This window comes from Anabrus simplex, chromosome 7 (genome assembly GCF_040414725.1).
Source record: "Anabrus simplex isolate iqAnaSimp1 chromosome 7, ASM4041472v1, whole genome shotgun sequence".
NCBI classification, from domain to species: Eukaryota; Metazoa; Arthropoda; class Insecta; order Orthoptera; family Tettigoniidae; genus Anabrus; species Anabrus simplex.
Window position 1 is genome coordinate 315,952,688 of NC_090271.1, and position 576,716 is coordinate 316,529,403.

At 41.2% G+C, this 576,716-nt stretch overlaps 1 protein-coding gene across 1 annotated transcript; it reads left to right on the top strand.

The window, feature by feature from the left end:
- Positions 1-1,445: 1,445 nt before the first annotated feature.
- On the top strand, positions 1,446-363,549 carry LOC136877612 (allatostatin-A receptor). Its single transcript, XM_067151787.2, has 3 exons — positions 1,446-3,779; positions 316,375-316,572; positions 362,991-363,549. The coding sequence occupies exons 1-3, from the start codon at positions 3,048-3,050 to the stop codon at positions 363,294-363,296; spliced, it is 1,236 nt and encodes a 411-aa protein (XP_067007888.2). The 5' UTR covers positions 1,446-3,047; the 3' UTR covers positions 363,297-363,549.
- The last annotated feature ends 213,167 nt before the right edge of the window (positions 363,550-576,716 follow it).

The following is a 576,716-nucleotide window of genomic DNA, read 5'->3' on the forward strand; positions in this document are numbered from 1 at the left end:
AACATTAGTACAAGAATGGGAATAAAGTATATTAAAGCCAATTAAATGTCAAGTACAGGGCATGAGCAGCTGTGGCAAGGCTCATAAAACCATTGCTGAACAGGGCAATAGTAACAAGACTTGTGCGACTGACAACAAATAAATATAAAAACCAAGAAATGAATGAATGATGATGATGATGATGATGATTTTTAATTTCGTGTGGCTCTTTCTAGCCGAGTGCAGCCCTTGTAAGGCAGACCCTCTGATGAGGTAGGTAGGTAACTGTGTGCTATTGTGGTGGAGGATAATTATGATGATGATAATAATAATAACAGAGCAGAGTGGCTCAGACGATTGAGGTGCTGGCCTTCTGACCCCAATTTGTCAGGCTCGATCCTGGCTCAGTCCGGTGGTGCTTGAAGGTGCACTAATACGTCAGCCTTGTGCCGGTATATTTACGGGCACGTAAAAGAACTCTTGCGGAACTAAAGTCCGGCACCTCGGCGTCCGAAAATGTTTAAAGTAATTATTGGGAAGTAAAGACAAAAACAGTATTATTAATATGCAAAATAGGCAAAAATGTGCTGTAACCAACAAGATTTTGCTTAATAGCTTTAAACATGTTTATTTTAATTTATTAGAAAAATACTGAATTCTGATCAGTTGTAAAACATTCTATTTTCATTACTTTACGTGAATTGTGGAAACGGGGATGTCTATCTACGGGTGGTGTGGGAATTTCAATAATTCGTCAGCGATGTCTTGCGCTGTTCCTCAGTAATAAAGGTGGTATGCTTGTAAATAAAAATCCTCATCCTGTTTCTAGTCATTCGACCAGGTCAGGAATGTAGTGAATGAGGCCGTAGGTAGCGGCGAGGATAGGAATTGTGCCGGCTGCCGAATTCTTTTGCCCTCCTCTTGGGCAATGATTAATGACTGACAGATGAAATTAAATTATATTGGAAAGTGGTACTGGAATGAAAGATGACAGGGAAAAGCGGATTACCCGAAGAAAAATCTTTGTCCAGCACAAATCGCACATGGAGTGACAGGAATTTGAACCACGGAATCCAGCGGTGAGAGGCCGGCGCGCTGTCGCCTAAGCTACGGAGGCTCTAAAGATAGTATGCTTATACTGGGAAAATTACAACTCGAAATGGGACACATCTGTCCTCTCAGTACCTCTAGTGTTAATCAAGAATTGGGATGAATGAACTCACCTGGCATAACTTGAGTCTCATCCATTGGGTGCTCTAATATATGTAGCAAATTCTTGAAAGGGATTGTTGAACTGTTAATGACACAAACTAACTGAGGTATTCTAGGAGGAGTATCATCTTAGTGGAATATCGGCGCGACCTTAGAGGAGGGGCGCGACGGGCTTGCGCGTCTGGACGCCTGGGGGCGGTAGAGGCGGTGGGTCGCGGCGCTTCGGGTCAGTTAGTTCCCCACCAGCTCCCGTCCCGACCGGCAGTCCCGGCAAACCGCGCGGTAAGTCGAACGAGTGTCACACGTGTTCCGTCTTCTCTTCTGGCCAGTCACTCCACGCTCCTTCGCGATGTGAGACCTACAGTGTTCTGACAGAGTTGAGACCTAGCATTACCTCCTATGTGCCGTAAGAAGTTTCAAAGCTAACCTAAATCAGTAGTCAATCTTAACACTGAACTATGTATATCAGGCTACAGGACTACAGTCAGTGAATTATTCCGCACAAGACAATAACACTAACATTACACTCAACAGGTGGTGTCTGCTTTCAACGTAGATTCAAACTACTGTGAAACGTGGTGTATTATACAGATTTGAACTAGCTTCCTCTGAAGTAGTATGACTGTATTCTCTTGAACGGATGGAACATTTGTAGATAACTGCTCTGGTAGTTCGTATCAAACAGGAAACATTTAGTGTTGATAAGACAATATTCTAGCCATACTTCTGTCTCAGTAAATCATTCCAGTCTCCCAGATATTCGTATTATCTCATTGGTTGACGTTAATTTTACTAGTGAATATTATATATATGTCTTTTGTTTCAATGGCGTGCTATTTAGATTTATACCTTGTTACGACCTATTGCAATGGAACTAGGCGAATAAGAATCGTTTCATACATATAAATGTGTTAAGGACCGTTTTCATTGTTTGCCTGTACTTATTGATAACATATTTTAGAGACCGTGGGAAAATACGTCTTAAAAAGATCATTTATTTTCTCGGTATAAACAAAGCTATGGGTAATGGTCGTTGACATTTTCAAACGAACTACAACTTACAGAACTTAGAGAATATGTGCACTTGTGCCACTATTGACACAGGTGGTAGTGCAACGTACCCCAACCATTCCGCCACCAGTGAGCTTAGCTGAAGTCTCTACAGAATGATTCGTTCCTCCAGAGAAGAAAACATTTAACTTCAGAACAGTGTCTTTAAGGAGAATAGTTCGTCTGATTAGTTCAAATTTGATTGCGATATATAGAATTCTAGATAATGTGTATTCTTTCAAACAGTTGCGTCTTTCGGAATGTTAATAGTAGAAAACGTTGACATATTCAGATCACTATGATGGATGTTGTATCTATTCAAGGCTACAATATTACGTTAGGTCAGTGACAACCATTTCAGAAAATACGAAAATAATTCACTGTTATTTCAACGAGAGAAAAGCTTTGCCCGATCTGGATGCATAGAATGAAGACTAAAAGCAATTTATCATAGCCCGTCATTAAAAATTGACTCATCTTCCGATATTAATATTTTAACACTATGTTTTTAAGTTGTGTTCTTCTTTCATTTTTTAATGGTAGAGTGCACGTAAAGGACGAGTTACCAATATGATTAGATATGATAGATCAGTCAGACTGTTACCGAGAAACAGTTCTGTTGAAACAAAATGAAATACATTTCAATGAGTAAAATTATTATTTAAAAGTAGTGTTTTTTCCAGCCCAGTTTAATATTTGGAAAGGAGTTCAACGATGGATTTCACTTCCGTCTTTTATTCACTATCACAGTTATCAGCGCCGTCAATGCATGCGTCCGCTTGATATGGGAGCAGTATTCTAGTGAAATGAGAGATAAATCATCAGGAAAAATGGAAGAGGAATATACATCATCTGCTTCCCCTTCTCCTGGACTGAGAGATGTGAACGGTCTGTACGCTCAGTGCTTCAATATGTCCGAAGACAGTTCAGTGTGGCTTCCGTTGTGCGTAAGGAATGCATCCAGTCCTTACGATTCTGAAACCGAAGTCAATGAGGTAATCCAAAAGGTAGTGTCAGTAGTCGTTCCGATCCTCTTTGGCCTGATAGTGCTCATAGGACTCATAGGCAATGCCTTGGTGGTCATTGTTGTATCAGCGAACCAACAGATGCGAAGCACCACCAACCTTCTGATCATCAACCTGGCAGTGGCGGACTTGCTCTTCATCGTCTTCTGTGTTCCCTTCACCGCTACAGACTATGTTCTACCTTTCTGGCCGTTCGGAGACGTGTGGTGTAAGATCGTACAGTATTTGATCGTAGTGACGGCATACGCTAGTGTCTACACGCTAGTTCTTATGTCCCTGGACCGCTTTCTGGCTGTGGTGCACCCCATCACCTCCATGTCCATCCGCACGGAGACCAACGCCCTGATGGCCATCGCTGTCACCTGGGTCGTTATCTTGACAGCGTCCGTGCCCGTTTACCTCAGCCATGGAGAGGTAACCTACACCTACAAGTCTCTAGAACACACCGCCTGCGTCTTCTTAGAATGGAACAGCATGCTTAGGCCTGACGGATACAACAAGATGGCATTTCAGGTAATTATGTGACCCTAAGTAATTTTCCTCCACTGTTTCCATAAGTATCATTTTCTAAACTCTGCATTAATTTCCATTTGTAACTTCCATTCTGCTATTTGCAACTTCACTGGAATTACCATCTTTTGGACGTCGTACATGTTCATTTATGTTGTTTCATATATTTAAATATAATATTTTTAGGGGATCACAATTTCTGAGCGTAGAGTAGTGATCACAATGGTCCACTTGACTTGCCAGTTTCCTTCGGCTTTCCCACCCGAACTCTCTTGGCCAAGACTTGTTCTCTTCCAGCACCGGTGGTATTTGCTACACGAGGCCTAAGTAGTCTCTATTTGCTACGTTCTGCATACTTTCCCAACACCTTAATCGTGCGAGGTGCGGACAGTTCATACCAATGTATTGGTATAGATTTTAAGAGATACCTGATCATCAGAATTTAGTCCAGCAGAAGTTCTTCAATCCACCAAAAGCCAACCACACGGAGTTGTCAAATTGAAGTACTTCCAGGTGCTACTACACATTCAGTTATGACCGTGATCGTACCCTTTCGGACGATAATTTCGTTGTTTCGTCCTGTACTTGAGGGCATAGTGTACATCCACGATCTGTACTGTACATAAATATTCATGACGGAGGGGGTTAGGGTTTGAAAATATTATTATTATTATTATTATTATTATTATTATTATTATTATTATTATTGGTCACAAGAGTTACTTTAAATGCGAGAAACTAACAAATAGATTCGACTGATAATATATTTTATTGCAGTACAGATCTGTAGCTGGGCTGAGTGGTTTAGAGTTTGGAAGCGCTGTTTTCTGAGCCTAAGTTGTCAGTTACGATCCTGGCATAGTCAATCTGGTAGTATTTGAAGATACGTCAGTCTGATGTAGGTAGATTTACTGGCACGAAAAGTAACTCCTGTTGGACACAATGCCGGCAACTCAGCGTCTCCGAAAACCGTAAAAATAGTTGGTGGTGGGCCTACATAAATATTTATATACTGGTTTATATTTCAGCCGGTTAAGTGGTATAGGGGTAGCGTGCTTGCCTCTTACCTGGCGGTCGTGGAATCGATTTCCGGTCCAGGTCAGGGATTTTTTACCTGGAACTGGGGACTGGTTCGAGGTCCACTCAGCCTACGAGGCCGGGCTGAGTGGCTCAGACGGTTAAGGCGCTGGCCTTCTAACCCCAACTTGGCAGGTTCGATCCTGGCTCAGTCCGGTGGTATTTGAAGATGCTCAAATACGTCAGCCTCGTGTTAGTAGATTTATTGGCACGTAAAAGAACTCCTTCGGGACTAAATTCCGGCACCACGGCGTCTCCAAAAAACCGTAAAAGTAGTTAGTGGGACGTAAAGCGAATTACATTATTATTATTATTATTATTATTATTATTATTATTATTATTATTATTATTATTATTATTATTTTGCTAGTTATTTTACGTCGCACCGACACAGATACGTCTTACGGCGACGATGGGACAGGAAAGGGCTAGGAGTGGGAAGGAAGCGGCGTGGCCTTAATTAAGGTACAGCCCCAGCATTTGCCTGGTGTGAAAATGGGAAACCACGGAAAACCATCTTCAGGGCTGCCGATAGTGGGATTCGAACCTACTATCTCCCGGATGCAAGCTCACAGCCGCGTGCCTCTACGCGCACGGCCAACTCGCCCGGTATTATTATTATTATTATTATTATTATTATTATTATTATTATTATTATTATTATTATTATTCGTCGTGCCGATCTCATGAAACCCCGTAATCTGCAGGCCTTGAGGCCAGTGTTGCCAACACGGTGTTTTCCCACTAAATCTAGGTTTTCTTACTCTTCGTCATTGGGTAAATTTGAACTCAACGGTGGGCAGTGGGAAATCTAGTCTTTTTCAAGCTTACGTCAGTGGATATTTTGGTATTTCTTCAATTAAAATGTTATGTAATATAATAATAAAATAGTTCAAATCTAAATTCATGACATTTACAGTCGTAATGCTTTCAAAAGCGGAGTCGGGGAAGACCTGAATTGTAGGCGGAGCTTACATGCAGGGCATTCCATTAAAAGTAAGGGACAAAGAAACGCTTCAGTGCGTGTTTATTTCATAGTAAAATGGCACTTCTTCAAGTGTCAAATGCACTTAAGGTTGTTGTGGTGTCATAGATTCTCCTTTTTGAATCTTGTAATTTTGACGCCGGGGAAAATATGAATTTATCAGCTGAAAAAATGTATCCTTTGTCAAATGGTCTCAAGCCATGGTGCAAAGTGGTGAAATTCTGCGATGCAAGTGACTCCAATCCGTTTCAGGATCTGGCACCATTTGTACTGCCGCGCCTAGTATTGCCAAGGTCAAATGAGGAATTGAATATAATGTTTTAAGTCAAAAATAAAATGAGACCCGAAAAATCGATTCGGGTAGGGCAGAGAAAAAGAATCAATGCTGCCTTATGAGCTACCAAACGTAGGGACTGTGAAAACATAGCAGATAGGTCTATCTTCTTCCTGTGTGCCTTCTTTCGAAGTGTTAGGAAAAGACATCAGTGATCACTGATTATTAGGAGTTTACCTTCAAATATATTTCCAATACTTTAATATTTGAACTAAAAACATATACGCTACTTAATTTTCCTTTTGACGTAGTATTTTCCTAACTCAACAAAGCTGAAAGGGGGGAAGTTGGGGGTGAGGTGAGGAGGAGCGAATTTTGTGGTTTCTGGTGGTTTTCAACCAGCCGTTTAGTGGGTAATCCCATTCCACTGTTGGCAACACTGCTTGGAGATGAACAGCGGTCCTTGGTAGGCCAAGGTTCTTTGGGGCTCTTGCACCATGGAGTTTGGTTTGGTCTGCTATTTCAATAAAAAGAAAGTTCTCAGTGTTCAATGTGCGTCCCCTTATGTATGCCATTGTGCACGATATTCCTACCTGTCCTAAGAGGAGGTTAAACAGGGATCATAGTTTTTCTTAAATAAAATGATATTTGTTCGTGGCGTCGACCTCTGTAGATCTTTTGCCACTACTTGCACCGTATGATAATATGAACCTGCGTGTAATTGTAATTGCGGAAGTGTAGTGTTGAATGTGAGGAAAGGAACGTTAAGGATGACACAGACACCAAGTCCCCAGGCCAGGAATATTAATCATTTACAATTAAAAACCCATGACCCGGCCTGGATTGAAATCCGGGGCCGCCAGGTGACAGGCGGACGCGTTGCCCTCTACACCGTGGGACCGGATACCTTCCATAGTTAACTGTTAATCTTTTATGATTCTTAAGATGTTAGTTTTCTGAAACCCAGCGGGTGTTTCATTTTCACATCCATCGTGGCTCTTCCTTTCTTTGGCTGATACCCTCATTTCTCGAGGGCCGGAGCTTATCCTCCTTCTCTTCTGATTATAGTCATGAGGAGATTATTTTCTAGTAGTTGCCGTACCGAACAAATAGCTGTGCTGTTTGGGTCACGTAACTATCAGCTTGCATTCGGGAGATAGTGTGTTCGAACCCCACTGTTGGCAGCCATGAAAATCGTTTTCTGTGGTTTCCCATTTTCACACCAGGAAAATGCTGGGGCTGTACCTTAGTTAAGGCAACGGTCGCTTCCTTCCCACTCCTAGCCTTTTCCTATCCCACCGTCGCCATAAAGTCTATCTGTGTCGGAGCGACGTAAAGCAGATTGTAGAGTAGTTCCCGTAATTCGCCTAAAACAGTATTCAATACCACCACTGTCCATTGAAACAGCCACTTTCAGTACAAACATTAAAATGTAACGACATGCAATCTGAGTGACCCCGTTGGAGTATTTTGACTTAGTTTCCTATTTTAGCCAACGGCCGTAGCCGTGTTGAAACACAGAATCCCGTGAGATGTCCGAAATTAAGCAACATTGCGCGTGATCAAGATTTGGATGGGCTGCCACGCGCTGTTAGTGGGGGTGAGGGAATGGAGAAGCGGAAAGGAACTGGCCACCCTACCGTACGTTAACTCCGGCTCAGGCACACCTCTGCGGAGGTTCGAAACTGCCTTCGGGCAGAATTTACCTTACTTTCCTCTTTTATAGAGGAACCCATTTCCTTTCAGTTTCGACGTAGTTAATCTACAATTGTGACATTTTTCACTCAGTCGAAACTGACAGGGGATTCAATTTTTAAAAAGAACCTGAAAAAGGAAAAAGAAAATATCCATTAGTATTGACAGATTGAATAACTTCACAATTATAGATTATGTTCGCGATTAGTTAACGCTGATGATTCCATAAAACGAGTATATCTTTGCAGTATGAAAAGAGCTCTTCATAGAGTATATTGCACTGTAATTTCTCCAAAATATCTATAAAAATCGACCAAATATCCTTTCTTTAAAAAAGAAGACGTAGTTAGTTGTCTCCACGGCCACATTTCGACATAAATATGTTTTATGGCTCGGGGGGTGGGGGTCTTCCGAAAATTTGCTTCACGAAATTAGCGATACAAAATGTGTGACGTGATGTTACCCAACAGACGTGCGGGCTGTCATGTAAAGTACTGATGGATGGCCATAACTGAAAGACATTATCATCAAAGAGGGGCGTTAGAATACAGATGGTCGATGTGATCTTGCAGGCTGTGATGTGAAGTACTGTTGGATGGCCATGACCGACAGACATATACAGGGTCTTTTACTCAAAGTGGGATCGGCCGGACGGCCGGCGCAGCGCCGCGGGTACATGGGCGAGCTGAAGGTCAGACGAGCACACGGCAACTCGCTGAGCTTGGGGCCGGGAGAGCGCTCGTATGAATCGCATGTAAATAATAACCACACATAATAACGCATAATCAAAGTAAAATAATTTCGCACCTTGTTACAGAAGATGTTGAAATATCCTCCACCTGCATCTACACATTTCTGGCTTCATCTAAGGAAATTTTCATTCATACGCATTAGTTCATCTAGCGAGATAGCCTCCATTTCTCTCCTGATATTTTGTTTCATCTACAGTGTGAAGGTTTGTTGCATAAACCTTATTTTTCAACTTCTCCCATAAATGAAAATAGCAAACCGAGAGATCTGAGGATCTTGTGGGCCACAATGTTTTACTCATTACCCTGTTGTCAAAACTTCCTCAATTAAACCTAATGACTCGTTAGCCATATGGGCGATTGCCGAGTCTTGCTGGAAATATCCATATTGGCATTCATTGTCCGTCAATAGTGTTAAAAAATGGTACGAGAATGTCATTCCTATATCTCTGCCCAGTGATTGTGGTTTCAAAAACTGTAGGCCCTGTTATCCTGTCTGCAGTTACTGCCACCAACACTCCCATTTTCACACTCTAGATGAACTCAAACAAAGTATCGCAAGAGTAATTGGGTCTATCTCGGTAGATGAACTAATGCGTCTGAATGAGAATTTCCTCAGATGAAGCCAGAAATGTGCAGATGCAGGTGGAGGACATTTTCAATATTTTATGTGACAAGAGTGAGGAATCATTTTACTTTGATCATGCCTTATTATGTGTTCTTCTTATTTACATGCGATTCATACAGGCGCTCTCCCAGCCACAAACTCAGAGAGTTGCCAAGTGCTCACCTATGTACCCACTGCGCTGCGCCGGCCGGCCTCACTTGGAGTGAAGGACTCTGTAGAAGGCTCTTTTCTCAAAGAGACCTCATCTCATCATTACTCTAGAGAAATTATTATTTCATTCGTGGCCGTTACATAAGCTCCCCTTTCGTTGCACTGAATCCTACACTTGTCGTCTCCATATTCTATGCAGTTGTCTCTCGAAAACGATTCGTTAGATCCAAATTAATCGTTGTCAATGTGAGTTTCATTATTGAAAACGATTCGTTAGATGCAAATTAATAGTTGTCAATGTGAGTTTCATTATTGAAAACGATTCGTTAGATGCAAATTAATCGTTGTCAATGTGAGTTTCATTATTGAAAACGATTTGTTAGATGCAAATTAAATGTTGTCAATGTGAGTTTCATTATTGAAAACGATTTGTTAGATGCAAATTAATCGTTGTCAATGTGAGTTTCATTATTGAAAACGATTGGTTAGATGCAAATTAATCGTTGTAAATATGAGTTTCATTATTGGAAACGATTCGTTACATGCTAATTCATCGTTATCAATGTGAGTTTCATTATGAAAACGACTGGTTAGATGCAAATTAATCGTTGTAAATGTGAGTTTCATTATTGGAAACGATTCGTTACATGCAAATTAATCGTTGTCAATGTGAGTTTCATTATTGAAAACGACTGGTTAGATGCAAATTAGTCATTGTAAATGTGAGTTTCAATATTCAAAGACGTATTTATGGTCATTTAATTTTCATAAAGGGAATTTTGACTATTTAAATAACGATTCACTCTCAGCTAAATATCAAACTCTTCGTCGAGGAATGAATGTTTTTTTAAGAATCATGTAATTTCATGAAGGCACAATAGCACAGTGGCCTAGCCGTTTACTTTACACAATGACGCCAGAGGTTTGAATTCCAGTAAAGGTACGAAGAGCGAGGAGGGGACGTTTCTGCAACAGGGAGGTCCTGGTCTCATACCTGAAAACACCACGAGACTGAAAAGTAAAGCAAACTTCTAATTTTGCGTGGAATCCTAACCAGAAGGACTTTTCATCAAAACTCCCACGTGATTTAGTCCCTAATCGAACCACGACCATCCTGCTGAGAAGCCAGTGACGATGCCACTCGCCTACCACGCCCCCATAAAAATGAATGTGCTACCCAGGAATAACCGAGAGAAGATGCGATTATCATCACATAACAATTATTATTATTATTATTATTATTATTATTATTATTATTATTATTATTATTATTATTATTATTATAACCGAGTGGAGGGACACGCGTATTAACGCAACATCGTTATGGAGCCAAGCTCTTCAATCGGGAGGCGAGTGGTTCGATTCCCACCGTCGGCTCCTGCCAATCTTAAATTTCTGGTAGTATAGGGAATCGAACCCAGGGCCTTGAGGACGGCCGATAATATCAGTTACACTACGCCACCCCTCGTGGGTGAGGAGGGTAGAAGAAAATCGCTCTATCGTTAGAGTGACTAAAACGGGAGGGTTGTTTGAAGACCACGCCCCCCCCCCCTGCCATTTCTTCAACTTTCATCCTTCCCACAGGGATCACTGTAAGTACCTAGGTGTTAGTATAAGGAAATATCTTCATTGAGGTAATCGCATAAATGGGATTGTAAATAAAGGGTACAGATCTCTGCACATGATTTTGAGGGTATTTAGAGGTTGTACTAAGGACGTAAAGGAGAGGGCATATTAGTGTCTGGTAACACCCCAACTAGGGTATGGTTCCAATGCATGGGACCCTCACCACGATTACTTGATTCAAGAACTGGAAAAAAATCCAACGGAAAGCACCTCGATTTGTTCTGGGTGATTTCGGACAAAAGGGTAATGTTACGAAAATGTTGCCAAGTTTAGCATGGGAAGACTTGGAAGAAAGGAGAGGAGCTGCTCGACCAAGTGGTATGTTCCGAGCTGTCAGTGGAGAGATGGCGTGGAGTGATATCAGTAAGCGAATCAGTTTAGCGGTGTTTTTAAAAGTGGGAAAGATCACAATATGAAGATAACGTTGGAATTCAAGGGGGAAAAAATGGAGAAAATATTCGTTTATAGGAAGGGCAGTTAGGGATTGGAATAACTTACCGAGGGGAATGTTCAGTACATTTCCAAATTCCTTGCAATCATTTAAGAAAGGTTAGGAAAACGACATTATAGGGAATCTGCCACCTGGCTGACTGCCCTAAATGCAGATCAATGTTGATTGATTGATTGATTGATTGACAGGACCTATATGGGTCAACCCTTTGTTTCCCTATTCCCTAATTTTTCGAAGGTTCGGACGTCGTTTTGTTTCTTCTGATTAGTGTTAAGATGCTTAATAGAAAACCATGAATTTGTGGTCAGCAGTATTCTGTAATGAAGAAGGCAGCTTCCGGGCGGAACTATCATTGAGTGAAAGCTGGGTAGAATCAGGTCAGCTCATAAGTTCAAAGTAACACACTTGAATGTTCTGAGGATGATTGATTACTGGTTCAACTGGTGGGAACAGTGACAGGAGGATACTAGGAGTAAGGGCAAAGGCTAAGTTAGGAATAAACTGGATTGATGAAGATGTACTCATAAACCGGCTCCGGTGGATTATATTGTTTTAAGAGGAAATACAACCAGGCAACCAGGCTTCTGTAATAAGGTCATGTGATGTGAATGGAGGAGAATAGGGCACCTAGAAGAATACTAATGAACTCGGCCGACGAGAGTAAATGAAGCAGAGGGAGATCCAGGAGATTAATGCTAGACTCAGGATATGATTTAACAAGTGTGTAACAGACGTTGCTGAAAGTAGAGGATTGTTAACACGCTTACTTAATTCACCTAGAATGAAAATAAGGAGCCCGCCTCTGTGCTGTAATGGTTAGCGTGATTACCTGCTACCCCCGCAGGCCTGGGTTCGATTCCCGGGTCTGCCACGAAATTTAAAGTGGTACGAGGGATGGAACGGGGTCCACTCAGCTCAGAAGGTCAGCTAAGTAAGGGGGGTTCGGTTCCCACCTCGATGTGGTTTGCCAATTCTCCTCCAGGCAAATGCAGGAATTGTATCTAACTAGGCTAAGGCCGCTTCCTTCCCTCTTCCTTGTATATCCCTTCCAATCTTCCCATCCCCTTTCAAGGTCCCTGTTCAGCATATCTTTCCCAGTTGTATCCTCAGTTGTATCTCACGCTCCACGATACTGTCTTTGAGGCGGCACAGGTCGAATCCCTCGTTGAGTCCGAGAGAAAATTCAACCCTGGACGGCAAATGGATTAAGAATAAATAAATAAATAAATAATTAAATAAATAAATAAATAAATAAATAAATAAATAAATAAATAAATAAATAAATAAATAAATAAATAAATAAATAAATAAATAAATAAATAAATAAATAAATAAAACAGGCATAGCGTGTAAACGATCGAGCGTGGTGCATATGTTCATAGGGAATTTGTGATTTGTGAGGAAGATTATCGACCCGTCACCCTCCGATTACTTCTCATATTTTTGGGAGCACCGCGTATATTCATAAGAACATCAGCATACGCGTGACCCCGAGGTGCTTGAATTGTACAGTAATGCCTGTACTGTCCGCCTCTGTGGTGTAGTGGTTAGCGTGATTAGCCGCCACCCCCAGAGGCCTGGGTTCGATTCCCGGCTCTGCCACGATATTTGAAAAGTTGTACGAGGGCTGTAACGGCATCCACTCAGCCTCGGGAGGTCAACTGAGTAGAGGTGGGTTCGATTCCCACCGCAGCCATCCTGGAAGTAGTTTTCCGTGGTTTTCCACTTCTCCTCCAGGCAAATGCCGGGATGGTACCTAACTTAAGGCCACGGCCGCTTCCTTCCCTCTTTCTTGTCTATCCGTTCCAAACTTCCCATCCTCCCACAAGGCCCCTGTCAGCATAGCAGGTGAGGCCGCCTGGGCGAGGTACTGGTCATCCTCCCCAGTTGTATCCCCCGACCCCATGTATCACGCGTGTACACCTTCTTCTTTCTGAACCATATTGGCTCAGCTCAGCTCGGCCAGAGCTCGAAACAGTTCGTGGATAGATCCCACTCCTTTAGATTCTGAAGCTACGGTGTTCATCTTCTGCCAAGGCGAAGATTTTAAATATTTGTGTTGTTGTAAAGGGTTTTAGAACATTTTATCGATTTTTATGGAAATGTAATATTTAATTTAAATGACCAAAGTTAGGTAAGGAGTTAAACGACAAGAGTATTGATGGCTTAGATAAACTTGAGATGACATCAAACTAACTCACGATTTATTTACGCTTTTAGAACACTTTGATCATCACAGCAATTTTTATTTTGAATATCAAAACTCAATGGAATTTTTATAATTTAGTCATTTGTTCCTATGACATTTTTTAACGACAGGAACTGTTTTTATAACTGTGTTTTTACATGACAGATTGAGTCATCTTGTCTCCTAATCATTTTAAGGGTAAGTGATTGTTTTTAGTGTTATCGAGCATATCATGTATTTATTACTATAACATTTTAAGCCTGAAGATGCCTCACAAGGAAGAGACGAAACATGTTCCTTTTTAAAATAAAATAGGAATAACATTGTGCAGTATTGCAAAGGTGGAGTCACTCAATTATTAAGACCTTCTGTCTTGTTGAGGCTGACAATACGGTTTCATTATGAAATTTATTCCTTGTGGTATGTTAACCGCCGGCCCCGTGGTGTAGGGGTAGCGTGCCTGCCTCTTACCCGGAGGCCCCGGGTTCGATTCCCGGCCAGGTCAGGGATTTTTACCTGCACCTGCGGGCTGGTTCGAGGTCCACTCAGCCTACGTGATTAGAATTGAGGAGCTATCTGACGGTGAGATAGCGGCCCCGGTCTAGAAAGCCAAGAATAACGGCTGAGAGGATTCGTCGTGCTGACCACACGGCACCTCGTAATCTGCAGGCCTTCGGGCTGAGCAGCGGTCGCTTGGTAGGCCAAGGCCCTTCAAGGGCTGTAGTGCCATGGGGTTTGGTTTGGTTTGGTTTGGTATGTTAACCTGTAAAGGAATATGAACCGTACAATACCGCACTCTAGATCTGCACGTTTTCATGACGTATTTCCACACTCCTACAGTATAATGACTTAAGGTCAATTTTCCTGTACACATAAGCATAGGAAAATGAACACAGCGAAAATTGTTCTGATGAACTGCAAATCCATATGTGGCCGGGAGGCGTGACAAGTCTTAAGGGAAATAATTGGTACGGAGAGCAATTTCAGATACGTGGTATTAGAACTAGGCCATCGATATCCTAACTCGATATCATTCCCGAGAGAACAGACGTCAAATCTAAAGAACGTACTTTTAGAGTTGCAAGAGACAAAAATATAGTTACCAACGTAGTTCTCAAAATCGGGGTGAGGCGTGATATGACAAGCAGGAGAATAAGAATTCTAGTTATTTCCGTCTTCAATGTAATATTAATGTAAATGTAATTATAAATCTTTTATGTTTCCCGATGCATTCGACACTCAGCGAGATATCGAGGAACAGCTATTAGAGCTCTCTCTAGCGGATTGACCTGAGAACTACTGATTCTGCCATAAGAGCACGTGTATTTGTGTGTGAAGTTTTTGGTGATATTTATGCGTTTTCAGTGAGTTGGCATAATTAAATAGTAGCGTGTGTCATTCCTTCATATCTCCTCTCAACATGAGGGGAAAGGTATGTGTTGTGTTTGGCTGCAGTAACTATGAAGTAGAGAAGAATGCGCGGTGTTTCCTCCGTTTCCCTAGTGACAAGAAAATGTAAGTAATATTGTGTTTGCATGTATATTCTTCCAGTGACAAAGAGATTTTTATAGTACTTCATAATCTTCTGACCTGCTCGATCCATATTTTAACTGGCTTAAAATATAATACGCATATTTTATTGTATATAGTGCAGCAGTTAACCTTCAATACCGATATGTTGTTGTAGGTGTGATCTGTGGGTTTGATTTACCGTAATTCAGGAAAATACATATGCATGTGAGTGTGGCTAGTTGTGTTACAAGTTACCCCATTTGGAATGCCGTAATGCGTTGTCAAGCACTGAAGAAAATATGGGTGATTTAAGAAATGTACATATTTTGTTGAAACAATATGATGATGCAAATTTGCTTTACCCTGACGTAATGGCATTATGGCAAGTATAGATTATAGGGAAAGTTTGAATATTTTTGAGGCTAAATTTATAGATTTTCTTTCCGTTAGTAGGCTTCAAGTTAAAAGGAAAATTGTCCAGCTCTTAAATGTAAATTCATTGAATCATGTGTGTAAGGAATGTGCCGATATTTTTGTTGAGAAGTGTTTTAATATGATAATACAATGCTTTTAAATGAGAAAAAATAAAAAAATTTAGCCGTGAACGTTCAGGCAGGAATTCTAAAGCTAAAAGAGTAATGCATAAATGAATGATCAAGCCCTTTCACAGCAGTTCATTTCACATCTTAATTATATGTCTAATTTCAGTCTTTAAATAATAACCTGTTAAATAATTCTTCATTCATTTATCCAGAATTGCTTTAGCAACTTTGAAGTTAATATCTTAGAAACACTTTCTTTCTAGACGTAATTTATTTATCCATTTCCGTATATACATTTCGATTGATATTTGAATTTAGCGCGAATTTTCAGGTGAAGCCACTAGGAGCGCCACTTGCGACTAGAGACCGGGCGAGTTGGCCGTGCGTTCAGGGTCGCGCGGCTGAGAGCTTGCACCCGGAAGATAGTGGGTTGGAACCCGACTATCGGCAGCCCTAAATATGGTTATCCGTGGTCTCCAATGTTCACACCAGGCAAATGCTCGGGCTGTACCTTAATTAAGGCCACTGCTGCTTCCTTTCCACTACTATCCTTTTCCTACCTCATCGTCGCCATAAGAACTATGTGTAATTTATCTGTGCGACTTAAAACAAATTGCGATTGTAAATGTAACGCGTTCATTTTCTCCGCTGAAGGAAATTGAGGCTTAGGAGATGAGGGGTTGCTCCCCTTTTAGTAACTCACTGCGACATAAAGTTGTTGCACATAATGCATCATTAAACTCCACCCACAAGGGAGATGAAACGTTCCCATAAATCGAAAGAAAGATACGTATATCCATAAAGGAATGGTAACTACTTTTACGGTTTCCAGAGACGCCGAAGTGCCGGAATTTAGTCCCATAGGAGTTTTTCTACGTGCCAATGAAAGTACCGACACGAGGCCGACGTATCTGAGCAGCTTCAAATACCGCCGGACTGAGTCACGGTCGAAACTGCCAAGTTGGGGTCATCTCAACCGTCTGAGCCACTCAGCCCAGCTATTGTGGGGAAATGAAAGACAATGTACACCTCGTCAATATAATATTAAACTATTGTTCTTCTTGCTTCGTTATGCCCATTCGAACTTGTTCATTGGCTTGATGACTTTCGCCTTCCTAACCTAACCCCATGGAACTAGAGCCCTGAAGGACCTTGGCCTACGAAGCGACCGCTGCTCAGCCTGAACGCTTGCAGATTAAGAGGTGTCGTGTTGTCACCACGACGGATCATCTCGGCTGTTGTTCTTGGCTTTCTAGACCGGAGCCGCTTTTTCACCGTCACACAGCTCCTCAAGTCTAATCACGAAGGCTGGGAGGACTTCGAACCAGCCATCAAATCCAGATAAAAATCCCTCACGTACCGGGGAATCGAACTCGGGGCCTTTGGGTGAGAGGCCGGCATGCTACCCCTTCACCACGGCGATGGCCTGTCGCCTTCCTGTTCTTCTAAACTCCCTTCATGAACTCACTGTGTTGCCTCTTCCGTTCTTCTGACTACTTTGTACCAGTCCTGTTGCTAGTTTTCACCATAAATGTATGTTTAAATGTTTGTTTATTTACTGAGGTCCTGAAGACTTTGCGATTTTTCATGATGTCTTCCCTGATGTTCAGGTCATTGAGGTCTCGTGTTGTTTCCTCCAGTCAATTTATTCTCCTGTTTTGGGAATTAATTACAATGAATAATCTTTGTCTGCTCTGTGGTGCAGTGGTTAGCGTGATTAGCTGCCAGCTAGGAGGCCCGGTTTCGATTTCCAGCTTCCCCACAAAATTTAAAAAAGTGGTATGAGGGCTGGAACGAGGTCCACTCAGCCTTGGAAGGTCAAATGAGTAGAGGTGCGTTAGATTCCCACCTCAGCCATCCTCAAAGTAGTTTTCCGCGCTTTCCCATTTCTCCTTCAGGCAAATGCCGGGTTGGTACGGTACCCAACTTAAGGCCACGGTCGCTTCCTTCCCATTTCCTCGCCTATCGCTTCCATTCTTCCCATTGCCCCACAAGCCCTCTGTTCAGCATAGCAGGTGAGGCCACGTGGGCGAGGTACTGGCCATCCTTCCCAGTTGTATCGCCGACTCAAAGTCCCACACTCCAGGACACTGCGCGTGATGGGGTAGAGGTGGGATCCTTCGCCAAGTCCGAGGGAAAACCCAACCCTGGAGGGTAAACTGATTAAGAGAGAAAGAATAATTTTTTGTAAGTCTATTATTATGAATCCTAAAATTGTGTCCAAAAATTAAATTTCTCCACTGCATAGTATTGATGAAACTATCCGTGTAACTATAGAGATATGCAGTTCACCTTTGGATCCAAATTCCATTTTCTTGTTTGGAGCAGAAATGTTTCCTAAGAATTTTACAATCTTGTGTTTCAATATCTGCAATTTTAGAATGATCTTCTAAAGTTAAGGTTTCTGATGCATATAGAGCATATATATATGTTTCAATTAATCATTACGTGACATTACTGGTTTATTATAGTCTTTCCATGTGAGTCTAAATGTCCTCTGAAATTTTGAGGCCTTTTCTGTATTGGCCAAACTGTCTAATCCTGAAGGAAGAATCATTTCTCCATGATATTTAATAAAATACGTGTGCAATTGTCCGATATGCTGTTTAAATTTCATCTCTCTTGCACTTTAGCTGAAAATTCTGCATACACTTGGTTATTATTATTATTATTATTATTATTATTATTATTATTATTATTATTATTATTATTATTATTATTAACTATCCCTATGGAGTAGAGGTAGCGTGCTTGTCTCTTATTCCCAGGTTCTGGGTTTGTTTCCTGGCCGGTTGAAGGAGTCTAATTCTCAAGTGAGTAGTAGAACGGCCGGGTTGAGTGGGTCAGAGGCTTGAGGGGCTGGCCTTCTGACCCCAACTTGGCAGTTTCGATCCTGGGATTCGGGAGATAGTAGGTTGGAACCCCACTGTCGGCAGCCCTGGAGATGGTTTTCCGTGGTTTCCCATTTTCACACCACGGCCGCTTCCTTCTCATTCCTAGGCCTTTCCCGTCCCATCGTCGCCATAAGACCTATCTGTGTCGGCGTGACGTAAACGAACTAGCAAAAAAAATGCCCGGTAGTATTTGAAGGTGGTCAAGTACGTCAACCTCGTGTCGGTAGATTTACTGTCAGGTAAAAACTCCTGCAGGACTGAATTCCTGCACCTCGGCGTCTCTGGAAACCACAAAATTAGTTAGAGGGACATAAAGCCAGTAATATTATTAGGCGTGGACGGGATTCACTTGATACAAGAGTTTCTGAAGCTCTTAGTTACAAGAAGAAGGTGCACAGACGCTACTGACCTAGTATACATAGAGCAACACCGGTTGTCATGGTTAATATACTGCTGGGAAATTGGTGATGCTTATTTTTAGATAGACCCCAGGACAAAAAATGTTCGAATTCAAATATCGTAGATAAATTCGCGAGGTGCTGAAAGTGAAATTAACTAACTGACATGTACTTGGAAGCTGCAGCTGAGATATTGCCAACACATGTTATCATCAATTTCAATCTCAGGTGAAGCTGGAAGCTGTGCCAACGTGAAACATGCATTACAATAATCCTGAGAGTTCACTGCTCCTTTCGAACTTCCAAGAATATCTACTTCACTTTCGACAGTGCAAAATATGGTAAGGGAATTTATCTCCGCTCTTCAAAGAGAGGCGGACATTTATGTACAGGGTGACCCAAAAGTTCGTTGACATTTGTCGAGGCAATACTTCAAGGAATGTTGGAGGTAGAGAGGTAATAAATGACACATGGTACGGGGTTTTATTGACACCAAAATAAAGTACATAAAGTTTCAACAACAGTGCCTTTTATGGTAACGTCACCATGCCATTGCAGTCGCATGTGACGACTCTCTCATCACAGCTGCTTCTATATCGTACACGGGTCTCATGCGGCATCACTGATGTGTTGCTGTCCAGCACCATCTGTTGGGCACTCCGTGTTGGTGTCAATAAAACTCTATGTCATGTCAAGCATGTGTGACCATTTGTACCTGACTTGTTGCTGTCGAGCGCAATATGTTGGTCAGTTTGTGTGCTTTATTTTGGTGTGAATAAAATCCTATATCATGCTAATAATGTGTGTCAATTATTACCTCTCTACCCCCAATATTCCGTGAAGTCAAATGTTAAAGAACTTTTGGGTCAGCCTCTACTTTGTCACATTCTCGATGTAGTAGCGGAGTGGAGGCAATTCTTCCAGTAATCTCTTATGTAGAAAGTTGTGTAGCTGTGACATTTTTCTGATACTAATCCTTCGTTGGAAATCACTCACAACAAATCATGCTGCTTTTCTTAGATCTTTTAAAGTTCTCATATCAAGTAATCCTAGTGTGGGTCCCATACTGTAACTGAGGTCTTACCAGATGGTCTCTTTTACAGCCTTATTACGAAGTCTCAAAACCATTTGAAGGCCTCAGTAGTCTTTGATTACAACCTCCTTCATGTGATTCTCAAAATGAAGATCTTTCTTTATATTAACATCTCGGTAATTACAGTGATCGACATGTGGTACTGTCGCCCGATCAACACAGTATTAATACTTAGATGACTGTTCTCCTCAATGAAATTTACAATCTGACATTTTATTCCCTTTAACATCATACCATTGTCCGCTTTCCATCTTGGAACATTGTTGAGGTCATATTTTCAGTCGCTCACAATCCTGTAACTTATCTGTAAGAAGCCTGATACATGATTCCAGTTCTTTACTCAAGAAAAGATCCACAGCCTGTTTCCAGTCATTCGACCATATAGTGGCGAGGTTAGGAATTGTGCCGGCTGCCGAAGCCTATCGCACTCCTCTGGGGAATTGGTTAAAGACTGGCAGATGAAATGATATTGGAGAGTGTTGCTGGGATGAAAGATGACAGCAAAACTGAGTACCCTGAGAAAATCCTGCCTCGCCTTTGCTTTCTCCAGCACAAATATCACATGGAGTGCCCGGGATTTGAACCACGGGACCCAGCGGTGAGAGACCAACGCGCTGCCGCATGAGCCACGGAGGCTCGCTTCCTCACTCATATCATTTATATATATTATAAATATTAAACGTCCAATAGTACTGACTTGTGGGAGCCCCTTCGCCTAATAAATAATTTTTAGGGCTTTTCCACACCATATTTTCTCAGTTGTTCACTATTTGAATTGCTTTTCCCGTATTCTTATACACCGAGTGGCCAAAAGTCATGGGTTGACACTGAACTACTACTACTAAACGTTTTCATTCCTCTCCTGAAGGGGGAGGCGGGCCTCTTAGACGGTGACGCCGTCTCTAAGGCCGGGAGATTTGTTACTGTGAAGGAGATGTGCGGAGAAGGTGAGGGGGTAGGCGGCCGTGGTCTATACTGGGAACTGTCCCGGCATTCGCCTTAGTGCAGCAGAATGGAAAACCACGGAAAACCATTCCCAGGACAGCCGACGGGTGGGACCAGGCGTGAAGTCCGGCACTGTGCCCCAGGCCCGTCTCCCGAAAGCAGAGGCGTGGAGCCACGGTAGAGCCGTGGCCAACTTTCCTCTGCTCGGTTGGTCGGTCAGAGGACAGAGCATATGGGACAACAACCCACTCTGCATCTACCGACTTTAATAAGGAGTTGCTCCTCCGGAAGCCTTCAGAACGGCAGCAGTACAGCGAGGCATCGACTCTACAAGTTGTTGGAATCGTTCTGGAGGGAACTGGACCCACGCATCTTGCACTGCTATCCACAATAGGTCTTGTGTAGTTGTTGCGGGGTTCATAGAACATTCATCAGCATCGACAGAATCCCATAAATGCTCGATTGGATTAGGGTCGGCGGATCTGGAGGGCCAATCCAAGGTCGTAACTTCACTAGAGTACTCCTCCAGTCAACTGTGTGCCGCCACACAGCGGTGACATGGCGTATTGTCCTATTGAAGCATGGCAACGCATCAGGGTACTCTAGGGCCAGAAAGTGATGCAGATGGTCTGAAAGAATGTCCACACAACGTGCACCTTTCAGCGCTCCATGGAGCCGGATAATGGGGCTTAATTGCGACGATGAATACGCCGCCAAGACGAGAACTGAACGACCTCGCGCACCATGTTGACACGCAGGATCCATAGCTTCATGGGACATACACCACAGTCACGCGGCCACCAGCTCAATATAACTGGAACCGGGTTTCATAGGAACATATCGCACGCCGCCACTGTTCCATGGTCCATTGCCGATGTTCGCGGGCCCATGCACGTCGTTGAGCTCTGTGTGCAGGTGCCAGCAAAGGGACACGAGTTGGTGAAGCCTACGCGGTGAAGTTGCCTCGTTACAGTTGTGGTAGAAATGGGTTTCTAACTCCTAACATTCACTGAGCGGTGATCTGACTCACAGTAGCGTTCGAGCGCCGAGTGTGGTTCTGTGGAGATGATGTGATGTTCGTTCGTTAAAAACCTGTCGTCTTCCTGTGGTGGGTGGTAACATTCTCATTGCGATATTGAAGATCCACCCTCGAAGCTGTTGACCTCGGAAACCCGAATTCGCGTGTAATCTGCGCAATGCTATGACCCATGCGTCGTGTGCCGATGATCATTCCATGTTCAAAGTCGGTTATCTCGCGACGTGTTGCCATCTTGATGACACTGGTGTCTGCGACAGACTTCTCAGCTACGCCGCAGCTAGGGTCACCCCTTCCCGTGACTTTCGGCTACTCAGAGTAGAACTCGCTCATGCGACGAGCTACTACGTGCTACACTAATTTTCAGCCGTGGAGTACGGTGATTTTAGCACCTCAATATGGCGGTGCTATGTAATCACTCGATGGCTTCATATCTTATTGCTAGGAACATTGACTGGTCCACTTACAATGAGATATTAACATCTGTCATATATTACGATTTACAGGAATTATTTTTATTTGAAAATATTCATGTTATTGTTATGCTCACCAGCCGGTCCCGTGGTGTAGGGGTAGCGTGCCTGCCTCTTATCTGGCGGCCCCGGGTTCGATTCCCGTCCAGGTCAGGGAATTTTATCTGGACCTGAGGGCTGATTCGAGGTCCACTCAGAATACGTGATTAGAATTGAGGAGCTATCTGACGGTGAGATAGCGGCCCCGGTCTCGAAAGCCAAGAATAACGGCCGAGAGGATTCGTCGTGCTGACCACACGACACCTCGTAATCTGCAGGCCTTCGGGCTGAGCAGGGGTCGCTTGGTAGGCCAAGGCCCTTCAAGGGCTGTAGTGCCATGGAGTTTGTTTGTTTGTTTGTTTGTTTGTTTGTTTGTTTGTTTGTTTGTTTGTTTGTTTGTTTGTTTGTTTGTTTGTTTGTTATGCTCACCGGACTGAGTTCAAGTAGTATTCTGGGTTCAAGTCAAACCACCGCAGAGATCGCTGAAGGAATCGTCCGCTCCGCACCAAGTAGTCTAGACTGAGCGAACTCTTGGACACCAGGAATGGAGACCTCTTTTCTAAATGTCTGAGCATCGTGACGGGGACTAAATCCCATGTCCCTCCTGATGAACCAAGCGCATCTTTACCCTCTCGATTAAGCAGCACCGCTTCTTCTACTAGCCCGCGAGCGATCGTTCTTTCTGTCGTCACGCGATCTGTTTCGCATGTAGATTTCATCTAACACGGTCTTTCTATTAACCCTGACAGTAACACCATACGTTTTTCTGACGTGTTGTGCGAATGAATGCCATCTATTCCTCTTAAGGAGGGGAGAGTTATCCCTCCACCACCTCTATTCCTTGTTCATTCCATCTGGTAACTTTAATGTAACTTTAAATAATAGTCTTTGCGTGACACGTCTTCGAAACGTGTGGTGTAACTAAAGCGATATTTACAGACGTGTTACTGTCAGGGTTAAATAGTGGTCTAATTGCGTCGAGTTCTGGTATTTTCATACTTCAGAAAATGCATTAGTCCACCTCTGTGGTGTAGTGGTTAGTGTTATTAGCTGCCCTCCCCGGGATCCCATGTTAGATTCTGGCACGATTTTTAAATACGTGATTTGCTTTCTTTCGCACCGAAACAGGTAAGTCTTATGGCGACGATGGGATAGGAAAAGACTTGAAGTGGTAAGGAAGCGGCCGTGGCCTTAATTAAGGTACATAGCATGAATTTGCCTTGTGAAAATGGGAAACCACGAAAAACCATCGTCAGGGCTGCCGATAGTCATTCGAAGCCACCTCCCCACTGACGGTTCGAAACATTCCGCTTAGTCGAGATGTTCGTCTCCTCAGTAGCGGCGAATCCCACCCCCCTCCCACCCCACTTTGTGGAGAAAACATTACATTTTTATTCCATTTTAGTCGGCTGAAACTGGGAATTAATCTAACAAGCAATTTGTGCAAGCCCTGTTGTCTTATCCGCTAATTATTTTCTGCATTTTCTTTATTTATTAACAAAATTAGTTGGCGGAAATACGCAAAGATATTGTTCGTCGCAGCAAACCGATTTATATAGTGCCACAACAAGTAGTGGAGATTATGCATGTGCTGCGAGAAAGGGTCTGTCTGTTAGGTCATCAGCCTAGAGGCTGGTTGGATCCTCAAATAGCACCACGAAAGGTTATGCGGTTATAAGGTAACCGCAAAAACCAATGGCAGCACCAAAATGAGGCATACTAGGCAAGACGAGGAGTGAGGTAGTTTGCCATCGCTTTCCTCACTGGGTCAGAAAGTGCTATTGCAGCACGACTGACCCTATGAGCAACACCTTTCATAACACTCATGCACTAGTCATGCTCTGAATGTCATTACTCAGCACCACCCAAACCCCAGCAGCTTCCATATTGTCACAGCCATGGATGAGACTGGGACTTCGGTGAAAGCTACACTTTACTCTGGCCTGTGCCAAGAGATGGATACAAAAGTACTGTATCCATCAAGAAATGGCAGCAGGCAACGAGGAAGGGTAGTAGGGGTATATTGTTGCCAAGGCCATGGACACTGAGGTATGATTCACCCGCTTGCCGCGCGCATTCGTCAGTCTGGCTGTCTATTTAGTGTCTGTTATTTTCTTAGTGTGTAGTCAAACACTCAATGATTTTTAATTGTATAATCCTGCCGTACTTATATTTAATTATAATACATGTGTAATATTATTCCTTTGCTGAAAGTTCTATTGTATAGTATAGAATCAAAATATCATATGCATCCACCCGCCCTTTGCTCTGACATTGCTAGGAATCCGCCAACTTTTTAGTATGCAACCTGGGTGTTGCAAGCTTTCGGTTAAAACAGTATAGTGGGTGATCGACTGCGCGTATTATCACGGGACCTGTTGTATATTATTGAGAAATTCCACACTATTGCTCATGACATCAAAAACAGAACAATACAGAAATATAACACATAAAAAATCCCTTTGAAATCTTAATTTTTCATTACCTTAACTCATCCCGGAAGTTCCTTAGTGTGTGTTATGGCCTTAATTATACGGCACGAGCCTAACATTTGCCTGATTTGAAATAAGGAAATAATAGGGAACCAATACGACATGAGCCTAACATTTGTCTGATTTGGAAATAAGGAATTAATGGGAAACAAATCACGAGTAAGTGAATGAAGAGATTCGAACCTATATCCCAAATACGAACTTACAGCCGTATGTCTCTCTCGGTGTATTATTATTATTATTATTATTATTATTATTATTATTATTATTATTCAGTCTGAGGATCAGTGGTAAAGTGTTCACATCCAGGTACCAAGGTCGTAGGTTCAAATCCGGCAGTCGCAATCGGATCTTGAAGGGCGGGAGAAAGTTCATTCGGCATTCCATGTCGTACGATATTACTACGCGAAAGATCTCTGGTGATATATTTCGTTTTCATTCATGCACAGGATCACTAATACTGCTGAAATGAGAGCCTAAAACATCAAATATGCTTTGAATTTCGCTATTACTGAGCATTTCGCGCGAGCAAGCAACTTCCTTCTCAGTCAGCCATCTTGTCAACAACAGAATACAGATTTCTCGATCGATATTTTAATCAATTCTCTTTGCCAAAGTTGCATACCAGAGCACTCTGGTGACACTTTGAGACACCAAGAACAGACTTCAATTAGAAATGTTTCCGGAAAATGCCAACAGATGTCACAAATGTCTCCAACATGCGACCTTGCATCCCGGCGTACCAGTCCGCTTGTGGAGTCCTGGCCCAACCGCTCGAGCGCGTACCAGTCCGCTTACGGATACAGTGACTCTATCTTACGGATGCATAGGGGTTATGTTGGCAAACTGTCAACCTTTACCTCTCTCACGAAATTCGCTCAGAGGGTCGGTAGATGCAGAGTGGGTCTCGGCCCCTAAGTGGCAACGGCTGATCCGTGGTCCAACAGCTCTGCACTCTGACCGGCCTACCGAGCAGAGGAGGGGTGTCCACGGCTCTACCGTGTCTCTACGCCTCTGCATTCGGGAGACGAGACGGGGCTGGACCGCACGGCTGGTCGCTACCGTCGGTTGTCCTGAGAATGGTTTTCTGTGGTTTTCCATTCTTCTGCACTAAGATGAATTCCGGGACAGTTCCTAGTATAGGCACGGTCGCTAACCACCTCATCTTCTCCGAGCATCTCCTTCACATCTCCCGGCCTGGGAGGCGGTGTCACCGTCTAAGAGGCCTGCCTGCCCCTTCAGGCGAGGAATGAAAACATTTTAGTCGTAGTCGCTCAGAGAACAAAAAAAGAAAATTTACCATTTTGAACCTTCTTGTAAGTTTTGATGTATATCGTCGCTGCCGGGACAAAACCTCCCATGTGAAATATCTTTTTTTTTTTTTTTTTTTTTTTTTTGCTAGTTGTTTTACGTCGCACCGACACAGATAGGTCTTACGGCGACGATGGGACAGGAAAGGGCTAGGAATGGGAAGGAAGCGGCCGTGGCCTTAATTAAGGTACAGCTCCAGAATTTGCCTGGTGTGAAAATGGGAAACCACGGAAAACCATTTTCAGGGCTGCCGACAGTGGGGTTCGAACCTACTATCTCCCCATACTGGCCGCAGTTAAGCGACTGCAGCTATCGAGCTCGGTGAGTGAAATATTTTAGCTTAGAACTTTGGCTGGTAAGGTTCTGTCATCTAAGGTGCAATATTGTGTGCGTATTGTCAAGGCATTCTCGCTCTTCATAATGTATCTGCTGCGGGTCAGTATATCTCCAAAAATATTATCACATAGGAGGTTTTGTCCCGGCAACGACGATATACTACTCGCCCCCTCCCCGCTCGCTATATCCCACAAACCCGGGCACGTTTCCTTTTCTCTACATTTCCCCCCCACTACTTCTAATCCCCTGTCGCCCCTACTGCGTCTCCATGAACTTCCTCTCAAAACAAGCCACCACTACACCACCATTGGTAGGATTCCTTAGAGGTCGTTCGTCTGTCACACACCTGCTGCTTTGCAGTTCAGAATATAAGCTGTGAATGACTATATTTTTTTGTGTTTCGCCAGTTCATCGAGTTGACGTAGTTGATTTGGCTTATCTCCGTAATATTCTGGTTCATGTGACTGGCTAGCTTCACGAATATCTCTGCTATGTAAACACATTTGTAAGATTAAAGGTTTCCATTACAAACTACAAAAACCTTCCGCAAACACGCTGGTTTTCCTGCACTGTTCTGTTTACAATATAAATGGTTAGTTTAAAAAAACAGACGTACGATAATCCATTATGAAACTTGGTAAACATTCCTCTGTTCCATCATCAAATGTTAAACTTTCATAACTTGTTAACTTTCAATGTTTGTATAAGAATGGTTATATTGCGTAGAATTTCTGAACATTTCATTCGTTCCAATTGATTAATCAGTTGCATAAATGGCCTTTGGGTGTATGAATTTTCGTTTCGATTGAATGTTAACATTAAAGATTCATAAACAAAGTAAAATTTGCTGTGTTGAAAGGCTTAGTTAAACATTAGGATTTAATCCGCCTTGTTCAAATCACGATGTTAACGAGCTTTACAATTAATGCATGATTATCTAAAATGTAGACATGTTTCGGCCCTTTGGGCCATCATCCGTACATACAAATCTTTTGGAACATTAGAATATAAAAGTATAAAAACAATTCTGTGGGAAAGTTTCTTTAGAAAATTACATTTTCTCAGCGCGATCTTATTTTTAGAGAGTTCTTGCGTATCTCTTATCCCTATTACATAAAACCAGAACACTAAATGACTCACTCACTCACTCACTGACATTGATGTTTACCCACTTCCAGATGAGCTCGGAACTTTAAATTCGGCAATCTGATAGCTATTAGGCTGTAACCCAAGGAAAAACTACAAAAAGTTCAAACTTTTCGTATTTAGCCCCCAAAACAAAATGGCGGACTCAAATTTCGGGTGTGCTAGAAAACTGAAATTTGGTAAACTTATAGCTGTTACCGTGTAACCGACGTAGAAATTATAAAATGTTCCAATGTTTAACTCTCACCCCATAAAAATATCGAAATATTGGGTCAATTGTCATGCCGGTGCAGACGTTCCTTTCGAGATATTTTGTGCCTAAACTGTAATTCCTATCTAAAATGGATAGCACTTTTTGTCCCTGGAATGAAGAGGTCTACAACTTTTGTCCTATAACTTTTTGTCTTGCCTCATCTCCTTCTAACTTAGATTGAAATTTCGTTTTCCAATTTTGGGTCAATTTTGTTTCTTTTCCATAAATATTTCACTGCTTGAAACACTTATACGACAGGCACGGGAAACCACTTCGAGGATGGCTTAGGTGGAATCGAACTCACCTCTTCTCAGTTGACCTCCCGAGGCTGAGGGGACCCCGTTTTAGCCCTCGTACCACTTTTCGAATTTCGTGGCAGAGCCGGGAATCGAACCCGGACCTCCGGGGGTGGCAGCTAATCACACTAACCACTAAACCACAGAGGCGGGCTGTTTTATATTCACTTCACAGATATTTTACTCTCAGTGCTTCGGTTGCCCTACAAACTCTCAATAGATGCGCTTCTTGCATTTCTTCTCCACAGAGTGGACACTGACCTTCGTTTTCTCTCTCTCTCTCTCTGACCGGTATTTTTACAAATTCCCATTAGCCACCACACCATTCCTCTCACTTCTCTGTTAGCAATCCTTTCTCTCCTTATTGTCATATTGTGTATGATTTTACAAAATTCCAGCAGTGTCCTTTTAGGTCCACATTCTGCCACAATCGTCTATATCTTAACATCCTTTCAATTTAGTACGTCTTATTTGCTCATTCCATTTCCCATTCGATGTCATTATGTATTTATTAAATAGAGTATGTTAAGTAATTGTTTTAATAACTCATGGGCAAAAACATAGCCCGCCTGGTGGCCATGATCGTTAAGGCGCAGAATGTTGGCCGGCAGGGGAGGGGAGCTGGTGGTATACAATTTCTAATCACTAGATTGCGTGCCAAAAGCCTGCATTAAATACCAAACCTCTCCGCAGTGCTCATATGGAGTGAGGGCATATGATGCTGTTAATGGTGTTTCGTCCGTCGGATGGGGATGTTAAGCCTTGAGCAGACCCCTTCGTGCTATTCGACAGGAGTAGGCTATGTGCCGGCACCGGGTTTCACCCCCTCCTTACTATCATATATCACGCCATTCATTTCATCTCATTAACTCCTCTGATGAGGTTGACATCAAGAAGGGCATCCGGTCATAAAAAACCCGCCACGACAGATTCATCTCACCTCATACCCGACTCCGTAGGGAAACGGGACAAGGGTTGGACAAACAACAACATGGGCAAAAACATGCCTCGTCCTTTTTCTTTCTTTCATAATACAATATATTATAATATTCCTTAATCACGGAGAATTGAGAGTGTCTAAGAGGGTGTGTGTTCACTCCTTGTAGGTCCATAAGACCTGTACTGTTTACTTAACATGGAAGGAGCTTATAGCAACAAGAGTCCCACCTCCGTATGACGTCATAGGGTGATGCGGTAGCCCTGCCATCTTGAGGTAGTAAAATCGCCGTGTTGCTCGATAAAACAATTAGTGTAATCCTAATTCTGGACTTTAACATGTAGTTTGATTCATCTCAGTGAGTTTTACAAGTGTACGGGAAAACAAATTCAAATAGTGAACATTTGAGAAAATGTGGTGTACAGAAGTGCTAAATATTTCTTTCTTTCGAGAAGTGTGACGACATATGGACAATGAATGGCTTCGAAATTATATGGAATGTATTCGAGAAGATAGAGCGGCTTGTCACAAGTACAAAATAACCAATACCGATTGGGAACGTCTCGAAGTTAAGCCGACCGAGCGCCATGAGGCGGGTACTGTGTCCCAGCCACCCACGTCTAAGTAGATATATGTCATCTTTATTGGTGGCAAAGTTAGTGTACAACGCTCTTTCTTGCACTTAATCACTGTTTCATAATTTGTACAAAATTTTACAAAACTAAGCAATACGACAAATAATAATAATAATAATAATAATAATACGATGGTGAATCATAAAGTAAGTTACACTTCTCATGGCTATTTATGAAACCACCTAGACATAGGCAACACGGCTATGACAACATACAACATAAGTTCACTTTTCCACATAGTCCCCAAGAGATTGTAAACATTTCTCGGAACGGTGAAACAACGTTTCGATTCCGGATGCGCAGAAATCACCTCCAGCGCCATGTAACCAGCTGGGGACAACTGCTTTCACCACCTCATCGTTTCTGAATCGTCGTCCACCGAGATCCTTTTTCAGCTTACCGAACACATGATAATCGCACGGCGCTAAGTCTGGACAGTATGGAGGATGTTGCCATATCCCTCCGCTTGAATCGCCGCAGCAGTTCGGATGTTTGGCGGGCCGTGTGTGGTGTTGCGTTATCGTGCAACAAAATCACACCGGCGCTAAATCTCCCCCCCCCCCCCGATTTTCTTTAATTGCCTTACGGAACCGGTTTAACGTTTAGCAATACAAAGCCGAGTGGATTGTCGTGCCTTTCGGCATAAATTCCATGTGCACCACAGCCTCCATGAATAAGAAGACTGTCGCTATTACCTTTCCTGCTGAAGGTTGGACCATGGCCTTCTTTCGTTGTGGTGATGTGGTGTGCACCCATTCCATCGATGTTCTCTTTGTTTCGGGGGTGAAGTGGTGGACACATGTTTCATCCCCTGTGATTATTCACCGCAGAAACTCGTTGCCTTCCACAGAATAACGTTGCAAAAATGCCAGTGACGACTGGAAACGTTTTCCCTTGTGAACATCGGTGAGCAGACGTGGGACCCATCTTTGACACAGTTTACGAAATCCAAGCAGCTGGTGAACAATGGAGAACACGATGCCATACGAAATGTTCAGCATGCTGGTAATTTCCTGCAGTGTTACGCGCCGATTCTCTCTAATTATCCCATCCACACGGTCAATATTTGCAACGGTGCTGAACCTTGCGGGCCTGCCTTCGTGCTATTCGTCCCTGAGATCCGTGCTTACCCCACTTTACATTACCTGGGCGAGAAATTGCACGCTCGCCATATACAGCAGTGATTTCACGATGAAAGTCCGTGCAATTGAGCCGTTTAGCCCATAGAAATCTGATCGTTGCACGCACCTTCAATTTGGAGTGAACATTCAGTTGACGCGCCATTGAGCCTAGCCCGATCTGCACACACAACACGACGGGATACCACACCTATCTTCCTATCGGACGTGTCAGCAGTTACTGAAGTAGTGATCGGTAGTTCGCGAACGAACTAGTTCCTGGGAACTACTTCACTCCCACGAACTGTGAAGTGTTTACTCGTCTCTCGAGAACTACTTCGCGAACTGTAGAACTTCACGAGTGTGAAGGGAATGTGAAGGAACTTGTTGGCGGACGAACTACTTCAGCGGTGCAAAGTGCTCTGGCGGGAAAATTACACATTTTGAAGTAGTTCGCGAAGTAGTTCGTAAAGTAGTTCTTTCTTGGGAGCGAGAGTGTTGGAGTCTGACGTTTAGCGCCACCGACGAGAAAAAGTTGACCAACGCTCAGATGTTATAAATTTATGTTTCAGTCAGGGGATGGAATCACCACCAAGAAAAGGGTTCTCTTGCGATAACAGATGAGCGTTTAAAACATCTCATTTTCAAGTCGACAATATTTCACAGAAATTTTTATTATCTTTGAAAAGAAATAGATTTTTCCTACACTTACATTCCAGAGGGTTTGGGGGCGGGGGAAGAGAGTGTGAACTGACATTACCGGTAATAGGAACGTTCTTCTCTCTAAATCTGTACGAATGTTATAGAGAAGTGCACCTGCGTGCTACCTGTTGTCCACTTTGTGTACTTCCTCGTTCTAGAAAGCTCGCGAAGCGATGAAGCCTTGTATGAAGGGAATGAGAAGGAAGTTGTTCGCGGACGAACTACTTCAGCGATTGCAGAGTACTCTAGCGGCAAAGTTACACATTTTGAAGTAGTTCGCGAAGTAGTTCGTGAAGTAGTTCTTTCTTGGGAGCGAGAGTGAATGAACTAGTTCCCAGAGGTGAACTGCTTCTTCCCATTACTATACTGAAGCTTGCTCCGCATTGGCCACGGCCACGACACACAGCGTGCTCTCGTGCCGAGATAGTGTAACTTACTTTTGTATTCGCCCTAATAATAATAATAATAATAATAATAATAATAATAATAATAATAATAATAATAATAATAATAATAATAATAATAATAATAATAATAATAATAATAATAATAATAATCAATCGATGAAATCGATGAAATAAAATTATGGTTTCTTTCTAGGAACCTTATTTTTGGATACAGGCCAAAGGCAAGCACTTATATGCTTCCCCTAGTGCACCGTCACTGTATTTTCTACACAGGAGGCTTGCAGTGGTGTCTCAACGGCGCACTAGTGCCAGTGTCTTGGAAAGGTGTGGCATTCCAAATGATGTGCCCACTGCTACACTGGGGCGAAACGCTGACAATTTCACGATAGAAAAAGCCAAAAGCCTTAATGAGCTTAAATGTTTTTAATAATAATAATAATATAATAATAATAATAATAATAATAATAATAATAATAATAATAATAATAATAATAATAATAATAACACTACCAGTTAGATGATATCGAGTCATAAGATTAATGGTTGACCAAGCTCGATAGCCGCTGTCAGTTAAGTGCAGCTAGTATCTAGTATTCGGGGGATAGTGGGTTCGGATCCCAATGTCGGCAGCCCGGAAGATTGTTTTCTTGGTTTCTCATTTTCACACCAGGCAAACGCTTCCTTCCCCCTCCCAGCCCTTTTCCTGTCCCATCGTCGCCAAAAGACCTGTCTGTATCGGTGCGACGTCGACGTAAAGCAACTCGCAATAAAAATAAAAAAAATTAATCGTTGGCGCTAGAAAAACGTTCCTCTCTTTTATGTCAAGTTCTGCAAATTGTTTAACCTCGATCAGGCATTGATAAGAGACGTTGCAGTGACTGCCTTGAAATATTATATCCGATTCGTAAAGAGCCATATCTGACAACGTTTTTAATGTAAGAACCATAATGTAATCAACTCACATTACTTTTAAAAGCTATCTTGTTTTTTGTATACTTCGTCATCAGCGGCGATATTCAGTTGGGGAAAGTCGAAATAAATAAATAAATAAATAAATAAATAAATAAATAAATAAATAAATAAATAAATAAATAAATAAATACATTTGAGAAGAAAGTATAGGAAAGTCAAGAGGACAAATAAATTTAAATATCTTGGTGAATGGATCGAACCGAATGGGCTTGTTAAAGAAGGATATAAGGGAAGGGCAAGAAATATAGCGTTAGTCTACAGATTGGTACACGATGAATACAATAAAAGAACGATGTCTTACAGAGCAAAGATCTGACACTATACCACGGTTATAATGCCAGAGGGTTTTACAGCGCAGAATGTCTGATACTGAATAAGAAAGGGGAAATGGATGAGCTAGAGAAGATAAAAATAAAAATCTTGAGAAAGATCTTAGGACCCGAAGAAAGAAAGGATGGTACATAGAGGAATAGGAGAAATGAAGATCTATACAGACAGACAAACAGAGAAGATCACAGGCACCATACGTGAGATGAAGCGAGAGTAAACTAACAAAGAAAATCTTTAGCTACATCACCAAATTAAAAGCATCTACCAAATGGGTAAAATAAACAAGAAAGAACATGGAGGAAGTTGGCATCAATCCGAAAGGAATCTTTAATAGAGACATGTTTCGAGCTAAAATTGATAAATTCAAGGGGTTCCAGGAAAAGCAAAATGAAAAGTCCAAGTACATGTGGTCAGAGGAACGGAACCTCAGCGAAATGGTGAAGAAGTTCTGGGAGAAGAGAAAAGGACTAACGAGCAAGTGAACTGTTTATCGTGGACCAAAGTAGGAGATATCGAAGAGAGAAGAAGAAATAATAATAATTATCAGGAAAACATTAAATCTGACACTAACCATATCATATAATTAAAATACCAGCAAAACAATAGAGCGGAGTGTCCATGCTACGGCTGTGGAGCCAAGCTCTGGATTCGGGAGGTGATAGGGTTCGAACCCCGCCATCGACTGTCCCGAAAACGGTTTTATGTGCTTTTTCCATTTTCACTTCCCAGGAAAATGCTGTGACAGTTCCTATTCATAGGCCATAGGCGAATCCTCCCACCTTCCTACCTATTTTCATTCAGTATCATTCACTTTTTCTTGGCATTAGGAAGGACATCCGACCGTAAAATCATGCCATGAAAATTCATCTCACCTCATTCCCGACCCCGTGTCACTATATGGGACTGAACAGTAGATATACTAGAATATCATCGAAATACAGATACAATGCGGAAAAGGCGATTGATATTTTTTGGACATTTATATAGAATGGATTACAACAGGTTAACCAAACAAATCTTCAAATCTCCTTGCAATAATAATTGAAAAACAACCTGGATTCATGAAGTCAAGAAAGATTTAGAAATAAACAGCATAAGGGAAGAAGCAGCAGCAGAGAGAGAGAGAGAGAAATGTAATTTTAGAAAGATGGTCTTAAAAATGGAAGTTTTCCAAGGTCGGGAGGGATAGAAAACAGTCTCAAAATGGTCCTAGGATAGGAGAAGGAGGCATAGTAAGCAGATGAAGTATTGGAGAAGAAATAAAAACAAATGATGAAGCATTGAAATTGTCTCGTGGTTCCTAGAAGACCCCAACGAAGAAAGGAGAAGAAGAAGAATATCATATACAATATGTACACACTGACTACACACCTCTTATGTAACAAACCTAGAATTAGCAACAACGTCAATTTCTAATTCCTAAGAAATCATTTTGACTGACTCTTAACTTCAGTCTTCCTTTAATTTATGACAGCCGGTGTATATTGTGTTTTCTCCCAAAACTCCACATGTTAGAACTCGGGGAACACGTGAAAGAGGAACTAATCTTTCAGAACACAATAAAGCTTCGTATGCCAAAATCCTGGTGGATAAATTGAATTGGCGAGAAGAAACGCCCGCATTAAGAATAATATACGTCTCCTTTCCAAGCACGGAATATACAACATCTTTCACCTCCTGTGGGACGTAAGAGGCTAAAGAAAAGCAATTCAAAGTCAGCTGGGAGGTTTAGAAACTTATAAAACAAGAGAGGTGTTTAGGAATGCCGGGGGAGAATGTTGAAAGTATCTTCAGACTCCTTTCATCATCAGTGAGTTAAAGATATAACAAACAACCATTTTGAAAATAAACACGATCGAAAATGTGCCTCCCAGGAGAACTCGTCTCATATACATCCACTTCTATCTTTCTTTACTGTAATCATTCCGTGATCATGACACGACAGAAGTTCAACGTCTCTAGACTGGTCATGTGAGGAAGGTTAATGTTCCCCTCACTGAAACATAAAGCCCCTTTCACCGTACCACTGCTTTCCACGCCTTGGCACGCCAGTCCACTTCTCAGACATTTCGTTTTCCCTTGCTGTCCACTTCCGGCAACTTGCCGGCAATTTCTAGTCCCCACCATATATTTTGCGTCTCAGTTTTACTTTGGACTATTGACGCGAACGTTATCCTTGGCATTTATATTCTTACGAAAAGAATATAGAGGAGAAAGAAGAGTACTAGTATTCATTGGGTCTATCCATTGAATTCATATCTCCTAGATCGAGGAGCTCATTGTTTCCTTCTAGATGAACGTACCAGTGAACAAAAAAAGTTCTTTAATTACTTTCGTATGAATGGAAATTCGTTTGATGTTGTCAATCCTTGAAGCAAGTTTACAGCGTCAAGACACCAACATGAGCAAATGTATTCCACCGACATTTTGAGACAAAAACATCCAACTTATGACGCACACAATGTTGATCGTCACGTTCGCGTCAATAGTCCAAAGTAAAACTGAGACGCAAAATATATAGTGGGGACTAGATATTGCCGGCAGGTTGCCGGAAGTGGACAGCAAGGGAAAAAATGTACGGCCTTGCTATCTGTACCTTATTTCTGTAAATAAAACACTGGTAGTTTTCACGAATAAGAAAATGTCATTATGTAATTTAATTGGAAAAAATTCCTTTGAACTGCTAAAAATCCTTGATTTTTACAATGACCTATGTTACTGTAATACTGAATAAATATTTAACATATAACACATACAATATTATTGTACTTACCAACTCCTCTCTTTGTGAAGTCGTTCACTTCGGCAAAATTTGGAATCACTTCTTGGGAAACTTAAGTCCACATTTGAAGTTTTTCAGTTTTATTTGAATAGTTTGTCGTACGCAAATCCCGCAGACAAGGGGACGATTTGGTACTTCTATTATTACACTTTCAGCATCTAAGAATGGAACCGACATTTTGAAACAAAAACTTGGAACTTGTGTCACACACAATGTTGACCATCTGAACAAACTAATCTGATTTATGCCCGGTTCCTCGAACGTTAGATACCGAATCTATAGGGGTATCGAATGCTTAACTTGTGTTTTGGCGTTGCACACACGTAAGATACATCTATAGGTTCGATAAATCGCCTGTTAACTTAAAGGGCCCTGAACAGGATATATCTATTTGTTAACTTGGTGAGCGCGTGCGCAGTACTTCAGTATCGGCAACTAATATTGTGTTTGTTAAAATTATCTATGGCTATCTCATCTTCTTCCGACGAAGAAACTGTAGAAATGATCAACACTCTAGAACGACCACGATTATATCATCGTCAGCCGACTGTTCTAATGATGTATAGTGAACGTGAATTCAACCACAGATAAAGACTAAACAAATATGCTGTCATACGTTTAGTTGAGGTTATAGATGATAGATTATAGGTTACAGATGCGTTCTGTGACAAATAATTTTCCATTGTCCCCTGTTGATCAAATATTAATTACGATACCCGTTACTACTACTGAGTCTTATCATATGTGTGTCTGTGACTGCATTCATGTTCATAAAAGCACTGGTACCAATGAAATGAAATGGCGTATGGCTTTTAGTGCCGGGAGCGTCCGAGTACAAGTTCGGCTCGCCAGATGCAGGTCTTTTGATTCGACTCCCGTAGGTGACCTGCGCGTCGTGATGAGGATGAAATGATGATGAAGACGACACATACACCCAGCCCCCGTGCCAGCGAAATTAACCAATTACCGTTAAAATTCCCAACCCTGGCGGGAATCGAATCCGGGACCCCTGTGGCCAAAGGCCAGCACGCTAACCATTTAGCCATGGAGCCGTACAATGGTAGCAGTAACTGAGTATAACAGATAATTGCGCATTTATCGTTGTAGGCCTACTGCAAGCCTACTAGCATTGGCAGTGAGCATATACTTTTATAGTAGGATTATTTTTAATTAACGATATTACATTACAAGGAACGAACATGTTATATAATTATGTCAATTACCCGATATTTAACGTTATATTGTGGTCAAACAATGTTGATATTTTGGAATAACAGAAATAGATACGGTATATTTATAAATAAGGCTCAGTGCAAACTGGATCGCACGCGACATGTGCTGCTGGTCTGCTTATTTCATTATAAATCCTCAAATAATGTCAAATTCATCTGTAAGTTCTTAAACACTACGAAACTGACACCCACGTCTGCAAGAACTAGTCGAATAGCAATTTATCATTTATGGCAAAGAGGAGATAACAGAAGCTGCACAGGAAGCTCAAATGTGATGCATTATTTGTGCGCATGTGCCTGACAATCTAAGGAGCACATAAATAATGCACAAAAACAAAGCAGTACGAGGGGTGGCATCTAGTGTGTATTTATGAAACTTGATTAAAGAGCCAATAGTTGACAGTTCGATAAGTTAGCTACAGCTATTCTACTGTGCAATGCAGTGAAGATTTATCCATTAGCTATCTCACCATTCCAGAAACCAGGCATTAGTGAGCTTCCGGTCGCCAAGAGTGAAAGAGACTTGAGGCCCGTTGACAGCGTCCTGCTCAGGGTTGCCACCGTTAGTACTTTAGTACTAGATCCAGTACTTCATGAACATTTTTAGTACGTTAGTTCTTTTTATGGAAATCTAGTACCTTTCAAGGGTGTATAGTAGAAGCAATTCTAGAGGAGCAGAAGAACAAGAAAGAAAAAGTTGTAAAAGAGATGGCAGTGTTTATGAAGTTGGATAAGAAATGGTGGTTAGCCAAGTTCACAGAAACTTAAAACCTTTTCAGTCAGTCGAACACACAAGCTCGATATAAATATTACACTATAACATACCTGTAAAAAAAAAACAAAAAAAAAAACTATTAAACAGTATTTATCTTCAATTTGTGTGTTCGACAGACGGAAAAGCTTTCAAGTTGCCACTGGAAAGTATGGCTTCCTTCTTAACAAACAAGTCCACATAATCGCTGAAAGAAAACTAAGAATTTGGGACATTTCGAAATGAAAAATCCTGTAGGCGACTACATCTTTCCAAATTTGACGAATTTTTTGAAGGCAGTGACCTATTTACCACATTCTTATGCTCCAAGAGAACGGGTGTTTTCCTGCTTTTACTATTAATATCAAACTGAGAAACAAACTCCAATCCTGTATGTTGAATGGGCTCCTAGCAAAGGAGAAACTAAAATACTCGTCTGCCCAAAATTTGCGCATTTCAAAACAGCTTATTGCTTTGGCAATAATTTCGAAGGATTAGGAGAAGAGCAACATGTGAAATGCATGGGAAGTGTATGAAGATAAAATGTATGTGTGTGTTGAACAGAAATGCGTGTTCATATCCTAAACAGAAATAAATGACTCTCAACTCGTAATCAGCTTGGAACTGGAAGTGTTAGGATGATGGTGACTGAAACCGCAACATTGCTGCTTTCCATCATAGACATCATTGGGCAATCAGTGCCTAGAGTAAAGGATGCTAAATTTCTTGGACTAATTATTGACGAATCACTAACGTGGAAGAATCATGTTGAATCTATCTGTGACAAACTGATTGGCATTCTAAATAGACTGAAATACAAAGTTTCTCATGATTTATTGAAAAGTGCTTTCCAAGCGCTAATTGAGAGCCATATTACTTATATGGGCATGTTGTACTAAGGAATTATTCACTAGAGTTGTTATGCTGCATAAAAGAGCATTGAAAATACTTTTTAAATTGCCTCTGTTAACTCCTACTGAACAATTGTACATACTGTGTAATGTTCTCTCACTTGACAGCCTACGACATAAATCTTCATTGGTTATGATATATAAAATTATTCGTAATATGGCACACTCAAATACATCATGTAAAACAAATTCAGTAATTCGCAATTATAATACAATAAATGCTAATAATATCCACTGCACTGTTATCCATTCAAATAAATATGGAATTAATTATTCCATATGGCATTATTCTGTTAGTCTCTATAATAAACTGCCGGAAGATATAAAGAACGCCTCTTCAATAAAAATATTCAAAAAGAAGTTAAATAATTATCTTAAGTAGAAAAAATGTAGATTTAATGAATTTTGAACTAACTGACTTTTATATTTTCTTTCTTGTATATTTAGTAGTTGGTGTGACTGCTTGTTTACTCTTACAGTGTATCATTATGAAACAATTCAGTTATATAAAACAAAACATATACCGCTACATATGATTATTTTTATAGGATATATTAATATTTTATGAAACTAGCGTAACTTATGTGTGATATGTAGTACTTAGCTCTATTCATGTAACCAAAATTACTATTAACTGATTTGATGTAACAAACTTGTATTACTGGAGTGTATTAATTTACTTTATAAATACTCTGAAGCCATGATAATATTAGAATGTACTGCACCACAGCGAACTTTAGCTCTGGTCCCTCAGCTAATAAATAAATAAAAAATCGGGAAGTTTGTTCTGATAATTGCAAATTTGTCATATAATAAATGCGTATTTTTGATAAGTATACTTGGTTTTCTATACTGCCTTTATGAATAATCCTCCTCCATTCTAAAAAAAACATTTAGTACTTTTTTCCATAATCTAGTACCTTTTCAGGGGAAAATTAAGTATGGAAATGTTTTGCCCGGTGGCAACCCTGGTCCTGCTGTTACGAGAGTGTAGGGAGGTTGCGCCATACGAAGTGTCTCGTGTGAGTGCTACGGGCACTTTTCTACACCTCTGATGGAGTGGAAAGCAGTGGATGGTGCGAAAGGGGCCTAACACATCGAGCCCGTACATTTGCTCCACTACACGGAGAATTGTGGAATCATGGATATGGTTTTAGACTTGGAAGAAGAAAGAGCAAGCACAGATTTTTTGGCTGTTCCTCTCTTAGTAGTCTCTTACAATATGCAGCGGTACAGATAATGCAAGCTGTAACTCCACCCACAGGGGAGATGAAGAGTTCCGATAAATCGAAAGAAATATGTAGCACCACGAGCTACTTCGGCCAGCTCCATGGCTAAATGGTTAGCGAACTCGCATTCTGTCAAAGCGTCCCGTGTTCGATTCCCTTCCGCGTCGAGGATTTTAACCTTCATTGATTAATTCCGACGGCTCGGGACTGGGTGTGTGTGCCGCTTTCAGCATTAGAATTCATCATAGGTTGGGCCCCATCCTTACATTCGCGCAGGTCGCCTGTAAGGCATCAACTCGTAAAACCTGCACTAGGCATCTTCATTGTTATCATCTACGTCCAACAATATGGCAGCTGATCCAGCATACAACATTCCCATGCCATGTCACAACATAGCCTCCACCTATCAAGATGTACGCCCAACAATATCACAGCTGATCCAGCATACAACATTCCCATGCCATGTCACAAGGTAGCCTCAACAAGTCCAACAATATGGCAGCTGATCCAGCATACAACATTCCCATGCCATGTCACAACATAGCCTCCACCTATCAAGATCTACGTCCAACAATATGACAGCTGATCCAGCACACAACATTCCCATGCCATGTCACAAGGTAGCCTCAACAAGTCCAACAATATGGTAACAGATTTAGCACACAATGTTATGGCCACAAATATTCTCAAAATGTGTATTATGAGAAAAATTTTGTTGCCTTTGGCGACGCTACCGTGTGTGTAAGTGGCTTTGTTTTCACATCAATCAATCAATCAATCAATCAATCAATCAATCAATCAATCAATCAATCAATCAATCAATCAATCAATCAATCAATCAATCAATCAATCAATCAATCAATCAATCAATCAATCAATCAATCAATCAATCAATCAATCAATCAATCAATCAATCAATCAATCAATCAATCAATCAATCAATCAATCAATCCTGATTTGCATTTAGGGCAGTCGCCCTGGTGGCAGATCCCCTATCTGTTATTTTCCTAGCCTTTCATGAAAATACAAAGAAATAGGAAATTTATTGAACATCTCCCTTGGTAAGTTATTCAAATCCCTCTTCCTATAAACGAATATTTGCCCCATTTTGTCCTCTTGAATTCCAACATTATCTTCATATTGTGATCTTTCCTACTTCTAAAGACACCACTCAAATTTATTCGTCTACTAATGTCATTCCACACCATCTCTCTACTTACAGTTCGAACATACCACTTAGTCAAGCAGCCTGTCTCCTTTCTCCCAAGTCTTCCCAGTCCAAATCACCCAGAACAAATCGAGCTGCTTTTCTCTGGATTTTTTCCAGTTCTTGAACCAAGCAACTCTGGTGAAAGACAGTGGACACTTGTTTCAAACACGACGCCATTTGTAGCCACTGTACACAGAGTGTTCCAGGAGGAAACCGAACAGAGGACCGGTGGCCACGGCTATCCGTGGCTCTTCGCCTCTGTATTGGGGAGGCGGAGAGGGGCTAGTCCCCTCCGTCGGCTGTCCTGAGAATGGTTTTCTGTGCTCTTCCGTTCTCCTGCACTAAGGTGAATGCCGGGACAGTGCTTAGTACAGGCCACGGCCACCAACCCTCTCACCTTCTCCGCATATCTCCTCCTCCGATACAAATCTCCTGATCTGAGAGATGGCGTTACAGTCTAGGAGACCCGCCTCCCCCTTCAAGTTTGTCCAACCCTTGTCCCGTTTCCCTACGGGGTCGGGTATGAGGTGAGATGAATTTGTCGTGGCGGTTTTTTATGACCGGATGCCCTTCCTGACGTCAACCTCATCAGAGGAGTTAATGAGAGATGAAATGAATGACGTGATATATGATAGTAGGGAGAGGGTGAAACCCGGTGCCGGCACATAGCCTACTCCTGTCGAATAGCACCAAGGGGTCTGCTCAAGGCTTAACGTCCCCATCCGACGGACGAATCACCATCAACAGCGTCATATGCCCTCACTCCATATGAGCACTGCGGAGAGCTTTGGAATTTAATCCAGGCTTTTGGCACGCAATCTAGTGATTAGAAATTGTTTACCACCACCTCCCCTACCCTGCCGGCCAACATTCTGATGGTGAAAATTTTTTCGACCAACGGGACTCGAACCGGCTAACCTCGGTGTTAGACCGTTTTTAAACGTGTAGTAGTAGTAGGAGCAGGAGCAGCGAAAAATATATACTGTATCTCAGGAGGTCTTCGTCATCTTTTCATTTCTTTATTGCTCTCCCTTCTACAGAGTGTCCCACTAGGAATGGTCAATATTAAGCGATATGCCAAGAAAGATCATATGAATCAAAATAACTTCATATTGAAATATATCCTATTTCGAATGGTTTCCAAGATAGAATTCAAATAATGTACATTTGTTTTAGGGCTAGTGGTGCGGACGTTTTATCTTACCCACCAATCTCTTTGACGTTTCATTCTATGCCAACCTACCTCGTTGCTTTCAACCTCCTTGCTCGAGATGTCTTTCTGCCATTAAACTAGCCCGTTGAAAGCGCAGTTGTCCATGGTGTGTTGAGAGTGAAGTAGTGCGAGGGACTGAGAGTGTATCAGAGAGAAGCATGGGGTAAGTGTGTTTATACACGCGCTGGCTAAAATGCCACACATCTACACTAACGAATAAGGCTTCGATCACATTGGAGGCACGCTTGTGCAAGTAATTTGGTGGCGCGCGTGCGCAAGCGTGCACATATAAACAAAATCTGCAGGAGAGCGACAGAAACAAGTGGTGACTCACACTGCCCGCCACAAGCAAGTGCACGCTTGCGCAAGCTTGATCAGACCCAACTTCGAAACAAAAATAGTTGTTTTGTAGTTGCAAGCGTGCGTGATCTCAGTTGATTTCTGACCATCGAAGCAGTGACTGTGTAGTGTTTTGGAGCTCTTCAGGTGATACACACTTTCGGAAATTAGATTGCCTCCTTGTTCTAGGTGTGATTTTTTCCAGTATATATTAGAAAGTGTCTGGTATCATTCTGAAGTATTCAAAAAAATAAAAAATAAATAAATAAATCAGGCTGTCTAAGCAAATCGTTGAATATTCGTGCATTCTCTCCATCTTCCTCTCTGTCCAAAAAATACTCGTTCACCCACTCTTCCCTGATTTCCTGCTCATCCACAAATAAAAACTTTAAAACACAATTTTCCAATACAATGTCCTCATCGTCTGACATCTCCATTTCGACTGACTTGTTCATAATAATTAACTGCCGGGCTGAGTGGCTCAGACGGTTGAGGCGCTGGCCTTCTGACCCCAACTTGGCAGGTTCGATCCTGGCTCAGTCCAGTGGTATTTGAAGGTGCTCAAATACGTCAGCCTCGTGTCGGTAGATTTACTGGCACGTAAAAGAACTCCTGCGGGACAAAATTCCGGCACCTCGGCGTCTCCGAAAACCGTAAAAGTAGTTAGTGGGACGTAAAGCAAATAGCATTATTATTATTATTATTATTATTATTATTATTATTATTATTATTATTATTATTATTATTGAAAATAATTAACTTGCACCTGTTTGCATTTAGTGTGAGCAGATTGCTGTTCACGCCAGCTTGCGCACGCGCGCGTCACCAAATTACTTGCACTCCAGTGCGATCGAAGCCTCATATGCAGATATGGTGCATGTTTACCGCTTCCGGGATGGTACTGCTCCTGCTGCTGTAGAGGAACCATCGGCGCTTTCCGGCACGTCGAATTTCTGATCATAGAGTGTTTACCAGAGCTTCCAGCACATTGCGTGAAACAGGTATTTTTCCAAGTTCCCGTTTTTTCTTCTGAAGGTGTAGTTAAACAACCTGTGCAGGAACAATAACATATTGTTGAAGGTGCAGCGTAGTCCTACTACCGGTACACGGAGAATTTCTGCACTTATCAATGTCCCACGAACACGTGTCTAGCGAACATTACATCCGGAAAACGTGTACGCATTTCAAAACGTCAAAGAGGTTGGGCGGGTAAGATACATACGTGCCCGCCACTTGCACAAAAACAAATGTACATTGTATGTGTTGTATCTCGGAAACAATTCGGAATAGAACATTTATGTCCATATGAAAGGTTTTGCTTCAAATAATTGTTCCTGTCGTATCCCAGAATATTGACCATTCCTAACGGGACACCCCGTATAGAAGGCAGAGCAATAACGAAAGGAAGAAATGACGAACATTTAGTACAGATAGACGATGAACACACGTTACCATGTTGTCGGTTTTCTGTCCACGCTGATTCCAGATAGACCCCCCAGCCCTGAAATATATTTATGTTAAAAGTGCTGCACGGTCAATTGTGAACCCCTTGATTACATTAGGCTACAAAAAGTGAAAACAGAATGTCGATATCTTTAACTGTATAAATGTTGCAGTCATTTCAGAATGATTTTTTCAGAGTTGAATGCTATATGAATTGAATCAGCCGGAGCTGAAAAGCATTAAGTCAAAATAGCACATTTTTAAGTCCGGATCCATGGCCAAATAGTTAGCGTGCTGGTCTTTGGTCACAGGGTACCCGGGTTCGATTCCCGACAGGATCTGGAATTTTAACCATAATTGGTTAATTTCGATGGCACGGGGGCAGGGTGTATGTGTCGTTTTCATCAACATTTCATCCTCATCACGACGCGCAGGTCGCCTACGGGAGTAAAATCAAAAGACCTGCATCTAGCAAACCGAACTTGTCCTCGGACACTCGCGGCACTAAAAGACATTTCTTTCTTTCTTAGCGCATTTTGAAAACATTCAGTGTTCTAAAGTATTCAACCAACGCCTTCAAACGGCTTAAGAACGAATTCAGTCAGACTTTTCTTTATGCTAGAAAACCTAAAAAAAGAAGAAGAAGAAGAAAAAAAGAAAACACTGCTATGTGTAGAATGCTCGGAGGAGGAAGCCTTTCAGCACCGTATTCCTTACTTAATGTTGGCAGTAGGACCCGTAAATGTTAACTATAACATTTAACAAGAAATAAAAAGTTTATGCCAAGATAATGAGAACATTGTGGCCTTTGATTTTATGCAACCAAATACAGCAAATGAAACGCATTCTTTTGGGTGCTATTTGTTTTACGTCGCACCGACACAGATAGATCTTATGGCGACGAAGGGATCGGAAAGGCGTAGGAGTTGGAAGGAAGCGGCCGTGACCTTGAATAAGGTACAACCCCAGCATTTGCCTGGTGTGAAAATGGGAAACAACGGAAAGCCATTTTTAGGGCTGCTGATAGTGGGGTTCGAACCCACTGTCACCCGGATGCAAGCTCACAGCCGCGCACCCTTAACCGCACGCCCAACTCGCATGGTAAAGGAATCTTTAAATAGTTCTTTGCCATGAGTGGTGTTGTAAATTACATTTGTTCTATACAGGTGTTTTTATATTACAAATACATTCTTAGGCAAAATATCGCGTGAAATATTGATTATGAATTGCTTTATGCCGTACTACACTGACCACGGAGCTGAAAGGTATTGTGTTATTTTTTCATAATTAATATTAAACATCGTTTATTAAATTAAAATTGACCCTCCACTAACAAAAAATATAACCCGAGTAGCTGCTTCACAATATGAAATGGCGTATGGCTTTTAGTGCCGAGAGTGTTCGAGGACAAGTTCGGCTCGCCAGATGCAGGTCTTTTGATTTGACTCCCGTAGGCGACCTGCGCGTCGTGATGAGGTGAAATGATGATGAAGACGACACATACACCCAGCCCCCTTGCCAGCGAAATTAAACAATCATGGTTAAAATTCCCGACCCTGACGGGAATCGAAGTCGGGAACCCTGTAAAAAACCCTGTGTTCTATTCGAGTAATTACTTCACTTTTTCTCCTGATAAATAGTGAAAACTTACTTATTGCTTTCCTGCTCCGACCGATTCAATTTATAACTGTCTTTGTCTAATTGTTACATGTTTGAATAAATACTCAAAGATCAAGATCATTTTAATATGCATTTATTTATTTATATTAATTCATTCGGCAACTGCCTTTTAAACTCTGAAATTTCGTAAACGCTGAGAATAAAGACGGTAAATTAACGTTGTGATTAAGCAGTGTGAGGGTGAGTATTTAGCTGGCTAAGGGTAGACTAGTGTTTACGTGCGATATTGTGGAGCGAAATGAAGCGGAGAGGGAGCGAGAAGAAAGTATGGGGCCAGCTCGACATGCGTTCAAAGAGCGCTGCGCTTTGTTGTATCGAGAAGGCGGATATATAGTATCAGCAAATTTTATGATAAAGAGAAAATAAATTGTTTAAAAATCCACACAATAAACCGACAGAACGTGCCATTAAAACTTTCGGTCCGAGTAAAGTGACAATATGCAAAATCTGGAGAGAAGGCAACGAAGTCGAGGGAAAAGGTAAACTTCTTTTCCATTCCACACATATTAAAAGTTTTACGTAAAAATAAAACATTGATCGATGAATTTGATCACACTTTAAAACAGGACAAAATTCTATGACGATACTACGAGTACCATAAACAAACATATACATGGCGTAAGTCCTTAAATTTCTGCTCTTAGAAGAGAACATTTTCACGAGTGTAAAGGAACAAATTCCAGAAATTTTTAAAGCCAATTTTATGGCATTTTTGAGTACCTTACGCGATAGCGCGGAAGGGGATGGTCATATAAACGGGCTTATTTTATTGGTAGGGATTTGTTTTTCAATAATATGTCTTATTTCAAATGTAATTTTCTTTTTATTGACATGAGATTTTATTATTATTATTATTATTATTATTATTATTATTATTATTATTATTATTATTATATATTTATATATTTTGCGAATGAGCCCATTAGAACTACGCAAAGTACTTAGAGACAGGCATTTGTCTTTCTTTGTGCCCACACTTCCTTCATTCGTTTGCTATGTGCTTCTTTTCTCTCTTGAGACCATGTTGTTCCGGTCTTCTTCCTTGGTTCCTCCTCTTGGTCAACTTGCCACTTATGAACTTTGGCTCTGAAGATAACCCGGCTTTGGATGTCTTCAGGTGTAATTCCTGCCAGTTTGAGATCTGTTTTAATTTCGCCAATCCATTTTATTGTGTCCGTTTTGGCTTTACTTCTGTTTTCATAAAATTCAACTATTTGCTTGGTAAGTCTATCTGGGTTCATTCTTTTCATATGTCCAAAGAATCTTAATCTGCGTTTTCTGATCTCGCTGTGAATGTTAGAAAATTGTTTGATTTCCTGTTTCCCTTTAAGGCGGTACTGTTCATCTACGAGTCTTGGGCCTACAATTTTTCTAATGATCTTGCGTTCCTTTTTCTGAATATTTTCTAGATCAGTTTTCCTGTTAAAATTAGTGTCTCTGATCCATAGAGGCATTCTGGTTTTATAACTGTATTATAGTGTCTTAGTTTTGCATGCTTGGAGAGACACTTTTTGTTATAGATATTTTGGGTGAGTCTATATGCAGTTTCCATTTTTTGGCATCTAACTTCATTGGCTTTTGTTTCCATTCCATTCTCCTGAATTATTTAACCGAGATATTTGAATTGCTGGACCCGTTTTATTTTGCCATATTTTGTCTCCATGAATTTAAGGGCTTCTTTGCTGCAGGTCATGTATTCAGTTTTTTCAAACGATATTTGGAGGCCGACTTTTTCCGCTGTTTGTTTCAGGAGTTCGATCTGGTTTATGGCTGTTGAAACATCACGAGTTAAGATTGCCAGATCGTCCGCAAATGCCAGGCAGTCTACTGCTAATTTGCCCCTACCAAGAGTGATTGGTTGGTCAATCTTGAGGACAGACTTCTGTTTGCGCCATTCCTGTATTACCTTTTCAAGGACGCAGTTGAAAAGTAGTGGAGAGAGCCCATCTCCCTGTCTTACTCCTGTTTTGATCGGAAAAGGGTCTGAGATTTCCCCCATGAATTTAACCTTAGATTTTGTGTCTGTCAATGTCTCTTTTACAATTGCGAGTGTTTTCCGGTCTGGACCCTGTTCTTTTAATATCTGAAACAGTAATTGACGATCAACTGAATCATAGGCCTTTTTGAAATCAACAAAAGTACAAACTACATTTTTGCTACAAATTCTCTGATGCCTTAGGATTAACTTTAGGTTCAAAATTTGCTCTGGACATGAACGGCCTGGTCTGAAACCTGCTTGATATTCTCCAATTTTTGGTTCTAGTTGCTGTTGGGCTCTATCGAGAAGGCACTGAGATAAAATTTTGTAGGCAACAGATACCAATGAGATTCCTCTGTAGTTATATACGTCTGTTCTGTCTCCTTTCTTATGTAAAGGATGAATTAGTGCACTTTTCCAATGTTCTGGAATTTGTTCTGTTTCCCAAATCTCTTGGATGATACCGGTGAATTCTTTTATATTATTTGGGCCTGCTGATTTGAGAATTTCTGCTATGATCCCATCCTCACCTGCAGCTTTATTCATTTTAAGTCGTTTTATCTGTCTGGTAATTTCTTCTTCATCCGGTGGTACTGTATTTGGGTTTGTGAAGTCAGGTTCCTGCGGTGGAAATCTTTGTGTTGGCTCTGGGCAGTTAAGCAGTTTTTCAAAATACCTTGCAAGTTCGGTGCAGTTTTCTTGATTGTTCAGTGCAAATTGCCCATTTACTTTCTTAAAGCAAAGGTTTTGTGGCTGATACCCTGTTAGCTTTGTTTTGAAGTTCTTGTAGAAATTTCGTGTGTGGTTTTTTTCGAAGTCCTTTTCAATTTCTAGTAGTTGATCTTTCTCGAATTTCCTTTTGGTCTGTCGGATTAATTTCGCTGCCTCTTTATTGACTGCCAAAAACATTTTGTGATTCTTATCGGTCTTTTTGCTGTTCCACTTATTGTATGCATTCTGTCGGGATTGAATGGCTTGTTCACAGTCTGCGTTCCACCAAGGGTGTTTTTTTCTTTTCTGCAGAGGAATCAGTGTTTGTACTGTTTCAATTAGTTTGGTCTTGAGTTGCTGCCAATTGTTGGACAGCTTTTTCTCTAATTCTTCGGTGAGAGATGGATGGATCCGAATAGTATCAAATTTCGGAATTATTTGCTTCCTTCTTCTGAACCTTTGGGGTATCAACTGTAGTTTGACTCTTGTCAGATAGTGGTCTGAGTTTATGTGTGCACCCTTCCTTACTTGGACATTCATAATTTCTCTGTGGTTTGGGTACGAAATTGCCACGTGGTCAATTTGAAACTCGCCCAAGAGGGAGTTGGGTGATCTCCATGTTCATTTGTTTAGAAGGTTTCTTCCTGAAGTGAGTCGACATGACTTTAAGGTTGAATGCCCTGCAGAATTCGACTAATCTCTGTCCATTTTGGTTCGTCCATTTATGTGCTGGGAATTTTCCAACTGTTTTCCTGTATTTCCTTTCCTTGCCTAGCTGAGCGTTGAAATCTCTTAACAGAATTTTGACGTGGTTTTGAGGAATTTTTGATGCTGTTCCTTCTAGTATTTCCCAGGATTTGTCTACCTTCTCGCGATCTGTTTTATTGTCTTCATTGACTGGCATATGTGCATTGATCAGTGTGTATGATTTGTTTGCACACTTCAGGGTGATTGTCATTAGCCTATTGTTTACACATTTCACACCTGTTACTGAGTTAAGTATGCTCTTCTTGACTGCAAAAGCAACTCCTAAATGTGGTGTGTTTTTGAGAATCCGTTTGTCTGTTTTACTTTTGAAGAGTCTGTAGTTCCCGAAATCCATTGCGTGTTCGTCAGTCAGCCTCGTTTCTTGGAGTGCCAGTATTTCTATTTTTTAATCATTTAGGGTTTGCTCTAGTTCGTACAACTTCCCTCCCCGCAAGAGAAAATTTATGTTCAGTGTTCCGAAAAATGTTTTGCTGTTTGGGCGAAGTTGGCCATAGGTCTCCGACTCCCTCTGTTTGCGTGTCCAGCCAGACTCCCCAGAATCCGATAGTCTGGTTGTGCTGCTAATGTCAGCAGTGGATTGGTTACCACCTGGGGTACAAATTTGTTTTTTGCCACGCCTCATGGTACTTGATTATCCAAGTATTGGACCATAGTCCAGTTTCATAGGACTGGAGTGGATAGTTCCAGAACATACATTTCCAGCCGCACCTCTGGTGAATAGACGCTGACCACTTTGCCGCTTGCTGCAAGTCAGACGCGAAGTAGATTTCAGTCAGTTCTTCCGCCCTCTCCGCCATCGGGATGAATCTTCTTATGCCGTCGAGGCCGTTGACCATTTTCCTTGTTCCCTCAGTTGATCCGCGGGTGCTTATTTGGCTACGCCTTATTCGCACCTGCCCTGCATATCTACAGGAACTTTCCCTATAAGCCATTGGGACGCGCCGTGTCGGGGTTGAGGGCCCCCACCCCAGTGTCTTACATAGAGTTATGCCTAACTCCTACTCAGTTCAGAGCTATACCCCCACGCAAGCTGACCGGGCACGGTTATTATTATTATTATTATTATTATTATTATTATTATTATTATTATTATTATTAAAACCAAACAGACATAGCCCGCCTGGTGGTGATAATATTTAAGACGTTGAAGTCTAAACAGTCTGACCCCGTAGATAGCTGGTTCGAGTTCCGTTGGTCGAAAAAATGTTCCCCATCAGAATGTTGGCCGGCAGGATAGGTGAGGTGGTGGTATACTAATCGCTAGATTGTCTGCCAAAAGCCTGGATTAAATTCCAAACCTCTCCGCAGTGTTGATATGGAGTGAGGGCATATGACGCTGGTGATTGTGATTCGACCGTCGGATGGCGAAGTTAAGCCTTGAGCTGACCCCTTGGTGCTCTTCGACAGAAGTAGGCTATGTGCCGGCACAGGGTTTCATCCTCTGTCTTCCTACTACTTTATATCACGTCATTAATTTCATCTCATTAACTCCTCTGATGAAGTTGACGTCAGGAAGGGCATCCGGTCATAAAATACCCGCCACGACAGATTCACCTCACCTCATACCCGACCCCGTAGATAACAGAACAAGGGTTGGACAAACACATATTAAAATCAAACAGTCATATCAGCACAAACATTTTTAGTTCATAACCGGTTTTCAGACACTAATGATTAAGTGATTAAAACATTTAAAACATGTTAAACCACATGGCTGTGTCGTCAAGGTAAAATGCAGCCTAAATGACATACACATTAGAAGGGCTGGCTGGACGTGCTGTTCAATCACATGACCGCACCATCTTGTAACAGAGTATTCGTGTGATGTCAATCTTTCTCTTCCATTATGACATTTGTTATTTTATACAACTGACCACGATGTATTCAAAACGACAGCTAACAGCGAGTCAACACAGCGCCATCTTATAACAAAGTATGCGTGTTACGTTACATATTTAGCACAAATTGGGCCTTCTTTGAAGCGCTATTTCATGCAATCTACATTTCAGATTTTTAACATTTTTTTTTTTTTTTTTTTTTTTTTTGCAACAGTTACCCTCCTCTTTATCGGCCCGCCGGGCTGAGTGGCTCCGACTGTTGAGGCGCTGGCCTTCTGAACCCAACTTGGCCAGTTCGATCCTGGCTTAGTCCGGTGATATTTGAAGGTGCTCAAATACGCCAGCCTCGTGTCGGTAGATTTACTGGCACATAAAAGAACTCCTACGGGACTAAATTCCGGCACCTCGGCGTCTCCAAAAACCGTAAAACTAGTTAGTGGGACGTAAAGCAAATAACATCATCATTATTATTATTATTATTATTATTATTATTATTATTATTATTATTTTTATTTATCTGCCAATTGAGATATTAAACATAACCGTAAGTTAAATACTTTCGAGGAAACACGCGTTGTACCCAAACACTAAAAGCATTTTAAATATTTCTTTCCATGTACCCGATGTCAAAAAACGTAAGTCTACATTAAAAACAGATTGTTTGTAATGTGTTTTGTTGGAGAGGTTGGGACACTGACAATTATCACATGGAGTGCCAAAACTCGTTGAGTCGGCTGATTTATTGAGTGACAAAATGGATCTCGAAATTCGCGATAGTAGACGGGTCCGCACGTAGTGAACAAATTTTAATTAGTTATGATTATTGATTACAAAAGGCGAATGCACTGCACAGATCAAAATAATACAAAGAGTTTCTCTCATTGGTTGGCCGGCAGTCGTGCCCAGCTTATTTGCCTCCCATTAACTCATCACTCCCCACAACAAGGACACCACTTCGCTCACTTTATCCATGCATGACATGAGATAACAATTAAAATTAAGAAAATAAGAATTAAGAAAATTAGTAATTAAGAATGAAGGAAATAACCTCGTACCTTATGACAAGAGATGTTGGAAATGTTCTCCTCCTGCCTGCACACATTTCGGGCATCGTTTTAGGAAACTACGATCCACACGCGTAAGTTCGTCTTTCGTAACTGAGGCTATTTCTCTCCGGATATATTCAGTTCGTCCAATGTGTGGGGGTTTCTTACATACACTTTATTTTTAAGTTCATAAATAAAGGTCGCCAGGCTGAGTGGCTCAGACGGTTGAAGCGCTGGCCTTCTGACCCCAAGTTGGCAGGTTCGATCCTCGCACAGTCCGGTGGTATTTGAAAGTGCTCAAATACGACAGCCTCGTGTCGTATATTTACTGGCACGTAAAAGAACTCCTGCGGGACTAAATTTCGGCACCTCAGCGTCTCCGAAAACCGCAAAAGTAGTTAGTGAGACGTAAAGCAAATAACATTATTATTATTATTATTATTATTATTATTATTATTATTATTATTATTAATATAAATAAAGTCAGAAACAGTTAAATCTGGGGACCGTGACGGCCATAAGCCCGTACTAATAACACGGTCTTCAAAAGATTCCTCAAATAAGTTTAATGCTGTATGCGTGGTGGCAGAGTCTTGCTGAAAACGTCCATTTCGACAATCAGTGTCACGCAGCTCGTGAAGACATGGTTTGGGTATATAATCCCTCTTTCTATGTGCTTTAATTGTGCCTTGAAAAAAGGAGAGTTCCTATAATTATGTATCATTCACTGCGCACAATACTCCGATCCGTTCGTCAATAATAACAATGTTATTGTCCGGCTCCATGGCTCAATGGTTAGCTTGCTGGTCTTTGGTCACAGGGGTCCCGGGTTCGATTCCCGGCAGGGTCGGGAATTTTAACGATAATTGGTTAATTCCACTGGCACGGGGGCTGGGTGTATGTGTCGTCTTCAGCATTATTTCGTCCTCATCACGACGCGCAGGTCGCCTACGGGAGTAAATTCAAAAGACCTGCATCTAGCGAGCCGAACTTGTCCTCGGACACCGCCGTCACTAAAAGCCATACGTCATTTCATTTCATTTCAATAATGTTATTGGCTTTACGTCCCACTAACTACTTTTACGGTTTTCGGAGACGCCGAGCTGCCGGAATTCAGTCTCGCAGGAGTTCCTTTACGTGTCTGTATTGTACCTTTCCAAGGCTTCAGTACATAAACAAGCTACCGTGGTTCACAAATATGACGTTAGAATGGAGCACCATCGGTGAGCCTCGAACTCAGCCCGGTTGTCAAGCCTCACCCTCCTCTACTAGAATAATTCGCTAGCTGAGTCGGTATCGCATTTTCGGGTCTGTAGACCGTCCGATGGGGCAGTAAGTTCTTTAGTAATAGTCTCTATAGTTGGGGGAAAAGTTAGTTATGAGAGGAATACTATTCCATTACTAATGAGAAGAGAAACTATATCTTGTATAACAAATTTTACTTATACTAGTGAAACACATATTATTTACATGGATATGCCATACAAACACCTTACATACAGTAATTTGGGTGATCTCGACGTTTAAATGTTCGGTAGTCTTTTTTCTACACTTCATTATACGTTCAAATATTCAAACTTAAGAAGGCGTTCCCTCGTCGATTATTTACACTACCTCAGGTTTAGAGGGGCGCTTCGTCTCGAATTATTTCACTCTACACTTACATTACATCACACACATATTTAATCGGTATGGACACACCCCGCTGTAAATCTGTTTACCTGCCGAGAATTAATATATATTCAAATTGTATCCTATTATGATATAAGTCTGCTAGAATCGGATGAACTGAAATAGGCAATTTACACTCCCAATCCTTTGAAAGTCGCGTTACAACACTTCCTTAAGTTAAACGTTGCCAAATATGCAGTATAATAAACACGCTCATTTCATTAGGATTTTTATCAATACATAAGGTCATTTAGGGATATCTCGACACGCTAAGCAAAAACCTGTAATTTTGATCATGCTTTATTTGCAAAATAGTTCAATTTTTACCTGGTGAATTTGTACACAGTTAGTGTACGTTTTCTATTATTTATGGCCAAAAATAACACTTCATATCACTGTAAATTAGAAAATAAATAAACGATGCAAAAATGTCCACTTCTCCCGCACTTAGGGAGAACCTGACACTAGGTAGGACCTCGGAAGAGTTACACAACTATTGTACACAGTGGGCACATATAAACTGTTCGTCGTTTCCATTTTCCACACACATCCCGTGGAACCATTTCCTGCATTCCCCACTACACTGGACCCATGCCTCATTTCGGTTGTCGTCATAGAAATAGCCATTACATACTGCGCAGTAATTCTCCGAGCAATTACGACTGCTTGAGGAACTAATCCTGAGAAGTCACCATGGCGGATTCTTGCACGCTACTTACACTTCCTTTTCCAGATAGGAGTCTTAATATCGGAACAGGAGATAACTCCTGCACTGAGCAACTCGGAGGTGTAAATGCAGGTGAGGCTTCATGTTCCTGTGATAATGTAGGACTAATGGCCTTAGCTTCTACAGCAATATCTTCTCCAACATGTACGTGATTTGAACCATTTTCGTCTTGCACAAGGTCGTATTCAAAAATGTCTTCTTGGAAGATATCGGGATTGTACGGATAAATGCCACATTTCCTAAATCCGCCGGTAAAATTTCCTGCTGTTGCCGATTTGTCCCAAGCCATCTTTAGAAGGTCTCCAAAATTATCTTTAGTGATCCCTTTTCGCGGGAGTGTCGGGATCTCCCCGAGTTACATTGGCAGGCAAGAGGTGGCAGCACTTACCACGCTGAATGATTGGCTATTTGGAAATGACATGGCCGCTTCTCCAAAATGTGCTTTGTGCGCCTAACCTCAAACATTGTCTTAAAAATATCGCATATCTACGTATTTCGTTATACAACCTAATCATTATCTTATAGTACGTTACTTTTCCATCACATATCACCTTCACCTTCAACTATTCAGATGTCTTGTATTTATAGTGATAATCGTCTGCTACCAGGATCACAATGAGCACAACACCCTACGGCTCTAATACATGTTGTTACTAGTTCGACCTGTAGAGTACTGTGGTCACCAGTGGCGCTAAGCTTAAAAGTGTCGAGTTCTCCCTCATGTCGGGATCTCCCTAAGTTACCTTATATCAGGACATTATTTACACAACGTTGCTACCTATGGACAAGCACTTAGCGACTTCAATACCAGACATCATAAACAAAGTATCATAGCACTACCTGCAATAAATGGACAAGAATATATACATTTCACACACACAGAATGAATCACAGATTGTACAAGCCACCCGCTGTTGGTAACAGTGAACATAAAATTTCGCTGTCTCCTGGACGAACCCAGGGTCTTCTGAGACGGGGTATATCTAACCTGGAATTCCCTGCACGCTGTAAATAATTAAGAAAAGAAATTGGAGGGACCCTTCCTTTAATGCATATTGGGATCAATGCGACGTTGACAATACTTAAATTAATGCACGTAATCCCTGTGCCGAAAGGAAAGAAACTCACCACATGTATCTGTTCTATTTCACTGAAGAAAACGCCTTCACTCCCCCTTTAAAGGGGCTCATAAAACTCCCGCTGTTAGCTGCCCGTGACACACTTCCAAAGAGCGGTCCACTAAGCCTTCTCGGACAATGATTTCACGGCAAATAATCTATCTCACTTCTTTCTCTCGGGCCACAGTGGCATCACCACAAAACTCGACCCTATATCCGGCCGTAATCAACATATTCACATCGCGATATGCACCTCGCGTATCTTAATGACAGATTCCATGGGAATTTCACATTTTCATTTCACACTATATATTATGGCTACAGCCTGTTCAGCCATCTCGTTTCTCCTCTCGGTACATTGACTACGATGCAGATTTAATGATGATCTCCTGCCACCAGGGTCCAAATTACCTCACGCACTCGCGAACTAAATAATTAACGATGTAAGATACCCACCGTCTCGATGCCTTGTTCCAGGTGCCTTAGTTACTAATTAGGAGGGATCTCTACCAGGTGAAGCGCACCAAAAAAAATGAATTACTGAAAAATCTTGATGACTCGTATATGCTATGGAAAGATGATAACTGGAGTCATTTTTACAGAATATTAAAACCCTCTCTACTTGACAGCGCTTCACACTTAATTAATCTAAGGTCCTTATAATTACGTCATGCATTACTAACCCTTATATACAAAAAAATGGAAGTAAAATATGGTTATTCCCAAACCATGACGACTGTATTTAATAAAAAAAAAAAGAAATGAGATTATTATTATCCCTCTGAAATAGGATATTGGCGATCTGCATTATATCTGCATGCAACTTTACTTTTAAATTTACCATAGGAAAACGACTTTCAAAGCTACTTAATATTTTGGAAGTGTACTTAGCCTTTCTGGATACCGCGAACACAGCTTGACAGGGAGGCAACCATGGTTTACTCGGCTTCCATCACGTCATCAGCGATGCGAAGACCTGTGATGACTTCCTGGCAGGTCACGCATATGACAGCGACGTTCCAGACGTTCTCTGCTACCAGGCGAAATTCCGGCAAACAGCTAGATGTCTCGTTCTCCGGTACACAGGCAAAACTATGGCATTCAGCTGGATGTCGACGTTCTCATAGACATGTAAATGAGGGGAAGTTATCTCATGTGAATGCGTTAGTTTATTACACATCACAATTTGAATATATGGTTGGATCTGCTCAATAACACGAACATTTCAACCCATTGTCTCTGAAGCCCGACACTGCCTCTTCATCTACCTATTCTTTATAAACAGCAGACAGTTATTCTAGGCCCTAGTCATGCGTAGGCCAGTCTCTCAACTGCGCTATGGGTTTATATGACGTGATACTGCTCCTAATTATGCAAGCAATGAGCCGTTCACTCACTTTCTTGATATTTCTCATTTATATCGGGCACACACACTCCACGCACTTAGTTAAATACATGCCTATTTATGTTAATTTACCCGCCTCAGTTTAGGCATAGGTTCTATATGGGAATCGATGCACGACCTCTTCTATACGCGGACAGCGGTCATTACGGTTTCATACCGTTCCTACCATTAGCGGCACACTGTACGCGCAAACATCTTAATTATGTTGTGGTTATTTCCACATGCATTCACAGGCTTTAATAAACCACTGCGTTTCACTGCTCACTTTATAAACATTATTTCTCCACAGACGACTCTCACGCACTAATCACGACGAACCACTACCGAACTGGCGTTGTACTGAAAACGAACTGATGGTGTCTGCCTCTCAACGTCTTCCTATATGGGCGAGATGCTCGGATGCTGAGAGTGGGGGAAAAATGCAACCCTTTCTCACACGTTGGTCCGTTAATACGCAACGTATAGTGACGAACAGGATATCAAATTGTAGCTCTTGCATTCCCATTTCCACTGAGTGAATGTTTTTGAAATAGCTTCGTAGATTCTCAAGCAATCTTAAAAGCGTCCTTTTGTTTCTGTCAGTAAATGATGACGAGCACAGGGGATTCCTTGTGTTCGCTGGCACGGTTAGGGTCCAACACCTGTTAGTCATTAAGACGCGCCCTTGTTCACAGCGTAGTTACCGCTCTGTCAGTTAAGTAGAGCACTTCTCGGTCTCATAATTATGCGTAAAATTCCCTGATTAAAATGAATGTTTGCACTTAATTATCCATTGAATATCTTACGATTTATAAAAATTAACAGAAAGAAAACAGCTGAATGCGATAAGTTGGCAGTGGTGAATGAGCGAGGAAAACAGGGTATAATGTTAGTTTTCACGTTGGATATACTCCCCGGGCTCAGCTAGTGACCTAGATTCTCTGTCATGTGATAACGCGTCTCCTTTTATCTCGCTCGCAGTTGGAGTGAGAAAACTTCGAGTACAAGCGCTCTTGCAGCGACTTGCTGCTAATTACCAGCAACTAGAGCTGGGTCGTGCGACTCTGGATACTGCAAATCGAGTCCTGGAGCGGGTGGAAAAATTCTAACTTGGGCAGTTTTTATCGTAGAATGACGCGGAAAACAGCATATTTCATCTCCTGGATATCATGACATACCATAGGTGACATTGTGAACGGTCACAGTATATCTACCGATACAAGCCTAACGTATTTGACCACTTTCAAATACCATCGGACTGAGCCAGGTTCGAATCTGCTACGTTGGGGTCAGAAGGCCAGCGCCTCAACTGTCCGAGCCACTCAGCCTGGCACCGTTCGTCATGTAAAGGAATTTCGTATATGCGATGCGTTTTTTCTGTATCCCAGTATCTGCTATTCTGCGTCGAAACATGCCCGCGTAAACGGAACCATGCGTCGTCAGAGAAAAATATTAAGCGTGGATCAATTACTTCATCATGAACGTTTCGGAACATCCAATTACAAAAACGTACCCGCTTATCAAGACACATTGACTACCGTTACCTTGTATGGTTTTAATTTTAACATTTTCGTAGCTGAGCTCTTCGAAACCCCAGCTTCGTGTCCAAGTCGTCTTATAGGGATTTTGAAGGCGTATCTTCTAATCTTTCTGCGATTTCATTTACTTTTCCCTCTTTAAGTACATGTTTTTCAACACTTCGCTTCTTATCGAGTAAAGAACCAGTTCCTCTCATTTTTTTACTTGTTTTCGCAAGGTCTCTGAATGTAGACGGCACACACTTGGAAATTGTGTTACAAATCGTCTAACGACTTCCCTGCAAGCCTCTGTTTTCACATAATTATCGTACATAAATACCCTTTTCTCTACCGTGTACACATTTGGAAGTATTATGAGATTTATACCCCGAAGTGACACTTTACAACTCGAGAACACTTGGAGCAACAGATCAACACTTAATACACGTTCTAAGCTCGGACATGAACTGCGAAGTGCGGGCATTCCCGTGCGGTCATTGCACTGTGTAACGGGAGGGAAGTGATGAGTCAACGGGAGGCAGATAATCAGCTGTGCGTGCCTGGCGACTAACTGATGAGAAAAACTCACTGTATTAATAATAATATTAATGGTTTTACGTCACACTGACTACTGTTATGGTTTCTGGAGACGCCAAGGTGCCGGAATTTTGTCCTGAAGTAACTTAGTTCTTTTACGTGCCGGTGAATCCACCGACACGGACCTGACGTATTTGAGCACTTCAAATAACACCAGACTGATCCTGGATCAAACCTGACGAATTGGACTCAGAAAGCCAGAGCCTCAACCGTCTAAGCCATTCAGACAGGCAAAAATAAATAATTAAATAAATAAATAAATAAATAAATAAATAAAATAAATAAATAAGTAAATAAACAAATAAATAAATAGCGGTTCACTGCTGGCAAAAGTATGGAAGTAACCACATTACTGTACTCATTAAATAACCCCTTGTCTCCACCTTAGAATTCTCCGCCTGTATGTGCCTGGATATTGGACACTAGAGAAGACTGATCATCACCATATCAGTGCCCGCGAAGGAGGAGGCTGAGGATCTCGTGGACTGCCAAGAGAACTATAAAGTCAATATTAAATAAACTGGAGATGAGATAGGACTGAGATGCACAGTAAAACAACGTTTTGACAGATACTTTGGCCATACAAGCAGAAGAGATGGAGAAAAATGTGATCTAAACGGGACGTGATCGAGGGATCAACCGGATATAAGGAAGCTTCAATGCGATCTCTTTACAAATTTTACGTCACAACGACACAGATATGTCCTACGGTGACGATAGGGTAGGAACGGGCTAGAAGTGGGAAGCAAGCGGTCGTGGCCTTAATAAGGTACAGTCCCAGCATTTGCCTGGTGTGAAAATGGGAAACCACGGAAAACCATCTTCAGGGCCGCCAACGGTGGGGTTTGAACCAACTTCCTCCCGAATACTGGATACTGGCCGCACTGAAGTGACTGCAGCTATCGAGCTCGGTAATGCGATCTGTAGATCCAACTATACGAATAGGGAATGCCCCAATCCACCAGTCCATTAGAATGGCTGAAAAAAGAATAGTACCGTAGAAAATAACGAGTGTCATTGACTGAATGGTCAACGTTGAGGCCTTCGGCTCAGAGGGTCCCGGGTTCGATTCCCGGTGGGGTAGGGGATTTTAATAGCGTCTGTTTAACTCTTCTGACCACAGGAATGGGTGTTTGTGTTTGTCCAACACTTTCCTCTTCATATTCAGACAACACACCACACTACACACCACCACAGAAACACGTAATAGTGATTGCATCTTTTCCTACAGGGTTGGCGTCAGGAAGGGCATTCGGTCGTAAAACATGGCCAAATATACATATGAGACATAGTTCGCTCCCACGACCCCACAGATGTGGGAAAAGCAGTAGAAGTAGAAGAACAAGAAGAGAAATATAACGAGTGCCATTAAATGATAGTCCTCAATAGCACAATCAATAGAAATTAATAGCTCAATAGTGTAATAGGTAAACAAGAAAAATCAGAAATTCTATTGAATTGAATTAATTCTTTAACACCATAAACACGTGTGAATTTGGAATACCCGTGTCTGTCTGGATTTTACAACACAGTAGTTTCTTTGTACGGCGGACGCTTCTCAATTTACATTCACCTCACCTTCACATATAAACTGCTTGTGTTACATGCCAAGTTACTTTCCTTGACGGCCTGCGCAAAACTTCTTCTGACACTTTGCGAGAAAAGTGTAACCCAGCTGTCAGCTCCTCTATACCTTAACACAGAATTATTCTATTTCATTCTCACCAAAAAGTAAGGAGATGAAAAATGTGATTCTGGAGGTTGAGTTTATTCTGAAGCTAGTGTTCTTGAGGGACATACAGCAGGACGAAGGACATTCTTGGGAGAGAAAGAAAGAAATTAAAAAGGAGGTGGGATTCGTAGCAAGACAAAAGATGGGGAATAATTGGATGTAGCGCTCTATATTTCTCTTTAGGAGCGAGTAGTGCAGATAACACGAAGACGAATGGTGGTAAATGACCTGAGAATTTATGGATTATTGAAGCAGGCTCTGTGTCTTTCTTTTATGTTTTTCATTGTCGGTTGAAGTTTATCAGAACGATTACTTGTGTCATTCTTACATTGTGAAGAAAGTATAATCAAGGAAATAATTGAAAATAATGGATTCGTACTTTTTGTAGTTTCCCGCACTACTTTACTTAGCTTGCAAGCCAGCGCTTTATTTTAACATTTTATAACCATTACAGCTCCTCTGTTCTGAAGCTTTTGTTGGGAAGAGAACAATAATTACAAACGCTGTTCGGCAAGAATATACGAAGCGTGACGAGAAAGTAACTTTTGCATTAGTATTAAACATGTAACTTTGTTTTCTAACTACTTCATTCTGTAACTACCTCTTTTAAGTAAACCAATATTTATATACTAGGTTCCACCCCGAGTTCGAAGAATGGCTACCGACGAACCTATCGTACCACTCTTCGGTAAGTATTGGTTGCAGACGAGATGATCTACTTGTTCCCAGTACATTAAAACCTGCTTTCAGCAGAAACCAGGGAACAGAAATTTTTTCCCGCACTATGGAGGATTCCGTTTCATAAAGGTAGTTAAACATCATAAGTACACTGACTGACAGAGCAAATGCAACACCAAGGAGGAGTGGTTCGAAAGGGATGAAAGTTGGGGAAAAAACAGAGACGGCACGGACGAATAATTGATGTTTATTTCAAACCGATATGCAGGTTACACAATGCGCACGGCATCGACTCAGTAGGATGTAGGACCACCGCGAGCGGCGATGCACGCAGAAACACGTCGAGGTACAGAGTCAATAAGAATGCGGATGACCGGGCGAGTTGGCCGTGCGCGTAGAGGCGCCTGGCTGTGAGCTTGCATCCGGGAGATAGTAGGTTCGAATCCCACTATCGGCAGCCCTGAAGATGGTTTTCCGTGGTTTCCCATTTTCACACCAGGCAAATGCTGGGGCTGTACCTTAATTAAGGCCACGGCCGCTTCCTTCCATCTCCTAGGCCTTTCCTATCCCATCGTCGCCAAAAGACCTATCTGTGTCGGTGCGACGTAAAGCCCCTATCACTGACAGAACAGAAGCGTGACTCATCGGAGAACACGACGTTCCGCCATTCCCTCATCCAAGTCGCTCTAGCCCGGCACCATACCAGGCGTGCACGTCTATGCTGTGGAGTCAATGGTAGTCTTCTGAGCGGACGCCGGGAGTGCAGGCCTCCTTCAACCAATCGACGGGAAATTGTTCTGGTCGATATTGGAACAGCCAGGGTGTCTTGCACATGCTGAAGAATGGCGGTTGACGTGGCGTGCGGGGCTGCCACCGCTTGGCGGCGGATGCGCCGATCCTCGCGTGCTGACGTCACTCGGGCTGCGCCTGGACCCTTCGCACGTGCCACATGTCCCTGCGCCAACCATCTTCGCCACAGGCGCTGCACCGTGGACACATCCCTATGGGTATCGGCTGCGATTTGACGAAGCGACCAACCTGCCCTTCTCAGCCCGATCACCATACCCCTCGTAAAGTCGTCTGTCTGCTGGAAATGCCTCCGTTGACGGCGGCCTGGCATTCTTAGCTATACACGTTCTACAATGACTGTCGGCTGAGAAATCACGGTACGAAGTGGGCCATTCGCCAACGCCGTGTCCCATCTATCGTTCGCTACGTGCGCAGCACAGCGGCGCATTTCACATCATGAGCATACCTCAGTGACGTCAGTCTACCCTGCAATTGGCATAAAGTTCTGACCACTCCTTCTTGGTGTTGCATTTGCTCTGTCAGTCAGTGTATAAAGGACGATCAAAATATTTACGTTCGACAGCCGTACAGTCCTGAATCGTGATGCCAACCAGGAAAAATCGCCGTGAGCCTTGAGGCACTCACCCGACCGACGCACCAGGTTGAAGATCTTCGTGTGGTAAAACATCGTGCCCTGCTGCGAGAAGAAGTCCGTAACCACCTGCTGCACATCCTCGTTCAACAGGAAGCGTTGACTGTTCAAGGTCTTTTTGAGGGGACCGAGGGTATGACAGTCGCATGAGGAGAGATCAGGACTATAGGCCTCATCCACCGCCCTCTTGTTGTGCATAATGGATGAAGCTGGCCTCCGAGATTGATCGGTGTCTTGTGTCGATACGCGACACGCATGGAACTTGGTGCACCATTCCAAACGGTGGTTTTTGACAGACATGCTGCCGCATACACAGTGATCATTCTTCGATGGATGTCCACCGGTGTTTGTCCTTTGGTAATCAAGAACAGAATAACAACACTTTGGTCCTGTTTGGACGCATTTGGTAATAATGTCGCCATAGTTTACGTGGTCGTATTTAATGCACGCACCTCACCACGGCTTGACTGTCACACTAAACCTTTTGCTACCTATAGATAGATAGATAAAGCCTTTATCTATCTATCTATCTATCTATCTATCTATCTATCTATCTAGCTATCAAGGCTTTTATTCCCCAACATGTAGGGGTGGGGTGGGCCACCTAGAGGGTTACACCCTCTCTCTGGCCAAGAGATGCGGGCGGGAGATGTGAGAGAGGAAGGAGGTGGGTAAAGGATGTGAAGAGGTGGGAGATGGGAGGGGTTTCTAGGCTCTTGGCTAAGCATTGTATAGTTTTATTACAATTTGGTCGTGTTTCTTATATATAACATTTTTTCTACGTCTACAGCAACATAAATAAAAGTATTTTTTACATTCTGACGGGATGTTCTTGCAATACACATAGTATAATCAGACACATGATGTGATGATGGAATGCATACTGCGATATACTATAGATTCATCTCATATATGGTGATGTAATTAGTTATAATGTTTACAATTTGATGATGTGTGTAGTACAATAATGGATAAATGAAACGTGTTGTATGCAGTGCAATGATGGATAAACGAAACAGTATGATATACAGTAATTAGAAGAGTGCATAATGACTGAGAGGGCGGCCCGCGTGGTCTGGTTTTCTGGTATATTCAATTGGCGTAGTCAAAGTCAACTAGGTTCTAGGTTGTGGGTGGGTTGAATTGGTTGCCTAGTCACAGTCCACATTATAGTGGTGGCCGGTCTCTGGGTTGAGGGAGGATACGATGGAAATGAAGAGGAAGAAGTGTATGTCGGGGATTTTGAGGGGAAGTGTAAGGAGTTCGGATGTGAGCGAGTTGTTCGGACTTAGGGTTTTGTCTAGAAATCTCTATTGCTTACATGTCCGCTGCAGCAACGCCCTCAAACGGAAACTTTTTGATATACATACCATTGTTACATAATCCGGCAATACTTTTATATGATTTTGGGCAATAGTAGATACAATAATGACACTAATCACACACTTGTATACGCTAGTTCATCAGCAGTAATACAAATCTGTTCCTGTTTAGAACTTCCTCACGATGCACAGTAGTACAGAACATACACTTATTTAATGCACATTACATGTTTTGTAGAAACACAGTACTGTCCTTTTCTTCTTCCAGTAATCCAGAATTGTATGCTGATCACAACTATCCTGGTAGCACGGTTCTCAATTAAAATGCGGGCATGATAAACAATGTCGAACAATTTCACATCATGTTTCTCTAGCGAAAAAGGCTGAATGTCCTTTACGGCTGATAGGGCATGTCGGTAGGACTTCACGTTACATAAACCATCTTCGTTATCGTCATCACCACCATCAATTTCTGTTTTCTTTCCTCGGAGGAGATGGGTGGCGAACGCCACCTCTCTCTAAACTTCTAGATCAATGGCCACGTAATTTTCTGCATTGCCATTACTACGATTACGCTGTTCGAGAGTTAGTTGTAGCACATAAGAATTTTCGTTTAATATGTTTCCTTCGTCAGGGTGTGAGACAAACTTAGCTTTGTGAAAGCACTGACGCACTCTGTTTGGCGACTCCCCTTTCACTGCTTCTGCAATCCAAATATTACAGCATCGAGCACAGAGACAGATATTTCCTGGCCATCTCAGATCGATACGGAATACACATATACGGAAAAGGGTTAGGACGGAAATGTGCGCATTTTTCCCGTTACAGAAACAAAATTTCTTCCGATTCCACGTGAAACCGGTTCCACTAAATGGAGGTAAACGTACATGAATATTAAACCATAATTCACGGAATCGGGAAATGTGGACAGATAAAGGTTTCGCTAAAAGCAGGTTTTACCGTATTTTCTACATTGACAGCGTTGTCGGTCGGTTCGAACCCCACTGTCGACAGCCCTGAAGATGGTTTTCCGTGGTTTCCCATTTTCATCCCAGGAAAATGCAGGGACTTTACCGTAATTAAGGCCACGGCCGCTTTCTTCCCATTCCTAGCCCTTTCCAGTCCCATCGTCTTACGGGGACGTAAAGCAACTTGTAATTATAAGAAGAAGTGTGAAACCATGCAAAACCACTTACAGACTGGCTGAGGCGGGAATCAAACACTTCTCTACTCAGTTGACCTCTTGAGGCTGAGTGGACCCCTTTCGAGCCCTTGTAGCACTTTTCAAATTTCGTGGTAGAGCCGGGAATCTGACCCATGTCTCCGGAAGTGGCAACTGATAACACTAACCACTACACGACAGAGTGGGACAGTTTTGTTTATTTATGTATTTATTTATTTATTTATTTATTTATTTATTTATTGATGATACAATTGCTCATTACACTGGTATCCGTCTCTTACGGTCTCAAAAATCGTCAGGCACATACCTCATCTGTACCTACCCATATTTATTTACTTTACAGTGAAATGGAGTGGAATATTTTCTGTTTAGTGTTCTGTGTGAATGCAAAGTGAATGAAAATTCAAGGCTAACACTTAAATAATATTATTATTATTTTTTTTTTGTTACAGGTGAGACTTGGTGATTGGTTGTACGGAGAGTTAGCCGCTGAATGTGAGTTATACACAATTACCTTGAAGCATAGTAAATGGTAGGCATGCATGCATGTTGGCTAACTTTTAATTGACTTCTTGTGGTCCTTACGATCTGTTACGCTAAAATGTCACTTCTTTTGAACGATATATATATCGACGTTGTGTTTCGAGATACCGCTGTGTAACAATGTTGAAGGGAGAAATACTGAACCGCAGCACATGTATCACTTAGAAAGATCTAGTTCGTAGATGACAGAACCTTTCTGGTCAGAGTTCTGAGAAGAAATAGCGGTTTGTATAGACGCTACGAGGACATCGTCGTTGTGCCTGCATAACCTGCTAAGTGTCCGCTACGTAATGGAGAAATATTGACCCGGAGTACTTATCTTATTAAGAACGAGAATAATTCTTTGAATATCGTCGCACCATCTTGGAACTTAGACGACAGATGATTACCCGCCAAAGTTCTACGCAGAAATATTTTTTACATAGGGCTTTTCGCAGGCACAACGAGGATATGTACTTTTAGAATAAATTGTAAGTTTGTAAATATTTCACCTGGGAAACCGAATGTTTTGAGTGTGAGTATTCTCCACGGAACCAGGTAAGGTCTAATTTGAAATTGCTTCGTTAGCAACTGTATCTTCCCATTCTATACTGAGAATACTGGGAGGGCCCGCAAACTCCTCCCCCCTTTGGATTAATTTTTGAAAAGGAATACGGGTGAGATCCACATTCGGTTTATGAAGACGGTGTAGCTGATTCTTAGTTCCTGTCATCATCTTCTAACCTGTCACCATCCACTCTTGAACGTAGGCCTCTACTTAATTCCACAATGTACCTCGGGTCTTCCCTCCATTCAGCCCACCGTAGCTATTGTCTACTCTCGTTCGTGTCATCTCAATACTTTGCCGGTCCATATACTTGCACTCTGTCTCTCGTCATCATCTGTCTATTTCCGCTTGAATGAGCCTGTGTTTTTGTCAGAGGCCGGATGTTTAGGCGGTATTATTGTTATTATTAGCGTATGGCAAGACAAATATATACAAAATAACTTAAAACATCGATTAACTTCACGCATTAGTGTTATCTGTTATATCTGAATGTCTAACTTTCGAATCCACTGTAGTGCTTCCGCTGTTGGTGATAGGATGTCTTCCAATCTAACTGGATAAGCCCGTAGTTGACACTCGCTTACAATGTGGGGAATGGTCTGGCGAGGGGCTTTACAATCACACTCTAGCGATGGTACAAAGTTCCGTTTGTAGAGAGAATCCCTGCACCTTCCATGACCTGTCCTTACCCTGTTCATTCTGGGCACTTGGGATCCGTTAGGAATTTTTTTCCTCTTTGAAGATGTTATGCAGGGGCAAGTCAGGATAGTTATTCCAGGGGCCTTTCCATTCCTCCAAAGCATTGAACAAAAATGAAATGTCGTATGGCTTTTAGTGCCGGGATATCCCAGGACGGGTTCGGCTCGCCAGGTGCAGGTCTTTCTATTTGACTCCCGTAGGCGACCTGCGCGTCGTGATGAGGATGGAATGATGATGAAGACAACACATATAATCAGCCCCCGTGCCATTAGAATTAACAAATTAAGGTTATAAAATCCCCGGCCCAGCCGGGAATCGAACCCGGGACCCTCTGAACCGAAGGCCAGTACTCTGACCGTTCAGCCAACGAGTCGGACTCCAAAGCATTGAAGTTGGTGGACGTCTTCAGAACAGCATCACAAATGGATGAATGGCGTGGTATCAGTCTTTGGAGACTAAGAGCTGGTATGTCGTCTAGAACAGGTAATAGAGGATTCTTTCAGATCTTGTTGTACTCTCGAACAAGAACACTCGATCTTCGTAAGTCAGGTGGCATTATTCCAGACAACAGTGGGAACCAGTTGATATGATGGTGATAGATATACGACGCATGCTCGTATTCAATTGAGGGTTAATATATTTCGTATGACGGGCTTTAAGCCACGCTGGAGCAGTAGAGAAAACCAGTGCTAAGGCTGTAGAGCGCAGGATATTTGCAGGAAATCCCCAAGTAGTACCAGTTAGCTTCTGAATAATATTGTTTCGGGTTTTCAGCTTCTTTGACAAGTTCAAAACATGTTGCTTGAATGATAAATGATAGGGAGTAGTAGGTTAGAATGCCTACTTGTTCTAGTATAGTCTAACCCGCACTACAGTTCTGCTACGAACTTTGCATAAATATTAGTGGCACTGTCTATTAGAAACCCTAGAGTTTATGTTACTCTCGCTACATTACGGAAGAGCTGGATGGAGGACACTTCCTACAGCCAAATTAGTTTACATTCTAATCTATTGCTACCTAGTCCTCAGCCTAGAAGCTGTACGGTTCACCAAACAGCGCAATCTAAAAATGTCAGTTATAGTACTGGCAGTGCCATAATGAGACGAAGAAGGCAAGATGAAGAGTGAGGTAATTTGCCGTTGTTTTCTTCACTGGACCAGAAAGTGCTCATACAGCACGACTGGTACCGTGAGAATCCAGACCAGCGCCTCTCAGGTTGCATGAACCAGTGCATTGCAGGGCTCAAGGTGCAAAAGTCGACCTCGCTAGTTTGACCAGAGTGCAGACACCCACTCCTCGATTTTAAACAATAGCTCTGTCTCTCTCTTTCTCAATACCCATCTGTCTGTCTCGCTCACTCCGCCTGTCCTCACTTGCTCTGCAGCGCTCCACCATCCAGCAGAGTTGAGCCGAACTTAGCCGAGTCGCCCCGAGACAAAACGCTGGTCCGAACCGAGTCGAGTCGGGCCGATGCACAGTGCACAGAACCTCCGCACCTCGGTTTACCTGCATGAGATTTTGGACATTTGAGAGGCCCTGATCTAGACGCACTAGTCGTGTTATGATTGCTGCACCAACCATACCTCAGCAATTTCCATAAATAAGACTAGGCTTTAGTGAAAACTCCGGCTGCGCCGAAAGATAGAATCAAAAATATTGTATCCGTCAAGAAGTTGCAACAAACAGTATTCAGGTATAACAATCGATTTTTAATCGGATCTCAGGTTTATATGGCAGAATTTACAATATTTTTTCTGTAAGGAACTCCTCGAGAAACATCCTGTGGAATGAAGTTCTAAACGCTCATAAAGAGACGCAACAGACTAATAAGAAGAACCTATACACCATTTATATTTTTGAAAGCTCATCCTTCACAAACCGCTGACAGCTAATAAAGAATGTATGCAGGGTTCTGCACCACCGTCCCGTTAGTACTGATAATGTACAGTTCTTTGAGGGCGAAGACGTTCAATTTACATTCCATTTCCTCTCTGCTCGCTCCATCATCGCGGAGGTGACACAAGAAACGGCTCAAGACGATGGGATCTGGTGGCTGGTCGAGTTTAGAAGCGATCTATGGCGTATTTCAACGTTTACTGCCTCTCTGCTGACAAAGTAGTGTGTTTATATTTATGTCCATTTCAGTTTATTCTCGTGTGATCCTTTCTGTTAAGTCGAATTTTGCTTAAAAATGAGAAATCAAGTGACCTCTTCCATAATATGAATTAATATCAGGGTTGGAACTTCAACGTCATTCCTTCCATATAGGGGTAGCGGGCCTGCCTGTCATCCGGAGGCACTGGGTTCAATCCCCGACCTCGACTTGAGAGTTGGGCCACTCAACCTACGTTGAACAGTGCAAAAATAGTTATGCACCTTTAAAGGAGGTAAGGAATGGTAAGGATCTACTATATAAGAACAAGGAAATAAAGATGTTAAGAAGGAGGTGTAGATGAGAAAGAAATAGAGTTAGGAATAGTTGTAGAAGTAAGGAGAGATAGAATGAAGTTACTAGGAAAATGGTAACTCGCTGCCGTAAGAATTTTAGGGCAGAATTTCAGGCAGAAACAGGTTCCGCTTTACGGAAAAGAAAAGTTGAAACTAGGAAAGCAGCTGGGATTGATAAAATTTCTGGAGAGATATACTAAAGGCGATGGGTTGGGATATAGGGCCATATTTGAACTGCTTTTAAATTTGCTACTGGTTTAATGTCGCACTAAAACATCGAAGGCTTCCGTCGACTGGAGGAGGAGAAGGTAGGTCCGTGGCCTTAATGAAAGTACATCCCCAACGTTTGCGTGGTGTGAAAATGGGCTGCCAAAGGTAGGATTCGAAGCCACCGTGTCTCGAATGCAAGCTCACAGCTGTGTGACTCTAACCGCATGGCCAACTCGGTGGTCTGAACTACCTGTTTGATTACGGTTTGTATGAAACGACGATACGAAATGAATAGAAAGTTGCAACAGGAGCTCCAGTGTACAAGGGAAAGGGTGATGCACATAAAGCAGATAATTACAAGCTATTCAGTTTGACATGTGTTGTTTGTAAGTTCCGGGAATACATTCTTTCTGATTATATTAGACATGTTTGCGGAAATTACTAACTGGTTTGATAGAAGGCAGTTCGGGTTTAGGAATGGTTGTTCCAGTGAGGCTAAACTTGTTAGTTTCCAGCAGGATATAGAAGTTATTTTCAGACTGAGGAATTAAATGGAGGGTTTCGGTACTGACCTATCGAAGGCTTTTGATGGGATAGATCATGGGACACTACTGGTGAAAACGAGGGCTTTTGGACTAGATAAAAGAGTGGTTGCATGGGTGGCTAAATTTCTATACTGCTAATAATAAGAGTTGGTATCTGGCATTTCTTAGAGGGAGGTCCGTTTACTGCCTGCCGAGGCGGGATAAAGGGAGTGGCTGTGTGGTTGCCATGGAAACGAGGGTGGGGCGACTGCGGTTGCCATGGAGATAAAACTTCAGGGCAGCTCGTCTTGCTGGGAGTTGCCAAACCTGTCACTGTCACTGATAAGAACCTGATTGTTTGTATAAGAGTGATCGCAAATGGGACGACACCGCCTGAAGAAGGGAACAATTGAGCCGGAGCGAGGGGTAAGAGTATGTAGAAAGGAATGCTGGAATGTGGCAACATCGTGAAATGGCACGTGCAGTGCTCCTCCCTCCAACCTTACCTGTCAGACGCCAACTTTAGTTAAGTCTAGTATAGAAAAAGTAATTCAGAGGTTTGGAGAAGAAGTAGCGTTATTTGATCCTGTAATGATTAGGAGTGCCGTCCTATCGGGCAGTATTATTGGACCTTTACATTTTCCTGTGTATACAGGATGGTCGGAAACAACGTGAATCGAGTATATGAGTGTTAGATGGTTGGTCATACTGATCAATAATTCGAAAAAAAGTAATTTCTTACCTTGTCATTTTATCAGTTGATTAATTTAGCCAATCATATCGCTTCGTGGGCGAATTCAAATGGACTTTGCGAAGAGGTGTTGCTAAATCTTCACGTGTCTTAAGATTGTCATGAGAGCACCAGTCAAAGAATGAAACTTTCTCCAGGGGAGAGGTTTGAATATAGACCTTCGAGCTGATAGGATCGCGCCAAAACAAGTACGCTATGGTGACACTGGCTGAAACCAATGGGGTGTTTGTGTTTGATGTGTGAAGAACTGTTCTGTTGGCCAAGTTTATTACTTTACAACAAAGGAGAAATGAAGCAATGGAGGTGTGGTGAATTTAAATAATGTATGCACTGTTCTGTGCCAGTGTCACAAACAAACAAGGAAACATATACAGTAGAATTCCATTAGTCCGGCATCCAACAGTCCGGTACGCCCGATGGTTCGGCACCATTCCAGGATTTTTAATGTTTTTTAAAATATATTTTTTCTACGTTTGTGACAGTTAAAAGGCACGGTGCTGTTCGAAATCACCCGGAAGTGTCCACTACGCGTCTGCTACTCTTAGGCACAATTGGTATTGTTGGCTATCACTACACACAGGTTCAGTTCATTGCGAGCACTTTTCGCTACAGTATTGTTTCTTGCGATCTAGCCGCAGAGTCCCTAAATCAATTTATCACTTTTGCTGAGTGTAATACTAATTATAATGCCACTGAACTTATTGATTTACATATCAACAGTAATAACTTTTATGCTAAGCGACAACGATCTCGAAAACAAAAAGTATTCGAGATTTTTTTAAGTCACACTAAAATATTGTAAACTGAATGTGTTGAATGAAAATTTGGTGCTGCCCTAATTTTGAGCTAAAGTTATTAAACTATTGGTTCTGCTGATTAATATTTTACTGCAAGACGCCTTGTTACAACTGTTTTCGCTGTACGCCTTAACCTATATCGTAGTAAGAGGTACCGCCCGATAGTCCGGCATTTTCGGTAATCCGGCACCGGGCCGGTCCCAAACGTGCCGGACTATCGGACTTCTACTGTACCTACTTACACTCTGGATCTAGCTACCACTAATTCGTTCTCCACTCAGCTTCATCTCACCCATACAAAGTAGCAGCAATTGCCACTGGATATGGTATCACATTTGTGTTTACAGACTGACGGAAAGAAACATCCAAATACCAAGAAGGTTTTGTGCTAAATTAACGAACGTTGGTAGGCGATTTTATACATCTCAAAGATGATTTTGATTCACATTTTCGCAAGTCGCATTAGCGTGGCGCTAGTAGTAGCCCCATAACGATTCACGTCAGGTTTACTTTAAATATGGGCTGTACTGTGCGTGAGTGTTAGTTTCCTGAGAAATTGGACGGTGTAACTGTGAGTGGCTCAAGAATGCCTTTACGATGACGAAGAGGCGAGTATCAACAGGTCACTACGGTTTAACGAGGTCGTATAATAGGGCTACGTGAAGGTGAATTTTCCTTCTGCGCTATTGCAGAACGACTCGGCAAAAATGTCTCCACTGTGCATGCGTGCTGGCAGCAGTGGTCACGAGAAGGTACCTTCGCAAGAAGACCGGGCTCCGGACGCCCCCGTGACACCACCGAGAGGGAAAACCGCTAAATTCGGCGTATGGCTGTGGCGCAGCAGAATGCGTCTACAGCAGAAATTCGAGCGGCAGTTGGCACCACAGTGACGTGACGAACTGTTCGAAATCGGTTACAAGGACAGCTCCGAGCCAGCATTTCATTTACCCCAAACCACCGCCGTCTGCAACTTCAGTGGTGTCAACCGAGAGCTCATTGGAGGTTGGAGTGGAAGTCCGTCGTGTTTTTCAATTAAAGCCGGTTTTGGCTAGGTGCCAGTGTTGGCCGTGTGTTGTTAGAAAGAGGCCAGGTGAGCGCCTTCATTCCACCTGTCAGCGGCGTCGACACACTAGTTCTACACCGGGAGTTCTGATCTGGGGAGCAATTTCCTATGACAGCAGGAGCACTCTCGTGGTTATCCTACGCACCCTGACTGCAGACGTGTACGTCTATCCGGTGATTCGACCTGTTGTGCTGCCATTCATGAACAGCGTTCCTAGAGGTGTTTTCCAATACTATAATGCACGCCCCCATGCCGCTGTTGTAACCCAACGTGCTCTACAGAGTGTCGACATATTGCCTTGCCTTGGTCGACCCCCCGAACTCTCCCCAATTGAGCATGAATGGCGTCATCCACAACCGGCATTAACCGTCCCCGTATTGACCATGTGAAACAGGCATAGAACTCCATCCCATACGCTGACATCCGACACAATGCATGCACGTTTGCATGCCTGCATTCAACAGTCAGACGATTAAACCGGTTATTACTGGACCAGCATGGCATATTTGCGATGGCTTTTCTCGCGCAGATATTAACCTGTACCCTTGTACACTTAAACAATTAAACATGTTACCTCTACAAATATATTGCCAAACTTTCCCTATTCTACATTCCTTATTTCATTGTGTTTGGATATTTTTTCGCCAGCGTATATCTGCCCGACGCCCTCCGTCTTTCATATCACCCATGAAAGCTGTATTTAAGGTACAATTTAAAAAGGAAGTAAATCTCTAAAATGTTTGTATCAGACCAGCAAAATGTGATCGCTCTGTAGGAAAAAGTAATCACTGTTAAATAGAATCATATACAGTAGAATTCTATTAGTCCGGCATCCAACAGTCCGGAACGCCCGATGGTTCGGCACCATTCCAGGATTTTTTTATGTGTTTTTTTTGGTGACAGTTAAAAGGCACGGCACTGTTCGAAACCACCCGGAAGTGTCCACTACGCGTCTGCTACTCTTAGACACAATTGGCATTGTTGGCTATCACTACACACAGGTTCAGTTCATTGCGAGCACTTTTCGCTACAGTATTGTTTCTTGCGATCTAGCCGCAGAGTCCCTAAATCAATTTATCACTTTCGCTGAGTGTAATACTAATTATAATGCCACTGAACTTATTGATTTACATATCAACAGTAATAACTTTTATGCCAAGCGACAACGATCTCGAAAACAAAAAGTATTCGAGATTTTTTTAAGTCACACTAAAATATTGTAAACTGAATGTGTTGAATGAAAACTTGGTGCTGCCCTAATTTTGAGCTAAAGTTATTAAACTATTGGTTCTCCTGATTAACATTTTACTGCAAAACGCATTGTTACAGCTGTTTTCGCTGTACGCCTTAACTTATATCGTAGTAAGAGGTACCGCCCGATAGTCCGGCATTTTCGGTAATCCGGCACCGGGCCGGTCCCGAACGTGCCGGACTATCGGACTTCTACTGTACATTCAAATTAATGAAACAAAACATTGTTGTTCAGATGTATCTATAAAGCATACGATACTATTTCCTTCGTATACATGTTTTCTGTATTTGAACTGGATAGTTATGAATGGACATACTGTATGTCAAAAGTTAACAGTTGGGATATAGGAAAAGTTAATAAATCATACCAAGCATTACTGATGGTAACTTTAAGGCAATATACAAATTTTCCGCTCCATATACGGCGAATTAAAATGTAAGTTTGTTCTCTGTTAAAAACAGAAGCATATGAACAGTTTTGAAAAAAAAATGACTTACGCATTTTCATAAATAAACCTGTAAATTTTTCTCGAATATTATTGAAATAATATCATATTTATCACTGTTTACTTGTTTTAATATATTTGGTGAATTTTAATTATGGAAGGTTTTAATTCATCTATGTAGCTTAATAAAAAACGAGCATATGAACAGTTTTGGAGAAAACTTACGCCTTTGTATAAATAAACCTGTAAGGTTGATCTGATTGCAATGCATACTTCTACACAGTAAGTTAACTTAGGAATGTTTCCCTCCACATTACATTTAGTATATTTAGCAGCACATCCAATGGCAAGAGAGAAAAAGAAACCAAAATAACTCAGAGCAGTTAAGTAAGCTTCCCAACAATTAGTACGCCGATGTGTTTATTTATGGAAGGCCTTAATTATGCTGACTTAAGATGTTACATAAATAAACGGCCAAAAGACACAATAGTTTCATACATTTCTAAAGGCCAGCTTTACATCCTTTCACGATAATAATAATAATCATAATCATAATAATTTTGTGTGGCTATTTCTAGCCGGGTGCAGCCCTCGTAAGGCACACCCTCCGATGAGGGTGTACGGCATGTGCCATGTGTAGGTAACTGCGTGTTATTGTGGCGGAGAATAGTGTTATGTGTGGTGTGTGAATTGCAGGGATGTTGGGGACAAAGCAAATACACAGTCCCCGAGCCAAGGGAATTAACCAATGAGGGTTAAATTCTCCGACCCGGCTGGGAATCGAACCCGACACCTTCTGACCATTCAGCCAACGAGTTGGATATCCTACCACGATTAAAAGGTGTATCTACACCCAAAAATCGCTTACCAAATAAAAACACATTTTCCCCAAAAACTGACTTACGCCCTTTCTTGTAGGGCTATAACCGATTAATTTTTCCTCTATGAAAAGTGGGAACTTAACATTACTGAAATTGTCATGGAGAACAAACCTCTCCTGTAATAAACGGAAATATTCGTTTATGCAGCATCTTTTAAAGTTATCAAAAGTTCCTTCTTTGTTCCCTATCGTACTATATGTCTCTCTTCATCCGATACCTTGTCACCTCTTTGTTCTCTCACGGAAGTTGTGACGAGGAGGCCTGTTATGTAGAATTGGTATCAACAAACTGATGTATAGGAATAAGTTACCAGAGATAAGATACGGCTGTGATTCTGCTACTTTTGTTCGCTCAGGAGTATCTGGAATAGAATGCTCGTATATTCACGCTCCAATAAATCAAACTGATAAGGAAGCAACTCTGTCAAACTATGCGGGTTTTCTCACACCGTCATCATCAGCCTGAGAATTTGTATAATGATGGTCACAGAGCTCCTAGCCTCCGTCTGTAGTACAGAAAGAGTAATGCACTATTTTCTTGTTCAACTAATAATTACAGTCAAAACCGTTTATTGCGACGTCGCTTTTAACGACGGATTGGATATAACGCGAAATATAACAGTGCCGTCTGAATCTATATATATACATATAAAATAAGAGCTTTGTCCGTACATTGCTCAGAATTTAAAAATAATTGTATTTCTGCATCGGCCATGTCCACAGGAAAAATGAAATGCACTTTTTAATTATCCGTAATTTCTGTTTGTCTGTATGTAACGAGAAAACGGCTGTTTATTTGTATCGTGTCAGAAGCATACATAAGTTTAAAATTAAAGATAAGGAAACACATAAAACATAATATAAGTACTTCAATGGCGAAGAGCCACATTAAACTATGTGAGCCCAAAACCTTGCAACATCAAGTGCATTTGGCTTCCCTTTAACCAGGTCTTCTGTTGTGCAGCTGAATGGGCATGAACTGCATTGCAGCAAATGGGCTGTGGTCTGCTCTTCTCCACAAACACACAAGGTACTGTCCACTTCGAAACCCCATTTCTTCTGGTTTACCCTGCACCGCGTAACACCAGAGCGCAGTCTGTTCAGTGCTCTCCAATTCACCCAATCTGTGACATGGCCAGGAGGGAGTTCCTCTTTTGGGGTCATCCATTGACTGATCCTCGTATGTTGACTCCTGACGCGCCATTCTTGAATTCTTGCTTGCTGCGCTGTTCCTGCAAGTGTTTCGGTTGCTCTCAAGAAGCTTTTCCTAGACTTAAGCCGCTGGCGTGGTGGCTCATCTCCAAACAAAGGGTGGGCTTCCGATGTCAACACCTTTCTCTTTTCTTTCTTGGCGGCCACTTCACGGCGAATATCGGGAGGTGCTATCCCTGCAAGGCAATACACTTTTTCCAAAGGTGTAGGTCTCAAACATCCAGTAATAATGCGACAGGTTTCGTTGAGAGCTACATCAACTGCTTTGGTATGACAAGATTTGTACCACACCGGGCATGCGTATTCAGCTGCGGAATAGCAGAGCGAAAGGTCAGATGTCGTCACTGTGTCTGGTTGTGCTCCCCAAGATGTTCCAGTTAGCTTCCGCACAATATTGTTTCTAGCAGCCACTTTCTGCTTGATGTTCAAACAATGTTTTCTGTAGGTTAAGGCACGATCCAGAGTGACTCCGAGGTACTTCGGGGTAGGATTGTGTTGTAATGCTATGCCTTGCCAAGTGACCTTCAGAGTTCGGGAAGCTTCTCTGTTGTTTAGATGGAAAACACAGGTTTGCGTCTTAGTTGGGTTTGGTGTTAGTTGATTCTTCCTGTAATAGCCAGCAAGAGTGTCTAGAGCTGTGGACAATGTTTGTTCAATCGCCTCAAAGTTATCCCCCTGAGAAGTGATGACACAATCATCAGCATAGATGAAACTATTCGTCCCGGCAGGAAGAGGTTGATCATTTGTGTAAATATTGAAAAGCATTGGTGCCAACACGCTTCCCTGAGGTAGTCCGTTCTTCTGTATCCTCCACCTGCTTCTTTTTCCCTGGAACTCAACGAAGAAACTTCGATTTTGAAGTAGGTTTCTAATGGCACAAGTCAGATGGAAGTCCTTTGTCATGTTGTATACCTTTCCAAGGAGAATTCGGTGATTAACAGTATCATATGCTGCCGAGAGATCTATAAATGCAGCTCCTGTGATTTTCTGGCTTTCAAAGCCATCTTCTATGTATTGACTTAATTTCAACACCTGCGATGTGCAGCTTTTCCCTCTCCTGAATCCAGCTTGCTGTGGAATCAGAAATGGCTCGATTTTATCAGTCAACCTATTGAGGATTAGTCTCTCCAGAATCTTAAAAAAATGGCATAATAAGGAGATTGGCCTGTAGCTCCTAGGGTCATTTTTATCTTTGCCTGGTTTTAGGATGGCTATGACCCTACCCTTCCTCCATATTTTAGGTATCATGGAAGACTGAACGCAGTTATTCATGAGTTCTAGCAACCAGCACTTCGCAGTAGGACCAAAGTTCTTTATTTGTTCCATTCGAAGGTCATCGAGTCCTGCTGACTTCCCAATCTTACACTTACTGAGAGCTAATTCCAGTTCAGTTAGTGTAAAATGCTTACATAACTCATTGCTCTCGTCTGGTTTTCTGACTATAGGATTCTTCCTTACTTTCATGGAAAGCTTTGGTTTTCCATTAAGCAAAAGTTGGTGTGCTATTTGATCTGCACTCACATTGGCATGTGTATTACCTTACGTAGGATCATTGCTCAAGCGTTTTAAAAGTCTCCAAGCTTCTTGACTGCTCCTACCCATATCGACTTCAGACATCAACTTCATCCATGTCTCCTTCTTTGCCTGGGAGATAGAGGAAAGAACACTTTGTGCTGCTTGAATCGTTTGCTCACCAAATGGGTCTTCTTCGTGAAGCCTGTAGTAATCATGCAGCAGAACAGTTGTTTCCCGAGTTATACCTTGAAGGTAGCGTGTCCTGCAGCCTCTGGGAATTGATGCCCGTGAACAGAAAATCGATATGTAGTCAGGGAATAAGTCGCTATAATCTAGGCCATAATTAATTTTATTTACGCTGACTGGAATGGTAGTTCAGGGGAAGGCCTGAAATGTAATTCTCAAATATTTGTTATTAGTGGTCTTATCGATAAGTTCCGGCAGGGATGGCGAACCTATGCCACGCGTGTCACTAGGTAACACGCGAACACGATTTCGGTGGCACGCCACATTAACATAATATTTTATATATAGGGCCTACGTCTTGCACTGCAGACAATACATATAAACTTTCACGTGTAAGAAATAAATATCGAAAATCTAAATACTAGTTACATTCGGACGTGCAATATGGCAACACTGCTACACTGATAGGCCCGAAAGTCAAGTGAAATTGTGTCGTTTTCTGGTGGTTTTGTGTACGGACATCGCAAACATGTTTCCGGTGTCGAAAAGAACAGAAACTTAACAAAGGTTGTGACCGTATTTTTCAAGAACTCTGGCCAAGGGAATTCGGACTGATAAAAAGATGTATTGCCTGTGTTCGAAAACAATTGTATCCCCCACATTTAATGTAAAGCGCAACTTCGAGACTGATCATTCGAATATTTGTTCCATTTCAAATGAAGAAAGAAGAGAGTTCGTTTAACAAAATATCGAACATTGCACAAAACAAACTAATTCTTTTGTATCATCTTTTCATACAAGGAATAATATCAGTGCGGCTGCATAGTACAGCATGCATGGGAAACCGATTTCTGACGGTGAGTTGTTGAAACAAAGTTTCTAATTGACGTCCGACACATTATTTGAAAACTTCCCTAACAAACAACTAATAATTAATAGAATTAAAGGAATGCCAGCCAGCTGAACTGCTGTCAAGGATAGAATATTAAAAATGAGTGAAGAAGTTTCGGAGCAGTTGAAAGCTAATTTGGTTAACTCCCACATGTATGCACTATGTTTTGATGAAAGCAGAATGTGACCTTACAAAAAAGGATATCTGTTTTCTTTAATTTTCCATTTCGTTATGGAAATGTGATGAGGGAGAAATTAGTTTAATTGTTGAGCATACAAACTTCAACATGGAATGATAATGAAGCTAATGGAGGAAGTTTAGTCCATTCGCAATATTAGTACTTTTGAATTTTATATCTAATAACTATTTTTTTTTAGAATTTGTTTTACGTCGCACCGACATAGATAGGTCTTGCGGCGAAAATGGGATTGGCGTACAAGTGGGAAGGAAACCGCCGTGGCCATAATTGAGGCACAGCCCCACGGAACATGCAATCAAATATATTTACCAGATATATGTATAATAAATAAATAAATGAATCTGTAAATGAATAAATAAATGCCATATTATGAAACATAATCGGGAATTTATAAAGGAAGTCCCGGGGTGGGGGGGTTGTAGACATCCCCTAATGGAAAATAACAAGTGGCACAGTCAACAGATGATAGTAATAAACCAGACTTAAAATGGCACACTAGTTGGAAAAGGTTCACCATCCCTATTATAGAGTATAAAATTTCCGACCATTTATGACATACATTTTTACCTTACCGATTATGATAAATAACAGAGGTATTCGTGAATTTCGTTTTTTGTTGCTAAGTCCATATCAGCACCAAGTCACGAGAAAATGGGTAAACAGATTTTAATGAAAATTGATATGCAAAGTCGGGGAGTGTGGAACTACAGTCTACGCTATAAATAATTTTATAAAATGCCCTAATATCACAGAGTCGGAAGAAAACTAAATGTGAAGGTCTACAATATAGGAACCTCATAAAATTGATCAGGAATAATATTTCGTTGATCTTTTTTGTTGAGATGTGCTTTATGTCTTCTGCCTCAGAGAGATAGGATTATTGCTGCGTACCGAGTATAACAGCCTACCTGAATATTGGCGGAAGAAGATCTCCCTTCTTTAGGTGTAGTACGTCATCTGAAATTGGGAATAGCCTGTTGGTGGTTAATAATAAATCTATTTATCATAAATCTTCTGATACTACTGTTACGTAACACACTTGTTCTTCATAGCATTCCACCAGTGTGTACATTTAACGGAATAATGACAGAGGAGTGTTCGCGGCTGTCTGCTTCCTGGTCATTCCAGCACTGGAACATGGACAGTTAGATCGGTAGCGTAGTATTGTTGGTTAAAAGTGAGAACATATGCGGTTTCACAAAGATAGTCAGTCTTTGTGAGAATTCCGTAGCGAAGCACGGCTGTAACGGCTAGTCGTTTATAAATACTGTATTTATAAAAACTCTTAGTACGACATCGCTTATTACGGCATATCGTATAAAACGGTGTACTTTTTATCACATTGTTGGAGAAATGTATCGACTATAACGCCCAATGTTGACAACAGCGTAGAGCTTATATTCAAACTTTTGTTTTCAGTACATTGTATATTTCAAATCAGTACGTCCGTTAAATAGTCAAGGCTGTGAAGACGTCTCAAAAGAATATGTAACCGTCCAGGCCTCTCCAGCCCTACTAATTTAATATAATATCATTTTACGCGATATCATTTGATATCAAGTTTTTCCGCCATCGGCAATTATTCGTAATAACATATTTATTCTACGTCAAGCATTTGTAAATTAGGTTTTTGCAATCATATTGTATATATTATAACATCATTTATTATTTATTATTATATTATGAAAGATAGGAATTTATTATGTATTGGATTTGGTTAATATGTTGAAATATAGTTGTTGTCATTTCATCTCATATTTGTGTATACGGAAAAGGTTATTCTTGAGCGTGGAAATTTGCATGACTCACTGGGTTTAACTCATGAGCGAAGGCTAGTAAACAGCGACCCGTGCGCGAGGCTTGCTGTGCGGAAAGCTACATCATCGCCACGCCTACTGGACTTGTCATGAAAGAAGAGAAGGGGAGTTGATAATTCGATCTACGAATCAGATACTTCGTTGTATATGAGTTTTGAGATTGGACTGTTACCAAGAGTGGGGGTGAGCCCGTATATATAGAGATTCTCACCACGAGAACTATGATTCTATCTACTATTTGAACATCTACTGTGAACGACGTTATTGATTTTTGAAACATAGTTATTTTTGTACAATATGTTTTAGCTTCGATACAGTACTTAGCTGCGGTTATGTTATCGGATCTGCGTGAGACGAAACAAGCTTACGGCTTGTGTTATATTCAGTAAATCTTCTGGACGAAGAACTATGTTTAGTTCAAGTCTACGGAATTTGGTACAAGTCTGTACCGTATAAATAGTATAGCTCAGTTGGATTGAGATTTCTACTAATATGGAAAAATTCATATCTCTGAATGTTCTCCTCATACGATCAACGCTGATCAGTTTTTACAAGTATAGGGCCAATGTCTAATTTTAAAGAGTAGGCAATTAGGGAGTGCTAGTCCAGATAGCCCGTACCATATCGGAGAAGGAAGGAAGGATGTCCATGGAGCCAATTCTACATCGAGAAGAAGAGAACGAGTAACCACGGAAACCCGATGACTTCAACGAAGGCTGCAATTGGTGAGCTTCAATTAGATAAAGCAAGCAATTAGTAAATCCCTACACGCTTTAAGGAACTTTTCCGATTCATCTAAATTTTTTGTATAATAAATTCATTTGTATTTTATATTGCGTTAATTTTCTTTCTTAAGCGATACTTAATGGTTAATTATTTAAAATCCTACCCCTGTGATTTAAGTATAAGTCTCTATGCTAGTAAATATAAATTTTGGTTTACAGTTTCGTTTAAAACTGTAACCCTGGCGCCCAAACATCACATAGAGAAATGGGAAACCCTGGAATGTTAATTGTTTCTATTTGCGTGGCAATTTGCGGGCAAGCCACATATAGTTTATTTGATATTCATGTGTCCCAAGATAATAACTTTCATCTCCCCAAGTGTCTTGATGTGGACAGCGAACAGTTACAAGCGTTTAATACTGAAATGAAAAATTGAAATGGTGTATGGCTTTTAGTGCCGGGAGTGTCCGAGGACATGTTCGGCTCGCTGGGTCAGGTCTTTAGATTTGACTCCCGTAGGCGACCTGCGTTGTCGTGATGAGGATGACGTGATTATGAAATCGACCCATACACCCAGCCCCCGTGACAGCGAATTTAACCAATGATTTTTAAAAGTCCTGACCCTGCCGGGAATCGAGCTCGGGACCCCTGTGACCAAAGGCCAGAACGCTAACCATTTAGCCATGGAGCCGCAAGAAGAGTCGCACATAATATAGCAATTTCAAAATGGAGAAACATAAGTCAGCATAGCGAAGGAGGGAACATCTCACTGGTTAGCCAAGACCGTGTGCGACATTATTGATCAGTTTACATTGTTGCTACTTCTTCCGTTAATTATTATTTTATATTCTACTGGCTTATTACACTGGTCAACAATGATTTTGTTAAATGTATAATTTATGGTGATTCTTATGTACTTTTGTGTGCTGATTACGAATATGAAATCAGAAACTTCTCATCACCCACAGCTTTTTTTGTAATTTCAAATCTTTGTTTTCATATTTACGGGTTAGCATGCTGCCATTAACAAAGATTAATAAACTATTATAATTGTTGGTTTATCATACTCTTACTATACTTTTTTTACTTTTTATTCTCTTAAGAATGTACAGAATTCCATATTATTCATTGTTGCCACAACAATTAGAAACTTTAAAACATTGGAGTTGTCAGTTGAATTAGAGATTTCTTTCATGCGACTGTCTGCATAGAGTTGTGCTTCCAAAGTCTATTGAAAGGAGATAGTTTGTGTTCAATATACAGTAGTGTTTTATTTTATTGTGTGAAAAATGCCTCGCAACTGTAAAAATAAACCAGATAGTTTCTGTAATATATGTGGCGAGTGAACCCTTAAAGCGCAGAGGCGAAGTGTTACTACTTTAATTAAGGAAGCTTATGAGTTGTATTTTGATTGCAAGATGGATCTGAATCAGAATTGGGCCCCCAACATATGTTGAGCTTCATGTGTAACTCTACTGACTGGATGGATGAAGGGTACTCGCCATATGCCTTTTGGAATTCCGATGCAGTGGAGGGAACCTACGGATCATTTGACCGATTGATATTTTTGTGTGACTAATATCTCTGGTATATCTTCAAAGTCAAAACATGCAGTTGTATATCCGTCTCTGAAATCAGAAACCAGACCGGTTCTACATGGTCCAGGGCTTCCGATACCTTCTCCACCAGATAGATCGTTGATGCATGGAGATGAAGAAGTTGATGTTGGTGAAGAGTTATGTGATGATAAAATGGATGATGAACAACCCTTTGTAGAAAGTTCTGCTGCTTCTTCTGAGCCTCATTTACTTACACAAATGATTTGGTTCGTGATCTTAATTTTTCTAAAGCCAAATCAGAATTACTCGCTTTAAGACTAAAAGGCTGGAACCTTATAGAGAAAGATACCAAAGTCTTCTTCTTCCGCCAACGTCAAAAGGAATTTGAGCATCTTTTTTCTAAAAGGGAAGAAATAGTTTTCTGCAATGATGTTATAGATCTCTTCGTGTTACTAGAGCAGCAGCATAATCCAGAAGAATGGCGTTTATTCATTGATTCTTCAAAAAGAAGTTTGAAAGCGGTACTGCTTAACAATGGAAATACATTTCCATCAGTTCCTGTAGCCCATGCAGCTAACTTACAGGAATCATATGAGAACATTAAAATGGTACTATCCGCTATCCAGTATGAAAAGTATTCCTGGCAGATATGTTCAGATTTGAAAGTTGTAGCTCTCTTACTTGGTTTGCAGTTAGGATATACGAAATTTTGCTGCTTTTTATGCAAGTGGGATAGTCGAGATAGAAATAATCACTATATAAAAAAGAACTGGCCAAAAAGACAGTCATTTACTCCAGGACAGGAAAATGTCGTTCATCAGCCTCTTGTTGCATCTGACAAAATCATACTGCCCCCATTACACATAAAACTAGGTTTGATTAAGAATTTTGTAAAAGTACTTGATCATAGTACGGATGCATTTCAATTTCTCCAAACCAAATTTCCAAAAATATCTGTAGCTAAACTAAAGGAAGGCATATTTGTTGGTCCTCAGATCAAAGAACCGATAAAAGATACAGTGTTTGAAAGCAAGTTAAAAACATACCAACTAGCTGCATGGTCATCATTTAAGAAGGTGGTCACAAACTTTCTAGGAAACTACAGGTCAGAGAATTACAGGGAACATATTAGTGAACTTCTACAAAACTATAAACACATGGGATGTAATATGTCTCTTAAAATACACTTCTTGGACTCGCATCTTGACTTTTTCCCTGAAAATCTCGGCGCTGTCTCAGACGAACACGGGGAACGTTTCCACCAAGACATCGTCGAATTTGAAAGCCGTTACCAGGGAAAATGGGGTCCAAATATGCTGGCTGACTACTCCTGGTCACTCAAAAGAGATGTTCCTCAAGCTAAGTTCAGCCGAAAATCTACCTCTCATACTTTTTAGGTATGTAAATGAATTTAAGTTTAGATAATAAATTTTAGTAGGAACAACAACATTTTTTTAAATTTTTTGAAAATTACTCAAAAACTGTGAGTGATGGAAAAATTCTAAAAACGGATTTGAAATCAGCAGAAAAAGTGTATGTAAATTAAAATGCATGTAAATTCAATTTAAGTTAAGATAATAAATTTTAGTAGGAATAATAATTTTAACATTTTTTAATTTTTTGAAAATTACTCAAAAACTGTGCGTGATAGAAAAATTCTAAAAACAGATTTGAAATTAGCAGAAAAAAGTTTACCAGAAACACCCTTTCACTTCCATTTAACAAACAAAAATTTAAATTTTGTTGCCCAGTGTTATTGGTGTTCGTACTGTGTAAGTATTAGGAGAAAAATTCCTTTCAGAACTCAATTTATACACAGACACAACCTCTAAACAAGGGAAGCAAACAATAGTTTAAACAAAAAGTGCTACCTATTTAAATATGGTGGTGAAGTTGACAACTAAATACCGCGCAAAGTGTAAATAACTTTCTTACCCCCCCCCCCCCCCGGACGCTTTTCATGCTGTTAAAAAGAGGGCATGTCCGGGAAAAGAGTGAGTACTGGTTCTGGTCGTTCTTTTAAATTTAAAATTGCTTTACGTCGCACCGACACTGACAGGTTTTATTGAGACGATTAGACAGAAAAGGGCTAGAAGTGTAAATGGCGACTATAGCTTTGATTAAGTTACAGCCTCAGTATTTGCCTGGTGTGAAAATGGGAAACCACGGACAACCTTCTTCAGGCTTGCCGACAAGATGGTTTCCCGTCTTTTCCCATTTCCCTCTTAAATCACGAGTTCATTGCTTCTGTAGGCAGTATTACGGACCTTTATGTTTCACAGATGACATCGCGATCCTAACCAACAACTCTAAGGATGCTGCAGTTGCTGCCCTATCCCTACACGAGCCAGCGGCGAAGACAAGACTGTAAATATCATACGAAAATACCAAGTACTGTACTTCGAGAGTAAACACCCCGGGAAAGCCTCTTTGACGAACATGTATGGAAGAAATGGGAAAGTCCGATTCCAGTATCTTGGTGAATGGGTCCACCCCAATGATAGAAACGCAACCTCCATCTTAGATGTGCCAAACTCAATGTAGCATACCAACTGTCATAATTACAACAGAAAGTGCATTTCCATGAACGCCAAAATATGCCATTACAAAACTGTTGTCAGACTCCAGTTCTTATATAATGCGGAAACATGAACACGAAAGGCACCCTGGATGATCTGGAAAAGTCGAAAAACGTATCCTCCGGATGGAACCTACGACTGAAAGTGAACTCTGAACTGTACCAGCAGTTAGGAACGACTAACAGTTAACACTGAAGTTTCATGGGCACCTTTTGAGAATGGACAGCGGCAGGCTTACGAAGACTTACCGGGCGAGTTGGCCGTGCGGTTAGGGGCGCACAGCTGTGATCTTGCATCATCCGGGTGTTAGTGGGTTACAACCCCACTGTCGGCAGGTATGAAAATGGTTTTCCGTTGTTTCCCATTTTCACACCAAACAAATGGTGGGGCTGTACCTTAATTAAAGCCACGGCCGATTCCTTCCCTCTCGTAGACCTCTCCTATTCCATCGTCGCCGTAAGACCTACCTGTGTCGGTGCGATTTAAAGCAAATAATAATAATAATAATAATAATAATAATAATAATAATAATAATAATAATAATAATAATAATAATAATAACGAAGAAGATCTTCTCACTCATCAAAAGCTACAAGACTGTAAGCATGTGGCTCAATGAAGTAGAGAAAGATTTAGATTCCGCTGGGATTTGTGATACTGATGTCTCAGACCACCCCAAATTTTGTAAAATGGTAAGTTCGTGGTCTCCTCTACCAAAAGTTGTTAAATCTCGTGAAACTCTTTCACAGGAAAGAAAGTAATAGCAGGGCTCGCGAGGTATGGGGAACGAAAGTGACCATCCAAAAAGAACTAGTCATAAGTGCTCCTTGGCGAGCTTAAATCATTAACAATAATGATATGAGTAAAGAATTGGAATTATAGATAAGGCTTTTTCCGATGATGTTATACTGTATAGAACAATAAATAAGTTTCAAGTTTGTGATCGACTGCAAAGAGAACTCGACAATCTTGTGATGTGGACACCAGAATGAGGGAAGACGGGGTGAAAATTCAGGTTGTAACCTTTAGTTATTGTGTCAATGGGTGATATACCTCATGGGGAACACTGTAAGTGTCTAAGTGTTAATATAAAGAATGATCTTCATTGGGGTAATCACATTAACGAGTTTGTCAATAAAGGTTGTACATTACTTTGCATGGTTATGATGGTATTTAGGGGTTGCTGTAAGGATGTGAAGGAGAGGGCGTAAAATTCACAATCAACCGCGAATATATTACATGCGTTTTAAATTATAATACACCCAACATATGAATTCCGTTATAACATAGATTTTTAATATTTTAAAACTGTATATTTTAAATATTAGTCATACTGTGTTAAAATGACAGTTCACCTTCTTGTAGAAATATAAGGCAGAAGGAATTCCAGAGTTTTGTGGAATCTCCACTCCTTCATCTTTTCCCTTCCTGTCCTCTTTTACTTTCTTTTTGTCCCTTCAGTGTCTCTGCAAAACAATCTCAGCCTTTTCCATAAGCTTTTAAGTTCTTTACGCAAAACAATATTTGTTATTACTTTATCTTTCACGTTCCTAGTAACTGGTGATATATTTAAGAATATGGCATACAGTACCAGAACAGGTGCTTCAAATATATATGATATTATAAATAATGTGCGTGAAGCCATGTGAAAAAATGTATTCTTCTCAAACAGAACTGTCAAAATAATGATTATATAGTTAATTTATAAATGGTAGCCTACTTACCGTCAATTTGAAGTACTGTACTTAATTCCTGCCAACAGTTTTCCTTTCTTGTCAAGTCTGTGTAATAATTTGATGACGTATCATAAAGGCAGGGATATCTTTTCATCTCTTCAATTAGTCTTCCTTCTTTTGGGCTGTCTACCATCGTATTAATAAAACGAAATAGGCCTACTATCTGTATTACTATTAGACTCACACCACAAGACCAAACACACAACTCAAAGGAATGTGACTCCGATAGCCCGCCATACCAACCGTTCAGAAATGAAAAGCTCATCGCCAGGCCAGCTACAGCCAAGAAAATCGGCTGTCTAGCAGTCTGTCTAGCTTAGTTTGGCGTTAGTGATGAGCGGTACCGTGATTTGTGCGCCACAGCGAGATTTGACACAGTGATTTTCTGATATCAGTGATTTTTAAACGTGATGTGATCCAAATCACTGAACCGCCTGTGGCTTGTGATCACGAGAGGGCCTCGTTATTGTCTTCTTCTAGGCGCATACACATAATAATTTTTGCATCAAAGTTTGTTTTCTGGACATGCTGAAAACAAGCCAATATATCAGAAATATTTGCACCATTATGTATACGAAAGTTATTTTTGCTGCGGTTCTTGAAATTAATGACCAAATCAATAAAAGAATAAAAAAATGAAAAATAAATAATAGCAGATACTACATACATAAATGAAGAACAATAATACAACCAAATTTGGTAATACTGTCAGCTTCGCTACACTGATTGTCAGCTGTAACGTGGCATTATAAACTAAAGCCTATCAAATGGATAATAATTGCACGATCACGTACGGGAAACATTATTGTGCGTGGAGAAGTTCTTTACAATACAGATTATTCTGTAGCTAAGTTGATTTTGGAAAGAGGAACAAACTGAGACGTAGTTGAACTTCAGCTTGTTCTTGAGGGATTTAAGTTAAAAAAATTAAAAGGGCTTGAAACACACTTCATAGAAAACTGGGAAAACTTAGAAGACCTGAAATTTTAAATGATACACTGACTAGACAGGATGAACGGTTTGGTGATAATGACACAGTTCCACATCTAGAAGAAGATGTAGGTGATGACTTATTAGATATTCCTGAAGAAGATGAAGTAATGGCCACTGTAGTACTTTTAATGTATAGTTTTTCTTTGGCTATTGAAGTGACTTAATTTATATATCTCTCATCATCTGTTGTTCTTTATTTAAGACAATGTTTGAGGCATAATTTTATACGGCCTGAAGAATGACAACTAGATTAGCTGAAACATGGCAGTTTAAATTAATTTAAAGAAATTGCTGCCCTTTCTGATCTAGTTTTAAGTTAATATTTTGTGAAATATTGTTTTTATTCTGTCACAAAATAAATGAAATATAAGCAGAGTAAAGCAAATAGAAATAACATACAGTAATTATATGATCTTTGAGTTTTCCTTTCTTCCTCCAGTCCACCTAAATGTATGTTCCCAGTATTTTAGCATATGCCACTAATTGAATTATGCTGTTTACTGTTGCAGATACTCTATGTACAATGTAATGCAGCAAAATGCCTTTTGTTCAAACTAAACATTTAAATACCTAGAGAATCATAGACATTTCATTAATCTCGCACATGAATTTAAAATCAAATATTTTTCTCTAATTTTTTGCTGAAAGAATTGTGATCCTACCTCTTGCACATAAAAAATGACACGTTTTTCTTTGTTTGTGGAAAACTTGTTATAATGGAATTAGGGCTCTTTAAATCTTGGCAACTCATTTGTAAAGACTGAAATTATTATTATAATGAATGAGAAGAGTTTCATGAAGGTAACAGGTAAAATGCTTCATTACTTAAATACATATTGTGACATTTATTTGTAAATTGTAATATACAACTATTTTGAAAAATAATGTTACCTCTGAAACACAAGATCTGTTCATGTGGGCAGCCATCTTGTAGACTCCTGCCTTGTATTGTTATTATATCTAGTTTCACAGCACGTCCTGAGAGGGCAGCACATGATAAATAAATACTTCAGTATAGTATCTAGCAAGATACATCGCTATGAGTAGCCAAACTTTAATATTTTAGACTCCAGACGAGGAAAAAGTACTGTATGTGTACCCTATAGGAAATATCGCCAAGTTTAGGGTTGTGATTTTGTACAGCAGTTAGCACTGACTTAAGTTGACACATACAGATCTTCAGGGTCTCAACAGTGTATACAAACATCACTCTGAAATAACTCATTATTTGCTACAAGTAGACTTAATATGTCATTCTAATCACAGCATTTTACCAAGTCAGGGTCTGTATCCTCTTGTTTGTTAGAAGTAGGAATTATACCCTACAGGGCCTAAATACTTAAAGCGAAAATGGATTACATTACTTACCTGCTTACCTGTCCATAAAATAAACTGCACCAGCTTAGCTGCAATCTGCAAATGGGCATTTCGGGTTCTATGACGAGAGTATAATTAGACAGGGATAATACGGCAATAATTTTACCTTAAGAAATGAGGAACTCAATAATAATTCAGCTATTTAATTGACAAAGCATAGTCAGTTTATGAATTTCTGTTGCCACAAACATTTTAGAATATGCTGCACTCATTGAGCAAGAATAAATGCCATAAACGGCTTACATAATATGTAATTTACAAAGATCAAAATAACGTGACGTTGCTGTGCGGATGCGGAGATCAGTGAACCAAACATGTATCGCCTTTAGGGAACAACGCCATTGGACCTACAAAATAAAAACATGACACTAGGATTAGGGACGTTTCGCAGAAATAAAGTTACTACTAAGGTTCCCTCACATTTTGGGGAAATATTTACATATAAACAGCAACTCCGCATGTTACAAACGACGACTAAAATAAACCAAACACTGACTACATATAAAAATTCATAGAAATGTGAAATCATATCCTCTGGGTAATCTTTATACTTACTAGATCATCTACTAATTAGAATACACTAGTACCATGATATCATATATACAAATAGACATCAATATTGACAAGTGGAAAAGAAGAGAGAAACAAAAAGAAAGAATCATTGTCACAAATAACTCTCGCCTGAAAGGAAGAATCTTATACAGCCCACGGCTTTTAAAAATGGCCAAGACATCCTGGGGTAGAGTATTTAGGCCATTTACCTAGCTGTCTAGCCAGCAAAGTTCCCCCCCCCAACTCACAAAAAAAATCGTAAACAAAGTTGACATTGACCTGGTTTCACTGCGCCTTTAGACTCGACATTACAAGAAGGCGTTCATATTCGTCTTCTCGACCAACCTATGAGCCGTAACTTCACTTCTTGCAACAAGTGAGGAACTAATTCTCATTCTCCATATCTGGCTCCTTCGACTGACCACCTCGGGTCTAATTCATTTCACACAGAGTACTATACCGTACTATTTCTCATAAAATCACGACATTCTATACACATGGCATGACCTAATACCCTCTAGACACATGGTTAGAGTCCATGTTTTGGCAGTGTGAAACGTAGTCAAAAATTTTGATGACACTGCATACAACGTGGTTTTAATTTCTCGCCAGGATTCAATCAAATAGATACATGCATATAAATCATACTCAGGCAGCATGCAAACACTTCATTACGCAGATCGTTCTATCCTTCGAAATAAGAGAGAATGATAAGCTAACCAAAACGATCTATACTTACAACAAAATTTGATCCGAAGACAAATACTAAGGAATATTCTCATCTAATACTCAACTAAACAACCTTAAGTAACACCTGGCACTCTTCTTCCCACCACATAATATAACTCACGTCGCTATTCCCTACATAAAAACATTTTGTACATTAAAACTTTAGTGATTTTAAAGCCATCTTAAAAATAGCCTGATGGGCTATGACCAAGTCGTATTCTACTTGCCAAGAGGGCTCCACTACTAATATTTACATACTTAATTACTAAATTTCTGCTTAACTGTCGCTAATCCTATCACATGCGTATAAGTATGGTTTACTTATCTGACATTTGGTGACCTCCTTATCCCTCCTTCAGGGTTAGGCTGTGCCTTCTTTGCCCATCAAGGTAGCAATATAGTCCTGGGTCGATCCTCTTGTTCCCAGCAGCGTAGGTGGCTCCTTTCTAAAGTTACCCTCCCGAGGACCAGCTTAAGATTTCGTACGTTTGGCCTTGAACTCGTTACGACACTTACTGGAATGAGATGTTTAGTTAATTAACCGCACAACACCACCGTCTCTCCTACTGAATTTCATGGGTGTAAGATAAATGACTGGTATATCATGACGTTAACATTATTGTCCTGTCAATAGACGAAATTACTTTTTAACATGTGTATAAGCCTGCTTTACTGAAATGCAAAACTAGTAGCCTTATCCGCTGAACTATATTGTCACTTCAATTAGCTCAACTTCACCACACATGTGTGTCCCGTAAACAAAACCTGGATAATTTTAGATAGCGGCTCTGATCCTATTGCAGAATATCGTCTATGGCTACATTCGCCCTTGCCACTTCTGCGAAGAAGTCTATACATATGGCAATGTTTCTAGTTGAATGCTCGCAAATTCGCGACCGCGCCGCAACAAAGAAATCATAATATAGTCACATGTTAAAATAGTTATTGAACGGACTTACAAATCACTTCTCCGATGAATAAAATTAGCGTGACCGCACTAAAGTAATTACATTCTTTGTTCAGACAAAGGTTTCTGGCGAAAAATACAGACAGACGCGCGACACGCACTAGCAATAATCTTACCGTCGAATGAACAGCCTCCCTCCACATCTCTCATAGGAAGCAAAAAGCGAAGCGACGCCAGGGAAACTCCCTCCAAACACTCTTGAGTTTGGTATGCAGCCACTAAACAACTTCCCACGGTGGTCGGATTAATGCGAAGTTATTAATGTCGTTACTTATTAATGGTGTTAAACATATCAGTAGCTTCTTAAAATTATGGAGGCCGGGCTGAGTGGCTCAGACGGTTAAGGCGCTGGCCTTCTAACCCCAACTTGGCAGGTTCGATCCTGGCTCAGTCCGGTGGTATTTGAAGGTGCTCAAATACGACAGCCCCGTGTCGGTAGATTTACTGGCACGTAAAAGAACTCCTGCGGGACTAAATTCCGGCACCTCGGCGTCTCCGAAGACCTTAAAAAGTAGTTAGTGGGACGTAAATCAAATAACATATTATTATTAAAATTATGGAGATAATTTTCATCATCCTGAAAACCTCCAGATAGAGGAGATATCACTCGATTCCCGTGATGTGGTGAACCTGACTATTCCCGCTTTAAATATTGTTAGGGTGGCATGGTGCTTCCCAAAACAAAATTCTTATCTCTCTTTCCTTCTCCAACATATCTTCTGTCCCACTCATGCATGGCCCCACCCTGCCTAGGGAATCACCTCCAAGTTCACGCGTTCTATACGGCATCACGCCCTTATATCTGGCATCATGTTGCGCAATAGTTAATCTGCGTTAAATAGCGCTTATTAATGAATGAAGAGAATGGTTCAGAATATCGTGATAAAACTGATGAAATACGGTGGCCATAAGAGGGAGTAGAGGAATAAGGTCTTTCTTCTTGTCTGCATTGATTAGAGCAGAGTTATCTGTGATTTTCTTTAAGCCAATCTCACTCGTAATGGTTCTACGTCTTTTCGGTGATAATGTTTCGAAATGCTCTTCCTCTTCGAGTGCCGTCTTGAACTTCACTTCTCCAAAATTAGGTTCGTAACGGAACCTGTTAGCCGTTTGATTGCATTTCCTTCTTTTATTTTTGTTTAGCAACACAAGCGGGCCTTTGAGAAGTGCTGGAAACTCCAGAAAATCCTCCTGTTTCATTTCTACAACAGTGAACCTTATACTGCTTGACCGAACCAGCTGGTACCAGTCATATAGATTGTACACTTGTTGTTCTGTTTTCTTCTTCTCAATTACATAATGGTCTGAGTCAACCTCCATGTGGCTGCTTGCAAAGATAGAATCACACTGAAGAAATACATTCGGTGGGAAGATTATTGACTACTGCCAACTGTTACACTATTAATTATTTTGTGATTGAGCATTACTCACTCTATAAACTACGAATATACAATTATATTATTAGGGTTAATTCAGTAATTTCAGCCTAAAAATAATAATATTATAAAGTAGTGTAGTTTATAAACAAATGGGAAAGGGTCACGTGAGTCGACCTAAGTGGTTCTTCCTCTACCATATCTGTACAGCTGTGAAATAGGTGACTGTGTTTGACAGTTATATATTTTTAAGGAAGCCAGACTGATATATGTGATTTTACCAGAATGTGAATTCAGCCCTATAGATCACATAGGTGACGTATGTGCCTTTTCCCGCCACCCAGAGCATTAATCTACCAATTTATATCCATTACATTCGAAAAGATAAATCTACAAGTGTCCCGTAATGATGCTGACAAACTTTGAAAGAGATCCTGTCGCTCCCAGTAAATACACCAGACGCAATGCTATATCCTGCTAAAAGCGTTAGAAGAGCTCGTTCTGTTCCACGCGAGATGGAAAGCCCCTCTCCAGCACATCAACAGCTGCAATATTTTCCCCAAAGCCGGTAACGAGCATGTCGCAATAATGAGAGATCTCAAAGAAGAGACTAAAATGTGCATCAGCTTTGAACTTGAAGAACCAACCGAGGAGTGACGCCAAGTGGCGAACCCGTGACGGTCTCTATAAAACTAAGAAAAGAAAAGAAATATCTCTTCGCAATGAGGAGTATGAGAACTGGTGCCAATTAAGCCAAACTAGGCAAAGGTGTATGTTTTACCTCCGCCAATCGATATTTTCGCAATCAGAATCAGTTCATCAGTGCTGTATGTATGCCTATGTATAAACGCATCTATTGTTGCTGGCTGGACTCTCAATAGCTCAGCCATCAGCTGTCATTTATGACCTAGGTTTCACTGAGCACTCATACTTCGTAAACCGAGCTCGATAGCTGCAGTCTCTTGAGTGCGGCCAGTATCCAGTATTCGGGAGATAGTGGGTTCGAACCGCACTGTCAGCAGCAGTGAAGTTGGTTTTCCGTGGTTTCCCCATTTTCACACCAGGCAAATGCTGGGGCTGTACCTTATGTAAGGCCACGGCTGCTTCCTTCCCATTCCTAGGCCTTTCCTGTCCCATCGTCACCATAAGACCTATCTGTGTCAGTGTGACGTAAAGCCAATAGCATACTTCGTAAATGGGTAGTGAAGTAGTTTCCCGTTTCTTTCCTCTCCGAATTAGAAGTTGCTATTGTATACGAGTCTTCCAAACTAACTGAAAAGGAAGCACCAAACGACCCTAGTGGCGACATTCCCACACCACTCAAAACAGGGACTGTCTGAACAAGGAATGGCATTACTAGGATCGACCATGCCTCAATCACCTTCATACAGAAGGTCGTTCGGGCGGCGATGTTACCAACTTGAGCACATGAAAACGGGGAGTGATGATTCACCTCAGTACTGGTTGTGAGAACGTGTGTGTATAGTTTCGTGAGCTGGATCGATGCCGAAGCGGATTGACGCTGATTGGGAGCGCTACATAACAGCCCTTTCAAATGCTAAATATAGCTATACTGCAATCCAAACAATGTGCAAGAAGCGTGATTTATTGATGGAAAAGAACGGGATCAGTGCTGTATTAAATAAAGAGGCAAAGTCGATTGGGCTTAATTCCAGAGGGAAAAAACAGTCAACTCCACGCCCAGCCACCAGCCGCGTACCAGAAATGGTAAGCAACGTGAAGGCTCTTGTCTCAGGTGGTAACCCTGCCCCACAATACACTATCGCACGTAAGTTGGGGATGTCTGTTTAAATAATTAACACCATATCCAACATGGACCTGCAATTAGAAAAGCGGCATTAGCACCCGATTCACAAGCTGTTGCCTCGTCACATTTCGGAACGTCGCACTAACGCAAGAAAGCTGTATGAGGGCTATCTGGCAGAGGATAGATGGAAAAATGTACTGATATTAGACGAAGCGTATGTGTACCTTAGTGACTAGAACAAACCCCGCTCGATTTACTACTGCCCTAGGGACAAAAATAAATTATCAAACATTGTATAAAGATACCGGGAAAGTTTTCCAAGGGCTTTCATGATCATCGCTGGATACTGCTACAATGGCAAGTTAACCGTTCGCTGTGTCGCCCGCCCCCCGTTGGTATATCCCCACAAACGCAGGCACATTTTGTTGTCTGTACATTTTCTTCCCCCGCACTTCCAATTCCCAATTGCCGCTATTGGTGGGGAGGTAGGGGGAAGAGGAGCACAGTATTATATAGACAACAAAAAGCACCCGTGTCCGTGGATATAGCCCGGGTGGAGAGGACATCAATATTTAAAGAAAGCTATAAAATGGTAAGATTTTCGTGATCTCTGAGGGAATTTTGATAGAGGGTTGACATTCTATTAAGTATACCGAAAGAGTTGGCCATGCGGATAGGGCGGCGCTGTTGAGAGCTTTCATTCGGGAGATAGTGGGTTCGAACTCCACTGTCGGCAGCCCTGAAGATAGTTTTCCGTGGTTTCCAATATTCACACCAGGCAAATGCTGGGGATGTATCTTAATTAAGGCTACGGCCATTTCCTTCCCACTCTTATCTCTTTCATACACTATCGTCGCCGTACTGTGTCCTGCGACGTAAAGCAGATTGTAAAAAAAAGAAACTTAACTACATAATAAAACTTTCATTAAAGAAACAATAATTACATATGTATTACAATTAAATAGAAGTACGGCGTGATTATAAAATTAAAAAGTCCTTTAGTATTTGGATAGACACTAATAATAATTTCCTGTCACTACTTTCAGCCGGGTGCAGCCCTTGTAAGGCAGACCCTCCGATGAGGGTGGGCGGCATCTGCCATGTGAAGGTAACTGCGTCTTATTTTGGTAGAGGATAGTGTTATGTGTGGTGTGTGAGTTGCAGGGTTGTTGGGGACAGCACAAACACCCAGCTCCCGAGTCACTGGAATTAACCAATGCAGGTTAAAAGCCCCGATCCGACCGGGAATGGAACCCGGCAACCTCTGAACCGAAGGCCAGTACGCTGACGATTCAGCCAACGAGTCGGACGACTACAGAGTAACAAAGTAACAGACACAGTGAGTGAGTGAGACTGCCTGACTAACGAATGCGCGCGGCAAGCGGTTGGTCTTGGCAAAACTATACCCCTGACACCCTCAGTCGCAGCGCACGCTACACATCGCTCCGTGGGTATCCACTACTTGCTGTGGCGCTGTACAATTCGGTTAGCCCCGACGAACGACATTTTGAGCGTATTTATGGGAAGTAAAGTAAGGGATCAGCTGAAAAGACAACAGGCTTTGTTCAAAATGTGTTTTGATCATTTCCAGTTAAATGCGACTAAAATAGAATAAAAAGTTTAATTTTTTCGCTACTGGTATTAGTCGATCCGATCATCCCATTGGACAAACACCGGGAAGAACTCGACAAAGTTGACGCGGAAAAGGAAACGATGCAGACTCCTACTTTTCCATACTAGCTGGAAAAATACTACTCAACAGAAATATAAATTACTAAACTTATGCGGGGTGCGAGGGGTACCATTCCCAAGAATTTGGCAAGAGCCGCAAGACGTTTCCACGTAACAAACAAAACAATCATTAAATGGGAAATGCACATTCTAGAGAGATCCACATGCATCTTAAGACATAAACTCTCAGTGGCGTCTTTAAAAGTAGGAAAGATCACAATATGAAAATAAAATTGGAATTCAACAGGACTAATGGGGCAAATATTCATTTGTAGGAAGGGGAGTTAGGGATTGGTAAAACTTACCAAGAGTAAAGGTCAATAAATTTCCAATTTCTTTGTAATCATTTAAGAAAAGGCTAGGAAAACAACAGATGGGGAATCTGCCACCTGGGCAACTGCTCTAAATGTAGATCAGTAGTGATTGAGATTGAGAGATGGCGCGTTTCACACAGCTTTCTGGATCAACACACTTCACCTTACTCGATTCCACCTGCATAGCAGCCTGAAGATTTCTTGGTATCCGTTACGACAATAATGTGTTGTGTTTTGTTTTGAAATGAATACTTTTAACATGGATATATTTTTTGGGCTAGGGGTCTGTCTGGAAGTGAAGACTTCCTCGGTATAAGGATGTAACCCAGAAATCAGTCATTTTTCCGGAGAGAGGAAAATTATTTTTGGAGTTTGTTTCATTGTATGCACTGCTTGAAACAATTGCATACGGAAGTGTACAAATGAGTTCATTTATAAAAACATTATTTCATTGTGTATAACATAGTTTAAAACAGTATGAATTGAAAGTGATCTATCTTAATCTGTTTGTACTCCAGGATCGGTTTTTCCCTGGGACTCAGCGAGAAAAACCACCTCTACCGCCTCAAGGGCAGTGTCCTGGAGCTTCAGACTTTGGGTCGGGGGATACAACTGGGGAGTATGACCAGTACCTCGCCCAGGCGGCCTCACCTGCTATGCTGAACAGGGGCCTTACGGGGGGATGGGAAGATTGGATGGGATAGACAAGGAAGAGGGAAGGAAGCGGCCGTGGCCGTAAGTGAGGTACCATCCCGGCATTCGCCTGGAGGAGAAGTGGGAAACCACGGAAAACCACTTCGAGGATGGCTGAGGAGGGAATCGAAACCCCTCTACTCAGTTGACCTCCCGAGGCTGAGTGGACCCCGTTCCAGCCCTCATACTAAAAGGGCACAATACCACTTTTCAAATTTCGTGGCAGAGCCGGGAATCGAACCCGGGCCTCCGGGGGTGGCAGCTAATCACACTAACCACTGCACCACAGAGGCGGACATTGAAAGTGATACGATGGAAAATAATCTGCAAGTATGTCTTACGTTGTCCGCCTCTGAGGTGGAGTGGTTAGTGTGATTATCTGCCACCCCCGGAGGCCCGGATTCGATTCCCAGCTCTGCCACGAAAATTGTAAAGTTGTACGATGGCTGGGATGGGATTCACTCAGCCTCGGGAAGTCAACTCAGAGGAGGGGGCTCGATCCCCACCTCAACCATCCTCGAAGTGGTTTTCCGTGATTTCCCTACTTCTCTTCCAGACAAGTTGGATGGGTTGCCACGCGCTGTTGGTGGGGGGTAAGAGAATGGAGGAGCGGAAAGGAACTGGCCACCCTACCGCACGTAAACTCCGGCTCAGGAGCACCTCTGCGGAGGTTCGGACCTGCCTTCGGGCAGAATAACCCTTACCTTACCTTTCAGACAAATGCTGGGATGATACCTAATTTAAGGCCACGGCCGCTTCCTTCCATCTTCCTTGTATATCCTTTCCTATCTTTGCACCGCCCGCCCACAGGGCTCCTGTTGAGCATAACAGGTGAGACCGCTTTGGCGAGGTTCTGGTCCTGCTCCCTAGTTGTATCCCTGACCTAAATTCTATCGATCCAGGCGGTAGAGGTGGGATCCATCGCTAAGTCTGAGAAAAAACTAACCCTGGAGGATAAAGGGATTAAGAAAAAGAAAGAAAGAAAAAAGAAAGAAAGAAAGAAAGAAAGACAGACAGAAATACGTCTTACCTTTGTACATACCAGAAGAGAAATCCTCTACATGCACTTGGAACACAAATGACAGCAAGTAATATTAGCGTAATAATAAAAATAATGGAAAGGACAATAAGAATGTCAATATAATATTTCCAAATAAGATGTGTTTGCATTTAGGGCCTTTATTTAAATGATGTCTTACACCTGGAGATGGACCAACACAAGCACTGTGCACCATCTTGACTGATGCTCCATCCTCGCACCTCGGAGGACAAGTTATGGTGGCAATAAACCAGCTTCAAGTTCAAATGTATGACATAAGATGACTCCGCAGCATAACGGCGTGATGGTACACCCTGTACCGCTGAAATCTCACATTTCAAAAATGAGTTGCTTACATCCTTATTCCAGGGAGGTCTTCAATTTGCGTCTCGACAACATTGTAACCATGGCAACCACTGTACGATATGTATACTAGGCCAGAAGCGTCATCTTCCCACCGTGCGTTTTCTTCCTGTAACTAAGAGCTTGAGAAAATCTCGTATAACTTCAACCCTGTTCTACTCCTCTGTCCAGAATTAAAATCCGTCGGAAGACGAGCCCACGGTCTTGGAGTAATAGTATTATATATCTGAGGTCTATAAAGACTTTCATTTTCTCATATTTCATGAGCCTTACCATTCTTTACTGGATACACTCCTTTTCTTTCGATTTCTCGGAACTCTGTATCTCCCCTTGTTATCTTCTTAGGGATTGGAGGTGGAATATTGCTGAGAACAGGTAGCCATAGTGTGTTCGTACTCTGAATACATCCAGTGATTATTCTCATCGCTTGGTTGATTTGTACATCTATTTTCTCAGTGTGAGCACTATAGATCCAGGTTGGACAGCAGTAGTCAGCAACACAATATGATAGGATCGTCAGTGGAGGATCATCAACCGGATCCGAACCGGACAAGGCGGATGTGGATATCTGCTGCACAAATGGGTATGAGTTACCTCTGCAAACTGTGACTGTGGTTCCTCCTTGCGGACTGTCCACTACATTGTCGCCGACTGTCCTCGTCGTGCTTTCAGTGGAACGATAACGGACATCCATCATACATCAGATGAAGCAATACAATGGGTCAAGGAACTAGACCTAGAATTGTAAGATTGTACGACTGTGCACATTTGTACAAAAACTTTGTGTTAAAATCTATATTAAAATAGTTTAAAAAACAGTTTTGGCAAATTCGTCCGTCCGTTCTGATGGACCGACTTGCTTCATTTTTGTTCTATTCTCGCCGGACAATCATGAGACATTCATAGGTTTCTAAGTTCATCCAACTTTGAGTAATCATAAAATCAAGTAATGAAATCAGTCCAATAATTGCAGGCGAAGGCTTAGCCTAACCCGCAATACTTTCCATACCAGGCTGCTGAGCGACTAACACTTTTATTAATATTGTGATATATGTGATTTTCATCCTAAGTAATGCCATTGCATGCAGCCATGTTTGATTACTACATCTCAAGCCATTTCCTCTGATCTCGGAAGAATACTATTCCCTGCTAGATATTCTTCTGTAACCTTTCTCAGCTTCCAAATATATTCAACAGATGGCAGAGCGTTACATGCTGCTAAGAGAAAAAAGTCTACGTACAAACAGACCCCATCATGACATTCGCCTTAGACATAATCTGGGAACACCTATCGAAGGATAACCTGGCTACACTAGAAAAGAGCGAAGGACATTTATCTTAAAAAGTTCTCTGCCTGGCAAAAAACGCTCCTTCGAGACTAACCAATGAGCTCACAAGACAACTGTTCTATAGAGAAGAACTGCGATTCAAAATACCATTGCCTTCTATGACACAATATCAAGATTTACTTCAAGAACTGCAGGATAAAAAGGCGAATATAAAGACAGATGAATTATGACTACGAACTGTGGCATACCATTACGGATTCTTATGAAGTGTTCATAAAATCGTTGAAAAGGGCAGGCAAAACAATATGACTACAACAGACATATCAAGATGAATCATCTGAACTATTTATAGAGAATGCTGGGGAGCAGAATGGGTCCTCTAGTGTGTAGGTAAATAACTTTGATTCATCTTACGATAAATAAATAAATAAATAAATAAATAAATAAATAAATAAATAAAATATTCCCATTGGGTGGAGTCAAAGGGTTCATTACCTGTACTCCCTACACATCGTTAAGAGCCTACTAAGAAGGGAACAAGTAACAAATAATCTGTACTCGCTTCTTCGCCTTGCAAGCCCAAAAACATATCCATGATTCTATGCTTTGTCGTGTAGCAAAGAAAATGTGCGAGCCTGGCAGCCTAACAGTTTTTGGGAATCATAAAGTGATGAAACCTCAGTTCCGAGGTAAAATAATGAAATTATACATTAAAAATAATTACTCTTCTCTTTCTATCGCTCTTCCCGCACCTTGATTCGGTCACTTGTGAGAACTAAGTCGCACACGTAGAGTTGGCCATGTTTCACGATCGGATGATCTTCCTGACGTCAAACCTGTGTGAAGAAATGTGTTCACTACTGTTGGATTCTGTGGTGGTTCGTAGTGTAATCTGTTGAGATAAAATTGAACTAAATTTAAGTCAAACAGTGTGTTCTTTAATTCGTGAATAGTAAAAACTTAAAAACGGACTAGTTGTAATTATGAATATCTGTAGGCGAAATATTAGGGTTCCTCAAGGCATTATCATTGGTCCTTTATGTTTTCTTGTATATACAAGTAAATAACTGGAATCTGAGGTAAGGCCTTTTGCGGACGATATTATAGAGTAGTATATATGTTATATGATTTGGACTGTAAAAGGACTTCGAAAATGTTGCGAGATGGACAGCAGACAATGGTATGATGGTAAACGGGATGAAAAGTTTGGGTTGGGAAAATTTGGGAGTAAGGAGACGAGCTGCTCGACTAAACGGTATGTGCCAAGCTGTCCGTGGAGAGATGGCGTGAAATGACATTAATAGACGATTATCTTGAGTGGGGCTTTTTAAAGTAGGAAAGATCACAATATGAAGTCCACCTCCTTAGCGTGTAGGTCAGCACTAATAGCTGCCGTCCTCGGTGGCCCGGCTTCGGTTCCTGGTACTGTCTGAAATTTAATAATGGCAGGTAGGCTGGTATTTGGTTAAAATGGTACATACCGCTCACCTCCATTGGGGATGTGCCTGAAAATAGCTGCACCGCTTCAGGATGAGAATACGAGTATTATTTATCATATTATGAAGATGAAGTTGGAATTAAAGATGACAAAGGAAATGTTCAATAAATTCCCAAGTTTTTTTGACCTATATGTAAACAATTGATAGGGAATTTTCAACCTGAGCGGCAGCCCTAAATGTTGATCCGTGATGTCTAACTGATTGACTTGGACTTGACTGGAGGACAGCCTTTGCAAGTAAAATTGAGTGTAAGTGCAGCGAAGCTCGCCAATTACTTTTGTGAACGTGGGCAGTCCTGAAGATGTTTTTCCGTTGTTTACCATTTTCACACCAGGTAAATGCTGGGGCTGTACCTTAATTAAGGCCATGGCCACTTCCCTTCCGCTTATAGACCTTCCGTATCGCGTCGTCGCCATAAGACCTATCTGCGTCGGTGCGACGTAAAGCAAATTGTAATAATAAACAATCAAAAACCAAACACCTTTTGTAAAGAACATTGATTATTCAATGGTCAACTTCTCTGTGTGAACAAGAGGCTGTGAATTTTTGGATTGCCAGTCTGTATTGTTTAGAAATGTAGAGTATTTCCAAATAATAAATAATCTATTATATATTTCCGATATTCCCTAGTTTGTTCTGATGTAGGACTTCGTCCTAGACCACACGATGATGCAAGTGATATTATTGTTATTATTATTATTATTATTATTATTATTATTATTATTATTTACGTAGTTATGTACTTTATTTGGTATAAATCGTGGTTGCATCATTTATAATTTGTGTTGTATGATCTGTCTTGTGTAACACAATATGTGAGGTTATGTCACGATACATCTGCTGTATGTATATTAATAAGAGTTTATTTAATGTAAGAACACGTAATTAATAGTATATAATGTGTTATTACCTGTAAATATGATGTATAAATCCAATGTAATATTGTGTGATAGTCCAGAACAACGCATTTTTGTCACTAGAGCAGTATAGAATGTTCTATTCATTTGTACATAGGTTATTGGAGACTCGAGAAAATACGAGAAAACATGTTGTGTCATACTTTTCTAGAAGTCTGGTCAGCCAGGGTATATAAAGAGACAGTCTTGGGAGCTGGAGTCGAGTTGTTAGCGAGACTTGTTAGTGAACGTCGTTAGTCGAGAGTGTGAATTCATGCTGTAATTTTGTTCTATTGGTAGTTATTTGACATGTTAATGTGGCAGTATTCTTATTCTTCTTCGTAGCAGTGTTTTGTTCAAGATAACAGTTCATTAGTGTGTGTGTATAACGTGTATGTAATTTGTAAATAAAACAGTGTACACAATTGACAACATCTCCTGTGTGCGTCTTTATAGTTACGACAACGTTCATATTTGACCCCACATTTTCTGCGCAACCTTTTGAAACTCCCTGTAAAAGCTATGTAGGTTGTGGCCATCATCTACCGTGATGTGATGTAATCTGTGACAGATCTGACCCCCAGGACAACATGTGACAGTTGACACAGACCTATGATTATCCCTGCTTTATGCAATACCAATACCTCGGCTAGTCCGTGTCCATGCTCTGCCTTCGCCAGACAGGCTCATGGCTACACATCACCCGAGATTAGCATCTGAATGGCGAAGGAGCGGTCGATGTTAGTAGACTGGCAGTGATATAGTCCTTTTTGAGGTCAACTACACATAAATAACCATAAGACTTCTATGACGGATATTTTTAAACCTTTGTGATTTAGTAATTTAGTCTTGGACCGTAAATATGTACTTATTAATGAATTATTAATTAACGTACAATTATTTTGTTGGAGGACCTACATGGACCAATGCGGTACATCGACAGCGTTATCTATAAACAAACCTGTGCTCATTGTTGCCCTAAACCATTGTTGACCGGGCGAGTTGTCCGTGCGGTTAGGAGCGCGCAGCTATGAGCTTGCATCCGGGAGATAGTATGTTCGAACCCCACTGTCGACAGCCCTGAAGATGGTTTCTGCCGTTTCCCATTTTCACTCCAGGCGAATTCTGGGGCTATACGTTAATTAAGGCCACGGCTGCTTCCTTCCCATTCCTAGACCTTTCATATCCCTTCGCCGCCATAAGACCTACTGTATCTGTATCGATGCGACCTAAAGAAAAAAAATCACACATATTGTGTAGTATAAACTCAACGTGTGAAAATAAGTCTCTCTCTCTATATATACATACCAGGTGGCTCGTGAGCGCCGTACTTACTACTTACAATTGTCCCGCATGCACTAGTGATGCACGGGATGCCTAATAACTTGTTTTGGAAAGAGCGTTACAACGTGTTGTATTGTGTATGTCGTGAAACAAATTGCAGTTATTTTACTACACACGTTCCAATACAGGGTGCATTTGTAAATACGCCAAAGGTGCAGAAAAGAAAATTTAATAACTTATTACTTTATACACGTGTAGCCATTCCACTCTATGAAAGAGTTGTTTGTATAAAGAAAAACTAATACTGTTCGGCGAAATACGCGTGTAGAAGGCAGCCGTCTGTTTGGAGTTTCGGCTGCATTCTCACCAGATTCTCCACAGATTAAAATGATGTCTGTGTATTCGTCGTTGCTGAATATACTAGCCATTACCGAGTTGATTTTGTCTGGCTCCTTGGCAGAGTGATCAGTGTAGACGCCTTCGGTTTAAAGGGCCTCGGGTTCGATTTCCGGTCGAGTGGGAGATTTTAACATTAATTGGTTGATTCGTCCAGCTCGGGGACTGAGTCTTCATCATTAGAAATAATCCTATGGAGCGCCTCATCATCAAACATGCAGATCGTCTAAAGGCCGTGTACTGGAGAAAGTCCTCCACCAGGCCTCACCGGAGGCCATACGCCGTAATAATAACAATGATTTATTAATATTATATAATTCACAATTTTAGAATTGAGTTTATGTGCTTCTTTGGTATAATGTTCATAGAAGAAGATTAGTACATTACAATTTAGTACATACGCACATAGGCTGCATTCATACTGTTACTTTGTATATACTCACAATGTTGACAAATAAATTTGACAGATATTTGTAGGATGTTTACAATATATACTCAAATTACTATTAGTTGACAGTTTTCATTAGTCCTCTGTAGGCCTATATGGTGGATAATTCATGCCAAAATAATTCCTTACTATTTGACAAGTCACCAAGATTGCTGGCTGCTTTTTACAATTTAAGTGCGAGGGTGAAGATTAAGTGTTTCAATGCTCCTGTGTAGTGTGTTTGGCATAATGCCATTACATCCAAAAACTACTGGAATGATGATAACATTGTTGAGTTTCCACACGCCTTTTATTTCTGTGCCCAAATCTGTGTGCAGTACTTGGATTTTCTTGCTTTCATCTGCAAAAGTATATTGTATTGTTATTATTATTATTATTATTATTATTATTATTATTATTATTATTATTATTATTATTATTATTATTATTATTAGATTGGTATTGTACGGAAGTGAACATGGAGGGTAACTAGTTCAGAAAGAAAGAGAATAGAAGCTTTTGAAATGTGGTGTTACAGAAAAATGCCGAAGGTAGGATAGATAGACCGAATTACGAATGAAGAGATACTGAATCGAATTGGTGAAAGGAGATCGATACATACATACACACATACATAATACATACATACATACATTATCATTATAGACTGTCATGCCTTTCAGCGCTCAGTCTGCAAGCCTCTGTGAGTTTACTAAACTTCGCCACAATACTCGATTTGCAACTAGTGTTGTGGTGTCATTTAGTTCTATACCTCTTATCTTTAAATCGTTAGAAACTGAGTCTAACCATCGTCGTCTTGGTTTACCTCTACTTCTCTTACCCTCCATAACAGAGTCCATTATTCTCCTAGGTAACCTATCCTTCTCTATTCGCCTCACATGACCCCACCACCGAAGCCGGTTTATGCGTACAGCTTCATCCATCGAGTTCATTCCCAAATTAGCCTTTATCTCCTCATTCCGAGTACCCTTCTGCCATTGTTCCCACCTGTTTGTACCAGCAATCATTCTTGCTACTTTCATGTCTGTTACTTCTAACTTATGAATAAGATATCCTGAGTCCACCCAGCTTTCGCTCCCGTAAAGCAAAGTTGGCCTGAAAACAGACCGATGTAAGGATAGTTTCGTCTGGGAGCTGACTTCCTTCTTACAGAATACTGCTGATCGCAACTGCGAGCTCACTGCATTAGCTTTACGACACCTTGATTCAATCTCACTTACTATATTACCATTCTGGGAGAACACACAACCTAAATACTTGAAATTATCGACCTGTTCTAGCTTTGTATCACCAATCTGACATTCAATTCTGTTGAATTTCTTACCTACTGACATCAATTTAGTCTTCGAGAGGCTAATTTTCATACCATACTCATTACACCTATTTTCAAGTTCCAAGATATTAGACTGCAGGCTTTCGGCACAGTCTGCCATTAAGACCAAGTCGGCAGATCGATTTGGCTAAATTTGACAAGAAAAGAGACAGAATTATAGGGCACGTCTTAAGACATCCAGGTCTTGTTCAATGTTTTTTTTTTTTTTTTTTTTTTTGAGGGAAGTGTAGGTGGTAAGAACGTCAGGGGTAGACGAAGACATGAATATGGCAAGCAGATTAGAGCAGATGTAGGATGTCGTAGTTACGCAGAAATGAAAAGATTAGCACATAATAAGAGTGGCACGAGAGCTGCATCAAAACAATCTATGGACTGATGACCCAACAATAGTATTTTTTTTGTTATCATCATCATCTTACCTTGTTAAGTTTCCTCCAACCGTCTCCTTCCCCGAATAATCCATCATTTTATAAATATACTCGATTCCTGCCAGTTTGATCTGCTATGAGTCCTCCGTATTACGTAAGGAGAAAGTCCATTATCTGACGCAATGCTCAGCTTTCTCCTCAGTTTACATGCTCTCCGTTAGTTAACGAAGCGATTCCTCTGCATCCAACGCCTGCGTCATTTCACGCAATACATAGTCATAATAGAACACATTTCCTACCTCATTTTGAAGTCTTGGCTGCAGACTTCCTTTCGCTGCAATTACCGCCAGTAATTATAATTTGATAACGGCCCCCACTTTCAATCACGAGAAAATGTTATTATTTTTTAATGAAAACCCTTTTTAATAACAGTAGTGACGTTTAAAATAAACTTGTGTATTAAAAAATTGAAAGTATGAGGTGGTGATGTAATAATCGTTTTAAGGAACAAAATAATAGAATTAACAGACCCTCTCAATATTAATCAAGGAGTTACCACGTTAGGAAGCACTTCAAGGCTTTGATTAGACCAAAGTGATTTCAGATTATGAATGTGATTGGAATCAAATATCGAAAATAAATGGTATTTTAAAAAAAAATCGTTATGTCCTACTCAGGAGCACGGTTGAACTTGCTTAGCTGATGTGTTGGCCTTCTTTTCCTCCCAAAATCTCTTCACCCTCTCGCTGAGCTTCTTCTTTCGTTCTTCTGTCCAAGTTACAGTAGCTCTGGTGTTGGGTTTGTCTTCAAAGTGGTGATTGTCGATTTTGGTTCTGAATTTACATCTGTCCTAAACAATGTCTTCTGAGATGTTGATTTCCTGGAGATCTGTTTCAATTTCACGAAGCCAGCTGTTCTTGGTTTTAGACGAAAGGGCTAGGTTGAGAATTCTTTTAGTTAGCCTGTTAGTGTTCATTCTGATAATGTGTCCATAAAATTTCAATAGTCTTTTCCGAGAAGTGTGAGAATTTTTTTCAGAATGACAATATATCTCCTGGGATGATTTTTTCTCCATATTCCATCTATACAAACTGGGCCAAAAATTTTTCGTAACATTTTCCTTTCTTGTTTCTCAATGTCTTTGGTTAAAGATCCGCCACCAATGATTAAGGTTTCTGAGGCATATAACGCTTCAGGTTTGATCACTGTGTTGTAGTGTCTAAGTTTTGAATTCCGAGATAATGATTTTTTATTATACTTGTTCCAAGTGATCCTGTATGCTTTCTGCAATTTGGAAATTCTTTCTTTATTTGCTTCGCGGTTTAAACAAGAGGGCTGAATAATTTCTCCCAAATATTTAAATTAGTTCACTTGAACAATTTTGCCGAATTTAGTTATCATAAGTTGTCCATCTAAGTATCGTGAGGCTCCTTCCATGTACTGAGTTTTCTCATATGAAATTTGAAGTCCCGTTTTGATGGCAATTTTATGTAGTTTTTCAATGGAATGAATTGCTTCATGCCTATTATTGGAAAGGATTGCTATGTCATGTTACGTAGGTAGTCTTCCAAGGGTTATTCCTTTAGTTTCCTTTTCTCAGGTCCTGATTACTTTCTCAAGTACCAAGTTAAACAGTAACGGCGATGGTATTATTATTATTATTATTATTATTATTATTATTATTATTATTATTATTATTATTATTCGTAGCATTGTTCATTATTACTTTTATCTGTAGTAGTTGGTAGTATGGTTTTATGTACAGGAAGATATATGCAATGAGATGAACATCCAGTCCCCGAGACACAAGAATTAACGATACGCAATTAAAATACCCCTTCTGGCCAGGAATCGAATTCTCGTCCTTCTGAAGCGAAGCCCAGTAAACTGACCATTCAGACAAGGAGCCAGACGGTTTTCTACAATCTGGACAAAACCAGTCGTTTACGTAAACGTAAATTGCATAAAGGAAAATTAATGGAAAACTAGTTAGTCCATTAAAAGGTCATCAGGCAAATCCTAGCTTTCAAAAACATTTCCAATTACATTAATAATATAACAGTAATAATAATAACAACAGTGAAAATGGTAGCTTCATTTGAATGGACTCAAATGTTAAGTAACAAACTGTACACCCTTTTTAATTAAGTTGTTCCTTTTTCAAGTATAATACTGTTACCATATGTTTTTCTTGTCCAGATAGTTTGTAAATGTATTACTCAATGTTATTTTCGTCAGGCGGAAGAAACTAATAGTTCAAAATTAACTGCCTGGAAACAGAAAGGAGATGGCTTCAGGTATTACAAAATTCAAACTGCAGTGAGGGCTATGGAAATAGAAGCGAATATGCAGAGATGTAATTTGTCCCTCTTCCTTTTAATTATTAACCCTAGGAAATCCATTGGGGGGGAGGGGGGAATTTTTACCCACTACCTGTTATTTCTTCCTCAAATTCCTTTAACATTTTAAATAAAGGATTGTAAAATGCATTTATTGTTACTATGTAACAATGACGCCGAGTGGTGTAGTTGGTTTGCTAATTGTTACTGTCTGAAGGAGGTACAGAGGCACTCGAACACGAGTGGGCATGAAGTATACTTCCGTCGGTATCTGACGTAACAGATTTCTTATTTCGTATTGGCAGCCTTTTACTTTACTTACAGTATTGTTGGCCACACAGTAAAGTTTAAGTAGTTTCTTTGCTGCGGAACTCATTGTCTATTGCTACTAGGCATTATTTACTGGATATAAAGTGCATAGTTCTGTGTCGGCTCCAAGAGCCTTTACAATGAGTAATTTGCACCTGATGAATAGTGTCCGACTCGTTGGCTGAATGGTCAGCGTACTGGCCTTCGGTTCAGAGGGTCCCGGGTTCGATTCCCGGCCGGGTCGGGGATTTTAACCTTCATTGGTTAATTCCAGTGGTCCGGGGGCTGGGTGTTTGTGCTGTCCCCAACATCCCTGCAACTCACACACCACATATAACACTATCCTCCACCACAACAACACGCAGTTACCTACACATGGCAGATGCCGCCCACCCTCAACGGAGCCTTACAAGGGCTGCACTCGGCTAGAAATAGCCACACGAAATTAAAATTAAAACCTGATGGAGAGTGAAATATTCTCGAGATAGGTAATTAGTGTGAAGATGACGACAGTGATATTACTGCAAGTGAAATAATGGAGATGGGCCTGAGAATATCAATTGCGTGAATGAAGATAGAAGAGATAGTTCCTGTTCGGAAAGTGAAGATACTTCTTCAGATGAGAATGACCGTTCTATACACAGTGCATGCGACAAAAAGCTTTTATAGTTTATTCTACAGAACCAACTCGTGTGAATAGACTGAGAACATTTGAAATTTGACAATAGATCAGTCACCTGTTTACTCGTAGCCAGGTCGTTGAAAGGTTGAGAGCTGATAACGTGACGAAGTTTAAATAAGCTCGGTCATTGTTGATAGATCTCTTTAGTTGATTGTAAGGAACGTGAAATAAGTTGTTAAATGCTGTCTGTATAAATATCTCCAATAATAAACATAATAGATTCCCAGAAACTGGACATTAAGTGGCGGTCACAAAGTACCGCCCTCGTTGGTATACCAAAAATAGGTTGGCATTCCTGGGGTTAAATTAGAACAGACAGTAAAAGAAAGAAATCAAAGAGGAATTTAGAAAAAGAATGACAGCTGAAGAAGAGGAAATCAAAATTGAAAAAGAAATTCTGATGATATTGTTATTTCACCCAAGTGTACAGTCCACCACAGGCCTTAATTGTATGGTGAAGTTGTGAGGCCAATCGGCAGACCACATCTTTGCTTCAAAGACGTGTGCATAGTGAATTTTTCCAGACTGACATAAATCCTAACCGCTGGGAGAGTTTTGTTGATGGCCGAGATGCTTGACATAAAGCTGTGCGCAGTGGAATTCAGGAAGCAGGGAAGAAAAGGGCCAATGAGATGGATGCTAAGAAGGCCAGGCGAAAGGAAAAAGCGGCCCCTGTCAAAGCTCATGCTTTATATGCCCTAATTGTAGAAGAGACTGCCACTCTAGAGTGGACTCATCACACGCTGCTGAAAATGAACAGGAATGCTAAACCATACGGATGCCGTTCACAGCAGATCTGGACTAATTGTTGATTAGGCCAAGATTTACGGCAGGCTGCCCTTCCTGACGCCAACCCCATATGAACGATGTATTCGAGATTGCGTGTTTACATAGAGTGATGTGCTGTATATACATAGAGATGTATATTTAGACGCAAACGAATATCCACCTCCCGAGTTAGGGGATTTAAGTGAAGTCTACCAGAATTCTCACTAGCCACTAGATACTAAACCTTCCCATCAGATAGGGGTCCGAAACCACTAGATTTAGTAGCAAAACCAATGAATTGGCTAATATCTGCTATCAGTCGGTAGTAAAATGAGTAAAAACAGTAAAAACTGCCCTGTTGCAGAGTATAAAAGTATGGCCTATAAAACCGAGAATTTAATTTGTCGCGGCTTTCCAAAAAATAATTATTTATGGGCTAAATGGATGTAATGGTGCCAAAGAGCTGATAAAATCAGCCTTTACACTGCTAGAATTTGTTCCGCACATTTTCTTCTTCATAACTATCAACGGGACTTAAAAACGAGCAGCTGACAAAATTTGCGCCATTAGTGTAAAGTAACTGGTATGCTGATATTCTGAATGAAAAAAAAAATCATCGTTAATAAGTTATTCTTGTTACTATATTTCTTTCTCTCTATGTTTTTCTACTTGTACACAGAGATTATTACATGAGGTTCTACCAGAACTTCACCAAACAACGAGTACTGACATGATTATCAAGGTAGCTGACAATACCAAAGAAGAAATCAATCGGCTGAAAACAGAAATACAGAGATTGAGGATGGAGAATTTGTCATCAAGGAAATCATTTATGACCCTGAATAAGTCCCAAGTTACAAAATAAGCTTTTACGAAACGATCTCCGCACCGTTCAAAATAAGAAGCACGTAGTGAACTGAAGCCTGTCTCGTCTCAATGTTTCTCTCTGGGCCAAATGTTTTAATTTTATTTACTTCATTTCAAGATAGACATCTGAGCCAAGGCTCTTCTTGGTGCAATACAGATACATTACAGTGACAGCTATATTCACAATGTAATTACAAACTAATATACAGTAAATATATATAATTATCATGATGTAATGTCCGACTCGTTTGCCGAATGGTCAGCGTACTGGCTTTCGCTTCAGAGGGTCCCGGGTTCGATTCTCGGCCGGGTCGGGGATTTTAACCTTCATTGGTTAATTCCAATTGCTCGGGGGCTGGGTATTTGTGCTGTCCCCAACATCCCTACAACTCACATACCACACATAACACTATCCTCCACTACAATATCATGCAGTTTCCTACACATGGCAGATACCGCCCACCCTCATTGGAGGGTCTGCCTTACAAGGGCTGCACTCGGCTAGAAATAGCCACACGAAATTAAAAATTATTTATCATAATGTAATAGGTAAGATAGGACAAAGCTTCCTAAACATAATTACCATACTACTTTAAGTATTTAGTTACATTACTTTTGAAAATAGATAAACTTGGTGAAATTCTTTTATTTCTTGGAAGTGAGTTATACATAGTTATAGAAAAATGCCAAAGAGAATTTTGACCATAACTAGTATAATGAATCTTACTGTAAGGAATATTTTAAATAATTCTTGTTTCATAATTATGAATCTGTGAATTGTTAATTTTTTACGTGTTTAAGCGGACTAATTTGTTTTCAATTTTATAGATCACAATTACAAAAGCGTTTATGCGGAGGTTTGGAAGTACTACTACCGTATATTACAATGTTTATACAAATCTTTATTTGGTATCAGAATGGGCAGTTTGAAAATTATTTTTAGTGCTTTCTTCCTAAGGACCACTTTACCTTTCCAAATAAGTCTTTATTATAGCATGTCCAGACATGTATCATGTAAGATACGTGGCTTTCAATAAGAGCATAGTACATACCACTCGACAACCCACGTGAGAATTTATATCTCAATCTACTTAGGATACCAATCACAGGGATAATTTTATTTCAAACAGTCTCCACCTGATTACTCCACGACAGATTTTCATATATAATCAGTCATAAGAATTTAGTACTCGGCACTCCCATTACTCTACGATTGAAGAAAAGCAGATTTTTATCAAAATTGTATGGATATAAACAAGAGAGTGAAGTGGGGCCTCCAGGACATTGCATTTACCTTAAGAGCTCTTTCTCCCCCCCTTTTTTTACAATTTGTTTTACGTCGCACCGAAACAGATAGGTCTTACGGCGACGATGAGACAGGAAAGGGCTAGGAGTAGGAAGGAAGCAACCATGGCCTTAATTAAGGTACAGCCCCAGCACTTGCCTGGTGTAAAAATGAGAAACCACGGAAAACCATCTTCAGGGCTGCCGACAGTGCGGTCCGAACCCACTATCTCCCGGATGCAAGTTCGTAGTTACGCAGAACTCTCCGCACGGCCAACTCGCCCGGTAGCTCTCTCCTTAGGCATATCTTTGTTTGGGAAAACATAGATGTCTTCTATTTTGTCGCTCAACCATTAAGAATCGGGCCAAACATTTTTAAGTGTAAACCTGGAATTCTGACAGAGGTTCTCGATCTCATTATCGATGAAGGCAGACACATTTAAGCACTTAGAGAAGGTAGCAGTTACCAACTTCGACGAAACGAAATTAATATAAATGGTCGTGTGTTATGGTTCATCTGAGGACGTGATTTTAGGTCCACATAATTTCCTGAAATCACAACAAAATAATGTCTCTCTATGTGAGAACCAAATCATTCATTAGGATTAGACGAACCAGAAACGATATAGCCTATGAACATTTTACGAAAGAATGCTGTGAAGAAGAATCTTCTTTGGGTAGCATTATTATCCTTTAAGACACGTTAATATCTAATCTCCAATTGAACATAAGTCTAGGCGTAGGCCTATAACAAAATATTATAAAATTATTGTTCCTGTAACATACGAACATGTCATATAACTCATAATTTTATAACTTTTGAAGCTGCGGTAATTAACTATAATAAGTTGGATACTAATTGTCCCTTGTATTTAAAAAGTGTTGAGTTCAGTGTCTAGTCCATTTACGTGCTTAGTAGTTCGAGTACTTCGTTCAAAAAATGTTAATTTTTCAATTTCCCAATCGCCGCTGTGAATGTATGTGTATCATTACAAGTACAGATTTGAGGCGCTACGTTTTCGTATTAGTTTTAAATGATAAATGTTATATCCTCTAAGGATACACGACTAAGTGTGTAATTAAAATATCTAACAAGATTAACTCAAAAACATTCAGATAACTGTACATAATGCATTGAATCTGGCGGTAGAACTATCCTCAGCGTGACGTCACGCACACCAGCCAATGGCAGCGCAGCTCCCCTGAATGGCCTACCTGTTAGTATTCTAGTTATATTGGGTCGTGGGGATAAAACTGGGGAGGAGGACCAGTACCTCGACCACGCGGCCTCACCTGCTATGCTGAACAGGGGCCTTGTGGGGAGGATAGGATGGTTGGAAGAGACTGGCAAGGAAGGAAGGAAGGAAGGAAGGAAGGAAGGAAGGAAGGAAGGAAGGAAGGAAGGAAGGAAGGGGCCTTAAGTAGGTACCATCCCGGCATTTGCCTGGAGGGGAGGAGGGAAACCACGGAAAACCACATTGAGGATGGCTGAGGTGGGAATCAAACATCTTCTCTTTAGTTGACATCCGAGGCTGAGTGGACCCCGTTCCAGTCCTCGAATACCGAGCTCGATAGCTGCAGTAGCTTAAGTGCGGCCAGTATCCAGTAATCGGGAGATAGTGGGTTCGAGCCCCACTGTCGGCAGCCCCGAAGATGTTTTTCCGTGGTTTCCCATTTTCACACCAGGCAAATGCTGGGACTGCATCTTAATTAAGACCATTTTCACTTCCCAGGCATTTCCTATCCCATCGTCGCCATAAGACCTATATGTGTCGGTGCGACGTAAAAAAATAGCAAAAATCAGTCCTCGAATGACGTTTCAAATTTCGTGGCAGAGCCTGAAATCGAATCCGGGCCTGCGGGGGTGGCGGGTAATTACACTAACCACTACATCACAGAGGCGGACGGAACCTATTCTACGCATAATATAGTATTTTCATGAAAACTTGTCAATGATCAGCCGTTGATAAAGGTAATATGATTCAACTCTCTTGAGTTCTCACCTTTTCTCTTTTGATAACAGCATTGAAGAACACTGAAGTGTCTGCAAGTACGAAGACAGCTCCCATTGTTTACGTAAGCGTGTTTGTGTGTGTTTCTGAGTGTATTGACCTTTTCCCCTTTTGCTGCTTGTTCAAGTACTTACGGTACCAAAAAAAAAAAAAAAAAAAAAAGTAAATTACCGACTTAGTTTGACTGCGAACAAATGACATCTTTTTTTCCTTTTCTGTTATAGAAAAATATACGAATACCTGGTGAATGTGATAGCGTGCTATGTGGTCATCAGTCCATAGACTGGTTTGATCAGCCCTTCATGCCAACCATTTTTGTGCTAAATTTTCATTCCTACGTAACTGCTACGTCCTACATCTACTGTAATCTGCTTGTCATATCCATACCTTGGTCTGCCCCTACCGTTCTTACTGCTTACACTTCCCTCAACAACCAACTGAGCAAGTCGTGTCCAGCTGGACCGAGTGACTCAGACGGTTGAGGCGCTGGCATTCTGACTCCAACTTGGCAGGTTCGATCCTGGCTCAGTCCGGTGGTATTTGAAGGTGGTCTGCCTCGTGTCGTTAGATTTACTGGCACGGAAAAGAACTCCTGAGAGACAAAGTTCCGACACCTTGGCGCATCCGAAAATCGTCACAAGTAGTTAGTGGAACGTAAAAACAAAAATATCATTATATCTCTCCTACTGGTCAAATTTCGCCAAATCGTTTTCCTCTCACCATTTCGATTCAGTATCTCTTCATTTGTGATTTGATCTACCCACCTCGCCTTCAGTGTTCTTCTGTAACACCACGCCGAGAATACTACAGGGTCTTTTATAAAGAATGAACCGATTTCGAAGGCTTATTGTGCCGTACTCAAGCCACGCAGCAGAACGAGTCTCATATCGTTACAAAGTGCGTGGCCTCACATTTCTATTAGTAGTCAGTAGAGTGCTCCGCGCCTTCCTCCCCACCCCTCCCCTCCCCGCCCCGCCCCGGCCCTCCCCTCCCCCCCCTCCACCCAACTCCATTCAGCACTTCTACGGATCGTGCTCTACTCGCATGGTCTCCCAGATCCCCAGACCTCACTCCTTGAGACTTCTTCTTGTGGGGATACGTCAAGGACAAATTTTATGTTCCGTCACTACCCATTACACTGGATGACCTTCACGAGCGGATAACACGTGTGATCAACTCAGTGGATCGTGATATGCTGCAACGCGTTTGGGAGGAATTGTCCTATCGCCTTGATGTGGTCCGTGCTGCTGGTGGTGGTCATATTGAACACTTGTAGGAGTAAACTTGAACATCAGTCAAACACATGTGTCTTAGGTTTAATCTTGTACTGCTGACTGTTCGGAAAATATAGTTTGATGAAATAGGTTCATTCTTTATGAAAGACCCTGTATAAGCACATCATGGGTTTCAGCCGGTGTAACCGTAGCGTACTTGCTATTGAGCGATCCTGTCAGCTCGGAGGCCCGCGTTCAAATCCCTCCCATGGCGAAGTTCTTTTCTTCGATTGTTGCTCTCAAGCAGGTCTTGGGCCTGAAGCCTCGTACAGATTTAACAACACATTTGGATTCACCCGCGAAGCGATCTGATTGGCTAACTTCAGCAGCTGATAAAATGACAACGGCGCGGGATAACAAATAAATTTACCAGTGTGGCCAACCCTCTAACGCCCATATTCCGACCATCCTTTATAGGTCCTTCTTTTGGTATTTATTAGGATATCAAAACTCGGACCCTGCTCATAACATACGTAACTTAAGTGTAAGTGTGAGTGTGAGTCGTCGATGTGTACTGGACCTTTTCGAACTGCAGTCTGCGGGCAAACTGTTAATGAGTGTGTCTCGTGTCTACACTGGGCCGTGCGAGTAACAACGTCTCGATAGTCTCATAAGTCGAACCTCCATTACTCGAATTTTCAGTATCTCGAAGTAACTTAAATTTCCCGGCCCTTTGTCCCATTCACCAGGTGTATTCGGTTACACGAATTTCTCGAATTCTCGAAGCAAACATTTTGCTCCCTTGAAGCAAAAATACTCTGTAACTCGAACTGTGTGCAACATTAACTGTGCATTACGGCATTTCTAGTTTGTTAGGAACAGTTAACCAGTAAGGAAAGGTTTACGGTGATGCTGGGAGCTAATTTGACGGGAACCGAAAAACTGAAACTTCTAGTAATAGGACAATTGGCGGAGTCTCGCTGTTCCTCGGCTGGTCACGTACGAAAGCAACCGCCGAAATGGCGGATGACGAGCTCCATTTACGAATCTCGGCTGCGTGGTATTGACGAGAAGTTTTAACATGAAGAGAGGAAAAACCTCCTATTCGTAGACAACTGCCCTGCTCATCCCAAGGTGCTCGTTCAGGAGTTATAATAATAATAATGATGCTATTTGTTTTACGTCCCACTAACTACTCTTTTACGTTTTTCGGAGACGCCGAGGTGGCGGAATTTAGACCCGCAGGAGTTCTTTTACGTGCCAGTAAATCTGCTGACACGAGGCTGACGTATTTGAGCACCTTCAAATACCACCGGACTGAGCCAGTATCGAACATGCCAAGTTGGGGTCAGAAGGCCAGCGCCTTAACCGTCTGAGCCACTCAGCCCGGCTTCAGGAGTTATAGGCAGAGCGTGTGGTCTTCTTGCCACCGACCTTAATATCCAAACTAAAGCCCATGCACCAAAGTGTCATTAAAAACTTGAAGCATTTCAATAGTAAGAGGGCTGTTCAGAGAATTCTGAGAGGCTACTTTTTTTTTGCTAGAGGCTTTACGTCGCACCGACACATATAGGTCTTATGGCGACGATGGGATAGGAAAGGCCTAGGAGTTGCAAGGAAGCGGCCGTGGCCTTAATTAAGGTACAGCCCCAGCATTTGCCTGGTGTGAAAATGGGAAACCACGGAAAACCATTTTCAGGGCTGCCGATAGTGGGATTCGAACCTACTATCTCCCGGATGCAAGCTCACAGCCGGGCGCCTCTGCGCGCACGGCCAACTCCCCCGGTAGTTCTGAGAGGAATTGAATCCGAGGAGTCATTAACGGACATTAATCTATTACAGTCGATAGCAATGCTGAGTAAATCGTGATTTGATGTGAAGCAGGAAACAATTGTAGACTGCTTCCTCAAAGCAGGATTTTTGAAAGGTGGCTCAGGAACTTCAGAATACGAACGGGAGGAAGTCAATCTTGTTCCTGAAGAATGGGTGGAGTATCAGGAGCTTGTTAACTGCGAAGCTGATTTTGAGCCTTACATAAATTTGGGTCCGCCTCTGTGGTGTAGTGGTTAGCGTGATTAGCTGCCACCCCCGGAGGTCCGGGTTCGATTCCCGGCTCTGCCACGAAATTTGAAAAGTGGTACGAGGGCTGGAACGGGATCCACTCAGCCTCGGGAGGTCAACTGAGTAGAGGTGGGTTCGATTCCCACCTCAGCCATCCTGGAAGTGGTTTTCCGTGGTTTCCCACTTCTCCTCCAGGCGAATGCCGGGATGGTACCTAACATAAGGCCACGGCCGCTTCCTTCCCTCTTCCTTGCCTACCCTTCCAATCTTCCCATCCCTCCACAAGGCCCCTGTTCAGCATAGCAGGTGAGGCCGCCTGGGCGAGGTACTGGTCATTCTCCCCAGTTGTATCCCCGACCAAGAGTCTGAAGCTCCAGGACACTGCCCTTGAGGCGGTAGAGGTGGGATCCCTCGCTGAGTCCGAGGGAAAAACCGAACCTGGAGGGTAAACAGATGATGATGATGATGATGATGACATAAATTTGGAATAATAATAATAATAATAATAATAATAATAATAATAATAATAATAATAATAATTCCAACAAGAAGAGTTGGTGCTGCCTTCTGCTGTAGCGTCAGCAGGCCAGGATTTAAGTGCAGTGGCTATTCTTCGACTCTACAGGGTCAGTCGAATGTAAATGACAGTGTTTTCACAGCAGTAAATGTTGTTAAAAGGTTTCTGAAAGAAAAGAATGTTAATAGTAAGAAACAGTAGAGACTAACGGAATTTTTACAAAGATGTTAACGAAGGTATGTTTCTTGTTTCACTACAATATGTACTGTATCCTGTCTTCTATCCTGCCTTCTAAAATGTTACTATAATAAAATTTATAATTAAAGTGATGCAGTAAAATAGAGTTTGTATAATTTTAAATACTGTTAAAAATAATATATTCTGTATAAACCCTCAGATAGATATAATAATAATTTCGTGTAGCTATTTCTAGCTGCGTGCAGCCCTTGTAAGGCAGACCCTCCGATGAGGTGGGCGGCATCTGCCATGTGTCGGTAACTGCGCGTTATTGCGGTGGAGGATAGTGTTATGTGAGGTGTGTGAGCTGGAGGAATATTGGAGACAGCACAATCACCCAGTCCCCCAGCTACTGGAATTAACCAATGAAGGTTAAAATCCCCGACCCGGCCGGGAATCGAACCCGGGACCCTCTGAACCGAAGGACAGTACGCTGACCATTCAGCTATACATACTCAAAAACGGTAATCTCTATATCTCGAAATATCGATAACTCGAAATAAAATTTAGCTCTCGAGGTGATTCGAGATATCGACGTTCCACTGTAGTAACATCCGTCGGCACTCTAGAGGCAGTGTTGCCAACTTAGCGGACAGCGGATTTTTCGCGGAATTCTAGATTTATTATGGAGGAATTTAGTGTTTTATCCATTTTACGTTTTTTTTACAATTTGTACTCCAGTCTGTCTCTAAGCTATTTCGTATTTCTTGTCAGGAGCTAGCAATCACATGAGGAAAACTTATTATTATTATTATTATTATTATTATTATTATTATTATCATCTGTTTACCTTCCAGGTTCGGTTTTTCCCTCGGACTTAGCGAGGGATCCCACCTCTACCGCCTCAAGGGCAGTGTCCTGGAGCTTCAGACTCTTGGTCGGCGGATACAACTGGGTAGTATGACCAGTACCTCGCCCAGGCGGCCTCACCTGCTATGCTGAACAGGGGCCTTGTGGATAGGCAAGGAAGAGGGAAGGAAGCGGCCGTGGCCTTAAGTTAGGTACCATCCCGGCATTCGCCTGGAGGAGAAGGGGGAACCACGGAAAACCACTTCCAGGATGGCTGAGGTGGGAATCGAACCCACCTCTACTCAGTTGACCTCCCGAGGCTGAGTGGACCCAGTTCCAGCCCTCGTACCAGTTTTCAAATTTCGTGGCAGAGCCGATAATCGAACCCGGGCCTCCGGGGGTGGTAGCTAATCACGCTAACCACTACACCACAGAGGCGGACATTATTATTATTATTATTATTATTATTATTATTATTATTATTATTATTATTATTATTATTATTATTATTATTGTTGTTGTTGTTGCTCGTTTTATTGCTCATTATTTGAGATCGGATTTCTTGTTGGAATTTTAGCGGATTTTTAGTAGTATTTAGCGGATCATGAAAATATAATTTGGCAACATTGGCTAGAGGTAACAGAGCACGATGCGCGTTCTGCTTCAACTTTGATACGCTGTAATTACTAGAGGGCGGATTCATATGGACTAAAAGCAGCAAAATATGCATGCATCTATGCAAGTATATATGCAATTATATATGCACTTTATATGCACTTATACAGGGTGAAACGTAATTCGCGCACTCGGGCGTCGCAGCGCGACTCCTCACATGCCAGCAATAAAAGAATGTCTCTTACAAATTTTCGTCTTGCGAGTATATCCGGTAGAAAAACGGACGTTGAAGAGTAGCAATCTGGCAACACTGTAACCATATGTAGGGTAACTACCGCTGTCAGCACGTTCCCGTCGTGCTGTACAGTTGGTGCAGTGGGTAGAGGTTTTGGTTAGCATTCAGGAGGTCGATGGTTCGCTCCTGGATTGAGGCGCATTTTTTATTTCCTAATTTCCATCTGATATTACCTACTGCAATACAGTAAGACACTGTTTCTGAGGTCACATGTATCCTACATTTACAACATCTTGTAACGCTGAAACAACAAATACCTGGTTAGACTAATAAGATACCGAGCTCGATAGCTGCAGTCGCTTAAGTGCGGCCAGTATCCAGTACTCAGGAGATAGTATGTTCGAACCCCACTGTCGGCAGCCCTGAAAATGGTTTTCCGTGGTTTCCCATTTTCACACCAGGCAAATGCTGGGGCTGTACCTTAATTAAGGCCATGGCCGCTTCCTTCCCACTCCTAGCCCTTCCCTGTCCCATCGTCGCCATAAGACCTATCTGTGTCGGTGCGACGTTAAGCAAAAAAAAAAAAACAAACAAAAAAAAAAAAGACTAATAAGAAATAGACAGCTGAAACAAACAGATTTCACATCTAGTAGATGAAGTGGTGCGAATAAATTCACGCCCACGACGTGGAAAGGGCGCCTTTCAAAGCTGACCTATGAAAACGGTTGTTCGTCCATTTCTAGGATCGTAGTATGTAAGTGAAAATCTCGACCTCCTGCATGCTAACCCAAAACTCTATCCACTGCACCAACTGTACAGTACGACTAACCTTTGCTGACAGAGGTAGTTACCCTACATGTGGTTACAGTGTTGCCAGATTGTTACTCTTCAACGTCGTTTTTCTGCCGGATATACTCGCAAGACGAAATTTTGTAAGAGACATTTTTTTTATTGCTGGCATGTGAGGAGTCGCGCTGCGACGCCCGAGTGCGCGAATTACGCTTCAACCTGTATATGCACTATTGCAGACTATGCAAAGTACTTGCTTTTGTCTATGCATAAGGTGGTTCTCCAAATATCCACTGTTGAAGTAGAACACTTGTAGCTGCTTTTTTTTTTTGGCATGATTGCTAGTGGTTACTGGTGTTCGTACAACGCAGAGATCCAACATAACAGCGGCTCCGGTGAGCTCGCAATGTACTGAACACGCTTGCCAACGTCGGCGCATTATCCAGAGATATTGAATAACAAGAACGATGACAGATAGGTTATAGCTACAAAATATTGGTCTGGACAAGTCAATTGGTCAGGTCGGGCTAGTGACGAGACTATAAGAACAAAATAAAATAAAATAAAATAAAATAAAATAAAATAAAATAAAATAAAATAAAATAAAATAAGGCCGCCTCTGTGGTGTAGTGGTTAGCGTGATTAGCTGCCACCCCCGGAGGCCCGGGTTCGATTCCCGGCTCTGCCACGAAATTTGAAAAGTGGTACGAGGGCTGGAACGGGGTCCACTCAGCCTCGGGAGGTCAACTGAGTAGAGGTGGGTTCGATTCCCACCTCAGCCATCCTGGAAGTGGTTTTCCGTGGTTTCCTACTTCTCCTCCAGGCGAATGCCGGGATGGTAAATAACTTAAGGCCACGGCCGCTTCCTTCCCTCTTCCTTGCCTATCCCTTCCAATCTTCCCATCCCTCCACAAGGCCCCTGTTCAGCATAGCAGGTGAGGCCGCCTGGGCGAGGTACTGGTCACACTCCCCAGTTGTATCCCCCGACCAAGAGTCTGAAGCTCCAGGACACTGCCCTTGAGGCGGTAGAGTTGGGATCCCTCGCTAACTCCGAGGGAAAAACCGAACCTGGAGGGTAAACAGATGATGATGATGATGAAAATAAAATAAAATAAAATAAAATAAAATAAAATAAAATAAAATAAAATGGTTGCATTATTTAGTTTCAGACTGTCTCCATTTTATTTCTTCTATATACTTTGTGGAGTGTGTGAGTTAGGTCCTGGCATGAATCGAGGAAGGATCTCTCCTTTCTGGTACTTCAGGTGTTGTAAAAGATCATTTTTTAATGATTTCTTCATATGAACCGAACACCAAAATGCCACCGAAAAGAAAAGCTGTTGTTAATGTTGTGGATTGTCAACAACAATGCATTGTAAATGATTTCGGTGATGAATGAAATTTTAAAATATTCATTCATTGCATTGTTGTGCCGATTTCGTTATCAATATATATCTTGTTTTATACAAAAATAATAAGAAAACTGCAATTATGTATTTATTTTCACTATAAAACTTAGCCATTCGATTCCAAATGGTATGAATAACCTTTATTTATTATGGGAATATTATATCTTCAAACAAACAAAACATGCAAGTATGCCAAAATCTCCCCTCTGGTAATCACCAAACAGTATTGAACCACACTTCCTGGCTTACTATCCTCCTTACCATCGTCCCACTCTCCACCCTTCATTTTGCCCTAGACGGGAGACTCACCCTGTATAGGCCACCTGTCAAATAAAACATTCTGGAATCTCTTCAATCAAAGAAGGAGCCATTTATTTTGGACTGTTCATCTCGATATTTTTTCCAATTTCACAGATGTCCGCTGCTGTCAGCAGCATGGAGCTGCCAGAATGACTTCTCTCCGTCATCCGAGCGAATATCGCGGGACACCCACTTTACTGCTCGCAGGCGGGAGAATAGAGAATTTGTGAGCCATTTATCTCACATGCCAGTTATCAGATAAATGATCAAGATTCCTTCAAAACGACTGAAATGATATTGATTTTGAGATTACGTTGTTGGACTCGAAGTTACACGGTACTTTTGTTCTCGACGGGAACTTTTCCTTTGTCTTCTTATTCCTGGACATTTTTTAATTATCTGGGGTGGCACTATTATGAATTAAACCCAGTTTTACGCCTGGATGCCCGTGGAGGGACGTGTTCACTACTGAATTTTTCTGTGGTGGTTGGTAGTGATAATCTTTATTATTAATGTTGTTATTTATTTTAAGTCCCACTAACTATATTTGCGGTTTTCGGAGACGCCGAGGTGTCCGAATGATGTCCCGCAGGAGTTCTTGTACGTGCCAGTAAATTTACTGACACGAGGCTGAGGTATTTCAGCACCGGGCTGTGCAGGGTCGAACCTGCCAATTTGGGTTCAGAAGGCCAGTGCCTCAACCGTCTGGGCCACTCAATCCGGCGTGTGCGAATCCTTGAGGACGATTATATAAATAAAAGTGGTGGTACCCGTATATAAATTACTTTGACTGTTAAGAAAGAAGTTCGCCGATAGAGACTTTATCATTGAAATGTGCTGTGTTACACAATGATGTAATACATCGGTGAACCAGCTCCTTACCAGTTTTCAAATAGAAGGGTCCGAATACATTGAGTAAGGTAAGTATATAGCAAAGCGAAAAAAGCAAAGTCACCTCCGTACAGGCCATGAAGGCCCTTGGAGGATTGGAAGATAAAGGCTTCCACCATTGTTAACCTCGGCTCGTCATGGGGTAGAGTGGTTAGCTCTACGCCTGGCCGCCTGTGCCCCCAGGAATTAACCTGGTACTCATTTTTGGTGTAGGCTGAGTGAACCTCAGGGCTATATGCACCTCCGGAAGTGGAAATCTCGTTTCTTAAATTTTACGATTTCCTGACGGGGATTCGCACCCACGTCCTTCCGGGCGAATCGAGCACGCCTTTACCGCCTCGGCCAGGCAGTCCCTAGATAGGTATATACCGCATGGATTGAAAGGTACGTCCGTCTATCAGGTTGTAGAAGAGACTACAGTATTTTGAATAACTTAAGTGAAGAGGTTAGTTATCCTTAAATTTAAACTTTAAAAATTCCTTTCTTTTAGGTTTTCAGTAACTCTTTAGGCAGCAGTGGCAAGATAAGTCTGCTGTAGATAGAAGAGGTTGGGGCGAGTCAACGTCGGTGAGGAAAATTTGTTGCGCAATTCCAACATGACTTTGTTTGTTGGTATGGGTACAAGGGGAGGAGTCAGACGATAGTGAGAGAAAAGCCGTGCTCGTCTTGAAAATTCTTACGTAAACAAATAGCTTCTGCTGCTGTTGTTGTTCCAACCTCACATAAGAACTGCGATATTTATAACTACAAAGCAATCAATCAATTAATGATATCCATTTAGGGTAGTCGCTCAGGTGGCAGATTCCCTATGAGTTGTTTACCTGCCTTTTCTTATATGTTTTCAAAAACTTACAAATTTATCGAACATTTCCCTCGATAATTTATTCCCATCCCTTACTCATCATCCTGGTATAAGGTAAGGGTTATTCTGCCCGAAGGCAGGTCCGAACCTCCGCAGAGGTGTTCCTGAGCCGGAGTTTACGTGCGGTAGTGTGGCCAGTTCCTGTCCGCTCCTCCATTCCCTTACCCCCCAACCAACAGCGCGTGGCAACCCATCCAACTCCTGACCACGCCCAATGTTGCTTAACTTCGGAGATCTCACGGGATCCGGTGTTTCAACACGGCTACGGCCGTTGGCCTCATCATCCTATAAATGGATATTTGCCCAAGTTAGTCCTCTTGAATTCATCATCATCATCATCATCATCATCATCATCTGTTTACCCTCCAGGTTCGGTTTTTCCCTCGGACTCAGCGAGGGATCCCACCTCTACCGCCTCAAGGGCAGTGTCCTGGAGCTTCGGACTCTTGGTCGGGGGATACAACTGGGGAGAATGACCAGTACCTCGCCCAGGCGGCCTCACCTGCTATGTTGAACAGGGGCCTTGTGGAGGGATGGGAAGATTGGATGGGGCAGGCAAGGAAGAGGGAAGGAAGCGGCCGTGGCCCTAAGTTAGGTACCATCCCGGCATTTGCCTGGAGGAGAAGTGGGAAACCACGGAAAACCACTTCCAGGATGGTTGAGGTGGGAATCGAACCCACCTCTACTCAGTTGACCTCCCGAGGCTGAGTGGACCCCGTTCCAGCCCTCGTACCACTTTTCAAATTTCGTAGCAGGGCCGGGAATCGAACCCGGACCTCCGGGGGTGGCAGCTAATCACGCTAACCACTACACCACAGAGGCGGACCCTCTTGAATTACAATTTATAAAAGCTCCACTCTAGCTTACCCGTCTATTAATGTCGTTCGAAACCATCTCTCCACTGACAGCTCAAAACATACCACTTAGTCGGCAGCTCATCTCCGTACCGTACTCCCAAGTTTTCCTCAACCCAAAAGTTGCAAACATTTACGTAACACTACTCTTTTGTTGGAAATCACCAAGAACAAATCATGCTGCTTTAGCACTGTGTAGCCTACCCAGTAAGTGTGAAAATGATTGATTGATTGATTGATTGATTGATTGATTGATTGATTGATTGATTGATTGATTGGACTGATTCTGCTTTAAAGGCCAAAATAATTTCGATAATCAGCCCTTGTGTTAAAGCCTCTGAAGGGCAAGGACAAAATTCCGATTACTTGCGTGTCTTCGCCTCGGAAAATGTTCCCTATGCGATCGTCCCACAAGAGGAGCGTTTTTTTTCAAAACTCGATAAATGCAAAAGTTTTCGAAATAGAGTTATGCATGTTAATGTTATCAGTTTGACCTTGCTCACCATCCTGTGCAATCATCCTTTGCATAAGTCGATATTTGCCGTGTATAGAAGTGGTTGAAATCACTAGGTTTTAGAAAAAGTCGATAAATGCAGTTAACTATTAATCACGTGGCATTCTCATGGTTAATCGGAGGTGTTATTCTGTGGAACAATGGAACGCCGGACCATCCGTGAGCTGGGATCGAACCCACCAAATGGATATGGAGAGGACAGTGCTCTACCGTCTTAACTACTCAGATCGTTAAAGGACAAGAAAGGGCCTAATTCGTCGCACGTTCAAAGAGCGTGTGTTTATCTTCGGTAGAGGCTAGCTTTTGGTATGAACCTATTTTGTGATATGTCCTGAAATAGTTCGGATATGCCGTGAACTGACGAACATCCTATTTTACGAATTTACGGGAAAGGTACTTTTGAACTTTTTCAACTATGCTGGACATACTTAATGTCGAAACAGCTCGAAGAAATAAATACGCAGGGGCTGATGTTTTTGATGCATCGTCTCTTAAAATAATAATAATAATAACCTGACATATTTCTTGGCTTTAGGCGGTGAGACTCTTTCTTAGCACACCCCCAAGGATTGTGATCTGCACGTAACTTTTAAACCATATGATAGCCCTCCTGAATATCTTCAGTTTCTATTATTACTGGGAGTCGATCCCGGGCCTCCGAGGACTGCAGCTAATAGCACTGACCTTTACACTACTGGGGCATACGATATATTCGAATGAAACTGTAAAAGATAACGTAAATCATTTAAACTACTAGGAAATTTCTTTAAAATAAATAATTATATAATATTTTTCAGTACAATAGTACATTAAAAGGAGATGGTTATTTGTTTTTTATTTACACTATATCAATCTTTATGCCTTGGGAAATAACATACGTGATGTTACGTGCCAGCACTCTGTCTGTAGGCTCGTTTGGTATTTCCTGGAAGGAACTAGTGAGTCAGTTCGGAGCTCCCAGCCTGGAGGCATAGTGACAGCCTCTCACCTCGTCTGGTTTCCCAGTGCACATTCTGGAAGGCGCATCCAGAATGTTCTCTTTTCGGCCGCACCCGGAAGAGTCTGGAACGTCATCACCGTGGCTAACAAACAGATACGCTGTGAACAGGCATTCAGTGTAGGGTATTTGGACAGCAATGGTGGTGGCTGTCGTCGCAGTTGCTTTAGTGGGTGTTCCACGGGAGTCAGTGTCAGAGAGTCGTCATGTTAGAGTGTTGTTGGAGTACTGTGTGTGTACTGCCGTGGAGTACTGAGCAGAGTGTGTGTGTGTGTGTACCTATGTGGTGTCAGAGTGTGGAACGGTAGGTGTGAGTACAGTTGGGGCAATGTTAATTGTCGTTGTTGTGAGGAGTACTCGTTAGCATTGTTGTTTTGTTACTTTAATGTGACCGGAAAAGTTATCCGTGCGGTTAGTAGCGCGCAGCTGTGAGCTCGCACCCGGGAGATAGTGGGTTCGAACCCCATTGTCGGCAGCCCTGAATATTGTTTTCCGTGGATTCCCATTTTCACCCCAGGCAAATGCTAGGGATGTACCTTAGTTAAGGCCACGGCTGCTTCCTTCCCATTCCGAGGCCTTTCCTGTCCTATCGTCACCATAAAACCTGTCTGTGTCGGTGCGACGTAAAGCAAATAGCAGACTTTAATGTCACCGCTGTTTATTTGTCCGTTTTGAGTAGTTCACTGTGTGCAGGGGCCATGTGAAATGACTGTGTGAGCGGTGGAATTTTCTTGGGTGGAGTCAAAGAGCAGTCGTTGTTCGTTATAATTTCGAACACACTGTGTGTAACAACACGAGGTCTACCTTTCGAAAAGCTGAACATCGTGGTTCTCACAGGACGTATTCTTTGAAGTTCGGAAGTTTCCTGAAAACGAAATTATAATGCGAATCTACTAGTAAGTTCGCAAAATTGACTGAGGGTGAAATTCAGACCCACCAGCGTAACCAATTCTTAGAAACTTGTTATGCGGGTCTGCAGGTTCGTTGCGACGTACAGCGACTGGGTTGCTCAGCTACTAGGGCACATCGAAACGTAAAGCACAAAATATTTTAAAGGAAATATGTAGCGGAAAGGGAAACGAAAAGATTCTTAAGTCCACCTGCTTTTCCCACTTTTCAACATATGAACCAAAACTCTGGAGACTTTTCTCCTATCGCGACATTAAGTTGAAAGTGCCTCGTTCATAGAATTCCATCTCTTGAGAGTGATCACGTGTGTACGTCCGATTCAACTTCTTCCTCTGAACCGATTAATAATAATAATAATAATAATAATAATAATAATAATAATAATAATAATAATAATAATATAGTTACACAGGTAGGTTCATCAATGCTGTACGGAGGACACGTTTGAAAGTTTTTGGACACATTTTTAGGACGGATAATAACAGACTCGCGCGAAGGTTATTCAATGTAATAAATTCCCGAAAAAAGGAGAATGATTTGGCTGGAGGAAACAAGAGGGGACCTGAATGACATGAACATCGGGGAGGACATAATGAAAAATCGCAAATTCTTTAGGACCTAAGTAAATAAACACACATTTGTGGTGAAAACTAGCAGCAGGACTGGTACAAAGTGGTCAGAACAACGGACGAGCGGACGAAGCAACACAGTGAGTTCATGAAGAGATTTTGGAAGAATAGGAAGGCGAAAGTCATCAAGCCAATGAACAAGTTCCAACGCGTTCTATGAATGGGCGTAAAAACAAGAAGGAATAATAATAATAATAATAATAATAATAATAATAATAATAATAATAATAATATTGGGCGGGTGGCTGCGTAGTTTGGGTCACGTAACTGTCAGCTGAAATCCGGGAGTTAGTGGGTTCGAACCCCACTGTCAGTAGTCCTGAAGATTTTCCCCATTTTCACACGAGGCTGTACTGTAATTATGGTCACGGCCGCTTTCTTCCCACTCTTAGCCCTTTCCTATCCCTCGTCTCCATGAGACCTATTTGTGTCGGTGAGACGTAAAGCAACTTGTAATAATAATAATAATAATAATAATAATAATAATAATAATAATAATAATAATAATAATAATAATAGTCTAATAATAATAATAGTCTAATAATAATAATCGTATGGTCTCAGCTATCGCGTGCAGGCATTTCGATATGAGCCGCCATTCAGGTTGGATGGCATAGTGAACGAGATCTCCGGTGGGCGATCGGTGGCTTTGTGTTTGATTCATTTTGCTGGGTAAACATCGAGTTTATCACCAGAGATATTTTACATGCCGACATCGTACGACATGGAGTGCCAAACGGACGTTTTTACGCACTACAAAAATCTGACTACTTCTGCCGGATCTTAATCCGCGATCAATCACTAGGCAGACACTATGACTGTTTCACAGGGGAAACTTGAACCGGAAATATAACCTCCCTGGAATGTCGTCAGTGGTCCAAAGAGGTGATAATTAATGATCGCCCCCGTATTGCGGGGGTAAAAATATTAAAGCATGACTGGCAGGTACTCAGTCATCCACTTTCACAAGAACTTGCGAGTGACATCAGGAAGGGCATTCGATCTTAAACCTTGATGAAGTCGTAAACTCCATTGACCACATGCAAATGTAATGTTGAAATGAGAAAAGAACTTCATATGTTCAGCAATGTATTTTATTTCTTGACTGATCAGATGATTCCCTTTAAATTAACAAATCCACTAGCTAAGAAAATATTGGAGAACTATGTATCTCTTTTCCTTCGATGAGCACTGAAGGCGATCGAGTGTTGCTAATGGCTATGAGATCATAACTCCATGAAGAGCTCTAGCGCCAGGAAATGATGAATGGAAAGCCTTTATCTTAAGGTAATGTAGGGAATGTTGAAATAAATGTGTTATGGAGGGCATTTTCTCTGGTTCAGAATAGTTCAACATTAAAATTATGGAAACTGCAGGCTTGTACATATGATTTGTTTGCCGGTCGGCAAAATTAACGCTAGACGGGGAATATAATTACCGTATTTTTCGGAACGTAAGACGCACGATGTGTTGTAAAAAATACTGCCTAAAACTGCATCTTATGATCCGATGGTCTATCATGCTTAGACACTGAGTATAGGTCATTTGCTACACAAATGCTAAACATATTCCATACAATATTCTCAGCAGTTGACCCCATATATAACTGCAGTTAAGAAACAGTCGCTATGGTATACCTGCATTTGTGTGACAGGAATTTGAGTTGCAACTCCTTCCACACCCGCCTCCTTATCGTACCAGACTAACACAAAGTGCTGCGACCTTGATTACCGTTGTAGATAACCTTTAAGGAAGGGCAGAAAGAAAATATTTCACTTTGTAATCAGTAGCAATATACAATACAAAGAAAACAAAATTCACGATGGTAGACAAAAAGGAGCCTACGGGTAGAAAAAACACACCGATAGAACAAATCGCAGAATTATTCTATTTGGGTAGTGTAATTACCTCTGATAACAGGTCCCTTTCTTAAATCAAAGAAAAAAATAGTGGCGCACAACAAGCCTTCCAAAATAAGAAAAACTTACTAGTAAACAACTATCTCAGTTTGGAGTCCAGGAAATCATTTCTCAAGTCCTTGTTTGAAGTGTGCCACTGTATGGATGCAAAACCGTGACATTAGGGAAACAGGAAGGAACAAAACTTCAGGCTTCAGAAATGTAGTTTTGGAGAAGAATTACAAAAACAAGTTGGATGTAAAAGGAACACATGACCTTGTTTTAAAGAATGCAAAAGAGGATTGATGATTATTAAATACGATAATGAAGAGGATGACAAACCTCCCTGGACACGTACTGAGACATGCCTCTCTTCTCCAAACCATCACTGAAGGTGAAGTACTGGGAGAGAGACCCACGGGACGATCAAGGATGTCACACATCAGGAACTCCGTCGGTGAACTGGCAAGTGGTTCATATAGCAAGAAGAAGAGGCTAGCAGAAGATCGTCAGATGTGGCTACAGCGACAAGGCATTGCCTGTAGTAGATGATGATGAGCAAGTTCCAGTAGAGACAGTTCCGGTAGTTATAATTTTACGTACAAAATGTCATTTGTACAGAAGAGGTTTCTTTACGACTTAGCTTTCAAATTGAAAGTTATGGAATACACAAAATTGCCTGGTAATATTACAGCAGGAAGACAATACCTACTTGTGATATGTATAACAGTGACAGTAGTGTACTACTTTCCGGTAATTTGTGTTTATGCATATATTAAATTATTTCTGTAAAATTTTGTTTGGAAATAGAGTGAAATTATATTATTCCTTAAATTTTCCTCATAATATTAGGGTGCGTGCTATGGTGCGAAAAATACGGTACCGGTACTCATGCGTTTGTACCAAATTGAGTGAAAATGATACTTCCTTCTTCAAGGCACCTGTGAGAGAAAGTATCTTCTGCATTAATAAAGTAAGCAATAATAAATAATATTGGTTTTTCATCTCACGTACTTCTTTCAGGATTTTTCCATGCGTTTTTCCTTACGGCGATCACTGTAAGTATCTTGGTGTAAATATAAGGAATTATCTTCACGTTAACGAGGTTCAGGTCTCTTCATATGATTATGAGAGTATTTAGGGGTTGCAGTAAGGATGTAAAGACCGGGAGAGTTGGCCGTGCGGTCAGGGGCGTGCGGCTGTGAGCTTGCATCCGGGAGACAGTGGATTCGAATCCCACTGTCGGCAGCCATGAAGATGGTTTTCCGTGGTTTCCCATTTTCACACCAGGCAAATGCTGGGACTGCACCTTAATTAAGGCCACGGCCGCTTCCTTCCAACTCCTAGGCCTTTCCTATCCCATCGTCGCAATAAGACCTATCTGTGTCGGTGCGACGTAAAGCCACTAGCAAAAAGATGAAAAGGAGACGGCGTATACGTTTCTGGAAAGACCCCAATTAGACTACGGCTTCAATGTAGCCTATAGGATGCACACCAGGATTACCAGTACGGGAATTGGAGAAGATCCAAAGGAAGGCAAGACGATTTAATTATGGGTGATTTCCGGCAAAAGGGAAGTGTTACGTAAATATTGCACACTTAATTAGGCAGGGAAGACTTAGTCGAGAAAATCGTGTTCTTACTTACAAAGTGTTATATTCCGAGCTGTCAATGGGGAAATGGCATGGAATGACATTAGTAGCCGAAGAAGCTTGTGGGTACCTTACCCTGTCCTATATGCCTTGACCTAGCTCAACGGAGAAGCTGCGTGCGTCGTCCGGTAGAAAAGTGGGTGCGAAATCTAACTAAAATTTACTTAAATAAAGTAGAACAGGTATAAGTCTACATATCTTAATTAAATGAGAAGTCGTAGGTTTAGATGGTTGAACAAAATGTTAATAATTTAATTTGCATGAGATAAAATACATCAGTCTACACACGTTTACATGTATTTAGAGTGAACATCAATAGACGTCACGAAATTTGAGCCGGAATATGGGTTAAGGACCAAAAATGAAGTGTCGTAAGTGGTGAATAATCGGATGGCTCGCATGTTTGTACGGAATTAAATCAGATGAATATATCTACGGAATGGCATACAGCCTCGGAAAAATCTAAACACGGTAACGTTGATGCACAATATTAAGACTCGCATTGACACGCCCAACTGTACATACAAATCTTCCGAACTTGTCGGCAAACACATAAATAAGACGCAGTATTGGGACTGACGTAACTAACCCGCCCCAAAAAACACCGCTTCTACAATCTCGGGACACCCCGGATGCAAATGAAGGCGAAAAAACCTCCGACTCATAGGACAGCCCGAGCTGTCACACAACTTTAATCAACGTTGCATACACATGCAAGATATGACAACAACAAAAATTATATACACACAACACTGAAATGCACCTGCTGAAAAATAGACACATGTAAGTACACTCTTGAATATCATATGGTATCACCAAATACAGTAGAGACAATACGCGACACTTACTTATTCAGCCTTGTTAAAATGGAAGACAAATCGACGGTGGCGCTCCTAGTGACTCGACCTGAAAAGTCGCGCTAAATTCAAATATCAATGGAAATGCATATACGAAAATGGATAAATAAATTACGTCTAGAACGAAAGTATTATTGAGATATTAACTTCGAAGTTGCTAAAGCAATTCTGGATAAATGAATGAAGAATTATTTAAAAGGTTATTATTTAAAGACTGAAATTAGACATATAAACAATTTGTGAAATGGACTGCTGTGAAATGGCTTGATCTTTCATTTATGCATTACTTTTTTTGCTTTAGCATTCCTGCCTGAACTTTTACGGTTAGATTTGTATTTTTTCTCATTTAAAAAACATTGTATCATCACATTAAGACACTTGTCAATAAGAATATCGGCACATTCCTTACACATATGATGCAATGAATTAACATTTAAAAGCTAGACAATTTTCCTCTTAACATGAAGCCTACTAACGGAAAGAAAATCCCGGCTTTAATCTGAGAAGAGGGATAAAAGGAAGAAAAGTATGAAAATGTTGTCTATAGTGATGCTTTGAGGAATATTTACGTACAATTAGAGTAAAAATATGACATACTCTTGGCTGTATAGTTAAGGATTTCTAAAATCGCTGGCCTGGAAATGATCTGAACAGATCTTATAATTCTTATATAAGCGTAACGTCCCTTCTTTCTTGTACACCTTATCCAAATCACTTCCGTGACATTTCAAAACCCACAGATCACACCTACAACATCACATCGGTATTGAAGGTTAACTGCTGCACTATACAATAAAATATGCGTAATATATTTTAAGCCAGTTAAAACATGGGTCGAGCAGGTCAGAAGATTATGAAGTACTATAAAAATCTCTTTGTCACTGGAAGAATATATATGCAAACACAATATTACTTACATTTTCTTGTCACGATGGAAGCGAAAGAAAGACCGCGCATTCTTCTCTACTTCATAGTTACTACAGCCAAACACAGCACATACCTTTCCCCTCATGTTGAGAGGAGATATCAAGGAATGACACACGCTACTATTTACTTATGTAAACTCACTGAAAACGCATAAATAACACGAAAAACTTCACACACAAATACACGTGCTCTTATGACAGAATCAGTAGTTCTCAGGTCTACCCGCTAGAGAGAGCTCTAATAGCTCTCCCTCGGTATTTCGCTGAGTGTCGCGTATTGTCTCTACTGTATTTGGTATGACATTCCACTGCACTCCTGGGATGTGAATACATGGGCCGTGCCCACGTGATGGCTGAGTCCAAGAGTTGGGCGAACGATGAATGAGCCAAAGAAAATGAAAGTTTAACAGCTGACAAACCATCCCTCGCTCGAGATACAGAGTAACGGGACTACGCATCGTACCTCACTGCCTGCAGACAACATTTCAATCTGCAGTTCACACACAAAACAGCCTCCTTAGCTGACATACACCAGCTTTCTCTGCTAGCACGCAGGGAAGCAAATACATAACAAACCTCCTTCGCAATTTATCTCACTTGCGCCATAATTAGGCCATCGCAGGGCTCCTCTATTTCACTTCTAAAAAGGTTAGCTCTCGTAGTTAACGCAAACATTCATCAGCACTAAGCTTCTCATCTTTCAATACGCAGGTTCGTAACTCGGGCTTACAACCGGCCTCTCAAATGGTTGTCTCGCATCTCAAACTATATCTCCATCTGCGGCGGTACATAAGACTTCTGGGCGCATCTCGGCCTCACAAAAACATGTCCCCAATATACTCTCCCCTTATCCTTGGCTATGGTTTGGTCTGTTGCTTAATTACCCTTAAAGAACTTAGCTCATTGCAACGGTGGTAAAATAATATGACTCGCTGGTCTGGCTCCAAACTGTAATTCATGCTACATGCTTCCCTAGCCTTAACTACACAGTAATCTAGCCATTCACCCCAGTCAACATATGATGTTGTGTTACCCCTTATTATGTGAATGATAATAACATCGGTAAGCTTACACCATAAAAAAAGTGTCACAGCAATACACTAAAACAACACATAACTATTAAACTACTATTCCCTCAAACCATTCTGATCAAAGCTATTAAATGCACTCGCGAATTGTCAGTCCCAAGCAAAAATGAATTTAACTTGAACATAATATGCGTGCGGGAAAATAATACTTAAAGAAAAATGAATATTTACAATCTTAACATTTAAATAAACAGGGCACAATTTGAGCTTAAATTGTGTAACATTCTTAAAAAGTGTACATTTACTCATCTGATTTCCACCATCATCGCTTCGAACTACCTTTCGGGACCCATGGTTGGTTTAGCCCCTCATGACGCTGTGGACGGCAAGACTGGAACACTGGGCTTCGATTCTCGGGACTGGCTTCTGCGTGGTCATCGTCTTCGATCTTGAGTTGTTCTTGTTCTGGAAGTAGCGTCAGCAAACACGCACACTCTTCTTTATATTTGCCTTGTGCGAATATTGCACGACGCTATGACCTCGGCGAGAACAATTTGCTAAGTTTCCTACTTCCGAATTAGTCCGTCAAAAGTAGTGCCCACATGGATTAAAGATTATCAGCCACAAACAGGCTTATTCAGGCCTTACGATGAGCGCGAACCGCACTAAAATTTCTACGAACTCGATATATTCAATACAAGTCAAACTAGCAATCACATCTCGGATGAGCTATCCCCTGTAATATTTAGCTTATATTTCAAAGTCAATCCTCGTATTAAAAGTTACATTCTCGTAGTTTAAGTTCAAATAATCATTTCTATTTGATGCACGAAAGGCACGCGGTCTCAAAGTTTAGTGCCGGTACGCTCGGCACACTGAAAATAACACAGTGTAAGAAAATGATCACGACGCAACTGCACGGATGATACTGAGAGAAACAGAGTGAGCCACTCGGCTCTCGTATATTTATAAGGAGTGTCAACAGCCGTTACCCTCGGGGATGCACTAGCCTCTGTACAAGCCTCCTTTGTGAAGTGTCAGTTCGTTTCCAACGGCTGTTTGAATATGAGCCGCCATGTAACATCTCTGCTTGGATAACAGCGTAGTGATATAACATCGTTACCATAAATCATACGTACACAGAATATAGCCTGATATGGCTTACAATTTGCTTATAGGAATAAATAACTGTGACAAGTGACCGCCAGTCAAGCCTGGATCGCTCAAGTTTCTCTACGTGGGGTTGGCACTCTGTACTCCACGTGACACATTTCAAAGTGCTCTCTCGCCCTCCCTCCCTAATGTCTCACTCGAGTCGGTTGGTTTGAAATAATTAGAACTCATGTTCGTTGATATACCGGGATCTTCTCAAGTACTCCTACGGTCAATAAACTATCTCTGTGTGGACGACTCCTCCTACATCACGGAGTTCAGTTTCCGCTACAGGAGGTTAAAAATGCCTGTATGAGAAAAATGGAAGAAAGAGATTCATAGGGCAATGGTGGTGAGTATAGCTTGGAGGAAATAAGGAGGTATGTGTTTGGGAATAGGGACGGGTGTTTATAATGTTTATGGGGGCCTTATTTAACAGTATTCAGTGGTTGAGTTTGTTAGGCTAGTTCAGCAGTAAGCGAAATACTGGTGACATAGTGAAGAATGTAGAATTCGTACCTGGAGGTGAAGTAAGACCGAGTGACGGCGATGTGCATTCAGCTTGCGAAGTAATTGAGTAAAAGATATGGTATGTGCGAATTGTTGAGGCCTTACCGTCTGTGAGATTGCATGAAAGTATGCGATTGTTGTCATTTGGTGCACTTTAAGTCCAGGGTAAGCCAGTTAGAAAACAAGGAATGCGAAGTAAGCAACTGTGTATACAAGGACTTGAGCTGTAACTGTTGTAATGTAATGTCAGCGGTTTTCTTCTTTTGCAGAACTATATGATGTGACAGTCATGTGCTGAATGAGAGGCCAGATTAGTTGTTTTGTAGGTAGTATTTTTTGTTTATTATTATTATTATTATTATTATTATTATTATTATTATTATTATTATTATTCCGATCTCGAAAGCCAAGAAAAATGGCAGAGAGGATTCGTCGTGCTGACCACACGACACCTCGTAATCTGCAGGCCTTCGGGCTGAGCAGCGGTCGCTTGGTGGGCCAAGGCCCTTCAAGGGATGTAGAGCCATGGGGTTTGGTTGTTTGATCATTATTATTATTATTATTATTATTATTATTATTATTATTATGGGTACTTGGTTGTATATTTCTTGCTTTACTTTATTATCCTTTATTGTTCATTTTATTTTGTGGCTTAATATTATGTGAGCTGTCCATGTGAAAATGTATCGGGGCTAATTCGCCTGTTATGTTCAATATCTATCTATCTATCTATCGATCTATCTATCTATCTATCTATCTATCTATGTATCTATCTATAGTTTCCGCTACAGCGCTACATTTGTAACATCCCGGCGGTTGAAATGGTGCATAATTAACTATGCTGATTAATAATGTGTTGATTTACTGGACTTGTGATACGGTTTACTTGAGTGGAGCTTTTGAAGGTAGGGAAGGTCATAATATGAAAATAAAGCTGGAATTCGAGAGGATAAATTCGGGCAAATATTCCAATTATAGGAAGTGGAATTAGGAATTGGAACGTTTTCGGTACATTTCTAATTTTTTTGAAATGATTTAAGAAAAATGAGGTAATCTGTCACCTGAGCAACAGCTCTAAATGCAGATCAGTGAGTTGTTTGGTTCCATTACAGCTTCTTGATGATCTTGTTGATGTTAAGGTTAGGCAATTGTATCAGCACACAAATATTGTTTTATTTCAATGATGGTGTACAGACTCTAAGCTCCATCAAACGTGATTAATCCACATAGGTGTGTAGTCGAGGTAAAATGCAGCTAAGATGAAATAAACTGTAAAAAATGTACAACAAATGAAATAGAGACTATAAGAACCTAACGCTATAACATTAAACAATTTTTTGTTATGATTTGACATACCATTGGAAGGGCTGGCTGGACATGTCGTTAAAGCAGTTGGGCATGCACAGAAACGGGGTGCCGATATGAACGAAGCACCTCCTCGCTTAACACATTGCTACAGGTAGACATCCCGCTCCTAGGTTGTTGTGATTGAAATGGACACAGTGGTGGATGTATAGCAATACACACACTGTGCCTTCAATACTACTCGTTCACTCCTTCCCCCCCCCCCCCTCTTTCAGTACTCGAGTGGCTTTCAGCACTACCCCTTCACTACCTCACCCTCCTTTTCAGTATTGGAGCGGGGCAGTGTTGACTGTTTATGTCGGGACACCATTTCTGTGCATACGTGTTCTAAACAGACGTTGAAATTCAGGTCGGAGTGTGCTATTAACAAGTGAAAACAATAGCAGTGTCATTCAGAATCTTATCTAATTCAGCGATATCGAGAAAAATACAACAGATATTCAGCTTTTTCAGAACGTGCTTACCGTAATATCCATAATTTTTAAGGCATTGAAAAATACATCAAATTAATTTTTAAAGGTAACAACGGTGTAGAATTGAATATCGGTGAAAATATTGAAGTAGTTCTGGCACCGAAAATGAAACCTAATAATATTTTCAATTAAACAGCTATTGGTAAATATTGGTTTCAACTGGAAATGACGCAATGCCACGTGCTACTAGCACACTCTGCCCTGAAGCTGAACGTCTGTTTTAGTACCTACCGAACAGATTTAATGACATGTCCAGCCAGCCTTTCTATGTGAATTAGCATATTTTAAATCATCTGTAATCACTGATGATGGACATTCGATTCCGCAAGCAGGTTCTGAGCCAAAAAAATGTGTACTGATAATAATACAATCACCAGTACTGTTTTAATATATGGCTCTGATATTTTATTCACGACCCTCCGTGGTTCAGGCAGCAGCGCACTGGCCTCTCACCGCTGAATTCCGTGGTTCAAATCCGATCATTCCACGTGAGATTTGTGTTGGACAAAGCGAAGGCGGGCCAGGATTCTCTCCGGGTACTCCGACTTTCCCTATCGTCTTTTATTCTAGAAACACGCTCGATTATCATTTAATTTCATCAGTCAGTCATTAATTATTGCCCCAGAGGAGTGAGACAAGCGTAGGCAGCCGCACAATTGCTGTCCTCGCCGCTAGATGGGGGCTTCATCCATTCCATTCCTGTCCCGGTCGAATGACTGGAAACATGCTGTGGATTTTCATTTTCATATAATTCAGTTTCTTGATGATGTTCAAATCCTTACTCTCACTCTCTACTCTCTACGGCTGAGGCAGAAGGATATTACGTCTAACTCTGTCAAAAGATTTTTCGTAATCAACCAAGCAAGTAAAGACAGTATGTTGTTGGTCAAGGCATTTTTGAATGAACATTTTGATAGCTCCCTAGTACCAAGATCATTTCTAATTCCAAGCTGAGTTTAACTGATGTTCTCTTAATTTTTTCCATAATCGGGAGTGCAGAATTTTTAAAAACTCCTTCAGAGCATGTCTCATTAGCATGTAATCAATACATCGTTGTCCGACTCGTTGGCTGAATGGTCAGTGTACTGACCTTCGGTACAGAGCGTCCCGGGTTCGATTCCCAGTCGGGTCGGGGATTTCAACCTTAATTGGTTAGTTCCAATGGCTCGGGGGCTGGGTGTGTGTGGCGTATTCAACATTAGAAATCATCCTAGGTAGGGCCCTCATCTTCACAGACATGCAGGTCGCCTAATAGGTCATCTACTAGAAAAAGACCTCCTCCAGGTCTCTCCGGAGACTATACGCCATTAATTAATTAATAATACTACATAGTTTAAAATGTTATAAAAATTGATGTCAACAGAGAGACAATGGTTTTGTCAGAGGTGAGAATAAAGTCTTAAAGCACTGAAATGGAGTTGTTTGAATAAAGCGCGATGTGGATGTATCCATTTAGCAGAGCCTGAGTAATGAGGCCTGCTACACTTCACTCCTCTCGTCCTTAATTGCGGCCTGGCAGACATACGAGAGTCTTACTTCTTACCTGCCCCTTTTCACGAAGGGCACTGACTTATTCTTACTTATCTTTTGAGAATAACTGATCTTTATGGACCATTTAAATGAGATTAGGCCAAAAATAGAGTAGATTAAGTATTATTATTAATCTTTATTTGATTTCGGGCATCTATAGATCACATGCAAGAACTTCCTCACGCTTTTCTCTTTTTCCTTCATTTTCGACCATATCAATATTTCCTCATCCTTTCGTTGCTTTCCTTTTAACGTAGACTTTCGCTCACCGAGCTCGATAGCTGCAGTCGCTTAAGTGCGGCCAGTATCCAGTAATCGGGAGATAGTGGGTTCGAGCCCCACTGTCGGCAGCCCTGAAGATGGTTTTCCGTGGTTTCCCATTTTCACACCAGGCAAATGCCGGGGCTGTACCTTAATTAAGGTCACAGCTGCTTCCTTCCACTTCCTAGGCCTTTCCCGTCCCATCGTCGCCATAAGACCTATCTGTGTCGGTGCGACGTAAAGAAAAAAAAAAGAAAGAGACTTTCGCTCCTCGACAGCGGATACATGCAAAGGAAATTTTAAGACGCTTTTAGTGTTTGGGTAGAATGCATATTTCGCTGACAGTATTTAACTTACGGTAATGTTTAATGTCTCAATTGAAAGATGAAAGAGGAGGGTATCTGTTGAAAAAAAGAATTGATAATCTGACACGTAGTTTTCATGAAATAGCGCTTCAAAGTGAGCCATAATTTGTGCAAAATATGTGACGTCACACCATGTATGTTCAGTCCACAGCCCTAAGGCTGGTTGGATCCTCAACAGCTTCTCCATCAGCTGTCATAGATGGCCTAAACATCACTGAAGAGGTGTAATAGGGAAATGAGGAGTTACTTTCCTCACCGAGCCAGGAGTTGCGATTACATATCAGTCTGCCAAGCCCACTGAAACGCATGCACCAACCGACCCTATGAGCAACATTTTCAGACCATTCATAACAGGGACTGGCTGCATAAGGAATCGCATTACTAGATCGCTCACACCTCAGTCACTTTCATATTGCCAAAACCAAAGACCGAGATGGGTCAATGAAAGTAACGAAATTGCTGTAGCCTATACCAGAAGACATAGTGCACTGTAAACACTAGGTCCTGCCAGCAAAGGCATGCATACTCTGTTATAAAATGGTGCTGTGTTTACTCGCGCGCTCAGTTGGAGGTTAGCTGTCGTTGTGAATACATCGTGGTCGGTTGCATAGAATAACAAATTTAATAATGGAAAAGAAAGATTTGATTTTTTGGCCATTTGTTTTTACGTCGCACGGACGCAGGCAGGTCTTATGGCGACAAAGGAACAGGAAAGGCCTAGGAGTGGGAAGGAGGCGGCCGTGGCCTTAACTAAGGTACAGCCCCAGCATTTGCCTAGTGTAAAAACGGGAAATCACGGAAAGCCATTTTCAGGGCTGTCGACAGGGGGGTTCGAAGCCACTATCTCCCGGATGCAAGCACACAGCCGCGCGCCCCTAACTGCACGGCCATCTCGCCCGGTGATATTTGATTAGATGCGGGAAAAACGTGCAAAAGAAAGGAGTTGAAACGAGAGAAGTGATTGGCGAAATATTAAAAAAAATGAAACTAAAGGAGCATAATAAGCGTTACTATTATTTCTAATAAGTTAGTATATGAAATCCTCAAAACTCTGCGGTCGCTGCAATAGTGAGAGCCTACCGCCAACTTTTCCTTTCAACCGACCTGACAGTTGCACGCTTCCTGTATTCTGACATAAATAGCGGTATGTCTTAGAGTTGGGGGTCATCCGAAGATTTGTGTAACAAAATATGTGGAGCGACGTTACCTAGCAACAGTACCTTGAGAGCTGTATGTCATGGCCATCCATCAAATCTTCACATCACAGCCTGCACGGTTGCTGGGTAACATTGAGTCATTCATTTATTGAAATACGTATTTGCGATCATTTGATTCTGCCAAAGGGAATTTTAATGACTTTTCATGAAAACCCCCGAACTTTCTAATCCTATTGCAAAATGGAGGCCTGTCTAGAATTTCTGTCTTAATTATCTTCATTCGTGCTAAATCCTTTTGCACCTCGACAAACCATCTTATTTGTGCCTTGGAATTTTATCAAAATGTTTTTTAGTCTTTCTGGATTCATTCGGACCACGTGTCCATGAAATGACATTTTTCTTTTCCTGAGGGCATTTAATAATTTTTCAGTTGCTCTGTACATTTCCCTTTTACTTCTTCTCATTGAATCAGTCCCGAGTTTTCTTGGTCCACGTATCTTCTAAGTGCCTACTTTTCTTTCCCTTTTATCTAATACTTCACTTTCTACTTTATTGTTTAACACATAACATTCCACAGCATAAAGGCATTTCGGTTTTATGACAGTGTTGTAGCTTTGGATTTTTGCTTTTACAGAAAATGATTTCTTATTTACTGTAATTGTCTTTTGTTATTTGGTAAGCAAATTCCATTTCTTGAGCTCGTACTTTCATTTTCCATAGGTAATTGAAATTATTTACTCTACTGATTTTGTCGTATCTTGTGTTTAGGAATATTGTTGCATTATTAATGCTCGCATATGGCCCTGAGGTTCACTCAGCATACACCAAAAATGAGTGAAAAAAACCTACAACCTGTTTTCCAATCATTGACCGGGTCAGGGATGTAATGAATGAAACATATATAGGCTGTTATTACAATGGGGTCGCCACTCCCAAGGTGATTTTATTAATGAGTGATAAATGTCATGAAATGATAATGGAGAGTGTTGCTGGAATGAAAGATGATAGGGAAAACCGGAGTGCCCGGAGAAAACACCACCACCACCAAAAATGAGTACCAGGTTTATTCCTGGGGGCAAAGGCGGCCGGGCGTAGACCTAACCACTCTACCCCATCACGTGCCGTGGTTAACAATGGTGGAAGCCTTTACCTTCCACTCCTCCAAGGTCTTTCATGGCCTGTATGGAGGTGTATTTGTCTTGTCTTTGTCTTGTCTATTATTAATGCTCGTTGTGAAAACTGTATTCCCAAAAATAAATAAATAAATAAATAAATAAATAAATAAATAAATAAATAAATAAATAAATACATTTTAACCCTGCATTTTCCGCTGTGACTTTCCAAGGGTTCATTTGTTCAGTTGTTGTTTCAATGTTTTTTTAAAATATTTCTAAGTCGTCTGCAAAAGCTAGACAATTAAGTTTGATGTTTAATTTCTTATATCCTAATTTAATTTCCTGGAATCCTTTCTCTTGAAGTTTAAGGTTCGATTCTCTTATTGCCTTTTCCAAAATTCATTTAAGCGAATTGGAGAAACGCCGTCACATTGCCGCCCTCCAGTTTCGATTTCAAAGTGTTCTGAGTTTGTCTACGGAGTTCTATTTTGGCCCTTGTTTCTGTTAATGTTTATTTAATTATTGCTAAGATTTGTTTACATCTGTGCCAAATTATTCAAGGGACATAAGCTTTCTTGTAGTGCACACATGTTATGACAAGATTTTTTGCGTATATGCCAGTAGTAGGCTTATCTGATTGTCAATTTTAGATTTAAATCGTGTTTAATATTATTATTATGCACAGCATTGCATACGCGCAAAGGAGAATTTACTTGCTTGTTATAACTGCTTTACAGTTTTACAAGTGCAAATTTACTTCTACCTTGGAGACGAAGTCGTCAGGGGTGGCTAGTGTAGCAAAATATGAACAATCTTTCATTTTAGATTTTTCTTGCTAATCAGCAGGAGTAGTGTAAACTTTAAATAGCTAGGATAAAACAATTAAAATGTTCTCTACTTAAGAGAATTCGCGAGCAAGGGCATCCCTAATACTGAAATATGGAAGTAGCTACAGGAATCGTACAGCCTTTGCTTATACCGGTAAGTAAAACATTAAAAACTCTTTACAGTTTGACAGATCCAAATAAAAAGCATTTCATTTCGATATGAGTTAAGTCATCTTGTAAATATTTTTCTGGTTACATCGCATTAATTTTGGAAAGAAAAAATATAATATTTGACAATGAATAAATTACGCATTGAAGGGTTAAATATTTAGTGGGATTTATATCACTATAATATTATAATATTAGTCGCATGGCCTTAGCTACCATGTGCAGACACTTTCATTTGACTCCATCTGGCCGTCTGCTCTCCATTAAAGATGGGCACTGTATATATGTTAGGTCATCAGCCCAAAGGCTGGTTGGATCCTCAAATAGATCGACTGAAAACCACTATCGACTAGTCGGGCGATAGTCCCTTCGAACTATCGACTGTATAGTCGAATGTTTTCAGTCGAACAAAAGTATTCATTACTTCTTGTCGAGAATACTGAACAGTCGAATCTCGAATGAAAGTATTCATATAACGCAAGTAGTCAGTCCATGAAAAACATTCGAATGTTACCAGTCGAAAATCTCCGCATCAAAAGTGGAAAGTCGTAGTATGCTTTTACGAATTCGACTAATTTTAACGCATTTTACCAATAATTAGAAATCACTTGTATAGGCACCCATTAGAACAAAATTAATGTTATATTGAGTGACTTAGAAATTTATTCAGAGGGACCCATGTTCGGAGCCGCGGAGTCCACTCCGCTCCACATTAGGAATAAAAAGCTGCACCACCTGGAAATCCCAGGTTCGTATTCCATTCACTGACAGCGGATACCATATCCTTATTGTAGTTTTCCATGGGGTTTTCTACATTCATACCTGGCAAATGTCACAATAGTGCTGTACATTGGGTGCATACCCCAATCCCAGATTATACAATCATACTATCGAGGTATTCACAGTTGCGCAGTTTAAAATCCGATTTACGCACTCATTTGTACACGGGGCTAATAAATAGAGAGATGCCCTTAATACGAACCAACATCATACGAATGGACTTTCTTGGTGCTAAATGGACAGTGAAACGTAGAAAGACGATAATGAGGGTCTATTCCCGAATAATGCTAACTATAATAATACGTAAAACTTGTTACTGTAGTACACAATCTAGATATATTTGAATAGTAAAGCACACTGCTACGCTACTACTGTATTTTCTACATTATTATTATAGTTATGCAGATTATTATTATAGTTATGCCTTATTTATGAATACCGGAATTAATATAAACAAATGTGCTACTAAATAAAGAGCACATAAACGACAAGAGAAAATCGCCATATTAAGTAGGTACATATAAAGTTAACATATATATTACATATCCGAAGTGACCATAAACCGATAGTTCCATTCGCTTCCGCGTCGCTGTGACGGGAGTGCGACTGAATTCAGTCGACTTGTTTTGTGCGACTGGACAGTGAAACGTGGAGAGATGCGTGACGGGGACTGCGACTGAATTCAGTCGACTTGTTTTGTGCTGACTGGACAGTGAAACGTGGAGAGATCCGTGACGGAGACTGCGACTGAATTCAGTCGACTTGTTTTGTGCTGACTGGACAGTGAAACGTGGAGAGATGCGTGACGGGGACTGCGACTGAATTCAGTCGACTTGTTTTGTGCTGACTGGACAGTGAAACATGGAGAAATCCGTGACGGAGACTGCGACTGAATTCAGTAGACTTGCTTTTTAAAGTAGTCGACTGTTACGATAGTTTAAACTATCGACTAGTTCGATAGTTATCAGTCGATAGTGCGCATCTCTACTCGCCATTTTCCCCATCCCGTAGTACCAGAATTAAGACCTTCTTCCATATTCCTTACTCCCAGTTTTCTCTTACCCAAAGGTCCCTTTCTGCAATGTTTAATACATCTATCTCAGTGCACGGAGTTAAACGTAGTGAACTTTTTAAGGTGTGATAAGTGTTAAAAGTGATAGTTTTATCGTCAACCTAAGAGTGAAAGTGTTATAGTTTCAAAGTGAAATCTGTGCTAATCCGTATAAGATAATTATTTGTGTGATCTTGTGCCTCTAATTTAAATACTAAGCGATAATAGTGTGCACGTGCATCCTAACCAAGAATTATAAACATTGTTCAGTGTAGCCAACTGCTGTGCATTAGGGGTGGGAATCTATGTAGTTCTACTAATCACAGAATAAACAGTGCGGAAGTAAGTGCATAGTCAAGCGAGTGAGTGCGCCATCTTTGTTCCAAGCGTTGTAGCTCTACTAATCACAGAATAAACAGTGCGGAAGTAAGTGCATAGTCAAGCGAGTGAGTGCGCCATCTTTGTTCCAAGCGTTGTAAGAGTAAAGAACAGCAATGCTAACGGATACAGAAATCAGAGGGGTTGAAATGGGTGATGTTTGTAATATCTGTACGGAGGTTGTGAGAGAGAACGAAAAAGCAGTTGAATGCGAACGTTGCAGAATTTGGCAACACGCTGACTGTATAAAGCTAAATAAAGGTGAATACGATATTATTAAAAGGCGAACCTGCAAGTTGACATGGCTATGTGTCGCATGTAAATCGACTGTTCTGAAAATCCAAACGACAGCCGAACCAGACAATGAAGCCATAGCCAACCTAACTTTGAAAGTAGATGCAATTCTCAAGTTTCTGGAATCGAATCTACAGGAAAAATTCAAAGAGGAAATTAAAAGAGCAATGGAAGATGAAAATAGGACGCTCAAGAGGGAGACTGTAATAAGGAATGTAACGGAACGACGCACAGACCTGTCGGCGAAAGAAAGAAAAGAAACAGAACCTGGCAGCATCATCATCCAAAGACCAAGAAGCTCTTGCGAGAGAGACCGTCCAGCACAACATATACAAATGGAAACACAACAAACCGGCAGCATGGGAGTGAGAATGGAAGAGAAAGAGGTAGAAATAGGTTATGATGGCCCTTGGAAAACGCAGCGTAGCCGTAGACGGCATACACAATTAACGGGAACCACGGAAGAAGGGCGGACAAAACAGGGAAGCCAACTCCAGAGACCCGGGCCTCATGAGAAAAGGGAGCTATTGCGTGGCAGTAAGCAAGGGGAGAGCAAGATCAAAGCAGCTGAGGGCAAGGGCTGGTTATACATCGGAAGGCTCAATGCTGACACAACGAACGAGGACCTCGAGGAATACCTAAAAGAAAGCGGAATAAGTGACATCGACTGTCAACTAGTGAGCTCCAGACCTTCTAGTCGAGCATTCAAAATTGGCGTGCCCCTGAAAGACCTCGAGAAGGTATATAACAGCAAGTTCTGGCCGGAAAATGTAATCTGTCGTACTTTTCGTGCCCCTTGGAGATTTAGGGGAAGAGACGAACAAAACCGTCAAATGCCTGTCGTGGAATATTGAGGGTCTAGTAAATGCCAGGAATATGATGCCTAAAGACATACTCGTAGATTACGACATAGTTATTTTAGTGGAGACATTTTTGACAAAGGAGTGGTGTCCAAATAACGTGTATGCAGCGCATGTCCTTGCTATACAAGGAGAGAAAGGCAGACCGAAAGGCGGCATAACATGCTTGGTGAGTCCGAGACTAGCCCCGATCAGGACGATATATAATACTGACAATGTATTGGCAGTGAGAACAAACTCATGTGTAATTATAGGAGCATACTTCCAACCAGAATGCAAAGAGGAAGAAATAATAGACGACATAGGCACAACGCTAGCTAAAATTCACAGTAGTGAGACAGTTATACTAGCAGGAGACTTGAACTGTCGGGTGGACCGAGTTAACAGGAAAACAGACAGTATACTCAGTTTTATACAAGGGAAAGGGCTGTCCCTTGTAAATGATCCTCACCGCATGACGTATATATGCAGCAATGGGAGCAGCACAATAGACCTTGTTTTTACAAACATGAAAACGTGCACAATAACAGGCGGCAGAGTAAGGGATGATGTGGTCATCAGAAAACATTTACCAGTAGAAATCACACTCTGTGTAGAACGAATGTCACCGAAGAAGACCGAAGCCAGAAATCCATACTCTAGGAAACTAAATCAAGAGATTCTTAAAAAGGCTCGCGAAGACATAAATCCCACAGATGGGCGAGATCTGAATCAGATACTGGACTATCTTGAGAGCATTATCAAAATAGCTGCCGAACGACCATTAGTTAACCCCAGACGTGCAAAGCCATGGTTTAATAAGCTATGCTACAAAGCCCGTAAGGAAGCGCTCCAAGCGCTGCACATATTCAGAAAATCCCAGTCTCAGTCTGATCTACAGGAATATACAAAGAAAAATAGAGAATACAAAACCATATTGAGAGCTACAAGGAAAGATTTTCTGCTGGATGAAGAAAGGAAGCTAATAGAAGAAGCCAAGGCACATCCATATAAAGCCCTGAAAGAAAAACAACCTCAATTCCCCAGGGATATACCCATGGACATCTGGGAAGCGCATTTCAAAGATGTGCTACAGAAGGAAGAAACACGACCGGCACCAGTTGAAGATCACAAGAGCAACGTAAACGTAGAACTGTTTACTGCAAAGGAAGTCGAAACAGCATTAAAAAAGCTGAAGAAGAAAAAAGCATGCGGCCCTGACCAGATTTTCAACGAACACATAACAGAGAGCACAAATGTACTCACAGAAGACTGGACACACTTGCTTAATAACTGCCTACTAGAGTGCAACGTGCCAGACAAGTGGAGAAGCTCATTACTAAAGGTGTTATACAAGGGAAAAGGAGACATAGGTGACCCTAACTCATATAGGGGCATTGCTTTAGAATGTGCAGGCTTTAAAATACTGACAAGATTATTGACGGAAAGACTATCAGACTTAGTGGACAAAAGATTACCTGAGGAACAACTGGGTTTCCGGAAGGGTCGTTCAACAATCGACGGCATAAAATGCCTACAAAATGATATCGAAAGATCATTGAGACTGAAAGGTGGCAAATTACATGCCATATTTATTGACTATTGCAAGGCCTTCGACCTGGTGAGCAGAAAGCTTATAATAGAGAAGCTAGAATCCCTAATTGGACCTCAAAACTACATATCAAGGCTTATAAGGAGTATTCTTGCGAACAACGTGGTCCAGATCGACGACAACAGATCCGTATCCAGCGTGTTAGAACAAACGAACGGTATATTGCAGGGCGACCCACTAAGCCCCCTACTGTTCAACATAGCTGTCTTGGATGTAGTACAAGTAGTTAGCATGAACAACGTCGCGATCTATATGTATGCGGACGACATGGTTCTAACTTCGGAATCGATTGAGCAGTTACAAGTAGGCTTCGACAAATTACTGAAATGGTCTAAAGAGAATGGGCTAAGGATGAATAAAGTGAAAACGGTCATGATGACCTTCAGAAAGGGAGGAAGACTAGCTGCAAACCAAGTTATTACATTAGAAGGGTCAAACCTGCAAATAGTGAACAATTTCAAGTATCTGGGTCTGACATTCCAAACCCATGGCGATGTCTTCTCCATACATATAAAGGAGAAGGTAGCGTCTGCAGTGGCCGCAATGAGCGAAGTGAAGAATATCAGTAAACTTTCGCTCAAAACGGCTATGGACCTATTTAAGCTGAAAGTGACACCCGTCTTGACGTATGCTCTGGAATGTATATGGGACCACCTGAAGAAGAAAGACCTGAAATTATTAGAAAGTGTCAAAGCAAGGTATCTGAAAAAGGCTATGAATCTTTCAAAATTCACCCCTTCCCGCCTGGTGTATGTTCTGGCTCGGCAGGAATACTACATGGAAGAACTTCGCATGCAGTTGCATCTGCCATCTACTGAGGCCTATCAACAATTATTACACGAGCTGCAAGAGAAACGGAAGGAAATATGGGGCGATTTCTATGCGACCGAAGCAATGATGTCAACTGACTGGATGGACTCGAACTACGAGCTTCGACATATAGTTACCCGTCTTGCAGTACATGGGTTTCACCATAGAGTGTGCAGCATGAAGAAGTTCCACGTCCCGGATATACAGTGTCTGTGTGAACTATGCGGTCGGCCATGTGACAGATATCACGTACTGTGGTGTAATCGACGCGGCTTCTCTCTAAGAAAGTTCTGTGAAAATTAACTACTCCATGCACATTGTGCGAAATTCTATACTAATAATAATTAATACATCTATCAACAAGAACCTAGATATCTTCCTATCGGCTTCTTCCTTCTGTAGTCAGATTTCTCACATAACTTAATTTTCCTTCTTGTTCTTCCCTGTTTCTTCTCTTGCATTCATTTTCCTTTGTTTATATCGTTGGTTATACCGGGTGGTACAGCTGCCCCTATTTTTTCCCGAATATATGCAACCAGCTAGGACGTAAATGCCTCTTAGTCCCATCTTGCGCAACACCTTACAGCAATGTTATGTGCAGTTAACCCGATGTAGACTTCTCCGCACAATGGAAAAATGGTACAAGAGGCAGTAAGTGAGGTCCATCTCAAAAACACTGTACCATTTTATGTAGAGCGGTGTCCAATACTCTACTAATTTTTACGAAATGTTACTATACTGTACAAACCATAAACACGCCTATAGCTGTCGGTAGAGAATTGCGCACCTGATTGGTCCAAGAGGCCATTTTCTTTTGATAGAAAGGGCGGTCGTGGTATCATAGAAAACGTGATAGGGTAAGACCAATTACAGACATGTCAATGCACCACCATTTTGTACAGTCTCATCACATCGAAATTGATAGAAACGTGTTTTGCACTGTAGTTTATAATCTGTGGCACGCAAATGCTGTACAGCAGATGTGATAGCTTACGCCATGTAATTGCTACCGTTAGAGCGATCAAAAAAGGCATAAAACGGGACCATAAGGCTGTAACTCATCAGTAACTTGTCGAAGCGGGAACTTCCGCTCTCCTCGTGAATACAGAGTTACAAGGATGGCGCTTGTACGCTGCAAATAGCTGCGCGGAATTACGTATGGAAGACGTACCTCGATAGGTTACTTGAAGCAGGAAGGGTTCCAACCATTCTTGAGTCATGCATTTTTTAATGTCATTTCGTATTCGCCTAGGTATCGTTTACGAAGACCTTTCTGAAGTCTCCGATATTCTTCTACGGAAGTTATGATAAACAGGTATCATAAATATCGCCACATACGCAGCGATTGTGAATACCACCTGAAACATAACGCTGGACTCATTCAACCAAGTAACGCGTAGAAAATGGTTGCAACTATCTGGGCGTAAGAGAGACGCGATTCTTTAGTTCACTGTGGTGTTTGCACATTCGAGATCAGAACTTTTAACATCAACGATCAGTATCGAAGCGATAGCCTAGGTAATTCCATTAGTACAGAGCTACGAGACCGATTCTTCGTCGCCTGCAGTGGCTACATGACACCAATCGCAGCGAGCATACGATATGTTAGCAGACATTTAGAGTTCGAATCTAGTTACGAGCTTTTCAATTTTATTTTTATATTATACTTGTAAGGCCATTCGTAATAAATATTTAACGTTCTTAAGTCTCAAAAGTAATTTGCCACCTTTACAAAGAAAGCATACATACGAAAGGAATAATAACATGCGACTTCCATATGGCAAACGACTACAGGGAATGAAGCGCAGTGCACGTGTTGTCAACATTCTGACCCACCCATTCAACCAACCAACTGCCCACGTTCGACTCGAAGACCAACTAACAGCGGTCTACACTTCATACGTAGGGCACATGAAACAGCATATCGTAATCCTAGCAGCAACGTGTGAGCACGTACTGTACGGTTAGCACGAAATCAAACATTATGTATTCATCATCATCATCTGTTTACCCTCCAGGTTCGGTTTTTCCCTCGGACTTAGCGAGGAATCCCACCTCTACCGGCTAAGGGCAGTGTCCTGGAGCTTCAGACTCTTGGTCGGGGGATACAACTGGGGAGTATGACCAGTACCTCGCCCAGGCGGCCTCACCTGCTATGCTGAACAGGGGCCTTGTGGAGGGATGGGAAGATTGGAAGGGATAGGCAAGGAAGAGGGAAGAAAGCGGCCGTGGCCTGAAGTTAGGTACCATCCCGGCATTCGCCTGGAGGAGAAGTGGGAAACCACGGAAAACCACTTCCAGGATGGCTGAGGTGGGAATCGAACCCACCTCTACTCAGTTGACCTCCCGAGGCTGAGTGGACCCCGTTCCAGCCCTCGTATCACTTTTCAAATTTTGTGGCAGAGCCGGGAATCGAACCCGGGCCTCCGGGGGTGGCAGCTAATCACGCTAATCACTACACCACAGAGGCGGACCATTATGTATTCACGGGATGATTATGTGAATATGGTACTACTTTATGGAGAAGCAAGGCAAAATGCACGGGAAGCCAGACGCTTGTATCAAGAACGATTTCCTGGACGAAGGCTGCCAACTGCAGATACATTTCGACGTGTTGAAAGACGGTTGCGTGCAACGGGGTCATTTCTTTCATTACCCCCCGTTCGGGATGCTCCAGTGACGTCTGGAAATAACGACGAAGCTGTTCAAAATGCAATTGCATACAACCCGCACGCAAGCTCACGGGCCATAGGAAATGAACTGAACATCAGTCATGTATCTGTACTGCGAATATTGCACCGCCATAAATTCCACCCTTTCCATCAACAGCTGCACCAGGAACTTCACGGAGATGACTTTCCAAAACGGATAGAATTTTCGCAATGGATATTACAAAGAGTTGAAGCTGATGCGAATTTCTTAATGGACATTATCTTTAGTGATGAATCCAGATGTCACAACAACGGAACTGTTAATCGTCACAAGTTCCATTACTGGAGCGTTGAAAATCCTCACTGGATCAGGGGAGCTCGATTTCAGGTACAATGGGGCGTCAACGTGTGGTGCGGGATATTAGGTGACAAGATAATTGGACCATATTTCTTCGAAGGAAACCTCACGGGACGACGCTATCTAGAGTTTCTTCGTGAGTACCTCCCACTCTTATTGGAGGATGTGCCCCTTATGACACGGTTACGGATGTGGTTCCAGCAGGATGGAGCTCCCCCACACTGGTCGTTGGCAGTACGGAACCACTTGCATAGGACATATCCTGGACGATGGATTGGACGAGGGGGTCCGGTCACATGGCCGGCTAGATCACCTGACCTTACTCCACTCGACTTTTCCCTCTGGGGTTATTTAAAGGAAAGAGTCTATGTGCAGGAGCCTGAGAGCCCGAATCATTTACGGCGGCTCATCGCGGAAGCCTGCAGGCAGATTCCACCACATATGTTGCAGCAAGCAAGAATGTCTCTCCTCCACCGTGCTCAGATGTGCATTAACGAAGCGGGTGGTCATTTTGAACATATGCTTCATTAATCGAATGGCCATGCATAAGCCCATCGCACCGCTGTCGGTACAATCTCACCGTATTGCAAATAGCTCTTTTAAGAGCTCCTTAAAAAACAAACATAGGTCAGTACCTGCAATATGAGAACTGATCATGATTTAGATTTGTCGTCAACAACACGACTCTCACGAACATCAACAACGCAATAAAAATATTCGTCGTACACAGGACTCGAACCGCCTACTAACGAACACTGGTACTCTCCTCTAACTTTTAGCAAGCTTGGCTATCACGGGTTGCTGTTTAGCGCTGTTGTGTTGCTGCTACTTCTAGTCATTCACCAATAATATTCTCTGTACAGGATGTTTCTGCGACACATAATTTTCACGATTCTTTACCATCAATCGGTATTTTACCATTAATGCTGATTTACTTGACACGAATAAACGAATTATGGAAAGCGTTGTAAGAGCAGACATTGTAGTGAGTAGTCAAGGTCAATATTTTTAGGTTCGACTTTAATCTGCGGGTTGCATAAAACTGCGTGAATAGGGGCAGCTGTACCACCCGGTATAAATATGTAAAATGTAGGATTGTATAGTTTTTATTTATTTGTGTCCTTTGCAAATGTGTGTATATTTTTCATTTGTGATTAAAAGCTAGGGGCTGCCTGGCCGAGGCGGTAAAGGCGTGCTCGGTTCGCCCGGAAGGCCGTGGGTTCGAATCCCCGTCAGGAAGTCGTAACATTTAAGAAACGAGATTTCCACTTCCGGAGGAGCATATGGCCCTGAGGTTCACTCAGCCTACAAAAATGAGTACCGCAAAGGCGGTCGGACGTAGAGCTAACCACTCTACCCCATCACGTGCCGCGGTTAACAATGGTGGAAGCCTTTACCTTCCACTCCTCCAAGGGCCTTCATGGCCTGTACGGAGGTGTCTTTGTCTTTGATTAAAAACCTATTGCACACATATTGGATATTTGTAATTCGGTGTTATGCTGTTGCTGATGATAAATAAATACATAAATAAATAAAATTTCGACGTTCCGCTTTACTCTACGCATGTTAGGGGACAGAGTAAACCGAAACTTCAATTTTGTCGGGTGAATACCAAATTTGTGTCCGCCTCTGTGGTGTAGTGGTTAGTGTGATTAGCTGCCACCCCCGGAGGTCCGGGTTCGATTCCCGGCTCTGCCACGAAATTTGAAAAGTGGTACGAGGGCTGGAACGGGGTCCACTCAGCCTCGGGAGGTCAACTGAGTAGAGGTGGGTTCGATTCCCACCTCAGCCATCCTGGAAGTGGTTTTTCGTGGTTTCCCACTTCTCCTCCAGGCGAATGCCGGGATGGTACCTAACTGAAGGCCACGGCCGCTTCCTTCCCTCTTCCTTGCCTATCCCTTCCAATCTTCCCATCCCTCCACAAGGCCCCTGTTCAGCATAGCAGGTGAGGCCGCCTGGGCGAGGTACTGGTCATACTCCCCAGTTGTATCCCCGACCAAGAGTCTGAAGCTCCAGGACACTGCCCTTGAGGCGGTAGAGGTGGGATCCCTCGCTAAGTCCGAGGGAAAAGCCGAACCTGGAGGGTAAACAGATGATGATGATGATGATGAATACCAAATTTGTCACCAGAGATCTTTTATATGCCGACTTCGAAAGATATGTTTTGATTATAACAATTGTAGTCTTCGTAATAAAGAGACCACCAAAATGTGCTAACATTTCTTGCTAGTAATTTTTCTGTCCAAAATGGAATAATCCTTCAATCATTTCGTTACATCTACCATAGACCCACCTACTGTACTTTGTTAACCAAATACATATTCCCAATGGGTGAACAACATAATGTATGGTCATGACGAGCGATGTACGGTACACCCTGTGTTGTCGAGTTTATAAACCTTTAGGGAGGAAGACTACTCTTCAACAGAGACAGACGTTCTGGAGGTGAAAGGTGCTAATTTACAAACCCTCAGGGTGCACGTTTGTTCACTTGTATACAGTAACTAAATTCATTTCCCGTCATCTCCACAGTCTACCATAATTTTCAGCTTGCACTCGAAATTGATTTAACTAGCGTCTACGAATTGCACCTTTCTCTTTAACGGCCGAGATAAAATGTCTTGCTTTTCCTCTGCTGACATTCGAAGTCCGGAACAGACATGCAGTATATTATCGAGCTGGTTATCTCTGCACTCCACCATCTCGTAACAAGGTCTGGGATCCTCGTCACTTTACAGCCCTGGCCGGGACAAAGGCCACACTTTACATCACGCTTATCTCGCCAATCACATTCTTGGGTGAATGATAGGTCATTGGACAGCTGCATACTATATCGAACTGTAAGGTAAGACAATAATATAAGCAATGGAGTGCAGTCGAACGAGGTCAGGTGATGCAGAAAGTGTTAAATTAGGAATTTACGCACATTAATGTTATTACTTCGGTAGTAGAATAACTGGAGGTAGTAAAAAAAGAGGTCAGTCGTCAATGACCCGGGAAGCTGTGAGAAAAAAAGGATCAAAAAAGTAATGTCCTAGGTCGGGCTGCAATGGTTAATCTCACTAAGATATGTATGGTACAACCGATCAACATAGAAAACTACGAAGATGAACTACTATTCTCAGTCTTTTTGTACGGTTGTGAGACCTGGATCGTGAGTGGTAGAGACAAAATCGAATTATGCCTTTGAGATGTAGTGTTGGCGGAGAATGCTACGTGTACCCTGGACTGAAAAAGAACTGTTTCCATTATGGACGAACTGAATATCAAGGAATGTTTACCTTCCCGTGTGAGTGAGTGTTACCTGCAGTTCCTTAACCACATTTTCAGAAAATAACTTGGAAAAGACAATTTTGCGAGGCAAAATTGAAGGCAGTAGACTTTAAGGAAGAACAGCAAGTAGACGGTTAGATCAGGCGAAGAAGAACATTGGCATACCTCTTCAGATCATGCTAAGAAAAACTGAAAACCGCTGTGACTGGACTATCTCGTGAAGGCTGCAATGCAGAAATGGTAGAATTATGAGGTCTCGATGCTCCGTAATGAGCAAGAAGACTAATGATAATGATGATGATGAGTAGAACAACTGACAAGCCACTACCTTCCTAATACTTGCGTTGCCGAAAACATTCAGTGTGTTCGTGCGACAGAAATAAGACAAAAACAAACAAACAACAAACAAAAAACCCAACCAAACCAACAACTAACGATGGCACTATTAAGGAGGACATAAAATGTTGACTGCAGTTCCTTAATCACATTTTTAGAAAATAACTTGGAAAAGATAATTTTGCGAGGCAAAATTGAAGGCAGTAGACTTTAAGGAAGAACAGCAAGTAGACCGTGAGTGAGTGTTCATTAGTGTTCATTAGAAGTGCTTCCGACAACGTTCAAAAATTACAATCAAGTGTTTGAGAGAATCTGGTCGATGACAGAACTTTGTTTCACTCCTCACAAATGCGCTACAGCAGTAACTAGTCGCAAGATGTAGGGCTATCAGTAATCGATGCAGCGACCGTAAACAGAGTAAAATCTTACCGCCGGAAACCTATAAAACGGTGAGCCCTCGTCCGCTTTTATTTGCCCAGCGGGAGCTTCTAGAACCTTACAAGTTTCACTCAACACAACAAACGTTCTTCACCTCGTTTATAGAATTGAGAACATATACAGTCGAACCTCGACACAGTGATTATCTATTTTAAAAAAAATACCGTTTCATCAGGATTATAGTTGCCTTTTGGGGATATAAAATTCCTGCAAACTTTAGTTCTATCTACGGATCAATGATGGGGTGTAGTCCCCTGAATCACATGTTCTTGAGTAGAAAGCCGGAAATGGAAATGGGACTTTCTGAAGAAACCCGATGTCGTACGATATTGATATCTAAAATCTAAAAGATTAATTAAAATAATTAAAATTCTGCAATAGATCGCCCAAAAGAGTTCTGGTTTTTCTGTCATCTTGAAAGAGTGAAATGGAATATCGAAATTGAAACACTGGCAGCCTAAATACTATTATATCGAAATATATGCACACGGAGGCGTGGCCATACCAACATTTCTATTTCTTGATAATGTACACGTTGTGATTTTCTGACACGTAGAATAGATTTTCTGCTGTCTATACCATTCCAGACACGAAAATCTGACGGTCTCTTGTACGGAAGAATAAACTGCAAACATTGTTTAAATAAATAAATAAATAAATAAATAAATAAATAAATAAATAAATAAATAAATAAATAAATAAATAAATAAATAAATAAATAAATAAATAATGTCCACCTCTGTGGTGTAGTGGTTAGTGTGATTAGCTGCTACACCTCGGAGGACTGGGTTCGATTCCCGGCTTTGCCACGAAATTTGAAAAGTAGTAAGAGGACTGATACGGGGTCCACTCGGTCTCGGGAGATCAAGTGAGTAGAGGGGGGGGGGAGTCAATTCCCACCTCAGCCATCCTCGAAGTGGTTTTCCGTGGTTTCCCACTTCTCCTCCAGGTAAATGCCGGGATGGTACATAACTTCTGGCCACAGCCGCTTCCTTCCCTCTTCCTTGTCTATCCCTTCCAATCTTCCTATCACCCCCCTCCCCACCCACAATACTCCTGTTCACCATGTCAGGTGAGGCCGCCTAGGCTACGTACTGGTCCTCCTTCCGAGTTGTATTCCAGACCCAAAGCCGCAGGCTTTAGGACATTGCTCTTTAGGCGGTAGAGGTGGAATCCCTCGCTGAGTCCGAAAGAAAAACCAACCCTGGAAGGTAAACAGATAAAGAAAGAAAGAAGGAAAGAAAGAATCGATTTTCGGCCATCTATGCCAGTCCAGACAAAAAAATTGAATGGTGTCTTGCACGGATGAATCAACTTCAAAGAGTTTTAAATAAATAAATAAATAAATAAATAAATAAATAAATAAATAAATAAATAAATAAATAAATAAATAAATAAATAAATCATAGATGTGTTTATAGGGCAGTCGCCTAGGAGGCAGATTCCCTATCCATTGAGTAAATACTTTGCCGGGCTGAGTAGCTCAGACGGTTGTGGCGCTGGCCTTCTGACCCCAGCTTGGCATTTTCGTTTCGGGCCTGACACATTCCGGTGCTCAAGTACGTCTACCTCTTGTCGGTAGATTTACTGGCACATAAATGAACTCCTGCGGGATTAAATTGCGGCACCTCGGTGTCTCTGAAAACCGTAATTGTAGTTATTGGTACGTAAAGCAACTAACATTATTATTAGTCTTTCATTAGACGATTTGAAAGAACTTGAGGATATTTATCGAACATCTCTCTTCATAAATATTATTCCAGTCCCTAATTCCTCTAGCTATAAACGAATATTTGCCCCAATTTGTTCTCTTGTATTCCAACGCAGTCTTTATAATAATAATCTTTCGTCCTTTTAAAAGCTACGCTTAAACCTATTCTTCTACTAATGTCATTCCATACTATCTCTCCACTGACAGCTCGGAACATTCCGCTTTGTCGAGCAGCTCGTCTCCTTACTTCCAATTCTTCCCAGCCCAAAGTTTGCAACATTTTTGTAACACTACTCTTTTGCCGGAAATCACCCAGAGCAAATCGAGCTGGTTTTCCGTGGATTTTCCCCGTTCTGGAATCAAGTAATCCTGATGAAGGTAAGTATTCATGAAAACGTTTTAAAGAAAAACAAGCAGCAATCCAGAATGGTGTGGGGAAACGCTGCAGTTTATGTCCTCTCCTTTCCTGTGTTTATATAGAACATACGGTAACGGAAATCAAAGAGGAATATGGGAAGGGTGTCGTATTCCAAGGGGAGGACATCAAAAGTCTGACGGTGAGATGTGCTTATGATATTGTTACTTCATCTGAGTCTACACAAGATCTGGAGATATTACTGAATATTATGGGCACAGTCTTGGGGAAGGAATACATACAAGATGGAAACAATAAACAATTTGAATACGAAAGCAACGGAGTGCAGTCGAACGAAATCATGCTATGCGGGAAATATATATGTATATTTTGCTAGTGGCTTTATGTCGCACCGACACAGATAGGTCTTATGGCGACGATGGGATAGGAATGGCCTAGGAGTTGGAAGGAAGCAGCCGTGGCCGTAATTAAGGTACAGCCGCAGCATTAGCCTGGAGTTAAAATGGGAAACCACGGAAAACAATCTTCAGGGTTGCCGACAGTGGGATTCGAAACCCTCTATCTCCCGGATGAAAGCTAACAGCCACGCGCCTCTAACCGCACGGCTAACTCGCCCGGTGAGGGAAATCTTAGGTTAGGAAATGAAGTCTTAAAGAAGAAGATTGACATTGTTACTTAAGAATAACTAACGGTGACACGAGAAAGGACCTAAAAATGTGGACTCGCACAAGCGAGGTAGGCCTTACACTAAGGAAATTAATCTCCTTATTTCGAACATTGATATGGAAATTGGAAAGATTTTTGAAGACTTTCATCTGGAGCGTGGCATTGTATGGAAGTAAAACATGGACGATAACTAGCAACGAAAGGAAGAGAAAAGATGCTTTCGAAATGTGGTGTTACAGAATAATGTTTTTTTTTTTGCTAGTTGTTTTACGTCGCACCGACACAGGTCTTATGGCGACGATGGGGCAGGAAAGGGCTAGGAGTGGGAAGGAAGCGGCCGTGGCCTTAATTAAGGTACAGCCCCAGCATTTGCCTGGTGTGAAAATGGGAAACAACGGAAAACCCTTTTCAGGGCTGCCAACAGTGGGGTTCGAACCTACTATCTCCCGAATACTGGATACTGGCCGCACTTAAGCGACTACAGCTATCGAGATCGGTACAGAATAATGTTGAAACTGAGATAGGTAGATTGAATTATAAATGAAGGGCAGAGCGAATTGGCGAAATTGAATGGGACTTATTCAATTAATTTTTGAGGAAAGGGTAGGTGGTTAGAACGCTAGGGATAGTACAATGTATTGCACCCATAAGCGAATTTGGCCTAATTTAATTCACAATTAAATTGAATATTTCACATATGAGATACCACAGTGAGGCTGTGAAACTAGCAGTCACAAAGGAACTTTCTGGCGCCAGTCAGACGGCGAGAGAATCCATGAAACTCTTCTCTTGGCACGACCAAATTGTAAACCAGCCTTCCAATAAATTTTATGACACCGCCTGGGAGTGGCGACTTGCTGTTCGTTCTCACCAGAAAAGCACGCGTTGAAGCCTGACCTACTTTGCTAGGACAATAGGGGGCCAACGACTATAACCGCCAATCCTTGGGAGGAAGCGGATGCACCCACGTTTGGAAGGGCGCGAAAGTCTCAGCCAATCAGAATATTCTAAATTTGAATGAGCTGTCATACCGGGAAATCTACAGTCAGTATCTCGCGATCTGAAGCCCGATGTGGTAGTGAAAAACAGTGTCCTGACTTCTTTATAATATTTGGTGAATTATCAGTACCAATCTGTGGTTAATCAGTGCCTAATTATTAAAATTCAACTTCACACGGAGGAGTAATAGGATCTAGAGGAAGGAACTGTCATGGCAGGATGAGGCCATCCACCGGAAGAAAATAACACCAGTGACGCGCGCAGTCGTGTGGATTATCCTATGATCATTTCCCGCGGCGCAATATCACATGTGAGTCGGACAAAATTTAGGAAGTTTTGCATATAAATTTTGAAAACCATAACCTACGGATGTACGAGAAAGCGCTCCCGAGGACTAGATTATTACGCCACATCCCTTCCACGGAACTATTTTCCAGGTGGTGGGAGGAATTTCTACAAAACCCAGCGACCACAGGGTCGAGCTCTCAGTGTTTCGAGCTCTCAGTCGTTCTGAATTCTCAGTCGTTTTGAATTCTCAGTCGTTCTGAATTCTCAGTCGTTCCGAATTCTCAGTCGTTCAGTATTCTCAGTGTTTTGAGTCATTCTCAGTGTCTTCAGAGTTCTCAGTTTTCAGTTATTGTCTTGAGTACTTTTAGTGTTACTTCAGTATTCTCAGTGAATTTACGTTTGACAGAGTGACAGAGTGTATCAGCAAATGCATTTAGTCAGCTTTATTTTGGCTGGTAAGAAAGCGATTAGACACTTGTAGGCATTTTTAGAAAGCCTTGTATTATTTACTTGGGAGAATAGCATTTCAGAAAATGAACATTTTCACAGACCTTTACTGTAAATTCAGGGAGAGTAGGCAAGAATTACACTTTCAACTCAAATGAACTCACATTACTAGTCGAGGGAAACAAGTCCATGTTTTTCAGCATATTTACATAAAAACATTTCTAACCAGCAGGGAGTGTTACATGTGAGATCAGTATAAAATTTTCTCCACAACATAAACTGTATTTTAGCTTGTTTCTACCATTCTACAAACTGTTTGGCAAGCGAGATGTTTACGGGGAGAAACCAGTAAAGACAGACAGGAAGGTGATTGACTTTCTTCAATGGAGACCGCAATAGTCAACCTTGAGGAGACAGTTATGTCCCAGTAGGGTGAATGTACTGTAAGCTGTAGTGTAAACAGAGCTGAGGGATCGGCGAGCAGGCCAGCAGGTGTTTTGCAGGTAGATAGCGAGGCAACCATCCTTCTACACCAGGCAGGAGTCTGCAGTGGCATTTTCTAACTTTCACTGGAGTGAGAGAAATACGAGTGTTTTATGCTAATATAAACGTGTGTCACGGCATGGCAAGAATGTGTCAAATTTGCGTGTGTAATAATCTGGGATACCACATCAGCTTGAAGATGGAATTCTAATTTCCACGATGACCGGGGCCGGTGGGTGAACCGACCTGCCTCCACCATCAAGGTATGAGCATCATTTAATAATGTAAATAAATATGTAGGACCGTGGCAAAAATCGATGATCAATGTAGCTTAGAGTACTAGGTAGGGTTGTAAATAATTCACAGTTTTATAATACTGCCAATAATAATAATAATAATAATAATAATAATAATAATAATAATAATAATAATAATAATAATGTTTATGTTGCACTTTCAGATAGGCTTATTTTGTGCACTTTGTTTTAGGAGATGTTTGTTTGCGTGTATTTATGGCTGATTTTGTAGTATGTCACTTTGACAGTTAGCTTTGATATTTGATCTACGAGTGTAATGTCAGTTTATTATTATTATTTCATCATGATTTTAGATCGGTGGTTTTGAGTCGATTTTGTTGGAGTTTTTGATCTTATAGACGCCGTCGCGATGATTTCTATGTTTATTTTGCTATTTTTGCGCATTTCAGCTTGTTTTATGTTGCGGAATCATCCTTCTGATGTCCGGTTTTGATTGGACTTATCCCGCGTATTTTGCGACGATTTTTGGTAGACGCGGATATTCATTTTCTGTGTAGTTGGCGTGACGCATGTTTCAACATTTGTGTTTTGAGAGGCAATCTCGTCATTCTTTGTTTTGATAGAAACGGTGAGCGCCATTGATGAGTCAGCTCTGTGATTTTTGTGATGTGTTAACAGTGAATGATCGAGAGATCGAGCTAGATGATTAATATCCCTGATGATCTACGTTGATGATGGAAATATGATATTGGGACCATGTCTTGAATTGTTGTGAGAAGCCGTAATGTGCACGACGGATATTTGCCCGCCGGATGCGAGCGAGGCTGTGTTGTGAGAATAATGTATAATAATGACGTCGAGAATTAATGGCTAAATAGAATTGCGAAATGAAGAATTTAACCACGTATGTTAAATGTGTTACGACATGGGTTATGATACTACAGGCAGGAGCCTGTATTTGTTTAAATAATTCCAGGGAAAGTAGATGCTCGATAATAATGCTAGCCAGTGTACAATGTGAACAGAGCGACGAATCAATGTGTTTTGAATATTTATGTAGAGTCACGGATGACGTGAAGTAACAGGAATTTGTCCGTCAAGGTTAAACAATATCATGTCCAGACATTTATCGTCTGAAATTTGAGATTGCCGTCAAATTCGCAATATTTCATTTTTGCTACTCGCAGCGGGGTATGTTTTTCTGGTGACTCCGAGTTTGTTTTGCGCTTTCTATCCTATTAATTTCCAGTAGGCCGCGATGGTGGGATCCAGTTTGCTTATTTGTTTTCTTTTCTGTTTGTACTTTTACTGTTTATTTGTAGGACGCAAGCGTATGTGAATTATTTATATTTGATGTGATGTAAATAGATAAATGTAGCTAGGCTAGTTTTTTTTTGATCTCTGTTTTTTTTTGTCGGAGCAGTGTTTCTCCGTTAATTAATGTAATGATGTAAATACCATTTCAGATGTTAGGTTTATTGGATCATCGATTATGTCACAGTCGAAATGGTAGTGGTATGCTCATACCAGGCATCTAAGTAATTACCAAACTTTCTTTTAAAATCCACTACATTTTTATTTTGAAATGAAGCGATCTTTAAATAAACCAATTGTATAAAACTGCCGCAATAAATGGTAAATAAGATGGCATCTGCCTCCATCTAGTGGTGATACCACGAATATGAATTAATAATGAAACGCAGTCAGCGGCAAAATTCTATAGAAATTTTAATGTACAAGGATCGCTATCATTTGATAATGTTAACATCAGGCATTTGGCCTAAATTTCTGTTTATTTTAAGAAGTCCAGTCTATCACAGACATGCAAATGAAGTTTAAAATTTAGATGAGTGGTTGGATACACTCAGAGTGATGTTTCGATAATTAATTTGGTTTAATCGTGAAGTTTTGTATAAGACAATGGTTATGTCGGAAAGGAAGTGTGATGTTCATGGTTGTTCTGTTTTCTTCGAATTTATTCCTTAAGTAATACACTCGCTTAGTGCAGTCCATGATTATTTAAATTTGGGTATTTTACCAAATGAGCAACAGGTGTTAAACATTTTATAACTCCTATAAGTCAGTGGTTTGATGGCATAACAGAATTTAATTTTACTTTATTGTGAGTCAACTATTTTAAATTTATTTGGGAGATATTTTTCTCCGTAATGTATTCCTGTATTTCAAGAAAGTGGTCTTTCTGACCAGAGTTTTTAAACTGAGTCATTTTATTTAACCTGGAGACAGTGTCAAGATAGTCTGGTATATCTTAATTGAGGTGTTTTGACCTTCAGTCAGTTTACTTAGGCAGTTTATGATTGTTTGCAAGGCAGATCCTTACTCTTTAATATTTTATTAGTCACTGTTATTTCATTTGTTTACATTTTTTCACTAGTTCAATTTACGTTCAATTTTCGCACTTTGCTTTTATTTAATAAATTAGTCTTTTATTTAAATTTTAATTCAGTCTTGGGTACCGTCATTTTAGTTAGTTTACCCCCTTTCTTTTCATTCCCTCACTCCTTAATCAGCGGGTGGCCTCTCCGGGGATAACGGACGGGCACGACTGAGGAAGAAGAGTCTACATGCAGCGGTGAGTATATTTACATGTCATTTATTACAGGAGCAGCCGGCGCACAGAAGAAAGAAGAGATCACCGCAGTTGTTGCCTTGAAAAGGGCACAGGGGCCGGAGTGAGGAGTGAAAAGCGTGTCGCCCAACTTTAGGGGCTAGATTTGCTTATCCCCGGGACTGTGCATTTTACATTTAATTTATTTTGTACCCAGACTAACAGCCATGAACATAGATTTACTGAATATTGATAAATGAATGCTGTGATAGTACTGTTTGACAAGTAGTGGTATTAATTATAAATGATATGTTTTGTATAATTTTATCCAAGTTTAGGATAAAATTGTTTGTATTGGTAATTACTGTGTCTTGCATGTGTTGGAGGTATTGTTGGGGAGCCTGATGGTCTCAGTCGTATTCTCTCAGCATATAGAAATGTCGATTAGCCAGGAGCAGTGGGACATGTTAATCAAAACCATTAGTGATTTAAGCATAGGGACTAATGAACTTAAAACCAGTCAAGATGAGTTGAAATCGAGTCAGGCCGAACTCTCGAATAAAATAGAAAGCAGCCAGGCAGAATTAGCTATTGAAATTGTAAACAAGGTAGAAAGTAGCCAGGCCGAATTAGCTAACGAGTTAAAAAACACACAAGGCGAATTAAAATCCAGCCAGGTAGAGTTAGCCAATGAGTTAAAAGCCACACAAAGTGAATTGAAATCTAGTCAAGCTGAGCTTGCAAATAAGATTGAGAATAGCCAAGCCGAACTTGCAAATAAAGTAGAGGCAGTACACGGACAGGTCTTAGAAGAATTCAAGCAGTGTGAGATAAAGCTCGAGGAGAAATTCATAAAGAGCCAGGTTGAACTGAAGAAAGAGTTACGGGAAAACCAGGATAAACTCATGCAGGCGTGTAATGCAAACAGGCAGGAGACTATGGAAGAGATAAAGAAGTTAGCCGATGCACAAGCACAAATACAAGAGCAGTTAGACAGCCATAGCGCGACTGTTGAGGAAAGCATGAGGGAAACCAGGGTAATGGTGCAAGATCAAGGCACGGATTTAGCTCGAGGTATCATACTCTTGGAAGAGCGTATAGATAAAATTGAGGACGAGAATAGGAAGGAAATGAATAAAGTATGCGAACAGATTGGAGAGACCCAGGAGAAAACGAGCCACGAAATCATGACCTTAAAGTCGGAAACCCAGGATATTACAAAGAGGTTAACCGAACTGTCCGAAAAGATAGCGGAAACTGAGGGTGCGATTACACTCAGTGAGCAGTCAGTAAGACAGGAAGTTAGCGAGGTCATAGAGGGAAAAATTCAGGCAATTAAGACTCAGGGCGAAAACCTCTCGACCTTGGTCAAGATGCTAGTAGACAAACAAGCTGAGTCCCAGGTAGCCAGAGAAATTAGGATACAGCCGCAGCATGAGCCGACACAGACCGAGCCGATAACACAAATATTTAACATGGAAAAGACAATGCCGGAAAGTACGCAAAGAACTGAAGCTTCCACGCAGATCATAAACATCGTGCGTACGAGTGACGATCAGCCGAAGAAATTTAGTGGAACGTCACAAATAACCCCAAAAGTATATCTTAGGGAATTGAAACAATATTTCCAAGATATTAAAGCCCCAGAAGACAAGAAACTACGCATAGTAGAAAAATATCTGGAAGGACAGGCGAAGACCTGGTACTACGGTTTCGTAGATACTTTTAAGACGTTCGCAGATTTCGAGAAGGCTTTCCTCGAAAGGTACTGGTCCTTATCCACACAACAAGCACTCAGGATGGACTTGTACACTCGCAAGTACATGTCGACACAGCCCACACGATACTTAGACTTCTTCTTAACACAGCTCGTCAAACTTAGACAGTTAGATTCTCCGGTGTCTGACGAAGAGATCGTGCAGACAATAATCAAACAATTTCCGTCGGACGTGCAGAGAATGCTCATTACAGCGAGGGTAGATCATCCAGCTCAAGTTGAGGCTATTTTAAGGGAGCTAGACGCTACATCCACTAATAATGTACCGCAGAGAGTGACCAGGCAAACGCAGGAACATAGGGCTTACCTAGCTAATGCCACCAGTGACAATGCACGAGGCAATGCGCAGGTAAACGGCCCGAATTCAGGCGCTGTACCGCGGCGAGATACGAGCACGAGACGCCAGGAGGAAGAAATCCAACGTCCGTGGTTTAGAAAACCTAACTATCCAGACAGGCGACCGCGCTGCCAGGACAGGCAGCCATACCAAAGGAGGTACCTCTCACGTGACAGAAGGCGATGGGAAGATCGAGGAAGAGACAGGCCTTACTATCGCGACCCTGAAAGGAGATGGAACGAGAGAAGGAATTACCAGCGAGATAGGAACTCGGACCCGAGGTATCAGGAGGGGCGCCGATACATCAATGAACTGAGTAACAAACAGCAGCGCGATCCGTGGAAACAGGCGATCGAATCCCAAGACATGAACCCGGATATCACAGGAGCCGAAAGCCTCGAGTTCCAGCAAACAAGAAGGAGAGGAAGCGAGGACCGCAGACCACTGAACCCAGAAGAACCCGCACACAAGGAAACAGGTGCTAGGAAGAAAGAATATATTCCGAATTGGAATTAAGGACTCCATTGAATAGCTCAGCCACATTGGAAAAATCCCGAAATCACGGAGAGGCAATCAGTTCATATTAGTCACCATGGATGTATTTTCCAAATTTACAAACCTTTCTCCAATGCAAAAGGCCAATACTAGGTCAGTTTTAAGATGCATTAATAGGGAAATAATTCCGGCCATGGGAAAACCGGAGAAATTATTAACAGATCACGGAACCCAGTTCACCTCCGCAGAGTTCAAAACAGGTTTAAGGCAATTAGGAATACAGCATGTTCTGAGTTCAACACGTCACCCAGAGTCGAACCCGGCAGAAAGAGTAATGAAAGTCATCGCAAAATTCAGCAGAATTTATATCCCAGAACAACATTGGCGATGGGTCGATATTCTCCCATTGATCACTGACTGCATAAATAATACTGTCCATGAAGCAACAGCGAAAATCCCAGCCACAGTGCATAATGGCTTACAACCGGCCAGGCCGTGGGGTCCAGTCGTCAATTGTCCGCCTGAACCCCTATTATCTCCGGAACTATGTACACAACAGGTACGGGAGCGTTTAAGAGAGCAAGCTGACCGCAGGCTGAGAAGAGTACGTAGAAAGAAATATCACAAGCCATTAAGGGTAGGTGACATGGTATTGATCCGTAGACCAGCCATCTCCGATCCTGAAAGGAAGTATTACGCAAAATTCGCACCATTGTACATCGGTCCTTACAGCATTGTCCAGGATATGCAAAACAATGCATATAAAATTAGAAGTTTAGATGGAGAAAATGAAATGATTATGAATGCAGCCAATCTTAGAACCTACCGAATAGCACCAGGCGCAGCTCAAGTGAATCTCGTGGAAAAACCAAGGAGCTCAAACGCAGGAGAAGACGCAAGTTCCGGCACGGAAGAAGAAGATGATGATGATGACCCGTGTACCGAAGCAGAAGAAGAAGATGATGATGATGACCCGTGTACCGAAGCAGAAGAAGAAGATGACCAGGAAACCCTATCAACGAACCCAGGAGACGACAGTCATTTCGAGATTGAGACAGGTCAACAGACAGAAGAGAATTGTCCGGAATGCGAACAGAACTCAGCCGAGATACTAGCAGTCATGAAACAGATTGCAGATGACCTCGAGAAAGAGAACAAACTTTTAGAGAGAGAAATCAGAGAAAAACTCAGACATAAGCAGAGGTATACTTCATAGTCAGGAGTATACATTCGCTAATGGCTGCAAGTATGTCTAGAATAGCATTGGTTGAATTGAGAAATCTTCCACTATCGTGTAAGATTTCTAACGGCGTAAGGGGGCATTGCACCCATAAGCGAATTTGGCCTAATTTAATTCACAATTAAATTGAATATTTCACATATGAGATACCACAGTGAGGCTGTGAAACTAGCAGTCACAAAGGAACTTTCTGGCGCCAGTCAGACGGCGAGAGAATCCATGAAACTCTTCTCTTGGCACGACCAAATTGTAAACCAGCCTTCCAATAAATTTTATGACACCGCCTGGGAGTGGCGACTTGCTGTTCGTTCTCACCAGAAAAGCACGCGTTGAAGCCTGACCTACTTTGCTAGGACAATAGGGGGCCAACGACTATAACCGCCAATCCTTGGGAGGAAGCGGATGCACCCACGTTTGGAAGGGCGCGAAAGTCTCAGCCAATCAGAATATTCTAAATTTGAATGAGCTGTCATACCGGGAAATCTACAGTCAGTATCTCGCGATCTGAAGCCCGATGTGGTAGTGAAAAACAGTGTCCTGACTTCTTTATAATATTTGGTGAATTATCAGTACCAATCTGTGGTTAATCAGTGCCTAATTATTAAAATTCAACTTCACACGGAGGAGTAATAGGATCTAGAGGAAGGAACTGTCATGGCAGGATGAGGCCATCCACCGGAAGAAAATAACACCAGTGACGCGCGCAGTCGTGTGGATTATCCTATGATCATTTCCCGCGGCGCAATATCACATGTGAGTCGGACAAAATTTAGGAAGTTTTGCATATAAATTTTGAAAACCATAACCTACGGATGTACGAGAAAGCGCTCCCGAGGACTAGATTATTACGCCACATCCCTTCCACGGAACTATTTTCCAGGTGGTGGGAGGAATTTCTACAAAACCCAGCGACCACAGGGTCGAGCTCTCAGTGTTTCGAGCTCTCAGTCGTTCTGAATTCTCAGTCGTTTTGAATTCTCAGTCGTTCTGAATTCTCAGTCGTTCCGAATTCTCAGTCGTTCAGTATTCTCAGTGTTTTGAGTCATTCTCAGTGTCTTCAGAGTTCTCAGTTTTCAGTTATTGTCTTGAGTACTTTTAGTGTTACTTCAGTATTCTCAGTGAATTTACGTTTGACAGAGTGACAGAGTGTATCAGCAAATGCATTTAGTCAGCTTTATTTTGGCTGGTAAGAAAGCGATTAGACACTTGTAGGCATTTTTAGAAAGCCTTGTATTATTTACTTGGGAGAATAGCATTTCAGAAAATGAACATTTTCACAGACCTTTACTGTAAATTCAGGGAGAGTAGGCAAGAATTACACTTTCAACTCAAATGAACTCACATTACTAGTCGAGGGAAACAAGTCCATGTTTTTCAGCATATTTACATAAAAACATTTCTAACCAGCAGGGAGTGTTACATGTGAGATCAGTATAAAATTTTCTCCACAACATAAACTGTATTTTAGCTTGTTTCTACCATTCTACAAACTGTTTGGCAAGCGAGATGTTTACGGGGAGAAACCAGTAAAGACAGACAGGAAGGTGATTGACTTTCTTCAATGGAGACCGCAATAGTCAACCTTGAGGAGACAGTTATGTCCCAGTAGGGTGAATGTACTGTAAGCTGTAGTGTAAACAGAGCTGAGGGATCGGCGAGCAGGCCAGCAGGTGTTTTGCAGGTAGATAGCGAGGCAACCATCCTTCTACACCAGGCAGGAGTCTGCAGTGGCATTTTCTAACTTTCACTGGAGTGAGAGAAATACGAGTGTTTTATGCTAATATAAACGTGTGTCACGGCATGGCAAGAATGTGTCAAATTTGCGTGTGTAATAATCTGGGATACCACATCAGCTTGAAGATGGAATTCTAATTTCCACGATGACCGGGGCCGGTGGGTGAACCGACCTGCCTCCACCATCAAGGTATGAGCATCATTTAATAATGTAAATAAATATGTAGGACCGTGGCAAAAATCGATGATCAATGTAGCTTAGAGTACTAGGTAGGGTTGTAAATAATTCACAGTTTTATAATACTGCCAATAATAATAATAATAATAATAATAATAATAATAATAATAATAATAATAATAATAATAATAATAATAATAATAATAATGTTTATGTTGCACTTTCAGATAGGCTTATTTTGTGCACTTTGTTTTAGGAGATGTTTGTTTGCGTGTATTTATGGCTGATTTTGTAGTATGTCACTTTGACAGTTAGCTTTGATATTTGATCTACGAGTGTAATGTCAGTTTATTATTATTATTTCATCATGATTTTAGATCGGTGGTTTTGAGTCGATTTTGTTGGAGTTTTTGATCTTATAGACGCCGTCGCGATGATTTCTATGTTTATTTTGCTATTTTTGCGCATTTCAGCTTGTTTTATGTTGCGGAATCATCCTTCTGATGTCCGGTTTTGATTGGACTTATCCCGCGTATTTTGCGACGATTTTTGGTAGACGCGGATATTCATTTTCTGTGTAGTTGGGGTGACGCATGTTTCAACATTTGTGTTTTGAGAGGCAATCTCGTCATTCTTTGTTTTGATAGAAACGGTGAGCGCCATTGATGAGTCAGCTCTGTGATTTTTGTGATGTGTTAACAGTGAATGATCGAGAGATCGAGCTAGATGATTAATATCCCTGATGATCTACGTTGATGATGGAAATATGATATTGGGACCATGTCTTGAATTGTTGTGAGAAGCCGTAATGTGCACGACGGATATTTGCCCGCCGGATGCGAGCGAGGCTGTGTTGTGAGAATAATGTATAATAATGACGTCGAGAATTAATGGCTAAATAGAATTGCGAAATGAAGAATTTAACCACGTATGTTAAATGTGTTACGACATGGGTTATGATACTACAGGCAGGAGCCTGTATTTGTTTAAATAATTCCAGGGAAAGTAGATGCTCGATAATAATGCTAGCCAGTGTACAATGTGAACAGAGCGACGAATCAATGTGTTTTGAATATTTATGTAGAGTCACGGATGACGTGAAGTAACAGGAATTTGTCCGTCAAGGTTAAACAATATCATGTCCAGACATTTATCGTCTGAAATTTGAGATTGCCGTCAAATTCGCAATATTTCATTTTTGCTACTCGCAGCGGGGTATGTTTTTCTGGTGACTCCGAGTTTGTTTTGCGCTTTCTATCCTTTTAATTTCCAGTAGGCCGCGATGGTGGGATCCAGTTTGCTTATTTGTTTTCTTTTCTGTTTGTACTTTTACTGTTTATTTGTAGGACGCAAGCGTATGTGAATTATTTATATTTGATGTGATGTAAATAGATAAATGTAGCTAGGCTAGTTTTTTTTTGATCTCTGTTTTTTTTTTTTGTCGGAGCAGTGTTTCTCCGTTAATTAATGTAATGATGTAAATACCATTTCAGATGTTAGGTTTATTGGATCATCGATTATGTCACAGTCGAAATGGTAGTGGTATGCTCATACCAGGCATCTAAGTAATTACCAAACTTTCTTTTAAAATCCACTACATTTTTATTTTGAAATGAAGCGATCTTTAAATAAACCAATTGTATAAAACTGCCGCAATAAATGGTAAATAAGATGGCATCTGCCTCCATCTAGTGGTGATACCACGAATATGAATTAATAATGAAACGCAGTCAGCGGCAAAATTCTATAGAAATTTTAATGTACAAGGATCGCTATCATTTGATAATGTTAACATCAGGCATTTGGCCTAAATTTCTGTTTATTTTAAGAAGTCCAGTCTATCACAGACATGCAAATGAAGTTTAAAATTTAGATGAGTGGTTGGATACACTCAGAGTGATGTTTCGATAATTAATTTGGTTTAATCGTGAAGTTTTGTATAAGACAATGGTTATGTCGGAAAGGAAGTGTGATGTTCATGGTTGTTCTGTTTTCTTCGAATTTATTCCTTAAGTAATACACTCGCTTAGTGCAGTCCATGATTATTTAAATTTGGGTATTTTACCAAATGAGCAACAGGTGTTAAACATTTTATAACTCCTATAAGTCAGTGGTTTGATGGCATAACAGAATTTAATTTTACTTTATTGTGAGTCAACTATTTTAAATTTATTTGGGAGATATTTTTCTCCGTAATGTATTCCTGTATTTCAAGAAAGTGGTCTTTCTGACCAGAGTTTTTAAACTGAGTCATTTTATTTAACCTGGAGACAGTGTCAAGATAGTCTGGTATATCTTAATTGAGGTGTTTTGACCTTCAGTCAGTTTACTTAGGCAGTTTATGATTGTTTGCAAGGCAGATCCTTACTCTTTAATATTTTATTAGTCACTGTTATTTCATTTGTTTACATTTTTTCACTAGTTCAATTTACGTTCAATTTTCGCACTTTGCTTTTATTTAATAAATTAGTCTTTTATTTAAATTTTAATTCAGTCTTGGGTACCGTCATTTTAGTTAGTTTACCCCCTTTCTTTTCATTCCCTCACTCCTTAATCAGCGGGTGGCCTCTCCGGGGATAACGGACGGGCACGACTGAGGAAGAAGAGTCTACATGCAGCGGTGAGTATATTTACATGTCATTTATTACAGGAGCAGCCGGCGCACAGAAGAAAGAAGAGATCACCGCAGTTGTTGCCTTGAAAAGGGCACAGTATAAACATATTAGAGTAGATATTGGATGTAGGGGGGCTGCCTGGCCGAGGCGGTAAAGGCGTGCTCCGTTCGCCAGGAAGGACGTGGGTTCGAATCCCCGCCAGGAAGTCGTAAAATTTAAGAAACGAGATTTCCACTTCCGGTGGTGCATATGGCCCTGAGGTTCACTCAGCCTCCACCAAAATGAGTACCAGGTTAATTCCTGGGGACAAAGGCGGCCGGGCGTAGAGCTAACCACTCTACCCCATCACGTGCTGCGGTTAACTCCTCCCAGGACCTTCATGGCCTGTACGGAGGTGTCTTTGTCTTTATTGGATGTAGTAGTTAAATTGAACTGAAAGGGTTAGCAGAGGATAAGGTTAAGGTTGATGTATAGGATGCAGACATTTATATGTAAGGTACCCGATGAAGTAAGTGCGGTTTTAAGCGATATTTGTGATAATCCTATGGTTCATATTCCATATAAAATCATTTGTCTAGAAATTGAAGTTAGTTGAGTCTTCCAACATATCAAATTGAAGCTTGCTGAGTGTTGAATAACTCCTTAGGTCACAGGAGATTGAAATTTGAATTCATAAGAAAAGGGCGAGTTTGTGATTTTGTGTTACCATTATGTTCTTCACTTAACATATACACATTCAGGTGTTGCGATGTCTTGGAGCGCCTTGTCTGATCGTAGTGTTGTTAGAGGTGACAAAAGTGTGTAAGTTGGGACATTTCAGATAACTAAACCTAGTTGAACATTCAATTTTTGAAGAAACCTTTCGAGTTAACATAACCGGAACTTAGGTTGAATAGATGCTCCTTTTGTGTGATCATGTATATTGAAGGTTAGCTGGATCACATTAGTGACTCTTACGGTCTTTTAGCAAAGCAAAGCAAAGTTATCTCCGTACAGGCCATGGAGGCCCTGGGAGTGGTGGAAGGTAAAGTCTTCCACTATTCGTAACCTCGGCACTTGGTGGGATAGAGTGGTTAGCTCTACGCCCGGCCGCCTTTGCCCCCAGGAATTAACCTGGTACTCATTTTTGGTGTAGGCTGAGTGAACCTCAGGGCCATATGCACCTCCGGAAGTGGAAATCTCATTTCTTAAATTTTATGACTTCTTGACAGGGATTCGAGCCCACGTCCTTCCGGGCGAACCGAGTGCCCTTTTACCGCCTCGGCCAGACAGCCGTGTTTAGGGTCTTTTACAGTTTTCAAATTATAATTTTCGATTGACGCAGCTTGTCAGACAATAAATACAGATATCATGATGAGGAAGCCATGAAATTATTTTGAGTAAATTGCCTTGTGCCAGCCTCGGCATGGGGAAAGTTGCATTAATAAATTACCGTAATAAAAGTTATAGAGAATACAAGTTTAATCATGTATGTCTTACACAGTTTTACCATATTTAGTATGTTAATATAATTCATGAGTGTAGACCAGGGCCTCTCAAACGCCCAAAATCTCACGCGTGCAAATCGAGGCGCAAAAGCTCGGCGCGACTCGGACCAACGCTTCGTCTCTGGGCTACTCGGCTAAGCTCGGCTCAACTCGACTCGGATTTGGAGCGCTACGGAACAATTGAGGAAGAGGGGGACAGGGGGAGCGAGCGAGACAGGGGTGGAGAAAGAGAGAGACAACGCTGTTGCTCCAAATCGAGGAGTGGGGGTCTGCACTCTGGTCCAAAGAGGATAGAATAGAATAGAGATGAAACTCAATGATAAATTTCGGTTCCAAGCCACTTGGCGCTAGTAGTTTTAGTCTCTTTTCCGAGATAGCGCCACAGTGTGCATTCTGGTGTAATACCTTAGTATTACTATCAACAGATAGCGCGGAGATTTAACATCCGGCGCAGTGACGCACATCCGGGTATGCTTACGGCTCCTCCCCCCTCCTTTCCCTGCCACTCGCCCCCCCCCCCTCTCGGCAAACGGCGATAATAATGCAGTTCTACTACTTCCAAGCCCCATACATTGTAATTTATATATATTTTTATTTCCAAGTACTTACTACGTTGTAAATAATGATCTGATACCCCTAGTTCGTATGGCATACTATGTTACTGAGAACATAACCAAACACCTCAAAGCAGCTTTAACTTCAAATGAATGATTGACACATTAACACAAAGCTGATATTATAACAAATAAGAAATCCCTTCGAAAGCAAGACAACAGAGCACACCATGTACAAGACAATGGGGTATCACATCAATATCCAAGTACCACATGAAAATAAAAATAACAGAATTAAATGCACTGAGACAGGAAATATATAGAACTACATTAATAGAACCATTCAGCTTTCAGCCCCTGATGTGTACTCAAACAGGAAATACAGGATTTCCGGAGGACTGGCGAAGATATATTTCAAATAAACAAGCACAAGGTACTAACATTTACATCACAAGCACATGATCACTTGGAATTCAAAAACACAAATACTGTAGCATCATGGGAACTATCGATTAAAATCGATATAAGTTCGAACAAGGTTAATCGATTGGGTAAAGTCGAATTCGATGCAATTCAGCGATATTATCTCCACAATGCTTGACGTTTTATGACTAATTAATTCGTTAGAAGTGCCCACTGATTGAGGTTAGACTTGAAATACTTGAAATACTTCACTTCGAGACAAACTGCCTTTAATTATTAACATCGCTCATTTCATGCTTACTTGCGTGCCATCTACAGAACGTGTATATAACTATTTACACGTTATGAATGACCTCCAGCGCCATCTAGAAAAAGAGATTGAAACTACCTGAAGCTAGCTATAGATTGGAACCAAAAGCCCTATTAGAGTTTCACCCCCCTGCTCTGGTCAACCAAGCGAAGTCGTCTTTTGCACCGTGCACAGTGCATGCACTCTGAGAGGCCCTGGTGTACACTTTTGTTGCTTAGTCCGTATCAGCGCCGAGCGTTGCTAACATTGAAATGTTGCTCAGCATCGTTAACTGGTGAAAAACCACGTGGTCATCGGTCCGTATCGACAAAGAATATTATTAAGATGATTATAAAAAATGAGAGAAGGTAAAGGAACGATCACTTGAAGAATGAGGGTAGAGGGAATCGTGAAAGAAGGAAGGACTCCCTTTACATTAGATGTTTTAATATCCCAGAGTCGGAAGGAAACTAAATGTGAAAGCTTACAACATCGAAAGCTCATAAATATAATCAACAATAATATTACATTGACTATTGTTGTGATGTGTTTTGTCTCTTCTGGTGCCACTCATGTTCGATAGATGGGTTTACTTCTGCGGAGTAAAACAGCAGGCCTGAATGTTGTCGGAAGTAGCCGGGGAGTTAGATAACATTGCACAGTGCTATGTGATTGTCCTCGTCAGCGATGGTACTACAGCTACCGGCAGTAAGTCATATACACCCGCTGGTCATTCAGGAAATTTACCCAGATAGCAAGATACTGGCGTTATTCATAGCTGCTGAAAATAAGAAAGACTAAATCCATGTCTTAGAAACGCACACAAAGACGAGAACATTTCAATTCTCAAGATCAAGTTCTAGCCGTTTCTTTTAGGATTGGCAAGAAATCTTCTTTTGTTGAATCCTAGCCTACAGGTTGAGCAGTCAACAAAGACATCTACTGCAAGTCTCTAAAGAAACTGCGTCGTGCCATCCAGAACAAAAGACATCGCGTACTTACTCGCGGCGTTGTGTCCTCGTAATTTCCGTTCCGAGATGAGGGAAGATCACGAATTAAATTTCATCCTCGTTCTGACGACTTCACTGGAAAGAAAAGGCATTGTTATCAAGGATCGGTAGTTCTTTATTCAAAAATGTATCTAACTGTTACTAATGTATGCATATCTCGCGAAGAATGAAAAATGCTTTAGTAGCAATTATTTCAAAAGAGCGTAATATCGCTCTCCTAGTTCACCTTCAAACAAACTTCAGCACAATGATTTCTTTTTACACTGACAAGATTTTCAAAATGTTTTTAGTAAATTGATTTCCTGCATGTCAGGAATTCTCTTTCTGTATTCTGAAGCTGTTGATTTTCTATTCTGTGAAAGTTTTCAGTAGTTATATCAGTGTACTTTCTTCTAATTTCCATGTCCTGGTGTTTTCCTAATCCTTGCCGGCCCTGCGGTGTAGGGGTAGCGTGCCTGCCTCTTACTCGGGGGCCACGGGTTCAATTCACGGCCACGTCAGGAATTTTTACCTGAACCTAAGGGCTGATTCGAACTCCACTCAGCCTACGTGATTACAGTGTTGTGGAGCTATCTGATGGTGAGATAGCAGCTCCGGTCTAGAAAGCCAACAATTACAGCCGAGAGGTTTCGTCCTATTGACCACACGCGACACCTCGTAATCTGTAGGCCTTCGGGTCTGTTGCGCCATGTTTATTTTCCCGTCTTCAAACAGACCTCACTTTTTTCTCTGTAGGTGTAGTGATACCTTTAACATGGAATATTTATGGGGTTGTGGTCTATCTGGAACTTCTTCTTTCTTGCTAGTGGCTTTATGCCGCACCGACACAGATAGGTCTTATGGCGACGATGGGACAGGAAAAGCCTAGGAGTTGGAAAGAAGCGGCCGTGGCCTTAATTGAGGTACAGCCCCGGCATTTGCCTGGTGTGAAAATGGGAAACCATGGGAAACCATCTTCAGGGCAGCCGGCAGTGGGATTCGAACCCACTATCTCCCGGATGCAGCAACTGCAACGTGACCTCGAAAATATTGTGAGATGGACAGCAGGCAATGGTATGTTGATAAACGGGGCTAAAAGTCAGGTTGTGATTTTCACAAATAGAAAAAATCCTCTCAGTTTTAATTACTGCGTTGATGGGGTGAAAGTTCCTTTTGGGGATCATTGTAAGTATCTAGGTGTTAATATAAGGAAAGATCTTCACTGGGGTAATCACATAAATGGGATTGTAAATAAAGGGTACCGATCTCTACACATGGTTATGAGGGTGTTTAGGGGTTGTAGTAAGGATGTAAAGGAGAGTGCATATAAGTCTCTGGTAAGACCCCAACTAGAGTATGGTTCCAGTGTATGGACCCTCACCAGGATTACCTGATTCAAGAACTGGAAAAAATCCAAAGAAAAGCAGCTCGATTTGTTCTGGGTGATTTCCGACAAAAGAGTAGCGTTACAAAAATGTTGCAATGTTTGGGTTGGGAAGAATTGAGAGAAAGAAGAAGAGCTGCTCGACTAAGTGGTATGTTCCGAGCTGTCAGCGGAGAGATGGCGTGGAATGACATTAGAAGACGAATAGGTTTGAATGGCGTTTATAAAAGTAGGAAAGATCACAATATGAAGATAAAGTTGGAATTCAAGAGGACAAACTGGGGCAAATATTCATTTATAGGAAGGGGAGTTAGGGATTGGAATAACTTACCAAGGGAGATGTTCAATAAATTTCCAATTTCTTTGAAATCATTTCGGAAAAGGGTAGGAAAGCAACAGATAGGGAATCTGCCACCTGGGCGACTGCCCTAGATAGATAGATAGATAGATAGATAAAGCCTTTATTTTCTGTGGCAAAGTTAGGGCTCTTGGCCCTTTATTACACTTAACCACACACATATTATTATTATTATTATTCCATACAATGACATTAACTTAAAACACTAAGAACTACAAATAACACTAATTTTTAAGACAAAAATATGAATATATACATGCAAAGAAGAATGATAGAAAAAGTAACTGCCTACATAATACAGGTTTGAGGAAAAAGAAAAAAATCAATACACAACAAAAGAAGTAAGAATGTAAAAATACTAATAAGCTTAATAAAAATACTAAATGAAAATTTAACTAATTGTATCCTTGCAAGACTAGATCTAAGTTAAATACTGTACTTACTACTAGCTATTTTTAGACTACTTCTACTTCGTAAATACAATGTGGATGTTTTTAATTTAATTTAAATTATTATATTAAACCAATATTTATTTTATTGTGCAATAATCTCATATCATTTTCACACACAATCACTCGTTCCACTCATACAGGTACTGTACCTTGCTGGAAGCACTTAACGAGGAACTGCTGGTAGGAGGTTTTAAATATACTTTTTGATGCAGCATCCTTGATGTCTTTGGGAACAGCATTCCACCATCCCGAAGCGGTGATAGTAAATGATCGATGGTATGTGGTTGTTCGGTGGACAGGTATTTCTAGGAGGGACACTGAGCGAGTATCATGGAGATGTAAAGAACCAAGGTGACGAAAATTGCTGGAGAGATAAGCAGGGATGTCTTCCGAAAGTACCTGGTACATAAGAGTATTTGCATGTAGTTTACGCCTGTCGTCTAGTCGTAACCAAGATAATTGTTTATAGTAGGGAGAAACTCGAGCGTCATACCGTAAATCCATAGCATATCTAAGACAAGCATTTTGAGTGCGTTGTAGTTTCAAGCTTAATTCTTTTGTTATATCCGTAAGAATTACATCACAGTAGTCAAAAATGGGAAATAATAATGACCGAACAAGTTGAATTTTTAGTGATCGAGGGAATACATTTCTGAAACGTTTTAAGGGGTGCAAGCCACAATAAACCTTTTTGCAGATATTCTTAACTTGCGCTGACCAGTTTAGAGTTTCCGTTATAATAACACCAAGGTTAGAAACTGATTCACAATAAGGTATAACAGTACTATTTAAAGTTACGGGAGGAATGCAATTTTGTTTTAAAATGCGAAGATTCTTTGATGTACCGATGATAATGGCTTGCGTTTTATGGGGATTTAATTTAAAGTTGTTTTTAATTGCATAGCTATCTATTTGCTCAAGGTCAGCGTTTACATTACATATTGCTTGTTGTATATTATTAGTTCTAGTGTGGTAATAAATTTGCAGATCATCAGCATAAAGATGGTACTTGCAGTGCTTAATTGATCTGGTGATATCATTTATATATAAAGTGAATAGGAGAGGGCCTAGTACTGACCCTTGTGGAACACCAATATTTTTTGTTCGCCACGTTGATTTATTATTATTTGCAACCACACACTGCCGGCGGTTTGTGAGGTAAGAATAGAAAAATTCCAGCACTTTCTGGTTAAAGTTTAAGGACTGTAATTTGGAAAGAAGCAACCTAGGATCGACCGTATCAAATGCGCTACTGAAATCTTAAAGAGTAAGTATTGTCACTTGTTTGTTGTCCATTGCATATCTAATGTCATCTGTCACTTTCAGCAGAGCTGTCATGGTACTATGTTTTTTCTTAAAGCCTGATTGGTAAGAGTCGAGTAAAGCATATTTATGTAAGTACGTAAGGATTTGCTCATGTACCAGGCGTTCCAGCACTTTGGACAGGGGTGGTAGGATAGAAACTGGTCGGTAATCTGAAGGAATACTGGGTCCATCCTTTTTTGGGATTGGGATGACTAGGGCATCCTTCCACGCCGTAGGGAAAATTCCTTGGGTTAAACAGTAGTTAATAATGTGTGTTACGATCGGCAGGATGGCACCAATGATATATTTGTAGAAAGACAGAGGTATGCCATCGTGTCCAGCAGCATCTGATCTGAGAGAATACATAACTCGTTTTACGTCATTTATACCAACCTCTTTAAACACAAATGTATCTTGAATTGGCATAAAATGAATACTATTATTATTATTATTATTATTATTACTGTTATAAAAATTATTATTATTACTTGTACAGTTATGAAAATTATTATTATTATTATTATTATTATTATTATTATTATTATTATTATTATTATTATTATTATTATTATTATTATTATTATTATTATTCTTGTTTCGTATAGGCCAGCTAAGGACCACGACATTCAACTATTGCATTTTGGAATGGGCTTTGATGTTTGCCCAGTAGTTGCGCATCCTCAGGCTGTGTTGCTCCTTCCTCTCCTTTGTCCAAAGGGCGCCAGTCTTCTTTGTTGATAATCTGTCCTGGAACTTCTTATGTTTAAGCATCTTCCTGAGTGCTGTACGATCCTTTAAGATTCCTTCTGTTATTCCCAGTTCCTGTAGATCTTTATTCACTTCCATCAACCATGGTGACTTGGTCTTCCTATTTTGCCAGTAGCTGAGAATCCGGTTGGTCAACCTGGTAGGATGCATCCTGTAGACGTGCCCATAGAATGCTAGGCGTCTCTTCCTTGCTACATTCGTTATTCTTTCACAGTACTTGTAGAGCTCTTGGTTAGGCCGTCTTTTATAACTGTCCCCTTCCTTGACTGGCCCCAGTATCTTCCTCATTATCTTTCTTTCCTGGATTTCAAGTTTTTCCATGAGTCCCTTTCTGTTGAATGTTAGACATTCTGAAGCATATAAGGCTTCAGGGCGGATGACTGTCTGGTAGTGCTTCATCTTAGTATTACGAGAGAGACACTTTTATTATACGTATTCTTGGTCAGTTGGTAGGCCATTTCAAGCCTGTTAACTCGATTTGACAAAGCTGTTCCTTCAGAGAGATTGGATTCCAACCATTCTCCCAAGTACTTAAACCTATTGGTTTTCCTGATCTCTCCCTGTTCCAGATGCAACGTACAAGGAGATTCACCGATGTTCGTGATGAATTGTGTTTTTTCGAGAGACACATGTAGCCCAACCTTTGCTGCTTGTTGTCTGAGAACATTTAGTTGTTTCACTGAAGTTTCTATTGAATTAGATATCAGGGCCAGATCATCAGCATACGCCAGACAGTCAACATTGAGCTCATTGCGCTTATGTCCCAAATAAATGCCACTTGGAATCTCCATTCTAGCTAACTCCTTTCGCCACTCTCTTATTACTTTCTCCAAGGCACAGTTAAAGAGGAGAGGGGAGAGACCATCTCCCTGTCTCACTCCTGATTTAATTTCAAAACTTTCTGATATGACTCCTCTGAACTTTACTCGTGACCTGGTGTTGCTTAAAGTCTGTTTGATTAGGTTATGGGTCTTCTCATCAAGTCCTAGTTCCTGCAAAATCTTCATAAGAGTAGGTCTGTCTACCGAGTCATACGCCTTTGTAAAGTCGACGAAAATGACAACGTATTTCTTACCGGCCATTTTTGCTTGATGTAATACTGATTGCAGATTGAGTATCTGTTCTGTACAAGAGCGTCCTTTTCTAAATCCTGCCTGGTACTCTCCTAATTGTGGGTCTAGTTGAGGTTCGGCTCTATTTAATAAGGCTTTAGAGAAAATTTTGTATGTGACTGGTACCAATGAGATTCCTCGATAATTATTGATGTCAGTCAAGTCTCCTTTCTTGTGCAAGGGATGAATCAGTGCAGTGGTCCAGTCACTAGGTAATGTTTCGGTCTCCCAGATGTTTTGTAGAATTTCTGTCAGCTTGCTTACAGTCTTGTCTCCAGCCTGCTTCCATAGTTCGGCTACTATCGAATCTTCTCCGGATGCTTTGTTGTTTTTCAGAGACTGGATGATTTGTATTACTTCTTCTTTGGATGGTGGTTGCGAGTTTGGTTGCTTGATGTTGTCTTGGTAAACAAAAAAGGTATCAGGTGATTCACAATTAAGGAGATCCTCGAAGTACTTGGCGAGAAGGTGGCAATTGTCAGTGTCATTATAGGCTATCTTCCCATCTGGTCCACGGAAATGGAGACTGGGTGGACTGTAGTGACTAACGTTCCGTTTAAAGCCTCTGTAAAAGTTTCTGGTATTGTTCTTCTTGAAGTCATCATCCAACTGTGTCAATTGGTCTTTTGTGAATTGCCGTTTCACTTGTCTGATGATATTGGCAGTTATCTTCCGTTGCTCTATGAACTTCTGTCTGTTTTCTTGTGTCTTCTGTGAGTTCCACTTTAACCAGGCCATCTGCCTCTGCATTACCGCTTCTTCACATCTAGCTGTCCACCAGGCATGCTTCTTCTGTTTTAGTAATGGCGCAGTCTCTGTTGCTACTTTTACTAGATTTTTCCTCAATTCATCCCAATCTCTGCATTCTATTCTTTCCAATTTCTCTGTAAACTGTTTGCAAGTTGCAAGTTTTTCTAAATCAAACTTAGTAAGTTTAACTGACTTGGTTCTTTTAGTGTTCCTAGGTAGAAATTTCAGCTTTATTTTGGAGAGGTAGTGGTCGGAGTCCAAATTCGCTCCTCTTAACACTCTTACATTCTGGATTTCTCTATGGGCTTTCCTTGCAATGGCAACATGATCTATCTGAAATTCCCCTAAGAGGTTGTTGGGTGACGTCCAGGTCTTCTGTTTCCTTGGTAGTTTCTTAAAGGCCGTTGACTTCATTACCAGGTTGAAAGCTTTGCAGAGTCCCACTAGACGCTCCCCATTTCTATTTGTTCGTAAGTGAGCTGGGTATTCTCCCACAATGTCTCTAAATTTGCGCTCTTTCCCTAACTGTGCGTTGAAGTCCCCGAGTAGAATGATTGTATGACGCTCTGGGACTTTGCTGATGATGTCCTCTAGTTCTTCCCAAAATTTGTCGGTACTTTCAGGGTTACGTTTATTGTCCTCATTGATAGGTGCGTGAACATTTACTGCAGTGTATATCTTGTTTGTGCACCGGAAGGTTAGAAGGGACACTCGACTATTGGGCGAGTCGAAGTCAATTACCGAGTCCAGTATCTTATGGCTTACAATGAACCCAGTCCCCAGGTGTGGCACATTCTTCATTCTCCTGCGCCCTACCTTTCCCTTAAAAATACGGTACCCCTGCGAATCAAAGGCATTCTCATCTGTATACCTGGTTTCCTGTATTGCTGTGAGTAGTATCTTGTGGTGAGTCAAAGTATCAGTTAAATGCTTCAGTTTGCCTAGCTTAAGTAGTGAGTTGATGTTCAATGTGGCGAAATAGTTATGTTCCTTATATCGGATCTTATTGCTAGTAGTTCCAGGACGCTCCGACTCGTCCTCAAAGCATGTTGGTGTGGGCTCCCCAGAATCCGAAGGCCTACTAACATCGCCAAAGGCGGAGGTGGATTTGATACCACCTGGGGTAGTTACTTCCGTGAGTTTGTCCTCCATGCTTTAGTTGAAAATTGTCTTAGGAGACCAGAGGTTAAACCCCCTGATCGAGATACTACCGAGGTTGTGAGCTCCGGTAGGTTTATTTAGGGTTTTCTCCCTTAGACTGGTTGCCTTCCCAGGCTTATAACGGAGACCAATCTTCCCCACATATGGCGTTTATTATTATATTATCACAGACCACCAAGATGGCTCCCAGCAGTAGGCTAAGATCTGTTGCCTTAGAGACGCCTCAATGGAAGAGTGGAATGATATATCTAGTTGGTAGTATCTATGGAGACCAAGAAAATTTAGCGAGTGGGTGGTTGTTAGGGCAAGGTTAGCAGCCAATATACACTCTTGGTAAGTTATCTATGGAGCAATTGTAGTTAAATCCAACATGGAGGCGTTTATGGCAATAAAATGAAATAAAATTATGCCCTCAAATCAATTAAAACAAGCTCTAGATTCCCAAGATAACACGTTCACACAACCACCACACCAATCAAATGCTCAAATACTCCCTGATACTCACCGACACTACACAGAACGCGAGAAAAGATGTCAAGATCGCGGAGCTCCACTTCATGACTCCAGCTTGGCGGCCATTATCATTATTATTATAATTATCATTATATTATTATTATTATTATTATTATTATTATTATATTATAATTATTATTATAATTATTATAATTATCATTATTATTATTATTATTATTATTATTATTATTATTATTATTATTATTATTATTATTATTATTATTATTATTATTATTATTATTATTATTTGCCCTTACAGTGGATTCGGCCGACGTGAAGTGTAAATTTAAGTCATCAAGGGATACATTCGGCGCCTGCTTTGATAACGTTCGACCTATACCCATCGTTCGTAATTGTTTCCATATTTCTGTCGAGTTCTTGCATTTCGATACTTGACATATGTGTTTATATTTACTGTTTCTGATTAACTGTTTAACCCTGTTGCGGAGAACGCGGTAATTTTCAAAGTCATTAGCATTACCCGTTCGTTTAAACCTTCTAAATGCAGATCAGTATTGATTGATTGATTGATTGATTGATGCAAGCTTCACAGCCGCGCGCCTCTGAACGCACAGCCAACTCGCACGGTCTATCTGAAACTAGCGTCATCAGTTTACCGACACCATTGTAACCATAGCAACCAGTATTCGTCTATGTACACTTGGCCAGTAGCGCCATCTTCTCCCTGTGCGCTTTCTTCTTGTAACTTAGAATTTCAGGCACGTGAACCCCGTTCTACTCCTCAGTCCAGAATTACAATTCTTCAACTTGACGAAAAACGAGCACAGGGTCATACAATGAGAGACAAGCACAACAACAACAACAACATATAACAATAATGCATTTACGAGGTCTAGAATGTCATTTATTTTGAGTCTTACAATTATTTTGTACGTACACTCATTCCTCTTTCGATTTATCGGAACTCTACATGTCCCTTGTGAGTGGAGTGGATCCACTCCATGTCGTAAAAGGCTACTAAGAAGGGAACAACCAAACAATATGTACTCGCTTTCTCGCCTTCTAAGCCCCAAAACAAAGCCATGATTCTGTGCTTCACGAATGTGAAGTAGGTTGGCGGATACAGAGTGGGCCTCGGCCCATAAGTGGCCACGGCTGGTCCGTGGTCCAACAGCTAGGCACTCTGACCGACCAACCGAGCAGAGGAGGGGGGGGGGCGGCACGGCTCTACCGTGGCTCTACGCCTCTGCATTCGGGAGACGGGACATGACTGACCTCATGGCTGGCCCTAACCGTCGGCTGCCCGGGGAATGGTTTTCCGTGGTTTCCCATTCACCTGCACAAAGGCGAATGTCAGGACAGTTCCTAGCATAGGCCACAGCCACTAACCCCCTCACCTTCACCGCGCATCACCTTCATCGTAACCAATCTCCCGGCCTGAGAGACGGCGCGGCTTCACCGTCCAAGAGGCCCGCCTCCCCCTTCAGGGAAGGAATGAAAACGTTTTAGTAGTAGTATGTGAAGTATATTCACTGCAGGTCAGATAGTTGTCTGCATTATCGCAAAATCGAGCGTTGGAAGCACAAGGCCCCGCACCATCGCTCTGAATATATCATTAGCTGTGACCTTGAATTACCTAGAATAACCAATGTATCAGTTATAGTTAGTCATAAACTACCTGTGAAATGAAATGTCGTATGGCTTTTAGTGCCGGGATATCCCAGGACGGGTTTGGCTCGCCAGGTGCAGGTCTTTCTATTTGACATCGTGATGACGATGAAATGATGATGAAGACAACACATACACACAGCCCCCGTGCCATTGGAATTAACCAATTAAGGTTAAAATCCCCGACCCGGCCGGGAATCGAACCCGGGACTCTCTGAACCGAAGGCCAGTACGCTGACCATTCAGCCAACGAGTCCGTCAACTACCTGCGATAAGCAGCCTGACGATTTTAATGACAACTTTCCGTGTTTAAAGGCCTGTGAAGTAAGACGTCATATAGAATTTTTCAGCAATTTAATTTGTCATTCCCTCAAGAATTAGTTACGAACCATTTAAATCATTTGGACACATGCTCGTAATAATGTTCTAAACCTAAAAATTAAAAAAAAAATGTAGCTCTCTGTTGAGAATAGGAACTATTCCCAAATGGGCTATCACCATTAGCGATCATTTAGATGAAATTCAGTGGATGTAAATTTCTAGTGTTTAGCCTTTGTTAGAAATGCAAAAACGGGCTAACCTCTACATACAAGAAATTACGTAAGTGTAGGAAACATTGAAGGCTCAACACCAATATTGTGTAGTGTGGTGGCGAACTGATGATTACAATAACGCATTCCCCGAGAACGGCTGTCATTATGAACATTACATAAGCATTTTTATGTGACTTATAATTTAAAAAATTAATAAGTGAGAATATACGCGGATTGGAACTTTAATAGCGGCAACTATTTCATTACAACTGGTACAAAAAAGATTCATGTTACGAAGTTTACTGTTCTTCAGAGTAGTGATCAGCATTGTGTACAACGCGTTGCCAGAGATATGAAAGTCGTAGTATACCTTTAGCAGCGCCTGTTTTGTTCGTAGTTCGAATGGAGCATTCTACTGCCTGACGAATCTCTGGAACAGTTCTGAAGCGAACGCCACGAAATAGTTCCTTAATCTTAGAAATCAAGTCAAAGTCACAAGGGCTTAAATCTTGGAAGTATGGTGGATGGTGTTGCAATTCCCAGCCACATCCACTAAACAAATCAGCCACATTTCTGCATTTCCGTCAAATCATGCGTATTGCAATTTTTCTCATTTCATTCAAGGTGTCAGTGGTGGTTCGTGACATTTTACTCTGGCAGAGCTGTGCTGCCATTTCTTCCCCCTCCCCAATCCGTCCAGTTTTCACTGACCAGCACCACGATACTTTTAGATGAATAATAATAATAATAATAATAATAATAATAATAATAATAATAATAATAATAATAATAATAATAATAATAATAGTAATAATGTCCGCCTCTGTGGTGTAGTGGTTAATGTGATTAGCTGCCACCCCTGGAGGCTCGGGTTCAATTTCCGGCTCTGCCACGAAATTTGAAAAGCGCTTCGAGGGCTGGAACGGGGTTCACTCAGCCTCGGGAGGTCAAATGAGTAGAGGTGGGTTCGATTCCCGCTTCAGCCGTCCTGGAAGTGGTTTTCCGTCGGATAGACCATACACCCTCCTGCACTCTTCCTTCCCCGGACAAGCCCATATCGTCCTTCCAGGCTCCTCCCGCATCCCGCATACTTACTAACCGTAGGGAACTCTCCTACCACAGTCCGAGCGCCTTAATACTAAAGCAGAAACATCGTGCTTGCTGGACAGCAGTCACAGTCTGAAAGCCTTAGCAATATCTTTGAAAACAGAAAAGCAAAATGTTTACTGCAGAAATAATAAAGATAACATTGTGTAACTGAATGGGCACATCACCATAAGTTCGACTTCGCTACATTTTTCCGTCTTTTCATTTAATCATTTACAGAGTGAAGTAATGTTAAATGTTTTTGAAAAGGCGGCGGGGTGGTGCTCAAAAGCCCTTCATGCACGAACCGCCACTGCGAAACGTTCCTTCAGATTGCGAAACACCGTCTTATGCTAGCTCACGAATCGTATGGCTTCGATCAGTGCCCAGTAACTGATACTAGGATGATCACTTTGGCGTCCCTAGTTGAAGGCTTTTGTCCACCGTGCCACTGTTCTGTAGGAAAATGCAAGCCTCTTGAAGACCTCGATGACACTGTCGTGCTGTACGACCTCTGGCACATTCAGTCTTTATCCAAATGCCTTATTTCTGTTTCGAAAACATCGTAACAACACTACCTTAGACCGCCAGCTAACACGAGGCTCTGTTCCTCTCGTCAGTTCCCATGCGCGTGATGTGGGAAGGGAGAGTTCATGTGCTCTGAGTAAGGCAGGTATGTAAGTAACGTGTGCTATCAGCGACATTATTAGGTTCCATTGCATGGTGTCTCTACAGCAGTACTGCCACCATTACATTTCCAACCTTCGTATATGTCTCCGGAGGTATGTGAATATGTACTCCAGAATGGTCATTGCACCAATGTTGATGACCGTGGCTGTTGTTTGTAAACGACAAACATGGATGTATTTAGTAAAGACTGGACGACTTAATGTAATTGAAGATAAATATTTAGTGCCAGGTCACATCCACTTATCCTGTTGCAGATATTTTGGACTTATAGAGAGGAAAAAGAGGCAAGTGTCATCAATTGACATTCTAGATCAATGGATGCAAAGATGTCACGTGACAAGTGTATCACTGCTCCTCCTTTGTGAATGAATGAAATATATTTATTGCAGCCAATAGCCATCATGAATAAAGAATTACACACAATATTATAATTCCAATATAGCACTAAAATGATACAATAATAATGACACATTCATCAGAATAGAATTTCTTCCAGGATTCACACCGGAGTTTGCAGTACATTGCGTGGTACCGTTTACAAAGGTTTCCACATCGATCACATACACAGTCCGGTCCTGACTTAATAGAACCCTTTTTTTTTTAACATATGGACAGCCAACCTGGTGACTATATGTCTTAAGACGTATCCTTTGCTCATCCAGTCTTTATAAAGTGGCATAAATGTCTCTCCATATGTTCTTCTTTTTTAATTGTAGTTCTTGCAATAGTTGTTCGTATCCTGGAGTGGACTGTAGAGGCATTTGGAGACGAAGTTCTTCAATGTAAAATAGTTCCCTTGTCAGTTCGTAAGGCAGTCGTGAAATAGTGTACCTTGAAACATACAAAACCTTCTTCAAGAAAGTCCCTTTAACTTGTTGTATAGCTCTGAGTCTTTCTTCTTTAGACATGACAGGGCGATTTCCAGGCCGCATGCCACAACAGGTGTTTTCATCAGCTCAAAAAATTTCAGAGCTCCTACTTTACCGGATAAGATATCTAAAAGAACCGTCTCTGATTCCAAGGAAAAGGTATTATCAAGTAAGGTTACATGTTATAAAATCAGTAAAGAGCATCACTGGAGGTTACTTTTTAAGCAATGCCTATTATTTTGTAGATCTCAGAAAGAAAGTACCTAGTAGACCATGTTTCTGTATCGAACAGCTTTCATCAGGAGACGTCCTGCAATGGCACGCAATGTGACGGTGAAGATGACCAAGATCTGGAAAGACAGAGCCATCACGCAGCTGAAACCTGGACAATTAATAAAGCTAAGAGAAGGACAGACTCATAAAAAAAAAAAGATTAGCCACGCCTATTTGAGATACCCTGGCCACATATCAAGGAATGGAACTATAGAGAAGTTGATCCTAGAGGGCAAAGTGCTAGAAAAAAAGACCCACTTTAGAAATCCCAGCAAGATGGATTGACCAGAAGAAAGTGTTGATTAGGAAGTCTCTACATCAAGCAACGCATTTAGCGCAAGATAGAAGATCATGGCGAAAACTCTGCAACCAGATATGACAGAGAGAGATGCTAGGTAAAATTAATGCAGTGTATATTCTTGTTCTATATATAAAACTCAAATTTTCTTCCTTCAAACAATATGCGGTTAGAGCGTTTCTGCAAGCATGTCTTCATTTTAGTTTTATCATTATCTTCAGTTGCCTCCCGCCCAAAATAATGAAGTTTGAATCACGACCGACTCTGGATTGAGACATTCATCTCAAAAATCACTTAAAGAAGAGCATCCGGTCTAAAACTCCAGCGAAAAACCAGGGTGTATAGCGATCCCAGAAATAACTAGATTAAGTTGAAGAAAGTTTTATTTCTTTGCGTGAAATAGAGGTAAAACATGATTAATAAACACCTTACCATCACAAATGTGATGACAACTTTCGGCAGCACGTATAGCGGAAGTAATAGCCTAGTTATAGATTTTGTACCCATTCCAAAAATGCATAAAAGAAAACTTCAACTAAATTATTTTGAGCTGGGTAAGGGCTCGCTGAGTATAGTTTGATTTTCACTTACTTGCACCGAACTCCTGACTTTCATCCTTTCTGTGTGACCTTATTTATTCAATTCTTGTTTTTTTTTTCGACTCCGGGAGTGTTTTGGGCTGGAAAGAATTTGTAGTAATGAAACGAATAGCTCGATTAATTGGTATGTTTCCAGTTGTCAGGGGAGGGATGGCGTGGACTTCTTATTCTTCTTATTCTTCTTCTTCTTGACAAATACATCGCAAATGGGAAATATCCCAGTGGCAATGGTCACTTACAGTAGTGTAATAATAAAGTAACTTTAACATAATTGCAGAACAACAACAACAACACAAGAAATTCCATGGAAAGAAAATATGACAAGAAGTATTACTATTTTGTCTTTCTAAATCCAGCATCATTATATAGTAATTCACACACAACTTAAGTATTTCCAGTACTCAACACTATGGCTTACAATACTTTAGGTTGAACTTACTACTACCTTAACACTACAACTGATAGTAAAGTTAATATCTAACTACCCAACAACAGCAACAAGAGTACAAAAAGAAATTCTATGGAAAAATATATTGCAAGAAACACTTCTTAGTCTTCTTAAACGATTTGATACCGGAAGGGAATCTATCAAAACCTGCTGCAGGTCATTTATTCCAATCCCTTACGGTCCTATTTACGAAGGATAACTTGCCCACATCGGTATTCTAGTTTCTGGCCCTAATTTTATGCTTGTGATCATTTCTCGATGAGTACGAGGGTGATTCCGTCCTGTTCCTAATACTGCTCCAGGTAATCCTTCCCATGTAGTAGAAGAATGAGCTCGAATGGAGTTTTCAAAAGCAGGAAAGGTGAATATGAAGTTGGAATTCAAGAGGATAAACTGTGCAGGAAATATTCGTTTACAGCAAGAGGAATTAGGTATAGGAATAATTTGTTGTTGTTGTTGTTGTTATTTGCTTTAAGTCGCACCGACACAGATAGGTCTTATGGCGACGATGGCGCAGGAAGGGGCTAGGAGTGGGAAAGAAGCGGCCGTGGCCTTAATTAAGGTACAGCCCCAGCATTTGCCTGGTGTGAAAATGGGAAACCACGGAAAACCATCTTCAGGGCTGCCGACAGTGGGGTTCGAACCCACGATCTCCCAAATACTGGATACTGGCCGCACTTAAGCGACTGCAGCTATTGAGCTCGGTAGTAGGAATAATTTAACAAGGAAGGTATTCGATAAATTTGCAACTTCTTTGAAATCAATAAAAGAACTGGGTGAACAAGTGATAGGAAATCTGCCCTAAATGCAGGCCACTGACTGATTGATTTTAGTTTTGTGAGACCTTAGACGTGATTTTTATGTTAAAACCATTTTTTTACTTCATTCTCCGAAGTGTTAGATCTTTCCATTTCTCCTTAAGGATAAAATTTAATGGAGGGGAACGTTGTTTCGTTGTACTTACCGTTAAAACAGCAATTTCCACCACCGGTACAACACAAAACCATTAACGCTGAGTTCACCTTACGTCTCGCAAAGTTCCTTAAAATGCTTCTTGTTGTTTCACGTTAAATTCGTCTGGAAACGTTTTATGACCGTGTGTAAGAGTGTGCGGGACATGGGTGGCCAGCTAAACGGGCGGTAAACTACTAATAGAAACTCTTAAAACACTTGGATTTAACCATAAATACTAAACAATAATGAAAGGTGACGGTTCCTTTGTTATTCTTTTGCCAGTTATCTGCATGTGTACTGCAGCCTTGGTTACAGAGTTCACCTTCTTAGGATCTCATGTACTGTCGAAAATATGAGCAAGTATTTTCAACGGACGTAGAACCTTCGTCTGTTTTGTCTGTTGTACAATGTATCGTTCGGTAGCGTGTCCATTTCTTCGTGAAATAACAATGAGGACAATTCGTAATATATCCTTTAGAGGTTGGTTCGCTAATGAGAACAAACCTAACTAACATATTATTAGTTTTTGTGCTTCATCTATGGTTTTACAAGCAAGTGCATAAAGCTGAAGAGATGGAATTTCAAATTCAGTTCACTCAGGATTTGAGTGAAGGGATAATTTCCTCTTAAATTTTCACAGAATGCGTAATATTTGTTCAAATCGGAGTAATAGTACAATTCTGTTTACCAAGCCACCCCGAAATTCCTACTGTGAGAATGTTGTGTTAATAGCCTGCTCCGTGCTGGATCTCATTGCAGGAAACAATCAATGCAAAGAGTACCACACCAATTGTGTATAATGATTTGGTTAATAGCGGTTCTTTAAATGACATATCAACATTTCCTCTCCCCACTGGCTCCTGTCAAACACAGCTGTTTATTGTCACGCCATGGGCGGATTATCTGCGCCTACACATCTGTTTGAATCGCAGCCACTTCACAGTATTTCTGTTTGAGTCCTGGAGCTCTCATTATATTAAGCGGGGAACGAATAATGCAGTAGCTAAGTTGCTGACTTTTCATACAGACCTCTGGGATCCGATGATGTGCTGGTAATATATTTGGGGTAATCAGTCCGAACAATGGTTTGATGCAGCATTCCATGCCATCCTATCCTGCGCTATATTTTTCATTTCTACGTAACTGCTAACTCTTACACCTACTATCATCTGTCATATTCATTCCTTGGTCTACCCTTATCGTTCTTACCACCTACACATCCTTCAAAAATTATTTGAACAACTCCTGAGTTTCTTAAGATGTGTCCTATCATTCTATCTCTTCTTCTCGTCAAATATCACGAAATAATTCTCCTCTTACCAATTCGATGAAGTGTTTTTGATGACCAAACAACAAGGCTTGAGAGGAGAGAAACAGACAAGTTTGCTCCAATAAGAGAGATTCGGGAACAGTTTATACACTGACTGACAGAGCAAATGCAGCACCAAGAAGGAGTGGTTCGAAAGGGATGAAAGTTGGGGAAAAAACAGAGACGGCACGGACGAATAATTGATGTTTATTTCAAACCGATATGCAGGTTACACAATGCGCACGGCATCGACTCAGTAGGATGTAGGACCACCGCGAGCGGCGATGCACGCAGAAACACGTCGAGGTACAGAGTCAATAAGAGTGCGGATGCTGTCCTCAGGGATGGTTCTCCATTCTCTGTCAACCATTTGCCACAGTTGGTCGTCCGTACGAGGCTGGGGCAGAGTTTGCAAACGGCGTCCAATGAGATCCCACACGTGTTCGATTGGTGAGAGATCCGGAGAGTATGCTGGCCACAGAAGCATCTGTACACCTCGTAGAGCCTGTTGGGAGATGCGAGCAGTGTGTGGGCGGGCATTATCCTGCTGAAACAGAGCATTGGGCAGCCCCTGAAGGTACGGGAGTGCCACCGGCCGCAGCACATGCTGCACGTAGCGGTGGGCATTTAACGTGCCTTGAATACGCACTAGAGGTGACGTGGGATCATACGCAATAGCGCCCCAAACCATGATGCCGCGTTGTCTAGCGGTAGGGCGCTCAACAGTTACTGCCGGATTTGACCTTTCTCCACGCCGACGCCACACTCGTCTGCGGTGACTATCACTGACAGAACAGAAGCGTGACTCATCGGAGAACACGACGTTCCGCCATTTCCTCATCCAAGTCGCTCTAGCCCGGCACCATGCCAGGCGTGCACGTCTATGCTGTGGAGTCAATGGTAGTCTTCTGAGCGGACGCCGGGAGTGCAGGCCTCCTTCAACCAATCGACGGGAAATTGTTCTGGTCGATATTGGAACAGCCAGGGTGTCTTGCACATGCTGAAAAATGGCGGTTGACGTGGCGTGCGGGGCTGCCACCGCTTGGCGGCGGATGCGCCGATCCTCGCGTGGTGACGTCACTCGGGCTGCGCCTGGACCCCTCGCACGTGCCACATGTCCCTGCGCCAACCATCTTCGCCACAGGCGCTGCACCGTGGACACATCCCTATGGGTATCGGCTGCGATTTGACGAAGCGACCAACCTGCCCTTCTCAGCCCGATCACCATACCCCTCGTAAAGTCGTCTGTCTGCTGGAAATGCCTCCGTTGACGGCGGCCTGGCATTCTTAGCTATACACGTGTCCTGTGGCACACGACAACGCGTTCTACAATGACTGTCGGCTGAGAAATCACGGTACGAAGTGGGCCATTCGCCAACACCGTGTCCCATTTATCGTTCGCTACGTGCGCAGCACAGCGGCGCATTTCACATCATGAGCATACCTCAGTGACGTCAGTCTACCCTGCAATTGGCATAAAGTTCTGACCACTCCTTCTTGGTGTTGCATTTGCTCTGTCAGTCAGTGTATCTGCCTGTAGGGAATCTTACAAGCCTTGATCATTCCTTACGATTGATGAGCAAGTTCTTGCTTTTAGAGGGCGGTGCCCTTTCAAAATGTACATCCCTAACAAGCCAGCAAAGTATGGAATCAAAATTGTTATGGTATGTGACAATAAAGCAATGCAATGCAATGCAATGTCATATCTTGGTAAAACACTGCACCTGATAATCAACCGCTAGCGGATTTCTTTGAAAAAAACTTAACAAAGAGTGTCCCCTGTTTGTTCCCTTGGCAACTGACCAATTGAAACCAACATATAACTTGATAATACTAGGCACTATTCGTAAGAATAAACGAGAAATTCCACCTGCGTTAGTGTATCACTCGGCAAGAAAAGTAGGCACATGTGTGTTTTGTTTTGACCAAGAGAAAACATTTCAGTCGTACAAAACCAAACCGAACAATGTGGTCTCAGTTCTTTAGAGCACTCATGAAAGAGGAGATATCAATTCAACGTCGAACACGACGATTATGATTGAGGATTATAACGACACGAAAGGTGGTGTGGACACGCTACATCAGATGAATTGTAGTAGAAAGACAAGAAGATGACCACTTTGTATTTTCTTTGGTATGCTGAATGAATATTATTCTGGCGAACTCATGTGATTTATGTTCACAATAAATTCAACAATGAAGAAAAGCCTTTCACTAGGAGGCAATTTGCAAAAGAGCTGCAGTATGAACTTATGAAGCAATGGGTGACACATCGCCTTGGAATGCGCAACTTGCCGCGCATGCTGCGCTCCTCGATGGCAGAAATACTTCACGTGAATATGCCTACAGATGAAGCAGAATGTCCTGAATCAAGAAAACGCAAGATATGTGCCTTTTGCTCTAGCAAGAAACGGAGGATGAGAAAAGTGTATTGTTGTCATTGTTCCAGAGCTGTATGCGGGGAACATCAATCAAGATGGAATGCAACAATGGACGATGAACGTGATCGGAATGTTTGTGTATGCTGACAAGACTCTATCAAAGAAATGTATCATGTAAAATACATAAATATGTACCAATAAGTCATTTTTACATTGCAATAAATTTGTTCCTCAAAATGACTTCGCATTAACTTTAACGTTCATTGTACAACCCGTTAGCTTTCTAGGGTTAATAATAATAATAATAATAATAATAATGGTGCATGGCATCTGTATAGGCTTGGTTACGACCTAATGAGGATGACATGAATTGCAAAAATGTGACAAATACCAAGTAATCAAGCCAGGGGAATTAAAAGTACGAGGGGGTTGATCCTGAGAATTGAACCGGACTCATTGGACCAAAGGGAAGCATTCCATCTATTTCGCCATAAAGCCGGACTTTAATTTGCTAAACCATAGGGTACCAAATCCACTGATTGGAGGTTGAGTATTGGCAGTAGCAGAGGTCAGAACAGTAGCCTGTGAAACAGTTTTGACAACACAGCAGGCTACTCCGTTAGCTATTGGCTGCAGCTCAAAAAGCTTAAGGCTTGGCGTTCACTGAACCAACTAACGAAAAGGGGTAACCTAGGTCCAGTGGTAGCCCACGTCTTGATCCCAGCATACGCCACTGATTATCATTCCTATTTTCAAAAGCTCAGCTCAAGTTCATTAGTCTCCCTGTCTCTCCACTGACAGCTCGAAACATACCACATAGTCGAGCATCTCGTCTCCTTACTCCCAAACCCGGCGAGTTGGCCGTGCGCGTAGAGGCGCGCGGCTGTGAGCTTGCATCCGGGAGATCGTGGGTTCGAGCCCCACTGTCGGCAGCCCTGAAGATGGTTTTCCGTGGTTTCCCATTTTCACACCAGGCAAATGCTGGGACTGTACCTTAATTAAGGCCACGGCCGCTTCCTTCCAACTCCTAGGCCTATCCCATCCCATCGTCGCCATAAGACCTATCTGTGTCGGTGCGACGTAAATCAACTAGCAAAAAAAAAAAAAAAAAAAAAAAAAAAAGAAATATATATATAGCCTTACTCCCAAGCCTTCCCACCCCAAAGTTTGCAACATTTTAGTAACACTACTTCTTTGTCGGAAATCACTCAGAACAAATCGTGCTGATTTCCTTTGAATTCTTTCCAGTTCTCGTAACAAGTAGTCCTGGTGAGGGTCCCATACATTGGAACCATACTCTAACTGCGGTCTTACCAGAGAACGCCCTCTCCTTTACATCCTTACTTCAACCCCTAAACACCCTCATAACCATGTGCAGAGATCGGTAAGCTTTCTTAACAACCTCGTTCATATTAGTACCCCAACGAAGATCATTCCTCATATTAAAACCTAGGTAGGCATACTTACAGTGTTTCCCATGATGTACCATCACCCCGTGAACACAATAATTAAAACCGAAAGGACATTTCCTTTTCATGAAATTTACATCTTGATTTTCATCCCATTTATGTACATATAATTATTTGCTGTCCATCTCACAACATTGGTTAAGTTGCCCTGCAGTCTCTCGCAGTCCTGTAACTCATTCACTACTCTATACACTATAACATCAGTGATTCCAGTTTTTACTCATATCATTTATATACAAGAAAATATAAAGGTCCAATTACACTCCCCTGCGGGACCCCTCTTAATCATTACAGGGTCAGACAACGCTTCTTCTACTCTATTTCTCTGAGTTCTCTTTACTAGAAATATAGCCACCCATTCGAGCACTCTTTTCTCTAGTCCAGTAGGCCTGATTTTCGTTGGTAATCTTCCATGATCTAACCTGTCAAAAACCTTTTTTTTTTGCTAGTTGTTTTACGTCGCACCGACACAGATAGGTCTTACGGCGACGATGGGACAGGAAAGGGCTAGGAGTGGGAAGGAAGCGGCCGTGGCCTTAATTAAGGTACAGCCCCAGCATTTGCCTGGTGTGAAAATGGGAAACCACGGAAAACCATTTTCAGGGCTGCCGACAGTGGGGTTCGAACCTACTATCTCCCGAATACTGGATACTGGCTGCACTTAAGCGACTTCAGCTATCGAGCTCGGTGTCAAAAACTTTAGATAGGTCAGTAGTGATACAGTACATTTGACATCCTGATTCTGAAGTATGAACATCACCTTGGATAGAAGCGTGCTGAACGAATAGAAACAGGCTTAACATAAAGAAATAAATGAACTGGATTAAAGACACTATATATTCAACCCTCTACCCTTCCTGCCTTTGAAATGTGGCGCCGGCTCGAGACATCCCAGGGTCGTTGACTGGGTACTACCCTCAGAGATATCTTCAGATATTATAAACTAACCTTAAATTAATCAAGCGGGAAGGATAAAAGAGAAGAAATAAAATAATTAAATAAAAAATCCGAATGAGAACATTTACGAATGCAAAATTTATTGAAAAAGCTAAACTTTGGCAAAGCAATATACTTCTATACAAACAATAAACTCTTCGGACCAAATATTGTTCACAACCTCTATCACCCTCGACTATAAAATATCAACTTCATGACTCATAGATTTCAAATCCTTCTAAACACATTACTTCATCTTTATTACAATTCCCTTTCATCTTATTCATCAACTCTACTTCAGTACTTCAAAAATTTTAATCCAATTCCATTCCACTCATATTTTGGTAACACCATATTTCAAAATTTTCAATAATAAAATATTATAATAATCTATCATTATGACCTTTGTTAATTTGTCAAAGTACCTTTTAAAATGTTAATACAACCAAAACTTCTTCCGTTCATTCTTTGAATAACAAATTCGTATTTGCTCTCCATACCTTTAAATTATTTCCTCACCATATTATAAACCTTGTAGTTACCATTTACTAAATACCAAATTATTTATTTAAATACACTCTTCAAAATGAAATGTATGAGGCTGTGTAAATTCATTAAGCAACATCCGCCGTGTAATTCACAACTCATCTTTTAATTAATTAAATCCATTAATTTCATTATAATTTACAAATTCGCAGTTATCAATGTCGGTATAATTGTTACCTTGAAAATCATAAATTTATCCAATCACGTTTGTTAGATTTGGTAATTCAATCCAAAATTTTATATATCATAAAATTATTCATCACAAATTTTATATAAAATAGTCCCTATTATTATTTGAGTCCGAAACTATTTAACTTATTCTTTCTCAGTACCATCCTCCCCTCATATAATGCTGATAATATGGAACGCACGCACGAAATCGAAAAGTAACCCTGACATAAATAAATTAAATTAATTTACCGATTCATTAAAATGATAAATATCTCACATATGCTTAATTAGCTGTTTTATCATACACAAAACATATGCCTACCCTGTAGCAAGAAACCCTATACTATAATGTTAAATACATCTTAACCTACACTGATTCTACAGACAATGGGATGAACCTCATTGCCGCAAGTATAAACAACCACCGTGAACTGAATTCAACATCACAAGAAATATTGCAACTGCAAAATCAAAATTTGCATTGCCCACATATTGAAGAACATATAACATAAACAAACACAACATAATTTCAATCATATAGTCACAGGGGAAATCCTTATACACTGGCTCGGCCGGGCATCGAACTCCGACCCTCAACATGGCATCATTACAGTGACCTATCATTACACTTGCCGCAATGATCTGTCACGAAGTCTAGCTATCATTATTTAATCTAATTGTGCTGTCCTGAGTTCCACAAACAGAATTTTTCTTACGGATGAATGCGATATTTTGTTACTTATAAGACCTTACTACAGCTGCCATAGCCTCTCTAATACACAACGCGCCGTCCTGGTCTGCTGCCTTATCTCACGTCCGACTCATTTCATTGACACGGCATTCTAACATGTTCGTACCCACTTAAATTCTCTCTCTCTCTACTCTAAATGAAGCCATATGTTCCTCCACAATATCATGCGCCTGTGCGAACAGTTACTAATTATATAATACTCTCAATATATTTTATTCATTTCATATTTCACGTATTATTCTACATTTCTCACTCCATTATCAGGAACACGTATATCATTATGCCGGTATCTACATATATATATGGCGCTACACAATCATTGGTTCGACTCTTGCGGTCGGCATTTTGTGTCTTAGAGGTCCCTATTTCAACACTAGCTAACTACTTCTCGGAAAAATTTTAGGATGACAATTATTCCCTTCAGCACAAAATTTTCTCATTGATTAACGGTGCACGTTACTTACTGATGACATATATTTTCCAAAATCCCACTGTAATGTGCCAGACAGTCCGGGTTCGAATCTTGGGTCAGTGAAAATTTTCTTGACGAACTTTTCATGCGACATGCCAGGTTAATCTATCTATTCCCTCTAACTAATCCTTACTGATGCCTCCTACGTCATTAAATATTCACACACGCACACGCTAATATTTGCTAGAAGATCACGCACTGAGAAAAAAAAAACAAACCATGTTTCACACCCGTAATGGAAAATCATTATTTACACACATTATTTCCACACTCGCGAAGACCATATTTTAACACACGCTAATATCACAATATGTACACCCCCCTAGGCATCAGCATAAAATAAAACCTAAAAAAAACCTAACTATCCTTGCTACAGTACTTAAAAAGGAAAATAAACGAATAATCATGCATTAATTTATTTACAGTTAACAGCTAATCATGCACATGCTAGATAATGAATCAGGGTACTTATCGACTCGGCGACGCTCCATACTCAGCTCCACGGCCTCATGGTTTCAGGTCGGCCCCATGATGTACTTAAGCCATCACGCTAACGGCCTCAAAACCTGAACCCATACCATTCTCCACAACCATGGTCTTCACTCTTGTTGCTTTCATGAAATCACACGCTCATCACTTCTTACTACACTAAAATACATATTAAAAAAACACAGATATAGTTAAATTATTCTAGCACATACACTTATTCACAATTGTAATATACACTTTGTCTCTGCTTTCCGCGAGTTTACACGTGGCACTGCGATGCGTCCTTGTTTGATCTCGCTCCGATCCTAATTTTCAGTTAATGTTGTAAAAATTCACCTTCTTGAATTTACAAAAATTTCGGTCATTATTGAGTTAAATGCAAAGTCTATCGGACCCGTAGTATCTTCGACAGCTAGTTATTTGATAGGAAATGCTCTAGATTAGGGTTCTCGTGAACCACATACACGTACGTCCGACACGTTCAAATTTTCGTAGCAGAGTGTCTGTTCTTAGCGGCTCGCGTCCTCTCCATGCACGCCGGATTCTGGATATGGAGCTCGGGGAACCCCATTAACAATGATGTAACATCCCGTCACATATGCCTGCGATTATTTATTCCAATAAATTGTTGCAAATACGCCGTCTTTAATTATTGTTCTCAAAATGGTTTAATCTTGTTTTCACCTTATCCCCTGGTGGATTTAATTATTTTAGAAGTCATTTATGCGGCACCCATCTTTAAATTACCCCCATCATTCCAAAACCTGCTCTGCTGCGATTCGCTGCCTGAAAATGTTGCCAACTTAAATCTGGTGACTTTTGTCATCACACCTCATGGAATATTCCAATGCTTTCCATTTCATCACAAGATGACCTTGACACGTGGAACTATCTTTAAACCTGGGCAAGCGAAATGGCGCCACACATCCGGCCTATAATGTAACTGCGGCTATTCCCTCATATGCCATTTTTTTAATTTCTAATATTTTTAAAGACAATGATATGAGCCAATTGGGCTCAATATATATTTATTTATTTAATAATAAAGCCAAGCTTTTAGCCAAATTGCATTGCCTTTCATCAGCGCATGTGAAGTTTTGCCTCCGACATTGAGCAAAGAAATTATCTGAAGGAACATGGAAGTCATGCCCGTACTATCCACGGTCTACTCCACTAACTGGACTCAAGGATCGTGGCGCTGTGCTGTGGTGGTTGGGAGGGAAGTTACTGATTCACCGCCCTCTGTCGACAGTTTGAGTGCGTCCCGCTGTGCCATGGTGGTGTTATGCATGTATTTCTGCAGTACACGTTTCCATGTATTTGATAATTTGAAGCCGTCTTCCCTGTTGATGTTATTTGGGCGCAGCTCTATCTCTATGGCTTCCCTAACAAGACGAGCATAGAAGTCTTTTACACGCACGATGATCTTCGCCTGGTCAAAGTGGATTTCATGGTCTGTACAGTAGACTATGGCAGACTGGCTTATAGCGTTCTCCGTGGAAGATGAAAGAGCGACATTCTTTACCGACCTGATGTGCTCTTTCACCCTGGTGCTAACAAGCATTTTTGTCATGCCAACATATGAACAATCACAACCACATGGAATTTCATATACGCCCGGTGTTTCAAGATGTGTTTTTTCTTTGACTGGTCGAAACAGGGATTTGAGCTTCCAGTCTGCGGTGAAAACTGGAATTATATTGTATTTTTTAAGAATGCACCCTATTCTGTCAGTTATACCTGTCACGTAAGGAAGGAATACTTTTTCTTTTTGCTGTAGTTCTGGTTGGTACTATCCAAGTTAGGCTCCTTGATCTTCACAGCTCGTGTTATGTCTCCTGATGGATCGAATAGGCGCAGGGAAGACGGCTTCAAGTTATCAAATACATGGAGACCTGTACTGCAGAAATACATGCATAACACCACCATGGCACAGCGGGACGCACTCAAACTGTCGACAGAGGGCGGTGAATCAGTAACTTCCCTCCCAACCACCACAGCACAGCGCCACGATCCTTGAGTCCAGTTAGTGGAGTAGACCGTGGATAGTACGGGCATGACTTCCATGTTCCTTCAGATAATTTCTTTGCTCACTGTCGGAGGCAAAACTTCACATTCCCTGATGAAGGCCAATGCAATTTGGCTGAAAGCTTGGCTTTTTTTTATTAAATAAATAAATAAATAAATAAATAAATAAATAAATAAATAAATAAATAAATAAATAAATAAATAAATAAATAAATAAATAAATAGTGGCTTTAATCCAGTTCATTTATTTCTTTAATACAATGTGCCACGAAAACCTACGTTCATTAATTAGAAACAGGCTTAATGATGAAGCGTGAAGTCAGAACCGGCAACTGCCCAATCCACGAATAATAATAATAATAATAATAATAATAATAATAATAATAATAATAATAATAATAATAATAATAATAATAATAATAATAATAATGCATGTTTAGATACTCTGGGCCAGATCGGCATGATGTAGCTGTTCAACCTCACTAATTTTGCTTTCCTTTTTAGAACATTGTCATTTAAGTGAAGGTTCGTTTGCCTGTTATTTATTTTACGCAAACGTTGCAAATATTGGACTTCAATTATCTTGCTGACACCCGAAGGATCATACGAGGTGTGTTCAAAAAAAGACCGAACTTTGTAAATTGCGCGCAAACTGCAACATTGAGCGAGTTGTGACTGTGGCGGCGCCTAGCGGCAACTTCTGACAACAGACCGCTGCTTTCCGCATTCCATTGCCTGCATTATCAGTTGAGTTAGAGCCTCTGAAGTGATTGCGTGTGTCACATGTTCGTCGAATTCTATAATGAAACAGCTTGAGGAACAACGCGTGTGCGTGCTTCAAAGTTGGGAAAACGTTTGTGGAAACACTGGAGATGAGACGTGGGTGTACGGTTACGATGTCGCAATCAAAAGGCAATCATCACAGTGGGTGGAGAAAGGTTCTCCTCGACCGAAAAAAGCACGAATGAGTCGTTCAAACATCAAGGTGATGCTGATTGTGTTTTTGATTGGAAAGGCATTGTCCATCACGAGTTTGTACCCCGAGGCCAGACAGTGAACAAAGAACTGTACCAGAATGTTTTAACACATTTGAGAGATGCTGTGCGCAGGAAGAGGCCAGCACATGCCTCTCTCTCGGTCCGCAGTTATCTGGCAAAACACCAAATTCCTGTTGTGCCCCATCCGCCCTATTCTCCCGACTTGGCTCCAGCAGACTTTTTCTTATTCCCCAAATTGAAAACCACCTTGAAAGGACATCGTTTCCAAGACATTGAAGAGATCAAGGAGAATGCGACGAGGCAACTTCGCGCCATCAAAAAAAGTGCATTCCAGGAAGCATTCCAAAAGTGGAAGAAACGTTCCCAACACGCTGTTGATAGTGCAGGGGACTATTTTGAAGGGGACAGTCTGTGAAATGATGTAAGCTACATAATAAAGTTTTTCTAGCCACAGTTCGGTCTTTTTTTGAACACACCTCGTATTTGTAAAACATTTTCCAGCATGAAAATCAGGCAGACTTATCTCTGTTAATGGAGATTACTATCATAAGTTATTCCAGGCTGGAAGGTGAGTCAGAAGTTGGAGTAATCTACGAATGAAGGCAATGACAATTTGATGGCATTACTTACATACTTGATATTGCGCTCTTATTTGGGTCGTAGGAGAGTAATATGCTTATATATATACGTTGTGAGCATGCAGTCGTTGACTTAATGATAGCAATAAAGCACAGTAATGTCACCTTGTTTGCACATTGAATGTGCCATGGTATGTGGGAATATATCTTACCTCCTTGTCAGAGCTAAAGCTCTTGAATGGAATCCTACAGGATAATTTGTTCCGTTCTTTTTGTTCCGGCAGTGTGAAATATTGTTGTCTGTGAATCTCTAAACTTAAGGGAAGTTACTCAAGAATTGTGGAATATACGGCAGGTTATTGCCTACAAGATAAAATGCCGTATGCGTTTGAACAACTTCAAGAACAAAGATTCTTTTAGACAGCCTATTTGAAAATACTGGTTCTAATTCCTTTTTGTTCGACACAGCTTTCGGAGACCTAAATACCGAGCTCGATAGCTGCAGTCGCATAAGTGCGGCCAGTATCCAGTATTCGGGAGATAGTGAGTTCGAACCCCACTGTCGGCAGCCCTGAAGATGGTTTTCCGTGATTTCCCATTTTCTCACCAGGCAAATGCTGGGGCTGTACCTTAATTAAGGCCACGGCCGCTTCGTTCCAACTCCTAGGCCTTCCCTATCCCATCGTCGCCATACGACCTATCTGTGTTGGTGCGACGTAAAGCAAATAGCAAAATAAAAAAAGGAGACCTAAATACGAACAAGGCACCAAGTAACCAAGCCAGGGGAATTAAAAGTACGAGGGGGTTGATTCTGAGAATTGAACCGGACTCATTGGACCAAAGGGAAGCATTCCATCTATTTCGCCATAAAGCCGGACTTTAATTTGCTAAACCATAGGGTACTAACTCCACTGATTGGAGGTTGAGTATTGGCAGTAGCAGAGGTCAGAACAGTAGCCTGTGAAACAGTTTTGACAACACAGCAGGCTACTCCGTTAGCTATTGGCTGCAGCTCAAAAAGCTTAATGCTTGGCGTTCACTGAACCAACTAACGAAAAGGGGTAACCTAGGTCCAGTGGTAGCCCACGTCTTGATCCCAGCATACGCCACTGATTATCATTCCTATTTTCAAAAGCTCAGCTCAAGTTCATTAGTCTCCCTGTCTCTCCACTGACAGCTCGAAACATACCACATAGTCGAGCATCTCGTCTCCTTACTCCCAAACCGGGCGAGTTGGCCGTGCGCGTAGAGGCGCGCGGCTGTGAGCTTGCATCCGGGAGATCGTGGGTTCGAGCCCCACTGTCGGCAGCCCTGAAGATGGTTTTCCGTGGTTTCCCCATTTTCACACCAGGCAAATGCTGGGACTGTACCTTAATTAAGGCCACGGCCGCTTCCTTCCAACTCCTAGGCCTTCCCTATCCCATCGTCGCCATACAACCTATCTGTGTTGGTGCGACGTAAAGCAAATAGTAAAATAAAAAAAGGAGACCTAAATACGAACAAGGCACCTGGAATCGATGACATACCTTCAGAATTACTGCATGTCTTAGGGCAAACCGGCATAGCATGGTGATTCCATTTAGAGTATAAGATCTATGATTCAGGAGAAGTGCCATCCGGGTTTTGACATAATGTTGTTATACCTGTTCCAAAGAAAGAAAATGCTGGGAAGTGTGAAAACTACGGCACCATTAGTTCAGTATCTCACGTTGCAGAATTTAAACCAGAAAAATGGGAAACCACTGAAAACATCTTCATGGCTGCTGACAGTCGGGTTCCAATCCACTATCCGCCGGATGCAAACTCACAGCTGCTCGCCCCTAACCGCATGGCCAACTTGAGCGGTGAATATTGGAGGTAGGGAGGTTATAATTGACACGCATGATTGGTTTGGTATGCCATGGGGTTTTGTTGACACCAATATAAAGCACGAAAAATGACGGACAGCAACACGTCTGGTGCAAATGGCCACACATTCTTGACAGGACATATATTTTTTGACACCAACAACGAGTGTAGAAACAGGCCGAAAGACGGCGCTGGACAGCAACACGTCAGTGGTACCGGATGAGACTCCGTGTACGGTATAAAAGGAGCTGTCGTGAGAGAGGGCGTCAGATGCGCCTGCAATCGCGGCATGTTATGCTTGGCCTCTCCGGTCCCCCTACCTAAATCCGTGTGGCTTTTAGTGCCGGAAGTGTCCGAGGACAAGTTCGGCTCGCCAGATGCAAGTCATCTGATATGACTCCCGTAGGCGACCTGCGCGTCATGATGAGAGTGAAATGATGATGAAGACGACACATACACCCAGCCCCCGTGCCAGCGAAATTAACCAATTATGTTTAAAATTCCCGACCCTGCCGGGAATCGAACCCGGGACCCCTGTGACCAAAGGCCAGCATTCTAACCATTTAGCCACGTAGCCGGACATTAGGTGAATTGATTGTGGAGTTAACTGAAGTCGCAAGTTTACCGCTATCGTCCGACCTCATTAGGGATGCTAAAAGACAACATCCGACACATACCTACGGATATGCTGTACAGTGCTGTTGGCGCTTTATCCGCCGACTACAGGTATTGTTATTTAATGAAGGCCGACATTTTGGGTATGCGTTATAAAGAACATCGTCTTTGCTACATCTCGATTGTAATGCTAATTATTGTTTGTGTGTCATATGAAGCGCCATCTGTTGTGTACTCCAATTTGGTGTCAACAAAACCCGATGTCATGCCAATCATGTGTGTCGATTATTGCCTCTCTTTCTCCCATATTCCGTGAAGTATTGCCTCGTTAAATGTTAACGGACTTCTGGGTCATCCTGTATAACAGAAACTACTCGCCGAAAATGTGTATACAGTGAGAAAGTTATATATCTTTTCTTGACAAAATAGGAGTGGCACTCTCGGCTAGCATTCCAGGAAATCACTTGCCACTAAGAAATTAAGCTACCTGAAACCTATAAGTTGGTTAATAACAAACACAGCAAAATGAAATTAAACTGTACCGGAGGTACACCCGCCCCGTGCATTTAAATTAAGCGCCTTGGAGAGTGCCATCTGAAATATAAAGCTTACAGCAACTAGCGCAAGAAGTTTGAATTTTTCTCAACAGATGTCGCTACTATAAGCTTATGTTGTGCCCTCTGGTATGAAGATGAAGTATTAACCACGGGATAGTACGAGTCCCTGTGGTTAGTACACTTCGGTGATGAACACCACAGGTTTGCGTTGCCTATCAACGGCGTCGCAATGTGCGAAACACAGTAGGTCTGTAATACATGTGCGGATTTCATTACCTGTGAGTAGTACCATAATGTTTGGAATACTGCGAGTCTACGCTACTCTTGATTACCGCAACATGACAAATACCATGGTTCTACTTTTCAATCGATAAGTAACATTATGAGGGGCCGATGGCCTGGATTTTGGACTCCTTTCGACTACAAGCATCATCGATTCAGTATCGTGCTATAGAAGCAGTCCCTTGGTCAGGAATACTATTGTTTTACGCCAGCTTCTGTGCATGTGAGGCACTGCGGGTCGGTTCCACTGATCGTTTTAAATCCATATCCATCGATCCATTCATTCTTGGTCCTCACGTTTTGAATTGTGGTCAGTGGAGGATTTTGGGCTTTTAATTTGTAATTTAATTTCCTCTCATTTCGTACCATTAGGGGCCGATGACCTAGATGTTAGGTCCCTTTAAACAACAAGCATCAATCATCAATCAATCACAATCACCCACTTCCTGTCTAACTTCCTCAACCGTCACACTGCTCAGATAACCTTCATCAACACCCTATCATATACATTCCCCATTCCAGCTGAAGTACTACAGTGTTGCTCCTTAAGACACCTATTATACACTGACTGACAGAGCAAATGCAACACCAAGAAGGAGTGGTCAGAACTTTATGCCAATTGCAGGGTAGACTGACGTCACTGAGGTATGCTCATGATGTGAAATGCGCCGCTGTGCTGCGCACGTAACGAACGATAAATGGGACACGGCGTTGGCGATTAGCCCACTTCGTACCGTGATTTCTCAGCCGACAGTCATTGTAAAACGTGTTGTCGTGTGCCACAGGACACGTGTATAGCTAAGAATGCCAGGCCGCCGTCAACGGAGGCATTTCCAGCAGACAGACGACTTTACGAGGGGTATGGTGATCGGGCTGAGAAGGGCAAGTTGGTCGCTTCGTCAAATCGCAGCCGATACCCATAGGGATGTGTCCACGGTGCAGCGCCTGTGGCGAAGATGGTTGGCGCAGGGACATGTGGCACGTGCGAGGGGTCCAGGCGCAGCCCGAGTGACGTCAGCACGCGAGGATCGGCGCATCCGCCACCAAGCGGTGGCAGCCCCGCACGCCACGTCAACCGCCATTCTTCAGCATGTGCAAGACACCCTGGCTGTTCCAATATCGACCAGAACAATTTCCCGTCGATTGGTTGAAGGAGGCCTGCACTCCCGGCGTCCGCTCAGAAGACTACCATTGACTCCACAGCATAGACGTGCACGCCTGGCATGGTGCCGGGCTAGAGCGACTTGGATGAGGGAATGGCGGAACGTCGTGTTCTCCGATGAGTTACGCTTCTGTTCTGTCAGTGATAGTCACCGCAGACGAGTGTGGCGTCGGCGTGGAGAAAGGTCAAATCCGGCAGTAACTGTGGAGCGCCCTACCGCTAGACAACGCGGCATCATGGTTTGGGGTGCTATTGCGTATGATTCCACGTCACCTCTAGTGCGTATTCAAGGCACGTTAAATGCCCACCGCTACGTGCAGCATGTGCTGCGGCCGGTGGCACTCCCGTACCTTCAGGGGCTGCCCAATGCTCTGTTTCAGCAGGATAATGCCCGCCCACACATTGCTCGCATCTCCCAACACGCTCTACAAGGTGTACAGATGCTTCCGTGGCCAGCGTACTCTCCGGATCTCTCACCAATCGAACACGTGTGGGATCTCATTGGACGCCGTTTGCAAACTCTGCCCCAGCCTCGTACGGACGACCAACTGTGGCAAATGGTTGACAGAGAATGGAGAACCATCCCTGAGGACAGCATCCGCACTCTTATTGACTCTGTACCTCGACGTGTTTCTGCGTGCATCGCCGCTCGCGGTGGTCCTACATCCTACTGAGTCGATGCCGTGCGCATTGTGTAACCTGCATATCGGTTTGAAATAAACATCAATTATTCGTCCGTGCCGTCTCTGTTTTTTCCCCAACTTTCATCCCTTTCGAACCACTCCTTCTTGGTGTTGCATTTGCTCTGTCAGTCAGTGTACATCCTCTATTGTATTGGTATCCTGCAACCTTCTCCCCCATTAAAATTATGTCAATTCGTAGACTATACGGCAATCCTCGCCCTGGCAACCAACAACCGCTCCCCACAATCACGCATTAAACCCTACCTCCATCAACTCGAGCAATGGCTTAACGTTTGGCAAATTAAAATCAATGAAAACAAAACTCAATTCATAGTCTTTAGAAATGGCAACCGTAGATACCAACCCACTAACAAAGCCAGTCTCACCCTTAATAATCAACCACTCACAGATACCTCAAACCTCACTTACCTAGGTATCACGTTTCAAAACAGATTAAAGTGGAATGCACATGTTAACAACATTTATAAAAATACATACAGCAGGTTTAACCTCCTCCGCTAGTTAGCAGGTCAAATCTGGGGATTAAAATCCTCCCGAATTATTAAGACATTTAATCTCTTTGTTCGACCTATCATTACTTATGCCTCCTTAATCTGGATTTTAGCCCATTCCGTTCACTATTTAGACATCCTAAAATAAGACCTACATGCCCTTCGACTCCCCTACAGACTCCGACCAAAAACTAGAATAGAGACTGTTACCTATACACATTCCTTCCAATCGGCTCCTACCGTCATTCTATTCGATTACAATATGTACAAAATGCTAATTTCCGCAACCTCTCAAAACCTCGTGAAACCATGAACACATCCCCGTTAGCTCAATCGACCCTTAACCAACAGCCTGTAGCCGCCAACATCCACCTATACCCACGCCAGCCCCCGCCCGTAGACAACAACTGATAGAAAAATTACACTAAAACACTGCAGATGGCGCAGAAACAGGGCAAAGGCTCGATCGACATATTAGCCTTGAAAAACACACACGATTAATAGTACAGGCGATAATATCGCCAACAATTAAACCACAAACACATCAATCAATCAATCAATCAATCAATCAATCAATCAATCAATCAATCAATCAATCAATCAATCAATCAATCAATCAATCAATCAATCAATCAATCAATCAATCAATCAATCAATCAATCAATCAATCAATCAATCAATCAATCAATCAATCAATCAATCAATCAATCAATCAATCAATCAATCAATCAATCAATCAATCAATCAATCAATCAATCAATCAATCAATCAATCAATCAATACTGATCTGCATTTAGGGCAGTCGCCCAGGTGGCAGATTCCCTATCTGTTGCTTTCCTAGGCTTTTCCTAAATGATTTCAAAGAAACTGGAAATTTATTGAACATCTCCCTTGGTAAGTTATTCCAATCCCTAACTCCCCTTCCTATAAACGAATATTTGCCCGAGTTTGTCTTCTTGAATTCCAACTTTATCTTCATATTGTGATCTTTCCTACTTTTATAAACGCCATTCAAACTTATTCGACTACTAATGTCATTCCACACCATCTCTCCGCTGACTGCTCGGAACATACCACTTAGTCGAGCAGCTCTTCTTCTTTCTCTCAGTTCTTCCCAACCCAAACATTGCAACATTTTTGTAACGCTACTCTTTTGTCGGAAATCACCCAGAACAAATCGAGCTGCTTTTCTTTGGATTTTTTCCAGTTCTTGAATCAGGTAATCCTGGTGAGGGTCCCATACACTGGAATCATACTCTAGTTGGAGTCTTACCAGAGACAAGAGACACCGTTAATTGTATAATACACAAACACACAGTGCACCCTCACTTGCTTTTTGATCTTATTTCACACAAAACCGGTACATCTCATAACTATCTCAACGTAATAGTAACACAAAATTCAATAATATTGTAAATGAATTAACTTCAAGGAAAGAACTCAAACAACTAGTGAAAAGTGAAGTGATATTGCTATATTAAGTGACAAGACAACCAAATTCAAATAATATATATCAGATGTAAATAGCCCAATATAAATAATATTGTAACACTCTAAGAACAAAATTAATCTATAAACGGGGGATAACAAACCCACATGCCAGAAATAATATCAAGTAAAAACTCATAGTACGTGTGTCAAAGAATGAAATGACGACTTGCAGCAGCAGGCAGTGATTTTACGCTAAGCTTTTAACATTCGAAGACCGAACATTACTGCCTACTGGCCATGGTTACGTATTGCAAGGCGGAAGTGTACTTGCACGACCGTAGGTCGGGAATGTCTCTGATGTTGTACCAGAGGTATTCCTGAAGCCTGTGGTAATGTGATAGGGACGGTCCACGAAAAATAAACGGTGGTTGGTACGCGTGGATGTTGACGGGGTGGAAGGAGTACCTTTGGTTTTATATCTGTACCGCATCACTGGTATATGTGTTTGATTGCCTGTACAGTTGAAGGTGTGCCGTAAAACTACATCTGTCGACAACGTGTATTCACACACATAGGTTACGTGCTTACTGTACTTACATATGTTTCCCCATGGCAACGTTGTCCGACTCGTTGGCTGAATGGTCAGCGGACTGGCCTTCGGTTCAGAAGCTCCCGGGTTCGATTCCCGGCCGGGTCGGAGATTTTAACCTTTATTGGTTAATTCCAGTGGCCCGGGGGCTGGGTGTTTGTGCTGTCCCCAACATCCCTGCAACTCACACGCCACACATACACTATCCTCCCCCACACTAACACGCAGTTCCCTACACATGGCAGATGCCGCCCACCCTCATCGGAGGGTCTGCCTTACAAGGGCTGCACTCGGCTAGTAATAGCCACACGAAATTAATTAATTAAAATGACAACGCTATGCAGTAAAGGGTTAAGATCCAGGCTCCAGTTCAGATTATAATAAAAGACAGATTCCCAAAAAGGGTAGATGAAAAAAAGTGTTTAGGAATATCATTTATGGACATTTGTTTTATATATATTGTAATTACTTCTGTACAAGATATTTGTGGATATCTGTATAGTTTCATAATCAAGAGGGGTACTTCTTACTTAGGCCTAGTCAGCACATTGTGTTACCGGCACAAGCCGAGCCTTCGTAAGTGAATACTACTACTACTACTACTACTACTACTACTGCTTAGGTAATTAGTAGGTAACGCATCAGTAGGTAAGAAATCCAAGAGAATTGAATATCAGATTGGTGATACAAAGCTGGAGGTAGTAGATAATTTCAAGTATTCTCCCAGGATGGTAGTGTACTAAGTGAAATTGAATCAAGGTGCAGTAAAGCTAATGCAGTGAGCTCCCAGTTGCGATCAACAGTTTTCTGTAAGAAGGAACTCAGCTTCCGGATAAAACTATCTTTACATCGGTCTGTTTTCTGACCAACTTTGCTTTACGGGAGTGAAAGTCGGGTGGACTCAGGATATCTTGTTCATAAGCTAGAAGTAACAGACATGAATGTAGCGAGAATGATTGCCGGTACAAACAGGTGGGGACAATGACAGAAGGGTACTGGGAATGAGCTACTTTTTTGCTTTACGTCGCACCGACACAGATAAGTCTCATGGTGACGATTGGACAGGAAAGGTCTAGGAATGGGAAGGAAGCGGCCGTGGCCTTAATTAAGGTACATCTCCAGCATGAAAATTGGAAACCACGGAAAAACATCTTCAGGGCTGCCGACAGTGGGGTTCGAACCCACTATATCTCGCTCACAGCTGCGCGCCCCTAACCCCACGGCCACCTCGCCCAATAATGGGAATGAGGAGATAAAGGCTAAGTTAGGAATAAACTCGATGGATGAAGCTGTAAGCATAAAACGGCTTCTGTGGTAGGGTCATGTGAGGCGAATGGAGGACGATAGGTTATCTAGGACAATAATGGACTCTGTTATGGAGGGTAATGCAGGTATTATGTTTACGAGGCCTAGAATATCTTCCATTTTCTCGTAACTGATGAGCCATACCATTCTTTTGTGAATGTGCTCGTTTTACTTTCGATTTATAGGAACTCTGTATATCCCCTGTGGGCGGAGTCAAAGGATGGAATTATCTGCCCCCACCGCACCCTGCATGTCGTAAGAGGCTACTAAGTGGGTGAACACCTAAATAATCTGTATCCCTTATCTTTTAAGCCTGGAAACGTTTCCATAATTCAGTGAAGTGCAGAAAGTGTACGAGGGCATTGGTTGTTTTATGTTTGATCATTACTATGGGTTTTGCTTTCTCAATGTTTAGGCCAACTCCTTGCGTACTACGTTGATTCTCTGCAAAAGGTGAGAGAGGGCCGGGCTAAGTAGTTCAGAGGGTAGGACGCTGTCCACCTGGCTCAGTCCGGTGGTACTTGAAGGTTCTCAAACACGGCAGCCTCGTGTCGGTAGATTTACTGGCACTCCTGCGGGACTAAATTCCGGCATCTCGGTGTCTCCGAAAACCGTAAACATAGTTTCAATTTTTCCTTCCTAGTTGTTTCCTCTTCCATTCTTTCCAGTATTCCTTCATCACTGATTTATGCTTTATTCTTCTGTTCTCAGACCACATTCCTTTTCATAGTTCCTCTGAATTCTTCCATTCTTAAAACTTTCCTTTAAAATATCTCTCTTTCTAAAGTTTCCTCTTCTCTCTAGCATTATTTATTGTGGTTCGAAAGGAGATGTACTAGGAGCATCCGGCCCTCTGATCCTTCAGCACCTCATTATTGTCCAGTTTCCTGAGGCTGTCTCTCTATTCGTTTAGTCTATTCCGACTCTCCGTGACCCCATACGCCAATTTCTTCTGTCCTGCACTGCCTCCCGAAGATTTTCTAAGTTGGAATTTAGTACTTCTGTGATCCATCTCATTCCTTGCCGTCCTCGTCTCCTTGTGCCTTCGATCTTCCCCAGCATTAAAGTATTTTCTAATGAATTGTGTCTTCTGATGATGTGTCCAAATTAGCTTAGTTTATGTTTCAGAATTAAGCCATCCAAGGAACACTCTGGTTTTATTTGCTGTAAAACTGACCTATTTGTTCTCTTCACAGTCCATGGGACTCTAAGGATTTTCCTCCAACACCACAATTCAAAGGAGTCTATTCTACGGCGTTCAGCTTTTCTTACGGTCCAGGTTTCACATCCGTACATCACAACTGGAAAAACCATAGACCTTACTATACGGATCTTTGTTGTTAATGTTATGTCTCCACTTCTTAAGATATTGTCAAGGTTGGTCATTGCCTTTCTACCACGTAGCAATCGTCTTTTGATTTCATGGCTACAGTCACCATCAGCAGAAATCTGTGAGCCAGGATAGTTGAAAACGGAGACTACCTCCATTTCTTCTCCTCATACATGCCATGAATTGACTGGTGTAGTTGCCATAATTTTTGTTTTCTTGACATTTAACATTAGTCCAGCCTTTGAACTTTCTTCTTTCACTTTCAGTAAGAGGATTTTCAAGTCTTCTTCATTTTCTGCCATCAGATATTATCATCTACATATTTCAGGTTGCGTATATTTAACCCCGCTATTTTGATTCCTCTTTCTTATTCTGAGGCTACAAGAAAACCTATTCCAGGTCTGCCCTCAAACTAAAATCGTTGTTTTAACCTCTAAAGACCCAGAGCCAAATTTAGATATTAAGAAACACTTTTGCATTTAATGGACTCTTAGATAAAATATGACAAACCCTAAAAAATAATATTTTAGGTGGGGATGACAAGCTTTTGACCATGAAGGCCTCTGGGGTTTCAGTGGGGTGAGATTTTGACATTAACTTCTTTTCTATTCACTTTGGTCTTAATGGATAAAATACGACATACCTGCAAAAACAGTACTTTTTAAGTATTTTCGAGAGAGGTTCTGGAGTTATTTTTGGTTTTATCATGTAATATACATCCGTGACTGTACCAAGTTTTGACATTTACACTTTGCATCCCCCTATACCTTTCGATAGAAGATGACAAACATAAAACGCAGAATGTATCGTTTATGATGTAGAGGTTTAATGTTTTAATCCACTCTGACACTTGGAGCTGAATAGGTGTTCGGCAGTCGTACGGTCAACTTCCTAACTCATTGAACTAGAAATCTTCCCTTTGTGAACTTCGGAAAGGAAGCAACTTGAGACACTTCAAAGGAAGGAACTTATATACCTCTGGTGCTTTGTGCATTATCACCTCAAGCCTAAAACTAGTTTCCGTGGGATGAAAGTTCGAATGGAATCGTGACTCTCGTTGAATTTATAAAGGGTTATCGATCGTGATATGGGAGTTGTACTCTTCGAACACTGAGCAGAGGGAGAGCTAGGGGATTTGTGTTGTTACAACATCCGGCGGAGACCTGAGATATATATTCAGGAGAAGAGTAAACCCAGAATGTACTATCACGCTTCCCCGTATCGATTCTCTTCTACTACCTTTGAGAGAATTAACTAAAAACTGTGCGAGATGGTTGGATAATGACGACGCTAAAGACATGATGGTCATTAGAGCTAGGATTTTTCGGTGATAAAAATATTATTTTAGGTGCATAAAGTAGGTTGTCAGACATGAAAAAAAGGTTCTAAAATATATTTCAGGTAGCTTCAATTTTTCTTTCTTTCTTTCTTTCTTTCTTTCTTTCTTTCTTTCTTTCTTTCTTTCTTTCTAAATCCGTTTACCCTGCCGGGTTGGTTTTTCCCGCGGACTCAGTGTTGGATCCCACCTGTACCGTCTCAAGGGCAGTGTCCTGGAGCGTGAGATTTTGAATCGGGGGGGTACAGCCGGGCAGTAGGACGGTACCTCACTCAGGCGGCCTCACCTGCTATTAGTTCCTTTAACTACTAGTAAGTACCCTGTGTAGTCATTGTAACTGTAGCACACCAAGTAAGACTGTTTTCTTCTTCATTAAAAACAACTCAACTTCTACCAAAGTGTCTACGAAATATATTTTCTTAATATTGCATTCGTACCTTTTTCCTAAGTAGGATAACGTTTACACACCATCAAGTCAGTGGGTGCTGATAACTACAAATTCTAAATCATATCTCAAACGGCTCATTTGCGGACCCCTGTTTACTAAGACGTTTTTGCTTCTACACTGGTGGCCATAATTCTGGAAACTTTGTAAAAAGAAAGGCAATTTTCATTTTTCAGTCATTGAGTTTATTTTTACCAATATGAAATTGCTCCAAATACAGTGGACGCCGCTTATTATAATCACTCTGGGACGCAGATAATTTGATAACATTAACTGATTGATAACAGTAGCCGAAAAATAAAAATTGATAGACAGCCTACTGTATTTATTCACAACCTACATGCACTACAATGAAACAGATACCGGTACACAGCACTGCAGTACTGTTAACCGTTTTCACCTGTGTAGTCTCTAAATGTTGTTTGCTTCTGGTTGTCTCTCAAAAGTCCATTAATTAATTTTTCACATTCATAATGTTTTTGGAAGTCCAGTGACCTACGCTGAACACCTCGTCGCAAGATATCTAGCGCCTGTCGCATTTCAGCATTCGTTGGTGTTCGGGAAGCTTCGGCAACATAGTCATCATCAGTATCACGATCTTCTGCTCCGCCTCCTTCACCTCTCATATCTAATTCTGCAGAAGTAACTGCCTCACATATGTCGTCTCCTGTCTCTTCGCATCAGTAATTATGCCCTCATCTATGTTCATCCATTTTTGAAATTAATTTTCCTTTAAGCCTGTTAGACAAAGTTCAACATTCTCCTCTACTTCTGGTAACTCTCTTAAAAATTTCCGATACCGGAAACAGTTCCCTACTGTATGTGCTAAGACAATATCCCACGACATGGTTAGAAGATGCAGGATGTGTGAATGATTCCTTGATCGCATGGTTGAGTTAATGAAGTCGTATTCGCCGGTAAGGAAACCACATTGATGTTCTTGAGCTCACAATTCACAATGTGTTGTCAACCAGCTAACCTATTTTACGGTCCAGACTATTATCCCACTTCAGTAGCCATTCTTTGAAAATCAGAGGAGTCATCCATGCATAAGAGTTGGAATGATAGTCCACTGGAAAATTGTTGATGCCTTTAAAGCAATGTGGGTTCTTACTTTTTCCAATCAATAACAGTCTTTTCTTTTTACCCTACACACTCGCACAACATAAAGCTGTCACTAGTTCCTTGGAGGTTTTACAACCGTTAGGACTTTAATTTTTGAACAAGTAAGTGTGTCCAGGCAAGGAGCGTTAATAGAGTGCAGTCTCATCAGCATTATACGCACAGTAGGGAGGGAATTCAGGGCACTCCTCTTCTATCCACCTCTCAGCAGCGCCCTTCTGCTCACCGTGCGATCGTTTGTACAGTATATTTTCTCGTTTCTTCCAAGACAGGCGCAGGGTAAAAAAGGGTTTTTAAAAGTTGAGAATGTTTACTTTGTATGCACTCTACTCGCATACTTAAGAAAGAAATCCTTGAAAACGAATGTGATAACATAAACCGAGTTCATGATCACAATAAACGGAAGATTTTCAATGTTTAAGTATTTGTCCGTACGGGACTTCATAAAAGTAATTATACAATACGGTTGATAACATTATCCGTGATTACAATAAACGGCGTCCCCTGTAATTCATTCTTCATTGGAATAAGTTCATCTTATGTTAAGCAAAGCATTTACATCTGAAACTAATACCTGTGAAAATACATGAAATGCTCAACAAGTTGTTATGTCAGTTCTTTGCTTTCCCTACGCAGTAAGGTAATGCCAAATCTTTATTGAATAACTTTAACTATCATCAATCCAAGATATATTATTTTTACACTATTTGACATGATTTCACGCTGTCTTTAGGTTAGAAATGACTTTTTCCTGAGTGATAACATTTCCTCTACAAATATTCTCCCAGAAACATCAGTTTTAATATGTTGTCAAATTTCCTGGATTTCTCCTGAGGAGTGGTCCATGGTGTGGGTTACTGTAGTCACGTACTAGTTCGTGAACCATGTGCAACGGCTGAGTGGCCTAGCAAGTGGTCCTGAGAGTCGGGATACCAGTTGCTATGGAATGGGAGTGGGCGTCTCGGACATATTCTGAGTCATGGCCCTCCTTGTGCTCAGGCGGCTAGGACTATACAATTCACCGGTGGTCCATAACCCGTTAGAGGAGAGATCCTCACTTGGACTATGTGCAAGTAGGGTAGCATCCTGCTTCATGAATTTACTGAGCTCAGAACATTTTAAGCAAGCCTCGGACCTATGTGAGTAACGTAGTCCCACTCCCACTTGACAGGCGAGGGAATCCTTGGAAACAACTTGGTGAACGAAATGGAACTCGATGGAGAGCTATCAATATTAATGGGGCCTATGGAAGAAAGAAAGTAAACTAGAACTGGCTGAGTCAGCAAAGAGGATGCATCTGGATGTGCTAGGAGTAAGTGATATTCGGGTAAGGGGAGATAACGAGGAAGAGATAGGAGGTGGTCATTCTCCTCTTCATACCGTTGGAGTTTTATTTCTCTGGATCTTCTCGTGGTTTTGCCATTCAGCAATAGTTGATGGGCTATTTGATCAGGAGTAACTTTATTCAACTCACAGAGTGAGATTGTAGGACAGCCGTTAAGATTCTTAAGTAAATTCCAGGCTTGTCGACTTGAGCGTTTCATATCCAAACTTTCGAGAAGGTTACCACATTTATCTTTTCTTGATGTTGATATAGCTTCGAGGAGGTGCTCTCCTGTTTATATTGTATCCTCTGCGAAGGGGTCAATTTCAAATAGCTGTTCATATTTATTAAGGAGGGATTTTGAGTTCTTATCAAGCCCAGGTATGTACATTGTTCTACAACCCCTAGGGATATGTTTACGGGAAATGGTTTTTACTAATTCCACAAAATGTAGGTAATTTACTGGATCAGGCTTGATTTTTGCTATTTCATCATCCAGATTTTGAGAGAAAGTATTCCACTGAGCTTTTTTGAAGTTGAACTTTCTTTTAAACATAACTTTCTCTGGTTTAACAACTGCCTGTACGGTACATATAAGAGCTCGATGCTGTGTTCTTGGAAATGGATCTGCAATTTGTTTCTTGGTTTGGTGGGCAATGTGTTCTGTGACAAAAATGTTGTCTGGGTTGTAACCTCGCCTCCGTCGACCACTGTTCAAGGAATGGGGTAACTTTGGGTCATGTATTAGTTTAAGACCCATGCATTCGGCCCATTCTTCTAAATTTTGGCCATTTGTGTCAGTCTCTTTGTATCCCTAAGACATACTATGACAATTGAAATCACCGTTGAATAGCTTTGTTGGTTGAGAATGGAAATTGCAAGTTTCTGTAAATTTATATTCTTTATTTGGTGGCTTATAGATAGATGTGATAGTGCAGGATTTAATTTCAATGGTCAGGATTTCAATGTCATCTTCACAGGTCAAGGTTTAATGAAAACTGCACTCCCATATTGTTCATTAAGTCTTCCCAGGACAAGTTTCATTCCGTTCACCTTTGGTCGGCGATCATTTGACCCTCTATGTGTCTTCTGAACCAGTAGGATATCACAATTATGTTTTGTGCAAATGTCAGATAATAAGGCTTCCTTCTCTGGTGAAATTCCCTCTATATTAATTGAGATTATTACTGAAGCTGGCATTGAAAAATGCCGTTTGTAGTTCATAATAACTAATAAGTTAGTGTTTTGGTGCTTTTCATCCACTCTATAAGTTCCTCTTGTCCCTTACACATGGCCTCCAACTTCTCCATTACCTTTTCTATGTCATCTTCCGAATCTTCTCTATATCTTCCCAATTCAGTCTGCCGTTCGGTCCGGGGTTCAATTCCACCCCCTCCCCTATCACCAGCAGCACTGCTATCACCGCCGCTAATATTAGTGCCTCTCCAAACTTTCCTTTTCCAACCTTACTTGCCGTCTTCCCCGTAGCTGTCTTCCACCTTCCCAGCCAGCTCCCTATCACCGCTCGGTGTTGCTCTACTCCCACAATGACTCACCGCACTCCTCTCTCCACACGTCTGTACTCGTTGCTGGTTGACATAACACTGAGAGAATTTGAACAAAAAAGGAATTTACCTGGTGTATGCATAAGTCTTTCCGGTTTCACTAAGAGATGGCGCCAGCGCTCGAGAGTATGCAACTTATGAATTTGACGCATACGTCAGTTTGTTCGTCTCACATTAACCTACCAACACACTCAAGTTGAGTCCGCCAAACACTAGCGTCTGTGTTGTATCATTCAGTGATCATGTCAACGTTTGTGCCTGAAAAAGAACATTTGTGGCATGCATTGCTTTTCTTATTTCCTCAAAAGAAAAAGGTTGTGGAAAGTCATCGTTTGCTGCTAGAAACATTTGGTGAACACGCGTCATCGATTAGAACATTCCAGACATGATTTCGATAATTTTTTTTTTTTTTTTTTTTTTTTTTGCTAGCGGCTTTACGTCGCACCGACACAGATAGGTCTTATGGCGACGATGGGATAGGAAAGGCCTAGGAGTTGGAAGGAAGCGGCCGTGGCCTTAATTAAGGTACAGCCCCAGCATTTGCCTGGTGTGAAAATGGGAAACCACGGAAAACCATCTTCAGGGCTGCCGATAGTGGGATTCGAACCTACTATCTCCCGGATGCAAGCTCACAGCCGCGCGCCTCTACGCGCACGGCCAACTCGCCCGGTGATTTCGATAATTTAAACGTGATTTCAAAGTGAGAGTAGACCACAAAAGTGCGATGACGAGCAATTGCAGATGTTACTGAATGTTGACCCAACTCAAACAACGCTGTCATCAAAAAATGATTAATTTAAATCACCTGTTGCTCGAAAAAAATTTAAAATTTCGTGTGGCTATTTCTAGCCGAGTGCAGCCCTTTTAAGGCAGACACTCCGATGAGGGTGGGCGGCATCTGCCATGTGTAGGTAACTGCGTGTTATTGTGGTGGAGGATAGTGTTATGTGTGGTGTGTGAGTTGCAGGGATGTTGGGGACAACACAAGCACCCAGCCCCCGGGTCATTGGAATTAACCAATGAAGGTTAAAATCCCCGACCCGACCGGGAATCGAACCCGGGACCATCTGTACCGAAGGCCAGTACGCTGACCATTCAGCCAACGAGTCGGACACATATTGATCGAAAGACGACAGGAATGGGGCAGAAGACATGGTAAAGTGAATATGTTACACGACAATGCGCCACCTCACACGGTAAAACCAGTTTAATTTAATTTCGTGTGGCTATTTCTAGCCGAGTGCAGCCCTTGTAAGGCAGACCCTCCGATGAGGGTGGGCGGCATCTGCCATGGGTAGGTAAATGCGTGTTATTGTGGTGGAGGATAGTGTTATGTGTGGTGTGTGAGTTGCAGGGATGTTGGGGACAGCACAAACACCCAGCCCCCGAGCCAGTGGAATTAACCAATGAAGGTTAAAATCCCAGACCCGGCCGGGAATCGAACCCAAGACCCTCTAAACCGAAGGCCAGTACGCTGATCATTCAGCCAACGAGTCGGACAGTAAAACTAGTGAATGACACTTTGAAATCGTTTGGACGGGACATCTTTCCTCACCTGCCGTACTCTTCCGACCTGGCACCATCTATTACCTCTTCGCACCAATGGGGCACGCGTTCTCAGAGCAGCACTTCAGCAATTGCGAGGAAGTTGGAAAATGGCTCGACGAATGGTTTGCCGCAGAAGACAAACAGGTTTTCTGGCATGGTATTCATAACTTACCTGAAAGATAGGCAAAGTGTGTAGAAGCCGACGCCCAATGTTTTGAATTTAAAAAAAATGAATTTTCCCTGAAAAGTACGTGTTTCCTTTCCCTCAAAAAACCGGCAAAAACTGAGGCATATGCCTGGCAATTAAAATTTCAGTTGGGTAGGTCTGGCAGGGGAAAGTGGGCATCGCCAACAATTACAGGACCTACCAAAAGTTTAAGACCACTAGCGAAAATCAGTTAATGAACTCCTGATCCTACATTTATGGTTCGAATTTGGCTGCAAATATTTTTGGTTTATTCGGTGTTGATATACAACTTACGGAAACGAACCGTTAGCATATCGAATGAAGTTTATGAGTTATAATTTTGTTTGCACTTTGAGAACGTATAAAAATACCCCACTTCTGGGTGTAAAGGCCACCTTTTTCAGTAAATTACAGCAGATGCTACTTACTTTTTCTAAATATCTATCCAGTGGACTGTATATCTCCGTAAAAGCCGAAAGATGAAAATATCAGGGTCGGGTTTTCTGTTGCATTTCTCGCGACATTCCCTTCCCAGGTAGGACGGTGACTGTAATTTTCAATCTGTAACAAGTATCGACACCTGCGATCTGTTGAGCGAAGCCTGTACTACGTGAGGAGTGCAGGTTCGGTGACAGTGGCTCATTCCAAAGATTTTTCAAGCATGTCTAAATACGGCGTTAGTCGTTTTGGTCTCCCTCTACCTCTCTTACCCTCCATAAGAGAGTCCATTATTCTCCTAGGTAACCTATACTCCTCCATTCGCTTTTCATGACCCCACCACCCAAGCCAGTTTATGCGTACAACTTCATCCATCGAGTTGATTCCTAACTTAGCCTTCATCTACTCATACCGAGTACCCTCCTGTTTGTACCGGCAATCATTCTCGCAACTTACATGTCTGTTACTTCTAACTTATGAATAAGATATCCTGAGTCCACCCAGCTTTCGCTCCCGTAAAGCAAAGTTGGTCTGAAAACAGACCGATGTAAAGATAGTTTCGTCTGGAAGCCGACTTCCTTCTTACAGAATACTGTTGATCGCAACTGCGACTCACTGCATTAGCTTTACTGAAACTTGATTCAATCTCACTTACTATATTGCCATCCTGGGAGAACACACAACCTAATAACTTGGAATTATTTACCTGCTCCAGCTTTGTATAACCAATCTGACATTCAATTCTGTTGAATTTCTTACCTACTGACATCAATTTAGTTCTCAAAAGGCTAATTTTTATACCATACTCATTGCACCTATTTTCAAGTTCCAAGATATTAGTCTGCAGCCTTTCGGCACAGTTTGCCATTAAGACCAGGTCGTCAGCATAGGCCAGACTGCTTACCTAACTGAATCCCTCCCTGTCACTTTATAGGCCTACCTTTCAGCAGATTGGCGACGATGGGATTGGAAAGGGCTAGGAGCGGGAAGGAAGCGTCTATGTCCTTAGTTGAGGCACAGCTCCAGCATTTGTGTAGTGTGAAAATGGGAAATCACGGAAAACCGTCTTCAGGGCTACCGGCAGTGGGATTCAAATCCACTATCTCCCGGATGCAAACTTACAGCAGCTCGCTCCTAACCGCAAGACCAACTCGCCGGTAGCTGAAAGATTACAGCCTTGTCCAGCCCCTGTAAGTACTCTAAACTAAGAACTCGTTCTATCAATTCTCACTGCAGCCTAATTGTCAATATAAATGCCTTTGATTGATTTTAATAATCTACCCTTAATCCCATAGCCCCCCAGTTTGGCGAACATCTTTTCCCTCGGTACCCTGTCATATGATTTCTCTAGATCTACGCCCGGCTCCACGGCTAAATGGTTGGCGTGCTGACTTTTGGTCACAGGGGTCTCGAGAATTTATCCATCATTGGTTAATTTCGCTGGCAGGGTGCCTGGATCTATGTGTCGTGTTCATAATCATATCGTCCTCATCACGACGCGCAGGGTGCCTACGGTCGTTAAATCAAGAGACCTGCACCTGGCGAGCCGGACCTGTCCTCGGACACTCCCGGCCCTAAAAGCCATACAAGATTTCATTTCATTTCAAGATCATCGACACATAAGCACAACTGTATCTTCCTCTTGTAGCATTTTTCAGTTACCTGGCTTATACTGATAATCTGATACTGACAGCCCCTCTGTGGTCTGAAACCATACCGTATACCTTCTGTAGTTCAGTGAACGTGATGTCTTTACACCCAAACGTGGGGTATTTTTATAGGTTCTCAAAATGTTTGGAAAATTATAACTCTTAAACTTCATTCGATATTCAAACTGTTGTTTCTCATAATGTGTATATCAAAACAAATAACCCTCAAAGTATTTTGCAGACCAATTCGTAAAATAAGTGTAGGACAGGAGTTCATTAACTGATTATCGCTGGTGGTCTTAAATTTTTGTTAGGTAATGTATATAATTCTTAAACACACCAAGATCATAACGTTATACGATTGATGATGCGAAATCTGGGAATAGTGAGACTGAAAATTATGCGCCTGGTGAAGGAATATTTGTTATGGAGGGAATAAATCTACACTAAAGGATTTGCAGAGGAAAGTGCTGTACTCTTTCTTGAGAGAGGTATCAGGGAGGGATTCGGCATTACTCAATTCGTTGGAACATGACGATCAACAATAGATCAAGCAAGTCCTCCCCACTGAGAGCTTAGATTACGAACCACTCTACCTCACTAAGTGACGATATTACGAAAGATGAGTTTTGAAGCGCTTACTGTCCACTTGTTCATGACCTGCTGAGAGATGCATCATCGGTAGACGAACACATAACCGACATGCCAATGAAATATCGGAGTGTACTGAGCGAGTTGGCTACACGATTTCGCCATAAACCCGTGAGCTTGCATTGGGGAGGCAGTGGGTTCGAATCGCTCTGTCGGCAATCCTAAAAGTGGTTTCGGGTGATTTCCCATTTTCACACTAAGAATATTTTTGAGTTCTACATTAATTAAGGTCACGGTTACTTCCTTTCTACCCCTGTCACATTTCGTCGTCGACTGTTCGTGTGTGTTTAAAAATACGTTTTCTTCCCCCACCCTGAGGGGGAGGGGCAGGCCACCCAAAGAATAACACCCTCTATGGCCAAGAGAAGTGGGTGAGTTTAGGAGATGTGATGGAAAAGGTAGGTTGATAAAGGACGTGAAAAATGAAGGAAATGAAGAGGCTTTGCCTCTTATCTAATGTTTTTCAAAATTATTAATGTTTTTATTAACAAGTAGAACATTTGATTTTCCTGTCCATAATATGGAATGAATGAAGCCCCATCTAGCAGCGGGAAAAGGAAGTGTGCCGGCTGCTGAGGCCTGTCGCAGTCCTCTGGGGCACTGATTAATGACTGACAGATGACATGAAATGATATTGGAGAGTACACTACCTACCCACCTATCTATTTACTCTAGATCGGTCGAAACTGGCTACAAACTGTCAGGAGATGAATCCAGGTCTCTTAGACTAGAGAAACAAATTGTAAAATGCACGTCCCCAAAGCAGAGAGACAATAACGTAGAGCAGAGGTCAATTAAAACTAATAAGGTTTATTAACTTAAGCTTAGCAAGAAAAGATTAAGATATGGGCATAAAACAAGCAAAAAGATGAATCACAGGTAGTCGAATACTCACATACATAGTTTGCGAAGATGTATCAATCGTAATCGACTCGTTTTCCCCATCAAACTGGATCTCATGAAATTTGACACCGTCGCAACAGAGATATCATGAAAAGTGATATAATTATATTCAAACATTACCAGATTTAGACAGTGGTATTGAAAATGTAATCCAAAGTATTTCTTTCTTAGGGACCAGTTGTCATAAAGAGGTAAAAGTAGCAGCTCTCATACAAGAAAATATTATCTCGGCTTCCGAAATAAATTCAAGGCTTTTTTTGGTTGTTCCTGACTCTCTTACTAACTTTATAAACATATTAATCTGAATAAAAAGGAAAAATATGAAAATTAATATTCATTAAAAAATACACAATCGTCGGACCCTGTGCTTACACTTAGTTCTTACATGATCACTTACACATGTGCTATTTGATGGGCGCCAGCTACAACTCAGTGCAGCAATGAGAGAATGAGATTCTTGAATATCTCTAGAGTGTGCGGTAATAAGCTTACTTTTGACAACATACCATATAGGTTCTGGGAAAAGGAGATTGACGTTCGGTTTCCCCCTTAAATTTGAGGTTATCTAGTTCTACCCTTGAAATAAAACGACAAATTAATTTGATAGAACAAAATATATTCTTGAATTAATGTCAATAAAAATAGTATAAACTGCTGCGACAAGACAGATGAGAATATAAAATAATGACATTGCAACTGAAAGAAACTCGGCATTAAATTTGAATTCTTCTTGACCGGACATTTAACAATTATACACGAAGTTCATCCCCCACTGGTTCTCTTGACTGTACCTTCAACACTTTGAGTGTAATTACGACGTATTCCTTTGAGTTGGTGTTTGCTGTAGATGTATCAAGTCTAATTTGGTGATGTATCCTTTTTATTTCACTGACGACCAAGTGTCTATGTGACTGCTTCTTCTCCATCCAGATGACTTCTTGGTAAGTCTGTCCTATATGACTTCATGGCAAGCCTTTCCTTCCAACTGCACTGACCGACCAACTGTGGCCTCACTCTCTCAATGACTAATGACTCACTGAGGCCTCTCCATCCTTTCGACTGACGCTATAAGACACTGGACCAGCTTATACAATGTGTTAGGTGTATACGTGCAGATATTAAGCTAGTCGGCTAAGAAAAATACATCTCATAATATATGCTATGTACTTTTTACCTTGTCCTATTAGTTTGCCCATAACTGAGCCAAATATTTCAGGACCTAATGTGTTTTGAACGGCCGTAGCATGATACGCCGGTGATGTCATTCTGTCCACGCGTAGCGGAAGTACAGTAGCCGAGTATAGGGCTTGTTGAACCTGTTTCTTTTCGCAGGCCAACACATGTTGTTGTGCACTTCCCCTAAAGGCTTGGCAAGTAGAAGAGGATGACTCACGTGCCAGGTCACTTGCTGTACTCGAAAACCGGTGTAGGGTACTCTGTGTGAAAAGTACACAGAATCCTTACAGTGACGTCGAAGATCCGTACAAGCACATACGTGCGAATCAAGTGTTGTGTATTTGTGTGCGATTTTTAAGACGTCAATGGCATTACTCAGTGATCCAAGCTGACAAAATGAAAGGAAATGGTTAATAAGTAAATGAAATATGGGCGCAACATTTCTGTGCTGTTATTGCGACAGTCTACGATGAATTTCTGACAATAGACAATGCGGGTTGTCTATGCTTATTCATAAACTTTTTAGGTCATTGAAAGGACGGTGGACCGGGCGAGTTGGCCGTGCGCGTAGAGGCGCGCGGCTGTGAGCTTGCATCCGGGAGATAGTAGGTTCGAATCCCACTATCGGCAGCCCTGAAGATGGTTTTCCGTGGTTTCCCATTTTCACACCAGGCAAATGCTGGGGCTGTACCTTCATTAAGGCCACGGCCGCTTCCTTCCAACTCCTAGGCCTTTCCTATCCCATCGTCGCCATAAGACCTATCTGTGTCGGTGCGACGTAAAGCCCCTAGCAAAAAAAAAAAGAAAGGACGGTGGACACTGAAAGAAAAGGCTATAAGTATTCAGTGAAATTGTTATTAATGAGACAAATTTCAAAAACCGTAGTTGCATCCATCGTGAACATTGCTCGAAGGAAAAAGACCTACTGTGGAATTGCCGCCGGGCATTTCTAATAGAAGGCTTATTCTTCTTTTTCCTAATCTGTTTACCCTCCAGGGTTGGTTTTTTCATGGGACTCAGCAAGGGATCCCACCTCTACCGCCTCAAGGGTAGTGTCCTGGAGCGTGAGACATTGGATCGGGGATACAACTGGGGAGAATGACCAGTACCTCACCCAGGCGGCCTCACCTGCTATGCTGAACAGGGGCCTTGCGGGGGTATGGGAAGATTGGAAAGGATAGACAAGGAAGAGGGAAGGAAGCGGCCGTGGCCTTAAGTTAGGTACCATCCCGGCATTTGCCTGGAGAAGGGGGGAACTACGGGAAACAACTTTCAGGATGGCTGAGGTGGGAATCGGACCACCTCTACTCATTTGACCTCCCGAGGCTAAGTGGACCCCGTTCCAGCCCTCGTACCACTTTTCAAATTTCTTGTCAGAGCTGGAAATCAAACCCGAGCTTCGGGGTTGGCAGCTAATCACACTAACCACTGCACCACAGAGGCGGACGGAAGGCTTATTACTGAACAGTAAGTACCGATAGGTAAAATGATGACTGTAATGGACCCGTTTAATTAGAACTTCCGTAAAAATAATATTACTACTACTACTACTACTACTACTACTACTAATAATAATAATAATAATAATATCTTTACGTTCCACTAACTAATTTTCACGGTTTTCGTAGACGCTGAAATGCCAGAATTTTTTTATCATCATCTTACCTGCACAGTTCATAGGGGTATCTTACCTGGAGTTCCTCATAGGTACGTTATTAGAGCTTTCAGAGGACGCTCCGTTTCGACTACGCCGAAACATGTGGTTTTTACACGATGTTCCACCACCTGATATAAGCCGCTTACTGCGTGATTATTTGGATTAGTCCTTTGGTCTATGGCGAATAGGACGACATGGACCCATCAATTGGCCCGCCAGATCTCCAATGGATATTACGGAAGACTGGATTCGGAGAAGTGATTTTCTTTTGTTAGTTGCTTTACGTCGCACCAACACAGAGAGGTCTTATGGCGACAATCGGACAAGAAAGGCCTAGGAATGGTAAGAAAGTGGTCGTGGCCTTAATTAAGGTTCAACCTCCGCAATGCCTGGTGTGAACTTGGGAAACCACGGAAAACCATCTTCAGGGCTGCCGACATTGGGGTTCGAAGCCCCAATCTCCCGGATGCGAGCTCACAGCTGTGCGCTCCTAACCGCATGGCCAACTCGCCGGGTACGGAGAAGTGAAGCCTGCAGAGTAGTCCAGGAAGGTCACTTGAAAAATTGCTACGTGTTTCACATTGGTATGTCAGATGTTACACCATTTCTGCAGCGTATTGAGTTGGGAGTTCACTTCTCAATCGATGTAGTATTTTGAGTCTCGATAGTTCGATATTCTCATAAATCCGAGCAGAAAAATTGAAGTACCGGTAACAAAAATTATAAATCTAGAGTTTCAGTTCGCGATTGCCTTGTACGTGGCGCAAGCTGAACACAACACACGGAAGACGTGCTTGTTAAAACGCTAGATATTGACCTTGAACACAGCATGGCAGTTCTTCATTCTACACTGTACTGGTTAGGGTACATTGTGTGTGTGTGTGTCTGTTGATGTGCATGTTTGATGTTTATACACAAAACCTGTTTGTCACACTTTGTCCTCTAGTGCTAACCACAATACGAAGATACACCTGACTCATCGCAAAGAGACCTGGTTCTGGTCTTACGCATACTATCCTGTAGTAAACTACTGCGAGCGATGTTGGCACGGGTGAAGTAGATTTCATCTTGTTTCCTCCTACACCACGGATATTTTACTATTTTCTTCCCTGCCTTTCAGCTCCTAATGACTTGTTAATAATAATACCGGTGATGTTATTTGCTTTACGTCCCACTAACTACTCTTACTGTTTCTGGAGGCGCTGAGGTGCTGTAATTTAGTCCCGCAGGAGTTCTTTTTACTCGCCAGTAAATCTACCGACACGAGCCTGACTTATTTGAGCATCTTCGAATACCATCGGACTGAGCCAAGATCGAGCCTGCCAAGTTGGGGTCAGAAGGCCAGCGCCTCAACCGTCTGAGCCACTCTGCCCGGCAGCAAAAATATTATTATTATTACCGGGCGAGTTGGCCGTGCGGTTAGAGACGCATGGCTGAGAGCTTGCATCCCGGAGATAATGGGTTCGAATCCCACTGTCGGCAGCCCAGAAGATGGTTTTCCGTGGTTTCCCATTTTCACACCAGGCAAATGCTAGGGCTGAACCTTAATTAAGGCCACGGCCGCCTCCTTCCAACTCCTAGGCCTTTGCTATCCCATCGTCCTATAAGACCTATCTGTATCGGTGCGTCGCACCGACACAGATAGGTTTTATGGCGACAGATATAACTAAGGACTAGGATCGGGAAGGAAGCAACCGTGGTCTTAATTAAGGTACAGCCCTAGCATTTGCCTGGTGTGAACATGAAAAACCACGGAAAATCATCTTTAAAGCTGCCGACAGAGGGATTCGAAGCCAGTACATCCCGAATATTGGATACTGTTCGAACTTTAGCGACTGCTACTATCAAGCTCGGTGATGATTTAAGAGTGGATTTCTGCCGCTGGTTAATTGATCAAGCACTCAATCCAGAATTTCTGTCAAGTGTATTAGTGACACATGAGGCAATTTTTATAGAAGGAGTGTTTAATATTTAGTATACCAAGGCACCTCTAGCACCGGCTCTCAATTAATATCTGGATGAATGCAGTGGGAAGTCTGTCTCTTTGACCAATCGTCTTTTTATTAGCGTTATTTTGCTTTACGTCCCACATACTATTTATACCGTTTTCTGAGACGCTGAGGTGACGAAATTTCATATCGCAGGAGTTCATTTACGTGCCAGTATTTCTACGACACGAGACTGACGTATGTGTGCCCCATCAAATATCATCAGACTGAGCCAAGATTGAACCTGCCAAGTTGGAGGTCGGAAGATAAGGACCTCAACGGTCTCAGACACTCAGACCGGTACCAATCACCTTACTTGCATAAATTTGATCGGTGTAGTTTTCCTTATGGTGACGATGGGACGGGAAAGGGCTAGTATCGGAAAGGAAGCGATCGTGGCATTCATGACGTTACAGCCCCAGCATTTGCCTGGTGTGAACATGGAAAACCACGGTAAACCACCTTTAGGGCTGCCGACAGAGGGGTTGGAACCCACTATATCCCACTCATGAGCTGTGGAATATCCCCATTCAATAGGACAAGGCAGTTTCCAGCACCGGTTCAAATTAATATCAGGATGGGTGTAGTTGGAGGTCGGTTACATCTTTTTATTAATGTTATCTTGCTCCTGTACAGTAGATACAGTACGTTACTGGAGCTTTCAGAGGACGTGTCGCTTCGACTACACCGAACCACGTGGATTTTACACGATGGTGCAGACATTTCCTCAACGGTAGACAGGACGATGTGGAACTATCAATTGGCCAGCCCTTATTCCAGTGGATTGCTATGCCTGGGGGGACATGAGAAACAAAGTATACCGAACTGAGGTAACCACTTCAGATGACCTCCGTGAACGTATGTTTAAGCACCAGAGGATATTCTGAACCACAGTGGTGTCTTGGCTCGAATGACAAGTTGCTTTACGTCGCACCGACACAGATAGGTATTATAGCGATGACGGGGCAGGTACGGGTTAGGAGTGGGAAGGAAGCAACCATGGCCTTAATTAAGGTACAGCCCCAGCATTTGCCTCGTGTGAAAATGAGAAACCACGGAAAACCATCTTCAGGGCTACCGACAGTGGGGTACGAACCCACTATCTCCCGAATACTGGATACTGGTAGCACTTAAGCGACTGCAGCTATCGAGCTCGGTGTACCAGTAAATATACCGACACGAGGCTGACGTATTTGAGCACCTTCAAATACCACTGTACGGGGCCAGGTTCGAACATGCGAAGTTGGAGTCAAAAGGCTGGCACCTCAACCGTTTTAGCCACTCAACCAGGCAGGAAGCACGAAATGTAGGTACGTTTAATTTACTTAGTTGTATAATATGTCCATTTTTCGTTTCAAACAAAACGTTCGATGTGCTTCGATAATTCAATTCTACTCATATGGATATCCTATGCCATGCATTTGTTCGTTGGCGCAAGGAACTGTCTTCTTTCTTCTACCTTTACGCAATGCACAACGGGGATCGTATCGCATTTCACGTCCCGGCGTGCGTATCCCAACCAATAATTATATCACACGCTCGTACAGGTCGCGCACCGACACAGGTTTTCAGGTCATTTCCATACTCACTAGACCACAGGGCTGACGACCACAGATATCCCTATCCCCTAAAGGACGTAACAGCAAATGAACCAGTATTAACGCTGAGAATTCAATACATCTCCAGGGTCCGAAACCGATAACTAGTGTTGTCTGAAACCCCTAAGACGGAAACTAAATACTAACAACAACAAACCAGTCTGGCGATAATGTAACGTAACATGTTGTAGAATGGTAGCCTTCAGCTGTTACCGTAGGTCAGTTGCTCGTAAACATAAAACCAGTTTGGCAAGTATATTACGTAACATCTCGTGGCATTGAATAGGGAGCGCTCAGCTGTCACAGTAGTACATTTGCTCTTAAACATAAACTGAACAGAAACCAGTTTGGCAGGGATGGTGCGTGACTTGCCTTTTATCAAAGGAAAGCTATTTATTCACAAGAACAAGGCATACTACCTATTATAAAAACATCGTACTCCTTTGCTCTCGAAAATAACTTCCGAGGATTACTAAAAGTTTGATATATAGTGGTTCGTCACATCGTTCTCTATTGCTACAATAAATATCTGCACGTATACACCTAACACTCTGTATAGACATTAGTTGACACACCTACGCAATCTCCAGAAATAACTATGATCTACTCCCATCTGGCTCCAAATGTTACATACAATGATGAAATTGCCCGGGGCAGCCTAGGTAACTCCAAGAAAGTGAGCTCACCGCTAAGTACACACAATGACGTAGCAATGACTGGGCAGTTACGCTGACAGTATTACAACATGTGCGTTGCAATGTCAAAACTTATTACAATGCATATCCATATATGATATTACGTAGCAAGTCTTACTTTACATGGTTAAATGCTAATATTCACAACATATATACATAACAATTTGACTACAATCACTCAGGCGACAATCAATGCAGAATTGAATTGAACAATAATAACAATAATACAATAATAGTAATTTCACAGATAAAATAATAAGAATACGGACGTAATAATAATAATAATAATAATAATAATAATAATAATGACAATAATAATAATAATAATATCACAGATGAAATAATAGTAATAATAAAAATACGGATATCATCTTGTAACGAGATTTGAACCGTTACATTTTATAAAAAGAACCATTTCCCCCAATCTCCATAGAGACTGTATCCCCAGGAATAAAAAACGCCAGTGAAGCAATGCTGGCAGAAAAGAAAACAAATATGGAATTCAAGGAGGTGAAAAAGGAGTTGCCATAGTTACGGAAACAAATAAACATTAGTGAAATGAAACAAGTAAAATGAGAGTAAAATCCCAAAACAAGCATGTAAATCGGCTGAGCAAGCCGGTGACAATAGCCAGATAAAATAAGAACAATGATAAAAGCAAATATCCATATCATACTGAAAAATAAAGCAAGTCTGATAACCATACTACACTCCCCTACACACACACACACAGACAAAATATGCGAAGCAGAATGAAAAAATAATGTAATATCAAGACACGTTTTGATAAGAATCGTAACAGCATAACAAGAATCAGTCAATGGCTCATGAGCTTGATCAGATGTCTGGGTCGCCGCAAATAGCTCTGGCTCACCCAGTTGACACCATAACCTAAATAACTTACACGCCGCATAACACGCATTCATATCGCACATCAAGGCGAATATGAATCGTACAGCATCATCATTAGAACATAAGCTCAAGCCAAACGTCGAAGCCGAAGAGAAATAAAAGGTCCCCAATCAAAAACCAGAAACAAATTCATCACACACACACGAAACAATCGGATCAGTGTTACCTTTCGCTCAACGTAGGAACGATAACATAATAAGCACAAATGAAGGAAAAGGAAGGACACTGAAATAAGTCTGCATCAAATAAATAAAAGAATAATACATAGAACAAGGATCTTTCAGTAAACAAAGCCAGCATAACTATGACAAACCTGGAGATTGAAGAAATCAATTGCATTGATTCTAAGTAATCATATTCATTGACTCTGAACTGAGAGTTCCATACAAGGCAAAGTATGAATCTTTTTGAAATACCATTTATATGAGATGAAAATCATCTCTTAGACTAACGTCTTCATCTTTTATATCCAAGCCATTATTGTCCCCCAGATCAGATATCACATGAACCAAGGATAAGCTAGAAAGAAATGCTTTGGCAATCCTCCTTTACATGAGGTGCCATCTTCCTAATCGGGATGAACTACACGTCAATTATTTATAGTGAATACTAACCAGTCACAACTGACTGATCTACTGTATGACACCGTAAAACATGCGATATCAGTAAAGTAAGATATGAAGGTGATGAGGTGCGGCACATGCGTGTTACTGGAATAAAAGATGACAATGAAAACCAGAGTACTCGTAGAAAGACCTGTCCTGCCTCCGCTTTACCCGGCACAAATCTCACATGGAGTGACCGGGATTTGAACTACGGAGCCCAGCGGTGAGAGGCCGGTGCGCTGCCGATGAGCCACGGAAGCTCCCTTATAACAGAGCACATGTCTTGTCAAATGATATTGTACAGACTTCAAAATGATATGTCTCAGGGTCATATGGAAATAATTAAAGTATAAATGATCCAACAGAGAGGAAATGATCAAAACAGACCGAGACAGTGAGCTAAGACAACACGGAATAAAACTCTTATTCATAAAATGATGTATATAAAGAATGAATTCTTTCTTATTCTCCGCTGGTAAATAGCAAAAGCAACACTTTGGAACTATTCACAATCACTATGGTGATCAGAATATGGCACTGTGGTTCTTAAGGAATAAATATCTCGGCAGATTAACACTAGCTACGATTATGAATTTAAAATGTTGAAACAATCTCTCCTTGGTGTTTGTCTATACTCACGCATATTCCTTCTTCGAACACCAGGTCTGTATTCTAAAACGCGTAAGGTGATGTTGCCATAGTTACAGCCGGCCATTTCTTCATTTTAATCCCACAGTGGCGGTAGTGTGGTGCCAATATCTCGAAAGCGGTAGTTTGAGGACTTTAAAAAGTTTTTTCCGAGCATTGTTCTTCGCGTCGTGAGACGTAAAATGAACTTTATCTCGTCCTTGTACGACAAATTCGATATTTCGCCTATATTAGCCTTTGTTAATGTGCCAAAGGGCCTAAATCTGGGAAATGGAGAGGGCTTTTCAAATTTCGTTTAGACAGGTTTACCCGCAGGATATTACAGGTAGGTATATAAAATTTGGTTCAGATTGGTAGGACGGTATGGATTTGTATAAGTAACGGACAAACGGACAGACATTCTGCTTGATATTCACAGGATAGTCGGAAACAAAGTTTAAGCGGGTATGTGAGAGTTCGAGGGATGGTCATACTGATAATCTATATATTCAAAGAGTTTGCTATAAACAGCTTTGGCAAATCCGTCTGTTCTACTGGACCGATTTGCTTCATGTTTGTTTTATTATGTTTGGAAATACCTACCGTTCAATCATGGAACATTGATAGAACTCTTAACATGAGCCAACTTTGAGTAATCATAAAATCAAGTCATTAAATGATCACTCCAATAATTGCAGGCGGAGGTTTACACTAATCGACAATTCATTGTGTACTTAGCAGGTTGCAAAGCGACTAGCACTTTCATAAATATTCTGATTATGTGATCTTCATCCTTAGTAGTGTCATTGTTTGATTACTACCTTTCAATCCAGAGAGTATATACTTCCTCTTATTACGGAAGAATACTATTCCCTGCTAGATACTCTTTGATTCTCTAAACTTTTCAAGATTTCAAGTATATTCAAGAGATGGCAGAGCGTTCCTAATAGCTTACATGCTGCTAAGAGAAAAAAGTCTACGTACAAACAGACCCCATCATGACATACGCCTTAGACATTATCTAACTACACTAGAGAGAGTGAAGGCCATATATCTTTAAAGAAAGTACTCTGTCTGGCAAAAAACGCTTCTTCGAGACTAACCTCTGAGTTCAGAAGGCAGCCGTTCTATATAGAACACCTGCGATTAGAAATACCACTGCCTTCTACGACACAATACCAAGCTTTACATCAGGAACTGCAGGATAAGAAAAGAGAATATACGGATATATTTTTACCAAACAAACGGCTTGGCGACATCAGAATGGATGAATTCTGACTACGAAATAAGGCATAGGCCTACTATAACGCGCTTCTTATTAAATATTCATAAAGCTATTGAAAAAGGCAGGCAAAAACAAAATGACTACGACAGGCATATCAAGATAAGTTATATGACCTATTTATAAAGAATACTGCGAAAGAGCACGGGTCCTCTAGTAATAAAAAAATCGATATTTCTCGTCGTTGTCATTTCATGAGATGTTGAAGTTAGCCAGTCAGATCGCTCCACGGATGAATTCAAAAGAGCTCTGCGAGGCGGTGTTGCTAAATCTGCAAGTGGCTCGAGAGCCAGGCAGAGAAATCAGCATCAACTCCAAACACTCGATCGTGTCAGCTGGGAGTTCCCTTCCAAATTCCTTCCCCGGTGAATTATTTTTCTTTCGAGTGATGCATTCAAGCCGGTCTTAAGCCATGTATAAAATTAGCAACACCGCTTCGCAAAGAACTTCGAATTCGCCCGCGAAGTGGTCTGATTGGCTAACTTCAACAGCTGATGAAATGACAACGGTGCGAAATATCCACGTATTTCAATTATTTTTATCAGTATGACCAACCCTTTAGCGCTCATATAGCAGGCTCACGCTGTTTCCAACCACCCTGTATAGATCTTCTCCAATTGATCACAATGCTTTTATCTCTGAGCATATTACCAGTAATTATACGCTATGAATCAGGCGCATTAAGTAGATCCCCCTGCTGTCAACAAGGTTGACACCTCGCATATGTGGGAAAACATCAAAGTGTGAGAAGAAGTGAACCGAAGTAATTAAATTGTTCCGCTCGTTAGCATTGATCCGCTTGATGGTAAAAACGTGACCACTAATCGGCCAGAATGGCTACTGTTCGCCTATTTGGAATTCAGTTCTTTACTTTTCACCCAAGCAGTAAATTTGTGACAGTAAGTGACCGAAGTTATGGTCAGAAGACTTTCTCATAATGACAACGACGGTGATGAAATTAATAATTAAAAAAAAATTAATAATAATCATAATAGTAATGAAGCACAGACACTAGTCATGGGTAGGAAAGGGAAAATGGAGAAATTGGAAATCAAAGAGAGGAAACTATTGAGGAAGATCATGGGTCCCGAATTCTAAAACAACAAACAAGTTTTCTATAGAAACGAAGCCCTCTATGTAAAGTCGGAGAGACTCTCGGATACTATGAGGGGGAAAGGAGGATTGATTTCAATGGACACATATTTCGAATGAATCCTGACAGATTAAATAAACAGACCTTCGACTTCTTTTACAAAAACAAGACTGAACCCAGTTGGTTTAAGGAAGTGGACAAGGATCTGGGAGATCTTAAATTTACCGAAGTCATGTTAAAGAAAGGTACAGCTAAGGCCATGACCTAAGACAAAAGTAAGAGGTTTCAAGTTAAGATCAACACCAGAAAACGGATTCAGATATCAGAGGAGGAAAGGAGGAGGAGGAGATCAGAGAGAATGAAGAACTACTGGGAGAAGAAAAGAGCACAAGAATCTAAGAAGTGATTCATTTGACGTACCCCAAAATTGGGTGATTCGAAGTGAATATTAATAATAATAATACCGAGCGAGTTGGCCGTGCGGTTAGGGCCCGCAGCTGTAAGCTTACATTTGGGAGATAGTCCGTTCGAATTCCATCGTCATCGGCCCTAAATATTGTTTTCCGTAGTTTCCAGATTTTCAAACCTTAATTAAGGCCATGGTCTTCTCAAGGCTTGACGTCCCCATCCGGCGGACTAATCACCATCAACAGAGTCCCCTTCCCATCCTTCAGCGCCGAAAACCTTCGCTGTGTTAATGTGACGTTAAACAAGTAAATAATAATAATAATAATAATAATAATAATAATAATAATAATAATAATAATAATAATAATAATAATAATAATAATAGACATGATATTGGCTGTTTGGGCTTATGTCTTACTTACTGGTCAGCGCTACAGTCCATATAGGTCCTTGGCCTCCTTTATCACCTGCCTCCATTCGTCCCGGTCCTCGGCTTTCCTTCTCCAGTATTTAACTCCCATCTTTCTAACGTTGCCCTCAACATCATAAGTACTTCTCTTCCTGGGCCTTTCTCTCCTCCTTCCTTACGGTTTCCGTATGGTGACTTTTTTGACAGTACGGGATTCTGCCATTCTCTGAACATGACTATCCAAGCTAATTCTTCCCTGCTTAATTTAAACAACAATATCTGGCTGGCCAAACAGTTCTTGCAGCTCTGCATTTGTCCTCGTTCTCCATCCATCCTCATCAATAACTGCTCCGAATATCTTCCATTGCCACCGTAACAGCCACTGTTCTTCTCTAGTAGTCATCACCCAGCATTCTGAGCCATACATCACTATAGGTCTTAGTACTGTTGTGTATATTTTTATTTTCGTATTCCTACTGTTATTCCTGGATTTAAACATATTTAGCAAGGCGTAAAAGCATCGGTTCCCACTTGTTATCCTTTCTTGTATTTCCAGAGAGGTTTTATTGTTATTACTGAGACTAGGTACTTGAAAGTTGTAACTCTTTGATATTCCTTTCCATGCATTCTCACTGTGCTCCTTCCTCTTGCTCCCTCTGTATCTCCCATCTTCCCATACTTTGTTTTATTTATATTCACTTCTAGCCCTAAGTCTAGTGCTTTCTCTTCTAACAAAGCATTCTCTCTTCAAGAGCTCTTTCGTTTCGTGCAATAAGTGCCACATCTTAGCATATGCTATCACTTGTACTAATCTGTTCTGGATGATTCCCCCTGCGTTGATGGGTAGTCGCCACATTACTTTTCCCAGTGTGGAGAGAACTTCCCCCTGTCTCTGCCCCTCTTCACCTGACAGATCTCGTTCTACTCTAACGTTACCTACTGTTGTTTTCAAGGTAGTTTCTGTCAACCTAACCAATTTCCTCGGGATTCCAAACAGTCTCATAATTTTATAATTTTTGCCTCTATCTAGACTGTCATACGCCTAATTAAAATCAACACACAGCTGGTGAAGCTGCTTGTTATACTCATAAAACTTCTCCAGTAATTGTCGCAATATAAAAATCTGATCCATTGTAGAGGGATTTTTTTCTAAAACCTGTTTGGTAATCCCCTAGTATCCTTACATCCACTCTTGAGGCTACTATGTTACTGAAAACCTTGTAAGTTTAATCCAGCAGAGCAATACCTCGGTAATTTCCACGTACTGCCTTATCTTCTTTCTTACGTCTGGGACATATTATGCCCACTGTCCAATCCTTGAGCATTTCCTCCTTCATCCAAACCTCCTTTATCAACTCATGAATAGCCTTCCATACTCCTTCTCCCCCATATACCAACATTTCTGTCTCCATCCCATCTTTACATGGGGCTTTGTTGTTCTTTAATGCTTTAATTGCCATTCTAATCTCTTCTAAATCTGTTTGCTCTATTAACTCCTCATTCAATTCTATTTCTTCCCCATCATCACTGATGTTTTCCTCTTCTCTATCGTCCTCATTATTTCCATTGAGTACCTTATTAAAATATTCCTGGCGTCTTTCGAGAACTTTACTTTTGTCGCCGATGAGGTTTCCATCCTCGTCCTTAAAGGAAACAGCTCTTGGTTGAAATCTTCTCTTAAGTTCTTTTGTTCTCTCATAAAACTTTCGTACCTCACTTCTATCCCTCATTTCATCCGGTACTTCGATTCCCTTTTTATCAAAAGCTCTTTCTTTGGATCTACATACCTTAACGGCTCTTCCCCGCTTCTCTCTGTACTCTTCCACTGCTTAACTTGTCCTCCTTTGATGCATTCTTTTCCTAGCTTCATTCCTCTCATGAATTAATGTTAATCATTCTTCATCAAACCATTCTTCTCTCTTTATATATTCCTTCTTTCCCTGACTATTATCTGCAACTTCACTGATATCTGTTCTCAGTATCTTCCACTTACTTTCCACTTCTTCTTCTTTTTCCCAGAACTCCTTTCTTATTTCTGTTTTCTTCTTGTATTTTCATTGCAATTCCTCATTTCCGAGAACCTCTACATTATACTTTGTCTTTCCTCTTATTTTTCCGTCCTCGACAAGTCTATTTTTTGTCAGTATTTTATTCTTACAAGATAATGGTCTAAAATACACGATGCCTGATGCATGTCACCTTTCTATGATAACAGGGTCTATTTGTGTTTTTTTTACTCCATCTGGCGATATCTATCTCTACTTCTTCATGTTTTCCGCAGATGCAAAGTACTTCTGATTATCATCTGCTTTCCACTCGCAAAAATCAATCAGTCTCAAACCATTATCATTACTGACTTCGTGCAAGCTTTCTTTCCCCACTGTGTGTTTATACACCACTTTTCTTCCAATATTTGCATTTAGAACTCGAGGGATTATTTTCACGTTATGTCTTTGAACGTTGTTAATTTCTTCCTCCAATTTGGTGTAAAATGCATCTTTTTCCTCCTCTTCTGCCTCCTCTGTAGGGTCATACACACAAAACATTGTAACATTGAAGAAGTTTGCTCGATTTCTAAAAGAGCACATCCTATCGTTGATTGCAGTAAAGCTGTACAGAATTTTGTGTGAGGAATCCTGTGGCATTACTGTCTTCATCACTGTACATCGGGATATGTTGACCAGACATTATCATACCTTGACCCTTCCATTTTGGTTTCTGCAATGTTGCTATCTTCACTCCATGCTGATCCAGTTCATTCCTTAATTCCTTCTACTTGCCAGGTCTTTTTAATGTCCTTTCATTTCAAGTGTTTTTCCTTCTCATAAACCTTTCTTCTCGCCGGGTCTTCACCAATTTTTCCGATTTTCTTGTAGTGTATCTTTAGGTATCCTTAACATTTGTCTTTTTACGAGGTAGGGGAGTTAACCCTACGCCCAACCCTCAACCAGGAGGACCAGGGTAGCACTCCTAGTTTGAATCATCATCTTAGACCAGTCCGGCTTGGGTGGCTCTACCAGGAGCATGTGCTTCCGCCTGCATAGCTCTAAGGTTCATTTGAACACGCAAGCCTGAAAACACCCGGCAGCATATATTTTGCCTTCTCTGAGTGCCTGAGATGGTTGAGGCGCTAGCTGGCTCCAACTTGGCAGGTTCTATCCTTGCTCAGTCCGGTGGTATTCTATATTATTGTAGAATTCTTGCTCGTGAACAGTCGAGATTTTCTTCTGAAGACGATGGGCAAACTTCTCTGCGAAATGTAAAGAATTTCACGTTGTTTTCTTCACACAGCATAAGCGAGAAAGCCTACAACACGTCTACAACTATGGGTCGTGAAAGCATCAATGGTAACAACAACAACAACAACAAAAAACATCACGGAAATGTTGAAATTATTAGGTGAAAGCCTAGCTCAGGAAATTCAAGTAATTCTTGAAGAAAACATCTGGATTATGGAGAAAATTCCTGAAGAGTGGAAATGTGCCCTTATTCACTTTCTGCACATAAAAGGGGAAAAATAGACATTGCAGTAATAACTACAGAGGAATATCCTTTCTATCAGTTGTGTACAAAATTCTCTCTGAAGCCCGACTCATGAGACTTGGAAAACAAACTGAACACCTAACTGGCGAATATCAGGCAGGATTCAGAAAAGGCAGGTCATGTGTAGAACAATTCTCAATCTTAAAACTATCTTGCCAATCCGTAAAACGAAACAAACAGTGATCTCTTTTGTGGACTTCAAGAAAGCTTATGACTTAGTAAACCGACGCACACTATTCCATATTAAAAAATGTTCAAAACAAACCTTTAACTTGCACCGAATGGAAAATGAAGCGCCACAGTGATCAAAACTGTTAGTGCCAGGGAGATCAAAGGCGAACACCTTGGGAGTTATAAATCGTTCAAGACGATCAGCTAGGTATCCACTCTTGCAGAATGCATAGATAACCATATTGATATAACGTGGTGACGAGAACAGATGGAAAGTGATGGCATGCAACCGAATGCGAACCAGTCTATCGTAAAACTGCATATCCTTTATGGCGTAGCTGCAGATGATGCAATAGTAAATTCTGTAGGCACGAAGAAATAGACATCCAGAGATTGAATTTTTCCCATGGTTCCAGGTGGTATGAATTGCAATATCACACACGTCCCAGGAGGAATGTTTTCTCTAACACACTATGAATTTTATAGGCGGACCAGGAGTAAAGAAACAGCAAGTTATTTTCACGAGTTATGGGCCAAAAGCAGTGTTCATACCATAGCTGTAGTTCTGGTAAGCCCATATTTCCACTCTTGCTTATTATGACGTCAACATTGCCTACTACCCCTGCTAGTTCTCTCTAACTGCCAGGGAGCCTTTAGGATGAATCTCTTCGCCATATCCTGGTTGGTTGGCGTTGAAAACGAATTATGCACTAAACGATGAGATAAGGTTGTTTACCTCACCTACAAATGCTCGAGCAGATTTTGCAGTTATCTGTGCATCGTCAAGTTACCGCTTTGTGTGGAATCTCGTTATTTTGCGTCCTTCAATGCTGTGGGTTTGTTTGAAATAGTGCAACCATCCACTACTCACCTTGTAGTCACGGTAACCTGTGTCCTGCGCAATTTGATCTCAATAACGTAGTAGGTCATTATCATACACATCGTGTAACTTGTCTCGAGCGTGCTTGAATCGCGCAAACAACAATCTTTTTAATACAGTAGATCAGGACTGATCACTCTGTCTGCAAACACTTCCGAGATTGTAAGAAGGGAATCTTCTACTGTATGAGCAGGGGCTGAATCTTGTTGAAACCACCCACGAGAAGAAAGGCGTCAAAATGTCATCTTGGTACACCTCTGCATTTATTATTATGCCCAATTATTCGTCTTACACTGGCAGCACACCAGTAATCAAAACGAGGGACTTCATAAGCACCATTAGCATTTTCTGCACACCAGTAGCGAAAGTCCATTTTGTGAAGTATGACACATACGTTCCATAGAAGGTTGATCTATGGCCCGCCCGGACACTCATTTACTGTCGCCCGGCTATGCACATGGTACGTCATTAGCAGCTAATATTTCTTCCTCTCTCAGTTGTTACTACAAGACTTCCAAATGCCCCTCACAAGACATCGCACCTGGGACCTCGCTCTAGTCAGGGTCACTTGTCAGTATCCTGATTGAACCCTACAGTGCTGTGGATGCTATCTTTGTTGGTTTAAGTTTGTTGCAGCAGTCGACGAAGAAAGACATAATCGCACCCCTAGTTCCGAACATAAACCCCATAACATCCACGTTTCCGAGATGGTATTTATTAAGATAACAGGAGATACACAGACCGTAGATACATTTTTCCTACTGTATGTGTCGTGTCAGTCCCGAATCCGACAGCTGGATCGATTACCCTTCCTTTTTTGTGTGTCGAAGTCCGAGATATATATTCAACAGGGCGCTGCCAGTAGAGGACATGCCGAGAAATTCTTGATGGACGACCATGATAGAATTTTTCACAGTCTTGATCAAGATGTAACTAATGATGCGGTGCCTGGTATTAATGAAATATTCGGTACATTTTGAATTCCATTTATTAGTTTGTATAATTATTAGTATAAATAACACAACCCAGCATTTTCAAACTTTTTTCTTGCGGCAAGAGGTGTGATATGTGATCTTAACTAATTTTGGATCGCTGAACACGAATCCGTTGTCCGTTTCTACGTATCATGTCACGTTTTCTCGCAATAGGTATATCAAAATAAGAGATCGACCTGAATATTGCATTTAAAAAGTACTGAAAAATGTTGATAATTTTGGAAATATCTATATTTCCTTGTATTATCTATATATATTGTAACAGGAACGCCCGTACTTCAGTTTATCGGAGAGCATGAGGAACGACAAGGCGTGTACGGCCCATGCTAAGAGAGTAAGAGAGAAGGGTAGTGAAAGAAAAATTCATGATTAAGTGGATCCTTCAGTTTATTCAATAAATAGGCAAATAATTATGTCACCTTTTATAGCTGAATTGTAGATTTGTCCCTGAGGGCGTGAAGAGGACGTTGTCCCGCGGCGGCTGCGTCGTCTTGCGGTCGGCGTCGGCGTTGTCTTCCGTCGTTGGTGTTTGTATTAGTGTTGATGACTCGAACCAGAGGCAGGAACGGGGAAATGTGGAGCTTCCACATTTGACGTCATGGGGTACTGGTGTGACACTTCCCTATGGCGAAGCACGCCGAAATAGTTCCCACAGCAGCAAGGATAAAGTTAGAGTCACAGTTCGTATTTGGAATAATACGCAAATGAAACAATCTAGAACCTTCCGAGGTGCGGTGATCAAGCACTTCATAAAGAAAATTAAATTTAACGAGTACAGTCTCTGCACTGTACTCCACCAGCATAATACATTTGTTGAAATAAATGACAGTCCAAATTCCCGTACGTCGTGATTTTCAGATTAACACTGGCACTTAAGATCATAATGCAACACAGTTCAACGGACAGACATAGCCTTTAAATGAAATTGAGGCTGGCTAGAAATACTACCGCTGCTTTCACACAGTCTTTGAACGAAATCAATGCTGGCACAGTTAATGCAAGAACACAGTCTTTAAACGAATTCGAAGCTGGCACAGTTTATGTGAGAACACAGTCTTTAAATGAATTCAAGCTGGCGAGAACACAGTCTTTAAACGAATTCAAAGCTGACACAATTAATGCAAGAACACAGTCTTTAAACGAATTCAAAGCTGGCACAGTTTATGTGAGAACACAGTCTTTAAATGAATTCAAGCTGGCGAGAACACAGTCTTTAAACGAATTCAAAGCTGACACAATTAATGCAAGAACACAGTCTTTAAACGAATTCAAAGCTGGCACAGTTTATGTGAGAACACAGTCTTTAAATGAATTCAAGCTGGCGAGAACACAGTCTTTAAACGAATTCAAAGCTGACACAATTAATGCAAGAACACAGTCTTTAAACGAATTCAAAGCTGGCACAGTTTATGTGAGAACACAGTCTTTAAATGAATTCAAGCTGGCGAGAACACAGTCTTTAAACGAATTCAAAGCTGACACAATTAATGCAAGAACACAGTCTTTAAACGAATTCAAAGCTGGCACAGTTTATGTGAGAACACAGTCTTTAAATGAATTCAAGCTGGCGAGAACACAGTCTTTAAACGAATTCAAAGCTGACACAATTAATGCAAGAACACAGTCTTTAAACGAATTCAAATATACAGCCGGACCGAGAGACGAATTATGTCGCGACGTGCTTACTTGCACACACTCGCTGACTCACGGCTTACTGCCGACTCACTCCACTCTCTGCCTTCAGCACACTGCCGTCGCATACCGCACACTCTCTCTGCTTTACTGCAGGCTCTCTGCTTACATTCTGCCTTACCCCAGGCTGGCGACTCGCTTATATTTCGTTCATGCAGCAATGGAACACGAAGGAACCTTCTGCGTGACGTCGCTTGTCCTTGGCCGGTGTTCTGGAACGTCGCGAACTTGCTCGCAGTTCCCATTATGCCTGTGCGCTCGGCGCAAGTTTTAAAGGCTTACGGCCGGGTGTTAGCGAGCTTCTCTTAATAAAAGAATGAAACGTGAATGCTCGTAGGGTGTTACCGTTTCATCTCCCCCCCGGCTCGGGAAAAAGAAAATTGCTGGGCGATTTTCTTTTCGCTCATCTCTTTGTAAAGTATTTCTTGAGATTGGCCGAGTTGAAGATTCCCTCAACGTCGCTATCTGCCCTTCCTACTTCGTAGGCACCATTATCTAGTGCGGTAAGTATCCTGAAGGGTCCTATGAACAAGGGACAAAATTTGGCGTAAATTCCCTGGTCAGGGTGTGAAACTGCAGGCTTGCGTATTAATACTAGGTCATCCACTTGTAAGGGTTGTCGAAACTTGTGATGTCGTAACTTCTTTTCTCGGATTTGAGCAGCATGTCGTAATTGCCGAAGTGCCTTAGTAATGCGAGCTTGTTGGCTCACTGCTGCGTCAGGTTGATCAGGCAAAACTCGATCCCAAGGTCTGTCAGGGGTGAGGCCTTTATGTACACTCAAAGGGATGTCCTGAATAGACTCATGCATGGTGGTATTGACGATCCTTTGCATAATGGGCAGAACTTCAACCCACTTCCAATGCTGTTGTCCACAATACAATCTACAGAATCTGGCAATTTCGCGCATAACCCGTTCGGCTGGGTTGGCTTCCGGGTGTCGGATGGAGTTCATGATATGCCTTATCCCAAGTTCTTCCAGTGCAACTTGGAATTCCATGGAGGTAAACTGACTTCCATGGTCTGTTAAGAGAAATTCCGGCTTGCCCATCTCGGGAATGATGTTTCGACGAATCCTGCGGAGAATGTTCCCGGTATTTGCCTTCTGAATTGGAGGCAACATAGTGTATTTAGAAAATGCATCTATGGTGACAACAATGTATCTGTTGGCACGTAACGCCTTGGGCAAAGGTCCATATAGGTCCATTGCGAAGATCTGGCCAGGTTTTTCAGGTATTGGAGGTCGTGGATATTCCCGGAGGAGCCTGTTATTGGGCTTGATCCTTTGACAAATATCACAAGTCCTAATGGTGTTACGGATGTCACGGCGTAAGTATTCCCAGGTAAACCTTTCTCTAATCAGGTTTAGGACCTTGTCCGTACCGGCGTGTCCAGAAATGGAATGGCAATGCCATATAATAGCAGTCCTTATTTGAGGAGGGGCATAAATACGATCTGTTGTTCTAGCGAGGTCGACGTACTTGTGAAGTAGGCCATCATGGTAGCAAAAATTTTGAGCTATCCTAGATATACGAGGATACTCGTCGTCGTCTTGAGGGATAAATCCTTTAAAAAACGAATCAGCTCATGGTGTAGAGGATCTCTTCCTTGAGCTTGCTCTAGATACTTTAGTCGTCGCAAGAACTCTTCGTCTTCCTCATTCATGACTTCAATTGCATGGATCGAAACCTCATCTGTCGGATTCCGACTTAATGCGTCGGCTAGGATATTTTTCCTTCCGGGCCTGTGAACAACAGTGATATCAAATTGCTGTACAAACAGCGCCCATCGGGTTATCCGTTCGCTTGTAATGTCTGACTTGAGAATAAACGTCAGAGCTTGATGATCTGTGCAAATAATCACCGGATATCCAAAGATTATTTTCTTCCAGTAAACGAGAGAATGTACTGCGGCAAGGGCTTCTAACTCTGTTATCGTATAAGTCTTTTCATGGGGTCTCAACTTGCGGCTCATGAACGAGAGAAAGATGCGAACTTCAGGTTCCCTTGGATCAATTTGGAAAAGAGCTGCACCGATCCCTACGTGGCTGGCGTCACATTCAATATAAAAGGGTAGCTCGTAATTAGGATAGGCGAGTTGAACATTGTCTTTCAACATCTGTTTTGTCGCCACAAATGCTTTATCGCAGACATCAGTCCACTTCCACCTGTTGTTCTTCCTCAACAACTGCTGCAGGGGTGCTACCGTTTCAGTAAAATTAGGGCAATGCTGTGCGAAGAACTGGCAGAGGCCTAAGAATTGCCTGATGTGTTTCATTCTTGTGGGTTTAGGAAATTCTAGAATACATTGAATCTTAGCCGGATTGGGCTTGATCCCATTCCCTCCAATAAGATGGCCTAAAAACAAAACTTCAGTTTTGAAAAACTGGCTTTTCTTGGCGTTAATTTTAAAGTTCTTGGTCTGTAATTCCTCCAACACCTTATGAACATCTCGTACATGTTGTTCCAGGGACTCGGACGCGATGATGATATAGTCTACATAAATGGTGGTGATTGCCTTTACTTCATCGGAGAGTTGTTCCTCTAAGGCTCTGATAAGAACTGCACCAGAGTTCTTAATGCCAAAAGGGAGTCTATTAAAGGCATAAGTGACATTATCAAAGATGAATCCGGTAAATTTCCGACTATCTTCATCCAATAAAATGTGAAAATATGGAGAAGCCATGTCCATAGCAGAAAATACTTTCATGTTATGAAATCTCCTAATTACATCCCGGAGTAGGGGAGGGTGGTCATATTCTAACACAAGCCTATCGTTCAAAGCCCTCGCATCGAGGCATATGCGCAGATTACCATTTGGTTTTCTTACTATAGCCAGAGGATTAATGTAAGGTGTGACGCATTTTGATATGATTCCATCATTCTCCATCTGTTTAATGATGACCCGTGCTTCTTCCAAGTACTTCATGGGTATCGGATAAGGCCGTTTCTTATAAGGTGATGTGTCAGTAACATCTAAGTGGTGCTTGAAACCCTTAATGACTCCAGGTTTCTCAGAAAATACATCTGGAAACTTCTTAAAAAGCTCTTGGATTGCCTTTATTACTTTATCATCATCGTAATCTGGGCTTTCAGCTACATTGGCGTACAGCGTGAAGTTGTAGTGGTCCTCGTTAAACTCATCATCGATAATGGACGCCATCTGGTCCTCTACGGGTCCCACTTCCTCGGGTCGCCCCTCTTCGTGGACGCTTTCTTCGACAGGCGGAGCCTCGCTCATCTTGCCTTCTACTATGCCCACCGGGGTCTCACATTCCGGATTCTTCACGTCATTATAAGTAACCAACTGTAGCCCTACAGATTCGACGTGGAAAAATTTAATCACATTAGCGGGATAATCAATGATTCCCCCATGTTGAATGAGAAAGTCTGATCCAAGAATTAAGTCAAATTTCATTTGCGTCAAGATCAAAAATAGATGTTGGAACTTAACACCACCAATTTCTAACTCAAGAAACGCCTGGAATTTGCATTTAATAGCTTTGTCAGGAACTATGCCTTTAACCTTAACTTGAGCAACCGGCAAGATGGAGATGTAGGTCGTCTCCTGCGCCACATCTATTAATTTCTGCGAAATTAGTGAGGCTTGCGATCCCGAGTCTACTAGAGAGTGGACAATCATATTGCCTAACTTAATGATAATGATCGGTAAGCCGCGTTGTATCTGAGGCTGTCGTGGTGTTGAATCCTCATATAGTAAATCTGCATCCTCTAAATACCAATGGTTAATGAGTGCGCTACATACTACTTCTCCTCCCTCCGGGTTTTCAGGCAGTCTCTTTATTGCTTCGACAAAGTTTTTTTTGTACCCGTAGCTCTTGGATCCATTTCCGTTCTCTCATTTCTTCTCTGTATCTCTGCCTGGTATTCCAAAGAAGCTGCTCCAGGTAAGCCCTCTTCCCTGTTCTTATTCCTTACATATTCCGTAGTCTCTCTCCAACGTTTCTCTAATTCTTCCCGCTGGGAGTTCCTATTATCATTGGGTTGATTAGCTGCCTGCCTCCATGAAGGTCCAGGTTGAAACTTAGCCCTCCCTTCGTAGGGGCGATTCCTAGATCTTCTATGCCGAAACGGAATATCTCGGCGAGTTTCTCTTTCTTCTCGCGGTTCTGGATTTACTTGAACCGGAGTTTTCATTTCCGTAAAGTTGGTTGTAGTTTCTTTGGTTCGACCTGCTTTTGCTGCGCTCTGAGTGTGCGCAGTATCGAGTTTCCTCAGGACATCATCGAGCTGCTCCAAGTCCTGGACGTTTGCTGCCACCAATATTTCCTGAACATTTGGTGGAAATTGCAGCGTTATGACCTGAATAAGTTCTTGCTCCGGTAAAGGAGGGTCGAAAAACTGCATCTTTTTGAGCTGAGATATGAGATAATCTGAATATCGCGAGGAATTGACGGACGTGTTATACTTTCTAGAGTATAATTGAAGTTTTATCAGGTGCTGAGCCTCAGCACTCCAAAATCGTCTAAGTAAGGCTTCCTTAAATTCTTCGTAAGTGTTAATACTGAATTTAAAAGCGGTAAACCACATTAACGCCTTGCCTTCTAACAATCGAGATGCTATTCGTAAACGACGGTCGGTCTTAACGTGATTTTCTTGAAAGAATTCTTCGAGGTTGAGGAGAAACTCCTTAGCAGTATACTCCTCTTTCCCCGAAAATTTGGCTGGTTTTTCCTCAGTTATTTTAAAAATTGTGGAAACATTCATGGATTCTCCACTAGTGTTGTGAAGGCTAGATGATGAAACATCCTGTTCGATTTGCGATACTTTGCTGTTGAGAGCTTCTATACCCCCTTGGAGTTCAAGTTTTAGGGTTTTAATTTTCCCCTGTACGGAATTCTCAATTTCCTTGACCTCCTTCTCTATGTCGGTCTTGACTTCTGCTACATCGCGACAGATACGAGTAATCTGCGTGTGAGCATTATCTAACTGAGTCTTGACACGTTTATCGGCCTCCTCTTGCTGACTTTTCAGAAGAGTAATTTCGTTTCCCAACTTCATGAAATTATTTTTAACAGATTCATGAAGTTTGTCTTGAATAGACGCGATTTTAGTTTGCGCAAGAGATAATTGAGCATGGGACTCTTGAAATTCTTCCTTTAAGCTTTCTACTTCTTTAAAGACTTCCTGAGAAGAAGACGGGAAAGCAAGTTTTAAGTCCTCCGCCACTTGTGATTTTATATCTTGCTTAATGGTTTCTAAGTCACGAGTTAATCTTTCATTTATTTCCGTAAACTTAGAATCCATTCTTTTGTTAGATTCTTTAAATCTTTTTTCAATTTCGGCACCTGCACTATTGAGCCTACGTTCCAAATTATTATTAACTTCCGCAAATTTTTGATCAACAGATTCTGTCAATTTTACAATGTTGGCATCATTAGCTTCCCTTAGTTGAGTGATACTACGATTAGTTGCTTCATTAGCCTCCCTTAGTTGAGTGATACTACGATTAGTTGCTTCATTAGCCTCCCTAAGTTGAGTGATACTACGATTAGTTGCTTCATTAGCCTCCCTAAGTTGACCTATACTAGCCTTAGTGGCTTCCAGGGTCGCGTTAGATTCTTTAAGTTGAGCTCCTAAAGTATTGTTAGATTCTTTAAGTTGAGCTCCTAAAGTGTTATTAGATTCAGCAATCCTACGCCCGAGATTAGTGTTACTTTCCGTAATCCTGTCATTTAGACTGATTTTTAAAGCCTCGATGGCAGCTAGTATATTTTCCATATTAATGTCGTTATTTTCACAAAATGCAGAAAATACAATCATTCACCTCATACGTAAAATCACCATTATTGTCCAATGGTAAAGTTCAAAATTTCACCAACACAAAATATCAAACACTTGTGCATAAAATTAAATATCACCATTATTGTCCAATGGTAAAGTTCAAAATTTCACCAACATAAATATCAAAATTTATATAAGCCTGTGCATGAATATTATGCCTGAAATGTTTTACATAGCAAGAGAAAGAGAAAAATAATCACTTGTGCCATAAACTTGATCAGAGTTCTGTGCCAAAAGTTTAAAATTTCGTCAAAGTCATTGAATTGAACTTCGTAAAATTTTAACACATTCACTGAACTGGAATTAACGTACGTACTATGCACTTTTATTTGAATTGGTAAGTTAAGATATCACTGATTTCAAAGTTAATTTTTATCACTTTACTCTCTTTAATCTGGCCCCAACGTCACGGGTGCCACTATTCACTCTCTTTAATCGGGCCCCAACGTCATGGGTGCCACTATTCACTACCTTCTCTCTGTAACAGGAACGCCCGTACTTCAGTTTATCGGAGAGCATGAGGAACGACAAGGCGTGTACGGTCCATGCTAAGAGAGTAAGAGAGAAGGGTAGTGAAAGAAAAATTCATGATTAAGTGGATCCTTCAGTTTATTCAATAAATAGGCAAATAATTATGTCACCTTTTATAGCTGAATTGTAGATTTGTCCCTGAGGGCGTGAAGAGGACGTTGTCCCGCGGCGGCTGCGTCGTCTTGCGGTCGGCGTCGGCGTTGTCTTCCGTCGTTGGTGTTTGTATTAGTGTTGATGACTCGAACCAGAGGCAGGAACGGGGAAATGTGGAGCTTCCACATTTGACGTCATGGGGTACTGGTGTGACACTTCCCTATGGCGAAGCACGCCGAAATAGTTCCCACAGCAGCAAGGATAAAGTTAGAGTCACAGTTCGTATTTGGAATAATACGCAAATGAAACAATCTAGAACCTTCCGAGGTGCGGTGATCAAGCACTTCATAAAGAAAATTAAATTTAACGAGTACAGTCTCTGCACTGTACTCCACCAGCATAATACATTTGTTGAAATAAATGACAGTCCAAATTCCCGTACGTCGTGATTTTCAGATTAACACTGGCACTTAAGATCATAATGCAACACAGTTCAACGGACAGACATAGCCTTTAAATGAAATTGAGGCTGGCTAGAAATACTACCGCTGCTTTCACACAGTCTTTGAACGAAATCAATGCTGGCACAGTTAATGCAAGAACACAGTCTTTAAACGAATTCGAAGCTGGCACAGTTTATGTGAGAACACAGTCTTTAAATGAATTCAAGCTGGCGAGAACACAGTCTTTAAACGAATTCAAAGCTGACACAATTAATGCAAGAACACAGTCTTTAAACGAATTCAAAGCTGGCACAGTTTATGTGAGAACACAGTCTTTAAATGAATTCAAGCTGGCGAGAACACAGTCTTTAAACGAATTCAAAGCTGACACAATTAATGCAAGAACACAGTCTTTAAACGAATTCAAAGCTGGCACAGTTTATGTGAGAACACAGTCTTTAAATGAATTCAAGCTGGCGAGAACACAGTCTTTAAACGAATTCAAAGCTGACACAATTAATGCAAGAACACAGTCTTTAAACGAATTCAAATATACAGCCGGACCGAGAGACGAATTATGTCGCGACGTGCTTACTTGCACACACTCGCTGACTCACGGCTTACTGCCGACTCACTCCACTCTCTGCCTTCAGCACACTGCCGTCGCATACCGCACACTCTCTCTGCTTTACTGCAGGCTCTCTGCTTACATTCTGCCTTACCCCAGGCTGGCGACTCGCTTATATTTCGTTCATGCAGCAATGGAACACGAAGGAACCTTCTGCGTGACGTCGCTTGTCCTTGGCCGGTGTTCTGGAACGTCGCGAACTTGCTCGCAGTTCCCATTATGCCTGTGCGCTCGGCGCAAGTTTTAAAGGCTTACGGCCGGGTGTTAGCGAGCTTCTCTTAATAAAAGAATGAAACGTGAATGCTCGTAGGGTGTTACCGTTTCAATATAAAATAGCTTGTCCTGACTGACTGACTGATTCATCATCGCCGAGCCAAAACTACTGGACATAAAGAAATGAAATTTTGGGGATATATTCATATTATGATGTAGGTGCTCGCTAAGAGAGGATTTTTGGATATTCCTTCGGTAAGGGGGTGAAAATGGGGGTGAAATTTTAAAATGAGTGTATCTATATCTCAAAACTTTAAAAGTTTACAGATGTAAAAATTGGTATTTAGAATCTTCTTTAAAAATAAGGAAACACGTATTTTTTTGTTTTCAGAAAATCCCAATATGAGGGATGAAAAAGGGTGAAAATGGGTTGAATGCCTTTAATCAGGATACCGGTACTTATATCTCAGAAACTGAAGATATTACAGACCTGAAAATTGGTACTTTTGATCTTTTTAAAAAATAAAGAAGCACGTATTTTTTGTTTTTGTAAAATCCAATTAATGGGAGGGTGAAATGGGGGTGAATTTTTAAAATGAGTGAATCTATATCTCCAAACTTTTAAAATTTGCAGATGTAAAAATTGGTATTTAGAATCTTCATTAAAAATAAAGAAACACGTATTTCTTTGTTTTCGGAAAATCGCAATAGGAGGAGTGCAAAGGGGTGAAAATGGGTTGAATGCCTTTAATGAGGCTACTTATATCTCAGAAACTGAAGATATTATAGACCTGAAAATTGGTGTTTGGGATCTCTTTTAAAAATAAAGAAACAAGTATTTTTTGTTTTTCTGGAAATCCCAATTAAGGGGGGTGAAAAGGGGGTAAAATTTAAAAATGACTGTATCTATATCTCAAAACTTTTAATGGTTATAGATGTAAAAAATTGTATTTAGAATCTCCATTAAAAATAAAGAAACACGTATATTTTTGTTTTCGGAAAATCGTAATAGGAAGGGTGGTAAAGATTGAAAAAGGGGTCGAATGCATTTCATGAGTCTACTTATATTTCAGAACCTGAAGATATTACAGACCTGAAAATTGGTGTTTGGGATCTCCTTTAAAAATAAAGAAACACGTATTTTTCTTTTTGTGGAAAATCCAATTAATGGGGGGGGTGAAAAGGGGGTGATTTTTTAAAATTCGTGTATCTATATCTCAAAACTTTAAAAGTGTATAGGTGTAAAAATTGGTATTTAGAATCTCCTTTAAAAATAAAGAAACACGTATTCTTTTGTTTTCGGAAAATCCCAATAGGAAGGGTGTAAAAGGGTGAATAATGGGTTGAATGCCTTTCATGAGGCTACTTATATTTCAGACCCTGAAGATATTACAGAACTGAAAATTGGTATTTTGGATCTACTTTAAAAGTAAAGAAACACGTATTTTTTCGTTTTTGGAATATCCAAATATTGGGGGGGTGAAAAGGAGGGGTGAATTTTTAAAAATGAGTCTGTCTACATCTTAAAACTTTAAAATTTACAGATGTAAAAATTGGTAGTTAGAATCTCCTCTAAAAATAAAGGAACACGTTTTATTTGTTTCCTGTAAATCCTAATAGGAGGGGTGTAAAAGGGTGAAAAATGGGTTGAATGCCTTAATTGAGGATACACATATCTCAGAAACGAAAGATATTACAGAACTGATAATTTGCATATGGGATCTTCTTTAAAAATTAAGAAACACGTATTTCATAGTTTTTGGAAAAGCCAATTAATGGCGGTTAAACAGGAGTGACAAATTGGGGTGAATTTTTTGAAAGACTATATCTACAGAATATCTTGGAAACGTAAAATGTTACAGACGTAAACAGTGGGTGTAAATCTCCTGTAAATATAAAGAAATATAGGTGATTTGTTTTTGGAAACTCCACTTAAGGGGAACTTAAAAGGAGTGAAATTTTAAAATGGGAATTTTTACAGTATATCTAAAAAAACTTAACATGTTACAGAAGTGAAAAATGGTATTTTTTATCTCTATTAAAAGTAAAGAAACGTGTATTTTTAGTTTTCTGAAACACCGCTTGGGTGGAGGGGTGAGGGGAAGTGACTGAAAACGGTGTTGAATTATTTTAATTAGGTTACTGATATCTCAAAAATGAAGATGTTACAGACGTGAAATTTGATATTTGCAATCTGCTTTAAAAGTAAAGAAACACGTATTCTCGGAAAATCCAATGAAGGGGGGGGGGGGGGGGTGAAAGAATTGAAAAATTAATTGACTGAATTGTATGAGAATACATACATCTAATAAAAACTAAAGTTGTTACAGACGTGAAAATTCTTATTTGGACCTCCTTTAAAAACAAAGAAGAACGCGTTTTGGTGGGGAAACCATCTTGGAGGGAGGGAGTGTAAAGGAGTTGAATTCCTTTCATGAGGACACATAAATCGAAAACTGAAGAAGTTAGAGTCGTGATAATTGGTATTTAGAAGATCCTTTACTATTAAAAAAACAAGTATTATTTGCGGGAAAATTAACTTAAGGGGGGGGGGGGGATTGTTGTGAAATGAAGTGAAAAAAGTGAATTATTTTTATGGGGATACTTATATCTCAAAACTGAAGGTAATAGACGTGAACATTGGTGTTTGGAATCTCCCTTAAACATAAAGAAACAAGCATTCTTTTAATTTTTATTGTGGTTGGGGGGTTGGCGGTAAATAAACTTAACTTCGGTGGGGTGTAGAAGGAGGTGAGACCAATTGATTTTACTGTTATTAATGTACTTATAAGGATCCTCCGTTGCTCAGGCGGCAGCGCGCCGGCCTCTCACAACTGGGTTCCGTGGTTCAAATCCCGGTCACTCCATGTGGCATTCATGCTGGACAAAACGGAGGCGGGACAGGTTTTTCTCCGGATACTCCGGTTTTCCCTGTCATCAGCCATTCCAGCAACACATAATAATAATCATAATAATAATAGTAATAATATTCCGGACCGTCGTCAAATGTGCGGACCGCGCTGGAAACGGATCCTGGACGGGTAATGACTAAGAATGCAGTCCGGCCGCGGTTTCAGTGCCGCCAAGGCACCCAATATGACACCACGCCGGATCTCCTGAAGGATTTTATCCATATTAAAAATATTATAGGAAAAGGTGGCAAAGATTTACGGACCCAACTGACCGGGAGGAATACCTGAACCTAGCCCGGGAAGTACGAAATCGATTGCTGGAATGGAAGATTTAAAAGTGGGAGGAAACGTGCCGTAAAATCATAGAAAACCAGTCAGATCGGGAATTTTGGTGGATTCTCGCAGAAAATGAGTCAGATCGCGAATTTAGGCGGGTTATATATCTAATACAATAAGCATTCAATTATACATTTCAGTATAATACCGTAGCGAAGCACGGGTATCTTGCTAGTTATATAATATATTGAAATAGTTGAATATTGCCTTGAGTTATTATATACAATGAATAATTATTGAGTACAAAATTACAATGAAGTATTTAGCATTTATTGTAATATAAAACTGATTTACACAAAAACACATAAACAACTCTGAGGCAATTAAAGCATTTTATTTTTACAATTAAACGTTATTTACAAGCAAACAATGTAACTTTTATTCAGTATCTTTATGAATTCATAAATGTGAACAAAATAAACTTTAACAGTCCTAGATGACCGCTTGGAATGAACGCTTGGCTCCCCAGCGTCTGACTGCATCAAAGTTTGTCTTTTATTTTCAAACACCAACATTAGTCGGCCATCATTGGTTCCTCCCACCTTCCCTGGTATCTTATTTCTGTCTCCCTGATGTCCTGATGGAACCTCTCTTCCATCTCCTCATTAACAGCCCCAAGATTTTTCGGAAATTGATCGAGATGAGAATGTGCAGTTTCAGACTCATTCTACGCAACTATTTCATATCACCCAACATCGTTTTCACTATTGTTTCGTATTTTTCATCCTTTACATTTCCTAGGAACTTCATTATGGCGTCTCTTATTGAATTCCATGCATCAAGTTCCATGGCATTCATGGCAAAATATCTTTTTGTGGGTCAACTAATGAAGCATTTGTAACATTTGTAAAATTTTTCACACCAAGTGTCAAAACTTGTCTCTTGTGCCAGGAAGGTGTAGTCCAATGTTTGTCCCTAGCTCCTCTGTCCCAATCACATATATAACAAGGGAATTTAGTGTATCCTGCTTGTTGTCCTAATGCAATACCACACACCTTCAAGTCACTACACACACCCCACGGGTGCTCATGACACTTGATTTTATCTAAAACAGTTTGCATTGTGATATATTGTAATTTTCTTTTAGTGAAACCGAATGTGCCACAGGAATCGAAGCTAGAATGTTTCCGTTATGAAGTAGTACAGCCTTTAAGCTCCTCTCGTAGGAATCCACAAACACCCGATTCGCCGTTATCACAATGCAGCACTGTGCCGCAATGACACATTTTCAGACAGTAAATGGCAAATATCATGAAAACTAGATGTGATAATATAGAACCAATGACATTTATGAAATCAGGAGACCTTATTTAGTTAAAATCACGTATCAGATGCCTTCCCGCAAAAATCATGCTGAGTAGTGATAATTGCACGAACTGCACAAGAATGTCCTTTATGATGATGTTAATGAGAATATTTTATTTTTATTTGAACCTTTATGTCATCAATGAACATGATACTTAGAAAATTTAACTCTTCTTTGCATAGTCATTTTATCTACGAACCTGTTAATACGACCAGTTTACTTTTATTTGTGCCTTTATATGCTCTAGGAACATGTTAATGAGAACAGTTTTAACACCGTCATGTCCTCGATGGAGATACTAATGAGAGAATTCAACTCTTCTTAACACCCATCCGTAGCCGAAAATCTCGAGACAGCTTGCTCGTAATTTTGGAAATAACTCTGTTACTTTTATAGAGATATTTTATTGTTCAGACAAGGCAGACGAAGTTTATTACAAAGCCAGAGCAAATTTTAGCTGGGAGGGTGTGTTACCGGTGGTGAATTATGGCTCGTGCGGCGCCAACACATTGGTTCATGAGTGATGGTGACGGTAGTTAATATTGATTTGTAACGTTCGGAAACAGGACATGGTGGAAAATATGATTCACGGTGAGGTTTCTTTTTAATACATCTCGGGTAAAATGAACAACGTATTTATGATTCATGTTGCTGATTAAGAAATATACTTTTTGATTATACCTGAATGTTGTCCTTGGCACTGTTACGGGTGTAGAAGGGACTGGATATATTCTTCTGCTCGACCACTTTTTGTAAAAAAAAATTGTCATCTGCAATCAATATAGTAGTGTTTTATGCTTCGTTACATTCTAATTTATCATTCAAAATATTTGAGGCTGTTAAGAAAAAGTGAAAATCCTCCAATAATTTCATAGCTTACTTCAAATGAATGTTCACAAAATACCTGAGAGATACTGGTTGTAATACTAAGAAAATGTACAGGGTTATTAAACAAAGATGTTCACGTCCAATAACTCAGTATTGATTTCCATGCCATATTTCCTTCCAGTTTCCATCAAACGGTTCATCATGTGTTACAGTTGTCTTTGATTTTTGGTGAGCGCTACCAGGTCATCTGCATACTTTGATGGTGTTGATGAGGCTTCCTCTTATCCTGAAGTTTCCACAACCTTTGAAAGCTCCTTTCGACTACCATTCTCCATACAGGTTGAAGAGACCGGACGATAGACAACATCCCTGTCTGACTCATCTTCCTATTTCCACACTGTTTATTTCTCCATAGTTTAGTCGCAGTTTTACTTTTTGTCCCATGTACAAGTTAAGAATTCAGTCTAGCCTAAGCAGGCAGTGAAAGCGGACATGCTGAGTGGCATTTGCCGAGAAATATTGCAGTAGAGCGATATCGAGCTGCAATTGGGAGATGGCGGAAGAGTTTGACGAGGAAAACAACAAAATGAATGGAGTGCAAGGGTGAACTGGGAACTATGAGTGAGGTGATTTTGATGGCAGCTGTAGTGACAGTGTTACTATTGATTGGGGCGTGGAATTGAATCCCGGCCCGAATTCAAGTTGAAATATCAGCTGGGACGGCATCGAAGTCGTTAAAGAGGTGGTTAAAGAAGCCTGCCAATTGGACCAGATTAAGGAAATGATTCAGGATCAATGAAAAGAGTCTGAAAAGATGAAGAGGTGGATCCAGGAAAAACTGGGTGAATCAATGTCCAAGGTGGAAAGTGTTGCGGAAAAGGTTACGCTATTGAGGAAGAAGGTAAGCAATTTGGAAGAGGAGGTGGTTAAATTGAAGAAAGAGGAAACAATCACTAGTCAGGAATGTTCGAGGAAATGTATATTTATATATGGTATCCAGGAGGGTGAGAAAGAAAATAAAGTGGACATAGTATACAAAGTGGTGGAAGTAATACAGAACAAAATGAAGATTAACTTCAGTGAAGTTGACATTGGTGATGCTGAAATGGTAGGCAAAGTGAGAGGTCATAGGCCAATTAAGGTCAGGTTGTTATCTACCTTGATGGCCGATATAGTGGTGAGAAATGCTGGGAATTTACAAGAGATTAAGCATGGGTGAAAAGAGACTTGGGGAGTGAAGGTAGCAGGAGCTTCAAAATCTTGAGGAGGCACCTAGTGAAAGCCAGACACAAGGACTGAGGGCGTACATCAGGGGCCAACAGCTGGTTGTGACAAATTGAAAATGGGTGAGAACGTGGTCAGTGGCTAAGTTTCAGGAAATTGATGAGAAGCTTAAGCAGGAACAGTGCATGTTGACGAGGCAAAGTGGCAGGCTGGTCGCAGAGCTAACGGAAGGACGTGACAAGGCAAGAGGCGGGCGCTTCACAGTGGCCAGTGTCCATGCCAGCTCAGGAACGAAAATAGGGATTCAGCAGGTGTTGGCGGAGAGAGGAACTTAAGGATCTGCAAGTTCAGACAACAGTGTGCGCGTGCTTGGTAAAGGTGAAGGCGCGAGAGAAGAAACAAAAGAAAGAAAGGCCTTGAACAAAGGGAGAAGTCTGAGCTTAAGGGTCTTGTGGGGAAAGAAAAAATATGTTTTGAGGATAAGGAGGGCAAAGAGCGTCTCAAAATGTCCACAAAGGACGTAATGGAAGTTGAAACTGAGAGGGCTATAATAACGAGAAGTACATCAAATAATGTGGCAGAGGGGCGTAAAAATAAGGGAGGGAGTGAAGATGCAGGAGAGGCTAGGTTATAACTAGGCTGGACGATAGAATCTATAAATATTGAAGGATTATTGAGCAAGATGGGTAATGAAGAAGTAATAAAATTAGTGTAAAGCTTCGATATTCTGGAGCTCCTAGAGACGTGGTTAGAAATAGGGAAGGTGTTAACGTGGAGGGGGTTTGTGGTCTAGTACAAATCCAAACGGAAAGAGCGCACCAAAGGCAGGACGCCGGGGTATTGTTGTTCTAATAAGGAAGGGATTAGCGAGTTAATCGAATACATTGAGAATGAGATGGGAGAGGTGGTCTGGGTCAGGTTCAATATGGGGAGTGATAAACGGAGAGAAAATAAGGTATTGCCTCCTATATACCAGTCAAGATCAGCCAGCAGACGAGAGTTCCCAAGGTGGACCGTTCGTTTGCAAGCTGTCCTAATTTAGGAGGCATTTAATGGACGAGTGTTGACGACAATACAAGAAAAGAACAATTTAAAAATAGGCTTGACACTTATTATAAGATATGAACACATGATAATGAATTAGCAAATAAAATGATTCTTGCTGAAGCTATTCTTGACCCTCATGAAGTTAAGATCGTTGAGAAAGTTTACAAAATTAATTCATATAACTTGAACGCCGATGATGTGATATTAATTACCGGTACCTTAACAGGAGCTTTCAGAGAAATTTAAAAGCGGTCTCCGAATATACTAGGATGTCGTCCCTGAAAATTAACTGTATTAAATCGAAGGTAATGGTAGCCCGAAAGAACAGGATGAGATATAAGGAGAGGAAATGGGTGGTGCAGGGGGAATTGATTGAAGAGGTGGATGAGTTGGAATATCTAGGACTGCTTATAAACAAGAAGCGGGATGAGAGGGTCAAATTAAGAGAGCGAAATGGAAGGGAAGGCGGCTCTTTCAGTGATTAAGATCCGGGAGACTAGGTACCCGGGTGTAAAGTATAGTATTCAAAGGATGGTGTTAAATTCATTAGTGTTGAACAGATGGAGCTGAACTATGGGGTCTAGAGGAAGGAAGAGACGTGCTAAATCAGATTATTTGTAAATTTAGTAAGACCTTGATGCGACTCCCGCAGTGTACTGCAAATGCGGCGGCGACACTAATTTGTGGGGAGTATATAGAAGTCGAATATATGATGAGGGTATTTGACTATAGGGGGCGATTAAAGAGAGGGGAGGTGGGTATAGTGTAAAAATCGGCCTACCAACAACAGCTGAAAAGTATGTATGACGGGAGCTGGCTGTCGAAGTTTAAAATGTATGTGGAAAGGTTGGGTATGGGATACTTATGTCATGTGGTTTGGAATAAAATAGTTATTAGCAGTCGGAGTACAATTTTAAGGAGGGTTAAGGATATTCAACAGCAATGACGGATAGAGGAATGTAAGGAGAGAGAATCTCTAAGCATATTTAACAAGGTAAGTCAAGTATCAAGGATAAATATTGGTAATGTGGACAGATCAGTGAGAGGAGGTTTATTGTTGTGGATTTTAGGCCTATACAAAAACAAGGGGTGAATCAGGAGTAAAGACAATTCATCACCTGTTGAAAAATTAGGTGGTTGTGTGCTCAGTGTGTTATTGAACATTCTTTCTCTGAATAGGAGGATGGTCTTTTGCACTTGGTTTGAATTTGTTTATCGTTTAAGTTATCTTATGTAACTTGTAATTTATCCTAGCTTTGCTTTTGTTTGTAGATGTTGCTATTTTTCTCCGTGGTGATCGATTAGGTTAGAAAACTGTAAGATCTGGAGAAAAATAAATATACTATTCTGTACAAGTTGAGAATTAGTTACCTGTTTCTCCAGTTGATTACTATCTCCTTAAGTATGTTCATCAATTTTGCCCAGTTGACTCTGTCGAAAGTCTTCTACCAGCCTATAAAACAAATAAATGTTATGAATTCAGCGCGGATTTATTTTGAAAATTGGACAAGAACTTCAAACGTGCTGTACGGCGCCAGCCGGAGACTCTCCTGATCGATTCGTGTAACGTATCAAATGTGAGCTAGCTGTTCATATACAAAATATTTTTAAAACTATATATTTTGTCAAAATACATGATACTTTAAAATAATATTATTATACAAGCGAAAAATAACATAATTCATATTTCTTGTCACAAATTCATATTCTTCCGTTTGTTAATGTCTCTAAATTCCTGTGTAACTCATGTTATTACACTAACAAGGAGTTCTTTTCACAATAAAAGGAAATGAGAAATTAAAATCCTACCCACACAAACAATAATGTTGTTAAAATCACTGCACTTCGTACTTCTCTAACATTATTTTTAGTTTTCATTCGGCTTTCTACGACTAGGGTACCTCCGTAGAGAAAAAAGTGCTTTAACCACTTGTAACACTTTCTAAAGTATTAAGAAGATCACAAACGCAAGTCCCCGAGCTATATGAATTAATCAAACGCGGCAAAAATCCTCGGCCCTATTGGGAGTCGAAACCGGGGCCCTGTGAACCGAACACCACTACGTCGACCATTGAGCCGAAGAGGAAGGCATTATTTATTTATTTATTTATTTATTTATTTACAAACTCAAGATACAGCTACACTGAGCATATTTCACTTGTACTGTCTTCTTTCTTTCTTTCTTTCTTTCTTTCTTTCTTTCTTTCTTTCTTTCTCCAGGGTTGCCTTTTCCCTCTGACTCAGCGAGGGATCCCATCTCTACCGCCTCAAGGGCAGTGTCCTGGAGCTTGAGACTTTGAGTCGAGGATACAACTGGGGAGGAGGAACAGTGCCTCGTCCAGGCGGCGTCATCTGCTATGCTGAACAGGAGCCCTGTAGGGGGATGGAAAGACTGGAAGAGATAGACAAAGAAGAGGAAAGGAAGCGGCCGTGGCCTTAGTTCAGGTACCATCCCGGCATTTGCCTGGAGTGGAAGTGGGAAACCACGGAAAACGACTGCGAGGATGGCTGAGATGGGAATCGGACCACCTTTACTCATTTCACCTCCCGAACCTGAGTGAACTGCGTTCCAGCCCTCGTACCACCTTTTCAAATTTCGTGGCAGAAATCGAACCCACGCCTCCGGGGTTGCCAGCTAATCATTGTAACTACTACACCACAGAGGTGGACACTTGTACTGTCAACAAACTAACTAACGAAATGCAGTAAGGGTGTATTCTGCCCGAAGGCAGGTCCGAACCTCCGCAGAGGTGTGCCTGAGCCGGAGTTTACGTACGGTAGAGTGGCCAATTCCTTTCCGCTCCCCCATTCCCTCACCCCCCACCAACAGCGCGTGGCAACCCATCCATATCTTGACCACGCCCACTGTTGCTTAACTTCGGAGATCTCACGGGATCCGGTGTTTCAACACGGCTACAGCCGTTGGCTAACAAAATGTAAACCTTCACAATAAAATATAACAAACGTAACAAATAAGTAACAAGACTGGGTTCACGGCCTACTAATAACAACTGTCCAAATGTCCATGTACAAGTCGTTGTAGGTTCAAGATGGTGGTATAACCGCTACTCATCAACTTATTCTTTAGATTATACTTTTACTTGATTCTATATCTTGGACCCGGCTGAGTGGCTCAGACGGTTGAGGCGCTGGCCTTCGATCTTGGGTCAGTCCGGTGGTATTTGAAGGTGCTCAAATACGTCAGCCTCGTGTCGGTAGATTTACTGGCACGTAAAAGAACTCCTGCGGGACAAAATTCCGGCACCTCGGCGTCTCCGAAAACCGTAAAAGAGTAGTTAGTGGAACGTAAAGCAAATAACATTATTATTATTGATTCTATATCAAGCTCGTGTCCAGTATTCATAGTGTGTTAAAGAGAATGTTGGGAGGTGGATTAGAGAAGTGTTTAGTATCAATCAATCAATCAATCAATCAATCAATCAATCAATCAATCAATCAATCAATCAATCAATCAATCAATCAATCAATCAATCAATCAATCAATCAATCAATCAATCAATCAATCAATCAATCAATCAATCAATCAATCAATCAATCAATCAATCAATCAATCAATCAATCAATCAATCAATCAATCAATCAATCAATCATCTGCATTTAGGGCCGATGCCCAACTGACAGATTCCTTATTAATTATTTACCTCACATTTACATTTATTTATAATTGTTTACTTACATTTTTCTTAAATATCTTCAACAAACTTGGAAATTTATCGAACATTTCCCTTGATAATTTATTCCAATCCCCTACTCCTCGTCCTATAAATTAATATTTGCCCCAATTTGTCCTCTTGAATTCCAACTTTATCTTCATATTATGACTTTCCTACTTTTAAAAGCACCACTCAAGCTTATTGTTCTAGTTATGTCATTCCGCGTCAACTCACCACTGAGAGCTCGATACATACTACATTGTCGAGCATCTCGTCTCCTTACTCCCAAGTCTTCCCAGACCAAAGTTTGCAATATTTGAGTCGCACTACTCTTTTGTCGGAAATCACCCAGAACAAATCATGCTGTTTCCTTTGATTTTTTCCAGGTCTCGTATGAAAGATCGTTGAAGTATTGAGTGCCGACTGTGGGGAATGTGGAGAACGACTTAGACTCTGGTGGAGCTGGAGAAAACCTAGGGAGAAAGGAGTGGAATAAGATTTTGGAAGTGATAATGCCCATTTAAGATTTGGTGGAGGAAACTCAGGTCAGCTGTCTGTCGCCTGATGTGCAGCGGTCACACATTTATTAACCTGTATATCTGCTGCGTAGAGAGATTTCTGAGCTTGGGGTTTCTATTTCTCACAATTGCGGCAAAGAAGGATACTACTTTGTCTAACTGATTAATATTTGAGGAGGAGGTTGTTGTTTAAATCGAACAGCAGTAGTTCATGAAGGGTTGAATGATCGTGAGGAAGAAGTGGCGAAGAGTATTGGGATCAGAAATTTCTGGGAAACCGTAGACAATACCTACAAATTCCATAACTTTATTATTATTATTATTATTATTATTATTATTATTATTATTATTATTATTATTATATATTTCAAACACTAGGCTGATTTTTGTTAGTGCAAGTATGAGAAAACGGTTGATTGACATCGTAAAGCATTCTACCGAAAGCTGTAGATTTGCTGCGCTGTGTCTATAAAAGCATACACATTTCATGCCATATATTTATAAATTATTAAAGAAAAATGCAGTATTCTGACTGGCCAAGGCACTCGCCAGTACTTCAAGGCCATCTGGACTGTGGGAGCGCTGAGGCTTCCGATGCGAGACGGTAGGTGGAATGGGGCTAGCCCGCATGCGCATTCGGACGTCTTCCTCGTCAGCTGTTTCAGTGTGTGGTGTGTTGGAGAGAGTCGCTTAGTCGAGAAAAGCTGTTCAGCGCAGTGTAACTGGCTCTTTGTAGCTCTCCCTACTGTATGTCTTTATTTATATATATTTTAAAAAACTAGGCTGATTTTTGTTATTGCGAGTTTGAGAGTACGGCTGAACTGATTGAAAATTCGCTTGGCATTTTGGATCACTATGGATAAAGCTCAAGGGAAAATACTGAAAAGTGCAGGTTTCAATTTATCTCAGCCGTTTTTAAGCCATGTCAAGAGTGCGAACGTTTGACGTCGTTAAAGTTGCAGGATTGCCAAACTGTAATTGTGCAAAGAATGTCTTGAATATGGAAGTCCTCCACTCAATATTTACACCATTGACCATCATATTTTGACGGATATCGGCTGGATGTTGTTGTTATTATTAGCGGTGATTTCGAAATGCTTGCTCATGTCCATGGGGCCTGTGCGCTTGGCGATACCCTTCACCAGGCATCACGCAGTGCGTTCGATAATACCAGGTGTATGCATAAGTTTTTGCAGATTTTTGTGATAAGGGAAACACGTAATTTTAGAGGGAAATTCATTTTTGTTCATTCAAAATGTTAGATATGGGCTTCTACACACTTAACCTATCTTTCAGGTAAGTTATGAATACCATGCCGGAAAAACTGCTTGTGCTTTGCGGCAAACCATTCGTCGAGCCGTTTTCCAACTTCCTCCAAATTGAAGTGCTGCTCTGCGAGCGCGTGCCCCATTGATGCGAAGAGGTAAAAATGAAATGGCGTATGGCTTTTAGTGCCGGGAGTGTCCGAAGACAAGTTCGGCTCGCCAGGTGCAGGTCTTTCTATTCGACACCCGTAGGTGACCTGCGCGTCGTGATGAGGATGAAATGATGATGAAGACAGCACGTACACCCAGCCCCCGTGCCACTGGAATTAACCAATTAAGGTTAAAATCCCCAACCCGGCCGGGAATCGAACCCGGGACCCGCTGAACCGAAGGCCAGTACGCTGACCGTTCAGCCAACGAGTCGGACTGCGAAGAGGTGATAGATGGTGGCAGGTCGGAGAAGTACGGCGGGTGCGGAAGGATGTCCCATCCAAGCGATTTCAAGGTGGCTTTCACTGGTTCTGATGTATGAGACGGCACATTGTCATGTAACAAAATCACTTTGTCATGTCTTCTGGCGCATTAGGCCCGTCTTTCGATTAATGCGTGATTTAAATTAATCATTTGTTGGCGATAGCGTTGTGCATTAACGGTTTCTCCGAGCTTCAAGAGTTCATAATACACAATACCGCTCTGGTTCCACCAGACACAAAGCATGGTCTTCTTGCCGAAGCGATATGGCCTTGGTGTTGGAGGACCGACTTCGCCAGGTGACAGCCACAATTTTCTCCGCTTCGGGTTTCCAGAATAAATCCATTTTTCGTCATCCGTCAGAATTCGGTACAGAAATGACTTTCTTTCGTGGCGTTGAAGCAGCATTTCAAAAGTAACTTTGCGATTCTCCATTTGCCGCCGTTCGTTCAAATCATGTGGGACCCATTTACCGAGTTTATTAATCTCCCCCCGTTATTCGTAAACGTCTGCTTATTGTTTCTTGTGACACATTTAATGCTTGTGCCATTTGCTGTTGAGTTTGAGTCCAGAGCGCGCACTGTCTTTCACATTGATATCACCACGTTTAAATCGTCGAAAGCATGTCTCACCATATGTTTCTACAAGAAAACGATGACCTTCCACAGCCTTTTTCATTTGATTAAATAAGAAAAGCAATACGCGTAGCAAATGTTCTTTTCCAGGCACAAACGTCGACATGATCACTGAACGGTACTAAGCAGACGCTAGTGTTTGGCGGACTCAACTTGTGTGTGTTGTTAGGTTAATGTCAGACGAACAAACTGACGTATGTGTCAAATTCATACGCCGCCTACTGTTCACTGGCGCCATCCCTTAGTGAAACCGGAAAACAACTTATGCATACACCTGGTAGCTGAAACTCTCGGGGAAAAGCGCTATAAGGTTCACGAGAAGTCACATGGTGTTTCTTATAACGTATCGCACATAAGAATCAACATCACAGCCATACAACGTGGCATAGCGTCTGTCACCATTATAGTTCCAACTATCAGGTGGGGAAATAGCGAGGAACAGTCGATCCAGCCCACAACGAAGTGCACAACATTTACAAGTTGACTGTTTTCTATTACAGATAGAAATATGGTATAACAAACATCAAAGTAATTGGACTCATGACCGGAGCCCGGGGAACAATTCCTCGTTACTATGAAAAATTCTGTAGAGAGTATAAATTGGTCAATCCATTCATCAAGTAAGTGATGCTATATACTCCCAAAGGTGCACTTCGAATTTGCATGCCACTTATTAGGAAATGGGTAGTTCTATGTTTAGAAAAACGTTCTAAAATCTAACACTCTTTTATTTCTATAAGCCTGTTTCTTGTGTGCTGTGTACACAACCACCTCCGCGTGGAGGAAGCAGTATTTAGAAGTACATTTATTATTATTATTATTATTATTATTATTATTATTATTATTATTATTATTATTATTATTATTAATGTTTACCCTCCAGGGTTGGCTTTTCCCTCAATGGCAGTGTCCTGGAGCTTCAGACTCTGGGTCTGGAAGATACAACTGGGGAGGATGACCAGTACCTCGCCAGGCGGCCTCACCTGCTATGCTGAACAGGGGACTTGCGGGGGGATGGGAAGGGATAGACAAGGAAGAGGGAAGGAAGTGGTCGTGGCCTTAAGTTAGGTACCATCCCGGCATTTGCCTGAGGAGAAGTGGGAAACCACCGAAAACCACTTGCACGATGACTGAGGTGGGAATCGAACCCATCTCTACTCAATTGACCTCCCGAGGCTGAGTGGACCCGATTCCAGCCCTCGTATCACTTTTAAAATTTCGTGGCAGAGCCGAGAATCGAACCCGGATCTCCGGGGGTGGCAGCTAATTACACTAACCACTACACCACTGCGGTGGACATTATTATTATTATTATTATTATTATTATTATTATTATTATTATTATTATTATTATGTGCGTCTCTTTCGATGAATGGTCGGCGTAGTATTATTTAGTTCCGAGGAACCCGGGTTCGATTCCCTGCCGGTTCGGAGGTTTTAACCTTAAATGGTTAATTCCATTCGTCCTCGGACCGGCTGCTTGTGCTGTCCCCAACATCCCTGCCACTCACACACCACATACAACACTGTTCCACCACAATAACACGTAGTATCTCATACAGGGCGGATGTTGCCCACCCTTGTCGAGGGATCAGCCTTACAAGGGCTGCACAAGGATAGGAATACTGTTATTAAATCAGTTTACTGTCTACCGGGTGAGTTGGCCGTGGGGTTAGGGTCGCGCAGCTGTGAGCTTGATTTCGGGAGATAGTGGATCAAACCCCACCGTCGGCAGCCCTGCAGATGGTTTTCCGTGGTTTCCCATTTTCACACCAGGCAAATGCTGCAGCTGTACCTTAATTAAGGCCAAGGCCGCTTCCTTCCCACCCATAGCCCTTTCGTTTCCTATCACATTGTCACCATAAGACCTATCGGTGTCGGTGAGGCATAAAGCTAATTATTAAAATTACGTATACCATCCAGCGTTGTTTTTTCCCTCGGACTCAGCGAGGGATCCTACCTCTATTGCCTGAAGGGCAGTGTTCTGGAGCGTGAGACATGTGATCAGAGATATAACTTGAGAGGAGGACCAGTCCCTTGCCGGCCTCACCTGTTATGCTGAGCAAGGGCCTTGTGGGGGATGGGAAGATTGAAAGGGATAGGCAAGGAAGAGAGAAGGAAGCGGCCGTGTCCTTAACTTAGGTAACATCCAGGCATTTGTCTGAGGAAGAAATGAGAATACACGGAAAACTACTTCGAGGATGGATTAGGCGGTAATCGAAGTCCCCTATACTCAGTTGACCACCCGAGGCTGAGTGGACCTCGTTCCAGTCCTCGTCCCACTTTTCAAATTTCGTGACAGAGCCGGGAATCGACACCGGACTTCCGGGCGTGGCAGCTAATCGCACTAACCACTGTACCACAGAGGCGGACAGCGGCACGACATTAAGCGAATTAAATTATTATTATTCACAATAGTTCGCATGTGTGGTGCAGTGGTTAGTGTGATTAGCTGCCACCCTAGGAGGCCCGAGTTCGATTCTCGGCTCTGCCATGAAATTTGAAAAGTGGTTCGAGGGCTGGAACCGGGTGCACTCAGCCTCGGGAGGTCAACTGAGTAGAGGGTGGTTCGGTTCCCTCCTCAACCATCCTCGAAGTAGTTTTCCGTGGTTTCCCACTTCTCCTCCAGGCAAATGCCGGGATGGTGCCTAACTTAAGGCCACGGCCGCTTCCTTCCCTCTTCCTCGGCTATCCCTTCCAAAGTTCTCATCTCCCACAAGGACCCTGTTCAGCATAGAAGGTGAGGCCGCCTGGACAAGGTACTGGTCATTCTCCGCAGTTTTATCCCCCGAGCCAATGTCTCATGCTCCAGGACACTGCTCTTGAGGCGGTAGAGATGGAATCCCTCCCTGAATCCGAGGGAGAAACCAACCCTGGAGTGTAAACAGACTAAGTACGTATTATTCACAATAACAAATTAAACGTTCTTTAAATACAAGTACTACAGTACAAGCCAATTCTTTTCGGGAAAGGTAGCTGATCAATAGCTACTTAATAGTAAATATTTTTCCTTTATTGATCTTATAATATAGGGTGGTCGGAAACGATGTGATGTGGGTATGATGGCGTTAGAGAGTTTGTCATACTGGTACATAATTTGAGAGAAGTAATACGTATCTCGTTCCATTGCTATTTTCATCAACTGCTGAACTTTGCTAGTCGTATCACTTCGATGGCGAATTCAAATGGGCTTTTCGAGGCGGTGTTGTTAAATCTGTTCGTGGCTAAAAACCCGCTTAAGAGTCAGGCCGAGAAATGAGCATCAATCACAACCATACCGTGGATTTCAGCGGGCGTTATCGTAGCGTACTTGCTGTGTCGCAATCAAACCCTTCCCCTGATAAAGTTCTTTTCTTCTATTAGTGTTATCGAGCCGGTTTTAAGCCACGTGCGGATTCAGAAGCACTGGTTCACAAAAGCCCATTTGAAATTGCCTGTGAAGTGATCTGACAGGTTCATTTCAACATCTTGTCGCTGCCGGGGCAAAACTTCCTATGTGAAATTTTTTAGCTTAGAACTTTGGCCGGTAAGGTTCTGTCATCTAAGGCGCAATATTGTGTGAATATTGTCAAGGCATTCTCGCTCTGTATGATGTATGTGCTGCGGGTTAGTATATCTCCATATATATTATCACATAGGAGGTTTTGTCCCGGCAACGAGGATCTAGTAAAATGACTACTGTGCGAGATATCGAATTGCTTTTTCAAATTACCTGTCAGTATGACACGTTTGTTTCCGACCATCCTCTACATAACCCGTAACTTACATGGTTGGGTCCCTGGGACCCAAGACTATTTTTTGCGTGAATAAATTTTTCATACGTTGGCCGCACTGCGCTTAGCATCTCTGTACTTTCCTCTCTCTCAGTCCTCCGTCTGACCTTGACAGCTGCTGACACGTTTACATTTTCCTTGTGTGCGCAATTAACATGTTCGGGTCCGTGGGACCCATCTGTGTAAGTTACGGGACATTCCGTAAGTGTGTGTGTCTTAAATTCTTGCTTGTGTTTTGGGGCATATAATGGCACTAACTAACGATGAAGTTCGTGTTTTATTAGAGGAGGATACAAGTGGCATTTCGGACTGTGAGAGTGGATTTGAATTCAGTGAACATGGTTCCAACCGTTGTCAAAGTGAGGACGAGGTTGATACGCCGCACTCAGAGATGGTCGATGGCTATTTTCTTCACCGTTCTTGATATCGCCGCTGTAAATGCTCATGTACTGTAATTTACAATGGTATTCTGCCAAGAGAGAGGGATACACAACGCAGGTCATTTTTGCTGCAGTTGGGAAAGCAGCTGATCTCTCCAATACTGGAAGAGAGAGCCACGAACCAGAGACTCCCACGGAATTTACGAGGTATGGTATTCCACTGTTTAGGTAACGAGAAGCCGCAAGGGATCTGTCTGGTGCCACCCAAGCCAGAAAAATCGAAAAGAAAAAGATTTTCCCAATGTCCAGTAGAGAAAGACAGAAAAGTCTGCCGAGCATGTGGCAAGTGCGAAACTCCACTCTGCGGCTCTTGTGAAACTGTAATTTGTTGAAAGTGCGCTGAAATGTGAAGATATTGTTGTTTTTTTATTTGATATTCGAATGTCACTACTTTCATGTTTACTTGTTTTGATTTTCTCATCGGTTGTCTGTATATCAGCACTGTTGTGAGAACGCTTCAAGCATACATTGAAATGTAATCATTTCTAGTATGAAGAAAACGTTTGTGAATTTTTTTCTTGAGATATATTGGATTATTTCAAAGACAATTTAAAATTAGCGTTTTTTTGTGACAAAATTTTGTAAATAATATGAATTGCAATCAACAAATGACTCCAGGAAGTGAATTTTTTATGGGCATGGTTTTCAAAATAAATATGTAACGTAAAAATAGATTAAATAAAAAATGTGAAAAGATAAAGAGATATAAAATCTATATTTTCATTCCAGATTGAGTGTTATAACTCCTGAAATTGTAGAAAGTATCTGGAAAGTTATGTTTTGCGAGAAAAAGAAGATAAATTTGCCTTCGGGTCCCTGGGACCCATTGGTGTAAGTTGTGTAAATTTATTTCACTGTGTAAGCTACGGGAATAACATTCAAGTAGAGTGATGGCAAAACATTTTTTCAAGTATATCTTCGATAATTGTCATGAGGGGAGACTTGACAACTTCATGGTGTTCGATTAGGGAGCAAGACGTGTAACCGAAGTTCCTTCAAGTACGGCGAATTCTTTAAAGCGCCTGAGGGACGCCATACAAACGAGCTAGTTTAGAACAATGGTTATGGCATGATATCGAATACATAAACAAGCTCACATTATAGGCTAAGATGTATATCTCTACATTATGAACTTGTTTACAGGATGAATGTTTGCTAGCTAAGCTCGTTGCTGTCTGAGATAAACACAGTAAATTGAGCATGTTATATAGACAACAGCACTGGATAAAAACATCTCTTATTTTTACATGAACGAAAACTCGCGAGGTCAACTGCATGGAGGCAAGGATACTTGGCAAACATAGGTTCAGCTTTTTGTTGGGTAATTAGGTGTATAAAAATGAATAAACATTTTTAACGCGAACTTTAAATACTGTAGATAGGAATTTCGTAAAACTCGGTCACTTCCATTTTCATTAATTGAAGGGCCAAAATATAACCCAGCTACAGGACCCTATAACAAAACTAAGAAAATTCCACCACACCATCTCCAATTACTTGGAAAGTTCTTCCACTGGATATAAACATCAGCAAAGTAACATACATAACAAAATAGAATATTAATTCAATAGTGTCGATTTGGTACCAGTTCCACTCAACATTCCTGATTAAAATTAGGACTAAGGAGCTATCTGATGATGAGGTAGCGGTCTCGGTTTAGAAAGCCAAGAATAACGGACTGATGATTCGTCACGCTGAAATGAAATGAAGTGGGGTGTGGCCTACGGAGAGGTCTTGTGCAGGTCTTTTGATTTGACTCCCTTGGGCGACCTGCCCGTCATGATGAGGATGAAATGATGATGAAGACGGTACATACACCCAGTCCCCATGCCAAGGGAATTAACCAATTATGATTAAAATTCCCGATCCTACCGAGAATCGAACCCGTGACCCCTGTGACCATAGGCCAGCACGCTAACCATTTAGCAATGGAGCAGGCAGACAGCCCGACTCGCTGGTATTACCTGGGAATGGCTTTAATCCCATTCAGAGGCTCGCCTTTTCTTTCGCTTCTTCAAGTCCCGTCACTCCACACCGTAGATGCGTGCAGTCAGCTTAGCTTTAAACACAGGAACTAGCGGCGACACAACATATCGTTAATTAAGAAACAACACCGCGTATTTGACAATGCTCCTCCTATCCATTATGTTACTTATGACTGGTCACGCCTCTCAGCCACATATGGATATGCAGTCCATCAGAACAATTTTTGTTGAGTTCATTTCCCAATGCGCGCGAGTAAAGAAAAATGAACCTTACTGTACCGTACTGTAAGAACGTGTGTTACAATCCCCTCCTACTGTATGGCGTATTTCTTTCTTTATCTGTTTACCCTCCAGGCTTGGTTTTTCCCACGGACTCACCGAGGGATCCCACCTCTACCGTCTCAAGGGCAGTGTCCTGGGGCGTGAGACATTGGGTTGGGGATACAACTGGGGATAATGACCAGTACCTCGCCTAGGCGACCTCACCTGCTATGCTGAGCAGGGGACTTGCGGGGGGGATGGGAGGATTGGAAGGGATAGACAAGGAAGAGGGAAGGAAGGGGCCGTGGCCTTAAGTTAGGTACCACCGCGGTATTTGTCTGGAGGAGAACTGGGAAACAACGGGAAACCACGTCCGGGATGGCTGAGGTAGGAATCGAACTCACCTCTACTCAGATGACCTCCCGAGGCTGAGTGGACCCCGTTCCAGCCCTCGTATCACTTTTCAAATTTCGTGGAAGAGCCGGGAATCGAACCCGGGCCTCCGGGGGTGGCAGCTAATCACACTAACCACTACACCACAGAGACGGATGGCGTATTTAAGATTCGTTCTTTTACACAAGCACATAGAAAAAGGAACTTAACGAAAATTGCTCTGATGTACTGCATATCCATATGTGACCCGGAGGCGTGACCAGACTTACGGAAAATATTGGGCAGGAACAGCATTGTTAGATACGCGGTATTTTTTCTTAAGGGGCGATATGATGACTGTCCATTGGTTCGACTCCAGTAATTTACACAGTCACATACGTGAAAACTTAACAGCAACAGTTAAACAGTGCTAAACACTGTTCCAATCACACTCTCGTCGCGCCGACCATGCGTCAGCTTATGATATGCAGGATTTCTGGATGCATCATAGCCACTTGTTAGGCCAAGGTTCATCAGGGTTGTTGCGAAATGATTTTTTTCGATATCAGTATATCCTCAAACTCGATGAAAGAAAGTTTCTTTAATTTAAAAAGAATGTTTCCTATACATCACTTATTCTCTTAGATAGCATCATGAAATTTGACACAGAAGTTGCATTTGCCTTTTATACGCACATTAATATGGATCGAAATTCTGTTTTATTACTCTAATTTATTTCAGGATGACCCAGCAAATGCGCGCGCACACACACACAATTCTACTACTACTGCTAAAATGTTTTCATTCCTCCCCTGTAGGGAGAGGCGAGCCTCTCAGACGCCGTCTCTCACGCCAGGAGATTTGTTACGGTGGAGGAGATGCTCGGAGAAGGTAAGGAGGTTGGCGGCCGTGGCCTATACTAGGAACTTTCCCGCATTCGCCTTAGTACAGGAGAATGGAAAACCACGGTAAACCATTCTCAGGACAACCGACGGTTGGAGTCAGCCGTGAGGTCCTGCCCTGTCCTGACTCCCGAATGCAGAGGCGTAGAGCCACGGAAGAGCTGTGGCCACCCCTCCTCTGTTCCGTTGGCCGGTCAGAATGCAGAGCTGTCGGACCACGGAGCAGCCGTGGCCACTTGTGGGACGAGACCCACTCTGCGTCCACCGACCCACAATTCTAATCAGCCATGCATGACCACACTTAACAACTGCTGGCTATTTTACAAGTCTGTTCTAATCACACAGCAGGTTGTCCGGCTCTTTGGTATTACCTGAGGATGGCTTTAATCCTATTCAGAGGCTCGCCTTTATTTTCACTTCTCCAAGTCCCGACACCCCACACCGTACATGCGTGCAGTCAGCTAGGTTTGAACACAGGACTACCGGCGACACAACACATGACGACTGTCTGTTGGTTCGACTTCAGTAACTTACAATAGACAGTAACATTTAAACAGTGCTAAACAGCAGAACAGTTCTTCTCATTAACACTGTTCCTATTTATTTATTTATTTATTTATTTATTTATTTATTTATTCAGGATCAGCAACAGCATAACGCCGAATTACACTCTCTAAAGCTACTCCAGCACACAATCTTCCGTTCTGTAGGCCGTCTTTAGTCCAGCCACTCGCTGGACACTCCGACACAAAAATTCCTCGTCCAGACCTCGGCGGGACACTAGTGACAGCCGACATCTCTGTCGCACTCAGCCCAGGCGTCGAACCCCGATATACTGAGTTCCACAGTTACTCCAACAAGGTGTCCAACATTGACTGACTGTCCGCGGCTAGCCTCCCTTTTTATAGCTCGGGTTATGTGAACCAAAATATTCGCGATGTGGCTAGAGGTGGAACATTCTCGTTTCATCTCTCAGAAACTCACAGGTAAACCAGCTGACGAGAACAGTACACGGAAATGCCGACCCCGTCCTCCAGGACGGCTGGGAGATCCCCGGTCGTATGACTCACTAGTCCCTTGCAGGAAGTACCGAAAGTGGCTACCGTAGGACTGGCACGTAAAAATACGTATGTTTATATTCCTAATTATTCAAATATGTGCATGCAGATACACCGCTTTCTCATTCCCTTTAAGATTAATATTAGCAGGTGACACTGCGCTGATAATGATGAAAATGTGGCATAAGTCATATGTTTTTAAACAGTTTAAATGGAAGCTGAGGAGTAACCTATATAATTATTCTTTCCCATGAAATATATTAAAGGAAGTTGAACTTAGTATCCTATATTATTATTCTTTTCAAATACAATATAGTTAGAAATAAAAATAATCTTTTTTTTTCTTTTCATAAATTCAATATCTATAGGCTACTCTCCACGGTAAACGTTTCCAGCTCTTGGGAGGTAGTACCATGAGAGGCCTCTAGAACAAGGGACAGTGAAACCTCTCACTATTCGCAACTTTGACATATTTTGCACCGTGGAGTTTACCTGGAACACATTTCTGCGTTTCTTTTGCTTGCGGTATAGAATTGGGCGTGCATTACGGTACATTATGGTGAGAAAATTTAGGGCTGCTCACGTGGTATTCGCATCCACCAACAGCTACGTGGCCCATACTAAGTGGACTAAGTGAACTGCATGACAATGAGACAATATTCATTTGTAGGAATGGCAGTAAGGGATTGGAATACATTGCCAAGGGAGATGCTCAATAAAATTCAAATTTCTTTGCGATCATTTGAGAAAAGGCTAGGAAAACAACAGATAGTGAATGTTTCCATCTGGGTGATTAATTGATTGAGTGAGTGATTGATTGACTCCTCAGAACAATAGTCACGTTTCTATGTTTTTTCTTCTAATGAGGAACTGAACCCATGTCCTTCCGCATGAACTAAGCGTGTCTTTACCAACTCGGCTAGTCAACAACCATGATAATATATATCCTATGATAAAAAAAAACCTCCATGTTCGCTGTTTCTGTATCTACCTGAATACTTTATTTATTTACCAACTAATTTTGTAGAATATTCATAATAAATTCTTAAGTAGTGATAGGGTTGTGGTCGACTGTGAGATAGAGTTGGTTAAATACTTTCCTTGATCGTCCGTAGTTAGGAGTTTGAACGCCATTACGTTTTCTCTGCCCGCGAATAAACCTGATAACCGCCTGCAAGACCTCATGAGTGGTGGTGGAGGTGATTATTGTTTTAAGTGGAAGTACAACCCGGCAATCATCAACCAAGACCTCAGAAGTTAGTGGCTCAGGAATACAATACTGGCATTTTTGTGATTCACATGGGAGTTACATAGCGAGCAGTTTATATCATTATCACAGAAGTAAGTGATCAGAGTAAATGCCGTCCGTGGTTCAAATCCCGGTCACTCCAAGTGAAATTTGCGTTGGACAAAGCGGAGGCGGGACAGGTTTTTCTCCGGCTACTCCGGTTTTCCCTGTCATATTTAATTCCAGTAACACTCTCAAATATAACTTCATTTCATCCGCCATTCATTAATCATTGCCCCAGAGAAGTCCGACAGGCTTCGGCAGCCGGCACAATTCTTATCCTTACCGCTAGATGGGGCTTCATTCATTCTATTCCTGACCCGGTCGAAGAACTGGAAGCGGGCTGTGGCTTTTCATTTTTTCAAATCTTCTTCTTCTTAATCTGTTTACCCTCCAGGACTGATTTTTCCCTCCACCTCAAGGGCAGTGCCCTGGAGCGTGAGACATGGGTCGGGGATTACAACTGGGAAGAATGACCAGTACCTCGCTCAGGCGGCCTCACCTGCTATACTGAACAGGCGCCTTGTGGGGGATGGGAAGATTGGAAGGGACAGACAAGGAAGAGGGAAGGAAGCGGCCGTGGCCTTAAGCTAGGTAATATCCCGGCATTTGCCTGCAAGAGAAGTGGGAAACCATGGAAATCCACTTCCAGGATGGCTGAGGTGGGAATCGAACACACCTCAACTCAGTTGACCTCCCGAGGCTGAACGGACCCCGTTCCAGCCCCCGTACCACTTTTCAAATTTTGTGACAGAGCCGGGAATCGAAACCGGACCTCCGGGGGTGGCAGCTAATCACACTAACCACTACACCACAGAGGCGGACCATTTTTTCATGTACTAGTACATAAGGTTATTTAGAAAAAGCAAAGACACCTCCGTACAGGCCATGAAGGCCCCTGTAGGATTGGAAGGTAAAGGCTTCCACCATTGTTAACCTCGGCACGTGATGGGGTAGAGTGGTTAGCTTTACGCCCAGCCGCCTTTGCCCCCAGGAATTAACCTAGTAATCATTTTTGGTGTAGGCTGAGTGAACCTCAGGGCCATATGCACTTCCGGAAGTGGAAATCTCGTTTCTTAAATTTTACGACTTTCTGACGGGGATTCGAACCTACGTCCTTCCGTGCGAACCGCCTGTACCGCCTCGGCCAGGCAGCCCTTATAAGGTTATTTTAGACAGTCGAAATTACTATCTATAAAGTAATTGGAATTTCTAAATGTACTATTAAAATATCTTATGAATAAATGTTACACTTTTCAAGATGTATGCGGCATTCGAATGGAATCAAAACATGTATTGTAGTATTTTCTTTCAAATCATATTGAGAGCAGTTGTAGTTTGGAATGCTACTTTGACTTTTATGGATCTGCATACTCTTCAGATGGCTACATACAACTGTCTAAAACGAATCACTATCAACACTGCCGTATGCCCTAACTCCACACGAGCAAAGCGGAGAGGTTTGGAATTTAATCCCGACTTTTAGCACGCAATCTAGTGATTAGAAATTGTATAGCACCACCTTCCCTACCCTGGCAGCCAACATTCTGATGGTGAAAATATTTTCCACGAACGGGACACCCTTGGTGTTAGACCTGAACGCGTTAAGGACCATGGCCATCGGGTAGGCTGCTCTACCTCGTGCTTATCGAAAGAGACGAAGCCCGGAATGGAAAGAAATAATTCATTCATTTCTCTGAAAGACAGTATTTTTAACTGAACAGTTCAAGTATGAATGCCATCATTGCATTGTTCTTGAAACCCGTAACTGGCACCAGATTAAGTCTCTCAAATACATCTGTGGAAGGCAACAGGAGACAGGACGTACGCAGTTCGACATCATGCCGATACATATAGCTGTGTTCCTATGTCATCATGGCGAATATCATATGCGACACCGACTTCGCTCACAGAAACGTATTTTTCTAAGTCATGCTCGTGAGAGTTTCATTGTTTTCTGTTGTAAAGACGACTATAATAATCCATAACTGGAACCAATTTCAGCTGTTGAAATCTTCTCGTTTTCTCAATATCGCTGTGAATGACAGACAGAATTAAGTATTATATATAGACATTTACACACGGTGGTTGATATAAACTGGTTGGTTTTCAAAACGACCCCATACCCGTCTGATAGCAGAGAGGAAAATGTGATTGCTTTGTAAATATGAAGGAACTCCGGAAGATTCACTTACCAACATTTGCCAGCAATACCTAAGTTATTCTTTGTTAGGCGTCAGTCGTTTCCTCAATTTTGGTTGTTGCTTGCCTGCTTGTTCTTTTACCGCACATTCGTTCAAGGTGCAGTACGCAATACCTCATTGTTCTGAGTGAAAATTTATTGGATTGTTGTACGGTGATTGCAATTCCGCCCTATTTGGTCTCTAATTTCATTGTGACGCGGGGATCGTGAGGCATGAACGTTTGGGTTTGTTTGGTATTGAGGAGGATGGGATTGTTGTTTGGTGACCTATTCTGAGGTTGTTTCGAAAGGATTGGTTTAGTTTGTTGGTAATTAATGCCGTTGTTGACAAGGTTCGGAGATGGGTACTTGGGTTCGATAAGTTTGAGGGCATGTCCTTGGGTTTGGAAGATTTGGTTCTTAATACAGAGAGGGGAGGGGGTTCTGGAGGTCTTACAGTACTTAGGAGATGGAAGGGTAAATATTGGCTTGTGAACGGGATTTTTCTTTACTGCCAGCCGCTCAGCTACTCAATACAGCAAATTATTCAGGTCAAGGTCTGCGGCCGATTACGAAGTCCATCCTAGCCACGCAAAGGGCGTTCAGGACAGAGTATGGTGTGTGCCATCCTCCTAAGAGAGACACGATAATGTAAACAACTGAGCAAGTCTGGAAAACATCCCAACGGCCAGTATCCAGTATTCGGGAGATAGTAGGTTCGAGCCACACTGTCGGCAGCCCTGAAAATGGTTTTCCGTGGTTTCCCATTCTCACCAGGCAAATGATGGGGCTGTACCTTAATTAAGGCCACGGCCGCTTCCTTCCCCCTCCTAGCCCTTTCCCGTCACATCGTCGCCATAGTCGCCATAAGACCTATCTGTGTCGGTGCGACGTAAAGCAACTAGCAAAAAATTAAAAAAAATAAAAACATCCCACATACGTTTAGCAGACGTGGCAGAAGATGCTCAGACTAGTTGGCTTCGGTCTCCTAGGAAATTGTTACGTCGTTTGCCTCTGGAGGTGGGGTATTCATGTTCCATAAGTAAAGGGCGACAAAAATGAAGAAACTGCGCCCATTCGAGATGACTGCCATTTACGAGTTGTAGGAGCCGGATAGGGAAAACGAGTCTGTTACGGCACGTGGTTACTGTACGACTAGCGGGAATTCTGAACATCACGTAGTTCACAGATGAGGCCAGATTCATTCTGAGTGGTCACGTGAATTCTAAAATTATACCGGCATTTGGGCCACATACACTGACTGACAGAGCAAATGCAACACCAAGAAGGAGTGGTCAGAACTTTATTCCAATTGCAGGGTAGACTGACGTCACTGAGGTATGCTCATGATGTGAAATGCACCGCTGTGCTGCGCACGTAGCGAACGATAAATGGGACACGGCGTTGGCGAATGGCCCACTTCGTACCGTGATTTCTCAGCCGACAGTCATTGTAGAACGTGTTGTCGTGTGCCACAGGACACGTGTATAGCTAAGAATGCCAGGCCGCCGTCAACGGAGGCATTTCCAGCAGACAGATGACTTTACGAGGGGTATGGTGATCGGGCTGAGAAGGGCAGGTTGGTCGCTTCGTCAAATCGCAGCCGATACCCATACGGATGTGTCCACGGTGCAGCGCCTGTGGCGAAGATGGTTGGCGCAGGGACATGTGGCACGTGCGAGGGGTCCAGGCGCAGCCCGAGTGACGTCAGCACGCGAGGATCGGCGCATCCGCCGCCAAGCGGTGGCAGCCCCGCACGCCACGTCAACCGCCATTCTTCAGCATGTGCAAGACACCCTGGCTGTTCCAATATCGACCAGAACAATTTCCCGTCGATTGGTTGAAGGAGGCCTGCACTCCCGGCGCCCGCTCAGAAGACTACCATTGACTCCACAGCATAGACGTGCACGTCTGGCATGGTGCCGGGCTAGAGCGACTTGGATGAGGGAATGGCGGAACGTCGTGTTCTCCGATGAGTCACGCTTCTGTTTTGTCAGTGATAGTCACCGCAGACCAGTGTGGCGTCGGCGTGGAGAAAGGTCAAATCCGGCAGTAACTGTAGAGCGCCCTACCGCTAGACAACGCGGCATCATGGTTTGGGGCGCTATTGCGTATGATTCCACGTCACCTCTAGTGCGTATTCAAGGCACGTTAAATGCCCACCGCTACGTGCAGCATGTGCTGCGGCCGGTGGCACTCCCGTACCTTCAGGGGCTGCCCAATGCTCTGTTTCAGCAGGACAATGCCCGCCCACACACTGCTCGCATCTCCCAACAGGCTCTACGAGGTGTACAGATGCTTCCGTGGCCAGCGTACTCTCCGGATCTCTCACCAATCGAACACGTGTGGGATCTCATTGGACGCCGTTTGCAAACTCTGCCCCAGCCTCGTACGGACGACCAACTGTGGCAAATGGTTGACAGAGAATGGAGAACCATCCCTCAGGACACCATCCGCACTCTTATTGACTCTGTACCTCGACGTGTTTCTGCGTGCATCGCCGCTCGCGGTGGTCCTACATCCTACTGAGTCGATGCCGTGCGCATTGTGTAACCTGCACATCGGTTTGAAATAAACATCAATTATTCGTCCGTGCCGTCTCTGTTTTTTCCCCAACTTTCATCCCTTTCGAACCACTCCTCCTTGGTGTTGCATTGTCACTGTCAGTCAGTGTATAACACACACGGTATTCAAGAAAGGCCCATGAACCTACAGAAGGTCGGAGTTTGGTATGCAGTATCGGAAAACCTCGGCAACCTCTTCTCGGATACAAAGAACACAGACAACAACTAGACGACAGTGAGCTGAGTCGTGGTTATTTTTAGCAAGATGACGCGACTTGCCAACACGTGGACTCTTGCTCTGATTAATGATTTCCTGAGGGCAGAGTATTCTATAACAAATTGTGGCCGCCGAGATCACCGTATTTAACGACACTAGATTATTTACTGTTGAATTATATCAAGGATAAAGTATATCGAAATTGACCACGAAAAATGGAAGATTTAGAAACCAACATCATGACTGAAATCAAGGAATAGTCAAGGAAACGTTGCAGCGAACTGCCAGAACCTTGGAGCGACGGATACGACTGTGTCTGCAGGAAGATGTAGGCCATTTCCAACATGAGCTGTATGGTAAATGAATCACACACAGTTTTTCATATTTGGAAAGTAGTTGCATCTCCTCCCTCGGGGGTCAACTGAGTAGAAGTGGGTTCGATTCCCACCTCAGCCATCCTGCAAGTGGTTATGCGTAGTTTCCCAATTCTCCTCCAGGCAAATGGTGGGATGGTACCTAACTTAAGGCCACGGGCACTTCCTTCCCTCATTCTTGCCTATCCCTTCCAATCTTCACATCCCCCACCAAGGCTCCTGTTCAGCATAGCAGGTGAGGCCGCCTGGGTGAGATACTGGTCATTCTCCCCAGTTGTATCTCCGACCCGATGTCTCACGCTCCAGGACGCATTCCTTGAGGCGGTAGAGGTCGGATCCCTCGCTGAGTCCGAGGAAGAAACCAACCCTGGAGTGTAAGCAGATTAAGAAAGAAAGAAAGAAAGAAAGAAAGAAAGAAAGAAAGAAAGAAAGAAAGAAAGTTGCATCTCCCTCTCTGCTACCAGAATGAAATGGTGTCGATTTTTAGAACCATATGCTTTTTTAAAATGAAAATGGTATTTGTTCCGGGCGTCAACCTAGAAACATCTTTTCCCCTACTTGCATCTTATGTGAGGAACCTGCGTTTATTTTTAAATGACAGAAGTGTAAAGTGTGGAATGTGAGGAAAGGAACGTTAAGGACGACACAAACACCCAATCTCCAGGCCAGGGATATTAATCATTTAAAATTAAAAACCACTGATCCGGCCGGGAATAGAACCCGGGACAGCCGGGTGACAGGCGAAAACGTTGCCCCCTACATCGCGGGGCCGGACAACCATATGCTTTACACATCTCACCCTGCACAATGGTACCATAGAAGTGCGTTTTAAAGAAATGGATATTGATATAGCCTGGGTGTTTTGTATATTTGGTGGACTACGTTTTCCATCTTAGAACCGATTAACATAATCTAGTCAAAGTATCCGAAGGTCTACTTCAAACTGTCCTGTAAGTGTTTTTCGGATATAGTGCCCGGTGGTGTACATTAAAGTCTTTTATAATCTCTCGAACACTGCGGGGGAGTCAATCGTTCCAGGTGTCACAACGTCTGGGGGCAAATGACAGATTATTCTTCTAACATGGCTGTAGTGATGTGGTGGGTCTTAGGGGTCTAAAGTGACGTCACCGCTTTACGTATCGGAGGTGCTGGATGGGGTTGAGGCCGTGGCTCTGGCCTGGCCAGTCTATTATTGCCTACAAACCGCCCACATTACGACGCGGGGATCATCCCCGAATTGGTCTTCCACCGAGGTAACACGCAGTCAGAAAAAATACAGGTACAACAGCGCTTTCTAACGGAAGATGGAGGGACCAGTGCATATCCACAGGAACGAATACTTGTAGAACAAACTGTTTCAGTTGCTCTTACGTTTAATGTATTGTCATCCACGGGCTAGTAACAGCGCTATTTACACGGTTTATAGGCGAGTCCTTGAGCATTGTACCTCACTTCTTGTATCTTCCGGCGCATAGTCATTGTGCCAACTGCAATTAGCGGCACTGTGGGATTCATGAGGAACGGTATCACATGAAGTATACGACCTCCTTCGGTACTGGATGGTCTTGTCAGTCAACATACGTGGCCTACCCACCGTGGGTTTCTTGTGGTAGTGAGTTCCCGTTTCCGTTTAACAATAACGTCTCCTACATTGGATTGGGCAACTTGAGGAGGGTGAAAATTGGTCTGACTGATGGCTTGCTGATATAACAAGCACTAACCATTCCTCGTTCGAAGCCACTCCGCTCCTCTGCCCTACCCTTTCTGCACTATCTCGTAAACAATATCGAGCTCTCAGCCGCCTTTTACAGCAACAGCGGAGGTTGTAGAGACATCTAGGCTCTAGTTTACGTGTAGAGAGTGGTGACAGGATACTTTTATCGATTTAAAAAAATGATGTTTGTTCGTGGCGTCGACCTATGAAGATCTTTTGCCATTACTTTCACCATTTTAGAGGAACCTGTGTGTAAGTGGAATTGCGGAAGTGTAGAGTATTGAATGTGGGGCAAGGAACGTTAAGGGCGACATAAACACACAATCTCCACGCCAGGGATATTAATTAATTACAATTAAAAATCAATGACCTGGCCGGGAATCGAACCCGGGGCCGTCGGTTGACTGGCGGACGCTTTGCTCCCTACACTGCGTGGGGGGACTACTTTTATAGTTCCCATTTATTTGATGGTTGTATTCGCCAGTTATAAACTCTCCTGATGACTATTTTGGTATAATTTCTTCTACTTTCTACCGAGCACATGTAAATTGATCATTGCGTTTCATATTACAAGCTGAAATCTGATCTGCCTGGATATTACTCCGCTTCGGCCTTTCTGTTAACTGAGCCCCTGCATTGTATACACCCTGCGCTTTCAGAATTAATCATCTCTAGTTTCAAAACCAGTTGCGTTTTGTGGGCGATTTAGGAGTATAATCAGCAAAAGGGCTATTTGTGCAGGCAGTCTGTGTCCACCAGGTTTGTTGTTTGGAAATCAAACATTTTAAATAAAAAGAAGATAGGAATAATAATAATATTCTGTCTGAGGCAAATAACAGAAGAGACTCTAGAGTTTTCTGTCCCTATCTTCATCTAGTTCCTAGACTACAAAAAAGCCTTCGACTGCTTGGGGTACGTACTATATGATTTGATATCCCACCTTATATTACATAATTCTGATGAAAAGTCTGTATGGCTGCAGCCTGCAGCGATAAAGGTCGATGGCGAGATCTCAAAATACTTCTGTAGGTGTCAGATAATGCTGTATCTTGTCTCCTCAACTTTACAACATCTACGGGGAGTACATAATAAAGAAGGCAATTGATGATTGTGTTGGAAGCATCTCAATTGGTGGGAGAAATATTAACAACTTGTGGTTTATTTATGACACCACCATGCGGAACAGCCAGCAGTGAGGAAGAGTTTACGTTTTACAGTACAAGGTGCTTCACGTCGCACCGACACAGATAGGTCTTATGGCGACGATGGGACAGGAAAAAGCTAGGAGTGGGAAGGAAGCGGTCATGGCAAGAACTAAGGCTAGCCTCAGCATTTTTCTGGTATGAAAATGGGAAACCACAGAAAACCAACTTCAGGGCTGCCGACAATGGGATCCGAATGCACTATCTCCCGAATAGTGGATACTGACCGCATTGCAGCTATCGAGCTCGGTGAAGACTTTTCAGATATGCTAAGAAGAGTGAAGAAAGTGAATCTTGAGTATGGGCTGGAGCTCAGCCTCATGGTGATTGAAAGAGCAGCATAGGCAGAGCTCACAGGTCGTCTGAAAGAGTTGGATGTAGGGCACGACTTCGTACCTTGAGTCAACTATCAGTGATAGGAGAAGTTCCCAGAGCGAGAGAAGGAGAAGGATTTTGCAAGAACAATTAGATATGATAAAGTTAACTAACATCTGGAAGAACAGAGGAATTTAATAATAATAATAATAATAATAATAATAATAATAATAATAATAATAATAATAATAATAATAATAATAATAATAATAAATACATACATACATACACCCTTGTCATTGAAAGCTTTCTCCGACTCGTTGGCTGAATGGTCAGCGTACTGGCCGTCGGTTCAGAGGGTCCCGGGTTCGATTCCTGGTCGGGTCGGGGATTTTAACCTTCATTGGTTAATTCCAATGGCCCGGGGGCTGGGTGTTTGTGCTGTTCCCAACATCCCTGCAATTCACACACCACACATAACACTATCCTCCACTACAATAACACGCAGTTACCTACACATGGCAGATGCCGCCCACCCTCATCGGAGGCTCTGCCTTACAAGGGCTGCACTCGGCTAGAAACAGCCACACGAAATAAAAAAAATGAGAGCTTTGTATTCTCTGTTTCCTCATATGGATGGACGGCAAAGGCTTTGAACAGAACACTCACAAATGAGGACCAAAGTGAAAAAGGGCGAAAGTGCCGAAAAATGTATGTTTTTTTAATAAAGGCATTTATTAGCCATGCCGCATATGGTGGTAACTTGTGCAAGTGCCTGAGGTAATTAATTTAGTTGGCAGGAAGTTCAACAAGTAGAGCCACAGTCCAGCTGAGTTTGGTGAGGAAGGGTGAATGTGCCAGCGTCTCGCGCTGCAATTCTTCTGTGCTGTCCATTGTGTCAGTGTGCTATCACTCTAGTATTTTATAATTTCTGAGCCACTTAATTAAAGAAATGAAATTTATAGAAGATATATATTGTTATATAATTATATGAATATTGGATATAGTATACTTGCACTTCGAAGGCCGTAGGTAATCATTAATTCCTGGTCGCCTTTGGTAGAGAAGGATGAAAGTGTCATTGTGCTCGGGAGCTCTGTTATTAGCGATATATAGTTTCCATCGTTTGGCATCTAACTTCATTGGCATTTGTTGATACAGTAACTAATTAGTGTGCGTTTGAGTACTTCTGTATCAACACTTTTACTTGAAGAGATGCTACTTTTATCATAACCTATTTTCCTCTGCTTAAGTTTATAAAAGCATGACGTTTTGTTACAGAAGCGACAGGTCTATATTAGGGGGATAGTATTCGGTAATATTCTGCTTCACAATTGTTCGTTGGAGAGGTGACCATGTCAAGCTCCCTACAACAATGTATATATATTTATTTATTTTTTCTTTCATCGTTCCGAACGTCTTTACAAATGTGTGATGGCTACAATGTTATCGAAATGGAATGTTGGCACGTAGTGAATCTTGTTCTGTTCCTTGCCCGTCGTAAGTGCAGTGTCCGTGCTAGAAATACCTGTGCACGCCTTGCGGTGACAGGCTCCAGTTACCTGTTTTGGTATGGTTGAAAATAACAAATATACAGGCTGTGGCAGAAGGACTGACACAGTAATTTGGGTACTTTGTTTCAATACGTACGCTTGAACAGATGGTACTTTGATCGAAGCCCATTTTATTTTGTTTCAAATGTATAAGAAACATTTCGTTTTGCTACAGAAGCAAGTGGAATAGTATTCGGCTTCATAACTGTTCATGGAAAAGTTGAACATTTTAAGCTTCTAAAATGCATGTTTAAAAAAAATACTTTATCGATTTTGACAACATTTAAAGTAATTATTGTTTTCCTGGTACACGGTGATTACAGAGCATCGCATTCCGTGTATTTTACACAAACGCCGTGTTGAACACATGTAATTATGAATGTCCTTATATGAAATAATATATACACGTATTGTACGGTGTATTGTAGTTATGAAAGTCTAATATACACAATGGGAGCTAGTGACGTACAACACAGTGGGACTACTGACATACAGCACAGTGGGACTAGTGACATACAGCACAGTAGGACCTAGTAACATACAGCATAGTGGGACCTAGTGACGTGCACCAGAATGGGACTAGTGACATACAGCACAGTGGGACTAGTGACGTACAACACAGTGGGACTACTGACATACAGCACAGTGGGACTAGTGACATACTGCACAGTGGGACTAGTGACATACAACACACAGGGACCTAGTGACATTCAGCACAGTGGGACCTAGTGACGTGCACCAGAGTGGGACAGCACAGTGGGACCCAGTAACATACAGCACAGTGGGACCTAGTAACATACAGCATAGTGGGACCTAGTGACGTGCACCAGAATGGGACTAGTGACATACAGCACAGTGGGACTAGTGACGTACAACACAGTGGGACTACTGACATACAGCACAGTGGGACTAGTGACATACTGCACAGTGGGACTAGTGACATACAACACACAGGGACCTAGTGACATTCAGCACAGTGGGACCTAGTGACGTGCACCAGAGTGGGACAGCACAGTGGGACCCAGTAACATACAGCACAGTGGGACCTAGTGACGTGCACCAGAGTGGGACAGCACAGTGGGACCCAGTAACATACAACACAGTGGGACCTAGTGACGTGCACCAGAGTGGAACAGCACAGTGGGACCCAGTAACATACAGCACAGTAGGACTAGTGACATACAACACACAGGGACCTAATGACATTCAGCACAGTGGGACTAGTGACATACAACACACAGGGATCTAGTGACATTCAGCACAGTGGGACCTAGTGACGTGCACCAGAGTGGGACAGCACAGTGGGACCCAGTAACATACAGCACAGTAGGACCTAGTAACATACAGCATAGTGGGACCTAGTGACGTGCACCAGAGTGGGACAGCACAGTGGGACCCAGTAACATACAGCACAGTGGGACCTAGTAACATACAGCATAGTGGGACCTAGTGACGTGCACCAGAATGGGACTAGTGACATACAGCACAGTGGGACTAGTGACGTACAACACAGTGGGACTACTGACATACAGCACAGTGGGACTAGTGACATACTGCACAGTGGGACTAGTGACATACAACACACAGGGACCTAGTGACATTCAGCACAGTGGGACCTAGTGACGTGCACCAGAGTGGGACAGCACAGTGGGACCCAGTAACATACAGCACAGTGGGACCTAGTGACGTGCACCAGAGTGGGACAGCACAGTGGGACCCAGTAACATACAACACAGTGGGACCTAGTGACGTGCACCAGAGTGGAACAGCACAGTGGGACCCAGTAACATACAGCACAGTAGGACTAGTGACATACAACACACAGGGACCTAATGACATTCAGCACAGTGGGACTAGTGACATACAACACACAGGGATCTAGTGACATTCAGCACAGTGGGACCTAGTGACGTGCACCAGAGTGGGACAGCACAGTGGGACCCAGTAACATACAGCACAGTGGGACCTAGTGACGTGCACCAGAGTGGAACAGCACAGTGGGACCCAGTAACATACAGCACAGTAGTACCTAGTAACATACAGCATAGTGGGACCTAGTGACGTGCACCAGAGTGGGACAGCACAGTGGTACCCAGTAACATACAGCACAGTGGGACCTAGTGACGTGCACCAGAGTGGGGCAGCACAGTGGGACCAAGTAACATACAGCACAGTAGGACCTAGTAACATACAGCATAGTGGGACCTAGTGACGTGCACCAGAGTGGGACAGCACAGTGGGACCCAGTAACATAAAGCACAGTGGGACCTAGTGACGTGCACCAGAGTGGGGCAGCACAGTGGGACCCAGTAACAGCACAGTGGGACCTAGTGACATTCAGCACAGTGGGACCTAGTAACATTCAGCACAGTGGGACATAGTGACGTTCACCAGAGTGGGACAGCACAGTGGGACCCAGTAACTTACAGCACAGTGGGACCTAGTGACGTACAGCGCAGAGGGACTAGTGACGTTCACCAGAGTGGGACAGCACAGTGGGACCTAGTGACGTGCACCAGAGCGGGACAGCACAGTAGGACCTAGTAACATACAGCACAGTGGGACCTAGTGACGTGCACCAGAGTGGGACAGCACAGTGGGACCCAGTAACATACAGCACAGTGGGACCTAGTGACATTCAGCACAGTGGGACCTAGTGACGTGCACCAGAGTGGGACAGCACAGTGGGACCCAGTAACATACAGCACAGTGGGACCTAGTGACATGCACCAGAGTGGGACAGTACAGTGGGACCCAGTAACATACAGCACAGTGGGACCCAGTAACATACAGCACAGTGGGACCTAGTGACATTCAGCACAGTAGGACCTAGTAACATACAGCACAGTGGGACCTAGTGACGTGCACCAGAGTGGGACAGCACAGTGGGACCCAGTAACATTCAGCACAGTGGGACCCAGTAACATACAGCACAGTAGGACCTAGTAACATTCAGCACAGTGGGACCTAGTGACGTGAACCAGAGTGGGACAGCACAGTGGGACCCAGTAACATACAGCACAGTGGGACCTAGTGACATGCACCAGAGTGGGACAGCACAGTGGGACCTAGTAACATACAGCACAGTAGGACCTAGTGACGTGAACCAGAGTGGGACAGCACAGTAGGACCTAGTAACATACAGCACAGTGGGACCTAGTGACGTGAACCAGAGTGGGACAGCACAGTGGGGTCCAGTAACATACAGCACAGTAGGACCTAGTAACATACAGCACAGTAGGACCTAGTAACATTCAGCACAGTGGGACCTAGTGACATGCACCAGAGTGGGACAGCACAGTGGGACCCAGTAACATACAGCACAGTGGGACCCAGTAACATACAGCACAGTAGGACCTAGTAACATTCAGCACAGTGGGACCTAGTGACGTGCACCAGAGTGGGACAGCACTTTGGGACCCAGTAACATACAGCACAGTGGGACCTAGTGACGTACAGCGCAGTGGGACCTAGTGACATTCAGCACAGTAGGACCTAGTGACATTCAGCACAGTGGGACCTAGTAACATACAGCACAGTGGGACCTAGTGACATTCAGCACAGTAGGACCTAGTAACATACAGCACAGTGGGACCTAGTGACGTGCACCAGAGTGGGACAGCACTTTGGGACCCAGTAACATACAGCACAGTGGGACCTAGTGACGTACAGCGCAGTGGGACCTAGTGACGTGCACCAGAGTGGGACAGCACAGTGGGACCTAGTGACGTACAGCACAGTGGCACCTAGTGACGTACAGCGCAGAGGGACCCAGTAACATACAGCACAGTGGGACCCAGTAACATACAGCACAGTGGGACCCAGTAACATACAGCACAGTGAGACCTAGTGACTTGCACCAGAGTGGGACAGCACAGTGGGACCCAGTAACATACAGCATAGTGGGACCTAGTGTCGTGCACCAGAGTGGAACAGCACAGTGGGACCAAGTAACATACAGCACAGTGAGACCTAGTGACTTGCACCAGAGTGGGACAGCACAGTGGGACCCAGTAACATACAGCATAGTGGGACCTAGTGTCGTGCACCAGAGTGGAACTTAGTGACGTGCACCAGAGTGGGACAGCACAGTGGGACCTAGTGATGTACAGCACAGTGGGGTTCTAGTGACATACAGCACAGTGGACCTAGTGGAGCAAAGTGGGACCTAGTGACATACTCCAGATTGGGACAGCACACTGGGGTCTAGTAACATACAGCACAAGGGGGCAGCACAGTGGAAACTAGTGACATACAGCACAGTGGGGCCTAGTGATGTACAGCACAGTGGGGCCTAGTGACATACAGCACAGTGGACCTAGTGACATTGAGCAAAGTGGGACCTAGTGACATACTCCAAATTGGGACAGCACACTGGGACATCCTGGGCTAGAGCTCGTAACAGCTGTTTCTCAGGCATGCAGAACTGTCAGTCTGGTCGCGGTGGTTACGGTGGTGCCAGAAAATCGACGAGGCTAATACCAGATAAACTACCAGCCCCAAAATATATCCATGTTCGAACTACAGTACCACTGCATAAACAAGACTCAGAAATTTCTGGAAAACCCAAAATGCAGAACTGAAAATAGACGAATTCCCATGTCTGTGTTCTGCCGGAGTGTTTTTCAATGTCGGGTGACAGTCCGCAGTTCTGGTGGTCCATAGAACAGGAGAAATGGAAGCGATGAAGTACAGTAAAACTTGCTCAAATATTTTTTTCCCGAATTAGACAAGTTTCCGCATTGCACAAAACATCGTGTTTTATACCTTTAAACAGTAAACAGTAATTTTAAATATTATTCAGAGCTTACCTTTGTCTGTCTACGTATGACGCAGATTGATGTACGTAACTCTACACAGTACTTCACAACGCAAAGCTTTCTTCACAGATCAAACAAAGAAACTTCTTTCCTCTTCTTTCTGAATGCAGTCCTGAGTTCAGATGTAATGGCAAATTGCTTTACGTCACAAAACCACTGTGGGCCTGTTCATGAGTTCGGATTTTGTTCTTATCTTCATCTTGTTGTTAGTGTCCTTCTTCTTCTTCTTCTGTCTCCTCCTCTTCCTCGGCCTTTCTCTCTGCTATAACGGGTCTAGCTGATTCGAAAATATGGTGTGAAGTAAGTTCATTACTTCGAATACAGTTTTCTGTCTCGCAGAGAACGTTTCTTGCTTGACACAAGTTGGATATTGCCATGCCTTTTCAAGTACTTCATCCGTTCCACCATCCGTACTATCATTCTCTCCCAACACGTGCGTCAATTTGACGAAACAATGACATTGGTAATACAGCACCAGAAATGCACTAATATTGTACGTAGAACTATATCACTTTCTAATATTTTACGCATTGAACAAGTAGATTTTAAAGAATTCTTTCATTTTTCTTTTCCGTTTCCGCGTTGAAGAGATTCCGCATTATAAAAAAGTAAGAAAATTATAAAGCCGAAAGCTTTCCATAGTGGACAAATTTCAGGATGTTTTAAAACTATTAACAAATACATCGCAATTGGAAAATATCTCGGTGGCAATGGTCACTTACAGTGTAATAAAAACGTAAAGTTAAAACATAATTATCCACAAACTTCAACACAAACAAGAGTATAACATGCAATATTCAAGTTCCGCTTTGAGCACGTTGCACTGAATCTCGTTTGGCGAATACCCTCGAAATTCATTTGGATTTTTTAAAATGATATTTGATATGATGTGATGTGATGTGATGTGATGTGATGTGATGTGATGTGATGTGATGTGATGTGATGTGATGTGATGTGATGTGATGTGATGTGATGTGATGTGATGTGATGTGATGTGATGTGATGTGATGTGATGTGATGTGATGTGATGTGATGTGATGTGATGTGATGTGATGTGATGTGATGTGATGTGATGTGATGTGATGTGATGTGATGTGATGTGATGTGATGTGATGTGATGTGATGTGATGTGATGTGATGTGATGTGATGTGATGTGATGTGATGTGATGTGATGTGATGTGATGTGATGTGATGTGATGTGATGTGATGTGATGTGATGTGATGTGATGTGATGTGATGTGATGTGATGTGATGTGATGTGATGTGATGTGATGTGATGTGATGTGATGTGATGTGATGTGATGTGATGTGATGTGATGTGATGTGATGTGATGTGATGTGATGTGATGTGATGTGATGTGATGTGATGTGATGTGATGTGATGTGATGTGATGTGATGTGAACAGAAAATGTGTCACCAAGATCGCTTACATGTTGACATCGTACGACATGGAGTGCTGAATGGACGTTTACCCACATTTCAATACTCTCACTACTTCTGTGGGGTTTGAACAGAAGATTTGCGGTTTCGGAGGCTGACACTCTGAGCACAGTGGTCTATTTGGGGAGCTTTCACATTTAGAGTTCGGTGTCAGCTAGTGTGTTATAACCTATCCACTTTAGTGCTGAGATTTGCATTCTGATGCTCATTTGGAATGACGTTTGTGCTCACGCCACATTTTGCTTGTCCTATATGACATTTACTATTGCTGCAGGCAAATTAGCCACGTGCTTTCGCGAGCGAGCGTTTCATTACTTTTATTACTGTCAGTACCCTTAATCACGGTTTTCAGCGCTTTAAGCCTCGTACCTCACAAATATTTAACACGACGGTTGCTGCCACCCGGCTGAGTTAACTAACTTTAAAAGTCAGACAATTTATCTAGCAGCTATTAACGTGCATTATGTAGATTTTTTTTAAAAATGCTATTTTTTTGGCGGCTCGACTTTCAGAGATCTTTTTCCCCTATTATGTAGCTTAAAACAAATATTTTGTGACTTACTGCGTTAGAACAAAATAATAATAATATTCAGTAAGGTTCGGTTGTTGAGGAAAAGTCATATTTCTTTCCTGGGCTTATGTTGCTGTTTGAGTCATCAGTCCATAGACTGGATTGGTGCAACCCTCCATGCCACCCTCTCCTGTCTTAAACTTTTCTGCATAACTGCTGCATCCTACATCTGTTCTAATTTGCTTGTCATATTCATACATTAGCTACCCCTACCCTTCTTACCCATTACACTTCCCTCAAAAACACACTGAACAAGTCCTAGGTGCCTTAAGATGTGTCCTATAATTCTATCACTTCCTCTCATCAGATTTAGCCAGAACGATCTCCTCCCACCAATTCGATTCATTCATGAGTCAATCCATCCATCTCACCTTCAGCATTCTTTTGTAACACCACATTTCAAAAGCTTCCATTCTCTTTTTATGCCTATCTGAGCAGAAATATGAAATATAAACGTGAATGACGGATCCTCGACCCAGTTTAAAGCAATTTACTATTTGTCTTACGTCGCACCGACACAAGTAGGTCTTATAGCGACGACGGAACAGGAAAGGGCTAGGAGTGGGAAGGAAGCGGCCATGGCCTTAATTAGGGCACTGACTTACTTGACTTATTTCCTTTAATTCCAAGTACCGGGCGAGTTGGCCGTGCGCGTAGAGGCGCGCGGCTGTGAGCTTGCATCCGGGAGATAGTAGGTTCGAATCCCACTATCGGCAGCCCTGAAGATGGTTTTCCGTGGTTTCCCATTTTCACACCAGGCAAATGTTGGGGCTGTACCTTAATTAAGGCCACGGCCGCTTCCTTCCAACTCCTAGGCCTTTCCTATCCCATCGTCGCCATAAGACCTATCTGTGTCGGTGCGATGTAAAGCCCTTAGCAAAAAAAAAAAAAAAAAAATTCCAAGTAGAACATAGGGCCTCGACGAAATTTCTCCAGCTTGTTCTATCTGCCGCCAATGCTTTTACCTCTCTCTATGTCTTGTTAACTCCAGCAATCTCCTTCTCTCCAGGTAATCCTCGGTCCGCCTTGCCTGCGACTGCCTTGTGGATTCCAACTCAATGCCTGCCTTGTGATACTCTCTTGTGGTCTTCATTTTCTTCTGATTATCTGATCCTGTATGGGACTTTGACTTGTGTCCTCCCAAAGGTCTTTGTTTGAGATGATCTTTGGCCACCATATTCTCATAATGTACCTCAAACACCGATTTATAAAAGTCTGTAACCTTGTGGTAATGTCTTTGGTCACTTTCCATCTTTCACTTCCATACAGTAACACAGATTTAACATTTGAGTTGAATATCCTTAGCTTCGTTTTTATACGAATTTGAGGGGATCTCCATATTGGTCGTAACTGTGCAAAAGCTCCTTTGGCTTTATTTATACGACTCACCACATCTCTAAAAGCACCTCCATCCTAGCTTACCATGCTTCCTAAGTAACAAAATTCCTGTACCCTTTCTATATCCATTCCATCTAGAGTCAAGCTAAAATTGTTACGATGGTCTATATGCATTTCTTTAATCTTTTTGTTATTAATCTTTAAGCCTACTTCTTTAGCTTCTATTTTTAAGTCATTCAGTTTGATTTCCATGTCCTGAAAACATTCTGCAAGAAGACAGAGGTCATCCGCATGATCCAGTTCTTCCAATCGGTTATTTAAACCCCACTGAATGCCGCGCTTTCTGTTAGTTGCCTCTCTCAGCATACAATCCAGTGTCATGATAAACAAGATTGGCGACAGTAGACATCCTTGTCTTACTCCAGATTTTACAGCAAAAGGTTCAGACAGCTTCCCTTTATGTTCTACTTGACAAGTATATCCATCATACATTGCTTGTGTAAGACGGACTATCTTTTGTGGAATTCCGAACTTTTTCATAGCCTTCCACATTTTCCTCCGGTTGACAGAGTCAAAGGCTTTTTCAAAATCAATGAAAAGTACATAGTACAGAGATATCTGATACTCAGCAATAATTAGGACACAGTCCCATCATTTGCCTGGTGTGAACATGGGAAAGCACGGAAAATCATCTTCTGGGCTGCCGACAGTGGGGTTCGGACCCACTATCTGCCGAATGCTGGATACTGGCCCCACTTAAGCGAATGAAACATATCATTGAATATTGAACCGTTTTAATTGTTTTGGTCATATTTTCGTCATTTTAATTATGTAATATTATAGGCCTATTTGGTTAATTTTTGAGCATTTTTGCTTAAATTGATGGGCGTTTTGAAGAAGGTACATGTTATCTACGTCGAGTTTCGAACACAGGATTTCCAAATACTGTAGTAGATATATGTCTTTCTTTTCCCGTAACAGACAGGTAGCAGGTTTAGAAGGCATGTTTCCAGGGACGTCTCATTTAGGAGGATGTCACTTCAGTAGATACATTTAGCAGAGTAGCAGTTAGTAAACAAGGAAATGATAATGGTTTCGAGCCCCACTTTTGGAGGCCTTGAAAATGATTTTCCGTGGTTTCCTATGTTCACATGAGGCAAATGCTGGGGATGCACCTTAATTAAGGCCATGGCCGCTTCCTTCCAACCCCTAGCCCTTCCTAACCATCATCTCTATAAGACCTATCTGTGCCGTTGCGACGTAAAGCAAAATATTGTAAGGAAGGAAATTCCATGTTTTCTTTCGCCCAGTTTCATCCTTGAAAGCCGGCCCCGTGGTTTAGGAGTAGTGTGCCACCATCTCACCCGGAGACCCCGGGTTCGATTCGCGGCCAGGTCAGGGATTTTTACCCGGACCTGAGGGCTGGTTCGAGGTCCACTCAGCCTACGTGATTAGAATTGAGGAGCTATATGACGGTGAGATAGCGATCCCGGTCTAGAAAGCCAAGAATAACGGCCGAGAGGATTCGTCGTGCTGACAATACGACACCTCGTAATCTGCAGGCCTTCGGGCTGAGCAGCGGTCGCTTTATAGGCCAAGGCCCTTCAAGGGCTGTAGTGCCATGGGTTTTGGTTTGGTTTTAGTTTCATCCTTGATGAGTCCAGTTACCGCTCGTTTCTTCCTTCACCATCAACGAATTTCAACAGACTGGTCACACTACAGTGAATCCTATCACATCTAAATTGAAGTGCAGTGAAGATGTAAAATTCAGAAATTTCGTGAAAGGGTTCGCTGAAGAGATCTCCTGTAGGCCTACTGATGGAATAATTCTCTTTTGTAAAGCGTCTGAAGTTAAGGTAGCGGCAGGAAAGCGATTTAATGTGAGTGAATATTGAAAGCTTAAACATACTGCAGCTCTGTCAGTTCGTATGATTTAATCCTGTCTGATGTGTTATCACTAATCACTTTTTGGTACTTAGGACATTTAATGTTAGTAATACTCTCATATTTTCTACCTGTCTCTAAATTCCATGCCATATTTTACCCCTTTTAGGTCATATTAAGCTAGTTTTTAAGGCATATTTGCTTGCATCTTTATACTTCCTTAGGTCATAAACTACCTAACCCTAATAATCACGTATTATGTATCTAACAAAAAGGAAATTGCGCACTAGTTAGCTGTCAAAATAGTTATTATGGCACTGATATTTATGCACAAGTAACAATATAAAGAATTAAAGTAAATGTTAAGGTTTTCAGTCTGTGAAATACACGAATTATAACACATATGTTACTACATAAAGTTGTTCGGGATCTCTGGGGATGATGTTCGAAGGGCAATTAGCTAATGAAAAGCCATGTATCCACCAACGACCATGCTCAAATTGGAAAGCAAGCATTTTTAGCATATCTCGAATGCGTAATTTCCATTGCAGCAGACTTTTTCGCAGAGCTAGCTTGTCTAACTTATCCCATTCCTCCCGACATGCTTTCCAGGTGCCATTGATAGTGCATGGACGTCTATTTCCTAAGGCCATTTTTAGGAGTCCGATACACAGAAGTCCATGGGTGACCTGTCAGATGCCTTCACCGGGATATCAGAAAAAAGGATTTACATGGTTCCAGTTACCATCTCCATTTTTTCTAAGAACGGACGAGTCGAACGAGAGTTGTAGCTGGATACAGTGCTGGGACATCTGTGTTGTAAATGGGTGTTAAAACCTCTTGCTGATATGTACCGTATGTAGAGTTCACCTTCACATTATTAGCGACGCAGTGAATGTTTAACTTGCCATTGTAGCAGTACCCAGCGATGATATGAAACCCCCTTGGAAAACTTTCACGACATTATTTATACAATGTTATTTTTTTATTTTCTTTTTGCTATTGGCTTTACGTCGCACCGACACAGATATGTCTTATGTCGACGATGGGACAGGAAAGGGCTAGGACTGGGAAGGAGGCGGCCGTGGCCTTAATTAAGGTACAGCCCCAGCATTTGCCTGGTGTGAAAATGGGAAACCACGGAAAACCACCTTCAAGATTGCCGACGGTGGGGTTCGAACCTAATATCTCCCGAATGCTGGATACTGGATACTGGCCGCACTTAAGCGACTGCAGCTATCGAGCTCGGTATATATATATATATACAATGTTAGATCATTTGTCTTTTGTGTCTAGGGCGGTAGTAAATGGAGCGGAGTTTGCTACAATCACTAAAGTACGAATATGCGTAGTCTAATTTCACCGCATTTTTGCATCAATCCCCTGCCAGATGGCCCTAATACAGATTACTTGCGTTAGTGCGACGTTCCAAAATGTGACGAGGCAACAGCTTGTGAACTCGGCGCTTATGCTGCTTTCCTAATTGGAGGTTGTTGTTGATTATGGTGTTAACTCCTGAAACAGACATCCCCAACTTAGGTGCGATAGGCCTTTGACCAACAGGGTTACCACCTGAGACAAGGGCCTTCACTTTCCTCACCACTTCTGGTGCACATCGGTGGCTGGCCGTGGATTTGGCTGTTTTTTCCCCTTTGGAATTATGCCCAGTCGACCTTTGTCTTTTTTACTTTATACACCACTGATGTGAATCATCACTCCCTGCTTTGACGTGCTCAAGTTGATAACAGCGCCGTCAGCGGCTTTCAAACTCTTCACCAGGGATCCCGACCGACTTTCTGTATAACGAGTCCGACACCTTGGCTGAATGGTCAGCGTTGAGTTCATATGTCCCGGGTTGGATTCCCGGCCGTGTCATGGACTTTAATGTCATCTGATTAATTCTTTTCGCTCTGGGACTGTTTGTTTATGTTAGTACCAACACTCACCTATTCATATTAAGAAAACACACCACACTACGAACCATTAAAGAAACACGCAATAGTGATTATATCCGTCCAAATATAGTTGCCGTCAGGAAGGGCATGTGGCCGTAAAACAGGGCCAAATCCACATGTGCGACACAGTTCGCACCAGTGACCCCACACTGTGGGGGAAATGCGGTGGTTGAAGAAGAAGATATAACACTATAACATACCTGCGAATATACACAGCCACATGTAGACGCTGGAGGTAACGGACGAGTAGCACCTTAGGTTTAGAAAAGACAATAAACTCAGTATTACTAAGGTGACTCTGGAGGACTACTACAATCTTAATTTGTCTCACTTGTTCATAACATCCCCAATTCATGATCATTGACAAGTTCTCTCAACCTAAATAATATTAATTTAACGCGATTTGGTAGATTCTGAGGATGCAAATCGTTTTATTTATGTGTTTTCTTACAGGTATGTTAAAGTGTTATAATTTATGTTTGCGATAGACTGAAGAACTTTAACTTTACATTAACTGTGTCGGTATTGAAAAGTATGGCTTCCTTCTTAACCAATCTACAAAACGTAGCCACACTTTAACTCGCTAAAATTGTCTAAGTTGGAAAATTCGAACGATTGATCAAATTTCGCTTGTCAGGGAGCTCCGAGAAAGAGATATTTTGAGGTGACGTCTGTAATAAGGTCACACACATTCGAACCTGTGTAACGAAACCATGAGCTTACTCAGATTTATAGCTTCAGAACTAAAGACCTGATCTCAACGGTTGAGGTACCGTTTGATTGGATATTTGGAACGTGGCAGAAAGTATGACACTCGATGGGTCTCAGCTAAGTCGGGTGGAAGGGAAAACCTGACACTCGACAGGTCTTAACTAAATGGGATGAAGGGGTCCATCTGACACTCGATGGGTCACAGCGAAGTGGGGTAAAGTGGGTGGGGGCAGGGGAGTGCTTTACACTTGGGATTCACGACAATTTTGGGAGAAGTTATATGGTGTATGAAATTTTTAAAAGGGCCGATGACCAAGATGATAGGCCACTTTAAACAACAAATATCATCATCATTATAAAAATAAGATATTCGTGGGTAAGACACATACATGAGCTCCACTAAACCAGAAACAAATACACATTAAATGTGTTCTATCTCAGAAATAATTCGGAATAAGGCATATATCCATATGAAGGTCTTTTCTTCAAATGATCCCTCCTGTCACATCCCTGAACATTGATCATTCCTCCTGGGACACCCTGCATACCAAGTGGCCCGCTAGCACCGTACTTTCTACCTATAAGTTTCCCGCATGCACGAATGATGAATGGGATGTCTAATAACTGATTTTCACTGCCTACAGGTAGGTGAGGTCAGAATAGCAAGGGATAAATAATAACCGGATGAGCGCTTTATGCATGACTCTCAGCGCTACCCGTCTAATGTGTCATTTGCGTTAATAAGCCTCTCTTTCGAACGCATAGTTGTGGGCTGGTATTTAGTTCAGTACCAGTACAGTTGCTGTCAACATATCGACAATGGCTGGTGTGTTCAGCAACATAGGCATAGTTTTAATGTAAGGAGAAAATGGTCGGAATGTAGCCGAAGCTCGCAGTCGGTATGTGCAGGAGTTTGTAAACAGCCACCTGCCTTCTGAGCACGTATTTTCTTAACAGCATTGCAATTTAGTGCTAGTGAATCGTTCCAAGTACATACAACAAACAAGTAACTTTTTGGTGTAGTAAAATGACTGCTATTTGTTTCATATCGGAAATATAGCGATGTATCGCTCCTTGTAAACTAGCAACCAGGCATCCCGTTCATCACTGGTGCACGCGGGTCCCTTATAAGTAGAAAGTACGGGGTTGGAGAGCCACCTGGTATATCATTAGTATTTGTCACATGGCCAAATCGAGCCAACGCCGTTTCTGATATGGGATCGAAGCTACGTTTTTTTCGTATGAACCAAACACTCCTTTATTTTGTCGGTTAGGCTGACGACGCGTGGATAGAGCACTTCTGAATGTAATGAATAATCATTTCTAACATAAAAAGACGATTATGTGGTATCATGCAGAGTGCAGAGCTCTCTCTCGTGGAATGAAGCACCGCGCGTTACGATTTGTAACTGCACGCCTTTGTCCTTCCTCGTTTCCAGAGAGCGAACTATTACAGAGTAGAAAGAGAGTAGAGAATTCAAATTACAGACTTGTCGCCTACCAGTCCCTTTCGGTCAAGGTTAGTGTCTTCGTTTACAATTCACATCGGCTCGGATGAATATAATGAACAGTTAAAGAGGAAGGGATTCTAGGAAGCTGTTAAAGGAACATTGTGAATGGAAGATGGAGAATTTTCGCACTCGCAGTCAGGTATTCTTCCTCTTCTACCACTTTTCCTACATCTGCAGGGTCGTGGTGCGAATGGTGTCGCAAATGCGAATTTAGCCCTGTTTTATAGCCGGATGCCCTTCCTGACGCCAACTTTATGTGGAGGGCTGTAATCACTAATGCGTGCTTTTGTGGGTTGGATGTAGCATGTTGTCAGAATATCAAGAGTTAAGTGTTGGGACAAACACAAACACCCAGTCCCCATGTCAGAAGAATTAATCAGTTGAGATTAAAATTCTCGACCCGGCAGGGAATTAAACCCGGGAACCTCTGAACAGAAGCCTCAGCGCTAACCCTTCAGCCAATGAGTCGGACTCGCAGTCAAGCATTAGGTGTTGAAATATCTTTTTTCAAATTGTTTTACGTTACACCGACACAGATAGGTATTATGGCGACGATGGGATAGGAAAGGGTTAGGAGTGGGAAAGGAAGCGGCCGTGGCCTTAATTAAAATAGAGACCCAGCATTCGCCTGCTGTGAAAATGGGAAACCACGGAAAACCGTCTTCAGGCCTGCTGACAGTGAAGTTCGAACCCACTATCTCCCGAGATGCAAGCTCACAGCTGCACTCCCCTAACCGCACGGCCAACTCGCCCGGTGTTGAAATATCCCTACAAGATTATTTGATAATACACTTTTTAACGAGATGCTTAATGAACACCTCGAAATAAATACGTCGAACTTCTTGGATGAATGATCAGCGTCGAATCCTTCGGTTCAAAGGGTTTCGCGTTCGATTCCCGCACGACTAGGGATTTTAATCGTGAGGTTAATTCCCCTAATTCACGGCCTGAGTGTCTGGGTTTGTCTCAGAACTCTCCTCCTCATACACACACAACACATTACATTTCGTTCCCCCACAGGAACACAGAGTAGGGAACAGTCTACAGCCTTCGCAAACGGTTGGAGTCAGGAAGGGCACCCGGCCGCTACACAGAGCCAAGTTCACATGTACCACACAGTCCGCACCTTCAACCCTAAAATAGTGTGGGAAAATCAGTAACATAATAATAATAATAATAATAATAATAATAATAATAATAATAATAATAATAATAATACCACCATCATCAGAAAATCAGAGGTCTGAGATCGTAATACCATCAACAGACGCGCGTTCATTCCACTCGCTTAGTGGCAACAGGATGCATCCTTCGTGGTCCTCGTTCCTAACATCGCATTTTACCTTGTAGGTCAATGTAATTTGTACGAAGTGTGTACGAGGATATCTTTCACTTGCCAGTTCTGTAGCTACTTGTTCTGGTACATCCAACAGCAGTGAGCTACACGTATCGCAGTGCCGGGGAGGTATCTATGGTTGAAGGTGTAATTGAACTGTGACGTTGCTTATGGGGTTTGGGGTAGCTTGGGTATGGGTGTGTATGTCGAATTTGGGTAAGTATGTACACTCAGAATAATCTCGCAATGCACCAGAGTGGAAATGGTAAGTAAAAATACCGACAAAACAAACACGATCATAGAAGAATATAACTAAGTCATGAACTTGGACACTAGTCCGACTAACGCAGTAACATAAACACCAATCTATGCAAGTGATGGCATGCCACAAAAAGGATTTTACAACTCTCCAGAAAAATCCATACATGCACAAGTTCTCAGATTTCAATTTTCAAAGTGAAGGATTTTAGCAGAGCGCATAGGGAAGCATATTACTGTGTCCATTTTTTCAGAGGAACCCGAGGTAAGTACAGATAATTAAAGGACGTGGAAATGCGCGTAATAAAAATCAGGGAAAAAGAAGGAACAGTTTTTTCATAACAATAATATATTAGCACAAACACCAAGAAGGATTTTTACAAGCCAAAGAAAGTGAAACAGATAAATAAAGAATCCAACAATATTTTAAAGATTAAATACTTCTGATTTCCAAAAAAGATATGGGACGACCATTTAACAACACTAATTTGAATTTAAAGAAAACAGTTACACTCGAGGCAAGATGAATTTTACAATAGTTTACATTGGGAGTATCCTACAAAACGGTAAACAGATATTACCCATTAATACGAAAATCTAAGAAAGTTTTGAAAGGCATTAGGCCACTGTACAATAGCAAAAGTAGAAGAAAAGATAAACCCGGGACAGGAACGTGGGGAAAAAAGGGAAGGACGTGAAAGAGAACAGTACCTAAGGCTGGCAACAGGGATTAGGAAAAATAAAACCTACAAACATTGATGGAATTCAAATTTTCAAACAGAAGCTAGGCGTTAATAAAATTACAATCAGTCCTATTCTTGCGTTTGTTCACCAAGTCTATTGGAATCCAGTGGTTCATATCACAGTAATCACTTGACGTAATTGAAAGTGAGATTTTGAAAAGAGATCGTAATACAGTTGCAAGAAAAACATCACTGTCAACAGCTCAGACTAGCAATATTATAAGCGTGAACAGTCATTTGTAGCCAGTACGGCATGATGAAATCAGGAAGTGCAGCATTAAAAAGAAAGTGAAATATGGCAAGGGAAAATAAATTTAAAGTTCGCTCACCCGTCCAGCAGTCCTTGAGCTTCAATCATGAACATTAAACACCATTTAAAAAGAAACATTGCACACGGACCAGCCGCTAGCGTAAGTAAAATAAAGTCCTCCCTCCACACAAGTCATCGTCTTCATTCAACTCGCCGCTCAAGCCCAGAGCAGGCCTTATTTATACTCCGATGGAAACGTCCAGAAAAGACGAGAGCAGACGGTACACATTGCACAGCGAGGCGGTAGGGGAAGAAAGGAGGGAGGGTAAGCAGCACGGACAGTACAAACTTTACGGGCGAAGAGAGCACACACACACAGGTTAGTAGCGGCATGTCAAGCGTAGCAGACGTAGAATCAGGTAGAATAGTTGAAAAATTTGGAGCACGTTATAGAACAGGCTATGAATGGGAGGGAAGCGGCCAGTATTGTCGTGGATTTGAAATGGGAATGATTACAGTTATATTAAATTAATAAGAAAAATACAAAATGTATGGTGATAAGCACAAGAAAAGTGAAGACAACTATAAAGTTAGGGCAGGAAATAATAGAAGAGGTGGATGCTTTCAAATACTTGGGAAGTGTAATAACAGAGGATATGAGGTGCAGTCGAGAGGTGAAAACTCGTATTGCGATTGCAGAGGAAGCATTTAATAAGAAGAGCAGACCTCTTGTGGGGACATGGGTAGAGACTTGAGGAAGCGGTTCCTGAAGTGCTTTGTATGGAGCGTGGCACTGTATGGAGCTGAGACTTGGACGTTGAGAAAAGAAGACGAAAGAAGACTGGAAGCATTTGAGATGTGGATTTGGAGGAGAATGGAAAGTATACAATGGATAGAAAAAGTAAAGAATGAAGAAGTCTTAAGAAGAGTTGGGGAAGAGAGAAATATATTAAAAGTAATCAAAAAGAGAAAGCACAATTGGATAGGTCATTGGATGAGGAGAGATTGCTTGCTTATAGATGCTATAGAAGGAACGGTAAATGGAAAAAGGCAAAGAGGACGGAGAACATATCAGATGCTGGACAGTATCAGTATAGAATACAAGTATGAGGAAACAAAGAGGGTGGCAAGGGACAGGATTGCGTGGAGAGCTGCCATGTGAAGACCTGCCGTATGGCAGAACACTGATGATGTTGATGGGACCCAATGTGGGGCAAGTATTACACGAATATTAACACTTGAATGTTATGAATGCTGCTCTGATCGAATTCTATTGATTTATCCTTATGACATTGTATTTTAAATGAATGTTTATTTGAATATATCAATTGTTGTCACAGAAATCCATTTTGAGAATGGCCTACGGGGGATCCGAACTTATTTGTCTCACAGGTACAGAGCTAGCAGCCGAATCTGATCGCATCTCAGCGCCCTGAGCTACCCTGTTCGTAGAGGATAGTGTGAGGGTATAGTGTGGTGTGCGACTTATAGGAATGTTCGGAACTGCACACACACCCATTCCGCCAGTCAAGGAAACTGGTCTGTTTATGATGAAAATTCCTCTACCCGGTCGGGAACGGAATTCGCTGCCCCGAGGATCGAAGGCCGGACCGATGACCATTCACCCATGAAAAGGGACACATCTCCCGATGTGCACAATATGGTGGTGACTCGTTTATGTTCTGAGGTGGCTTTATATGGGGTCACTGCGAGTAGTTTAAGACACACTAAATGCTTCAAAGTACAGATACAATGTTCTAAAATAGTGGAAATGTATCGTGAGCATTTCGGATAAGATTTCATCTTACAGGACGATAATTCGCGAGTTCATCCTGCAGGTATTGCATACACCTTCCTTAGTCGTGGTGTTATAAACCGAATGGGGTGATGTTCCTATTTTCTATAGAACATACCTGGAATAAATTGAAGCGAACTATTTATGGAGTTTGTGAGCAACCATGTAATTGCGAAGACTTGCGCAGAATCATCAGAGATGAAGGGGTAGAATTGGATCATGATTAGCTTGATGTACTTGTGGACATTATTCCAAGACGGAGTGCAACACGTATCCAATCAAGGGGAAGTTCTAACCAAGATTAATATCAAAATCTCGCATTGACAAGCCAATGATGTGATATTTTCGAGTTTGGTCTAAATAAAATTTATAACAAATACAGTATATTAGGCTAAGATTAATCAGGATTATTTTTCTTTAGCGACGGTCACTATACTTCACAAGTGAAATAAAAGTGTTTTCGACGTATGTAGCAATCTTAGGACAACCATTCGAGACGGAAGAAGGAATTTATATTACTGTAATAACCTCTATCTGATTCCCTAGTTCAGTTATTTATATATCAGTCTTCCCGTTCATATTACTATTTTTGTATCCGTATTTGCCCTTGACGCTGATTGAATCTCAGAAATCGATAGCAGTCTTCATTCTGCCTTCTTATAGAAAGATGGAAATAAAATGAGGTCAGTACATTCTACTGGCAGAGGACATATGGTATAGCAACGTCAGCTATTTGAGTTGCATAACTAACGTATTTTGTCTTGGTCTAACCCATCTTTGGAGGTTACTTACTTCTGATTACCTCATTTGTCGCCACATTTTGCTGGGGTGATTGGCTCATACGGTAGTGTGCAATCTGTTTGAGCGCAATTTGAAGGGTTCGATCCGTACATAATGCGGGGTACATAAACGTGCTCAAATACGCCAGTCACAAGTCAACAGATTTAGGAGGACGTAGAGGAACATCTGCGGGACAAAATTGTGGCACATTGGCTTATCTGAAATCCGTAAAAGTAGTTAGCGGGACATAAAACCAGTGACATAATTATTTTATTATTATTATTAATTTGCCTGCTGTCATTTCTTGATGGATGCAGTACTTTTGCATCCATCTCTTGGCACAGGCCAGAGCAAAGTGTAGCTTCCACCGAAGTCCCAGTCAACATCCATGGCTGTGACAATATGGAAGCTGCTGGGGTATGGGTGTTGCTGGGTAATGACATTCAGAGCATGACTAGTGCTTCTGAGTGTTATGAAAGGTGTTGCTCATAGGGTCAGTCGTGCTGCAATAGCACTTTCTGACCCAGTGAGGAAAGCAATGGCAAACTACTTCACTCCTCGTCTTCCCTAGTACGCCTCATTTTGGTGCTGCCATTGGTTTTTGCGGTTTCCTTATAACCGCATAACCTTTGGTGGTGCTATTTGAGGATCCAACCAGCCTCTGGGCTGATGACCTAACACACAGACATTATATTATTATTATTATTATTATTATTATTATTATTACTATTTATTACTGAATTTAGCCCACTAGGGAGCGGTTACGACTAGTTCTCTTCGGATGCTCGCTTTCTTTCCCAATATCTCTTGAGTCTTGCTAATTAGTTTTTTTATTTCTTTCCTGTGAAAGAGGTTTGCGAGATTTAACAACTTTTGGTAGAGGAGACCACAAATTTATAAATTTACAAAATTTAGGTCGGTCTGAGACATCAGTATCAGAAATCCCATCGTAAGCTAAGTCCCTTTTTACTTCACTGAGCCGCATGCTTCCAGTCATGTAGCTTTTGATGAGTGAGAAGATGTTCTTCGCAAGCCTGTCGTTGTTCATTTTGAGAAGTTACCCATAAAACATCAACCGGCTATGTCGCATGCTAGTGTTAGCCGTTTACAACTGTTGGTACAGGTCAGAGTTCACTTTCAGTCGGTAGGCTTCATCCAGGAGCACTCTATGCCCATGAATTTTCCGGAGGATACGTCTTTCATTTTTTCCAGGTGCCTTTCCTGTTCATTAGTAAGGTCTCCGCAGCAAATAAGAACTGGGGTCTCACAACTGTTTTGCAATGGCATATTTTGGCTTTCTTCGAAATATACTTCTTGTTGTAACTGTTTTGCGACAGTTGGTATCCTGCGTTGAGTTTGGCACATCTGTCTAAGATCCCTTCCATTGGAGTGGATCAGCGGTAGATTGTCGGCCTCCGGATCCCAAGATAGCGGCTTCAAACCCGGCAGAGGTAGTCGGATTTTTGAAGGGCGGATAAAAGTCCATTCGACACTCCATATCGTACGATGTCGGCATGTAAAAGATCTCTGGTGACACATTTGGTGTTTACCCGACAAAATTAATTAAATCTCAGCCGTAGACGCCCAAGAGAGTTTCAGTTTACTCGAACTGCCATCTAGTGGGAGCCTAGAGTAAAACGGAACGTCTAAATTGACGAGCAGACAGCCAGCCAGATAGCGTCAAATTGAAATGTCTGCACACGGTAGCTGAGGCCATACGATTATTATTATTATTATTCACCAAGATATCGGAATCGATTGATTTTTTCTATCTTTTCTTAGATGGTCGTTAAAGGGACTTTCCCGGGGCGCTTACTCTCGAAGTACTTGGTCTTGTATGATATTTGTAGTCCTTTCTTCGGTGCTTTCTCGTGTACAGATCGAACAGAAACCGCAGCATTCTTAGAGTTGTTCGTTAGGATCGCGATGTCATCTGCGAAGGCCAGGTTCCTGATTTCGATCTTCATTGTTCCGGCTCTAGTATTATTTTTATTATTTTTTATTATTATATCTAACCCACAGTTCATTCGTTGAAGCTACATTGCATTATTTTTATATTCTGAACATTTTCGCATTTTGTTTTCTTTCCGTTTTAGTATTTACTTCCTTCAATCTCTTCATTATGTGCATAGCTCTTTGTGCGGAGTGTCAATCTCGGCATCCCTAGGTTGTGAGTTCGACCTTGGTAGAGATGGTCGGGTTTTGAGGACGAAAGTAAGTCCATTCGACACAGCATGCCACATGGTGTCGGCATGTAAAATAGTTACCTGTAGAGTTATCCAGCAGAATTGTATTACAACTCAGTCATACGTCGCCCAGTATCGTTCCGGTTTTCTGCCATCTGGTAGAAGCCCCGACGTTAGTTTCTGTAGTTTTCATATCAGTCGAATACCACGGCTGTCAAACCCTGCACTTCCCAGGCCCCGCAAAGAGCTGCAATTAAAAGTTGCAAGAAATGAGGTTCTGTGATGACGTGCCAGCTCATGTTGCTTGCAATGCCCCTTGCGCACCGAGGGTTTCATCATACACACACAACGCATCACATTGTCGACTACAACAGATGGGCTGATAATAATAATAATTGTATGGCCTCAGCTACAGTGTGCAGACATTTCATTTTGACGCCATCTGGCTGTCTGCTCGTCAATTTCGACGTTCTATTTTACTCTAGGCCCACTAGATAGCAGACCGAGTAAACCGAAACTCTATTGGACGTATATGGCTGGGATTTAATTAATTATTTATTAATTATTAATTATTTAATGAATTGTGTCTATATGGGGGGATAGTACCTCATGGGGAACACTGCAAGTACCTAGGTGTTAATATAACCGAATGATCTTCATTGGGCAATCATATTATTATTTTTTTGCTAGTTGTTTTACGTCGCACCGACACAGATAGGTCTTACGGCGACGATGGGGCAGGAAAGGGTTAGGAGTGGGAAGGAAGCGGCCGTGGCCTTAATTAAGGTACAGCCCCAGCATTTTGCCTGGTGTGAAAATGGGAAACCACGGAAAACCATTTTCAGGGCTGTCGACAGTGGTGTTCGAACCTACTATCTCCCGAATACTGGATACTGGCCGCACTTAAGCGACTGCAGCTATCGAGCTCGGTAATCATATTAATGAGGTTGATAAGAAAGGCTACATATCTCTTCACGGGGTTATGAGAGTATTTAGAGGTAGTAGTAATGATGTAAAGGAGAGGTGGTACACGTCTTTGTAAGACCACATTTAGAGTATGGTTCCAGTGTATGGGACTCCTGTCAGGAATATTTGATACGAGAACTGGAAAAAATCAAAGGAAAGCAGCACGATTTGTTCTGAGTGATTTCCGACAAAGGATTAGTATTACGAAATCGCGCAAATTTTGTGCTGGGAAGACTTGGGAGTAAGCAGACGAGACGCTTTACTATATGGCATGTTTCGAGCTGTCAATGGAGAGATGGCTTGGAATGACATTAGTGGACGAGTAAGTTTGATCGGAGGTTCTAAAAGTAGGAAAGATCATAATATGAAAATAAAGTTGTAAATCAAGAGAACAAATTGAGGGCAAATATTCATTTATAGGACGAGGAGTAGGGGATTGGAAAAAATTATCAAGGGAAATGCTTGATATATTCTAAGTTCTTTGAAAATGTTCAAGGAAGATAAATAAAATAAAGGAAATCTGCCACCAGGGCGACTGCCCTAAATGCAGATCACTGACGACTGAATGATTGATTGATTGATTGATTGATTGATTGATTGATTGATTGATTGATTGATTGATTAAAACAAATGTGTGCAGTAGTAAGTTGCGTCAGATAGGGCATCCGGACGTAAAATAGTTCCAATGCTATCTATGTGTGTGGCATAGTTTGTACCTAGACCCTAACAGAGTGTGACAAAAGTGACAGATTATTATTCATGAATAATCAAACTCCGTCCTATACTGAACTTTACATCAGATCGAGGAATGTAGATAACAATCAATCATTCACAGTGACGGGCGAGTAACACATTGCGGATTATTGTGAGTTATATCATTTAAATCAGGGGTTTCCAATTTGTAAGGGCTCGAGGGCCATATTGGAAACCTTAGTCATGTTCGCGGGCCGCACTTGAATAATAGGTCAATTTTCGTAAAATTCTGCATATAGTAGGCCTACAGAAGTATCATAATGAAAAAATAATATGCATAGTTCAATTGAAATAAATGTTTCATAATTTTACTTAAGTAAGATATTATTTTACAATTGCATAAAAATGTGAAATATGGAGCCGGACTGAGTGGCTCAGATGATTGAAGCGCTGGCCTTCTGAAGCCAGCTTGGCAGGTTCGATGTTAGATCATTCCGAAGGTACCGGGCGAGTTGGTCGTGCGGAGAGAGGCGCGTGGCTGTGAGCTTGCATCCGGGAGATAGTGGGCTCGAACCCCACTGCCGGTAGCCCTGAAGATGGTTTTCCGTGGTTTCCCATTTTCACACCAGACAATGCTGGGGCTGTACCTTATTAAGGCCACGGCCGCTTCCTTCCAACTCCTAGACTTTTCCTATCCCATCGTCGCCATAAGACCTATCTGTGTCGGTGTGACGTAAAGCCACTAGCAAAAACGAAAAGCACTCCGAAGGTGCTCAAATACGTCACCCTCGTGTCGACCGTAAAAGAACTCCTGCATGACAAAATTCCCGCACCTCGGCGTCTCCTAAAAACATTAGAAGTAGTTAGTGGGACGTAAAAACCAATCATTGTTATCTGAAATTTGGATTTTAAATATTTTAAATGAAAAATAATCCATTCAGATCAAGTGAATTTATAAAAAGAGGAAATAACATTAAAGAATGAACTAGTTCGGACTTGGGTCTATAACGAATATAAAAATTAATACATTTTTGAACGACCTATGAAATATTATTTCGTAACTATTCTTCACATTATTTATTAAAGTGCTCTCGCGGGCCGCATTATGGCTTCGCGGCCAATTGCACAAGTACCAATTGAAACATCGGCGTCATAACCACACACAATTAATTATTCAGTGAATTAACACAGTACAAGGACGCATTGCTTCAGTGTAGCTTAACTAGCATTTTATCCGTTTATATTCCCATCCTAGCGATGATTAATTTATCCTCGTGATGATGACATAATCCACATACTCAGTATACCAGCATTATCGGCGAATGCGAGGCCTGGAAACAATACGAACACATAATTAATCGGTTCACTTACATGCTCAAACAACATTAGAATATTCTTGTTTCGCTGTATTGAAACTATAAACAACGTACCGAAATAACGTACGTTTTATCGCGTAGAGAAAGGCCGTAATCTTCACCTTTGTTGTCCTTAGTTTACATGGATCATCTACTGAAAGGTATTGGTAGGGATTCAGTCCGGTGGAAATGTAGTAAGGAGTTTGGCCTATCCCGACGACTTGGTCTCATGGCAGATTGTACTAAAACCTTGCAATCTAATATCTAGGTACTTGAAACTACAGTAGATGCAATGAGTATGATTTTAAAATTAGCCTTTGGAAGACTAACGTGATGTCAGTAGGTAAGAAACCTAAGAGAAATGAATGTCAGGTTGTGAATGTAAAGCAGGAACTATTAGATCATTTCAAGTACTTTATTTACTATGTTTAACATCCCAGGATGGCAGAACGGTAAGTGATATTGCATTAAGGTGCAGGAATGCTAATGCTGTGAGCTTGCAGTTGCGATCAACAGTATTCTGTAAGAATGAAATCATCACCCGGACGGAACTATTTTTACACCGGCCTGTTTTCAGACCAACTTTACTTTACAGGAGTGCGAGCTGGGTGGACTCAGAATATCTTATTAATAAGTTAGAATGATCGCTGGTACAAACAGGTAGGAAGAATGGCAGGCGGCTACTTGGTATGACGGGATAAAGGCTATGTTAGGAATTAAATCGATTGATCTATACGCATTAACCAGCTTCTGTGGTGGGTTCATGTGAGGCGAATCGAGGAGGATAGGATACCTAAGAGAATAACGGACTCTGTCATGGATGGTAAGAGAAGTAGGGGGAGACCAAGACGATAATGTTCTGACTCAATTTCTAATGATTTAAAGATAAGAGGTTTAGAACCATACGAGGCCACGTAACTGGTTTGGCAGTATTTAGTTAATTAACGGAGACTTGCAGACTGAATGCTGAAATGCATAACAGTCTATAATGAAGATGTATGTATGCATAATAAAATGAACTTCTCTTTCATGTGATGAATTCTACTGGAATCAATATTGAAGTAAGCCGCAAGTTAAGTGTGTCAGGTACAGGGTGTTTCAAATTGCAAACAAAATTAAACTGAAAGTCACTCTGAATTAATAACCAAAGCTTACGCGACTGCATGCTCACATGGCGTCCGTCTTTGTACACTACGTACTCCATACGGTCAATGATCCATGGAACCATATCACCAGACTGATATGGTGCTATAGCATTTATCACGGATTCGATGTTGACACGCAGTTGGTCATGAGTACGTGATACCGAGTGAAAGACAGTTCATTTACAATAATAGCAGAATTCGTTGCTGATAGTGTCAGGCATGTTTCTTTGGTACAAATGGAAAAGCAGTTGTGTTGATACTGACCTTTGAGGTATTCCATTCATTATTGTAAATAACTTGCATATCTTTTGTCCTATCATAACCTTGAAATCAAATTCATGGGCGACTATCATGCGGATTGTTATTGACATATTCTCTCTTCCTTGTCTGAATGTTTTGAACCGTTGAAATATTTGAATTCTCACGAGCCACGCTTCTTCAAACTGCTGTTTTTTAGGAGTCTCTAGAAAATTTCTCCAGACCCTTTCAGCAGTAAGAAATTTGATGGTGAAATGAGTTGCTCTATACTGTGTGGCGCTGTTCATTCATCTCCCTTGTAGAAATGAGACACGGCTGAACAACTGGTTCCTAACTGCCTCAGAATACCCGCACGTATGTATGTATGGGTGTATGTTGGGTGGGGGTGGTGGGGATGCGTGGGTTGCTTGTTAACTCATCTAACGCCGCTATTCTGTGCGGCGACGTTGTTCAGTTTGTGCTCGGTTCTGCCAGTGCTTTGGACATTTCAGTACTGTCAGTGACAGCGCTGTTAAGAACGGTGTAGAACGGTGCAACTGAGCGACGAAGGACGGCAGTGCAGCTGAGTGGTAAGGGACAATGAATATCGACTACCGTGTTTGAGTGAACCGTTACCGCGTACGGAGTTGTGAGACTGTGTTTATGCACGCGTAAACTGTGAGTGTATGTGGCCGCTAGTAGTTGTACTGTGAGTCTAATCGTGTACTGCCCTAGGGTCCAAGTGTCAGTTGCAGAATTACCGTAGTGTTAATGTTTTAACTTGTAAGTGTCTGACTGAATACCTGTGTGAACGAACTGTGAGAGCACTAACTACAGAGATCGTGTGCCTGTGTAATTGTATAGTCGTTAATTATGGTTAGTAAGCGAATTATAGAGTAAACGCTACCAGTCATGTACTTATTTGCCTACACGTTACATTACAATGCCACACTACTTTCAACGGAAGTTTTATAAATCAGGAATGAATTTCTGAGCTACTGCATTGCAATTGTTATGCTATATGCAAAGGTATTTATTTCATTTTCCGCAATTTTCTTATGGATTTTTATGCGTCACTCATATAAACTAAGAGCGTCAAAACGGCGTTTTTACACTCCGATCCGTAAGCTGCAGTATGGGAGGCTCCTTGCATGTTCGACCTGGTAAGCATCAGTCGCCAGTCTGAATCTCAGCTGTTATCATGGTGAGACAGTTATCATTGCAAACCGTATTTTCGTATGTAAAAGTCCTGGTTTCATCTTTATGGTCGTGTGAACAGTCATAACTCTCGCTATTGGTGTGCAGTTAGTGCAAGACGAATAATTGGGCCTAGTTTTTTCAGGTAAGGTTGTGTACACGCTTAAAGCAGGGCGGCCATGCGTGACGTAGGTTCGGCAAAGGCAGCTGCCGTAGCGCAAAGTACAGCACCGTGCGTTCGATCTTAGTTTATGTCAGATGCCCTGAACATTTACTTATTCCTAAGTAAAGTTGTATTGTCATATATTTTTAATTTCTAATTTCAATGCGTAATATTATTTTTCTTTTTGTGTAACTGTTTATTAGGTTTTTGTTATTTTTAGGTAACTTGTGTTTTACTTCAATTTTTTGTTTTACAGCTATAAGCAGGAATTGGAAGTATTTGTTAATAATTAAAATAATAACAAATTTCTTTGTATTTTTCCAGGTGATATTCTTCCTGACGTCCTATGTGATTCCACTGCTACTCATCTGCGGCTTGTACCTGCGCATGCTTCTGAGGCTATGGCACGGTGTAGCTCCTGGAGGTCACGTGTCGGCAGAGAGCAGACGCGGGAAGAAGAGGGTTACAAGGATGGTCGTGGTCGTGGTGGCCATCTTTGCCGTCTGCTGGTGCCCCATTCAGGTGGGTTCTCAGACTTCCTAGATTGTTGTCAGCCTGCTTTTTCTTGTGGTATTTCAGTAATGCATTAATTTAGATTTAGCACTATCCTAGGAACTAGGATATGAAGGTTTCCCACTTGGATCAGAAGGAAAGAGTTCACATTAACATAAAACCCCTCGGAATTGATGATCCTTCACTACTACACGATTGTACTTTTGTCACTCGCTCACGGCTCAACATAACCACTACCCACCTTCAGTGCGCCCATGCGTGTTGGCAATAATAATAATAATAATAATAATAATAATAATAATAATAATAATAATAATAATAATAATAATAATAATAATAATAATAATCCATTGCTCGCTGTGCTACGCTATATCCACTTGACTCCAACCTCTGCCGGCCGCTAGCCTAGAGATATTGTCGTGAAGTTTCTTAATTCTTCCTCTCCGTTTCTCTAAGTGTAAGTTTCGATTCGGGGGATGCTGGCTTCAAACAGACTATAGACAGCCTTCAATGTGGTCTCCCATTCACACAATTCTTGAGCTATAGCTCAATTACAACCATGCATGGGACTTTCCTAGTTATAAAGTAAGATTTATTTATCATCAACAGGTTATTTTCCTAACGAAAGATCATTCAATAAAATATAATATACAACAAATACACCTTAAATAAATAACACTGATTTCCTAATATAATAACCAAGTTCAAACTAAATATTTTTTCTGGTTGCTATTTTGTTTTACCTCGCACCGACACAGATAAGTCTTACGGCGACGATGGGATAGGAAAGGCCTAGGAATGGGAAGGAAGCGGCCGTGGCCTTAATTAAGGTACAGCTCCAGCATTTGCCTGGCGCGAAACGGAAAACCGTCTTCAGGGCTGCCGACAGTGGGATTCGAACCCACTATCTCCCGGATGCAAGCTCACAACTGCGCGCTCCTAACCGTACGGCCAACTCGCCCGGTGAAACTAAATCTAGAGACCTCTATATATGCATATTTACACCACCTTAAATAAATAAATAAATAAATAAATAAATAAATAAATAAATAAATAAATAAATAAATAAATAAATAAATAAATAAATAAATAAATAAAACTAAATCTCCTTAAATAACTGACATTATTAAACTACATCTAGTAACATTCCCATATTTACATATCTTACAGATAGGGCCTTACATTCATGAGGTCATTAGGGCATGTCTGAGTGAAAAAGGTCCACTGATTCACCCACCTCATTCAGTGATGTTAGTGCCCTCACAAGAGATGAGTTAGCCCGAGCCACAGTTCTCACTTTATACCTTTGCCTAGTATAGCGACGAGGAACATGTAATGGAATCAGCTCCAGTAATGTTGAGCAATCCACTCTATTCGTCAGACACTGGCACATTGGCACATTTGCGGCGTGAGTGCAATGTCCTCATGCCCATAATCTCACAAAAAGACTCGTAATCAGACGAAGAGAGAGAAATACCCAAACCCTTGTAGTTAGTCTGTGCAAGAACTTTTGCTGAAGAACTTAACTTTACCATTGTTGACATTAAATTAAGAATCTTAGAATTCATTCAACTTTAGAATAGCCATTGCACGTAAGGTTTTATTTTTATTATTTTATTTTTATGGGTGTTCAAAATCATCACCCATGGCTTAGCTTGAGTTTTATAAATCGGTTTCTGACCAGTTTTGCGTAAGTGTTATTTTAACCAGGATGGGTACTTTGGGCAAAGATTATGTAAATAGACTTTGTAGCGAGATAAGTGATGACAAGTAAAATTCACTTTGATGGGTGAAATATTTCCGAGCAGCTACACACTCTGTTCTGTAATCTCAGGCTACTGAGCGCGGCGTGGACAGTAAGGACTGACAAAATTTAATTGAACAGTAACGGAAATAATCCCTCCGCTCGTATAATGGCAATAAACTGGCACTTGTTCTTTGCGATCGCCTGTGAAATCTTGTAGCTTAAGCAAAGCTATGATTCATTCTCACAATGTTTCTTTGGCTCGTTTAACAATTTATCTGTCAATTGTTGCAGTACTACTTCTCGATGTCATATTCATTAGCAGTGCATGCATAATAACGACATTTTTACACACTGAAGCACTTGTCACAAATTAAGTACTTCGCCATACCCCAATACTCCAGAAATAGGAACAGGATTTTCCAGGTTTCTCATTTTATCTTTACTATCCAACTCTCTTGATTGACTCTTATTCTCTTCCGACTCCGAAGATGTTTAGGCTTGTGAAGCCTAAAGACTTCTTCATTTTCACGACCATCGTGTTTTTTAATTTTCTTTTGCTAATGCCTTAATTCCTCGGAAGATTGGATCTCTTGCTTTTCTTTTCTTCTTCTTATTCTTCTACTACCAATTTTCACACATCTGTGGGTTCGCAGGTGCGAACTGTGTTGCAACATTGAATTGGCCCTGTTTTACGCCGGATGCCCTTCCTGACGCCAACCCTATGTAGAGGGATGTAAACTCTATCTCGTGTTTCTGTGGCGGTTGAAATTGTGGTACGTTGTCTGAATATGAAGAGGTAAGTGTTGGAACAAATATAAATATCCTAATCGAACGTGATTAAAATTTCCGACCCGGCCGGGAATCAAACCCGGGACCAACTTAACCGAAGGCCTCAACGCTGACCATTTAGTCAAGGAGTCGGACTCTTCCGTTTTCCTTCTGATTGCTCACGGTTACGACGGTTTCTAGAACATGTACTGTGGAAGGTAAAAATGTATATGTTGATACGTAAACTTTCACGACCACTAAATGACAGAAAAATTCTCAATTTGGCGATATTAGGACGCGTAATGTTAATAATCTGCTGACTCGTTTCAATCCTGCGACCAGGATCTTCTTCAGAGCAACAACAAACTTACTACATATTATCCAGACGCAAGACAGAGAGACCCTGTTAGAAATACAGTTCATTTCAGGGCCTCCGGAGAGAAAGATGTTGACGAGTGAACTATGGAGGGTAGCCATGATCTACTCAGTATATAGCCGTCATCTTTGTTAAAATTCGGGTGTTTAGCAATATCTATCGCCTCACGAATGATTCTAGGTAGAAAATACTCTTTAGAAATGACAGAAGTTGCATGAAAATGATCATTTTGATGGTCATTATGTATTTATATTTTCCCTTCCAGGCGTAGAACTCATCCTAAAGTTTATTAAGGAAAATAACAGATATGAACGCAATTTTTTCAGGTGGGAGAAGGTTTATATTGTTAAAAGTGTAACCAGCTCGGCACTATGCACAAATTAAGCAATAACAGGGACCAGCAGAGATAATTTATTTCTTCTGTAATGAAGAGTCTTCACTCCTGTGGGTGGGATCGTTAGAATAACACCCACGGTATCCCCTGCCTTTCGTAGGAGGCGACTAAAAGAGGCCACAGGGGCTCTTAAGTTGCGATCGTGGGTTAGCAACCATAGGGTTCTCAGCTGAGTTCTGGAATTGGTTTCACATACTTGTACCAGAATGCTCACTTTCATCTATCCTGTCCGACCTCTCTTGGTCAACTTTTGATCTTTTTCGACCCCGACGCTATTAGGTTCTGAGTGCTAGGGAGTATTTCATTTTGCACGCCCTTCGTGGCCATTGTCTTTTCTGGCCGTTAGCTTCATTTTTCGAAGTGTCGATAGTAATAATCATGTTATTTGCTTTACGTCTCACTAGCTACTTTTACGGTTTTCGGAGACGCCGAGGTGCCGGCATTTAGTCCCACAGGAGATTTTTTTCGCGCCAGTAAATCTACTGACACGAGGCTGACGTATTTGAGCACCTTCAAATACCATCGGACTGAGCCAGGATCGAACCTGCCAAGTTGGGGTCAGAAGGCCAGCGCCTCAACCGTTTGAGCCACTCAGTTCAGCTCGAAGTGTCGGATCCCTTCCATTTCCTCTCTCTGGTTAATGTTATGTAGAGTATGGTTGCCTAGTTGTACTTCCTCTTAAAACAATAATCACCACCACGACCATCAACATTCTTCATGTCTCTGGATGTGTAGATTTGGAATGTTTTCAAGACCTCCAAAGTAAAAATAATAATGAAACTCACATTTAAAAGCCAGTGCCCGCCGGTCTTCTCGGTTTGTCTTCATTTATGTCTAGAAACAGAAAAATAAATGAGCCGTTGAAAAACAACCCGAGAGTACGACCACCTATTTATTGCATCATCAGAGTTAAATGGTTCTGCAGCTTCATTTGCGACTTTTCTCTTCATTTAGTGCTCCGAGTTCTTCCTCTAAATGCCCTACATTCATTTTGTTAATTACTAGAGTTACCACTTTAATTTCTAAACACAAGGCATTTAACACGGCCATGATTCCAAGAGACGTGGAATATCATTTTATAAATCCAACACGGTAGTTGGATGTCTTTTACGATTATGCTCCTGTTTAAAAAGGAATGTATGAATATACCCGTGCAAGTTCTTTCAGAAATTACGTTTGATTACCCGTACATTTTACAGTACTTCTGATACACAGTATCTCGTATATATCCCTCTGGATGGGTTTCATTCCTAACTTTTATATGCTGAAATTGCATGGAAGAGATTAATTTAAGTGGACAAGTGTAAGGACTGAGAATACAAAGCATAAAATATAGGACGCACATAATAAATATCACCTGCATATATTAGTAAGTACATAAATAAAGATTTGATCAGTACCATCCACGTGCCTGGCCCAACACCGAGTGGTCAATAGTCACTGGAAGGAGTGTCCTATTAGAAAATGACCACTGAGCGTAGCGGCTAGCTGCGGCGTAGCTGAACAGTGTCATAAAGATGGCAACACGTCGCGAGCTAACCGACTTTGAACGTGGGATGATGATCGGTGAACGGCGCATGGGCCATAGCATTGAGGAGGTTACACAGAATTCGGGCTTCAGAGGTCAACAGTGCCGAGGATTGATCTTCAATATCGTAGAGGGAATTTTACCACCCGCGTAAACCGCCGCACGGGAAGACCACAGGTATTTAACGAACGAACTTCACGTCGCCTCCGCAGAACCATACTGGACGCTCGACGGGCTACTCTGAGTCAGATCATAGCCCAGTTGAACGTGGGAGTTAGGAACCCGTTTATACCAGGACTGTAAGGAGGCAACCGTATTGGCTTCCCCGTCCGACGACCAACTCGTCTACCTTTGCTGACACCACGACACAGAGCTCCGATGAATCCCGGTTCCAGTTGTATCGAGCTGATGGGCGCATGAGAGTGTGGCGTATGACCCATGAAGCTATGGATCCTGCGTGTCAACAAGGTTGTGTCCAGGCGTGGCGTGGCTCAGTTCTAGTCTGGGCGGCGTTTTCATGGTCGCAATCAGGACCCATTTTCCGGCTGCAGGGAGGACTGACAGGTGCACATTACGTGGACATTCTTTCAGATAATCTGCATCCCTTTCCGGCCCGAGAGTACCCTGATGGAGATGCTTTGCTTCAATAGGAAAACGCGCCATGTCACCGCTCTGTGGTGGTACGCAGGTGGATGGAGTAGCACTTTAGTGACGTTACGACCATGAATTGGTCCTCCATATCCCCGATCTTAATCCAATCGAGCATTTATGGGATGCTATCGATGAACCCTGCACCAAATACTGAAGACCAATTGTGGGTAGCACTGCAAGATGCCTAGGTCCAGTTCCCTCCAGAACGATTCCAACACCTTGTAGAGTCGATGCCTCGCTGTATTGAGGACTCGCAAGGGAGCAACTCATGATTAACATTTTACATCTCATTCAGTGTTTTCCCATGATTTTGGCTATTCAGTGTATTATATCTTTACCAACATTTCAGAAAGTACCGGACCGATTTTAAAATTTCTTTCACCAGCTGAAAGGTGATACCATTCCGAGTAGCATAGGCTAGGTATTATCATGGAATATCAATGTGTTCTCGTGGGGACCGTGATTGAATTAAAATATGTCAGGAACAATAAATATCAAAGTTTGTATGCTTTCCTGTCTGCGATTTTTTAAACGTAAAAACTAGTTGACTACTCGACTGATGGATTTGAAATTTGGCAAGATTATAGCTGATACATTTGGTAAATACACAGGCATCTTCGTATAACGCTAGTTATCTTGTAAGTGGGCTATGTTGCGAAAGAGAAAATGTGAAGCACGTCAGAAGAAAACTTACTCTTGGGACCCTTAACATTGAATTAGCTCCCTAAATGATTAGCCCTATTGTCAATGGAGCACACTCGGTGTACCTGAAATTCTATTTGTCAGAAAATGATTTCTATGAACGTTCTTGGTATGTCTAATAATCTTCCAGAAAAATGTTTTGCTGCGTTTTGGCGCATGGTTTATTGGCTTTGTTACCGGCAGTAGGCAAGTGGTTCTGCCTTTATAATAAATATTAATACAGCCCAACTCGATTCTGACTGGCATCTGGCAAGGGGGCTGACATTATAATGAAAACTCCCAAACTCTATTGTGACCGGCAGTAGGCAAGGGGGACTGCCAATATAATAAAATTTCCAGAACCCGTACTACACACGAGGAATGGCGCATGGTGACCTCCCCGTCGTGTTTCTCGGGTAAGGGGAAGAGTCATGCAATTTGATTTAATCTTACAGCGTGTAGACTACTTCACATACAGTGTAGCATTCCTTAGCGAAACGCGGGCACTTCAGCAAGTATATATTTAAAATATGAATAAACTGCAATCGGAGATAAGGATTTTTACACATAACGTTATAATCTAATTATAGAGCAGTAAACAAATTACGCGATTGCGAGTGATTGCAAGAAGACCTCGACTATGTTGTAAGATGGACAGCGGATAATAGTATGATACTAAACTTAATGAAAAGTCAGGCTGTAACTTTCACCAAGAAAGAAGGTCGTTCCAGTTTTAATTACTGTATTGATGGAGTGAAAGTATCTCAGAGGTATCATTGTAAGTAATCAGGTGTTAATATAAGGCACGATCTTCGTTGGGGTAATCGCATTAACGAGATTATAAATAAATGTTACAGATCTCTTCATATAGTTGTGAGAGAATTCAGGGGTAGTATTAACAATTTATAAATAAATGTCTTCATGAAAAACAAATGGCAGTCTAGAAATTCCCAAGATATCGTCGCTTAAAGATTGATGATTCAGAAATAGAACAAGTCAAGTTTATTTTTATTTGCCTAGGTCAGACGATTACAGATTATTGAAGGTGCACAGCTGAAGTTAAGTGCTGTATTGATCATGCTAAACAGCTTTTACGCAGAAAAGATTACTGTGTACACGCATGCACATAAATGGTGTCCCGCCATAAAAAATAAACGCTGTCCCACTCCAGTACCGAAAAGGAGAGTAGGGAGTGAAGATCTATTTTTGAAGGCCAATCAAGAAAAGGAGGAGAAGAGAATGCTCGGGTAGTGCTGAAGTCACAATGTGTGTTTTGCTATATATGCACCATTGTGCCCATTTCAATCACAACAGTCTTGTAGCGGGCTGTCTACCTGCAGCAATATGTTAAGCGAGGAGGTGGGGAAACTCCATGCTTTGTTTATATCGGGACACCATTTTTGTGCATGCATGTACCAGTCAACTTAGTCTTCCCATCCGAGTGAGAATGTACATGCATTTCAACGGACAATTGCATTCATTGTATTCCTGTGAAAAGTGTACACTAAATTAAAATGAAATGGGCCGTTTTGAAGCTTTTGAGCGTGGCACTATCGTCAGTTGATAAATGTGACGTGGAGAGATACGATATTTAACACCAATGTTCTAGACACTCTAAATAAACTGAGATCAATCCTTCGCACCACCTGTAACCATCGTCTTGCATGTCGGTGTCACACAAGGCACCACTCCAATTCAATGAGAACTGTGGCATAAGGCTTCATTGAAAGAAAACATCCACGAGGTAGACCTAGAGGTGCCTTCATAAACGAATTATTCTAAATGACATCCACGGACAGAAGTATGTGCCAAATAAGGAAATGGCAATTGACATGATAATCCAGAAATATTTCATAGCAACTGATCATCCTTAGGACTGTAAACCAATGATGATGATGATGATGATACATAACAATGTAAAAAAGAGGATTTGAAAACCTCTGGTAAGACCTCCATTAGAATATGGTTTCAGTGTATGGGAGCCATATCAGGATTAATTGATACAAGAACTGGAATAGATCCAAAGGAAAGCAGCAAGATTTGTTCTGGATGATTTCCAACAAAAGAGTACTGTTACGAAATGTTGCAGTTTTCGGACTCGACTAAGCGGGACGATTTCCCTGCAACTCACACACCACACATAACACTATCCTCCACTACAGTAAAGGGCAGTTACCTTAACATGACAGATGCCGCCTACCCTCATCGTAGAGTCTGCCTTACAAGGGCTGCACTCGGCTAGAAATAGCCATACGCACAAAAAAGCGAGATGTTTCAAGCTGTCAGTGGAGAAATGGCGTGGAGTGATATTAGTAGGGGAAAACGCTTGAGTGGAGGTTTTGAAAGTAGAGAAGATCATAATCTACACATACACACACACACACACACACACACACATGGCAGAGGAGTGTTCGCGGCTGTCTGCAGCCTGGTCATTCCAGCACTGGAATTTTGGACTGTTTAATCGGCGGCGCAGTACTGTTCGTTTATGATAACATTGCTTTTAATCACTTCCTACTGACGTCATTGTAATGATCTATGTTGACTTCAGTTGGGAAAACCAAAAAGTCAGTCTATCTGAGAATTCCGTAGTGAAGCACGGATACATTAGTTAGGTAGTATGAAAATATACATGAAATTCAGGAGGGCAAATTGGGTCAAATATTCATTCATACATGTACGAATTAGAGAATGGAGTAATTTAAAAAGAAAAATTATATAAATTTTCATGTTGTTTGAAATCATTTAGGAAACGATTTGGTGAACAAATGATAGGGAGTCTGACACCTGGCAGTCCTAAATTTTGATCAATGATGATTGCGTGTTCCTCATAATTCCCTCCTGTTTGTACCGGCAATCGTTCTAACCAGCAGGAATACATGGCAGCCAAATACAAAGGAAACCAAGACAAAAGCAGAAACCTCAGTACAAACCCATGAAGTGGACAGTCTAACGTTTTCTATTGTCAGGAGAAGTGATTGTCGAGCGGCGTTGTCACAGGTTTCTCACCACGGTGGCTGCGGTCAGATTCCCTACAAACACATGTGGTATTGTGAATGTTTATGTCACGTCGATGTGGTTCGGATTCAGCGTAAAAGTGTGGATATATTCACAATATCTACAGCTAAAACCTAGCTTGCTTGATCTAAGCTAAGCACAAAGATTAGGAATGGTTATTGGTTAATGTAAAAAACTACGACATTTTCGGTCCCACCTTCACACTAATGCTAGAAAAAAAAAAAGAAGGGATTTCATGCCTTTTAATAGAGAAAGGTCATAAATGTTGCGATAGCCAGTGAGCTGTAAGAAGGAAGTCAGCTCAAAGAAAAACTACCTTTACATCGGTTTGTTTTCAGACCAACTTTGCTTTACGGGACTGAAAGCTGGGTGGACTCAGGATATCTTATTCATAAGTTAGAAGTAACAGGCATGCAAGTAGCGAGAACTATTTCCTGTACAAAAAGGTGGGAATAATAGCAGGAGAGTACTCGGAATGAAGAGATAAATGCTCAGTTAGAAATGAACTTGATAGATGAAGTTGTACGCATAAACCGGTTTCGGTGGTGGAGTCCTGTGAGGCGAATGGAGGAGGATAGTACACCTAGGATAATAATAGACTCTCTTACGGAGGGTAAGAGAAGTAGAGGTAGACCAAGACGACGATGATTAGAGTCAGTTTCTTACGATTTAAAGATAAGAGGTATAGAACTAAACGAGGGCACAGAACTAGTTGCAAGTAGAGGATTGTGGTGACATTTAGTGCATTCATACAGGCTTGCAGACTGAACGTATGTATCTGTTACGGAGTTTTGTGGTTTTGCAGAGGTGAAAGAAGGTGCGGGCTGGAATAGGTCTCAACTACAGAAGCACCAAAGATGAATTAAAATTTTAACAAGGTTATATTTTCAAAACTTAATAATGGTAGCATAGAATTTTGAGCATACAACAAATAACAACGTTAAATCAGGTACACAATTTAGAGAATATTTAACCGGTTCCCACTAGGGGAAATAACAAAGACAATCAGGTATACAGCCACTGTACCAAAAACCCGTTAAGTGATTCTTACATATATTGGGCTACGGCCCGAATTCATTAACTCTTGAGCTCTCAGCTCACAATCACAAAAGCTACGGGGCAGAAAACCCCTAAGTACAAGGAGCACTTGCTCCTAATTTCAATGTTAAAGAAAAGAGCAGACCCGCTCTCAATATTACAAGCGTATCGAAGGCTACAACCTTCACTTCAGACTGCCCTCAAGGCACACTAAGAAACAGGGGTATTTGATACCCAACCTACAGGGCCTTTACATGAGGAAAACAAAACATCAGGTTAAGTTACTGGCCGATAATACAAGATAGAATGGAGGCGATAACTTGCACTCCTACACAAAGTTTTGTCTAAAAACCTATGTGGCGCTAGGCCGATCAGGCAGGGGCTAATCCCAAGCTATGGAGGTGACTAGTCGGCAAATAAGTTTAAGACTTTAAGAAGGAAGAGAAAAACGGTTACGAAAACATAGTCACCTCAAATTCAAAATGAAGGGGAGTTCGAGAGGGGGAAGCACACTCTATCCCCGCTTTACAGATTTGTAATTTGTAGATAGACAGAAAAGAATTTGCATTTTAAAAGGGTAGGTTACATACTAAAGGTTTCGAAACCTCCCTGAGAGTTCAACTGCTGAGCTAGCAAGAAATGAAGATGTTAATAGGCCATTACCTTGTAGATGAACTGCTGCTTGAAGAAAGAGGCACTTCCCGCCCCCTGCTACATATTCACACACTAAGAGAGATGTTACTGAAGTGGCCCGGGGACAAGAAAATCAGCAGTTTATATATCCTCGTGGAACATTCGAGACCTTTCATAAATGATTAGACACACCCCTTTCGCTTTTATTGGATCGCTTAGAGCGACATACCTATGTCGAAGAAGATGTACATGATTGGTTGAAAATAAATTAAAGAAATTAAAGAAATTTGGGATTGGCTAAATTCAAAACAGGCAGAAAGAAAGGATTGATGTTGCCAACCCAAAAATAACGGAACAAATTATAGTAAAAGCAAAATTCATGAATACTAAATTTCTTCAAGAAGGTTCATTCCTTCGCACCAGAGTGCGTAATCATAGTTTTTAGTAGAGACATCTGGTAGAGAATGTCCACACTTCTTGATACATGAAAAACAGAAACACCACGAAATTAACATAGAGCCATCTTCGGAGAACCTGTTGAGGTAATACAGTTTGTTAAAGTTCAGGCTTTCTCCTGTAGAGGAGTTTTCAACTGGCGCAATATTTAAATTCGCGGCGCGGAGGTGTACCGCCCGGTACAGTATCTATAAATGTTAGAAAACAAAACACTTCCACGGCTCCTCAACAATCTAATAATATCTTAGCCTGAAAAGAACCATACGTCCTTTTGGACGGTAACGTAGGACAGATGATATGTAAGAGTTTGACACAACCAAGAAGGAAAAATGCTATGCTCAGCAGCCGCCGTAGAGGTAGTTATATCGTGAATGATTTCATATACTGGTCATAATATGTGATATACGGTTAGGTTTTGTCGTTTTGATGCTATTTTCGATACTAAGACTCTTAGCGGATAGAATGGACAAAAGATAAACATGGAACTGAAAATATCAAGGAATATTTGACCAACTCTAGCGATTTATTCACTGGAAAATTAACCTCACTTCCAAAAACGAGCATCAAATGATTGCTTGTAAGTGGCGGATTTTGCTGCATGATACAACATAGCAATTTATTGTCTGGAATGCGAATTGCGTGATTGATTTCAAATTTAATTCCTTGACTCTGTTTATTCCAACAGATGCAGACTTTTAGACATGATACTGTAGAGGGTTTTGGGCTTATGCCGTGTCAAGAAAATAAGGCGAAATTCTTTACGTTTTGCAGAGAACTGTGCTCTGCGTCATCAGAAGAAAATCTCGACTGTCCACGAGAAAGGCTTCTTAAACAACGACTTTTAGAAACTTAGACGTTAAAATAGAAGTAGGAATGGTACGTTCATTCGTCACCAGATGGCTCCCCGGACGTGGCACAGAGCTAGCGTTCGAAGCGGAAGCTGACCGACTGCCCTAAATGCAGATCAGTTTAGATTGATTGATTGGTTGATTAATATACAGGTGGGCAAAGTAATCATTAATGAGTACTATAATGAAGTCTATTTGATACCTTCCAGTGTCTCCAGGTCTCGTCCACGTATACAGCCGTTGTTTGTTGTTTTTTGAACCAAGTATTCGCAAGGACTAAATTATGATCAGTGCAGTATTCAACCAGTCGACTTCCTCTTTCGTTCCTTTGTCCCAATCCGAATTATCCTACTGTATTACCTTCTCTTCCTTGGCCTATCACTGCATTCCAGTCTCCCATCACAATTAGATTCTCGTCACCTTTTACATATTGTATTAAATCTTCTATCTCTTCATATATTCTTTCGATTTCCTCGTCATGCGCTGAGCTAGTAGGCATATAGACCTTCACTATTGTGGTGGGGATTGGTTTGGTGTCTATCTTGACGACAATAATTCTTTCACTATACTGGTCGTAGTAGCTTACCCGCTGCCCTATTTTCTTATTCATTATTAAACCAACTCCTGCATTTCCTCTCTTTGATTTTGTGTTGATAATTTGGTAGTCGCCTGACCAAAAATCCTGTTCTTCCTGCCAACGTACTTCACTTATAACAACTACATCTAACTTTAGTCTATCCATCTCCCTTTTCAGATTCTCTAACATACCACAACGATTCAAACTTCTAACATTCCACGCTCCGACTTGCAGAATGTCAGTATCCATCTTCCTGATGATCGCCCCCTCTCGTGTAGTCCCCACCCAGAGATCCTAATGGGGGACTAGTTTACCTCCGGAATATTTTACCCGCGAGGAAGCCATCATCAGTACATCATTCATACAGAGAGAGCTGCATGTCCTCGGGAGTTAGTTACGGCTGTAGTTTGCCGTTGCTTTCAGCCGTGTAGCAGTATCAACACAGCTAAGCCATGTTGAGTATTATTACAAGGCCATATCAGTCAATCATCCAGACTGTCGCCCTTGCAACTTCCGAAAGGCTGCTAGCCCCCTTTCGATGAACCATTCGTTAGTCTGGTCTCTCAACAGATACCCTTCCGATATAGTTGCACCTGCGGCTCGGCTATCTGCTTCATTGGGACACGCAAGCCTTTATTATTTATTTATTTATTTATTTATTTATTTATTTATTTATTTATTTATTTATTTATGAGTTTTTTTACAGAGGCGAAGTTAAGGCTCGAGACCCTCTCTACTTAACCACATTCTACTGCAAATCGTAAATGAAATACTGAGATACTTAAAAAAGTTAAAACTACACATATTAATAGAAATGAAAAAGAATTTAAATAGATTACTAACTAAATTAATATTAAAAGTTAATATTAAATACTCTGCAAAATTACTAATTCTCGGGCACCCACACTTTCATACTTCAACCACTCAGTCAGCTGTCCTCAGCAGGTAGTCTCGGTAGGCGGCCTTAAATCTTGACAAAGATCTAATTTCTCTGACCTGAGCTAGCAGAGAATTTCATAGTCTGGCACCGGTCACCACAAATGATCTATCAATTTTATTTGTGCGGTGCACTGGAATAGTAATAAAGGATCTCGAACGTATATGTAAGTTGTGAAATGATGATAGAAAGGAGAATTTAGAAGAAATATACAGTGGCTGACTTTCAGCTAACACTCTAAACACCATCGTTAAAATGTGTAGCTGCCGACGTTTATCAGACTTCAGCCATGAGAGAGCCTGATAGTATGGGGTGATTTGAACATGAACCATTGGAAAATGATGAGCAAAACTTTAAATGTTCATTGCTCAAAAACAGGTTTTCTTGATATTGGTCCTTTTAGAATAGAGAATGCTCAGGTGGGAGGCCCAGTGCGGCCGGACTTGCGTGACGTAAATGTAGGCAGCTTACGTAGCAAACAAACGTCACAATGAGGCGAGAGAGCGAACACACTTGAGAGGTATGTGGATCGGTGACGTTCGATTGTGACTACGGAGTTCCCTTCCAGTACTCACCGAAGTGTTGATTGCGGTACCGTACAGTATTTATAAAAACAAACATTATAATGGTCAGAAAAGCAACTTTCAAGGATATTTCGGTTTGATTTTTACTGCGCTGGATATAAATAGTCAGTTTTCCTTATATTTATACAATCGAAGAAAACTGACACGAGATAATTTTTGCACGATAACTTAAAAAGACACAGGGTTTAAGCGTACATGCTACGATTTACAATTCCTTGGATGTAACTGGCAGTATTTTTATTAAAAAGTAAAATTTCTGTTATTCATTCAGCAAAACGTAATTATATTATTTAGCGTATGGCTTATATAGACAGGCCAGCCCCGTGGTGTAGGGGTAGCGTGCCTGCTTCTTACCCGGCCAGGTCAGGGACTTTTACCTGGGCCTGAGGGCTGGTTCGAGGTCCACTCAGCCTACGTGATTAGAATTGAGGAGCTATCTGACAGTGAGATAGCGTCCCCTGTCTAGAAAGCCAAGAATATTGGCCGAGAGGATTTGTCGTGCTGACCACACGACACCTCTCAATCTACAGGCCTTCGGGCTGAGCAGCGGTCACTTGGTAGGCCAAGGCCCTTCAAGGGCTGTAGTGCCATGGGGGGTTATACAGACACTCTGGCTCCATCACTAAATGTTTAGCGTGCTGGTCTTTGGTTACAGGAGTCCCGGGTTCGATTCCCGGCAGGGTTGGTAATTTTAACCATCATTGGTTAATTTTGCTGGGAGGGGGGCTGGGTGTATGTGTCGTCTTCATCATCATCCCGACGCGCCGTCGCCCACAGGTGTCAAATCAAAAGACTTGCACCTGGCGAGCCCAACATGTCCTCGAACGCTCCCGGCACTAACAGTCATACACCATTTCATTCATACAAACAATATCGGTAATATAATATACATATTTACAGCTGTGAAACAAAGTAATTTGTGCTTCACAATTGTATATCAAGTTTTTCAATCCAACGTACAGCATCTGGAGATAGCAGCAGGAAGACCTCTACATCACCTTGATAGGCTCGAATCGTGCATTTCCTGACGATATGATGAATAGTCTGGTGTGGAGCTCCGCAGTTACAGTCTGGTTTAGGCAGCTTTTTCCACTTATGGAGTGCGGCTCTGCACCGGCCATGTCCTGTTCTGATTCTATTTAGGGAAGTCCAGGTCTTGCGTGGTAGTTGGGATCCACTTGGAAGTCTGGGACCTGAGAAGAAGGTATGAAGGCGCACATCCGTTGCTGCTTCCCATCTACGTTTCCACTCATCAAGAGATTTAAAATCCTTAGCATCCGTGTCAGCAGCATCACGCAGAGTTGGATGGCGTGATTTTAGTCTATTAAGATTGAAAAGTGGCAGGTTACTATGCACGGGTAGACCAGGATTTCTTGAGATCTTGTGGAATTCCTTCAAGAGTGCATTAGACAGGTGGCATTATACCAGTTAGCAGTGGAAGCCAATGAACTGGAGTAGATGTGATTGCGCCAGATATGATGCGCATTGTGATATTAAGCTGGGTGTCAACAAGCCTTGTATGATGACTGTTCAACCAGACAGGTGCAGAATACTCAGCCCTTGAATACACCTAACCCAAGGCTGGAGATCGCAAGGTCGTTGCTGAAGATCCCCAGATAGTTCCAGACAGTTTATGAAGGATGTTATTTCGAGACTTTAACTTTTGTGCTAAGTTCAGGAGGTGTTGTTTGAAGGATAGTGTGCGGTCCAAGATGACACCAAGGTATTTTGGGTTCCAATTATGACGAAGAATTCGCCCTCTGAAACTAACATTCAGTTTCACGTTCGCCAAACGATTATTTAAATGTAAGTAGGGCACTTCTATTTTACACAGTGTGAGCCAAACGTAATATTTTTACATAATTCAATAAATTTGTTGCTTGATTTTGCACGATGTTGTGTGACTTCCATGTTTACTGAAATTGTGAAAATAGTATCTAAATATTTTCAGGCGTCCGATAATAATAACTAGCCTCAAAATGGCGAGGGAGTTTAATCACGAACGTAGATATTTACTATCCAAAATGAAAGTAAAACATGATTGGATGATTGGATTGTGGTGAGTTTATCAGGTATTTTAAATCCAAGCAACCATAAGCCACAGCTTATCCACCTTAATTCCGTATTATGTTAGGGTTTCTTCTAACAGCACCTCTTAAAATGTAATAGGGAAACTTATAATTCGTTACGCACAGTACAAAAATATTTTAGACTAGCAAGATACCCGTGCTTCGCTACGGTATTATACTGAAATTTATAATTGAATGCTTATTGTTTTAGATATATAATCCACCGAAATTCGCGATCTGCCTCGTTTTCTGCGAGAATCCACCAAAATTCCCGATCTGACTCGTTTTCTATTAGATTACGACACGTTTCCTCCCATTTTTCAATCTTCCTTTCTAGCAATCGATTTCGTACTTCCCGGGCTAGGCTCAGGTGTTCCTGACGGTCAGTTGAGTCCGTAAATCTTTGCCATCTTTTTCTATAATAATTGTAATATGTATAAAATCCTTCAGGAGATCCGGCGCGGTGTCATATTGGGTGCTTTGGCGGCGCTGAACCCGCGGCCGGACTGCATTCTTAGTCATTACTCGTCCAGGAGCCGTTGCCAGCGCGGTCCGCACATTTGACGACGGTCCGGAACATTATTATTATTATTATTACTATTATGTGTTGCTGGAGTGGCTGATGACAGGGAAAACCGGAGTATCCGGAGAAAAACCGGTCCCGCCTCCGGTTTTTCCAGCACGAATGTCACATGGAGTGACCGGGATTTGAACCACGGAACCCAGCTGTGAGAGGCCGGCGCGCTGCCGCCTGAGCAACGGAGGATACTTATAGGTACATTCAGAACAGTAAAATCAATTGGTCTCACCTCCTTCTACACCCCACCGCCGTTAAGTTTATTTACCGCCACCCCCGCACCTCCCCCCCCCAAAAAAAATTAAAAGAAGGCTTGTTTCTTTATGTTTAAAGGCGATTCCAAACACCAATGTTCACGTCTATTGCCTTCAGTTTTGAGATATAAGTATCCCCATAAAAATTATTTACATTTTTCACTTCATTTCACACTACTCTTCCCCCCCCCCCTAAGTGAATTTTCCCGCAAAAAATACTTGTTTCTTTAATAGTAAAAGATCTTCTAAATACCAATTATCATGACTCTAACTTCTTCAGTTTTGATTTATGTGTCGCCATGAAAGGAATTCAACTCCTTTACACTCCCACCCTCCAAGATGGTTTCCCCACCAAAACGCGTTTTTCTTTGTTTTTAAAGGAGATCTAAATACGAATTTTCACGCCTGTAACAACTTTAGTTTTTATTAGATGTATGCATTCTCATACAATCAAGTCAATTAAATTTTCAATTCTTGCAGCCCCCCCCCCCCCACTTCATTGGATTTTCCGAGAATGCGTCTTTCTTTACTTTTAAAGCAGATTGCAAATATCAAATTTCACGTCTGTAACATCTTCATTTTTGAGATATCAGTAGCCTAATTCAAAGAAGTCAACACCATTTTCAGTCACTTTTACCCACCCCCCACCAGCCAAGTGGTATTTCTGAAAACTAAAAATACACGATTCGTTATGTTTAATAGAGATTAAAAAAACATTTTTCACTTCTGTAATATGTTAAGTTTTTTTAGATATACTGTAAAAATTCTCATTTTAAAATTTCACCCCTTTTGAGTTCCCCTTAAGTGGAGTTTCCAAAAACAAATCACCTATGTTTCTTTACATTTACAGGAGATTCCAAACACCCACTTTTTACATCTGTAACATTTTACGTTTCCAAGATATTCTGTAGATATAGTCTTTCAAAAAATTCACCCCAATTTGTCACTCCTGTTTAACCGCCATTAATTGGATTTTCCAAAAACTAAAAAATACGTGTTTCTTTATTTTTAAAGGAGGTCTCATATACAAATTTTTAGTTCTGTAATATCTTCAGGTTCTGAAATATAAGTATCCTCATTAAAGGCATTCAACCCATTTTTCACCCTTTTACACCCCTCCTATTGGGATTTACAGGAAACAAAAAATACGTGTTCCTTTATTTTTAGAGGAGATTCTAACTACCAATTTTTACATCTGTAAATTTTAAAGTTTGAAGATGGTAGACCTGACTATTTATTGTATCCGGTCAAAATACGTAAACCCAAATGAACATAAATAACTTCGTTTTTACAATGTAAATTGAAAATGACGTGGACCTTCAAGGCCTGTGACGTAACCACACCGTCACTGTGGCTGAACACCTGTCGCCTGCCCGCCCGCCCGCTTACAGTTCTGGACACCCACGGGGCGATATGCACAGCGTGAGTACCCCTGTTTTAGAACCAAGCCACACATTTTTCTCCAAATTTATTTCGTACCAGTCATAGAAAGTGGCAGTAAGGGCAGTGTGGAGTCAGTAACGTAAATGCGGAAACCTTACGGGAGGATAAACACAATTGCAGTCTACGAATTTCTGCACTTAAGTACCTGTGTATAGAGGAACACAATCATACTCCCTGGATTTGATATTGGTACCAAACAAACGAGATATGGACTGGCGTCAGAAGTGAGCACAGTAATCCTTTCTATTCCATGACCCAAATGATAATAATGATAAGAATGGCTTTTTTGATTATCCTCGGATACAGTGTTGTCGTGAGATCACACTTCCCATCTTGACGTGAGAGCGTCACGTTCCATGAACAGGTAACAGAGCCAGTCTTTGTGCTCGTTCTGGCCTCTTATGTACTGTGACAAGTGGACTAGTCTGCAAAGAATGAGGCCGTCGTATTACACATGAAGAACAAAACGCAAATTGTGTGGTCGCAGTAATAATAACTCTTTCAAAATGTAGTTTAAAATGTCTTTAACTGGGAAGGGCAGCAAAATTACACTCAATGTCTTGACTGTGAACACCGCATCGCCTTGATTTACGATGGGTGTTTGTTACTATTATCCAACGGAGTCACAGAGTTCGAAGAAGAGTATTTCGACAACAGATCACTTGCGCTTTACATAACATAATCCCACACACACAGCCACCAGCAACTGCACTTTTCTCTGTGGTGTAGTGGTTAGTGTGATTAGCTGCTACCCCCGGAGGCACGGGTTCGATTCACACGAAATTTGGAAAGTGGTACGAGGGCTGGTACCGGGTCCACTCAGGCTCGGGAGGTCAACTGAGTAGAGGGTGGTTCGATTCCCACCTCAGCTATCCTGAAATGGTTTTCTGTGGTTTCCCACTTCTTCTCCAGGCAAATGCCTAACTTAAGGCCACTGTCGCTTCCTTCTCTCTTCCTTGCCTGTCCCTTAAGATCTTCCCATCCACCGACAAGGCCCCTGTTCAAGATAGCAAGTGACGGCGCCTTGGTGAGGTACTGATTCTACTTCCCTGTTGTATCCCTGACGAAATGTCTCATGATCCATGGCACTGCCTTTGAGGCGGTAGAGGTAGGATCCCTCTATGAGTTTGAGGAGAAACCAATTCTGGACGGTAAACTGGCTAAATAAAAATATTAATGAATAAAAACATATTTCAGTTTTAATGTGTAATCTATGTCAACTCAATGGGCATCGTAACTCGACTATCACTTAGCAAAGCAGTAATTGTTGTGAAAGTTTGAGGTCCGCAGGGAAAAATAATTGTAATTGAAAATATACAACTCCCTATAAGTCAAACCACTGCTCATGACTTTTGAGACAATGATTACAAGACATCATCTACGGGACAGCCATAAAGTCCGCAGGCCTAACACACGCCTTACAAACAGTGTTGCCAACTTAACGGATTTTCTTCTAAATTTGGCGGAATTAGAAGACTGTCGGCGGAGAAATATATTTTAGCGGAAAGCGGAATATTTGGCGGAATTCTAGATTTATTATAGCGGAATTAAGTGTTTTATCCATTTTACGTTCTTTTTTTAAATTTGTACTCCAGTCTGTCTCCGAGCTATTCCGCATTTCTTGTCAGGAGCTAGCAGTCACATGAGGAAAACATGTTATTTGGATATGATGTTATGGTATCATGGTATCATACACTTCTAATGCGTGGGGAAAGTGTACTTATCTCTTAGTTGACGAATGAAGACCGTTTAATGAACTGGCCTGTTTTGTGTGTGACCCTTGTGGTAGAGGATTCACCTAGTTTGCACCCGGCACTAAAACGCCTACAAGCTCGATAGCTGCAGTCGCTTAAGTGCGGCCAGTATCCAGTAATCGGGAGATAGTGGGTTCGAGCCACACTGTCGACAGCCCTGAAGATGGTTTTCCGTGGTTTCCCATTTTCACACCAGGCAAATGCCGGGGCTGTACCTTAATTAAGGCCACGGCTGCTTCCTTCCACTTCCTAGGCCTTTCCTATCTCATCGTCGCCAAAGACCTATCTGTGTCGGTGTGACGTAAACAAATAGCAGAGGAAACGCCTACAAGTTTTAGCTCGCCGGCTCGCAGGCAGGGGGTTAATCCCAGTGAAACTCACACATCAGGTGAGTGCAGACATTTACTTTTATTATTATTATTATTATTATTATTATTATTATTATTATTATTATTATTATTGCTAATGGTATTGCTCATTATTTGATATCGGATTTCTTGGTGGAATTTTAGTGGATTTTAAGTAGTATTTAGCGTATCTTGAAAATATAAGTTGGCAACACTAGTTACAAAGCAAATTATGCATTCTCAGTTGAAAGACTGAAAACGTAGGCTAATCTAGACGGACCGAGCTTTTTGCCCACGTGGTTTCAGTCAAGTAGCTGTGAGCTTGTATTCGGGAGATGGTGGGTTCGGACACCATTGATGGCAGCCCTGAACATAGCTTTCCGTTGCATCCCATTTCCACACCAGGCACTATTCCATTGTCTCCGTAAGACCTGTGACGTAAAACAAATAGTAAACTAATAATACATCAACAATCTAGGAGCATAGAAAAACTGCTAGAAGGACGTTCTGAAGTCTAATATGTGTTGAAGTGTGAAACTCGTAGCGTGCATCGGCTTATCGGGCCACGTGGTGACATACTGTCATTGAGGGCTCGCAACATTTTTGACAACACCGACGATGACGTGAGTCCGATAAAAGAGATCATGAAAAATGGAAGGGATGGCCACCAAGTTCTACAATAACAAGGTGTTTTGTACCGAACTTGTGGTTCAAGAATATTGTTCTCTTCAGTCATAACTGGTGACAGTCATGCACTTGAACACCGTAAAGTTGCTATGGAATTACTACCACGAGATAAAAAGAGTCGGGTGAATTTTTGTAACTGTATTTAGGATGTTAATTATAAGGTAATAGACCTTTTTTTCTTTCTTTCCTCCTTTCTTTCTTTCTTTCTTTCTTTCTTTCTTTCTTTCTTTCTTTCTATCTTTCTTTCTTAATCCATTTACGCCCACATGGTTAGTTTTCCCTCAGACACAGTGAACGATCCCACCTCTACCGTCTCAAGGGAAGCGTCCTGGAGCGTGTGACTTTGGGTCGGGGGGTACAACTGAGAAGGGGACGAAACCTCACCCATATGGCCTCACCTGCTATGCTGAACAGGGCCTGGTAGGGGAATGAGAAGTTCGGAAAGGATAGGCAAGGAAGGAAGGAAGGAAGGAAGGAAGGAAGGAAGGAAGGAAGGAAGGAAGGAAGGAAGGAAGGAGTGAAACGGCCGTGGCATTAAGTTATATACCATCCCGTCATATGCCTGGAGGAGAGGTGGGAAACCGCGGAAAACCACTTCGAAGATGGCCGAAGTGGAAATCGAAGTTCCCTTTCTTCAGTTGACCTCCCGAGGCTGAGCTGGCCCCGTTCCAGCCCTCATAACACTTTTCAAATTTTTTGGTAGAGCCGGGAATCGAATCCGGTCCTCCGGGGTGGCAGCTAATCACACTAACCACTACACCACAGAGGCGGACAGCTAATAGATCCACAATGAATAATCTTCCGGGAGCCGATCACCTAGATATTTCTGTTCTTGAAACAACAACAACAACAGTAGTCCTCATCGAAGTAATTTGATTCTGTTACATGTGTCGCAAGGAACTGATATTGTAGTGCAGTTTAAGTTCATTTGATGCACCAAACTCACGTTTATGACGGAAGAAGCTTCGGAGTCATTTTTAGTGCAGCTCCATGCCTGACTGGTCAGCGTCTTGATTTTCAGTTCTTGGAGCTCCGGGTTCGAATCCCTGCCAGGAAAAGGGATTTTAATTTTGTGTGGTCAATTTCCTTGGCTATTATTATTGTTATTATTATAGTAATGTCTTTGTTTCTTAATCCGTTTACCGTTTAAGGTTGGTTTTACCCTCGGACTCGGCGAGGGATCCCATCTTTACCGCTTCAAGGGCAGTGTCCTGCAGCGTGAGACGTTGGGTCGGGGATACAACTGGGAAAGAGGACCAGTACTTCGACCAGGAGGCCTCACCTGCTATGCTGAACAGGGGCCTTGGTTGGGGGGGGGGGGTAGTAAAGGAAGAGGGAATTAAGCGGCCATGGTACCACCCCGGCATTTGGGAAACAACGGAGAACATGTCAGGGACTACTGCTTGGTTACATCCGATGCTCTGTCACCGAGTAGAGTAGCGCGCTATATCTATGCCTGCTCGGTAGTCAATCCTTGACGATACAGTGGTTCCTTTCTTTGCACGGTTTTTACTTTTAGTCCTGATCATAACATCGCTAACCCCCACCAACGGGAGAGGAGGATTGCAGAGAAGAGAGGTTTAATGTGATGCCTAGGCTATTTATGACAGCTGTTGGCGGAGCTGCAGAGGATCAAGCCAGCCTTCGGGCTCAATACCCAACATACATTACTATAATGTCCACCTCTGTAGTGTAGACGTTAGTAGGACGGAGGCCCGGTTCGATTCCCGGCTTTGCCACGAAATTTGAAAAGTGGTACGCGGGCTGGAACGGGGTCCACTCAGCCTCGGGAAATCAAGTGAGTAGAGGAGGTTCGAGTCCCACCTCAGCCATCCTCTAAGTGGTTTTCTGTGTTTTCCCACTTCTCCTCCATGCAAATGGCGAGATGGTACCTAACTTAATGCCACGGATTAAGAAAGAAAGACATACTACCGATAGTAGACCTGTCCTTAACGTGGTAATCTTATAGCTGTGAACAAATCCGCAGTTGTCTAGAACTGAGAAAGATAGCAAACTTCAGATAGCCATAAATGCTGCCTTCACATTCATTATTATTCTGTACGCATCTCATTAAGATAGTTATTCATTTTTCAAGAGCATTTGACTTACTGATTAACCGGAGATCAAAGCTTAATAATTTTCATTCTTACCAAAGGATGAAGTCCTTAGATACATATCACTAACTACTTCTCAGAATAAGAGGATCTCTCAATCATTATTACGGAAGAGAGATCTAGACTTCCATCAACTGTTCGAGAGATGTCTCCAAGTGGTAGAACGAGAGTCTGCTTTGAAGTTCACGAATCCTAATTTTCCTATCTTCTGAATGAGAGTTGTTTACAACGCTTCTTCCTTTGTTCAAACGCACGACGTGATTCGCCTCATTGAATCCGTCTTCTCTACAAGCTCTCCACTTTCCACCGTGTCCTTCAAGACAACTGGACGCTGTACCACCCTGAGAAGTTTAGCCTACACATTCCGAGTATTATTAACTTTCTTCAAAGAGAAAGGATTTACGAGAAATTTAGAGAAGTCCGAGTGATGTTCGTTGAATCGGAAGGAATCATGAAGATATTGTACGGATACACAAAGTGATACAAGAATACATAACCATGCATATTATAAAATCACGGTTATAAGGAAAATATAATAATAATAATAATAATAATAATAATAATAATAATAATAATAATAATAATAATAATAATAATAATAATAATAATAATAATAATAATCATAATACAACATAAAGAGCCTCCGTGGCTCAGGCGGCGGCACACAAGCATCTCACCGCTGGGTTCCGTTGTTCAAATCCCGGTCACTCCTTGTGAGAATTGGGCTGGACAAAGCGTAGATGGGGGAGGATTTTCTGCAGGTACTCCGGTTTTCCTGTCATCTTTCATTCCAGAAATACTCTCCAATATCACTTCATATCATCTGTCAGTCATTAGTCATTGCCCCAGAGGAGTGTGACAGGCTTCGGCAGCCGGCACAAACCCTATCCTCACCGCTAGAAGGGGCTTCATTCATTCAATTCCTGACTCAGTCGAATGACTGGAAACGGATTGCAGGTTTTTTTCACGGTGTTCATAACCATTTTAATTTATGGTGGTAAAACCACGAGCTATCTCTACAAATTCCTCCTAACTCCTACATCCAGATTTGTTGTTATTAAAGAAGGACCCGCTGAATAGTTTGGTCGCAAGTCTGGCGGCTCTGAGGAGCCATATACTGTATTAGGAATATGACTACTGGGACAGTGTACTATCGACTACTTGCTTGTCTTTGAGGAACAGCAGCGCCGGAGGACTTAATGGCATCGCCAGTCTGTGTGCATTAATAGCAAACCTATTAACCAAGTTTACATTCTGCTCTGTGTAGAGAACCGCGTCGCCATGCTGATAAATAGAGAAATAGCAAGAACTGTACATTCTACAACGGATTTTTAATGATACTATTATTATGATTATGTAATTTTACTCAAAATATGATACACTATTTGTATATCAGCACACAACAGGTAAATGGCAACATTTCCAGTCTTACTTTTTTTTCCCACGAAATTGAAGTTTTGCCAGATGTTTTCCGTGTTTTATGCTCTCATATCTGGGATATAAAATACTATAAGCTAACTAGCCAGTTTGAGGTAAAAGGTAGCAATTCCAGTATACAGTACTTAGTACTTCCATACCAAACGTAAGAAGTAAGCAAAGTTTGATAAGTTGGTGTTTAAATGTAAACAAATATCTGTATCGTTATGTAAAAGAAGTTTACGAAGCTTTTAGTTTAAAAATGTGCAAGTGAGGCAAACATCGAAATGCATTCTTTAAACTCTCCTGCAAAAGTGACCTAGAGGCCCTTACCTCTGGGACAGAGGTATATTCACAAGAATTGGAGCAAACCATTGAAACAAGCAGGCGTATGTCTAGCTCAGAGTGTTGCACAGTGGAACGATAAAGGCTGCACATACTGTAATGACCTTACCTGTGGCACCTGAAAAGATTCCAGTAGTCAAGTAGGAACACTCATTACGGGCGACTAGTGTTCAAGCAGGAATTGTGACATGTCCAATTATATGTTCAAAAATATTCCGCCAGGCAATTGAGTAGGTTATTTGAGAAAATACACATGTCGATTTTCAGATGAAATAGGTTGAATGCACATATATTAAAATGTGTATGTATTCCATTCTTTCAGAGAGAAAGCATACAGTACATGTCCGCTTTATTATAAAAGTTTTACTGGGACGTTGAAAATCTCCTGGACTACTGTTAATAGGCAGAACATGTCTGAGGACCTTGAATAACAGACATTCGCTTGGTGTTATTATTAACAGGTATTAACTGCAGTAAGTGATATTGTTAAAACGGACAATGTTGGGAAATGTTCTGAATTTTGACTTTGATGTTGTTATATTTCTTCCTTCTTTCTTTCTTAATCCCTATACCCTCCAGCGTTCGTTTTTCCCTCGGACTCAGCGAGGGATCCCACCTCTACCACCCCTCAAGGGCAGTGTCTTGGAGCGTGAGACTTTGGATCAAGGGATGAAACTGGTCCCGGTGGCCTTACCTGCTATGATGAACAGGAGCCTTGTTGCTAGGTGGAAATATCGGAAGGGATAGGCAAGGAAGAAGGAAGTAAGCAGCCGGGGATTTAAGCTAGGTACCTGGAGGAGAAGTGTGAAACCACGGAAAACCACTTGGAGGATGGCTGAGAATGGAATCGAACTCCCTCTACTAAGTTGACCACCCGATGCTGAGTGGACCCGTTTCTGCCCTCCTACCACTTTTCAAATTTCGTGGCAGAACCGGAAATGGAACCCGAGCCTCTTGGGGTGCAGCTAATCACACTAACCACTACACTACAAAGGCGGACTAATGTTGTTGTATGAAGGGAAATTTAAAGATGAAACAATTACATAATTGAAGTGTGAAATGTGGTGTGTTTAAATGTTGGTTAGCATTAAATAACCTTAGTTTGTGATGTTTTTTGCTACCAAGAATTTATTTACTTGAGAAGTCACTCATGCCCAGTAATTTTCAGTGCCCATATCACTCTTTTTTGAAAAGCATTTTTTAAAATGATCAGAATTATTACAAAAGATCTGATAAATAATTGGTATAAAAATCAGGCACAAATTGCAAGCATTAGAAGCTGTAGGCGGTTTTTACAACTTTTCTTAAAAATGATAATTGTGGACATGTGTGCTTTCTCAAATAACCGATTTACTTATATGCAGATTATAACTAAACCAATAATTGTATTTTGTTTTCATTCTTGTTTACATCTGAAATAAATAAATAAATAAATAAATAAATAAATAAATAAATAAATAAACAAAGAAACAAACAAACAAACGAGCAAACAAACAAACAAACAAACAAACAAACAAACAAACAAACAAACAAACAAACAAACAAACAAACAAACGAACACATGAACGAACGAACAAACGAACGAACGAACACACAAACAAACAAACAAACAAACAAACAAACAAACAAACAAACAAAAAAACAAACAAACAAACAAACAAACAGCTTTGTGAATCCCCTAAGGGCTATGGCATTGTGCAAGGCAGGGACAGTGCTCAGTTTAACTCATCAGATGAGCAGGTCCTGGGGACCGTTATTATATTCGTTATTTCCTAGTTTGTTTCGTGAGGACGTATTACTACATGTTGTACACTTGTGCAGTCTCATGCAATTGTGTCTTTCGAGATCAACAATTCGCGAGTACGTATTGTTACACTTGTACAGTTTTCTTCCAGGGAGGATTGAGATTCCTTCCTTGTGAACACATAGCTTGTCCTCAGAATGTTTGTGGAGAAGTTCTTGTGCTTCTCTTCACATGAAAATTCTCTGTTACATACTTTACACTTTCATGTCCTCTTTTCGCAATATGTTCCGTGATCACCACTTCATGCGAAAGTCTTAATATCTATTCCCTCTTCGTGGAGGAGTACTATGGTATGTTATATACTTCACCCCTGTCCTGAGGACGCCCTGAAATCTAAACTGGACAATATTTGTTTCTCGATAAGGAATATAGTTGTTAATTTACGACATTGAGGGTGTAACATCAAGGCACGGCCGAACTTTGAGGACACATGTGTTATGTGGATAGGAGTCCGGAAACGCTCTATTGCCGAGTTAGAACTCGTTTTCTGCAAGTCTACATTTTATATTAATCAAGAAAACACATAGGAAACATCCGGGATTCTTCTTGTACGTGTGAGGAATGTCTTCTGAAAGTTTGGTCTGCCTTATTGTTACACTCTGTATACGGTCTATTCAGTTAAAGGGGATAAAGACTGTTTTAATGAAAATGGGGAGGGGGAGATTCATCCATCAAATAATAGTCAAAAGATTCCCTTTCACATTTACTGATCCGAATACTAAAACTGTTTTGCACTTTCGGATTCATGTAACGCTGTGGGTTTAGTTGTCAATAAGGAGGCTCGTGACTGTAGATCTACTGGCTCGTTATAGAATTCTTTAAGAGGACGAGTTTCTTTTTCCTCTAATGTCAAATAAAAAATAATAAAGTCATGAATAAATAAAAATAATAGCCCAACCCCGATGGCACTACAGACCTTGAAGGGTTTGGCCTACCAAGCGACCGCTGCTCAGCCCGAAGGCCTGCAGAACACGATGTGTCGTGTGGTTATCACAACGAATTCTCTCGGCCGTTATTCTCTGCTTTCTAGACCGGGGCCGCTATCTCACCGTCAGATAGCTCCTCAATTCTAATCACGTAGGCTGAGTGGACCTCAAAACAGCCCTCAGGTCCAGGTAAAAATCCCTGACTTGGCGGGGAATCGAACCCAGGGCCTCCGGGTAAGAAGCAGGCACGCTACGCCTACACCACGGGGCCGGCTTAAATAAACAATAATAAAGAATAAAATTATCATCATCGTCATCATCCTTCCATAGAACAGACGTAGAATTTTGGCTTTCCGATCTCAAGAATGCAGTGTGAACCCCGGAAGAGGTAGTCGGATTTTCGATGGGCGGAAAAAGCGCTTTCGAAACTCCCTGTCGTACGCTGGTGACGCACCTAGTTCAGTGTGCTGGGATAAGTAATTCATATAGTAGAAGTCAATTTGTGTAGAACAAACTGTACACTGTCTACTGGGGCTGGGAGGCGAGTATGACAAACGAACGATAAACTCGTGAATTCGCACCGAGCATTACCTCTGTCTTCACCTTCCCAATTCCCCTCACTTCCCTTCCCTCCTCTGCCGCACAGCAACAGGCAGCGTCTGCTTCTCTGGAATAGCAAACAGGACAAGTTCGTCAATTTCAATCACGCGCCCGAAAGTAACAATTAATTCAATTTCTCGCAAATAACATTTTCTCCGCCAATCCGATTGCACCATCGTTCATAACATAATCCGAAGAGCATCGCTGAACATTTTTGTGGACATAGTTCTGATACAACCTGCATAGAACTGGGAAGGAAGGGCCCTTGTCCTACAGTTGTACCATCGGAATCCATCCGGAGGGATGAGACATGCGAACTCTGAAAATACCTTCTGGACTGTCCTAGAATCGATTTTTGACTCATTTCTCTACTATTTATTTCGCTGACTTAAAAGGCGCATGCAATTGCTCATTCTCCTTCTGTTCCCAAGTTCCATTATGACCAAGGTCGGTGGAATTTCGGAGAGTCGAATAGTATTTCAAATGCAGCAACGGTGTTCATTGTCTTCCTAACTCCTGTGGTTAGGTAGTACTTTCGAAGGAGAAATGACAAATATGGAAGAGTTAATCGACGTGCTTCGGACTCTGAATCGTTTCTCGAACAGAGGTGGTGTTAAGATCTGCCTCACATAACGCGTCATAGTATCTCTACTTCAACAGGTGTCTGCTATCGGACGTGGTGGGCTCCGAGGCCAATGTTGTCAACGTGAATAATAATTTCTGGATGCCCACAGGACGTAGAGCAGATCCAAAGTTTAAGAAACAAGTTTTACCAAGCCAGTCTTCAAGAAGATCTCTTCTTCAAGTACAATGCATCGCGCATTTGTCGTTCAGTCGTCGTCTACGTCTTTCTTCATAATGCTGCTATCATCCCACTAGAGGGATCTCTTTGTGCACTAGGCATGTGTACTATTTAACATTTAACTAAAGCAGTTTTGGACATCTTATCAGAAAACACAATTCGTAAGGCCTTTCCAGAATCATTATCGAAGAACGAGCCAAATTTGGACCAAGAATTGTCTAACAAGGTGTTTAATGTTGAGGCAAGAAGGGTACAACAAGAAATCACTGCTACAGATTAGGTTGCACGTAACAAATGTTTGCTTGAATAATGGATATAGATATGTTATCTACTTACAGATCAGTTTTAGATACTACGGAGAGAAGCGTATTAACTTTCATAGAGTAATAAAATCAGAGGCAGATCTACGAGGTGATAATTATTTTCGATTTGAACGAATTTCAGGCAAAAGTTGAAAGGGTGCAAGGGAACAAAATATTCGTTGCAAATTATGGGCCATTTACGTCATTGGCAGAGGCTTCTTGCATAGACTAACACTAAAAGCGCCATAATAGTTTGAATATATGTACGTGCATATCATGAACTACATTTACAGTAATGCAGATTAACACTTTAGTAAATGATAATGAACGATAGGACAAATAGGTTCCAATTAATGTCTCTCGGCTTTCGAGGAAGTAATGATTTATTCTCTAACTGGTCATTGAATCCTTTAAACACAAATTTATATATTACTTACCACTCAGCATATAACAAACAGAATTGTATATAACAACTGCTTGTAAAGGGAAATTATAATTTCATTAACATCTGACCGCTGATTTGTTGTTAAGTACTTTGTGTGCCAATGCAAATGCAAAATTAATAACAGCGCTAACAGCTGTTGATCGAGGAACTAGTAACACACAAATAAGCAGTACTTACTATATGAGGGACTCAGAACCACATCGACCAAGTCTATCTGAAAACGTTTGAAGAAATGAAGCCTACACTTTTTTAACATATAATGAATAGCACTGAAGTGCGAATGTAAATATGGCAATATAGAGTGCGAACTATTAACTTCTTTCTAACCCCTGTACCGAGCTCGATAGCTGCAGTCGCTTAAGTGCGGCCAGTATCCACCATTCGGGAGATAGTAGGTTCGAACCCCACTGTCGGCAGCCCTGAAAATGGTTTTCCGTCGTTTCCCATTTTCACACCAGGCAAATGCTGGAGCTGTACCTTAATTAAGGCCACGGCCGCTTCCTTCCCACTCCTAGCCATTCCCTGCCCCATCGTCGCCATAAGACCTCTCTGTGTCGGTGCGACGTAAAGCAACTAGAAAAAAAACTAACCCCTGTGGGTGGGGGACGTTGACGACTAATACACCCACGGTATCCCCTGCCTTTCGTGAAAGGCGTCTAAAAGGGCCGACCGAGGGATGATAACATTAGAACCATGAGATACGTGAGAAACACCATGGGTCGACGTTACTTGAGATTAGTACCATCATGTGAGGAACATCATGGATCTATGTTACCTAGGAGTAGAACAATTATGTGAGGAACACCACGGGTCTGCGCGTTGCCTGTGGTTAGTACCATCGTGTGTATCACACCGAGGCGTGTGCGAGAAAACGTGCCGTACGCTGCGCTGGAATATGTTGGTTCCACTGGGTTCAGAATGGGTGAGCGTTACCTGTGAGTAATACCACTATATGAAGAACACAACGGGTCTACGTTGCCTCCTATTAGTACCACTATGTGGGGAACACCATGGGTTTGGGTGTTGCCCGTGATTAGTACCACTATGTGAGGAACACTATCGGTCTCTGTTGCCTGTGTGTAGTACCGTAATGTGCGGTACGCCGAGGGTTTGCATTGCCTATGATTAGTTCCACTATGTGAGGAACTCTACGGGAATACCGGCGCTCGTGATTAGTCCCATGATGCGAGGGACACCGTGGGTCTGCGTTGCTTGCGAGTGGTGCCTTTATGTGAGGAACACCATGAGTCTACGTTATCTGTGATTGGTACCACGATATGAGGAGCACCTTGGTTTTGCTTTACCAGCGATTAGTACTATTGTGAGGGGTCGGTGGACCCCTTTTTATAACAAGCATCGTCTCAGGAAAGAAGACATTGTGAATTCGATCCACTGATTGTTTTGGATTCAAGGTCACTTTTACATCATCATTAATTTTATATTCTAGTCAGTGGATACATTTTGAAGTTTTAATTATTCTTTCTTTTCGTTGCACCTGGTACAATTAGGGGCCGATGACATAGCTGCTATGCTCATTTAAGCAACATACATCATCAACTTCTTTCTAACTGAAATTCACAAATTAATTACACCATTATAACGTATCAATTATCAAGGTTAAGTACATCTCAGGATTCAATTGATGAATGAGAAACTCATTATTTTGTGGTTGTCTGATTGTAAATATTGTAATAGTAGTTAAAGTGCCCGGTTCTACTCGGGTACATTTTTGGATGTTTATATTTTGAATTTGTATTCCCCAGTTTGAGGTGACATTTTGTAGATTTCTTTGTTGTGAAGTTGACTGATAGTTTACGAAGTCTTTTGTAGATTTGTTAATATTATGAGTATATTTTAAATTTTAATTGAACATTATTTAGTTTCACGTTAAAAGAGATTCAATGGTGTTAAAATACCCAAAGAGTGGGAAGGCGGGATCGTATGCCCAACATACAAAAAGGAAGGAAACAAAAACTTGCCGGGCAACTACAGAGGAATAACGTTACTTGACTCACTGAGTAAGATTTATATAGGCTAACAAACCTGGGCCGAAGAACATTCAATAATATCAATGCTACAGACAGGTTTTCGAAAAGGAAAAAGGACCACAGACGGTGAAAATGATAACAGACAAATACTCAAGTATGGAAAAAGCCTGTGTGTACTTGGCGGCCATAGATTTCGAAAAGCATTCGTTACGGTGAGTAGGGAAGCACTGTTTGAAAAATTCGTTTGGTATTCACTGATTTCTTTTAGCTAATTATGTGATTTTTCATAGATAAGACTAAGTTTAATTTTTTTGTTTGTAAGCATGTTATTATCCATTGTACATAAGTGACCATAAAATTGTAATTGCTGTTTCTTGACGGCGTCTGTGATTCTTTTCTGTATCTTAATAGATTTCATGTGATTTCTTTTTCATACAAATTCCATTTTCGCATTTTGGTCCTATGGTTTTTCTGAGGATTTGCCTTTCTTGTTTTCCGAACACCTATATCCGAGATTTGCCACCAATTATGATAGTTTCAGATGCATAAATTATGAATATTTTTAACTGGATCATTCCCATTTATTGTTTTTTAAATTCCTGTTATTTTGCACATCTGTTGATATAACAGCCTGCAATTTGCCTACTTTGAAGATTACGTGTAACTTAGTTACGGACAAGGGCATAACGCAGAGGGAAAAAATATTGAAACAAGACATGCCTTCCGTGACTTTTTTATTTTGATTCTGCTAGGTTTGAAAATCATGTGTACATCATAATAAAGGTTGCAAAATTAAAAGTACACATATTGCAACAATCTTCCTGAGGCCAAGCCTATGAGGAAGGATCTGTCCGCAACTGCATGTTTCTGTAATGGATCGAAGTGTGATCTAATGACTAACGTGTTACAGTTTTTTGAAGAATAAAAGCTATCTTATTCCATTTTAAGGAATTCAACGGACATAATTATGACGATCAAGAACCTTGATAAAATCAATATGTTTTCAAAAATGAGTATTAGTTCCTGCTCATTAAGCTGAAATTTCCCTTGAAAATATCCCGTAGAGCATCATCGGAAATAGTGTCTCTTGACCTGAAAAGGAGCCGCATACGTCAAATAATAATAATAATAATAATAATAATAATAATAATAATAATAATAATAATAATAATAATAATAAGTGGTGTAGTGGTTAGTTTGATTAGCTGCCATCGCCGCAGGCACGGGTTCCATTTCCAGCTCTGCCACGAAATTTGAAAAGTGGTGCGAGGGCTTTAACGGGGTCCACTCAGCTTCGGGAAGTCAACTGAGTAGAGCTGGTTCGATTCGTATCTCAGCCAATTCCCACTTCTCCTCCAGGCAAATGCCGGAATGGTACCTAACTTAAGGCAATGGCCGCATCCTTCTCCCTTCCTCGTCAATCCCTTCCAGTCTTCCCATCCCACCACAAGGCCCCTGTTCAGCATAGCGGGTGAGGCCACCTGGGCGATCTAATGGTCCTCCTCCCCTGTTTTATCCCCGACGCAAAATCTTACGCTTCAGGACACTGCCCTTGAGGCGGTAGAGGTGGGATCCCTCGCTGAGTTCGAGGGGAAAAACCAACCCTTGAGGGTAAACAGATTAAGAAGGAAAGAAATAATAATAATAATAATAATAATAATAATAATAATAATAATAATAATAATAATAATAATAATAATAATAATAATGTAGTACAATCCTCAGCCCGAAGGCTGGTTGGATCCTCAACAACTCCACCATTAGCTGTAATATATGGCCTAGGCATTACTGAAGGGACTTAATAGGGAAATGAAGAGTGATGCAGTTTCCCGTTGCTTTCCTCACTGAGCCATAAGTTGTCACAACATATCAGTCTGCCAAGCCCAGTTAAATGCATGCACCAACCGACCCCGTCAGCAACACTGGGACTGGCTACTACTACTACTACTACTACTACTACTACTACTAATAATAATAATAATAATAATAGCCGGATTTAGTACCTCAGATGGAAGAGCGTCCAACTCGGACAGCTCGATGTCGGATCAGTCCAGTGGCATTTGAAGGTGTTCAGACGTACCAAGTCTCGTGTTGGCAGATTTATCGGCACTTAAAAGAAATCCTGCGAGACAAAATTTCGGCACCTCGGCATCTCTGTAAATCGCTCTAATAGTTAGTGAAATGTAAAATCAATATTGTTCACACTAATAATGTAAAATATCACCGAGCAAGTGGCCGCGTGGCTTGAGTCGCGTAACTAACAGCTTGCATTCGGGAAATAGTGGGTTCGAACCCGGCAGCCCTCAAGATGGTTTTGCCATTTTCACACCAGGCGAATGCTGGGGCTATACCTTAATTAAGACCACGGGCGCTTCCTTCCCACTGCTAGGACTTTCCTATTCCATCGTCGCCATAAGACCTGTGTCGGCGCGACCTAAAGCAAATTCTGAAATAAATAAATAAATAAATAAATAAATAAATAAATAAATAAATAAATAAATAAATAAATAAATAAATAAATAAATAAATAAATAAATAAATAAATAAATAAATAAATAATACCTCCCTAAAATTATGTTAAATATGCAAACGTCTCTTTCTCTTCATTAGAGAGAAATTATGACCAAGCGTGTTGGCTGTTTGGTTCGGGTCGCGAAGCTTGCATTCGGGAAATTGTGGGTTCGAATCCCACCGTTGGCAGGCCTGAAGCAGTTTTCCGTGGTTTCTCATTTTCACAACAGGGAAATTCAAGAGCTGTATATTAATTATGCCCACGGACGCTATCTTTCCTATCCTATCAGTTCCCCATCTTAGCGTCGCCGGAGACTTTCGATGTGTTTGTGCGATGTCAAAGAAGCTAGGAAAAAAAGAAAAAAGTACGAAATGTCCAGGAGTTTATTAACAATATAATTGTTCGAGATCATTTTTAAAGTCTGAAGTCCGTCTCCGTGGCTGTTCGGAGAGCGTTGTCGTCTTTGGTTCAGAGGGTGCCGGTTTCTATTCATGACCTTGTCAGAGATTTAGTCGTGTCTAGTTAAGATCTATGTCTCGGGAACGTACATATCTGATATACATCACACCACACTAGTAAAACTTACAATAGTGAATACATTCCTCCACATAAGACTGACGGTGGGAAGGGCATCCAGCGGCAAAACAGGGCCAAATGTACATTTACTTCTCAGATTGCACCTGCGACCTCAATAGAATGAGAGAAACATGGCAGAAGCAGATATTTAAGTTTAGGATCTTACTTGACTTAGCCTTTAAATGCGCAGTTTAATATTTCTTTTAAATATGACGGATTTTCATTCCAAAAAGTAAAACATTATTAGCAGAAAAATATTTAATATTATTTCTCAAAAAGTTAATTAACTAATTTTTGTATTTATTTACAACCTGTGACAACAAATTTCGGTGAATGAAGTCAGAACGGTCGATCCGGCAACACTGGCGACACACAACGCTGCACATGCGTAGCAGCAGGTTTTGACCACCTGCTCCCAACGTTGTTCAATGGAGCATCGTGTGTGTGCTGTGTAAGACCTGCTTGACACAGTGCGTGTTTAGTGCGTTGATTCTGAACTGGGAACTGGAACATGAACGACCTTGAAGTGTATGTACGGGTGGTTCGCCCGTTTTTGAGGAGGCCAAGAAAGTGTTTCTGACAACCCCCCGTACCGGAAGACCGGCGAAAACCGTCCGTGACGAAAACATTGAGAAGGTGAGGACATTAATCACGAACGATCGGCGATTAACTGTACTCATCAATCAATCAATCAATCAATCAATCAATCAATCAATCAATCAATCAATCAATCAATCAATCAATCAATCAATCAATCAATCAATCAATCAATCAATCAATCAATCAATCAATCAATCAATCAATCAATCAATCAATCAATCAATCAATCAATCACTACTGATCTGCATTTAGGGCAGTCGCCCAGATGGCAGATTCCCTATCTGTTGTTTTTCTAGCCTTTTCTTAAATGATCGCAAAGAAATTGGAAAATTATTGAACATCTCCCTTGGTAAGTTATTCCAATCCCTAACTCCCCTTTCTATAAACGAATATTTGCCAAATTTGTCCTCTCGAATTCCAACTTTATCGTCATATTGTGATCTTTCCTAATTTTAAAGACACCACTCAAACTTATTCGTCTACTGATGTCCTCCCACGCCATCTCTCCACTGACAGCTCGGAACATACCACTTAATCGAGCAGCTCGTCTCCTTTCTCCCAAGTCTTCCCAGCCCAAACTTTGTAACACTTGTGTAACGCCACTCTTTTGTCGGAAATCACCCAGAACAAATCGAGCTGCTTTTCTTTGGATTTTTTCCAGTTCTTGAATGAAGTATTCCTGGTGAGGATCCCATATACTCTAGTCGCGGTCTTACCAGAGACTTATACGTCCTCTCCTTTACATCCTTACTACAACCCCTAAATACCCTCATAACCATGTGCAGAGGTCTGTACCCTTTATTAACAATCATATTTATGTGATTACCCCAATGAAGATCTTTCCTTATATTAACACCTAGGTATTTACAATGATCCCCAAAAAGAACTTTCACCCCATCAACGCAGTAATTAAAACTGAGAGGACCTTTCCTATTTGTGAAACTCACAACGTGACTTTTAACCCCGTTTATCATCATACCATTGCCCACCGTCCATCTCACAACACTATCGAGGTCACCCTGTAGCCGCGGATGAACTGCAGATTAACCGTTAATCCGTGCGACAAGTCGTTACCCGGAAGTTAGGGAAGAGGAAAACGTGTTCTCATCTTGTGCCACATCACTTGACTGACGATCAGAAGCAGGCACGTTTAGAGGCTTCACAGGATTTTGTCGAAACGGCGGATGCGACACCAAATTTCTTGAACTGTATTGTCACTGAGGATGAGACCTGGTGTCTCAGGTACGACCCTGAAACGAAACGGCAAAGCCTGGAATGGCGTTCTCCGAGATCCTCTCGTCGGAAAAATGTCAGAGCCTATTCCCACGACTCAAACTCGCTTTGAAAGGAAAGAGATTTGACGATATTCTTGACATCCAACGAAACGTGACGAGGTTTTTGAACACCATCCCAAAGGAGGCCTTCTTGCAAAGTTTCCAGGATATGTATCGCGGAACTCAACAGTGCATAGTTATTGGAGGGGACCATCTCAAAGGGCAGTGAGGTCTTTGTCGTGCATTGTTCATCTCTGTTGATAGTACAGGACTATTGACCGAACATCTTTATCACAGGTTGTATTTATTTATTTGTTTGGATCGGTCAAACTATTAAACCTTTTGAATGCATTACGTACCTGTACGATTACTGTAACTATCGACACATTTTACTTTTTTTTTTTTTGCTAGCAGCTTTACGTCGCACCGACACAGATAGGTCATATGGCGACGATGGGATGGGAAAGGCCTAGGAGTTGGAAGGAAGCGGCCGTGGCCTTAATTAAGGTACAGCCCCAGCATTTGCCTGGTGTGAAAATGGGAAACCACGGAAAACCATCTTCAGGGCTGCCGATAGTGGGATTCGAACCTACTATCTCCCGGATACAAGCTCACAGTCGCGCGTCTCTACGCGCACGGCCAGCTCGCCCGGTCATTTTACTCTTAGGAATGTCCTTGCTCACAAATTATTTGACGTAAACAACATTTTAATTGTTTTACCTTACCTGTTTAAAGTTCTCACTCTAGCTGATTAGCAAGCAAAATCATGAAATAAAAGACTGATCTTTTAGCGAGTTGATCTTCAAGTTAGAAGTAAATATCACATAGCAGATATAACAAGCAAATAAATTCTCCTCTGCACATATGCAATGGTGTGCATTTAAGGGTTAGTATTGAACAGATAACTACAGGCAGCCTGGGGCTGAACTCTAGAATAACAAGAATCACAATATTTTTCGGTCTTATCCATTTGCTCTAACGCTCACAACATCCAGGTTTGATACTTGAACATCGACTTGTTACAAAGGAATAAAGAATACGTTATTTGCAGAGGCTGATAGAGCGGAACACCCCTTGTTACAGAGTAAGTCTCTGATGTCACGCTGCCATCTGTCACCTGATTGATAGCTTTGTTATTTGCTGGCCAGTGAGAGTGCCCTTCCAAAGGAACATGATGTATTGGAAAGTCGTGAAGTACAGGCTGATTCGCAAGGCGAATGTAGGGTCGGTGTAACAGAGCTTATCAAACCTATCCGGTTCCTTGGTTGATAGAGGGCATGAGTTCGATTGCTGGCAGGTTTCAACCACTTCTAGTAATTCCTCTAAATCGAGCGGGTGATTGTGTTCAGATTAATATATGCATCTACGTACAACACACCACACTACCAATCACGACAGAAATACGTGAATAGTGATTGCATCCATTCTGTAACGAGCTCCCTATTATCGCAAGGAAGAAGTTGTTCTGTACCTGCTCATCGCCCTCGTGCACCTGTCATCTTTGCCGTCCAGCATTAGACTAAGCATGTTGAACTTGCATCGTCTTCTTCGACCATGTGACTTGTGCCGTCAGCGAACTTTCTCGAAGCCGCTCCATGCTTCCTTTCTTCGACACACTTTGTGTCGTCCAATAAATACCTGAACTGTTTCCTTCAAAAAATCAGTCCGGCTTCGATAGCGGTCTGGTTTGGAGGGCCTCCGGCAGTAATGCGTGTTTCTGCACGCATCCTTTCAATTCCGACCATCTGGAGTTCATAATCGTGTGACGCTGGGTGGGCTAAAAACTTATGTTTAATTGAGCACTGAATGTGGGGAGCTTGTCTCCCGTATTGCCCTTCAGGCCTTAACTGGAACTACTACTAACATGTTTTCATTCCTGCCCCGAAGGGGGAGGCGGGCCTCTTAGACGGTGACACCGTCTCTGCGGCCGGGAGGTTTGTTACGGTGAAGGAGATGTGCGGAGAGGGTGAGGGGGTTGGCGGCCGTGGCCTATACTACGAACTGTCCCGGCATTCGCCTTAGTGCAGGAGAATGGAAAACCATTCTCAGGACAACCGACGGTTGGGGCCAGCCGTGATGTCCAGCCCTGTCCCTCAATTGGAACTTTATCATTGATATTACGTCCATTTTTGAATTGTAGAACTAAATCGTCAATTTGTTCGAGAATTAATTTTGTGGGACATAGTGCGCAAACATGTGGTCAAGGACTTGTGTTTTATTTCACTTCATCAAACTCTAAGTAATGAATTGTGCTCTATCGCATCTTTGATATTCTAATTGAAATAAAGGCAGATGCAGGATTCGACCTCCCTCTCCCGCACGCTCCCTACTTGTTCCTTTGGAACAATTTATTTTTATTGCGCGCGTCCGCTGGAAGGATATGATTTTAACTTGCCTGTGTTGCAATTACTGTGGCTGATTTTATGGATCGTGTGATCTGCGTTGTTAACATTTAATTCTAATTTGAACATATTCTGTTGTTTCAGGTTTCATGTTCTGGATGTTTGTTATTGCTTGTTCAATTCAAAATACATGTTATCTATTGTTTGTTGAAATTCGCTTATATTCCCCTTTTTGGATTCCTTCATATTCATCAAAGCTCTGTATCTACCACGAACTCCTCTGTGTTCCCAGCACTATCCTCGCACTCTGCTAATTCCATACTGATCTTTCTTGAAATGATAGAGCATTACGCGTTCATGCACCTAGGATATGTGTGTTTTTGAAAGTAATGTCTCTGAAAACATCTACTGAGCTTACTTTACTTGATAAGGATTATATCTTAATACGTAACAAAATGCTAACAGTTCACATGTGATCGGTGTGAGGGAAGACATCAGAAATTAAGCCGTATACTTAATAATAATAATAATATTAATAATAATAATAATAATAATAATAATAATAATAATAATAATAATAATAATAATAATAATAATAATAGAATAATCGTCGGCAGGTTGTCACTATGGTAACGGCCACAAGGTATTGAGGGTTTCTTAGACTTACTTATTAAAATGTATTCACTGTTCCAATTTCTCAGAGTAACGCCTATTACGCTCGTTTTGTTTTTTTAGAATTTGCTTTAGAACACACCGACACAGATAGGTCTTATGGCGACGATGGGATAGGAAAGGGCTAGGAGTGGGAAGGAAGCAGTCGTGGTCTTAATTAAGGTACAGCCCCAGCATTCGCCTGGTGAGAATATGGGAAACCACGGAAAACCATCTTCAGAACTGCCGATAGTGGGATTCGAACCCACTATATCTCGAATGCAAGCTCACAGCTGCGCGCTTCTAACCGCACGGCCAACTCGCCCGGTATATTACGCTCTTTTCGTTCCATTCCTTTTATTGCTTCATCATTACTTTTCTCCTTTCAACTCTTACTTTTCCACGTTTTCCATTATTAAATTTGTTATTCTATACAACTGACCACGATGTATTCACAGCGACAGCTAACCTCTAACTGAGCGAGGGAGTCAACGCAGCGCCATGTTATAACAGAGTACGTGTGTGACGTCACATATTCAACACACATTCTGCCTCACTTTGAATTGCTATTTCTTGAACGCTGCGTTTCTGATTTTGATATTTTTTTGGAACAAGTAGCCTCCTCTTTTGTTTGTCAATTGAGACATTAAACACAATCGCAAGTTAAATGCTCTCGGCGATATACGCGTTCCACACAAACACTAACAGCGGTGTCTTAAAAGTTTTCTTTCCATATGCCCATTGTCGAGTAATAAGTCTGCGTACGTTAATAATAATAATAATAATAATAATAATAATAATAATAATAATAATAATAATAATAATAATAATAATCATGTTGAGACCCGTTAAGAGAAATTATGAATAATCTCTTTTTAATGATAATGATGAAGAGTTCCACAAAACTACACAAGACATTTCTGTAAAACTCTCAAAACAAAGTTAAAAAAGTATCAACAGACAGGTTTGTGTTTAAAAAAAGAAAAATTAGAACTTGCCAATCAATCAATCAATCAATCAATCAATCAATCAATCAATCAATCAATCAATCAATCAATCAATCAATCAATCAATCAATCAATCAATCAATCAATCAATCAATCAATCAATCAATCAATCAATCAATCAATCAATCAATCAATCAATCAATCAATCAATCAATCAATCACCATTGAACAGCATTTAGGGCTGACATCCAGGTGGCGGATTACCTGGTCTGTCTTGAAATGATTTCATTGAAGCTGAATATTTATCAAACATTTCCCTTGATAACTTATTGCAACCCCTAATTCAACTTCCTATAAATGAATATTTGCTCCGATATATCCTCTTGAATCCGAACTTGCTCTTCATTTCATTACCTCTTCGACTTTTAAAAACTTCAAAAGCTTATTTGTCTATAACATCATTCCAAGCCATTTTTCCACATATCCCTTAGTAGAACAGCTTGTCCCCTTACTTCCAAGTCTTCCGAATCCTAAATTTGCAACATATTCGTAATAGTACTCTTTTGTCCAAAATCATTCATGACACATCATGCTGCCTTCCCTCGAGTCTCTTTCAGTCCTCGTATCAAGCTATCATGGTGGGAATCCTATGCGCTGGAATCAAACAAATACGCCCTCACTTTACATCGTTTCTGAAACTCCTTAATATCCTCATAACCGTATAAACCTGAAGGGACTTTTCCTCTTTGTGAAACCTACAACGTAACTTGTCACCCCGTTAACCATCATATCATTACCGACTGTCCATCTCACAATTTTATCAAGTCTTCTTGCAGTCGCTCACAATCCTGTAACTTATTTATTGCTCCGTAAACCTCAGATCACATATGCGTATAAGCAAATAAATAGCACTGTCTTGCGGAAAACCCCCTCTGAATAATTAAAAGATCAGATAAAGCTTCACCTTCTCCAATTAACCGAGTTCCATTTTTGAGAAATGTAGCCACCCACTCCATTACTTCTTATTTCTCTTGCAATAGACCTCATTTTCGTCTATTGTATTCCATGGTCTACCCTGTCAAAGGCGTTGGATAGGTCAATAATTAATCAATAATTAGGAAAAATCTGAACTATGAGCACAGTATCTGAAGAAGCTCCTAATTTTTGAAAAAGAAGAGATTAGTTTTGAAAGATAGAACCTGAAAATATGTATCCAAATTAAAAAAACACCAGTTAAACAGAAATTAAGAATATACTAAAATAATTCAAAAATAACAAGAATTCTGGAGAAGATTAAATTGCTGTGGAAATCTGAAAGTGACGGCCCCGTGGTGGAGGGGTAGCGTGCTTGCCTCTCGCCCGGAGGCCCCTGGTTCGATTCCTGGCCAGGTCAGAGATTTTTCTCTCGACCTGAGGGCTGGTTCGATGTCCACTCAGCCTACGTGATTAGAATTGAGGAGATATCTGACGGTGAGATGGCGGCCCCGATCTCGAAAGCCCAGAATAACGACCGTGAGGATGCGACCCCTCGTAATCTGCCGGCCTTCGGGCTGAGCAGCGGTCGCTTGAGCAGGCCAAGGCCCTTTTAAGGGCGTTAAGTGCCGTGGGATTTTTTTTGGTTTGTTTTTGGAAATCTAAAAATATGCAAGCTCGTCATGGTGAATGTGCATGTTAAGTTTCGTTCTTGTTTTTTGTAAACTAAACTAAAAGTCATATTCCGCTAATTCTTACGCACTATACAGGCATACGGATACACAGTGTGTACTCTCTCTACTCTCGCTGACTCATTCACACCTGTCATCTACTTGTCACTTACAGACAAACTATCACGCTAGCTAGACATTACACTCACTTATACTCAAATCAGTTCCACAATTATACTCGCTGTACACTATTGCAGTCACTTAACTAGCAGCTCGTTCAAAACACAGTTTCAAAATTCTGTTCGTCGTACACAGTCGTACACTCACAACAGACTTTGCTCACTGCCCTTTGACGATCCCTCGTCTAACGCTCCCACTCAGTGCCAGAGACACAGCGTCCTCTTCACTGCACTTTAACACGAGCTAACTCCCCGATCACAGACAGAACGGAACGATAGCCTCAGTTTCATGGACAGAACATTCACTCTGCTTACCCAACCCTCAACTCTGACTGAGAACTAACAAAACTATGACTTCTACGGCAGCACTCACACGCCCAGTGCTCCACAGCAATGCGTCTCAACTGTCACACACTAAACAGAACTTCCAAGCCCACACTTGTCTGGCCGTCCGATTGACTTATATAGGCACCTGGCAGTTCGTGAACAGTCCAGTCCAATCCTCTAGAGCAGGGTTTCCCAAATTTTTGTCTCTGCGGCTCCCTTAGAATATCGCAACCATGCCCAAGGGCCCCTAGGTACACAACATAATACTGAATTCAGGGAACAAAAACATAATTATGTAATATTGTTATATACTTTTTTGCATTCGTATAATTAAGACTAATATTTACTTTCCTTTAAATTTAACCTAACTTACATAAATACATTTTATATGTATGCATAGAAATTATAACACATTGTGCCACTTGGCTAATAAGTAAAAAAGTCTGGATGTGGAAACTTGCTTGATAAAGTTAGCTTGGTGCAGTTGTTGATGCTGTTTTCCAAAGACCAAGCTTTCAACTTGCGTAGTCACCGGAACCGAAGATTAGCCTCTACATTGGTTTCGTTTCTGTACTTAGTTTATATTTGTGTGCACGCAGAAAAGGTACTCGCACAGGTATGTTGTCACGAAAAGCATTCAACGCGATATTTCCTTTCTAGAAATTGTAGGATACAGGGGATGTCATGGACCCAAAAGACGATCGGAGACGTAGAGTTGTGATACGAGGTCTTCACAAGATACTGCCAACTTGTACAATCGCGATCACAAGAATTCCGGATGGAAAAGGAAACAGGTAACGTTTGGGCGAAGATTTGTGCCAACCCTGAGGTTGAAGGAGAAGTAACCAAGGCAACGTCGCATGTGTTCGTGTTCCTGAAGGTGTGGTTGCGCACTCAGAGGTCACTCCCAACTCCATTTTTTCGCGTACGGATTAAGATGTTTCTATGGTTAAACATTCTGGCTGCACTACCGTTTCCTGATCAAGAAAAACAACTAATTAACTGTAATTTAATTGCGGTGAAATGTGCATGATGTAATCCCCCCCCCCCAATATATAACATTTCATTGTTTGATCAACGCTGACAATAACTTCATAGAAACGGTTTTCCAAACGCCATTGCGTCCCCGATAATCATAATTTACTTTGGCGTTTGAGGATAACAATTATTATTATTATTATTATTATTATTATTATTATTATTATTATTATTATTATTATTATTATTATTATATTAATATTAGTAGTAGTAATAACAGTAGCAGTATTTAACAGGGCCTATATTGACGAAAATAAGCGTCATTCTTTCTTATAGTGGTTGAGCGCGATGCCTTTTGATAGTGAAGTCATAGTCGAGACCGCTAATATTTCAGCCAGACTTCGCACAGGCCGTAGAAAAATGCAGCTTCTATTGAAGCTTTGGCGTAATTTTATGGATGTGACGGTGTGGGAGGTGCTCAGGCGTCGGCGATGCATAATAATGCGTCCTGATGTTATGAACGGTAATTCTTGTGGGACTGTTGTACACGCATGCACAGAAATGGTGTCCCGATATAAACAAAGCACCTCCTCACTTAACGTATTGCTGCAGATATACAGCCCGCTACAAGAATCTTGTGACTGAAATGGACACAGTGGCGAATGTATAGCAATACACACACTGTGCCTTCAGCACTACCCGTTCACTCCCTTCCCCTTCTTTTCAATACTGGAGTGGCCTTCAACGCTACCGCTTCATTCCTTTCCCCTCCTTTTCGGTACTGGCGTGGACTTCAACACTACTCCTTCACTCCTTCCCTTTCCTTTCACTACTGGATTGGACTTCAACACTACTCCTTCACTCCCATCCCTCCTTTTGAGTACTGGAGTGGCGTTCAACACTACTCCTTCACTCCCTCCCCTCCTTTTGAGTACTGGAGTGGACTTCAACACTACCCCTTTATTTCCTCCCCTCCGTTTGAGTACTGGAGTGGACTTCAACACCACTCCTTCACTCCCTCCCCTCCTTTTGAGTACTGGAGTGAACTTCAATACTACTCCTTCACTTCCTTTCCTCTTTTTCGGTACTGGAGTGGACTTCAACACTACTCCTTCACTCCCTTCCCTTATTTTCGGTACTGGAGTGGACTTCAACACTACTTCTTCACTCCCTTCCCTCCTTTTCGGTAATGGAGTGGACTTTAACACTACTCCTTCACTCCCTTCCCTTCTTTTGAGTACTGGAGTGGACTTCAACGCTACTCCTTCACTCCCTCCCATTCTTTTGAGTACTGGAGTGACTTCAACACTACTCCTTCACTCCCTACCCTCCTTTTGAGTACTGGAGTGGACTTCAACACTACCCCTTTATTTCCTCCCCTCCGTTTGAGTACTGGAGTGGACTTCAACACCACTCCTTCACTCCCTCCCCTCCTTTTGAGTACTGGAGTGGACTTCAACACTACTCCTTCACTCCCTTCCCTTCTTTTGAGTACTGGAGTGGACTTCAACGCTACTCCTTCACTCCCTCCCATCCTTTTGAGTACTGGAGTGGACTTCAACACTACTCCTTCACTTCCTCCTCTCCTTTTGAGTACTGGAGTGGACTTCAACACTACCCCTTTATTTCCTCCCCTCCGTTTGAGTACTGGAGTGGACTTCAACACTACTCCTTCACTCCCTCCCCTCCTTTTGAGTACTGGAGTGGACTTCAACACTACCCCTTTATTTCCTCCCCTCCGTTTGAGTACTGGAGTGGACTTCAACACCACTCCCTCCCCTCCTCTTGAGTACTGGAGTGGGGCAGTGTTGATTGTTTATGGCGGGACACCGTTTTATTTTTTTAAACTTGCTTTACGTCTCACCGACTCAGATAGGTCTTATGGCGACGATGGGATAGGAAAGGCCAGGGAGTGGGACGGAAGCGGCTGTGGCCTTAATTAAGGTACAGCCCCAGCATTTTCCTGATGTGAAAATGTGAAACCAAGGAAAACTATTTCATGGCTGACGACAGTGGGGTTTGAACCCACTATCTTCCGGATGCAAGTTCACAGCTGGGCGCCAACTAGCCTGGTGACACCATTTCTGTGCTTGCGTGTACTACAGTTGCACTTTCTGTCAAACTGCCCCACTCCTCACTTTACCCAACATGTCTCGTTATTACGCTACCATCGGGTTTTACAGTTTACCAAAAACTGCATAACCTTCGGTGGCGCTATCTGATGATGTAACAAACCTCCGGGCTGATAATAGACGTATTAATCACGTTGTTGTTTACTCTTTGTTTCAGGTGATCTTGGTGCTGAAGACAATGGATCTGTACGAGATTACCAACACTACAGTGATGTTGCAGATCTTCAGTCACGTATTGGCTTACATGAATTCGTGCGTTAACCCGATCCTGTACGCTTTTCTGTCGGACAATTTCCGGAAGGCATTCCGCAAGGTGATCTACTGCGGCCCGACGGGCGGCAATCGAGCCTCGGGTGGACGCTACCACCGGGCCTCCCTCAACCAGGTGAATGGCCGCGTGGATGGGGACAAGACGTGTACCAAGACAACGCGAACCAATGGCAGTAGCAACGACATCTTATGAGGAGGCTCTCTCATAAGTGAGGTGTCCATTATAGAGCCAAGTTCTGACTGATACCTGACCAAAGACAGTCAATGACCAATATGATCATCACCTGATTGTCTCAAAAGTTTCTAAGAAATCAAATAGTTTGAGAAGAGAAACCTAACCGATATATCCGTAAAGAAGTACAGTTTATATTTAGCTAACATAGACTAACTGACAAGTCTGATCTTCTGGAATATACTGTATAAATAGTTTTGAAAATAAAAATGTGCACGAAGATTGATACTTATGTATATATTATCCAAGACATCATACTAACACCTCATTTAGTCATAGGTACATATCACATTACTTCCTAACATTAGCGCGTAAATCTAAGTGTCATATATCTATGTATCCTAAGTGCTTCATGGCCAATATCATTATTAATATCGTCATCACTAAGCAATGTTGCCCCTCCATATTCTTCAGAATGCTCTATAGTTGTCATTTGTAAGAAAAGAGATAGAGAAAGACATGGGATATTTTAAAAGTAATCGATTCTATGAACACTCCCACAATGCTTGTCATCGCAAGCAAGATTTATGTACATAACCGCGATATGTGGCATGAATGGTGAAATGTTGTTTTAAATTCATAAACGAATGACTGGATATACAGGGTACATGCATCGATGTTATCAATAATCTATATCTTTAGAAGAGATGTTCAAGATTGTGTGCTATGCGTACTCTCTTTGTTGATGTCCTGTTAAGGTATTTCAGTGCGTAGAAAGAAAATTATTGTTTCTGTGTGGATTTTTTGTGAACTTCCAAGGACAATCCGTGTCATAAATGTTGAAGATCTTGGGCCATGTCATGCACGTGTCAGCATCGGACGAACGAGGAAGCACGAGTTTTCAGGTAAGTTAGCGAGCGTCTGTCCGTATTTGTGTGTAGGGGCAGGCAGAGGGAACTAGGACTACAGTTTGAAATTAAAGCTTCTGCTGTGGTCTATAAATGTTTAATCTCTGTGAGACATTGGGTGTTAATCTTATTAAGGACATTTTTCCCTGAACATTGGAAGAGTATTCAGCACACAGGGTAATACATTTAATATAAATACTAGTAAATCCTTTATGACGTTATATTAAATTAATTAATCATCGTGAATAGTGATATTGGTTTAGGGAGAGAATATCTAATGACTTTGAAATTATTATCCTCGAGTCGAAATCATACACATATACAGTTAATGTTCAAGTCAGATTGAAGTAGGCCTATATAGAACATAACATGTGAGATCACATATTACAGTACAAATGGCAAGTATTTTGCAGTGTCCAGTGCACTTGTGGCTTGTAGGAGATCATCTTCTGTGCAAGATTCTGGGCACAGAGGGCACTGAAGCACGTGGCTCGTGGCTTGTTTTTGTCCACATTCACATCTTGTATCACTTGTGTTGCACTCTCATTTTTTCAAGTTTTCCCTGGATCTTCCCACTCCTGATTGTAGCCTGTTCAAGGACTTCCACATCACCGAGTTTTCATTGTGTGCAGCTGTTAACCATCCGCGGAGGTGAGGAGTCCTCCTCTCTCACAGCTCAGGCCTTGCCTTGCGTTGCACCTCTGATGTCCTCAGGAAGCATTTCAGCCGTTGCAGAGGAGGACCATGTCAATGCAGCGGATAGGCGCTGTTTTGTTCCACTTCAAGCCTCTCCCTGACAGCAGCCACTTCTCTGCGTACACAGGGTGGCGCTATTCCAGCCAGGTAATAGAGCTTATCTGTCGGAGTAGGCTTTATGCAACCTGCAGGTTTCATTGCAGACCGTATCTACCTGTCTGGTATGAGATGAATCGTACCAGACTTTGAAATGTTACAGACAAATGGGGCTTGTCCTATTATACGGGAACAAAGGTCACTACAGAGATCGTTGAGAGTTTCTATCGTTGTTAATCTCGTTTACAATCGCATGCCACTTTGTAGAACCTGCCTTCTTCGAGGACCCATTATAAGATTAGACGAGTCAAATGAAAACACTAAATATTGTTTTCAACTTAATTTATTGACTGCTAGTTTTACAAAAAATGTAAGTGAAACTCCACCAGCGCTTACAAATAGCATTGTTCTTCTAGAAGAAAATGCTGTGGTTGTCTGCTCAGCCAACCGTACTCTGCCTTCAGCCTTCTTTTCACCTGAACGGAATGTGTCTCCTTGAGACAACCAATCATTCGGTAACACTAAAATGTAGGTTTAGAATGGTCGCAACTGTAGCACGGGCGGACTGAGGATTCGTCACTGAATTTTGCTTGGTTGTACACCTACACTACTCAAACATCGAACGACAGACCACTGTTCTTTTTATTGGTGCATGTCTGAAGGTGGTTAGTCATTATTACACTGGTATTTTGAGAGTGTTTTCAGCCTGTAGGATATTCCTTAAAGCCTATATAACGGTGCTACCAACAGAGAGAACCGATATCTCGAATTTTTATTACACACTTCCGTTTGACTCATCCATGATACTGCCAGGTACCGCCTAGAGCCTAATATGAGTTGTGCGTGCGCGCGGAAGGTGCTAGTTATACAGCCAATGATTCCATGCGAGTAATTCTGGAAGTGTCCGATAGTAGAACTGTCATTAACACCATTTGGCCCACGCACTTCCCCAATCTAAACCCCTAACTATGGAGCTCAGTAAAATATAAAGTGTTCAGGACAAATCCTCAGTCCTTGAGAGACTCACATCCGCTAAGAAAGAAATTCAGTTTCTCAGAGGAAATTTACAAGAGTGGTACATAATACCTTTAATCGATGCCGCAAGGTATGCATAATGAAGTAAAACAGATTGAACATCTCCCTGCGTCACATTGGTGAGTACATGATTCTTATAGTTATTCCTTTTGTGTAACATTATTAGTCAGTAACACTAGCATTGACGTTGTAGTCTGGTAAAACACGGATCCCTTTTGTCGTTCGGATATGAGTGCAGACTGTTCGGTTCATGCAGGTCCCGCAACGTGCACGGACAACTCATAATCTGCTCGCCAGGTAGTTTCAAAATTTTAGATATAGGCATCAGTTTTCTATGTTGCACACTGAATAGACAGGTTATTACCTGATCCTAGGAAGCTATTTGGTCAAACGTTTCCCCAATATTGATAATTTTATTTTGAATATCTAAAGCGAATTTCATAATGCTCATATTAGGAACATGGCAAAAAATATGCCTCCTCTAGTAGTTCACTGTTTAATTATTGTATTGACTGTAACTGAATATGTATCCGTTAAGGCTATCACCTTCCGCAAACTAGACTATACAGGTCATTAAAAGGAGTTTCCTTTCTCATTGAGAAACAAATATTTTGATAAAGTCGGACTGTGGAAATAGTATCAGGTTAAAAATTCATGCAGAAAAACCCAAGATGATGTTGCATATCAGACCATAAAGAACACGCACCGAGTTTTTTCTGTTATACACAGAATGTCGTTCCTCTGTATGCATGGTGGAACCGTTACAACAATGGGATTGACAGTCTCAATGTGTTAAATTTCTGATGATTACTTTTGAGGCACAAAATGTTCTTCCACCACACTTTTTTGGCAGGTGAACCGTTTTGATTTGACTGCCCTTTATATAATTGTTACTTTCAGAGATCTCAAATATTTATTGTCCGTGGCAGGCTACCCCCCTTTGTACAGAGTTCCTCTGGCAACAATACGGGAGAGGTGACCATTCGCACGCACAGCTTGCCTTCAGCAGTCAGTTGTTTGCAGGCTGCATTGTGCATGTTTTAGATCGTTAAAATAACACACCTTATGTATGCCATTGCGTTAATTTTCCCTTCTTTGAAAGGAGAAAATTTGAAAGTGAGTGAGAGACAGAATCTTACTATACATGTTTTTATTCGTTTCCATAGAGGGCAAGCGGGGAACAATGGTCTTTTAGGTTTTCTCCTATCGGTGTTACGGCATCCGTCGCTCGTAGAGGACTCCAGAAACTCCATTTGATGCTGCACGTGGCGCGATGGTAGGTTTAATGTACATTTACTATTATCATAAAACAAAGGAGTTTATATCCGTCTTATGCTGAAGGTTTCAATTGATGACCACTGTAATACCTTCATGTATACAGATAACTTTCAGTAGCCGAGGACCATAGAACGCTGTATTGGAAGGTACGAGATTGCAAGGTCCTTTCATCCTCTTAAAGTCGGCCATTGGGCATCTCACTTTAGACATTAATATGAAGATCATGAAGCAGGTTATTCACACTTCAGCCTTAGATATGACTGTCATCAATATCTGCTATCATATCAGGTAAGTCTCATAATGTATTTATCCACATAGTACAGTATATGTTAATATATTGAAAACATTAGCTGCAGCATCCATTGAGTCAAATGGTCAACAGGTGATATAAAAATTAAGGTGTCTTGTTTTATAAATATCCGCCATGGATTTGATGCGAAAGTTACCCACAATACTTCTTAGTTCTACTGACAAACGATCACCCAGTAGTCGGCTGTAAGATAGCCGTCAGGATGTTCGAGGCAGTATGTCTCAATTTCTCCTCTTTCATTCTACAAAGAACGTACTAGTAGTTCTCAAACATGTATTATTCATGGCACACTTCCCCTTGTCCTGAGTTCCTGCGGCACACTGCCGTGTAGGTTGGCAACAATGCGGGTAACCCAACCATGAGCACGCACAGGTTGCTTTTAGCATCAGTTATTTGCAGGCTGCATTCGTAAGACAATTTTTTTCGTGCATGTTTTAAGGTCGTTAACACGCCAAATCTTATGTTCGTCATTGCGTTAATTTTCCTTTCACTGAAAGGAGAAAATCTGACGATGAGTCGGAGACAGAATCTAACTCTATAGCTTTTAAGTTAGCATGGATATGTTTTTGGGTTGGTGGTTTCTCTGGAATTAGCGTCACCAATTTAGCGTAGACAGTTTTCGTGGACAGAAAACCGACTCTGTGGTAACCAGTGTTAGTCATCTATAAGTATACATCATCTTCTTCCTCAAGTTATTACCGGGTGCCAGAACTCTGCCTTCTATATACAGTAGGTAAAAATGGCGCCGTGTTTTAAACGAGTTTCCACTGCCTTTGACTGATGTCTCATCTCCTTCACAGCAAAGCCTCTTATACAGGGGAACGTCACGGAAGTCAGCAGCAATGTCTTTGACTGGCGTTTCGTCTAGACCACAGCATAGCCCCTTATACAGGGGAACGTCACGGAAGTCAGCAGCACTGTCTTTGACTGGCATTTCGTCTAGACCACAGCAAAGCCCCTTATACACGGTAACGTCACGGAAGTCAGCAGCACTGTCTTTGACTGGCGTTTCGTCTAGACCACAGCAAAGCCCCTTATACATGGTAACGTCACGGAAGTCAGCAGCACTGTCTTTGACTGGCATTTCGTCTAGACCACAGCATAGCCCCTTATACACGGGAATGTCACGGAAGTCAGCAGCACTGTCTTTGACTGGCGTTTATTCTAGATCACAGCAAAGCCCCTTATACAGGGGAACGTCACGGAAGTCAGCAGCAATGTCTTTGACTGGCGTTTATTCTAGATCACAGCAAAGCCCCTTATACAAGGGAACGTCACGGAAGTCATCAGCACTGTCTTTGACTGGCATTTCGTCTAGATCACAGCAAAGCCCCTTATATACGGTAACGTCACTGAAGGTAATCATTCTTCGTGATCTATGTATATTAGGTTAGCAGCATAGTATTATATACATTGCTATACGAACGCGAGCTCATTTCTTCGCTAAAAATACTAAAATGAACTTCTGCACTCCTGTAATATAGTACAGACTCTCACTCTACACGGGAAAACTTGGATTCTCATGTCTTCTAAGCAGAGAAACATAATATCCATGCATTTAATCTTTTGCATGTAGCAGAGAAAATGTTTTCTTCAGTCTGTCGAAACACTACATGTAAAAGAAAACATCCAGGCTGAGCGGTTGCAAGGAGCAGATGTACAGTAGCTGCGCTACACTAACTAAATCAAAACCCATGGCAACAGCCCTGAATATCCATGGACTACCAAGCGACCGCTACTCAGCCAGTTTACCAGGTGTCGTGTGGTCAGCCAGACAAATTCTCTCGGTCGTTTTTCTTGGCTTTCTAGACCGAAAAATGGAATTGAGCCAACGGCACATGATGTTCCCAAGCGGTCATCCATCCAAGTACTGACCATGCCCAATGTTGCCTAACTACGGTGATCGGACGAGAACCGATGTATTCATCACGGTAAGTTACTTTTTGAGTCTATTAAGGTACTGCACACGGATTTTAGTATTAATTTAGTTTTCCAAGCTGATTCATAATATCACATATCCATACATAATTGAAAAGTTTACGCAATGTAAACAACTTTGTACACATGCGTGTTGTAAAAGTGATCTGATAGAATGTGACGATTTTCTAGCAGAACGCAACATGTAATTCTGTTATTAATGTTTTCCTTCACAGCCATATTATAGTGTTTTCATAAATTTTGTATTTCGTGTTTCTTTAGACAAAAAGGTAAAGGTTAGTTTGATACCGTAAAGAAAGCCTTCCATATTGACAAAAATTATCTAACTACAACAAAAGAATGAACGAACTCATTCCAAGTGTAAATGTTGTGAAAGCACAATAGGGGAAAACAAGAGGGACGGTACATTTTAGAGACATCTGTCTGTCGAACAGGAAATACGAAAATGTTAGTCATCAGTTCTACCACGAATTGAGAACTTGTACAGAAGCTCTAGCCCCTCATTTAAAACTCAAACTTTTAATTAAGGCCTAGTGCAACAAATTCCCTGTTGAATAAATAATTCCTTTCCTTTATGCTGTTGAGCATTATTTTCTCTCACATGTAATAAATATCATTGTTGGTCCGTATTGATGATATTTGATTGAAATAATAACATTAAGTTATTTATTAGACCACCTAATCAATACAAAATCGTCTTGGATGATTTACATAAATTTGTTAGCTAATAGTGGTACATGTTTCGCCTTCCCTGAAGGCATCATCAGCCATAGTCTTAACCTTAAATTAAAAATAGGCAAGATTTCTAGAGATATCAAGTTTCTTAAAGATTGCTTGAAATTAGAGTTGATACCTAAATTTCTCAAATCTTTACAAAGAAAAAGTCATCCCTATTCAAAATCTAATGCCACTCAAAAGAAAGTAAACAACATATGGTTGAAAAATGAAATTAAACTATTACAAAAGAAGAATTCTCTACTAAATTTACAATTATATATGACTCATTTGACCATCTCTCAGAAATTATCCCCACTTGAATGGAGCTCATTTTTAAGGTACACTGACCTCAAACTATCTTACGTATTAGACAAGAAACAGAAAACCCTAAACCATAAACTACTTTGTCTTCAAGAAAACAAATGTAAAACTCCTGACCAAAATACAAACAACAAAGAGTCCCCTTCCCATTTGACTAACATTCCCACTACAATCAACCTATCTAATGCAACCTTCTCTAACCAAGAATTAAATCTATTAGATAAAGGCATCAAACATAATTGGCCTAATCACAAAAAAGCAGAAGACATCATCACTACCATCGCTGAAACCGAAACTAATATCGATAAACAAATCCCAATTGATAAACAGAATGACGTACGATATGAAGTAAAAAAGAAACTCCCAACTTTGATTAATGAGATAACATCTAATAATAACTACAACGTCTCGAAACAAATTCTAAACCTGAAATCCAAAATCCATAACAACAACGTAGTAATTACAAAAGCAGATAAGGGCAACACCATAGTAATAATGAACAAACAAGATTACATCAATAAAACTGAAACCTTTTTTTCAGACAATACCTATACCTTAATTAACAAAGATCCAACAAACAAAATACAGCGTAACTTAAAGAACCTTCTTAAAAATTCTAACTTCATTTTAAACGATCAAGATTATCAGAAATTAACTGTAATGAACCCAAAATTACCTACAGTCAGATCACTGCCCAAAATTCATAAAAATTATGTCCCCATTCGGCCTATAATTAATAGTATCAATAGTCATACCTATAACACCTCTCAATTCCTACACAAATTCCTAAAAATACACTTCAAATTTCACAACTCCAACCCCATAAAGAACTCGATCGAACTTTGTAATTCCCTAAATAAGTTCAGTCTACAACCAAACCACGTTTTATGTTCTTTTGACATCACCAACATGTATACTAATATCCCTATCAACAATACTATTAACATCATAAAAACAATCTGTTGAAACATAGCAAATTGAGTAAAATCGAAATTGATGAATGGTTAAAATTACTTAATTTCGTTTTAGACAACAACTATTTTACCTTCAATAAGAAAATTTACAAGCAAGAAGGTCTAGCGATGGGAAACCCGTTATCTGGAATACTAGCCGATATATACTTAGATAATCTCGAACATAGTAAGATTATTAATAACATCAACGGACTCTGTCTTTGGCATCGCTATGTTGATGATACCGTAGCTATCATTGATAAACAAATCAACAACAGCAATACTATACTATCATTTCTCAACAACTTAGATAATAATATTAAATTCACTAAAGAAGATGAGTTCAATAACTCTTTGAACTTCTTAGATATCAAAATCACACGAGGATTGAACAAATTCGACTTCCAAATATACAGAAAACCCACCTTTTCTCCAACAACCATCAAAAATGATTCTTTACATCCCAACTCACATAAAAAAGCCACTTATCACAGTTTAATATATAGAAAGAATTACTACTCATCAAGGAAATAGCTAAATTCAATGGATTTAACACGAGTATGATTGATAAAATCATCAATAAAACCAAACTGAAACTAGCTACCAATTTAACTCCATTGAAACCCGTCAAACCAAAATACGCTAAATTCACGTTCACTAACCATAGCATTTACCCGATAACCAATTCATTAATGAAGCACGAAATAAAAATAGCCTACACAACAAAAAACACTAATCGTAATTTATTCTTCAATCACAACTCCATTAACATCACAGACAATAGTTACTCTGGATCAGGAATATACAGATTGAAATGCTCTACATGTAATTTTTCTTATGTTGGTCAAACTGGCCGCAGCTTCTCTACCAGATACGCCGAGCATTACAATGCCCAAAGACACAACAAATTCTCCGCAATGGCCAACCATATGAGGGACACCGAGCATAAATTCACCACAATAGAACAAGACCTCCATATCCTAAAAAGAGTCGATAAAAGCAAACTCATGACAGAATATGAAAACTTATTTATTTTCCTCGACCAACATTTTAATAAAGATAAGAATCTAAATGACACTATTGATAAAAAAAAGGCCCTTGTATGAACAGATTCTTATTTTATTACGAGAATCAACTTCCCTCACCAACAAATTCTTAAAAATCTTCAACCTCACATCAATTAGAGTTCCCACCTCCCCTACAGCTAATATACCCCCTCCCTTCCCCCCGCCGCTAGTACCTCTAATTCAAATGCAACCAATAAACCCATAGCCACACCCACCGTAACATCGCTCCCTCCAATAGCCTTACACCGTTACAACACGCGCAGTAATACACTCTCTTCCTTCCCTCCCACCAATAGCAACCCCCTCCAATAGTTACGTCAACGCAAACAGATCCCCCTCCAGCACAAAACTTCATTTATAACACACGTAGCAAGAAGTCTACTGTTGCAAATACTTCTAACTCATAATGTTACAAGCTATCTTTGTCACCGTCAAATGGTAAGTGCACACGATTCTACTTCAATATTTTCAAATATCTTCTCACACAATTAACTCTACGTTTCTTGCTTCCTTTTCAGATTCCACTTTCATATGCTTTTTCAACTAGAATATCTACAAACTCACAATTTACAACATTTGAACATCACTTCAAATTTTGAGATGGTCCATAGTGATCCTATTTGAAACTGTTCTTCAACTTCTATTCACCAACTTCATATCCTCAACGTGTTCTACAACTTCACCATATGCATCTGACTTTCGTCTTTTATCTTCAAGATCATGATTAATTTCGGATCTCTCGACTAACTTTGACTTTTATTCTCTCTTCTTTACTTTGATTATATACGATTTTTCGCCATCGTCTAATTATAACCGCCAGACTATCAACTTTACTTTTATGCAATCTTACTACTTGTTGTATAACAATCTGTTGTTTTATCCATTGTACTTATTTTAGCAGCCTTCTAATGTTAATTTTGTTAATACTTCCACTATTATATCTCATCACATTGTATTTTCAAACCATCATTGTTATTTTTAATGTTATTTTACTTCAAATCTCTTCAAGATTTTAAAATTCATTTCATTACTACATGTTATTTAGACGCTTACTTTTTAATTTAAGGTTAAGACTATGGCTGATGATGCCTTCAGGGAAGGCGAAACATGTACCACTATTAGCTAACAAATTTATGTAAATCATCCAAGACGATTTTGTATTGATTAGGTGGTCTAATAAATAACTTAATGTTATTATTTCAATTATTTTCTCTTGTTCCTTTTTCTAAAGAAATGTTGAGCGGAATTGTTTTAATTAGTGATAGAAGCTCGGAAGTTTCTTTGCACATCTATTCAGATGATGATGGTGATACTTGTTGTTTGAAGGGGCGTAACTTGTAGGTCATCGGCCCCTAGTGGTACGAAATGAGACGAAATGTAATGACTATTTAAAAGTCCAAAATCATCCACTGACCAGAATTCAACGCGTGATGACGAGGAATGAATGGATGAATATGAATTTAAAACAATCAGTCTATCCGACCCGCAATGCCCCACATTCCCAGAAACTATCGTAAAAAATAGTATTAATGACCAAGGGGCTGCTTCTAAAGAACAGTCCTGAATCGATGATGCTCGTTGTCTAAATGGGTCAAAAATCCAGGCTCTTCATAATGGTACTTATCGCTAGGAAAATAGAAACATGGCATTTATCATCTTGTGGTACTAATCAAAATAGCGTAGACAAGCGGTGTTCCACACATTATGGTACTACTCACAGGTAATGTAATACACGCGTGTAACGCAGACCTACTATTTTTCTCAGATTGCGGCGCCACTTACAGGTAACGCAAACGTATGCTGTTTCTCTCATAGGTGTACTAATCACAGAGACTCGTACTATCCCGTGTTTTTTTCTCACATATTGGGCACTAACTGTAGGAAACGCATACCCACAGTGTCGTTCGTATAGTGACACTAATCACAGGCAACACCCAGACCCGTGGTGTTTCTCACATAATGGTACTAATTACAGGCAACGTAAGCTCGAGGTGTTCCGAATTTAGTGGTACTAATCACGGCTACTGTAAATCCCATCCTGATTCACACTCTTTTGTTACTAATCACAAACCTATTGTGAACCTAACATTGTGGTACTACTCGCAAGTAAAGGCGACCCATGGTGTTCCCCGCCTGATGGTACTAATAATTACGTGTAGTCTCATGGTTCTAATTCGATCATCCCTTGGTCACCTCTTTTAGTCGCTTCTTACGACAGGCAGGGGATACCGTGGGTGTATTTTTCGTCAGCGTACCCCACCCACAGGGGATTGTGTGTTTGTTCCGCGAGAACTATTTTATTTCGCTCAAGTTTGCTGGCAAGCCGGTTAGGACACCCCTATCCACCAACTAGGACGCGTCACGTGGGAGTATCACTTCTCCTTCTGCTACGCCAGCGTAGTAGGTTCGTGGCATCTGTTCAGATCCACGAGGTTAATCTATAGGGAAGATAATCATACCAATCTGGGAACCTGAAGAAAGAATTTCCACATTTGATGTATTCACTAGGAATTTTTTAAAATAATCACAGCATTGCTCACTTATACAGGAAATTGTAGTGTAAGAATAATGTTCAATGATGTATGGTCACATGGTGATCGTGTTAGAAAGATAATTAAGTATTGACTAAGACTGAAGTTTGGATCAGCTGGTAAAATGTTAAATGTATCTTTCCAGCACCAAATGAAATATTAAAACAAGGGTACTGGGTGGACGAGGTACTGGAAACAGTACGAATGGGATACTACTGGGGAAGGGATTGTGTAGAACATCAACAAATATGTAAAGCAATAGTCCTAAGGGTTAAGGATATTGAAAAGCAACAAATGTGTGTACAGTAAAATAATAAGAGATATTTGGGAGAATTTTCCAGTCTCATTGGGAGAATGAGGACAGACGCAAAGAAATAGGGTTGGCACATATTTTAAAAGATTGTTTAGAGAAATCTGAATTTAAATGACTGAGATCATTTATCCAGTCGCATGGTGATACAGGTTCCGATGGTTCGAAGCAGAATCAATGCTGCCTGGATGAAGTGGCGCCAAGTCACAGCAGTCCTTATAATCGGAGGGTGCCAATGCATCTGAAATCCAAAATCTATACAAGCATCATTAGACCAGTGACACTGTATGGAACCGAGTGTTGGACAGTCACTAGAAGAAACGAACAAGAGCTGCATGTCATGGAGATGCTTTGCTGGCCAATGGGACTCACTACACTGGACCACATTAGAAATGAGGATGTTCGGGTGGCATTTAGTGTGACCCCAACACCTGAGCAAATGCGAGGGAATCGTTTGCGATGGTATTTGCCACTTGGTACGCTGAAAGGATTATTCATTTGCGAAAAGAGCATTAATCTTAAGACTTGAGGACCGCAGACCACGAGGGCTGATTCGACAATCTGCGGGAGGACATGCATGTGGCGAAAGTCTCTACTGAAGATACACAAGACCGTCACGCATCAAGTGGTAAAGGAAGTGCACACCAGTAGACCCTACAGTTAAGCGGGATTAATGCTAAGAAGTAGAAGAAGAAGAAGAAGTTTAGAAACAATGGTAGTAAGAGAAAAATTTACGGATGATGTTGATTTGAGGAAAATTTTAAACGAAACTCAGTTGTCAACTGAATTGTCAAGTTATTGAACAAACAGAGGATGCACCCGGTAAGAATTGAAAAATTGGTATGAAGGTAATGTGGGGAAGTAAACGTAGTTAACTTTGCATAAAGGGAAATGAAGGGTATAATATGGTGGTTAATGATGTTACACTACGTAAAGCCTACACAGAAAATAAATGTTTATTGTGTTATAATATTGTGTTGGTACTAATTGGGTAATCCTAGAATTAAATTAGCTGGATACAGTAGACCGTGTTTCATTCGTAACAATACTATATAGAAAATTAGAGTCGGGGAAATTATATTATCGAAACCGTCAGTATCGGGAGTGAACGAAACCGAGAGTCGCTTTTTATCATTTACTGAGTACCTAGTTGAATGCTATCAGTCACAGCACTTGAAAAGTCTCACTACACTGTCAGTCTTCGTTGTAACTGAACGTGACAAGCAGTGTGATACGCAGCAATATTGCAATATTACATATCACCTAGGATTTCTTTCATATTTCATGTCAGATGACGTGTTGATATACGAAATATCATCTGCTGACACATATATGACTTCCTGTTGCATACTGAAACTTTATAGACTGCTGACACAGTTGCTACACAAGGCATTACCAATCGAGGCGAGTCATTCTAGGAATTACTGGTGTTATTACAAAAATGTGTAAATAATGCATTTATTCTACTCTAGCTTTACTAAACTGAGTTAAGCACGGACAATTATTTTAATATCTGAATTAAATCTATTTAAAATGCTTCGGCGATCAGTAATGTTGTAAAAAAATGATGAGAACTGAAATAAGAGTTTTTTAAAACGGAAAGCTGAAAAGCTTAAGAGTTTGGGAGATGTTGTAGTTAAATTTTGCTTATGACTTACTCGGTATAGCACCATAGAATGAGAACAGAATATCGGGATGGGGATAATGGCTTATGTTATGAAAGTTTGCGTAAAGTGGGGAATTTTTTATTACTGTAAATTGTGCGTTTTGAATACGTGGCTGAGCGTAACATTCAACAAACTAAACTAGCCAGTATCTCACAGTTCATGCAGTGTTCTCCAATATATAACGGAGTACGGCATTCAATCGTCACGATTTCCAGCGATTTTCACTCTCGTCCGGAGAAATGCACGGGGAAGGGTGCTGTAAGGATTTTTAGAATTAAGAAACCAGAGGTTTGAGTTATTTGAAGAATAAGACCGAGATCAACATTTCACGGTAAATTCTGATTTGCAGGTTGGTAACTGTTGCTGAGCAGACAATGGCTCTAGTCTAAGGTCTAACAGATGTTAATGGCTAGACGATATGGAAGATGCCTTATCATCCGAGGAACTGAACGCACCTTGAAACAAACATTGTTATTGTTTTGAACTGAGAGGCGTTTTGATTTGGAGGACAGGTTAACTGCTTCAACAAATGCCATTGAACCTACTCCTATTCTCCTTTGTGCGTTCGGCTCGGGGTCTTCTTGCGCTTTTGTGACATCCTTTTGTTTCACATTCTCCTTAACCCTTAACTACTCAGGCCCGGTCTTCTAGACTACGAGAGATCCCTAATATTTCCATAATTCCCTTTCTGTAGTTAGTGCGGACTCGTCCAGCTAATCGCTTATCTCGGTAATTCGAAATAACAGCCAGTCAAGAGGAAACAACCACCAAGTTGTTCGCAAGATATAACTTGTTATAGCTCTGTGGACGGATCACAGTGGGGATCTGGGTGTAAGTGTAATACTGTGGGCTACTGGAATGTCGAAAACTGTTACATTTGGTGACAGGAATTTTGATAAAATAGTATAAGAGTGGATAGATAATGTTTCAGGAAGTGATGTATCTGGAGAAGAGGACATAAATTTGACCTCAGATCATGGCAGTGCTTCGAAACAAGAAGACGGATGTGCAGAACGAGAACATTCTGAAAATAAAAGTGGTGACGATTCATGCAACTCATCGCATGATATTGGTGAATTCAGCACATCTCCCTGAAGCGGTTTATGGTAAAAACAAGTTCAGATGGAGTTCCTCTCACTGCAAGAGCCACTCCGGGGCCCTGTTCCATAAACCATTTCTCAGTAATCTTTTTTTTAGTAAGAAACCAATGTTATTAACTAATTTTATTAGGATTACGTTTCATAGAATTATTAGATAATAACATTTGTAACTAGTTTATGTCAAAACCATTAGTAGTGTACCGGGATTGACCGTATATCAAGTATTTCTTAAATTAAATCCGCCATAAAGAATTTAATTTTCAGCGCTCATAGTAAAAAAAGTCTCGCAGGGGCAAGTAGTCAACCCGCACAGCGCTACTTTCGTTATCCCATAATCAGCGCGGTGTCAAGGACAGGTTACGTCATACGTTCTGGAAACGGTTACGTGCCAGAAGCGACCGTGCCGGATACGACTCGGCCATTACCGTACCACTAGCGACCGAGTGGTGAAGCATCGTGCCGCATGCGACCAGTCAATCACTTACAATTGATCTGCATTTAGGGCTGCCACCAAGTGGCAGATTGCTTATCAGTTACTAACTTAGTCTTTTGTAAAATAAAGATAAAATAAACGGTTCGAGTGTCGTTGTACGAAAAAGTAATTATGATAATGTTGCTAGCTTTACGTCCCAGTAACTATGATTCTGGTTTAAGAAGACGCCGAGGTGCCGGAATTTTGTCTCGCAGGAGTTATTTTACGTGCCAGTGAATCCACCGACACGAAGCTGACGTATTTGAGCACATTCAAACATCAAACGGACTGAGCCAGGATCGAACCTGCCAAGTTGGAGTCGGAAGACCCGCCTGAACCACTTGCCTCGATGAAAAAAAGATCACCATCAGAATGTAGGCCGGCAGAGTAGGAAAGTTGGTGGTATTCAATTTGTAATCACTAGATTGCGTGCCAAAAGCCTGGATTACCTCTTCGCATTGTTCAGATTGAGTGAGGGAATATGATGCTGTTGATGGTGATTCGTCCGTCGGGTATCGACGTAAAGCTTTGAACAGACCCTTGGTGTTACTCGAGAGGAGTAGGCTACGTGCCGACACCGGGTTTTACCCTCTCCGTACCTCATTATCATAATCTCATATCCAGAAGCGCAGGCCGCCCATGAGTGTCAGGTAGAAAGACCTGCACCAGGCAAGCCGAACACGTCCTCGGACACTTCCGGCACTAACAGGACACGATAAGTAGGCGTAAGTCATACATACTTTCAGAGAATTAGGAATTTATTGAACATCTCCCTTGGTAAATTATTCCAATCCCTAACTCCTCGTCTTATGAACGAATATTTGCCCCAATTTGTCGTCTTGAAATGTAACATTATCTTCATATTGTAATCTTTCCTACTTTTAAAAACACCACTCAAATTTATTCGCCTACTAACGCCATTCTACGTAGCCATCTCTCCAATGACAGCTCGGAACATCCCGCTTAGTCGAGCAGCTCATCTTCTTACATCTAAGTCTTCCCAGCGCAAGATTTGCAACATTTTCGTAACGCTACTCATGTGTTGTGTTATCAAACATTATCGATTGTTTTCTGAAAGGGTTTCAACCTTAATTTCGGAGTCCTCGGTACAGCGTAATTAGATTCTGAAACAAATTTAGATATGACTGGCTGATGAGCCCGTGCTTCGCTACGGAATACTACATTGTATTCAGAATTCTAGATTAAGTACTCTATACGAGTAGTGCCTTTGCTGGCAGGACCTAGTGTTTACAGTGCACTATGTCTTCTGGTATGGGCTAGAGCAATTTTGTTACTTTCATTGACTTGTCTCAGCTTTATCCTTAGCTTTGACAAAATGAAAGTGACTGAGGTATGAGTAATGCTAGTAATGCCATTCCTTCTGCAGCCAGTCCCTGCTATGAATGGTGTGAAAATATTGCTCATAGGGTCAGTTGGTGCATGCATTTCAGTGGGCTTGGCAGACTGATGTGTAATAGCAACTTGTGGCTCGGTGAGGAAAGCAACGGGAAACTACCTCACTCCTCATTTCCCTAGTACGCCTCTTCAGTGATGCCTAGGCCATCTATGACAGCTGATGGCGGAACTGTTGAGGATCCAACCAGCCTTCGGGCTGAGGACTAAACATACATACACGTTGTGAGTAGGATTATATTAAATTGCATAGTTCTTAAAGTTACCCAGAAAAGCGACGGAAAATCACCGTACTTCTTTTCTCGCGTGAAGACTGGGTTAGGGAATTATAACCGCAGGTCCATTTGTCTACTATCAGTTACAATGAACTTGGGGAGTTTTCATTATGATGGCAGGTCCACTTCCTACTGCCAGTCAGTTGGACAGTTTGATGATAATGGCACTCACTCTCCACCTGCCTTTATACATCCTCAGAAAGGCTGTCTCTGTGGTTTTCCCAACTGAAATCATCGTACGTCATTACAATGAAGTCAGAAGGGGAATGTCACGATTACAAGCAATATCATCATATGAAATACTCAATCAAATATAAAACCGCACATTTTCTCATTTTTAACGAACAGTGCTATGCTGCCGATCTAACAGTTCAAAGTTCCCGAGCTGGAATGACCAGGCCGCAGACGGCCGTGAACACTCCTCTGCCATTATTCCTTTAAGTGTGCACAATACTCATTCCAATCAGTGCCTCAGATTAGGGATCAAATGCGTGGAATACTATGATAAACCAGTGCGTTACGTGTCAGTAGTATCAGACAATCGATGAACCAGTGGAATGTCATGCTAAGGAAGAAAGTTACTTAAGTCCACATCCCTCTGTGGGTGGGGCAGTAGAATAACATCCGGGGTATTCCCTGCCTGTCGTAAGAGGCTCTCAACTGGGGAGCGTGGGTTAGCGACCACGGGGCACTGAATTGAGTCCTGGCGCTGTCCCACTTTACGAGGCTCCTCACATTCATCTATCCTATCCCATCCCCTAGGCCAACTCTTGTTCTTTTCCTACCCCGACGGTATTTCAACTTTCTAGGCCTAGTGAGTCACTTCCACGCCCTTCGTGGCCCTTCTCTTTCTTTCGCTGATATCTTCATTTTTCGCAGTGTCGGATGCCTTCCATTTTTTCTCTCTGATAATCACCACCACCACCACATTAGCACATAGCATTTCTCCTCTAATGGTTGGCGTCAAGAAAAACATCCAGCTGTAAAAGTCTGCCAAATCTGCTACAAACCCTGACCCGCAATAAGAACCGGATAAAGTGGGGAGTAATAGAAACGTACCCAGTGGCATCACTGCTCGCTTCCCACCCAGGCAGTCCGGGTTTGATTCTCGGCCAATACGTGTGGGATTTACAGAATGAAATGCCACGTCCTCTGGGTCGGATTCCACATAAAATTGGAGGTCCTGTGGCTTATGATCACAAAAGTAAAAGTCATGTAAAGCTCTAAGCGTATTTACTTTTAAATAGAAAAACATTAAAACAACAACAAAGCGTTTATGTATCTTTTAGAGAATACTACACTTGACCAGATTGGCGGTATTCGAAAACACCATTGACGTTAATACATGCTCGGCACCTTCGGAGAAAATTCTCTTGAAGCAGCCTCAGTACTTCGTTGTTTTGACTGATGTCCTGAGCAGCTTCCAGTACACAATCCCGGAACTCTTGTAGAGATTCCACTTCTCTGCGATAAACCTTAGATTTTATGAACTCCCAAAAAAATTAAGCTAAGGGGTTTTGATCGGTACTTCTTGTCGGCCAATCCATCGTTGCGGATAGGCAGCGTCCAGGTGACGGCACACTGCGTTGGTGATGTGCGGGGGCGCTCCATCATGTTGCAACGACAGATGCCGTCGCGTATGGAGTGGAACATCCTCTAGTAAGTAGTAGTGGTAGAGTGCCTTCTAGAAACTGTAGATAAGATACACTAGCCATTCTGTGAGGTAATATCACAGATCCTCTGATAATGCTCCCCAAAATCCCTGTCCAAACATTAACGGGTAAACCGAACCTTGTGGTGGGGCTTGTTCTCCGACTACACATGCGTAAAGCTGCCATTCCTCGTAAAGGAGACCTCATTTGTGAACAAAATATGATTCATGAAGTTTTTTTTAAAATGCTAGTTGCTTTACGTCGCACCGACACAGATATGTCTTATGGAGACGATGGGACAGGAAAGGGCTAGGAGCGGGAAGGAAGTGGCCCTGGCCTTAATTAAGGTACAGCCCCAGAATTTGCCTGGTGTAAAAATGGGAAACCACGGAAAACCATTTTCAGGGCTGCCGACAGTGGGGTTCGAACCTATTATCTCCAAAATACTGGATACTGGCGCACTTAAGCGACTGCAGCTATCGAGCTCGGTAACATGAAGTCTTTGGGTTGAAGATGGACCTATTCACAGAAGGCTATCTGCGCTGCATAATTTCTTTCCAATAGTGCTGAACACACTGCAAATGATACTGATGTTGCCGGTCTTCCCGTTATGTTCGTAGAACGGTCCACTCCTACCACTGCCGCGATTTGGCAAGTATTCCTGCTGGGGGTCCTCTACAGGAAAATCTAATGTGCGGTCCTCTGAACGAAGATCAGGCTTAGACCCACCAGCTTCACGCATGGGCATGACGTTTCTAATGTCAGCTATTCTCTGTAGCGCCTATACCTGCTACAACATTCCTCACTAGAAGATACAACAAATCATTGATTGATTAACATTTTATTTTTTTTAGCATCTGGCTTTTAGTGCCAGAAGTGTCCGAGGATGTATGTTGTGTGATGGTGTTGCCTGTGAGTGTAATTGCACTGGCTAGAAATTGGAAGAAGGTGCCATCAAGGCATTTTCCTGAAGATGAAAATGGGAAACCACGAGAAATCATTTTCGAGGATGGCCAACGGGGTTTTCGAACCCAGCAGCCTACCGAAGTAGCTGTAACTAGTCGCGCTGCAACGTACTGACGTAACGTACTTGGTACCTTCTCTCAGACATGGAAACGCAGCTCCATATAAGGACATATTTTAGGAAAAGACGTAAACGCATCACCATGTTTCGTGTTGTAAGACAACGAGTTTCCCCCAGAAGTGTTACGTAAAATACGGTCAGTAGCTGCTCTTCAAATGACATTGCACTCCGTACTGGTACTCCACAGGAATGTTCTTGAAAAGTAACTGAAAAAGATGCTAATCTGTCATATCTGTTTCCCGAAAATCTGGGGACTGGTCCTGATGATCACCAAGAGCTGTTCTTACAGATCAGTTAACTGTAAAACAAATAATCCTTGTTAAAATGTAACCGAACTTGTGTTATTCTAGTATTCAGCAGAAGATTACCTGCTTGTACACTTCTCCCAAATGTTTAGGATTTTGTCCTTGAAATATCGCTTGCGTTATGCCTATTTATGACCCATCTGTGTTTTCTTTGGGGTAGGAATACCTCGGTTTATGGCATTCCAAATTATACATTACACTGACATATTTCAACGAGTTCTTGTATTGGGTTTAGATATTACGTGTGTGTGTGTGTGTGTGTGAAGTAACGTATGTTTTATTTAAACTTTCGTAAGAAATATACTCATTCATTATTATTTGTGAGTCTTTCATGCAATCGTTCGAATTGTTCTCCGTAAAAGAGCTCTATAGGTTGTATTTTCCGATGACTGACTCAGTATACATTAATGTTGTGCACAGTTTGCGGTTTAGTAGTTGAACAGAACAAAGACAATTTCATTCCCTACCCCGTAAGCAGTGTTTCCAATTTTTGGCCTTTTTTCTAACTTTTTCTGGTTCTAATTTAGCTTGCCTTATTTTGGGTGATGACAATTTGCTTGTCAACGCCGGTCGCATCCGGCACGGTTACAGATTATGCGGTCGCTAGTGGCACGGTCGCACCTGGCACGCCACCCTGGAAACATCCAAGCAAATAATTTTTCTATATACTAAACCAATTGAGGTATCGATTCAGATGCAATGGCATCTTATAGTGCACATTTGAAAGGTCTCCTCACGTTAATTTCTCCATAATCGATCCAGGGATTACAGAGATATTCAAGACTTTATTAAACATTACGTCAGAGCTAGATCTAGGTCACAACTCATGGTGCTGACACGGCAGTTCACAACGGCAACACGATGATGTTGGTTCGCTCCAGGATACGGAGTCAACCTACCGGGCAAAATTATGCCTAAGTGACGTGGGAGTTGTGGAACATACAATCATTCCGGCTTTATGGTACTTATAAACTTTCAGTGAGTAGAGCCTCGTTGAGGAACTTATTGAAGAAGGTGACTCTAAGACTTGTATAACTAACATTTACGTGTGTGCTAGATGCCATAATACTGATTGTTTCAAGTGAACTAGAATTAAACTTTAGCATTACGGCGTGAATAACAAAATGTTCCGAGACTTTACTTTTCGTACAAGTGTCTAATCATTCACTTAGACATTATATCAAATGCGGTAGTGACCGGGCGAGTTGGCAGTGCTGTTTGGGGCCCGCAGTTGTGAGCTTGCATCCGGGAGATAATGGGTTCGAATTCCACTGTCGGCAGCCCTGAAGATGGTTTGCCGTGGTTTCCCATTTTCACACCAGACAAATACCTTAATTAAGGCAACGGCCACTTCCTTCCAACTCCTAGTCCTTTCCTATCCCATCATCGCCATAAAACCTATCTGTTTCGGTGCAACGTAAAGCCACCAGCAAAAACTGCGGTAGTGAAAGTGATATGTTGTTTTTCTTCGAACAGACTTTTCATAATAATTATAATAATAATACATAATAATAATTGCTTCACATAGAATGGAGTAGTAGGAATGATAGTGATTTTTATACTACATAGACACAAGTGCACTCATAGACATTCATGTAATACAAGTGACATTTTAAAGTGAACTGTGCTTCTAGTAGGTCGCTACAAACATTCAGTTTCTTTAGAATTATAATTCTAAGAGTACAGTTATCCTATCAGACGTTCTCTTTCTCGACGTGAATAGGAATAAACTGTGTTGTAATGAGTTCCAATGGACACTGCAAATATTCATTTGGTAGAAAGACTTTATGCAAGTGATAGAAGTCAAACTTTACTTTTTTTGGTGGAAAGCCGCCACAAGTTTCCCAAGTGCAACTTATTTTTCTAATTTTTAGTTTGGGTTCTAAGTTAGAACTGAGTCTACAATTACCATTCACAAATTGCTGTGGTTTATGTGAATCATTCCAATACTCGGAGGACAGTTAAATTTGGACACTGGCGTAACATCATAAGTGAGTGGTTACCCCGCGCCGAGACCGGCCATTGCTGCCTATAAGGGATCGTGGTTTGATTGCTGCACACGAGGGTCGCTGTCGATCATGGAGGATCTATGGAAACAACTACACTATAACCAGCACAGTTTTAAGGTGAACCTTATGTGAATAAATTCAGTTTAAAGAATTTGAGACTCATTGTAGTTACGGACTCCCTCTGTACCCAGTGTGTGTACATCAAATATCTGGTCGTGGCTTATTATCAAATATTTTCCTGGTACAGTAGATATTCCTAACGATATTAGTAAAATGTTTCATAGACAACATGACCAATACAAGTTACTCATATTATTGGGATTATTTCCACGAGGATATATTTTTTTTTTGCTAGGGGCTTTACGTCGCACCGACACAGATAGGTCTTATGGCGACGATGGGATAGGAAAGGCCTAGGAGTTTGAAGAAAGCGGCCGTGGCCTTAATGAAGGTACAGCCCCAGCATTTGCCTGGTGTGAAAATGGGAAACCACGGAAAACCATCTTCAGGGCTGCCGATAGTGGGATTCGAACCTACTATCTCCCGGATGCAAGCTCACAGTCGCGCGCCTCTACGCCGAGGATATTTTGACACATAATCTATATTGTTATTGAAATCAAAGTGAGTGGTATTTTCATACTTTGGCATAAAATCGTGGAAATCAGTCAAATGGTCGACTCTGATTCAAATAGCGATGAGAAACGAGTGTAGGTATTCACCCTTCTATAAATTTTAGGCAGAAGCAGCCTGTACTGGTATGTAACACACATATGAATACAATGAGAGATTTAGGTAAGATTACATAACTTTTGAGTATTTGCTTGGAAAGATTGATAACAGAATGTCGCACTGCAAGGATTTAAGCATTAACTTCAAAAATGCAGTTTCAGATGACACTCCATGGTTTGGTAGTAATACACAGTACCATTGTGGTTTTTTTTTGTTTTGTTATTTGCTTTACGTCGCACCGACTCAGATATGTCTTATGGCGACGATAAGGCAGGAAGGGGCTAGGAGTGGGAAGGAAGCGGCCGTGGCATTAATTAAGGTACTGCCCCAGCATTTGCCTCATGTGAAAATGGGAAACCACGGAAAACCATCTTCAGGGCTGCCGACAGTGGGGTTCGAACCCACGATCTCCCGAATACTGGATACTGGCCGCACTTAAGCGACTGCAGCTATCGAGCTCGGTCATTGTGTTTGTGACATGCATGGTATTTCAAAAGTGACCGTCTGCAACAGATGACAACTTTCCTTTAGTTTGTGGAGTACTTGATGGAACGCTCAAAACTGATGCACCAGGTGCATATGGACCAGTATTTGTTAGTCGATATGGGAACTTAATGTGTGTATATGGACCAAATTTAGAATTCTTTAAAATTTGTGAGAATTGGTTTGGTAGTGTCAGTGATGCTAGTGTTCTAAGTTCGAATGACTTCGAGAATATCATGGCTAATGGTTGGAGACCTTTCCCTGGTGCAGTTCTGCTCAGAGACTCCACCTTTCCCTTAAAATCGTGGCTTATACAACGAGTAAACCAATATTTTGCCAGTTCATCTCAACAGAGATTTTCAAGAGCACATAAAACGAAAAGGTCAAGGAGACTCATAGAGTGTGCAATAGGCTGCGGATAGTTGACGCTGTAATTCAACCACTTTCCGCAAATAAACTTTCTTCTCTCACAATATTTTCACTTCTTTATCCATTCTCATAGGTATCAAAGTCACAAGAACGAAAATGTCAAGCGAGTCTATATAACAAGTAGGGATTATTGTAATAGCCGGTTGTAATCTATAAGTGCCGGGCTGAGTGGCTCAGACTGTTGATTTGCTGGCTTTCTGACCCCAGCTTGGTAGGCTTGATTCTGGCTCAGTCCCGTGGTATCCGAAGGTGCTCAAATACGTCAACTTCGTATCGCTAGATTTACTGGCACGTAAAAGAAGTCCTGCGGGACTAAATTACGGTACCTCGGCGTCTCCGAAAGCCGTAAAAGTAGTTAGTGGTACGTAAAGCAAATAACATTATTATTAATTAATCTATAAGTCTGCATAGTTTATTAATGATCGGAAACACGCAAGAACAAAACTTACCAGTATACTACATGAAATGCTCAAAATGCCCTCCGTCAACATGAAGCAACCTGTCGTGGCATTTAACTCGGGATGCGCAGAGATCAATGCAACACTGGGTTGATGCATGTATCGACGCTAACGGAGGGCGTTTTGAATAATGCAAAGTGCTATGTTTGTATGGTTCCTGTGTGTTTCCATTCCATGATTTTTTTTTTTTGCTAGGGGCTTTACGTCGCACCGACACAGATAGGTCTTATGGCGACGATGGGACGGGAAAGGCCTAGGAGTTGGAAGGAAGCGGCCGTGGCCTTAATTAGGGTACAGCCCCAGCATTTGCCTGGTGTGAAAATGGGAAACCACGGAAAACCATTTTCAGGGTTGCCGATAGTGGGATTCGAACCTACTATCTCCCGGATGCAAGCTCACAGCCGCGCGCCTCTACGCGCACGGCCAACTCGCCCGGTCATTCCATGATTAATGCAGTACGAGTATGTAGATGTTAGAAAATGAGTTCTAACATTGAAATATATTGTCTTCTACGTACAAGGAGTATGTCAACGTTTGGTCGTACCCTATTGTTAGAGGATGTAGAATTATTTACACTATTATTACGAAAGGGTAAGAGTGTATTCTGCCCGAAGGCAGGTCCAAACCTCCGCAGAGGTGTGCCTGAGCCGGAGTTTACGTACGGTAGGGTGGCGAATTACTTTCCCCTCCATTCCATTCCCTTACCTCCCACCAACATCGGGGGGGGGGGGGGGCAACCCATCCAAATCTTGACCACGCCCAATGTTGTTTAACTTCGAAGATCTCACGGGATCCGTTGGCCTATTATTGTGAAAGAAAGTAATAAGTGCGCTTACAGAACACTGAAAAAACTTGAATATATTTTAAAAACTTGTTGCAAAGTGAGTTCATGATATTAAATGCAGTTGAACAAAGCGGTGAATGTGTGAGGTTCTTACTATGCAGTGGTATTTTACCAGTACGCCTCTGTGATGTAGTGGTTAGTGTGAATATCTGCCACCCCCTGAGGCCCGGGTTCGATTCCCGGCTCTGCCACGACATTTGAAAAGTGCTACGAGGACTGGAACGGGGTTCATTCAGCCTCGGGAGGTCAAGTGAATAGAGGTGGGTTCGATTCCCACCACAGCAATCCTGGAAGTAGTTTTCCGTGGTCTCCCACTTTTCCTCCAGGCAAATGCCGGGATGGTAGCTAACTTAAGGCTACGGCCGCTTCCATTGCTCGTCCTTGTCTATCCCTTCCAATCTTCCCATCCCCTCACAAGGCCCCTGTTCAGCATAGCAGGTCAGGCCGCCTGGGCGAGGTACTAGTCATCCACCCCAGTTGTATCCCGACCCATAGTCTGAAGCTCCAGGACACTGCCCTTGAGGCGGTAGAGGTGGGATCCCTCGCTGAGTCCGAGGGAAAAGCCGACCCTGGACGGTAAACATATAAAGAAAGAAAGAAAGAAAGAAAGAAAGAAAGAAAGAAAGAAAGAAAGTTCATAATTTTACAAGTTACTTTACGTCGCACCGACACAGATAGGTCTTATGGCGACGACGGGGTAGGAAAGGAGTGAGAAGGAAGCGGCTGTGGCCTTAATTAAGGTGCAGCCCCAGCATTTGCCTTGTGTGTGAAAATTGGAAACCACGAAAAACCATCTTCAAGGCTGCCGACAGTGGTGTTCGAACCCACTGTCTCCCGAATACTGGGTACCGGCCACACTTAAGCGACTGCAGCTATCGAGCTCAGTAGTTGATAAAGGGAGAAGAGATATTGAAGAACACGTAAAGCTGACAAACAAAAATCATGTCTGTGGCTGCTACCTCGGCGTCTGACATCTCATCATTTTTAGAGGTAAAACTTGTGCAAGCCAATGAGATTTAGAATGTTCTGCTAAAGAAGCAGCATTTGCATATCTGGATGCCCAACATATAATATTTAAATCGTCTAACTGTACATCAGAATTAATTAAGAACTTTTGGATTCAAAATTTTCACCATTCCATACAAAAACATAGGCCATTGTTTGTTAACGCCTTATACTCACAAATGTTGTAAGCTGCGTTTAAATGGTTTACTGTTTTTACTATTACCATGTACAGTTCAAGCAGGAAGAAAATAAAACTTACTTCAATTGTAGTGAGCACGTACAGTATTTCTCAATAGGATAAGTAGTTAAAGTAACATTACATGAGCTCGAAGAACAACCTGGTGAAAATTCATATTTTCTCTCTGATTTTATTTGGTTAAAGTTTTAAAGAAGTGTTCTGTTGATAGAAAGGTCATATGTTTTCGTGTAGACAGCACAAATACGGATTTTAGAGGATCACAGAGACAGAGTTTCCAGAAAACTCCAAGTCACACTGGAGCAAGTTATTATTTATTTATTTATTTAGCGTTTGGCTGTACATATCAATATTAGTCAAAATAAAATAAAATACGTATTTACATTATTTACAGTTTGACTTTCAAGTTGTTAATAAAGTCTATTACAGCTGACCTGCTTCCACAAAGTCACTGAAGTTGCCACTATAGGAATACGTCGGGCAGTCATTCACAATGTGCCGTATGGTCTGTCTGGGAGCACCACAACTGCATTCTGGCGAAGGTATATGTCCCCACTTGTAGAGAAGATCTGCACATCTGCCATGGTTTGTTCTTATCCTGTTCAGTGTTGGCCACGTTTTCCGGGGTAGGTGAAAGCCACTTGGTGGTGTTGTAGTGCTTGTGATGTCTTGCAGCTGACATGGAATGTTTTTTACTAATTCATCCTTCCAGGTTTGCAAGAGGTTGAAATTATTGTTCATCAGGTGTCTCGCTGTCTGGATGGTGGGGTTCCGCGAACGTAAACCCCTGGCTTCAGCAGCAATGATGTTCTGGTGTATTGGTAGCTGGTCGTTCGCATTTATCTTCTTATACTGCCGGAGTAAGGCGTGTTTGCGTTTGAGTTCCGCTGGTGGAATGTGACTCAGTGCTGGTAACCAGAATGTATGTGTTGATTTTACTGTGCCAGATACAATTCTCATTGCCTGATTCAATTGGGCATCGACAAGTTTGGTATAGCTGCTATTGAGCCACACTGGAGAACAGTACTCAGCTGTTGAGTAGACCAAACTGAGGGCGGTGGTGCGTAAAGTGTCGGCTGACGAACCCCATGTAGTGCCACACAGTTCCTGAAGTATGTTGTTTCTAGACTTCAGATTACAGCCGTTTTCTTCAGGTGTTTCTTGAAGGAGAGGGTTCTATCTAATGTGATCCCCAGATAGTTTGCTTCATTGGTGTGGGTCAAGCGATGTTTACCCAGGTACACTTCTAGTTCACGATTAGCTAGCTTATTGCATAAGTGGAAACATGTCACTGTAGTTTTGTTTGGATTTGGCTTCAGCCTCCATTTTCGGAAGTATTCTTCAAGAGTGCATAAATCAGTAGTTAGGGTATGTTCTGTATTTTCGATGTGTCTATCCTGAATAGCAATTGCCCAGTCATCTGCATAACCAAACTTTCTTGATATGGTTGCAGGCATGTCAGAGATATAGAGGCTGAAGAGGAGTGGGGCCAAGACAGAGCCTTGAGAAAGCTCATTGTCAAGTTTCTTCTTATTACTGATGGTGTTTCCCAAAATTACTTGGAATCTGCGATTCGTTAACATGTTATCCACAAGTCTGGCTGTTCTTCTACAAGGTATTGTGCGTAGGTGTTTATAGATCATGCCATGCCTCCAGACAGTGTCGTAAGCAGACGTCAGGTCAATGAATTCAACTGATGTCTTAAGTCTTTTCTGGAATCCGGCTTCAATGTGGGTGGTCAGTGATAGTACTTGATCGACACAGCTGCGATTTGGTCGAAATCCAGCTTGTTCCATAGGTACTTGTTCAAGAATTATAGAGCTTATCCTGTTGTACAGAAGTCTTTCCAATAGCTTATACACTGTGCTGAGTAGTGCAATAGGTCTGTAACTTTGAGGTAAGTCATTTGGTTTGCCTGGTTTCAATATGGCGATAACCTTTGTTCTATTAAGTGCAGGAGGTATGTTCCCTGTTTGCAGGATATCAGAGAAAAAGCGTACAAGCCATACTTTTGCATATTTTCCACAATGAAGCAAGTAATGATATGTACTGATTGCTCAGCTCATGTTTTAAACAACGCAGTACACAGAGATAGCCACAATTCTAATCGGTGCCGGGAAGTTCTGGTACCAGTAAGGAATTTTAGCTCGTTGACCCGATTTAGGCCTTGAGTGCTATTTCATAATGTAATTCTCTAAAGACTGCATTTGTGTTGATAGTTTGTGGAAATATGCAATTTAAATCGCGCTGACATGTATATGCTCTGCACCGCTTATTGGGGTGGGGTTAAAGGAGAATGTCCTTAGGTCTTCAGTATAGACCATCTACGGTGTCATAGTTATCTATGTTCCTGATCAGCGGATTTTTGCTCTCAGTGAGCGCGTCATAATATTTCGCAGCTGTGTTGCGAATTCTGCTATGAATAGTGGGGAGCTGGTACTGTTCAAGCATGTTGTCGTTCATTTCGTACCATCGGACAGCTGTTAAAGGCCACAGCCCACGGTTTTGCACGCGCTGCAGTGTCTCAAATAGGGCTGGCATACTAGAGTATCGGTTGGATAGTCGATTTGTAGAGCAGGAGTCGGTTTCCTATCGTTAACCCATTGTCGGCTGTAATCATCGGAAATAACTGAGGCGCACATGCGCCTGCGCAGCAATGCAAGAGCTTGTGATGCTTTACCAGGTATATGTTATATCCTTGTTTTAAGCTTTAGAAATATTTGCATATTGTACCCGTCTTTAGAAGAGAGTCACGAGGGTCCTCAGGGCTGGATTGTTCATAATCCCGCGCCGAAAGAGGGAAGGAATATCCTTGGGTCTTCGGTATTGAAGACCAACGGTGTCATAGTTACCTATGGTCCTGATAGGCAGATTTTGGCTCTCAGGAATTAAAAGGAATAAAGGGATGTGTAGAATACAATAGACACCAGCTTTATTGCCATAAAATAAATCTCAAAAGTGTGTGCAGAACTGTAGATAAAGGACTAATGAAATTCAAAAACTGAATATGAAAATGACTCTAGTAGGTTTTAATAACCTGTATATAATATCGATGTTACATTTAAATGACATAAGATTGACGATACTAATTTACTTTTCTTTGTGATATTACGACTTGAATTTTCATTAAAATTGTTCATTACAAATTTCATGCGATCACAATCACAAAATCTTTAGTCATATTTTGAATATTAAGTGTAGCAATTAATTAACTTAATTTATCGCAACCTTCTTACTTGTTGACAAAAGTGAGTTTACGAAGGATCCTTGAATTTTCATTTCAAAATAAACTTTAATTTAAGATGTTAATAATTACTGAATTCCACTTCTCAAAATTATTCACAAAATTGACATTACAAAACCTTATAACATATTTCTGGCATTAATATTTCACAATATATTTGAAAATAAACACACTGAAAATGTCTTGAAGTGGATAATAGTTTAAAAATTCTAATTTCTTTCAGTAGTCCTTCCAAAAAATTATACAAATTAATTAAATCCGTCCTAACATCTCTTCGCAATCAATTATGAACTGCATTCTGTACCACATTTGACTGAAACACTCGTGAATTGTTTAAGATAATTATTTATCACTGATAGGACATTCCAAATTAGAATAAGTGCAACATTTCTGTTGCTAAGGAAGATTATAACTGATGAAAATAGATTCAGCAAGGAAATCAAAAGAATAATATATCTTAAACTGGTTTTTCAAAATAAAGTAAATCTTTTAACAAATACCCATATAAGTTAAGAAAGAAGAAATATTTTTTAAAATCTTTTCTCTGGAGTGTACTACTTTACGGTTGTGAATGCTGGACTGTTAGAAAAAAGGAAAGAGATTCATTGAAGCAACTGAAATGCGGATTTGAAGGAAAATAACGAGCACATGCTGGACTGAAAAGAAAAGACGGATCCAGATGTTTTAAAGGAAGTGAATGAACAATAGAGACTGATAAAGGATATGGAAAGAAGATTATATGCTGGGACATAATGATTTCCTAGTAAACGTCTTTGATGGAAAAATGCTAGGAAAGAAAGGAAGAGGAAGACCAAGAAACTTGATGGGATATAAAAACTACAAGGAAGCAAAAAGAACAACAGGATTGAGAGGAGAATGGTTGCAGCGACAAGGCTTATGGTTATGATGATTAGTCATCCTCAAATTTTTATTAAACTTTTACACATTATATTCAGACTCGTGATTGTAGATCAAAACGTAGGTTTAAATCGTAAACAAGATCGCAGATGAGATCGTAGGTAAAGTCCCGTAGGTAAATTTTCCACCTAAACCAAAACATGTCATTTAGGCTATGTAACGATCTGGCCTTTAACAAAATTGAATCGAAATAAAATAAAGCGATCTCTGTTAATTTTCTCTCTAATCCGGAATGACAATCGTCCTGAGGGACGATGAAAATAAAATGTCACAACACGGACGTTTCATTAAATATTTACACCGGCCACTGCAGAAAATGACTGTCATCAAATTAATTAACATGGCGCAAAAATATGGCACACAGAAAAATAATTACATCCAACAGGCATAAAATAATAATACAACTATGATACACATATTTACAACTCTTTCAGATGCCTCTAGTTATTGATTTTTGCGTAAAGGACGTTTAAGTTGGGAGGAAATACAACACAAGTCAATGGTAGAATCGACAGAGGATGTACATCATACATAAATTGAAGCAATAGAATGAGTCAGAGAACTAAATCTGGAACTATAAGATTGTGCATTCGTCCACAAACTTAGTATATATGTAAATAACTTTGCATCATCATACGTTAAATACATAATGGTAGAATGGCATGGAGGTTCCTAGAACCCGGATTCAACTAAAAATATTCACGACCAAAATTTTATAAGTTACTTCGTAATGCAAACTTTTTTCTTCAATATTTTGGCTTTCGGTTTTAACGACCATTTACGCAGCTACAATTTTGTGTGTTTCTAATTAATTATGAATTGGCCTGATGAATTGGACAAATTATTAATGAATCGACATAATGAATCGAACTTATACATTTAAGACGAACACAAACACCCAGCTCCCGAGCCGGAGAATTTAACCAGACGAAGTTAAAATCACCGACCCAGCCGGGAATCGAACCCGGGATCCCAGTGATCAACGGCCAGCGCGCTAACCATTTAGCCAGGGAGCCGGACTAATTCAAAACTTAAGCACTTGATGATGAAACTCAACTCGCAAGACAGGGATTGGTGACTACAGGGAATAAAAACAAGTCAATAGCACTCCTCAAACTGCTCAAAAATCCAGAACTCTCTATGACAGGCATTAATATAATCGGTCAAGCGTACTATATTTGCTAGCACGTTAAATCCTCTGCAATAAATCACGCAATACTTCCAAAAATCGTCATATGACGCTCAATAAATCATATCAACACAGTTAAAATATCCTACAGCTTCTCTTCATAAAGCACAAACCCATAAACAATACTAATCCAAGAAAGAGAAAGCAGTACAATCGGAGCACATGGCAAGCAGAGCTATATTCATCATCGCACATAGAACTACACCGTATTTCAATCCATAATTGTTATCACAAGCTAACAAAACATGATTTATTATTCATTATTTTATTTCTGTCACCTAAGAAAGACAAAGATAAATATTTCATTTCATTTTTCTCCAAATTGAGTTTTTACCTATGTGCGCTTTATACATCGACCGCCTCAATTTCATCGCGACTAAAACTTGACTTAAAATGCTACTTAACGAAGGGGGTTTGTGATTATTAGATCGTTGATCATTAATATTCCCCAACATTGAGTAGGGAGAACAAATTTTATGAGAAATAATCACGCAGAATTCCATCATGAGGGCTGGTCATGCATATCTGAAAGTGACACCTCTACGGCAAATTACGGAAATATGTGGAATAGAGAGGAAGAATTCTATTAAAATAGAATTAAGGCTATTAATCTGCATTCATTTCTACGAGAGAAAAATGAAGGAAAGATAGTAACATTTGTTATAAAGTACTCACATTTTGTGACGTTCAAGTACGTGGTTGCTCCATTTCACTGAATCTCTCTTCTTCTCATCCAACTGGTATCATTTTCGAAGTCAGGGCTATGCTCTCATTTTAGCTGCACATGGTAGTCGGAGGAAAAGCACACGTAAAACTGGCTTGAAGTCCAAGGTGTAAGAATCTCCAATTTGCAACTTAAATACACAAGTCTTACGATAATATTCCCCCTAGATGCCTCTCACAAGTAGTTTGGAATCTGCTATACTTAACTTGCAGGTCGCCAGTATAAAAGTGACAGTGAGAAGTCGATAATATTCATCAGCATACCTCGCCTAGGGAATTACGTACGCGAGGGTGGACACACATGATATAAAAAAAAAACAACAAAGATAAACAGAACAGTAACATATACTTGATTTCCACTTTCAGATTTTCCTGATTAGCTTGAATTCCTAAAAACTCGAGATATACTTCTCTGTCAGGATAACACGCAAATGTGTTTTTAATTCTTTGGTAAATACACACAGGGTTTCAACGGGACCACAGCAGGCAGCCGGCATCTCCAGCCTTGCTTGACAGAAAGCCCGCCCGTGGAACGGAAGCAGCTTTCAATTCCAGATATCACCCACGCCAACTCGAAGATTTTACCGGAATAATTATGTTTCTAAACTGTATGTACTCTAAGGGTAACTGCTTTAGAAGAGTTCTGCAGCTTTTTGGATACTGAATATACGAAATGATTTTCTCATAGCTGTATCGGCTGTTGTTAAAATTTTAATCCGATTTCATACTATACTCCGGAATCATTTTTAGTTTCAGGAGAATATGAATCTTACCCACTATACTTTTTCATAAACCCTGAACATGAATGTACTTACTTTTTGTTACATTGAACTTTGGAATTATTTCAAAAAGTAAACATCTCTCATGAAACTTACTGAAGAATATAAGTTACATACTACATACATACATACATACATACATACATACATACATACATACATACATACATAAGGTAAATCCGGGACAGATGCCGCCCCGGTAGAGATGCCGCATACACTGTAGCTAAAGGTTCCCATCGTTACAGCTAGATGGCAATATGTGTGGTTTTTCAGTTTCTAAGGAAGAACTACTGTCTGCGAGTGTGACGAAATTTGCTCGTATATTACGCCAATTATAGCCGATATCATGAGGCGAGTACATGTTTCCTCCTGACAAAGTTTTTGCGTGTGTTAATTTATTGTATATTAAGTTGGCTTCAAATACTTAAATCATACGTTTTTAGTACAGTAGACGTCAGAAACATAACTGTAGTTGAGAGTAAGCTAATTTTGGGCCATGATAGCCTTGAGGTATGAAAACAGGAGGGTGCGGCGTCTCTCCCTGATAGTTGGCCTTCGGGCTGAGCAGCGGTCGCTGTGCAGGCCAGAGCCATTTCAAGGGTGTTAAGTGCCGTGGGGTTTTATATAACACAGTGAAGAATCCATTGCACATGCACATTTATAGTAAATCGAAATTAAAATATGATTTTAATGTTGTAAATTATCAGATAGATTTTTTCCATTGAATGATTATATTGTGTGGATATAATTGTCTTGTAGTACGTTCTAGTGTTCGGTTATATTAAAGTTGAAGAAATTAGCTTAAATTTGATTTTGTCATTAATTATTTTACTCGCGGCATCTCTCCCGAGCAAAGTCGGCATCTATACCGGGATCCAGGGAGAGACGCCGCAGATGCAACAATTCCTTTGTTCACTCCTTTCTCCCATTTACTTTCAATTGCCAATATTTTGTTCATCCCTGATCAAATGTACATGTTTTCAAATTATGCTCGATGAATTTGCAACAATTTTTAAAGTAAATATACCGAGATATAACAAAAGACATAAAAAGTGCGGCAACTCTCCCGGAATTACCCTACATACATACATACATACATACATACATACATACATACATACATACATAAGCTCACCGGACAAGAAATTAGTCTCCTCTAGATAAACCATTAGAAGCAACATTTCATACCATGTAACTCCACTGACGTCGGCGTTTTACCCGCTGATCAAATGTGTCCCACGTATTATCAATGGAGTTCGAGTCAGGTGATTTTGGAAGGACAGTCTAGATGTAAAAGGGTGGGGGAGTGTTCATAAAACCAGTCGCACATGCGTCCAGCCCGATGAACTTCGCTGTTGTCGTCTTGAAAAATGAGGCTATCAATGGCATGAATGGTAACAATAACATACTCATCATGCAGATGTTGACTGAAAGCCAACACCTGATCATCCAGAATGTTTATATAAACATGCTGGCTCATGTTAATGGTCACCTCACTGAGCGAGCCCAATCCATGATCCCCAAAACATCCCCAAAACTTCATCAAAATTCCACCCCCCCCCCACTTGTACCTGGCCTTGCACACATCAAGGATGAAATGCTTCGTTTGGCCTTCGGTGCACTCGACGACGTTCGTCATTGGAATACAGGCAAAAACGTGATTCGTCAGAGCAAATTACGTCCCGCCAGTCAGCTACTGTCGACGTTCGATGATTTCTAGCCCATTGAAGACGTGCAGCTTTATGTGCTTGTGTGAGCAGTGGCCTCTTGTGAGTTGACCGACTCCATCGACTTCCGTCGCAACATTCTTTCATTAACATGTTGGGATGGACGTTCATTACCTGACTATAACAATTCCTGTCCGGTTTGGAAGCGATTCTGATTCACAAGCCACGAAACGCGTCTACGGTCCCTCTCAGTCAGGAAATTTCTGCGACCATAATTCTGACGTCCGGTTTCGTGGCCACGTATAGTACACCACTGCTTGTAGCCACGTTGAACAGTCCGCTGCCAAACACTAACAAATCCATCAACTTCACGCAACGTTTGGCCATGGGTACATTCTTACATCCACCATTATCGACGTGCACTGTCCGCTTGAAACATCAATGTCTCACTGATCGATACTGCTTTGTGCTCACGTAGAGGCAGTGCGCGAGCGGTTGAGCACGGGACTCGTAAAGGCGATCATCTGTGCTTGCGCACTGGGGTGAGCTTACATACATACATAATTATAGACAGTTACGCTTTCCAGCATTCAGTCTGGAAGCCTCTGTGAATTTACTAAACGCCTCCATAAACGCCTATTTGTAATTACCTTCGACGTCTAATCTTTAAATCATTAGAAACTGAGCCTAAACATCGTCGTCTTAGTCTCTCTCTAGTTCTCTTAACCATCCACGGCCTACTTCATTATTCTTCTAGGTTACCTATCCTCCTCCATTCGACTCGTATGACTCTACCACCGAAGCTGGTTTTGGCTACCACTTCATGCATCAGGTTCATACCAATAGTATCCCTTATCTCCTCATTCCGAGTCATTGTTGCTCCTTATTTGTACCAACTATCTTTCTCGCTACTTTAATATCTCTTACTTGCGACTTATGAATAAAAAGCAAAGCAAATCAAGGCCATCTCCGTACAGGCCATGAAGGCCCTGGGAGAGGTGGAAGGTAAAGGCTTCCACGATCCGTAACCTCGGCACTTGGTGGGGGAGAGTGGTCAGCTCTACGCCCAGCCATCTTTTCCCCCAAAAATTAACCTGGTACTCATTTTTGGTGTAGGCTGAATGAACTTCACCTCCGAAAGTGGAAATCTCGTTTCTTAAATTTTCCGAATTCCTGACTGGGAATCGAACCCACTTCATTCTGGGTGAACCTAGCACGCCTTTACCGCCTCAACCAGGCACCCGTACTAATCAATAAGACAAGCAAATGTACCCGTGCTTCGCTACGGTATTCTACATTGTATATGGATATGAACGTAAATTACTGTACATGTAGTGAATAACTTTTTAAAAAAACTGTATGTCTCTTCACGTTATTCAAAAAAGCGTGGGGATGTTCCCATACGTTGTTTCCAATGTAAAGTGAGAGTTGCGGAGTTGTGATGATAACTGCAGGCTCACTTGACTACTGCCATTCACAATCGATTTGGGAAGTTTTCGTTACAATGGCAGATCCCCTCTCCAACTTGAAGACAGATTTCAGTTGAAAAGTTTTTATTATAATGGCAGGAAACTTCCCTACTTCCAGTCAGAACAGTCAGAATGAGTTTACATTAAAATAGCAGGCCACTATGTCTAATGCCAGTCACAGTTTAGATTGGTACATTTGTTTATATTGGCGGGCACCCATGCCTACAGCCAGACACAATCGGGTAGGGGAGTTTTGAAAAAAATTGCATGTTTCCTTGCCTTCTGCAAGTCAAATCGAGAAGGGAGTTATTCATTCCAATGGTAATCCCTCCTTTCTAATGCCAGTTACATATGACTTGGAGAAGGACCCCATTCCTACTGCCAGTCAAAATCGATGTGGGGAGTACTGATTACAATAGCAGACACACCTTTCGCAGATCGCTACATATTGACATCAATAAATATATATGGATCGACATACGAAAGTATATTCATGTTTAAAATATTGCAGACCTTCATTTACAGATTAACTGCTGCTAAAAGGTACGTCATATCGTGAAACGTATAGTAACATAAGACGTAACATAACATAACATAACATAACATAACGTATTTAACGGCCTAAATGGCTGATCATATGATATTTTCTAACATCTCATATATTCATGGGTCAGATTGAGTTGGAAACGTTGGGTAGGGTGAAATTTGGGGAAGTTTGTCTCACAGTGCATTGCTTTTCAGACACTTATGTGACAGCTACAAACATAGCATTTGGCTCATATATGGCTACTGGGTGAGCCAATGTTCATGTAGAAAATGATGATTCTATCTCTCCTATAAGTGACTCAATGTATGAATTATGCGTGTAAAAGTGCAAAATTAATTTACAATAGAAAAATAGAGACAGTTCTATCATATAAGGGATAGAGATACGACAAAAAGTCATAGGACCAAAGGTGTAGATCAGTCCAAATTTAAGGGAGATTGTGCCAATCCATTTTCTGATAGGACTTACCATTTAGCCACGAAGTAACTCGAAACGAGGATCTGCGCCGTCATTAAAACTGCCTCCATAGTTCGATATTATTCGGGGATAAAACGTGAAAACGTGAAAAATTTAATATTCTTGGAATTTTCCGTAGGTTATAGGCTAAAATGTATAATTATGAAAAATTTCAATTTTATGGCTCGTCTAGCAGATCGTGGCGCAATCGTGATTTTGGTGGAGGGGTGGTAAATATTAGAACTTTCAGGAAACTAAACCTAAAATGTATGCATATGGTCATTATTATCCCTTAAACGGATAGCTGTACGAAAATTTCGCCAAAATAGTATGAACAGGCACACGGTCTTTTCGATTTTATTTATATAAATTAAAAAGGAATCTACTCCACCTTCAAGGCTGGACTTAGCCTGCAAGACCGACCGTTCATGATATCTCCCTTATTAATCCTCCTATCGAAATGATTCACATGCGAAACAAGTTTTAGAAATTGATTTCCATTAAGGATCGTAGATTTCCATTAATTTTGGATGTGCATATTTTGTGGGAGTGCAAAATCATGGTTTCGGTTTCGGATAAATCCCCAGTAGGTTTAGGTATTCAGAAATATTATTGGCCCTGAAACCTACCCGAGGACAGGTGGATTCTAAATATTCAAGTTTGGTAGATATATATCCAACAGTTTGCAAGTTACAAGAACTCAGACAATCAGACAAACAGACAAACAAACAGACACCAAAGCTAAAAATTATGCAGATGCTCGTTATTTCACCTGAAACGGATAACTGTACGGAAATTTCGCCAAAATAGTCAATGTACAGACACAAGGTCGTTACGACTTTATTTATATTGATATCGTGAGTCCACCCAGCTTTAACTCCCGTAAAGAAAAGTCGATATGAAAACAGACTGGTGTAAAGATAGTTTCGTCCTAGAGCTGACTTCCTTCTTACAGAATACTGCTCATCGCTAAGGCGAGCCCACTGCATTAGCTTTACTGTACCTTGATTCATTCCATACTGCCATCCTTAGGGAATACAAATGGTAAATACTTGAAACAATCTACCAGTTCCAATTTTATATTTCCAACACGGCATTCAATTCCCTTAGGTTCTTTACCTACTGACATCGCTTTTGTTTTCATATTATAGGCCTACTTGCCGCGCCTATTTCCAATTTTCAAGATATTAGACTGCAGACTTTAAGCACAGCCTGCCATCAGCACCAAGTCGTCAGCGTAGGCCAGACTGCTTACTACTGAATCCCTCCCTGCCACCTTATAACTGTCAGAAGATGATCCATGTCAACTATGGAGATCAACGGTGAGATGTTACAGTCTTTCCTTAGTCCTGTAAGTACCCCGAGTCAATTTATAATACCTTCAATTCTCACTGCAGTCCAGTTGACAACATACAGCAAATGACTTTGATTGATTTTTATTAATCTCTCTTAATCTCTTAATCTGGAAACGAAGATATCCATGTGGTCGGCCCAAAAACCTATCAGGATGCTAAAATTTCAACCATGTAAAATAATGTTCGTGCAGAAACTTCACAAGAGAGATTTCGCCACAAGAATAGGGTTCCGTAAGTAGTTTTGTGAAGGTATTTACAATGAAAATTTCGATCCATTACTAATGTTTCGTATCTGACGAGGCACACGTACCTTATCGAAATGTGTGATTGTGGGGTACTGAGACCCCGTAGGCTATATTGTACAGGAAGTGCCATTTCAACCCATTAAAATGGGGGTATAGTATGTTGTAATCGAGTGGCGGTTCATTGGGACTAAAATTTTCGATGACATCGTGAATTCAGACGTGTATGTTAAAACGATTTTGCGTCTATTTCTTTATGAATTGACAGGGGAAGAATAGGATTATGGAAATTAATTCTTAATTCTATATATATTTTACGCCTAATTTTTGATGATATGATAGACAGTACAGGTATGTTGTCCTTATATTAGCCGATCTAACTTACTACTATTGTTATTTTGGCGAAACGTAACGCGCAAACTTTACCAAATGAATCCCCTTCTTTGGAAGAACCGAAGGCCGAAATGATATTTGCCATTCAGTCTATTAAAGAAGTGGAATAACAGAAAGAGGCAGACACTTTGTTTAAACGAAGTGAGTCGTGTCTCATTGCAGAAAAAGATCATTTTCAAAAGTATTTGAAGGAAATAGTGAGTAATAAACTTTTATTCAAGTACATTATTTTAAGAGACATATTTAAATTCGTTATCTTATTTCATTTGGTAATTGTTAAAGGTCGTAATTTTCCAGTAGTAACCGGTTGCGCTCCCCGTAGGAAGGTGTGAGCCGTGTTTCCGGCGTTTCCGTTGTAATCCAGATTCCTTGTTTCGTCATCTATCACCTGTCATTTGGCTGCATTCGAAAGAACCGGAAGTTGGCCATCGGAAGAATGATCCGAAGTGTCCTCTTAAAATGAGAGCACGGTATGCACAGAGTGGTCCACTAGCTCCTTGAAGCTGATATTGACAGGCAAGCCATCTAACACAGCTAGTACTTAAGGTCTACATTGCTCTGATTGCTAACTACATGGTATAGATGTCGATTTCCATAGCAAATCTGAAATATTTGTCTCAAATGAGTAAATTTATAATACCAATATAAATGGTTCGTTATTGGACATCATAAATTTTCCAGCTAACTCATTCCTGGTTGCCAGCGTTTCACCCCCGTGTGCTAAGTTGAGTTCATCTGTTGGTACTTGGCACACCCACCAAGACGCATGACCAGTGCATACCGTGGAGGCCACCGCGTGGGCTACTTGGAGCCACCGGCAGTGCCAATAACGGACCATTTATATTGCTAACTACATTTCAGTAATGTTAAACGACTAAGCCCCTCAGAGGAAACCGACTATATTGAGTCCTTGCCTAAAAATAAAAAGGTCGTTCCATAAACTTGCTCTTTATTGTGTATCGAGTGGTACAAGTGCCCCTAAGACGATCAAGTGAATAAGTCGTATGAAGTGATCTATCATGAAATAACTTAAATGAACGCTGAAGGGGACATGTATAAATAGCATGCTTCCTGTCAAAAAGGAGTGTGTCGTCATTGTAAATTAAATTGCAAGTTACTAGTCAGGTTTATGAGTTCCGAAAATGGATCCACGGTATGAATGCTTCGAAAGTAGTATGTAAAAATGAATAGGGGTACATTAACTCTGCACAAAATACAAAGGTTATGAGGGTAATTCCCCTAGCCACATTGGCTATCCGAGCGGGGGAATGATAAAAGGTATGTGTGTATGGATGATATTAGCCAGTAGAGCTACCTATCCTATCAGAAGTTCGGAAGGATGAAAGGAGCAGTGGGTGTTACAATGGTAATGTTGAGGTAGGTAGAGAGACCTTTAATGCCAGCCATACACATTGTAAGATGGCCTCCTAAGCTAAAGGTTATCCGTGGAGAGGAAACGAGAAGGAAAGGCTAGGACGACAGTGAGTGCTGGTCGGAACAGAGGCTCCCAGAACACAAGAGACTGGTGGAATTTAAGAGGCGTATGCGCCCCCCACCTCCACGTTTGCTGGCTATCCGAAACGGGGCAGAAAGGGGTTTACACCCACGCAGCACACGCTCAGTAGAAGTAATATATAGACTAGAATTAATACCTTGTTTCTTCCAGGTGAATAAGGATATATTTGTGAGGAATCTGTGTAGATCTAGGAGGTATGAATGCTTCTCTATGCAGATATTTTGACGGCATTTAGAGCTTCATTTTACCCATGCACAATAACGTTTCTCGTTTCAGATGATAACACAGTGTTAGGAATGAACTCGATGGATGAAGCTGTACGCATAAACCGGCTTCGGTGGTGGGGTCATGTGAGGCGAATGGAGGAGGATAGGTTACCTAGGAGAATAATGGACTCTGCTATGGAGGGTAAGAGAAGTAGAGGGAGACCAAGACGACGATGGTTAGACTCTGTTTCTAACGATTTAAAGATAAGAGGTATAGAACTAAATGAGGCCACAACACTAGTTGCAAATCGAGGATTGTAGCGACGTTTAGTAAATTCTCAGAGGCTTGCAGACTGAACGCTGAAAGGCATATCAGTCTAATGATAATGTATGTATGTTATCTAAACTCCACAGCTGTTAAAGACTGTCACAGCACAGAGATTATTAATTCACTTGAGTGGTGGGAGCGAACAATGTTGCTTTTACATATGTATACTCAAGACGTATTCCAATGAGGAATACGTCCATATGCTACTCATCTATGAAGATATGTGGCAGAAGTCATTACAGCCACAACATTTGTATCAAAAAAAAAAAAGATTCACTGAGAGGAGAAATTGACAGCCAAGCAGGCAGAGCTTTGAACGACACTTGTGTTCACCTGGAGCAGTTGGAAGGAAACCCCTACTGTACCGGACATAATCATGTAACGCCTGGTAATAATGAACACGTTGTTCAAGACGCTGTCCAGAATGTCGCGTGTATTGGTAAACAAGAACTTGTACAGAAGACCAAGATCACCAGGTCATCTTCTTTGAATAACTCAGTCTAATGACTGGTTTGCCTCTGCGATGAGTCTTCTCCACCTGTGTCAATCCTGTGCAGTACGTTTTGTATCTGCATAGCTCCTGCATCCTAAGTCACAAGAAATGTCATCATGAATGTATTTCCTGGTCTTGCACGACGGCGTTTTCCTGGTATTTTACATACAAACACATATATTATCATTATAGACTGTTATGCTTTTCAGCGTTTAGTCTGCAAGCGTCTGTGAATTTACTAAACGTCGCCACAATCCTCGATTTGCAACTAGTGCTGTGGACGCATTTATTTCTAGACCTCTTACCTTTAAATCGTTAGAAACTGAGTCTAACCATCGCCATCTTAGTCTCCATCTACTTCCCTTACCCTCCATAATAGAGTCCATTATTCTCCTCCATTCGCCTCATATGACTCCACCACCGAAGCAGGTTTATGCGTACAGATTCGTCCATCGAGTTCATTCCTAACTTAGCCTTTATCTCCTCATTCCGAGTACCGTCCTGCCATTGTTACCACCTGTTTGCGCCAACAATATTCTTGCTACTTTCGTGTCTGTTTCTTGTAACTTATGAATAAGATATCCTGAGTACACCCAGCATTCGCCCCCGTAAAGCAAAGATGGTCTGAAAACAGACCGATCTAAAGATAGTTTCGTCTGGGAGCTGACTTCCTTCTTACAGAATACAGTTGATTGCAACTGCGAGCTCACTGCATTAGCTTTGGTACACCTCGATTCAATCTCACTTACTACATTACCATCCTGGGAAAACACAAAACCTAAATACTTGAATTTATCGACCTGTTCTAGCTTTGTATCACCAATCTGACTTTCAATTGTTGTATTTCTTATCTACTGACATCAATTTAGTCTTCGAAAGGCTAATTTTCATACCATACTCATTGCACTTATTTTCAAGTTCCAAGATATTAGACTGTAGGTTTCCGGCACAATCTGCCATGAAGACCAAGTCGTCAGCATAGGCCAGGCTGCTTACTACATTTCCACCTAACTGAATCCCTCCCTGCCATTTTATACCTTTCAGCAGATGATCCATGTAAACTACGAACAACAAAGGTGTATTTTATCTTCCAAAAATTTCCATCAACTCATTCCTATGTCGAAGCCTATGTTCCATCCAAGAAAGTTGTCTCTCCCTAATCTGACTCAACAACTGTCTCTTTTCATGGACAATGTTCAATACCTCAGTGTTGTTCTTTTCTTCCACCCAACCTATCCGTTGCACCCGACACCAACACCACATCTCAAAGGCTTCTAGCCTCTTAATATCACTCTTGGTTAACGTATATGTCTGAGCAAGAGGCCATACATAATATTTCATTATTATTTTACGTTAGGTGAGCGTCATATGTTATGCGAATAATACCTAACAATAAATTTTATCCGCAATGACACCAGAAGGTTCATGATCTGAACTCGACGCGTAGGGAATATTTTGTCAATTGATATTATAGAAAATGGACATATATGCAGCCTTTTTAACAATAATCCTTTGGTGTGAAATACGATTTCAAAAATTTACTTTAACACACAGTAAAATCGGACCTCTCCAGGGTCAAATAAAAATCAATTATTAGGAAATGAGTAGGTATGTGCCTGTACCGTGACTACAGTAACTGGCAGTAACAAGAAAGTTACTTCTGAGCGCCTACGTTTCATAACTAAAGAAGTGGGTGTTTTTGCCATCTAAACTAGGCCGGGCTGAGTGGCTCAGACGGTTGAGGCACTGGCCCCAACTTGGCAGGTTCGATTCTAGTCCGGTGTTATTTGAAAGTGCTCAAATATGTCAGTCTCATGTCGGTAGATTTACTGGCACGTAAATGAACTCCTTCCGGACTAAATACCGACATCTTGGCGTCTCCGAAAACCGTAAAAGTAGTTAGTGGAACGGAAATCAAATAAAATTAATATTAATATATTTATTGTTATATTTATTATTATTATTCGTCTAAGCTAGGAAGAGCCTTAAAAGTCAATCAGAAGTTCGGGGTCTATATGGTTAGCCGGTCTGGTGGGTATGATCGTTAAGGCATCTAGTCTGTATGGTCGAAGTCCGTGGTTAGCTGATTTGAGTCCCGTTGGTTGAAAAATTTTCACCGTCAGAATATTGGCCATTAGGTTAGGACAAATGTGGTGGTATACAATTTATAATCACCAGATTGCGTGCCTAAAGCCTGGATTAAATTCCAAACCTCTCCACAGTGCTCATAGATTGAGAATATATGACGCAGTTGATAGTGCGTAGGGTGCGGCGTAAAACTTTGAGCAAATCCCTGGGTGTTATTCAAGAGGAGTAGGCTACTTGACGACACCAGGTTTCATCCTCTCCCTATCTCATTTTCATGAATATCTCACATCCAGGCGCTCAGGTTACCTATGGGCGTCAAGTAGAAACACCTGAACTAAGCAAGCCGAAGATATCTTCGGACACTCCCGTAACTAAAAGTATACGATAAAATAAATACATTGTACCCTTCATAAACTTAATGTAAGGTTCCTGTTCTAATACAAGTGTGTTTCGGAGCTGTGTTCCTTTCGTGAGTTCTATCATGGAACTGCCATTGGCGGTAATGATTTCGTCTGTATTGTCGCGATTAAACCCAAACATTTCTTTGTAAAAAAATAGAGCCTGGATGTTAAAGCAATAACAACTTAGAATGTTAACTAATTTGGCTGGCAGGAAGTGTCGTCTAGTCCGCTGGTTTACAATTTGCTTTACGTCGCACCAATACAGATAGGTCTTATGGCGACGATGGGATAGGAAAGGCCTGCGATTGGGAAGGAAGCAGCCGTGGCCTCAATTAAGGTGCAACCCCACCATTTGACTTACTACGACTTGGCTATGAACATGGTTTTCGATTTGGACAGTTGTTATTAGTAGGCTGTGTATCTGATCTTGTTATTTTTGTTATGTTTGTTATATTTTATATGAAAGTTTACGTTTGTTAAATAGTCTGTTGACAGTGCAAGTGAAATTTGCTCAGTGTAGCTGTATCTTGTGCTTCGTGAATAAATAAATAAATAAATAAATAAATAAATAAATAAATAAATAAATAAATAAATAAATAAATAAATAAATAAAATCACGGAAACTCATCTTGAATGCTGCCGACAGTAGGGTTAGAACCCACTATCTTCCGAATGCAAGCTCACAGCTGCACATCCCTAACCGCTCAGCCAACTCGCTCGGTAGTACACAAGTCTGTAATGTAGCGAGAGTAGCATAATTGCTAGGGGTTCTAATAGCTGCAATCCTAATGTTTATGCAAAGCATATAGCAGAACTGTTGTGCAGCATAGCGAATAATTTTTTACTCGCTTTAGTAAGTTTGCATTATAACAGATTAATGCCTAATATTTCACGCTAGAGTAATGAACCACCGGGCGAGTTGGCCGTGCGCGTAGAGGCGCGCGGCTGTGAGCTTGCATCCGGGAGATAGTAGGTTCGAATCCCACTATCGGCAGCCCTGAAAATGGTTTTCCGTGGTTTCCCATTTTCACACCAGGCAAATGCTGGGGCTGTACCTTAATTAAGGCCACGGCCGCTTCCTTCCAACTCCATGTCCTTTCCTATCCCATCGTCGCCATAAGACCTATTTGTGTCGGTGCGACGTAAAGCCCCTACCAAAAAAAAAAAAGAGTAATGAACCTGTGCACGAATAAGGCCCAAAGTTTTTAGGTTGTCAATACATTGCTGTTTGCAGGAAAATTTCTTTTAAAGGAATGATGGACCATTCTTCATAAAGGTACATTGTCCCTTGAAAGTAGTAATTATACAGTAGAAGAACAAGGCATATGACGACAGTTTTATTTTTAAAAATATATATTTTGTATAACATAAAAGTCAAAGAATTTCTTATAATACTGAAATATGAAAGGGTGTAACAATATACATCCCCCAGGTCACCATCAGCGAGTGACATTCCTGGAGGTTGGAAACTCCTGGCCTGTCACCATCGCATATCCTCATCTTTAATAGAATTCCGACGCGTGCTGTGACGATAGGAACGTGCGTAATGGAACATGCCTTCGTCGTTAAATAATGAAAAGATTTATGTGGCATTTCGCGACCAGAAGAGTCATTCTGGGGTATGCTCTGTGCTTAACCAAGTGTCACGGCGTGTGCCCATTATTGTGCACCCCTTTTGTGTGCAAGTAGCCTAATTGTCTTAATAAACAGCTGAATTCTGAGATTATATTTAATTCCGTATAGCATACATACATACATACATACATACATACATACATACATACATACATACATACATACATACATACATACATACGTACATACATACATACATACATACATACATACATACATACATAGATACATAGATACATACATACATAGCGCACGACGGTGAAAGTAGTGAGTGTTACAGCAAAATCCCTAAAAGTGTTTTGGTTAAAGAATTGCAGGGCTGAGTGGCTCAGACGGCTGAGGCGCTGGCCTTCTGACGCCAACTTGGCACATTCGATCCTTGCTCAAGGTATTGATGATGCTTGCTTGTTGTTTAAAGGGGTCTAACATCTAAGGTCTTCTCATGGTACTGAGAGATGAGACCTTAAGAAAATGGCAGAGTGAATGGATCAAACGAAGAAGGGTTCAGTAACAAAATCATTTTTCTTCCCAGTTTAATAGAAATACTTTCCTAACATATTTATTTAACACCATATTTCATCGCAATAGTAACAGGTTAAGAAAAATTAAGAGCTTATTTTCATTGTTTAAAATTTTTAGATGATGCCATACGTCAATGCAGTGCCAGTGATCAAACTATTGACCATTTATTATTTAACAGTGAATTAATTGAGAGAGAAAGAGGCGTTTTAATTAAATATATTTTAGGTACAGAATCATGGCCAGTGAGCAAATGTAGGTTGGTCAAAAATTATTTTTAACAGTTCTTACGTATCACGAACTTAATAGCATTTGAACAACTGTGACAAAAATATATCATGTTGTTTACTCTTGTACATTATAACAGGCATCGAATTAAGAATGTATCTCACATATACACTGACTGACAGAGCAAATGCAACACCAAGGAGGAGTGGTTCGAAAGGGATGAAAGTTGGGGAAAAAACAGAGTCGGCACGGAAGAATAATTGATGTTTATTTCAAACCGATATGCAGGTTACACAATGCGCACGGCATCGACTCAGTACGATGTAGGACCACCGCGAGCGGCGATGCACGCAGAAACACGTCGAGGTACAGAGTCAATAAGAGTGCGGATAGTGTCCTGAGGGATGGTTCTCCATTCTCTGTCAACCATTTCCACAGTTGGTCGTCCGTACGAGGCTGGGGCAGAGTTTGCAAACGGCGTCAAATGAGATCTCACACGTGTTCGATTGGTGAGAGATCCGGAGAGTACGCTGGCCACGGAAGCATCTGTACACCTCGTAGAGCCTGTTGGGAGATGCGAGCAGTGTGTGGGCGGGCATTATCCTGCTGAAACAGAGCATTGGGCAGCCCCTGAAGGTACGGGAGTGCCACCGGCCGCAGCACATGCTGCACGTAGCGGTGGGCATTTAACGTGCCTTGAATACGCACTAGAGGTGACGTGGAATCATACGCAATAGCGCCCCAAACCATGATGCCGCGTTGTCTAGAGGTAGGGCGCTCCACAGTTACTGCCGGATTTGACCTTTCACCACGCCGACGCCACACTCGTCTGCGGTGACTATCACTGACAGAACAGAAACGTGACACGACGTTCCGCCATTCCCTCATCCAAGTCGCTCTAGCCCGGCACCATGCCAGGCGTGCACGTCTATGCTGTGGAGTCAATGGTAGTCTTCTGAGCGGACGCCGGGAGTGCAGGCCTCCTTCAACCAATCGACGGGAAATTGTTCTGGTCGATATTGGAACAGCCAGCGTGTCTTGCACATGCTGAAGAATGGCGGTTGACGTGGCGTGCGGGGCTGCCACCGCTTGGCGGCGGATGCGCCGATCCTCGCGTGCTGACGTCACTCGGGCTGCGCCTGGACCCCTCGCACGTGCCACATGTCCCTGCGCCAACCATCTTCCCCACAGGCGCTGCACCGTGGACACATCCCTATGGGTATCGGCTGCCATTTGACGAAGCGACCAACCTGCCCTTCTCAGCCCGATCACCATACTCCTCGTAAAGTCGTCTGTCTGCTGGAAATGCCTCCGTTGACGGCGGCCCGGCATTCTTAGCTATACACGTGTCCTGTGGCACACGACAACATGTTCTACAATGACTGTCGGCTGAGAAATCACGGTACGAAGTGGGCCATTCGCCAACGCCGTGTCCCATTTATCGTTCGCTACGTGCGCAGCACAGCGGCGCATTTCACATCATGGGCATACCTCAGTGACGTCAGTCTACCCTGCAATTGGCATAAAGTTCTGACCACTCCTTCTTGGTGTTGCATTTGCTCTGTCAGTCAGTGTAATTAGAAAATTAAGTTACATTTGTAATATGATTACTCAAAGCATGTAGTATTAATGACAAATGATGGGGCATGCTTTTAATAAACGGTAGAAAAGTACATACATACAATAGTTTCTCACTCATAATGTCAATTGAAGAAGAAAACACTGTGCTTTGTGACAAGTTAATTGTTGTTGTTTGTTTGTGGCGGTGGTCGTACGATTATTTAGCAAACAAGGGAGACCAGAAGGGAAGCATTTCACACAGACAGAAAGATCAAACGTAAACAGATTCAGATGGATATTTCATGCTTCTCTGTAGTGTACAATAATGTTTTACAAAAACGTTTGGCGGTTTGCCGTGTTGCCGGGGGCCAGACAATTTAATTTAATATAATTATGATCTTCATACTCGGTCATAGAGGACTTTAATACGTACACCCATTTTACTAATATAAAAATACTGCATCATCTTCCATACACTACTTTCTTTGTCACGATTTTGTGAGAGTTATGGTATAAACAATGCATAGGTAATATCAATCATTTTTGAAAGATGTACCTGCCTGGCTGTCATTCTGGTTGAATTGAATAGAATTAAACATTGATAACACATTTTTCATGGAAATTGCCAATACTGAAGTAGAAACATACAGATTCTCCTTGCACTTGATTGTGACTCAATCTGCAGAGAAGGAGCTGATAAATTGCACTCCGAAACTCAAGAATACAGGGAGGGCAGAGAGAGAGAGAGAGAGAGAGAGAGAGAGAGAGAGAGAGAGAGAGAGAGAGAGGCGATGTGTCAAGGAGCGAATATTTATTTCCAAAGAACACTGTGTAATTGAAATGAGCTTTCAATCACTATGTCGAGTACATGAAGAACAGTATATGCCAAAGCGATATCAGGTTCAGAACAAAATTGGCCAATCATAGATGAGTGATAACCGAATTCATAGCCTTCCTATTTCACGTAGGACACTCTACCGATTGAGATATGGTGGCCTAGGTCGTATTTGTTCTATTACAATGGTCGCTAGGTGAAAGGAGACAACTACGCTCCTGTGGAACACTTAAGGACGAAAGTAACCGTCGCATGTTGTGTCACTGCCAAGTAACATAGCTCGATGAAACTTGAACAATACGTAGGAAGAACTGTTGCTTTATGGTACGGTAGGCAACTGAACGGAATATGCGATGAGACGAACAGAAATGATACTTTTATACAGAGAAAGTAAATGACACGTAAGTCACTGCGACTCATGATGGCCCCCTGGACATCACAAAAGAAGGGAAATGGTTCTTAAAAAGGTGTTTGATCACCACGGATAGCGATGCAAGCTCTGAAACGTAATCCCATGCTGGCCGTAAGTTTGATAAGGAGTTCTTCTGGTAGGTGGTTCCAATCCTCCACCAGCGCTGTTGACAACTGGTGGATGTGGACATGTTCTACACGTGCTTGATGGGATTGAAGTCGGGGGAACGGGGAGGCCAGTCCATTCCCCGAATATCCTGTCGTTGCAACAGCTCCACCAACTGCGCTGTTCAATGCAGTCGTGCATTGTCATCGATAAAAATGAAGTCAAGGCCGAATGCACCTCTGAAACGACGCATATGTGGAAGGAGTACACTGTCACATTAATGTTGACCGGTGAGCGTACCCCGTTCGAATATTTCGAGGTCGGTACGCCCATGCAACATTATGCCTCCCCACACCATAACACTTGGACCATCACAATGATCATGTTCGACAATGTGTCCGGGTACATTACATGCTTCCACTTCTCGCCAGATGAGGGTACATCTAAAATCACTGCTATGACTGAATATGCTCTCATCTGTGAAGAGCACGCGACCGCAGACCTCGTCGGTCCAGACCTGATGCTCCTGGCACCATCGCAAACGGTGCCACCGATGTGTGGGTGTCAACGGAACACAACGTAATGGTCATCAGTTAAACAGATTACCCCCATGAAGTCGCCGTGCCGCTCTCGAGCGTGAGATTGGGTGCATTTCAGTCTTGTTAAATGTGATTGGAATTGCATTCGCTGTTGACGCGTAAGTCTCTTCCTCCTGTTGCACAATGTACTGGTCATCTGCTGCTGTAGTTGACCATGATCGCCCCCCTCGTCTCCTTCGGACAGCAGTGCCTGTGGTTCGGAATGCTTTCCATGCACTTGAAACAATGCTGTGAGCAATACCTAACTCGTGGACTACACTCGTCAGACTTCGTCCTTCTTCCAGTTTCCCGATGATTCTTACTTGTCTGGAGTCATCTAAATGTTGTAATGCATTACACCACCGCAGGGCGCAGTAACATCTCGCTGATTGACTCACTCTGTCTTGTCACCTTCCTTCAACTGCCTCGTTTTTTGGGACCAGACCCATGTGGCGCTATAGTCGCGCTGACCTCACGCCAGGTTTCTGTGCAGTGTTGGCGACCCCTGGCAGCATGTTACCGCACTTTCATTCATTTCTAACGAGTAGAGGAGAATCGGGCAATATGGAATACCACAATATCTTGCCTGTAACGTACTCCTCTCAGGTGGAAACTCTTAGAATTATGGTAAATGTACTCATGTTGCTTTGTATTCAGTTTCGACATGCTCGTGAGTGAGGTTAGTGCGTGGAGCAAGAATATTTGTTTTTCATATTTGAAAAGTTTTTGCAGATAATTCTTTTAAAACTTGTATTAATTACCAACACTGAGTTTAGTCCTGGGAAATCCAATGTTATATATTGTACAAGAGTTGCTTATATTGCTACACCAGTGTAATTTCCTTGTTGTGCAAAGTTTATGGCATGACGAATCCTTTAATTCAAACATGGTGTGTCGGGATATATGGAATACTGTTTTATTTTCAAAGTAAAATGACGTTTAAAATTAATTAAAATTAATTGCATTAATCCTGGTATATTATAACATGTAACTACTTACAGATCTCAGTTTCTGCATCTGTGACCTTTGTCACTGAATGAACAAGTGACTGTATAAAGAAAACTCTGAATAATTAGTGTTTACAGATTATCATTTAAGTTAATTACCAATTTTATTCTTTCGATTTTTTAAAATTTCTGTACGTCCACCTGTAAGAACGTTCCTTAAATATAACTGAAAGAATTTATTGAAGCTGTATTTTAATTTACATATTATTTACCCTACTATTCCATATTAGCCGACTATTCCGTATTACCCACCAAGTGCAACTTTTTGAAAGAAATAATTTTGACGTGAAGACATTAACAATTTACAATTTAAAAAATATAGAGAATCTTGGCTAATTATTTGAATTTTCAAACCATATTTATTTATATTTCATAACTGATTTCGGTAAGAAGTTATACTGCCAAAAGTAAATGGTATTCCATATTATACGACTCTCCTCTAGTTGGTATGTTATGTTGCTTTATCTATTTCGTCCTTATGTTTTGCACAGCAGTGTAGTATTTATTATAGAGTGTTATGCTTTCGAAGAAGGAATGTTTCATAGCTTCTTCCTGGCAGGCTTACCAATCATATCTACAGCAGTCGATATGACGACTTATTCTGCTTTGGTATGGGGTTTCTTGTATTTCACAATCATATACTGCATGCCCCCTAGTTTGATGCTAGCAAATTATTGCTAGGTAGGCCTATTGACATATGCTTAAGTAAGTACCTTAGCTTTGTTTTAATTCTTTTCACTTCCTTAATAAAATTAATCGATTTACAATGAACAGTATTTCGTCTGTCATTCCTGCAGGTTTCTGTGAATGAACTGGGTACACGTATGATAAGTATTTGCAACTAACACTGCGGGGTTTTCTACTTATTTACTTGTTAACTTGTGATCATTAAAAGCGGAATAAATCATTGTAACTTAGGTCTCTCCTTTGTATCCCTTACCCTGCATGACCGCCTCGATTATTATCCTTCATTCACTTCAAATTACCCCACCACTTAATCCTGCCCATACATACGGCATCATTCATCGATCTCATTCTTAGAGAATGTTTCACTTACCGTTTGTGAGTGACTTCTTCCCATTGTTCCCACATGTTTGGAAGGTCACTGTTTCTCACTACTGTAATGTTCGTTTAACAGACAGCCAGTCGGGTATGGTCAGGGAGAGCTCATGGCATTAAAGCATCGAAGTTGCACAGTGGCTTTCCCTTACTACTATATTCGCTAAGGAACCATCAGCCGATGTTTTGTCGGGCTCCATGGGAAAATGGTTAGCGTGCTGGCCTTTGTTTCGGAGGGTCCCGGGTTCGATTCCCAGCGGGGTGGGAGATTCTCCCCTTAAATGTCTAATTGCCTTGCCTCGGGGACTGGGTGTTCGTGCTATCCCCAACATCCCTGCAACTCACACACCACACATTAACACTATGCATTGCAGTAGTTGAACGCTGTCTAATGTCATGAGCAAGACAGAGAAAAGGAAGAGGTGTAATTCCTTAAAATTTGTACCATACCGATCATGGTACGTTACATGTGCCTCATAATCTAAGTGTTATGCGTTTTCCCCGCAAATTTCTTTAGGGGAGTTATGACGGAAATTTAGAACTTTTACAATTTACCACTTGTCACGACCAAATTTAAAATGCAAGCATATAATAATAGGGTAGAGTAGCACACACAGTTTGAAGTTGATTCGTTAATTTGTTGCAAAGTTATTCACAGATAGGTTTTTGCACGGGAAAAGCTCCTTGCGGTACAGTTTTTTTTACTTTTGGTTATAATTTGAGAGACTTGATAAAAATACTCATATTGTAAATTTATTCCTGAGCCTTGTGGTAATTTTTCTACCTGGCACACTAGCAAAGTCAACAGTAACTTAGAAGACAAAATACTGTGTTGTCGACATACTTTGTCCTTGTGGCAGCCTCCGCATGGGGGAAGTTGTAATAATAATAATAATAAAACTCTGGATTTTGCGGTGAGGTGTGAACTTCTTCTTCTTCTTAAGACGCCGTCTCCGAGCGGAGGTTGGCGATCCACGTAACTAGCTCTGATCTTGACAGCGTAAAATGGAATACCACTTCTGAAGTACAGCAGTGCTATCTTCGAAGGTCTTTTAGCCATGAATTCTTTCTTCTCCCAACAGATCTCTTCACATGTATCTTTCCTTCGATAACAAGCTGTAATAACTGATACCTCTCACCTGTAATGATATGTCCTAGGTTTTGTGTTTTCATCTGTTTTATGGTGAGCAGTAGTTCTTTTTGCTTTTTCATCCGATGAAGGACCTCGGCATTGGGGATTTTCGTTACCCAGGATATCCGCAAGAGACGGCGATACAGGAACATTTCGAAGGCATTAATACGTTTTTCTATGATTGGATCCAGAGTCCAGCTTTCACATCCATATAGGAGAACAGAAAATATATAGCAGCGGATCATACGAATTCGTATTTGGAGACTGAGATCTGACCTCACAAAGAATTTCTTCATGGTAATGAATTGTATCTTGGCCTGCTTAATTCTAGATATTATCTCCCGTTTGGAGTTACATTGTTCATCCAAGATGGTACCCAGATATTTGAGAGAAGACACTTGCCCAACTGTTTTAATTTTAATTGTGATATTTGTCCGAATTGTCTTCTTGGAGAACACCATCAGTTACGTCTTTGAGGGGTTAACATATAATTCAAAATCTTCTCTGTGCTGAACTAAGGAGTTTATCATGCACTGAAGGGCAGGCTTGTTATCAGCTATGACAACAGTATCATCTGCATATCTGATGTTGTTTAATTTTAATCCCACCATAGTCTGCAAATATTTCTTTAAAGATTGCCTCTGATTAAAGGTTAAACAACAGAGGTGACAGTACACAACCCTGGCGGACACCCTTGCTGATCGAAGCAGTTTCTGAAGTTCCTTGATCAGTTTTGGAGGTGTGAACTAATGGACGTATTTTAGGAACAAAAATATGATGCTAATAGTCAAATGATAATAAAATGAGATCTAGTTTTAATTCCTGTATATATTGAAACTTTATCAGCCCAAATTCCAGGTGAATCTGATAAGATCTCTGTCTTAAAGAGAATTTTATGTATGACAGTGAGCTGATAATAGTTTAAGCAAGAAAAATGCTTTTGAAATTTTTAAGAAACATTCTGTATTTCTTTTAAAATTGTTCCGGACTGTAATTTATTTCATAAAACTTCTGTCTCCGCTTATGCACAGCGTAGGCCTACTCCAGAGGGATTTTTTTGCTAGTTGCTTTACGTCGCACCGACATAGATACGTCTTATGGCTACGATGGGACAGGAAAGGGTTAGGAGTGGAAAGGAAGCGGACGTGACCTTAATTAATGTACAGCCCCAGCATTTGCCTGGTGTGAAAATGGGAAACCATGGAAAACCATTTTCAGGGCTGCCGACAGTGGGGTTCGAACCTACTATCTCCCGAATACTGGATACTGGTCGCGACTGCAGCTATCGAGCTCGGTAGAGGGATTATTGAAATGGCAGTCCGAAAACACTTTGAATGCAATATTGTCTGACAACTTGAGACAAAGGGGTTGTACGCTTGCTCTATGTACGCCGTAACGCTGCCCATTTACAGATTAAAAAGGGCGTTAGGGAAAAAGTAACAACGGTATTTGATGGGAAAGTATTGGGGGATATTTAAGTTTAAAAATGAAAATTCGATTTTTTGGGGTCAAAAATGTAAACCTTTCGAATCTCCTTAAGGTGGAAATAGCCCCTTTTGAAATTACACTCCTTAATTACTTTTAGTTATTAGCATTGAGTGTATTACTGTGTTCTTAGCTTGTCACATATCGAGCGGTCCACCACCTTCTGGAACTGATGATGATACGCAACCTATCAAACACGGAGAGTCCTTAAAATCAACATTGCTCTGCTTGCTATCGATATTATGTTAGGAATGCAAACCGAGCTAATCTTGCACACGAATAAACATTTCATGAACATGCTGTTTATTGTGTGCTGTTGTAATACATGTTTCTCTAATACGAACTAGTTTGTTGTCGTAGAATGTTAAATGAACGTCATAGAACATGTACCAGATATATGGCAAAAATTAGCATTTAAAATATATTTTAGGCTATGTTTCAGGCTTAGATTGCAGGAGGATTACTGGAATATCTGTTCTGGTTCCAGGGATATACATAAAATCATGACTGGCTGACATTTCTTGCCACGCCTCTTTCCTTGTACTCGTATTCGTGATATAATTACCAGAGGGCAGTCTCAGAAGGCAACGAGAATGCGTATAAACACAAGAATAATATACCTATGGCAATAATGAAAGTAATTAAACCAATTTTTAAAAATTCCTTTCAGTGACCTTTTGAAGCGTTGTGTGGGTAATCATACACAGAACTGTAATACTAAATTTGGAAAATATGCCCCAAAACAGGATTCTGCGACCAAGAAAATTGTGTTGATAGCAGAAAAAGATACAGCCATCACATTCAATGATGGGATGAATGGAAGAGTGAAGGTTTTGAAACAAGTAGGACTGAAACCAGGGGCTTACTGCATGCAAGAACTGAATCACATGGATGTGAAATGAATTCGATCAGCTGAGAAGAGACCACGTGAGTCCACAAAAGAAGTCAGGAGGTGCAGAATGAGGCTCAAATTGCAGGAAGATAAAAAGAAACACGAGAATGAAGGAGTGACTTTTGGCCCAGAAGAGTTTGGAAAGGCGAGGGTTTAGAAAGTTGTATTCTTTATATAAAAAAACCTTTATTTCTGTTTTCCCCCCAAACATATTTTAATACCGTTTCCATCATAACTCTTATATTATTTCATGGAAAATTATTATTATTATTATTATTATAAATTAATACACAACTAAAAAAGAGAAAAATATAAATATCCTTATAAACTTGGAATATGAACAACTAACAGTTATTCATTATTAAGTATGCGGGGAATTTTGAAAATAGTGTAAAAATTAGAATTTTTACATTACGGAAGTTGCTTCTGGTTGCTATGAGGCATGCCATTACAGTGATATGTATGACATTTCTCAACAACAATTGTAGCATGTTCAATAATCCAATGAATATTGACATTCTATTACCTCCTCTTAAGCTGGAGCTCCCCCCCACCGTAAGTGTCGTGGACGAAGGGACATGCATTTAGGAGGACGTATCTTTGAGGGAAACGTGTTTACTATTGGAGTAAACAGCTCTAGCACTTAAAACATTCAGTATAGTAAAAGTGAACGACCTAGTTACAATTTATAAAAGTCAAGCTTGTGCATATTCTGCTTAAATACTCTCAAACACAACGTAACTCAGCCGGTATCCACCCCATTGTCTGGAGGGCAGAGGGTCAATGTTTGCACCACTGAGCTGGGTTTATAAAAATGTGGATTTTACGAACATTTGGACCGACTTCAACAAACTGTGGTATAAATTGCATACTGTAACTCGAGTATTAATACACTGACTGACAGAGCAAATGCAACACCAAGAAGGAGTGGTTCGAAAGGGATGAAAGTTGGGGAAAAAACAGAGACGGCACGGACGAATAATTGATGTTTATTTCAAACCGATATGCAGGTTACACAATGTGCACGGCATTGACTCAGTAGGATGTAGGACCACCGCGAGCGGCGATGCACGCAGAAACACGTCGAGGTACAGAGTCAATAAGAGTGCGGATGTTGTCCTGAGGGATGGTTCTCCATTCTCTGTCAACCATTTGCCACAGTTGGTCGTCCGTACGAGGCTGGGGCAGAGTTTGCAAACGGCGTCCAATGAGATCACACACGTGTTCGATTGGTGAGAGATCCGGAGAGTACGCTGGCCACGGAAGCATCTGTACACCTCGTAGAGCCTGTTGGGAGATGCGAGCAGTGTGTGGGCGGGCATTATCCTGCTGAAACAGAGCATTGGGCAGCCCCTGAAGGTACGGGAGTGCCACCGGCCGCAGCACATGCTGCACGTAGCGGTGGGCATTTAACGTGCCTTGAATACGCACTAGAGGTGACGTGGAATCATACGCAATAGCGCCCCAAACCATGATGCCGCGTTGTCTAGCGGTAGGGCGCTCCACAGTTACTGCCGGATTTGATCTTTCTCCACGCCGACGCCACACTCGTCTGCGGTGACTATCACTGACAGAACAGAAGCGTGACTCATCGGAGAACACGACGTTCCGCCATTCCCTCATTCAAGTCGCTCTAGCCCGGCACCATACCAGGCGTGCACGTCTGTGCTGTGGAGTCAATGGTATTCTTCTGAGCGGACGCCGGGAGTGCAGGCCTCCTTCAACCAATCGACGGGAAATTGTTCTGGTCGATATTGGGACAGCCAGGGTGTCTTGCACATGCTGAAGAATGGCGGTTGACGTGGCGTGCGGGGCTGCCACCGCTTGGCGGCGGATGCGCCGATCCTCGCGTGCTGACGTCACTCGGGCTGCGCCTGGACCCCTCGCACGTGCCACATGTCCCTGCGCCAACCATCTTCGCCACAGGCGCTGCACCGTGGACACATCCCTATGGGTATCGGCTGCGATTTGACGAAGCGACCAACCTGCCCTTCTCAGCCCGATCACCATACCCCTCGTAAAGTCGTCTGTTTGCTGGAAATGCCTCCGTTGACGGCGGCCTGACATTCTTAGCTGTACACGTGTCCTGTGGCACACGACAACACGTACTACAATGACTGTCGGCTGAGAAATCACGGTACGAAGTGGGCCATTCGCCAACGCCGTGTCCCATTTATCGTTCGCTACGTGCGCAGCACAGCGGCGCATTTCACATCATGAGCATACCTCAGTGACGTCAGTCTACCCTGCAATTGGCATAAAGTTCTGACCACTCCTTCTTGGTGTTGCATTTGCTCTGTCAGTCAGTGTACTTTCTAGATTTTTGGTCAAGAGTTCCAGTCTGTAGGTTATGTACCGGCAAGAATCTGTAGGAGTGAGTAGTTAAGAGATGCAATCATGTGAGAGCTAACGAACGAGGAAATTACATTAAAGTAATTGCAGCGCAGGGAAATAGCCCAGAAGTGAACTTGAGGGGAACTTGAAGGATAGCGTCTCAGAATTAGTAGAACGACTAATGGATCTCTGTAACAAAGTGGAAATACATTTAGATACGTACAATGACACTAGCGTGTAATTCACATTGAATTTTGAAATGTTAATCAAGCTAAAGTATTTGATCAAGCAGGATTCAAATTGAATTTAATGAACTGACTGTGAAGGAAACTGTTTATGAAGAACTAGATAGATTCTAGTAAAACTTGGATTAATTATTCAATTAGCACATCCTAAATTTTGTCTGCTGTAATTTCTTGATGGATACAGCACTTTTGCATCTATCTCATGGTGCAGGCTAGAGAAAAGTGTAGCCTCCACCCAAGTCCCAGCCTCATCAATGGCTGTGACAATATGGAAGCTGCTGGGGTATGGATCGTGCTGAGTAATGGCATTAGAGCACAACCAGTGTGTCTGAGTGTTATGAAAGGTGTTGCTTATAGGATTAGTCGTGCTGCAATAGCACTTTTTGGCCCAGTGAGGAAAGCAATGGCAAAATACCTCACTCCAAGTCTTGCCTAGTACGCCTCATTTTGGTGCTGCCATTGGTTTTTGTGGTTTTCCTACAATTGCATACCCCTTTGTGGTGCTTTTTGAGGATCCAACCAGCCTCTGGGCTGATGACCTAACATACATCCTAAATGCGTTCCAGGTCTTTCCAGGAACACTCGCAATGGAGGAGAGCTGCATGCACCATTTTAACCAGATACAAGACCTCCGGCCATTCTTAAATCTCTGGCAGTATCGGGAATCGAAACCGAGCCTCCGAGGATGACAGCTAATATCCCTCACATTAAGCTACGCAGCCGGACAGTTTAATGGTAAATTTTGTGTCATAATTATTTCCCGTTACAAAATTGCTGGGAAAATAGCTGGGTGGCTCGGAAAAGGTAGCTGATGATGATGACGATGATGGAGAATGGTCTTGCATGTAATCCGTAAAAACTAACTAATAGTTCTGCTCTGAAATTACATGAAAGACTTTCTACAAAAAATGACATTTGGACAACACAAACAGAATTTGAATCTGTACAAACCTATTTTATTAACACGTACACTCTATGTATATATTAAAATAATTTTAATAGAAGCAAAATTTATTGTAGTATGAGATTTTGGTCATCTAAACGTGCATTCTATTCTACGTCTTCTTCTTCTTGTTATTATTAACAAGTACATTTCTTTCTTAATCTGCTTACCCTCCAGGGTTGGTTTTCCCTAGGACTCTGCGAAGGATCCCACCTCTACCGCCTGAAGGTCAGTGTCCTGGAGCGTGATACTTTAGGTTGGGGATACAACTGGAGAGGAGGACCAGTATCACGCACAGACAGCCTCACCTGCTATGCTAAACAGGGGCCTTGTGGGAGATGGGAAGATTGGAAGGGATAAACCTGGAAGTTGGAAGGAAGAGGCTGTGGCCTTAATTATTAATATTATTATTACAAATACATCGCAAATGGGAAATATCCCGGTCGCAATGGCCACTTACAGTAGTGTAATAATGAAGTAAAGTTAACATAATTACCCAACAAACAAACAAACAAACAAACAAACAAACAAACAAACAAACAAACAAACAAACAAACAAACAAACAAACAAACAAACAAACAAACAAACAAAAATCATACAAACAAACAAACAAACGAAAACAAACAAACAAACAAACAAACAAACAAAAATCATACAAACAAACAGACAAATAAACAAACAAACAAACAACAAGCAATTCCATGGAAAGGAAATATTAAAAGAAATACTACTAGTTTAACATTCTAAATCCAGCATCATCATACCATAATCATCATCATCCTCATCATCATAGATAGATAGATAGATAAGAAATGGGTGAGCCCTGTTTTCGCAGAGCTCCACACGTAGGTCTATGAAGACCCTTTGTGCCCCTTGAACGGGTTTGCCTAGTCCAGCCCTAGTGCTCCTATAAAGGATACCAGTGTCCGGATTTTGGCGTTCCTGATGTCCTCCAGGCTCACAAAATGTGAGCCCAGGAATCGATGTCTAGTGCTTGCAAAAGCCTCGCACTGACATAACACATGCGCGGAGGTCTCCTCCTCCTTACCGCATCTTCTACACATCGGATCCTGGGTGATTTTCATGATGTGTAGGTGTCTCTGTAAGGTATTGTGGCCTGTTAACAGTCCAACTACCATTCTCATTCTGATCCTATTCAAATTCATTAGGACCTTTTTATAGCTTTGACTAGGCCCTTTGATAAGTTCACGTGCCTGTCTTGCTATGGTTAACCTCTTCCAAATATCTAGGTGAGACTGGTTTATCCATTGGGATATTGCCAGTCTCACACTTCGGAGTGACACTCCCAGGAAAGGCTCTGGTCCTATGAAGGAACCCATTGAGCCTTGTTTCGCTAGTTTGTCAGCTTCTTCATTTCCACTGATACCTGTGTGCCCAGGAACCCATAATAGGGTGACTGAGCTAAGCTCACACAGCTGATCTAACATCCTTTGGCATTCCCATACCAGTTTTGATGTTGTTTTAACTGCACATAGTGCTTTTAGCGCTGCCTGGCTATCACTACAAATAGTGATATGTCTTCTATGTCCAGGCATATTCCATATATTTGCAGCACAGGCTAGTATTGCGTATACTTCAGCCTGGAAAACAGTAGCATATTTACCCATAGGAAGGGAGAGCCTTGTCTTAGGCCCCCAGACCCCGGCGCCTGTGCCCGTCTCCGTCCGCGAGCCGTCCGTATACCACGTACAGCCCCCAGACTTAAGACGGGCCCCAGCGTCCGCGGCCCACTCCTCCCTTGTGGGTATCACCACTGTAAATTTATAATTCAAATTAAAGCTAGGCTTCATCAGATCCCCGATCATCATTGTCATAGGGCAAGTCTGGTGAAGCCTGGTAAGAATAGGGGCATGACCTCTATTCGGGTTTTTGAAGGACCATCCTCCGAGTGACCAAAGGCGATAGGCACTCATTCCCGCTATTACTTTAACATATAAATGTAATGGGGGAAAGCCTAGGATGGCCTCCATTGCACATAATGGTGTAGTATCCAGTGCCCCTGTTATTCCTAGACACGCAAGTCTTTGGACACTGTTTAACTTGGTACTCACAGTTTTGCTCTCTGAGCCTGGCCACCAAACTATAGATGCATAGGTGATCGTGGGCCGTACAATGGAGATATAGAGCCACTGGACCACCTTAGGTCTTAGGCCCCAAGTCTTCCCGACGGCCCTGCGACAGGCCCACATAATTTTGCGAGCCTTATCCACCTTATGATCTATGTGTTTCTTCCAACTCAGTCTTGCCTCAAGGATTACCCCTAGGTACTTAACCGAAGTTGTCTTAACTAATTTTTTCCCAAATAGGAAAGGCTCTGACAGTCCGTCTAGCCTCCTCCTCTTGGTAAATACCACAAGCTCCGTCTTATCGGGATTAACCGACAAGTCTGTCTCGTGGCACCATCTTTCCACCCTTCGTAGAGAGCCCTGTACGAGTTCAGAAACCGTACTGGGGAAATTTCCTACCGCCATCAGGCTTATGTCGTCTGCATAGCCTTGAGCGTATATTCCTCCAACATTTAACCTGGTAAGTAGTTCATCCACTACCAGACACCATAATGTTGGTGATAATACTCCTCCCTGTGGACACCCCCTGTCTATATTAGCTCTCAACATTACAACGTTGAGGGTAAACAGAACTTGACGGCCCTGCAGTGAGGCCATAATCCATTTTATGAGCATGCTGCTCACTCCTCTTCTCTCTAGACTACGTTCTATGGAGCCCAAAGATGTATAGTTGAAGGCCCCTTCTATATCTAGGAATACAACCATGGCAAGTTGTTGTTGATCCAAGGCACTCTCCAGCCTAGAAACCAGCTGGTGCAGTGCCGTCTCAACCGACTTCCCTGGTTGATATGCATGTTGGTGAGAATGCAGGGGAAAGTCTCTTAATACTTTCTCCCTGATATGTCTATCTACCAGTCTTTCCAAAGTCTTAAGTAGAAAAGACGTTAGACTAATGGGTCTATAATCCTTAGGTCTAGTATATGAAGACCTTCCGGGTTTAGGTATAAATACCACCTTCGCCTGACGCCACAAGGAGTACACGTACCCCATAGTGAGACAGGCTCTAAAAATTCTAACCAGGTATGGTATAAGGACCTCTCCCGCCTCCTGAAGAAGCGCCGGGAAGATTCCATCCACACCTGGGCTTTTATAAGGGGCAAAGGATTCTAATGCCCACTTAACCCTTCTTGGGGTAACAATCTCTGCGGCTTCCCTCCAGCCACTTTTATCGGGTCTGAAGGATCCGCTCGATTCTACCTCACAATTCGTGATTACCGAACCTGGAAAGTGGGCATCAAGCAGTAAGCTCAGGGTCTCCCCCTCTGTGGATGTGTATCCACCAGAAGGAGTCTCCAGTGAGCCCAGCCTTGCCTTTTTATCCAAGGTTAAAATTTGATGAAGCCTTGCCGCTTCATGTTGACTTTCAATGGAGTCACAAAATTGTCTCCAAGATTTCCTAGAAGCCTTTTTGACTTCTGACTTGTACCTTCTTTGTGATTCTTTATAAGAATCTAGGCTTTCTTGATCCTGAAGTTCCCTGTATTTATTCCAGAGCCTTCGTGTATTTCTCCTCAGGTGTTCAAGATAACTGTTCACCGAGCTCGATAGCTGCAGTCGCTTAATTGCGGCCAGTATCCAGTATTCGGGAGATAGTAGGTTCGAACCCCACTGTCGGCAGCCCTGACAATGGTTTTCCGTGGTTTCCCATTTTCACACCAGGCAAATGCTGGGGCTGTACCTTAATTAAGGCCACGGCCGCTTCCTCCCCACTCCTAGCCCTTTCCTGTCCCATCGTCGCCGTAAGACCTATCTGTGTCGGTGCGACGTAAAACAAGTAGCAAAAAAAAAAAAAAAAAGATAACTGTTCCACTTGAAGCTTCCTGTTACTCTCTTTGCCTTAACAATAGGGCAGTTTAATTCATAAGAGGTAACCAGTGTCCGTGTGAGAAAACTCACACTGAACTCCAGCTCCTCTTTGTTTTTAATTATGTTTGAGGGTCCTCCCTCCAGTCCCCTTCTCACGTCCTCCCTAAAAGATATCCAATCGGTTCTTCTAGGATTTCTGTAAGACGGGATCTCGATGGATCCCTCTATATAGAACACAATGTGTCTATGATCTGACAAGGAAGGCTCCAAAGAGACCTTCCAGTCTTTAAATTCCTGCATGATTCCCATGGAACCCAGGGTAAGATCTATGATCCCTTCGCTCCTATTATTAATGAAGGTAGGGGTATCACCAATATTCATGATCTCAAGATCAGTTGTACATAGAAATTCTATGAAGTGCTCTCCCCTTCGGTTTGTATTTTTGCTTCCCCAAATGCTATGCTGAGCATTGGCATCGCATCCTACTATGAGGTTTAATCCTTGTTTCCTACAGTATATCACCAGTCTCTTGAACTCCTCCGGCGGGGGTGGAGATTCAGAGTCTCCTGGGAAATATGCAGAACAGACAACTAAGTCTCTTGGCTGTCCGCCCTCTTCATATCTCATTAGGACTGCTACCAGGTCTCTACTAATGAAACCCGGTATAGCCCAAGCGTTATGATCCTTAACTAGTATACAAGCTCTAGGCTTCTCCTCTGCTATTCCACTGAATAGAGTGAAACCTGCACATTTTAGTCCCATGATATGTCCCTGTCGAAGCCAGGGTTCTTGTATCAGGGCGACCGAAAACCCACCTTTCTGGATACTTCTATTAAGTACCCTAGAGGCCGCTATACAATGTTGTATATTTGCTTGTATGAAAGTAATCATTCTTTACTTTCATAGAATACTTTACCTTATGCGGTCTCCGGAACTTGCAGCTCCGTCTCCCGCGATGGATCCTGGGGCTTGGCTGGCCCTGGTTCTTGTCCGGGCTCCAGCTCTTCGCCTCTGCTGGTCTCGGTTTTATCTGTGGTGGGGTTGGTCCTCTGCTTGTCACGCTTGCCCTCCACCAAGGTGAAGGTAGCCACGTGCACCCCGCAGAAGATCTTCTTCCCCACCACTTTCTCCACATCCCTGGAGTCCATGCTGACCACAAGGCGGACACCTCTCTTCTCCTCCTTGCTGTCGTAGACCCTCCAGCTGGTGGGATTTAAGCCATGGTTCTGGCGTGCCATTCTTCCCAAAAGGACATTATTGTCCTTTGGTTGTCCTGGTATCCAGACCATGACTCTCTTGTAGGAAAGGAGTTTGTCCATGCCCACAATTGTGAGCCTGGCTCCTTCCCACGGTTGTATACCTGCAACAAGACTAGAAAGCCATGCTACAGTTTCGTTGTTCTCTGCTATGATGACGGCCGCACCCCTCGACAGATAGCAGTCCAGGAACTGAGGCTTAATAGGCCCCTGCTCCGGAAGCCCATCTATCAGATTGGTGATAGCCTCTTCCACAGCTTCCACCTGTTTCTCGGATAGCTGCTGGTCAGGATATCCCACAGGTACTATGGCCATCCTGATCCCAGCTCTGGCTATCCTAACGTACTCCACCTTGGGTCTCTTGCGGGTCTGCCGATCTTCTTCTGGGGTTGCCCCCGACAGAAGTCGTTTCCCCGCTGGCATCATAGTGGGTGGGGTCCTCTGTGCCCTAGAAGCAGAGCCCTTTTCAGGGTCCCGCCTCTTGTGCCCATTGGATCCCTCCACTGTTGACGCTGTTATGATAGCAGAAGTCCCCTCAGCCCCAGGAGTCAGGCCCTCTCTGGCCTACTCCCGGGCCTTTAAGGCCTTCTTATATCTCCTTTTTTCAGCGCCAGAGCGCTGTTTCTTCTTCTTCTTCTTCTTCTGGACCTGTAGATTGCCCACCTCTTGAGTGAGCCCTCTAACTGTCGAAGATGAACTATCCGAGGGTATCTCCGAAGAGTCCCCTTCGGTCGTTGTTGTAGTGTTTCTCTCGGAGGCCCCAGAAGGGCTCTCCGGTTTATGGATGGCTACCGTATTCATACAAATCCCACGAGTAGCTAGGGAAATATATGTCCGCCCAGGCAGAGCCCCGCATACCTGGGTAAGGCTACTTACTTCGAGAGGGCGCCAAGTATCTCGAAGGCTCCGTCTAAGACACATCTCCCATGTGCCATGCACCCCATCGGCACGGGTCGCGTTACACCTTAGGGTTGGGCGGTGCTTTAGCTTCCTCCTCCTTGTATGCCGAACGGTTACCCAATAGGGCTCCATTCGGCATCGCAAGAAAGGAGCTACTAGTCCCCCTCACCACGAAGAGGATCTTCAATTGAAGAGGGTAACCAAGGTTAGCCCCCTACAATTGTAGAAGCACACACGAGGGGGCCTCATCATCATAAGTTAGGAACCATTCCGGCATTTGCCCGGAGGAAAAGTGGGAAACTACAGAAAACCACATCGAGGATGGCTGAGGAGGGAATCGAAACCACCTCTACTCAGTTGACCTTCCGAGGCTGAGTGGACCCCGTTCCAGTCCTCGTACCACTTTCCAAATTTCGTGGCAGAGCCCGCAATCGAACTCGAGCCTACGGGGGGCCAGCTAATCACACTAACCACAATACCACAGAGGCGGATAACAAATGCATTGCAACTGGGAAGTATCTGTCTGCTAGGTAAACCCACTGTATTCTTATCTTTGAGAGTATAGAGTTGTGGATATGAGTTTTCTCTCTCGTCTTGTAAGCCCCGTAACATATCCATGATTATATGCTTTTACGTGTAAGGGAGAAATTGTGCGAGTGAGATTTTATTCAGGTGTGAGATATGATAATACAAATACACTGGGTATAAAAAGAACATACCGCCAAGTAATAATATAGTGATGTGTCAAACAGAACAGGGCAATTTAAATGGGGAGAGGAACCAACTATCGAACTCTCAATTCTCGTTATTATTTAAATCGGATATGTAACGAAATGGCACTTTAGACTAGGTCTGGAAAGGAGTCACCACTAGGTCTTAAATCGCAGTCATGTTGTGAAAACCTCTTCTTCAGTGTCTAGAATTCATAGAACGTCTAGATAGTTAACATTTTAATGTCGTATTTTTCGGGAATACAGTACAAATGTACTACGACCAAGTAGGCTATAACGACCGCAGGTACTTCTACATTTCTATATGATTGCAAAACTTCATTACTTTACTTTACCTCGGTTGAGTGTAGATGAACATTTCATATTGCCGAGATGGTTTTCATTTTCATTTTAAATGTCCTGTCTCCCTTTGCCAGGAACTGTGATTACTAGGCGGTAGTATTCTTACAATCTGTACGTACGATATCTTTTTCTGTTCAATATACAGGTTGCTCGGAAAGAACGGGAACCGGGTAATTGAGTTTTAGAGGGTTGGTCACACTGATAAATAATTTTGAAAAAAGATAATTCGGTATCTGGTGTAGTTGTCATTTTATCAGCCAGTCAGATCGCTTCGTGGGCGAATTCGAATGGACTTTGTGAGGCAGTGTTGCTAAATGTACACTTTTATTATGATGGCTTGAGAGCTACATCGAAAAATCAGCAAAAAATAAGAAAACACAAACACACAGGGAAAATTTCAATCGGCGTCACCATGGCGTGTGCGATCCTTTCGTCTGAGTGGTCAGTGTTCAAATTACTCACAGTTCTTTTCGTTTCTTTAATCATCTTATTTTTTCGCTATTGGTGCTCTCAAGACAACCTTAAACCACGCGCAGAGCCCATTTTATTTCGCCAGCGAAACCATGTGATTGGCTAAATTTAGCAGCTGTTGAAATGACAACATTGCCGTATCTCGAATTATTTTATTCAAATTAATTATCAGGATGTCCAACACCCTAACGCTCAATTACCCGGTTCATTGGGGGTAATCACATAAAGGGTACAGATCTCTGCAAATTGTTATGAGGGTATTTATCGGAAGTAGTAAGGATCTAAAGGAGATGGCATACAAATCTCTGGTAAGACCCCAACTAGTGTATGGGACCGTCACCAGTATTACTTGATTCGAAAACTGGAAACAGTCCAAAGAAAAGCAGTTCGATTTGTTCTGGATGATTTCCTACATAAGAGTAGGGTTACAAAAATGTTGCAAAGTTTGGGCTGGGAAAACTTGAGAGAAAAGAGACGAGCTGCTCGACTACGTAAGTGTTATGTTTCAGGCTGTCAGTGGACAGATGGCGTGGAATGACATTAGTAGGCAAATAAGTTTGAGTGGTATCTTAAAAAGTAACAAAGATCACAATATGAAGATAAAGTTGGAATTGAAGGGGACAAATTGGGGCATATATTTGTTTACAGGAAGGGGAGTTTAGGGATTGAAATGAGATACCAAGGGAGATGTTCATTTTATTTCCAATTTCTTTGCAATCATTTAAGAAAAGGATAGGAAAACAATAGGTAGGGAATGTTCCACCTGGGCGACTGCCCTAAATGTAGATCAGTAGTGACTGACACGTTGTTTCTGACCCCCTGTATTTTGAGGGTAATTAAAAAAGACAATATTCAATACTTCCGTATTTAGGGTATGCTTTTACATGATGCTGGTGGTGCAGCTCTTTTAAGGTACACTCCCAATGGAAGTGAGCTGCATATACCATTTTAACATCATATCAGCCCTCCTGCCATTCTTAAATTTCTGTCAGTACCGGGAATTGAATCCGAACCCCCGAGGACGGCAGCTGATAGTGGTGCCCGTTACGCTACGGAGGCTGAAGTTTTACATGATAAGACCGCTGAATGGGGGAACAGAATATAAGTGATTACAAATATGGAGTGCTGTAACATTAATGATAGGAAGTGTTTACAGTGAGTGGAACTGAATGACGTGCAGCCAGCCAATTCACCATTCACCTAGTTCTGGAGAACTTGATTTAACCGAGACTAAGAACCACTTGCATTGGAAACATTGTGAACAATTAAGATAAACAGAGAAATTCCTCTTTTTCTTCTTATTCACTAAGGCTTACATAATTTTCAGAAACTGTGAGGAAGATACAAGTGCAGTTAGATAGTTGGTGGAAAATAACCATCACACTCTACAACAAGAAGAAGATAGGGCTATTCCGATGTGCCAGCGTTACGGAGACGTTCTGGTTCTAGAATTAGTCTCTTCATCCATAATCATTCATATCCTAAAGACAAAGCCTTGTCGCTGCAACCACATTTGTCTCTTCTCTGTTGAGCGTTTCAGGTCGACATATTTTTTCAAATTCAGCCTGTCCGAACGGAATCCAGATACTTCTTCCTCGGCCCTTCTCTTCTCTTCATACCCAGAACTTCATCCATATAAGAACCCATAACCGCCAACATTGATGTCCCAGGAAAGTAGTCGTTGCAATCGCCAGCGAGTGAATGCCTATAATATAGATGATTATTGTCCGTCTCTGTGGTGTTGCAGTGAGTTTGATTAGCTGCCATCCCCGAGGGCGCGAATTCGATTCCCGACTCTGGCACGAAATTTGAAATTTGGTACGACGGCTGGAACGGGGTCCACTCAGCCTCGGGAGATCAACTGAGTAGAAGCGGAGAGGGGGGCGGGCGGGTTGTTAGAATCCATCCTCATCCATTCTAGAAGTGGTTTTCCGTGGTTTTCAACTTCTCCTCCAGACAAATGCTGGGATGGTACGGCCGCTTCCTTATCTATTCCTTGTCTGTCCCTTTAAGATCCCTGTTCAGCACAACAGGTGAGGCAGTCTGGGCGATGTACTGGTCCTCCTCCCTAGTTTTATCCCCCGACCCAAATAGTCACACTCCAGGACACTGCTCTTAAGACGGTAGAGGTGGGATCCCTCGCTGAGTCCCAGGGGAAAGCCAACCATGGAGGGTAAACAGATTAAGAAGGGAAGAAATATTATTATTATTATTATTATTATTATTATTATTATTATTATTATTATTATTGTTACCGTGTTTTTGCGGTAGTTAGAGGTGAAAGAAGGTGCGGGTGTGAACGGGTCTCAAGCTACGAAATTAGAGTGCATGTAAAATTAACAAGGTTATATTTTCTTTTCAAAATAAAGAAATAACAAGCATGGCAGGTACAGAGTAGCAAGGCAACCAAAATGTAGTTACAATATTTACCGGATTTGGGCTTCGCGCCCCGGCTTCACAATTCTTGGGCAATCAGCCCAACCTTACTCCAAAATAAGTTTTAACAGAGGGGCAGAAAACCCCATTCATGCTCAGGAGCACTTGCTCCAAATTACACAGAAAAGCCTCCTCGAGGCATACAATACTCAATTTTCAAGAAAGAGCCACTCGCTCTCAAACTTTTAGCCTCTCAAAGGCCACACCAAACTCCACCTTCAAGTTGTCCTCTCAGGACATAGACACAGGGGTAAAATACCCAATCTACTGAGGTCTATTAAGTGAGAAAAAGATTAATTACATGACCTCTAAAATAACAATTTGAGAGGAGGCGAACTGGCGCTCCTAATACACTTTGTTTAAAACTTACTTGGCACTAGGCCGTTAATACAAGGGCTAATCCCATACTAAAGAGGTGACTTAAGAAAGAAACAATTTACATTACGTTAAAGAAGAATAGGTTGAGAAAAAAAATAAGTTCACCTCAAAACAATATGAGTGGGAGCTCGAGAGGGTTAAGCACTCTCTATCCCGATATGCAGTTTAAAGCAGCAGCAGGACCATCTCGTTGGTGCAGGCAGGGCCTGCACCGTGAGGATTATAGCCTATCAGCCTACTTAGTCTTTGAGCGCTGTTTCTTGACGTTTCTTCTTTCTTCCAAGCTTGACGTTCTGTTGGTGTTGGTCGGTCTAGTTTTTACATCAGAACTGGACAGAATATGCCCTGCGCCCTAGGGGCGAGTGGGTAAGGTGAAGCAAGGATCGGGCATATGGACATTCACTCCACAGCAAGGATAGACAGTACCTTAAGCTTCTAAGTGATGCCTTGCCCGATGTTGCTTAACTGTCATGAAGAATTAGTTGTTGGAGTCATGAGAGTTGAAGAATAATAACAGAATCAGGACGATAGGGGAGGAAAGGTGGGGGAGGGCAGGGAGGTGGGTGTGGTCACCCATCCACTCGTTGACCACGGCCGATGTTGCTGCAGCACTTCACGTTGCTACGCGAGAGCTTAGTGCTTCGGGGTGGTCATGAGAAAGGGGCTTGGTACAGTTGGCAATCTTGGCGGGGTTAATTAACGAGGAGTTGTCTGGTGGGCATGGAGGGAGGGTTGAGGGTCATGAGGAGTCTGATTAGGAGCTGGCTGAGTAGAGTGGAGTTATCTTGGCTGGGAGGAGGGACTGGGAGGACCGGTGGAGGAGCAGTGTGCAAGTGTTGTGCCCGCCTGTAGTGAGCTCGAATGGCCTTCTTCAGAAATGGGCAACCAGGGTAAGAGGCTGCGTGACTGCCTTCACAGTTCGCGCACCTCGCCTGAGCCTTAGGCACAGTGCAAACAGTGTGGCGGTGAGCACCCCCACATCTGTTGCAGCGTGTATCATTAGGGCAAGAAGCCGCAGAATGATACAACTGAAGGCAGTTGTAGCATTGAGTCACCAAGGCGGGACGGGAAGGGGGATGAGTCCGAGTCTCTGTTCTGGAGGTGTGAGGTGTTGTTGTGGTGGGGGACGGCGGAGCAGGTTTTCTACGCCTACTCCGCGTCTGAGTGTATCTGGTGTGAGTGACCTTACTCGGTTGCGAGAGTAAAGGAGTCTCACTTCCGGGTTCGGTGTTTGCTTGTAATGAGAGGGGTGGTGTAGTCTGTGTGTCTTGGGAAGCGGGAGGTGGTGGAGTGAGAGTGGTGACAGTGTCGGGAGGGAAGGTGATGTTGGTTTGGTTTGGTCTGGAAATGGTAGGACGAGGTCGCATGGTTTGGGTTATTTTGTTTTTGGATTTGGTAGGTGGCGGAGTGTAGTTGATGGACGGTTGGGAATGTATTGCGAGATGACTGGCAGAAGGAGTGGTTTGGCAGGAGGTATGGACTGTGGGAGCATCATCAGCACAGCGCTGGTAGGTGATATTGTGCTTGATGAGCTGATCACGGATTTTGAAATATCCCTCGTGGCTACGAGTGAAGATGAGAACATAGCCGTTATTAATTTCTTGCATGAGTTGGATGTGGTCCAGGACTGGGGAGGTGGCGGTGGAAATGACGTATCGGTGTGCCTGTAAGGCTTGAAGTTGATGGAGTGGATTATCTTCAGGATCACTGATGTACGGTAGGATAAAGGGCATGTATTCGGAATCGGGTAGGTTGGTTAGATATAGTAATGGTTGGTGCTGTACGGAGTCAGGAGGAAGACGTTCGGAATAATTGGAAGAGGAGTCAGAGTCGGACATAGTGGGAGTACCGGGGTCTTGGCTACTCGATCCACCAAGGGGGTCCCGGTGGTGGCAGGGAGAGTAGAGGGGGGGGTGAAGCACTAAGCGGTCAAACTCCTAGGAGGACCAGCGTAGGGGCACTCAGCGGGCACCAGTCGTACCAGGTTTAGTTTTAACGGATCACGCCGGGACAAGGCACGAACAGGTACCCGCAGAGTGCAGACAAATTGCTCTTTCTAATGGACGAAGTCTTCACCGCACTGGGCAGGACCAGTGGTTGCTTGAAGAGTCGGTGGAGAAATGGCAGACCGCGGAAAGACTGGACCCAGAGTATATCTGGGAAGTCGGACCGCGCTGAGAACTTGGCGGGCTCGTCGTTGATTGGCTGGCACTAGGTGCGGGCGAGGGCTCGTGGCGAGTGCGAGAGCGAGTGGGCTGGGCTGGTTCTTGACGGGCGACGACGGTGAGCTGGCGGTTGGCAGGGTGCTGGCTCGGAGTGACGTCTGCTCAGGTCAGGTGCTGGCTCTCCAGAATAGATACCAAGGGTTTTTACATTTTAAGGAAGGTTACATTATGGGAAAAACTTCGGACCCGCCCCGAGAGTTAAACTGCTGAGCTAGCAAAGAAAGAAGTTATTAATCGGCCATTACCTTGTTGTTGACCGCTGCCGAAGAAAGAGGCGCTTCCCGCCTCCTGCTATGTACTTTACACACTAAAAGATGGAACAGAAGTGGCGCAGAGACCCAAAAATCAGCAGTTTATATACTCTCGCGGAAAGTTCGAGGCGTTTTAGGGAAGAAAACACCCGCCCACAATCACTTTATTGGTTAGGGATAAGCAGCATATTCAAGTTGGGTGAAGATACATCAGATTGGTCAGAAATTAATTAAAGAAATTCGGGATTGGCTAAATACAAAACAAGGGGAAAGAGAGGGGTATACAGCCAACTTAAACAATAACAGAAAGAAATTTAACAAGAAACAAACTTTTGAAATAAAAATTTCTCCAAAAAACAGTTCTTTCACATCGCACTAGGGTGCACCATTGTAGTTTTTCAGTAGTGTCCTCTAGAAGAGAAAGTTCACACTTCTTACTAAGGGTAAAACAAAAATACATCAAAAGTGGCACAGTTCAAAAACTCCAAACTTTCCACGTAGTGACATCTTCTGAGAAACTTGAAAATTAATACCGTCGATAAAGTTCAGACTTCCTCCAGCAGAGGAGTTTCAACTGGCGCAAATTTTAAATTGGCGGCGTGGAGGTGTACCGCCCGGTACAATTATTATTATTAATATTACGTCTACTACTTTGCACGAACTCCATTAATGCACAACGAAATGTTTACTGCGGAAGAAATATTATACTAAGTCTTCATAGAAAATTATTTTGTCTTATGTTAATCCATTCCAAATTTTCCCTGTTGTTAAAATGATAAGGGATGAATAAAAGTGGAAGAGCTCTCTCAACTTGGATGAATGGTTGGCGACCAAGTTTCATCTTGTTTTCGCTTCCTTGTGTCAAGACATCCACTTCGAACCTCCTTATCCGAGTATCTTTATCCAGTTCTCTTCCTCTTTCGACCTGAGTTTTCAAGTCCTAGGGCGTCTTTCATTTTCGCGTTCTTAGCGGTAATTCTCTTTCTTTCGCCGATATCTTCATTCTGCGAAGTGTCGTACCTCTTTCTTTTCCTTTCTTGATACTTGTTAGGAGAGAATGGTTGCCCAGTTATACTTTCTCCTTAAACAATAAGCATTACCACCACTACCATTGGAAATGAATTTATCTTCATAGAATACAATTGTCTCGATCACTTCCTTGTGATTATTGACCAAGTACCTATATATTAATAACCTATAATTCATTATTTCAAAAATAAAGAAATCCTGCTCTGATCCTAGTTCACGGTATTAAGATTATTAGAGAATAGTCCTCGATCCCAGAACGAAGAAGCTATATAATCTCTAATACCGTATTTTTTGCACAACATCTACAGTATGTCAATTGTGAAAAAAAAAATTCGTTTGATGCTCTACGATTCAGCATTCTTGCTCTGTATGCAGGTCCTCACAGAATCAAATGAACATCACCTAAGCAAACATAAATAAGAACTTCAGTCGATAGTGATTCGAATGTAGTGCTGAATCGATCCCTAAGACCTGGGTTGCAGCAAAGGTCTAATTATTAATTAAGGTACAAAATTTTACCAAACAGAAGTTCATACCACATTCTCAACAGCTTTCTAGCTTGTTTTCGATATAATATACTTTTATTTTACTTTCTTTTCCAAGGAGCCAGATTTGCACAGCCGAGAACATTAGAGCAGCTCGAGATCAACGTCCCTGGTTTTCTAGTAACAATGATATTTTTAGTAAAAACGGAGTCTCTAGTGAGTTTTAAAACATCTGTAGGCTTACTTTTGATCCAGTTTTGACCATATACTTTTTTAACGTGCTGTTAGTTGAAGAAGACCTACTACATTTCGACATTGAAGGCCCATTCAAATTTGTCTATTGGAGCCAGTCTATTTGAAAACAGTCTGTTCACCTCTGACAGCTATTTCCTTACTTCCTGTTACGTCAACTGTTGTAGACAGAGATTAGATGGTGCTGTGACACTTCTGTAGTAACGTAAGTTTATCAGAGGCTTCACGTCCCTAGGGTCTAAAGGTAGACAACTCATTACAGAACTTGCATACACTTTGCATTTTTGACAATGCAGAATAACTTATACATGTTAAGGTTTTTTTGTTGTGTCAGGGGAAAATCTTTCAAAGACACCACTCTGCGTGGGAGTTGGATTTCCACCAACTAAAAACCCTGCCCTCTTCACTCAAGCCATTCTGGAACTGCTGGACGATATGACATCAGAATGTAGTGATTTATATTATTATGCTCTTCCTTTCTCTTCTTTCTCCTTCGTCCCCATAATGCATGTCGCCATTGCCTTTACTGCGTTTCAGGCAAGCGGGCTCTCAAACATGATCTGGACCAGATTCCCTGGCGTGAGTCGTCGGCCAAGTTGTTGGCAGGCTTTCCTTCCTTCTTCTTCCCATCGAACACAGTACAAAAATGTACAGTACCAACAACTATCTCCCTGCGTATTTCCCATCTTCATGGCGTATACGCCAAACCTTCTATGTCCTGTCAGGACCTGGAACAGAAAGTAATCTACCTGCCGATGTCTACATTCAAGCCAGTCTCCTATGTCGGGTATTAGCTTTTTGTCCATTTGCCAACATCGGTTGTGCCATCCTATCGGCCTTGCCAGTCTAGTAAGAGCTGGTTCCTCAAGGCTTTCTTTCCTTCAGCAGATATAGCCGCTACCCTGTCATGCCAAATTTTCTCTCTACCACGAGCAGGTTAATGGGAATACTGGCAGCTACAACTTGTAAAACTGGTGTCGAAACAGTTCGATAAGCAACAATAACTCTGAGCAGCATTTTCCTCTGTAGTCCTTCCATAGCTCTTCGGCGAATCTTCTTCATGAGTGCATTGTGCCAGATAGGTGCAGCATAAAGTAAAATGGAATATACTGCAGAGCACATAATCTGTCTCTTAGCTGTTCATGGTCCCCCGATGTTAGGCATAAGTCTAGCTAATGCCTATGCCTTCTTCTGTGCCTTTTGAGTTACTGCCTACACCTGTACACCAAATGTGCAATTCCTGTCAATAAGAACCCCAGGGTATCGTACAGACTTCCCTGGGACAATCTCTGTATCATTTAATAAGAAGCGGACATTCTTCCAAATCCTGGAACCTTTCAAAATTACATGTTAAAGTAATGTAAGGAAAATGAGGTTAAGTAAAATGCAAAAGTATCAAATCGCGTTCTGCAAATTAATCCGGAGAGGTGGTTTCTGTGACGTAATTGGATTGTGTTCACATTTTTCAGGTTCTAGTGGTCCGCTAACTAATACTTACCGGGCGAGTTGGCCGTGCTCGTAGAGGCGCGCGGCTGTGAGCTTGCATCCGGGAGATAGTAGGTTCGAATCCCACTATCGGCAGCCCTGAAGATGGTTTTCCGTGGTTTCCCATTTTCACACCAGGCAAATGCTGGGGCTGTACCTTAATTAAGGCCACGGCCGCTTCCTTCCAACTCCTAGGCCTTTCCTCTCCCATCGTCGCCATAAGACCTATCTGTGTCGGTGCGACGTAAAGCCCCTAGCAAAAAAAAAAAACACTTATACTTATTGTAAGTTCTTGAAGAAGATTAATATAATCGTTTGGATAGTAAGGGATTCTAAAAGTCTGCGCCCCTGAACTGCGTAACTTCATTAAATGGAACGTAACGCGGAGGCGATACTTGCTGTGCGTTGAACTCTAATCCGATACAGAGTAGTTTTGTTTCATAATATTGGATATCTCGGACTAGATAATAAATTATCTCATTATAGCATTATTAATAATAATAGTAAGAATTACAAAATAAATAAGAAATACTGGAAGAAAAATTATACGAAAAATTGCTCGGTCTCCTAAGAAGAGCAGAATTAAATTTTTTTTTTTTTTTTTGCTAGTTGCTTTACGTCGCACCGACACAGATAGGTCTTATGGCGACAATGGGACAGGGAAGGTCTAGGAGTGGGAAGGAAGCGGCCGTGGCCTTAATTAAGGTACAGCCCCAGCATTTGCCTGGTGTGAAAATGGAAAACCACGGAAAACTATCTTCAGGGCTGCCGACAGTGGGAAGGAGAATTCTGGAAATCAAGAAGTAATGATGAGATAGTCAGGGACGTAGAAAACATAACAACAACATGGATTCATGAAGTCAAGAAAGAAACATCATAAAGGAAGAAGAAGCAACAGAGAGAGAGAGAGAGAGAGATGACTAGGTCGGGAGGGAAAGAAAACAGGCTCAAAATTGTCCGAGGAGAAGAAGAAAGTGGGCATAATGAGCAGATGAAGGAGTTTTGGATGAAGGGATGAAGAAGAAGGAACAACAAAGTATGGAGCATTGAAATTGTCCCTAGAAGACCGTAACGGAATAATAATAATAATAATAATAATAATAATAATAATAAATCTATCAAAATTGAAGATTCACTTGTAAAGTCACAAAAACTTTACAATGAAATAAAATGTCGTGTGACCTCCGAAGACGCCTGGTGCAGGTCTTTTGATTTGACACCCGTAGGCGACGTGAGCATCGTGATGAGTATGAAATGATGATCAAGGGCAATTAACCAATTATGGTTAAAATTCCAGACCCTGCCGGAAATCGAACCCGGTACCCCTGTGACCAAAAGTCAGCACGCTAACAATTCCATGAAACCGGACAACTCGATAATTACCACGGTGTAGTGCGAGTACACGGAACTGAAAATCGTCGCCAGTTCTCAAAAACGTACACATGTGCGTGTGTAGATTTGCGTGTTTATGCGTCCCAAATAAGATTTGTATGACCCGTCTGAACGCTGTTAGACCAAATTAGAACAGTGCAAGTGTTACTGCAAAGTACTGCGGTACCTTGCCTTTATTGACATGGTCACGCTTGGTTAAAGATGATGGATAGGCAATGTTTTAAAGGGGAGATGCCTAACATCCACATCAATTGGAATTCACCGTAAATAAAATCTCGTCCAAAGAAATAATTTTACTGTGGATTTTCCCTTATACGGAAAGTGTTTGTTTTCGTTTGCTAGTTGCTTTTACTTCGCACCGACACGTGTAGGTCTTACGGCGACGATGGGACAGGAAAGGGCTAGGAGTGGGAAGGAAGCGGCCGTGGCCTTAATTAAGTTACAGCCCCATCATTTGCCTGGTGTGAAAATAGGAAACCACGGAAAACCATTTTCAGGGCTGCCGACAGTGGGGTTCAAACCTACTATCTCCCGAATACTGGATACTGGCCGCACTTAAGCGACTGCAGTTATCGAGCTCGGTTGTACGGAAAGTGGGAAATCGAGATTTTGTATAAAAAGTTTCAAGGCGGAGTAATGTTTCGGTTCAACTCAGAGTGGACATAAAAAAAATTCACTGCCTGTTTGCGAGAAGAGTAGCTACTTTAAAAAATGACTCCAGATCTATAATTGTGTTAAGAAATTATCATAAAATATGATTTTCCTCTGCTGTAAAAGCGTGTTACCGGGCGAATTGGCCATGTGGTTAGGGCCGCGCAGCTGTGAGCTTGCATCCGGGAGATGGTGGGTTCGGACCCCACTGTCGGTAACCCTGAAGATAGTTTTCCGTGCTTTCCCATTCTCACATCAGGCACATGCTGGGAATGTGCGTTAATTAAGGCCATGGCCGATTCCTTCCCGCTCCTAGGCCTTTCCTACCCCATCGTTGCCGTAAGACGAAACTGTGTCGGCGCGACGTAAAGCCAATTTAAAAAAAAGCGTGTTGATGCTAACACCTCCCAGTCTTGCAGTGCTTCTTGCCTCTCTAACAGTTATCATATGAGAAAGAGAAAGTAAGCTATTGATGTTATTTTCTTCACCTCCCTTTAAATATTTTAAGGGACGTCCGGCTTGTTGATTGAGTTACCTTTGGTTGAGAGGGTCCGAGTGAGATTCCCGGATCAGAATTTTACCAACATTAATTTTCTCCCCCCCCCCCATGAGCTTGGATGTTCGTAACGTCACCAGGAAAATCTCCTTTTATGTTGGGAATATTTTCAAAATATTTCTTCCATTTGTTCAGTGATTCCCTGGGATCTATTAGGAGTTCATCTGAATTACCCAAAACACTATACATTTCCTTTTTTCCACTCCCTTCCTATGATTCCTTATTTCTGCCCAGAATGGTTTCCCTGCTGCTTGACCTATCCTTTCCAGGTTTTTATCGAAATCTTCCCAATATCATTTTCTTGATTCAACAACTATTTGTTTCTCTCTGTTTCATCTACTCGCATTTCCCTATCTTCATCAGCCCTTGTTTGGATCCATTTCTTTATTTCATTATTTACGTTTACAAGCTGCTCTCACATCGTCATTCCACCATGATGCCTGTTTTTTCCCATCTTTACACACAGTTGTTCCTAGGTATTCCCTTGCTGTTTCTACTACAGCATCTATGTATGCCACCCATTCTCTTTCTATATCCTGAACTTGATCACTGTCCACTGTTCACAAATTCTTACCAATCATGCCCATGTTCTTCTGTCTAATTTATTCGTTCTGGAGATTTTCTACCCTTATTCGTTTGCAGACAGATTGCACTTCCTTTATGTTAGGCCTATTGATACTTTGTTCACTACAGATCAGATTGTGGTCTGCATCATCGAAAAATTCCTCGTAAAAACCGTACATTCTTAACATATTTCCTGAATTCGAAGTAGGTTAAGATATAGTCGACTATGGATCTGGTACCCCTACCATCCTATGTGCTTCGGTGAACAGCCTTACGCTTGAAGAATGTATTCGGAACTGCTAATCCCATACTAGCACAGAAGTCTATATCTTCCCCACATTTACCAATCACCCTTTCGTATCCTTCAGTTCGGTTTCCAACTCTCACACTGAAATCGCCCATTAGCACTATCCTATTATTGCTGTTGACCCTGATTGCGATGTCGCTCAATACTTCATAAAACTAGTCCACTTCATCCTCATCTGCACCCTCACATGGTGAATCCACTGAGACAATTCTCGTCCTTATTCCTTATTCCTCCAACTGCCAGATCTACGCGTATCATTCGCTCGTTTACTTGCCTAACAGAAAATATGTTGCGTGCAATGGTATTCCTAATGAACAGCCCTACCCTACACTCTGCCCTTCCCCTTTTAACACCCATCAAGTACACTTTACAATCTCCTATCTCTTCCTCTTCATCTCTCCCTTGTCGGAATATCATCTACTCCTTGCACATCCAGACGCATCCTCTTTGCTGACTCAGTCAGTTTTACTTTCTTTCTTCCATTGTTTCCAAGGAGACCCTCGCCTGTCAAATGGGAGTGGGACTCCGTTACTTCCATAGATCCGAAGCTTGCTTAAAATGTTCTGAGTTCGGTAAATTCATGAAGTAGGATGCTACCCTACTTACACATAGTCCAAGTGAGGATCTCTCCTGTAACGGGTTATGGACCACTGGTGAATTGTATAGTCCTAGCCGCCTGAGCACAAGGAGGGCCACGACTCAGAATATGTCCGAGATGCCCACTCCCATTCCATAGCAACTGGTATCCCGACTGTCAGGACCACTTACCAGGCCACTCAGTCGTTGCCCATGGTTCACGAACTAGGACGTGACTACAGTAACCCACACCATGAGCCATCTACACAATATAAGAAAAGGTAGAAACACGGAAAAAAGTATAATACCTTGACGATGAAAATGCATGAATAAATAAACTACAACCCACAGCACTATACGTACAAGGATGAGCACGCTGTAGAATACCAACGCTTTCCACAGAATGGGACGCTCGTTCTTCACTTGGCCTGGTAACGAACGACCAATGGTGAGGAATGATGACGAATATCACGTGACCCCTACTTTCGCGTGAAATGAATATTATATTCATTATCAAGGGCACCACAGCAAAATACAGAAGAAACATGAATTTTCTCAAAAACTATTAGGATTACGAAGACAAGAACATTTTATTTTGGGACACACTGTGCACTTTGTTTTTGATGGGGCTAACAGTACCCGATATTTTAGTCAATTTAGGGCATGAATTTCTCAAATTTGAGATGCACCCCTATAAAATCCCTCACTAGGTCATAACGGTGAAAAATGTAAAAATTAAAAGAATCCCTTTCTTGACTTGGGATTTCAAGCTATATCCTTACCACATTTCAATACAATCGGTTCAGTAGTCTTTAAACCTATCCGGAACAAACAAACAAACAAACAAACAAACAAACAAACAAACAAACAAACAAACAAACAAACAAACGCCATCTTATTTTTCTTGTAGATATAGTTTTTCTTCTAAGTCCATTTAAATGGCTTAATATTAAGTCAACTAGTGACACGTGAATACTGTCATAATATTTTTTATCTTTGCTATGAAATATTGTTATTTTGTCAAAATAACATACATTTATCTCGCTAATAAAGTAAAAGTCCACATTTCTCCAGAAATGTTTATATTGGAATTTTGTATTTCTTCTACCAATATAAATTGATTTTGTTGAAAACATTGCATCAGATTTAAAAAAAAAAATACGAGCATTAAAAGAAGTTTCGAGTAACTACATTTAAAACCGAATTTCACATTATTTAATATCATAAATCAATAACAGGCCTTTGAAAGGCGTTTTGTAGCCTACCAGGTATCCCTGCTTCAATAAATGGAGAAAGTGGAACAGGACTGGAAGGACAGAGGTCTCACTCTGAACTTGTATAAAACTCACCCCACAGGAATACAAAATTAATGGAAATAGTGAGTAAGCGGTCGTAAGAAGACTGTCAACACAATCTGTTTAACCTCTATATGGAAGGAACGGTAAAAAATGAAAATTAAAGCAAAATAATTAAAAGTCCATAAAAAACTTGTCTTAATCATTAGCTTTGTAGACGACCTTGCTATTTTATCTAACTCTGAAAGTGTAATGAATAAGATACTAAGAATAACATACTAAGAATCTTTACAAATCGTTAAGGAAATTGCAGCTAAGAATAAATACTAGGAAAACAACATTCATGGCGGACAAAAATCTAACCATACAACAACATATTTTAGACAACATTTTGGTAATATATACGAGTGAACCTTTTTAGAGTGGATATATTTGTGCCTGGACGCTTTTCGCTAGACGGATTGCACATTTTGCATTTTACTTTTTAACCCGAATGGGTGAGATAACGATGTTATTTCTCGGTAAGTCCCACAGTCCTGTCATTCCCTTTTATCTTTCCAGTCCTCTATTAACGTCGTAATTTTTCACTCACCTGGCATATTATCCTGTTCTCAGAGTGGTTAAATTAGATCCCAATTAAGTCCACTGCTTCCTCCCCTTAACACCTTCGGTCTCACACTCAGATGAGGCTCTTTTATCATTTACTTTCCCCCCAATTAACAATCCTCTTACACTTTTGTCTCCTTTATATGGATTGATACCCCACTCACTTCATCAATCTGTAATAATAATAATAATAATAATAATAATAATAATAATAATAATAATAATAATAATAATAATAATAATAATAATAATAATTGAATCAAGGTGTAGTAGAGCTACTGCAGTGAACTCGCAATTGGAATCAATAGTATTCTGTAAGAAGGAAGCCAACTCCCGGACGAATCTATCTTTACATCGGTCTGTTTTCAGACCAACGTTACTTTACGGGAGCGAAAGCTGGGTGGACTCAGGATATCTCATTCATAAGTTAGAAGTAACAGACATGAAAGTTGCGAGAATGATTGCTGGTACAAACAGGTGGCAACAATGGCAGGAGTCTACTCGGAATGAGGAGATAAAGGCTATGATAGGAATGAACTCGATGCATGAAGCTGTACGCATAAACCGGCTTCGGTGGTGGGGTCCTGTGAGGCGAGTGTAGGAGGATATGTTACCTAGGAGAATAATGGAATCTGTTATGGAGGGTAAGATAAGTAGAGGGAGACCAAGACGACGATGCTTAGACTCAGTTTCTAACGATTTAAAAATAAGAAATAAATGAAGCCAGAGCACTAGTTGCAAATAGAGGATTGTGGCGACTTTTAGTAAATTCACAGAGGCTTGAAGACTGGACGTTGAAAGGCATAATGGTCTATAATGATAATGTATGTATGTATAATAATAATAATAATATTAATCATCATCATCATTATCATCATCATCATCATCATCACCAGTGCGTTATTTTTGTAAGAAAAAGTGGTGGTACTCACCCGAACTTCTTCATAAAATGAATCTCACAATGATTTTACTACTGTCCCATTCTGAAGGAATGTTCACTTCCATCTGTTTTTCTGGTCCTAAACTTGTAAAATCTTGGCACGCCTTATATCCTAGCATTTCATTTTTCTCATAAGGCCACTCACTTATCTGGAAGACCTCATTGTTTTGAGATAATGTCCAACAATCGTGCTCAACATGATCACAATTACTTTTCTTTTGAACTGCTGTAAATCGGTCGATACTTGCGGTGTTGATTCACTGTTCGCAGGTTCAAGAGATACTTTACAAGAATTTACACACTGTAGTTTGTTGCTCACCGGTACAAAAATAATTAGTAATTTTATTCATTTCACTTCAACTTGTGAACCACCTGCACGCCTTGCTCCTACTAAGTAACTCGTCAGCGCAAAACAAGTGTTTTATGTTTTTTTAAATTATTTACAACTAGCTGTTGTGCCCGGCGTTGCCCGGATAGTTTTTGAATGTTTACATTTAAAATTTGTATTACCAGTTACTTATGTGTGAAGTGTACTTTTATAGAATTTTTAGAGTTATTTAGATGTGTTTGATTTCATATTTTAAATTATTTAATTTTCGACTAAAACTTTGTCCTTACGGAAGCTCGAATTGACTGGGAAGTATTCGATCCGGTCAAAAATTAATAACTAATAGCTATATGTATTTAGCCGTCGAACTATAGGTACGATGTACAGGATTTCAACTGTCAATGAGACTGTCCCCCTCTCGCCCCCACCCCTAAGATAAAAAATATCTGGATTTTCACCATTCATCTCACTGACCCCAAAAACTATGGTTTCGATATTATTTTAGATTATTTCTATAACTTACCCCCTCCCTCCCGGCCAATAAGAGTGCCAGAGTTGTATTACCCCCACGTGGTTTGTCGTTTGATACCAAGTCATAATGGTAAAAAATTTGTTTGAAATCGCTCCAGTGGTTTAGGAGGAGATGTAATACATACAAACAATGACATTTATATATTATTTTCATACTTCACCCCCTTTTCTATCTCCACTCGAACGAGTGCTATGAGTGCCTCACCCAACATTATAATTTTTCCAGATAGTAAGTCATATGTGTACCTATATTGGGTGGCAGCTATGCCCAAACGTACGTGTATAATCTCGCTGCTGTAAAATACTGGAGCTGTCGTTGCCATGGTTACTGCAGTTCATTTTTTATCCAATTCAAAGAGCAGTGGTAGTGTTATCTCCATAACGGTTAGTTTTAGGGCCTTAAAACATCGTTTTCGGCCCCGTAGGGCTTACCGAGTTTTGTTTTTTTGGGTCAAGGGGCTTAAAAAGGAGCTTTGTCTCGTCCTTGTACGACAAATTCGATATGGATAAATTGATTAATTTATCCGTGAGCCTATTCGCCTTATGGGTGCAGTATTTTTGACGACATATAAGAAATTTTAAATTGCAGCTATTTAGTATACATTTGATATTACCCCATTGATTGTTGTCAAAATGCGTATTTTCATTCTCTCAATTCTCTTAATTATCTTATTACTCTACTGTGTATTTTCATTCATATCTTACCGGGCGAGTTGGCCGTGCGGTTAGGGGCGCGCAGCTGTGAGCTTGGATCCGGGATATAGTGGGTTCGAACCCCACTGTCGGTAGCGTTGAAGATGGTTTTCCGTGGTTTCCCATTTTCACACCAGGCAAATGCTGGGGCTGTACCTTAATTAACACCACGGCCATTTCCTTCCCACTCCTAACCCTTTCCTCTCCCATCACCGCCATAAGACCTATCTGTGTCAGTGCGACATCTGCAGGGCTACCGAGAGTGGGGTTCGAACCCACTATCTCCCGAATACTGGATACTGGCCGCACTTGAGCGACTGCAGCTATCGAGCTTGGTGAGATTACAAGGGGGCCTAATACCTGCTTTACTTGTGAAGCATTGAATCAAATTATGCTTGAAATATTATGACGTCTCCCCAGCGACTAATGGAACTGTAGTGACTTAGAACGTCTGTTGAAATATTACTCCCATCCTTAAAATGCTTCACACACAACAAATACTAGGAACCTTATAATTAGTTCATGCAAGGAATTCCACGGGATAAAATTGTAATTACCCAAATAACAGAAGAACAACCCATATACATAAGAGAAAGCTTCACTCCCTTCGAAACACGCCTATGGCGCTCACCTATCCTTTAGATATTTATATGCTAGAGAAGATTATGTACAAAACATTTAATATTTTACCGGCGTGATGAAATTCATGGTTAAAAAGGTGGAATGTACTTAATGTCCCTGCTTGTAGCCGGCTGTCATTCAGAGGGTAGAGCTGGTGAGTTTTAAACTGCCATCACGGAAGCCTCGTGATTGGTGAGTCCTCGGTTCATCTTCTTCTTCTGGGTGCCGTGCATGATGGTTTGATCTGAAAACTGCCGTTGGACGTTCTGCGCGGTCCCTGATGAGATGAATGCTGGCACAAGGCACGACTCTCATTCCTCTCTTGGCAAATGCGAAATTCGTTAATGATGTACTGTTTTAGGCATCATCAAATAACCTGCTATGGCTAGACACACTCAGGTAATGATCAAGTCTCTGTAACTCGCTACTCATTTCCCTTTGTAATACGTCACCGTAGTGATTTCCGTTGTTTTAGATGAGCGTCACACTTCCATTCAGACACTGTTCCCTGACTGTATTAGCACTTCCTATGAGTTCATTTAGCGCCCCCCGGCACTGCACTTGCCTTAATTACGGCAACTAATCATTCGTAGAACGTATCGACATCTCACTACGTTCGAGCAATCAATAGAAACTACCCGCTCTTTAAATGTTATACACATGAGCCGCAGCTAATTCTAATAATCTGCATTCCCTGGATAAGTTAATATGAAATAACAGGCACTTCCATTCACACACAATAAATCCTTGTTTTACACCGCAGACTAATGATGCCACATGTGTATCAGCTGAGAACGGAAAAAATTCCATTTAACACACTTAGCTTAAATTTAATAGCACATAACATTCTTTAGTATAACTGAGCAACACCTGGTTCACTATGTATAACGGCGTTTCAACCATGAAGGTATAAAGACTGCTTCAGAATGGAATACTATCGACTAGTTGGGGTTTCTTATGCAGTGAAACCGCCTTTCGACTGCAGAGGTTGGACGTTCTGGGCGCCGTGCATGATGGTTTGATCTGCAAACTGCTATTGGACGTTCTGGGCGGTCCCTGATGAGATGAATGCTGGCACAAGGCACGACTCTCGTAGATTCCTCTCTTGGCAAATGGGAATTTTGTTTATGATGTACTGTTTTAGGCATCATCAAATAACCTGCTATGGCTAGCTTACTCCACACCATTCGGAAAGGTCGCTCCGTTAGTAATGACTTCTCAGAGTCGAGTGAGTATTCAAATTGTAGCCCTTAAATTCTATTTTCTACTAATCGAGTTTCATTCAAATCGCATCGTTGGATCTCTCGTAATCTTCTAAGCGTTCTCTTGAAACTTCGCGGTTCAGCTATTACCGCCTGGGGATTCACTCATTTCTTTCGAGCGGCGCGACCCTAATATCTGTTCCTTATTTACGCACATCTGTCTGAGATGCGTCATTATCGATACACTCGTTATGTAGTACATTTTCTGACATTAATTTGTATAAAATACGCCGATTCAAATGAGTCCTTACTTATAAATGTCCAAAGTTTGTATCAAAACTTTTATGGTTATTATTTTTATTAACAAGTGAATACTATGAGTTGGCACCAGTGAATATACAGGCGTTTCTAGTTCGTATGCTAAAACAGGGTGAATAGACTCCGCCTTCTGACCGAAAGGTTCCCCTGCGCTTGGCGTGCTATCCTTTTCTCTGTCTGCTGATAGAGAGGGTAATTTCAAGGAATCGCTGCACTAAGCTCCTTTTCTCTCTGTACGCGTAACTAGACGTCCGCTCTCCGAACTGGCGCAGCGCCACCCGTATCCCGATCTGGGTGAAATATGTTCATTACGACACTATATATAGTAGAATGTCGGGGAAAACCGCATATATTATTAGTTGGACTTCATGACATGCCTATGAACGTGGTATTGAACGGTTACAGTATTACACATTTATTGTGTTAACTTACATTTTGTTTTACCGGAAGTGTGGCCGCGTGGGTCGGGGAATGAAGCTGTCAGTTTGCATTCGGGAGAGAGTGAGTTCGAATCCCATTGTCGGCAGGCTTGAAGCTAGTTGTCTGCGGTTTCCCATTTTCACACAGGGACCACTTCCCGCTCGTAGCCGTTTTCCATCCCATCGTCACCACAAGACTTACGCGTGTCGGCGCGATGTAAAGCAAACCATAAAAAAGAAAAAAATATTTCTACTTATAGGAAGTATAAATAAGGCAAACAATTGCTCGTGAGTTATGTGCTTTCAGATAGTCACCTATAACCATCATTACAACTTGATATTGGCCTATAAACTCGATCAGCAATATTCTATTCGGGAACTTTTCCTTCTTCCGCCTGAGAGAAGCATTCGAATACAATATAGGTAAATACTTGTATGATGGGAGTTACTCTCTTTACCTCCATCATGAATACAGAGGTAGCTCTCAGTTATGTCCACAGATGGTGCCACTATCCTCACTGTTCACGGATACTGCATCAAGAAAAACCGATGAGGTCTCGCTTTGGGATTATCATAAGTGAATACCTCTAGCGGAAGTATTTGAATACTTTTATCAGGACTCGAGATATCTCGATAACTTGTAAGAAGCGAATTATTAGATATTTTGGTCTCGAATACTCCCATCACTAATTCCAGTAGCCGAAAATTTGGAAGGATTGGAAACCGATAGGTGAGGATTATCTCTACCTTTTATTTTAAACTCGGAAGTACGAAATGGTTAAGAGGAGATGAATGATTATTTTAGAAAGGATATTTAATGCGTGGCGGGCAGGTTATTATAATTATTTACGGAAAATAAGAAGGTTATCGTGGAGGATACTTATTCAAGTGCCGGGCAACGAGAGGCATGCCGTGGATGGTACAAAGGTGGGAAGATATAAATAGCAATGTACAAACAGTCAAGGAAATAGAAGGACTCTAGGGCACGAACAACAATTTGCAACTTCTGATGAACAAAGTCGATGTATTTAATAGAAAGGAATAGTACAGCACCTAAAATATTGAAAGATACAACAAATCACAAAATAAAATATTACAAAGATCGGCGAGAGCGAAAATTTGGATTTCATCCCAATAACATTTACAATTACATTCATTAAACAGAACAGACGTTTCCCAACCAACTGTACAACGTGAAATAATAAACACTAGGGAAGGCAGAAAACACAATAGATAAATATTTTGGGCATACTCTAATAATTGACCTGACTGGAAAATAGTGCGCTATTTCAAAGGGAAAGTTCTGAAAAACACTGGATGTAACACAGATGCATTTAACCCAACAGGATAAACGTAAACAATTTCAAGATAAAACTTTTGAGTAATAGAAAAATATTTGGAAGTTTTCGAAAGTATTGACAAATTGAACATCTATTTTCACATACATTGCAACAGTGTTCCAAATAAAGGAATTAGACATCCAGTTGCTCCCTTATGGATACATAATCAAGGAAAACCACTCAAGAAAATTGTCATGCGATTTTTACAATGACTCATAATCGAATACTCAAGTCCCATACTATCTATCTTCTGTCTTAATTTGTTTACCCTCCAGGGTTGGTTTTTCCCTCGGACTCAGCAAGGGATCCCATAATTGACGTTGACTTGTCAAACGTACTGCTGCAAAATCAGATATTGAAGTGCACGAGTTCAGCGTGACGACTTCCCACAGCCGTATTGCATGGATTTATCAACAGCACCCGATGTCTCTCCTATCAGTCAACTCCCCAGTTTGTCTCACGTCCTGGCTAAAAACGAAATACTACTTCTACTGTTTCGGTAAACGGTGAGGTGGTGGAAATCTTGATCTGAACGGATGTTTTATCTGTTGTTAAATGTAGTCTCCTGACGACGAAAGAACATTGAAATATCACGCGATTTTACCGCATACGAACTCGTTGCCTTGGGATTATAATGCCAGCCATTTACCATTTAAGCAACTCAGATCGTTTATTATTATTATTATTATTATTATTATTATTATTATTATTATTGTGATTATTGTGATTTTACGACCGTATTGGATCACTGAAGTCAATTTATGTCCGGTCTTCTATGCTGTTTACGGTTTTTCTTTTCTGTTCTTCCAGTATTTCTTCATTCTATCTAAATTTCGTTGTTGTTGTTATTCTGAAAATACCCTTTTAGTTCTCTTTTATCACATTTTGGTAGGAATCTAATTTTAGTACTCTTCAATTTGTTACTTTGTTTGATTTGTTCTTTAAATCCTCCAGTGTTATGTCTAATTCTTTCATATCTTCTTTTATTCTTTTATCCAGACAGGTTGTTGTTTTTGTTTCCAAAGCTTTTCCAAAATTCTGCATATTAACCTGTCTTGAGGTGTTCTCAACAGATGACCAAAGATTCTGTTCTTATGAAATCCATTATAGGTTCTATTTCCTAATATAGTGCTGCATTTGGGATGATACGTCATTCTCCTTCTTTTTGGTACTTCTTATTAATGCATTTTTTTTACTATTCTTCTTTCTATTTTTAAAATTTTGTCTATGTTATTATTTTGCTTTAGTTTGAATTATGTTTCACTTCCATAAGTTATTTCAGGTTGGACTACAGTCTTATAATGTTTCAATTTTGTGTTTATTGACAAATATTTCTTATTGTATATATTTCTGGTTACTTTTTGGGCTCTGGATACTTTATTCGTTTTCTCTGTCCAAGAATGTTTTTCTAAATTGTATGTTATATTTTCTCCGAGGTATTTAAACTGTTTTACAATTTCTATTTCTTACCGACATATCAGAACACTGTTTATTACAAGGGGATCTACTGCCATTATTTTAGTTTATTCAAATGAAATTGTTAATCCTGTTTTTCCAGCAATAGTTTGGAGACTTATGATTTGATTCCGAGCTTCGTTAAGGTTATTAGCTATTAGTGCCAAATCATCTGTAAATTCTAAGCAATTTAGGCTAATTTCTTCTTTAGTGTATCCAATTTTTATATTTTTGTTATTCTCTATATACCATCCCCTCATCAATTATTCCAGAGTTCAATTAAAGAGAAGTGGCGAATTAAACAAAAGTACATCACCTTGTCTTAGTCCTGTTCTGATTGTGAATGCTTCGGATAATTGCACCTCTAAACTTCACCTTTGATTTCGTGTTTGTTAACGTTAAGCTTATCATTTTAACTAATTTAGGATGTAATCCAAAATTTTGTAATATTTTTAATACTGAAGGTCGGTGAATGCAATCATAAGCTTTCGGAAAGTCTACGAAAGTGATGATCCTTTGTTTCTGTCTTCTAATGTAGATGTCCATTAATAGTTTTAATGTTATCATTTGATCTGGACAACTACGCCATGGTCGAAATCCTCCCTGGCACTCCCCTAATTCTTTTTCCAGTTGACATTTGCACTGATTGTAAATTATTCTCGAGAATATCTTATAAGTACAACCCAGGAATGATATTCCTCTGTAGTTATCAGGATTTGTTGTGTAAAGGGTGGATTACAGCAGTTGTCCAATGGTCCGGTAATTTTTCATCATTACACATTTTCAACAAGCATTGTTGAAGTGATTCTCTAATTGATTCTGCTGCATTTTTCTGCAACTTGGCAAATGTTTGGTCTTTCCCACAAGCCTTATTATTTTCAGTTCTATAATGACTTGATTAACTTCATCAAAGCTGGGTGGATCGATATTTTCTGGTGGAGTTTTAATGGGCATGTCCGTGTTTATATGAAGTAGTTCTTTTGGTTCTTCACAATTCAATAATTTATTGATTGTGTCTGCAGGAATTTGTGTGTTATCTTTATTATTATGTGCCATCTTTCTGTTCTTATCTTTTAGCATAAGTGTTAAGGGTTCATATGTTTAAGCTGTTTACTAAATATTTTATAGTAATCACTAGAATTGGTCTGTTTTCTGACTTTGACCATTTAGCCATTTACATATTAATTTATTAATATTTTCGCAAAAAATTCTTAAAGAGAATGACTAACGATTTGAAGCACATTGAGTGCGTTAACGTGAGGATGCACGTAAATGATGTTGTATGACTTCGTGGATGACTTCTTCTTTGATTCTGAGTCCGCTTCAGATGTTGAAGAAACAGGTAAGAGAATGGTTCCCACGGCTCCAATCCTAAGTCCCACAGCTTAAGCTTGAAATGTCATTTATTGATGTGGTATTTTAATTATTTTAATTATTATTATTTTATTGAAGTATGATCAAGGTAATTTTAATTAAACACAAGTTCTCTCCTTTATCCACCTTTCCTGAACTGTTCTTTTTATTTTTATATAAGCAAGTGTTTATTCCTACGCTGAATGGGGTAGGCTGGAAACCTTCAACGTAACGCCAGTAGATTCAGGTGGGTTTAATTGAAATGAGGCATTTAAGAGCTAGGTAAGCGATTTGTGGAAATAAGGAGATGGAAGGGGTTTGGCCTGTTGGGTAATCGTATTTGTTCTTTTTTCTTTCTTCTGTATTTTTATATTTTACTATTTTATTGTTATTCAAAGTACACAGTTTGGGATATTTACAACTTTTTTTTTGCTATTTGCTTTACGTCGCACCGACACAGATAAGTCTTACAGCGACGATGGGGTAGGAAAGGCCTAGGAATTGGAAGGAAGCTCCCGTGGCCTTAATTAAGGTACAGCCCCGGCATTTGCCTAGTGTGAAATTGGGAAACCACGGAAAACCATCTTCAGGGCTGCCGACAGTGGGACTAGAACCCACTATCTCCCGATTACTGGATACTGGCCGCACTTAAGCTACTGCAGCTATCGAGCTCGGTAACTTAAATTTTATCAAGATGTTGTACATAATACATATTTGGTTTCGTTGCGTTAATTCGAAGCATACATTCAAAAAATGATTATTTTTTACAGAAAATGCTATATCTAGATTGTTTCCACAGTAGCTGTTAAATTAACGAATTAATGTAAAAACTGTCTATTTATATTATTATATATACTGCATACAAGGCTTCCCATAACAATTGTTACTGTGGATCATAATGTCCAATTTCCTTTTTTAAAATCTTGGTTCCAAATGAGAGGGTTATAGGGTAGAGGGCGTTCTGTCACAGATCAGAGCAAATAATCGCTATTACTACAAAATGTTATCATTTCTACCCCGAAGGGGGAGGGAGCGGGCTTCCAAGACAGAACGCCGTCTCTCAGGCCAGGAGATCTGTATCGGGGAAGGTGAGAGGGTTGGTGGCCGTGTCCTATTCTAGGAAGTGAACCGGCATACGCCTTAGATCAGGTGAATGGAAAACCCACAAAAACACATTCTCAGAACAGCTGACGGCGGGGACCAGCCCCTCTCTTTCTCCTGAATACAGTGACGAAGAGCCACCCCTCCTCTGCTCGGTTGGCCGGTTGGACCACGACCAGCCTTGGCCATTTGCGGACCGAGACCCACTCTGCATCCCCCTATTCTGAGCCTAAGCCTTGCTCTGCTACTGCTTGCGAGTGATTTGTAAGTGATCTGGAATTATTTTCAGAGGGTAATAAAACAATAAGGATGTTTATAATCACAAATTCCATAATCCCCTTATGTGAAATCTACATGTGTTTTTATATGAGCGAATCTATCATTGTACTTTTAATTTTCCACAAAACATTAATTGAACATAAGAACTTCCATTTAAAAATCCACCGCCTGTTTCCAGTCATTCGACCAGGTTAGAAATGGAATGAATTATGCCCCATCTAACGGCAAGAATAGGAATTGTGCCGGCTGACGAAGCCTGTCGCACTCCACTGGGGCAATGATTAATGACTTACAGATGAAATGAAATGATACTGGAGAGTTTCGCTAGAATGAAAGATGACAGGGAAAACTGGAGTACCCAGAGAAAAACCTGCCCCACCTCTACTTTGTCCAGCACAAACCCCACATGGAGTGACCGTGATTTGAGAGACTAGCGCGCTTACGCCTGAGCCACGGAGGCATTTCAAGAACTTCCATTTATAAAATAATATTCCTTTTTTGTAATATTTTTTTATACAGCAGGGAAGATGATCCAGGGCGAAGTACGCCATCAGTAGTCATTTACCATGAACTTCACTTCATCGTAGTGTCTTTGACAGTCTTGACTACAGGCTGAGTAGGCTTACGAACTTTAACTCAGGGTGTCCAGTCCTCACGTTTGTCGGTACTAATAGTTTAAAAGGAGATGTGCTCGAAATCTCCCTTAATCTGATAAAAGATCGTATCTTGTGAAAGTTACTTCTTTCACGAGAGTTTCTACGAATTTTCCATGGCTATAACTTGACTTCGACTTTATAGGATTTCCTTTGAAATTTGCCAGCTCTCCGTTTCACCACTTGACCTTGAGCCAAGGAGTTAGCCTTTCCATTTACTCGCAAATCGTACTGAACTTTGGCTCTGTGACAACATTTTTGTAACATTGTGGCTCTCAGCCACCGCGTCTTTAGGTCATCTCCTTCAGTTAAGATCAGCCAGACCACAAAATTAGTTTTCCACGGTCGACAGTGAATTATTCCGCAATTGAGCGGTGCAGACGAGTCGAGTCTCACTGGGGCGAGGTTTGATCTGGCTACAGGCCAGCTCTACCATCGGCGATGAATTCTGATTGGCTGCGTGTCTTCAGAACAGAAGTTTCACTGTTCTCACTGCCACTAATTCTCTCTTTCATCGATAATTCCATTTTGCCATTCATAGCCCTTTCCCCAAAGAGGAACTCAATGAATTGTTTTTATCCAAGTTCGCTTACCAGTAAGGAGAAACCTCTTTCTCGGTAACTGGGAAATATGGACCTCACGGTCAGAGACAAACAAAAAGTCGCTAGCCTCTCTCCTCCAGAGCTATAATAATAATAATAATAATAATAATAATAATAATAATAATAATAATAATAATAATAATAATAATAATAATAATAATACCTATTTTTTATCATTTTCTTTACGTCACACTGACACAGATATGTCTTATGGTGATGATGGGATACGATAGGGGTAGGGGTGGGAAGGAAGCGGCCGTGGCCTTAATTAAGGTACAACTCCAGCATTTGCCTGGTGTGAAAACGGGGAACCACTGAACACAATAATCAGAGCTGCTGACTGTCAGTGCGACGTAAAGAAAATGATAAAAAGTAGGCATTATTATTATTATTATTATTATTATTATTATTATTATTATTATTATTATTATTATTATTATAGCTCTTGAACAGTCGAATAATTTCGAGTTGAACAGTCATGCAAAATTTGTTCCTGGTACAAATGTGCAAGATTTTGTACTATATTATTATTGTTATTCCAAGTGAGTTGGCCGAACGGGCAGGGACGCAAAGATGTTTGAACCCACTACCTTCCGAGTGCAAGTTCACATCTTTGCGTCCCTGACCGTTCGGCCAACTCCCTTGGAATAACAATAATAATAAAGTACAAAATCTTGCACATTTGTATCCAGGAACAAATTTTGCATGGCTGTTCAACTCGAAATTATTCGACTGACTGACTGACATACTTGTGCGAAATATTGTGTAATCATGGAAGTTAATAAATAAGTACATCAGTGGGTGATAAGTTCATTGCCATGTTGTAATCATGTACGTCATTTGAGGGCACTTCGGTCGTTCCTCGTGAGGTTTACTTGAACAGTTTTCAGATGTGACATGCATGGTGGTCGTATAAAGAACCGACTAATTGATGATGCTTGTTGTTTAAAGGGGCGTAACACCTAAGGTCATCGGCCCGCGACTAATTGAGAGAGGATACTTAATGAGACTGTAAGATGAAGTTTGACTGACAGATACAAACAAATTAAACGGCTCTCTGTTCATCATCAATGGATATGTGCGCTGCGCTGTCGTTAATTTCGTCTACGTGGTATTTGTAAGAATACTTGAAGCGTGACTTCTTCTTCTCTTTCTTTTCCCACACCTGTGGGGTTGCCTGTGCGACAGTGTTGTACACGTGGATTTGGCCCTCCTTCACGATCGCATGCCCTTCCTGACGCCAATCCTAGATGGAGGAATGTAAAAACTATTGCGTGTTTCTATGGTGCTTGGTAATGTGTTGTGTGAATATGAAGAGGAGAATGTTGGGACAAACACAAATAGCCAGTCCCTGAGCGAAAATAATTAATCAGATGCGATTAAAATCTCGACCCGACCGGGAATCGAATCCGGGACACACTGAACCGAAGGCCTCAACGCTGACCATTCAGCCACCGAGTCAGACTGTAAAAGAAAGGTTCAGAAATAATTAAGAATTAGATGAAAATTTCCCAAATTCCTTCTTCTGAAGACGACAGCTCCATACGGATCAACATGAAAAGCTTCTTCTAATGTACACCTGCGCCATCTTCGAATGTCCTTCAGCCTTGAATTTCCCCGTCTACTAACGGACCGTTTCCCCTGTATCTTTCTTTCAACAATTAGATGTAATAATTAATACCGCTCGCCCTTCATAACAAGCCCTAAGTATCGTATGTTTCTCTGTTTTATAATTAGTAACAGTTCTTTCTCGCTTTTTTGTTTATCTGATTGAGGCCCTCGACATTTGAAATGTTCAATATCCAAGATACATTTCAAAGGCATCTGTACGTTTTTCAGTGCTTGGGTCCAGGTTCCAGCTTTCACATCCAATAGGAAAACAGGAAATGTGTATTGAATTGGTAGTAGTGTTGAATGTTGTGTGTGAGGAAAAGAAGATTAAGGACGTCACGAACACCCAGTCCCCAGGTCAGGGATATTAATCATTACAATTAAAAACCCCGGACCCGGTTATGAATCGAACCTGTGGCCGCCGGGTGACAGGCGGACGCGTTTCCCCCCCCCACCGCGGGGCTGGTCATCGTGAAATTTACTCCTCTTTTCTGGATACTTGTGCTCAAGATTACTCCCTTCAGAATTGTACACAAAAGAACAGGACCGAAAATAAGACACAATTTAATTGCTCCCAATGGATTGTGAACTCCGGAACAATGCTACCCAGTTGAACTCTGAGTAGAAAATGGGGAGATATGTTACAATTAAGTTTGTCGTTTCATCCCGTCCACAGTATCCTTGTGAACTTGTGCTCTTTTCTTCCTCAGGAAATGAGCGCAAACTCTCTTTAAAGGTTATCACGTGGTCTTCTCATTACCTTGTTTCATTTCTCCTAATTGGTGGCCGACCTCGAAAATTCTCCCCGGACAGATAAGATGAATTATCTGCTCTTTAACTTTAATAGTACATTACAGAATAATTTACTTTCCTTGAAGCCTTCATGCATAATTTACTTCACAAAGCAATTTACTAAGAACTAATTAAAATTATAATGAGGCTGACAGTTCCTCTTTGGATCACCTAATGCCTTGATGTGTAATACTTTTGTGGTAGACATACCTGTTCTGTTGTGAGATCGATTTCTAATGTGTAAACTACAACGTAACTGCATGTCCCACTTTTATATCACGAATCTGTCATTCAAAGTCACAGTACTTGATGGATTGCTCCGTGGATCAGAGATGGATTATCAGCCTTTGGCCCCAATATTACGAATTCAGGCCCACAAGAACCAAACTGAACTCTATGGCACATCATTCCCGGAGGGTCGTGGTCTACTACCAAGTGACCGCTGCTCAGCTACAGAGCCTGGAGACTACGAGGTGTCTTGTCGTAGGTACGACGAATCCTCGCCAGCGCACCAGAGGTTATCGGATTTTTGATGGGAGGGAAAAGAAATTAATTAGGCAATGTTCGATGTAAGATGTTGGTTAATAAGAGGTATATGGTGATATATTCGTCACTTAAACGAAAAAAATAAATAATTAATGACTCATCAGTAAGTCGTTTAGTATGGTTCTAGTTTTGCTGCCACCCGGTGGTGGAAATCAGAACGTCTACTAGGCTAAATACATAGCTTAAATCGTAACAGACCATTTAAAATGAATGCAGGCAGTAAGAATGTCCAGACACTTTTCTATTATTATTATTATTATTATTATTATTATTATTATTATTATTATTATTATAGTACTCCTAGAAGGTCAGAAATCTGTTCCTTGCTGACGTTCCAAATTTACGACACGGCATGTAACGGTAATTCAATCATGGAATTCCTTTCCGGCTGTAATTAGAGACGTACCTAGTAGAAATGAACCGGGCGAGTAGGTCGTGTGGTTAGGGCCGCGCAGCTGTGAGCTTGCATCCGGGAGATAGTAGGTTTGAACCCCATTGTCGGCAGCCTTCACGGAATTTTTCCGTCATTACCCATTTTCACCCAGACAAATGCTGGGGCTGCATCTTAAGCAAGGCCATGGCCGCTTCCTTCCCATTCCTAACCTTTTCCTATGCCATCGTCGCCGTAAGACCTATCCGTGTCGGGGCGACGTAAAGCAAATTGAAGGGCTGAGTGCAACAGTGGTATAAACATGCTTTTTTTTAAAAAGAAAATTGAGATATTTTACAGCAATGTTGACTAAAGCCAGTTTTTCATATTCCACTATTGCGTCCATTTAATTTCCATCAGTACTCAGTCTGAACCATGGTAATCTTCTATACATTAAATAAACTGTCTTTAGATGAAATGAAAGGACTAAAATAAAATAAACGTAAGTACTAAGTATTCGGCGTCGACTCGACAGACCGGCAGCGGGCCTCTTCAGAGGCCACGCGCCGTTATTATTATTATTATTATTATTATTATTATTATTATTATTATTATTATTATTATTATTATTATTATTATTATTTTAAAATTGGCTTTAGGGCGCACCGACACAGATAGGTCTTATCGCGACGATAGGATAGGAATGGCCTAGGAGTGAGAAGGAAGCGTCCATGGCCTTAATTAAGGTACAGTCCCACCATTTGCCTGATGTGAAAATAGGAAACCACGCAAAGCCATCTTCAGGGCTGCCGAAAGTGGGGTTCTAACCCATTATCTCGCGCATTCAAGCTCGCAGCTGCGCAGCCCTAACCGCAGGGCTAACTCGGCTGGTCCCTTATTATTGATCTATATAAAGGTATAGGCCTAATGATAGAAACAGGGAAGAGAGGAAAACTGTGTAATATCTTCAGTGGAATGTTGTCTAATAACAAGAAGAAGACGAAAACAGTGGAGATGCATGTAATCAGTAGTTAGGATATGCATCACGAAGTATAACATACCCTATAGCTCAGTTAAAGCCTAGGAAGTATTAAGTTTGAATAACTAATGAAGGTAGGTCGAAGAAATAGTTACGGTTATTGTTCGTAATATTTTGTCTGTGGGAGAAATTGTTGAATGTTCAATTATAGGCAAACTTCGTGCATCAGTCATATTTACAATAAACAAATACCATCTCCACAGTTGGTGTTCATCTGTGTTTTGAAGAGAGGAGAATTAATTAATTGTCAGATTTAATCATCCTAAAACGGTACCAGCATTAGCCATAAACGAACCTGCTACTTTGCATATATGAGGCGGTCCACTCCAAACCTGGCTATATGCAAAATGTTCCGATACTGAGACATTGGTGTCATTGGATTGTACGTTATTCACTGCACCATTCTGAACTAAATATTCCATCAATTGGTCGCTGTAAGCAGTCAGAATTTACGAAGGAAAACTGGATGCCATTCCAAAACTGGTTATATTAAGTGGTACTGTTACATCAAAACTAGCTATTTGCACTAAAAGGAGTTAACCAATCAGATAATCAGAATGTAGGTCACACGATCCGCTATACTAAACCACCAATGGGGTGATCCGATGTGTGATTATATGTGCAAGCATACAAGAATGCACCTCAATACTTATTGAAGTTACACTCATTCTGCTGTGAGAACTAACATACTAATGAGCGGTGAACCATACTATTTTACGGATATTTGTATGTCTAGGTCTGTAGTCAAGAAAGCTAAACGCTTGGCTGACCTGAGTGAGTGAATTCCGTGAAGCGTAGAGATATCAACAGACTACTGACAGCACATTTGGAAAACAACAGCTCAGGGCGTAGACGTGTGCATGTCACAGCTAAACAAGATAATGAGTCTGCAAAATTATTAGAAGGGAAAATCGCAGTGAAGCTTCAGATGCCATGTGCAATATAATTGATTATCACAACGACCTTCCAGATTGGACATTATAGAGTTCAGTGAAATTTTGTTTATTGTCCTCTTTAAGTAGTGTACTTTAGCTTTTTTTTTCAATAAGCACTAACTGAATGGTGCAATATGATGATTTGAATGATTGAAGTTATAACTAATTAAACTTTTCCTCCACCCTTATTATAACCGTTAATTAAATTCCTCTGTTATTCCTAAACACTGTTCTTCTTATCAGTATTTTAATACAATTCCCAAACATGCGCTATTCCTAATCTTGCCATCTCACAAGTAGTGTTCTTCCAAAATCGGCTATATCCATGATGTTTTTTTCCAAAACTGGCTATGTGCATAATTAATCACCAAATATATTTAAAAGTGCAAAATCCTTATGTATGTTATCTTTCATAAATGTTTCTAAATTTGCAGAAACATTTTTGATATAAAAATCTATTTTTATCTGAAATAGTTTAAAAACCAGACGTTTTTCCCGTTACCTGAAAAACAAAGTCACATAGCCAGTTTTGAAATGGACCAACTCATACATACGCAAAAACTAATGGATTAATGAATTGTTACACTGTGATCGGCATCATCATCATCATCATCATCATCATCATCATAATCATCATCATTATCATCATCATCATCATCATCATCATCATCATCATCATTGATTGTCCTATTATGTAGCTAAATGGGATCGTATTGGGTTCACTTCAATTGGCTTTGCCCGTTGGTAAATCATGTCAGAGGACAGAGTCGGCGGAAATGAGTCGATCACGTACGTGTTTAATCCGTGAAATGAGGTGTACGGACTAAACATTGAAGGTAACAATAGTTGGGCAAAAAATAGTAGGTTTATTGGGGGATCGTTCTGCCTAAAGTGGCAGTCGGTTCTTCCATGTTGCCGAGTTCGTGCAGCTAATTAAATAAATTCGAAATTCCAGCTCAGTGGGCCGCTCGCTGCCTCGCTGACCAGTGATTTACATGTGGCTATTCCACATGACATGAAACTTCAATCCAATTAATTGACGGGAGTTGAATGTAGTTGAATTCCTGATGCGGAAAATGTCCCGGCCACAAACCAAAGTGGGCCCAGTGCATTCCGGCGGCAAGAAACTGGATTTAACTTTCTATCCGCACAGCTCGCACCAACAGAGCACAAGAACAAAAACATGAATCGCAATGCATTTCATAGCAGACTCCATACCAAATAGGACTTTAAAGACGGAGGAATTAGCCTTTTATAATTTAACCATTTCAGTGCCAAACAGCGACAAATGTGCAACTTGCTGCATGCGTTTACCATAGTTATATCTAACACATAGCTCCAATTATTTGCCTTCTCCTCAGAGAAAGATTGCACTTTCTAATTATGTTAGCAGCTAAAACACAACTTCACGCTTTTCACTCAATGATTTTTTCTACAAGTTGCTTTGTGTCGCACCAATACAGATAGGTCTTATGGAGACTATAGGAAAGGAAGGGGCTGGGAGTGAGGAGGAAGCGGCCGTAGCCTTAGTCAAGGTACAGCCGCAGCACCTTCCTGGTGTGAAAATGCAAAACCACGGAATACCAACTGGCAACAGTGGGTTTCGAACCCACTGTCTACCGAATACTGGCCACATTTAAGCGACTGCAGCTGTCCAGCTCGGTGCAATCAATATTTAGAGTTGTGTTTATGTTGGACAGACATTAGAATATCTTTATGACTCAACTTTTGTCTTTGATATTTCTTGTGTTTACTCCGTTGGATATCTGCATTGGAAAGAAATTAATAATTTCCATATTTTGTATATGAGCTGAATTTTGATATTATTCTTCTTTCTAGTTTTGAAACTTTATATTTTGAAGTCAAGCAAGTTTTGTAGCTGATAACATTCATGATTGTCACTGTCCTTACATCATTATCAGTAGTAAATTTATACTTTTATCAAGTCTCAGGTAAACGTACTGACAATATTATACCTTACTGTATTTTAAATGGAATTGTATGTTCATTTGAATGTATGTTTGTTATTTGGGCGAGTCTTAGCTCAGAGGCCGTTCAGATTTTTAACAGTTCCAACATAGTCCATCAAAAATAGACTAGGCATCACTAAAGAGGTGAATTAGGGAAATGATGAATTGCCTAGTTTCCGGTTGCTTTCGTCACCGAAATGGGAGATGTTATTATACTTTTGTCTTTCGAATTCACTGGACGACACCTTCTCACCATTCATCACAGCGTCAGAAAACGGGATATTGTTACTCGCATCGCTGAAACTGCTGCTGGGTTCACACTCTTAAAACCAACGGTAAGGCTAATGGAAGTGATAAAAGTTAACTCCTTCCAGAATATAAAGAACTCTAATATATTATCCAGATTTGGATCTAAGGTCTATTTTGAAGAATGCTCTTCTTCTTTTTCTTAGTACGCCGTCTCCCTACGAAGGTTGGCGATCCAGTTGGTTATGATAATTCTCGAAACAGCGGCTCGAAATATTTTGATGGAGGTTCGTCCATACCAACGGTGCAGCTTTTTAAGCCAGGAAATTCTCCGTCTCCCCACAGACTGTTCTCGTTCAATTTCCTCCTAGACGGTGAGTTGAAGAAGTTCATATAGTTAATCTCTCGTGATGCACCGGAGCTTTCGTTCCTTGATGAAAGTTAGAAGCTCTTTCTTCTATTTAACAAGTTAAGGGCTTGTCCGTTGGTATCCGTTCGATACTCGAAGTATTCTTCTGTACAAGTACATTTCGTAAGCTTCAGTCCGTCTCTCCAGCAAAAGACTGTGCATCCAGTCTTCAAAACCTTACAGAAGAGCAGAGAAAACATAGCATCGCAATGCTCAATCATAATAGTCCTAAGATATTTGAAAGATGACACTTTTTAAGTATTGTGTTGTTGATGTGCAGGGAGGCCTATTTAGTTGCTTCGTTATTTTACGTGACGCTTCCCGTCCCATTTTCAATTGTTAGCACTAGGTGAGGATTCAAGGTCATTGGTAGGCTGAATTACGACTTTCTTGTTCAAATTATTAGGATACTTAACATAGCCGGCATTAACTATACTGTGGGATATCTTTCTACGTATATTATCATAATAACAGGAGCTGTAGAGGGCTTTACCTCTTCTAGGTGTGCGAACATTCCAACACAACCGTAGCTGTGCTAGAGGTATACCTGAAAACTGCTGAAAATTAGTGGAATATTTCGCTCATTATTCTTCTTCCTGTCCATTCCACAATTTCTCGAGTACGACACTTCGTGTTGACTTATCCCATTTATACAGACGGATCCCTTCTAGACGCCGACCTGACGTGGTATTCACTAATTGTGGTGGTTGAGAGAGCGAAGTGTCCAGTGTAGATGAAGACATGTATATAAAGAAACATGTGTATACTCTTCAAAACCAGTGGAATTAACAATACGGAGTTAAAATCATCAACTTTGTCGGTAATCGAACCCAGAGATATTTAAAACGTGGGCCACTACAAAGACCATTCATTCAAGGAGCCAGACTGCCTGAATAATGAAAGATATATTGTACGTGTATTATCATTATCACAGGAGCTGCAGAGGGCTTTGCACCTGCTAGGTATGCAGACATTCCAACAGAACCGTTGTGTATTCTATAATTCTAATGATGTTTCTATTGAACAGATATTCTCAAACGTTTCCGGTTGGCGACACACTGAAGTCTGGTGGAATGCTAATGCACACCGGGCCTTCTCTAGGACAACTTCAAAACTCTTCGATGCAGACCCAAAATATCAGGAATCCTAACGGCATATATGTAAACCACTGCAATGCTCTAAAGACATGTGGATCAGTTATGTCATATCTACAAGTTGTGCTTAAAAAATACGGTGAATGGACCGATGTAATAATAGCAACTTGTGGTAACACTGGGTGCATGCGCATGTGAATAGAGGGGCATCTCGTGAAGCAGCAGATAGCGCATGGATTGGTTGCTGAGGCCAGTCAAACCTAGTGCGCATGAAGTCTCGTGTCATAGCGCTATGCAGCTTCGCGTTTTGTTACAAATTGGGAAAAAAGATGATCGTGACGTATACCATCTCCGTGTAAGTGTACGGAACCGAGGCCAGAACAAGAACAAACATGGCGCATCATCAATCATTTCCTGTCCATCCCGAAATAGTTTGGACCAGTGGTAAACATATTTCCTGCTTACGACATTTGTTTATGCGTCGCTTCATTGCACTATTTAGTATTTAGTGTCAATCAACTTTTAATTTGTAACGATAGTTTAAGACATGACTAAGAATATTTATAGAGTTTATGTTATTTTGTTTCATATTTTGTTTCTAGTTTGTAATGGTAGTTTTAAGATAAGATTATGAATATTGCTCTCAGGTGTACATTGTTAATGAAGTGCGGCTAAGTGTAAGAGAGGACCATGAGTCCTAACTTCGCCACTACAAATAAAGGCAAATATAATAATAATAATAACTATGGCAAGAGTCTTCACACGCACTAGATTCAGCTGGCCGCAGCAGACTAACCTGCTTCAGCTCCGTGTGTTCAATGCTACGTGGTGCTTCTAGGGATGTCTTCACATATGCATGTATGGAGTGTTAGCACAAGTTGCCATTGCGATATCGATCCATTCACTTCATATACTACTTCGATTTTCAACAACTTAACTACACAAACAGGGGCTTACTTCACTGACGAATATTAAAATAATAGATTTCTTGCTGCAGTTAAGAATGACTGCCGTGTTTGTCTGCGATTCTTCTCAGTCATATTCTATAACTTTCATTTTTGATCCGTATTGACAGCAATTACGTATGATTTAGTTTTAAGTGGTCCACCTATTTAATGCAAACTTTTTAAATATCTTGTACTAAAATTCCTCCCAGTCTACACCGTACGTAGCGCCACGACCATTGTAGTTCAGTTTATAGACACCCGAACTCAACTACTTATTATAGAGGTTTACTATTCACTAGTATAGAAAATAGAATTATTATTATTATTAGTTTTTAAGGCAATGTTCAAATTCAGCTTCGTAAAAATGTTGTTGAACGTATAAATATTGTTACTGTTGAACGTAAATGCAGTATAAGCATTTTACGGCGTTGTATATCTAGTCAAAAAAGATATAGACCGGTTCTTTTTTCTTATTACTTTCTCGATAAAATGTCTATTATACCTATTATATTTTGCAATGCCCCGAATAGTGTTTAATTCTTGTTTAAGTTTACATTTAGTAAGAGGAGCAGAAAATTCCCTGTATACCATGTTGTAATACACTGACGTTTTATGCGATTGTGGGTGCAATTGTTCTTGTCGGACATTGTTCACGACTTGTAAGTCAAATGATCTCTATGTCGTTTGATGGTTATATCTAGAAAGATCAAATATAGTCTCTGATTCTAAAGTAAACTTAATGTATGGATCCAATTCATTACTTTATTCCAGGATATGAGACGCGTTGGTGGAATTATGATCTATTATATTAAATATATCGTCTACTCATTTAGCCCACTAACAAATGCTACCGAACTTATTATTATTTTTGTTGAATATGTGGACCACTCAAAGCCGAATCATACGATTCTTCCCAGTATCAAAGAATGGGTATCATATTTTCCAATGGGTTTTAATTTTTTTATAATTACTGAAAGAACATTCTTAATTTTCAGTTTCTATTACAGACTTGGAGAGCTCTAAAATAAGTCAGTACTATTATTTAATACACATGCCTGTTTTTCCGTTTATTTTTACACATGCATTTTTGACTGGTTAAATTAATTTAAAACGTACAATGATTGTGCCCTCCCCCACACACATTTACTCCTACAGCGTTAGGTGAATAGGAGTAGTTTCAAATGGGTATAACTCCCTGTATTTGCTTTCTATCCTAACGTAACAAACAGCAAAAGCGCTAACATTTGTTAAAATAAGAAAGCTTAATTCAGGTTATTATTCGTAAGTGTGACATCATAACAAATGTAGATTGTCTGTCAAATATTCTGAAGCACTGTAACATTTAAAGTTTAAAACAGCGAGAAGCGCGTGGGGGCTTTAGAGAGGTGCCAGAACTCTCTTTCCGTATGAAAACCTTTTTGTTATCAACATAAATATTTTTGATAATTGTTTGAATATGTAATCAAAATTGTCTGTTGCATCGAAAAAAAGAATGGTTCCCATAAATAAGTTATACAAGAATAAATATCAGAAAAAGCAGACAGAGATAAGGGACGAACTGAGTAATCAAAGCAGCATCAGGCAAGTAAGACGCAAAGCGCATGCGCTGACTCAGACAACGTCAGAAGGCCGTTGTCCTCTGGGGAATATCGGAGCCTTTAGGACTAGAAAATTGAATCTATCACCCAGTGAGTTAGCTGGACGACTTAGGTCACGTAGCTATTCTCTTGTGTACTGAGTATGATGGGTTAGATTCCCACTATCGATAACCCTGAAGAGGTTTCCTGTAGTTTCTCGTTTTCACACCGGGCAAATGCTGAGCTGTACCTTAATTAAGGTTACTATCACAACTTTCACTATTCCATTCCTACCCTCCCATAGTGAAGTTGCATACGAAAACAGCTCATTAATAAACCCGAATAAAACTCAAGTTTTTATTATTGGTACAAGTAAAATCCTATATTCCCTCAAACAATGGAACATCCCTCGTATAGCTTTAAACAATAAAATCATACCCTACTCGACTTCGGTAAATAAATTAGGAATTATTATGACTGAAACCCTAAATTGAATTCAACAGGTGATAAGCATGTGTAATACAGTACATACATGCTTATAGCGATTGGAACGTATTCTCGTCTAGACTTAAAGTACAACTAATTCACTCTTTGATACTATCTGTACCTGACTATTGTAAAACTGGGTTGACTGAAATAACCTACGACAGTAACACATAATTGTACCGGAGCCTGAAAGGCTGCGTAAGATATATGAGCATCACATCGCAGATTAAAGATATATCACTTTATTATACGGGGATATCGCGTCTTCGAGTGTACCAACGCCTAAGTTCACAGTCATGTTATCACTTCTACACAAAATACTTTCCATTAATACTGCCAACTATCTTTCTTCCCCTTGTTCTCTCGTCCTATCATGACCGCTATACAAAGTTTAGCTGTTCTCTTGCCATAGCAATAAACCACACTGATGTTTACAACCACTCCTTCATAAATCTCTGCGTCCAGTTAATGGAATTCTCTACCTGCAAGCATTAGGAGCATTCCCTGTCATCACAAGTTTAGAGTGGCTTACCGTGAGTACTTACTGAGTAGATCGCGCTGATTTTCTGAATAATATTGTTGAAGGAATGAATGAACAAACGAGTGTTATCAGATGATTGAATGGATTACGTCATTTAAGTGCACTTAAGTTATAATTTTAAAATTAAGTGTTCTGTTGTTATTAACATTATTACTATTGTTATTGCCGTTAATGTTATTTGTATTTGAAATTATAAGTCAGTAGATCTACACTCTTTTTATCATTATTATTATTATTATTATTATTATTATTATTATTATTATTATTATTATTATTATTAACAAATACTTCACACTTGAGAGATATCCCGGTGGCAGTTAACACTTACAGTAGTGTAATATTAAAGTAAAAACATAATTACCCAACAACAACAACAACAACAACAATTGTACAACAAGCAATTCCATGGAAGTAAAATATTACAAGAAATAATACTAGTTAAATATTCCAAATCCATCATCATCATATACAAATTCACAAGCAACTTAAGTATTTCCAGTGCCTAAAACTACGCCTTACAAAACAATACTATAGGTTGATCTCGCTACTTGTTTAACATATACAAAACCGTCATATACAAATTCATACGTACCTTAAGTATTTCAAAATTTTATACTACAGCTTACAGTAGAATGAGAGGTCTAATTACCTTAAATAATTCAGACACTTTAACGCTACAATTTACAGTGGGTTGAACAATGCTGGAGTCCATTCCTACATGTTTGGGAAGGGGCTCTAAGACAGCTGGAGGTAATACATTCCAAGTAGTTAAGTGTAAAAGAGGGCCTTCATCCCTAAGTTCGCCACTAATAAAGGCATTATCTATCGATGTATCTATCCTGTCGTCGCCGTGATATCGTCCTGAGTCGGGGGATATAAGATTAGTATCTAAAGGAAACGTTTGAACCTTTCTCAAGTTCTGACATGACGCCGACATGTGCGTTCATTCCATATTGAAACTTGCGACCTTTTCTGTGGAGCAACTAGACACATCCTTTGACAACCTCGGCCGGTCAGACTCTCATTACTTCTAAGCTATTGTTTCCAGAAGATTCAGTAGAGTGTAGCACGGGAAATACGTAACCTATTTTCTTTCGAAGTGATGTGAAATATTCCTATTATTATTTGCGCATTAATGAAGGAATAAATCATAGATTAATTATCCCGGTATCCTAAAGATCTTTCATATCCATCCATCATACGAAAACCACTCAGTCATATCTACTATTGTCTTATCCTCTTCAGCGGCAGCAGTGCACATTTCCTTGGTGATTCATTGCTTTCTTTATAGTTTCTGGGTTACATTCATGGCGAAGTTCCAGATCTCTCCAACTTCAATAAGTTGCTTGAACATACTTCATTCCAAGAAGAATTGTATGGATCCCCGCATTTGTTGTCTGTCTTTATAGTGGGTACATGAGATTTCAAATCAATTTTGTCTCTGCCGAAACTACCAACTACCTTTGAGGAAATTGTAACAAAAAATAGAGTTTCTTTAACCATAGCGAGTAATTACCCAACAACAAAAACAAGTGTACAACAAGCAATTCCATGGAAGTAAAATATTACAAGAAATAATACTAGGTAGGGTTCAGTAATCCTGATCTATCTACTCAAATGAAAGTTCAATTGTGAAATATTCGTATTTATTTACGAAATTACGGAGGAAAAGAACAATTTAAAAATCAATACAATTTGGACTCTATCTTGTCCACTTGACGCCACAATAACTTAACACAGACGAGCAGAATACTGGTTTGAGCCTTTGACTTAACTGCCTGATGGGCATGCTTAATAGAAACCATTGTCTCGATTATTAAATAAAGAAAAGGAAGTCTGGAGATCCTTAAATTCGATTTCCATGTGAGACTGCATGTGCCATCATAATGATGATTGATAGTCCATCCCTCGTAACACGACCTCTGGACTCTGGGTATAATTAAGGCAGTCCAATCGGTGTGTGCCACACAGTGGTTGTACGGCATGGACCCTTAATTGAATCGATGTGACCTGCGACTATGTCATGGACCGACATCTAAACTTCTAAGTTACTTTAAAGTCATTGTGGATGATGACCGCAAGGAAAATGGGGATATACTGGCATATGGCCTTAATCTAAGTCACTGAGGTTGATGACCCCATGACCATCCAAGTTTCTAAGCTGAAGGCTAAATACAATTAAGTTACATCGGTTGATGACCAAAGTTTCCACTTTACTAATCCCAGCACATTTAATGCTCAATCAATCAAAGTCAAATAATACAACAACAACAACAACAACGCTCACAATACTTTGTGGCAGTAAAATCCATTACCCTCGGATATGTCCCCTTAAGCGTTACGTTAATATTTGAACTTTCCCAGAAAAATAAACTAAGATTTCCAGAATGCATCTTCAAGTTATTCATTTGGTTCAAAGTTATTTCACAAATACGGTTTCCACTGAATTTAATGACTCACTTGACTTATTTCCTGTTGCTCTCTCTGGAGCATAGGGCCTTGGCGAAATTTCTCCACACAGTACGGTTTCTGGCCATTCTCTTCACTTTGCTCCAGGTCTTCTCAACCTCTGAGATTTCCTTTCCGATCGTCCTCTTCCAGGTCTTTTTTGGCCGACATCGCTTTCTAGCGCGTTGAGGGTTCCAGTCCAGCACTGCCCTCGCAACAGCTCCATCCGGCTTCCTTAATGTGTGGCCGATCCAGCGCCATTTCCTCTCCTTGATCTGGATGTCAATCGGCCGCTGATTGGTCATGGTCCAAAGATCTTCATGAGATATTATGTCTGGCCACCTCACATTTGTTATGCGACGCAGACATCTATTTATGAACACCTGTAGCTGGTTACTGATCTGTTTTGTAACTTTCCATGTTTCACAGCCGTATAGAACAGTCGACTTTACATTGCTATTGAAGAGGCGAAGCTTAGTCTTCCTGGAGATGTTTCCCTTCTTCCACACGGGATAGAGCTGGACAAACGCACCATTTGCCTTCCGGATACGGCTTCGAACATCTTCCTCTGCTCCCCCATCCGTTGTAACTATACTTCCAAGGTAGAGGAATGATTCAACTCGCTCAATATCCTTTCCATTTACTGTCAAGCTTTTCATGATATCCGAATTAATCCTCATCTCTTTGGTCTTGTTTGTGTTGATCATGAGACCTGCACATTCTGCTTCCTTCTGCAACCTACTCAGTTTATCTTCTATATCCCGGTACCGCTGCGCCATAAGGCAAATGTCGTCTGCGAAGTCAAGATATTCAAGCCTGTCTCTCATCCCCCATTGAACACCCCTCTTCCGTCCTCCTATTACCTTCTTCATCACACTGTCTAAGACCAGGAGGAACAGAGTGGGAGAAAGAACACACCCCTGTCTCACTCCAGACTTGACGTTTATCTTTTCTGTTAGTTTCCCTTCATGAAGAACCTGACACACATACCCCTCGTACATCTCTTTCATAATGTTGATAATCTTTGATGGAATTCTGTATTCCTTGAGGGTCATCCACATAATTCTTTGATTTACAGAATCAAAGGCTTTCTCAAAGTACACGAATGCGAGGTAGAGGATACTCTGCCATTCCACACTCTGTTCTATGATGATTCGAAGTGTATTGATGAGATCCACACAGCTGCGATGTTGTCGAAATCCCGCCTGTTCCTTTCGAAATCTTCTTTCCATTGAATCCTTTATGCGATACAGGATGACTCTCGACAGCACTTTGCTTGGAATGGAAAGCAAGGTGATACCCCTCCAGTTGTTGCAGTTTGTTGTGTCCCCTTTTTTCGGTAACTTGACTATCAGCCCCTTCATCCAGTCGGTCGGTACTTTTTCCTCTTTCCATATCTTCTCCAGCAGTGGATGCAGCAATTTGATTGTAGTATCAAAGTCTGCTTTCAGTATTTCCGCTGGAATGTTGTCCAGACCTGGTGCCTTCCCATTTTTCATTTGCTTCAATGCTGTCCGTATCTCACCCTGGGTTGGAGAGTCAAGGCCGATGCCTGGATCACCTTCTGCTTCTTCCTCACCTTCTTCTCCTTTCCGCTCATTTTCCAGTCCCACACCTCTATTAAAAACCTCCGCAAAGTGTTCCCTCCATCTACTCAGCTGCTGTTTGCACGTAGTGAGGATCTCGCCTGTCTTGCTCTTCACAGGCCTAGTTTTATTGAAACCTTTCTTCGAAAGCCTCTTTGTGATACCATAAAGCTCCTTTATATCACCCCTTTTTGCCGCCTGTTCTGCTTTCTCTGCCTGCTCATCAATCCACTTCCTGTGATCCTTTCGCACACTCCTCTTTACTTCCTGATCTGCTACTGAATACTCAGCTTGTGTTTGAGCCTTCTGCTGTCTAGTTTTGCATATATTTAGTTTGGCCTTTATCTCCTTCCTATAAGTTATCTTGTCCCAGGTCTGATCAGATATCCATTCCTTCCGCAGGTAGGTTTTGTACCCGAGCTGATTCTCACTTGTTTCCACGAAGATGTTCTTCACCTTGCTCCATACAGTCTCCACATCCTTCTCTATCTTGGAATCCAACACATGGAATCTGTTGCTAAGTTCCAGTTGAAATTGCTCCAACGTCTGCTGAATCTTTAGCTTACCAACATCAAACTTCTTGTGCCGAGTGTTGAACTTCTGGTGGACTGCCACGATCTTTATACGGAAGTTGGTGACAACAAGATGATGGTCACTGCCAATGTCCGCCCCTCTCTTGTTCCTAACATCTTCCAAACTCCTTCTGAACCTCCTGCACACCGCAATGTGATCAATTTGATTTTCCGTGACTTGATCAGGAGACAGCCACGTGACCTTATGACACCGCCTATTCGGGAACATCGTGCCACCTATCACCAAGTCTTGGCTAGCGCAATATTCCGTAAACTTTTCCTCATTTTCATTCATCTCGCCAAGACCGTGTATACCCATGATATGTTCCAATCCTTCATTTTTTGAGCCAACCTTCGCATTGAAGTCTCCCGTAACTATGAGAATATCCTTCTTACTTTTTTCATTGTGGCATCTCGCAATATTTGGTAGAATTCTTCCTTTATTTTCAACTCCGATTGTTCTGTAGGTGCATAGCATTGGATAATGGTCATATTCCTGATCTTGGTCTTGAATCTAGCAGTCAATAGCCTACTGGAAATCGGCTTCCACTCCATAAGACTTCTCATTGCATTTCTACTGAGCAGCAACCCCACTCCATCCCTGTGCTCTTCATCCTCACCACCAGAATATAGAAATGTAATTCCATCTGTTGTCTGTATCTCGCCAAATCCTGACCACCTCACCTCACTCAATCCTAGAATGTCCTCCTCGTAGTTCTTCATTTCCCGTGTCACTTGTTTTAGTCTGCTTTTCTCCCTCAAGGTCCTCACATTCCAGAAACCGATTTTCGTTATCCTCTTCATGCCAAAGGTCATCGTCAGATTATCCGTCCGATTTTGTAATTTCGCTTCGGTTTCTATAATCAGATTATTTAAGAAGAGCGAGTGATTAACCCACTGTTTCCGAGTGCCTTGGCGGGGCTGCCATCTTAAGCCTGAGGCACCAGGCTGATTTTCTGTCGGGGTTTCTTCCCTTAGTCTTTGAAGTTCCCACTTATACTGCAAGGCAGCAGTTCCAATTTTATTTACCCAGATTAGGAGGGTTGCCCCTTCCGCTAATTCCACCGTTCTGAAGTCCCTCTTCTCCGCCTTCACTGCCGTTGAGGTCTTCACCGTAACCCTGTCAAGGGACCCTTACATGGGACTACCAGCCGGGTCAGCTGGACCAAGGTTTTTTAAAGAGGTGTTACTCCTCTATCAGTCGCCCTTTGTCCTGACTTGTGACAGGCAGAGCCTGGTTTCCCAGACATTGGGTACAGGTTGGTTGGATTACTGAAATTAATAATTTAATAAATTTAAATGATTGAATGAATCTTAATGAACAACGAATTCCATCTCCGCGGACGAATGGTTTCTTTCGCAAGTCCCTACTCAAATTCTGACGTAATTAATTTCAATTCATGCTTATCTTCTTTTATTGTCGTGCAGATGGAAGAAATTACATAATTTATTTTCAGTATTATATCTCTTTTCATGTCATCACACTTTAAGTATAATCTAATACTAACAATTACTAATACTTTGATAACCCTAATAATTAAGTACACAAACAAAAGCTGCATAAGTAACTTGCCGTACAATGTAAGCCAATCTCATCATAAAAATTTCCATGAAGCTTTGTGCACCCCTCACAAACAAATAAATCATCATTACCATCACTCTATATTTATATTTTAAACATTGTTAATACAAGTGGCTTCAAGCAGATAAGTCAGTTTGTCTTCTGTGTAGTATATTTTCTGTGATTATAGTGCACGTCACATTATTATTTTTAAATTGGCAATCTATTTACACAGCTGCTTCTGTTAAAGAGAACTATTATATCTTAATTGTTAACAATACACAAATGTGTCATACATGCTTTTATTTTTACTGATCCACATAAGAAAATAATACCTGGTCAATGTAGGAAAAGTCAGTTTATTCTAGATCCAAAGCAGATACTAAAACCATTATTCAAAAGCTGCTTCGTATAACACAGTATGGTTTGACAACATTTGGTGAACCGGTGATTTCGTATTTTTTAAAACATGCTTCCCTGCTTCCCCTAAAAACTAAATTTTTTGATTTATCTTCGTATTCCCTGGAAAGAGTGAACTCTGTTTCTTACTGTGCAACACTGACGTCGCTGAGCAACGCCGTAAAGAACAAGAGGCGTAGAAAATTAAGCGAAGGCATTGTTCTGCTCCACGACAATGCAACACCTAAAGGGCGGGAACAACACAAGTTTTATTCTAGGTTTCTGTGCCAGACGTACCGGCAATTACTACCACAAGTTAACAAGGAAAAGAATTAAACCATTAAAGAGAAACTGTAAAGTGGAAGTAAAATACTTACCCTCAAGAACACCGACTGGACCATTAACAGAGGCAACACAGATCGTTACTAGCGATTTTCGCAGTGGTAAATGTTAGAGAACGTGAAAAAAACCCAAAAATCTTGTTTGAAGGAATTAAAAGTTTAATTACTCACACCAAAGCTTACAGATAACAATTTAAAGAAGTTAATTAAAAGGAAAGGTGCACCTTCATGAATTCACAAATATTAATTATCTTAAACCTAAACTGGTGGATAAAATAGACCTTGAAAGAGAATATCAGTAAATAATTGATTAACTGAATTAAAATAACAAATACCTTCAAAACGAGGGACGCCCTCTAGTAGAAGAAGTAACTTAAAATAAAACTTTAAAGTAATGAATTACAAACTAATAATTTGCACCAAAGTCCATGGACTAATTTGACTGTTCCTTAGATGAGCTCAGATAATCCCCTTTACCATTACCAGATTTTAGTAGTATTTTGAACATCATAAGAAAACACATTGTGTAGGAGTAATTACTTATGCATTAAGAGAAAACAAATTGGAATGAGGCCTCGAGATACTCTTCGGGGTCGGATCACGGGAGTCCAACAAGGTAAAATACCAAGAACACCAGCCGATGGAAAATAAATAATCTTGCGCACTTAGATGGGTTTAGGAAATACAGTTAACAGTTCGAAAAGATTCCTTCTTTTCTTTTTAAATATACGTAGTTAAATTTCGAGTTCGTTTCCAATGGAGATCGACAAGAAAAGGTAGTGACAGTACACTTGGAGTTCCACAATTTTGTTTAAAATATTAAAGGCGACGAAATCCAACTCCAGTAGTTAAAGAGTAGAATGTAATGAAACTTACGTTTATCCATGCGAAGAAACCAACTCCATGGTGTCAGTAGAAAATGTCGTTACTTACATTTTTCAGGTACAGAAAGAAAACAGGCGTCCACTCCAGGTAAAAATAAAATAATTAAAATTTTAAAATAAGACACATTTGGGCCTCAGCCCATATCCATTTAAAATCACGGAGGCATTTTATGATGGTTAAAGGCCCTTACGCAGACCTGCAACATAAGGCTTCCATAGATCATGGCGGACAACAATGAAAAGGTAGTCACAGTACACGTGGAGTTCCACAATTTTGTTTAAAATATTAAAGACGACTCGCCTTCCAACACGATACGCAGAAGAAGCGGATCGTCCAGCGAACGAGCCTAAAACCGGACTCGCTCTCGAGCAAATTTGAGGCGAACCAATAGATCAGGGCCTCTCAAACGCCCAAAATCTCACGCGTGCAGAGCGAGGCGCAAGAGCTCCGTGCACTGTGCATCGGTGCCGCTCGGTATGGCTCGGATCAACGCTTCGTCTCTGGGCTACTCGGCTATGCTCGGCTCTACTCGGCTATACTCGGCTCAACTCACCCCGGATTTGGAGCGCTACGGCGCAAGTGGGTAAGAGGGAGACAGGCGGAGCGAGCGAGAGAGGCGTAAGGAAAGAGAGAGTAAGCGCTATTGCTCCAAATCGAGGAGTGAGGGTCTGCACTCTGGTCAACCAAGCCAAGTCGTCTTTTGCACCGTGCACAGTGCATGCACCACGCGCATGCACCCTGAGAGGCCCTGCAATAGATAATGGGGAAATGGAGACCCACAACAAATAGAACATTTAAAATTCTCCGCGGAGAGACAAAATACAGATACAGTTAGCGACAAAATCGCACACCACACAAAATTAAAGAAAATAGGAAAAATATTTCCAAGTAACATAGATTTCAATGGCATTTAGCCCAGGCCTAAAATGTAGTAGGGAAAGGCTAAAATCGTGTGCCAACCGGCACAGTTTCTATGGGTGGTATGGAACAATCCAAGCCTTGCAGCATGCGATTTCCATGCTTTTTGGTAAGCTCAAAAGACTTCTGGGTGGAAATGTATTTTCTAACGATGAGGAAGTTCACACAGCGGTTCACGAATGGTTCCGTGACCAAGGAGCGGATTTCTATCGGTCAGAAATTGAATGATTGGTAGAGTGTTGAGAACGTTTTATACACAGACTTGGTGGGAAGAAACAAATCCACAGTTCTTTAAGCAAGCAACTGAATATGAGATACGAATTTTAAGTAAATAAAATATAGTATAGTATGAGAATATATTCTTTATTTGTTCATAAAAATTACAATCCTTCTCCTAATCATCCAATGCAAAGTATGCAGTACGTTCGCTGGATCCAGATTCATCACTGAATATTATTTTTGGTGGATTTGGAATTAAGTTTCGTTGTTTTTTCCAAACCCAAAAGACAAGCTAGACGTTTCTTACGATGTGCCGGCATGGTGACACATCCCGTCGATCCGATTAGCAGTTTGCCTTCTTCTACCACTACAAGCGCTATTGTGAGTCAATGCATAATTTCACTTAAAACCTTATAACTACATTCGATGAGAATATTTTTCCAAAAATCATAAATCGCATGAGCGTTGAACCAAGGAACACATTACAAATTTGGCTAGGATTTGAATAAGAAAGAAAACGAACAATGAAACAAGCGATTCTAGGTTCCTTTTCAGGAACTGCATTTTTAGGCCGGCAGTGATTTCCGATTAGTTTGATAGAGCTATACAGGAATCACAATTTGAAATCTTTCCAGGCTCTTTATCCGTTCAACTTTTGACACAATTGAGGAAACTGCTTAATTTTAGGTTTTCCGCAGTTTGGGAACCTTTACTTTGTCTGCTAAGGAATGTTGTCAGCATTATAATAATGTCGTGTATCTGTGTCACTTTGTAGTGTAAAGCAGTAAATAATATTTACATGGGTTGTCGTAAGAACGTGTAACTTACTTTATGTATTCCGCTCGTATTTTGTTACAGTCTAGAATGACAGTTCATAGAAACAAATATATGTGTTAAAACATTCCTTATTTACAACGTCTCTGAAAATAAGGGGATGTATGTTCTTAGATTCATTCTCTCTCATAAAATAATCAGTAAAAATTACTCACTGATCAGTATCATTGGTGTATGGTTTCCACTGACACTATAAATATAAAATATTTATTAGTTTGCAATATGAACTGAAGCCTGTCAACATTTCTGTATGTGTAGATCAAAAACTAGTTTAGCAGCTTTACTATATTCTCAGAATGAACTGAAGTGAAACTTGCCAGTGTCACTGTAGTGGTATAGTTGACTGAGTTTCTTGCAGCGAATTCATAGCTCCGGGATTGTTTTTTCAAATCATTTACAATGGAAATGCGTTACATTCGTTCTCATTTTAGTTAGAGCGCCAATTGCCGCAGTTTTATTTCGCCTATAACCGTCCGGAGCTGGGATTGGGGAAATACATTTCAAAGTGATGGGGTCGTAAACGGAACATTCGAACATTCCGGGAGCAACGATCCGATGATGATTCAAGGTTGAGATTCATACTATTCGGAATGAAAGCATTGATTTAATTCTGATAATTATTACCCTTTTATAACTTTGTGAACATGAACTGACGAATTATAACTTTATTGTAGAAAATGAACAATATCGTGTCAACTAATCGAGCAAGTCGTGATTGATCGCAGAAGCCTAACTAGGAGCATCGTGGCTCACTGAACATTTGTGGTGCGGTGGATAATATTTATCATCAGTTATAGATACTGTACATGTGGTTAGCACAGTGACTTAGCAGCTGATTTTATACCTCGACAGCGAGGTTCTAATCGTAGTACATACCGAGTGTACATTTTCAAATGATGAAACATGCGACGGCAGGAATGAAATACTGCGTAAAACCTGGGAGAACCTTTAAATAATCTGGTGCTGGGTGGGATGTGAGGGGAAATTTTTAAGGGCTCAGTGACCCCAGAAATACCAGAAATAAATTTAAGACATCTATTTTTTCTGAATATGTATAGAGTGGTCCACCAACCCCTATATTCGGATGTATGCAATTTTAAATAACCTAGCAATACATTATCCAAGCTTTTTACGTTGCCTTCATTGGTTTTTCACCTCACTGTGACAGTGGGATTGTCAGTTTGATTTTCACACCTTTCTGAGGTCTAGGAATGTTCACCCTCGCTCTTAACGAACCGCAAATAATGCATGAAACAAGCATATCTGCGAATAACACTTCTGTTCATTCAAGACATTTTCATCAGGACTTTCAACAGACGCCGAATAGACGGTGAATTTCCAATTCATATCTGATATCACCATAGATAAGGCGGCAAAAATTATATATTTAATTTTTTATAATTTCGTAAATGTAGTCCAGGTGGTATGGTATCTGGCATCTTAATCGTCAACAGCGATTGCAGCGGATCCTCTAGAAACCACTTGCACTTACATACTACGATCATAGAAATGCAGGAACATTCGTTTTCACTGGTCAGCTTTGAAATACGCCCTTTCCACATCGTGGGCGTAAATCTATTCCCACCACTTCATCTACTAGATGTTCAGCTTTCAAAAATTTTGTAAATGTAGGATACATGTGACTTAAGAAACGGTGCATTACTGTAATACAGTATGTAATATCCGCTGGAAATTAGCCAATAAAAATGCGCCTCAAACCAGGATCGAACCCTCGACCTCCTGCATGCTAACCCAAAACTCTATCCACTGCTCCACCTGTACAGCACGGCTAAAGTGTGCTGACATAGGTAGTTATACTACATATGGTTACAGTGTTGCCAGATTGCCACTCTTCAAGGTCCTTTTTCTCTCGGATATACTCGCAGGACAAACTTTTGTGAGAGACATTTTTTTATTGCTGGGATGTGAGGAATCGCGCTGCGACGCCCGAGTGCGCGAATTTCACTTCACGCTGCATATTAAAAGTGTTTAATAAAGACAGCTTTGGCAAATCCGTCCATCCGTTCTGCTGGACCAATTATATTCATTTCTGTTTTATTCTCTCCGGAATTAAGTGGCGCTGAACCATGAGACATTGATAGGTCTCTAAGTTCAGCCAACTTTGAGTTATAAAATCATCATCATCATCATCATCATCATCATCTGTTTACCCTCCAGGTTCGGTTTTTCCCTCGGACTTAGCGAGGGATCCCACCTCTACCGCCTCAAGGGCAGTGTCCTGGAGCTTCAGACTCTTGGTCGGGGGATACAACTGGGGAGTATGACCAGTACCTCGCCCAGGCGGCCTCACCTGCTATGCTGAACAGGGGCCTTGGGGAGGGATGGGAAGATTGGAAGGGATAGGCAAGGAAGAGGGAAGGAAGCGGCCGTGGCCTTAAGTTAGGTACCATCCCGGCATTTGCCTGGAGGAGAAGTGGGAAACCACGGAAAACCACTTCCAGGATGGCTGAGGTGGGAATCGAACCCACCTCTACTCAGTTGACCTCCCGAGGCTGAGTGGACCCCGTTCCAGCCCTCGTACCACTTTTCAAATTTCGTGGCAGAGCCGGGAATCGAACCCGGGCCTCCGGGGGTGGCAGCTAATCACGCTAACCACTACACCACAGAGGCGGACAGTAATAAAATCAATTCATTGAATGATCACTCCAATAACTGCAGGCGAAGGCTTATCCTAACCCGCAATACATTCTGTGCTTAGCATGTTGCTAAGCGACTAACACTTTCATTAATATTCTGATATATATGATTATCATCCTTAGTAGTGTCATTGCATGCAGCCATGTTAGATTATTACCGGTCAAGCCAGAGAGTATACACTTCCTCTGATCACGGAAGAATACTATTCCCTGCTAGATCTCTCTGATTCTCTAAAGCTTCCCACCTTCCAAACATATTCAGCAGATGGCACAACGGCGCTAAGAGAAAAAAGTCTACGTGCAAACAGACCCCATCATGACGCCTTAGACATTATCAAGCTACAATAGAAAGAGTTCAGGCCATGCATCTTAGAACATTTCTCTGCCTGGCAAAAGAACGCTCCTTCGGGACTAACCTATGAGCTCACAAGACAACCGTTCTATAAAGAAGAACTGCGATTAAAAGTGCCATTGCCTTATACGTCATCATAACAAGCTTTACTTCAGGAAATGCAGGATAGACAAGCGAATATATGGATAGACATTTACCGAGCAGACGGCGTGATGACGTCAGAAAGGACGAATTCTGACTACGAACTGCGGAAAACCATAACGCGCTTCTTATTAAATGTTTATAAAATGTTTGAAGAGGACAGGGACTAAGGCAGACATATCACGACGAGTTATCTGACCTATTTATACCGAATGCTATGGATCAGCACGGGTCCTCTAGTTAGACTTAAGAAAATTGAAATTGCAACACCATGAAGGCATTGATCGTTTGTGTTGATTTTCAAGATATGGAACGATGCTGTGTAGGTGTGTAAACGATCAAAGTTTCAGACCAATTGGATTGTTGCTACAGGTCTTCCCACGTGATTGGTCGCGGAGGAATCAACTCCAGTATACGGACTCTGGTGTAGCGTAGTTGACTTGCAGTCTGTGCAGTGAAGTGTTCCCCGTCAAACGTGCCTCGACGACAGAGAAGAGCACGCTATCAACAACTGTCGCCGTTTCAGAGGGCTCGGATAATTGGGCTGTGTGAGACTGGATTATCGCTAAGGTCTGTCGCTGCACGTGTTGGCCGACAGGCATCTACGGTACAACGTGTGTGTCAGAGTGGTCAAATGAAGGTAGAACTGGCACAGGCCCAGCGCGACAGACAACTGTGAGAGAGGATCGCCGCATCATTCGGATGGCCCGGATGGAACTCCATGCAACAGCAGCGCAAATTCGAGCGGCTGTGGCACCCCACGTTACACAACAAACAGTTGGTAATCGCCTGCGTGCAGCTGGCTTACGAGCCCGTGTCCCTGAAGAAAGTGTTCCATTGACCCCACAACAGCGACGTGTAAGGCTGGCCTGGTGTCGAGAAAGATCGACGTGGGTCGACGAATGGCATAGGGTCGTCGTTAGTGGTGAATCGCGCTTCTGTCTTGCCCGCAGTGATCGCCGAAATCGTGTGCGCCGACTTACCGGGGAGAAGGGCCGCTCAGATCGTATTGTCGAGAGGCACACTGGGCCAACACCAAGCATTATGGTCTGGGGAGCTATTGGCTTTAATGTGAAATCACAATTAGTGCTTGTTGAGGGCACTATGACTGCTCGGCAGTATGTTGATAGGGTACTCAATCCAGTGGTTGTCCCTATGATGGCGAATATTGGTAAAGGGATGTTTCAGCAGGACAATGCCCGGGTTCACACTGCACGTATCTCCAGAGAATCTCTCCACGACATCATAACCTTAGAAAGGCCCACCAGATCCCCGGACCTCAGTCCTATTGAGCATGTGTGGGACATGATGAGTCGACAACTGGCCAACCGTCCTCAGCCACCCACAACTCTGGAACCACTGACTAATGCAGTGCAGCAAGCATGGGCCACAATTGCTCAGGAAGCGATCCAGGGCCTTATTGACTCCATGCCTCTACGAATTCATCAATGTATTGCAGCTCGTGGTGGGCACATCCTGTATTGATTTTTGTCCAAACTTGCGGTCAGAGGGACCTGAAAGTGTAATCATCGAAGCACAACCGAACACTCGTCCTGCATGTTCAGTTGCAGCAATGTAGCACCACTCTTTCTGGGTGTTGCAATTTCCATTTTCTTCAGTGTATTTATAAATTCTTTTAACATACAATGATTAATACTCAAGCGGTAACTGATGAAATGCCCATCACGTGGTCAGAAAATGGCCGTCCACTTAAGATATGTTTTTGGTGATCGAAAGGCAGTTATAGCATAGCGTACAGAAGGATGTAATTCAATTCATATCAATGATTCATTCATATCAGAAAACAATTCGTTATATTAAGTAAGACAAATTGTCGTCACGCCTTAAACTATCGTTCTGATAAGTTCCTTCTTTCTTCCTTTATTCATCCGTTTACCCTCCAGGGTTTGTTTTCCCCCGGACTCAACGAGGGAGACCACCTCTACCGCCTCAAGTGCAGTGTCCTGGAGCATAAGACCTTGGGTCGGGGGATACGTATAACCGTCATGCAGTCGCCCAGGCGGCCTCACCTGCTATGCTGAACAGGGACCTTGTGGGGAGGATGGGACGGTTGGAAGGCATAGACAAGGAAGAGGGATGGAAGCGGCCGTGACCTGAAGTTAGGTACCAACCCGGTATTTGGAGCGAGGAGAAGTGGGAAACCACGGAAAACCACTTCGAGGATGGATGAGGAGGGAATCGAACACTTCTCTATTCATTTGACACCCGAGGCTGAGTGGGCCCCGTTCCAGCCCTCGTACCACATTTCAAATTTCATGGCAGAGCCGGGAATCGAATCCGGGCCTCCGGGAGTGACAGCTAATCACACTATCCACTACACTACAGAGGCTGACTGTGATAATGGTGAGGGGAGAAATACTGACCCGCAGCCCATGGATCACTTAGAATGCGAATTCGTTGAGACAGTTCAAGCAATACTAAACGTTAGTCCTGCTCTATGGATAAATGGTCCAGGGGTCCCGAGGTCGATTCGCTGTCGGGTCGGGGAATTAAACTTTAACTCGTTAATTCCTATGGCTCGAGGGCTGGGTATTTGTGACATCTTCAGCATTAGATTTTATCTCAGGTAGGGCCCCATCCTCACAGACGCACTGGTTGCCTATAGGACGTCAGCTCGAAGGACCTGCACCAAGCCTCTCCGGAGGCCAACGCCATTAAGGAAGTTACTAAACCTTAGATGACCGAACCTTTATCGTCAGATTCGTAAGGTAAAATATTGTCACGTAACGATTCTACTAGACACAGCGACGAAATATTGAAGGTTTCGTGACTGAAAATTCGAACATTTTCATATACTAAAAAGAGTCCAAATATGTTGAGAAGTGTAAGTTATGATTATTGTCTTGAATAACGCATACTAACATGTACCCCGGAGTAAAGTAGATTCAATAAGTACAGATGAACAATGAAAGAGACTTCCACGGCAGCAAAATTGAGGCTGCAATGCTGGCCTGTTTACTGTATGTGAGTGTTAAGTTCGTAGCCGCGGAGAATTGGAAGTAGAAATCGTACGCGTGCTAATTGTCACAGAAATATGATAAGATCTGATCCATATGATGCAATTTTGGAACTGCCAATAATTGTACGGATGGAAATTTAACTGTGTGTACAATACGAAGAGAATGTTTCAATTTCAAAAACAAGGTTCCTAGAAGAAACCATAATTTATTTTCATCGATTGCAAATGTTAAAAACATAAAGCTCTTAGGCTTTTTTACACGCTTCCCCTAGTGCACTGTCACTGCATTGTTCTACATAGGAGGCTTGCAGTGGTGCCTCAACGGGGCAGTGGCCACCAGCGTCTTGGAAAGGTAGCAATGCTAGTAATTTCACGATTGAAAAGCCTAAAGACTTATTGTTCTTAAGTTTCAATTTGTTCATTATTCACACAGTCACAATCAATCACCACTGACCTGCATTTAAGCCTGGTACCCACGTGGCAGATTCCCTGTCTTTTGCTAACCTAGTCTTTGCTTAAATTATATCAAAGTAGTTGGAAATTTATCAAACGTATCCCTTGATATATTATTTTGTTTCCTAATTCATCTTCCGATTAAAGAGAATTTTCTCCAATTATTTGTCCGATTTATCTTCATATTGTTTTAAAAACTGTACTCGGGCTTATTCGTCTATTACGGTTATTCCAAGCCATTTTTCAACTGTCGGCACGGAACATACCGCTTAGTCCAGCAGCTCGTCTCGTTGCTGCCAAATATGCCTGCCCAATGTTTGCAATATTTTCGTAACACTATTCCCTTTCCGAAAACCACAGATGAAAAAAATAATGCTGGTTTCCTTTCTCCTCTTCTCGAATCTTGTAATCCATGCGTGGGTCCCATATACTGGAACCATACTCTAAATTGTGGCCTGACCAATGACTTACATCCCTCTCCTTTACATCCTCACTACAATCTCGTAATACCCTCATAACCATATGATGAGATCTGTAACTTCCATTAACAATGCCCCCAATGTGATTACTCCAATGAAAATCTTTTGCCGTGCATTTAGGGGCACGCAGCTGTCAAATTGGATTCGGGGGGTGGTGGGCTCGAACCCCACTGTTGGAAGCCCTGAAGAGGGTTTTCCGTGGTTTACCATTTTACACAAGGCAAATACAGGGCTGTACCTCAGGCAAAAGCTACCCCCTTCTCGCTGCTAGCCCTTTCTTCTCTCATCGTCGCCACAAGACATATTTGTCTCGGCGCGACGTGAAGCAAAAAACAAAAAGAAAACAAAACCAAAAATCTTTCCCTATATTGACTCCTATTTTTTCGGTGATATCCATGAGGTACTATCACCCAATCAAAACAAACTTAAAATTGAGAGTACTTCTCTTGGTGAATCTTACAATCTGACATGCATCCCTTTTACCATCATTCGATTGTCTGCTGTCCATCTCACAATTCACGATATAGGCTACTCTTCATGCAGATAACCGTAGCTATCGTACTGAAGCCAGTAAAGTCTTGCACGTCCTTGTTTTATTTTATTAGGAGCATTCTGAAATCACTCCGGTAAACTGTTATTAGTCTAGATACATTCCCTATGGGATCAGTTACCAAGTGAATTGTGCTCAAAATCCCTGCAATCCCAGGAGGGAAGAACTCCGCTGGATACAGACATAAATCTACCCCCAGAGTCCTCCATCATGGAGAGTTCGTTAACTAAATTAAACTCTGGAGATCTAGATAGAAGATGACAAATTGTGAGAGAAATTATTCGGGATTTTCGTAGCCATTTCCTGTTTTTTCCCCTGCTCCACACCGTAAGAAACAGTTGTTATTATTACTTAACAATATCATGTTAATAATATGTCCGTGCATTAATAATTTCCCAAAGGTATCTATGGCGGGGGACAAAGCTGTTGGCATTTATAACATCTTGTATATCCCTTCAAGCAGCAAGCTGTGAGGTTTCATGCACGAGTGAGGACGACATTTTTTCACCCTTTAATACTCGTGAGTAATGTTGAAGGAAAGAGAATGGAAGCTTTTGAAATGTAGTGTTATAGAAGAATGCTGAAGGTTAGCTATAAAGATCGAATCACTAATGAAGAGAAACTGAATCTAATTGGTGAGAGGAGATCGTTTTGGTCAAATTGGGCCAGGAGAAGTGATGAAAACATGTTAGGAAGGTCAGGACTTTTTCAGTTAGTTTCTAAAGGTGTTAAGGACGTTAGGGGTAGACCAAAGATGAATATGACAAACAATAGAGTAGATATTGGCTTGCGCAAAATATCCCGGCATGGAAAACCATATCAGACCATATGAACCAAGTAACAATAATACAGTAAGTCTGTAATCGTTAGCATTTAATTACGTTTTTCGTAAATTATAGGTACGTGATGGAACAGCTCCTACGTTAAAGTAAAAGTTGAATATAATACAGGGTGTACACGTTCAAAACCGGCCAGACTATGCCATGCTACTTTAAGTAGTTGGTTGAACTGCTGGCATTTCGTGCTGAGGATTACACGATGGGATCCTGGTACAGTTCACTGGTTTTTAACAGTGCTGTAAATTATCGGACCTTCTTTATTCTTAACATCATTGTTTGTCCAATCAACTACCTTTACTGTTTCCGGAGACGCTGAGGTGTCGGAAAGTTTTTCCCAATTAGTGTCCTTTATGTGCCGATAAATCTACAGACAGGAGGGTGACGTATTTGAACACCATCGGACTGAACTGGCCAGCTCAACCACTCACGTTCGGAAAGTAACCGTAATGGAATTTTGATTTTAGGTCCACGGCGATTACACTTCGACAATAAGCAGTAGGTTTCATGTAGATATAGCATTGAAAAGGTTGGTCCTAGGACTATACGCTTCATAGATAATTTTATACTGTTGAGGTCATCAGTCCGCGTGGGGGAGCGGTGCCAGGAACCTATGATTTGAATGTTTCAGCACGCTTCGAACTGATATAGCCGGAAGAAGATGACTTAACTAGAGCAATTATCGTGTTTTTTTGTGCTTAAACAGAGTAACTACATTGTAATACAACAATCAACAAACACGCATAGTGACTTGATAAATAAAGCGAATTTTCTTTTGCAGAATAAAAGCCCCTCGAAATATCACTCACGCCCCTCTTTGGGGTACAGTTTGAAAACACTATGTACAGGGTTTCTCCTATAAACTCAGACCGAGCGCTACAGCAGCTGCCTCAGCCCAACTTTAGTCACTCGCGGCCACCCCGTTACAGCAGCTGCCTCAGCCCAACTTTAGTCACTCGCGGCCACCCCGCTACAGCAGCTGCCCCAGCCCAACTTTAGTCACTCGCGGCCACCCCGTTGCAGCAGCTGCCTCAGCCCAACTTTAGTCGCGCGCGGCCACCCCGCTACAGCAGCTGCCTCAGCCCAACTTTAGTCACTCGCGGCCACCCCGCTACAGCAGCTGCCTCAGCCCAACTTTAGTCGCGCGCGGCCACCCCGCTACAGCAGCTGCATCAGCCCAACTTTAGTCGCGCGCGGCCACCCCGCTACAGCAGCTGCCTCAGCCCAACTTTAGTCGCGCGCGGCCACCCCGCTACAGCAGCTGCATCAGCCCAACTTTAGTCGCGCGCGGCCACCCCGCTACAGCAGCTGCCTCAGCCCAACTTTAGTCACTCGCGGCCACCCCGCTACAGCAGCTGCCTCAGCCCAACTTTAGTCGCGCGCGGCCACCCCGTTACAGCAGCTGCCTCAGCCCAACTTTAGTCGCGCGCGGCCACCCCGCTACAGCAGCTGCCTCAGCCCAACTTTAGTCGCGCGCGGCCACCCCGTTACAGCAGCTGCCTCAGCCCAACTTTAGTCGCGCGCGGCCACCCCGCTACAGCAGCTGCCTCAGCCCTACTTTAGTCACTCGCGGCCACCACGCTACAGCAGCTGCCTCAGCCCAACTTTAGTCGCGCGCGGCCACCCCGCTTTAAGCGTGTAAATAATCTTACCTTGTAAAAGATGCTGGAAGTGTCATCGTTCATAAGGAGGGACTTCATAAACATCACTAGAATTTTCTGCGCACCAATAGGGTGAGTTATGACTGTTCATACGAACATTAAGGTGAAACCAGGCCTCATCTGAAAAGAACACAAGCTGTGGGTCGAATAAACTATCATTCAATGATGGAAGATACCACTGACAATATCTCGATCACGTGGTTTTAAACAATGGTTCCGTGTAAACCTGTATGGTTTGATGTGTAACAGCTTTGTAGCGCGCATGTTATTGTTTTGTTTTGAGAACTGAGCCAGTAGTTTCAAATATATTTACAATTACGTGAATCTGTGCTGATGGAGGTGGCGTTTCACCAGGAAACTGTTGAAGAAATGCATCGCGTATCCGTCAGGCCGACTCGCATTTAAAATCACTTTTTCATACAAAAATACGGCGCTGCAATGATAACTGTCTCACGATGTTAACGGCTTCGATTCCCGGCTCTGCCACGAAATTTGAAATGTGGTACGAGGGCTGGAACGGGGCCCACTCAGCCTCGGGATGTCGAATAGAGGAGTGTTCGATTCCCTCCTCATCCATCCATCCATCCTCGAAGTGGCTTTCCGTGGTTTCCCACTTCGCCTCACGGCAAATACCGGGTTGGTACCTAACTTAAGGTCACAGCCGCTTCCATCCCTCTTCCTTGTCTATGCCTTCCAATCTTCCCATCCTCCCCACAAGGTCCCTGCTCAGCAAAGCAGGTGAGGCCACCTGGGCGAGGTATACAGGTCCTCCTTGACGGTTGGCAGTTGATGCTAAGTCGAACATGTGCACGCTCCTCGCTTTGCATGCGTCTCCCGTACAGCTGCTCAGATCTCCGAGAGTAAAACGCCACTGGACGGTCTGAGTTTATATGATGGACCTTGTATGCCGAAAGTCAGGGTAGCACGGTGGTTACGCTGCAGTCCTTGGGGAAGGGATTATACAGAATATAACATGTGAGGCCCGCCTCTGTGATGTAGTGTTTAGTATGATTAGCTGCCACCCCCGCAGGCCAGGATTCGGTTCCAGGTTCTGTCAGAAATTTAAGAACGACAGGAGGGCTGGTATATGGCTAACGTGGTGCAAGCAGCTCATCTCGACTGGCGGTGTGCCTGAAGGTAGTTGCATCACCTTGGCAAGAGGACACGAATTCTTTCCGCTCCTTGGTCTCGGGTTCAATTCCCGGCCGGGAGATATATTTTAAACTTGAATTCTTAATTCCCGTGACTTGGTTACTGGATAATTATCTTGCTCCTAACATCCCTGCAACTCACACATCACACACAAAGCACAGTCTTTATGTGGCAAACGCCACATACAGTATCAGCTACTGTGTGCATTTTAATTTGACGCCACTAACGCTGGCTGCGTGTCAGTTTCGCCGTTATGTTGGGCGATCTATTTCTGAGTCAATTTTCTTCCTGCCGTGTAAACCCCAAACGCATCATCGAAGGTCTTTCTCCACACACTGGCATCGTACGACATGGAGTGTCGAATGGACTTTTTTCCTCCCTTCAAAAGTCTGACTACCTCTGCCGGGTTTGAAGCAGTGCTCTTGATTTCTGGAGGTGGACACTCTACCACTGATCAACAGAGTTCGTTAGCTGTGATGAACCCATGCCTTTGAGTGTAAAATAGGAGTGAGATAAATTCGGACTCTCCCCTGTTCCATTTTGTTCAAATGTCTGAGCTTATAATATCTACTTCAGTTTGAAGACAGTTCCAGGCAAACTATGTGTGTCTACTGGGAAGTGTCATCTAGCACGCTGTTCGGTAGTGTACAGAGAGTAATATAAATTCTAGGGGCTCTAATAAGTGTACCCCTGATGTTTATACGAACCTCCCTTACAGCAGGACCATTATGCGAGTTGCATTCTAACCTATTACAGACAAGTTATAACTCTCATTTTCCAACCGTATTGGAGTTCAGAGTATCAATTAATGAACCACCTTTCCAATACACAAAATCCTTATATTTAGGATGAAACCATTTAATCACAAATTGGACATGTTTCACTCAACTTTGTGAGCATCATCAGCAATAGTTAATATAAATCATTGGTGGGTCAGGGCCCTGATCCTGGTGTATATCACAAAGAATGTCTAATATACTGTGATAAAAATATATAAATTTAACACTTTAAAAATAATCAATAAGATTATTTATGTCTATTAAAACAAAAATTTTAATCATTCAAATTGTTTAAAATGTAAAACGGAATGGATGGCTTAAATGTTAAAAATAGTATATGGTAATTAGATGTTCTGAAAAATCGTTGTCCAACATATCTACGCTCGATTATATTAGACTGTTTATGATAAAATCAGTTTTTCATATCAGGGTGAGTTCTTATTATAGACTATGTTGCTGTTTTTTAAGAATAAACATGATGAGAAACGCTAAAATCGCACATGATGGTTGAAAAACGAGTTCACTGGTGATAAAATGTCGTCTAGATCGGCGTAATTTAGCCTTTATGGGACCCCTTGCGTTGTAATTTCTGCCATTATTTTATGCAGTAATGTGTTGAAATTGTTCTTCTAACGGAGAAATGCTGATCTATTATATCACTGGTGATAAAATGTCGTCTAAATCGGCTAAAAAAAGGCATAAAGGCTAAATTACGCCGATCTAGACGACATTTTATCACCAGTGATATAATAGATCAGCATTTCTCCGTTAGAAGAACAATTTCAACACATTACTGCATAAAATAATGGCAGAAATTACAACGCAAGGGGTCCCATAAAGGCTAAATTACGCCGACCTAGACGACATTTTATCACCAGTGAACTCGTTTTTCAACCATCATGTGCGATTTTAGCGTTTCTCATCATGTTTATTCTTAAAAAAACAGCAACATAGTCTCTAATAAGAACTCACCCTGATATGAAAAACTGATTATCATAAACAGTCTAATATAATCGAGCGTAGATATGTTGGACGACGATTTTTAAGAACATCTAATTACCATATACTATTTTTAACATTTAAGCCATCCATTCCGTTTTACATTTTAAACAATTTGAATGATTAAAATTTTTGTTTTAATAGACATAAATAATCTTATTGATTATTTTTAAAGTGTTAAATTTATATATTTTTATCAATGTATATTAGACATTCTTTGTGATATACACCAGGATCAGGGGCCTGACCCACCAATGATTTATGTTAACTATTGCTGATGATGCTCACAAAGTTGAGTGAAACATGTCCAATTTGTGATTAAATGGTTTCATCCTAAATATAAGGATTTTGTGTATTGGAAAGGTGGTTCATTAATTATAATAATTTGATAACCTATTACAGTGTAAAAACCCTGGCTCTAGCTGTGATGAATCTGGAATATCTGAGCGTGTATCGTAATACGTATCTGGTACGTAAGCTCTTTATCGCTACCTTGAGGAATTACACCACGCCATAATCTATATCAGTATCACAGGGATGACTTTGACAGTGACGTCGATACTCCACCAGATGGCAGCGAATCTGTGTTGTTATCAAAGAGATTATGTTGTATTTATGCGTTCATCTCATCTTCTCTGACATTGTCATTACTAACTGCTCCAAAGAGAGAGAGAGAGAGAGAGAGAGAGACAGACAAAGATTTTCTCTCCAGATGTGAGAACGGAACACTTAATCTTTGCTCATTGCTCTGAATTCTCCGTATAATTGTCATTTCCTATTTAGTTGGAGCCAAGAGGTGACGGATCTCAAAAGGGATCTAAGCTATTCGCCTTAACGACAAGGATTGCATAGTGTAATTGGAATTAAATCTCAGCCTACAAAGGTTTTGAGATGATCAAAGTCAGCTTTGATCATGTTTCAAAGTGTCATGTTTACAAAAGAGATGGATCCGAATTTCCGAAGGAAAACTTTAATTCCTTGGAGAGGTAAGATTTGGGCATTAGGTCGGTCTGGTGAATCATATTATTGCATCTCTGTGTTACGTATAATTTTACCGAGAAAGTTGGCTGCGTGGTTAGCGAGATAGTGGGTTCAAACCTGACTGGCACCAGCACTGGTTTTCTGTAGTTTCCCATTTTCACACCTGACAAATGCTAGTGCTGTTCCTTAATTAACACCACGGCCGCTTCTTTCTCATTCTTAACCTTTTCATATCCCATCGTCGCCATAAGATCTATCTGTGTCGGTGCGACATAAAGCCAATTGTAAAAAACTGAAAATACACGTTCAATTCTCTTCTTCCAATGAGGGGATGCAGATATTTTCGGCAGCACAGCCAGTGGAGATGAGCTGCATGTATTTATTTACCTACTAGCTGAAGTACCCGTCGTTCATGAGCATGATTATATTTTTTCTCCATCCTCACACAGTTCCCTTGATTCTGAGGTGTCGAAGTGGACGTGTCGGCGGCTTGTGTTTACAACCACTCTTTCCTGCTCTCTGTGGCCGCTTGCTGATTAATATTGTTTTCTATTACTGCTGATTTGATCTCTTCCTTCCGCTATAAAAAAAAAAGCCAAGAATTGGGTTCCGATGTTGTAAGCCTTCATATCTAGTTTTCTTTAGAAGGTGATATTAGGGCATCCAATGTAAAGCGAGCCCTTTTTCTCCTTCAATTGTGTTCTTTCACGACTTGTTCTCATTTTTTATAGTTATCATTGATGGGACAATGATGGAATGTACAAAGTTATTTAACTCCCCAGCTACTTTCCGCCAATATTCAGGCAGGCTGTTTTACTCGGGACGCTACAGTAATCCCATCTATCGGAGATGAATGGCATCAAAAGATGTAAGCACATCACGACAATGGTCAATGTAATGTTATTGTTAATCAGTTTTTTGAGCTTTCGATATTGTAGGCCTGCACATTTAATTTTCTTCCGACTCTGAGATCCTAGTCGGTATGGTAACATCCTATAAGATATAAATGATCTGAAATTGTATTCTCTATATCCTTCTGTCATGTAGTACTTTTCGATAGGACCAGTAAGATAGGTATTCGAAAATAAAATTAGGTCCCTTCCTTTCAGCTAGCATTTAATCCAACGCGAATACAATTATTAATAACCTATAGTGTAATGCCTTATTCCCTGACTTTACATATCGATTTTCATTACTTTCGGTTCACTTGTTTTCTCGTGGATCGGTGCTGATATGGACTTAGCAACAAAAATTGAAATCCACGAATATCTCTGTTATCATAGCTGGTAGGGTAAAAATGTGTAAGGCATAAATGATCGGAAATTTAATTCTATATAACTCTAGTTATGTAGTAGTTATCGATACGACCACTAATAACATATATATTTGAGAATTTAATATTAGACCTTCCCCTAAACTACCATTTTACTCAATGTGAATGCAATTATTTATAGCCTAGAATGTAGAGCTTCATTTCCAGACTTTACATAGCGATTTTCATTCAATTCTCTTCAGCCGTTTTCTCGTCATGCGCGTACAGACAGACAGACAGACAGACAGACAGACAGACAGACAGACAGACAGACAGACAGACAGACAGACAGACAGACAGACAGACAGACAGACAGACAGACAGACAGACAGACAGACAGACAGACAGACAGACAGACAGACAGACAGACAGATGACGGAAAATTTGAAAGTGCATTTCCTTATTACTGTGGACACGTCCGATACAAAAATACCATTCTTTTAAGATTCTGAGAATGTATAGACAAAACTGTTATTATATACTGTATATATATAACAAACCCCCTGACTATCTTAAATTTCTGGCAGTTCCAGGAAGCGAACCCGGGCGTCCGAGGACGGTAGGTAATAACACTAACCGTTATACTGCGGAGATCGTTGGTGTTAGTGATTTCTATTTAACACGAACACAATTATATGGAATAGGAGGTGGTGATTGTTGTTTCAAGCAAGATTGGTAGAGTTGTGATTTTTGATCCGTTTCTCCTAGGAATTCGAGGTAACATTCCCATCTGGTGGCTATGATCGCTAGGACATCTAGTCTTTGTGGTCACAAACCGTGCGTGGCTAGTTGGTTCAACTCCTGCTCGTGGAAAACCTTTCACCACCAGAATGGTGGTCGGCAGGAAAGTAGAGATGGTGGTGTAACATTTCTATTCATACACCTGTGAGAGAACAGGGATAAGAATGGTCCGCATGTCAATGCGATTGACTATACAATTAGTATATATTGCTTACTATTTAATTGATTCATACTACCAACGTGCATATTTCGAGAAATATATATATCTCCTCCTTTCCAGCGATAATAACATGCCAAGTTCTCTAAGGAAACACTTAAATATATCATATATATAAAATTAAATAAATGGAACTCATTAAAATCAAATATCCGCATTGTAAAAACACATAAAAATCTTAAGCGTTCTATTTCTTGCCCTTATCTACAACATGTCTTCATATTATTTATTAAGAAAGGTTTTTCAATTTTAAAATCCAACCATTGTTCAATTAGAGTACCATTCGCTAAGTACAGCATTCCAGATTTTAAGCCATGTTGAATACTATTGTCGGAAACTGTTGTTGAAGCATTACAAATTTCATTTCTAAAAACAAGTAAATTAAACAACAAAACGGGACGCTATAAATAAATAGGTACAAACTTACTTGAAATTTATAACCACTAAGTTGCCTGCCAAAAGCCTGGGTTTAATTTCAGACTTCTCTACAGAGTTCGTATGGAGTGACGACATATGACGCTGTTGGCGGCGATTCATCCGTCAAGCCTTGAGCAGAGTCTCCTATGTTATTCTGCAGGAGTAGGCTAAGTGCCAACCCCAAGGTTCCCTCTCTCTGGACATCATCATCATCATCATCATCATCATCATCATCATCATCATCATCATCATCATCATCATCATCAGTCTCAGTAACACTTTCCGGATTTCGGCGACAATGGGATACGAAAAGGTTTGTACTGGGGAGAAAGCGGACGTGGTTCCTCAGCATTTTCCTGTTGCGAAAATGAGAGGCCACGGAAATCCATCTCTAGGGCTGTCGACAGTAAGATTTGAGCCCAACTTCTCCCAATTACAAGAATAGAGCTACGTACAAGGCTATCAGCACGCAGCCAACGAGCTGGGTGGTTTTCGTTTCAGAAGGAAGAACAACAAAGCAATTAGCCTTTATAACATTAATCAGAAAAGGAATTGGAATAGGTATGAAACTTCGAAGAATGAAGGTAAAGGCATACGAATGGAGAGATGTACGAGAGAAGTGAAACGAAGGACAGCCTAACACAGTCGGGCACGAGAAAGTTGATCAGAGGAAAGTTGAAAGTAAGTAACCTGGCAGAACTAAGTAACAATGCCAGACCCAGCTAGAGGACCTCATTTCGCCAGCTAACGCTCGTAATTTGAGAGGCCATTAGGGTTTAAACAGAGATTTTTGTCTCAGCGCAACATTAGAGCCCAGTTTCTGGAATGGTGAGATACCGGCCCGATAGCTATTGATTCGTTACAGTTGTGGACTCGATACATCTTCGCTAAGTTGCACAGCGAAATAGCAGCTGACGTATCGAACTGTTAATTATTGGTTTATTGATCAAATTTCATAAATGCACTATAGATGACACCCCTCGCACTGCATTGTTTTGAATTAGATGTGTTCTTTTGATTGACAGGCGCATGCGCAAAAATAATGCATTGCACTTGATCTTTCCATGCAGCTCCTTTTATCTCCTCTTTGCCATGCAGCGAGAAATTGGTATTCGTCCAATTTTTGGAGACGTGGACATTTTCGTAGTGTTTACGGACAATCAGAAGAATTTAACTTTGCTTGAGGATTTCCAATGAAATACGCACAGCAGCAGCATATGTCACGCGAGATCCCGCTTGCACTGAGCCTTATAGATATACCGTAGCTATTCCCTCTTATTCCGAAATATGGACATTGTTTGACCACAGCATAGCAAAAAATATAGGGTAATTTACATAGTTATATAATCTGTTAGTTCCTTGTAATGTAATATCGTTAATTAAAAGCCATCCCACGATAAAAGCATAGGCCTATATTGACTGCCAATTCAAGTAGATCTGCAGTAGGCCTACTACCATAAATGTTATACTCAGATACTTGTACCATTGCTTTTATGGACACGAATTCAGTCACAGATACAAATATGATAAGACTCAGTAGTATTGAAAGGTATCATAATTAATATTATGAACCCATAATATAATGGGTTCAATTTAGTCAATAGGTTATAATTGAAAATTGACACAAGACGCAAATTGTCGCCTATAACCTCAATCGAACGTATAGAAGTATATTTGTTTAGCCTGAATTTGTCCTTGAATTCACTTTCACTTTACTTCATTAGAGAATTAGGCCTACGATGATATAATCGTGGTCGTTCTAAAATGTTGACCATTACCTACTACAATTTCTTCGTCGGAAGAAGATGAGAAAGCTATAGAAAATTTTAACAGACTCAATTTTAGTTGCCGATACTGAAGTACTACGCACGAGCTCACCAAGCTAACAAATTAATATCTCTTGCTGTGGGCCCGCTAAGTTATCAGGCGATTTATTGAACCGAGAGATGTATTTTCGTTCGTGCAACGCCGAAACTCAAGTTAGTCATTCGATTCCGTTGGTGGTTCCATATCTCACGTTCCAGAAACCGGGCATAAATGAAATTGTAAGAAAAAAATTTCAACTACATTTGAAACTACGGAATGAGATAAGGAAAGATAAGTGCCATTGACTGAGGGGAAATGAGAATAATAGATAATGCCATTCCCGTAATACTACTACCTTCTATGTGGAAATACAACAGCAGGTATCATGAGACTCTGGAGAGCAGTTGCCTCATGGATCGATTGAACCGAGCGACAAGAAATAACGTTGTTGAATAACCACTTTAACTGTTTGCGGACGCCGAGGTGCTGGAATTCTGTTACAATGTTTTTTATTTACGTGCCGGTGAATTTACGAATCGAGGCTGGCGTATCGGAACTCCTTCAAATTCCACCGCATTGAGTCGGGATCGAATCTGCGAACTTCGGCTCAGCTTGGTTCTCTAGAAGAGACAACCTTGCTTCAACATTTCCCACCATCATGATGGGGAATCAACTCGACGGTTTTCCAGGTAAATTCCTATGACGTCTTCTCAGGAACATAATAGCCGAGTGGCACCATTACTGATTTCTGACCAAGACGGTCGTGTTTGGAATCCTTGACAATGCATCTTAAATTTTTGAGATGAGAGGTTATTCCCCTGTGGTTATGATTCTATACGAACAGTCACGGAAAACTACAAGCTGCTAGCTTTCGTGTCCTGGATACGCAATCACCTAGCAATGATGATATGTAAAGTTCTTTTTTAATGTAATAACCTGGGAAGAAGTCCAGAGTTGAGCGACTGTTAGAAGTAAACGCGAAGGAAATAATGCTTGGGGATCTGTCTTCTCCGACAACGTCTCATACTCTCGAGTCAGCGCTCAAATTTTACCTTATATCTTCTGCATAGTTTGATGTTGTCTGAGTGAGGTGTTAGGAATGAACTGTCACTGTCCTTGGTAAGGCATGAAAGAAAGCATTTAATAAGCCTTTAATTCTACAACGTTATAAGTGCAACTTTTACGATCGTATTAAATTAGTATATTATGCAACAAGCCTTTAATAACAACAATAATTAAGACACGAGTGTGTTTATAAAACGAGCGAAGCGAGTTCTATAATTTTTTAACTCTATTTTTTTAAATATTCATAAATTTCTGTCGAGATGTGGCTTGACAGTTGAGCGCAGAGCAGAGCTCAGAGCGCATGTGCTGGGTTATTTATTTTTCCTTGAGTGGATCAAAGACCTTGGCAATGTCATATATTTTCAAAGCTTTGAAACAAAAATCATCGATAGAAAGTTATCACAACCTAGCTTTATTTCAAACACAAATTGTTTACTGTACAGTTAGTGAATGTGCCGTGTGGTTGTGGAATATTGGAAGTAGAATGTGCATTGATGTTAATATATGTGTGATTTTGCTACCCTTACCTAATTGGTCAAACAGTTGTTTCATAATGACAATATGAACTCTGATTGGTGGAGAACCTGTATAATAATGAAAATCTGAACTCTGATTGGTGGAGAACCTGTTATCATAATGAAACTTGAACCATAAAGTGCCTCATTAAGATTCAGTTTTCTGGCATGTTATATTAATATTTCGGCACGTCGAGCATAAAGTAAATTGAAGTCCCTTTGTGTGGGGGCGGTAGAATGCAACCACGGAATCGTCTGCTTGTCGTAAGAGGCGACTAAAGTGGGACACATGGCATCTGGACTGGCGAGAGTAGGTTGGTGATAACGTGACTCATATATGTGAATAAAATTGTTTCCATTTACTTGTTCCAGGCTCATCTTTCTTATCCGTCCTCTCTAGATCAACTCTGGCTCTCATCCATCTCCGAAGATGTTAGGTTTGTGAAGCTAATAAGCCGGAGTATTTTCCAGACAAAGGGATACAGCCTGTTTCCAGTCAGGAATCGAATGGATGAGCCCCCTTCTAGTGGCAAGAATAGGAATTGTGTCGGGGGACGAAGCCTGTCACACTCCCCTGGGACAATGATTAATGACTGACGGATGAAATGAAATGATATTGGAGAGTGTTGCTGGAATGAGGGATGGCAGGGAAAACAGGAGTACCCGGAGGAAAACCTGTCCCGCCACCCTTTTGTCCAGCACAGATCTCACATGGAGTGACCGGGATTTGAACCACGGGAGCCAGCGGTGAGACGGCGGGCTGCCGCCTGAGTCACGGCGGTTACGTAAAGGGATGCATATTACCAAACATTTAAAAATGCAATAAAATTACTTATATTTTAAATAGTATAAGAATAAAGACACTTCTTATTTCAGAAACTTAGGCTCTTGTTAGGAGGTGGGTGGTACGAATATTATTCTTCTCCGTATGCTTTACAGACTCCTGCAGAAATATTGTATATGGCTTTGTGGGAGATAAACTGACACCTAAACTTTCTTAACCCTTCCTTAATTTCTAGAGTAGGTGTTGAATTATTTGGTAGCATTTTCAGAAATGATCCACAGATATCAGAAAATGCAAAGATTTTTTAGGACTTGAAATAATAGGAGTTTTTTACAGGCAACGGTGTATTGCAAAATTAGGTTCGAAAGCCACCTGTTTTTGACGTACATGTCACGTAGAGTAGGAACAAAGGATTAAGAGAAAATTAATGAGCTGTGCTCGACAGGTAATTTATGTTGTTGTTTAGTTATCAATTTCATGAAATTCAACGCCCATTCATCATGAGTTTCATGGTTCGTCAATTCGCTTATATTCTGTTACTACGTTTGCATTATTAAATTAGCGTATTTGAGCCAAGAATTGCGTTAGACTACGTACGACTTAAAATAAGCATTTCTCTTGAAATCTGCGCAGAATTCTAGATAGTCACTTGATACGAAGAATATGCCCAAAGGCGCTGATTTCTCATTCTGACCGAGAAAACTTTCAGAGAAAAACTCTACGTGATACTATTAACTTTTAAAGTTCAAGCTGTAACGAACTGGAGTATGTTATGTAACCTTTCCATTATTGGAAATAGTATCCAGTAATCGCGAGATAGTGGGTTCGATCCCTGAAGATGGTTTTCCGTGGTTTCCCATTTTCACACTAGGCAAATGACGGGGCTGTACCTTAATTAAGGCCACGGCCGCTTCCTTCCCATTACTAGGCCTTTCCTACCCCATCGTCGCTATAAGACATATCTGTGTCGGTGCGACGTAAAGCAAATAGCAAAAAAAGAGAAAAAATATTGGAAATGATTGTAATTTCTTTTCTTGCCTGTTTCCTTAAAGATGAAAGTAATTGCGATGGTGTCTGACTCGTTGGCTGAACGGTCAGCGTACTGGCCTTCGGTTCAGAGGGTCCCGGGTTCGATTCCCGGCCTGGTCGGGGATTTTACCCTTAATTGGTTAATTCCAGTGGCACGGGGGCTGGGTGTATGTGTTGTCTTCATCATCATTTCATCCTCATTACGACGCGCAGGTCGCCTACGGGAGTCAAATAGAAAGACCTGTACCTGGCGAGCCGAACCCGTCCTGGGATATCCCGGCATTAAAAGCCATACGACATTATTATAATTGCGATTGTTGTGTTGAAAAATAGCTCCGATAAAATAATATGTAATAGGACTGAACTGAGCACACTTAGTGAACCACCAACAAATAGTTAAAGTAACGGTATGAAGAATGCTTTCCATTATGTCTCAGTAAATCACGAGCATGCGTCCTTTCATTTCTCCCCTCCATAGTCAGTGTTGTTAATCAAAACTTTGCTTTTCAATTAAAGAAATTTTTACTACGTTAAGAAATACTAACCAAAGAATAAAATGCAAGAGTCTCTAGTTCCGTTGGCAGATGTCACTAGAATTCAGTTCTTAATATTCTCCCCACCCTGGTCTATCTGTAAAGGGATGTCCGGATGCGTTGGACGGCTAAATTTCGTCCCATCGGATTGTCGAAATGTCACTGTCCTTATCCTGTCGTCTCATCCTAGGAGAACATCCTAGACCCAAACCTTCTTTCGCACATGACTTGTAAAGTGTCCTCCTGGAGGAGTACAATGTAACCTATCCTGAATGTTGGCTGTTTCCTTGGTGGTTGCCTCAATTTATGGGAGCTTCGTAGCTGTAGCAGGTATTCCTTAAGCCACCAATTCCAGAAGTTGTCAGTTGGCTTCTGAATAAGGCGGCATTCTTTTGCCAGGTTATTTTTATTCATTGTTTCCTGTCCGCTAAGAGTTGTGGTCATTTTCCTCCCTATGAAAATGTGGCCAGGTGTTAAGACCTCTGAACAGTTTTCCACTTCGTAAGCATGTCTTCGTTAAGGTCGAATTCTATGCCCGTCGAGATAGTGGCAAGACCTTCTTCGTGAAGCATGGAATGTCGCAGTAATTTCTTCAGACAGCGTTTAATGGGGAAAATCCCGACAACCACGCTCGGAATTCATTCCTCCTGGAAAGACGGCAAACAATGAGTCAATTCTAGATATATTACATAGTTATGGGTGTCTATTCGTTTAGTGGAGTTGTCAATGAAGCTTTCTCCATGACAAAGCTCCTGCACGTCGATTACTGCTGATTTCAGGGTTTCTTGCCGAGTACGAAATTTCTGTTCGCGTGTTATAAAATCGGCCTGTTCACCCAACTTGAACCCATCTGACAATCAGGTATTTCAAAGGATGAAAGGAATATCTGACTTTATTATGCTTCAGAAATTCCAGAGTTGGCAAAATGACTTCCAGGAATTTTTCCTAAAACAGTGGGGAATGTATACAGTCAGCTATGTGATAACTATACAGTTGGTTGTGTACCGGTACTTTAAAGCATTCAGGATGAATAACTACGTACTAGACTCATATAGTTCGTGGTTTGGCCGTCTAGTGTAGCTGTGGTGACCCACAGGATGTTGCTGTTACGGAGTTTCGCTAGTCCCAGGAGAGACAGTTGTGTGCATACATTTTAAGCATAACTACGGTCTCTGTTGTGAAGGGTAGTTGAATATCAGTGGCAAAACTAGAGAATAACGTAGTTTGAGCAACGGACACATTTCAAGTTCTACCAAAAATTAGGCAAATCCGCTACCGAAACATTTGAGATGATCAAGTCATAATCGCCCGGGAAAGAGACGCGAAAAGGCAGGTCAAAAGACTATGTGATCATGGAACTGTTAGTGCCAGTCCACGAACATATTGACTGTAGTACATGAGTGTATACCATGTTGCCTACACTGTAGGTACCAGTCCACGAACTTATGGACTGTAGTGCATGAGTGTACACCATGTTGCCTACGCTATAAGCAAGAGTCCACGAACTTATGGACTGTAGCACATGAGTGTACACAATGTTGCCTACACTGTAGGCACCAGTTCACGAACATATTATTGACTGTAGAACATGAGTATACACCAGTTGCCTACGCTGTAGGCACCAATCCACGAACTTATTGACTGCAGTACATGAGAGTACACCATGCTGCCTACACTGAAGGCACCAGTCCACGAACTAACGGACTATAGTACATGAGTGTACACCATGTTGCCTACACTGTAGGCACCAGTCCACGAACTTACTGACTGTAGTACATGAGTATAAATCATGTTGCCTACACCGTAGTTACTAGTACACGAACTAGTTGACTGTAGTACTTGAGTGTACACCATGTTGCCTACACTGAAGGCACAAGTTCAAGAACATATTGAATGTAGTACATGAATGTACACCATGTTGCCTACACTGTAGGCACCAGTCCATGAACCTATTGACTGTTGTAGTAGTAGTCGTCTTCGTCGTCGGCAGTTACTCGTTTCCGAGTTTACAGATTTCCTGGATAATAGCTCACTTCAATTCACAGCAGTTTGTATTTGAACATCCGGTGACTGTACAGGCCAATTCTTGAGTAGAACATACGTCCACACATCGCGCAGCTGAGGAACGGTGGAGGTCTTGCCTGGGTTTGGCGATGTTTGCGTTCCTGTCGCTTTATATCTCCTTGACTACGGCGTTCTTGTCCGAAGTGTTCTTGGCAACTGTTTCTTAGGTTTGTGGGTTTGTTTCTGCCAGCTTTAAGGTTTGTTTCAGTTGGTATTTGAAACTTTTCAGGGGGCACCCCGTGGTGTTGAACCGGAGCTACGTTCACCATAGAGGATCTGGCGCGGTAGTCTGATGTTATTCATACGGCGTACATGTCCTACCCATCTGAGGAGACGGCCAATCTTAGCACATGCTTTCTCGAGAACTTCGACATTAGAGACGTATTTTTTCCCCTTGATGTTCATGATGGAGCGTAGTTTCTGCTGATAAAAGCGCTCCAGCTTTTATATGTTACGGCGGTGTAAGGTTCACGTTTCGGAGCCATAGAGAAGTGTAGAGATGACTACAGCCTGGTACACCATTATTTTTGTGCGAATTGTAAGGTTTTTATTTCTTAACACTCTGTGTGATAGTCGGCCGAAGGCCACATGGAAAACACGAAGCCTGTTTTAGACAAGTGCAGCTCTTTGACAAGATACTCCCATGGTAAGTGAAGTGGTCTACTTGTTCTAGACTGTAGCAGTATATGAGAGATATCCAAATTTTTGGATCCCACTTCTTATAATGATATCAAAATTAAGACGCTATGGCACATTGAGATATAGTACGTTTAATCACATGATAAAGCACAAGAATGGATATATAGAGTGTGTGCTCAAACTGGCTGAGGCACTGCAGAAGTTATTTCATTCATACAGTGATAGTGTAATGATATCGGCATTTTTAGATATTAATTAAACCGAAACCTTCTTTCCGGACGGAGTTCTTGGTATAGATCGCACAAAACACTTTGTGACTTCTGTAATCGGCAGTGACTTATAATTAAAACTCTCCCCCTTGATGTTATGCAGTGCTTCCTACATATGAGGCGTCTAGTATCAAAACCGGCCAAGTCACAAAATTTACGAAAATGAGTTAAGGTTATCAATTTGAAGTAGAAGTATAGCACTATCAGGTGAAACAAGAATATGCTTTAAAATCGTCCATGTCTTCATATTATAGAGCACTGAATTCTCAGTCGTGCAACAGAATCGGCCAAGTCATGCAGCCAGTGAATTCAAAACCGGCCAAGTCAAGGAACGAGCGACAATCTTAATGATGCAGCATTATTGTCTGGAACCTTGTGTTGTTACATTAAGCAACAATGTGATAATATCAGTAGGCAAAATCGTTCCTTGTAATGTATATTCTTTGAAGTCATAATATTTTATGTTCGTTTGCAACACTGATTTACGTATTGGCGGGCTTCTTACCGTCATTGGCGCCAAAGCAGTCCTATTTCCGGTGTGCTCGTATTTTGTCATTATTGTGTGCTGTAACGTGGATATTGTTCCGAGTGGTGAACTGAAAGATTAACTTTCATACCTTGTGAAATCGTACAAAATTGCAACAAAAACGGCCAAGTCAAAATTTAAATTAACAAAAAAGATGGGTTAATTATGAGTTAGATTTCTCAAAACAGCGGAACTTAAATGTTAAACCATTAAGGATATAACTGTGAAAAAAATCTTTTCTGACCATCATTGCTTTGTCTCTACGGGTTTTTCGTCCATATTGAAAAATATGCCTTGAGTGACTTGGCCGGTTTTGATACTAGACGCCTCATATATGTACTGGTATTGTTTATTTTTACTTGGGTAGTAAAATAACTCATGATGGCAGAAGTAAGGAGTACATGAAATGCAGTCTCACACAAGCAAGGAAGAGCTTGTTTAAGTAAATAAATTTTCTGACTTCGAACATTGATGTGCGAATTAGAAGGATGTTTTTGAAGACTTTGGTATGGAGGCTGGCATTGAATGGAAGTGAAGCATGGACGATAACTAGCTTAGAAAGAAGGAGGATAGAAGCTTTTGGAATGTATTGTTATATAAGAATGCTGAAGGCGAAGTGGATAGATTGAACCACGAATGAAAGGATACTGAATCGAATTGGTGAGAGCAGATCAATTTGGCTAAATTTATCGAGCAATTTGGCCGTGCGGTTAGGGGAACGCAGCTGTGAGCTTATATTCAGCAGACAATCCCACTGTTATCAGCCCTGAAGACAGTTTTCCGTGGTTTTCCATTTTTACACCAGGCAAATACTGGTACTGTACCCTAATTAAGGCCATGGCCGCTTCCTTCCCACTCCTAGCACTTCCCTATCCCACCATAGCCATTATACTTGTCTGTATCGGTACGACGTAAAGCCATCTGTTAACAAATAAAATCTAACTTCGACCAGACAGAATGATAGCACACATCTTAAGACACACAGGACTTGTTCATTTGGTTTTTGAGGGTAGTGTAGGTGGTAAAAATGGTAGGGGTGGACCAAGTTATGAGCATGACAAGCAGTTTAGAGCAGATGTAGACGCAGTGGCTACGTAGAAATGAAAACGGTAAAACAGAATTTGGAGACATGGTGCACTTCAACAATAACAACAACAATAATAACAACAATATTGTTCATTACAAAAATCTTACAATTTCACTTAAGAACCTAAGAAATAATTCCCCTATCTGTCTATACATCGCTGCTAATGTATCTTTCACTGTTCAATAATATTCTGAAAGTCATTAACTGCCAACCGGTGTAGCATTCTCGCCGTTTTTGCGCTGAATTCTTCTACTAACCGAAAATTAATTTTAAGAGAAATTGTCACAGGGGGGCCAAATCTGGTGAATATGGGAAACTTTCAAGAAATTGATGTCATTTATCAGGTGGAAATGTTTTCACAAAACGAGCACTCTGATTTGTTGCGTTGTCCTGATGCAGGGGAAAGCTTCGAGCCCAATTTCCTTTTGCACAGTTTGTCTTGCAAAGTTTCTCTTACAGTACCTTTAACAATGTTCACACTATTCGGTACGATCGTGATACGCAGTCAGATTTGCATGCACAATTTCACTCATTTGCAGAATGTTTTAAACAGTGCTTGATGTGACTGCACAATCCGGATGGTCATTGTTTTCCAACTCCTCCCGACCCTCTTTCAACTCTTTGTGACATTCAAAACATCTTTTAAGTGGAAAAGAAAAAGAATCTCCTCAAGGTTAAGAAAACTTGTAGGCTAATTTTTCAAATTCAAAAGGAATTTCAAGATCATACGTTGCTCCATTTTAAAACTAGGTCTGATTACAGCAAATAGAGGAAACAGTGCAGTCTAACAAGGACAGCAACACGAAACCATATACAGTGCATTGCTGTAGATTCAATCTCGATAACTTCCTGTCTCCACCTCACTGAGGGGCAGTCACTTTTATTGATAGCCACAACTCGTAATTAGCCGTCCGTATCATTAGGCGACCTGTCAGACAGGTTAATTCGAAATTAACATGAATAAAATAACAGCCCTATGATGCCATGCTTATCATACAGCAGTTATCACTGACGGATTGTAAATTGTATCGATTTGAGTTGCTAATATTTCTTTCATTTTAGACTTACTCTGGACGATGTTGTCAAAGCAAAGCAGCAGGACAAACCCCCACCCCTATGTACCCGAATATTTTCTCAGTAGCGAAAGCTGAAATATTCTCATTTAGCGCTAGCAGATTTGTCCAGTGCCGAGGTCTCCGGCATATGCGCTTGAGCGCCATATCTCAGCCCCTGGCAATATATCTATGTACCAGAGGGGATTCCTTTAATAGGGTAGAACCAGTACTAACGCCATAATTATGCCCTGGAGAGTGCTGGGATTATAATTAAGTACATCCCCTTCGAACTTCTCGAAACTATCTCATTAGTAATACGCTGAATTTGAACTAACTAACTAACTAACTAACTAACTAACTAACTAACTAACTAACTAACTAACTAACTAACTAACTAACTAACTAACTAACTAACTAACTAACTAACTAACTAACTAACTAACTAACTAACTAACTAACTAACTAACTAACTAACTAACTAACTAACTAACTAACTAACTAACTAACTAACTAACTAACTAACTAACTAACTAACTAACTAACTAACTAACTAACTAACTAACTAACTAACTAACTAACTAACTAACTAACTAACTAACTAACTAACTAACTAACTAACTAACTAACTAACTAACTAACTAACTAACTAACTAACTAACTAACTAACTAACTAACTAACTAACTAACTAACTAACTAACTAACTAACTAACTAACTAACTAACTAACTAACTAACTAACTAACTAACTAACTAACTAACTAACTAACTAACTAACTAACTAACTAACTAACTAACTAACTAACTAACTAACTAACTAACTAACTAACTAACTAACTAACTAACTAACTAACTAACTAACTAACTAACTAACTAACTAACTAACTAACTAACTAACTAACTAACTAACTAACTAACTAACTAACTAACTAACTAACTAACTAACTAACTAACTAACTAACTAACTAACTAACTAACTAACTAACTAACTAACTAACTAACTAACTAACTAACTAACTAACTAACTAACTAACTAACTAACTAACTAACTAACTAACTAACTAACTAACTAACTAACTAACTAACTAACTAACTAACTAACTAACTAACTAACTAACTAACTAACTAACTAACTAACTAACTAACTAACTAACTAACTAACTAACTAACTAACTAACTAACTAACTAACTAACTAACTAACTAACTAACTAAATAACTAAATAACTAACTAACTAACTAACTAACTAACTAACTAACTAACTAACTAACTAACTAACTAACTAACTAACTAACTAACTAACTAACTAACTAACTAACTAACTAACTAACTAACTAACTAACTAACTAACTAACTAACTAACTAACTAACTAACTAACTAACTAACTAACTAACTAACTAACTAACTAACTAACTAACTAACTAACTAACTAACTAACTAACTAACTAACTAACTAACTAACTAACTAACTAACTAACTAACTAACTAACTAACTAACTAACTAACTAACTAACTAACTAACTAACTAACTAACTAACTAACTAACTAACTAACTAACTAACTAACTAACTAACTAACTAACTAACTAACTAACTAACTAACTAACTAACTAACTAACTAACTAACTAACTAACTAACTAACTAACTAACTAACTAACTAACTAACTAACTAACTAACTAACTAACTAACTAACTAACTAACTAACTAACTAACTAACTAACTAACTAACTAACTAACTAACTAACTAACTAACTAACTAACTAACTAACTAACTAACTAACTAACTAACTAACTAACTAACTAACTAACTAACTAACTAACTAACTAACTAACTAACTAACTAACTAACTAACTAACTAACTAACTAACTAACTAACTAACTAACTAACTAACTAACTAACTAACTAACTAATAAAGCAAGCCTAGGAATTGTGTTGGTAACGGACAACGAAGGACCAATAGGGCTTATAGAGTAAGGACTTAATAAGAAGCCCACCTACGAGAAGACTGTGATGAGAAAATCAGAAGAAAGTAAATGGACTGAGTAACATCGGCGCTGGCTTCTCATTAAGGCAGCTGCGATTTGAACCCCAACCTACAGAATTAAGAGAAATTATATCACTGAGTTCGGCTTCCACGTAAAGCAGTAGGTTCCTTATCTACGATCACAAAATCAACAATCTCATAATATCAATGAATTTCGAAGAACAAATTGTTATAAAAAAACGAATTCTCATGAACTGTATATTAAAATGTTGTCCGTCTCTTTGCATGAATGATCCAGAAGGCCCCAGGTTCGATTCCACGTCATATCAGGTATTTTATCCTCGATGCTCAATTCTCCTCGCTTGGAGACAGGTTCCTTGTGTTCACTTTCAAATACACTTCTTCATATCCACACAACACACTGGAAAATATAGCAGATGGGTGAAATAATGAACACATGCCTCTGCGTAGGATTGGCATCAGGAAGCGCATTATGCCGTGCAACTGGGCTGTACTGACATATTCTGGCAAGAAGAAAGATAGGAAAGCAAATACTGACTGTAAGTTACACAGACTGTTTGGGAGATAAGTAAACATATTTTCTTCCGCTGGGTATTAGCTTTGAATACATACGACGTCAAAATAATGTCCTATTTCAATAATTGAAAGGAAAGGAAGTTGAAAAAATATGATTAATATAACTAAATACGTAAACTGGTTTAAAGCCACTTATAGGCTATATTTAACAAATCCGAGCTTTCCGCCAAATACATTGGCCTTCATCAGGGCATGTGAAGGTATGTGTTCGACAGTGAGCAAAGAAATTCTTCAAAGAACGTGGAATTCACGACCAAACTATCCAAGGACCCCCACTAACTGGCATGCCTTCGCGCCGGATTTCGTTGGAATCAGTTCACAAGTCCAGTTAGTGGGGAGGAGGTATGCGTGGAGAGTATTGTTGTGACTTCCACCTTCATTGAAGAATTTACATGCCCTGATGAAGGCCGATGTAATTTGGCAGAAAGCTCGAAGAAGTGGCTTTAATCCAGTTAACTTATTTATTTATTTTAATACAATTAGCTGCAAAAACCTTTGTTCATTAATTGAAAATACGATGTTTGTGGCTCAGGTAGTATATAATGAACGACTTAGGGCTTTGCTGATAAACATTTCAGTGTGAAAACGTTCTCTTCTTGTACGTAGAAAGTGTTTATACAACTTACGCTTGCATAGTACCAGCAACGACAGTGCAGTGATGTACTTAGAATTGCTTCTCGCACAATGAGTACCCATAATCTTGAGGCGTGGTACGGTGGGTGGTATAAGCCGAGGGGCAAACTGAACTACTACCTACCTCAAGAACATTAGACTCTACTTCAACCTCCTCTCTCGGACGAACTATTCGCTAAATTAAAAGAAAATATATTTGTAGAAATACGCATATTTATCTCTGTTTTCCGTCAGATTATTTGTTCTTATCCCTCAAACCCTGTATTACTATCATCACCCCATTTATCTGAAATAGGTGAAATGTCAGAATTACATTTCAGAAAATCAGTACTTACAGCTTAAGCAGGCTGTTGTTACAACAAGTTTCTAAATAACTGCCGTAACATGTAAAATAGTGAACTGATTGCAACGAAATCCGGCGCGGAAAGCACGACCTCCGAGTGAACATGGCATACTGGACGACTGAAATGGTAGTGTGCTGACTTTCTGAACTCAATTTAGCGTGTTCGATTCCATTTCAGTCTAATGTTCAAGTAGATCAGCCTCATGTGGACCAAACTTTCGGCATCTTGATATCTCTTAAAACCGTACCAATGATATTAATGAGGGAGGGGCCTTTGACCTACATGTTAGATCCTCAAAGCAGAAATCAGTTACATCATCAATAATAAGCGAAACATATCGATGTGTAATATAATTCACGGTATTAATTTTAATAAATATACTGCCGACCCTGGTGGCGCTGTCAGTTATAGTCGTCTTCATTTCATAAGTAGCAGATTCGATGACAGCTGGGATCGGTGTGTTGTAAGAGCCCTAACTTCCCAACATATAAACGTATGTAATAAATAAATAAATAAATAAATAAATAAATAAATAAATAAATAAATAAATAAATAAATAAATAAATAAATAAATAAATAAATAAATAAATAAATAAATAAATAAATAAATAAATAAATAATTCAGGCCCATATCAGTGGTTTCCAGCACATTAAGTCACTCGTGTGGGTCACACTTCCGGCAACATGGATTGTCTTAAGACTGTTACAAGTGAAGAGACTGTAAATAGTTGACATTATTCTCCTTCATGCTGGCTCCTTCCCAACCACATGTTTTCGGCAATAACATATACTAAGCTCAGTTTGACGGCCGGATGCTCTTCCTGACGACAAACCTATGTGGAAAGATGCATTCACTAATGTGTGTTCCAGTGTTGGTTTGTTGTGTTATATGTAAATGAAGATGCGTATTAAGACAAACACAAACGCGCAGACGCGAGCTGGTTAATTAATGAACAGGTTCAAATCCCTGGCTCTGTCGGAAATCAAACCAGTGGCCTTCTGAACCGAAAGTAAGAATGTTCACCATTCAGTCTAAGAGATATATTTTAAAAGTGACTTTATTATTATTATTATTATTATTATTATTATTATTATTATTATTATTATTATTATTATTATTATTATTATTATTATCTTTCTTCTTCCTTTCTGAATCCGTTTACCCTCCAGGGTTGGTTTTCCCTCGGAATCAGCGAGGGATCCTACCTCTACCACTTCAAGAGCAGTGTCCTGTAGCGTGAAAATTTGGGTCGGGATGAAACTGGGAAGGAGGACCAATAACTCACCCAGGCGGGCGAACGTGCTATGTTGAACAGGGGTATTGTGAAGGATGGGAAGATTGGGAGGGATAGGCAAGGAGGAGGGAAGGAAACGGCCGTGGCCTTATGTTAGGTCCCATCCCTGCATTTGCCTGGAGGAGAAGTAGGGAACCATGGAAAACCACTTCGAGGATGGCTGAGATGGAAATCGAACCCTTCTCTACTCAGTTGACCTCCCGAGGCGGAGTGGACCCTGTTCCAGCCCTCGTACCACTTTGCAAATTTCATGGCAGAGTCGGGAATCGAACCCGGGCCTCCCAGGATGCAACTAATTGTGCTAACCACTAACCACAGAGGTGAAATTTATTATTATTATTATTATTATTATTATTATTATTATTATTATTATTATTATTATTATTATTATTATTATTATTATTATTATTATTATTGCCTGTGCAGGGTAACGTATAGCACTATTATCTGGAGTACTCGGTGGCCCGGGTTCGAGTCCTGGTACTGCCAGAGATTTAAGAATGCCAGGATGGCTAGTATGTGGTTAAAGTGGTACAAACATTTCATCCCTATTGGGGGTGTGCATTATCGGGATGAGGACATGAGTTCACATTAAGATACCGAGCGAGTTGGTCCTGGGGTGAGGTCCACTTAGCTGTGAGCTTGAATTCGGAACATGGTGGGCTCGAATCCCACCGTCGTTAGCCCTGAAAGGAGTTTTCCGTGGTTTCCCATTTTCACACCAGGCTGAACCTTAATTAAGGCCATAGCCGCTACCTTCCAAATCCTTGTCCTCTGCCATCCTTGCGTTGTCGAACACTTTCGATGGGTTAGTATACCGTTAAACCACCAGTAAAAATAAATAAAATCAAATATTTTTAACATGAATTTAGTTTTCATGTGGCGATACTATATTTAACAAAACAAAGAACAAATTTACTTCGATTATTGCAGCTATACTGTAACTATCAGCAATAGTGTATAGTTCTTACAAACCAATTCTGAGAGGTCTACTTGGGAAGTTTCTGACAACAGAGAGGCGCATAGTATGTTTCACCATCTAACACGCTCCCTTGGATGTTTGACCCATTAAGTTTACATCAAGTGAGAGACAGCGTGAGCGCCCACATACACACAGAGTAAAGCAAATATTTCTTTATAGAAACTTTGTTCCCCGAGCGCTCATTCCCTACGACTCGTACCGTACAACTCCAGGTGCACGTGGAAGTAAGGAAGACCAACTGTGTGTGTTGTGAACCAGGTAAGGAAGTAGAGAAGACGTGGAGGGAGTTGATCATTACTGGGAAATCAGAACATCTTTGCTGGGATAGAGTGAAGCGTGAATCTCTTCCGAATCGTAACAGACGTTTATCAACAAATTTATTAGAATATTAAAGAAGTCCGCCTCTGTGGTGTAGTGATTAATGTGATTAGCTGCCACCCCCCGGAGGTGCGGGTTCGATTCCCGGCCCTGCCACGAAATTTGAAAAAGTGGTACTAGGGCTGGAACGGGGTCCAGTCAGCCTCGGGAAGTCAACTGAGTAGAGGTGGGTTCGATTCCCACCTCATCCATCCTCGAAGTGGTTTTCCGTGGTTTCCCACTTCTCCTCCAGGCAAATGCCGGGATGGTACCTAACTTAAGGCCACGGCCGCTTCCTTCCCTCTTCCTTGCCTGTCCTTTCCAATCTTGCCATCCCTCCACAAGGCCCCTGTTCAGCACAGCAGGTGAGGCCGCCTGGGCGAGGTACTAGTGATCCTCCCCAGTTGTATCCCCGGACCCAAAGTCTGGAGCTCCAGAACACTGCCCTTGAGACGTTAGAGGTTGGATAACTCGCTGAGACCGAGGGAAAAACCGACCCTGGAGGGTAAATAGAAGAAGAAGAAGAAAAGAATATTAAAGAAGCCTTTCTTAGAAAATATTAAGGCACTCTGGAGTATCTGCAAACGACAGTAATATTATAGCTTTGCAAATCAAATAGCACTATTTATCATGTGAAAGAGCCGCCGCTACGTTTGAGGCGTAGCGTGCCTGTCTCTTATCCGGAGGACCCGGGTTCGATATCCGGCCATGGAAGATTTTTTTTACCTGAATCTGAGGGCTGGTTTGAGGTCCACTCAGCCTACGTGATTACAATTGAGGAGCTGTTTGAGTGAGGTGGCAGTACGGATCAAGAAAGCCAATAATGACGACTGAGAGGATTCGTCGTGCTGACCACACGACACTTCGTAATCTGCAGGTATTCGGGCTGAGCAGCGGTCGCATGGTAGGCCATGGCTCTTCGGGGTATCGGATTGAATTTTTTCACATTAATTTATTTTCGTTTTCGCTAAAAGAAGACAGTTTATCGCGTTATTTCGTGAAATAGGGCTTACCCAACGCGTTAATTTTGCTTTAATTCTTTCGTATAGTTATTCACAAAAAGTTTAATTCGTAATATTTCTCAATTATTTATGTGAAAGGTAGATAAATACAGAGAAGCAATGTTGATAATAATTAATTATTCCTTTTATACTCTAGATTAGAACTATAATTTAGCCCGAAACAAGATTACATAACAAATTAATCATTTACCCTACAATGACATAGCTTGATGCAAGTGTTAGGGACTAGAGTAACTTGGAAACAATTCTCTAGCCCATGGGTAAATGATGGAAATATCGATCTCGATTAGTAGGTATTATTATTATTATTATTATTATTATTATTATTATTATTATTATTATTATTATTATTATTATTATTATTATTATTTCCAGCACATCTCATATCACTGCTGAAAATCCTTTATGAGAGCAACTTGGTGACCGCAAGGGTGGATGGTGGTACCTCAGACTTTTACAGTGTATCCAAAGGCGTAAGACAAGGCTGTGTATCGCTTCCCAACTATACAATATCTGTGCCGAGCACATCATGAGGAGAGCGCTCGAGTGTTAGTCTGGTGGTATCTTAATTGCCAGACGAAGAATCAACAATATGGGTTTTTCTGACAACACCACACTCATTGCCAGAAATGAAGACGAGCTTGCAGATTTACTTGTAAGGGAAAATGATGGAAGACTTAATTACGGATTAGAAATCAATTTGAAGAAGACCAAAATCATGATCATAGATCCTGGAAGTAAAGTCCACTTAACAGGTCGATTAAAGGGACTGGAGTCGTTAAATGACCTTGTATACTTTGGGTCATGTATAAGTGACATTGAAAATTACGAGAAAGTGATAAAGAGGCGGATTGTCGTGAGTAAAATAACTAAGATTTGGCAGAACAGGGCAATATCCAAAATCATGAAGATTTGATTGGCTGAAGCACAAGTATTTTTCATGTTCTTTTACGGTTGTGAGACATGGACCATCAAGGCTAAGGACAAAAGCCACATCGATACCTTTGTAATGTCATGTTCGAATAGAACGCTACGTGTAGCTTGGACCAAAAGGAGAACAAATGAGTCCATCATTAAAGAGCCGAATATAGTGAAACGTCTCTCTACACGCGTCAATGAAAGAATACTTCAGTTCCTAGGACATATTTTAAGGAGGGATGGGGAATAACCTGGAGAAGTCTAACATGGAAGGCAAAACAGAAGGCAGAAGACCACGTGGAAGGGCAGCAAGCAGGTGGCTAGATCAGGCTAGAGAGATAACCGACCTTCCACTTCGGAATGTCCTAGGAAAAGCTGAAGATCGAGTTGGATGGCGACACTCTGTGAAGCATGTAACTCTCAAGAGACAAAACAATGGGGTCACGGCACTCAGTAATTGGTAACATGACTGATTATTATTATTATTATTATTATTATTATTATTATTATTATTATTATTATTATTATTATTATTATTATTATTTACGTAGTTATGTAGGGGTTTATTTGGTATAAATCGTGATCATATTATTTGTGTGTTGTTTGATCTGAATTGCGTAACAAAACATGTGAGGTTATGTCATGATACGTCTGCTGTGTGTATATTAATAAGAGTTTATTTAATGTAAGAACACGTAGTTAATAGTATATAATTTATTATTACCCGTAAATATGATGTATAAATCTAGTGTAATGATGTGCAACACACGATAATAATCTAGAACAACGCATCTTGTCACTAGAGTTGTATATAAAATTCCGTTCATTGTAAATAAGCTATTGGAGTCTCCAGAAATTACGAGAAAACATGTTGTGTCATACTCTTCTAGAAGCCTGGCCAGGCATTGTATATAAAGAGGCAGTCTTGGGAGTTAGAGATGAGTTCTCACCAAGACTTACTAGTGAATGTCCTTAGTCAAGTGTTGAACTGATGTTGTGTTTCTGTTTTGTTGGTAAAGTAAACTCGTGTCCTCATCCGGAGGTGGTGCAGCTCTTTTCAGGCACACCCCCATTGGAGGTGAGCTGCATGTGCCATTTCAACCACGCACCAGCCCTCCTGCCATTCTTAAATTTCTGGCAGTACCGGGAATCGAACCCGGGCCCCCGAGGACGGCAGCTAATAACACTAACCGTTACGCTATGGATGTTTTGTTGGTAATCGGTTGACATTCTACTGCAGCAGTCAAATGTTTGTCAAGATGGCGATTCATTAGTGCGTGTCTGTAATGTATATATAATTTGTAAATAACACAGTGTACACAATTGACAACATCCCTTGTGTGCGTCTTTGTGGTTACAACAATCTTTCACCCTATATGGGTGTACCGTTAAGGGATTTTACAGAATATTACCATGAACAGATACTTCTGTCGAAACGAGAAATCCGTATTCTGTCTTCCGTTTCCCTTCACACACATGAATTTGAAATACAATTTCGAGATACTTATTTTCCATGTGTTTCACTGCATTTTCGCACTTAACGCAAAATGAGTAAATTTCGCTTTAAACTGGCCTTGTCGCTTTAATTCACTGTTATTCACGAAAATGAAGTCACTAATTACTTAACCAGAATCACAAGATTCTTTAAGATATCTCAAAATCGCTTCAAACACGTTTATCGTTAATGCGAAAAACTGATGCCTCTAGCAATGGGATTACAGGTGTTGACCCCCACCCACCTGTAGCCATCAGCTCTATGAAATGGCGTCATTTTTATTTGATGTGACGGAGGCTTCATACAATTGATCCTAAACTACAAATAGGTAGCTCCTAATTATCATCTTAAATGAAATGTAGATATTTCCCGAGGGATATCACGCGATAACATGTGATGAATAGGTCTTTTCCTTGTTTCAGGTGTGAGGAACAATGAATTTTTTAAATTAAAAAAATTATTATTAATTAACTGAAAATGAACAAGAAAGATTTCGCACCAGTCCAGGATTACGGATATCGGTAAAAGAAAGGCAGGAGCCGTGGAGGAGGAAAGGATGTGTGATAAATAACACTGTTTTTACGTCATAATATCGATTTGCACTGCTTTTCATGGTGCCGAGATGCCCGAATACTGCGTCTCATGCGTTAATTTACGAGCGAATAATTCTACCGACAGGAGGCTTGCGTATTTGAGCACTTTCAAATATCAGCGAAATCTTCCTGAATGGTACCCTTCAAATTGAGATCTACCATTTGATTCACCACTATAGAAACACGCAGTAATGTTGACATAAAGAGTTTCTACACACAGAGCTGGCGCCACGAAGGGCACCTGGCCGTAAAACTGGACGAAATTGGTAGGCGTTTACACTAATAAATTGAAAAAAGGCAGTGATAATAATAATAATAATAATAATAATAATAATAATAATAATAATAATAATAATAATAATAATAATAATAATAATAATTGTACCGGGAGGTACACCTCAAGGCCGCGCATTCAAAATTAGCGCCTAAATGAACTCCTCTATCGAACTAAAGTGGAAACTACTACAAATGGAACTTAGAACTTTAATCAGAAGATGTCACCACCGAAATATTATGTAATTTTGTTATTCTGCAGTTTCCTAACCTGAGTGAATTTCTCCTTGTTTTGTTTGCCATTTATCAATAATTTTTGTACATTTCTCTACAGATGACAACACAAAAAATTATCTTCATGCCCTCTGGTGCAAAGTGAAATAACTTATAATTAAAAGAAGTTTTGTATTTCTAGGTTTTTGTAACTGATTAATGTTGATTTATTTTTGGGTTGGTAATATTTTCTTTTTCTTTCCGTCAGTTTTGAGTCTAGCCAATCACTAATTTCTGTAATTAATTTTCAACCTATCACAGGCTTCTTGTTCGATTCTGAATGTAACTTTGAGATTAACCAATTAAATTGAGAGGTTGTGGCTGGGTTAGTCTTGAATGATCTCTAACCTTCCCTGAGGGTTTATAAACTGCGGCTTTTCACATTTCTTGGCCAATTGATCGTCGTCTATCTGAGTGTGTGTGTTGAGCAGGAGGCAGGCGGCCTCTTTCGTTGGCAGCAGAACATCTATAAGGTAATGGCTACATAAATTATATCTTTCTTGTCGTAGCTACCTCCGAGGGGAAGGTCCGAATTTTTAACGATGTAATCGACTTTTCTAAAATGTAAATTTTCTTCTGGCTAATGTAAACTTCATAAAGCTTTAACTGAAAATCGGGGATAGAGAGTGAGCTTCCCTCTCGAGCTCCCTTCATCTTGGTTTGAGGTGCCGACGTTTTCGCAACCTTTCGTTTCTGTAATAACTTTAATATATTTAATATATTCCATATATTCCATCCGCGCCACCTCAGTAGCTTGGGGTTAGCTCCTGTTTCTTCTGGCGAGAGCCCTACGGGTTTTAATATTTCATTACCTGGAGCGCAGTGGACGCCTCCATTCTGTTTGTGTTCGGGCCGTTTATTTAACCTGTCCATTTTCGCAAAGTCCCTGTAGGTTGGGTACGAGATACCTTTGTGTAATAATATTTCAATTTGTAAATAGTGCCTTGTAAGGCCAGAGCTTGTCAGATTTTCATGCAAGGCAGTAGGCTTGAGAAACTGAGAGCCTGTTAGCTCGTTTTTCAAGTTTTGTAATTGTGAAGTGTGCCTCCGGAATGCTAGATATTGTAATTTTAGGAGCAAGTGCTCTATGAATTAGGGGATTTCTGCCCTTGACTAAAGTTGTTCATATTTTTAAATTTTAAATTTGAGCTGGGAGCTCTGGAAATTGTAAAATTACGGGCTTGAAGCCCAGGATCTGTAAAAATCACTAATCTTGGACTTTCCTAGTCATGTTTCAAGAGTACTTTGTACCTGATATGTGTTATATTCACCAAGTGAAAATCGTTAAGTTGTTGTTTCCTGAAAAAGTATAACCTTCAGTTCAAGTTAAATTGATTTCGATATTGTACAGATCCATTCACCCCGGCACCTTCTTTAATCTCTTTCTGCTCCACGGGTATCCCCATAATAATAATAATAATAATAATAATAATAATAATAATAATAATAATAATAATAATAATAATAATAATAATAATAATAATTGTTACGGAGATATCCGTGGTGGTTAGAGGTGAAAGAAGGTGTGGGCTGGAATAGGTCTCAACTACAAAATTAAAGTTAATTTAAAACTTTAACAAAGGTTATATTTTCTTTTCAAAATCAATTAATAACAAAATATAACTGGTACCATGTAGCAGATCAACAAATTAAGAAATTACAAGTTACAGTTCGTTACAAGATTTGGGCTTCGAGCCTCACACTCACAATCCTTGAGCTATGAGTCCAACTTTACCAATGTACCAAGTTCAAACAAAGGGGCAGAAAACCCCAATCATGCCAAGGAGCACTTGCTCCCAATTACCATGTTAAGCCTCCTAGAGGCCCACAGAAATCCAGTTTAGGAAATAGCAGACCCGCTCTCAAAGTTCAAGCCTATCAAAGGCCACAACGAATTTCGCTTCTAATTGCCCTCAAGGCACACATATAATGGTACAGTGGTACCTCGTACCCAATCTACTGGGCCTTCGCAGGAAGGAAAGCAAAACGGGTTAAGTAAATGGCCCAAAATACAAACTTGAATGGAGGCGATAACTTGCACTCCTACACAAAGTTTTTGTTTTAAAACCTATGTGGCGCTAGGCCGATAATACAGGGGCTAATCCCAAGCTAGGGAGGTGACCCGTATGAGAAAACTTTACTACATTAAAGAAGAGAAGAACGGTTATGAAAACGTAGTCACCTCCATTTCAAAATGAAGGGGAGTTCGAGAGGGTGAAGCACTCTCTATCCCCGCTTTACAATACAAGATATTTGTAGATTTTACATAGACAGAAAAAGGAATTTACATTTTAAAAAGATGGATTACATATTAAAGGATTCGAATCTTCTCCGAGAGTTAAACTGCTGAGCTAGCAAGAAATAAAGATGTTAACAGGTCATTACCTTGTTGAAGAACTGCTGCTTGAAGAAAGAGGCGCTTCCCGCCCCCTGCTACATTTTCACACACTGAGTTAGATGTTATACTAGTGGCACGGAGACAAGAAAATCAGCACTTTTTATACCCTCGTGGAAAATTCGAGACCTTTCAAGAATGAGTAGACACACCCCCTCAATTTTATTGGATAGCTAAAAGTTACACATCAACATCGAAAAAGAAAGACACTATTGGTCAGAAATTAATTACAAAAATTAGTGATTGGTTAAATTCAAAACAGGCGGAAAGAAAGGATAACTGTTGCCAACCCACAAACCACAGAACAAAATTTAGTAAAAACAAAACTTAGGAATACAATATTTCTTCAGGAGAGTACATTCCTTTACACCAGGGTGCGTTATCATAGTTTTTGGGAGAGAAATCTGTTAGAGATTGTCCACACTCCTTAATCGTTCAAAAACACTCAGTGACATCTTCTGAATAACCGTGGAATTAGTTCAGTAGTTAAAGTTTCAAGTTTCTCCAGTAGAGAAGTTTCAATTGGCGCAAGACTTGAACTTGCGTCGTGGAGGTGTACCGCCCGGTGCAATAATAATAATAATAATAATAATAATAATAATAATAATAATAATAATAATAATAATAATAATAATAATAATAATAATAATAATAATAATAATAATAATAATAATAATAATAATAATAATAATAATAATAATCGCAATGTCTCAACTGCCGTGTTCCAGTATTTTGATTTGACGCCATCCAGGCTGCTTTATTAAAATCAGTTTTGGGATTCCGTTTTACTTCGCCTGATGACAGAAACATGTAACTCTGTTGGTCGGTCTATGGCAATTTTTTCTGATACTTTTTGGGTTAATGTTTGACCGGAGTGTGGAATTTGACTTCGTTGCATCTTGAAAAATTTCGGTTACTTCTTCCGGGTTTGAAGCGACTATGTTAGGATGTGGAAGCCACTATTCGTTCACTGATCTGATGAGGGAGATAGCAGGTAACTGAAGAGAAGTGACTGAGAGTGGAGCGAGGAACTGGGAGAATTTTAGGTCTCCGCCTCTGTGTCCCTGTTCATGGTAAGATTGCCATTAGCATGATGTTCAAAGGCACTGGGGATCTTACGAACCATGAATTTCTTCCAACATAGAAGAAGCACATAAGTAACGACAAAGGAATGTTATATCTCATGCTATTCGTTGTGGGTGAGATGTCATTTCACGCTATAACTATTCATTTGTCTGAAGTAGAAAATGTGCTGTCATCAGATAAATAAATTTTAGGATCTACAGCAGCTGTGAACTGTTTTAATTCAATTTCCTTCGACAAACTCCATAATGCTTTACCTTGTTTTGCGGCTTCAGACATAACTCGGAATTAACACCAGCCGGTTTGGCAATTTATTTGGTTTGTTAGACATTTATGAGTAAGAGTGGTGTTCACAGAGGCGATGTGATGGTAGTTCCTCCGTAGGAGCACTTGAGAAAATTATATCGTAAAGGTAATGATTCCGTCCTAAAACACCTGATGCTAATACACTCAATGAAACTCACCTGTGTTCATGTAAGGGAAAACGACAGTACGAAGCAGATGATGAAATCAACTACCGAGCTGTGTGCCTGGAACGGTAAAGCATTGGTTCATTTACCAGCCATTAGTTTGTTCCCTGTCCTATGACGTTCAGAAACTCAGGATGGATTCCACCTAGATAGGAAAATTTATTTATCTTTATTCTTACTTTCCCAAGTATTCTTCCAATATTGGAAGTTTCTTTTTTGTGTTCTTCTTGTTGTTCCAATAGGCTTTCATTCTTTCCGTGAAGGCTTGTTTACGTTCTTCCGACCACTTTGGTCCAAATTGTTTACTTTGTGTCTGAGGATGTCTCTCCCTAGATTATCTGTTGAACTTACGTTTGCTTTTTAGAGATCCTTTCGAAGTTCGTTAAGCCGGGGTGTTGAATTCTTAAGTGATGTTTCATAAGCTATTATCCATTTTTTTCAATCGATTTTTTAATAATCTAGTGAGATGACGAAAGAATTTCATTCGTCTTTTCCTAATATCAATTTCAGTGTTTGAGAACTATTCTGTTGTTTTGATTGATTGTAACATGTAACCGTCTTGCGTGTATCTTGTTCCTAAGATATTCTTAATGATCCTCCTCTCTTCTAATTTAATTTCTTCAGTTTCTTGTTTTATGGTGAATGCCAGTGCTTCACTTGCCTAAAGTACTGTTGATTTGCAAGTTGCTTTACGTCGCACCGACACAGATAGGTCTTATGGCGACGATGGGACGGAAAAGGGCTAGGAGTGGGAAGCAAGCGGCCGTGGCCTTAATTAAGGTACAGCCATAGCATTTCGTCACTGCCGGGACAAAACCTCCTATGTGAAGTATTTTAGCTTCGAATTTTGGCTGGTAAGATTCTGTCAGCTAAGGTGCAATATTGTGTGCATATCGTCAAGGCATTCTCGCTCTTCATAATGTATGTGCTGCGGGACAGTATACATCCAAAGATATTTTCACATAGGAGGTTTTGTCCCGGCAAAAACGGTTTGCTGGTGTGAAAACGGGAAACCACGGAAAACCATTTTCAGGGCTGCCGACAGTGGGGTTCTAACCTACTATCTCCCGAATACTGGATACTGGCCGCACTTAAGCGAATGCAGCTATCGAGCTAGGCACTGTTGATTTGATGACTGCGTTGTAATGCCGAACTTTTTATGTTTTTATATGGGTTTTTATTATCGATATTTTGGACTAAAGTTACTGTTTATTTCATATTTTGGAGACGAGTTTGTTGTGAGATATTTTCAAGGCCTGCCAGTTCGATATATTCTCCGAGATATTTAACGTAAGGGACCTAGTCAATTGTGTATTTATCAGGTTCTTGATATCCGTCTTTCAACATAAGAACTTGAACGTTATCTGTAGCCCCACCGTTTCTGCTCCTTCTTTAATGATCTCGAGCTGTTTAACGGCAGTCTTCTCATCCTCTGTTAGTATCGCCAAATCATCCGCGAAAGCGAGGTATGATATCTTTGGGAAATCCCAATCGAATTTGCTTCCAAAACTCATATTTCTTGAGTGCTTTCTCCCATTCGTCCATAACCTAGTCTAGGACGACGTTGAACACAATAGGAGAGAGTCCATCACCTTGTCACACGTCTGTTTGTTTGTCGAAGGGTTCCGAGAATTCTTCCATAAATTTCACTTTAGATTACGATTCAAATGTTAAGAAAAAGTCATATTTCATTCCTTAGGACATTTCACCCGAAATCTGAGAAGTAAATGTAAATGATTGGGCCTTGACCCCATTTAAAGCAAATTGAGGTTGCATAGAAATGCATATTTCGGCAATTTGTATTGTTTTCGCCATAGTTTGTTCATTTTAGCGACATCAGGTCATATTTGGTTATATTTTGAGAATATTTGTTCAAATTGAGGCGTAGGTTTCTTACAAGGTACATCTTATCTGAGTAGATTTTTAAACACAGGATATCAACATACAGTAGTAGATGTATTTTTCTTTCTTTTCCAAAAAGAAATGCGTACCAGGTTTAGAAGACATGATTCCGAGAATGATGATGAAATAAACTACCGAACAGAGTGCCTGGAACGTTAAAGCACTGGTTCATTTATCAGTTAACAAATTTCATTGAAGAAGTTTACCAGCCACTGTTTTGTTCCCGGTCTTATGACGTTTAGAAACCCAGGATGGATCGCATCAAGATCTGAAGATTTTTTATCTTAGTATTATTCTCCCAGGTGTTCTCCCAATATTGGAAGACGTGCGCCGATAAATATCAAAAAGAATGCTAATGTTTCAGTTTTTGTTATTTTTTATGAAAACATAATTAAAACAGCGCCGCAGGGCGATGATGCTCAAAGAATGTATAAAGTGTTAATTTACCTACTGTAGCTCTGTCAGTCTGCATGATTAAATTTATCTGCTGTGTTACCGCTAATCACTTTGTGACACATTAAATGTTAGTAATACTCTAATACAGGACTTCTTAAACGCCCAAAATCTCAGGCGTGCAAACAGTGGCGCAGTGCATTGGTCCCACTCGGCTCGGCTAGGACCAACGCTTCGTTTCTGGGCTACTCGGCTCAACTCGGCTCAACTCGGCTCAACTCGGCTCGGATTTGGAGCGCTACGGAGCAAGTGAGGAAGAGGGAGACAGGGGGAGCGAGCGAGACAGGCGTGGGAAAAGAGAGAGACAGCGCTATTGCTCCAAATCGAGGAGTGGTGGTCTGCATTCTGGTCAACCAAGCGAAGTCGTCTTTTGCACGGTGCACAGTGCATGCACCAGGCGCATGCACCCTAAGAGGCCCTGCTCTAATACTTGCTGACTATATCTAAAATGTTTAAGTTATACTTTACCTTTTTAAAGGTCATATTCAGCGAGTTTTTAGTGCATACTTTGTTTCATATTTAGTACTTATTTAAGTCATAAGCTTCCGAACCCTATTTATTATAGTAAAGCCTTCTTCAAGCTGTTCACTACCTAAGTCATGGAAATACTCTGGATGGGGAGTCAGGTGTGGTTTTTCGTTGTTAGTTGTTCCTTAACAGGCCTGGCGTGCTCCTTATCTATCTCTTTAGACATTTCTGTCAGTCTGGAGACAATGGTGATTGGTTTCACTTGAAAACTTTTATATTTCTTGGTAGATTTTTAATGAGGTTCCAAGCAACTCATCAGCTGTAGTTTCATTATATGTGTTCTGATATTCATTGCAGATCTGATTGTCTTCTTCTGATCATCCTGGAGTATGCGTCTTACAACATCTTTTTAATTTTTTTTGTAAATTTTGCCTTACGTCGCACCAACACACATAGATCTTATGGCAACGATGGGAGAGGAAAGTGGCTTTAATTTAGGTACAGTCCCAGCATTTGCCTCGTGTGAAAATGGAAACTACAGGAAAACATCTTCAGTGCTGCAGACAGGTGGGGGTTTCGAAACCACTCGTTCCAGGGTGAAGCTAACAGCTGCGTGCCCCTAACCACACTGCCAACTTGGCAGGTTCTTACAACATCCGCGAGAAACTAACTTTGTTGTGTTGACATTTATGACACGATAAATCGATTGCAATTTTCAAGATCTGAAATTATCCAAGGGTGTTATGAAGTCTTTTTGTAAATAGATTCCACCTTGCCAGTCGAAAATTTCACAAAGGCTGTAGTACCGATGACACAGGAGGGATCTCAGTGGTTTGGGAAATAATAATTGGTCTGTGCTGATGGGGTGGAAATATTTGTTGACCTTTCATTTCATCATGAGTTGATTCTCAGGAGTGAACTGGTACACTGTGCAACGATCAGGAGGGTAGTCTTGTTGATATAAGCGAGGACGGAACGTGTCGTGGTTATCGTTGGGGGAAAGTTGTAGGGAGTTTGCTTTCATCCGATCAGTTACTTGTGGCGGACCACAATGCCGTCTTCAAATTCCTATCCACACGCTTGGTTGTGATTTCCGAAATCTCTGACTTACAGAACAAATATAGGAAACGACTTCAATGAAGGGATAAATAGAACTGAGTCCTGTTGGTTAATAGATGTCCACGACAATAATGCCTGCAATTTACAGCACCTGGATAAAGATATCTATTTATAAGTCTTTACATTAGTTGTGACGTGATCTGGATTGCGGTCCCGTAGTCATCATCACCAACTGGCCCTGTGAGGTTGTAGCCATCTATTTTTCTACTCCTAAACTGTAGTGATGGGGAAATTTGATTCATTTTATCGAATCAATTCACTTGATTACTGAATCGATACAGTGATCCGATACACGGCACGTCAGTTACCGTTCCTTTTACATCTGTGTACTGCTAGACAACAGCAACAGTATTCAATGCTCGCTGTTGCCATCTGGTCTTTATTCCATGAAATGCTTGCTATGCATCATCCAGCTTTCAGACTCAGGTTTCTCCTGCATTAAATAAGTAGCCTGTATAGAATTAGATGATAAAATATCTGTATACACAATCATTAATGAGCTTAATTTAGAGCTGTCACCCAGGTGTCCAATTCTCTATTAATTGTGTGCCTAGTCTTAAGTGATTTCAATGAAGCAGGAAATTTCACTGTATTCAATATTTGATAATTCAAAATCTTTCTTAGTTATGTTATTGCATCAGTCGACTCACTTACTCACTATTCACCTGCAGCAGTGATCCCTTGATTCGATTATAGAAATCTTGTGCAATGATGCGACATACGAATTGAGAGAATCCTGAGCGGTTCTTCCCAATATAACACAATTCAGATACTTTTGAGTGGTCACGAGCATGACTCATAGTCGTAGGGTAGACTAGAGAGTTGAGTAGTATTAATGGTCGAATATTAACTAAGTTATAATAATATTCATGAAGGGGGGATCTACACCAATAAGGATAAAAATTTGTCAATTTTCAATTTATTTTTTACTACGTTTATTGATCCTTTCTCTTCAAATCACTGCAACAATTTCTTTGATATGTATCATAGTTCTGAAGTTATGACCAAAAACGTGCAGGACTGTCACAGAAGTTTTCCTACACATTGGTAACTTCGTTGCTCGTTTCCCGAAACTTTGGGTTTTCAAAGACGTTTCCTTAGTAACTGCCAGAGTTTTCAAGATAATGAAGTGAAAATTAGTACACATGTGTATCTTATAGGGAAGAAGAACATGACCTAGAACTGTTGCTGTACATTTCATAGTTTTGGTTTAAAAAAAATAATCTGTGAAAAACTTGCAAAAAAGTTACATTTTAATATAAGCTTTTTAAAAAAATATTTTTTCTTTATAGATTCCAATGATTCTAGGTCAGTCTATAGCTACTGCTTTAGTAAATACAATGAAAAAAGAATTTTAGAAAAACAATGATATTTGTGAAAAATATTAGCGAAACGGTGGAACAGTGTAGAATTTGCAGCCTCCATTTTACGTGCCTAATTTCATGAAATGCATTCGTCTTATGACTTGTAAATACACGAACATATTGGCAAAGCGTAGTGTGATTGGCAGACCAAATTACAATTCTTTAGTACTAGGAATAAAAAAGTGAAATATACATGATTTTTTGTTGTTATAGGTGTAGGTACCCCCTTAAACTAATAAACAGAATAACCTACCTACTTACTAGCTACCTCGGAGTTACGTTTTGACTACCTTTTTAAAACAGGATCCTCCCTGTATGAATAGGACGGTGAATGCAAGTGGGTATTAATTTATAACGAGCTGAGAGTGAGAGTCTGTTATAGCGTCCGATTGTTTCAGTGAAATATGGCTCTGAATGTGTCGCTGCAGCGGAAGTTCGGCTCCTCGCCAACGTCCACTGTTCCGTTTGTGTTGTATCTCGCTGATCCGTGACTGCGCCGCTCAGCACTGTCTGCTGCGAGTCAGCTGAATCGTGAGCCGTGAGATCGACATTACTGTGGTTCGATTCACTCGGACAATTGATTGAATCGATCCACTGCTTCGAATCATACACTCAGTAGCCAACACTAGTAAACTGATTTCTATTGTCAATGGTGTGTATGTTTCTTGCAATGCTATCAAATCGATGTTGATCTAATCATGCGGCGAGACAGATACTGATAATGGAAGCGTCACCGGTATTTTACTCTATTCGTGCGGTACTTCTCAGCCGCTAAGGACCATGGGTGAGAAAGGAAGAATGGTTCGATTGCCACCAGGTAATTTATTACCAAAGAAAAAGATGACTCAATGGCAGCTTTTAAGTTTTTAGCGTGTGAAGGAAGGAAAGAAGAAAATCGAAAAAATGTACTTCAAATTGAAAATTATTATCTACTTTCTGAGATAAATATGTTTTTAAATTGGCTTTACTTGCACGGACACAGATAGGTCTTATGACGAAGATGCGACATAAAAGGGTTAGGAGTGAGATGGAAGCGGTCGTGGCCTTATTTAAGGTACAGATCATTTGCCTTGTGTGAAAATGCGAAACCACGAAAAAAAGTCTTCAGGGCTGCCGACATTGGGGATCGAACCACTATCTCCCGGATGCAATCTCACAGCTGCGCGCCCCTAAATGCACGGCCAACTCGCCCAGTATGAGATAAATAGAAGGGAAAGCTAATTTTATAATTGAAGGCCACAAAAAGGAGAGATGAAACTTACCTGTCATATTCTGTGTCTTGGTGAAATTCAAGCAACAAACTTTCCACCTTTAAGTCTCCTCTTATGACAGGCAGGGAACTCTGAACTCACCCACACGGGGATAGTTTTAAATAAGAGTGACAGACTGTGTTCGATATACAGAGACTCCGAGAACAGCTATGACAGTTGGCAATGGAGATGGAATTCGTTACATGATATGTAAATTTCTTCATGGCTGTGACTTCCTTGTGGCACTCTACCATTTTGCGGACTATTTCCCCAGGCAGCGAACATAGCATTAACTTCAACTCCTGCGACGTTTACTACATTCCTTGTTCCTTTCATAGAGATATTTATCGTGGAAAGTATTGTGTAAGAGCAAAGTAGAAACAAAAGCAAGTGACTTATTCTAGACCAGCGGTGCTCATGCTGGGCATCTCGTACCGCGGGCGCACAGCACTGTAAGCGGGCGGGCGATGAGCGTGTGCTGTTCAGCCACAGTGACGCTGTGGTAACGTCACAGGCCGTGAACGTTGGGTGAAGTTCTCCCAGTCACTTGCAGTCACTGCGGTGATACACGAGTTGGAAATGTAGGCCAAAAATAATGAAGGAAGAGGGCAGAAATCCATGTCATTTTCAATATGTGTTGTAAAAAGAATGATATTTATGTTAATTGCAGTTCACGTATTTTGGCCGGCTACAATATATAGAAAATAAACAACCTCAAACATTTTTGTACTCTACGTAACGAGTTACAATATTTTAAGAAGTAACTTAGAAACAGTTCTAAAATAATACGGAGTTACAGTGGATAAAGTGTGACTTGTTACTTGGGTTTACATTATCTGATAAACTCATCAACAATCAAATCATGATTATACAAAATAATTTCAGTTAGGTTATTTATTTAATTTTTTGCTAGTGGCTTTACGTTACACTGACACAAATATTTATGGCGACGATGGTATAGAAAATGCCTAGGAGTTGGAAGGAAGGAAGCGGCCGTGACCTTTATTATTAATGTACAGCCCCAGCATTTGCCTGGTGTGAAAATGGGAAACCACGGAAACCGTCTTCAGGGCTGCCGACAGTGGGATTTGAATCCACTATCTTCCGGATACAAGCTTCAAAGCCACACGACCCTGACCGCACGGCCAACTCTCCCGGTAGGTCATTTATTTGAAGACATATTGTACGTATTTGGTACAAGCACTTACATTTTTGTACATTAATCTTGGATGGAAAATATCTACATTCCCACTCGTGAAGAAACTCCCTCGCAATTCAGAGGCAACTGTTATCATCGTCCGCCTGATAAATTTGAAATAATATTTTCGGAAATTCAGTGAAAGGGAATGTCACAAATCACTACAACGCTGTGCAAATTCAAGAAGTAAAATTGCTGAATTTTGTATACATAATACGTTTTGCTGAACGAATAACAGGAATTTTACTTTTCTTCATGGAAATACAGTCATTGCCATCCAAGGAATTGTAAATGGTAACTTATACGCTTAAACTCTGTATCTTTGTCAACTGTAACAAAAAGTGTAACGTGACAGTATTCTTTGAATGTATGGATACAAAAAAATAAAACTGATTCTTTGTGTCGAGGGCAGTATAAATCAAACTGGGATATCTTGAACAAGTCGGTCTTCTAGCGATTAGAACGTTTCTTTTTAACACTGTACACGAATCAACATTTGGCTGAGTAATAGGGGATAAGTTCGTAGTCACAATCGAACGGCACATCTCCACTTCTCTGAAAAAAGTGTGTACGCTCTTCCGCTTCATTGTGACGTATGCTTGTTACGTAAGCTGCCCGCATTTACGTCAGGCAAGTCCTGCCGCACTGGGCTAGCCTCAACGGACGTTCAGCTGAGCACCTCTGTCCTAGACGTTGGCGAGATAGTCAGTGCTCACAGCTAGTCCAGGGGACTGACGCAGAGTATACGTCCAGTAGAATGTCCAGTCTTTTCGCTCCTCCCCTAGCTAGCAGCACGTGGCTACCGACAAGATCTGGGGTTTCAATGTGGCTACACCGTTGGCTCAAAATCAATATAAACATTCTTATTGAAAGGCTGATTCCATCACCACCCACTTAGTGCGGCTACTAGCAAGGCTACTCGTGCAGTTATAATTATTTCATGTCGGTGGTGCAGCCCTTGTAAGGCAGACCCTCCGACGTGGGTGGGCGACATCTCGCGTTAAATTGCTTTTTGTTATAGTTTTGTCTGTTATGTGCGAGCTGACAGGAAATACACCCAGTTTCCCTACCAAGATAATTAGGCATTTCAGATTTAAACCCCCTATTCGGCCCGGACTCGAACCGGCACCTCTCTGAATCGAAGGCTACAACACTGACTACTCAGCCAAGGAGTCAGACATAGGTGGTACTGGGCAGCAGAAGGCAGTACACATCCACCATGTGTCCTATTTTTTCTCCTTCCATCACTTTCCGTACATTCAGACACATATGCGGGCTTGGAAATATTTCTACGGCTGGATACCCTTCCTGATGACAACTCTGTATGGAAGAATGTATTCACTATTGTAGTTGGTAGTGTAGTGTACTATATATGAATGAATTCGATTGATTATGGAGGAACACGGAAAACCTACTCCCGGAGTCAGAACATTTAACCAGACGCTGTTAAAATCCCCGATCCGGTCGGCAATCAAACCTGAACTCCTCTGACCCGAGGGTGTTGCCGCTGAATATTCGGCAAAGGTACCCATCATCACATATTCTTCAACTACCCTACTTAATGTTAGTGCTCATCGAGTAAACAATTTGCAGTCATACTACTTCGACAGTCTGAATCATTTCAGTCCAAGGGTGTTCTATCTGTCCTAAATAATGTTTACAAATATTTGGAATGAACTTCGAGCCTCCGTAGCTCAGGCGGGAGCGCGTCGGCGTCTCCACTCTTGGTTCCTTGGTTCAAATCCCGGTCACTCTTTGTGTGATTTGTGCTGGACAAAGCGCAGGTGGGACAGATGTTTCTCCTGATATTCCGCTTTTCCCTATCACCTCTCATTCGAACAACACTCTCTAATATCATTTTATCTATCAGTCATTAATCATTGCTCCAGAGGAGTAAGACAGGCTTTGGCAGCCGGCAAAATTCTCATCCTCGCCGCTAGATGGGTGCTTCATTCATTCCATTCCTTACCTGGTCAAATGAGTGGAAACAGGATGCGGATTCTTATTTTAGAATTAACTCTCAGTTCTCGGTGGTTATGTTTCTTCCTGCAGTTCAAAATCAATTATTTGAAAACCTGCCCCAATAACTTATAGCTCAAGTTACAACAAATCATCAGCCCCGTGTATCTCTCAGCAAATTGAACGAGGGAAGTGAGAGAGAGTGCCTAGATTCACATCAATTCAGCAGTAAGCTTATCGAACACCAAATCTATGCCCCTCCATTATCACTGTATTCGGCGCGTCCTAAAAGTAGCATCAGTGCTCGCGTCGTATCCGAGAGATACATAAATTCTATCCATCTACACAACTCCTATATTATTGGTGGGAGATAGAAATCAACATAACATTCATTTTAAGGCTTATTTACAACATATTAATTGAAATACTGAGAATGGACACTGACATATTTGAAAAGATTAAACTAATTATCTGATTGTTCTTTTCACAGTATTCAAGATCCTGATATTTTAATGTTACGTATTAGGCAAACAACTCACTGAACACAATATAGTTCTACATATCATCTTCTTGTTCATTTTCAATTTCAAGAGATCTCGAGCTGCAAGCACTACCACAAACAATAATGAGATTCGCAGCAAATCAAACGTATAACATGAATACTTAACTAATTTCCTCGCATCGTATCTGTGAGGTAAAGCTGGCAGCAGCTCGAGTCACAGAACTACTGGATGTCACCACTTCAGAGACAGGAAGCTAGGAGCGGATATGGGCTTCTAGCCTCATGCAAGCTCAAGTTATTGCAAATCATTACAACCGTGTATCTGTCACCCAACACGCGACTAATGCCGTCTTATTAGAGGTCACTTTCTTGTGACCTAATGATGGTGACCCAATCATCCTAGAAATTTAGTAAGGCAGTTGTCACTTTAGAAGGCAAAATTGTGTAACCTGAAATCTTTACCCAAAATTCATCTCCTACCTCCACTTATAGCCGAACAATAAGGAAAAGTAGGTGAAGGGATATCGAGCAGACAGTACTCCCCTAACCTGCCCCAATGCATGTTACATGGCACTAGATATACCACAATATGAGAGGAAACCTCGTGATCGGTTACGCCTTGGTTAAACAGACTTTGGTGAACTGTCACACCCATTTCTATTTTCCGTTGTTGACAGACAGGGTTTGACAACGCGGCTGGGATGCACAGAAATATTCACGATACTCCATACAATGGCGTTAAACATGCAGTAACATTGAAATGAAAATCGATTCCCCTAATGATGCATCAATTATCTTTTAAATACTGTGCACCGGGCGAGTTGGCCGTGCGCGTAGAGGCACCCGGCTGTGAGCTTTCATCCGGGAGATAGTAGGTTCGAATCCCACTGTCGGCAGCCCCGAAAATGGTTTTCCGTGGTTTCCCATTTTCACACCAGGCAAATGCTGGGGCTGTACCTTAATTAAGGCCACGGCCGCTTCCTTCCCTCTCCTAGCCCTTCCTTGTCCCATCGTCGCCATAAGACCTATCTGTGTCGGTGCGACGTAAAGCAACTAGCAAAAAAAAAATAATAAATAAATAAATAAATACTGTGCATTCAATAATTTAACTAACAACAAGCGATGAGTCGTTAAATGCGAGGGCACGGTCTGTGTTATTGTAGCTCCGAGTTTAATCACAGTTCAGCCTGGGATTGTGTTTATATCTTACTTTAATATCGTATGGAATAGACAATAAAATTTCAGTCTCAAACATGGCCACATATATTCGTCAGTTACATCCATTGGAAGCATTTCAAACACCGGAGTTTTTGAAATCATTTATTCTGGATTAGTATATAGTGTAGAGGTACTTAGTTGTTTCGTGTTGTTGCTAGGTTATCTCCAAACGAATCCTTTTCATTACATGACAGATTGCTGAAAATTTAGAATTTTTGATTCCACTGATTGGTAACCGAAATAAAAGTGTAGGTCTCGACTTGAGATGAATAACCTTAAAAGTCGTAACTAGAGCCTAGATGATTTTAAAATGTATATGTGCCTATGCAAATGCACATTTCGCAGCTTTTTTAGTTGTGCATATTCTAAAGACAATTCTTCATATTCTAAACATAACAGCATATTAAGTCCAACATTAAGTATGATTTCAATAATGCGGAAATTAATCGGCTTTGCCTCTGTTTCGGACATACCTCATAAGTAAACTCCGGATGTTTAGGTAAAATGCAAATGCAAAATAATTTGGTTGTTAGGAAGTGTCGTCTAGCATGTTCTTCCGCTATGTAATGATCGTAACATAAATTGTAGGCGTTCGGATAGGCAATGCCCCTGAAGTTTATGCAAGGCTCATAACACGATCGTTGTGTGGGGTAGACTATACTTGTTACACGCTTCAATAAGTTTGCATGTTATGGTGGGAGGTATGGTCAGAAAAGGGGCAAAAACAATTCAGAAATACATACAAAAAAGGTGCAAAAAATGTATTGAGGAAATCATTTTATTAAGGTTTAAACCAATTACATAAACTTTATTTATCACATTTACTCGGTTCTAATCATTAATCAACATGTTATATTGGATTAAACACAATATTTCAAAGTTTTTGACAGTAAGTCCCTGGCACTTTGCTCGGTAGATCCTTATATAATGAGAAACTCCTCTCATCATATTCAGAAACCGTTCGGCTGCATGGCTAAATGGTTAGCGTGCTGGCCTTTGCTCATACGGTTCCCGGGTTCGATTCCCGGCAGTCATTGCCCTAAATGCAGATGAGTAGTGATTGATTGTTATAGTTACAGACAATTTAGAACGAGTAAAATTGTTTTATCACATGGATTTATTTGAAGCAGAAAACGAAGAAGTGCACAGAATTTTTTTTATTAAAAGTATGTACGAGAACTTAATGTTAAGGGATTTTAATAATTTTAATAAATAAAACTTTCTGTTGAGTTTCAACTCTGTATAATTTTAACTTTAGTGCAAATGTGTTATAATAAATTATATTTACTATTTGTGGCCCAATTTTTTAAAATTGACAAACTTAAATTCTCTCTGGAAGTGTGTTGAAGAGTGTAGGACAGTTTTGAACTGAATTTGGTTCTACTTGCTAGCAAACAATGACATTCTTTTTATTATTAAATATTTAGTTAATGTATTTAATTAATTAATCAATTAAGTAATACCTTGTTGCCAGCCATTAAGGATTTACGTAGGTAGTTCCCTTCCCTGTCCCTTCACTATTGTTATTTCGTTTCGGTTTTTCCTAATTTGTACGTTCCTCATCGCTAGGTGTTTCCTTTCAGGCTAGTGTCTATGTCAACCTTCATATGTGCGTACACTTGTTATGCTATGTGGAACTCTCATAATGATTCTGATGGTTCCATCAGCTTCCGCTTCGAACGCTAGCGCTGTACCGCGTTCGGGGAGCAATCTGGTGACGAATGAACGTACCATTTCCACTTCTATTGGGTAATGTCTAAATTCAAAACTCATTGTTTTAGAAGCCTTTCTCGCGGACAGTCGATATTTTCTTGAGCATAGTTCTCTGCGAAACGTAAAGAATTTCACCTTATTTTCTTGACACGGCATAAGCCCAGAAGTCTGTATCATGTCTGTTTAATTATTAATTATTATTTGTTTACGCATTTACGTTATTTCACGAAGGCTTATGTGTAGGAAACCGTGTCTGTAATCGAGGCACGTCTAGACGATTAATGGAGTGTCCGCAATTGAGACAGTTCACAATTGGGACGACACCAACCCAAAGTCTGACGTTCCAGGACAATGGACGGTAAACAGATTAAGAAAGAGAGAGAAAGAAAGAAAGAATGAAAGAAAGAAAGAAAGACAGGAAGGAAAACTAATGTAGAAATGCTCGTCTAGATACGAATGTAAAGGAGAGAGGTGATATGATGGGAGCTTTAAGGAAATGGCTCTAAGAAGCAGTCTCGATTCCTTAAGAAGCAATTACCTCAAATGTTACTTCCAGGTCTCTGGAGGGCGTACAAACTGACACTGCGTTTTTCTTTCACTTTTTTAGCGTTATGAATAGACTCGAAATATCATTAAGGTTGTAGCAAACTATTTCCGCTGTACCGCAAGCGCGCTGATTTTAATGGTCCTCTTGTAATTATATTCATTGAAAAAGGCTTCTAGTGGGGTACATCTTTTAATTGGAATCCAGGGTATGTATTTAAATTGGAAGTTAAACTCGGAATGGCTGCAATTCTATAAAATGTAACACTCTGCAGCGGACAAACACATAGATGTGATTTGGAGCCTCGCCAAATGGCGGCAAGAGGCTAACACGGCTGCTAGATGTGTTGCATATAGCTGCTGGCGCAATAATAGTGTACTTTCTTATTGCTGTTTGGTCTAATACTGTGAGAGCATTAAATTGTTAATGGGGGAGCTAGATACATAAATCTGGGTGTTCGACTACTTCGTGGAAAGATGAGTCGCGGTGATGTAAGAACTAAAGCATGAAAAAATTTATTTTGCAAGTAGCTTTACGTCGTAACCGACACGGATAGATCTTATGGCAACGATGGGACATGAAAGGACTAAGAGTGGGAAAAAGCAGCCTTAGCCTTTATTAAGTACAGCCCCAGCATTTTCCTGATGTGAAAATGGGGTACTACGTAAAACCCTCTTCATGTCCACAAGTGAGAGGGGGGGGTGTAATCGTTCCCACCATCTCCCGAATCCAAACTCAAAGCTACGCGACCCTAACCGCTCGGCCAACTCGCTCGATTGTGTACGTTTCGGTGGACTTCGTAGATTTATATATGATAACATCTTCCGAATCTGTGATGAAAACAACGGGAAACTGCATCTCTCTTCATTTCCCTATTACACATCTTCCGTGACGCCTAGGCCATTCATGACAGCTGATGGGTGTCTGTTGAGAACATAACCATCATATCTGTGCAAGGCGGTTGAAGTGGTTACTTGCAAGCTCAATCATCGATCACTACTGATCTCCATTTAGGACAGTCACTAAGGTGGCACTTTCCGTATCTGTTATTTTCCTAGCATTTTCTTAAATGATTTAAAAGAAATTGGAAATTTATTGAACATCTCCCTTTGTAAGTTATTTCAATCCCTATCCTCCCTTGCTACAAACGAATATTTGACCCAATTTGCTCTCTTGAATTTCAACTTTATTTTCATATTGTGATCATTCCTACTTTTAAAGGAACCGCTCAAACTTATTCGTCTACTAATGTCATTCCACGCTATTTATCCCCTGACAGATCGGAACATACCACTTGGTTGAGCAGCTCGCCTCCTTTCTCCCAAGTCTTCCCAGCCATAATTTTCCAACATTTTTGTAACGCTACTCTTTTGTCGCAAAACATCCACAACAAATCGAGGCGCTTTTTTGTGGTGATATTTTCCAGTTCTTGAATCAAGTAATCCTGGCCAGGGTCGCATATACTGGAACAATACTCTACTTGGTATCTCACCAGATACTTATATGCCCTCTCTTTTACACCCTAACTACAACCCTCCAACACCATCATAACTATGTGGAGATATCTGTAACCTTTATTTACAATCCCATTTATGTGATTACCCCAATTAACATCCTTTATATTAACACCTAGGTACTTAGAATGATTCCCATAAAGAACTTTTACCCCATCAACGCAGAGGACTTTTCCTATTTTTGAAACTCACAACCTGACTTTTAAACCCGTTTATCAACATACCATTGCGTACTCTCCAGCTCACAATATTATCGAGGTCATTTTGCAGTTGCTCACAATTTGTTTATTACACTATGCAGAATAACTTCAGCCGAAAAAAGCCTTATCTCTGATGCCATTTCTTTAGCTTGAGCACCTTTGCCGTGTATTATGAACTATTCACCACACAAAAACGTAATTAACAACGAGATGATTTCCATAGCCAATCATTTATTCACAGCACGGATATTGCACTTGAGTATACCAGGTGGCTCACGAACGCCACACTTTCTACTTATAAATGTCCCGCATGCACAAATGATGAATGGGATGTCTACCAACTGATTTTCACAGGGGAACTACTACCAGCAGGCAGGTTACCTCAGAATATGAAGAGATAAGAATCGGAGTGTCGCCAGCACCATGTTACTCAGCGTCACCGGTCTAACGCACCCCTTGCATAAGTAAACACCGTTTTCCACCGCATACTTCTAGGCTGCGGTATGGTATAGCCGCACTATATTTACTGTCTGCACATCGGCAATTACTGGTGTGTTCAGCAGCGATGAATAGACAGACATTATTTTAAACTGGACAACCTGGTCGGAGTGCAACAGAAGCTCCAAACAGACGTATGACTTCTACACATGTGTTTCGCAGAACAGTATTAGTTTTTGTTTCATACAATCAGCTCTTTTATCGAGTGGAATGTCTACACGTATATAAATTAATAAGTTTTTAGATATCCTTTACTGCATCTTTGGCGATTCAATTAGGGGGTGGGGAGAGGAGGGACAGTCACCCCCCACACACTTTGTGGGGTAAACATTACATTTTTATTCAACTTTAGCCAGCTGGAACTAGAAATTATTTTAAAAAGGCCATTTGTACAAGCCTTGGTGTCTTATATGCTAAATCTTTCCTTTATTTTCTTTAATTAACATAATTATTGACGGAAATACGCACAAAACGCCGTTTCTCGTGGCTAAGCGGCTTGTATAGCGCTACTGCAAGTAGTGGAGACTTTGCATGTGCTGTGAGGAAGGGTAGTAGGGGTACATTTTTTTTTTTGCCAAAGTTGTGACCACTGAGTTGTAATTCACCCGCTTGCCGCGCGCATTCGTCAGTCTGGCAGTCTCTTTAGTGTCTGTTAGTTTATTAGTGTGTATTCAACTACTAAATGATTTTTAACTGCATTATCATGCCGTGCTTCTACGTAACTGTACCGGGCGAGCTGGTCGTGGAGTTACGGGCGCGCAGCTGTGAGCTTGCACTCGGGAGGTAGTGGTTTCGAATTCCACTGTCGTCCACCCTCAAGATGGATTTCCGTGGTTTCCCATTTTCACACCAGGCAAATGCTTGGGCTGTACCTTACAAGGCCAAGGCCGCTTCCTTCCCACTCCTAGCCGTTTCCTGTCCCATCGTCGCCATAAGACCTATCTGTGTCAGTGCGACGTAAAGCCAATAGCAAATAAAATACATTTACTTAATAAATATCATAACACAAAGAAATAATTTAACCCAGTGAAAGGATCGTTGGTATTATCTCCCGATGAAATACAATTAAAACTGAATATTTTTTTTACAATTGGCTTTACGTAGCACCGACATAGATAGGATTTATGGCGACGATGAGACAAGAAAGGGCTACACGTGGAAAGGAAGCAACCGTGGCCTTAAATAAGGCACTTGCCTGTTGTGAATATGGGAAACCACGGAAAACCATCTTCAGGGCTGCCAATAGAGGGATTCAAAACCACTATCTCCCGAGTGCAAGCTCACAGCTGTGCGCTCTTAACGCCGCGGCCACTTCGCCTGGTACAATTAAATAGAAGTACGGCATGATTATGCAATTAAAAACAATTTGGTATTTAAATACGTACTAAGAAACTAACAGACACTATATAGACTGCCAGACCGACGAATGCGCGCGGCAAGCGGGGAATTATAACTCAGTGGCCACGACCTTGGCAAAAAATTATGTACCCCTACCACCCTACCTCACAGCACATGCAAAGTCTCCACTACTTGCCATAGTGCTATATAAATTGGTCCGCCGCGACGAACAGCATTTTGTGCGTATTTCCAGTCAATAATTATGTTAATATTTAAAGAAAATAAACGAAGGAATTAGCAGATAAGATAACAAGGGCTATACAAGCAGCTTTTTAAAAATAATTCCTAGTTCCAGCTGGCTAATGTGAAATAGAAATGAAATGTTTACTCCACAAAGGTGCGGGGGGGGGGACTGTACCTCCTAGCCATGCCCCCCTAATCAAATCGCCGCTACTGTTTGTAGACACGCCAAAGATGCAGAAAAGGAAATATAATAATTTATTTATTTATACACGTGTAGACATTCCACTCGATAAAAGAGTTGATTGTATGAAACAAAAACTAATACTGTTCGGTGAAGTACGTGTGTAGAAGGCATACATCTGTTTGGAGCTTCTGTTGCATTCCGACCAGGTTATCCAGATTTTAAAAAAATGTCTGCGTATTCGTCGCGAACCAGTGCCGATATGCAGACAGCAAATATAGTGCGGCTGTACCATACACCAGCCTAGAACTACGCGGTCGAAAACGATGTTTACTAATGCAAGGGGTGCATTGGACCTGTGTCGCTGAGTAACATGCTGCGAGCAACACTCCTGCCCTTATCTCTTCATATTCTGACGTAACCTGCCCGCTGGCAGTAGTTGTCGTGTGAAAATCAGTTGGTAGACATCCCATTCATCATTTGAGCATGCGGGACATTTATAAGTAGAAAGTACGGCGTTCGAGAGCCACCTGGTATATGTCACCAAGTATACTGTATGTCTATTTACACAATTATGGTCTGTAGAGTTCTCAGACCGAGCTCGATAGCGGCAGTTCGAACCCCACTGTCGGCAGCCCTGAAGATGGTCTTCCGTGGTTTCCCATTTTCACACCAGGCAAATGCTTGATCTGTACCTTAATTAAGTCCACGGACGTTTCCTCCCCACTCCTAGCCCTTTCCTATCCCATGGCCGCCATAAGACCTTTCCGTGTCGATGCGACGTAAAGCAGTTTGCAGAGTTCTCAGGATTTATACTTTCCCCACCACATCAACTACGTGAATTGCAGTGACGGTGTGGAGTAGTAGATTGCAAATTTCTCCGCCTCGTGAGTGGAATTTCTACGGCCGGTCATCCTGGAGCAAACTTAAGTGCCTAGGCCAAGGCAAGTCGTCATATGTGTTAACCAGTTCCTTTATGCTGCAATGTTTTTTGTTTCTTTTATTTACCCTGTCGATGGGAGATCTGCGTCAATCTGCAACAATTGGAGAGTTACTTGAATGTTTTAGCAATCGTTTGCGTGCGTTAATCTGGAATATTCGGATCATTAAAAATTAACAAATTAGGCTTCATGTATTCCTTTGTGATAACACTGATAACCAAGAGGATATACTCGCTGTGTTACACTTGAGGGTAGGGTAAATGCATATAAACGTTCGTCGAAAGAATTCTTTCTCTTATTTATGTTCAACGTGCTGCAAGTTAACTATCTTCCACGTCTCTCTGCGCCATCAAGCTCGTGGTTCTGGACATAGTCCTAATTGTTTTGTCTTAGTTCCAACGTCCCGGAAAATGAAGTGTAGGCTCTGCGGTGCTAGTTAAACATCTGATGATCAATCTGCAACAGGATTTTAACGAAATGGAGTGGAGTTCAGTCTCTGAAGACTTCACCAGCATGCTCGGCTAGAATAGAACCGCAGTCCTGACATTAGGAATGAAACCCCGGAGAAATGAAGAAACCACGAAATCTAACGCCATCGTCTAAATATAATTAAAATATAGTATTTGAAGGTGCTCAAATACGTCAGCTTTGCGTCTGTAGATTTACTGGAGCGTAAAATATCTTCTGCTAGACTACATTCCGGCACCTCGGCGGATCCGAAAACCGTAAATATAGTTAGTGAGACGTATTTTTTTCTTCTTCTTCTTATTATTATTGTTATTATTATTATTTAATTTCAATTATTTGTAAAATGTGACACGATCTTTCCCATTTTTATAGCGAAAATTCTCCTATCAGTAAGATTTCTTGTAGTGTTAAATTTTCCATTTCTACTTTTTACTTTGGTATAAAGTAGATTTGTGATTTGATGCCTAATTATGGGATTAGAATCGTAGTCATGTTTGTGCGACATATTTCTTCAAGTGTCAGTAATTTACGTTGATCAAATCATAATCATTATCTTATAATCTAATCATAATGGTCACAAACTTTCCATCGGTGTATTTAAAGTATGTACTCAGTGCTAATTTGGATCAATAAAATTGAAAGAGGAGTTAATTGAATTATTCTAGAATTAAATTACACTACTCTGAGGATACTTCTGTGCAAATCATCTAGAATTATTCTCGAATGATCTTGGCATAGCTGGGTGAGGGGAATAATTTATTATATACACTGACTGACAGAGCAAATGCAACACCAAGAAGGAGTGGTCAGAACTTTATGCCAATTGCAGGGTAGACTGACGTCACTGAGGTATGCTCATGATGTGAAATGCGCCGCTGTGCTGCGCACGTAGCGAACGATAAATGGGACACGGCGTTGGCGAATGGCCCACTTCGTACCGTGATTTCTCAGCCGACACTCATTGTAGAACGTGTTGTCGTGTGCCACAGGACACGTGTATAGCTAAGAATATCAGGCCGCCGTCAACGGAGGCATTTCCAGCAGACAGATGACTTTACGAGGTGTATGGTGATCGGGCTGAGAAGGGCAGGTTGTTCGCTTCGTCAAATCACAGCCGATACCCATGGGGATGTGTCCACGGTGCAGCGCCTGTGGCGAAGATGGTTAGCGCAGGGACATCTGGCACGTGCGAGGGGTCCAGGCGCAGCCCGAGTGACGTCAGCACGCGAGGATCGGCGCATCCGCCGCCAGGCGGTGGCAGCCCCGCACGCCACGTCAACCGCCATTCTTCAGCATGTGCAAGACACCCTGGCTGTTCCAATATCGACCAGAACAATTTCCCGTCGATTGGTTGAAGGAGGCCTGCACTCCCGTCGTCCGCTTAGAAGACTACCATTGACTCCACAGCATAGACGTGCACGCCTGGCATGGTGCCGGGCTAGAGCGATTTGGATGAGGGAATGGCGGAACGTCGTGTTCTCCGATGAGTCACACTTCTGTTCTGTCAGTGATAGTCACCGCAGACGAGTGTGGCGTCGGCGTGGAGAAAGGTCAAATCCGGCAGTAACTGTGGAGCGCCCTACCGCTAGACAACGCGGCATCATGGTTTGGGGCGCTATTGCGTATGATTCCACGTCACCTCTAGTGCGTATTCAAGGCACGTTAAATGCCCACCGCTACGTGCAGCATGTGCTGCGGCCGGTGGCACTCCCGTACCTTCAGGGGCTGCCCAATGCTCTGTTTCAGCAGGATAATACCCGCCCACACACTGCTCGCATCTCCCAACAGGCTCTACGAGGTGTACAGATTCTTCCGTGGCCAGCGTACTCTCCGGATCTCTCACCAATCGAACACGTGTGGGATCTCATTGGACGCCGTTTGCAAACTCTGCCCCAGCCTCGTACGGACGACCAACTGTGGCAAATGGTTGACAGAGAATGGAGAACCATTCCTCAGGACACCATCCGCACTTTTATTGACTCTGTACCTCGACGTGTTTCTGCGTGCATCGCCGCTCGCGGTGGTCCTACATCCTACTGAGTCGATGCCGTGCGCATTGTATAACCTGCATATCGGTTTGAAATAAACATCAATTATTCGTCCGTGCCGTCTCTGTTTTTTCCCCAACTTTCATCCCTTTCGAACCACTCCTTCTTGGTGTTGCATTTGCTCTGTCAGTCAGTGTATAATAATTCGCTGGGGCCATCAAGGACCACGTTAAGTCTTGTTGCATTTGACACTGAACTTGGCCTTCTTTAGAGCCCAAATTTCCCTCATTCTTTGTGAGTGGGCCTGCTTACGCTCCTCTGTCCAAGGGGCACCGTGTCTTCTCTTCGGTTGCTCGTCTCGGTTTAGCCCGTTCGTCAATATTTTCTTGCGGAAGAGATCTCTGTTAAAGGCGTCTTAAGCTGAGATATGTAGCATTTTCAGGTCTTCTTTGGTATTTCTAAACCAGGGAATTGTGGTTTTGGGGTTTGAATCACAAAAGTGAAGGATTTCTTTAGTTAACTTTCTTCTGTCCATTCTTTTCAGATGACCATAAAGTCGTGCCCGTCTTTTTCTGATTGTGTCGGTAATTTTCTCTATTTTGTTGTAGACGTCCTGGTTGGATCTTTTTTGATGGATTCCATTTCTGTACTTCGATCCCAAGATTCTTCTCACAATTTTGCGTCCTCTTTTCTCCAGTTCTTCAAGGAGTCCTTTGTTGGCATTTAGAGACAGGGTTTCGGCTGCATATAGAAACACTGGCTTCAGAACTGTTTTATAGTGACGTATCTTGGTGTTTTTGGGAAGGCATTTTTTGTTGTAGATTGTGCGGGATGTTTGGTAGGCTATTTCCAGTTTGCGTACTCGCTCCTGAAGTGCTTCTTTGTTCAGTCCATTTTTCATGATGATCTCACCCAGGTATTTGAATTTGTCTACTCGGATGATGTCCCCGTATTTTGTATGGAGTTTTGGTGGAGCCTCTTTGATGTTAGTCATTACTTCTGTTTTCTCAAACGATATCTGCAAACCAGTTTGCTCGGCAATTTCCTTTAAAATTTCAACTTGAGCTCTAGCGGTTTCTATGTCATTTGTGAGAACAGCAATATCATCGGCAAATGCTAAGCAGTCTGTTGCGATCCTCTTGGATTTGGTTCCTATTCTCAATGGACTGTAGTTGGTTTCCTGTAATCTCACCCGCCAGGTTCTAATGATCTTTTCAAGAACACAGTTGAAGAGTATCGGGGATAGCCCATCACCTTGTCGGACTCCTGTTTTGATGTCAAAGGAATGCGATAGACATCCGTAGAACTTCACCTTGAATTTTGTATCGGTCAGGTTGGCTCTAATTAATGCCAGCAGTTTCAAATCAACTCAAAATTCATTTAAGATGTTTAGCAGGACTTCCCGGTCAATGGAGTCGTACGCTTTCTTAAAGTCCACAAAGACAGACACATACTGCTTGGATCTTAGTGTACAATATCTGATGATCGTTTTGAGATTTTGGATCTGTTCAGCTGTTGAGCGACCTTTTCTGAACCCTCCTTAGTATTCACCTATTTGATGTTCGACTTGTGCTTCCAAACGCTCCAGGATGGCAAGTGATAGAATTTTGTAAGTCACGGGTAGCAAAGATATTCCTCTGTAGTTGTTGATGTTGTTCATGCTGCCTTTTTTGTGTAATGGATGGATCAAAGCTATTTTCCAATCTTCGGGTAGGGTCTCCTTGTTCCAAATTTCTTATATTTGCTTTTGCAAGATATCAAGTGATTCTTCTGGGGAATATTTCCATAGTTCTGCTGCTACTGAGTCTTCCCCCGGCGCTTTGTTATTTTTGAGACGGGCAATGTGGCGCATGATTTCATCTCTGTCGGGTGGTCTGGAATCTGGGTACCTGAGTAAGTGTTCCTTGGTATCAATGGCGCTTTGAGGTTTAGAGCAATTAAGTAAATTCTTGAAGTAATCTGCCAGAATGCTGCAATTTTCTTCATTTGACGTCGCCAGTGTGCCGTCCGTTCGCTCAAAGCATAGAGATGGTGGTTGATAGCCAGTGAGTTTGCGTTTGAAGGCTCTGTAGTACTCTCTGCTTTCATTCTTCCTAAAGTTTTGTTCTATCTTTTCAATGAGAGATTTTTCGTATTTACGTTTCTCAGTTCTGAACACCCTAGCTGCTTGGGCACGTTGGATTTTGTAGGTTTCCCAATCATTTTCTGATTTCGTAGAGTTGTACTGTTTCCACGCATTGAGTCTTTCTTGGAGGACTGATTCGCAGGTACTATTCCACCAGGCATGCCTTTTGCTTCTCTTGATTTCTGCAACGTCTTTGGCGGCCTGAACAAGGAGACTTTTGGCGTTGTTAATGTCACAGTCATTTGGTCTAGCCTTCTCCTGGAACTCCTCGACCCTTTGCCGAAGTTTATCATTGTCGAAGCGTGTGATCTGTTTGGTTGTCTTCCTTGTGTTTGCGGGAATTGGTTTGAATTTGATAAGAGACATATAATGATCTGAGGCCACATTGTTCCCTTTCTTTACCTTGACATTCATAATCTCAGGGCTGTTTCTCCTGGAGATCGCAACATGATCAATTTGGAACTCCCCGAGAGCTTGGACGGGAGAACGCCAAGTCATTTGCTTTCTGGGTAGATGGCGAAAGTGGGTCGACATGACCTGCAGGTTGTGATTTTCGCAAATGGTCACCAGTCTTTTGCCGTTGGGATTGGTTCTTTTGTGAGCAGGGTAATTTTTTATAACTTTCTTGTACTTCTGCTCACGACCTAGTTGGGCATTGAAGTCACCCAAAAGAAGCTTAATATGGTGTTTGGGGATTTTGTTCAATTTTTCATCCAGTAGGTCCCAGAAATTATCAACTTCGTCTGGATCAGACTTGTTCTTATCGTTTGTAGGAGCATGTGCGTTAACTAGGGCGTAGGTTTTGTTCGCGCATTTTATTGTGAGTATAGACAATCTGTCATTCACAGGTTCGAAATTTGCAACCGATTTAAGGATCTTGGTTCTAACAGCAAACGCGGTTCCAAGTTTCACAGCTCCATTGACGATTCCTCTTTGCCCTTTGCTCTTGAAATATCGGTAGCCTTCGGATTCAAAAATCTCTTCATCTGGGTACCTTGTTTCCTGTAGGGCCATTATGGATATCTGATTTTCGTGAAGAGCTTTGGTGAGGGTTTTCAGCTTGCCAGTTTTTGTAAGTGAATTTATGTTGAAAGTTGCTAGAAAGGTTTTAGATTTTGGCCTGAGTTTTTGACTCTTCGGGGTACACCGAGACGCTCCGACTTCTCTCTTGCATGATGTCGAGTCTCCCCCAGAATCCGAACGAGACTCGTGCGCCGTGGCGATCACGACGAGGGATTTATCCGAAGTTTTACCCCCTGGGGTATGTTTCTTGAAATGTTGGGCCATCATGCTTTTTGACTTGACTTTGCTTTGGACGGGTACCCATCCTTTTACAACTAGCGTTGTTAGCACTAGAGGTTGCCTCAAGATGTTTTCTGGCTTCTGGTCATTTACCAGTCTTTGCCGTAACCCTGGCAAGGGACCAGTTTTTTTCACGGTGGTATTTTATTTCCCTACTACCCTCTGACTCTGCTGGTGGCAGAGCCAGCGAGCTTCCCCAATTCCAATGGGACGCGCCCGATGGAGGTAACCGGTAAATCCCCACACGGGTTATTATTATTATTATTATTATTATTATTATTATTATTATTATTATTTCCGATGAGGCCTGCTGGAACACGCGCCAATTTAAATTCAATTCTTCATACTTTATTCTTTTCTCCTCTGTTTCTTTCAATATTATTTCATCTTTTCACTATGCTGTTTCTTTCTGTCCTCGGACCACTTCATACCGGGTTTCTTCTTCAATCTTCCTTGGAATCCTTCCATACTTACTTACTTTATATAAATCTCTCTGTCCATAGTTTCTTCTTCTCTTATATTATTTGTTTTTTATCTTTCTTTAATTCTTGAATCCAGCTAGTTGTTGCTTTTTTGTCCCAAAGGTACTTGAAAAACCTTTTTGTTAAGCTGGAATAATCCATTCTGTAAATATGTACTAAATATTGCAATATCCTATTATTATTATCATTATTATTATTATTATTATTATTATTATTATTATTATTATTATTATTATTATTATTATTATTATTATTAATTTGTGTTGCTTAACATTGGGATGATGAATCCATTTACTTAATGTTATGGTTGAGTGTTTCATTTTTGATGCATATTGCTGCTATTTAAATGCCAAGTTATGTACTTATTTATTTTTCTTTTCTTTTCTCTTTTTGTTTGTGAATTTCCCTTGGAATAAACTGTTAGGTCACTATACAGAGAATTATATGGATTTTAGAGCAGATTGTGGAGCGTATTTTTTGGCTTGGTAGTTGTTATGTGATAAAATATTATGTTAATACGGTGTTACATATTTTTCGCACACTTTCCGTATCACGTGACTTATTTTTAATTCTGTCACGCATTTAATAATAGACGACGGATTTTACAAGGCCCTCAATTAATTGATCCGAGCATAAATTAATAAATAATTAAATTTATAACTCGTGAAAAATAAATTTGTAAACAGCGTGGGGGTGTGCTGATTGTGAATGTGATTTCGTCATTGTTTAGTCGTTGTGTAATTACGGTAATTGCGTTCTGCCGCAATGAAGTGAATGTTTCTGCGTTGTTTAGATTATCCTTATTTGAAATGTAGAATTTGTAAATATTATACCTTTGCTAAAGGTCAGAGTTATTAATAATTATGGAAAGATAGTCATGTATTTTAGGATTAAGGGGAATCCAACAACTTTTTGTTAAAAATGTTAATAAAATTGTGTTAATCGAATGGTAAAATAATTCAAATGAAGAATCTCGTACAGATGTGAATTTTTAAGATGAAGAAGATTCCTTTATTTTTATGGAGTATTGAATATTATTTCAGTCAGTTATTTTTGTACAATTTTTTTTTTGAGAATTGAACTGAATTATATTATTTTTGATAAACTGTTGTGATCAAAGTAATGTGTCAGAAAGTTTATTTAAGGAAATGATAAACAAGGTTCCATCGACGATTATTTATGCGAATGTTGAACAAGTTCATTAAAGTTAATAGATTAAGATAATAAATGAGTGAAAGTCAAAGACATTAATATTCAAAGTTAACCTGAAGATCATAGTACAGTGAGAAACCCATTAATGGATAACATTTAATTTCAATGCATGTTTGCTTAATTTACTGATTTACTGATCATTGGCGTTTTCTTAATGAATGTTGATTCCATATCTGTTGATTGTTATTTTCACCCCTTATTAACTCACTGGCAACACGAACGCTTGTCCCATGAGATAGTTGTGTCTGCCGCTGAGCTGTGACAGGGGCAATACATGACAGGGCAGCTAGAACTCACTTATGTGGCGAAAACATAGTAACATAGTAACCCACTTCTTGAACACCGTTATTGCTGCTCACTTCCACAAGATGCACTAGTCGGATTCGTCATCAAAACCCTCTTCCTTACTTCTCTGTTCAGGCGTTCGCAAGGTTTGCTTGACCTTCGCGTCTATTTCTGTGTGAAGTTCACAAATCCGCAAAGATATCCTTAAACGTTATTAGAACCGAGGAAATCAAACGTTGTTTGCAATATTTATATCAATAGCAATTTGAGAAGAGCACTTGTCCATATTTTTCTAAAGGTTCATATTGGGAAATCCAAGTACTGTCAGCCGAGCTGCAGTTATTCCCGTCCCTGTCAATTCAGAAGAACTATGGCTCAATTTTTCAGGGTGTGAAGGATCGAAAATCCCCAGAACCTGACAACCTGACCAGTGAAAATAAGGCAATGTAGGATAGCAGTTACCAGCGACAGACGGATAGACAGATAGACGGAATGCAGGTAGACAGACAGACAGACAGCAGATAGATAGACAGTTAGACACAGTGGTGGTGATTAGCGGGGTCGACGCAGGGACCGCCCCCCAACTTTGTGGAGAAAACATATTTTTATTCCATTTTAGGCGTCTGAAACTAGGAAGTTTAGGAAATATACATTAAAAAATCAGTTTAAACACACTCTATTGTTTGATCAGCTAGTTCTTTCCTTCAATTTCTTTGATTATTAAGAAAATTGCTGAGCGGAAATGCGCACAAATTGTCGTTCGTCACGACTAACACATCTGTACAATGCCACAGCAAGTAGTGGAGACTTTGCATGTGCTGCGAGAAAGGGTAGCAGGGGTACATTTTGCCGGGTTCATGGACAATGAGATAAGATTCACCCACTTGCAGCGAGCATTCCTCAGTCTGGCAGTCTCTTCACTGTGTCTGTTACTTTCTTACTGTGTAGTTAAATACTAAACAATTTTTAATTGTATAATCATGCAGTGTTTCTATTTAATTTTGATAGATGTGTAATATTGTTCCTTTCGTCAAAGTTTTACTGTATAATATTGAATGATAATCTGAAAACCTCTCTGTCGAAATTCACTCAGAGGGCATCAAAAACTTACCATGTTGAGGCCATTTTTTTCAATTTTGTATAGCCACCCGCTACATCCCACAAAATCCGGACACATTTTGCTGTCTATAAATCTCCCACCCCCAGTTGTAATTTCTTACTCCCCTCCAACTCGTACTTGAAGGATTCAAATCTCCGCGGCTTGACTTCAGGCTGTGCAATCCAGTGAGAGTGGTGTCTTTAGTTGCCTGGCGATTCACTCCGTCACGTCCGTACACACCTTGAAACGTCCCTACACTGAATTAAACAATTTGGACCGGGCCAGTTGGTCGTGCGGTTAGCGGTTCGTGGCTGTGAGCTTGCATCCGGAAGATAGTGGGTTCGTAACCCACTGTCGGCAGCCCTGAAGATGGTTTTCCGTGGTTTTCCATTTTCGCACCAGGAAAATGCTGGGGCTGTATCTTAATTGAGGCCACGGCCGTTTCCTTCCAACTCCTAGGCCTTTCCTATCCCATCGTCGCCATAGGTCCTGTCTGTGACGGTGTGACGTACAGCCACCAGCAAGAAAAAAGAAACACATTTGGATCCATGCGTTCCGGTGACTCATCCAAACTCTCCAATGTTTATGTTTACTGTCCCTAAATAGCTACAATTTCCCTAACACTGAACATCCAATATACAGAACATTCCAGTTTTTTTTTTTTTTTTTTTTGCTAGTTGCTTTACGTCGCACTGACACAGATAGGTCTTATGGCGATGATGGGATAGGAAAGGCTTAGGAGTTGGAAGGAAGCGGCCGTGGCCTTAATTAAGGTACAGCCTCAGCATTTACATGGCGTGAAAATGGGAAACCACGGAAAACCATCTTCAGAGCTGCCGACAGTGGGGTTCGAACACGCTGTCTCCCGAATACTGGATACTGGCCGCACTTAAGCGACTGCAGTGTAAGCCTCAGTGAATATACTAAATGTCGCTACAATCCTCTATTTGCAACTAGTGCTTTGGCCTCATTTAGTTCTATACCTCTTATCTTTAGATCGTTAGAAACTGAATCGAACCATAGTCGTCTGTCTCCTTCTACTTCTCTTACCCTCCGTAAGAGAGTCAATTATCCTCCTAGGTAAGCTATCCTCCTCCATTTGCCTCGCATGAATCCACCACCGAAGCCGGTTAATGCGTACAGCTTCATTCATCGAGTTCATTCCTAACTTAGCTTTTATGACCTCATTCCGGATACCTCCTGCCGTTGTTCCCACCTGTTTGTACCAGCGATCATTCTGGCCACTTTCATGTCTGTTAGCCTAATTCTAAATTATGAATAAGATATTCTGAGTCCACCTAGCTTTCACTGCCGTTAAGCAAATTTGGTCTGTAAACAGACCGATGTAGTCTTAGTTTCGTTTGGGAGCTGACTTCCTTCTTACAGAATACTGTTGATCGCAACTGCGAACTCACTGCATTAGCTTTACTGCACCTTGATTCAATCTCACTTACTACATTACCATCCTGGGAGAACACACATCCTAAATACTTGAAATTATGTGGTTTGTATCCCCAATCTGACATTAATTTCTCTTGGATTTCTTACCTACTGACATCAATTTAGTCTTTGAAAACGATTATTTTCATACCATGCTCATTGCACCCATTTTCCAGTTGCAAGATATTAGACTGCAGCCTTTCAGCACAATCTGTCATTAAGACCTAGTCGTCAGCATAGGCCAGACTGCTTACTACATTTCCACCTAACCAAATCCCTCCCTGCCGTTAAGGTATGTATTCACGTTTGAAGTGGTAAAGTCAAAATATTCAGTACTTGTTTTTTATGTCGTATGGAAGCTTGATGTTTCTTGTTTCAATTGAATTGAGACATGTAGCAAGGCTGTAGTCTACATTTCATCATTGCATTACTGCACAGACTATTCGTCATCTCCGGAGCGTGGTCAACCTCAAATTCTCACACTGTATTTTTCATAATTTAAACGAAATGTCCTCAGATTTTAAGTTATAAGATCCAATAATATGTCAAATTTAAGCTTATTTAAGTAGAATGGTCTGAAAACGCATATTATTAAATGCGACTACGATAAAAAGGTATCATACGAATAATCCTAAAAATTTGAATTTCATGAAAAATATATCCAAAAATTTCCAAATCCGTTATTCTTATATTATGTTCAGTTCAGCCTATTTTAAGTATTAATTGTATCAATTCCGTGCAAATATAATTGTAAATGAACTATTTTCCAGATAACTATGGTTTTTGGAATTTAATGCAAAAATTAGAAATTATTGTCAAGTATGTAAGAAAAGGTAGAATATGTTAGAAATTTTACAGTGTAAATATCTTCCGCAAAATGTAAGGTTCAGTGAATAAGATTTAAAACAAATTGGTTGAAAATTATAGACTGGTCCGATACGTGAACACATGCTTTAACATAAAAAATGAATTCATAGAGAAGAAAAGTTGTAATAAAATATTGCGGGATTGTGATTTAAGTACTATCACAAGCTAGCTTCTTCATCACTTGGCTAGGTATACTGCTAATCCTTGCAACGCCATTATAACCAGATTACAGTCTCAAAGCAGTTTGAATGCTTCCATCATCTTTAAAACCTGAGTTACACCAGGACCAGTAGTAGTAACGGATAGACTGTGCAATGGACGGAATGCCAAGAAAGACATTCAGTCCTGCAATAGCGCGAGCTTCCTGTAAGGCCGGCCGCAAAATGAGACGCAGGTCCGTGAGGTGACGCAGGGTGACTCACGTCGAATTCCTCACGGCAGAGTGAGTCACGGCGACAATCGTCGCAAGTTGGATCGCAGTTTCAGTACGCAGTTTATGACCTATCTGTGTCGGTGCGACGTAAGACAAATTGTAAAAAGAAAAAAAATTCTCATAATTACTTCCCTCTCTCATACCCCCTCGTCATGACCGTCACGTTATTTGTTACTTATTTTTCTCACTAAAACGCACTTTTCTGTGTATGGAAATAAGTTGTTTTCAATTTGTATATCTCAGTTTAGCCATTACAAATAATTTGTATTTGTCACATGAGTTTATTTTTGGAATTTCTCATTTCAAAACAATTGTTTTTGCATTCATCAATAGATAAAACATTTAACTGCAATAAATTGGTATTTTGTTGCTTTATATTGTACATTAATTCTTCCTCAAAACACAGTATATAGTTTATGGTGGTAAGACAAAAAAATACACTTAATATGTTATTTCAAAAATAATTCCTGAGTCGGTAAAATGGTTTATCAACACCATGAACAACCAAAATCACCGCGAGTCTTGCAGGAAACTGCGGAAGAGAGACTGCGGTCCGCAGGGTCACCACGCTCAGCAACTGCGTCATGTCACCCTGCCCCGTAACATGCGCGGGTCCAGTCAGTTCTGTGGTCCGCAGAAACTCACCGTGAGTCATCCTGCGTCACCTCACGGACCTGCGTCTCATTTTGCGGCCGGCCTAAATGAAGGTTCGGCGATTTGAGTGCGTTTATTTCACACACTAATGAGTCATACTGTCCGCAATAATATTTATGTATTCCAGTCGTACTTACTGCTGGGCGCTTTAAAGGGGATATGTTATGTCAGCTTGAATTGGAGTGTTACTGACGATCTCACCGAGTGATGTATAGCTTGACGTACATTTCCTGAATGACTTTCGCTTTCCACCACTTGTGTAACTCGAGCACCCTGCATATTATGAACATGCAAGGAGTTTTATTTCCAAGCCTGCTTGTACATTATTTATTTTCCATCTCAAAAATAACGAAGAGTGACAGCTATATAACAGAGGTGGTGAAACGTTGCTTGCTTCATCGGAAAAGACGTGTCAGGGAAGTAAAATAATTCCAATATAATGCTTCCCATTTTGAGAAGCTATTACCTTTAAAATCACTAACATAATTCTTAACCCGTGTAGAGGTTTCCTTTTATTAGTCTACCGTCCTTATTGATGAATGGTTTATTTTTAAAACATACTACATAACTCCGAAATGGTACGAAACTTCATAGTTTTAAATGAAGATTTAAATGAAGTTTCCGACGCATTACATTCATGTGTACTTCCAAAAAATTTTGTATAGTGATTCAGACTCGCAAAAAACTCTCAGAAATTTTCCCAGTCCTCTCAAGATTACTAACAATAGTTCTGCATAATCTACGTCAGTGTAACCACCCTGCAATAAAGTGAATGGAACTGGGACGATGTGGGTAATTGTTGCATATGTGGGGTATGTGCTCCTCCCCTGGTGAGAGGACACAGACCATCCCTCATATTGTCACCGAATGTCCTAGGAGGTCATACTCCGGTCAGCTGAAGGAGTTTGTGTGTGCTTCTGACGGGGTTGTACAATGGTTGGACACCTTGGATTTAAGTTTATGAACTGTTATAGAGATTGGTTGATTGTTTAAGGTGTTATATTGTTTGTTATATGTTTGAATATTTGTATGTAGAGTTATGTACTAGCCATAAGCTAAATAAATAAATAAATTATATTAAATGGTATCAGCTGAATAATTTGGTTTGTACTGACACGTACACTCAAATTCTGTTCACTTTAATATGCCTTAAATACGAGATATCCTTGCAATCAGATTTACTAGCTCTTTAAATAACGCATTTCGAAGACCACGTTGTAATACTACTGAAGCCGTCAGCAAATGAAATATGTTAAAGGTTCTATTTATTTATTTGTAAATTCTGCAGCTGGAAAATATGCGTATTTACATGCAGACAGAAGAGTTTTATAACATAATAGCATAGCATATTGGAGAAGAAGTGCGGTGATTCCTATTCAGATATACAAGCAGCTCGTGGCCCCTCCTATTGCGAGTACCACAGCGAACGGAAAAACTTACGAGAGATTTAAATGAAGTTTCCGACGCATTACATTCATGTGTACCTCCAAAAATTTTTGTATAGTGATTCAGACTGGAAAAAAAAAACTCTACGGAATTTTCTCAGTCATCTCAAGATTACTAGCAATAGTTTTGCATAATCTACGTCAATGTAACCATCCTGCAATAATGTGAATGGAAGTGGGACACTTGGTAGAAATATATTTTAACACTTAATACAAGACCATTTCAAACGTCACTTTGGAATTGTGTTCTTTCACTTGTGAACATCATTCTATAACGTAGTACTTTCATTTGCTTTTATTGTAATGTGTTTAAGTGTTTATTAAACAAGCTTTGTTGTCTGGAGGAAACTGGGAACTGAAAACCATGCGGCTATTTCCCATTAAAGTAGATCAAAAGAAGAACGTTATAAAGTCTGTGGAGGCAACTCTGAACCAATAGTTTCTTCAACTGAAAGGAAAATTAAGAAGTTACGTTATGAATATGAAATATGGATTGACATCAGTTTTAGCTCTTAGACAATCTAGATAAGATTGTGATTCTGTTCTTGGATGTAGGATGCTGTGCGTAACAAAGCAACCGCAATTACGGAAATGGTAAATGAAATGGCGTATCGCTTTTAGTGCCGGGACTGTCCGAGGACATATTCGGCTCGCCAGGTGCAGGTCTTTCATTTGACGCCCGTAGGCGACCTAACCCATCCTTCCGGTGTGGCAGGTAATCACACTAACCACTGCACCACAGAGGCGGACGTTACTTATTTATTAATAATATTGGTTTTATTTTCTACTGATTTTACGGTTTTTTGAAAATACCGAGGTGTCGGTAGTTTGCCCACAGTATGTCCTTTACTTGCAGGAAAGTCTATCGTCGTGAGGATGCCATAATTGAGCACTTTCAAATACCACCGGAATGAACTGGGATCGAACCAGTGAAACTGGACTCAGAAACTTAGCGCTCTACCGTTTGAGTTAGTCGGTTTGCGATTCAATTGTATTTAGGCTATTTGTCAATAATTACAATTATAACTTCCTTTTTGGAAATGGACAGTGTGTGGTTCAGCCTCTGGAAGCCAATTGAGTGGATTGGGTTCGATTTCCACCTCAGCCATCCTCGAAGTGGTTTTCCGTGGTTTCCCACTTCTCCTCGAAGCAAATGCCGGGATGGTAGCTGACTTTAGGCAACGCCCGCTTTCTTCCCACTTTTTCGTCTTTCCTTCCAATTTTCCCATCAACCACATGGACCCTGCTGAGCATAGCAGGTGAGGCCGCCTGGGCGACGGAATGGTCCTCCTCCGCAGTTGTGTACCTCTCACACTCCAGGACACTGCCCTTGAAGCAGTAGAGGTGGGTAAGTGGGAAACCATTGAATATATCCTCCTCTATCATAGACTCCATTCATCCGATTTAAATGTAGACTTCGTGTTTTCCAGAGACGTCTTCACAATATTACATTTTTGAACACACAGCCGTGCCTTCTGTGACATTAAATAGAAGAAGAGAAGATAAAAAAGAATTCATATGACTCTCAGACTTAATGCCAGCCAGAAAATTGATTCCATATGTTTTACTCGCTATATTATGCGGAAGGTTCTGTAGTAAAAGTCGAGAAAGGCTCAGAGTAGCAATACAACGTACATGATGAATGTCGCTTGCCATGGCGTCTTATTGCAGGTTCGCATGTTTGGCGCGCATAGCTCCTTCCATTATCGAGAGATGCCGAGGTAGGTCTTTGCATGTCAACCAACAACTTCTGAAAGTCTGCGTTTGGTCGTAAATCGTGAACAGTGTGGGTGGAGTTTCGATTAACACTAGCATGTTGTCATGACAATGAGTGGTTCGGAAGTACACTTTATGACACAAAGTGATCTTCTGAAGTTTCTAAGTCTCCGAGTAGCAACACTTCTTCTTTTCATCATTTTATTCTGTGAATCTGTTTTGAGACAGGTATCAGCTGTGCATTTTCCATGATTTTCTGTCGTGAGCATCTTGTTTCAGTTGTTTATAGCTTCTACCTTGCTTGCCATGTGTTAACATAATATAAAATGAATTTCATTGCAAAGCCCGTGTTGTCGATAGCATACTTTTAACACACGCATCGAGCTTCGTCTCGGGGGCCGACGAGGACGAATATTCAACTACGGCACAATGTTTCTCCTTTCGTGCGCTTAAAGTCAAATATTCCGCTGCCATATAATTTTTGCATTAAGAATTATTAATAATACAACAAAACCCGACCATCGACCACAACCTTCAATGAAATTATTGTGTGTGTTCGATGATTTTACCTTCCTCAATTCAACAGAACAAAAAACAATTGAGATGGAACGTTTTAAGAACATTCTTCAAATTGATATCATGTATTTTTACTTGACTCTTTCGGGATTTTGCTGTATACTAATTTGTGACCTTGTCTCTTTTACTTAAAGTAATCTTCGTGTGATATCCTGAAAGAAGGACGAAACATGTCCCGAAACTTATTAATGTCCTCTTAATTAAACACAAATTTTTAGTACTGTAAAGGTGGTATCTTCGATTATACCCTTAAAAGGTATCTGTTAATATTCCAAACCTTCTTTTTTTCTCTTCCTCTTTCTCTTCTTCCGTCTATTTTTTTTAATCCATCACCCTCTGTTGACGAGAATTTTTGCATAGTATGTGACCTAATCGAGATATTTTCCTCTTCCTATTCGTTTTCATCAGGTGTCCCTTTTCTCCTGCTCTCCTTAGCACTTCATGATTTCTCACTTTGTGTGTCCACTTGAATTTTTCTATTCTTGTCCACATCCATATTTCAAAATTTTCCAAATACTTTTTATTTTCTTCCTTAATGTCCATGTTTCAGCTCCGTATGATATCACACTACACACAAAAGGCTTTGCGAACATCTTGCTTAAATTAGTTGGGTTTGACTTAGCCGTCTAGAGCCCTCTCACCGTTTCGAAAGCTTCTTTTCCCATAGACATTCCGCTTCTTATTTCTTCTGTACTGAGTTCGATAGCTACAGTCACTTACGTGCTGCCACTATCCAGTATTCGGGAGATAGTGGTTCGAACCCCATTGTCGGCAGCCCTGAAGATGGATTTCCGTGGTTTCACACTTTCACACCATACAAAATCGGCTCGTCAGGTGCAGGTCTTTTGATTTGTCCTCGAACACTCCTGGCACTAAAAGCCATACGCCATTTCATTTCACCATACAAAATGGTGTCGTCCCATTTGCGATCACTCTTATCAGTGGCATACAAAGAGTCAGGTTCGGTCAGGTTGCAGTGAGGGAATTCCCTACTGAAGAACTGGTACTGCAAGACATCCCTCAAGTAACTGGCGAAACTACATACTAGGATTCTTACGAATCGTATGTTGAAACGCATTAAATTACTTATAAGTTCACCGGGCGAGTTGGCCGTGCGCGTAGAGGCGCTGTGAGCTTGCATCCGGGAGATAGCAGGTTCGAATCCCACTATCGGCAGCCCTGAAGATGGTTTTCCGTGGTTTCCCATTTTTACACCAGGCAAATGCTGGGGCTGTACCTTAATTAAGGCCACGGCCGCTTCCTTCCAACTCCTAGGCCTTTCCTATCCCATCGTCGCCATAAGACCTATCTGTGTCGGTGCGACGTAAAGCCCCTAGCAAAAAAAAAAAACTTATACGTTCATGCACCGTTTGAGACTGGTGCGTTAATATCGGGACTGACAAAGAATAGACAGGACTCAGATAAACCTTTTATTTAGAGTTACCAGATGGTTGTGGGTGAAAAGGCGGTTAAATGAGTTTTAAGAAGTAGAACAAAAATGGGCGTATTAAAACCGTTGAATTTTACACTTTCCAACTTCAAAACAAAGGACTTCGCTGTAACACTTCTCTTCTTCGATGGTGCTACCCTTTTTGAAGCAACTGTAGCTCATCTCAAACTTAACAGTTAACTTATACAATAGGGGACACTATTACTGCTTAAGTAATGTTCAAACCGCTCAAACATTCATACAGACACGTTAAGTAAACAGCTGCTCAAATATAATTAGCCTATTTTCATCTATCTCTATATGTGTCTACACCTTAGTCTCGTTTCTTGATATTGTTTCGGAATGAGATGCGATTAATTTATACGGGATGTTTCTTCGGCCGGATGCCCTTCCTGGCACCAACCTCAGTTGAGGAGCTAATAGAGATGAAATATGTTATGCTGAATGAAATTGGGTAGGGGATGGGAAGACTCAGATCTGACCTATGGGTAGGAACTATACCGGCATTTGCCTGGAAGTGAAAATATTAAACCACAGAAAACCATTCTGAGAACAGCCGACGGTGGGGTTCGAACTCACGCGTTTCCCGAATGCAGAGCTTGGCGACATAGCCATAGCGCGTTAACACGGGCGGCCACTCAGACTACTTTCACCTGTATAAATAAAATTATAATTTTTGTCTGCAAGCTCGGATTTGTACACTATTCCAGAATTTAATGTTAAGAAAATGTTTAAATTAAAATAAGTTGAAGAAACGATAATACTATAGTGATAGCGCGAAAAGAAGAGATTGCATTCGAGAAATAGTGGGTTCGAATCCCATTATCGGTAGCCCTGAAGATGGTTTACCGTGGTTTCCTATTTTCACAACAAGAAAATGCTGGAGCTGTACCTTAATTAAGGACACGGCCGCTTCCCTCTCACTCCTAACCCTTTCCTATCTCATTGTCACCATAAGACCTATCTGTGTCGGTGCGACGTAAAGCCAGCGATAAAAGAATCCCATGTCACCAAACATCTCTGACTTTTACGTAAATTTCTGTAAGAGTATCCATTATATAAAGCACAAGGCTTGCCTTTCTTCGTCTCAATGACATGTATGTCGTAAGTAAGTACGCAGATAACAACATAACAACAAAAACTACATCAACGATGGATGTCTAAGACTGGAATAATTAGTATGTTAAAAACTATAGACTAAAATCTTCAAGAGAGCGCTTGTGCGGAGTACGCCCTAACTAGCAGTCCCCTGCTGCAAGGACGTTGGAAAACCCTGATAGGCTGCTGATAATAGCTTTGTTCGTAGTACATTCAGAAACTGTTGCCAACTACAAGACGCATGCGCACATCCAAATTCGCGTTCGTAGTAGCGATCATCAGGCTTGCTGACTACTACCGTGCTGTTCGTAGAAGGTTTTCAAACTGTTGAAAACCATCAGCAAACCATTGGAATAGTTCCGGATCCTGGACGAAAACTCTTTCAGTCAGCGAGTCAGAATTTGCGCTCGCATACCCAGTGCCATCTATTTCCGTGTCATAATCGACCTGAAAATGATTTCACGGCCGTGATTAGTTGTTCAAGTAACCTATGAAATAAGTAAAAATTACCAAATATAAGTCCGCCTCCGTAGCGTAACGGTTAGTGTTATTAGCTGCCGTCCTCGGGGGCCCGGGTTCGATTCCCGGTACTGCCAGGAATTTAAAAAACTGGCAGGAGGGCTGGTATGTGGTTGAAATGGTACATGCAGCTCACCTCCAATGGGGGTGTGCCTAAAAAGAGCTGCACCACCTCAGGATGAGGACACGAGTTTACTTTTTTTACCAAATATAAAAATATAACCCCACTTCCGTATTTATGTCTAAGTACACACATTTCAGACTTCCAAAAAATAGTCTACTATTTAGTCATTCTAATCGTTATCGTGCCGGGTTCATCCATTTTTAAACTTGAAGTTACGAATAAAATCCTAGTTCATTTCTGAAGCCCACAGAGTACAAAACATGTTGGTTCTAAGCAGATGACGTCTCCACCCACTTCCGTTCGTAGTGGAAATTAGCTCGACACGTTTCAAACTGGTTACCAAACTCGCATGCACATTCGGACGATACATCGAACTATCACAGATTCGTTCTGGGAACAAACTTAATTTCACAGTGCTCGCAAATAGGACACGAACTGGTCTTTCTTCACATTCTTGTTTTCCACTGTAATGAAAGTGATCTCAAATGGGACTGATCGCAAATGGGACACAACCTACAAAATGATGGGGCTGTACCCTAATTAAGGCAACGGCTGCTTCCTTCCCACTCCTCACCATTTCGTGTCGCATCGTCGCCAGAAGACCTGTCTGTGTCTGTGCGACGTAAAAACCAACTTGTAACTGTAACTTCTTCTGTACAGCTTTTATTCTATTCAGTGCATGGGAGTTCATTTACACTCTGCTAATAAAACAATGTACCTGTACGTTTGCAAGACGAGTTTAAATTATGAAATTTACTACAAATTATCTGAACACTGCCCTTGAGGCGGTAGAGGTGGGATCCCTCGCTGAGTCCGACGGAAAAACCCACCCTGGAGGGTAAACAGTTTACAAATGGATGGCCAAAAGGATCTTCAAATACATCACGGGATTAAAGACCACCTTCAGGTGGGTAGAAGAGGTCAAGTGAGGTGCGGTGGAAGTCGGAATTGCATTGTAGATAATCCACAATAGAAGAGATTTCAGAAGAAGTGTTAACAGTTTAAAATCATTTGAAAAAACCACTGAAACAGTGGCCCTTGCGGATAATTTCCCAAGAGGAGGGAAATAGGAGAAGTGAAAGAATGAAGAGGTTTTGGGGAGAGAAAAGAAGAGAAGAGAAGAGAAGAGAAGCGAAGAGAAGAGAAGAAAAGAGAAGAGAAGAGAAGAGAAGAGAAGAGAAGAGAAGAGAAGAGAAGAGGCCTTCAGTTCGTAGTTGGCCAAATTCGGAAACAAAAATTACGTTATTTTCTTTTACGTTCCACTAACTACTTTTTACAGTTTTCGGAGATACCGAGGTGCCAAAAGTTTGTCTCGCAGGAGTTCTTTTACTTGCCTGTAAATCTACCGATACGAGTCTGATGTACTTGAGCACCTTCAAATACCGCCGGACTGATCCGGGATCGAACCTGCAGATTTGTGTCAGCGCCTCGACCACTTGAGCCACTCAAACTGCTAATATTGAACTTAAAGTTAGTAATGTTTATATACGTTCCACAAATTATCATCCGTTTTTATTTTTGTCCTTTGTGTAGTTCAGTGCTACTTCTAAGATAAACATACATCCTACCTTTCATTCTTTTAGTGAGTGCCTTTCTTTTTCAATTCCTTTGGAAATTTTTTAAAAATACGAAAAAAATTTGCTATTCTTTCCGGTGTAATAAAAATACTCATGGGCCATGGCATACCAAGCGACCGCCGCTAGGTTCGAAAGTGGTGTAATGCATTATTTGTTTAATACCTCAACAATTATTGTCTCTTTGTTTGATTCATATTCCCCACCCGAATATTTAACTCTATGTGCGTCAGTTACCCTGTATACTCTCAATAGATGTACCTCTTCCATTAATTCTCCACAAAATAAAAAATGGTAATCCTTATGCTTCTCTCTCACACTTTTTTTTATATCCCCATTAGTCACCACACCATCTCTCTTAGTTCTCAATTTGCAGGCCTTGCTTTCCTTAGTAACATATCTTGAACAATTTCACAGATTTTCGATTATGTTCTTTTAGTCTTACATTCTCCCATAATCATGTGCTTCTCAATATCCTTCATTCTAATTGTTACTTCCTTGCTGAAATTCTTGTCTTTGTTCTTTACCCTCTCCCATACCTATTCTCTCTAGCATACTTTTCACTTTTGTTAACCAATAATCGTCATTTAAATGTTTCATCTGGTGTTGATATGCTAAATCCAGTATTCCCCTCCCATCTCCCTTTCTTAATCTTAAGCCGTGTTTTATTACTTTATTACTTATTTATTACAGTGTTTTCCAAGTTTTGTACAACCTCCGGAAGCCTACTATCTGAAGCTCCAGTGCAGTGATTGTACTTAGAATAATTCCTTTTACATTACGCATGTAGTATATGTCTTGAAGCCGCACTGAAGTGATGTAAGTTATTTAACACTCTAATGCTTGCCTCTTTTCCCCGTACACAACAGCTTACCTGGTGTGCCACCCTAAAAAGTTTCCTTCTCCTTTATAAAAGTTCGGGTGGAATTGCTTTATTCTGCTGTTTTACATATTTTGAAGTTAGAACAAATTCAGAAATAACGTTTAGACAACAAAGGAAATTGATGAGCGTTTTAAATTTTTAAAATTGAAATATTAAAGTATCGTGGCTCAGAAATGTTTAAATTCAAACCTTAATGACAGTTTCTAAATATATAACTATCATAAATATAAAAAATGACACTGACAGAAATATATGTGGAGGGACTCGACAGAATAGCTTGAATAGCTAAAATCTTAAACCATACATACAAATATACATTATCATTATAGACTGTTATGCCTTTCAGCGTTCAGTCTGCAAGCCTCTGAGAATTTACTAAACGTCGCCACAATCCTCGATTTGCAACTAGTGTTGTGGCCTCATTTAGTTCTATACCTCTTATCTTTAAATCGTTAGAAACCGAGTCTAACCATCGTCGTCTTGGCCTCCCTCTACTTCTCTTACCCTCCATAACAGAGTCCATTATTCTCCTAGGGAACCTATCCTCCTCCATTCGCCTCACATGACCCCACCACCGAAGCCGGTTTATGCGTACAGCTTCATCCATCGAGTTCATTCCTAAATTAGCCTTTATCTCCTCATTCCGAGTACCCTCCTGCCATTGTTCCCACCTGTTTGTACCAGCAATCATTCTCGCTACTTTCATGTCTGTTACTTCTAACTTATGAATAAGATATCCTGAGTCCACCCAGCTTTCGCTCCCGTAAAGCAAAGTTGGTCTGAAAACAGACCGATGTAAAGATAGTTTCGTCTGGGAGCTGACTTCCTTCTTACAGAATACTGCTGATCGCAACTGCGAGCTCACTGCATTTGCTTTACTACACCTTGATTCACTCTCTCTTACTATATTACCATCCTGGGAGAACACACAACCTAAATACTTGAAATTATCGACCGGTTCTAGCTTTCTATCACCAATCTGACATTCACTTCTGTTGAATTTCTTACCTACTGACATCAATTTAGTCTTCGAGAGGCTAATTTTCATACCATACTCATTGCACCTATTTTCAAGTTCCAAGATATTAGACTGCAGGCTTTCGGCACAGTCTGCCATTAAGACCAAGTCGTCAGCATAGGCCAAACTGCTTACTACATTTCCACCTAACTGAATCCCTCCCTGGCATTTTATACCTTTCAGCAGATGATCCATGTAAACTACGATCAGCAAAGGTGAAAGATTACAGCCTTGTCTAACTCCTGTAAGTACCCTGAACCAAGAACTCATTCTACCATCAATTCTCACTGAAGCCCAATTGTCAACATAAATGCCTTTGATTGATTTTAATAATCTACCTTTAATTCCATAGTCCCCCAGTATGGCGAACATCTTTTCCCTCGGTACCCTGCCATATGCTTTCTCTAGATCTACAAAACATAAACACAACTGCCTATTCCTCTCGTAGCATTTTTCAATTACCTGGCGCATACTGAAAATCTGATCCTGACAGCCTCTCTGTGGTCTTAAACCACACTGGTTTTCATTCAACTTCCTCTTAACGACTGATCGCACCCTCCCTTCCCGGATGCCAGTGAATACTTTGCCTGGTATACTAATCAATGAGATACCTCGATAGTTGTTGCAATCCTTCCTGTTCCCTTGCTTATAGATAGGTGCAATTACTGCTTTTGTCCAATCTGAAGGTACCTTACCAACACTACACGCTAATTTTACTACTCTATGAAGCCATTTCATCCCTGCCTTCCCACTGTACTTCACCATTTCAGGTCTAATTTCATCTATTCCTGCTGCCTTATGACAATGCAGTTTATTTACTATCCTTTCCACTTCCTCAAGCATAATTTCACCAACATCGTTTTCCTCCACCCCATGAGCTTGGCTGTTTGCATCACCACCAGGATGATTTCCTTTTACATTGAGAAGATGTTCAAAATATTCCCTCCACCTCTACAGTGGTTCCCAGGGATCTATTATGAGTTCACCTGAATTACTCAAAACACTGTTCATTTCCTTTTTCCCTCCCTTCCTAAGATTCTTTATTACTGTCCAGAAAGGTTTCCCTGCTGCTTGACCTAGCCTTTCCAGGTTATTACCAAAATGTTCCCATGACTTCTTTTTGGATTCAACAACTATTTGTTTCGCTCTGTTTCTTTCATCTACGTACCAATCCCTGTCTGCCTTGGCCCTTGTTTGGAGCCATTTCTGATAAGCCTTCTTTTTACGTTTACAGGCTGCTCTCACTTCATCATTCCACCAAGATGTTCGCCTTTTCCCATCTTTACACACAGTTGTTCCTAGGCATTCCCTTGCTGATTCTATTACAGCATCCCTGTATGCCACCCATTCACTTTCTATATCCTGAACCTGCTTACTGTCTACTGTTCGAAACTTCTCACTAATCATATCCATGTACTTCTGTCTAATTTCCTCGTCCTGGAGACCTTCTACCCTTATTCGTTTGCAGACAGATTTCACTTTCTTTACCCTAGGCCTAGAGATACTTAGTTCACTACAGATCAGATAGTGGTCTGTATCATCGAAAAATCAGCGAAAAACTCGTACATTCCTAACAGATTTCCCGAATTCAAAGTCTGTTAAGATATAGTCTATTATGGATCTGGTACCCCTAGCCTCCCATGTGTAGCGGTGAATAGCCTTATGCTTGAAGAATGTATTCGTAACAGCTAAACCCATACTAGCACAGAAGTCCAGCAAACGCTTCCCATTCCCATTAGCTTCCATATCTTTTCCACATTTACCAATCACCCTTTCGTATCCTTCAGTTCTATTCCCAACTCTCGCATTGAAATCGCCCATTAGCACTCTTCTATCCTTGCTCTGACCCTGACCACGATGTCACTCAATGCTTCATAAAACTTGTCAACTTCATCCTCATCTGCACTCTCACATGGTGAATACACGGTCACAATTCTTGTCCTAATTCCTCCCACTGACAAATCTACCCACATCATTCGCTCATTTACGTGCCTAACAGAAACTATGTTGTGTGCAATGGTATTCCTGATAAAGAGCCCTACCCCAGACTCTGCCCTTCCCTTTCTAACACCCGTCAAGTACACTTTATAATCTCCTATTTCTTCCTCATTATCTCCCCTTACCCGAATATCACTTACTCCTAGCACATCCAGATGCATCCTCTTTGCTGACTCAGCCAGTTCTACCTTCTTACTTCCATAAGCCCCATTAATATTGATAGCTCCCCATCGAATTCCATTTCGTTCGCCAAGTTGTTTCCAAGGAGTCCCTTGCCTGTCAAATGGGAGTGGGACTCCATTACTCCCATAGGTCCGAGGCTTGCTTAAAGTGTTCTGAGCTCGGTAAATTCATGAAGCAGGATGCTGCCCTACTTGCACATAGTCCAAGTGAGGATCTCTCCTCTAACGGGTTATGGACCACCGGTGAATTGTATAGTCCTAGCCGCCTGAGCACAAGGAGGGCCACGACTCAGAATATGTCCGAGATGCCCACTCCCATTCTATAGCAACTGGTATCCCGACTCTCAGGACCACTTACTAGGCCACTCAGCCGTTGCCCATGGTTCACGAACTAGGACGTGACTACAGTAACCCACAAACCCACAACTATCTTGAACCATTGTCAATAAAATGTTATGGTTCATATCGTTAAATTAGAGTGCAAAGCAAGTTACACAGTCAATATTTAAGCCTACATCGGGAGTTCAGGATTTTAGGATGAATTAGTGAAGTGGAAGACTAACGAGGATTAATTTTCTGCCTTTTATAGTGGCTCCTGAAGGAGGGTTAATGTCGTCATTGAAGTCCTTCGATGCACTGAATTTAGGCAGATAATCGGAATCAATCTCAACGTTGCCTTTCCTGATTTACGTCATCCCTCTCTTCATATCGGTTGGCCCGGAACGACGTGGGTTCGAGTCCCCGTCAGGAAGTCGTAAAATTTAAGAAATGAGATTTCCACTTCCGGAGGTGCATATAGCCCTGAGGTTCACTCAGCCTACTCCGAAAAAGAGTACTAGGTTAATTCCTGGGGGCAAAGGCGGCCGAGCGTGCCGAGGTTAACAATGGTGGAAGCCTTTACCTTCCGCTCCTCCAAGGGCCTGCACGGAGGTGACTTTGCTTTGTTTTTCTGCTCTCTTAATACAGGATGGTGCGAACCATATCAGCAAAGTTCTTATCAGTCACTGGAAATGCCGTTGCCGTACAGGCTACTAACAAACATGCACAAAATGCTTACCGCGCTCGCTGACGCACACCGTCACAACGCTGCTGGTCATATTCAGATCACCTTTGTTAGAGATTAACGAGCAGCCCAGAAACCGATGGCACCGAAACGAGTGGAGAGTCGCAAGCATTCTAGAGTTAGAATTGTTCCTTACACATTTCGCATGTTGAATATGGCCTGAGGCTGCAATCAATCAATCAATCAATCAATCAATCAATCAATCAATCAATCAATCAATCAATCAATCAATCAATCAATCAATCAATCAATCAATCAATCAATCAATCAATCAATCAATCAATCAATCAATCAATCAATCAATCAATCAATCAATCAATCAATCAATCAATCAATCAATCAATCAATCAATCAATCAATCAATCAATCAATCAATCAATCAATCAATCAATCAATCAATCAATCAATCAATCAATCAATCAATCAATCAATCAATCAATCAATCAATCAATCAATCAATCAATCAATCAATCAATCAATCAATCAATACTGATCTGCATTCAGGGCACTCTCCAGTTAGCAGATTTCCTGTCTGTTGTTTTCTTAGCCTTTTCTTAAAAGATTTCAAAGAAATTGGAAATTTATTGAACATCACCCTTGGTAAGTTATTCCATTGCCTAACTCTTCTTCCTATAAATTAATATTTGCCCCATTTTTCCTCTTGAATTCCAACTTTATCTTCGTATTGTGATCTTTCCTACTTTTAAAATCATCACTCAAATTTATTCGTCTACTATTGTCCTACTTTTAAGATCATCACTCAAACTTATTCTTCTACTAATGTCATTCCACGCTACCTTTCCGTTAATCGAGCAGCTAGAATCCTTCCCAAAAGTCTTCCCAGCCCAAACTTCGCAACATTTTTGTAACACTACTCTTTGGATGGAAACAACCCACATCAAATCCAGCCGCTTTTCTTTGGATTTTTTCCATTTCTTGAATCAAGTACTGGTGAGGGTCCCATACACTGGAACCATACTCTAGTTGGCGTCTTACCAGAGACTTCTATTCCCTCTCCTTTACATCCTTACTAAAACCCCTAAACCCGTAACACTCGCTCGGGCTCTACTTTAGCTACTCCTCTTCACCACTCTTCTGCGTATAATAAATATTTCATTGCAACCGGATCCAGGTTTTGGAATTCCCTGCCAGTAAGTGTCAGGGGCATTGCCTCCTTCCTCAAATTTAAAATATCTTGCCGAAACTTCCTGTTGAGAGATACCGATTGAAGTGTGTATTGGTGTGTTTTGGGTGCGTGTGATTGGTAATTGTAAAATTAAAAATTGTTTCTGTTAGTTTTATATAATATAAACGTAAGGGTAGTTGATAAGTGTGTACATTGTAAGTGTGTGTGCAAGTGTCTGTGTGAGATAGAAAAGAGGACTGAAGTAACAAGCTAATATGCTAATAAGCTGCATATTGTGTGGATGTGTAACTTAAGCTTAATTTAGGAAATAGTATAAGTAGTGTAATTAGTATAATCAGTAATAGGCAACCTTAATATTATTTATTGTATTGTGGTTAAGTGTAAGAGAGGGCCGTGTGCCCTAACTTCGCCACATGAAAGAAGCCATAATAAATAAATAAATAAATAAATAAACACCCTCATATCCATGTGAAGAGATCTGCACCCTTTATTTACAATTCCATTTATGTGATTACCGGAATGAATATTTTTCCTTATATGAACACCTAGGTACCTAAGAAATTTTTATCCCATCAACGCAGTAATTAATGCAGTGATGAACGTAGAATTACGCATGCATATGTTACTGCATATCGGGATCTGATGCCAGAGCAGAAGGTTTACCTACAATCTGTACACCGGGCGAGTTGGCCGTGCAATCAGGAGCACGCGGCTGTGAGCATGCGTTCGGGAGATAGTGGACTCGAATCCCACTGTCGGCAGCCCTGAAGAGGGTTTTCCGTGGCTTCCCATTTTCATACCAGGCAAATGCTGGGGCTGTACCTTAATTAAGGCCACGGCCGCTTACTTCCCACTCCTAGCCCCTTCCTGTCCGATCGTCGCCATAAGACCTATCTGTGTCGGTTGCGATTTAAAGCAACTACCAAAAAGGCACTAATCTGCACAAAAAATAGATTGCAGTGAAAGAATCGAGGACTTTGAAAAAGAAGTCACAATTCAGAAGGGAGAGGCGCAAGGAAAGAAATTTGGAAAGGGAATTAGAATGCAAGGAGAGGAAATCCAAACTCTGATTTGCTGAGGATATCGTTATTTTATCTGAGTCTGCAGGAGATGTGGAGAAATTGTTGAATGGTGTGGGCAACTTCCTGGCCAAGGAGTACGAGATGAAAATAAACAAATCCAAAACAAAAGTAATGGAGTGCAATCAATCGAATTCAGGTGATGCAGGTCTTAGAGGAAGTAGATGAATATTGTCACTTGGGTGGCAGAGTAACTAATTATGGGAGAAGTTAGGAGGACATAAAATGCAGACTAGCACAAGCAAGGAAGAACCTTCCTAAGAAAGGCAATTTGCTCACTTCGAACGTTGATATAGAAATTAGAAGGATATTTTGAAGACCTTCGTCTGGAGTGTGGCTTGTATGTAGAATTGAAAGATGGACGATAACTAAGTCAGGAAGAATCTAAGTATTTTAAATGTGGTGTTACGGAAGAGTTCTGTAGGGGAGATGGGTAGATAGAACCACGAATGAAGAGATACTGAATCGAATTGGTGATAGGAGACGGATTTGTCTAAATTTGAAAAAGAGATAGAATGATAGGTCACATCTTAAGACACCCAAGATTTGTTTAGTCGATTTTTGATGGAAGTGTAAGCGGTAAGAAATGAAAAGGTCAGCACATGTTAGGATGACATGGAGGGCTGTATCGAACCAGTCTACGGGCTGATGAAGGAAACAACAACAAAAAGTTACTGCTTGAAGCATGGTACGGTGAGTGATATAAGCCGAGTGGCAAAGGAAGCTTCTACGTACCTCACAAACATCGCACTGTACTTTAAGCTCCATTAGCTAAATTAAAATATACAGAGTGAAGAGAAATTCGCGCACTCGGGAGTCGCAGCGTGTCTCCTCACATGTCAGCAATAAAAGAATGTCTCTCACAAAAGTTCGTCCTGCGAATATATCCGGGAGAAAAAGGTCGTTGAAAAGTGGCAATCTGGCAACACTGTAACAGCATGTAGGGTAACTACCTCTGTCAGGGCTTATTAGTTGTGCTGTGCAGTAGGAACAGTGGATAGAGTTTTGGGTTAACATGCAGGAGGTCGAGGGGTCGATCCAGTTGCCAAAGCAGAAGGTTTACCTACAATCTGTACACCGGGCGAATTGGCCGTCGGCAGCACTGAAGATGATTTTCCGTGGTTTTCCATTTTCTCACCAGACCTATTTGTGTCGGTGCGACGTAAAGCAACTTGCAAAAAAAAAAAAAAAAAAAAAACCTAAGCCAAGAGCACTCACTTTCTGAGGAGAGTCAATTTTAAGTTTGAAACGCTAAAGCTTTCTTCATTTTGAATAGCCAATTGATGGAGATTAATTTTGCAAGTGACTAGACATATATAGAAGACTAGCTCATGTACCAGTGGTTTGTTACTGAATTCTTCTGTAGGTAAAATACTATACACGTTGTGAGTAAGATTTAGTCTACATTGCTCTTACAAGTTAGCGTTACCAAAGAAACACCACAGGAAGGTCGCCATACGTCGTTTCTCATGTAAAGTACGAGTTGCGGAATTTATATATGATAATGGCAGGGCCATTATAATATTTCCATTCACATTAGAGTTTATGATGCCAATCCAAAATCATATTGTAGATATAGAAAATATTCTGTTTGTATCACAGCTGTAAGATATGGTATGAAAATCATGATGACTGTAAAGTTCACAACTGTGAAATCCATGCCTGTCCATTAATACAATTTCCAGAGTACACAAAGTAGATGAGTATTAAATTAAATTATGTTAATTTTATGGTGCTATAAATATGGTGAAAATCGTGACTTTCCATAATGGAATACTCTTTCATAATTCATAGCATACATGTTACTGGACTACAAAAGAAATCCATACTACGACCTGTCATAGAACATTAATTATTTTTGACTTTACTTTGTGTTTAAGGTAATTGTACTAAGTCTTGGCTTCGTCACCACGAAATGATTTCAGGTGCTGAAGCTCTAGAAACTTTTTTTTTTGCTAGTTGCTTTACGTCGCACCGACACAGATAGGTCTTATGGCGACGATGGGATAGGAAAGGCCTAGGAGTTGTAAGGAAGCGGCCGTGGCTCAAATTAAGGTACAGCCCCAGCCTTTGCCTGTTATGAAAATGGGAAACCACGGAAAACCATCTTCAGGGCTGCCGACAGTGGGGCTCGAACCCACGGTCTCCCGGATACAAGCTCACAGCCGCGCGCCTCTACGCGCATGGCCAACTCGCCCGGTATAAACGTTTTGTTATATATTGTAAGTGTGTCTAAAATTGAAAGTAAAAAGAGACTTGTCTTAAATAAGATAGATACCTGCCATCAAACGTAACAAAATAGTGGAAACAATATTTATTTCAAAATATGCATAAAAGAGGAAGTGATTTTACAGTCATATAAATTTTCCTGGATAATAAAATCCTTCCCTTGCGCAGCTGGCCTCTGGATTTATCAGTATAGTTCACTACCAACCTACACTGCATCTGTCACTGAGCGCTGACGCCCTGAGAGCTGACGGTCAGCTGATTAACTATTGGATTAAAAATCTGAAACCGTTTTGAATTGTATTGTATTGTATTGAAAATCAACTATTCAAGCAATCGATTGTCTACAACAGTATGTTAATGAAGCTCTCGCAAATCCAAAGGGAAAACTTCATGCAATCTTTATTGATTATTCTAAGGCTTTTGATACGATCAATAAAGTTATCGTATTAGAGAAGTTGAGTAAGATCATCGGGCCTGGTTGTTATCTACATCCCATCATTAAGAATCTCCTTAGAGACAACTGGGTAGAGATTAGTGATGGCATCACCAAGTCATATCCGATACTTCAAACCATCGGCGTCCTTCAGGGCGACCCCCTAAGCCCATTGCTTTTCATTGTCGCCACAGCTGGCATTGTACAAAGAGTAGATTCAGAAAATGTCAATATTCTCATGTATGCAGATGACATGATTCTGACGTCAACTTCTCAGTTGGATTTGCAGACTACTTTTAATAATGTTACCAAATGGGCAGAAGAGAACCAGCTGAGGTTAAATGAAAATAAGACTGTCTCTCTGACCTTCAGAAAAGGAGGAAAACGGGGAACATTCTTATTCAATGACCAGCAATTGAAGTCAGTCACAAATTTTAAGTACCTAGGAGTCACTTTTAAACACCGGGGAACGTGTTATCTTTACATGTAAAGGACCGACTAAATGCTGCCATAAAATCCATTAATGACCTTATATCTTTGAGCCATATCTCACTTTCATGTGCCATCGAGTTATTTCATCTTAAGGTTAGTCCTGTAGCCACCTATGGATGAGAAAATATATGGATATATCTTGGAAAGAGGCAACTACATAGTATAGAGAAGGTGAAAGCATTATATTTAAAGAAAGTACTTTGCCTGTCAAAGTACACTCCATCACTTCTCGTATACCAACTGTCGAGGGAATTATTCTTTGTGGAAGATCTGCGTTTGAAACTACTGCTCCCGGTCACCCCAGCGTATAAGGAACTCCTACAAGAGCTTCAACAAAAAAGGGACAGCATATGGTGGGACTTTAACCAGTGTGATGCGATGATCAACCGCACCTGGACTCAGGGAGGCTATGAGTTGAGACACGTTGTGACCAGACTCTCAGTCCATGGGTTTCACCAACGCCTGTGTATTAAAGCGAGTTTCCATGAGCCAAATCCGGACTGCAGGTGCAAAAGATGCGGCGAACTTTGTGAACGCTATCACGTACTTGAGTGTAAACTGAGAATAGAATCCTTAACAAAATTCTGTACAGACGTTTGCTCATAAGAATTTTGTCCATGCACATTTGGGCGCAATAAAACGTTTATAATTGTATTGGCTAGTTCTGTACTTTTTCTGTATTTACATTACTTGAAAATAACAGCTAGATGACACTGAATCCTCATGTGTCGAGTTTTAACTGTTATTTAATCGATTTTTCCTTTGGGCTTTTAAAATGTCACCAAACCAAGGAAAGGTTTTTACGTACGATTGCAGCACGGGGTGAGGTGTACACGGTTTGACGTTGATGTTTCCGTACAGACATCCACCCGGTGAGGGAAGTGCATGCTAGAACTGTAATAATATAGTCTAAATCTGAGATGGAGGTAAGAAGACTGAAGGAAGGGAAGGCTCTAAACCTGTCTCCAACAGAGTCTCAGCTGTGCACGGCAGATAGCTGTTTCATGAAGGAAATTAGAACAGGGAAATGGGTCAATTACTGTGCAGCTGATTTTCACGTTTCAGGACCAAGACTCCTTGCTTGTCTCTCATGCCTGTTCATAGAATCGGAGGATTGAATAGAAGAGGAGTTAATTCTGAATAGAAGAGGAAACAATAAAAGAAAACAATAAAGAATTATTGGCGAGCAACAGAAGAATCGGGAATTAAATAACGCAAATAAGTGCAATTACCTTATGCGGCCCGTCAGTTTTTTATTTTTTAGAATAGGCTTTACGTCGCACCGGTACAGATAGGTCTTATGGCGAAGATGGGATAGGAATGAGCTAGGAATAGGAAGGAAGCGGCCGTGGCCTTAGTTGATGTACAGCCCCAGAATTTGCCTGGTGTGAAAATCGGAAACCACGGAAACCATACTCTGCCGATAGTGGGGTTCGAACCCACTATCTCCCGGATGCAAGTACACAGTTACGCGACCTTAACCGCACGGCTATCTCGCCCGGTACACAATCATTACAGGGCCAAAGAAAATGTGGCGCAAATCAGCTGCCTATGAAACACCACAGCAGAGGAGGTGTAATTGAAATACGATTTCCCAGAAAAAGTTGATTTTAGTGTTATTGGTATCTCAAATAGTTTTCGGAAAAAAATGATTTGCTCTGTTTTTGCGTATACTTTGTTCTTGGTTTCTTTCACTTAGAAACTACCCGCTCAAACTTGGCAAGCAGGAGGCTGCAACTTTGAACAGGTTTTGTAAAGGATTACAATTCATTTCAAGTGTAATAGTTTTATTCTCATTCACGCTGGAAAATGCGTCATTTATCAATTTGCGACCAATGAATACTTAATAAATATGTTTTCGTGTCTCCGATTTGCACCCGATACGTGGAATGGTATGAACGCATTAAGAGAGCTTATTGATACATAATTCCAAACTCTACGAAAAGAAAATAAACACTTCCTTTTGATAGTGTTAGCTGACGTTGAGTGGTTTATTCGACGTAGCGCGTCTCTTTATGTGGCTACAAACATTCGAAAATATAAACAATTTTGTAAAATAATACGAACAGTTTTTACGTGAGTGGCCGTACTGAAATTATCACACATTATCTACACTACGTAACCCTAACAAGTTAAATGGGGAAGAGTCTTGTGACTGAGTACGCGATCAATGAACTTTGTTTTCCTTTTCTTGATCATTCTCAGAAGACATCGTCTTCCACTGACAGTTTTAAAATGCGGTCATTTGAATTACTGCCCCTCCAGCTTGCCCTTGTCCTCTCTTTTCAAGAGTTAGGTTTACACGGCCTCTAGTTATGATTATTGTAGTTTTCTCCTGGAGTCCAATTTCACATTCGTACCTCAGTACACTGCAAAGAACGGTCTAGAGAAAATACTTTCTTGTTTCGAAACTGATCATTTGATTTAGTAACAAATTCTTCTTGTTTTGAAAGATTTTTTTCACTAGCACAACCATTTTCTTGATTTCTGTACGGATTTATTATAAGAGTATATAACATTTCCCAAGTTCAATTTAAAGTTATGTTACCTTGAGTTGGCCGTCTATTATTGTCAAACACCATCAATTCTGTCTTCCGAGTATTAATTCTTAGCGCATATTTTTGAAACACGCTTAGCATGCATTAATTTCATATTCAGAGTTAGCTAAATTCGCAAGATCGTCTGCGAATCATATGTTTCGCACCAGTTGACTTTGAATTTTAGTACTTTGCTCTCTGTTTGAGTTTAGTTACCCTACTTTCTGTGTTTCAAAGATTATGGGAGATTGGCTTTATCTTATATTATCTTAACATATCTTATCTGTGTAGAGGTTAAACAGATATGGTGATAGAGGACAGTTCTGACTTCATCTCTGCATATTTATGCTTTCCCTCTGGTTGCATTGACTTCCGTTTTTGCTGTCTGAGTTAAAAAAAATTCAGAATGAGATGCCTGTCTTCCCAATCTAGTCCCAAGCTCACCATTGCATGTAAAAAAGGATTTCGAGTAGACTTTATCGAATACTTTTCCAAATCGATGAATGTTGTTTAGGTGTTTCAATTGACTTCCAATATTATTTTACTATCTGGCGTAATGCTAGGATAGTCTCCCTAGTGTGATTGGTAGATCGAATCACCAATGAAGAGAAAAAGAATCAAATTGTGAAGAGGAGATCGAGTTGGCTTAGTATGGCGAGAAGAACAGGTGGAATGATAGTACGCATCGTAAGTCACCGAGACTTTTTCAGCGGAGTGCACGCGGTAAGAACGGCAGGGGTAGATCAAGGTAAATATGAAAACGGATGTAGGATGTAAATATGAGAAATTAGCACAGGATCGGGTGGCATGTACAGCAACATCAAGCCAGAGACTGATGACTCATGCAACAACAACAACAACAACAAACAACAATATGTTTTAGAAATTACAATTACTGAACTTAATTTCGGCTCCGTATTGACTTTGAATATCTAGGATAAAAGTAAAAAAATAATTTACTTATATTATGACCGTCTGTTCAAAACAAATCAATTATTGCCATTTAATAAATGGTCTGTCTAAAATGCTACGTAGTAGACATGTTTACACCTAGCCAAGATGTCAACTTCAACTTAAAACACACAAGGATGGAAAATGTGTGAAGATCCACACCGAAACAACTTGAACTAGACGTAGGAAAGAGCCAACTAGAAGGTAAGGCCATCCCTCTGGCCAGAGAATTCAGTGAGTTTTTAGATATGAAGGAGTTAATAGGTGGCTAGGGAGGTTTGAATCGGTCAAGGAGCTGATGGGGGTTACGGTTTTTTGGCTAAGTGCTTTATTGATTTTTCAAATTGTAAAATTTGTAACTACATGCTTTTATTATTTCAGTTAAATGCGTTGTTATAGTTCATTCTTGGCATTTTGTGGGTTACAGTTTTCCAGTTTATAATTTACATTTTCATATGTTTTACGATATAGTTATAATTTTAGTTTTACAATTTGTTATGTTACAGTTTATGGTTACAGTTTTCCAATTTTCAATTTACATTTTCCCTTATGTATGACAATATAAAGATATAGTTTTACAATATTTATTTTGCAAATTACTCTGTTTCCATTTGTTAAGGTGTTTGATGTGGGTTACAGAGATTTTTTTCGTGGAATATTTACAATATTGAATTGATGTTTTACATATTCTTATGATTACAGAAGGTATTTACAGTGAATATTACGGATAATAGCAAGGCAGGAGGAAAGGGGAAATCCGGGTTACATTTTTATTCTCCGTGAAGAAATTTACCGAGCTCAGAACTTCACACTCCGATCCAGAAATATGGCAAATAGATAGCATTTGAGAGTCCTCATAATTTTAAAGTAATCTTCCAGCCAGACAATAGTTGTGGTAAACACGGTTGGACCCACCTAAATTAAGGCCACGTCCGCTTCCTTCCCTCTCCTACCATGTAGCCCTTATTACCATATCGTTGCCATAAGTCCTATCTGTGTCGGTGCGAAGTAAAGCAAATTACAAAAAATATAATAAGATTCTCAAGACTGCATTGGGACAGCGCGGAACAGAGGATGGTTAAATCAGAAGAAGAGCGAACCGTGAACTGTACACCAAGATAGAGAAAATCTCGAGCATCGAACGGAAAAGGAGGTCCGTGTTCTTAGGACACATCCTGAGAATTGGCCACGGAAGGTTAGCACAGCAAATAATACAGTTTCATGTGAACAAGAGAACCAAAGTACACTGGGTCCAAGAGGTACAAAGCGATGTAGACGAAATGGGAATACAGAAGCCAGATTTATATAACAGAGTGATTTTTTTAATTTTAAAAAAATGAGGCTTGCACAGGTTTTCAGGACATAACAAGGCACAGAAAAATCATCATGGGCCAAAGAGCGAAGAGGACTGCGAAGCATGAGAATGAAAGAATATTGGACAGGAAGAAAGACCAAAGGAGACGAAGCTGATACGAATTAGCGTATTCCTCAGATGGTCAAAACGAGAATTATTATTATTTGCTACTATACGTGAAAATCAATACAGACCCCTTTGTAGTTCAGTGAACAATTTTAATACCCGATTCCTTTTATTTCTCTTCAGTCACTCGTCTGTCCTAGAATATGGAGGTGTTATATAAGCAGTTATGTGACTAAAGCCAAATATC

What these genes read in the sequence shown, in the direction of transcription:
- LOC136877612 (XM_067151787.2), top strand. Translation starts at nt 3,048, where the DNA reads ATGAGAGATAAATCATCAGGAAAAATGGAAGAGGAATATACATCATCT. An exon ending in ACAACAAGATGGCATTTCAG is followed by an intron (nt 3,780 to 316,374) that starts GTAATTATGTGA and finishes GTATTTTTCCAG; the next exon opens with GTGATATTCTTCCTGACGTC. An exon ending in TCTGCTGGTGCCCCATTCAG is followed by an intron (nt 316,573 to 362,990) that starts GTGGGTTCTCAG and finishes TCTTTGTTTCAG; the next exon opens with GTGATCTTGGTGCTGAAGAC.